Raw genomic sequence first — 491,663 nt, forward strand, 5'->3', positions numbered from 1 at the left:
TGATCCTTGAGATGCACGTCCAATAGTCTTTTGAAAGCCACCATACTTCCCGCAGAAACCACCTCTTGTGGTAGAGAATTCCACAATCTTGTAGCCCTAACAGTAAAGAACCCCCCACGTTGCCTGAGGTTAAAACGCTTCTCCTCTAATCGCATTGTATGCCCCCGAGTCCTCATGCAATCCCTTCGACTAAACAGCTTTTTTTCTAAGCTGAGATCCCCATTGAGATATTTAAAAATTGCTATCATGTCCCCCCTCAGGCGTCTCTTCTCCAGGGAGAATAAATCAAGCGATTGCAGACGCTCTTCATAATCAAGGTCCTCCAATCCCCTAATTAGTTTAGTTGCCCTTCTCTGGACTCTCTCCAGCTCCACACAGGTGGCTAAAATCAGATGGAAGATCCCAACTGCTGGACAAAGTAATCACAGAGATGATGGTCACTGATAACTAGCCATTTACAATGGTGTCTGACTCTGCTCAAGTATGGACGTCAACCACTTAAATCCAAAAGGTACACACTGAAGAGTGGCAACTTTTATCAAACTGAAATGCTGGGAAAGATTCACCAAAAGGTTGTGGAGAAAGTAAAGGCTATGCTGAAACCAAGGAATGCTGGCAACTCACTCTCATTCACGACTGACTGCTGGTCAGGACAAACAGAATCGCTAATGAGTCTTACATGCCACTTCATTGACAGCGGATGGACAAGAAGGAATTTGGTGTTGAATACAAAAGTGATGCAAGGATCCCACACTGGGGAGTACATTGGAGAAAGGTTTCTAGGCATGATAGAAGAATGGGGAATCACCAAAGACCGAGTGATGCTTGTGCTTCGAGACAGCGGAGCGAACATGGTGAAAGGAATGAGACTTGCCGAAGTGTCAGGCCTCAGTTGCATGGCACACACCCTCCAACTTGTGGTAAATTATGGTCTGTCAAACCAGAGAGCTTTGCTTGACATAATTAGCATGCTGAAGAAGTGTGCAGGCTATTTCCACCATACAATCCTTGCCAAGCAGCGACTGAGGTGCATTCAGGAAGACCTTGGAAACAGCGTTAATCAAGTTGTTTTTGGGTAGGCCAACACGATAGAACTCAACACTTCACATGCTGCAAAGAATGCTAGAGCAGAAGTGAGCTCTTACCATATACCCAGGTGAATATGGAGGATATTCTTGTCCTGCTGCTGATCAGTGGGACATTGTAGCCAATGTCATTGAGACCCTCCTCCCCATAGAGGAAGTGACACTAGAGGTGAGTCATTACAACTCATTTGTGTCATCTGTCATCCCATGTGTGAGAGTGCTGAAGATGCTTCTTAAACAGAATGAAGGACCCAACACACGTAGCATTAAAACATGTAGGTAGGCCATGAGGGACAGCCTCACAAAACATTTTGAGAAGCATGAAGAGAATAAAAATGTTGTGCTTGCATGTCTTTTGGATCCTCAATACAAGGACCATCCTTTCTCTTCTGATGATGTATTGGCCAAAGCAAAACAATGGCTGACAGAAGCTATTCAACAGGAGGTTCCTGTTGAAAAGAAAAGTCAAGAAGAGCAGGTTTCTAATGTGGAAGAGCAGGATGCAGGAGAAAAATTTCCAAAAAGACAATGGACAGAAGAGAAACTTCATCGTGGTCCAATAGATGCCATGTTCAGTGTTTTATTGGGGCCTCATGTGGAGGATTCTTCTGAATCTGCAATAATGAGCCTGCATGATGAACTTCATTTCTATTTGAAGGAACCAGTAATTGACAGAAGACGTGGTGATCTGCTTCAGTGGTGGAAAGAAAATGAGGCATGCTACAAACCACTTGCTTCTCATGCTAGAAAATACCTTTCTGCTCCTCCTTCCTCAGTACCAAGTGAGCGTGTTTTTAGTGAAGTGGCAGCAATTTATGAGGGAAAAAAAAAGAAGCCGTTTTAATTGGTGAACATGCTGAAATGTTATGCTTTCTGCACTATAATATTGTTCTACTTAACTGGGACTATTGAAAGTGTAGTAGTAAAGTACTAGTGTCCACTCCATTCCAATGTCTAGCGTTTTTTCTAGCAGCGCAGTCAGTGCAAAACTACTACACAAAAGCTAGACAGTGGATTGAAGTCAGTGTACTACTGCTGCAGTAGTGCGCCACTCCCTGCTGCAATACTTTTAAATCACTACTGCAGTAGCGATTTAAATTATTGCAGTGAGTGAGTGTACTACTGCAGCAGTAGTAGTCCACTGACTTTCCCACTGTCTAACTTTTTTTCTAGCAGTTTTGCATTGACTGCAGTTAGTGATTTAAAATCATTGCAGTGAGTGCACTACTGCAGCAATAGTCCACTGACTCATCCAATCAACTCACTATCTAGCTGTTTGTTGTATATTTTTTTTTTTCCTAGCAGTTTAATTTGCACGGACTGCAGCGTTAAACATGTTAATAAACAAACAGTAATATGGTCAGTTACAGATTTGTGTTGAAAGTTGTGTTTATTTTGCAAAACTTTAAATGTTCAGAATATCGGTCGATGCCAATATGCAATGGCCAAAATATTGGTATCGGCAACGCAAAACCGATATCAGTCGATCACTAATTCCTACCCTTTTGAAGGCCAGGAAATCGACATCTAGGAAGATCTATCATCGTATGTGGAAATTGTACATTTTATGGTGTGAATTGCTGCAGCTGCACCCTCGCTTGTTTTCTATAGCTAGGGTTTTGGCCTTTTTACAAAAAGGGGTTGAGCAGCACTTGGCGTTGGGCACTATCAAGGGTCAGGTGTGTGCCTCGGCCATTTACTTCCAACGTCCGTTGGCTACTAATAACTTGATTCGCACTTTTATTCAAGGGGTGCGTCGTCTGGCTCCTCCACGGAAATCCCCGTTATCTCCGTGGGCTCTCAATCTGGTGTTGTCTGTTCTTCAAAAGCCTCCCTTTGAGAACATTAGGGAGATTTCTCTGCTTTCCTTGGCACAGAAGGTTGCCTTCTTAGTGGCTGTTACTTCTGCTCGCAGAGTATCTGAGTTGGCGGCGCTGTCCTGTAGTTCGCCTTATTTGTTGAATAAAGTGGTCCTCTGACCTGCTCCATCTTGTCTCCCTAAGGTGGTGTCAGATTTTCACCTTAATGAAGACATCGTGTTACCTTCCTTATGTCCTAAGCATCCTAAGGAAATTGCCTTGCATTCCCTGGATGTGGTGTGCGTGAAAAGAGTTTATCTGACGGTTACTGAGTCCTTTAGGCATTCAAATTCTCTCTTTGTTCTTGTGGAAGGTCCTCGCAAAGGTTTGGCTGTGTCTACTATGACCATTTCGGGATTGATAAGGGCAGACAGTTGTTCAGGCTTATTCAATCAAGGGTCGGGTTCCTCCTTTCCCTGTGAAGGCGCATTCTACTACAGCACTGAGTGCCTCTTGGGCTTTTTGCCATCATGCCTCTGTTCTACAAGTTTGTAAGGCAGTGACTTGTTCGTCTGTGCACACCTTTACCAAATTTTACAAGGTGGATTTGTTGGCATCTTCCAATGCCTCCTTTGGCCGCAAGGTTTTGCAGGTTGCTGTTTCATAAGAGAATGTTTTGTTTCTCTTAGGGGTCTTTCCTGGGTGAGCTCCTGTTGTTTGGTTGAGTTTCATGTTACCCAGTGGGCTACGTTTTGGCCTTTTGGAATTTACGTTACTTTCCAGTTGCGTTCCTCATGTCTATACTGCTTTGGGACATCCCATTCAGTTAATAAAGATCAGGCTGCATCTGTCAATGGATGATAGAGAAAAAAACAGAATTTTTGTAAAATCTTACCGTAAAATTCCTTTCTGTGACAGTTGCCGCCCACTCATACACCAATGGGTATTGACCTCTTATCCATAGGAGCAAGCTAGGCATAAGACTTGTTAAAAACAAAGTAATTAACACCTATGGGGGCTGTCCCACTGGCCCAATACCCCCCTGCAATCAGCCATCCCAACTCAGTTTGGTAGCAAGCAGTTAAAGTCCAAAGAACCCCAATAGAGGGGCGGGGGGTGGCGACTGTCAGAGGACTCCGAGAAAGAAATTTTACGGTAAGATTTTATAAAAAAATTCCGTTTTCTCTTACGTCCTGACAGTCGCCGCCCACTCATACAGTCTTCACCAATGGGATGTCCCAAAGCAGTGTACACATGAGGGGTGGGAAACGCTACAGTCAGAAAAGGCAACGCAGCACCCACAGCAGAGAAAGGAACCTTTACGTGAACAGAAAGGTATCCTCCGGTAACATAAGAGCTCAACTGGAGCAATAACCCAGGAAAGCAAATAAACAAGGGAGAAACAACAACCCCAACAGTCAGGGCCTTGCAAAACTAGGTTCCCCTTAAGGTACTGCCGCACACAGAACTTTGCGGCCAAAAGAGGCATCTGCTGATGCCAGAACATCAAGTTTATAGAACTTTGAAAAGGTGTGCACAGACTACCAAGTCGCAGCCTTGCACAACAGGGCCACTGAAGCCTGATGCCGGGAGGCCCAGGACGCACTCACCGCTCTGGTAGAGTGCGCCTTGACAGGGAAGGGCGGAACCCGTTCCTTAAATTGAATAGGCCTGCACAATCGTCTGTCTGATACATTTTAAAATGGTCACCGCAAACATACCCTTCCGAGGTCCCTCAGGAAGGACAAAAAGAGAATCCGACTTCCGAAAGGATTCAGTGGACGACAGGTAAACCCTGATCGCCCTGACAACATCCAAGGAATGCAAAGCAAATTTCCTTAGGATGTTTGGGATGCACACAGAGCGAAGGCAAAACAATGTCCTCATTAAGGTGAAAGTCAGAAACCACCTTTGGAAGGAAAGACTGGTTAGGTCGCAAGACCTCCTTATGAACCACCAGGGAAGGGGCCACCAACTCCAACACTCTGCGGGCAGAAGTGATCGCCACTAGAAAGGCAACCTTCTTAGACAGCAGAGGTAAAGAAATTTTCCAGATGTTTCCAAAGGGAGAATGTTGTAGAACGGACAGAACCATGTTCAAGTCCCATGGAGGTAGAGGCGCCCTCCGAGGAGGGGCCAAGTGATGCACACCTTGAATAAAGGAGCGAATCAGAGAGTTAGACGCCAAGGGGCGCTGAAAAAGAACAGCCAGTGCAGACAACTGGCCCTTAATCGTGATCAACGCCAGGCCCTGGTCCACACAAGTTTGCAGGAAGGCCAACACCCTCGCCACCGAATAGGACCGAGGAGGGAAGCCCCTGGCTTCACACCAGGCAAAATAAGCCTTCCAGGTACGATAATAAACCTTACCAGAGGAGGCCTTCCTTGCTTTGAGCAAGGTAGGAATGACCTCCGAGGAGAGACCCCTGCCTCTCACGACCTGGCTTTCAACAGCCACGCCGTTAAAGCCAGCGACTGTTAAGCAGGATGGAAGATCGGTCCCTGAGACAGTAGATCGCCCTGTAACGGGAGCCGCCGTGGAGGCTTGATGGCTAGTTGAATGATGTCCACGTACCAAGACCGGCACGGCCAGTCTAGTGCCACCAGAATCACCAACATTGGTACCGAGACAAAGCTGCGAAGGAACCTGGACAACAACTGAATCGGAGGAAAGGCATACATCAGACGATATCGGTGCCAAGGCACCACCAGCGCATCCGAGGCGTCTGCCAGAGGATCGCACGTTCTTGCTACGAACCTTCCCACCTTGTTGTTTAGCTGGGACGCGAACAGATCCACGTCCAGGGATCCCCATTTTGCACGCAGCATTTGAAACACCTCCAGGTGTAGGGACCATTCCCCCTGGTCCAGGGTCTTGCAGCTCAGATAATCGGCCTGCCAGTTCTCCACACCTGGAATGTGAACTGCCGGGACGCGAGTCTCGGCCCAAGACAGAATGCTGGGCCACCTCCTTGGTGGTTGATGTAAGCCACCGCAGTGGCATTGTCCGTCTGCACCCGTACAGGGCGGCCCTGAAGACGATCCGACCGACCAATGGAGCAGGCACAGCCCAAGAAGGCTCTCGGCTCCAAGATGTTGATCGGAAGAGAGGACTCCTCCGCTGACCAAGTGCCCTGGGCAGACAGGTTGCCCAGGACGCCACCCCTGCCCGACAGGCTGGCATCCATGGTAATCACCATCCACAGCAAAGGCTGGAAGGATTTCCCCTCCGCTACAGCCGGAGACTGGAGCCACCACAGAAGATCCAATCTGGTTTGGCAACTCAGAGACACCCTCAGGTCCAAGGACAGAGGACGCCTGTCCCATTTGGCCAGGATCTGCGCTTGGAGAGCCCGTGTGTGAAACTGAGCAAACGGTATCGCCTCGAAGGCTGACACCATCAAACCCACGGACCGCATACAGGTCCTGAGCAACGAGGACTCGTTGTCCCTGCGGGACCCGACCTCGTTCTGCAGGGTCCGGAGCTTGTCCTCCGGCAGAAACACCTTCGCTTGGGCAGAGTCCAGGACCATTCTCAAGTATAGGAGACGAACCGAAGGAGACAAAGTCAACTTCTGAACGTTGATGGTCCATCCGAACTCCTGAAACGTCTGAACCGTGGTGGACAGATTGCGAATCAGGCTCTGACTGGCACTCGATCTTAACAGGAGATCGTCCAGATATCTCCCAAGACCGCAATGCCCTGTGCCCTCAATAGGCCCAGAACAGGAGCCAGCACTTTGGTAAAGACCCTTGGATCCGAAGCGAGACCGAAAGGTAACGCCACGGACTGATAGTGGTCCTCCGCGATAGCGAATCGGAGGTACCTCTGATGACCCTCGAATATGGGGATGTGTAAATACACATCCTTCAGGTCGATGGAGGCCAGGAAATCTCCCGGACTCAAAGAGGCCACCACCGAGCGGAGCGCTTCCATGCGGAACTTTTGAACGCGCACAAAGCGGTTCAGAGCTTTCAAGTCCAGAATCGGACGCACCTTGCCCTCCTTTCTGGGCACAGTGAACAGATTCGAATAAAACCCCCAAAATCTGTCCCGATGTGGCACCGGGACGATTACCCCCTGGGCGAGCAGATCCTGCACCGCCCGATGAAGATCTTGCAACCGATCTGGGGGCAAATGAAGATTTGAGGGAAAGAATCTGTCCGCCGGTCGCGAAAGGAATTCGATCTTGTAACCTGATCGAATGATTTCCTGAACCCACCTGTCCAAAATCCGGAGCAGCCAAGGTTGGAGGAAACCACGCAGACGTCTCCCCACCCCTGAAACGGGTGAGGGCGCCCCTTCAGGCAGTGGCGGACTGGGCCGCCGCACCAGCCTGGGCGGGTTTTGGCTTGCCCACCCAGGGCTTTCTCTGGCCCTTGAAGGGTTTCCCCTTGCCCTGCGCCTTGAAGGCACGAATGGGCCCCTGGTTTGGTTTAAAGGAGGGGCCCCGCTTACCGCGGAAAGACTTAGCCCTAGGATTCTGGGGCAACAGAGTGCTTTTGCCGCTAGTGACACCCTTAACCAACTCATCCAGGGATTCCCCCAAAAAGGCGAGACCCCGCATAGGGAATGTCAGACACCGTTTTCCGGGAAGTCTGGTCAGTAGACCAACTTTTCAGCCAAATCAGGCGACGGTTAAGCACCGCGACACTGGATAGGCGCGTAGCTAATGGGGCCTCATTTAAGACCGCATCGCACAAGTACATGACCCCTTGATAAATCTGGTCCACCATCTCCAGTGTAGTAGGGGGAGCAGAATCAGCCACGAGGGTGCATGTAAGCACCTTGGTCCAATCCGCCACGGCTTGAGCCACCATTACAGAGGCGAAGATTGGTTTCAGCATGGAACCCGCCACCATGTAAGCATGGCGGGCAAGAGATTCCAACCTCCTATCCGTAGGATCCCTAAACACTGGAGAATCCTCGGTGGGTACTAGAGTGGCCTTGTTTAACCTGGCCACAGTGTGATCCACAGTAGGAGCCACACACCAGCGCGAACCTGTAGGAGACGCAAAGGGGTAAAGAAGTTGAAACTTTTTGGGCACCACAAAAGTGCACTTTAAGTTACGCCCATTGTTCATTCACAGTTGCGTGAAACTTAGCGGGGCAAGGAAAAACCTGCGCCGCCTTTACGGGATCTGTGTGTACCAAAAGAGTACACTATCCCCGGAGGATTGGGCTCATCCTCTAAATGTAGTGTTTCCTTAATGGAAAGGATCAGCGCATCCATAGCTGCGCGGTCCTCGGCCGTCCCAGGGGGGGGAATCATTTACCCCCACAACCTCCACCTCCCCCTCAGACTGAGAAGAGCGAGACCCTTCAAGGGGCACGCTACCTACGGCAACCATGTCAGACTCAGAATCAGATGAACAAGAAAGCCTAGGCCTTTTTCCAGTACACTGTGTGGACATCAGAAAATCCACTTTTGACGTTAAAGTCGCAAGTGCAGCAGACAGAGTAGTCAGAGCAGAGGATTCAGAGGACCCCGAACCCTCCACCAAGGATGGGGGAAATTTGCAGTTCTGGGACTCCATAATAAAAAAACTTTTTTTTTTTTTTTTAAAGTACTGGCCCTTTAAGCGCACCACGATGCTCCGCAGTACACCTCTATGAGGGACTATGCAAAACGACCGCCCAAGCAGGAATAAGCTGACAGCCAGAGGTATTCCCTCAAAAAAGACAGCCAGACAGACCCCACAAGTGTTACCTACACGCCTGCCGATCTCCTCTATGCAGAAAGAGGAAGTGATGTCACCGCAATAGGCTGAACTAGGATTTTAGACCAAGCAAAAATGGTTGCCCATAGAAAGTAATGGGAGGCTTCGGTAAAATGGCCACCGACATGTGCTCAGCAAAAAACACATTGCCACACACAAGATGGTGCCGCAAGGCGCCAAAACACTCTACATACACTGCTGTATAAGCACCCACAGTGAAGCCAGCATGCTGCTCACACCTAAAATGGCGGACCGGCGGTTTTTAACCCCGCAGCGGTCGCCGCACGTGTCTGCACCTCCAAAAGCACCATTAAGTGACATAGGAGAGGGACCCCCACAAACTCACATAATGCACCAGCTGTGAGAGAGCCCGGGATCAGGGAGCCCAAAAACGCACAGACATGAGGGGATAACACAGACACACAGGACTGCCAGCCCCAGAGGCCCCACACAGACTACTTACCGTACCCGATGGCGTGGGATGCCTCTCATCGACGGGAAACCTCCCACCCTCAGATGGCGGGGGTGCCGTCAGCCAAAAACGCAGGACGCTAGCAGTGCACGGAGAACCGTGGGGAGATGTCCAGGCGAGGTAGCCACCTCGCAGGCTGCATCCCTGAGGACAGGGACGGGTCATTTGCGAAGCCAGGGCGAACACATAGCCCGCTAAACACTCAATGGTGGGCTGGGATTCCATAAGGCCCTCTGTCCTGGAACACCAGGACGACCAGTGCGACTCCCAGCTCCGCAATGCCGTCATCATCTTGAAGAAGTGACTAACTAAACGCTGATAAAATAAACAGCTAGTAGTGCAAAGAAAAAACAAATTTTTCAGAAATAAAATCATAAAAACAGAAGAAAAGGCTGAGACTGTAGCCCCAGCACAGGGAGAGCCTATCTCACTCCTAACTAGGCAGAAGACAAACTGAGTTGGGATGGCTGATTGCAGGGGGGTATTGGACCAGTGGGACAGCCCCCATAGGTGTGTCTATGTAAATTACTTTGTTTTTAACAAGTCTTATACCTAGCTTGCTCCTATGGATAAGAGGTCAATACCCATTGGTGAAGACTGTATTAGTGGGCGACAACTGTCAGAGGACGTAAGAGAAAAGGATTTTTTTGTAAGATCTTACCGTAAAATCTTTTTCTCTGAAGTCCATCGACAGACGCAGCACCCACCCCTCTTATTTGGGGACGGATTTTTTTCTTCACTGCTTGCAACTCAACTGGTTTGCTGAGCTGAGTGTGGGTGGGTTATACCTGCGGGAACAGCCCCGTGAGCGTGTACATGTAAAATTTTGTACTGCCTAGACTTCTCCTGCAGGGGGCAGCATAACCCATTCAGCTGATGATCAGGCTCCATCTGTCAATGGACTTCAGAGAAAAAGATTTTACAATAAGATCTTACAAAAAAAATCGTGTTTTTTTTTTTTTTCTTACCTAATGATTCTTTACAATAAGGTAAAATAAAAAAATTATAGAGTGCCCTGCAAAAGTACCCCTACTTTTCGAAATTTTCCACATTTTGTTGTTACAACCAAAAACTGGATTTTATGTGATAGACCAACACAAAACAAATTGGCACATAATTGTGAAGTGAAAGGAAAATGATAGGTTTCAAACTTTTTTACAAATAAATATCTGAAAACTGTGGCGTGCATTTGTATTCTGCCCCTGAGACAATACTTTGTAAAACCACCTTTCGCTGCAATTGCAGCTTCAAGTATTTTTGGGGATGTCTCTACCAGATTTGCACAGCTAGAGAATTACATTTTTGCCCATTCTTCTTTGCTAAATAGCTCAAGCTCTGTCAGATTGGATGGAGAGCGTCTGTGAACAGCAGTTTTCAAGTCACAGATTCTAGATTGGATTTAGGTCTGGACTTTAACTGGGCCATTCTAATACATGAATTTTCTTTAACCTAAAGATGCTTTGGTTGGTAGTGGACTGCGCTAATTTGGCTATACTGGAACCTGAGATGTTTTTTTTTTTTTTTGGTTCTCTTGTGGTCTCAATTTTGCTTTTTGGATCTCTGGCGTTGACGCTGTATATTTTGAGTTGCTCCTGGATATCCGCTTCACTGTTGTCTCACTTCACTGATCTTTGGTTGAACTTTTCTGTAATTTATATCTGATGGTGGTTATTCTTTGGTTCATTTTCGGTTGATTTTAACTTACATGTTTGTGAATACATACCTTCCCCATTTTGAGCATGGTTCTTAAAGGCACAGTGAATAGGTCACACTCTTGGTAATCTACATCCAAGTCAATCAAAATCAGAAACATGGATCCTGAAGAAGTCCTCGATTCAGGTTGGAACGTATTAATCTGCATTATTTATTTATTTTTTGCAAGGAATGGTCATGATACATGTCTACGAACAAAACAGCAGCGCTCAAAAAGGTAAAGTCCTCCAGTGAGATGTGACAAACACTGTGGAGAGAGTTCAGTAGGTCCGCCACCAGGGCGGAGTCAAACATACAGCCTCTTACCAAATGTATATAGTTAACAACCATTCAAACAAATATGCTGCTATTGTCTGGTCAATGGATCTGATGATGTAAATCCCACCAACTCCAATCACAAAGTATATTCCAAAAGAAATGGAGAGATAATCATTGCGCAAACATCTTACACACATTAAAAAAAAATGAAGAGCAGAGTATAGAAAAAAAAGTCCTCTAGTGAAATGCAGCAAAACACTGTGGAAAGGGATCAGTAGGTCCACCACCAAGGAGAGCCAAACATACAGCCTTTTACTAGATGTATATTGTTAAACAGCCGTCAAAATTAATAGATTGCTGTTGCCTGGGCAGTAGATCCAACGATATAACCCCACCAGTTCCAATCACACAGCACATTCCAAAAGAAATGGGAAGGTGATCATTGCGCAAACATCCTTCATAAATTTATTTTAAAAATATATAACAGCAAACAGAGTACTCACACTTTACCTTGAAAATAAGCAAAAAAAAATGGTCACAGTATGGCATGCACTTGTTTCCAACCGGAAAAATGGCCGACCTCCAATGGTGTAGGCACCAGCATCAAGTAGCTAGCTTCCTCCCAACATGTTTCGTTACAATTAACATCATCAGGGGCATGGCCACATGACGCATGCCCACTCTACATATAGGCAGAGCACTGGAAATGGAGGTCAAAGGTCAGAACTAAATGCAATCATAACAAAAAAGGATGTTCATCTTATGCCTGTGAATGTGTCCCATGTGTTTGATCACAAAAACGAGGTGGCACTGAGGTGAGAGAGTGATGTTAGAAGCAACAGCTTATTCCTGCAATTCCGGGCCAGAAATGACACGGCAATCGTGGAAATCTTTATCGCTCAAACCAGCGCACCAGAAGTAACCTCGCTCAAACCAGAGCATCGGAAGTGACCTCATTAAACACACTAACTAGTGTGTTCCAGGACATAAAGATGAGCTCCCCATACACTTCAACACGCCCAGAGGGCGGAGCAATCATCCTAAAGCCACCATTATAAAGGCAAGAAAACCCTGTATATACTGGCAATCCAAACCTCTATTAACCACTTCCATACCGCACCATAATAAAAAGAAAAAAAAAAAGGCGGCAGGAAGTGTTTGTCGATCCCAGGGGGCGCGCAGCACGGCGATCAGGGATGAGGTTTGTCCCTCGGACATAGCCCATCCCTGAGCTAGGTAAACAGCCAATGAATTTGGCTGTTTACCATGTGATCGGCTGTGTCAATCACAGCGGATCACGAGCGGCTCCAGCGTGAGCAACTTGATCCCTCTTAAATGCGTGCCCGGGCACGCAGCGCAGCGATCGTGGACGAGGCTCATCCCTCGGACAGAGCCCATCCTTGATCTAGGTAAAGAGCCAATGAAATTAGCTTTTTACCACGTGACCGGCTGTCAATCACAGCCGGTCACAGAATGTCAACAGAGAACACGGTAACAGCTAGTTACCGATTACAGTGCACCCCAAAACACACTGATTGCCCCCCCAATAAAGAAGACATGTCACTAGCCCATCAAAGTACCTGTCACTAGCCCATCAAAATACCCGAGTACCTATCACCAGCCCATCAGAGTACCCAAGTACCTGTTACCAGCCCATCAGGTACTCTAAAGGGGCTGGTGACAGGTACTTGGGTACTCCGATGACAGGTACTTGGGTACTCTGATGACAGGTACTCGGGTACTTTGAGTACCTGCCATCGGAGTACCCGAGTAACTGTCATCGGAGTACCCGAGTACCTGTCGCCAGCCCATTAGGTACTCTGATGACAGGTACCTGGGTACTCTGATGGGCTGGTAACAGGTACTCAGGTACCCTGATGACAGGTACTTGGGTACTCTGATGACAGGTAGTCGGGAACTCTGCTGACAGCTACTCTGGAACTTTGAGTACCTGTCCTCTGAGTACCTGTCATCGGAGTACCCGAGTACCTGTCATTAGCCCATCAGGTACTCTGCTGACAGGTACTCGGGTACTCTGATGGGCTGGTGACAGGTACTCGGGTACTCTGATGGGCTGGTACTTGGGTACTATGATGACAGGTACTCGGGTACTCTGATGGGCTGGTGACAGGTACTCGGGTACTCCGATGTCAGGTACTCCAATGACAGGTACTCGGGTACTTTGAGTACCTGTCATCAGAGTACCCGAGTACCTGTCTCCAGCCCAGAGTGCCCGAATACTAATCTGCACCCTATCAGATTACCCGAGTACCTGTCTCTAGCACATCAGAATATTCAAGTACCTCTCTGAAGCTCGTCAGAATACCCAAGTACCTTTCTGAAGCCGATCAGTGTACCTATCTGCAGCCCATGCCTCCTAGATTATGTGTTGGGGTGTTTGCTTTCAAAATGGGGTCATTTTGTGGGGGTTTTCATTGTCCTGGGGTTCCAGGGCCTTCAAAAGTGTGATAGGTTGTCAGGAAATTATATGTGTAATTTATGCTCCTAGAACACCTGATGGTGCTCCTTGCATGTTGGGCCTCTGTATGTGGCCAGGCTGTGTAAAAGTCTCACACATGTGGTATCGCCATACTCAGGAGGAGTAGCAGAATGTATTTTGGGGTGTAATTGCAAGTATGCATATACTGTGTGTAAGAAATAACTTATTATGACAATTTTGTGTAAAAAAAAAATTAAAATAAATATTTAATTTTTCCAAGAATTGTGGGAAAAAATTACAACTTAAAAAAACTCACCATGCCTCTTACTAAATACCCTGGAATGTCTACTTTCCAAAAAGGGGTCATTTGGGGGGTATTTGTACCGTCCTGACATTTCAGGGCCTCAAGAAATTAGATAGGCCGTCGGTACATCAGGTGTGATCAATTTTCAATGATTGGCACCATAGATTGTAGACTTTATAACTTTCACACAGACTTAGGCTGGCCATACACTATACAATTTTCTTGTTCAACTTTCCTTTAGATTTACCAAAACCATGTAATATAGGGTCAAACCTAAACACTTTCAATTTGTATGCAGTCAGGCAGGCCCTTGCACTACATAGTTTAAGGTAAATCTAAAGGAAATTGAATGAGAAAATTGTATAGTGTATGGCCAGCCTTTGGTGCAAATTTAAGTCCCTGATTAAGTACATACTTCTCCTCTGCAGAGAGGATAGTACCACTCAAATTAAATAGTCCTACATCCACTAAGTTCTTCTTTTTTTCCTCAGATTCTCCTCCCGCCTCTACACCCCCGTTTTGTGCGCCATTTCTTTTGAACTTTAACCCTCCCATGGGAACAAAAAGGTTATCAGAATGTGAGTTCTGTAGGGGATTTGTCCGTTGTTGAGCTGTATATCTATTGCCTCCATACCCATTATGATTCACATGTAGCAAATTCATCGGAGGTGGTCTATAAGGGGCATCATGTGGATGTTGAGTGATGTACCTATTGTCATCCCAATTATCATAATAGTCCTCATAATAGTCCTCTAGGTGTTCATACCTATTATGAACAGGGATGTCCGCATTTCTAGATTGATGGTTATTACCACCCCTTCTCCCTCTACAATTATTTGGAGCGCCTCTCCGAACTCCGCCCCCTCTGGGAGATTGACTTCCCATACCTATATTATTAGAAGAGGTAGACGTGGTCTAAAGAGGGACTGCGGAGGTCAAAATTGTTGGCGGAAGACCCTGTCTGCGTTGTCCCGATGCAAAACCAGAAATGGTTCCTTGCATTATAAGAGGGTGTTGAGGCCCAGGATTTTCTTCTTGCCCAAGGTAGTTCCAGTGCCTTGAAAGTTTTCATACCCCTTGCAATGGTCCACATTTTGTTATCTTACAAACAAAAGTGTAAATATATTTTATTGGGGTTTTAAATGATAGACCAACACAAAGTAGCACATAATTGTGAAAAGGAAGGAAAATGATAAATGGTTTTCAAAATTCTTTACAAATAAATATCTGAAAAGTGTGGCATGCATTTGTATTCAGCCCCCTTTACTCTGATACCCCTAACTAAAATCTAGTGGAACCAATTGCCTTCAGAAATCATCTAATTAGTAAATAGAGTCCACTATTGTGTGATTTAATCTCAGTATAACTGCAACTGTTCCGTAAAGCCCACAGAGGTTTGTTAGAGAACCTTAGTGAACAAACAGCATCATGAAGGCCAAGGAACACACCTTTAAGGAACAAACAGCATCATAAAGGCCAAGGAACACACCAGACAGGTCCAGGATAAAGTTGTGGAGAAGTTTAAAACAAGGTTAGGTTATAAAAAAAATTTTTTTTAATATCCCAAGCTTTGAACATCTCCCGGAGCACTGTTCAATCCATCACCATATGGCACAACTGCAAACCTACCAAGACATGGTCATCCATCTAAACCCAAATCCACCAGGCCAGACAATGAGAATAAAGCATTTATGGAAAAGTGGCAAGAAGAAAGCAATTGTTGAAAGAAAGCTATAAGAAGTTTCAGTTGTAGTTTGTGAGAAGCGATGTGGAAGAAGATGCTCTGGTCAGATGCGACCAAAATTCAACTTTTTGGCTTAAAATTAAAACGCTGTGTGGCGGAAAACTAACACTGCACATCACCCTGAACACACCATACCTGCGTGAAATGTGGTGGCAGCATCATGTTGTGTGGATGCTTTGCTGCGACAGGGAAGTAGGTCAGAGTTGATGGGAAGATGGATGGCACCAAATACAGGGCAATCTTAGAAGAAAACATGTTAGAGTCTGCAAAAGACTTGAGACCGGGGTGGAGGTTCACCTTCCAGCAGGACAATGACCCTAAACACACAGACAGCGCTACAATAGAATAGTTTTAGATCAAAGAATATTCATGTGAGAATGGTCCAGACCTACAGTATCTCACAAAAGTGAGTACACCCCTCACATTTAAAAAAAAAAAAAAAAAAAAATATATCATATCTTTTCATGTGACAACACTGAAGAAATTACACTTTTGTGCAATATAAAGTAGTGAGTGTACAGCTTGTATAAGTGTAAATTTAATGCCCCCTCAAAATAACAACACAGCCATTGTCCAGATCCCCTGAGCAGAATACTTGACAAGAACGCCTCCCCAGCCGGACAGGCTGGCATCTGTGGTGACCACTGTCCTATACAAGGGGAGGAAGGATTTTCCCAGCCGAAGTGCCAGAGAGCGAAGCCCCCATATCAGTGACTTCTTTGTTCCCAACTCAGCCGGATCGGATTGTCCAGTGACTGCGGAGTCTTGTCCTACTTGGTCAGAATCTCCCTTTGCAGAGACCTCGTATGGAACTGTGCATACAGAACTGCCTCAAAAAGGTAGATACCATCAGGCCCAGCACTCACATTCAAGTCCGTAGGGATGACCACTTGTTGGACAGCAGGAGGCGAATTGCAGTCTGCAATTTCTGGAGCTTGTCCAGAGGATGCTACAGCCGAGCCCAGAGTCAAGGCCAAATAATCCAGCTTTGTGGACCGAACCAGGGCAGACTTCTGAAAATTCAAAAAATCCAACCGAACTCCCACAGAGTTCGTATTGTAATCTCCAGGATCTCCACCAGAGCTGAGGGAGATTCCACTCACAGAAGGAGATCATCCAAGTAACCCAGTACCGCAATCCCCCAGTGACGTAAGGGTAGCACCAGAGCCAACACTTCTCTCCCACAGCAAAAGCGAATAAAACGCTGGTGACTGGCACATACTGGAATGTGAAGATAGGCATCCTTGATACCTGAAGAGGCTAGGAAATCCCAGATGCAGGGATGCCTCCAGCGTTTGAATGGACTTCATTCTGAACTTCTGTACCCACACAAAGCAGTTTAGCGCCTTGAGGTCCAGGATTGGACACGCTTCGCCTTTCTTCCTGAGGACTGTGAACAGGTTTGAATAAAAACCCTGAAAACATTCTGAAGTCGAAACCAGGACAATAACTCCTTGAAGGAACAAGTCTTGTACTGCCCCAAACAGACCCTGTAACCGGTCTGGGGACAGGCGAAGGTAGGAAGGAAAAAAAAAAACCACAGGCTGAGACTGAAGTCCCATCAATACTTCATTGCCCCCGCCAACTGTAGATCCAGCAAGATTTAGTCCGTGTCCCATACCTACCGGGTGATACATACACCACCCCCATCACATGATTGGACTCTCTGTCCCTATGATTATGGAAGTGCCGAACAGTCCCTGAGATCTCCACAGGGAATCAGCAACTGTTTACATGTTGGGTGGCCACCCTTTTTATGTGTATATTTAGATTTGTGATATACCATATTCTTCCTCAATCTTAGATTGGTTGCAATTATGTGCATTCTATATCACCCGAACATGGACAGTCCTTGCTTACCTTAAGCAGGTCCGTTTGCCCTCTGCCGGTCATTACCATACTCACCATTGAGCTTTTCCAAGGTACACACCATTTTTACTTAATTTGAATACAGAGCAGTAGACACCTCTACACACAGGGTTGAGCGAATTGGTGACTCAAATGATTTTATCATACGTCACCCGCTCCCCATAGTAAGCTCCTAACAACAGAACCCCAGTAGGTGCCACAGGTGCCAGGCAAGGTTGATGCATTTGCATTTCATGCACAACCGACACCGACCGGAGGGGTCGGCCATCAGCTACCGAGTCTCAATCTGTAACTAGGTAGTTTTTTATTTTTTGTATCTATCCTATTGATTTCCATATTTTTTGTATGTACTGCACCCAAATTTAATAAAGGTTATATTTTGTTTTTGCACAAACCAATCCCTGTGAGCTCTTCTTTAGCAACCTTCCAGAGAGGGTACCTTCCCTCTCTCTATCTCTGTGTTTTTGGTTACATGCCTGGTTGCGTAGGGTTCCCGGATCAAACTATCCGTATGGGTATGCTTCAATAAGGTCAGAATTTACTGACCTTAAGGCGACTGGATCCCATCCACAGCACAGCTTTTTATCCGTAGGTCCAGGAAGGAAAAAAAACCTTGCTGGGGGACAAGAGCAAAACTCGATCTTGTATCCGGACTGAATGACATCGTGGACCGACTTGTCTTGTACCAGGTAAGTCCACGGGTCCTCAAAACCAGTGAGGACATCCCCCCCCACCCCCGATACGGGTGAGGGCACACCATTATGCAGAAAAAGCCTTGTCCGCGGATTCTGGAGAAGCCTGCTCTCAGCTTGCCAGGCCATGTTCATTTGGATCTGCCAGAGACCTTATATGATGTCATCCAGGGTGTCTTCAAACAGGTGATCTCGTTGAAAGGGAAGATCAGTCAAGGCCTTTTCAGAAGTCTGGTCCGCAGACCAGCATTTGAGCCAAAAGACGCGCCACCGAAGGACCACTGCCAAAACAGAGGCGCGAGCCATCAGGGGAGCTCAGCAAAGGCAGGGAGGAGCTGTTCTCCCTCCAGGTCACAGCGGTCAAGGTTTGCGACACCAGGGCAATGGTAGCCCACTCGGTCAGAGTTTGCGACACCAGGGCAATGGTAAATACCCGCCTCATTGTGGAACCAGCTAAAGTGTACATAGTGCGGACCACCGCCTCTGCCTTCTGGTCAGTCGGGTCCTTAAAGGCTAGGAACTCTTCAACCAGAATCATGGTTGCCTTGCTTAACCTGGAAACCGGAGGGTCCACCACCGGTGGCACAGTCCACTTCTTAAGAAGGGACTGCTCATAGGGGTAACGCCTAGTAAGACGCTTAGTAACACCACGGGGACGCTTTGGTCGTCTCCACTCTTTAGCGACAATTCTATCAAAATAGGCGGGGAAAGCAAACTCCTTTGCCGCTCTGGATGGTTTATGAGTGCCAAAGGGTACCTGCGCCTCCATTGCAGTTTAAGCTGCATCTTCCGAGTCTCACGCACAGATACGATCAGTGCATCCACCTTTTTGTGCGCGGTCACAGACGTGGAGGAATCATCCTCACTATCAGAGGATTCCAGGCGCGTGGTCGCAGACCCAGAAGGGTGACCCACGTCGACGGCGGCCAAATCAGATTCAGGATCTGCTGAGGCAAGGAAAGGCGGGGGATGCTTTTTGCTAGCCCGTCACCCGCAAGCCGCCTCCACATGGGACACAAAGGACTCCAGGACCATCGTCAGTGCATGGATGAATAGTAGGGACTCAGAGGGGATCAGGTGGGGAGACATGCTCCAAAAACTACTTGAGCCACCAGGGGGACCCCACAAAAAGTGTAACACACTGCTAAGGGACAACCCCCACAGCGCTGGCAGCACCACCCAGTCGCCAAGCACAAAGCACAGAGCGACCCCACCAGACTCACCACCTGCCGACACAGGCACCTGCAACCACCAGGAGAATCTGCACTACACATGCGGCAATCAGGAAGCTAAATGTTCCAGGAGTCAGCACTAGGGGTTAAGGAGGGGCTCCCACCGTCAAAATCGCTGCCCAAAAGGCTCTACTGTGATGGCCCAAGCTATTTGCAAAGGCAAACCACAAGAAAATGGCCGGACTACACAAACATGGCCGCCATGTATAGGAATACATAGGTTAAAAATAAGGCCCCATGAGGCATACAGGGACCCAGAATTGGGAGACCAGGCCTCAGGACACATCCAGGCAGGACGGGGGGCCCTGGCAGGAGCCCCCACCAGATACAACCCCTTCCCTGCACAATTGATCGTCCGGTCGCCGGTGGCGCACCCCCGGCCCTCAAAGCCAGTTAGCGCCCTGCCCTCACCCCAGGAAAGTGGCAAGACCACCCAAAGAAGACTACATCCCCAGCGTACGTGTGGGGGGGCAGGATAAGGAACTTGACAAGGGGGGGAGGCGGGTGCCTGCAAAAGGAGGGGAACCCAGGGTCTGACTGTGCCAAGGAAGAGTCCACGTCCATCCCAAAACCCTCCAGGGGAAGAGTGGGACAGCTATTCACTATACCCGGAACCAGGTAGGCACCGCTCCAGACACATCCTCCTCTCCATCAAAATGGGGGGCTGTCGGCCATAAGGAACGCTGCGACTCAGGCTTAGGCCAGGTTGTATGCGACCTCACGAGACGTTTAACTTGCAGGACCAGCCCCAGTGGGGTTTGTCACGGCTGACCGAGCTTGGAGTTGAGGCCTGCACGCGCACTTTGCAGGCCAGACTGGGGTGACCACTGGATCTAGATTACCCAGCCCGTCGCTCAATAGCTCAATAGCAGTTAATATTAGATGTCACAGGAAAAATCCAGGAGGATAACAATTTGTGAGGACCAAAGATCCCAGCAAGGAACTAGGTCCTTACTCCTGACTAAGCAGATATAACTGAGTGACTATAGCAGAAGAGGAAGTATACCCCCTGGGACTGCCCATGGGTGTAGCCAGAAGTTTTTTTTCTGCCTAGTGTCCTACTCCTGTAGGGGGCAGCATAAACCAATGGTCAAGAATGAAAGGAGCTGTGTCCGTCAATGAATTAAAGAGAAAATACCATTTAAAAAGGAAAAAAATTGCCAGGACCAGAGATCCCAGCAGGGATCTAGGTCCTTACTCCTGACTAGGCAGAAAAAAAAAACTGAAGATCTATAGCAGAGGAGTATACCACCTAGGACTGCCCATAGGCACAGCCAAGTCCTTTTTTTCTGTTTAGTGTCCTACTCCTGTAGGGGGCAATATAACCCAATAGCTCAGAATCCTGGAGAGCTTTGTCCGTCAATGAACGAAAAATATTTTCACGGTTTAAACCTAAACTGAAGTCTTTTTAGAAACACCAGCTTTTTAAGCAAAGCAACAAGCAGCCATAAAGTGTGAATATGATACTGAGTGTCTAGTGAAAACATCAGTTAAACAGAATACACAAATTGTAGGTGTTACTGGCTAAAGTCAGCCATAGACGTATCAAAATTTGGTCTGTTCAGCAGAAACCAGCCAAATTTCGATCCATCTGTGGGCAGGCAGGTTGTACTAAAGTTGATCTATCGAACAACTTAAGTACAACCAGCCTCATCTCACAAGCTGTATAGTTAAAAAAAAAAAAAAATGGACAAAAGATGCATTACAAAATAAAACAAACATACCATTTATATGGAAAACTGAAAATGCACCACAAGCAGAGTTTACAATGAATACATAATAAGTATATACAAATATATATAAAACAGTTTGCACATAGCTATATATAGATCATTACTTTGAAAAATATAACAAGGAAAAAAGGCAGAACACATGGGACCTATATATATCTTTATCTAAGTATATACACATATACAGACACAGAACATTGCTTGGAAAAACACACACAGCCTATCCTCTGTTGCTGGAGGTCAGTATCATTATAACAATATGTGTATGACTTGATGCACTGGACTACAGACAGAGCTGGCACAAAATTCAGTTCTGCCCTAGGATTTGCAGATGAATTTGCTTAGGTGGAACCTCAAACACAAATGTGATAACATGAAGCATGTATAATGCCTCAGATTGTGTGGCTTTGTAGAACTAGTATAATAGAAGCTGTATGATTTTTTTGTCCCTCCTACTTAATACACAACTAAACCCAACACAGCTCAAATTATATTGTTCTATTTAGTTGCCAGGCAGAAGTTTCATTTCAGTTGTGCTTTGCATCTTAGATCACTGCCTTTATACTGTTAGGCTCGGTTCACATTGGTGCGATAGAAGGAAGACATTGCTTGTGATTCGCACTGCCCTGCTGTGCAAATCACATGTGATGTCTGTGCGATGCTAATTCACCCATATAGATTGTATGGCTGAATTCCCATCGCATTCGGACCAAACTCATGAAGGACCCTTTTTTGGTCTGTACCAGAATCTAATAGTATAGGTGTTTACACCTATGTGATCCGATTCCTGTCCGAATTGACAGTTCGCACTGTGATATCTGAACCGATCTAGGGCTGTCATTAACTTTGTATTGACACTTCCAGCGGTTTGCATATGGCAGTGTGAAATGCCTGCGAGTCAAGTGCAATTCAGGAACCCCCAGTGGATTTGCGGGGTTTCCCGCATCGCACCAATGTGAACCGAGCCTAAAGCCCCGTACACACGAACGATCGGCCGTCTTTTGTCCGAGGGCTGTCTTGTCTGTTGAAAAGTGCAAAAGACTGCACACGAATTTTGTCGGCCAACAACAGCCGACTGCAGAAGTGATGTCATGTGATGGTTAACTTTCCTTGTCTTTTTTCTTTTCTGAGAATGCCCAGTCTTGCAAATCTGCTGTCTGTCGGCCGAAATCTGTACTGACTGGCGAACAATCGGCCGTTCTGGTGTTGGCCAACAAAAATTTTAATGCTTCCACGACAGATTCTGTTCGACCGAAAATGCGCTGTCGGCTGTCAGAAGCATCATACTAACGAGCCTACAATCGGCCGATCGGTCGTCGGCCGAATCTTTACGGCCGACAATCAGTACGTGTGTACGGGCCTTTAGAACATATTATTTTGCAGCACTTGCTTAGTCCTCATTTCTAAACAAGTCCATATTCTTAGAATTCTAGTGACTGAAGAACATTATCTGTACCTCAGGGTTGTAGGAACACTTTTGTGGCAAGTTGGCAGTCAGATAATCAGTATGCAGTAACAGAAGTATGATTTTGTATGAAAATCATGTTCTAGTTCATGAAAAGTAATGCTGTTACTTTTATATTCATTACAATGTTGTATATGAAACTCCTCTGATTATTAGCTTTATACATATATACACCAGAAAATTAACTTACACAGCTAATGACACCCTTTAAAATAAATCCATCAGTTACAGTATGAAATTGTATTCATCAAGTAAGCACAGAAAGTAAAAAAACAAACCCACCTGAGCAGTACAAGAATGGACCAATTCCAGAACACACAGAAATCATGTTACTGCCATCACTGGGTTTGATTCAAGTTTATTTCCATTTCTACAACCAGCATTTGTGGAAGACTTTTTCAAAATGATTCTATTCTGGATATATGTTCTGTAAATGACTGCCTAGGTCTATGAACAGTGTGTGCCTTTAACCAGCAGACAAGTGTTTTGTCTTTCTGACATGGCCTCCACTAAAGAGGGACATTGGTTTATTGCATCCTTGAAATATGTATGAACGTGTGTTAACGTGACTATATGTGTGAATTCTGTAGAACTTATTCCATTTAACTGTCATTTAATACGGGCAGGTTAGCAAAGATCACATTTCCAGTTTTCAAACATCTGCAATATTATTCATAACTTTTTCCACAGAAAGCAGAACATTTAGTCCTTGTTCACATTGGAGCGATTAGTAATGCGATACAGGTTGCAGCCTATAGCCAGCAATGGCACCGTTCCAATTGGTGCGATGCCGACTTTGCATAAATTTGCAAAATAAGTTCCTGCATTACTTTTGCCAATTTCAGGTGCATTTTCAATAGACATCTGTGCATTAAGCAGTACAGATGTCTTTCAAGTAGCACCTGAAATCACGCTGACATGCTACTATGAAATCGCGCTGCTTTAGGTGAAGTAGCACGATTTCAAAGTAGCATCAATGTGAACTAGGGCATAGACACATGGAACTGTGGGGTAGATTTACTAACGCCGGTGCACTCAGGATCTGGTGCAGCTGTGCATGGTAGCCAAACAGCTTTCAACCTCAGCTTGTTCAACTAAGGTTTGACAATAAATCCTGGAAGCGAATTGCTTTTTATGCAGAAGTGAGCCTGATTTTGTATTCTCCAATTTTAAATAAATCCCTGTGTGTTTATCCCAGAGTGGGCAGCCTTGACCTAACTATTACCAATGGTAACAGAGGACAGACATATAGGGGTAATTCAAATGGGCTAATCAGTTTGCATGGGAATCTTCACTTAGCTTTGTAAACGTGATCACACTTCACTGAGCAAAGAATACCCAATTACGTGCAAAGTAAATAAACACAGAATGGAGTTTACCAAGCCGACAGAATCGGGAGCAGCTGTGCAGGGCAACCAATCTAGCTTTCATTTTCAAAGATTAACTGAACAAGCTTGACTACTTAAGGACCGCCCACAATGTACTGTGGATGGGTGGCCCAAGTTTGAGGCACAGGCCCCCTGCTGTGATTGTACACAGCGGGAGTCTGTCAGCAGATCCTGGCCAATGATTCATGGCTGGGACCTGCTGATCGGCTGTGGTCAATCCCAGCCCAGAGCCCTGTGTTGACAATCAACCCAGAGCTCTACAAAGAGGGAATGATCAGTTTCTTATGCCTTGTACACACGCATCGATTATTGGCCGGGAATTTTCGGCCAACGTCCGATCGGCCGATTTTCGGCTTGTTAGTATAATGCTTTCAACAACCGACTCCGACTTTTCGGCCGAATAAAATCTGGTGTGCAGGCTATAACATTTTTGTTGGCCGTCAACACAACGGCCGATTTTCCATCAGTCAGTACAGATTTCGGCAGACAAAAATCTGATGAACAAGACTGGGCATGCTCAGAGAAGAAAAAACACACGGAAAGTAAACCAACATATGACATCACTTCTGAAGTAGATTTTTGTTGGCCGAGAAAATTCGTGTGCAGTCTAGGCACATTCCAACCAACAAAACACAACTCTGGACAAAAGTCGGACGATCGGTCGGCCGATAATCGTTGCGTGTGTACGAGGCATTAGCCCCATTATGATTCACTGATCATCGCCATTACTAGTATTAAAAAAGACATGTAGCAGAATACATTTGGCCAAAATTTATGAAGAAATTATTATTTTTTTAAATTTTATTGGATAGTTTTTTTCTTACAGAAATAAAAATATATTTTTTTTCAACATTTTCGGTCAAAAAAAAAAAAAAATGTTTTTTGTTTATGGAAGAAAAAATAAAAAACCCAGTGATGATCAAATACCACAAAAAGAAAGCTTGTTTGGGTACAGCGTTGCATGACCACACAATGGCAGTTAAAGTGACACGGTGCTAAACAAAAAATGCCTCATAAATCATAAAGAAGGTAAAACCTTCTGGAGCGGAGGTGGTTAAAGCAGAACTTAACTATCTGAGCACCACAAATTAAAAACAATATTTCTCTCATTTTTAATATTCAAAGCAATCATGCCAATGTTTTTAGTTGAGAAATCACAACATGCACCTAGCATTTCTAGCTGAAGCCATCTTGAGTAAGGGCAGATGACGCATGTAGCATTTACTTCCTGGCATCCGTATGCTTTTAGCTCAGACATGCATGCAGGAGAGTGTTTGGCTGAGAAAGCCTCTCCTCCAGACAGAAAAAAAAAATAAAAATGTCCAGGAAGATTCAAGGGATGCATGACAATTTTGGCCTAGGGTAGAAACCAGGAATGAACTGAAGAAATGTAAAGGAAAAAAAAAGTTTAAATCAAGTCAATATAATATATGTTTGCTTGCACATGATTAGATGATTAAAGTCGGCAGAGTTTCACCTCATTCACTAAGCTAAGTGAAATTCCAGTGCAAAGTGAACTGCCTATTTGTCTTTAGTAAATCAACCCCATAGTGCCTTGGCAACCACATGAAGTAAGGAGCCATTAAAGTCATAAAACATCAGTCCAGCTGCATGAGGTCAAAAGCTGTAACCCTTTTTAGGACCACCAAACATACATATGGATTTATGTTTATAAATGAATATGTGCAACTATAAGAACTAAATCAGAACAAAATACATATAAAGTGCCTTGCAAAAGTATTCACACCCCTTGTCATGTTTCGTGTTTTGTTGCCTCACAACTTGGAATTAACATGGATTGATTGAGGATTTGCATCATTTAATTTACAGAACATGCCCACAACGTTGAAGATGTTTTTTTTTTTATTGTGAATCAAACAACAAATAGGACAAAAATACCAGAAAAAGTCAATGTGCATAACTATTCACCCCCCTAAAGTCAATACTTTGTAGAGCCACCTTTTGTGGCAATCACAGCTCCAAGTCGCTTTGGATAAGTCTCTATGAGCTTGCCACATCTTACCACTGAGGTTTTTGCCCATTCCTCCTTGCAAAACTGCTCCAGTTCCTTCAAGTTGCATGGTTTGTGCTTGGGAACAGCAGTCTTAGTGTCAGTTCACACTATGGCGATACGACTTAGGGGGCGACCTGTGAAGTCGCATGCACCGCGACTTCGGCGCGACTTGCACGGACTTCATAAAATGAATGTCTATGCAGGTCGCCCCGAAATAGTACAGGACCCTTTTTCTAAGTCGGAGCGACTTGTGTCGCTCCTATTAGAACCATTCCTGTACCACACAATGGACCGCGACGTTGCATGACTTGTCAGGCTGACCAAGTCGCCTGACAAGTCGTACTAGTGTGAACCGGCACTTAAGGTCTGACCACAGATTTTCCATTGAATTGAAGTCTGGGCTTTGACTAGGCCATTCCAACACATTTACATTTTTTCCCTTAAACCACTCAAGTTTTGCTTTAGCAGTGTGTTTGGGGTCATTGCCCTGCTGGAAGGTGAACCTCGGTCCTAGCCTCAAAGCACGCACAGAGTGGTACAGGTTTTGCTCAAGAATATCCCTGTATTTAGCACCATCCATCTTTCCCTCAACTCTGAACAGTTTCCCAGTCCTGGCTGCTGAAAACATGCCCGCAGCATGATGCTGCCACCACCATGTTTCACTGTGGGGATGGTGTTCTTTGGGTGATGTGATGTGTTGGGTTTGCGCAAGACAATGCGTTTTTTTGATGGCCAAAAAGTTCAATTTTTATTCGCATCAGACCAGAGAACCTTCCTCCATACATTTTTGGAGTCTCCCACATGCCTTTTCACAAACTCATACATAGTTACAAAGTAGCTGAGGTTGAATAAAGACAATAGTCCATCCAGTTCAACCTGTGTAGGTGTGTGTGACCCTAATCATCTCTCATACCCCTCAATGTTCTGATCCTTGAGATGTATGTCCAAGAGTCTTTTGAAAGTAGCCATACTTCCCGCAGAAACTACCTCTTGTGGTAGAGAATTCCACAATCTTGTAGCCCTAACAGTAAAGAACCCCCCGCGTTGCCTGAGGTTAAAACGCTTCTCCTCTAATCGCATTATAAGTCCTTGCGTCCTCATGCAATCCTTGCGACTGAATAGCTTTTTTTCTATGCCGAGATCACCATTGAGGTATTTGTAAATTGCTATCATGTCCCCTCTCAGGCGTCTCTTCTCCAGAGAGAATAAATTAAGCGATTGTAGACGCTCTTCATAATTAAGGTCCTCCAATCCCCTAATTAGTTTAGTTGCCCTTCTCTGGACTCTCTCCAGCTCCAACACATCCCTCCTGAGGACTGGCGACCAGAACTGGACAGAATACTCCAGATGCAGTCGGACCAGAGTTTTATAAAGTGGTAGAATTATAGTTTTATCTCTGGAAAATATCCCCCTTCTTTATGCATGCTAATATTCTGCCGGCTTTGGCAGCTGCCACTTGACATTGCATGCTATTGCCTAGTCTATCCTCTACTAAGACTCCCAGATCTTTCTTCATTTTTGATTCCCCCAAAAGTGTATTGTGCTTATATGTTTTTAGTCCCCAAGTGCAAAACCTTACACTTCTCCACATTAAACCTCATTTGCCATGTTGCTGCCCACTCTGTTATTTTGTTCAGATCATTCTGTAAGATATCTGCCTCATGCTGTGTAGTTATTGCCCTGCTCAATTTTGTGTCATCTGCAAAAACTGATATAGAACTAATGATCCCGTCCTCAATGCTGTTTATGAATAAATTGAACAAGGTTGGTCCCAGGACTGAGCCTTGGGGGACCCCACTTACCACCCCAGACCAGTCTGAGTATGCGCTATTACCAGCCTTTGGACACGCCCTTTTAACCAGTTCCGCATCCAAGAGCAAACCTTGTGGTCGATGCCAAAACGTGCCATTTTGTTTTTTGCTGAAAGTAATGCTTTTCTTCTGGCCACTCTGCCATAAAGCCCAACTCTATGGAGCGTACGGCTTATTGTCCTCCTATGTACAGATACTCCAGTCTCTGCTGTGGAACTCTGCATCTCCTCCAGGGTTACCTTAGGTCTCTATGCTGCCTCTCTGATTAATGCCCTCCTTGCCCGGTCCGTGAGTTTTGGTGGGTGGCTGTCTCTTGGCAAGTTTGCTGTAGTGCCATGTTCTTTCCATTTGGTTATGATAGATTTGATGGTGCTCCTGGGGATCATCAAAGATTTAGATATTTTTTTATAACCTAACCCTGACTTGTACTTCTCAACAACATTGTCCCTTACTTGTTTGGAAAGTTCCTTGGTCTTCATGGCAGTGTTTGGATACTGGTGCCGCCTCTGGGGCCTTTAAAAAAAATGGTGTGTATATGTAATGACAGATCATGTGACACTTCGATTGCACACAGGTGGACATCATTTCACTAATTATGGGACTTCTGAAGGTAATTGGTTGCACCAAAACTTTTTATGGGCTTCATAAGAAAGTGGGTGAATACATACGCACATGCCAATTTTCTGTTTTCCATTTCTAAAAAAATAGTTTTTTGTATATATTTTTCTCATTTTACTTCACCAACTTAGACTATTGTTTTCTGATCCATCACATACAATTCAGATTAACAAAACATTGAACTTAAGGCTGTAATGTAACAAAATAGGTAAAAAGTCAAGGGGGGTAAATACTTTTGAAAGGCACTGTAACTAAGGTAATCTCTTGGGAAGGAATAGTTTGCAGAGTAAAAATGGCAACCACTCCATCAATTAACACCTAGCAAAAGTAAAGGGGCACAAGGGTAGGGCGGTTTATAGAACAATACAGGGAAAATTGCCACATACCTGCTAGTCAGCCAAAATAAGGAAAAAAAAAAATGTAAAAGGCTTTAAAAAAAATTGTTTTTAGTTGCATATGCTTCTGATATTTGCAACACAAAGCCAACTTCCTGCCACCTTTGAGCCCATATGCGAAGATAGAATAGGCTACCTGTAAAGTGACTCAAGTCCCAGATATCCCATTTGCCGTACACATTATCAACAGTTATACACGTTTTTCTTAATATGTTAAAGACTCTACTTTTAAACTAAAAAAATCTACTAGTTGAACTACTGTTGGCACTGGACGAGTAAAACACTCTTAAGAGGGGGAAAAAAAAAATTATATATATATATACACACACACACACACACACACACATATATACATATATTCTTTCAAAGATAAATATTTTCGGTAGCAATGCACTGAAATTTCAGCTGCCCAAAATAGCTTTTTTTTAGCATTTTGCTGAATGAATAATAAATGCTGATAAGGGCCGCCGAAAACACTTGTGATTTTACCTTGCTTATGGTGTGTTTTTCATAGGTCATGTGACTCAAAATGCATCAAATTTCAGCAAGGGTGCATTTTTGATGCGTTCTTGCTGCATTTTCAATGCATTTCAAAGTGGAGGTGCATTTTTGGTGCAGTCTGCAAAATATGCACCAAAAATGCAGCAAGCAGGATTTTAAAACACCGCTTCCATAAGGTGCCAATATTGGCCAACAAATTCAAATTCATATTCATTTACAGCAGAGTTCCACTCAAAAGTGGAACTTCCACTCATCTGCTTCCTCCCTCCCCCCCACCTCCAATGCCACATTTGGCAACTTTGAGGAGGGAGGGGGGTTTTGACAGGTACCCTTCCCTACTTCCAGGAGACAGCGCCGCGGTGCCGTCCCTCAGACGTTCCATCCCCTTTCTCCTTCCCCCACCACAGAGCCAATGAGAACACGTAGTGCGCTTCGTGCATGCGCAGTAGGGAACCAGCTGTGAATTCGGAAGGCTTCATTGCCGGTTTCCCTTAGAGTGAATGACGGCGGCAGCGGAGCCGAAAATCGGTTGGGGTGCTGACATCGCGGGCTCCCTGGACAGGTAAGTGTCTATATATTAAAAGTCAGCAGCTAGAGTATTTGTAGCTGCTGACTTTTATTTTTTTTCCACAGCTGGAACGCCGCTTTAAATTCATGATATTAATTAAAAAGTCAAATATAACACAACTATTTATAAAAATATATATATTTTTTAAAAACCGTCAATTTCGGTTTCGGCCATGTGCATCATAAATTTTCAGTTTGGGCAACAAAACTTTAATTTCTGTGCACCACTAATATTTGGAGAATTCAAATTGAAGCAAAAACCAGTAAGGAATCTGCAGATTTTGTGCCTTGTTAAGCACCTAAAGCAATTTTTACATTTTCATAGTGTGCTTTGGCTACCAAGAAAATGTATGGTAGGCAATTAAACTGATCAAAGACACCACTTTGAAAACTGCATATCAAACCAATAATACATCCTAATATTTAAGCAATGAAGTTTACATGCTAATGTCAAGTTTCTCTCAAGTCAACATTTTGCATCCATCTTCTCCCTAATGCGCCCACAGGGAGCCTTGAAAGGGCACAAAGTGCAGGGATGAGCTCAACTGCATAGAAGATCTGCATGAAACTTTAGCTGCCTGTATCTTTCAGTCATTCTGAAATGTTCTCATGCATTTCCATCACATGCGCATTTTGGATTGCTTAGGGTTTGCGGTTAGTGATTAGTACAGTAGAAATCAATGTAAGCTACACTGAAAGATGAGCAAATCAAAATTTGATTTGCTACTTGATCAGACAAATTTATGATGTAAAAAAGAAAAGCAAAGTCCAAACCTTTAGTTTAATCATCTGACAGACAGGCTGTAAAAAGAAGCTGTTGAACTGTCACTTGACTGCCCCTCTTAAACTTATACAGTGGGCAGAGGGGCAAAAGAAAGAAAGAAAGGAGGCGCAAACACCTAGTGCATTACTCTTGGACACCTTTTAGAACTTTTATTAAAAAGCCAAAAACATACAGACATAAAGAGCATATATCGCATTAGATGAGTCCACAACACGTGGAGGTATTCATTCCTGACGTTGGACCGCTGACACGTTTCGGGAGTCATGCTCCCTTCCTCCTGAAACGTATCAGCGGTCCAACGACAGGGATGAATACCTCCACATGTGCTGGACTCATTTCATACGATATATGCTCTTTATGTCTATGTTTTTGGCTTTTTAATAAAAGTTCTAAAAGGTGTCCAAGGGTAATGCACTAGGTGTTTGCGCCTTCTTTTTTCTCTCTTATGCACTTTTGCTTGGAGTTCCCTCCCTGAGGAGAGCGGCACGCCTATTATTCCCATCGGAGTGAGCGCTTGGGTGATAAAGTTGAGTAGTCAGAGGAGCTTGTACACATGCCACAGCAAAAATTATAACCCGTCACATTCGACAGGCAATACTGCCAACAAACACTACCTATTCAAGTTAATAGGGCCGCATCAAAAACACGTGCAATTGTTGCAGCCCTATTCACTTCTGAAAAGTGATCCACTGCAGCTTACTTCTCAGAGGGGCAGAAGGGGCTGCTGCAAGTTTAAATGAGTCCTAAGTCTCTCTTCTTCTGTTACATGTGACAAAACAAAAAAACCTATCTTAAAGCGGAGTTCCACCCAAAAGTGGAACTTCGGCTCATCTGCTTCCTCCCCCCCCTCCAGTGCCACATTTGGCATCTTTCAGGGGGAACGGGTACCTGTTTTTGACAGGTACCCTTGCTCACTTCTGGGAGACAGCGCCGCGGCACCGTCCTTGAAAGTTCTGTCCCCTTTCTCCTTCCCCCCCGAGCCAACGAGAATGCGTAGAGCGCTTTGCGCGTGTGCAGTAGGTAACTGGCTGTGAAGGCGAAAGGCTTCATTGCCGGTTTCCCTTAGAGTGAATGGCGGCGCCAGCACCCGGCAGCCAATTCGAAAATCGGCTGGGGTGCTGACATCATGGGCTCCCTGGACAGGTAAGCGTCCATATATTAAAAGTCAGCAGCTACAGTATTTGAAGCTGCTGACTTAATTTATTTTTCCACAGCTGGAACACCACTTTAGGTATTTAAATAGTGTTTAAAGCTGAATTCCAGGCACACAGCTATTCACAGCTGAATTACATATCAGAGTGGTCTAAGCTGCCAAAGAATTTATATGTTCAGCCTTTCTTTTGATTCTCGACAGACAGCACAGCCAGGGCAATGACCTTACTTTTCTCTAATGCATCTAACAGAGTCAGGTGTGGTTTTTTTTTTTTTGCACCACTTACAGGAGGGTAGGTCATGCCACTGGGGAGGAAAAAATGCATTCTCTTCTTTGCAGGTACATCTCTTCTATCATTTTAAATTTGTGACAGAGTTGCTTTGAAGCAGCATTGAGGCAGAGAACAGGTTCTTTAGCATTTTGGATTTAGCAACTTTCCTGAAGTGATTGAAAATACATTTTATCGATTTAATTACAAATATATATATATATATATTAGTCCGTGTATTTTTTTTTTTTTTTTTTTAATCCCTGGAGTTCAGCTTTAAATATGGAGAAGTCATATACACAAGCACTTTTTGAAAGAGGTACAGTATAGAAATCTTGCATTGCAATGATAACTTGTAAGTCTAAAATTCTGACAATCTAAAACACACCAATAGGTACCCCATCAATCATTCATGTTCCAAAAATTTGCCACATGACAGAGCTGGCACAGAACTGCTGAATGGATATTCTGTAAAAAAAATAATAGGTATTGCATTCTTTTCTAGGCTTGAAGTTTTACAAACAAAAACTAATAAACAAAAAAACTGATTTGGCAGATAAACCCAGTGCTCTAAACCAGCCTTTTTCAACCAGGGTGCCCAGGCACACTGGTGTGCCTTGAGGTTTCTTCAGGGGTGCCTTGGCAAAATTCCTTAAAATTTGCCTAAAAAATTGTATACAAGCCAGCCTGAGGATGAAGCCTGCCTTTTAATTACACAAAGACACAGGTTTTCATTGTGCACCTATACAACCTTCTAGCTGCCAGCGACGTAACGACCTGGCATCATCCATTAATAAGGAGGATGTCAGTCACCTGCATAGCATTCTTGCTTTACCCTCCCCTGCCTCTCTCCATCAGCGTTGGGGGTCACATCAGCTGAGTGGATAAAAACTGACGGAGAAGAGAAACATTGGAATACTAGTCAGTACCAGTTTTCAAAAGTGTATTTGTTTTGGAAGAATACATCACCTCTAATGTTTGGTGTCCTACTTGTGTGGTTGTTGCTGCGTTATGTAAAATGACTAGAATAATTTTAGAATGGGGTGCCTCGAGACTGTCAGAATTTTTAAAGGGTGCCTTGAGACTGTCCATAATGTTTAAAGGGTGCCTTGACTGGAAAAAGGTTGAGAAACACTGCTCTAAACAACACATCCAATTGTTAGAATGATTACAAATTGGGCCATCCTGTGTTTTGTAAGTTGAAGCTGAAAACATACGTCCATTGCTCATAGCAAACAATGCCATTAATCTCAGTCCACTTAATGAAATAAGTTGATCATTTTCTTTAGGGCTGGCCATACTATATAAAATGTTCTTGTACAATTTTCCTTTAGATTTACCAAAATCATAAAATATGAGGTCAAACCTAAACACTTAATTTGTATGCAATAAGGCAGGCCCTTGCACTACACAGATGAAGGTTAAACCAAAAGGAAATTGAATAAGAAAACTTCATAATATATGGCTAGCGTAAGTAAGATCCATCGTATAGGGGGGTGCTAACAATGTACTTCTGTAGCAGGAACATTAGCCAGCAGTAAATTAAGTGACAGTTTAGCCACAGAACACTGCCACACATATACCTATGTGCTTCTATTCTAAAATTATTATTAGTTGTAGACTGTAGTGCTGTGCTTTTCTCTGTACTGACTGAAATAACTTCTAAACCATACTGTTCTTTTCAGAGTTTTTATGAATGTCAGGTCCTAAACTTGGCTATGCTTTTTTTTTCTCACCCCATACATTGCATATCATTCAAATCTTTAGGGGTGTTATGGATTTTAGGCCTTTTACGCACTAAGAGGGATAATTCTGTCTGAAAAGAAACAAGCAAAAAAGATAACTACATGACAGATACAAAAATAAAATAAAGCAACCCAACACTGGCCATGTGAGTCAGTAGCACTGGGATTTGGCAGGGCACAAGCTCATCCTTGAAATGCCAATCTTGAGCTAGGTAGCATAGCGGTCAATAAATAAGTGGACCAAATTTGAAAAATGTGCCAAATTTTAACAAAAGGCTACAAGCTAAAAAAAAAAAAAAAAAAAAAAACGTAAAGCCTTAAGATACAATTTAAAAACCCACATTTTTTACATAATGTTTTTTTATTAATCATTTTAAAAGGCTGAAAAAAATGTAAGGAAACTGGAATCTACTGCAGAGATGATGAAAAAGATAAATGGGTACTTACTGCAGATCAGGGCTGTAGAATTTCAGCATGCATGTATTGATGGAGACCAAGTGTACTATGTAAAGGTAATTTACCATGTGCCATCAATGTGTAGTCACAAGCAGAGTACTGCTGGGCCTGCAGTCTCTGGTCTTCAATGCAGTTCAGATACAATAAGGTGGATGGATGTATGAATGAGCTGATCTTCCCATCTATATTGTTACTACACTTTACATTCACATTTAATTGTACACTACTGCAACAATGTTGCAAAAGATTTCATACATTTACTGGTTACTGGTGATATAAAGCTCAGCCTCTTTCTGCTAAACCCACCCACGTTACTGTATTGATGAAGGAGATCCAAAGAGTCCAATGCCTTGTTAAATCTAACTTTACATACAAGCCCCACTGAATCTATATATAAAAAAACAAAAAACTTTAAAATCCAGCCTAAAAGGGAAGCACTGACAGAGGACCTGCAAATACCTAATGTGGGATTAAGGGCTTGTATAGACAGGCCTTTGGTCACATCAGACCAGTCTTGCATTCCCAAAGAACTCTAGCAGAATTTAAAACATGAGTAAAAGGAGTTAAAAGAAAGCCAACTGCAGGTCAAACTGCCAGTGAATTCTGAATGATCTTAGAAGCATCTCAAACTGATGCCATCAAAGCCTGTCAATACAGGTTCTAAACAAGCCAGAATGAGGCAAAAGGGTTTCATCACTTCATAATTAGAAGAATGCTACTGTGAGTATACAGTAAATGAAAATGCTACTCACCTCAAGTACATTTGATTTCATGAGAAATGTATCACCTGAATCATACCTTTAAGAGGTTACTTAGATGAGTGGCAGCCCTTGCCACCCCTCTGAAAAGCCATCCTTGGTGATCCCCTTTTCAGAGGGTGGTACATAAGGGGCTCCTCAGCATTTGGGACGCGATAATGCCACCTCCTGAATGCCTGTTTTTTTTTTGGCCAGCCAAATGGGGATTTTGCAAGAGAATGCCACACTTGCCCCCAGGCCGTCTGTGTAAACAAGCCCTAACACATACACATAAGTTATAGTGTTTACAGAGAGCATATTTCATACAAAACCACCGTAAGTATTTTGTACATGTTATTCTCCCATCACAAATCCAAGATACTCATTGTAGGATCTAACCAAAAGTTTGAAAAGGGGAGCAATGCATACATCACTAAGCAGTCTGGAACAAGTATATGCACATATGCATAGGGGTAGATTTACTAAACCTGGTGCAGCTGTACATAGTAACCAATCAGCTTCTAACTTCAGCTTGTTCAATTACGCTTTCATAATAAAACCTAGAACCAGATTCTGTGTGCACCAGTGTTAGGCTCGGTTCACACTGCCACGACTTGGGATCCGACTTGTGAGACTCCAAGTCGCGTGACATGTGAAATCCCATTTTAGCCAATGAGAGCGGTATTAATTAGCACTACTGAAGTTGCTCCGACCTTAGAAAATTATAAAAAGTATCTGTACTACTTTAAGGCAACTTCTATCCTACTTGTGCCAATAGACTTTAATGGAAGTTGCCTCCAAGTCGGATCCTTATGTTTAGGCCTGGTTCACACTGCTGCAACATGGGATCTGACTTGAGAGAGCATGCCATGTCAAAATAAATGTTTCCTTATAACTTATAAACTTATTACTGATCTGACGCAAATTGCTCAAACTTTAGAAAAGGTTCCTGCACTACTTTGGTCCGACTTCAATACAACTTCAATGCCATAGAGTGTAAAAAAAAAAAGTCACAACAAGTCTGGTCAAAGTCAGATTGAAGTTGTAGGGCAAAGTCAGGAACGGAAGTCGTATGACTCATGTCAGAGCAGTGTGAACCTGGGCTAATTAATGTGATTTGGATCTGACATTACAGGAAGATTACCCAGGCATTCCCTGAAGTTGCCTGGCAAAGTCGTACCGGCTTTCAGGTTGCAGCAGTGTGAACTGTCTCTCTGCAAATCTCCCCCATAGTTTCACTGCTATTCTGTTATTTCCCATTAACATCAATAATCCACTTTTTTACTTTGCCCCTTGGGTTTTTCTCTCATCTCATACACATGACAAAGAGAACGTTAGGACACTACAACTGTAAATACGGTATGTTTTCTGCACTGGGAAGTGAAAAGGTTTTCATTGCTGCTGCAATAATTACTGATGAAGCAATACCTACAAAATGACATTCTTTTATAAACTCTCTGGGTATGGACTGTAAACTCTCTGGGTATGGACTGTACTATTCCCTGATAAAACAAAGTAGACCCAAAAAAAAAAAAATCACTTTTCAAACAAGATTAACAGTTACATATTAAACTAAAAATGTCTATTTCATTATTAAAAGGTGCATGAGAAGAATTGCATGATAAAGTGCATGGAAACAGAAATAAGACTGATGACCGTCTGTACCAGCATCCTGTGTTCCTGGCAAGCTCAGGACCAGCTCGTGATTTGAACTGTTTCATACAGCTGGATAAGTTCACGTCTGCGAGCATGGAAAGTGTTTGTGATAAAACGAGGGGGGGATTATTGCTAAAAACAATAAGGAAGTAGCCTTATGGTGTTTGCAGACAGGGTTGCACCAATAACTTGTCCATGCTCATTTTCCAGCAGTCCCGTTACTCTTCTACAGCAGAGAGATAGCTAGGACAACAAAATATATGGAAGAAGCTGCATAAGCATGAGGCAGTTTTCATGTCAAAGCATCCATAGGGGTAATGTTTCACATACATTCCTACAGACAGATTTCCAAGCTGTCAAAGTCAGACCATTTAATTTTCCAACATCTACCAGATTTCCATTTCTGCAGTTCTGGCATACAGTTCTCCAAACAAATCAGATGTCTCTTCATTTGCATAAAGTTCCCTGGGAATAAGAGGTCCTGCCTCACACCAGATATAATTTGGAGCAGCAACAGCTATGTCATGCAGGCCCGTTCAATGTGGTCTCAGAACTCAGGGCAACATCTTCACGGCTGTAATGGGATAGAAAGAAGGAAAAATGTTTAACAAATAATGAAAAGCAACATACATTTGTATGTTTCTAGACACTTTTTTTTAGATTTCTCCATAAAGCCACAAAGTAGCTGTAAACCTCAGACATGAAATATGAACAAAGCACATCCTTCTATACTGTGTACTTGTCTTTATTCAAACTATGGATTGACCGATAACCGGTGGGGCCCGATTATCGGAGGGAGATATTCACTTTTTTTGGAGTATCGGCCACAAACTTGCAGATATGGCTAATATTGTTTTTAAGTGGTTGTTCCGGAGTGATGCCTGCAGCAACAGACATCACCCCAGTACTATTTTTTTTTACAGCGGACTGTCAGCTTTCTTGTAATAACAACCGATGCGGCTAAGCAGCCGCTCTATTGTTATTACAAGCAGCGGGAGGGGACAACCCTCCCCCCTCCCGCCCGGGTCTCCTGTCCCACTGGGAGGCCGGAGCAACCAGCCAGCACATATACCGGCTGCCCGAAGACCCGAACAAAGCCGGAATCTGCTTTGATTGGGTCTCCAATGTAGTAACCCAGAAGCAATGTCATTAAATCACTTACGGTTACTGGAGCCATAAGGGCGCCAGATTAAAAAAAAAAGACAGTATTCAAAACAGCCAAACTTGGCGTTTTAAATGATTTTAGGTGCAGGGGGTTTGGAGTTTTACAGACCCCAGATCTCTCCATAAAGCGTACCTGTCACTGGTACAAAAAAAAAAGTTTTTCCTGTTTAATATAACACTAAAATTATGAATTGGGCTCAAAGCAATGCAAAGATATTAATGAAAAAAAACTTTAATTTTTTTTTCTTTAATTCATTACTTATAACATTGTACGAGCATACAAAGCCAAAAAAAGAGCTCAACTGTCTAATCCTCATCACAGACCAACCAACCTATGTATAAAGTGGAACTCTACCCATAACAACGTGATTAAAAAAATAAATGTTCTTTAGCAAGGAAAATACATTCCACATTATTGATTATGCTACTAAAATTAGTGTGTGCTGTAAATTGCTTCCACCATTGTTCCTGTTTCTTCCTGCTGGAGGCTGCCATTTTTCAGAAGCACAGAGCCCCCGAGCAGAAGACGATCTTTAGGCTGTCAGCAGATCGGCCTCTACAAATTCGACACAGTGCCTAAAAAATTGTGTTTTTTTAAGAACTTAACGTGAAATCCTTTTTTTCCTCTGAGTCCTCTGACAGACGCAGCTCTCAATGCTTCTTCACTAATGGGTTATGCGCCATCTTCAGGAGTAGACTAGGCAGTGAAAAGTTTTCACTCAACATGCCTATAGTGGCTGTCCTTCACACATAACCCCAAACACACTGTGCTCTAAAATCAGTTTCGTAGCAAGCAGTGAAAGAAGACACAACCAATCCCAAAAATAGAGGGATGGGAGCTGAGTCTGTCAGAGGACTCAGAGAAAAGGATTTTACGGTAAGTTCTTACAAAAATCCAATTTTCTTTTACGTCCTCTGACAGACGCAGCTCTCAATGCTTCTTCACTAATGGGACTTCCCAAAGCAGTGTAGACATGCGGGGTTGGAAGAACGCAACCAAAAACTGTTAATGCATTTCCAAGGTAAAAACGTAGCCAACAAGGCAACAAAAAGCTCACCAACAGGAGCTTACCCCAAAGAAAAAATTCACCCCCAAAAGAGAAAACCATGTCTCTTTGTCAAACAGCAGCCTGCAAAACTTTGTGGCCAAAGGAAGCATCCGAGGATACCATCAAATCAATCTTGTAGAATCCTGTAAAGGTGTGTACAGACGACCAGGTCGCTGCTTTACACACCTGAGCCCCAGAAGCCTGATGGCGAAAAGCCCAAGAGCCATGCAGCGCTCTAGTAGAATGCGCCCTCACAGGGAAAGGAGGAACCTGACCCTTTAACGAATAGGCCTGAACAATAGTCTGTCTGATCCACTTTGATATGGTTGCAGCAGATGCAGCCGAACCCTTACTAGATCCCTCAGGAAGGACAAACAGATAATCAGATGTCCGAAAGGACTTCGTGGCTGACAGGTAGACCCTGACCGCCCAAACCACATCCAGCAAATACAAGGCAAATTCCTTGGGATGCTTGGGCTTAGCACAGAGTGAAGGCACAACAATTTCCTAATTGAGGTGGAAGACTGACACTACCTTAGGGAAAAAAGATTGGTTAGGACGCAGAACAACCTTATCCCTATGAACGCGGAGAGAGAGCTGAAATGTGCGCCTCAGTCCAAGTCAGAATCTCGGCCACTTCCTTGGCCGCCCAGGCACTCTTGGTGCCCCCTTGGTGATTGATGTAAGCCATAGCCGTGGCATTGTCGGATTGCACCCGAACCGGAAGACCGTGCAGCAGAGGCGCCCAATAGAGCAGGCAGTTTGATCGCCTTGCGCTCCAGGAGATTTATCGGCAAAGATGTTTCCTCCATCGACCACGTTCCTTGGGCACAAAGAGTGTCCAGCACCCTACCCCAGCCCATTAGGCTGGCATCTGTGGTGAGCACCATCCACAAAAGTGGCAGAAACGTCTTGCCCTGACTCCAAGCGGGCGACAGGAGCCACCACAAGAGCTCCGACCTCGTGAGATGGCTTAGACATATCATGCTGTCCAAGGACCACAGGTCCTTGTTCCACTTGGAAAGAATCTCTGCTTGCAAAGGCCTTGTATGAAATTGGGGGAACGGGACCGATTTGAAGGCAGATACCATCAGCCCCAGGGACCTCATACACGAGGAGTGATCGTTGTCCATCCGGATCCTGATTTCGCCCTGCAAGGTACAGAGTTTTTCCCATGGAAGAAAGATCCTCGCTAGAGAGAAGTCTAAGACCATGCCCAGATAACTCAGACGTACTGACGTGGTCAGTGCAGACTTCTGGAAGTTGATGGTCCACCCGAACTCCTGAACTGTCTGAACTGTGAATGTCAGGTCGCTCGACAGGGTGGCATAAGAGCCCGCCCTCAACAGGAGATTGTCCAGATAACCGAGGACCGCAATCCCCCTTTTGCGTAGCAAAGCCAGCACCGGGGCCAAAACTTTGGTGAAGACCCTGGGAGCGGAAGCTAGATCAAAGAGTAATGCCACAATTTGAAAATGCTCCTCCGCCACCGCAAAACGGAGATACCGCTGATGACCTTCGTAAATAGGGATGTACAGATACGCATCTTTTAAAACGATGGAGGACAGAAAATCCCCTTGATTTAAAGACGCCACCACCGACCGAATGGATTCCATCCAAAACTTTTGCACCCGCGCAAAGTGAACAGGTTTGAGTAACAACCTCGAAACCTGTCCTGCTGAGGAACCGGGACGATTACACCCTGTGCAAGGAGATCCTGCACCGCCTCCCTGAGATCTGTCAAACGATCCGGAGACAGACAGAGATTTGATGGAAAGAACCTGTCTGCTTGGCGAGACCGAAATTCGATCTTGTACCCAGTACGTATCAGTTCGTGAACCCATTTATCTTGAATCAGAGACATCCAGGGTTCCCGAAAGTAACACAGACGTCCCCACACCCCTGAACTGGGTGAGGGAGTCCCTTCATGTAGAGGAGGACTTGTCCGTCTCACCCGACCAAGCCTTCTTGTGTCCTCCGGAGGATCTGAACGCTTTGCCTTTTTCCTGCACCCCTGAGGCACGAAAAAGCCCCCTGTGAGCCTTGAAGGAAGGCTCCCACTTGCTGCGAGGTGCCTTACCTTTTGCGGATTGGGGGAGAAGAGTATTCCTACCCCCCGTTAGACCCTTGATCAATTTATCCAAGGAGTCACCGAACAGACGTTCACCTAAAAAGGGAAGATCAATTACGGCCTTCTTAGAAGCCTGGTCCGCCGACCAGCTCTTCAGCCACACCATGTGGCGTATGGCGATCCCCACCGCAGACACTCTGGCAGCCAGATGAGCCGTGTCCAGGGCGGCATCACACAGGTACACCATGGCCTGGGCCATCTGATCTGTGAGCTAAAGTAGAGTTGGTGGAACCAACTCAAAGTTCAAGATGCTCCTAAGCACCTTGACCCATTCAGTGACCGTCTGAGAAACCAGGTTTCAGAATCGAACCCGCCAACAAGTGCAGATGGCGGCAAAGGGATTCCATTCGCCTGTCCATCGGGTCCCTAAAACACCGGGGAGTCTTCCACGGGTACCACAGTAGATTTATTCAACCAGGAAAAAGTAGGTGACACTGTCCAATGATTGGAAACTGAGTCCGCAAAGGGGTAACGGCACTAAAACCACTTGGGTACCACCAGCATGTGCTTAATGCGCCGCCATTGCTCATTCACAATATCTTGAAAATCCTCGGGGAAAGGAAAAACCTGACCCCACCTTCTGGGCTTTGCGGGAGCCGAAGGAAACCCGCTTTCCTGACTGTGTGGGCTCATCATCCAATTGCAATGTCTCCCTTACTGAACTAATCAGTGCTTAAACCAGAGTGCGTTCCCGCTCTGCAGCTGAGGACTCATTCTCCTCACCGTCTGACTGCGAAGGACAGGGATCCCTCAGAATTGTCCGTGGCAACCACATCAGACTCTGAATCAGAGGACTGAGAGGGCATCGGCCGTTTGTGGGTAGAAACTTGTTTCATCACCAGATCCACCTTTGATGCCAGAGTTTCTAAGGCTGCACAAAGACCCCAGAGATGGTGATCCAGATGGTCCGGATGCACAAAAAAAAAAAATTAGAGGGGAAATTTTCACCTTGGGACTCCATTTTGCAGCAAAGAAAAAAATGAGTACACTGCCCCTTTAAATTGCGATAGCATTCCGCACCGTTATACCGCGCTAAAGCCAGAGTCCCCCTTTAAGGTTATGTGCCCTGACAGGAGCGAAGTGTGTCTGAGGAACGCCCAAAGGACTAAAAACCCCCTTACTGTACCAGCAACCATAAGAAGTCTCCAGCATGTGAAACTGAGAGGAAGTGACCAAACATCACAAGAGGCCGAGCCCGCCTGTGTAGCCACAAGCTACCAAAAAATGGTGCCAATAGAAAAGGATAGGAAGCAAAGGGAAAATGGCCACCGCCTACACAGCGCGGCCTATGCCCACACTTAAAATGGCAGCTGAAACCGGCGCCAAGCACTCAGGAAGCTAAGGGAAAATGGTCAGTGTCCTGACACAGATGTGGCCTATGCCTACACCTAAAATGGCAGCCAAAAACGGCGCCAAGTGCTCAGGAACCCAGGGATGAGGACACCGCAGGAATCCCCTGAGAGGGACCCCCCAGGACAGGGTAACATCCTCAACAACCCCCCCCCCCAGGCATTAGGCGACGCTATAGCGCCCCCATCGGGAGCGGGGAGGGCAGGGCCTGTCTTGACAGGCCTGGGGCATCTTTCACATAGACACAGCCCTGTTATCCCAAGGAGTGGGCCCACATCTCCCCCACAGACATCTGTCCCAGGGACATGGGGGACGTTGCACCACTCACCATACCATGGACAGTGGGGCTCCGCTCCAAAGACAGCTTGCCTCCCACCCTGAGTGGGGGTGCTGTCAGCCAAGAGGGGTACGCTGCAACTCAGGGTGTTCCAGGTTGATGCGTCCCGGCGAAGAATACGTTCACAGGCTCGTCTCCATCCACCGGGGCTCTGTCATGGCGAGGCCTGGGCGGACCACAACCTGCTCACGCTCGGTGGCTAGGCTGGGAGACCGTAAGTATCTAGATTATCCAGTGCGAATCCTCAGCCCGGCTGTTTGCTTGTAGTTCACCAGGAGGATCCCCCTGACACTAGCTAGCGATAGTGAGTAAAGATAAAAAAACAAACATTTCTCAAAAGAAAATAAAAACGGAGACCGAAGTTCCCAGTAGGGAACCTAGGTCCTACTCCTAAACTAGACAGCAAGAAACTGATTTTAGAGCCCAGTGTGTCTGGCGGTATGTGTGAAGGACAGCCCCTATAGGCGTATCGAGTGAAAACTTTTCACTGCCTAGTCTACTCCTGTAGATGGCACATAACCCATTAGTGAAGAAGCATTGAGAGCTGCGTCTGTCAGAGGACGTAAGAGAAATAGAGAGCAACTGAGCATGTGCAGAGCAGGGTGAGATAGCGTATTACTAGATTTTAAACAGTATAGGCACTTCTTAAATGATTTATATAGCTATACCTGCAAAATGGGGCCAGTCTGAAGCAGGACTTAATTTACAGAATATAGAAGGCCTTAATTTACTAAAGTTCCACTTTAAGTAGTCACACGTGCTGACAGAAAACAGAAAGCAGGTGTAAGTCCACAATAAAGGATATCAGGACCCATGGTGAACAGAAACATTGAACAAGTTGTCAAACATTGTGTAATAGAATGTAAATAGGTTTCTCATCTATTGAAGAACACAAAGTCACATTGTTGGGATATACTGCCACCTACAGGAGGACTAGACATTGGAAAAAAAGAGACTGTAGGCCCACCAAAGATTACCCTTATTTGCACGTGCCCTAAGGAATGAACATCTTTTTTTCAGCTCACCAACTTTTTGCTATCATTTTTTCCTCTTCAATCAGGAGAACCAAGCTGGTCACTAAACGGTAGCTATCTGGATTGGCCTTGCCCCTCCACATCCATACCTGTACTTATACTGGTGGAGTGTAACTTCATTCTTAGTTGGGTCTTCCCTATTGCCCAGGAACCAAGGAGTTAATCTCTTTCTATATCCAATAAAATATGTCAGGCTGCCTGTTGCCAGTCCATAAGGTTCATGAACACTGGGTTTTTACAGATATTTTCTGTGTCTAGAGCAGGGAATTTCCAAACTACGGCCCTGCAGTTGTTCAGGAACTACAATTCCCATTATGCCTAGTCATGTATGTGAATGTCAGAGTTTTACAATGCCTCATGGGAAGTGTAGTTCTGTAACAGCTGCAAGGCCGTAGTTTGGGAATCCCTGGTCTAGAGTGCTTTCATAGGGCCCAGGAGGCACACCTGCTGTGTACAACTTGCCAAACAAGTGAATGGTTGTACACTGCTGTGCCTTTATAAACACAAAAGCAAAAAAGCATCAGTGTTTACAAGAGCATGGTCACCTACTGCCATTTCACTTATATGGTAGGCTGAATGTTGCAGATGTGGCTTCTGATATCAGGAAAGCGCTGAAAAATTGCATTAGGCATAGTAAATGCCTGTAAAAGATATGTGTGCATGAATCCTTAAAAAAGTGTATTCTACCCCAAAACCCAATATTTAGTATATGGGTACTGTGTTTACCTATTTGAAAATGTAGGTTGTTGTATTTTTATTCTGATTACTTTCTTAGCTGGGAAATACCTGGTGATCCTGCCGGTTCCAATTCTTTTCTATTTCAATCTAACCACACTATGGACAGAAGCAGACCCATCCTAGCATGATCATTTTGCATCTGTCTTCTAGTCTAAAACTACAGGACAGCGTTCCTGTACTCCAGTGGTCAAACTGCTGTGAATATCCCCCAAGCCCTGCAGAGTTTGAGTGGCAGCACGGAAGCTGCCAATCAGATAAAGGGATGTGGTCAGTCATGTTGAAATGCCCCCTGCCCAGTCCTGTCCACTCTGAATGAAAGCAGCTGGGGTATGTGACAGTGGGTAAAAAAACTGCCCCGATCTTCACAAGGAGTCTCTGCCCTTACCCCGGAATGAAGTGTAGAATTGTTTTCCCTTAAATCAATATTGCATATTGTTTGACCTTTTTTTTTTTTTTTTTCCAAGAAACTTTACATACACTTTAATGTTCCCATAAGTTCTTAAGGGTGTATACATCACAAAGAATAAGGACAGCTGGAAAAAAAAAAAAACTGAATTTTTGTCTTACCGTAAAATCCTATTCTCTGATGTTCATTGACGGACATAGCTCCATATCTTCTTTGACCTTTGGGTTATTGCTGCTCTCCATAGGAGTAGGAATAAGTGGAAAAAAACTTGACTACGCCCCTAGGGCAGTCCTAGGGGGTATACCTTCCACTTCCTGCTATACAAGCAGTGTCCAAAGAATACCTAACCAAACTCAACAGAGGGGTGGGTGTTGTATCCGTCAATGAACATCAGAGAAAAGGACTTTACGGTAAGGCAAAAATCCAGTTTTCGCTTTCATTCATTGAAGGACAAAGCTCCCTCTCTTCTTTGACCCTTGGAACGACCCAAAGCAGTGTCAATATGAGGGGTGGGAAAAAACACAGCAATGCACCTAATTCCCAAAAAGGGATAAACATAGCCAACCAGGTAAACCAGGAGCTCAACCAGGAACAACTGGAGCTCACCAACCAGAAAGAATACACCCTCAAGAGGCAGGAGCCTCAGCAACAGCAGCCCGCAAAACTTTGCGGCCGAACACAGCATCCGCAGATGCGAGTACACCCTCCTTGTAAAACTTGGTGAATGTATGCACAGACGAACATGTGGCCGCCTTGCACACCTGAGCCACTGACTCCTGATAATGGAAGGCCCAGGAGGCACTAAGCGCCCTTGTAGAATGCGCCTTAACAGGGAAAGGAGGAGCCTTAAAGGAATAGGCCTGCAGCACAGTCTGCCTGATCCATCTAAAAATGGTCGCAGCAGGCGCAGTCTGCCCCTTATGAGATCTATCTGTAGGAACAAAAAAAGAATCCGAATTTTGAATCGACTCAGTCGCTGTAGGAACACCCTGATTGCCCGAACCACATTCTGGGAATGCAAAGCAATTTCTTTAGGATGTGTCAGCTTAGGGCACAAGAAAGGCAACACAATGTCTTCATTCAAGTGGAAACCCGAGACAACCTTACGACTTACGAATGACTGACAGGGACGTAGCACCACTTTGTCCCTGTGAACCACCGGGTAAGGTGACCGCAGTAAGTTCAGCATGCAGAGGTAATAGCCACCAAAAAGGCTACATTCTGTGAAAGAGTAAGCAGTGGAAGTTCATGAATATTTTCAAAATATTTTTTTTGAAGAACCAACTGTACCAAACTGAGGTCCCACGGAGGTACCAGAGACCTTACCGGAGGAGCCAAGTGGCGAACTCCCTGAGCGAAAGTGTGAACCAAAGAATTTGCAGCCAATGGCCGTTGGAAAAAAAATGCCAAGGCAGAAATCTGGCCCTTGATGGTGCCCAGAGCCAAACGTTTATCTACACACCTTGTTGTAGAAACTCCAGCAGACGGGATACTGAAAAGAAATGGGGAGAACCCCCCCAAAAGGAAGGGTCCACCAGAGCATCGGTGGCGTCGGCCAAAGGATCTTGAGATCTTGCCACAAAACTCTGAACCTTCTGATTGAGATGAGAGGCCAACAGGTCCACAACCGGAGTCCGCCACCAGACACACAGTTGTTGGAACACTTCCGGGTGAAGAGACCATTCGCCCGGACTCAGGTAGTCCGCCTGCCAATTTTACACCCCTACAATGTGCACAGCAGAGACGGCTGGAATATACCGTTCTGCCCACCTTAGAATGCCAGCTACTTCTCTGGCCGCTAGGGCACTTTTGGTACCCCCTTGAGGATTGATATATGCCACAGCCGTGGCACTGTCTGACTGAATTCTTACTGGAAACCCCTGCAGATGATCCGTCCACAGGGACAGGCAAAGCCTGATCGCCCGAATCTCCAGTATATTGATCGGCAGACCGGACTTTTCTGAGTCCAAACCCCTTAAACTGAATCCATACTCAAGACCCCTCCCCAACCGGACAGGCTGGCGTCTGTAGTAACCACTGTCCAGTACAGGGGGAGAGAGAGGACTTCCCTTGTCGAAGCGCCAGGGAACGGAGCCACCAAAGCAGGGATCCCCCCCCCAGCTCAACAGGATCAGATTATCCAGGGATTGAGGATTCTTGTCCCATTTGCCAAGAATTTCCTTTTGCAGAGGCCTGGTATGGAACTGCGCAAACAGAACCCCCTCAAAGGTGAAGACCATCAAACCCAGCATTTGCATGCAAGTCCTGAGAGATGACCGACGGTTGGACAACAGGAGCCGAATCGCATGCTTCAGCAGTTTCGCCTCTGGAAGAAACACCCTGGCTGAGGGTGAATCCAAAGTCAAGCCCAGGTAGTCCAGGTTGGTGGACAGAATCAGAGCTGATTTCTGAAAATCCAGCATCCAGCCAACTCTTGCAGAGTTTGCACAGTGATGTCCAGATTGTTTTTAAAGGCAGGCGGAGACTCTGCTCGCAGAAGGAGATTGTCCAGGTACCCCAGTACTATGACCCCCCTCTGTCTGAGCAAGGCCAACACTTTTGTGAACACCCAAGGAGAGACCAAAGGGTAACGCCACAACTTAATAATGTTCCTCTCCCACGGCAAAACGAAGAAAACGCTGATGCCCTACATGTACTGGGATATGAAGGTAAGTGTCCTTGATATCAAGAGAGGCCAGAAAATCCCCTTGATGAAGAGATGCCACCACCCGAAATTTCAGAATCTGCACAAAGCAATTAAGGGCCTTTAAGATCCAAGATCGGACGGACCTTGCCTTCCTTCCTGGGAACAGTAAATTCATTTGAATAAAATCCCTGAAAATGTTCCAACTCTAAAGCCCCGTACACACGCACAGATTGTTGGCCAACTGATCGGCCAACTTTTGTCCAGTGTTGTTTGTTGGTTGAAATGTGCTCTAGACTTGCACTGGACTTTTGTTGGCCAACAAAAAACAACTTCAGAAGTAATGTCATGTTCTGGTTGACTTTCAGTGTGTTTTTTCTTCTCTGAGCATGCCCAGTCTTGCTCATCTGATTTTTGTCTGCCGAAATCTGTACTGACTGAGGAACAATCGGCCGTTCTTTGTTGGCCAACAAAAATCTTATAGCATGCACACCAGATTTTTTTCGGTCGAAAATTTGCAGTTGGTTGTCGGAAGCATCATACTAACAAGCCTACAATCGGCAGATCGGACGTTGGCCAACAATTTACGGCCAACAATCTGTGCGTGTGTACGGGGCTTTACTCCCTGTGCTAGCAGATCCTGCACCGCCCCGTAAGGGTCCTGCAGCCAAACCGGGGACAGGCACAAGTTGGAAGGAAAGAACCTTGCCAGAGGCAAGGATCGAAACTTGATCTTGTAACCGGACCGAATCAACTCGTGGATCCATTTGTTTTGAATGAGAGAGGTCTACGGGTTTGGAAAAAAACGAAGACGTTCCCCCACCCCAGATGCGGGTGAGGGCGCCCCTTCAGGCAGAGGAGGGCTTGTCTGCGGAACCCACTTTTGACTTACCAACCCAGAGCCTCTTCAAACTCCCCGTGAATTGACGGATGGACTTTTGTTCCTAGTCCAGCGACCCCGCAGCACGAAAGGGCCGTTTGCGAGTCAAGAAGAAAGGACCACGTGTACAACGAGGCTCTTTGCTCTTGGCAACCTGTGGAAGCAGAGTACTCTTATCTCCCGTAAGACCCATTTAATGATTTCTTCCATAGAAGCTCCAAACAAATGGTCTCCTGCAAACCGTAGATCAGTCAGCACCTTTTTGGAAGCCTGGTCAGCCGACCAGTACTTCAACCAAATCATGCGGCGGAGGATCACAACAGTCACAGACACTCTGCCAGCCAAAGGGGCCAAATCCAAGGATGCATCACAGATATACTGTAGCCCTTGTATCAACTGATCTAACAGCTCAGGAGGATGTTGACCCCATTCCAGATCCTGGTGTAAGAGTTTTGCCCATTCTGTCAAAATATGGGAGACCAAAGTGATAGCAAACACCGGCCTCAAAATTGAACCCGCCACTGTGAAAAGGTATTGATCAGAGCCTCAGGTCTCTCATGTCCACAGGGTCCTTAAAAGACTGAGAATCCTCCAACGGAAGAAGCGTGGCCTTTTTTAATCTGGAAACCTGAGAGTCTACTGCCGGTGGAACCGTCAGCTTCTTCAAAAGAGACCCCTCAAAGGGATACTTGCTAGCAAAACACTTTGGTATTCCAACCATGCGTTTTGGGGACCCCCACTGACTAGCAACAATCTCGTTAAAATAGGCAGGAAAAGGGGTAAACCTTAGGCCCCTTTCACACATGCTGTCCGTTTGTCCGTTTTTCATCCATCCGTTGACGGATGAAAAACGGACATCAATGCATCTCTATGTAAAAACGGATGACAACTGATGATCATCAGTTAACATCCGTTTTCATCCACTTCCATCAATGTCCGTTTTTTTGAACGGATGAATGCCCTATTTTTCATCCGTCAAAAAAACGGATCGGACGAAAAACGGATGACAACGGATGAAAAACGGATGTCAACTGATGACAACGGATGTCAACTGATGACAACGGATGAAAAACGGATGAAAAACGGATAACAACTGATGAAAAACGGATGAAAAACGGATAACAACTGACGAAAAACGGATGAAAAACTGATGACAACTGACGAAAAATGGATGAAAAACTGATGAAAAACGGATGAAAAACTGATACATTTGACGTGACTGAACTGATGAACTGAACGGACCGTATGTGTGAAAGGGGCCTAAGTCAGCTAGGATGATGGTCTACAGGTGCCTAAATTTCACCAGCGAAACAGACGCAGCATCAGCTGTGTCCTCCAATTTTAAAGTTTCCTGCACTGATACAATTAGTGCTTCCACAAGCGCCTTTTCATGCACGGCAGTAGTGAAAGAGGAACCATCCCCACTGTCAGCACTCAGGGTACATAGACACAGACCCAGTGGGTTGACTCGCATCCGCAGCGGCCAAATTCACCTGAGATTTTGAGGTGGCAGAGGATACAGGTGAAGGTGGGGGGCGCTTCTTGCTAGGCCACTTTTGAAAGGCCTAGCAAGCTAATCAACCTTTGACACAAGTGACTGTACGACCGATGTCATGGCTGCCAGGGCAGACTGAGACCCAGAGGGTCCCGCAGCTTCTGAGAGTGGGTCAGATGGTCATACCTGCTCCAGGGACTCCATGGTTAACACAAGAAACCTCCCCCTCACACCGCTACCGCTGTGGAACTGCAAGACCAAACGCACCAGCGGCGCTATAGTAGCAGAAGGAGGAGTTGTTTACCTGCAGGGACTCACCACCACCTATTCAGAGCTGGATACAGAGCGCCAAGTTGCTTGTCATACTTTGATCAGAAAAGAAGAGGAAGGGCACTGTCACATCACAGGCTACAAGGAAATGGCAGCCACATTGACTTCAATGGGAAACTCCAAAAACATGGCCGCTGGACTACAAAAACATGGACACCGAGGCTGCATACAGCCACCCACAATAAAATGGCAGCGCCACGCAGCACCAGACTGACCCTACAGGTACTTGTATTCCCTCAGGGACCCCTTGCGCAGCCATTCACCGCAGGAACATCAGAAAACGAGTCGCCGGCGGCGCACTCCCACCTCCCTCCAGCCCATCGCCAATGACACCCCATAAACCACAACAGCCCGTTCCCCCCCAAGGAGAGACTAAGGGGGGTAGGTACAGGGGAACCCTGCTAGTGAGGGAGGGGGGGATCCATACGGGAAGGAAAGGCACAGGAGGGGCCTACCAACCCAAGGAAGGACCTGTGTCCACCCCAGTATTTCCCCAGAGGAAAGGGGGGACACTACTCACCTCACCTGGGAACCGAGCGGGCACAACTCCTGATAGTCCACTGCGCCATCTTGTAATGGTGGTGCTGCGGGCCAGAGGTACGCTGCGACTCTGGCCACGACCATTATTGTGAGCAGGGCTATGCATCCTCGCAAAGTGTTTCACTCGCCGGCCAGCCTCCGTCTAGTAGGGCTATGTCGCAGCCAACCTAGCGCGGAACTAATAGTTGGGTTGCCCGCGTTGGCCAGACTGGGAAGACTGTAAGAATCTAGGATATCCAGTGTGTCGTCGCCCAGTCTAGCAGTTGATTGTAGTTCTCACAGAAACAGAAAATAATAAAAAAAAGAAAACATTTTGTTTAAAAAGGAAAAAAACGCCAGGACTGCAGAGCTCAGCAGGGGACCAGGTCCTTACTCCTGACTAGGCAGAAAAAAACTGACGTCCTATAGCAGGAAATGGGAGATATACCCCCTAGGAGCGTAGTCAAGTTTTGTTTCCACCTAGTCGTACTCCTATAGAGAGCAGCATAACCCAAGGGTCAAAGAAGATATGGAGCTGTGATCATCAATAAACGAAAGAGAAAACTTAAGTTAAAAACTAACCCTACCAAACAAAAATATCAGCTATAAAATTTCTTACCTTTTTTCTCTGCAAGAGCCTTGTGTGTTTTTGATGCATGCAGCAACTGAACACTGCTCTTGGGATGAATCCTCCTGGCTATTACTACAAGGATGGTTTTCCTTTGTACATTTGATGTCTGCAATTGTCAACTGATCAAAGACTAAACCATCAGGACTACTGTGGGAAGAGAAGTCACTGCTATAAAAATGGGTGTAACAATTTGCAGCTAATATTTCACTATTTTCACTTGAAAGAATAGATGTTGAAAAGGCAAACAAACATTTAACGACCCTGAGCAAAATAAATGCATCCATACACATGCACACAAACTGTGTTTTAAATAAAATGTAGAGTCATTATTACAATAATGACTCAAACCTATTTTTAGCAAGCTATATTTGAAATCTACAAATATTTCATCTTTACCTTTGCAACCAGCAGATTGTATACTAAAACCTGATTCCACATAGTAAAATGAAAAGTATAACACGCAAAAAAAAAGTTAGAGATCAATTTTAAAAATATGTACACGTTTAAATAAAAAAGGAAACAATGGGCCCCAAATCATAGTTTTTTTTTTTTTGTAATATGAGAGCCACTGCGGACATCCCCTTCTGTGAAAACTTGGATTTGTGTACTCACCAAAAATCCTTTTCTCTGCATTCATTGTAGGACATCGCTCTGCTTTAGAGTCATCACCCTCCTGGGTATAATGCTACCTGCAGAAGGAGGAGGCTAGGTACCACTAAGTAAAAAAAAATAGCCCAGAGATGGCCCCTTTTAAATTGTAGAACAAACTAAATGACACAGCAGAGCAAAAAGCAAAATATTTAAACACACGAACAGCAGCATTGCCAGAGGGAAAGGTGCTGTCCTCCAATGAATGCAGAGAAAACGATTTTACAGTAAGTACAAAAAAATCCTATTTTCACTAATTTTCATTGGAGAACACCGTTTTGCTTTAGATCATCACCTACTGGGACATCCCAAAGCAGTGCCACAACAGGGCAAGCAAAAATTAAATGGAAACCAGGCTAATCATCCCAAAATAAAACGACACAGGCCAGTCAAAACTGGCATCAGCTTATGTTGCCTCATCCATCTTTTAAAACTTAGAAAACATAAGAAGTGAGGAATAAGTGGTTGCCTTGCAAGCCAGAGAAATCAATGCTTGGTGGCAGAAAGCCCAGGATGCACTTACCGGTCTTGAAGAATGTGCTATCAGAAACAGTGGTGCTCTGTGCTCAATAGCATATGCTTGGACAAAAATTTGTCATATCCAGTGTGAGATAGCAGGATTGCAGTACAACTTTATGCCAAAGTAATGGTAACTAAGAATGATACTTTCTGAGAAAACTAACAATGGGATCTACCTACTATCCTTAAAGGCAGTTTTTCCAACACTGACAGTACCAGATGAACAGCCACAGCAACAATGATGGCTTGACAGGAGGGGTGACAAAGCACAGCTCATCCGATCGCTTGAGGTTCCAAGCACACCAATGACAAGCTGGGACTACTCGTCTCCAAGAACCCTGAGGAGTCTGGCGATCCAGTAACCCCCTCACTAGTGGTGGAGGATGAAAGCCATCATTACTATTTTCCAGTGCAGAGGGAGAAGCAACTTTCTAATTAGCAGCAAGGGAAAGCAGAGCCACCAAACTAAAGATGACTGTCAGGTAATTTAGATTTTCCGCTCTGTCCTGAGATTTTTCTTCCAAAAAGGGTCATGGACTGCAAAGTTCTACAGTGGTGATGATGTACATAGGGATTTATTTAAAGGCTAACACCACGAGGCCAAAAAAAAATGCAATAGCGAATGGGCTACCACCTGCTGCCAGCAGGCAAACCTGAAGTTGTAATTTCCATCGTTTTTCAAACAATCGGAACCGCTTGGTCTGGTTGGTATCCAAAACCAGCCCCCAGGATTCCAGATGAAGTGATGGAATTAGTGAGGACTTCTCCAAATTCAAAATCCACCTAATCGCCTTCAGAGTCCAAATTGTGATGGTTTTTCAGGAGGAAATTTCGGTCTTAATTGCTAGACACTATGCTAATATCTAAGCTTATTTCTAATCCAGCTGATTCTTAATATCACAAAACCTGAACATAAAGCGTTTGAACCAGAGCCCTTTTATCAATAACAAAGGATGCTACATTTCAACCCCATACACAAGCCATTTCATCAGGCAGACAGCGATGACTAGTCACTATCTGCCTGATGAAGTGGTTTAAGCACAGCTCAAAAAAAAAACAAGAAAAAAAAACAAACTCCTGTTTGGGCATTCAATTTGTCTGTTTTGTTCTACTATGGAAGATTTGTACAAGTAAAGCGGTCTTCTTTTACTGCAGCACTCTGTAACCATTTGGAGGCACCTTGCCCCGAATCCAGGCAAAGTTCTACAGTTTTAATGACTGGCTCCACAGCCTGCTGCACATTCCTACTGACCCATCACTATAATAGGCTGCTTTACTGGCCAAAGAGAAAACGCTGGTTAAAGCAGCCTGGGATTCAAAGTACATTGACTGCAGGAGAACACATTTAAAAACTATGCATAGACACCATTTGGCTCTCCTTGCTAAAACTTTATTCTATGGATATGTTGTCTCCAGCTGACTCTTGACCCCCCCCCCCTCCCCACCACCCCAACCTGTGTTGCGGTCTGTGGATTTGTGGCTCCTCCACCTCCCTTACTGACTGATGATGCTTCCTCCTTGTTGTGTCGCTGCAAATTTGTTGATCTAGGTCTCTCTGAACTCTCCTGCTATCTGTTGATCTAGGTCTCCACGAACTCCCCCGCTGCCTCTTAAAGATCTCCTCCCTCATGTGCTTCTGCTGCCTCTATGGCTCCTCACATCTCCACCATCTACTCCCTTCTGTGCTGCCCATGGACCTGTGGCTCCTCCACCTCACCTGCTGCGTCTTGAGTACCCCTGCCAAGCTAAAGCTGTCTGTGGATCAGTGATTCCTTCACTATCAAGGGACTGTAAAGCCCTGCACCTCTATAACTTCACACCCCCCTAACAGGTCGGTTAGCTTACCTTTATGTTAACATTTAAAAAAAAAAAATGGCTTTCTAAAAACACATTATACTCACCTAGGTGGATGCAGCATTATTTCAATGCTGCATCTGTCCCCCGCCAGCTCTGTAGTGAGAACCAAGCAATCAAACACTGCTTGATCACTCAGTCCCCCCCCCCACCAGGAGCAGAGAGCCAGGACTGTCATTCTCTGGTGCTCAACTCAGTCCCTCCAGCTATTACTAAAGCCCTGGGCTATGAAGGGGGCGGGAGGAGCTGGCTCAGGCTCTCAGTGGATCATTGTGGCCCGCTGTTGGCTCAAAACGGATCACAGGAGTGCAGAATGAACTGCACTTCTGTGATCCATAGAAGAAATATAGCCAAAAAAGCTTTGGCTATACTTCTTCTATAAGTACAGATCCACCTTAAAGCGGAGTTCCAGCCTCAAAGCCCCTGTCCTCAGATGACAGGGAATGCAGTCAGCCAAAAAGCAGGACACTGCAGCACTGAACCGCAGATGCGTCCAGTGAGGTAGCCACCTCACAGGCTGCATCCCTGCTGCGAACAGGGATGGGTCCTTCTTAGTGCCAGGGCGAACACATAGCTGAACGCTCGATGGCGGGCTGGGGATCCATCTGACCCTCTGCCCTGGAGAGCCAGGGCGGCCAGTCCGATTCCAAGCTCCGCAAAATCCATCTTCGTCCGAAGACCTGACCAAACTAAAGCTGACAAAATAAACAGCTAGTAAAGCAAAGAAAAAATGACATTCTTGCAAATAAAAATGATAAGAAAAGATTAGAAGGCTGAGACTGTAGCCCCAGCACAGGGAAGCCTATCTACTCCTAACGCTAGGCAGAAGACAAACTGAGTTGGGATGGCAACTGCAGGGGGGTATTGACCAGTGGGACAGCCCCCATGGGTGTGTCTATGTTAAATGCTTTTGTTTTTAACAAGTCTTATGCTTAGTTACTCCTGTGGAGAGGAAGTCAATACCCATTGGTGAAGACTGTATGAGTGGGCGGCGACTGTTGGAGGACGCAAGAGAAAAATCGATTTTGGGCCATCTGCTGAGGGCCACCTGAAAGAAATGGATGCTCCCAATTTTTTTTTTTTGGTCACTTACCTTGATTTTGAAGAAAATATACTCACCTTCCTTCCACTTCCTCCTTCTGTGGCCGCGACCCGCGCCGTCACTTCCGGTTTGCGATGACTCCTGGGAGCTGAACTTCATCTCTCCCAGGAGTCAATGCGCCTGCACCGGCCCCGCTTGTCACTTCCAGTACAGGCCCGTCATTCCCTGCTAAACAGCTTCTGGGCAGAAGCTGTGCAGGGATGACACGCCTGCACTGGAAGTAACGAGCGGGGCCGGTGCAGTGCATTGTGGGACTCCGACGTCACCGAAGAGGCTGCAGAAGTAGACGAGCTGACTTCAGCTGCCCACACCAGAGATGGTAGCGCTGGAGAAGAACTTTTCAAAAGGTATTTCAACTTACAGGTAAGTGCGACCTGGGACAGTTCAGAGGCTATCCATTGTAGAATGAACTAGCCCTGACTGTCCCGGGGGTATTTTTACCTAAATTTGACCTCGAGCCCGGAACTCCACTTTAAGGAGACTTAGTCAGGATTCATCTTAAACGGATTGTAAACAAATTAAAAAACAAAACAAAAAAAAAAAAACATGTTCTACTTACCTGCTCTATGCAATGGTTTTGCACACAGCAGCCCCGGCCGTGCACTTTTCAGGTCCTCCACCAGCAATCCTGGCTCCTCTTCTTCTTGGTGTGCCACCATAGGAACCAATTCCTATTTTGACACACCTGGGGGCATGGCCCTGGCCCCTGCTTCAACACAGGTTGAATTGACAGCAGCAAGAGCCAACAGCTTCTGCTGTTGCCTCTGTGTCCTGTGAGGAGGGCAGAGGGCTGGATTGAGATCGGGCTCAGGTAAGTATACAAGTACAAAAGGGGGGGGACTTAAGGGGAAGCTGCACAGAATGTAAGGTTTTACAACCACTTGTACACACCCCAGGACATTGTGTTATGACAGCGGGATTCTCTGCTGATAAAATACACTGACCAGCGACTAATGTTTACCAGTTTGCCCATTCAGCGGAAGTCAATCCAGCCACACAGGGATCGCAATTTGTCCAGCACTTGCTGAACTGGCCGAATTTTAATCCATATATGGCCATCTTTATTTAGTTATCTAGATATTTAATCTTGAATTATCATAGAAGTGCAGTCTTATATACGAAAAATTCTAAGTTGCCCTTTATCAGGCTCAACTTACTCTGAGGATTATGCTAGCTCCTGGAACATGGTAAAAAAAAAAAAAAAAGGTCTATTTAACTCCATGCTGAAAATACGCAGTCTACCTAACAGTTCTTGGTAGCTAAAAAAGAATGTAAACTGTAACAGGAGTACTGTATTTAATAATGTTACTGCTGTTAGGAGCTGGAAGGCAGTATGTGTTATACACATGAATTGAGGCAGCTGTAGCTGTCAGACCTCAGAAGGCCTCTCAGCTGACTTATCTCTGAGGCTCCGTTCACATGTCAGCGTATGATCGCGGGCAGAACCGCCGCGGTTCCGCCCGCGATCCGGAGATTTATTGCAAATCGCGGGACGCCTAGCGTTGCCCGTTGATTTGCAATAGCCCCCCAAACGCCGATCGATGTTGCCGCGATTTACGCCCGCCGAATCGCGGCAACATCGCGCAAACAAAATCGCGGTACGCAATACGCTCCAAAAAAGTACAAGAGCTTCTTTGGAGCATATTGCTTCCCGCGATTTTGTTTGCGCGATGTTGCCGCGATTCGGCGTGCGTAAATCGTGGCAACATCGCTCGGCGTTTGGGGGGCTATTGCAAATCAACGGGCAACGCTAGGCGTCCGGCGATTTGCAATAAATCTCCGGATCGCGGGCGGAACCGCGGCGGTTCTGCCCGCGATCATACACTGACATGTGAACGGAGCCTGAGATTCATTTTCAAGCAACCTAGGTACACTTGCTAAAGTAAATAAAAAATAAAATAAAAAAATATAAACGTAGGCTTTAAAGTAAATCTGTATTATATCTGGTTAATTTCTGTAAAAACAGCATAACAAAACATCTGTGTATCCAGGAAGTATCAAGAGCCAAGTCTGCATTGTAAATCTAACCTGACCCGGGCGCTCTCAATATCCAAGCCTACCAATAGATTAATGCGGTCAGTAGTGCCAGATCTACAAATAGTTTTGACATGCGGTTTTCATTGAAAGCAACCTCTCTTTATACATTATCTGACTGTATGCTCTGTTTAAATTGCCTGGGTTTGTAACAGATTACTTTAAACTTTACATGATAACTACTTTAAACTTTACATGATAACTGCCAGGTCAAGTAAAGTTATATGTATAAAAAAAAACAACTACATTAAGCCTCGTCGTGCACACGATGAGAATATCGAACTAATGATCGTCCGTTTTTTTTGCATGGTAGTCTCATATCAAAAATGAAGAGGTTACTAATTACTATTCTAATAAGACAGCAAACAAGTGCAGAAGTGATGTAATGTGTTATATTGAATTGTAATGTAGTCTTTGATTGAATTGTAATGTAGTCTTTGTGGCTCTTTTTATTGTTTTCGGACGAAAACAGTACTAAGTAAACAAAAATCAAAATTTGTCGTTTGTCCCTTAGGATAATTTCGGATGAACTGTCATGATCGGCTCTTGAAAGCTGTGTACAAACGATCAGATTATCGTATGACTGCATTGAAAGCGGTATTTTTCATTCAATTTTTTGATCATGTGTACTGGGCATAAGTATGTGAACGCCTTGGAATTAACTCGTTTTCTGCAGTAATTTGCCATAAAAGGTGATCTGATCCTCAGCCAAATCACAACATAAGGTAAACACAAAGTGTTTAAGCTGGAAAAAACCCCAAACAATTGTTATTCCTAATTCTTTATTGAACACACCACCCATTAAACATCCACAGTGCTGGAGGAAAAAGTAGGCGAACCCATAGACTAATAACGTTAACAAAAGCTAATTGAAGTCAGTAGTTTGAACACCTGGAGTCCAATTCACAAAATACGTTTGGAGGTGTGGTTTAGAGCATTTTAGGATTGCTGGTCATAAGAAGAATCAGCATATGAACCATGCCTCGCAAAAAGGAACTCTCTGAAGACATGATCAAAAGGAGCTGATCTACATAAAGCTGGAAAGGGATACAAAGCAATCCTTAGGGCTCTTTCACACGGTCCGCCTCCGTAGGCGGATCCGTGCTGTTTAGCGGGGATCGATCCACGATCCCCGCTGAGCCGGCGGATGACAGCTCCGTCTCCGCTTGCAGTGCGGAGAGGGAGGTGTCACAGCCCCCACTGTTCTCTATGGGGAATGGGATGAGAGCGGACCGCCTGTCCGCTCTCATCCGATCCCATCCCCAGGACGGATGGAAAATAGGGTTTCCATCCTTCCGGATTTCACGGACAGGATCGGATGCGGATGGCAGCTGGTGTCAGTGGACATGTCACCGCTGACATCCGCTGCTCCATAGGGCTGAATAGGGCATCCGATCAGATCCTCCTAAAAAAACCTGACAGGCGGATCTGATCGGACAGCTCGTGTGAAAGAGCCCTTAGTGTTTAGGCACCCATCAGTCTAGTTAGACAAGTTGTCTATAAATGGAGACAGTTTAGTACTGTGGCTACTCTTCCTAGAGCCAAGCCAAGATGACTCCAAAAGGCTAAAAGCAGAACCCTCAATGAGGTCAAGAATAACCCACAAGTAACAGCTAAATGCTTGAAGACATCAATGGAACTGGCAAAACAGCCCTGTTCAGGAGTCTACCATACGCAAGTCTTTGAATAGGCAGGGTGCCCATGGCAGAACACCATAGAAAAAGCCACTGCTCTCAAAAAAAAATGCCCAAGTTGACCAAAATATCCTGCTGGATAATGTTAGGGTGGTTGTCCGATAGCTGAAGCTTAGTAGAAGATGGGTGATGCCACAGGACAGTGGTCCTAAGTATTGAAATAAATCCAACACAGACTGGCTTCAGAAAAAGAAAATGCACTTTTTGGAGTGGCCCAAATCAGTGCTCAGACCTTACCACCCATAGAGATTCTGTGGAATGACCTTGAGAGACGTTCACCCCAGACATCCTACAAATATATCTGAGCTAAAGCAGTTTTGTAAACAGTAATGGCCAAAAATTCCTCCTGAACAATGTGAAGGTCTGATCCAGAGCTACTGAAAGCAAAGTCATTGCTGCCAAAGGAGGTTCTATTAATGCCAAGGGTTCACTTACTTTTTACACTAGCACTGTAAAAGTTTAATGGGTGTGTTCAATAAAGACATGAGGTATTACTATTGTTTGTATGTTATCAGTTTAAGCACACTGTGTTTGTCTTTTGTTGTGACTTGGAAGAGGATCAGATCACATTTTATGGCAAATGATTGCAGAAAACCATTTAATTCCTAGGGGCTCAAATAATCAGATGAAAAATACTACTGTCAAAACAATCGTAAGATAATCTGACTGTTAGTACACAGCTTTCGAGAGCCAATCATTATAGTTTATCCGAAACTATCCAAAGGGAGAAAACGCAAACATTTTTCTTGCCACTGTATTTGTCTATGAATCTATGTTTTACCCAGAGATTCAAAACTTCATACATGTTTCAACATATTTATGAATTATTTCCTTTATATTATGGAAAAAACCCACATCCTTCTAAATCTATTATAAATTTTTTTTTATGTATTTATTGGTATTTTTGGTGCGGACATGCTTGATTTGGAGTTGAAGAGATTATGTGACAATAAAACACATAGCAATTGTTAAACCATCCAAAGCAGATTATGTATAAATTTCATATACAGGTCAATATTGGTGGGAAAAAAAACAGCTTGGGTATATTTGTTACACAAAGGACACTGAACAGTCCAGCTGCTTCCATTGTTAAATACATGCCCACCATGCAAAGCAGTGCAAAGGTAGTGAAATGTGTGGGACATGCAATGCAAGCTATCTGCCACCCTGAGGACATCCAGCACACTTCAAACACTTGCCAGGAGGAGGGAGAATCTCTGGGATTGGAATCTTTCAAAAAGTAGCAGATTACTACTGCTAGGGCACACCTTGAACAACCACCATCTCTAGCCTCTATACACCAGATAGAGTAGTTCCTGCATGTATGTGACTGACAAAAATAGACCGTTAAGTAAAATCATGTGTGTCCATAAAATACAATACTGGTACTTCCATACACCACAGCTCCCCACCCCATCCCACCTTGGATAATACTATATCCAGAAATGAAAACTATGAAGCATGTGGAGCCTAAATAGAGGGAGGCTACCCTATAGTTTTGGTTTCTATCCTCATTAGTAGCTAGTTACTTTTGCTCCCTGCAACTGTGTCACCACTTCTTGTACCAGTCCCATCTCTTATCTTTCCGTTCATCCCCCGATTATTGTTCCTTCTCTCGTTATAGTTCTACCCATCTCTTCTCGATCACCACACTGGAGAGGGGCTTCTCTGACATACAGCTGACACTTTTAAAGTGGAACTTCGGCCAGAAAATTACATCCTGCTAGATCACTTTGGGCTGGCCCTTTCTGCAGGTATAGCTATGTAAAACACTAGAAATAATTGCCTATATGGTTTAAAATCAAGTAATACATTTTTTTTTCACCCTGCTCTGCACATGCTCAGTTGCTGAAAATCAGAGCCATTAGAGGCAGATCTGCTGACAGCCTAGGTATTTACTGCTGCTCAGAGGCTCTGGTCCTCAGTAAAGTGGCAGCCTCTGGCAAAAAAATAAAATAAAAAGGAACAAGGCACACAGGATTTTTTCTTTTTTTTTAACTCTCCTAGAAGCGTTCGCAGCGTTTTTGCAGGAAAAAATGCCTGACGCTTGAAAAAGCGTCTAAAGCTTTTTGGAGCTTTTACAGGGGTCAAGCTCTTGGGCGTTAATTTCATTGGTCAGAATAAATAATTTGTTCTGGTCATTAAAATTAATTCATGCTCCAGCACTAGCTTTTAGCAGCTTCTAACAACTTTTAGTAGCGTCAAGCTATTTTTCTGCCCAAACTCTGCTGCTCCTGGACGCACTAGCAGTGTTTTTTTTTGCTGCTTCTAAAAGCCCCAGCCACTAAACGCTGCTAAAAGCCTATGTGTTCATGGACACATAGGCTAACATAAAGGCACATTTAGAGGCTAGAATAAAAAAACCTCAGATGCCCTTAGACAGCTGAAAAAACGTCCAGTGTGCATGAGGCCTTAAAGTGGAATGTGTGTTTCTTATTAACGAACATTTTTTTTTCTTTTTAAACAAAGTTATGGGTAAACTTCCATTTTAAGGCTATTTTTGTATGTTAATCTTTGTCATGCCTGAACATAAAACAATCCATATAATTCTGATTTGGACACATGAAGCAGATTAGCCATGGGATTCCTATGGATCTGGCCTAATGTATTAATTACAAATGACCATCTACTTATCGCGCAACTGAGAGCTTGTTCAGTTTGCCTGTTGTATCTCATATTAGAGACTAAGTTCACTTTAGGTGCATGTTACACCCGTATTTAGGATGTAACATGCTCCAGAACCTCCCCCTGCACCCCTCAATCCCCCCTTCCCTGTAACAGAAGTGGGGTTCCTCTCCTCCGCACCCTCCTCTCCTGTGAAGCCGCATTCTAAATTTACAGCAGTTTGTAAATGAAGAAACTACAAGTCCTGTCTGCCATTGTGTGGTCGTGTCTGCACGAGTCTGACATTGCACCCACAATCCACTGATCCACTTCCATTGGGAATCAAAGGGGAAAAAAAGTGTCCTGCTGCTGCTTATAAGGGAAGGAGGAGGAAGTAATAGAGCAGAGAGTTTCTTATGCCTCGTACACACCACTAGTGTTTTTTCGTTCAAACCAGTGGGCTGAACGAAGAAAAAACAAAAAAAAACCTGCCAGCTCAAGTCAGAGCTGCTGTACTAACAATTCAATGTTAGTATAGCGATCTCCCCTGCTGTGCTATTGTGTTCTGACAGGGGGCGCCCGGGCCCCCCGGATCTGAATACAGCTGCATTGTTTTCAGTGGAGTCATTCACCCAGGTGCATAAACATGCACTGCATTCAGATCCATAACACAGAATCCCAAAACTTGCATACAAGAACATGAGTTTTACACGCTTAAATTAAGTCTAAACACAGGGGAAAATTACATTTATCATAAAAACAAGTTATGTACGCATAGGCGTCTTTATGTGTTTAAATGCATCTGTATTTTATTGTTCGTTTGGATGAGGCACTACTACCACTTGTGTATATTTTTAAATGTGCCTAATAATAAAAAGACTATAGAAAATGCCCTTTTTAAAAAGTGCAAACGTGTTTAAAGGTGCAGAAAAAATATATATAGGGATGTATAAAACATATTCAAAATACATAAAACTGTGCAATACAAAATATCAAATGAATAAAAGTGGTGTGATTTAGTATTCAAATATTGTGTTTAAAAATCTTCACAATGCAGTGAACATTTATTAAAACCTTTAGTCATGACTTCCTGAAGACGCCATTTCCGGCGAAATGCATTGAGGTCTTACAAAGTGGCATCACTTCAGGTTCACGTCACTTCCTGGCAAGGTGGAACGCACCGCAGAGCGGCATTTCCAAACCAAACTTATACAAGCTCTTCAAGTTAGTGCAACTCAAAGCACCTATATATATGAGAGTGTATTTGATATTTGTTTTTGTGTAAAGGTTTTAATAAATGGCATTGCGCAATCAAATTTCAAATCTATTTTATGGGATAGAAGTTCATCCATCGGAATAGGAGTGACATATCTCTCTACCAGTGGGGGTCAATCATAGCTGTATAGGTCATGGTGGCCTAATTGGTTCTGGTGAGTAGCCATTACTTACGAAGGTGGTGGAGCACGGAGCACATATTTATAAGCACCTTATTGTTTGGAGCACTTATCACCTTTTGGAAATACTGAGAAGAAATCTCTCTTTTTATCATAAGAGACAAATAAACTGTTCACTGCACTGAAGAGATTTTTAGGGTCCTTTCACAAGGGCGTTCCGTATGTCCGTTTTTCATCCATCCATTTGCAGATAAAAAACAGACAGACATTAATGTATGTCTTTGGGTTAGCGGACGTTAGCATATGACCATCCGTTGACATTCGTTTTTCGTCCGTTCCGTTAAGTTCCGTTTTTTGAGACGGAAGAGAACCCTATTTTTCTTCCGTTTTAAAAACGGAACGGAAGCAAAAACGGATGTCAGCGGATGTCATCTGCTAACGTCCGCTAGCCCATAGACATACATTATGTCAGTTTTTCATCCGCAAACGGATGTATGAAAAACGGACATACGGAAGGGACCCTAAAAAGTGACATCCGTGTCAGTTTAAAAATAAAAAAGAAAAAGTCACTCAACTGAAAAAAAAAAACGGACCGTGTCGTGTGAAAGGACCCTTGAACACAATATTTGAATACTAAATCACACCACTTTTATTCATTTGATATTTTGTATTGCACAGTTTCATATATTTTGTATATGTTTTATACATCCCTATATTTTTTTTTTTCTTCTGCACCTTTAAGCACGTTTGCACTTTTAAAAGGGCACATAGGCATTTTCTAAAGAGTATTTTGATTATTAGGCACATTTAAAAATATACACAAGTGGTGGTAGCGCCTCATTCAAACAAGTTAGATTTAAGCATACTACTTAAATTGATGACGACACTACAAAAGAATATTCCATAACGAGGATAGGCGCCGAATTTAAAAATTTCCATCTGTATTTTATTGATTAGAGGATTTTTTCTCCTAGAAAATACGTGTAATGACATCAGTACATTTTTATGGCCGTGGAAACAAGCATTAGGATGTAAACTTTCCCTACTAAACATTCACTTTAGCTCAGCTTAAAGGCATAGTTCACCTTTATGAAAACTGAAAACAAAAGGTGAGGGGCTCCTGTAATTTAAAAAAAAAAAAAAAAAAAAACTGCGCAACTTGTAACTCCTAGAGCCTGACTGAGAAACTCCTTTGGAGTTTACCTCAACATCTTGTCTGTGTACGATGCTTGGGGTAAAGGGGCTGGCATTAGCTCTCGGACTGCTGGAATGGTTAGAAAAGGGGGGGGTAACTAAGCATGGTGCGCCAGCATTCCTTTACAATAAGCAATAGCAATTAGGACTTAAAAGAAACCTCTATAATACACACTGTCAGTCAGGCATGTCTAGAGATTCACACTAAAGTAGTGCTCTTTAAGAGGCAGAGAATCTATGTTCTATGTTAATGCATTAGAGACAATATCAATGGTTCCATCAATATCAACGGATCGTTTAAAAAAAAAAAAAAAAACTGTGTGTTTAAGATCATGCCACAGATACAGTTTTCTATAGGTATTAATATCTTTAAAATACCTACAAGTTACAGTACGCTAACCTGTAGGTTATTGTTCAGCGTGAAAACTGGATTTTTGACTTACTGTAAAATCCTTTTCTCTTAGGTTCATTGACAGACGCAGTCCTCTGATGCATATCAGTAGGGTTATACTGCCCCCTACAGGAGTAGGACACTAGGCAGAAAAAAGTTCTGGCTACGCCTATGGACAGTCCCAGGGGATATACGTCTCTCTTCCTGCATAGGATGTCAGTTTTGTATCAAAGCAGTGTCAGAGAAAACAATACAAACCCAACTCAAAATAGAGGGGCGGGTACTGCATCCGTCAATGAACCTAAGAGAAAAGGATTTCACGGTAAGTAAAAAAACAGTTTTCTCTATCGTTCATTGACGGACGCAGTCCTCTAATGCATATCAGTAGGGATGTCCCAAATCAGTACCACAAAAAATGAGGGGTGGGAACAGCAGAAAAAACTAAGTCCCCAAGGCTAGACACAGCCAACCAGGCAACACGGGACTCATCACAACAGTAAGATGAGGCCAACTGAAACAAACAGTAAACACCCTCAAGGAAGACCAAAAAGCCCCCTAAACAGCAGCCTGATAAAACTTTGCGGCCAAAAGAAGCATCAGCCGATGCCAACACATCCACCTCATAAAATTTGGTAAAGGTGTGAACAGACGACCAGGTAGCCGCCTTGCAAACCTGAAGCACAGATGCCTGATGGCGAAAAGCACAGGAAGCACTAAGCGCCCGAGTAGAATACGCCTTATCAGGGAAAGGTGGAACCTGGCCCTTAATTGAATAAGCCTGCACCACCGTCTGCCTGACCCATCTGGAAATAGTCACAGCAGACGCAGGCAGCCCTTTTTTTGGGCCATCCGTGAGAACAAAGAGCGAATCTGACTTACGAAAAGACTCAGTAGTCGCCAGGTACACCTTAATTGCCCAAACTACATCCAGAGTATGCAGAGCATATTCCTTAGGATGTTTGGGCTTAGTACACAAAGACAGCAATACAATGTCCTCGCTTAAGTGAAAACTAGAAACCATCTTCAGAAGGAAGGATGGATCTGGACGAAGTACCACTTTGTCTCTATGAACCACCATATAGGGAGAACGATAGGACAAAGCCGCCAGTTCCGACACCCTGCGCGCAGAAGTGATAGCCGCCAAGAAGGCCATCTTCTGGGATAGGGTAAGCAAGGGAATCTCCTGAATACTTTCGAAAGGAGGCTTCTGGAAAACCCGACAGCACCAAATTAAGGTCACAAGGAGGTAACGGAGGTCGCACTGGAGGCACCAAGTGTTGCACCCCTTGGATGAAGTAAGGAATGGGTGGCCAACGGCCTTTGGAAGAAAATTGCCAAGGCCGAGACCTGACCCTTGATAGTACTCAAGGCCAACCTTTGATCAACTCCCATACGACTTCCACGTATGATGATAAATCTTCCTAGAAGTCGCTTTCCTTGCTTTAAGCAAAGTGGGAATCACGGAAGCAGACAATCCCCTGTCCTTCAGCACCTGGCTTACAACAGCCAAGCCGTCAAAGCCTGCAACCATAAAGCAGGATGGAAGATTGGCCCCTGAGACAGTAGATCCTCCTTGAAAGGAAGTCTCCAAGGAGCTTCTGTGACTAGCCTGACCAGGTCAGTGTACCAAGCCCGGCGAGGCCAGTCTGGAGCCACAAGAATGACCGGAATCCCTCCCGCCTCAATCCTGTGAAGAAGTCTTGGCAGTAACTTGAGAGGAGGAAAGGCATACATCAGCTGATACTGACCACATGGGGCTACCAGCGCATTTGCAGCGTCTGCCAGAGGGTCCCCGGGAGCGGGCCACAAACCTCTGCACTTTTCTGTTTATTCGAAACGCCAACAGATCCACGTCTGGAGTGCACAACTGCTGGAACACCTCCGGATGTAAGGACCATTCCCCTGCATCCAAGGCCTGTCGACTGAGGTAATCCGCCTGCCAATTCTCCACTCCTGGAATGTGAACAACGGAGAGAGCTGGAACAAGGCGCTCTGCCCAATGAAGGATGCAAGCCACTTCCAAGGCTGCAAGGACACTCTTGGTGCCCCCTTGGTGACTGATATAGGCCACGGCCATGGCATTGTTCGATTGAATGCGCACTGGACAACCCCTCGGGTGCTCGGTCCAGTGGACTAGGCAAAGCCAGATGGCTCTCAGCTCCAAGACATTGATCAGTACCCTGGTTTCCTCCAAGAACAAGACCAGACCCCCTGAGCAGAGAACCTGCTGAAGACTCCTACCCACCCGAACAGGCTTACATCCGTGGTGACAATTGTCCAGTATATAGGGAGGAATGATTTTCTATGCTTGAGCATTGGGGACCGAAGCCACCAGATCAAGGACTCCCTGGTCACCCGGCTCAGTTGGATCCGAATGTCCAGAGAGTAGAGTGTAGAGGGATTCTTGTTCCGTTTGAGAAAAATTTCCCTCTGGAGGATCCTCGTGTGGAATTGAGAGAAAGGAACCGCCTCGAAAGACGCCACCATCAGTCCCAGAACTCGCATGCAAGTTCGAAGAGATGACCATTTGCTGGACAGCAAAAGCTAAACTGCAGTCTGAAGTTTCAAGAGTTTTTACCGGAGGAAGAAACACCCTGGCTGAGGACGAGTCCCAAGTCGGGCCCGGATAGTCCAGTCTCATGGATGGGACCAGAGACGTCTTCCGAAGGTTCAGAATCCACAAACTCCTCCAGATTTCTCATGGTGATTTCCAAGTTCGTTGCCAGCACCATAGGGGACTCGGCATGGAGAAGCAGATCGTCCAGGTAACCCAGGACTGATATCCCCTGTTGCCGTAGCAGCGCCAGAATCTAAGCCAACACCTTCGTGAAAACTGGGGGAGCGGAGGAGAGACCAAAGGGTAACGCCACAAACTGATTGTGATCCTCTCCCACAGCAAAATCGAGAAACTGGTGGTGACCTGCAGATTGGGATGTGAACATAGGCATCTGATTTCTATGGAGGCCAGGAAATCCCCCTGATGTAGGGAAGCCACCAAAGTGCAAACCGATTAAATCTTGAATTTCTCAACTTGCACGGAACCATTCAGTTTAGGTCTTTTAGGTCCAGGATTGGACGCACATTGCCTTCCTTCCTGGGGAACCGTGAACAGGTTGGAATAAAAACCCTGAAATCGGTAACCCTTTGTTGTAAAAGGTCCTGTACTGCCCCATAGAGCACCAGCAAGCAATCCGGGGACAGCCGTACATTGGAGGGGAAAAACCTTACCAGAGGGACAGATCTAAACTCAATCTTGTAACCGGACCGTATAACCTCCTGTCTGGGATCCAGTCCAGGCACAGGTGTGAAAACCGATGAAGACACCCCCCCCCCCCCCCACTCCAGATATGGGTGATATGGGTGAGGGCACACCTTCAGGCCAAGGAGGCCTTGTCCGCAGGTCTGGAGAAGCCAGACTTTTGTTTGCCAGACCAGGGTCATTTGGAACCACACGAGGGAGTCTTGAAGGACTTTGCCTTATCGATTGACCCTGACAGACGACAAAACTTTTTGTGAGCCGAAAAGAAGGGACCCCGTCTGCGACAAGGTTCCTTACCCTTGATCGCCTGTGGAAGAAAGGTACTCTTCCCCCCTGTGAGACCCTTAATGATGTCATCCAGGGTAGCGTTAAACAGGCGATCCCCTTGAAATGGGAGATCCGTCAAAGCCGTCTTAGAAGTTTGATCCGCAGATAAACACTTCAGCCAAAGTATACGCCGGGTAACCACCGCCGAAACCGACAGTTGGCCCAATAAGGGAGCAGTGTCCAGCGCGGCATCGCAAACAAATTACAGCCCCTGCACTAGCTTGTCCAACAGCTCTCCAAAGACAGGGGGACTTGTTGTCCCTCAGGGTCACGGTGTAGTAACTTTGCCCATTCAGCCAACGTCTGCGTGACAAGGGCAATCGTAAACACTGGTCTCAATGCAGTCCCCGCCAGGGAGTACATATTGTGGGCCACAGCCTCCGCCTTCCTATCTTCTGGGTCCTTAAAGGACAGGGACTCCTCCACTGGAATAACGGTAGCCTTACTCAGTCTGGAGACCGGTGGGTCCACCTTGGGTGGCACAGTCCACTTCATTACCAGAAATTTCCAAGGGGTAGCGTCTAGCAATCTGCTTAGGCACCCCAGGGGACCGTCTTGGATGGTCCCATTCTTTCGTGAGCATGCTGGCAAAATAAGCGGGAAAGGGTAAAGTCTTTTCCGTAACCTGCACCCCAGGTGCACCTGCAACTGCGTCCTCCATTTTTAGGGTCTCACGCACAGAAACAACCAGTGCGTCCACCAGCGCCTTATCTTGCACGGCCGTGGAGGTAGAGATGTCATCCTCACTATAAGAGGAGACAGGGTATCGAGGTAGTAGACCCGGCAGGGAGACCCGCGTCTGCAGTGGCTGAGTCAGATTCAGAATCTGAGACATCAGAAGAGGCAGGGGTAGGTGGAGGGCGTTTCTTAGAACCTCGCCCTTTATAGGCCACCTCCATGCGGGACACAAATGCTTCCAGAACCGCCAAAATTACATCGGTAGACAGCTGAGAACCGGAGGGCCCTGCGGCCTCCGAGAGGGGGTGAGGTGGGGACACATGTTCTGCAGGGTCCATGTTGCACCATGGGAACCTGTCAGCAAAAGTTAAAAATTAACAGAAAATGTATTTATTTAAAAAAAAAAAAAAAAAGTCCCAATGCGCTACAGCGCCCCTGATGGTTAGGCAACGCGCTGAAGACCCCTTAGCAGAGAGAGAGAGAGAGAGAGAGACCCCCAGAACTCACTGATCCAGGAACTCCCATACAGATGATCCAGGAACTCCCATACAGATTCCGAGCAGAAAATCCACCGCAAAATGGCCGAACCAGGTGTACCAAGATGACCGCCGATCTCTGCAGCACATGTGGCTACAAGAAAATGGAGGCCCAGGACCCTCAGGGGGACCCCCCCAGACTGAACAACGTAATCAAGCAGCAGGTGGGCCCTGTGGGTACAGACCGCGACGTCCCCCACACAATCGTTCGGCCGCCCGCACCCCCCATCCAGCCTGAGAACATGGTCCAAGCCCCCGGGAGTAGGCCCAAAACAGCCCCAACGTGGTGGGGGGGTGCATGACATGACAGAGGGGAACCCGGGATTGTGAGGGTCTGACCGTCCCAGGGAGAGACCTGCGCCACCCCAAAATCGGCCCGGGGAAAAAGGGGGGGGGGGGACACATTTACTCACCATACCAGGAACACAAGCGGGCGCCACCTCCTGACAGAACCCCTCACTCGATGGCCGGCTGGGGTGACCACTGGATCTAAACATCCAGCCCCTCGCCCAGATTTGGCATAGTTGCTTGTAGAATTTAAAGGAAAAAATCCAGGGAAAGCTAGCTAAAAAATGGTCTACATTAAAAAAAAAAAACTTTTTTGCCAGGACCAGAGATCCCAAGCAAGGAACTAGGTCCTTACTCCTGACTAGGCAGATTAAAACTGACATCCTATGCAGGAAGAGAGAGGGTATACCCCCTGGGACTGCCTATAGGTGTAGCCAGAACTTTTTTTCTGCCTAGCGTCCTACTCCTGTAGGGGGCAGTATAACCCTACTGATATGCATTAGAGGACTGCGTCAGTCAATGAACGATAGAGAAATATTCTTTTGAATGAATATAATTATAAAGAGTATCAGATGTCCATTTCATCTAGGGAGAGATAATGGGTCCCGTTGGCTGCCCATACCCTTAAATATAGTGGTATTTGGGGTTATAATGCTGCTGATTATTTGATATGGGTAAATATGTCCTGATCCTGTTGGTACTGTTATTGTTTCTGGAGTTATGAAATGCACTAAGGTTTGGATTGTTCAGAACGAGATAGACAGAGATGTGTATTTGAAAATGACTCCCACTATAGCATTGACAATGGGAATTAGTGGAAAGGAAATCTGCTTGCTTTGCTAATTAGGGATGATCGAACTTTTGAAAAGTTCGGTTCGACCAGAACACCCGAACTTCCCGAAAGTTCGGCCCGGATTTCAGAACCCATGGGACCCGAACTTCGGTAATCAAAAAACACAATTTTGAAGCCTTAAAACCCAATAAATGCCCCTAAAAAGTGCCTAGGGTTCTGGGCCATGCCCCAGGGACTATTAATCACACACAAAAAGTTCTTAAAAATTGTCATTTTTGATAGAGAGCCAATTATTGAAAAAATTATTGAAAAAAAAATGAGATTTCTCTGGATTTAGTGTCTGGGGGGTCTAAAATGTGTACATGTGAAGTTTCAGCTCTGTAGCATGTCCAGAACCAGAAAAATAAAAGTTTGTTTGTATTAGAATTGCAGTAGAACAGGATAGTGGCTTCGCTATTTTCACACCTGGCTTTTTGTTGCAGGCGTTTATAGGGCTTTTTTGTGGACGTGTTTGGAGGCAGGCATGACATCTGAACTTCTGTGTAGGGGTATATATATATATATATATACACACACACACACACACACACACACACACACACACACACACACGTATATATACACATATATAGGTGTGAAAGTAGCAGAACCCTATGCCTGCGCTAATGAAATAATTAGCAGGCATAGGGCTACGCTCCTATCACACCTATATGTGTGTATAAATACATATAAGCGTGTGTGTATATATACCCCTATACAGAAGTTCAGATGTTATGCCTGCCTCCAAAGACACCCAAAAAATGCCCAAAAAAAACGCCTGCAACAACACACCTGGGCGTTTTTTTGGGCATTTTTTTGGCGTCTTTGGAGGCAGGCATGACATCTGAACTTCTGTATAGGGGTATATATACACACACACTTATATGTATTTATACACATACACACATATGGGTGTGATAGGAGCGAAGTCCTATGCCTGCTAATTATTTCATTAGCGCAGGCATAGGGTTCTGCTACTTTCACACCTATATATGTGTATAAATACATATATGTGTATGTGCCTCCAAAGACGTCCACAAAAAAGCCCAATAAACGCCTGCAACAAAAAGCCGGGTGTGAAAGGAGCGAAGCCACTATCCTGCTCTATTGCAATTCTAATAGAAACAATCTTTTTTCTATGGCGGTCACCCTGACATGGAAGGGTTTGGTCACCCTAACATAGCAGTCAGAGTCAGTTCACCCTACACTACACTACAGTCACCCTGACATTTAACACTTTCCCTACAGAAACTAGATTATTAAATCTAACTATAGTGGAAAATAGTACCCTAACTACACTAGATATCCCTTTCCTCACACTAATAATTGCTAAATGACACTTTGAAGCAGGAGTAACAGAACTGCTTCCACTCTCTTCCACAGCCCTGTATTACAATGCTAGAGAATTGGCGGGGCTGTTATATACTGGGGGGCGTATTCACTACTGATTAGCCTCTGGACCCCCTAGTCAATCCAATCACATTACTAGCATCCTCCTGCCCCCTCAATTGGCTTTTACTGATGGTTCTGGTCCAATCACGGGCTTTTAAAGCCCAGTTCCTGTCCCATTGCATTTTGGTCGGTTCTGGTTGCCGAATTCCCAACTTTTTCAGCAATGTTCGGGTCGAAACGATGGTCGACCCGAACCGTTCGATCATCCCTATTCCTAATCACTCAAGCTTGCAAGTATGAAGAATTTATGAGGGCACTGAGGCATGTATTGGGGTTAGATGCTGCTAGTCCTATCAAAAGTACTGATAAGGGTTTTTGGAATGCAGCTGAAATGTTTTTTTATTGTATAAACTGAAAGGGGGGGGGGGGGGGGCTGTCACTGCTGCTTTGGCTCTTATTCTGACAAAATGGCATTGGTGACCTGAACAACATGGCTCTCGCTCTGAGCTTTTCATGTGTCCTGAATGCATTACCATAACAGGGATAATGTGATCTTTGGGATGATATCAAGCAAGTCTTCAGGAGGTACATAAAAGGCCTACACCTATAGCAAGGATATTATTCAACATTGGTCAAAGCTGCACAGTTTGTTTTATATACAGGAACCGCTTACCTGCATAAGCATTTTTTTGGTAAAGATGAACTATGCCTTGACACGCAAATGTTCAACACAATCCTAAATTTCAAGTCCAGTATCTCTCACAGAAAGTGACAGAGGGCAACTAATATTTTTTTGCTGTACAGGACAAAACATACGTATACAAGCTTCCAGTGCCTGTCCAGAAATTACTTGGCTAAAACATCTCTTTCATGCCTGCTACCTTGTTTCTCTGAATTCCAGACTAGGAACAAGCAAACCACAATAAAGTCAGAACTCTATCTACATGCGTGTTCCAGGTCAGTGCATTAGAAAGTATTGAAGCCATTGGATTCCCATGACAGGCAGGCAGCTAACATTTTTAAGAGCAGTATAGCAAACGTAGCCCACAGGTCTGTCAAAGCAGGCTTCATGTAAATGTTCTTCAACCACCAATTACAGCATTAAACTTACTTGCAATGAGCAGATCCCAGCCTAAAGCCCAGCTAGCTGGCCATAGATAGACAAACTCAGCTGTTTAGCAGGTACCAGCCAAATTTCAATCCATGTGTAGCCGTTTCTGAAACGACAGAAGTCGATCATTAGATCGACTTCTGACTAACAGGAATGTTGAAAACTTTTGGCAATCAGTGGCTGCAGTGGCTGATCATAATATTCTGACAGAGGAGTCCAGCTGTCAGAATACAATGTCCCAGGAGGTGAGCTTTCTCCATCCACCTTGCTTGTGTGGATGGAAAAAACTGTTAATTTTTTTTTTTCAGCCCCCTGGGTGAAATTAAAAATATGAATCATGTATGGCCAGCTTCAGAGTTTGTGTACATCAGCTAGCAATTCAAAAGCAGTATGACTTAAATAAAAATACTGTATATATAGTGTGTGTAATATACATACATACACACACATTCAAATACACACACCATATACCATCAGGGAGGCGTGATTGGCCCCAAATGTATTTTGCAGTAGTACAACAACCCTAAACATACAGTCCTCGATTTAATGGTTTTGCCCACACAGAGCCCTGATCTTAAAGTAGAACTATAAGCATTTTGTTTTCTTTCATTTTGGATAGAGTAATATACAAGTTATAACTGTCAAATTTGTTTTCGCCATCTGTGTCCCATTTCAGAGATTTTTCTTCACTTCCTGTCCTATAGCCAAACAGGAAGTGAGAGGAAATCCCTGCAAATTAAGGAAATCATTTGGGGACCCCCAGGTCACCAGAACTAGTGTCCCCATTGGAAGATTTCCCCTCTATTACCTTTCTCAGGGCAACCCAAAATTTGGGATTTTTTTTTCCTTTCACTTTTATTGATAATAGAAAACAGGATAACTAGAGAGGGTTATTCTCCTAAATGGGGGCACAGACAGCAATAAAAAACAGAGGTGTTCTAATCCATCTCCACAACATTCAGCATTTAAAAAACTTGAACCTCAATAAAATGCAATAAATACTATCAATAAAAAGATTTAGCACCAATCGCATTCAATATGCGCTCAATATGTGCATGCATATTGTTAATCATAAAACGTACTCAAACAATGAACGAGTCTATGTAAATTCAGTCTTTTGCTGGCAAAACAGGTTTCCACAATAAACGTCAGTACTCCCAGGGCTCCACACACAAATCTGGTGTCCGCCTTCACCACACCATAAGTGCTCCCCCTAGGAATGGGCACTCACCAGCAAGCCAATGATCATTCGCCTGTAAGCATAGGTTGCTTGCACCCTTTGGTATTTTCGAACAGGAACTCTCCTATTGGATGACCACTGCACCATATCTTCTTGACCGATGGGACGTCCCAAAGCAGTGTCAATATAAGGAGTGGGAATAACACAGTCAAAAAAAAAAACACACACTTCCCAAAGGTAAAACAGCCAACCAGACAAAACAAGAGCTCAAATCAGGAACAACTGGAGCTTACCTGACAAAATACACCCTCAAAGAGGACTAAGCCTCTCCAACAGCGGCCTGCAAAACCTTGCGGCCAAAAGAAGCATCCTCAAATGACAACACATCCACCTTATAAATATTTGTGAAAGTGTGCACAGACGACCATGTGGCCACCTTGCATACCTGCATCACTGATGCCTGATGACAGAAGGCCCAGGAGGCACTAAGCACTCTTGTAGAAGGCGCCTCAACAGGGAAAGGAGGATCCTGACCCTTAATGGAATAGGCCTGCACCACAGTCTGTCTAATCCATCTGGAAATGGTCACAGCAGACGCAGCCAGCCCTTTACAAGGTCCATCTGTAAGGACAAATAGTGAGTCTGATTTCCTACACGACTCAGTCACCGCCAAATACACCATGATTGCCCGAACCACATCCAAAGAATGTAAGGCAATCTCTTTAGGGTGCTTAGGCTTAGGGCACAAGGAAGGCAACACAATGTCTTCATTTAAATGGAAACCAGAGACGATCTTAGGAAGGAACAACTGGCAGGGACGAAACACCACTTTGTCTCTGTGAACCACCAGGTAAAGTGAACGACAAGACAACGCAACCAACTCCGACACCCTGCGTGCAGAAGTAATAGCCACTATGGAGGCTGCCTTCTGTGACCAAGTAAGTAGAGGAAGCTCACAAATATTTTAAGAAGGCGGATTCTGAAAAACCGACAGCACCAAATTGAGGTCCCACGGAGGCAACGGAGACCTCACGGGGGGAGCCAGGTGGCAGACCCCCTGAACAAAGGATGAACAAAGGAATTTATGGCCAACGGGCATTAAAAGAAAATCACCAGGGCCAATATCTGGCCTTTGATGGTACCCCCAAAGCCAAACGCTGATCTACACCTTTGGAGAAACTCCAAGTCACGAGACACCGAGAAGGAACAGGGGGAAACAGGGGACAGGAACAGACACAAACAGAAACAGGAACAGGGGAAACCCCTCCCCCCACACTAACACCAAGTAATGTATGCCCTCCAGACTCAATAATAAATCTTCCTAGAAGTGGATTTTCAAACTTTTAACAATGTAGGAATCACCGATTCAGACACCCCTCTATCCTTCAACACCTGGCTTTCAAAAGCCAAGCCGTCAAAACCAGCGACTGTAAAGTAGGATGGAAGATCAGTCCTCGAGTTACCAGATCTTCTCTGAGAGGGAGTCTCCAAGGGACATAGTCGACCAGCCGTACTAGGTTTGCATACCTGGACCTGCGAGGCCAATCTGGTGCCACTAGAATGACCGGAATCCCTTCTGCCTCAATCCTTCACAGAAGTCTCGGCAGAGGAGTCAGCGGAGGAAATGCGTACATTAGACGATATTGGCTCCAAGGAGCTACAAGAGTGTCCATGGCATTAGCCAGAGGACCCCGAGACCTTGCTATGAACCTCTGCACTATCCTGTTGAGACGAGAGGTCAACAGGTCTACATCGGGACTCCCCCACCTGAGGCACAGTTGATGAAACACCTCTGGGTGGAGAGACCATTCTCCCTGATCCAACTTCTGCCGACTGAGGTAATCTGCCTGACAATTTTCTACCCCTGGAATATGCACGGCAGAGATGGCTGGAACAAAGCGTTCTGCCTATCTTAGAATGCTGGCTACTTCCGGGGCCGCTAAGACACTTTTGGTGACTCCTTGATGATTGACATATGCAACGGCCGTGGCATTGTCTGATTGAATGCTCACCGGGCGCCCCTGCAGAGATCCGTCCAGTGAATTAGGCAAAGCCTGACCGTCCGAATTTCCAGGATATTGATCGGCAGACTGGACGACTACCAAGTTCAAACCCCCTGAGCCGGATCCAAACACAATACACTTCCCCATCCCGGCATCCATTGCGACCACCATCCAGGATTTTCCCTGTCGAAGCGCAGGAGAGCAAAGCTACCAGATCAGGGATCCCCTCATACTCCGGCTTAACAAGACCAAATTGTCTAGTGCCTTTGGATTCTTGTTTCATTTTGACAAGGATCTCCTTCTGTAGAGACCTGCTATGAAACTGAACAAATGGAACAGACAGGAGACCATCAGGCCCAGCATTTGCATGCAAGTCCTGAGGGATGATCGCCAGTTGGACAACAGGAGCTGTGTCGCATTGTGCCACTGCTTGAGTTTCACCTCCGGAAGAAACATCCGGGCTAAGGTCATGTCCAGGGTCAGGCCCAGTTTTGAGGGCGGAACCAGAACAGATTTTTGGAAATGTAGTTTCCATCCGAACGCTTGCAAAGCTCACACCAAAATGTCCAGATTGTCTTTCAGGGCATTCTGAGACTCTGCTCGCAGAAGGAGATCGTCCAGGTACCCCAGCACCGCAATCCCCTTCTGCCTCAGTACAGCCAACACTGAGACCAACACTTCTGTAAACACCAGAGGAGCTGAGGTGAGACCAAAGGGTAATGCCACAAATTGATAGTGCTCCCCGCCGAGTGAAGGAAACACTGATGCCCGACATATATTGGGATATGAAGGTAAGCGGCCAAGAAATCCCCTTGATGAAGTGATGCCACCACTGTGCAAATGAATTCCATTTGAACTCCCACAAAGCGGTTCAAAGCCTTGAGATCCAGAATGAGACAGACCTTGCCTTCCTTTCTGGGAACAGTAAACAGGTTTAAATAAAACCCCTGAAAGCGTTCTGATTCCGGAACTGGTACAATGACCCCCTGTGAGAGCAGATTCTGTACCGCCCAAAGAAGACCTTGTAGACAATCTGGGGACAAACGCAGAATGGTAGGAAAGAACCTTGCAGAGGGCAAGGACCGTAACTCGATATTGTACCCAGACCAAATCAACTTGTGGACCCATTTGTCTTGAATCCAGGAGGTCCACAGATCAGGAAAGAAATGAATATTTCCCCCCTACCCCCAGTACGGATGAGGGCAGCCCTTCAGGCAGAAGTGAGCTTGTCTGCAGTCCCGCTCTTAACTTACCTGGCCAGGGCCTCTTTAAACCCACTGCGGGGCTAGGGGTGGATTTTGATCCCTGGTCCTTAGATCCCTAAGGATGAAAGGACTGTTTATGGGCTGAGAAAAAAGGACCAAGCTTGCGACGACTCTTTACTCCTGGCAGACTGTGGAAGCAGTGTACTCTTACCTCCTGTAAGACCCCTAATGATCTTCTTCATGGAAGCCCTGAACAAGCAGTCTCCTACAAAGATGAGATCAATCAATACCTTCTTGGAAGCCATGTCCGCAGACCAGTATTTCAGTCATATCATGTGGCGCAGAGTCACCGCCGTCACGTACACCCTGCAGGCTAAGGGGGCCGCATCCAGAGGGGCATCACAGATATACTGCAACCACTGGTCCACCAGCTCCGCTACAACAGGAGGAGGTTGTCCACCTTCCAAATCCTGGTGCAGGAGCTTAGCCCATTCCGTTAATGTCTGTGAAACCAAGGTTATGTCAAACACTGGCCACAAAATGGACCCGGCGGCCATGGTGAAAAGGTATCGTACCAGATATTCAGCTCTCCTGTCAAAAGGGGTCCCTAAAGGACAGAGCCCTCCACCGGAAGGAGGGTGGCTTTATTCAACCTGGAAACCTGAGAGTCCACCACGGGTGGTACTGTCAGTTTCTTTAGTAGGGACTCTTCAAACGGATACCTTCTACCAAAGAGCTTAGGGACCCCGGCAGTGTGTTTGGGGGAACCCCACTGACTTGCATCAATGTTGTCGAAATAGGCGGGAAAGGGAAATACCTTTGCCGCCTTGGAGGTCCGGTGGGTACCAAACTGCACCGTCGCAGCCGATGCAGTAGTAGCTGCGTCCTCCAATTTTAAAGTTTACCGCACTAATACAATCAATGCATCCACCAGCTCCTCTCATGCGCGACTGTAGTGGAAGAGGAATCATCCTCACTACCTGAACAGGGTGCATTGACGCAGACCCAGCAGGAAGACTCGCATCCGCGAGTCAAATCAAATTCATAATCTCAGGAGACAGAGGATGCAGGTGAAGGCGGAGGACGCTTTTTACTCATCCTATTTCGGAGGGCCAAATCTACTTTAGACACCAGTGACTGCAGGACCACCGTCATAGCAGACAAGGCCGACTGGAACCCCACAGGTCTCACAGCCTCAGTGAGGGGCTCAGGTGGTGACAGGTGCTCCAGGGACTCCATGGGTTAACCTGAACTGCCAGCAAAATGTGTAAAATTGCTGTGAAAAAAATACCAACCCACCGCTGCACCAGCGGTACTAGAAGTACCAGTGGACCAAAATCGCTATAGCAGCAAGAGAAAACCAAAAAACCCCCGCAGGGACTCACCACCCCCTTCACAGATGCAGTGTCAGGCTGCACGCCGTGCTGTGATCAGAGAGAAAGAGGAAGTTTATAGAACTGCCACTAGAGGCCTACTGCCGAATCACCTCCCCATAGTCTCCATAAATATGGTCGCTGATTGATAGTAATGGAAAACTATAAGAAAATGGTAGCCGATCGATACAGCACCCATCCACAACAAAATGAGGGCTGCACACAGCTCCCGGGACCCATCAAGGACCACCAAGTACAGTTGGACAGCAAGAGGGGCCCCCGCTAGGGAACCCCCACCAGGACCACCCAGCCAAAAAAACGCGTTTTTGCTGCTGACGGCACGCCCCCCTGCCCCTGCTCAACACCCCCACCATAAAAATCAGGCATGGTCGCCTCAGGTCACTCGTGGGTCCAACAAACCCAGGGAGGGGCCCACGTCCACCTTGAGGGGCCACAAGAGGTGCGGGGGGGACACTACTTACTGCACCATGGGACCAGGCGGGCACCACTTAATCCAGACAACACACCATTTTGGCATGGGGTGCTGCGGGCCAGAGGTATGCTGCGACTCAGGTCATGACTAGGATCGTGACCAGGGCTATGCGTCTTCGCGAGACGTTCAATTCGCCTGCCAGCCCCCGTCCAGTGGGGCTATGTCATGGCCAACCCAGCACCCAGCTAAGGTCGGGTCACGCTCACTGGCCAGACTGGGAAGACCGTAAGGATCTAGGATATCCAGCCCGTTGCCCAGTCCGGCACTTGCAGGAAGTCTAAGTATACCCCCTGGGACTGCCTTATAGGCGTGGTCAAATTTTTTCCAGCCTAGTGTCCTCCTTCTATGGAGAGCAGCATAAACTCATCGGTCAAGAAGAGATGGAGCCAATGAACGAAAGAAAAACTGAATTTTTGAAAAATCTTACTGTAAAATTCCTTTCTCTGAGTCCTCTGACAGTCGCCGCCCACTCATACAGTCTTCACCAATGGGTATTGACCTTTTATCCATAGGAGCAAGCTAGGCATAATACTTATTAAAAACAAAGTAATTAACATAGACACACCTATGGGGGCTGTCCCACTGGTCCAATACCCTCCTGCAATCAGCCATCCCAACTCAGTTTGGTAGCAAGCAGTTAAAGTCCAAAGAACCCCAAATAGAGGGGCGGGGGCGGCGACTGTCAGAGGACTCCGAGAAAGGAATTTTACAGTAAGATTTTACAAAAATTCAGTTTTCTCTTACGTCATCTGACAGTCGCCGCCCACTCATACAGTCTTCACCAATGGGATGTCCCAAAGCAGTGTAGACATGAGGGGTGGGAAATGCAACCATCAGAAAGGCAACGCAGCACCCACCGCAGAGAAAGGAACCTTACGTGAGCAGAAAGGTATCCTCTGGGCAACAGAAAAGCTCAACTGGAGCAACAACCCAGGAAAGCAAATAAACAAGGGGGAAAACAACCCCAACAGCCAGAGCCCTGCAAAACTAGGGTCCCCTTAAGGCACTGGCGCGCACAGAACTTTGCGGCCAAAAGAGGCATCTGCCGATGCCAGAACATCAAGTTTGTAGAACTTTGAAAAGGTGTGCACAGACGACCAAGTCACAGCCTTGCACACCTGGACCACCGAAGTCTGATGCCGGAAGGCCCAGGACGCACTCACCGCTCTGGTAGAGCGCGCCTTGACAGGGAAGGGCGGTACCCGTTCCTTAATCGAATAGGCCTGCACAATCGTCTGTCTGATCCATTTTGAAATGGTCGCCGCAGACGCAGCCATACCCTTCCGAGGTCCCTCAGGAAGGACAAAAAGATAATTTCGACTTCCGAAAGGATTCAGTGGACGACAGGTAAACCCTGATAGCCCGGAACAACATCCAAGGAATGTAAGGCAAACTCCTTAGGATGTTTAGGATTCGCACAAAGCGAAGGTAAAACAATGTCCTCATTAAGGTGAAAATCAGAAACCACCTTTGGAAGGAAGGACTGGTTGGGTCGCAAGACCACCTTATCCCTATGAACCACCAGGTAAGGGGAGCAGCAAGACAAGGCCGCCAACTCCGACACTCTGCGTGCAGAAGTGATCACTACCAGAAAAGCAACCTTTTTGACAGAAGAGGCAAAAAAATCTCCCAGATGTTCTCAAAGGGAGAATGTTGCAAAACGGACAGAACCAAGTTCAAGTCCCAAGGAGGTAGGGGCGCCCTCCGAGAAGGGGCCAAGTGATGCACACCTTGAATAAAGGTGAGAATCAAAGAGACGCCAATGGGCGCTGGAAAAGGACGGCCAGTGCAGACAACTGGCCCTTAATCGTGGACAACGCCAGGCGCTGATCCACACCAGTTTGTAGGAAGGCTAACACCCTTGCCACCGAGTAGGAACGAGGAGGGAAGCCTCTGGATTCACACCAGGCAAAATAAGCCTTCCAGGTACGGTAATAGATCTTACTGGACGAGGCTTTCCTAGCCTTGAGCAAGGTAGGAATGACCTCAGAAGAGAGACCCCGATCTCTCAGGACCCGGCTTTCAACAGCCATGCCGTTAAAGCCAGTGACTGTAAAGCAGGATGGAAGATCGGTCCCTGAGACAGTAGATTGTCTCGTAACGGTAGCAGCCACGGAGGCTCGATGGCCAGTTGAATGATGTCCGCGTGGCCAGTCCGGGGCCACCAGAATCACCAACTTCGGTTCCGAGACCAACCTGCGCAGAACCCTGGACAACAACTGAATCAGGGAAAGGCATACATCAGACGATACCGGTGCCAAGGCACCACCAGCACATCCGAGGCATCTGCCAGAGGATCGCGCGTTCTTGCCACGAACCTTCCCACCTTGTTGTTTAGCCGGGACGTGCACAGGTCCACATCCGGGGATCCCCATTTCGCACACAGCATTTGAAAAACCTCCGGGTGCAGGGACCATTCCCCCTGGTCCAGGGTCTGGCGGCTCAGATAATCAGCCTGCGAGTTCTCCGCACCCGGAATGTGAACTGCCGAAATCGCCGGGACGTGAGTCTCGGCCCAAGACAGAATGCTGGTCACTTCCTGAGCCGCTCGGGCACTCCTGGTGCCCCCTTGGTGATTGATGTAAGCCACCGCAGTGGCATTGTCCGTCTGCACCCGTACAGGGTGGCCCTGAGGACGATCCAACCAATGGAGCAGGCACAGCCTGATCGCTCTCAATTCCAAGATGTTTATCGGTAGGGATGATTCCTCCACCGACCAAGTGCCCTGGGCAGACAGGTTGCCCAGGACGCCACCCCAGCCCGACAGGCTGGCATCCGTGGTGATCCCCGTCCACAGCAACGGCCGGAAGGATTTCCCCTCCGCTACGGCCGGGGACCAAAGCCACCACAGAAGAGCCACTCTGGTTTGGTGACTCAGAGACACCCTCAGGTCCAAGGACTGAGGGAGCCTGTCCCACCTGGCCAGTATCTCCGCTTGGAGAGCGTGTGAAACTGTGCAAACGGTATCGCCTCGAAGGCTGACACTATCAATCCCAGGGACCGCATACAGGTCCTGAGCGATGACGACTCGTTGTCCCTGAGGGACCTGACCTCGCTCTGCAGGGTCCGGAGCTTGTCATCCGGCAGAAACACCTACGCTTGGGCGGAGTCCAAGACCATTCCCAAATATGGGAGACGAACCGAAGGAGACAGTCGACTTCTGAACGTTAATGGTCCACCCGAACTCCTGGAGCGTCTGAACCGTAGTGGACAGATCGCGTAGCAGGCTCTGACTGGCACTCGATCTTAACAGGAGATCATCCAGATAACCCAAGACCACAATGCCCTGTGCCCGCAATAGGGCCAGAACAGGAGCCAGCACTTTGGTAAACACCCTTGGAGCCAAAGCGAGACCGAAAGGTAACGCCACAAACTGATAGTGTTCCTCCACGATAGCGAATCGGAGGTACCTCCGATGACCCTCGAATATGGGGATGTGTAAATACGCATCCTTTAGGTCGATAGAAGCCAGGAAATCTCCCGGACTCAGGGAGGCCACCACCGAGCAGAGCAATTCCATGCAGAATTTTTGAACCCGCGCAAAGCGGTTCAGAGCTTTCAAGTACAGAATTGGACGTACCTTGCCCTCCTTTCTGGGCACAGTGAACAGATTTGAGTAAAACCCCCGAAATCTGTCCCGATATGGCACCGGGACGATTACCCCCTGGGCGAGTAGATCCTGAACCGCCCGATGAAGATCTTGCAGCCGATCTGGGGTCAAATGAAGATTTCAGGGAAAGAATCTGTCCCCTGTTCGCGAAAGGAATTCGATCTTGTAACCTGATCGAATGATTTCCTGAACCCACTTGTCCGGAATCCGGAGCAGCCAGGGTTGGAGGAAACCGTGCAGACGTCACCCCACCCCTGAAACGGGTGAGGGCGCCCCTTCAGGCCGTGGCGGACTCTGCCGCCGCACCAGCCTGGGCGGCTTTTGGCTTGCCCGCCTTGGCCCTTGAAAGGTTTCCCCTTGTCCTGCGCCTTGAAGGCACGAAAGGACCCCTGATTTGGTTTAAAGGAGGGGCCCCGCTTACCGTGGAAAGACTTACCCCTAGGAATCTGGGGCAACAGAGTGCTCTGGCCCCCAGTGACACCTTTAACCAATTCATCCAGGGATTCTCCAAAAAGACGAGACCCAGCATAAGGAATGTCAGACACGGTCAGCCGACCAGCTTTTTAACCAAATCAAGCGGCGATTAAGTACTGTGACAATAGATAAACACGCAGCTCATTCAAGGCCGCATCGCACAAATACATGACCCCTTGATAAATCTGGTCCACCATCACCAAGCTAGTAGGGGGGGCAGAATCAGCCACGAGGGTGCGTCTGAGCACCTTGGTCCAATCCGCCACGGCTTGAGCCACCATGCAAAAGGCGAAAATATGTTTCAGCATGGAAACCGCCACCATGTAGGAATGTCAGGCAAGGGATTCCAGACTCCTATCCATAGGATCCTTAAACACCGGAGAATCCTCAGTGGGTACCAGAGTGGCCCTGTTCAATCTGGCCACAGTGTGATCCATTTTGGGAGCCACAGACAAATCCGTAGGAGACGCAAAGGGGTAGAGGAGTTGAAACTTCTTTGGCACCACAAAAGTGTGCTTCAAGTTGTGCCATTGTTCATTTACAGTTTCGTGGAACTCAGCGGGGCAAGGAAATACCTGCGCCACCTTACGGATCTGTGGGTACCAAAAGAGGACCGTTTTCCCGGAGGATTGGGCTCATCCTCTAAATGTAGTGTTTCCTTAACGGCAATGATCAGCGCATCTATAGCTGTGCGGTCCTCGGCCGTCCCAGGGGGGGGAATCATCCACCCCCGCATCCTCCGCCTCCCCCTCAGACTGAGACTCTTCAAGGGGCACACTATCTACGGCAACCATGTCAGATTCAGAATCAGAAGAAAGAGAGCCTAGGCCTTTTTCTAGCATCCCGTTCAGTCATCAAAAGATCCACTTTGGACGCTAAAGTCGCAAGTGCGGCAGTCAAAGCAGGCAGAGCAGAAGATTCAGAGGAACCTGAATCATCCACCAAAGCTGGGGGAAATTTGCTGTCCTGGGACTCCATAATAAACTTTTTTTTTTTTCAAGGTACTGGCCCTTTAAGCGCACCGCGATCCCCCGCAGTACACCGCTATGAAGGATTCTGCAAGCAGACCCCCCAAACAGGAATAAGCTGATAGCCAGAGGTATTCCCACAAAAAAACAGCAAAGACAGACCCCACAAGTGTTACCACACGCCTGCCGATCTCCTCTGTACAGAAAGAGTGATGTCACCGCAGGAGGCTGAACTAGGACTTCAGACTAAGGAAACATGGTTGCCCATAGAAAGCAATGGGAGGCTCCGGGAAAATGGCCGCCGACATGTGCTCAGGAGAACACATTGCCACACACAAGATGGCGCCGCAAGGCGCCAAAATACACTACATACATCGCTGCAGAAGCGCCCACAGTGAAGCCAGCATCCTGCCCACACCTAAAATGGCGGACCGGCGGTTTTTAACCCTTTAGTGGTCGCTGCACGTGTCTGCACCTCCACACACACCATAAAGTGTCACCTAGGAGAGGGACCCCAAAAACCCACATAGCGAACTAGCTGAGTTAGAGTCCCCGCAGGGACCGGCAGAAAGGGAGCCCCAAAAACGCACAGACATTAGGGGATACCACAGACACACAGGACTGCCAGCCCCAGACAGAGGCCCCACACAGAATGTACTTACCGTACCCGATGGCGTGGGTGCCTCACATCGATGGGAAACCTCCCACCCCAGATGCCGTCAGCCAAAAACGCAGGACGCTAGCAACGCACGGAACCGTGGGAGAGACGTCCAGGCGAGGTGGCCACCTCGCGGGCTTTCATCCCTGAAGGACAGGGATGGGTCGTTTGCGAGGCCAGGGTGTACGCATAGCCTGCTAAATGCTCGATGGCGGGTTGGGACTCCCAGCTCCGCGACGCCGTCATCATCATCTTGAAGACTAACTAAATGCTGATAAACCGCTAGTAATGCAAAGAAAAAAAATGCATTTGCAGAAATAAAATCATAAGAAATAGAAGAAGGCTGAGACGGTAGCCCCAGCACAGGGAGACCATATCTTACTCCTAACTAGGCAAAAGACAAACTGAGTTGGGATGGCTGATAGCAGGGGGTTATTGGACCAGTGGGACAGCCCCCATAGGTGTGTATGTTAATTACTTTGTTTTTAACAAGTCTTATGCCTAGCTTGCTCCTATGGATAAGAGGTCAATACCCATTGGTGAAGACTGTATGAGTGGGCGGCGACTGTCAAGAGGACGTAAGAGAAAAAACGTTTTGCCTTTAGTTATACTTTTAACATTGAGTCTGTCTAGGATTACATGAAGAGACAGAAGGATTTAAGGCAGCCTACATCCACAGTAAATCTGTGGTTAATTCTCCAAGATGTTTGAAACAACCTTTCAAAAACCATGTGCAAGTGTACTTAGAACAAGTGATGCTGTTTTGAAGGTAAATGGTGGTCACACCCAATATTGATTGGATTTGCATTTCTCTTCTGTTCATTTACTTTCCATTTTGGTTATTGATAACAATATTAGAACTTCTATTTCTGAAAGCATTCTGAATTTACAGCATTTAACACCTGCTTAAAACTTTTGCAGAATACAGCACAGTACTTTATACACATACACACTTGCAATAGCGTTATCATAAATTAGCTTGCATTCAGACTGCTTTTTCATTGACTTGTTTGGCTGCAAAAAAAAGGAAGCAAGGCAATTTCTATACAATCCATTTTGAAATGAAAATCTAGTGTTCAAGATCTTAAAAGAAATGTCAGTACAACTAGCCTGCCCATCAACTGATTGAAATTCGGACAGTTTCTGCTGAATTGGTCAATGGCAGACTTAAAGTGGATGTAAACCTGATTCGTAAAATCTGACCTGGGCACATATAACTGTAGTGTTTACTTATCTTTCTCTGAAGCCCTAAGTCCCGTCTTTTTTGGGAGATGGGAGATAAAGGCAGATGGAAAATTGTGTCAGGATGGGTGCTATAAAAATAGATTAGCAGAGAGCTGGTCTATTCACAGCACAGCATCTTCGTTCCTCTGCCTATGTGGAGGGGGGGGGGGGTGCCTTTCCTCCAATCAGCTGTCACACAGTGTATGCCAAGACTCCACTCCTACAGCTTAAGCGGGAATTAAAAAATCTAACACAATTTGCACTTTCTAAACAGTATATAAAGCTGAAGACAGCATATATACAAATAAAACTTATGTAGGGAGATTGGTTTAATCTCTGTGTATCATCTAAAGCTATTCACGTCACTGGGTATAGGAGAGGGTTTTCATCCACTTTAACTCACAATAGAGAAATACAAAGTGCTTGGGCTGAAAACACACAAAAAAATATAATTTCTAGTATCTTTACTGAACACACCCGTTAAACATTCACAGTGCTGGAGGAAAAAAATAAGTAAACACTTGGTGTTAATAGTCACAATGCTGGAGTGTTAATATCGGTAAAACCTCCTTTGGCAGCAAGCACTTCCAATACCTCTGAATCAGACCTGCACAATTTTCCATGAGTAATTATTGACCATTCATCTTTATAAACTGCTTCAGCTCAGACACATTTGTAGAATATCTGGTGTGAATAGCTCTCCTGTGGTCATTCTACAGAATCTCTTTAGGGTAAGGTCTGGGCTCTGACTGGGCTACCCCAAAAGGCACATTTTTTCTAAAGCCAGTGGTGGATTTATTATAATGCTTAGGGTCATTTTCCTGTTGCATCACCCAATTTCTACTAAGCTTCGACAGCCACCTTGACACTATCCAGTACGATATTTTGGTAAACTTGGGAATTAATTTTCCCCTTGATGATGGCAAGTGGTCCAGGCCCCAGGGCAATGAAGCAAGCCCAAATCTTAATGTTCCTCCCACCCTACTGTTGGGATAATGTTTTGATGTTGTTAAGCTGTGCCGTTTTTGAGTCACACATAGTGCTGAGTATTCTTGCAGAACAATTCACCTTTTGCGTATGGTAGACAGGGATGTTTGCCAGTTCCAGTAAAGTCTTCAAGCCTTTACGTTTAGGTTTTTCTTTATCTCATGGAGGATTCTGCATTGTACCTTGGGAGCTATTTTGGCTAAGCACCCACTTCTAAGAGTAGCCACAGTACTAAACGGTCTCTATTTATAGACAATGTGTCTACCTGTCTACTGATGGGTGCCTAAGCATTTTGAGATTGCTTTGTACCCTTTCCAGCCTTGTGCAGATCAGCTACTCTTGATCGTATGTCTTCAGAGAGCTCCTTTTTGTGAGGCATGGTTCACATCAGCTGATGCTTCTTATGAACAGGAATCTTAAAATATTTGAGAGTCTTAACCATCAGAATAGCTCTAAACCACATTCTAAAACCAATTTCATTAATTGGACTCCAGGACTGCAAACTACTAATTCCAATTCGCTTTCATTAAAGTAATTAGTTTATAGGTTCACTTACTTATTCCTTCAACACCGTGAATGTTTATTGGGTGTGTTCAATAAAGACATGAGAAAAATTAAAATTGTTTATGTTATGAGCTTAAGCGCATGGTGTTTGTCTACTGTGGCTTAGATAAGGATCAGATCACATTTAAAGTGTGTGTTAAGGCTAAAGGTTTTTTTAACTTCATGCATCTATGCATGAAGGTAAAAAAAACTTCTCTGTGTAGCAGCCCATCCCTAATACTTACCTGTGCCTGATCTTCCTCCAGTGATGTGCACAAGAGCCTAGGCTCTCTGGGGACTCTCCCTCCTCATTGTCAATCGCAGTCAGTGAGCCAAATGAGGAGAGAGAGAGGGCTGGACCGAGCCACAGCTCGGTGTGTGAATAGACATGGAGAGCCACAGCTCGGGAGTGAGCCTACTCTGGTGCCCCCCTTGCAAACTGCTTGCTCTGGGGGCACTTGACAGGAGGGAGGGGCCAGGAGAGCCGGCAGGGAACCTGAGAAGAGGAGGATCGGGTCTGCTCTGTGCAAAACCACTGCAAAAAGCAGGAAAGTATAATGTTTGTTACCGTGTTTCCCCGAAAATAAGACAGGGTCTTATATTAATTTTGGCTACAAAAATCATACTAGGGCTTATTTTCAGGGGATGTCTTATTTATTTACAGTATGTACAATGACGATCTTAAAGTGATTGTAACCCTAAAATAAATAAATATTCTGATCCTTTAAAGCACGATAAACAGCACAGTGCTTGTGCTGTGTCATTTAGCCCTCTCTAGGTTCTAAAAAACCTGTAATAAAAAAATAAATGTTAAAAAAAAAAAAGTTCTCTCCCCCTCTCAGCTCAGAAGTCAGCAATTATGACATTCTCTAATCCCAAAAATAAACCTTGGATAAAGTCATTGTAAAATTATGTAATTGATTTTGTAAAAAGATCATTATAGACAGTGGGGTGTGTCTCCTTTTGTAATTTTATTGTGGAAAATACCTTATTTACAGCACTGCTGGGCACTCATGTGACCCTCCGGAGCTCTACTTTCCCTCTCCGAATACTGCAGACGGAGGGGCTGAGATCAAGGATTTTAATAGGGCTTATTTTCAGGGTAGGGCTTATATTGCAGCCATCTCAGAAAATCATGCTAGGTCTTATTTTCGGGGTAGGGCTTATTTTGAGGGAAACAGGGTATTTTTAAAAAAATTTACTTTAATATTACTTTAAGGCCTGGTTCACACCTACGGACTTCTTGGGGCTTTTTGCAGAAATGCACTACAGTCCATTTAACATGGTTTCCTATGGGACACATTCACATCTATGCTTTTTTCAGCCGTTGTGTTTTTGTAAAGGGTCAGGGACTTTCTAAAATGCAGGCTTCAAATGAGATGCTGCAGAAAATAATTTAGTGCATTTTTGATGGGTTTTGCGTTTTTTAATCTGTCCAACAACAAATTGGCCAAAAAAAAAAAAAAAAAAAAGAAAAAAATTCAAAATGCAGAAAAAAAAACAATAAGCATGAAAAGACATGGAAAAAGCAAAAAGCACTGCACAAACTCCATAGGTGTGAACCAGAGTTTATGGCAGATTACTGCAGAAAATAAGTTAATTCCAAGGAGTTCACATACTTTTTCTTGCTACTGCATGTACACAAACTCAACTTTTTTTTTTTACCCATTTCAGTCTACTTTACAAAACAGACATACCAACAAGTACATAAAGCTCTGGCTCTATGTACAACGTCCTCACAAGATCATTAATGTTTGCACTGTGATATGGTTTAACTATAATTTCTCAGTTGAACTACAGTACAACTGTGTTTCAAAAACATGTAAATGGAACATTAAAATTAGCAAAAGTTCTCTACAGACCAAGAATGAGGAGCTGATGTATGAGATGGGTAGTGAGTCAGTCACACAATATTTGTTGGATTAGCCAAACATTCAGATGAGAGTGGATACAGAAATGAGACTCTCCCTGCTCCTTTAGGTGTTTGGAGCATTTCAATTATTTTCCTGGCATGCTGTACATACCCTGCAGGAGTAAAGATTCTGAGCAGTACCCACAACGGGAGTGAGAAGAGACAGAAAAATATCACAGAAAAGAAAAGATAATTAAGAAAAACAGGGAAATAGTGAGGGTTATGGTGTAGATCCCAGTATTTTTAAAGAACAGAATGATTGTAAAGGCAGAATTTTTATTATTTAAAAATAACAAAACATATCAAACTTACCTGCTCTGTGTAAATGTTTTGCACAGAGCAGCCTTGATCCTCATTTTCTCTGGTCCCTCGCCAATGCTCCTGGCTCCTCGCACCCAGCTGAGTGCCCTTATAGCAAGCAGCATGCTATGGGGGCACTCATGCATGCTTGCTCCCGAGTCGGCTCTGTGTGTTTATAAGACACATGGAGCACGGCTCGACCCCACCCCCACTCCCTCCTCACTGGCAATGACTGAAAGCAGCAGGAGCCAATGGCCCCCGCTGCTGTGTATGAGCCAATGAGGAAAGAGGGAGCCGGGAGGGCCTGAATCAAGATCGGGTTCAGATGAGTATTTAGGATGGTGCTGGGGGGGGGGGGGGGGGGTTGGGGAAGAGCTGCAGGCAGGTTTTTTTTACCTTGCACAAAAACATGAGATTGACTGCAGAACAAACAAATAAAGAAGACCAAGTAATACATCGAGTCTGCCCCATTCTTTTCCCCTGTCCAAAACATTTAGTGACATGCTAGAATGCATCCCATATACACTTCTTGTTGCATCAAGAGTGCATATGATATTCATATACACAATTCTCCCAGTTCAAAAGTGCACCCCTACAAGTGCATTACATTGTTTTTGTACAGTGCAAATGCTTTTCCTAATCACCCTTTAAATAAATTCAAGTTAATGAGCAAAACAGACCTCCTGACCACAACTCCTAAAACTGAATTTCCATTCCCTCCTGATAATGCACACCTGTGCAGATTAAATAAATACTAACTTACCTACTAAATGTGGCCTTCTCATTTTTGGTGTCCATTGTGAGTCTGATAGTTTCATGTCCAGCTCCAGTGCTGATAGTTTCAGTCACAATATTCGTTTTTTCTTCCTCCTCACTGTCTGAGCCACCAGAGGAACTACTATCTGAACCAACAACTGGGGCCTTCCTGGCTACACACACATTCCACACGCAGGGGGATGCAGCACTAACTGAAAGAAGACAAAACAACCATATTATTAATTCAATTTAAATCTTCCCTTTAATTTGGTTAAAGTGGGACAAAACCCATCAGACTTTAAGCCTCATGCACACTGGTCCTTTTTGCAGCTGCTCCTAGGGGAGTCTGGCGTTTTTTTCCTTGCCTCTAAACTGCCCTGCATGTTAGCCTGAGTTTCAAATCACACATAGGCTTTTAGCAACGTTTAGTAGAAGGGGCTTTTAGAGGCAGGGAAAAAAACACACTGCCAGTGCATCAAGAAAACTGAATTTTTGTAAAATCTTACCGTAAAATTCCTTTCTCTGAGTCCTCTGACAGTCGCCGCCCACTCATTCAGTCTTCACCAATGGTTATTGACCTCTTAGCCATAGGAGCAAGCTAGGCATAAGACTTGTTCGAAACAAAGCAATTTACATAGACACACCTGTAGGGGGCTGTCCCACTGGTCCAATACCCCCCTGCTATCAGCATTCCCAACTCAGTTTGGTAGCAAGCAGTTAAAGTCCAAAAGAACCCCACTAGAGGGGCGGGGGCGGCGACTGTCAGAGGCCTCAGACAGAGGTCCGAGATTTTACAAAAATTCAGTTTTCTCTTACGTCCTCTGACAGTCACCGCCCATTCAGTCTTCGGCAATGGGATGTCCCAAAGCAGTGTAGACATGAGGGGTGAGAAGCGCAACCGTCAAAGGCAACGCAGCACCCAGGTCAGAGAAAGGAACCTTATCTGAGAAAAAAAAGGTAAAAACTCTGGGTAACAGAAAAGCTCAATTGGAGCAAACCACCCAGGAAAAAAATAAACAAAGGGGAAAACAACCCCAACAGACCGGGATGGACAACCTCATGTCCCCATCAAGGTACTGCCGCACACAGAGCTTTGCGGCCAAAGGAGGCATCTGCTGTTGCCAAAACATAAAGTTTGTAGAATTTGGAAAAGGTGTGCATGGACGACCAAGTCGCTGCCTTGCACACCTGGGCCACCGAAGCCTGATGTTGGAAAGCCCAGGGCGCATTCACCGCCCTGGTAGAGTGCGTCTTGACAGGGAAGGGCGGAACCCGTTCCCTAATTGAATAGGCCTGTACAATCGTCTGTCTGATCCATTTTGAAATGGTTGCCGCAGACGCAGCCATACCCTTCCGAGGGCCCTGGGGAAGGACGAAGAGAGAATCCGACTTCCTGAAGGATTTAGTAGACAACAGGTACACCCTGATTGCCTGGACTACATCCAAGGAATGCAAAGAAAACTCCTTAGGATGCTTAGGATTTGCACACAGCGAAGGTAAGACAATATCCTCGTTAAGGTGAAAATCTGAAACCACCTCAGGAAGGAAAGATTGGTTAGGTCGCAAGACCACCTTATCCCTATGAACCACCAGGTAAGGCAGCTTACACACGATACTCCTGTTAGAGCATCTACGTTTTCTGGCGTAATTGTAATGCGCGCATTTTCGCGCTCGTGCAAATGCGCGTTAATTTATTCTAGCGTTCTTGATATTCAATTAGCATTTTGGGTCATTTGAGCGCATTCGCGCATATTTGCGCAGATCAGGCGTAAATTACTGACCAAAAATGCAGATTTTTCTATTTTGTTCTTACTGAAGAAAACGTGGCGCTCATTTACGCAGCTGTGTGCAGCACATTAAGGCACATTAAGAATGAATGGGCTCTATTATAGCTCAGAAAAAAAAAGCTGTACTGAGCATTTTTAAGCTGCAGTGTGCAAGAGGCCTAAGGGGAGCGGCAGGACAGAGCTGCCAATTCCGACACTCTGCGGGCAGATGTGATCGCCACCAGAAAGGCAACCTTTCGTGACAGCACAGGCAGAGGAATCTCCCTGATGTTCTCAAAGGGTGGACGTTGCAAAACGGACAGGACCAAATTCAGGTCCCAAGGAGGTAAAGGCACTCTCCTAGGAGGAGCCAAATGACGCATCCCCTGAATAAAGGTGCGTATCAAAGAGTTTGACGCCAAGGGGCGCTGGAAAAGGATTGCCAGTGCCCACAACTGACTCTTAATAGTGGTCAGCCCAAGACGCTGGTCCACACCAGTTTGCAGGAAGGCCAGTACCCTCGCCACCGAAAAAGGAGCGAGGATGGATGCCCCTGGACTCACGTCTTGGCCCAAGACAGAATCTTGGTCACTTCCTGGTGCCCCCTTGGTGATTTATGTAAGCCACCGCAGTGGCGTTGTCCGTCTGCACCCGCACAGGGCGGCCCCGAGGATGATCCGACCAACGAAGCAAGCACAGTCTGATTGCTCCTAGTTCCAAGATGTTAATCGGCAGGGAGGATTCCTCCTCCGACCAAGTGCCCTGGGCAGACAGAGTGCCCAGAACGCCACCCCAGCCCGATAGGCTGGTGTCCGTGGTGATCACCGTCCACAACAACGGCCGGAAGGACTTCCCCTCCGTCATGGCCGGAGACTGGAGCCACCACAGAAGATCCTCTCTGGCTTGGCGACTCAAAGATATCCTCTTTTCCAAGGATTGAGGACTGTCCCACCTGGCCAGGATCTCCGCTTGGAGAGATCGTGTGTGGATCTGTGCAAACGGTATCGGCTCGAAGGCTGACACCATCAATCCCAGGGACCGCATGCAGGTCCTGAGTGACGAGGATTTGCTGTCCCTGAGGGACCTGACCTCGTTCTGCAGAGTCCGGAGCTTGTCCTCCGGCAGAAACACTTTTGCTTGGGCAGAGTCCAGGATCATCCCCAAGTAAGGGAGGCGAACAGAAGGGGACAAAGTCGACTTCTGAACGTTGATGGTCCACCCGAACTCCTGGAGCGTCTGAACCGTAGTGGACAGATCGCGTAGCAGGCTCTGACTGGCACTCGACCTTAACAGGAGATCGTCCAGATATCCCAAGATCGCAACTCCCTGCGCCCGTAAAAGGGCTAGAACAGGAGCCAGCACTTTGGTAAACACCCTTGGAGCCGAAGCGAGACCGAAAGGTAACGCCACAAAAACTGATAGTGTTCCTCCGCAATTGCGAATCGGAAGTACCTCTGATGACCCTTGAAGATGGGGATGTGTAAATACGCATCCTTGCGGTTGATGGAAGCCAGGAAATCTCCCGGGCTCAGGGAGGCTACAACCGAACGGAGGGATTCCATGCAGAATTTTTGAACCCGCGCAAAGCGGTTCAGAGCTTTCAAGTACAGAATTGGACGTACCTTGCCCTCCTTTCTGGGCACAGTGAACAGATTTGAGTAAAACCCCCGAAATCTGTCCCGATGCAGCACCAGAACTATCACCCCCTGGGCGAGAAGATCCTGAACCGCCCGATAAAGATCTTGCAAACGATCTGGGGTCAAATGAAGATTTGAGGGAAAGAACCTGTCCGCTGGCCGCGAAAGGAATTTGATCTTGTAACCTGATCGATTGATTTCCTGAACCCACCTGTCCGGAATCCGGAGCAGCCAAGGTTCGAGAAAACAGCGCAGACTTCCCCCACCCCTGGAACGGGTCGAGGCGGACTGGGCCGCCGCGCCAGCTTGGGCGGCTTTTGACTTGCCCGCCCAAGGCTTCCTCTGGCCACCATGGCCTTTGAAGGGTTTCCCCTTGTCCTGTGCTTTAAGGGCACGAAAGGACCCCTGATTTCATTTAAAGGAAGGGCCCCGCTTACTGCGGAAAAAATTACCCTTGGGATTCTGAGGCAGCAGAGTGCTCTTGCTCCCAGAAAGGAGGCAGCAGAGTGCTCTTGCCTCCAGTGACCCCTTTAACCAATTTGTCCAGGGAGTCCCCAAAAAGACAAGTCCCCGCATAAGAGATGTCAGACACCGTCTTCCTGGAAGTCTGGTCAGCCGACCAGCTCTTCAGCCATACCAAGCGACGGGTAAGCACCACGACACCAGATAGTCGTGCGGCTAAAGGGGCCTCATCCAAGGCCGCGTCACACAGGTACAGAACAGCCTGAATAATCTGGTCCACCATCTCCAAAGTAGTAGGAGGGGCGGAATCAGCCACGAGGGTGCGTCTGAGCACCTTGGCCCAATCTACCACAGCCTGAGACACCATGACGGAGGCGAAAATAGGTTTCAGCAAAGAACCCGCCACCATATAGGAGTGGCGAGCGAGAGATTCCATCCGCCTATACGTGGGGTCCCTGAACACCGGAGAATCCTCCGTGGGTACAAGAGTGGCCCTGTTCAACCTGGACACTGTGTGATCCACCTTAGGGGCCACGGACCAGCGCAAATCCGTAGGAGACGCAAAAGGATAACGGAGTTGAAACCGTTTTGGTACCACAAAGTTGCGCTTCAAATTGCGCCATTGTTCGTTCACCACTTTGTGAAACTCAGCGGGACAAGGAAACACCTGTGCGGCTTTCTGGGTTCTACGGGTCCCAAAAGGAGGACCGCTTACCCGGAGGGTTGGGCTCATCCTCCAAATGTAGTGCATCTTTAACAGCGGTAATAAGTGCAGACATAGCAGCGCGTTCTCTGGCCGTCCCAGGGGGGGGGGGGAATCATCCCCCTCTTCGTCCTCTGCCTCCCCTTCAGACTGGGAGGAGTGAGACCCTTCAACGGGCACACTGTCTATGGCAACCATGTCAGACTCTGAATCAGAGGAGTGAGAAAACCTAGTCCTTTTCCTAGAATCCCGTTCAGCCATAACAGATCCACTTTGGACGCTAAAGTCGCAAGTGCAGCAGTAATCGCAGATGATTCAGATGTACCTGAATCATCCACCAAAGCTGGGGGGAATTTGCTGTCCTGGGACTCAATAAAAAATGTTATGGCGCTGGCCCTTTAAATCGCAATAGCGGCGATCCCACCGCAATGCACCGCTAATAGGGACTAGACTGAGAAACCCCTCCGGCAGGAATAGAACTGATAGCCAAGAGATATTCCACAAAAAACAGCAAGAACAGACCGCCAGGAGTGTTACCACGCTGGCTGACGATCTCTCTGTATGAGGAAAGGAAGTGATGTCACACCGCTAGAGGCTAAACAAGACTCAGGCTAAGGGAAAATGGTTGCCCATAGAAATCAATGGGAGGCTCCGGGAAAATGGCCGCCGAACACATGTATAAAGGCCAGCTGTCACACAAAAGATGGCGCCCGAAGGGCGCGATACACTAGCAAGGAAAATGGCTGCTGAAGTGCCCACAGTGAAGCCAAAGCAGCCGCCCACACCCAAAACGGCGGTTCCGCATTTTTTTCACCGCTGTGGGTCGCCTACACATGTCTGTACCAAGCATTGCCACAATAGTGTCACCGACGTTAGGGACCCCAATAACCCCCCATAAAGCGTCCTGAACGTGGTAGAGCCCCCGCAGGGACCGGGAGTAATGCGAGCCCCAGACACACAGACCTAACAGACTGCCATCCCCAGACAGAGGCCCCACACAGAATGTACTCACTGTTCACGGTGGTGTGGGCACCTCTCTGCGACAGGAAGCCTCCCACCCCAGGTGGTGGGGGTGCCGTCAGCCAAACAGGACTCTAGCAACGCACGGAACCGCGGTTGAGACGGCCAAGCAAGGTGGCCACCGGCCTCACAGGCTTTCGTCCCTGAGGACAGGGACAGGTCGCTTGCGAGGCCAGGGCATACGCATATAGCCTGCTAAACGCTCAATGGCGGGCTGGGATTCCATAAGGTCCTCTGTCCTGAGACACCAGGACGACCAGTCCGACTCCCAGCTCCGCAAACACCGTCTTCTGAAAATCCGACTAACTAGCGCAGGAACAAATAAAAAGCTAGTAGTGCAAGAAAACACTTTGCATAAAATAAAGTAATAAAAAACAGAAGAAAGGCTGAGACTGTATCCTCAGCACAGGGATAGCCCATCTTACTCCTAACTAGGCAGAAGACAAACTGAGTTGGGAATGCTGATAGCAGGGGGGTATTGGACCAGTGGGACAGCCCCCTACAGGTGTGTCTATGTAAATTGCTTTGTTTCTAACAAGTCTTATGCCTAGCTTGCTCCTATGGATAAGAGGACAATACCCATTGGTGAAGACTGAATGAGTGGGCGGCGACTGTCAGAGGACGTAAGAGAAACAGCAGCTTTTTGGCGTGTTTAGCACTTGAGCGGAATTCATTTCAATGACCAGACTAAATGATTATTCTGGCCAACTATATGAATTGATGCCTAAGCACTTAAAGGGAGTGTAAACAATCACCTAGTAAAACAACCCATTCAGTTTAAAATAGAAATGAAAGGCAAAACATTTTTGAATAGATATAAAAAGTCATCACATGCCCTCTGTCCTCAGCTGCATAAGAGCTGGGGGGAGGAGAAGCAGCAGCACACTGAGTTTCCCAGTGAATGGCTGTGCAGCAGGGGCGTGTTAGGAAAAGTCTGATCATTGAAGAAGAGCACACCGAGTTCCCAGCATAGCTAGAGAACTGACCACGATGTGTTCTCCTGCTTAGTGTGGTCAGTTTTTAATAAGAAAGCAGAGGAACTGGCAGGAACACCAGGGATTTGACATAAAGGAAGCATACAAAGAAAACAGGATACTTTCTCATACAAGTACATGGTAAAGCAGGCACATATCATGAAGTTTTGAGGTAACAAACGCTTTAATGCCTGTAAATATGCCTTAACGTATTACACACTTTTACAAGTGTCAAGATGTTTTTTTCTGCCATAATGATGAGAGTTACCTGAATGTCCTGTGTGCAAAGGGTCTAAGGGTCCTTTCACATGGGCTTTCCGATCAGGTCCGCCTGTCAGTTGAGGCGGACCTGATCGGATGCTCCATGATGACTCCTATGGAGCAGCGGATGTCAGCGGTGACATGTCCGCTGACACCTGCTGCTATCCGATCCTGTCCATGGAATACAGACGGATGGAAACCCTATTTTCCATTGATTTGGAGGATGGGATGAAAACAGACAGGCGGTTTATTTTCACTCGATCTCCCATAGAGGGGAGCAGGGCTCTGACAGGTCCATCTCAGCACAGTGCGCAGAGACAAACCTGTCATCCGCCTGCTCAGCGGGGATCGGCGGATCAATCCCCGCTGAGCAAAACAGGGAACGCCGAGCGGAAAGCCTGTGTGAAAGGACCCTAATGGTTTCCAAAAACAGTAACATTGAAAACCCCTTTCAAATAGACTATGTCACATTTTTTCAAAGAAAAAACATATCCAGTGTAAATCAGTATGCACATCCGTCTTCAGTTTAGTTCACGTCAGTTTATATCAGTTCAGTTTACATCAGTTTACCGGCATGGTCAGTTATAAACAGGAACCACAGGGAACCAGCAGGATCCCAAGATTTTTCAATAAGCTAGCAAGTAAAAACTTATAGCTACATGTACCAACAAGTGTGACTAAATACATTTTTTTTTTTTTTTACGGCAACATACTCTTTAAAACTTTAGCCCATGGAGTGGACCGTGTGCCATACTATCTAGAACAAGCAATAGGCTCAACTCACAATGCTGAAAAGTGTAAACCTCTAACAAGAAAAAAGAACAAAGCATATCCTTTATAGTGTATATTAGCCTCAATCCAAAGCACCGAGTTTCCTCTCTCTCTCTCTGCATGAGTCACTAATATTAGATCAAGCAGCATCCCAGGTGATGGCCCGCCTCCCACTGCAGCATAAAGCAGCTGCCTGACAGCCTCAGCTGTGTTTATTTCCTTATGATTCTGTGCAGAGTGGCGTGTGTCCAGTCCCTCTATGCACCTTTCATTGAGCTCTGTGCTCTAGCTGTGCATTGTGTGCAATGTAAGATCCCAGTTTGTGTTTTGGGAGGACGTAGAGAAGAGATGGCTGCAGATAAACAGTTATGTGGAGGATTTGTTTCATCTCAGTGAATTACCTGAGGCTATTCACTTCACTGGGTATATGTAAGGGTTTACAAACACTTTACCACAATATTAAAGTAGTAATAAGCGTAATACATCAAGTGCAATAAAAATAAGCATTCCCCAGTAAACTGTTTACTAAAGATCTTATCCTGCACTTGCAATTTACAACCTTCTATGGTGCTGGCTCCTGTGGACGGTATAGTCCCAAGCTACTATGTTAGATTGGAAAAGGGGGGGAGGAAGAAAGGGATTGCCTTTCCAATCTAGGCAATGGGGCTGTGTATTTCTATTGAAACATTGAGTGCCCTAAAACAGGAAACCCGAGGCAGTGGTCACTGCACCAGCTTAACATAGGCAAGAATTAAAATATTTGTCTGTTCTTCATTCATCCATTGACAGATGAAAAATGGACATCAACGTGCCTCTAATGGATGTAAATGGATGATCATCAATTTACATCCCTTTACATCTGCTTCCATCAACATCCGTTTTTTGGAACAGATCAAAGCCCAATTTTTCGTCAGAAAAAAAAAATCAGACTAAATACCAATGTTAAAATCGACAAATTGTCCTTTTTGCATACAAAAATGGCTCCGGGACTCAAGTGGTTAAGGACGGATGAATAACTGATGAAAGACTGATGACAAACTTCATCTTGTTTTTTTTTCTTAGAAAAAACGTGACTAAACTGATGAAAAGGGGCCTTCGTCTGATGAGTTAGCTGTGTGTATTAAAACAGTAATAAATACAAACAAAAATGTATTATATTCTAGTTTGACCAATTTATATGTATGGTAGCTGCATCAGTTTTCATTTTTTAGACACTTTCCCTTTATTTTCACCTGGCGATATTGCCAGGAAGTCTATTATTTTTCCACTTAATCAGATTAGGCTGCCCAGCAAAAGTTTTAGAAGGCTGAGACAGACCATTTAACATTAACAGGGGTGCTTAAAAAGGTCATCTTTTTTTCATTTTTGCAGAACCTTTATCCCAAAAGGAAAAAAATGTTGCTGCAACTGCTTAAAAAGTGTTACCTGGAGTTTAACTTTAATTTGTTAGTTCAGTCCAACAAAATCTGCTAGTGCATCTAACACCACCCTCACCCCAGATTGAAAGTGTTGCTGTCCAAAGGTGTCTCTGTTGCCCCTCCATCAAGAATGGGGACACCCTAAGACAAGAAGCGTGTAACTGGCAGGACTACCAGGTGAAATAAATGGGGAAAAAAAAGCCTAAAGAAAGAAAACTCAGGCAGCCACCTCATTAACCTGCTTCCCACCCATAGGCTGTCTATATACAGCCTCAGGTTGAAGTGGGTAAACCCAGATTATGGTTGCAGCTGCAGCCATGATCCTTGTATCAATCTTTGCAGCTGGTGATCACCTAAAATGTAAAATTGACCAGAGTGGCTATACAGCTGCTGGATCACTTTTACAGGAATGGAAGAGGGTCCCCCAACGCTGCCACCTTTACCGGGCTTTCACGTCCTATCAGGGAGCACGATAACTATGTGACCAGCCACATCCAATGCTATACAAAGTGAAAGAAAGGGACGTTGCTCCTTCCCCTTTGTTGATGTCAGAAACCAGAAGCGTCTAGGATTTTGTCAATTCCGGTTTCAATTTGTTGTGTACAAACTGTTACCAGATCAAGCTAATCTAAGTTTGATTAGATGTTTTGGACGTCAAAGGAGAGATATGGGGGTCTAAAAGACCCCAGATTTCTCTATAAAGAGGACTTGCCAAGGCCCAAGCTATCAGAAATTTGTTAGAGTGTATTTAAAAAAAACGCTGCACAAATATTGTGTGACATCAAAAACTGCAACGCCCACCATTTTATTCTCTAGGACCTATGCCTAAAAAATATATAAGGTAATTTTCTGGAAAAAAAAATAAATCAGATTTTTACATGTATGACAGAAATGTTAGAATTGGCCTGGGGTCAAGTAGTTAGAGCGTAATTTCCACTTTTGTTGAGAAAAATTGGATTTTTGTTATATTGCCTCCAGGAGTAGGACTAGGCAGAACAAAAAACACCTGGCTACGCCCATGGGCCGTCCTCAGCTTGGTATATAACCCCCCTCCCTGCTTTAGGTAATCAGCGGAAGTTCCGGCTTCGAGTTGGAAACACAGGTGGAACGAGGAAGCGTTTTCTCCATGGTCTGAAACCGCAATCTCCTTGTTAATGGACTTTTGGAATTTGATTGTAGTAAGTGCAATTTTATGATCTATTAAATTATTTATTGCCGATACTACGCCATAAGAGCCCCCCTTTTTTGTCTCTACATATATGCTGTGGTCCTAATGATTTAAAAACGGGCGAAAAACTAATGCATCCTAAGGGAGAGTGATTCATATATATACTAGCTGCACACATTCATTGTGGTGGGACCTTTATGGAACATCGTCCTTGTCTGAGCAGTTGAGTGAGAACATCGCCTTATCTGACCCCCCTATAATCAAGGAGTCTGATCATTTTGGGTAAGAAGTTATTTTGCACACACTGGGTGAAGGAGTGAAGGTGAACTTTTTCTCTGCTATCAAGTTGCAGTGTTTCTGATAACAGCTGTCCTGAGATTGAGATATCTTCTGTGGCTTTTTTGCATTAGAGACTTCCTTAATCCATCACTATATCCACGATTTCACTAATATTTGCACTGATTTATTGAGAGTCACGCAATATGGTTTAGATTTAATTTATATAATATTTAAATTTATCAAATTAATAATGTGCATTTACATATATATAATTATTTTGAAGGTATGATACTTGTTTGAGCGCTGTCGTTTTTTTCCCTATAGCACAAATCAGTTTAGTAGCAGTCAGTATTAGAAGTATCAGCACTCCATAGAGGGGTGCGTGCTGTGTCCATCAAACTCAGAGAAATGGATTTTACGGTAAGTACAAAAATCCCATTTTCTCTTTCATTCATCGACGGACACAGTGCTCCATAAAATCATAACTACTGCGACATCCAAAAACAGTGCCAAAAGGCAAATAAGGGGTGGGAAAAATAACCCAAGGCTAAACATAAGAGCCCTTAACTAGGACACAGGAGCCTTAACCGGGTAACAGGAGCCTGGTCTGAAAAAAATTGGATCTTTGTCTTACCGTAAAATCTATTTCTCTGATGTTCACTGACGGTCACAGCTCTAGAATCTTCTTGACCATTGGGTTATGCTGCCCCCTACAGTAGTAGGACACTAGGCAGGAAAAAGCCTTACCACGCCTATGGGGCAGTCCCAGGGGGGTAAACTCCCGCTTCCTGCTATAGACATTCAGTTTTGTTGCCAGCAGTGTTAGAAGATAAAATAACCCAACTTAATAGAGGGGTGAGGGCTTTGTCAGTCAATGAACATCAGAGAAAATGCTTTTACAGGAAGACAAAAATCTAATTTTCTCTTTCAACGGACACAGCTTCAGAATCTTCTTGACCATTGGGACGTCCCAAAGCAGTGTCAAACATGAGGGGTGCGAAAAGCACAGCATAAAAAATTCCCAAAGGCTAAACCTAGCCAACCAGGTAACATGGAACTCAACCAGGAACAACTGGAGCTCACCTGAAAACAATACACCCTCAAAGGAGGACCAAGTCCTCTCAAACAGCAGCCTGCAAATCTTTGCAGCCAAAAGCAGCATCCGCAGATGCCAACGCATCTAATTTGTAAAATTTTGTGAAAGTGTGCACAGACAACCAGGTGGCTACCTTGCAAACCTTAAGAAGGAATGGCTGACAAGGGCGGAGCATCACTTTATCTCTGTGAACCACCAAATAAGGTGAACGACAAGACAAAGCTGCCAGCTCGGACACCCTGCGTGCGGAAGTACCAAATAGAGGTCCCACAAAGGCAACGGAGACTGCACAGGTGGAGCCAAGTGGCAAACCGCCTGAACAAAGGTGCAAACCAAGGAATGCATAGCCAAAGGACGTTGAAACAAAATCACCAAGTTCAAAACCTGGCCCTTGATGGTACCCAAGGCCAAGTGCTGTTCCACACCTCTTTGGAGGAACGCCAAAATTGGAGCCACCGAAAAGGAACGGGGAGAAACCCCCAGAGAATTACACCACGCAATGTACGACTTCTAGACGCGATGGTAAATGTTCCTAGAGGTAGATTTCCTAGCTTTTCACAGCGTGGGAATCAGAGTTAGACAACCCCCTATCCTTCAGCACCTGGCTTTCAACAGCCAACCTGTTAAAAGACAGCGACTGTAAAGCAGGATGGAAGATCGGCCCTTGGGCCAACAGGTCTTCCCTGAGAGGGAGTCACCAAGGGACATCAGATCGGCATACTAAGACCGGCGAGGCCGATCTGGGACCACAAGGATGACCGGAATTCCTTCCGCCTTGATCCTTCGCAGAAGTCTCGGCAGTCGTTTGAGAGGGGGAAAGGCGTATATCAGACGGTATTGCCCCCAAGGAGCCACCAGTGCGCCTGTGGCATCGGCTAGAGGATCCTGACACCTTGCCACGAATCTCTGCACCTTCCTGTTGAGACGAAAGGTTAGCAGATACACCTCTGGAGTTCCCCACCGGAGACACAGCTGATGAAACACCTCCGGATGAAGAGGCCATTCTCCTTTGCCCAGAGCCTGTTGACTGAGGTAATCACCCTGAAGAAGTCCATGCCACCCAGTGGACGAAACGAGTCTGTGTGTGCCCCAGCATCCCCCCCGACCTATCCCTGCATCTTCATCATTCCCCCTTCAGTGTTTGGACCACTCTGTGAAATCCATTTATCAGGCTTTCATTGGAATCTCACTGCAGGCCCTGGAGACCATCTGCATCTTTAAAGACTGTTTAACCTGTGCCTTGTGGACCCCTGTATGAAAATCTCCACGTACCCCCAGAGCCAGATAGCCTCCCTGCATGGTGGGTTCCATATGCTAATGGCATTCACAGAGGCTACCATCGGACATTCATGAGGCTACCTGCATTGTCAGCATTACCGACATTCCTTGAGTGAAGAGACTTTGGCTGCAGTACGCACAGCGGGACTCTAGGTGTTTCCACTCCCTTTATGGATACTTGAAACTCAGTGATGCCTGGTAATTTCCTGGTATCCACATGCTGGTTTGTGTTGATCTCTCTCCCTGCGGACTATTTGCCCTACAAGCCTCGAGCTGCATCGCCCCAAGGAACGGATTCTCACCCCCCAGGACACGCGAGTACCCCGCAGCCAGATTTATCTTTATCCTGCAATACACTGCAGTCATCTGCTGCCGTGGTGACTCTGGTATCCATCCCACCATATTGGGATCTCTCCTGTCTCTCATGATTCAGTTGATTACACGTGCCTCCCTGGATCTGAGTCTGGACATCAGTGCATCTCTATGACTTGCTTCTGCTATATGACTAGCTTCTGCTGTACCACATACTGCAATGTTTTGTGCTAAGAGGAGTGTCTGCTCATTGCACTAGTTCTCTATCTGTACCTGACAGGAGTGAGGATTGCCTTTTTTCCCTTGCTTTCAACAGTGCACTTTCAATGATCATCACCTGATTAGGATGCCCTATGGACCTACACTTTAGGGCATGATTGTCCACTGTTCGGATATTGCCACTTACATGCGTTAGATCAATGGTAAATACAAGCGCAGATGTCTTTGGTGTGATTGTACAGTTGGTATACAGCTGACTCCGCCGAAGTTACCTGCAACTTGGTATAGCCGGATCAATCTATATTTATTCCATGTGTTCGTGTGAATCACATTACTTTGTAACTTTGACTGCAGGTATATGTTGGGGGTGGGTGCTTTTTAGAGACAACGTTGTCTTTTACCGTGTGTTTAGTCTGCTCTTTTAGTGTATTTTTGATGCGTGTTTAATTTTTAAGTTTTGCATTAATAAAGGAATTTTTAATTATATACCGCGGTTGCCATCCCCCCTGCCTCCCCTATAGAGCTCCTTTCTCTTTTGGGTTATTCCCTTTCCTTGTTACATGACTTGTGTTCTGGAGTCTGAAGGGGGACGCACCACCAATACGGTGAGTCGGTATCTCATACTTTACTGACCGTTGTGATATTACCCAGTAATTAAAGCGAGCAGGTACCTTTTTCTTCTTTTGTTGTGACTGATGTAATCCACCTGTCAATTTTCAACCCCTGGAATGGAATATGCACAGCCGAGAGATCTGGAACTAAACATTTCGCCCACCTTAGAATACCGGCTACTTCCCAAGCTGCTAGGACACTTTTTGTGCCCCCTTGATGCATGACATATGCCATTGCATTGTCCGATTGAATTCCTTCCTGGACACCTTTGAAGATGAACTGTCCAATGGGCCAGACAAAGTCTGATTGCCCAAATTTCCAGTACGTTGATCGGTAGCCTGGACTCCTCCAGAGTCCAAACATTCTGAGCACAGTTCGTGCCCAAAACATCTCCCCACCCATGCAGGCTGGCATCTGTGGTAATTACCGTCTAGCACAGGAGAAGGAAGGGTGTTCCCTGTCAAAGATCCGGAGAGTGAAGCCACCAAATCACCAAATCAGGGACACTATCGTACCCAAGCTCCACAGGATCAGATTTTCCAGTGACTGTGGATTCTTGTCCCATCCGAACTCCTGCAGAGTCCGCACAGTGATGTCCAGGTTGTCCCGTAGAGCAGTTGAAGACTCTGCTCGTAGAAGATAATAGTCCAAGTACCCCAGCACCGCAATCTCCCGCTGTCCCAACAATGCTAACACCGGGGCAAACAGTTTTGTGAACACTGAGCAGCTGAGGCGAGACCAAAGGGTAACGCCACAAATTCATAATGCTCCTTGTCCACGGCAAAGCTGATGCATGACATATATTGGGATATGATATTGATAGAGGCCAGAAGATCCCCTTGATGAAGGAATACCACTACTGTGCAAATGGATTCCATCTGGAATGTTTGTACCCACGCAAAGCGGTTCAAGGCCTTGAGGTCCAGGATTGGAAAAACATTGCCTTCCTTCCTGGGAACAGTAAATAGGTTTGAATAAAACCCCTGAAAGCGTTCCGATTTTAGAACCGATACAATGACTCCTTTGTAAGAGGAGATCTTGCAGGCGATCTGGGGACAAACGCAGGTTGGAAGGAAAGAACCTTGCCGGAGGTGAAGACCGAAACTCGATCTTGTAAACTGACAGAATTATCTTGTGGACCCACCTGTCTTGAATCAAGGAGGTCCAGGGGTCCGGAAAGAAGCGAAGACGCCCCCTCCCCACCCCAGATACGGGTGAGGGCGCCCTTTAAGGCAGAAGAGGGCTTGTCTGCCTTGAGTCTGTGGGTCTGGAGGGACCCGCCCTCGGCTTACCAGACCACAGCCTCTTTGAACCTCCTGAGGGGGGTTCAAACTGGCTTTGATGATCCCTTGTCCTGAGATCCTGAAGAACAAAAGGTCTACTTGTGACCCGAGAAGAAAGAGCCACGCTTGGGACGAGACTCCTTGCTCCTGGTTGCCTGCGGGAGAAGAGTACTCTTCTCCCCTGCAAGACCCCTAATGATCTCATCCACTGAAGCTCCACACAGACGATCTATTGGCCACTAAATAGGGACTGAGACAGGATAATGCCACCAATTACGATACCCTGTGGGCCGAGTTAATAGCCACCAAGAATGTCACCTTCTGGGATAAATGTAGGCAAGGGAATCTGCCGAATATTCTCAAATTGAGGTTTATGGAGAACCGAAAGTACTAAATTTAGATCCCATTGCGGCAATAGAGAGCGTACAGGTGGAGCCACATGTCAAACCCCCTGAATGAAGGTACGAACTAAAGAGCGCGTGGCTAGGGGTCGCGGAAAGAAGATTGCCAGGGCAGACACCTGGCCCTTGATAGTACTCAAGGCCAACTTATGATCAACGCCCTGTTGAAGAAAGTTTAAGATCCGAGCCACAGAAAAGGATGAGCGCCAATCTACTCGCACCAAGAAATTTACGGTTTCCACGTACGATGCTATATCTTCCTCGAAGACAACTTCCTCGCCTTCACCATAGTAGGGTTCACTGATCCAGACAGACCTCTATCCCTCAGTACCTGGCTTTCAATAGCTAAGCCATTAAAACCAGCAACTGTAAAGCAGGATGGTAGATCAGCCCTTGGGACAACTGGTCTTCTCTAAGAGGAAGCCCCCAAGGGATGTTTAACCACTTGCCGACCGCCGCACGACTATCTACGGCGGCGGTCAGCCCCTCACAGGCAAAGTGACGTAGGTCTACGTCGCTCGCCTGTGAGGGTTTAGGGAGCGAGCGCGCGCCGCCGGAGGCGCGCTCCCGCGTGGTCACGGACCCCCCCCGCGCGTGTGACCGGCGGACCCGATCGCCGCCGGCCACTCTGCGATCGGCGGGTGAGAGGGAGAAAGTCAGGCAGCTTGTGTAAACAAGCTGCCTGTCATTCTCCTCTCTGTATGAGAGATGATCACATGGATCTACTATGTAGATCCATTGATCACTCTGCATACAGTTGAAGCCACAGCCAATCACAGTTAGAATCACGCCCCTAGGGACACACACAGCCCCTCCCTCTCAAATAAAGTTAACCCCTTCACTACCAGTGTATTTTTACAGTAACAGTGCATATATATAGCACTGATTACTGTAGAAATGTCACTGGTAACCCCAAAAGTGTCAAAAATGTCAGTCAAGGGTCCGATCTTTCCGCCGCAATGTCGCAGTACCGCAAAAAAAAAATCGCAGATCGCCGCCATTACGCGTTAAAAAAAAAAAAACAACAAAAATGACAAAAATCTTTCCCTTTGTTAGTAAACGCAATAACTTTTGCGCAAACCAATCAAAATACGCTTTTTGCAATTTTTTTTACCAAACATAGGTAGCATAAAACAAATTGGCCGAAAATATTAAAAAATTTTGATTTTTACATTTTTTTTGGGGGGAATTTCATATAAAAAAAAGGGAAAAATATTGCTATTTTTGCAAAATTTACGCTCTTTTTTTGTTTATAGCGCGTGATCAAAAAATCGCACAGGTGATCAAATACCGCCAAAAGAAAGCTCTGTTTGTGGGAAAAAAAGGACGCCAAATTCGTTTAGGTACAGCGTCGCACGACCGCGCAATTGTCCGTTAAAGTCACGCAGTGCCGAATCGCAAAATACCCTCTGGTCGTTTAGCAGCCAAATCCTCCGGGGCTTAAGTGGTTAAAGCCACCTGGATGATTGGAAGATCCTTGCTCTTAAATCCTTGCAGGAACTGCGGAAGAAACCTTAGCCGAGGATGATAATGGCCTTACCGTGGCCCTTGGACGCCTGCGGTGTCCATCAGAGGACCCCGTGACTTTGTCACAAACGTCGGTATTCTTCTGTGGAGCCCCCTGGGGGCCTGGAAACAAGCGAAGATGTCCCCCCCACCCCCATAATGGGTGAGGGCAGACCTTCATGCTGAAGGAGTCTTGTCTGCTGGCCCGGGGAAAGTAGCTCTAGGCTTACCCGACCCAAGGTTGCTTGGAACCTCCCGGGGAAGATTTAAAAGATCCATTTCCCTTATTCTCCATCCCAGAAGCAGAAAATAATTTTCTATGGGCTGAGGAGGAGGGCCCCCGTCTGTGGCGAGGCTCATTTCCTTTCCTTGACCGTGGCAGGAAGATACTCTTCCCCCCGTGATACCCTTAATGTCATTATCCAGGGTAGCCCCAAACAAGCGATCGCCTTGAAAGGGAGAGCTTTCTTAGAGGACCAATTCTTAAGCCACAAAGAGCATACAGCAAAACCCAGGGAGATAATCTAAACACATTGGCACTGAGTAACAGAAAGTGCTGCTATTTATGGACTGGTTAAATTGTACATTGTCTACAGCTGGCAGCAGGTGGGGCTAGTGAATCCAAAGCAATGCATCAGGCTGGAAAATTACTGCATAGACTCTAGAGCTTCCCTGTGGCACAACAGGCAAGGCTTCAGGCTGCGAAACCATGTATGTACATGACAGGGCCCCCTCACCAGTGGACCCCTCCGGACGCTTAGCGGGAAAGGAGGCATTAAAGTCTCGAATGAGGGCATGGAACCCAGGAACGGTTTGTGATGGGATATCCTTTCAAATGAACCAGATATTGTAGACCATAACCCGCCTTCTAGAATCCAGAATCTTAGAGACTTCAAAATCATGGTGTCCATCAACAAGAACAGGAGGAGGTAGTTGTCGAGTTCTGGAGTAACGATTGAAGATTGCCCCTTTTAAGGAGAAAAACATGGAACACAGGGTGTATCCGGAGAGGAGGACAATTTCAACCGATAGGAGACTGGTTCAACTCAAGCAATTATTCTAGAAGGACCAATGAAGCAAGGGCCCAATTTGGTAGAGGGTTGCTTCAGTCTCACGTATTTGGTAGACAACCAAACGTTCTCCCCCACCGCATATGGGGGCATACGGCATCTTCGTCTGTTGGAAAAAAGTTCATATCTGCCTGCTGACTTCCGTAGCAATAGGCAAATCTTTTTCCAGTGTAGCAAAATATTTTTCACCTGTTGATCTGCTGCTGGTACACCGGATGAAGGCTGAAGGAGTGGAAAGGTCTGAGGGTGATAGCCTAGGGCTGCCTAGAATGACGTGGTATGAAGGGCCTTGTGCCAGCGGGAGTTAATGGCGAATTCAGCAAAATGCAAATACTTAGACCAATTGGAGTGCAATGAGTTGATGTAATACCGAAGATAGGTTTCAAGGGTCTGGTTCATGCGTTCGGTTTGACCATCTGTTTCCGGGTGATGTGAGGTCCAGACAGAGCGTTACTCCCAGTTTCTTACAAAACACTCTCCAGAATCGGGAAATGAACTGAGATCCGCGGCCTGAGACCATATTGGTAGGTATACCATGAGGTTTCACAATACGAGAAAGGGAGAGGGTAGACAGAGCTTCTGCTGAAGGTTATCCAGAGAGTGGTACAAAATGAGACCTCTTTGAAAAGCGATCCACTATGACCCATATAGCAGTCATGCCATCGGATTTGGATAACTCTGTAATGAGGTTAATAGTTAAATGTGTCCAAGGCTGGCGAGGTGCAGGAAGCGGCTGTAACAGCCCAGCAGGCAATGTACGAGGTACTTTATTAGCAGCACAGGTTTGACAGGCAGCCACATAGTCTGTAACATCTCTTTATGTGAGGCTACCAAACATGACGCTGCAAGTTCTTAAGAGTGATTGTGACACCAGGATGACCAGATAACACTCCATATGCCCAGAAGAGTACAGATTTTCTGAAGCTGGGGGCTACAAACAAGCAACCTTCAGCCCTCGAGGAACAGAATTCTGGGTTTAATGTAACTGCTGGAAAAGAGCTGTAGAGATCTGCGTGACAATCTTGTGAAGTGGAATAATATACTGCTCGGTAGGTTGATCTTCTTCAGATGTAACAAACCAGAAAGAGCATCAGCCTTCCTGTTCTTATGCCCAGGGACATAAAGGACAAAATTACAATGGGAGAAGAACAGAGCCCATCGAGCTTAACGTGAAGTCAAACGTTTAGCAATCTGAAGATACAGCAGGTTTTTATGGTCAGTCAGGATAGAAAAAGGCTGTAGAGCCCCTTCCCGAAGATGTCGCCATTCGGTTAATGCTAGTTTTATAGCCAGTAAAATAGTGTTAAGTGTGCAAGTAAGTGTTGGCGCTGCCTTGGTATAGGTAACTGTGGGTAGTGTGTAAAGCAAAAATTCAATGATGTGAATAAATGTTTAGGCTTGCTGCCCGCACCATGAATCCCCACTTCTAAATGAGGTTCTGATTGTGTTTAGGTAATGCTGGTTAGGCGGGTGAGTGGTGGCTATGCCAATTAATTAGCACAACATACACTAGGTACCACTAAATGTACCATAAAACAATTCATACCATAAGTGCTAAAGTATTCCTTACAAATAATCATAAAAGTGCAGTTAATGCAATTTTAAGCAATAAAAAAAGTGCAAAGGTCAAGTGCAAATAAACAATTAAAGTGACTGCTCTGCATGGGTAACCATGCATGTGCTATAATAGTGCACTGTGCTGTGTGCAATAATCAAAAGTAAATGCACTGGACTGTGTACAATTCCCAAAAATTAAATACGAAAAAAATGTATATAAGAAATAAAGTGAAAAACCCCTGCTGTGGGGGGGGGTGATTTTTATAGCTCACACTGTGGTGTAAGTTCATCAATGGTAAGGTGCTAGGTGATTGCTGAATAATCAAGGTGCCGTGCAGATCATTAACCACTTTCCCCCCGCCCACCGTGCAGATCATTAACCACTTTACCCCCGCCCACCGTGCATATACTGCAGCACTCTGCCGCTGCTGGACAAAGCGTTGTATCCGTACGTCGCTCGCTCAGCCGCCTGTAGGGGGCGAGCGCGCGCCGCCGGAGGCCCACTCCCGCCCCCGCTCGTTCCCTGGGGAGCTAAACCGGGTGACCGGCGGCTCCGATGGCCGCCGGTCACTCACGATCTCCCGCAGCAGACGGAGAAAGACAGATGGCTGATGTAAACACAGACATCTGTCATTCTCCCTTAGATCATCACAGAGGCTATGCAATCCTGCTATGTAGGATGGTATGTGTCTGTGATGATCTAACAAGACACGCCCCCTGACAGTTAGAATCATGCCCCTAGGGTCACACTTTACCCTTTGATCACCAATAAAGTTAACCCCTTCCTTGTCAGTGTCATTTTGACAGTAACAGTGAGTGCATATTTATAGCACTGATTACTGTAGTAATGTCACTGGTACCCCAAAATTGTCAAAAATGTCAGTTAGGGGTCCGATCTGTCCACTGCAATGTCGCAGTCCCGCAAAAAAAAAAAAAGTAGCAGATCGCCGTCATTACTAGTTAAAGAAAAAAACAATAAAAATGACAAAATTTTTCCCTTAGTTAGTAAACGATATAACTTTTGCGCAAACCAACCAAAATACGCTTATTGCAATTTTTTTTACCAAAAATATGTAGCAGAAAACAAATTGGCCTAAAATGTTAACAAATTTAGATTTTTACATTTTTTTTTGAGAATTTCATATAAAAAAAATGTGAAAAATATTGTTATTTTTTCAAAATTGTCGCTCTTTTTTTGTTTATAGCGCAAAAAATAAAAAAGTCGCACAGGTGATCAAGTACCACAAAAATAAAGCTGTTTGTGGGAAAAAAAAAAGGACGTCAATTTTGTTTGGGTACAGCGTCGCACGACCACGCAATTATCAGTTAAATTCACGCAGTGCCGAATCGCAAAGTAGGGCCTGGTCTTTGAGCAGCCAAATCTTCCGGGGCTAAAGTGGTTAAGGTGCTGCCATGCAGTTGTAGAATTCACTTTAGTTGTGACTGGATCCCTGTGATTGATTCTTTGGCCCCTTCTGGTAACGCACTTACAAGATCTTGGAACCCCTACAGGGGGAATCAGCCTCCAGTATGAGAATGCCTCTGCTCCTGCAGTATGCCCTCGGGGATCCTTCCACATCCCCGCTAAATGGCTCCACTCTATCCTACTTCTCCTTAGTTGGTATTTGCCCCTCAATGGTAAAGAAGATCCTCCATAGTGTAGTAAATTTGTAAATGATTTTATTGAAAATGTAGACACTTACATTAATATACTTAAAATTCTTCCTCTCACTGTGTATCGCTGTATCAGTAAGTCCGGGTGCCGATGCGTTCCACGGACAAACCAGAAGTGATGGTATGACGACTGACTCTGCCCTACGTGTTTCGTCACACTGACGTCATCTGGAGCGGCCAGTAGTTCGATTCCCAATATCGTAATTCATCTCCACTGGAGGAAACTTTTTAGAAAAAAAACACCACTGGATGAATTTTACCAGCCAGTCTTAGGTTGTCTCTGGGACAGCACAGCACCTGCTCCTACCTCAGAGGCATCGATCTCATCTATGTACTGGAGATCAGGGTTTGGATGCTGAAGAATTGGAGCCTTGCTGAACATACCCTTTAAAAGCTGGAAAGCTGATTCTGCTTCTGAGGGCCACAGTATGCAATTGGTGCTTTCCTAGTCATAGCAGTAAGGGGGGCAGCTATGGAGGCAAAACCCTTGATGAAGCGCCTGTAGTCATTTGTGACCCCTAGAAAGCTTTGGAGTGCCTTCAAAGTGGTCGGTTGGGGCCATTGCAAGACAGCAGAGAGTTTCTGTGGGTCCATTTGGAAACCGACATTTATGATGTATCCAAGAAAAGATACAGTGGGTACGGAAAGTATTCAGACCCCCTTAAATTTTTCACTCTTTGTTATATTGCAGCCATTTGCTAAAATCATTTAAGTTCATTCTTCTTCCTCATGAATGTACACATAGCACCCCATACTGACAGAAAAACACAGAATTGTTGACATTGTTGCAGATTTATTAAAAAAGAAAAAAATGGATTTTTGTAAGATCTTACCGTAAAATCCTTTTCTCTTAAGCTCATTGACAGACGTAGTCTTCTTGATTCTCAAGAGCTGGGTTATGTTGTCTCCGCAGGAGTAGGACTAGGCAGAAAGACAAAACGTTCTGGCTCCACCTTAGGGGCAGTCCCTGAGGGTATATCCTCCCTCTCTCTGCTACAGGGAATCAGTTCTGTTTAAAGCAGTACAGAGAATTTAACCCAACCCAACTCAATGATAGAGGGGCGGGTACTACGTCTGTCAATGAGCTTAAGAGAAAAGGATTTTACGGTAAGATCTTACAAAAATCCATTTTTCTCTATCGCTCATTGACAGACGTAGTCTTCTTGATTCTCAAGAGCTGGGACATCCAGAAGCAGTGCCACAAATGAGGGGTGGGATTGACAAAATCAAATCCAATCTAGAAGGCCCAACCGGTGCCAAACTAGAAGTTTTAAAGGCTCATTATAAACAAAGAATGAGACTAAAGAAAAAAATTTTCCAACGGAAAAAAACCCTCGAGGTAGACCACTGGTCTCCTCAAATTGCGGCCTGCAAAACCTTGCGGCCAAACGAGGCATCAGACGATGCCATTACATCAACTTTATAATGTTTAGAAAAGGTATGCACCGACGACCAGGTAGCCGCCTTGCACACCTGGACCACTGACGCCTGATGGCGAAAGGCCCATGACGCACTAAGTGCCCGAGTGGAGTGCGCCTTAACAGGGAACGGGGGCTCCCGACCCTTAATAGAATAAGCCTGCACTACCGTCTGTCTGATCCATCTGGAAATGGTCGCGGCAGATGCAGGCAACCCCTTTTTGGGTCCATCTGGGATCACAAAAAGTGAATCCGTCTTGCGAAACGAGTCTGTCGTTTTCAAGTATACCCTGATCGCCCGGACCACATCCAAGGAGTGTAACGCAAACTCCCGAGGATGACTGGGCTTAGGACACAGGGAAGGTAATACAATTTCTTCATTCAGATGAAATTCTGAAACCACTTTTGGTAGGAAGGATGGATTCGGACGAAGAACCACCTTATCTCTATGAACCACCAGATATGGTGAACGACAAGATAATGCGGCCAGTTCTGACACCCTGCGTGCAGAAGTAATAGCCACCAAGAAGGCCACCTTCTGGGACAACGTGGGTAGAGGAATCTCCCTAATATCTTCAAAGGGAGGTTTCTGAAGAACCGACAACACTAAATTAAGATCCCAGGGGGGTAACGGCGCGTGCACTGGCGGAGCCAGATGTCGCACCCCCTGGATGAAGTTCCGCACCAAGGAATGAGTAGCCAAAGGCTTCTGAAAGAAGATGGCTAATGCTGAGACCTGACCCTTGATAGTACTCAAGGCCAGTTTCTGCTCAACCCCTTGTTGCAGAAAAGCCAATATTCGACTAATCGAATAAGACCGAGGACGGAACCCCAAAGGTTCACACCATGCAATGTAGGACTTCCATGTGCGATGATAAATCTTTCTGGAAGTCGCTTTCCTTGCTTCAACTAGAGTAGGAATAACTGAAGCTGACAAACCTTTGTCCTTCAGCACCTGGGTCTCAATAGCCAGGCCGTTAAAGCCAGCGATCGTAAAGCAGGATGGAAGATCGGTCCCTGAGACAGTAGATCCTCCCTGAGAGGAAGTCTCCACGGGACGTCCGCCACCAGTCTGACCATGTCGGCGTACCAAGCTCGACGAGGCCAGTCCGGAGCTACCAGGATTACTGGGATTCCTTCCTCCTCTATTCTGCGAAGAATTCTTGGCAGTAACGCGAGAGGAGGGAAGGCATATATTAGCTGGTATTGCCCCCACGGGGCGATCAGTACGTCTGCGGTTTCTGCTAGAGGATCGCGGGAGCGAGCCACGAATCTCTGAACTTTCCTGTTGAATCGTGATGCCAACAGATCCACATCCGGGGTGCCCCACCGTAGACACAACTGGTGGAAAACGTCTGGATGGAGGGACCATTCCCCCTGATCCAGGGTCTGACGGCTGAGATAATCTGCCTGCCAATTCTCCACCCCCGGAATGAATACCGCAGAGATTGCTGGAACAAATCGTTCCGCCCAGCGAAGAATGCAAGCCACTTCTTTGGCCGCTCGGACACTCTTGGTGCCCCCCTGGTGATTGACATAAGCCACGGCCGTGGCATTGTCCGACTGGATCCGAACCGGGCTGCCCTGGAGCTGCTCGGTCCAGTGAATCAGACAAAGTCTGATCGCTCTCAGTTCCAATACATTTATCGGTAACCTGGATTCTTCCGGGGACCAAAGTCCCTGGACAGATAACTGACCGAGAATTCCTCCCCATCCGGATAGACTGGCATCCGTGGTCACTATCGTCCAATATATTGGCAGAAATGACTTTCCCTGGCTGAGCATTGGAGACCGAAGCCACCAAACCAGAGACTCTCTGGTCTGTTTGCTCAATCGTATCTGATTGTCCAGGGATTCCGGATTCCGATTCCATCTGAGAAGAATCTCTTGCTGAAGAATTCGGGTATGGGATTGGGCAAATGGGACTGCTTCGAAGGAAGCCACCATCAACCCCAGAACCCTCATGCAAGTCCGAAGGGAAGACCAGCTGTTGGACAGTAACAACTGGACTGCTGATTGAATCTTTCGGAGTTTCCCTACCGGAAGAAAAACTCTTGTCCTGACTGTGTCTAGAATTAGACCCAGATATTCGAGCCTCTGGGTGGGAACCAGAAATGACTTTTGCTGGTTCACCAGCCACCCGAATTCCTGTAAAGAAATCATAGTAATTTCTATGTTTTGTAGCAAGGTCTGAGGAGACTCTGCATGAAGCAGAAGATCGTCTAGGTAACCTAGAATCGATATACCTCTTTGGCGCAGAAGTGCCAACATTGGGGCCAACACCTTCGTGAAGACCCGCGGAGCCGTGGCGAGACCGAAAGGTAACGCCACAAACTGATAGTGGTTCTCCTCTACGGAAAAGCGTAGAAACCGCTGATGTCCTGCGAAAATGGGAATGTGAAGATAGGCGTCCTTGATGTCTATGGACGCTAGGACATCCCCTGGATGCAGGAAGGCTGCTACCGTGCGAATGGACTCCATTCTGAATCTTCTTATGTTGACGAAAGAATTGAGTGCTCTTAAGTCCAGAATTGGACGCACTTTGCCCTCTTTCCTGGGTATTGTAAACAGGTTTGAATAAAACCCTTGAAACCGTTCTGTCCAAGGAACGTGGACTACCACTCCTTGTTGTAGTAGATCTGTGACCGCTCTCCGCAGATCTTCTAAACGATCTGAGGATAGTCGGATATTGGAAGGGAAGAATCGCGCCGGTGGGAGAGATCGAAACTCGATCTTGTACCCTGACCTTATGACTTCGCAAACCCATTTGTCCGGGATTCTGGAAAGCCATGGATCCGGGAACCGGCGAAGACGTCCCCCCACCCCAGTTATGGGTGGGGGCGCACCTTCAGGCTTTGGATGGTTTATCTTCAGGTCTGGAGGGGGCGGGCTTTTGCTTGCCCGACCAACGACCCCTGACGCCTCCTGCAGGAGCTTTGGAGGACTTCGTTTTTTCACCCGCTGGACGAAAAAACCTCTTGTGAGCAGAAAAAGAAGGCCCTCGTCTTTGACGAGTTCCTCTACCTTTAAAATTTTGCGGTAAAAAGGTGCTCTTTCCACCGGTGAGATCCTTAATGATCTCATCTAAGTTGGCTCCAAATAGACGCTCTCCTGAAAAGGGGATATTAGCCAATGCTTTTTTGGAACCTTGGTCGGCTAACCAACCTTTTAGCCACAGTGTACGCCTGAGAACCACTGCTGAGACTGATGCTCGCGCCATTAATGGAGTGGCGTCTAACGCCGCATCACACACAAACTGTAACCCCTGTATCATTTGTTCCAACAAATCTGATACCGCCTGAGGGACCTCTTCTAAGTCCCGGCGTAACCACTTGGTCCATTCAGTTACAGCCTGCGAAACCAGACCAATAGCTATTATAGGTCTGAAAGCTGATCCAATCAAGGAAAACATGGTGCGAGACATAGCTTCTATCTTGCGATCCACTGGATCTTTAAAAGACGGAGCGTCTTCTAAAGGAATAACCGTGGCTTTATTCAATCTAGCAATTGGTGAATCCACCACAGGTGGTTCTGTCCATTTCTTAATAAGGGTTTCCTCAAACGGATAACGCCTGTCAATGCGTTTAGAAATAGTAACAGTGCGTTTTGGCAGACGCCATTCTTCTTCGATTGGATTGCCAAAACATTTGGGCAATGGAAAAACCTTCGCCACTTTGATGCGTTTTTTAGTCCCAAAAGGGATTTCAGTTTCAGCTATTTCCGATGGAATACCCTGTAACCTTAAGGTCTCTTGAACAGATACAATGAGTGCGTTTACCAACGCTTCCTCTCGGGCTATGGCGGATGCCGAAACATCCTCCTCACTGTCTGAAGAGACAGGACCCGAGACACCAATACCAGATGAAGTACCTGCAACTGCAGAAATAGGCTCAGAGTCTGAATCCGAGGTTTCAGATAATAAGGGGTTAGGCGGGGGTCGCTTTCTTGCGCCCTGTCCCTGACAAGCCACTTCCACCCGGGACAAAAAAGTTTCCATAATAGCTGACAATGATTCAATTGTCAATGGGGTGCTGGAGGATCCCGCAGACCCCTCGAGGGGATCCGGAGGAGATACATGAGTGGCAGGGTCCATGTTAATACAGGACACCTTTGCCAGCAAACAAAAAAACTTTTTCTTTTTTTTTTTTTTTTTGTGTGTCTCCCCCTAGCGCAATAGCGCCCCTCAGAGTACCTGCTTCTCGATCCCAGAGAGAGAGAGAGGGACCCCCAAGGCTCACCAACCGATGCAGTGCAGTTTCCAACCAACTGCAGTCAGCGTCTGTCTTACACAGACTGGAAGGAGCTGTTTGCTTTTTCCCGGGCAGAAGGCGTGGCTCCGCCCCCTGTGTACGCCTTCCGGCGTTCCCAGCCCTCCACGAGGTAGCTGGGCTCACAAAACATGGCCGCCCCCATAGAAGAGACATAAGACTCCAAAAACATGGCGGCCGGCGTGACCTGAGGACATACATGCATTCGGTCTACGGCAAAATGGCGGCGGACCGCCGATATCGTCTTCCCAGCACATCCACCTGCACTCTGCTAAGAGGTGATATATGGATCTACAGAGATACACTACACATAAGGTAGGATTATACCTCCTATGTCTGCTGTAATGTTACAGTCTGCTGGGTAGAGTGTTAGCTCTTGAACCAAGTCCACTTCCCACAAACACATGCTGTATTACAAGGGGGACTTGTAAGTATCAGATATATACTGACCATATATGGAGGGGCCCATAATATATACTGCCTCATAATGAGGAAAAAAGGGAACGTTTACTCACCATACCGAACCGACAGGCACCCTCTCTTCACAATACCCTCTCCACCGAGGTGGGGGTTTGTGGACGCCTCGACTCTCTGGTACCTGGCGTCCAAGCGAGACTTTTAACTCGCAAAGTCAGTCCCTTCATTGGGACTCCGTCGCGGCCGACCCAGCGCGGAGCTCTGGTCTGCACGCGCTCGTAGGCAGAAACCGGGGTGACCACTGGATCTCAACATCCAGCCCGTCGCCCGGCCCCGCATACTTACTTGAATATGTCGCGGCCGACCAAGCGCAATGCCATGGTCTGCGCGCGCTCGTAGGCCTGCTGGGGTGACCACAAGTGTCGCCCAGTCCGGCATTTTGCTTGAAGATCTCACAGGAAAAAACACTGGAGAAAACTACCTAAAAAATGTCTTTTTCTTGAAGAAAAAAAGTCTTGCCAGGACCAAAAGATCCCAGCAAGGAACTTAGGTCCTTACTCCTGACTAGACAGAAAAAAACTGATTCCCTGTAGCAGAGAGAGGGAGGATATACCCTCAGGGACTGCCCCTAAGGTGGAGCCAGAACGTTTTGTCTTTCTGCCTAGTCCTACTCCTGCGGAGACAACATAACCCAGCTCTTGAGAATCAAGAAGACTACGTCTGTCAATGAGCGATAGAGAAACTGAAATATCACATGGTCCTAAGTATTCAGACCCTTTGCTCAGTATTTAGTAGAAGCCCCCTTTTGATCTAATACAGCCAGGAGTCTTTTGGGGAAAGATGCAACAAGTCTTTCACACCTGGATTTGGGGATCCTCTGCCATTCCTCCTTGCATATCCTCTCCAGTTCTGTCAGGTTGGATGGTAAACGTTGGTGGACAGCCATTTTTAGGTCTCTCCAGAGATGCTCAATTGGGTTTAAGTCAGGGCTCTGGCTGGGCCATTCAAGAACAGTCACGGAGTTGTTGTGAAGCCACTCCTTCGTTATTTTAGCTGTGTGTTTAGGGTCATTGTCTTGTTGGAAGGTAAACCTTTGGCCCAGTCTGAGGTCCAGAGCACTCTGGAGAAGGTTTTTGTCCAGGATATCCCTGTACTTGGCCGCATTCATCTTTCCCTCGATTGCAACCAGTCGTCCTGTCCCTGCAGCTGAAAAACACCCCCACAGCATGATGCTGCCACCACCATGCTTCACTGTTGGGACTGTATTGGACAGGTGATGAGCAGTGCCTGGTTTTCTCCACACATACCGCTTAGAATTAAGGCCAAAAAGTTCTATTTTGGTCTCATCAGATCAGAGAATCTTATTTCTCAGCATCTTGGAATCCTTCAGGTGTTTTTTAGCAAACTCCATGCGGGCTTTCATGTGTCTTACACTGAGGAGAGGCTTCCGTCGGGCCACTCTGCCATAAAGCCCCGACTGGTGGAGGGCTGCAGTGATGGTTGACTTTCTACAATTTTCTCCCATCTCCTGGCTGCATCTCTGGAGCTCAGCCACAGTGATCTTTGGGTTCTTCTTTACCTCTCTCACCAAGGCTCTTCTCCCCCGATAGCTCAGTTTGGCCGGACGGCCAGCTCTAGGAAGGGTTCTGGTCGTCTCAAACGTCTTCCATTTGAGGATTATGGAGGCCACTGTGCTCTTAGGAACCTTAAGTGCAGCAGAAATCTTTTTGTAACCTTGGCCAGATCTGTGCCTTGCCACAATTCTGTCTCTGAGCTCTTCAGGCAGTTCCTTTGACCTCATGATTCTCATTTGCTCTGACATGCATTGTGATCTGGTCTTATATAGACAGGTGTGTGGCTTTCCTAATCAAGTCCAATCAGTATAATCAAACACAGCTGGACTCAAATGAAGGCGTAGAACCATCTCAAGGATGATCAGAAGAAATGGAAAGCACCTGAGTTAAATATATGAGTGTCACAGCAAAGGGTCTGAATACTTAGGACCATGTGATATTTCAGTTTTTCTTTTTTAATAAATCTGCAACAATGTCAACAATTCTGTGTTTTTCTGTCAGTATGGGGTGCTATGTGTACATTCATGAGGAAGAAGAATGAACTTAAATGATTTTAGCAAATGGCTGCAATATAACAAAGAGTGAAAAATTTAAGGGGGTCTGAATACTTTCCGTACCAACTGTATGTGGTTTTGATGAAAACTGCACTTCTCAATCTTTGCATAAAGGTGGTTTTCTCTCAGTCGCTGTAATACTTGCCTTACATGTGAGCAGTGCTCTAGGTGAGTCTTGGAAGAAATTAAAATATCATCCAGGTAGACTATCACAAAAAACTGTTGCGGAAGTCAGGAAAAATGTCATTCATGAAACGTAAAACGGCAGGGTGTTACAGAGTCCAAACGGCATAACCAGGTTTTGTCCATTGCAGGTTTTGAAAGCTGTCTTCCACTCATCTCCCTCTCCAATTTGAACCAGATTATAAGCCCCTCGGAGGTCCAGCTTAGTGAAGATAATGGCTCCCTTAAGCACATCAAATAATTCTAGAATAGGAGGCAATGGGTAGGAGTCTTTTACAGTGATCTGATATAACTCTTGATAGTCTATGCATGGTCCAAGACCCCCATCCTTTTCGACAAAGAAGAAACCTTCCCCTACCGGAGAAGAAGAGGGTCGGATAAAACCCCTTTTCAAGTTGTCCTTGACACATTCCTCCATGGACTTTTGTTCAGGCAGTGAAAGGGGATAGGTCCTTCCTTTGGGAAGAGATGCTCCAGGGATCAGATTAATCGCACAGTCAAAAGAACGATGTGGAGGTAAAACTTCTTCCTTTTTCTTGCAAAACACATCTGCAAATTCATGGTGTTCATGAGGCAAGGTAGGAGGGATGGCTGTGGAAGCCAACAGACAACCAGAAAGTCTTGTGGGTCAAGATAAACCGTTCAAATAACAGGAAGACCTCCCAAGAGGTTAATTCTCCCTTTACCCAATCAAAGGACGGGTTGTGTTGTTGTAACCAAGGGTGGCCAAGGATAACAAGCAGAAGCGGAGAATCAATAAGAGACAAGATGATTTCCTCTTTATGGAGTGTGCCTACCTGAAGGGTGATTGTGGTGGTCTCAAACTTTACAAGGCCATCTCCCAACGGCTCTCCATTCAGGGTGGTAATGCTCAGGGGTACAGACTTTGGAACAAATGGGATGTTGTTTTCTTTAGCAAAAGTGTAATCCAGGAATATACCAGAAGCTCCTGAATCTACAAAAGCCTCACAGGAGACAAGTTTAGAGGCCAAGTGGAAGACTGCGGGTACAGTAATCTTGGTTTTGAAGTACTTGTAAGGTCTAACCCAGCTCCTCCGACACTGGTTAGACCCTGCCTTTTACTGGATGGGCTGGGCAACCAGATAGCAAATGTAATTTAAGTCCACAGTACAAGCAAATGTAATTTAAGTGCCACGGCAAACTTCCATGGGTTCCACAGGAGATTTGGATTCAACTGAAATTTCAGGTTCAGGCTGAGGTGGTGCTTGGAAGTTAGGGGCCATGCGATATAGCGACCTTGGAAGCTTATGAGTTCTGAGTCTCTCCTAGCACCTTTCATGATACCGGAGATCCAGGCAAACACACAACTCTTTGAATCTTTCAAGATCTTCTAGGGAGTCCTTATAGACCAATTCGTCCTTAATGCAATCTGCAAGACCTTTACAGAAAGCTGCATTTAATGCCTCTGAGTCCCATTTGCTCTCAGCCGCCAGGGTACGAAACTTAATAGCATACTGTGCCACAGTCCTGGTACCTTGTTGTATGTCCAAAAGTGAGCAATCAGCTGCAGAAGCTCTATCTAACTTGTCGAATACAGTCTGAAGAGAAGCCAGAAATCTATCAGCATCCAGCACGGGATCATTACGTTCCAGGTAAGGAGAGACCCATGCCAGGGCTTCCCCCTTTAATAATGAAATTACAAAAGTCACTTTGGCAGAAGTACTGAAAGCCCCAGGGTTGTTGCGGAAATGCAAACGACAAACGTTTTGAAAAACCTCTGCAATACTGGGTATCACCAAACTTTTCAGGTAAGGGAAATTTGAGTGGCACAGAAGAAGTGGGTTGGATTGAAGCAGGAGTCTGGAAGGATACTGAGGAGCCAGGCAAACAAGACTTCAGCATAGCATAAAGTTCTTCTAGCTTAGCGTCCAGAGAAGAAAGATGCTGTTCATGAGATCCAATCAGTTGTCCCTGACGCATAAGCGCCTCAACAATCTCAGCAGGGTCTACTGTCATTATGGCCCGTTTGTTATATCAGGTACCTGTGAGTGTAAGTCCAAAGTGGAGCTTGAGTGCTGAGGATTCAGGCGAAAACGTAATCAGGGAGGTCAGGCCAGCAACAGATTGGGCAAAGAGATATACAAACGAAATCCAAAGAATGGTCAGGCAGGCAGAGCTCATACACAAGCTGTCGGTGAAGTACGGAATCGGCAGGCTGCAGAGGAGTCAAGAATTCAGCACACAGTACACCCAGGGAGAAAATCCAAACAAATGGGCACTGAGTAACAGGAAGTGCTGCTATTTATGGGCTGGTTAAATTGTACATTGTTCACAGATGGCAGCAGGTGGGTCCAAAGCAATGCATTAGGCTGGAAAATTACTGCAAAGACTCCAGAACTTCCCCGTGCCAGAACAGGCAAGGCTACGAAACCGGGAACCTCCTGGTTCAAGGACACCCAGGTACATGACACAGGGATTCCTCTACTGGGATCATAGCTGCTTTATTTAACCTGGAAAAAGGAAGGTCCACTTCTGGTGGACTAGCTCACTTTTTTTTAAAAAGTGACTCCTCAAAAGGGTAACGTACAGCAAAACGTTTGGGGACCACAAAGGGTAATTTTGGTTGTTTCCATTCCTTACAGGAAAACCTGTCTAAATAAGGTACATAAGGAAACACCTTTGGAGCACGAAGTAACTTATACGTACCAAACGACACGGCCACATTAGTTGCTACATCAGCCGAATCCTTCATTTTTAAAGTCTCACGCACTGCGGTAATGAGTGAGCCATTCCCCCTGGTCCAGGGTCTGGCGACTCAGATAGTCCGCCTGCCAGTTCTCCACCCCCGGTATGTGAACTGCCGTTATCGCCGGGACGTGCGCCTCGGCCCAAGACAGAATGTCGGCCACTTCTCGAGCCGCCCGGGCACTCCTGGTGCCCCCTTGATGGTTGACATAGGCCACCGGGGTAGCATTGTCCGTCTGAACCCTCACTGGACGGCCCTGAAGCCGGTCCGTCCATCGCAGAAGGCAAAGCTTTATCGCCCTCAATTTCAGAACGTTGATCGGAAGGGAGGACTCCTCCTCCGACCAAGTTCCCTGGGCGGACAAAACGCCCAGAACACCACCCCAGCCCGACAGTCTGGCATCCGTGGTGATCACCGTCCACAACAATGGACGAAAACACTTGACCCCCGACACCGCCGGGGACTGGAGCCACCACAGAAGATCCCTTCTGGTGCTGTGGCTCAACGAGATCCGCAGATCCAGGGATTGCGGCTGCCCGTCCCACTCGGCAAGAATCTCAGCTTGGAGACCCCGCGTGTGAAACTGGGCAAAGGGGATCGCCTCGAAAGCAGAGACCATTAAACCTAGACATCTCATGCATGTCCGGAGAGACGAGTGCCGGTTGTCCCTGAGGGACCTGACCTCGTCCTGAAGTGTCCGAAGCTTGTCTTCCGGTAGGAAGACCTTCGCTTGGACAGAGTCCAGAATCATTCCCAGGTAGGGAAGACGAACCGAAGGACACAGAGTCGACTTCGGAATGTTTATAGTCCAACCGAACTCCTGCAGTGTCCGCATCGTGGTGGACAGGTTGGTCACCAGGCTCTGACTGGCGTTTGACCTTATCAGGATATCGTCCAGATACCCCAAGACAGCAATGTCCTGTGCTCGCAACAGGGCCAGAACCGGCGCCAGCACCTTGGTAAAAACCCGCGGAGCCGAAGCGAGACCGAAAGGTAACGCCACGAATTGGTAGTGATCCTCCGCAATGGCGAATCGAAGGTACCTCTGGTGACCCTCGAAAATGGGGATGTGTAGGTACGCATCCTTCAGATCGATGGAGGCCATGAATTCCCCCGGACTCAGGGCAGCCACCACTGAGCGCAGGGATTCCATGCGGAACTTGCGAACCCGCACAAAGCGGTTCAGAGCTTTCAGGTCCAGAATCAGACGCAGCTTGCCCTCCTTTCTGGGCACAGTGAACAGATTGGAGTAAAACCCCCGAAATCTGTCCCGATGAGGCACCGGAACAACCACCCCTTGGGCCCGCACCGCCAGGTGCAGATCCTGCAAGCGCTCCAGAGACAGCTGAAGATTTGAGGGAAAAAATCTGCCCGCCGGCCGAGAGAGAAATTCGATCTTGTAACCAGATCGAACGATTTCCTGAACCCATCTGTCCCGAATGTGGGTCAGCCAAGGTTGTAGGAAACCACGCAGACGTCCCCCCACCCCAGAAACGGGTGAGGGCGCCCCTTCAGGCGGAAGTGGTATGGGAAGTTGAACCGGACTGGCCGGACTTCTGCTTCCCTGCCCACGGCTTCTTCTGGAAACCTTGGCCTTTGAAGGGCTTGCCCTTAGATTGCGACCTAAAGGCACGAAAGGACCCCTGAGAGGGTCTAAACGAGGAATTCCGTTTACCACGAAAAGATTTGTGCTTGGGAGACTGGGGTAGGAGAGTGCTCTTGCCCCCCGTAACCCCTTTTATCAGAGTATCCAAAGCCTCGCCAAAAAGACGAGATCCCGCGTAGGGAAAATCCGCCAGCGTCTTGCGAGAAGATTGGTCGACCGACCAATTTTTCAGCCATATCAGACGACGGTTCAGTATCGCCACGCTGGACAGGCGCGCAGCCAAGGGAGCTAAATTCAAGTCCGCATCACACAAGTACATGACACCCTGATGGATCTGATCCACCATAGCCAACGTGGTAGGCGGAGCCGAATCAGCCACCAGGGTGCGCCTGAGCATCTTCGTCCAATCTGCAACAGCCTGTGCCGCCATAATGGAAGCAAAAATAGGCTTCAGCATAGAACCAGCAACCATATAGGCATGACGGGCAAGAGACTCCATTCTCCTGTCCGTAGGGTCCCGGAAAACCGGGTTATCCTCAGAAGGAACCGCAGTAGCCTTGTTCAAAATGGCCACCGCGTGATCCACCTGAGGCGCAACACACCAACGCTCGACGGTGGAGGGCGCAAACGGATAAAGCAGTTTAAACTTACTTGGCACAGTAAAGGGCTTCTTTAAATTGCGCCACTGCTCATTAACAGTATGATGAAATTCAGCAGGGCAGGGAAAAACCTGCGCAGATTTACGAGTTCTCTGCGTTCCAAAAGAGGACACCCTAGCAGGAGGAGTAGGCTCATCCTCTAGGTGCAAGGTATCTTTTATGGAGGCAATCAGCTCATTCATGAGTGCAAGCTCTTCAGGCGAGCCAGGGGGAGAAACATCAACCCCCTCCACCTCTGCCTCCCCCTCGAACCCCATAAGGTCCAAAGATGAGCGGGACCCCGAGAAGGGTACACCAGCCACAGCAGCCACATTGCCCTCTGAATCAGAGGAAATGGATAACCTGGCCCTTTTTGCGGATCGATCAGCCATCAGCATCTGCACCTGAGAAACCAAGGACGCCACCACCATGGCCAGATCAGCCCCCTGGTCCCCCACCAGGGCGGGGGGAAACTTGCTATCCTGAGAATCCATGCCCCAGCAATGAAAAGGAAAAAAGGTACTGGCCCTTTAACACCACGGCGAGCGCAGCCCACCGAACACTACTGTATGCACCGATCCCGCAGGGATAGATAACACTGAGCAAGAAATGACAGGACAAAGAAGGTAAAAACCTGGAGAGAGAACAGGCTGCTGCCACCGATCGCTGTTCCCAGAGAAAAAGGAAGTGATGCAATAGCTGGCTGACTGATATAGCCTATGAGGCTTCGCAAACATGGCCGCTCGGCTAAGGGATGAGGCTACAGGAAAATGGCGCCGACATGTGCTCGAACGAGCGCGGCCCGCCAAAATGGCGGCAAATGGCGCCAAAACACGGCGCTGTACAGGGACAGGGCCGGCCACAGCATATAAGCAAAAAAATGGCGGATCGCCGCAGCGGCCGCCGCACAACACATGCCTGTACCTAAATCTGCACCCAGAGCATAACTCACAGCAGAGCAGGATGGCCCCCCCTCGCAGCCCACAGGCAATGCAGCCATACAGGGATCTGACAGGGAGCCCGCATTCACACAGACATGGGGGGTACTACACAGCCACAGACTGACACCCACACAGAAGGTCCCCACACAGAAGGTGCTTACCGTACCAGATGGCGTGGGGAACCGTCTCCAGCGACAAACCGCTATCAAGGCAGACAGGGAGTGCCGCAGCCAGGACGCTTGTGGACCGCAGCCACAGACCGCAGCATGGCGTCCAGTGAGGTAGCCAGCTCACAGGCAGCATCCCTGCAGCGAACAGGGATGGGTCGTTCAATGTGCCAGGGCAAACCTAAGCTGAACGCTCGATGGCAGGCTGGGGATCCATCTGGCACTCAGCCCTGAGATCCAGGGCGGCCAGTCCGAGACCCAGCTCCGCATGAACATCTCCATCCGAAGAACCCTAAACTAAAGCTGACAAAATAACAGCTAGTAAAGAAAAGAAAAATACTTGAAATGAAATCAAAAAAGGGTAGAAGGCTGAGACTAAAGCCCCAGCATAGGAAAGCCTGCTACTCCTAAGCTACGCAAGATCAAACTGAGTTGGGAATGCTGGTGCAGGGAGGTATTGACTGAGGGGACAGCCCCTAGGGGTGTGTCTATGCTAAAAGCTTTTGTATTAACAATTCTTGTTGCCTAGCTACTCCTGCGGAGCAAAGGTCAATACCCATTGGTGAAGACTTAAGAAGGGGCGGCGACTGTCGGAGGACGTAAGAGAAATTACATTTTTGTTGTTTGGTTTTATACCACTTTAAGCCTATTACTGTATATCATATACTGTTACAATATACAACCTTCAATCTTAAATAAAGGAAGCCTGCTTTGAGGGAGAATGTAAGCCCTTACTGGCCTTTCGAAAAAACAAGTTGCCAGCCTTGTGGATTGAGTAGCTACATTACACTGAGGCAAATACCTTAAATGTTATGCAGATCAGAAGTACTGACTTCACTAATCTGCACACTGCTTCTGGGTCTGTACTCCAAAGTCCTGAAGCCAGACAACTAGTATTTTTACAAGAAAGCCAGTAACGGCAGCTTTCGGATTTCTTTCAGGAACATGTTTTATGGATGTCCTTTGTCTGCTAAAATGAATAAACCTTGTGGTTCAAAATAGAATAAAAGAGCAAACCGTTCTTTACCAAGAAGCACACTATGATGTCTGCGTATGGCTATAGCAGCATCATTTGTTAAACCTACCTTACTGCCAGGGCTTTCCTTCAATTCAAAGAATGTAAACGAAAACTGCATTGAAAAGTCTTCCTAAAATCTTCTACAGCCTGTGATGAGTCCCAAATCCTACAGCCTGTGATTCGTGTCAAGTTATTTAGCGACAGAGCAGCCTGTGGGAACACTGCCCCTTAGTGCCACCGGAGGGAACAGCATCGGAGGCACATGCACAGTGTGTAAGCTCTCCTGCCATGGTCCCTGAACTCAACAGAGACAAGAAGAGAGAATACACACTGTACATGTGCAGCCCAAAGAAAGAGGACAGTGCTCCCTCCTGTGGTACTAGGGCGGTTTTGCCCTACATTTTTTTTAACTGAAAGGGGCCCTGGATCGAAGTTAGGTTTAACATACTATGCTATACTATCCATGGAAGTCCCAGTTCATTGTGTATATCTGTTGAAGACACAGTCCATACCCCTCTAACACGTTTTGCTCCTCCTAGGGCTTAATGCTAAGTGGGGTAAAACATGTCAGAGAAGCATGGCCTAAGGATGGGTGTCTACAACTAGCTATACACAAACTTACCAGTGGGATTTCTATGGAGTGCGGTCTCATTCCTTCTATTTTGCTACATTTACAACCTCCATTTAAAAAAAGTTGGGACGCTGTGTAAATCTACAAAAAAAAAAAAAAACACAGTATGCAATAATTTGCAAATCTCATAAAATCATATTTTATTCACATTGGAAAATAGAAAACATAATTGTTTAAACCGATAAAATGCATAATTTTAAGAAAAAATAAGGTAATTTTGAAATGGATGGCAGCAACACGTACCCAAAAAGTTGGGACAGGGCCATGTTTACCACGGTGTTGCATCCCCTCTTCTTTTAACAACAACCTGTAAATGTCTGGAAACAGCAGAGACCAGTTGCTGGAGTTCTGGGGGAGGAATGTTGTCCCATTCTTGCCTGTGCATATGCTACTCTAACACCTGGATATATCTTTCAGCATTGATGATGCATTTCCAAATGTGCAGCCTGCCCATTCCATCCACACTAATGCACCCCGTACCATCACAGATGCAGGCTTTTGAACTGAGCGCTGATAAGCTGGAAGGTCCATCTGATCTTTAGTCGAGAGTGCACAGCACCAATTGGTTGCCAAAAAGAATGTCAAATTTCGATTCATCTCACCACAGAACCACTTTGCAACAGACCATTTTAAGTGAGCTTTGGCCCAGAGAAGATGGCTGCATTTCTGGATAATGTTCAGATACGGCTTCTTCTTTGTATGACAGACCAATACCTTGAATTTTTGGATGGCATGGCGATCTGTGTTCACAGACAGTGATTTTTGGAAATATTCCTGAGCCCATGCAGTGCTGCCCATCACAGAATCATGCCTGTTTTTAATGCAGTGCAGTCTGAGGGCTCAAAGATCACAGGCATCCAATAACTGGGTTTCGGCCTTGTCCCTTGTGCACAGAGATTTTTCCAGATTCTCTGAATCTTTTGAGGATATTATGTACTGTGGCTTATGATATACACTGCTCAAAAAAATAAAAAAACACTTTGAAAATACATTAGATCTCAATAGGGAAAAATATCATGCTGGATATCTATACTGATATGGACTGGGTAACGTGTTAGGAACAAAAGGATGCCACATTGTTTGACGGAAATGAAAATGATCAACCAACGGTGGGCAGAATTCAAAGACACCCCGAAAATCAAAGTGAAAAAATGATGCAGCAGGCTAGTCCATTTTGCTGAAATTTCACTGCAGCAACTCAAAATGGTACTCAGTAGTTTGTATGGTCCCTCCCCGTGCTTGTATGCATGCTTGACAACGTCGGCGCATGCTCCTAATGAGACGACAAATAGTGTCCTGGGGTATTTCCTCCCAGATCTAGACCAGGGCATCACTGAGCTCCTGAACAGACTGAGGTGCAACCTGGCGGCGTCGGATGGACCAAAACACAATGTCCCAGAGGTATTATATTGGATTTAGGTAAGGCGAGCGTGGGGGCTATTCAATAGTATCAATCCCTTCATCCTCCAGGAACTGGCTGCATACTCTCACCACATGAGGCCAGGCATTGTCGTACACCAGGAGGAACCCAGGACCCACTGCACCGGCATAGGGTCTGACAATGGGTCCATAGATTTCACCCCGATATCTAACGGTAGTCAGGGTGACATTGTCTAGCCTGTAGAGGTCTGTGCGTCCCTTCATGGATTTGCCTCCCAAGACTATCACTGACCCACTATCATACCGGTCATGCTGAATGATGTTACAGGCAGCATAACGTTTTCCACAGCTTCTTCAGACTCTTTCACGTCTGTCCCATGTGCTCAGGGTGAACCTGCTCTTATTAGTGAAAAGCACAGGGCACCAGTGGCGGACCAGCCAAATGCCAATCGAGCTCCACGGTGCTGGGCAGTGAGCACAGGGTGCATTAGAGGACTTTGGGCCCTCAGGTCACCCTCATGAAGTCTGTTTCAGATTATTTGGTCAGAGACATTCACACCAGTGGCCTGCTGGAGGTCATTTTGTAGGGCTCTGGCAGTGCTCATCCTGTTCCTCCTTGCAGATACCGGTCCTGGTGATGGGTTAAGGACCTTCTACAGCCCTGTCCAGCTCTCCTAAAGTAACTGCCTGTCTCCTGGAATCTCCTCCATGCTCTTGAGACTTTGCTGGGAGACACAGCAAACCTTTTTATCTGACCAGATTAATATCCCAGGAGTTTACTTGACTTGATGCTATAATATGATCAAAAAGTGTTCCTTGATTTTTTTGAGCAGTGTATTTTAAAAAAATTGCAATTTTACATTGAGGAACATTATTCTGAAATTGTTTGACAATTTTTTAGACAGATTTTCACAGATTGGTGAACTTCGGCCCATCTTTACTCCTGTGACACACTGAATCTTTAAGATGCTCTTTTTATAACTAATCATGTTATGGACTTGTTGCCAATTAACCTAATTCTTTGCAAAATGTCCTTCCAGCTTCTCCTTGCTAGTACCACTTACTTTGCCAGCTTATTGTTGCCCTGTCTCACCTTTTTTGGGATGTGTTGCTGCCATCAATTTCTCAATTACCATATTTTTTTTCTTAAAATTGTAAATTAAACATTTGGTTTGTTTTCTATTGTGAATAAAATATGGGTTTATGATATTTGCGAAGCATTGAATTCTGTTTTTATGTATTTTTTTTTTACAGTGTCCCAACTTTTTTGGAATTGGGGTGGTATTGCGCTAGATGAGCTCTTGTGACCTTACACCCGGAGCAGTGGATTTCTCGACAGGCTGTTTAGGAGCTGTTCTTTGGCATTTCAAAGTGTAAGCAATACTTACAGAATTTTTCCTGGCTCTGTTTGGTATGTCCCTCAGAACCACTGCTCTCTGTATCCACTGGAGAACTACACCGGGGACCAGACTCTGAGCTATGGAGAAAGAATCAAAAGGTATTGTTGAGTAATAGCAGCATATGCACAGAACACATATCCCAGAGACATCAGGACTATTCAGAAAGCAAAGCGTGACTTGAGCATGCGCAGTAGGCAACCAGCTGTGAAGCCAGAAGGCTTCACTGCTGGTTTCCCTTATTTACAATGCTAGCGCCTGCACCCAAAGCACATTGCGTGATCCCTGGACAGGTAGGTCTCTTTATATTTAAAAGTCAGCCGCTACAGTATTTGTAGCAACTGACTTTTAATTTTATTTTTTCCAGACTGGAGCTCCTCTTTAACCACTTCCATACCGGGAGATTTCTGGCACCCATGGCTACATGTAAAAATGATAATTTTTTTGCTAGAAAATTACTCGGAACCCCCAAACATATATATATTTTATATATATACATTTATATATATATATATATTTTTTAGGGAATAAAATTGCGGTAATTGCAACTTTTATGTCACACGATATTTGCGCAGAAATTTTTCATATGCCTTTTTTTGGGGGGAAAAAAATATAAATTTTTGTAAGAACTTACCGTAAAATTATTTTCTCTGAGTCCTCTGACAGTCGCCGCCCCATGGTATTAGCCTTTACTAATGGGTAATGGCGCACTCTGCAGGAGCAGGCTAGGCAGATGATTATCAGATTAATACAAAAAACTGTTATACCTCAGCACGCCACTAGGGGGCCATTTCTCAGCCATTACCAGAACCCAATCTGATATTACCTCAGTTTGTAGCAAAGCAGTACCGGAAGGCAACAACCCCCAGATCCAGAGGGGTGGGGGCGGCGACTGTCAGAGGATTTAGAGAAAATAATTTTACGGTAAGTTCTTACAAAAATTCTATTTTCTCTTACGTCCTCTGACAGTCGCCGCCCGATGGTATTAGCCTTCACTAATGGGACGTCCCAAAGCAGTGCAGGTATGAGGGGTGGGAAAGCAACGCAACCAATTTAGAAGGTAACGCAAATAGCCGGGCCAGTAACAACCTGAGCCCACAGGAAAAAACTGGAACAAACCCAGAATAGAACACCCCATAAGGAGGGACAGAAAAAATAATGTCCCCTTGAACAACTGCCCCACTCAAACCTGTGCGGCCAAAGGAAGCATCCGAAGATGCCAAAAGCAAGCTTGGAAAACTTGCGAAAATGTGTACGAACGACCAGGTCGCCACCTTGCACACCTGAGCCACAGACGCCTGATGGTGAAAAGCCCAAGAGGCACTAATGGCTCGAGTAGAATGGGCCTTAACCGGGAAAGGAGGAACCTGACCCGCGATGGAAAAGGCCTGAACAATCGTCTGTCTGATTCACACAGAAATGGTCGCTGCGGAGACGGCCGATCCCTTCCGAGATCCCTCAGGAAGAAGAAATAGAAAATCAGACTGCCGAATCGACTCCGTGGCGGACAGGTAGCCCTTGACCGCCCCGGACCACATCCAGAGAATGCAAGGCAAACTCCGTAGGATGCTAGGGTTGTGCACACAACATTTTCTTCATTGAGGTGGAAAGAAAAAAACCACAGTGGAAAGAAAATACTGAGTCGGTCGCAGAGCTACCTTATCTCTATGAAATACCAGATAAGGAGAACGGCAGGACAAGGCCGCCAATGCAGACCCTCTGCGAGCCGACGTGATAGCCGTGAAGGCAACTTTCTGTGACAACAAAGACAGAAAAATCTCTCTGATTTTCTCGAAGGGAGGTTTGTTGTAACCCTGACAAAAACCCATTTTCGGTCCCAGGGAAGCAAGAGAGCTCTCCTTGGGGAAGCCAAATGCCGCCCTTCTTGAATGAAGGTGCGGACCCAAGAAGGCGACGCCAAAGGTCGTTGGAAAAAAAAAAAAAAAAAAAAAGGACGGCCAAGGCCGACAACTGACCCTTGACCGTAGTCAGCACCAGATGCTGATCCACGCCCTTCTGCAGGAAGGCCAAGACCTTTGTCACCGAGAAGGAACGATGGTGAAACCCATGCACTTCGCACCAAGCGATATATGCTCTCCAGGTGCGTTGAGAAAACTTCCTAGAAGTGGCTGTGCGAACCTTTAAGACATCTGTCCCTCAGGACCTGGCCTTCAACAGCCATGCCGATGAAGCCAGAGACTGTAAAAACAGAATGGAAGATTGGTCCTTGAGACAGAAGATCGTCTGGCAGCGGAAGCCGCCAGCGAGGTTCGAAGACCATCAGAACGACGTCCGCGTACCAGGACTGGCGAGGCCCGTCCGGGGCCACCAGAATGACTGACATCCGTTCCGACGCCAACCTGCGGAGGAACCTGGACAAGAGTTGAATCGGAGGAAAAAGCATACAGTAGCCGACAGTAGTGCCAAGGCACCAGCAACGCGTCCGCGGCGTCTGCCAGAGGAACCTGAGTTCTTGGCCACGAACCTTACCACCCCTTTGCGGAGACGGGACGCAAACAATTCCATGCCCGTGGTCCCCCACCGGGCGCACAGGAGGTGAACCACCTACTGACAAAGGGACCACTCCCCTCGGTCCAAAGTCTGGCGACCCAGATAGTCCGCCTGCCAGTGTTCCACACCCAGAATGAGAATGGCTGAGAACGCAGGTACATGCGATTCAGCCCAGGACAGAATCTCGGCCACTCCCTTGGCCGCCCAGGCACTCATCATGCCCCCTTGGTGATTGACATAAGCCACAGCCGTGGCATTGTCCGTTTGTACCCGCACCGGACACCCCTGAAGCTAAGATGACCACCGGAAACAGACAAAGCTTGATTGCTCGGAGCTCCAAGACAATGATCGGTAGCGAAGTCTCCCCCGCCGACCACGTCCCCCGGGCGCAAAGCGTCCCCAGAACTCCTCCCCAGCCAGACAGGCTGGCAGCCATGGCGACAATCGTCGGACGGACTGACCCTGTGTCAAGGACTGCGACCTGAGCCACCACAGGAGATCCGACCGCACTGGATGACTCAAGGAAATACTCCTTTCCAAGGACCGAGGTGTCCTGACCCACCTGTCCAGGATCTCCACTGCAGAGACCTGGTGTGAAATTGAGCAAACGGAACTGCATCGAAGGCCGAGACCATCAGGCCCAGAACCCGCATGCAGGTCCGCAAAGAGGAGAGAACATCGTTCCTGAGAGCTCCGATCTCCTCCCGCCGAGTCCCGAGTTTGCCTCAGAAGGCAGACCCGAGATTGAGCAGGTCCAGGACCATCCCTAGGTAATGGAGACGAGTAGAGAGAGTCAGTGTTGACAACTGAAAAATGACGGTCCACCCAAACACCTGAAGTGTCCAAACCATCGCGGCCAGATCTTTCGCCAAGATCACACATGAGTTCGACCTTAACAAGAGGTCATCCAGGTAACAGAGGACCGCAAGGCCCCGGAAACGCAGTAAAGCTGGAACTGGAGCCAACACCTTGGTGAAAACCCTGGGAGCCGAAGCGAGACCGGAAGGCAACGCCACGAACTGGTAATGCTCCCCAGCCACCACGAAGCGGAGACCTCTCACCTCTCTGATGACCCTCGAAAATAGGGATGTGGAGATACGCATCCCACAAGTCGATGGAAGCCAGGAAGTCCCCAGGCCTCAACGAGGACATCACCGGAAAGCAAATTGTGCACAGCCCCCATGAGATCTCTGAGAACATCAGGGGACAGCTGGAGATTGGACAGGAAGAACCTGTCTGCGGGGCGAGATCAAAACTCGATCTTGTACCCTGAACAAATCAGTTTGTGAACCCACCTGTCCTGAATGCCGGACAACCAGGGTTCCTGAAAAGAAAGCAGATGTTCCCCCACCCCGACAACGGGGAGGGCGTCCCTACAGGTAGAGGTGGACTGGGCCGCCGAACCAGACTGGTCAGCTTTTGGCTAGCCCGACCCCGGCTGCTCGCAGACACCGGGAAGTCGGAAGGGATTACCCTTCTCCTGCGTCCCAAAGGCACAAAAAGCAATCATGTTGAGTCTTGAAGGAGGACCCCCTCTGCGTGAGGGGGGCTTACCCTTGGTGACCTGGGGCAGTCGAGTACTCTTAACTCCCGTAAGCCCCTTAATCAACTCATCTAGAGTTACCCCAAAAAGACGACCCCCCTCATAGGGGACATCAGACACCGTCCTTTGAACGCGCGGTCAACCGACCCGCGCCAACCAGGTAATGCGGTGGATAGCAATCCCCACCGCCGACAACCGGGCGACTAACGGAGCCACCTCCAAGGCCGCATCACAGAGTGGATGAGCTGAACCTGCTGCGAAGCCCCTTGCACCATGTTGTGAGCACCTGATAGGCCATCACTGAGGCAAAACACAGGTTTCAACAGGGAAACCTGACACCAGATAAATGTGGCGGCCAAGCGTTTCCATGCATCTATCACCCGGATCCCTGAATACCGGGGAATCCTCTACTGGCAGCAAGGTGGACTTATTCAGCCTAGACACAGTGTGATCCCCTGCTTGGTGACACCGTCCAACGTTTGTTTACCGCCTCCAAAAAACGGAGAGCGGAGGGAAAAAACGCTTAGGCACCACCAACATGTGCTAAATGCGCCGCCACTGGCCATTCACAAGCTCGCGAAAATCCTCCGGGCAGGAAAAAAGCCTGACCCGACTTCTGGGGTCTGCGGAACAAAATGGACCGCTTACTTGACTGACCTGGCTCATCGTTAAGATTGAGATTTTCAGTTATGACAGCAAGGAGAGCATCCATCGTAGCGCATCCCCGCGCTACCGAGGAGGAAGATCCCCCCACCCCTCTCTCAAAGAGGAGGACCGGGACCCCTCAGGGCGACCATCGTCAGTGGCAACCAATTCGGGCTCAGAGTCAGAGGACTGGGAGGGCAAAGGCCTTTTTTATGAAGGAGCGTGCCGACATCAGCAGATTCACCTGGGACGCCAAAGTCACGAGAGCAGCAGATATGGGGCCATGGGAGAGGATTCAGGTATACCCGAAGACCCCACCAAGTCTGCGGGGGATTTATTATCCTGGGAGTCCATTTTTGCCTTAAAATGAAAAAGGGACGCTGGCCCTTTAAATCGGGGGTTTCTTCGGACCCCTCCCCCCCACAATCTGCACTAACAGAAAGAGCACCCTGTGAAAACACACTAGCCACAAGTAAAAAACGTTTTGGTTGAAAAATGACAGAAGGATTAGCAAAAATCCCCAGCCTGTCAGCACATTATTACACAGGAAAAAAGCATGAAGAAGGAGGAAGTGACCTCACATCGCTAGAGGCCCAGTCCTCGAGCCCAGACAAAAGGTGCCTATTGAAAGTCTATGACAAAAGTCACAGGGAAAATGGCCACTTGCCCTTACTAGGCATGTTGCCCACATCCAAGATGGCGCCCGACCGGGAGCCCTAGCGGAATCCCCACATGGCTGCTGTCTCACACAGAGCTTAGACTCCGCACACCACACAATATGGCGGCCGCCCCAACAGGCGGCAAATTAGTGCACAAAACACATTCTGGCTACCCGCAGGGACCCCAGGGAGACCCCTACAGTACCCCATACAGCGCCCCCCGTGGGAGAAGGGGGAATCCTACAGAGATCACCAGCCCTGCTATCCCCTAAGAGTGGGCCCACAACCCCCCAAACGTTCCCAGGGACAAGGGGGTTCAGTACTCAACAGTCCAGAAGTGGGCACCGCTCAGATACGGGAGAACTCCCACCTTAAGTGGGGGTGCCGTCAGTCATGGAGGGACGCTGGCAACACGCGGGCGATAAGGGTTGAGACATCCTCAGCGAAGCGCAGCTCCGCAGGCTCGTCCCCATATGGAGGGGCACGTCGTTGCGAGGCCTGGGAATACCAGTAACCTGCGACGTTTGCTGGCAGGCTGGGACTCCATAAGGATCTAGGATACCCAGTCCGAGGCCCAGCTCTGCAGTCACTTGTAGTCCTCCAGGAAAGGAATACCTGACTAACTAGTGATAGTGAGAGAAAATAAAAATCTATTGTGTGAAGTAAAAACACATAAATTCAGAAAAAAATATAAAGAAAACCAAGACTCCAGGTCTCAGCAGGGAAGACCTAGCTCTACTCCTGATGCTAGGCAGCTTCAAACTGAGGTAATATCAGATTGGGTTCTGGTAATGGCTGAGGAATGGCCCCCTAGTGGCGTGCTGAGGTATAACAGTTTTTTTGTATTAACCTGATAATCAATTATCTGCCTAGCCTGCTCCTCCAGAGTGCGCCATTACCCATTAGTGAAGGCTAATACCATCGGGCGGCGACTGTCGAAGGACGCAAGAGAAAAACTGTTTTGTGAATTAAAAAAAAAAAAAAAAACACTAAAGTTACCCAATTTTTTTGTATAATGTGAAAGATGATGTTACGCAGAGTAAATAGATACCTAACATGTCATGCTTTAAAATTGCGCACACTCGTGGAATGACGCCAAACTTCGGTACTTAAAAATCCCTATAGGCGACGATTTAACAAATTTTACAGGTGCCCAGTTTAGAGTTACAGTGGAGGTCTTGGGCTAGAATTGTTGCTCTCACTCTAACGTTCACGGCGATACCTCACATGTATGGATTGAACCTCGTTTACATATGTGGCCTCGACATACGCATGCGTTCGCTTCTGCGTGTGAGCACGCGGGGATGGGGGCTCTTTACATTTTTTTTTTTTTATGGTCTATTTTTTTATTTTTACACTTTCCCTTTAATTTTTTTTTATCACTTTTATTCCTGTTACAAGGAATGTAAACATCCCTTGTAATAGGAATAGTGAATGACAGGTCCTCTTTATGGGGAGATCTGGGGTCAATAAGACCTCAGATCTCTCCTACAGGCTAGAAAGTCTGAAATAAAAAAAAAAAAAAAAAGCCACAATCTCAGCTGAATGTCGAGATCAGTGCAGTATTGGAAACCGCCAGGCGTAACATCATCACGTCGCGCCCGGTCCTCTGAGAGTCAGAGACTGCCGGGGACCATCTGCTCCTCGCAATCTCGATGGTAAACTTCCGCAGGTGGCCGACTCCTTCCCTGGCAAGCCGATAGAAGCACTGGAGGGTGGCGAGAGGGGGGATGTCCCCTCCCGCCGCCTGCAAGAACGATCAAGCGGCTGAACAGAAGAGAATCGCAGGTGAAAAAAAATGCAGCTGCAGGCATCATTCAGATATCCCCAGTTAAAGCCCAGGACGTCATATGACGTCCAGCGGTAAGGAAGCAGTTAAAGTAATGGGTATACATGATGATTTCCTGTCTTTTATCTTTAACCATTTCCATCTACTTCCTTGCTAGCTTTCATTTTGAGTGAAATCAAATGATAAAATAAACTGACTAAAATGCCTACAGTATAAACTGTACATGTTCCATATCTAGGTGCCTCTATTCAGGAGAGTATTTCTGAAGGTCATAGAGCAAGGGTCGGCAACCCGTGGCACGCAGCTGCATTTAAGACATGCGAGGGAAGCCTGGGACACCTCCACCCTACATACTGACCCTCCCATTCTCTGCCCTGCTGGCCTCTGTACACTGCCCTACAAACTGCGGACCCTATCCCCTGCCCTCAGATATTTTTTACTGCACCCTAATATCAGACAGGCTAGATGTGGTCCAAGACGCACCAAGCTGCCTGTTCTCCTTTTGCACTGGTTATTAACTAGCTACTGGTAACTGATCATTTAGAGGTGCAGGAATTGGAATTGATGCTAGGTGTAAAGGTGCAGGAATTGGGGCTGGTGTGGAGGTGCAGGAACTGGGGCTGGTGTGGAGGTGCAGGAACTGGGGCTGTTCAGAGGCCTGAAGGTGTAGGAATTGGGGCTGATCTGAGGTGTAAAGGTGCAGGAATTGGGGCTGATCTGAGATGTGAAAGTGCAGGAATCAAGGCTCTTCTGTTCCCCTGGGTTCCGGTTTCAAACTGATCACGCCAGCCACAGAAACAGATTTATGCAGGCATTGTAAATTGTGTCCCTGAGATTCCTACTCGGAGGTTCCTACTTGCTGATGTACTGGTATCTCCCGTAGTCAGTTTTGCACCACACTACCCAACCCAACCTTCCTGTTAGAAGATACTGGATTGCCATACATTTCCCTGCATCTCCTGCTTTCAATATTCATCACGCCCCCATCAATCCCCACTGTGTTGATTGCAGTTTTCATAGAGGCCCCTGGTAGGATTCTTTGTCAAAGTACAAAGACGGGGAACAGAATTCCTCACTGTGTGAAATCCAAATGATCACCTATCATCCCCTTTCTCTGAATCTGCAATTGGGAAGAAACGTGAAGCTGGAGCTGGTTTATGCGAGGTGGAGGAGAGCGGCTGCTAGGACCTGATAAAAGGAGTCAGCTATCAAGAGAGACGGAAGATGGGAGAGGGCAATGAGCTGCCCAGCTTAGCTGGTACCCATCCAGCTGTGGCAGGGGTGGAGATTAAGGACAACAGTGCGTACAGAAGGGAAACTTAACTCCCTTGCCATGTGTGACATCAGCCACTGCCTGCCTATGTCTTAAGACGACACACCCCCATTTTTTGTAAGAGGGATGCAAAGGAAGGCCGTGACAGCAGAATAAATCTGTCCCTAATCACATGTAATTCCGAAGATGGGCAGTCACATGCTCACAACTGTGATGCCTGTCATGATTTGTACAGGCTGCTGGCTGTGGCTAATCAAAAACACTTGTGCAAACCAACCACAGAGAAAAATGGATTTTTGTAAAATCTTACCGTAAAATCCTTTTCTCTTAGCTCATTGACAGACGTAGTCCTCGGTGACTCAACACCCTCGGGTTATGCTGCCCTCTACAGGAGTAGGACTAGACAGGAAAGAAAACGTTCTGGCCACACCCTAGGGGCAGTCCCAGAGGGTATATCCTCTCACTTCCTGCTCTAGCAAATCAGTTATGTCACAAAGCAGTGTTTAGAGAATTTAACCCAAACCAACTCAAAAAACAGAGGGGCGGGTACTACGTCTGTCAATGAGCTAAGAGAAAAGGATTTTACGGTAAGATTTTACAAAAACCATTTTTCTCTATCGCTCATTGACAGACATAGTCCTCGGTGATTCAACACCCTTGGGACGTCCCAAAGCAGTACCACAAATGAGGGGTGGGAAAATGGAAATCAAATCCAATCTAGAAGGCCCAACCGGTGCCAACTAGAAGTTTACAATGCTCATCCTCAATGATGAGACTCAACAGAAATTTTTCAACAGAAAAAAACCCCCGAGGTAGACCACCGGTCTCCTCAAATTGCGGCCTGCAAAACCTTGCGGCCAAATGAGGCATCCGCCGATGCCATCACATCAATCTTTCATCAATCAAATTTTGTAAAGGTATGTACTGACGACCAGGTGGCCGCCTTACATACCTGGACCACTGACGCCTGATGGCGATAGGCCCAGGAAGTACTGAGCGCTCGAGTGAAGTGCGCCCTAACAGGGAACGGAGGATTCCGACCCTTAATAGAATAAGCCTGTACCACCGTCTGACTGATCCATGTAGATATGGTCGCGGCAGACACAGGCAACCCCCTTCAAGGGCTATCCATGATCACAAAAAGTGAGTCCGTCTTACGAAAACAAGTTCATAGTAGTCAAGTGTATCCTTCTGAACCCCATCCAAGGAGTGTAATGCAAACTCCCAAGGATGGCTAGTCTTAGGACACGGGGAAGGTAACACAATACTTTTATTCAGATGAAAAACTCTGAAAACCACTTTAGGAAGGAAGGATGGATTCGGAAGAAGAACCACCTTATCCCTATGAACCACCAGATATGGGGAACGACAAGATAATGCGGCCAGTTCTGACACCCTGCGTGCAGAAGTAATGGCCACCAAGAAGGCCACCTTCTGGGATAATGTAAGCAAGGGAATCTCCCTAATATCTTCAAAGAGAAGTTTCTGAAGAACCGACCACACTAAATTAAGATCCCAGGCGGTAAGGGTGCGCGCACTGGCGGAGCCAGATGTCGCACCCCCTGGATGAAATTCCGCACCAAGGAATGATTAGCCAAAGGTTTCTTGAAAGAAGATTGCTAAAGCCGAAAACCTGACCCTTGATCGTGCTCAAGGATAGTTTCTGCTCAACCCCTTGTTGCAGACAGACCAAAATTCGGGTCACCGAATAGGTATGTGGGGGAAATCCAATAGATTCACACCATGCAATATAAGACTTCCATGTGCTGGAAGTCGCTTTCCTTGCTTTAACTAGAGGTAGGAATAACTGAAGCTGACACTCTCTTGTCCTACAGTACCTGGGTCTCAATGGCCAGGCCATTAAGCCAGCGACTGTAAAGCAAGATGGAGGATCGGTCCCTGAGACCGCAAATCCTCCCTGAGAGGAAGTCTCCAAGGAGCGTCCGCGACTAGCCTCACCAAGTCGGCGTACCAGGCTCGACGAGGTCAGTCCGGAATTTCCAAAATAACTGGAATTCCCTCCACCTCTATCCTGCGAAGAAGTTCCTGCAGAAACTTTAGAGGATGGAAGGCATGCCGTAGCCGATACTGCCCCCACGGGGCGATCAGCGTTTCTGCTGCGTCCGCTAGAGGATCGCGGCGCGAGCTACAAACCTCCGCACCTTCCTGTTAAGCCAAGGTGCCAACAGATCCACATCCGGGATGTCCCAATGAAGGGACAGCTAGTGAAAAACCTCTGGATGAAGAGGCCATATGCGATTGGATCCGAATCGGGCTGCTCTAGAGCTGCTCGATACAGTAAATCAGACAAAATCTGATCGCTCTCAGTTCTGATACCCTTATTGGTAATCTGGATACTATCGGAAGAAATTACTTCCCCTGGTTGAGCATCGGAGACTTCCTGGTCCGCTCGCTCAACCGGATCCGATTGTCCAGGGAATCGGAATTCTGATTCCATTAAAAAAGAATCTCCTTCAGGAGAATTCGGGTATGAGACTGGGTATACGGTACTACCTCTAAGAAGGCCACCATCAGTCCCAGCCAATTGACGGACAGCAACATCCGAATCGTTGACTGAACCTTCTGGAGTTTCTCCGCAAGGAGAAACGCTCTTGCCCAGGATGTATCCAACCTTAGGCCCAGATAGTTCAGTCTCCTGGTGGGAACCAGGGATGATCTTTGAGAAAGCGAAAAAACGCTGATGTCCTGCGATGATGGGGATATAAAGATAGGCCTCCTAAATGTCTATGGACGCCAGGAAATCCCCCTGATGCAGGGAGGCCACCACTGTACGGATGGACTCTATTTCTTCCCAAGTCCAGATTTGGACGCACCTTGCCCTCTTTCCTGGGCATAGTGAATAGGTTCGAATAGAACCCCTGAAACCGTTCAATGTTAGAAGGGAAGAATCGCACCAGTGGAAGTGATCGAAACTCGATCCTGTGTCCTCCAGAAACCGGTGAAGACATCCCCCCCCACCCCAGAGATGGGTAGGGGCGCATCAGGCTGTATCTTCAGGCTTGGCTGAGCCGGACTTTTTGTTTAGCCGACCAGCGCCCTTTGAAACCCCTCTAAAGGGGCTTTGGAGGGTTTCGCCTTATCGCCCGCCCTCGCGGAACGAACAACTCTTTATGAGCAGAAAAGGAAGGTCCTCGTTGTTACGAGGTCCTTTTATCCTAACAGTCTGTGGCAAGACAGCAGGTGGTACCGTCTATCCTATAAAGAGGAATTCCTCAAACGGATAGCACCTAGCCATGCGTTTGGAAATAACAGGGGTTCGTTTCAAAACGACCCCATTTGGGTAAAGGAAAATCCTTCGCCCTTTTGGTAGGCTAACAAGTACCAAAAAGGAATCTCAGTCTCAGCTACCTCTGCCGGTGTAACCTCAAGACTAAAGGTTTCCCGGACGGACACAACTAGTGCATCCACCACTCTTGTGCTATGGCGGAGGCAGAAACGTGCTCCTCACTGCTGAGGAGATATTACCTGAGACAACAGCCCCTGAAGTATCTGATAAACAATAGGGGTAGGCGGGGGTCGCTTCTTGACCCCCGTCCCTGACAGGCCACCTCCACCCGGGATACCAAAGACTCCAAAACTGCCGATAATGCATTAAAAACAAGTGGGGTACTGGAGGGTCCTGCGGCCACCTTGAGGGGATCAGGTGGGGATACCTATGCGGCAGGGTCAATGATTATACAAGACACTTGCCAGCAACAAAAAATGACAAAGTAAAAAACTTTTTTTTTTTTTTTTTTGTGTCCCCCAGTCGCAACAGCGCCCCTCAGTGTTACCTGCCTTTTTGGACCCGAGAGAGAGACCCCAAGGCTCATCCCTGATGCACAGAAGTTTTCATCAGCTTCCTCAGTGCTTGTCTTGTTACAGACAGGAAGTCTTTGGCCCTATTTCCTGGGTAAAGGAGGCGGCTCCGACCCTTAACACGCCTGCCGGCGCCTCCCCCTGGCTCCATGAGGTGTTTGAGTCACCTCAAACATGGCCGCCCCCATGCTGGAGACACGAGGCTACACCAAAATGGCGGCCTTGTGCGATCTACCAGACAATGGCGGCGGCCTGCACAGAATAGCGGCATGTCTGCAGAAGGATCTCGGCCTCACAACCCTTCACCCTCATGGTGGTCAGCATGGTCGGCGGTACCGGACCCTGGCGGGCCGTATGCGGTCCGTGGCCGTCGGGAGGCATCTGCTTAGCTGGAGGAATGATCTGGAATGCAGTATACATGTATAGACATCGCCCTGTGGCTTCTGACAGGTAGGATACCTTATACTATCACAGTAAAGTTCCAGTACTGCCACTGACTACAATCATTTTCACATTTTTACAATTAGATTGTCAGCTCCCAAACCAAGCCTCCTGGCTTCTTGTACACAAAAATCACACTCAATTAGGGGGATCTGTGACATGTTATAGGATAGAGGGGAACCCATCCTTACCATTACAGAGAGGGGCCCGCGTTCACAAGACCCGTCAGGGGGAAAGGGGGAACATACTACTCACCATACCGGAACCAGGCGGGCGCCAACTCCTGACAGTACCCCTCTCCACCGAGGTAGGAGGGCTGTCGACCAATACGGACGCCGTGACTCATGGTCTTTGGCGTTTCAGCGAGACGTTTAACTCGCAGGGTCAGTCCCCATCCAGTGGGACTATGTCGCGGCCGACCCAGCGTGGAGCTATGGCCTGCACGCGCTCGTAGGCTGAACTGGGGTGACCACTGGATCTCAACATCCAGCCCGTCGCCCAGTTCAGCTTTCTTGCTTGAAGATCTCACAGGAACACTGGAGAAAAAAGCTGTCTAAAAAATCTTTTCTAAGAAAAAAATCCTGCCAGGACCGAAGATCCCAGCAAGGTATCTAGGGTCCTTACTCCTAACTAGACAGAAAAAAAACTGATTTGCTAGAGCAGGAAGTGAGAGGATATACCCTCTGGGACTGCCCCTAGGGTGTGGCCAGAACGTTTTCTTTCCTGTCTAGTCCTACTCCTGTAGAGGGCAGCATAACCCGAGGGTGTTGAATCACCGAGGAATACGTCTGTCAATGAGCGATAGAGAAACACTAATTCTTGCCGATGTAGAGCCTAAATAGGCCACATGAATGCGCACCTAAAAGAGGAAATCCAGTTTCCTGTGTAAAAATAAGTCAGCAGCTACAAAAACTGTAGCTGACTTAACAGCCACTCGCCTATCTCACGATCCAGCGATGGGCTCACCCAGCCGTTCTCCACTCCTGTTGTCTGTCTCTGGCATGTTAACTGTGGGTATCTGGCTGTGACAGCTTGCGGGAGTCGGGTACCTGTCAAAATCATTTTTTTTTTTTATTAAGCAATGTGCTGTTTTTTACTTCCTAATATGAGAAGAGAGCCCTGTGTTGGTTTACCAACACAGGGCTCTCTTCAGTAATGTCGGCGATAGGTGGGTGCTGGCGATCAATCAGTGGCCAGCACCCGATGATTGGTTGGTGCTGCAGCCAATCAAAGCACAGCTGGGGCGTGCTCCCTACCCTGACGCATGGATCAAGTTGTTAATAAAACAAAAATTATGGAACAACAGAGGAAAACTTCCCACATACATGGCTACATTCCAGCGTAGAATCGGAAGTGATGCAATGTGCTTGTGATCTTCTAGTCACGCCCTATGCCGACATATGTTTGGAGTGCCGAGGAGGTTTTGTGCATTGTTCATAAGTCGGTTTGTTTGAGTAGATCTCCATAAAAAATGGATTTTTGTAAGATCTTACTGTAAAATCCTTTTCTCTTAAGCTCATTGACAGACGTAGTCTTCTTGATTCTCAAGAGCTGGTTATGTTGTCTCCGCAGGAGTAGGACTAGGCAGAAAGACAAAACGTTCTGGCTCCACCTTAGGGGCAGTCCCTGAGGATATATCCTCCCTCTCTCTGCTACAGGGAATCAGTTCTGTTTTAAAGTAGTACAGAGAATTTAACCTAACCCAACTCAATGATAGAGGGGCGGGTACTACGTCTGTCAATGAGCTTAAGAGAAAAGGATTTTACGGTAAGATCTTACAAAAATCCATTTTTCTCTATCGCTCATTGACAGACGTAGTCTTCTTGATTCTCAAGAGCTGGGACATCCAGAAGCAGTGCCACAAATGAGGGGTGGGATTGACAAAATCAAATCCAATCTAGAAGGCCCAACCGGTGCCAAACTAGAAGTTTTAAAGGCTCATTATAAACAAAGAATGAGACTAAAGAAAAATTTTCCAACGGAAAAAACCCTCGAGGTAGACCGCTGGTCTCCTCAAATTGCGGCCTGCAAAACCTTGCGGCCAAACGAGGCATCAGACGATGCCATTACATCAACTTTATAATGTTTAGTAAAGGTATGCACCGACGACCAGGTAGCCGCCTTGCACACCTGGACCACTGACGCCTGATGGCGAAAGGCCCATGACGCACTAAGTGCCCGAGTGGAGTGCGCCTTAACAGGGAACGGGGGCTCCCGACCCTTAATAGAATAAGCCTGTACTACCGTCTGTCTGATCCATCTGGAAATGGTCGCGGCAGATGCAGGCAACCCCTTTTTGGGTCCATCTGGGATCACAAAAAGTGAATCCGTCTTGCGAAACTAGTCTGTCGTTTTCAAGTATACCCTGATCGCCCGGACCACATCCAAGGAGTGTAAAGCAAACTCCCGAGGATGACTGGGCTTAGGACACAGAGAAGGTAATACAATTTCTTCATTCAGATGAAATTCTGAAACCACTTTTGGTAGGAAGGATGGATTCGGACGAAGAACCACCTTATCTCTATGAACCACCAGATATGGTGAACGACAAGATAATGCGGCCAGTTCTGACACCCTGCGTGCAGAAGTAATAGCCACCAAGAAGGCCACCTTCTGGGACAACGTAGGTAGAGGAATCTCCCTAATATCTTCAAAGGGAGGTTTCTGAAGAACCGACAACACTAAATTAAGATCCCAGGGGGGTAACGGCGCGTGCACTGGCGGAGCCAGATGTCGCACCCCCTGGATGAAATTCCGCACCAAGGAATGAGTAGCCAAAGGCTTCTGAAAGAAGATGGCTAATGCTGAGACCTGACCCTTGATAGTACTCAAGGCCAGTTTCTGCTCAACCCCTTGTTGCAGAAAAGCTAATATTCGACTAATCGAATAAGACCGAGGACGGAACCCCAAAGGTTCACACCATGCAATGTAGGACTTCCATGTGCGATGATAAATCTTTCTGGAAGTCGCTTTCCTTGCTTCAACTAGAGTAGGAATAACTGAAGCTGACAATCCCTTGTCCTTCAGCACCTGGGTCTCAATAGCCAGGCCGTTAAAGCCAGCGATCGTAAAGCAGGATGGAAGATCGGTCCCTGAGACAGTAGGTCCTCCCTGAGAGGAAGTCTCCACGGGACGTCCGCCACCAGTCTGACCACGTCGGCGTACCAAGCTCGACGAGGCCAGTCCGGAGCTACCAGAATTACTGGAATTCCTTCCTCCTCTATCCTGCGAAGAAGTCTTGGCAGTAACGCGAGAGGAGGGAAGGCATACATTAGCTGGTATTGCCCCCACGGGGCGATCAGTGCGTCTGCGGTTTCTGCTAGAGGATCGCGGGAGCGAGCCACGAATCTCTGAACTTTCCTGTTGAATCGTGATGCCAACAGATCCACATCCGGGGTGCCCCACCGTAGGCACAACTGGTGGAAAACGTCTGGATGGAGGGACCATTCCCCCTGATCCAGAGTCTGACGGCTGAGATAATCTGCCTGCCAATTCTCCACCCCCGGAATGAACACCGCAGAGATAGCTGGAACAAATCGTTCCGCCCAGCGAAGAATGCAAGCCACTTCTTTGGCCGCTCGGACACTCTTGGTGCCCCCCTGGTTATTGACATAAGCCACGGCCGTGGCATTGTCCGACTGGATCCGAACCGGGCTGCCCTGGAGCTGCTCGGTCCAGTGAATCAGACAAAGTCTGATCGCTCTCAGTTCCAATACATTTATCGGTAACCTGGATTCTTCCGGGGACCAAAGTCCCTGGACAGATAACTGACCGAGAATTCCTCCCCATCCGGATAGACTGGCATCCGTGGTCACTATCGTCCAAAATATTGGCAGAAATGACTTTCCCTGGCTGAGCATCGGAGACCGAAGCCACCAGACCAGAGACTCTCTGGTCTGTTTGCTTAATCGGATCTGATTGTCAAGGGATTCCGGATTCCATCTGAGAAGAATCTCTTGCTGAAGAATTCGGGTATGGGACTGGCAAATGGGACTGCTTCGAACGAAGCCACCATCAACCCCAGAACCCTCATGCAAGTCCGAAGGGAAGACCAGCTGTTGGACAGTAACAACTGGACTGCTGATTGAATCTTTCGGAGTTTCCCTACCGGAAGAAAAACTCTTGTCCTGACTGTGTCTAGAATTAGACCCAGATATTCGAGCCTCTGGGTGGGAACCAGAAATGACTTTTGCTGGTTCACCAGCCACCCGAATTCCTGTAAAGAAATCATAGTAATTTCTATGTTTTGTAGCAAGGTCTGAGGAGACTCTGCATGAAGCAGAAGATCGTCTAGGTAACCAAGGATCGATATGCCTCTTTGGCGCAGAAGTGCCAACATTGGGGCCAACACCTTTGTGAAGACCCGCGGAGCCGTGGCGAGACCGAAAGGTAACGCCACAAACTGATAGTGGTTCTCTTCTACGGAAAAGCGTAGAAACCGCTGATGTCCTGCGAAAATGGGAATGTGAAGATAGGCGTCCTTGATGTCTATGGACACTAGGACATCCCCTGGATGCAGGAAGGCTGCTACTGTGCGAATGGACTCCATTCTGAATCTTCTTATGTTGACAAAAGAATTGAGTGCTCTTAAGTCCAGAATTGGACGCACTTTGCCCTCTTTCCTGGGTATTGTAAATAGGTTTGAATAAAACCCTTGAAACCGTTCTGTCCAAGGAACGTGGACTATCACTCCTTGTTGTAGTAAATCTGTGACTGCTCTCCGCAGATCTTCTAAACGATCTGAGGATAGTCGGATATTGGAAGGGAAGAATCGCGCCGGTGGGAGAGATCGAAACTCGATCTTGTACCCTGACCTTATGACTTCGCAAACCCATTTGTCCGGGATTCTGGAAAGCCATGGATCCGGGAACCGGCGAAGACGTCCCCCCACCCCAGTTATGGGTGGGGGCGCACCTTCAGGCTTTGGACGGCTTATCTTCAGGTCTGGAGGGGGCGGGCTTTTGGTTGCCCGACCAACGACCCCTGACGCCTCCTGCAGGAGCTTTGGAGGACTTAGTTTTTTCACCCGCGGGACGAAAAAACCTCTTGTGAGCAGAAAAAGAAGGCCCTCGTCTTTGACGAGTTCCTCTACCTTTAAAATTTTGCGGTAAAAAGGTGCTCTTTCCACCCGTGAGATCCTTAATGATCTCATCTAAGTTGGCTCCAAATAGACGCTCTCCTGAAAAGGGGATATTAGCCAAAGCTTTTTTGGAACCTTGGTCGGCTAACCAACCTTTTAGCCACAGTGTACGCCTGAGAACCACTGCTGAGACTGATGCTCGCGCCAATAATGGAGTGGCGTCTAACGCCGCATCACACACAAACTTTAACCCCTGTATCATTTGTTCCAACAAATCTGATACCGCCTGAGGGACCTCTTCTAAGTCCCGGCGTAACCACTTGGTCCATTCAGTTACAGCCTGCGAAACCAGACCAATAGCTATTATAGGTCTGAAAGCTGATCCAATCAAGGAAAACATGGTGCGAGACATAGCTTCTATCTTGCGATCCACTGGATCTTTAAAAGACGGAGCGTCTTCTAAAGGAATAACCGTGGCTTTATTCAATCTAGCAATTGGTGAATCCACCACAGGTGGTTCTGTCCATTTCTTAATGAGGGTTTCCTCAAACGGATAACGCCTGTCAATGCGTTTAGAAATAGTAAAAGTGCGTTTTGGCAGACGCCATTCTTCTTCGATTGGATTGCCAAAACATTTGGGCAATGGAAAAACCTTCGCCACTTTGATGCGTTTTTTAGTCCCAAAAGGGATTTCAGTTTCAGCTATTTCCGATGGAATACCCTGTAACCTTAAGGTCTCTTGAACAGATACAATGAGTGCGTTTACCAAGGCTTCCTCTCGGGCTATGGCGGATGCCGAAACATCCTCCTCACTGTCTGAAGAGACAGGACCCGAGACCCCAATCCCAGATGAAGTACCTGCAACTACAGAAATGGGCTCAGAGTCTGAATCCGAGGTTTCAGATAATATGGGTTTAGGCGGGGGTCGCTTTCTCGCGCCCTGTCCCTGACAAGCCACTTCCACCCGGGACACAAAAGTTTCCATAATAGCTGACAATGATTCAATTGTCAATGGGGTGCTGGAGGATCCCGCAGACCCCTCGAGGGGATCCGGAGGAGATACATGAGTGGCAGGGTCCATGTTAATTCAGGACACTTTTGCCAGCAAAACAAAAAAACTTTTTTTTTTTTTTTTTTGTGTGTCTCCCCCTAGCGCAATAGCGCCCCTCAGAGTACCTGCTTCTCGATCCCACAGAGAGAGAGAGGGACCCCCAAGGCTCACCAACCGATGTAGTGCAGCTTCCAACCAACTGCAGTCAGCGTCTGTCTTACACAGACTGGAAGGAGCTGTTTGCTTTTTCCCGGGTAGAAGGACGTGGCTCCGCCCCCTGTGTACGCCTTCCGGCGTTCCCAGCTCTCCACGAGGTAGCTGGGCTCACAAAACATGGCCGCCCCCATAGAGGAGACATAAGACTCCAAAAACATGGCGGCCGGCGTGACCTGAGGACATACATGCACTAGGTCTACAGCAAAATGGCGGCGGACCGCCGAAATCGTTTTCCCAGCACATCCACCTGCATTTCTGCTAAGAGGCGATATATGGATCTACAGGAGATACACTACAAATAAGGTAGGATTATACCTCCTATGTCTGCTGTAATGTTACAGTCTGCTGGGTAGAGTGTTAGCTCTTAAACCAAGTCCACTTCCCACAAACACATGCTGTATTACAAGGGGGACTTGTAAGTATCAGATATATACTGACCATATATGGAGGGGCCCATAATACATACTGCCTCATAACAAGGAAAAAAGGGAACGTTTACTCACCATACCGAACCGACAGGCACCCTCTCTTCACAATACCCTCTCCACCGGGGTGGGGGTTTGTGGACCACTCCGGACGCCTCGACTCTCTGGTTCCTGGCGTCCAAGAGAGACTTTTAACTCGCAAGGTCAGTCCCTCCACTGGGACTCCGTCGCGGCCGACCCAGCGTGGAGCTCTGGTCTGCACGCGCTCGTAGGCAGAAACCGGGGTGACCACTGGATCTCAACATCCAGCCCGTCGCCCGGCCCCGCATACTTACTTGAATGTGTCGCGGCCGACCAAGCGCAATGCCATGGTCTGCGCGCGCTCGTAGGTCGGCTGGGGTGACCACAAGTGTCGCCCAGTCCGGCATTTTGCTTGAAGATCCCACAGGAAAAAACACTGGAGAAAAACTACCTAAAAAAATGTCTTTTTCTTAAAGAAAAAAAGTCTTGCCAGGACCAAAAAGATCCCAGCAAGGAACTTAGGTCCTTACTCCTGACTAGACAGAAAAAAACTGATTCCCTGTAGCAGAGAGAGGGAGGATATACCCTCAGGGACTGCCCCTAAGGTGGAGCCAGAACGTTTTGTCTTTCTGCCTAGTCCTACTCCTGCGGAGACAACATAACCAGCTCTTGAGAATCAAGAAGACTACGTCTGTCAATGAGCGATAGAGAAAAAAACTCTTATCCTGCATTAAATCATTCTTTCGGGATTATAAAAATTATTTTTGTTGCCATCTTCTTCTGGGTCGTACTTTGTTTTCAATCATGTGCTTGCTCATTTGATTTTTTTAAGGACAAATTCTGTACTGATTAACCACTTAAGCCCCGGAAGATTTTACCCCCTTCCTGACCAGGGCCTATTTTGTGATTTGGCACTGCGTGACTTTAATGGACAATTGCGCGGTCGTGCGACGCTGTACCTAAACGAATTTGACGTCCTTTTTTTCTCACAAACAGAGCTTTCTTTTGGTGGTATTTGATCACCTGTGCGATTTTTTTGATCATGCGCTATAAACAAAAAAAGAGCGTCAATTTTGCAAAAATAACAATATTTTTCACATTTTTTTTATATGAAATTCCCCAAAAAAATGTAAAAATCGAAATTAACATTTTAGGCCAATTTGTTTTATGCTACATATGTTTGGTAAAAAAAAAAAAAAAAAAAAAAAAAAATCGCAAAAGCGTATTTTGATTGGTTTGAGCAAAAGTTATTGTGTTTACTAAGGGAAAGATTTTTGTCATTTTTTTTGTTTTTGGCAGGGATCTGCGATTTTTTTGCGGGACTGCAACATTGCGGCGGACAGATCGGACCCTTGACTGACATTGACACTTTTGGGGTTATCAGTGACATTACTACAGTAATCAGTGCTATACATATGCACTGTTACTGTAAAAATGACACTGGCAGGCAAGGAGTTAACTTTATTTGAGAAGGAGGGGTAAAGTGTGTCCCTAGGGGCGTGTTTCTAACTGTGATTGGATGTGGCTTGAGGTGTAAGAACAGAGATCAACGATCCTACATAGCAGAACCGTATGATCTTCATTCTTACACAGGGAAGAATGACAGGCGGCTTTGTTTACATTAGCCGCCTGCCTTTTTCCCGCTGTATCGGACAATCGCAAGTGCCCGGCGGACATCGGGCCCGCCGGCAACACGCGCGGGGGGGGGGGGGGGGGGTCCGTGAGCGAGCGGGAGCACGCCGCCGGTGACGTGCGCTCGATCCCTAGAGCCTCACAGGCTAGTGAGGGGATGACCGCCGCAGTAAATAGTTGTACATCGGTCGGCAAGTGGTTAAACGAGAATCGTTTGTTTTGCCAACAGAAACATTTTAGGAAATTTTCATCTGAACAGTGTACAGAATCAGCCGTTTTGGGGTAGATACAGGCATGAGTGTGCCATTGGCTGGGTATCATCCACTGCCCAATGAGAACCCTGTCATTGAGCACAGTGGGGAGACTCCCCAATCTCAACAGCCAAACCTGAGAGACATGACAGCCCAGCTGAAAATCATGGCCCTGCTGATAAGCAGACAAAGCCCACTATACTTTACCTAGCACCTACCTTGTAGGGTGCTACACGTCTAACAAAATATTCAACATACTGAGGGATGAGCAGGTTATCAGAGAGCAAAATGTATAGTCTGGAACTCGACTCTTGAACAGCTTACCAACAGAATGGCTGAAAGTCAGTGAATTTGGCCCATCCCTTCTCCTCGGGGGTCGAAGTCTCAGGAGCAGATGCATCCCACACACTCGAGCCAACATCAATAGCCACACATGGGGTTGGAGGCTTAGAGTTCACTGGTTCATCAAACACTGCACTCCAGCCGGTCTCTAGAATACAAAAAAAAGCTGTCACATAAAAGCAGCACCAAACGTGACTAACAATGAAGGTGATCCTAGCAAGATCTCTGACAGAGGAGTCAAAGTAATTATTAGAATAGTTGTCCAAGAGCCAAGGACCACTAGTGGAGAGCTTCAGAAAGACCTGGAATTAGCAGGTCTGATTATTTCAAAGAAGACAAACAATGCACTCAATGCATGCTCACCACGCAAGACTCCATTGCTGAAAAAAAGCATGTTGAAGCTTGTTTAAAGTTTGCTGCACCTCTGGCTCCTAACTCTGTGGAGCGCTTCTTGATCTCCAAAAATGCAGATTGTATTCTCTCCTCGGTGTACCTAGGTATAGTTTGCAGGTCAGGGGAGGGTTGCCCCCAGCTCTTTGCCCCCTGGAGAGCAGACATTCTTTCTCTTGAAGAAGATGACTGGGAGGAGGGGCTGGGCAAATATGTGTCTAGGATGATCTCGGCTAGGGACCGTTTTATCCAGCTCAAGTTCCTCCACAGGGCGTATTACACCCCTCAGAGGGTGACCAGAATCTACCCCGGCAGCTCGGATGTGTGCCCTAGGGGCTGTGGTCAGGTTGGCACCTTCGTTCATATGGTGTGGTCTTGCCCGGTGGTCCAGGCCTTCTGGCAAGTAGTGGTGGCTGAGATGTGGGGCTAAGGGATTTCCTCTGTGACCCTCGACCCCAAGGTGTTACTGCTGGGCATCTGTGAGTCAGTCTCCCCCCGGATACATGTGCAACTGTTTACCTTTTATTTTATGCTAGGAAAAAGATACTGATGGGGTGGAAATTGGTGGACCCTCCCCGGATCTCCTGTTGGAAAACATTGGTCGACTCTGTTCTGCCACTATATAAACTCACCTAGATGGGCAGGGGTTGTCCACAGAAGTTTAACAAGGTTTGGAGTCCTTGGCTGGGATCTCAGGCGGTACTGTGATGTCCTGCTCTTCTGGGCCCTGCTTTTACGCTGTCTCATTCTATTGCCACCTGGCGTTCCTGCTGCTTTCCTCTCTTTGGCCCCTCCATCTCCTGTTTTGTTTTCACGGCTTCTCTATTCCTTCTGCCTAGTCCCCTCTTGCTTACCCACTGGAGGTCCCTTTCCCTTGGACAATGTGCCTTACAATTTCCATGGGTTGGAGACTGTACGGGTTATTTATGATGTGTTCCTTTGCCTGTAATTTTCCTATTTTTGACTGTACTTTGCTACTGTGCACTATTGGTTTATGATTTGCACCCCACCTGTTTTGATATAGAATTCATATGTATACTGTGCTGTTCATGTTGTTTGAAACATCAACAAAAAACGTTTGTTAAAAAAAAAAAGTTTGCTGCACAACATTTAGACAAGTCTGAAATACTAGGTGAAAGTCTGGTCAGATAAGACCAAAATTGTACTCTTTGGATGCCATAATACACACGTTTGGAGGTCAAATGGCAGTGCACATAACCCCAAAAACACCATACCAACAGTGAAGTTTAGAGGTGGGAACATCATGGTGTGGGGCTGTTTTTTCTGCATACGGTACTGGCAAACTTCATTTAATTGAAGGAAAGACGAATGGAAAAATGTACCAAGACATTCTTGATAAAAATCTGCTGCCATCTACCAGGATGTTGAAGATGAAATGACGGTGGACATTTCAGCAAGACAATGATCCCACACACAAAGCCAGGGAAACGCTCAATTGATTTCAAAGAAAGAAAATAAAGCTGCTAGATTGGCCCAGCCAATCACCTAGAAGAGTCTCATGGAACCTTCAAGATTTTAAGACGGTTTGTGTGAGAAAATGGGCCAAAATCACACCTAAGCAATGCATGCGACTAGTTTCTCCATGCAGGAGGCATCTTGAAGCGGTCATTAACAAAACATTTTGTTACTCCATTTTTTTTTTTTTTTTTTTTTAGCACATTTTTTTTATATCAAGAAGAACTCTATTAAACTTTGTGCAAAGAAAATAAAACCAAGACAGAGTCCAGGGCAGGCACGCCCGCAGCATACATACAGCAAACAAATGAAGTAAACATCCTGCATACAGTCAGTAACCAAATAAAAAGAGACTATAGCACTCCGAGCACCCGAACAGGCAACCCTCATCGTCCTCTGTACAAACAAGGGACAGTCCCGCCCCCCACAGAACCGCAAGTGCCAGACCATACAGAAGTGCCAAAGATTACACTCACAGCCCACCAGCTACCAGTCTGTCCAGCACCAGATCCACAGGGCCAGCCCAGGCACTGCCAGCCAGGGAGCCCATAGCTTTTCAAATTTACCCGGGCTGCCCCTGTGTTGATAAATGTATTTCTCCAATCTAAGCGTCTCCCCCATATGGGCAATCCACTCCTTAATAGAAGGGGGACTTTTAGAGATCCAGTGCCTCAAAATCAGTGTTCTGGTCTGAGACAAGGCCCTGAGAACGACTTGCTTGGTAACCTCAGGGAACTGGATCTCACCCATAATTTCTAACAGGCATAGCTTGGGATCCTCTGGCAGAGTGATCCCGAACGCCCCGACAGAGTGTCGAGCACCCCCTTCCAGTATACGTGAAGTTTCGGACACCGCCATAGAAGATGCACCAAATCCCCATGTTCTCTCATGCACCTAGTACATAGAGGGGTGTCTCTCCTACCCATCCTATACAATCTTGCTGGGGTGTAGTGAGTCCTGAAAAGAATATAAAGCTGCGACAACCGCTGTGCCACATTCAGAAAGCTTAGCTGTACCGCCTGAAGGGCCTCCTCCCACTGCTCATCCTCAAATGAGCCAACATCATGTTCCCAAGGAGCTGACATACGCAGGGGGTGTTGTGCCAGAAATGAACCCAAGAGTAAGGAATAGCAGTGTGATATGAACCCCTTAAGGGAGCCCACCTCGGACATAAAATGAAACACAGGAGCGGGGGACTGTACCCACTGATCCTCCCCTACCTGGGCCCTGACCGCATGACGGAGCTGCATGTAATAGAATTTCATAGAAATCTGCAGAAGAAACGCTCCCCTCAGTTTATCAAATGAATGGTGTCCCGTTCCGAAAAGTGTCTCAGGTGGGAAACACCATGCAACCTCCACCTGGCGCCATAGGGCACCTTGGCCAACTCAGGGTATCTAGGGTTATCCCAAATTTGACTGAAGCTAGTGAAACCCACCACCTGCTGAAGCTGTTGGGCCTTATTCCACGTTTTCTGCATGAGGACATACGTAGGGAAGAGTTTGTTGGATTTACTGAATCGCTGGGATTCCAAAAGAGCCGCCACCTCACCCGGACCCACAGTGTGGGTCATGAGGAGTGTAGCAGACTCCCCCCCCCACCACACCCCATAGCCCGGGCCACATGCTCCAACTGGGAAGCTAAGTAGCACAACCATGGATTAGGGAGTGCCAGACCCCCAAAGTCCTTAGGTCGCTGAAGGTGCTCCAACTTGATCCTGGGGTTCTTAGACAACCACAGAAGTGACCTAAAAATGGAGTTAACAATGCGGAACACCCTCAGAGGAATGACCATCGGAGAGTTATGAAGGACATAGAGCAGTTGCGGCATGAGAATCATTTTTATCAGGTTGGCTCAACCCGCCAAAGACATGCGGAGCCGGGACCAAATTTTCACCTTTTCCTGAAATCTAACCAACAGAGGAGTTATGTTAAGGCGAGTAAAATCTAACGGGTTAGGGGTGACCTGTATGCCCAAATAGCGGAATTCACTGGAAATGGGAATACCAGCATGCGGCAGGGGCTGGTCGCCAGGTACCACATCCAAATACATCAAAGAGGACTTAGTCCAGTTAATAAGGAGGCCAGAGTAGGAACCAAAGTCCGTAATAACAGACATCACCTCTGAAAGGGACTGGGACATATCGCCTAGTATGAGCATGGTGTCATCCGCATACAGCATGATTTTTTTCCTCTAAGGTACCGTATTTAAAGCCCGCAATCTGCTGGTTAGATCTAATAAGGGCAGCAAGTGCGAATAACAAAGGTGGCATCCCTGTCTAGTGCCCCGGTGAAGCGAAAAGGAGGGGGACATAGGCAAATTTTCCCTGATAGCAGCCACGGGGGAATAAAGGAGCTGAACCCAGGAAATTAATTCCTCCCCAAACCCAAATTTACTCATAACAGCCAAAGGTATTCCCACTCCACGCTATCAAATGCCTTCTGTGCATCTAAGGATAACAAAGCTCCACCATTATCTACCGGGGATTGCAGGTTCAAGAAAAGCCTGCAAAGGTTAATAGCCGTCGACTTCTGAGGCATAAACCTGGACTGGTCCGAATGAATGATAGAGGCAATCACCTGATTAAGTCTCAAGGCCAGGACCTTCGCTAGGATTTTAAGGTCACTCTGCAAGAGTGATATGGGTCTATAAGAACCAGGATCCAATTGATCCTTGCCAGGCTTCAGCAGGAGAATAATATTAGCTATACACATTGAAGGGGGCAACTGCATGTTCTGTTTCGCCTCGGTAAAGACCTCCAGAAGATGCGGCAGCATTTCCTCCGCATATGTTTTATACACTTCAATTGGAATCCCATCCTCACCCGGGGCTTTAGTATTAGGAAAGAGGGAAGTGGAATGGTGCAACTCCTCCAGAGTCAGGGGGGCATCCAGAAGGCCCCGTTCGGACTCGGACAGGGACAACAACGGGACAGCCTCTACATATTCCAAGAGCTCCGCCATAGAGTGGGTCTGCCGTGACTGATCTAAAGACGGGTAGTATGATACCAGAATATCCATGACTATCAGGGTTATTAACCACACGACCCTCACTCCCCCTCAGGGTCCCAATCGATGGGGAAACACATAATTTCTAAACTTATTTGTTCTAGTTACTTTTATGTATGGCATGCATGGATTGTTACCAACATGTCGTGAAAATTTCAAAATTTCATGTCAATAGCACCTTTAGAAATATAGTTACCTAGAAAAATGGTGACGTGTTCAATATTTATTTTACCTGCTGAATTATATATATATATATATATATATATATATATATATATATATATATATATATATATATATATTTATTAATTATACACAGTATCTGACTAAAGTGAGTACGCCCCTCACATTTTTGTAAATATTTTATTATATCTTTTCATGTGGCAACACTGAAGAAATTACACTTTGCTACAATGTAGTGAGTGTACAGCTCGTACAACAGTGTAAATTTGCTATCCCCTCAAAATAACTCAACACACAGCCATTAATGTTTAAACCGCTGGCAACAAAAGTGAGTACACCCTTAAGTGAAAATGTCCAAATTGGGCCCAAAGTCAATATTTTGTGTGGCCACCATTATTTTCAGCACTGCCTTAACCCTCTTGGGCATGGAGTTTACCAGAGCGCCACAGGTTGCCACTGGAGTCCTCGTCTACTCCTCCATGACGACATCACGGAGCTGATGGATGTTAGAGACCTTGCACTCCTCTACCTTACGTTTGAGGATGCCCCACAGATGCTCAATAGGGTTTAGGTCTGGTGCCAACAAAAAAAATGTTCACTTGTAAAACTATTGCTGTTTTGGAGGTCGTCTTATGGTTGAACATCTAGTGCACCTGTTAATTTAAATAACACCAAAGCAGCTGAAACTGATTAACAACCCCCTCTGCTACTTAACTGATCAGATCAATATCCCACGTATTTAATTGACTTGATGCTATAGTCTGATTAAAAAGTGTTCCTTTAATTTGTTTGAGCTATATATATATATATATATATATATATATATATATATATATATAAACACACACAAAAAGTGGTCACTTCCCCCACCTATAACTGGTCTTAACAGTAAGGAGCACTGGAAGGGAAAACGCATGTCTAAAAAATGCCAAGGGATTTCCAGTCACTACTTACCAACCAGCTAGTGACCAACCGAATAAACCTGTAACAGTATAGGTTAAAAACAGGGGTTTAGTTGCACACATTTGCAAATACATGCGTAAGCTGCAGGCCCTGGCAAGGCACCCTGATATCTGCAGACCCCAACTCTACCTTTAAAGAGTCTCCACAGTTGCAAGGAACCTCCACCATGCTTCACTTTTGCCAGCAGACACTCATTGTACCGCTCACCAGCCCTTCGCTAACAAACTGCCTCCTGCTACAGACAAATTATTCACATTTTGACTCATCAGTCTAGAGCACCTGCTGCCATTTTATGCACCCCAGTTCCTATGTTTTCATGCATAGTTGTGCCGCTTAGCCTTGTTTCCATGTCCTATAGTACTGCAGGAAGTAGTATATTGCTCTCAAAATAGAGAGAAAAAGGCAGTTATCAAAAGATGACAAATAGACCATTATAACCCTCAAAAGTGCAGTTTCCTACACATGGAAATTGGAGGGAACTCTGACAGGAGTAGGTCTGGCAGGCCTAAAGCCCCAAAAGAATCAGTGGACAAAGTTTCTGAGAGTCAACAGCTTGCGTGACAGGCTGCTCACAGAACCGCTTCTTCAAGCACAGTATGCCCAGAAGCTGTGGAGGGATGACGCGCCCGCACCAGGAAGTGACGAGCGGGGCCGGTGCAGGCGCATTCTGGGAGAAGAGGACGCAGAAGAGGACGTGCTGGCTTCAGCTGCCCACATCCGAGATGGCAGCGCTGGAGAAGAAATTTTCAAGGTAAGTATTTCTTCTAAAAGGTAAGTGTGACCAAGGACAGTACAGAGGCTATCCATTGTGGAATGTACTAGCCCTGACTGTCCTGGGGGTATTTTGAGCTAAATTTCACCCCCGAGGCTGGAACTCCGCTTTAACACTAATCCAAGAAAGCAAGTCTCAGTTTTAACTGTGAAGAGAAGACTTTGAGTTGCAGGTTTGGCAGATCAAGTGGCTGTAAGAAACCCATAGTTAAGATGGCAAAATAAGAAAATGAGGCTTGCCTGGGCCATAAAGCACCACCAGTGAGCCACTGAAGAATATTTTATGGATCGATGAATCAAAATTTGAGACCTTCAGTTTTATCATGCAGGATTTTTGTACACTTGAGTAGGTAAAAGGATGGTTCCTTGGTGTGCGACACCAACTGTCAATAACTGATCAAAATCGCCAAAGGCTAAGGCCCAAGGCATACAGGCAAGGGGCGAAAGATGGGAAACCTTGACATGTCCCTCTCTGACGTTAGAAGGGCTCTGACAGGCTGTCATTGGTACAAACCCTGGCCCAAGGAGCCTCTGCTACAGCAAGTTAGGCCCAAAACTATACGTCTGCAAGACCTCCAGGAAATGGACCAACTCAAAGTCAAATGCCTTTTTGGCATCTAAAGAGGCAAGGACTCTAGTATGTTGTATCGAAAGATTAAAACCTGATGATAAAGTGTTACCAAACCCACAACAGTAAAAGCTGTATAAGAAGTAAAGCATGCTTGTAAAACTTACTGTGGAATCAAAGAGGTCAATCATCTGCATTGTGTAAAAAGGCCATTTGATCCTGGCTTCTCTGGATTCTCCCCTCCTATCAATGTCCCCTGATAATTTCTTGATAACACAGAGCCTATTGAGTCAGGCTGCACATGCTCAGTTTGGTGTGTATTGCTAGAAAGGTTTTTTTTTTCTTGTGAGAGTGCATGTAATCAGCACAGGGCCAATTAGCACTATCCAGGCAGAAGGTCTGGGGTCCTGCATCCTGATACGACAGTTCAGTGCAGTATAAAAACTCCTCCTACAAGCTTTAACCATTACTTGGCTGGACACTGCTAAAAGTCACAAGACTGCTCTGTTGATGAGAAAAGGTATTTAGCAGTTATTATTTACTAAAATAATTGCATTTCCATGTTCTGTGTATTGTGAGGGACCAGATATAGTGAAAATAGGCTCATGGGTTTAGTAACACTCTAGTCAGTACCTGGCTGAGGCCGCCAGTGAAGGAAAGAATACTATCTAAATGTATTTGAAAGAACCCAAAGAGGTATATAGCACCTAATAGTATTCCATGAAGCAAGTATCAATCTGATCGTAAAAAGGTGATAATTTATCCATGAACGGCCCAAACTTTCCCAATACAGTGCCTTGAAAAAGTATCCATACCCTTGAAATACAGAGATAAGAGAAATATATACTCCTTTAACCCAGAACTTAAAGGCATTCCATACAGTTAAAAAGAGTTAGTGGAGCCCTAATTAATCAACCTGTAATGACAAATAGATTCAGTAAAAGGATTCTGAAGCTTTTGGTCCATAACCCACTATCTGGACAGCATCCACAACTGCCCTGGGGTAGGAGAAACAGATGATTGCAATAGCAGGGGAGCATCTGAACAGAGAGAACTCTGCACAATAGGGCAGGAGACATGTAGACTAAATCAATGTGGGACAGGGACCTGTGCAACGCTGAGTGACAAGTAGATTCCCTACTAGAGGGATGAAAGTGTCCCCACGCTTTCAAAAGGGCAAAAAGCAGAGACCCATTGAGAAAGGTCTAAGGAGGAACTTGCAGAGGAGTGGAGTCTGTTTATATCTGGGCACAGAACCAGGTTAAAGTCTCCTATAAATATATCAACCTCAGTATTATAGGAGCACACTGTCTAAATCAAGGTATACAACACCCAGGGATCAGCCGGGAATGGTAAGTGGAGGCCAACAATTACCACATAAATATTCTAGATCAAGGCATGTAACCCAACATACATGCCCTCTGGGTCCACTTTAATATCAAAAGGATGGCTTGGCAAACGTTCTTGCACTAAAATGCTAACCCCATGAGCATAGCTAGAGTAGGTAGCATGGTAATGCGAGCCCACCCATGCTTTTGTAAGACTTGAAAAATCAGATCTGTACAGGTGGGTCTCTTGCAGGATGCAAGCATGGGGAGGTACCTTTGGAGAAAGTTGAATACTGCTCAGCTTTCAAGTTACCTTTTAGTAACCTCCCCTATTCAGTAACCGTCTGTGACACCATAACATTCACAAATATTGGTTTCAATATGGAACCCGCTAGCATGTTTAGATGGCAGGACAGAGACTCCACTTGTTTATCCACAGGGTCCGCAAAGGCCAGGGATTCTTCCACCTGAACCATAGTAGACTTATTCAGCCTGGAAACCGGGTGATCCACCATTGGTGGCACAGTCCAGCTCGTGGAAACTGCATCTGCAAAAGGATAATCGCTTTTAAAGCACTTATTCACCACTAGCATGTGCTTGATGCGCTGCCATTGTTCATTAAAAATATCGACAAAAAGCTACGGACATAGAAACACCTTGCCCAATTATTGGGATCTTCGGGAGCCAAAAGACACCTGCGAACCAGACGTTGTAGATTCATCTGCCAATTTTAAAGTTTTCCGCACTGAAACTATAAGTGCTTCCACCAAGGCGCATTCCCGTGCATCGGCTGACAAGGACAAGTCCTCTTTACCATCAGACTGCAAAGACACCGACCCCTCAGGGACGGGTTCATCTGCGGCGGCCATATCTGCCCCAGAATCTGAGGAAACTACCGAGGGAGGGGAAGGCAGAGGACGTTTGCGGCTAGCAACACTTTTACATACAAAATCTACCTTTGACACCAGGCTTTCCAAGACTGCTGTAAGCGCAGACAGGGGCTGCGACCCAGAAGGTTCTGCAGTAGCACCTAGGGGGTCTGTAGGTGAAACAGTACCTTGGGATTCCATATTCCACTGAAATAATGGTGTGTCACTTTAAAAGTTGCTAAAACGCGATCCCACCGCTAACTTAGCGGTATACCTAGTCCCAATCCAATACAATCTGATAGCAGAGTGGGTGAAGAAAACCTACAGGGGACCCCAGAAAACATTACCAAACCGCTCAGGAGACTTTCTGTGAAACAGAAAGTAAAATGTTCTGACATGGGAAATAGAATCACAGCCTGGATCATTGCTAGAATTGTGTGCGTCATGCCGCTTGCCTGTCCAGCGATCGTTGACTACAAGAAAATGGCCGCCTCATGCATTTCAATGGGGAACTAACAATAAAATGGCTGCCCACACATTCCAATAGGAGAATAGAAAGCATGAATCTACAGCAAAATGGCAGCCCCCACGGCGCGCCATGCGGTCTCCTGGACCCCCAGAGGGGGTCCCAGAAAAAAGGCATCAGAGGGTCCCTAGGAAGAGACCCCACCAGGATAAAGCCACCCCCACAGAGAAACGCAGCTGTAACATTTCCGCCCCCCAGAGGTAGGACCTGCTATGGGTAGGGGAAAAGACTTGGAGGGGGTAGGCCTAATATCTCAGAGGCCAGGAGAACCGAGGGAGCCCCAAGGGTCCAACTATTCCAGGGAGAGGGCCAACACCCACCCCGAGACCGTCAGAGGATTAGGGGACAGTATTGCTCACCATACCACAGTAACAGGTGGGTGTCACTCCAAACAGTCCATCTCCCACCCGGGGTGGGGGCGCTGCCAGCCAGGGGCTACGCTGCGACTCAATGCGTTCCAGGTCAATCGCGTCCCAGCGAGACTTGTCCACTCGCAGGTTCGTCCCCATCCTTTGGGGCTCTGTCGTGGCGAGGCCTAATTCTGGATTATAACCTGCTCACGCTCGTTGGGCAGGCTGGGAGACCGTAAGGTTCTAGAATATTCAGTCCGAAACCGGCTGTTGCTTGTAATTCTCCAGGAACTCTAACTAGTGAAAATAAAAAAAAAAATCACAAAAAAAACCCAAAATTTCCTATTAGCGAAGACCGAAGTCCCAGCAGGGAACTATGCTGTAGCAGAGTGTGTTGGGTTATGCCTGCAGGGACAGCCCCCATAGGCGTAGTAAAGCTTTTTCCTGCCTAGTGTCCTATTCCTGATTGGAGGAGCATAACCCAATGGTCTAAAGAAGATATGGAGCTGCGTCTGTCCATGAACGATAGAGAAAATCCTATTTTCTCTTTCATTCATCAATGGACACAGCGCTCCACATCATAACTCATAATTACTGAGAAGTCCAAAAGCAGTGCCAAAAGGAAAATGAAGGGTAGGGAAAATAGCCCAAGGCTAAACATAAGAGCCCTAACAAGGACACAAGAGCCTTATAACTGGGTCACAGGAGCCCCATCTGAAAAAAAAAAAATTTAAAGAAGAAGAACACCCCTCAAGAGGGAACAGCCACCCAAACAGCAGCCTATAAAACTTTGCAGCCAAAGGAAGCATCCGCAGATGTCAAAGTATCTACTTTGTAGAATTTTGCGAGGGTATGCAACGATGACCAAATGGCTGCCTTGCAAACTTGAGATATAGATGCTTGATGACGGAAGGCCCAAAAAGTACTCAGCGCCCGAGTAGTATGCGCCGTGACAGGGAAAGGTGGAACCTGACCTTTAACAGAATAGACCTGAGTCACCGTCTGTCTGATCCATCTGGAGATGGTAGCCAAAGAAGCGGCCTGCTCTTTCCTTGGTACGTTCGTAACCACAAAAAGTGAGTCTGACCTTCGAAAGGACTCAGTAGCTGCCAGATACATCTGAATCGCACAAACCACATTCAAGGTATACAAGGCAAATTCCTTGGGATGAGCCGGCTTGGGACACAAGGAAGGCAATACAATGTCCTCACTCAAAGTCAGTCACAAGTCAGAAGTCAGAGACAATTTTGGGCAGGAATGATGGACAGGGACGAAAAACCCCTTTATCCCTATGGAACACCAAATAGGGACTGCGACAGGATAATGCCGCCAATTCCGATACCCTATGGGTCAAGGTACTAGCCACTATGGAACGACCGATTATCAGAGGGCCGATATTCACTTTTGCCAATATATCGGTATCGGCCCCGGAATGGCTGATATTCCCGATATTCCAAATATTGCTCATGTAAGGGTAAAATGATGTCACATGGCATAATTCCATTTACAAACGTTATTGAATATGCCACTCACATATGTACAAAAGATATAAGCAATTCCACATTAGCAGATCTGCTGGCAGATCGGTATCTCTCTCACTTGCCGTAAGTAATACCTGGGTGATACCGCTCCGTTCGGCATCCATTACCACTCCGCCCCTCACCCACCCGAAACCGCTCCGTCTCTCACCCACTTGCCGTGACGGGTGATACCGCTCCGTCCGGCATACGATCTTGGAGGTCACGGCGTGACCTGGGTGTCACTTATGGCAAGTGGGTGAGAGACGGAGCAGTATCATCCGGGTGTCACTTACGGCAAGTGGGTGAGAGACGGAGCAGTATTGGGTGGGTGAGAGACAGAGCAGAGCAGGTGAGAGACGGAGTGGTATCGAGTGGGTGCCGGACGGAGCGGTATCACCCGGGTATTAAGTACAGCTAGTGAGAGAGATACCGATCTGCCAGCAGATCTGCTAATGTGGAATTGCTTATATCTTTTGTGAGTGGCATATTCAACAACATTTGTAAACGGAATTATACTATGTGACATCATTTTACCCTTACATGAGCATCCCCACATAATGGTTGGAGGAGGAGAAGGCTAGTCTCGGATCTTGACATAGGATGTACAAAATATCGGCCGATACGTTGTGACCAATATATCGGTATCGGCCCTGAAAAAACCATATCGGTCTATCCCTAATAGCCACCAAGAATACCACCTTCTGGGATAACGTAGGTAGGGGAATCTCCCGAATATTCTCAAACTTGAGATTTCTGGAGAACTGAAAGTGCTAAATTTAAATCCCATGGCGGCAAAAGAGACCGTACAGGTGGAGCCACATGTCGAACCCCGTAAATTAAGGTGCGAACTAGGGGTCGCTGAAAGAAGATTGCCAAGTCAGACACCTGGCCCTTGATGGGACTCAAGGCCAACTTCTGATTAACGCCTCGTTGAAGAAAGGCTAAGACCCGAGCCATAGAAAAGGAATGAGGATAAGCGTCAATCGACTCACACCAAGAAATGTACGCTTTCCACGTACAATGGTATATCTTGCTGTAAGCCTAGAACTAGCCTCTCCGGATCCGCAGACAAGACCCCTTTAGCATGAAGGTCTGCCCTCACGCATTAATCTTCACTGGTTTCTGGCCTCGTGGACCTCCTTCATGATTGTCAAGGGGATACACAAAATTATTCTTTTGAGGGTACCCAGAAAGGGGGGACAAAGTTTGTCCTTTTTCAGGTTTTTTTAGGTCCTGGGTCTCCCTTGTGCGGATTTAATTCCTGCAAAGGTTCAGGTGATGTCTGAACTGCCTAAGGTCCCCCATATCCCTGTCCAGGGAACTGAATTACCGATGTCTGATTTTAATTACTACCAGGGTAGTCCTTCCTCTGGACAAACTTCAGGATCCAAAGGCCGTGATTTACTGGCTGCTGTCACACTGAAAGTTCTCTCTCCCAATTTGCATACAAGTTCTGAGCCTGGTGGTATCCACCTTCAGGTGCACTAGTACACGTTTTCAAACGTGATTCCTCAAAAGGGTAACGTACAGCAAAACGTTTGGGGACCACAAAGGGTAACTTTGGTTGTTCCCATTCCTTAAAAGGTAAATCTGCCAAAATAAGGCACATAAGGAAACACCTTTGGAGTGCGAGATGATTTATGCGTACCAAACGACACTGCCACATCCATGGCCGCATCAGCCACATCCTCCATTTTTAAAGTCTCACACACTGCAGTAATAAGTGAGTCTACCAGCGCTTTTTCATTTGCTGCTGCGGCCATTGAGGAATCATCCTCACTACCAGATGGATCAGGGGGTGTGATATTAAGCCCCCCCCTAGACGGGCCACATCCTAGGCGGCATCAGGCTCCGAATCAGTGAGAGACTGAGCAGGGGAAGGTGGGGGGCGCTTCCTCCAGGGCCTTTGTCCACACGCCACTTCCACCCGGGACACTAAGGACTGCAGGACCGCCATCAGTGCAACCTTGGGAAGCTGGGGTTTCCAAGAGACCTGCCACCTCCATGAGGGGGTTAGAGGGGGAGATGTGACCCTGAGGCTCCATAAGGAAAGGAAGACCTTGCAGTACAAAAACGATCTTTTGGCATCACTAAAGGATCCTCCCAAAGCTCAGGATACCGTTTAGCAGAGAGAGAGATAACAGGGGTCCCTAAGGACCCCTACCGACTGGAGGAATGACGAGAATTCGGACCCAGCAACACCATGGTTGCCATCCCTTTTTATATGTCCCGGGCACAGGAACTAAGGAGGAAGAGGATGAGCATCGGCATCCCCACGAGGCTTCAGCCTCTCCCGGACTAAGTAACAATGGCCACCACCCGAAGACCAGCCAGACCAAGGGAAAATGGCAGCTACAGACAATCAAGCATGCTGCCAGAATCTTCTCTGCATCCTCTGCAATGTTGTACTATACTCCACAGAAAGGGGGAGACTTTGCTGCGCACTCCGCACCCATCTCTGCACTGGGACCCCCCTGCACTACACCCACACTTCAACCATTTAGAGAATGCACCTAGGGGTATCCTACACTGGGACCCCTGCAGACTACAAGGGCAGGTCACACACTATCCCAGGACCCTTACAGAATGGGGATAGTGGGAGATCCTCTGCCCTGGGACCCCTACCAGACTCCAGGTCCAGACAGGGGGGAAGGGAGTGGGGGAAGCCCAGCTCACTGAGGAATTTTAGGATGGGAGGAGGGAACCTGCAGGCAGGCCTGACTGTCCCAGGAGGTTACCCATGTCCACCCCAAAAAAAAGCCAAAAAGGGGAGAGGGGGGGATTGTACTTATCCCTCCATGGTGCGGATAACGCTCCAGACATAACTTTTCACCGAAGTTGGAGAGCTGGCGGGCAAGGGACTGCTCAGCCTGACGCCTGGTTGTATGCGACCCTGCAAGACGTTTAACTCGCGGGCCAGCCACTGTACATGAGGCTATGTCGCGGCCGACCTAGCGTTTAGCTGCGGACTGCACGCGCTCGCTAGCTGGGCTGGAGGGACCACTGGATCTAGATTATCCAGCCCATCGCCCAGCCCGGCAGTTGATGATAGATCTCGCAAGAGAAAAAAAAAAAAAAAAGATGTAAGGAAGGGGAAAAAAACTGCTAGGACCAGAGATCCCAGCCGGGAGCCTATGTCCTTACTGCTGACTAGACAGATTAAAACTGATTACCTAGAGCAGAGAGGGGGTTATATACCAGCTATGGATGGCCCATGGGCGTAGCCAGGTGTTTTTTGTTCTGCCTGGAGGAGTATTTATGATCTATGGAGCGCTGTGTCTCTTGATAAATAAAAGAGAAACTACATTTCTGTTCAGTTCCCCATCTTGGCCACACTACCAAAAGACATAATTTTACAACAGAATTGGACATTGGCAAGAAGAGTCAGTCAGGCAAGGTAACCCCTCCCGCTCCCAGCATGCCTCTGTTTTGTGGCAAAGCAAAGGGGAGAGTGGATATAAGAGGGGTGGGATGTTCCTTAACCTCCTGATAACTTCTACACTGCGCAAGTGTATCCTATATCCTATAATCTGTTATGTTCACTCAGAGACAAGAAGCTAGAAGTGAACACTATGCTTTCATAACTTTAAAAGAGAAGTATGGCCAAAGCTACTTCTCTTTTTTGGTCACAGGAGTGCACTTATTTCTGATCCAAAGCCTGCTGTTGCCTGACATCAAAGTCAGTCCAGGCTCTGCAGGGATACCGGCAGCTGGCTCAACCTCTCAGCGAGCTGCTGACAGCTTGAGCCAGCTGCTCCTGCCCCCTCCATATCCCAACGTTGCAGTGAGCGCAGGAGGGGCAGAGCAGACAGCTGCGACTGACAGTCACAGCTTGCTCTGCTCAGTGAAGACCAAGAACTGAACGATCAATGATCATGTGATTGCTAAGCTCTGGGTCTTAGATCTGGCGGTGGACATGTAAGTGAGTATAGATGTTTATTTTTCAATCCCAAAATTCTCGTTTAATAGATCTTGAACTTTTATGAATGCACATTCATTTAAAATATAAAAATGTTTTAGCTTACTAGACAAAACTTGCTAAAACTTGTTTTTATCTTGTTACCTTCTGTAGCTGAACAATCTTTTTGTGTAGGTGAGTTGCTACGAATTGGGCTAAGAGGTGGCGATGTCTCTATGGTACGGCTTTCTGTCTCCTCTTCTTCCTCATCAGATGCAGGGCTGGCTCCGGGCTCTCCATTTTCTAAGTCACTGCGGGAAGAATCTTCTGAAGACGACACCCCAAACCTGCAGCTTTGAAATAAAAATAGGGTTTTAATTTTCTCATAAGTACAATTTTTAACTTTTACTACAATTTGCTAAATGTAATTCTGGCAACAACAAATTATGTTATTTTATGTTATCATTCAAGAGAAACCAGGGTAATAAAAGGGAAAAAAGGGAGCAGTTACTGCAGACGACATTTGATGTGCCCTTACTGGACTTAATGTACATGCTATGGAAAGATCATTTTTCGTGGGCTTAAAAAAAAAAAAAAAAAAAGATTTTTGACATACTGTAAAATTAATTTCTCTGATGTTCATTGACAGACACAGCTCCTGATTCTTCTTAACCATTAGATTATACTGCCCCCTACAGGAGTACTAGGCAGGAAAAAGATGGACTACGCTTATGGGCAGACCCAGGGGGTATACACCCACACTCCGCTATAGGCACTCAGTTTTGTTACAAACAGTGTCAGAAGAAAGCCAACTCCACAGAGAAATTATTTTACAGTAAGTCAAAAATGCAATTTTTTCCTTCGTTCATTACAGGACACAGCTCCTGATTCTTCTTAACCACTTCCATACCGAGTCATGTAAAATGACGTCGGCAAAGTGGTTGTCTAGATCCGGGCCGCCGTCATATGACGTCGGCCCGTTCTAGCTGCTACTGCGCGCCCCCCGGCGGCGCGCAGCGGCGCGATCAGGGATGAGGCTCGTCCCTCGGACATAGCCCATCCCTGATCAAGGTAAACAGCCAATATAAATTGGCTGTTTACCACGTGATCGGCTGTGTCAATCACAGCCGATCACATGAGCGGCTCCAGCACGAGCCGCTCGTTCTCTCTGCAATGCGCGCCCCCGGGGGCGCGCAGAGCAGCGATCGGGGACGAGGCTCGTCCCTCGGACAGAGTCGATCCCCGATCTAGGTAAAGAGCCAATGAAATTGGCTCTTTACCACGTGACCGGCTGTGTCCAATCACAGCCGGTCACAAATGTCAACAGAGAACACGGTAACTAGCTGTCACCGTGTTCTCCTCCTCACACACTGATCCTGTGTGAGGAGGAGATTGTGGTAACAGCTAGTTACCAACTACAGTGCACCCTAAACACACTGATTGCCCCCCCCCCCCCATCAAAGTACCCGAGTACCTGTCACCAGCCCATCAGGTACTCAGATGACAGGTACTTGGGTACTCTGATGGGCTGGTGACAGGTATTCGGGTACTCTGATGACAGGTACTCTGATGACGGATACTCTGATGACAGGTACTCTGATGACGGATACTCTGATGACAGGTACTCGGGTACTCTGATGACAGGTACTCGGGTACTCTGATGACAGGTACTCGGGTACTCTGATGACAGGTACTCGGGTACTCTGATGACAGGTACTCGGGTACTCTGATGACGGGTACTCGGGTACTCTGATGACGGGTACTCGGGTACTCTGATGACGGGTACTCGGGTACTCTGATGACGGGTACTCGGGTACTCTGATGACGGGTACTCGGGTACTCTGATGACGGGTACTCGGGTACTCTGATGACGGGTACTCGGGTACTCTGATGACGGGTACTCGGGTACTCTGATGACGGGTACTCGGGTACTCTGATGACGGGTACTCGGGTACTCTGATGACAGGTACTCGGGTACTCTGATGACAGGTACTCGGGTACTCTGATGACAGGTACTCGGGTACTCTGATGACAGGTACTCGGGTACTCTGATGACAGGTACTCGGGTACTCTGATGACAGGTACTCGGGTACTCTGATGACAGGTACTCGGGTACTCTGATGACAGGTACTCGGGTACTCTGATGACAGGTACTCGGGTACTCTGATGACAGGTACTCGGGTACTCTGATGACGGGTACTCGGGTACTCTGATGACGGGTACTCGGGTACTCTGATGACGGGTACTCGGGTACTCTGATGACGGGTACTCGGGTACTCTGACGGGTACTCGGGTACTCTGATGACGGGTACTCGGGTACTTTGAGTACCTGTCAACGGAGTACCCGTCAGAGTACCTGAGTACCTGTCACCTACCCATCAGAGTACCCGAGTACCTTCCACCTGCTCATCAGAGTACCTGACGCCTGAAGTACCCAAGTACTTGCCGCCTGCTCATCAGTACCCATCACTACTCATCAGTACTCATCAGTACCTATCACGTATCAGTACTGATCATCAGTACCCATCAGTACAGTATCACCTATCACCTATCAGTCAGTGAGTACTACTCATCAGTACCTATCACCTGCCTGTCACCTGCCCATCAGAGTACCCGAGTACCTGTCACCTGCCTATCGGAGTACTCGAGTACCTGCCACCTGCTCATCAGTACCAGAGTACCTGTCACCTGCCCAACAAAGTACCCGAGTACCTGTCACCCTTCATACAGCCACCATGTCCAAGTCCAAAAAGGTTTATATACGTCCTCCGTTTAAACCTAAATACCGGTGTTATGGCAGCAGATAGCTGCCATAACCCTGGTATTTTTTTAAACGGTGGACGGTTGGCTTTCCGATAAGGGTGGTCCCAGCTGCGGATTCGCCGTGGGATCACCCTTCCGGGATGGCGGAAGAGGCGCCCCCCCCCCTCCCGACGCGTTCCGGTCCTTTTCCCCGCTTACCGGACCCGCCGGCAGCGGGGAAAACGATCCGGTCCCGAATCCTCACAGACAGGATGTCGAGTGAGGGCAAGCTTGCCCTCACTTGACTCTATGGTCTTGGAGGACCGGAGCTACGGAAAATGTTGTTGCCTAGCAACCGGTTTAAAGGTCCTTTTTTTTTTTTTTTTTTCATTTTATATTATAATTATTTTTTTTTTTTTCCTATCTTTTAGTGTACTTGTGAGATCTGAGGACTTTTTGACCCCAGATCTCACAAAAAAGAGGTCCTGTCGTGCCTATTTCTATTACGAGGAATATTTACATTTCTTTTAATAGAAATAAAAATTATCAATTTTTTTTTTTTAAACGGTGTAAAAATAAAAAATAATAAATAAAATAAATAGTAAAAAAAAAAAAAAAATTAAAGCGCCCTGTCCCCGTTAGCTCGCGCGCAGAAGCGAATGCATACAGAAACCCCGCCCACATATGTAAACGGTGTTCAAACCACACGTGAGGTATCGCCGCGATCGTTAGAGCAAGGGGAATAATTTGAGCCCTAGACCTCCTCTGTAACTCAAAGATGGCAACCTGTAGAAATTTTTAAATTGTCGCCTATGGGGATTTTTAAGTACCAAAGTTTGTCACCATTCCGTGAGCGTGCGCAATTTTGAAACATGGCATGTTGGGTATCTATTTACTCGGCGTAACATTATCTTTCACATTATGGAAAAAAATTGGGCTAACTTTACTGGTTTCTTATTTTTTAATTAAAAAAAGTGAATTTTTTCCAAAAAAATTGCGTTTGGAAGACCGCTACGGTGTGATAAAAAATATTGCAATAATCTCCATTTTATTCTCTAGGGTCTCTGCTAAAAAAAAATATATAATGTTTGGGGGTTCTAAGCAGTTTTCTAGCAAAACAACTGATTTTAGCTTGTAAACACCAAATGTCAAAAATAGGCCTAGGCAAGTGGCTAGGATGCATGATGATGCTCCTTGGATGTTAGGCCCCTCTATATGGCTAGGCTGTGAAAAAGTCTCACACATGTGGTATTGCCATACTCAGGAGGAGTGGCAGAATGTATTTTGGGGTGTCATTTTTGCTGTGTACATGCTATGTGTTAGGAATATCCTATAAATTGACAACTTTGTGTAAAAAAAAAAAGTTTTCATTTTTTTCCCACATTTTCCAAAAACCTGTGGAAAAAAATGATATGTTCAAACGACCCATAATGCCTCATAGAATATACGTTGGAGTGTTTGCTTTCCAAAATGGGGTCATTTTGTGGACTTTTCCATTGTATTGGTGCTCTAGGGCCTTGAAAAGTGTGATAGGTAGTAAGAAAGTTTTATGTGTATTTATGCTCCTAGAACGCCTGAATGTGCTTCTTGGACGTGGAGTCTCTTTTTGTGGCCAGGCTGAGTAAAAGTCTCACACATGTGGTATCGCCATACTCGGAAGGAGTAGCAGAATGTATTTTTGGGTGTAATTTTTGCTGTGTACATGCTATGTGTTAGAAATAGCTTATAAATTGACAACTTTGTGGGAAAAAAAAGAAAAAAAAATTTTTTTCTTCATTTTCCCAAGAATTGTGGGAAAAAGATTACAACTTCAAAAAACTCACAATGCCTCTTACTAAATACCTTGGACTGTCTACTTTACAAAAAGGGGTCATTTGGTCGGTATTTGTACTGTCCTGACATTTCAAGGCCTCAAGAAAGGAGATAGGCCGTCAGTACATCTGGTGTGATCAATTTTCAGTAATTGGTACCATAGCTTCTAGACTCAATAACTTTCACACAGACTAAATAATATACACTAATTTGGGTTAATTTTACCAGAGACATGTAGCAGTATACATTTTGGCCCAAATGTATGAAGAAAAATTTATTTTTTGCAAAATTTCATAATTGAAACTAAAAAAAAGTTTTTTTTTCAAAATTTTTGCTCTTTTTTTGCATATATCACGAAAAAAAAAAAAAACCCCAGCTGTGATCAAATAACACCAAAAGAAAGCTCTATTTGTGTGAAAAAAATGATAAAAATTTTGTTTGGTTACAGTGTAGCATGACTGAGCAATTGTCATTCAAAGTGTGAGAGTGCTGAAAGCTGAAAATTGGTCTGGGCAGGAAGGGTGTCTAACTGCTCTGTATGGAAGCGGTTAACCATTGGGACATCCAAAAGCAGTGTCAAAACATGAGGGGAGGGAAAACCACAGAAAAATATTCCCAAGGCTAAGCATAGCCAACCAGGTTAACATGGAGCGCAAGCATAACAACTGGTGCTGTCGGAAGCATCATACTAACAAGCCTACAATCGGCCGATCGGTCCTCAGCCGAATATTTACGGCCGACAATCGATACGTGTGTACGGGGCTTAAGCCTTGACAGGGAAAGGAGGAACCTGACCCCTAACTGAATAGGCCTGAATCACAGTCTGTCTGATCCTTCTGGAAATGGTTGCAGCAGAAGCGGCCAACCCTTTTCTAGGTCTAACCGCGAGTACAAATAACCTCATTAAGTGCCTCACTAAAAGACTCCGTAGCAGCCAGGTACACCCTGATTGCCCGAACCACATCCAGGGAATGCAGAGAAATTTCTTTAGGATGTTTAGGCCTGGGACATAGGGAAGGCAACACAATGCCTTCATTCAAATGGAAAAAAAGAGACGACCTTTGGAAGGCACAACGGACAAGGGATGAAGAACCACCTTAGCTCTGTAAACCAACAGGTAAGGTGGACAAGACAATGCCCCCAGCTCCGACACCTTACAAGCAGAAGTAATAGCCACCAAAAAGGCCAACTTCTGGGACAACGTAAGCAGGGGAACTTCCCAATATTTTGAAGGGAGATTCCTGGATAAATGGTCAACACGAATTTGCGAGGGTGCACCTTCAGCGATTCACACTATGAAACGTACGATTTCCACGTACAATGGGAGATCTTACTGGAAGTTGACTTTCTAGCCTTCAAGAGTGTAGGAATCACAGAGTCAGAAAGACCCCTATCTCTCAACAGTTGACTTTCAACAGCCATGCCGTTAAAGCCAGCAACTGTAAAGCAGGATGGAAGATCAGACCTTGAGACAGCAGATCTTCCCTGAGAGGAAGTCTCCAAGGGGTATCGGCAACCAGCCTTATCAGGTCTGTGTACCACGACTGGTGAGGGCAGTCTGGAGCCACCAAAATGACTGTTATGTTTTCCACCTCTATCCTGCACAGAAGCAGGAGTTTCAAGAAGTTTCAATGGGGGAAATGCATAAATCAGCCGATACCGACCCCAAGGAGCCACCAGTGCTTCTGTGGCGTCGGCCAGAGGATCTTGAGACCTGGCTACGAATCTCTGCACCTTCTTCTTGAGGCAAATAAATCAATCTCGGGAGTTCCTCACACACAGGAGGAGGAACACCTCCGGGTGTAGTGACCAATCCTCTTGATCCAACACCTGACGACTCAGGTAATCCGCCTGCCAGTTTTCCACACCTGGAATGTGTACAGCAGAGAGGGCTGGAACAAAGCTTTTCGCCCAGGGCAGAATCTGGGCCACCTCCTTTGCCGCCAAGACACTCTTGGTGCCCCCCTGGTGATTTATTTAAGCCACAGTCGTGACGTTGTCTGATTGAATCCGAACCGGACAACCTTGCAGATGAGTCGTCCAATGACTCAGACAAAGCTTTATCACTCTGAGCGCAAAAACATTAAATCGGAAGGTCCAGGTACCCTGGGCACAGAACTTCCCCAGCACCCCGTCCCAGCCCGACAGGCTGTCGTCCGTGGTTACCACCGTCTAAAACAACGGAAGGACTTGCTCTGGCACAGTGCTGGACACTGAATCCACAACAAAGCAGATTTTGTATTGGCTCAACCGAATCACAGAATCCAAAGATTTTGGATCCTTGTTCCATTTTACAAGAATCTCCCTTTGCAAAGGCCTTGTATGGGACTGAGCAAATGGAACCACCTCAAAGGTTGATACCATCAGACCCAAGGCTTGCATGCAAACTCGTAGAGAGGACAGATTGTTGTCCAACAAATGAATCGCCCCTTGCAACTTTTGCAGCTTTTCCGGGGACAGGAAAACCCTCGCCAAGGCTGAATCCACAGTCAAGCTCAGATAATCCAGTCTCAGAACCGGAGTCAGCACAGATTTCTTGAAATTGATGTTCCAACTGAACTCCTGCAGAGTTCTGACCATGATCGTCAGATCCCCCAACAAGGCTGAATGAGAGTCCGCTCTCAACAGGATTTTGTCCAGGTACCCCAGTACCGCAATCCCCCGCCGGCGCAGCAGTGCTAACACCGGTGCTAGCACCTTGGTAAACGGCCTGGGAGCGGAGGCGAGACCAAAGGTTAACGCCACAAATTGATAATGTTCCTCTGCTACCGCAAAGCGAAGAGACCGCTGGTGTCCAGCGTAGATAGGGATGTGTTGATATGCGTCCTTGATATCTATAGAGGCTAAGAAATCTCCCTGCTGCAGAGACACTACTATCGTGCGGATGGACTCCATCCGAAACCTCCGTACCCGCACAAAGCGGTTCAAAGGCTTGAGATCCAGGATGGGACGCACCTTGCCTTCTTTTTTTGGGCACTGTAAATCTGTTTGAACAAAAACCCCAGAAAACATATTATATATATATATATTATGGTTACTTAGGTCCCTTGGCTTCCTAAAAATCACTTTAGGCTTACAGGTTAGGAGTTGTCCTAGAACAGGGTCCTGTTTGAGAATAATCCAGTTCCGCTTAAATACATTTTCTATCTCTAAGGCCTTTGTACTATACCTAGTGCAGAACCTGCCCTGATTTTCCTGTTCCATGCTCCGCATTCTAGGTCTATGTTGTTTGGTGTAATCCCAGAGGACAGCCCTCTCCATACTGTACCTAATACTTTAGAAAAGCTTCTTCTATAAGGGTTATCATAGCCCTTCTCTAGAAACTTTGCTTCAAGAATAGCTCCCTATTCTTCGTAGTCTGATCTACCCTTCTACCAACCTTTATGCGGTGCTTGTATGATAAGCAAACTAGAACAATTAGAGCCAGCCGGGTGGAAGTACTGTGTATATGTGTAGCTTTAAGATTGGCCACAGGGGGCAGTGGTATTGTGGATTTAGCCTGTATAGTGAGTCCTCGATTGGAGAGCATTGTGTGACTGTGTTCAGAGCTAGATCATGGTCAATGCGAGGGCTGGAATGCAGGGCATGGCCACACTTCCTGGTTGGTGACTCCGGTGTGCGTTCCAGCCACACTAAACAGGAAGTTGAAGAGCACACACATTCCATCTACTATGGGGTGCAGTGGACATGGCGATCAGCGTCCCAAGAGCAGGCTGACAGCCAAGAGAGGAGAAGTTTATCTACTGCAACATCATGAGCACCTCACTCTAGCTAAGTACAACATAAGGAAAAGATGAATCAAGCAAACAATGTAAGAAATTGCCTTGTGTGTACATATATAATCTAAATGAGCATAGTATATGTGTGTTTTTTTATGTACTAATGTGCAAGGTTGGGAGTGTGTACGCACGCACACTAATATATGTCTATGCCATGATTGGATATAGGTGTATATATTAAATGTTTTTATTTTTTTTTGGGGTTGTTGGTGGTTACTGCTGTTAACGACAGACACCCCGCCCAAGTGGGGTGGGATGGTAACGCCCATATTTGAAACTACTTCTTATCGGTTATATAAGAAGGGTATGGGTGGTCTTCTCGTGTGGCTCTGAAGAGAAATTCCTTGAAACGCGTCAGCTCACGGGGGTCTTCAGTGACTGTTACACCCATACGTATTGATAAATTGGATGGAATGTACAGTGTATTAGTGTGATTTGGTTTAGTGCTTGCGACCGTTACTTTTAGGCTTAGGATACCCCGCCACCCCCCCAATAAAGACCCCCTGACCCCCCCCCCCTCCAGTTAACCCCTTCATTGCCCTGTCACAGTGTTGCTTTTATAGTGTACAGTCTTTTTTCTGATCACTATTATTATTGTCACAGGTGACATAAGTTAGCGTTAGCGTCAGTCTAGGACAGCGCAGATCCCCGGCGCATAGTTAGAAAAATTAGTTAACCCCTTGATTACCACATACACACACATACACCTCCATTACTAGTATAGTGTTTGAACTGATCAATATCTGATCTGATCAGAACTACAGTGGGTACGGAAAGTATTCGGACCCCCTTAAATTTTTCACTCTTTGTTATATTGCTAAAATCATTTAAGTTCATTCTTCTTCCTCATGAATGTACACATAGCACCCCATACTGACAGAAAAACACAGAATTGTTAACATTGTTGCAGATTTATTAAAAAAGAAAAACTGAAATATCACATGGTCACAAGTATTCAGACCCTTTGCTCAGTATTTAGTAGAAGCCCCCTTTTGATCTAATACAGCCAGGAGTCTTTTTGGGAAAGATGCAACAAGTCTTTCACACCTGGATTTGGGGATCCTCTGCCATTCCTCCTTGCAGATCCTCTCCAGTTCTGTCAGGTTGGATGGTAAACGTTGGTGGACAGCCATTTTTAGGTCTCTCCAGAGATGCTCAATTGGGTTTAAGTCAGGGCTCTGGCTGGGCCATTCAAGAACAGTCACGGAGTTGTTGTGAAGCCACTCCTTCGTTATTTTAGCTGTGTGCTTAGGGTCATTGTCTTGTTGGAAGGTAAACCTTCGGCCCAGTCTGAGGTCCAGAGCACTCTGGAGAAGGTTTTTGTCCAGGATATCCCTGTACTTGGCCGCATTCATCTTTCCCTCGATTGCAACCAGTTGTCCTGTCCCTGCAGCTGAAAAACACCCCCACAGCATGATGCTGCCACCACCATGCTTCACTGTTGGGACTGTATTGGACAGGTGATGAGCAGTGCCTGGTTTTCTCCACACATACCGCTTAGAATTAAGGCCAAAACGTTCTATTTTGGTCTCCTCAGACCAGAGAATCTTATTTCTCACCATCTTGGAGTCCTTCAGGTGTTTTTTTAGCAAACTCCATGCGGGCTTTCATGTGTCTTACACTGAGGAGAGGCTTCCGTCGGGCCACTCTGCCATAAAGCCTCGACTGGTGGAGGGCTGCAGTGATGGTTGACTTTCTACAACTTTCTCCCATCTCCTGACTGCATCTCTGGAGCTCAGCCACAGTGATCTTTGGTACCTCTCTCACCAAGGCTCTTCTCCCCCGATAGCTCAGTTTGGCCGGACGGCCAGCTCTAGGAAGGGTTCTGGTCGTCCCAAACGTCTTCCATTTGAGGATTATGGAGGCCACTGTGCTCTTAGGAACCTTAAGTGCAGCAGAAATCTTTTTGTAACCTTGGCCAGATCTGTGCCTTGCCACAATTCTGTCTCTGAGCTCTTCAGGCAGTTCCTTTGACCTCATGATTCTCATTTGCTCTGACATGCATTATGATCTGGAAGGTCTTATATAGACAGGTGTGTGGCTTTCCTAATCAAGTCCAATCAGTATAATCAAACACAGCTGGACTCAAATGAAGGTGTAGAACCATCTCAAGGATGATCAGAAGAAATGGAAAGCACCCAAGTTAAATATATGAGTGTCACAGCAAAGGGTCTGAATACTTAGGACCATGTGATATTTCAGTTTTTCTTTTTTAAAATCTGCAACAATGTCAACAATTCTGTGTTTTTCTGTCAGTATGGGGTGCTATGTGTACATTCATGAGGAAGAAGAATGAACTTAAATGATTTTAGCAAATGGCTGCAATATAACAAAGAGTGAAAAATTTAAGGGGGTCTGAATACTTTCCGTACCCACTGTATATTAGCGTCCCCATAGTTTAGTGTTCCCAAAACACGGTGTTTGCACCATCAGCACTGGTTCCTGTCAGCACCTGCGTTAAGCCCCTCCGCCCAGCCCACCCCACCCAGGCAAGTGCAGTAATCAATAGATTACTGTCACAAAAAACACAAAAACACACAAAAACACACAAAACCGCTGTGTTAGAGTCAGGTCTGATCCCTGCTAGCACTAGCAGTTTTTTTTGGTAGCGGTTCAAATAATCCTTGACAACCAGGTGCTTTTTTACCTCACACTACCGTACCTGTAAATTTTCACACTACTGTACCTGTAAATTTAGTTGCTAAAATGACCAAACAGTGGTACAGTAGTGCAAAGGCCTACAGAATACTGACCATGTCAGATGAGAGCGATGGGGAAGCCTCACTGGCAGAATCAGGGTCAGTATACGAACCTGAAGAGAACAGTGGCTCCCTGACAGATAGCTCAGATGACGGATGGGTCCCTGGTAAGATCAGGCGTACCCGACCCCATCCTGGATTTGCTGAGGTGCAGGAATTGCAGGGTGCTCGTATGGAGCAGAGTGTTGGTACTAGTATCGCTCAACCTTCTGGTGAACTGGCAAGCACCAGCAGCCTAGTACTCCCTGGACATAGAACAACCAGCACTGCAGTATCACTTGGTGACGTGGCGAGTTCCATAAGTGCAGTTCAAGGTGGTGCAGTGGCTAGCACAAGTAGTGGCCCGCAGCCACCGCAAATTCGAAGACAGGCCCGTAGAGCCCACAGTGCCCTCCCTGATGCGCTGGCATATCCTAATTGGCAACCCACTGATACTACAACGCCCGTACTTCCCCCCCCATTCACTGCCTAACCTGGAATCCACGTGGAAACAGACAATTTTAAAAGCGATCCTAGCAGATAATTAGCCGCTAGGCTGCTTTTACAAGCAGTGGGGGGTGTCCCCCTGTCCCCCCCCTTTCGCTGCCTTTTGCGGTTTTTCTCAGGCTCTCCTGTCCCACCGGTTACCCCGAGAGTGCAGTCGGTGGTTCAATTATCTAACCATAGAGCTGATTGGAGACGAGAATGGCTCCAATCATCTCTATGGCCTAAGATACCGGAAGCTACGAGCATTTCATGACATCTGTTTTCGCCAGAAATAAACCGCGCCATTGGGAAATTGGGAGAGCATCTTATCACACCAATCTTAATGTGGTTAGATGCGTTAAGGTCAGAGGAGAGATCGAGAGTCTAAAATACCCCAATTATTTAAAAAAAAAAAAGAGTACCTGTCACTACTGCTATCATAGGGGATATTTAAATTCACTGTGTATTGAGGATTGCACTCTTCATTGCACTTCAAGATTTAGCAATATTGGCACTTTATTTGTAGTTGTAGCAGCACTGGCATTCTCTTGGTATTTATTAGGTTTGAGTAGAAACCCTGAAAAAGTTCTGAAGTTGGAACTGGGACAATCACCCCTTGAAGGACCAGGTCTTGTACTGCCCCACACAGACCCTGTTACAGGTCTGGGGACGAGAGAGAAAAAGAGAGAAAAAGAGAGAAAAAGAGAGAAAAAGAGAGAAAAAGAGAGAAAAAGAGAGAAAAAGAGAGAAAAAGAGAGAAAAAGAGAGAAAAAGAGAGAAAAAGAGAGAGAGAGAAAAAGAGAGAAAAAGAGAGAGAGAGAAAAAAGAGAGAGAGAGAAAAAGAGAGAAAAAGAGAGAGAGAGAGAAAGAGAGAAAGAGAGAGAGAAAGAGAGAAAGAGAGAAAGAGAGAAAGAGAGAAAGAGAGAAAGAGAGAAAGAGAGAAAGAGAGAAAGAGAGAGAGAGAGAGAGAGAGAGAGAGAGAGAGAGAGAGAGAGAGAGAGAGAGAGAGAGAGAGAGAGAGAGAGAGAGAGGGAGAGAATACTCATGGGACTGTAGCCAGAAGTTTTTTTCTGCCTAGTGCCCTAATCCTCTAGAGGGCAGCATAACCCATAGTCAAGAATGACAGGAGCTGTGTCCGTCAACGAACAAAAGAGAAATACTGTTTATTAAGGATTCTGCTTACCGAGTTCTAGATTTAACTTGCGTTCCATAACCAATCTCCTTTTCTTCCCAGATATCTTCCTCTTCATCATCAAACTGTTGGATACGCTCATTGCAGCAGGCTTCAAACAGTGCAGCATTGGGCTAAAAATAATGTACACATAAAAAGATTATTATTGTATTTGAAATATTCCCTATGATAACTCACCTAACACAAGCTTCTCTCTAATACAGAAAAAGAGACACATGCTTTAGCATCAGTCATTTAGTTTTAGGTTAAAGTACAACTAAAGGTAATTTTTTTTTTTTAAGTTCTGGATAGAGTGTAGCGGGATAACAACACTTTCAGTTTTTTATTGCTGTCTGGGCCCCTTTTAGGGACATTCACCCTCTCTATTTAAACTGTTTACCATTATCATTGAAAGTAATGGTAAGAGAAAATTCCAAACTTTGGGTTGTCCCCAGAATTGTAAAAGAAGGGAAATCTTCCAATGGGGACACTAGTTCTGGTGATTTGGGGGGGTCCCCTCTCACTTCCTGTTTTGGAAATGGGACAGTAAGGGAAACCTCCCCAAAGGGACAAAGATGGCAAAAAATACCCTGACCCTCCCTTACTCCAATATTTAGATATATACTATAGTTTGTGGACTCTAACTTTCTTTCACACAGACTAAATAACTTACACACATTTTGGGCTATTTTCACCAAAGAAATGTATCAGAATACCTATTTGGGCTAAATTTATGAAGAACAATTACTTGTAAAATGTTATAACCGAAACGACAGACGCCTACATTTTCGGCATTTTTTCATTTATTTAGCAAATCAACAAATACCTCAGTAGTGATTAAATACCACCAAAAGAAAGCGCTGTGTGAACAAAATTATAAAAATTTTGTTTAATAGCCTTGTGATTGAAGGCTATTAAAAATTGTGTTTCCTTTTTAATCTGCACCGCTGTCAATTTTTGTAAAATGCTATGTAATATGGTTACTTAGAGGTGTTCTGTACACAGATGGTATACAGAATGCCCCAGAAATGCAATTTCCTGCAGGAGAGATTGCAGATGATTTCTGGGAAAATCAGGAAGCCAAAGACTATAAATCAGATTTTGAGCATCCCCTGCAAAAAAAAAAAAAAAAAAAAAAAAGAAGGGATTTTTTTACTCCTCTTTAAATCCATTTCTCTAAGTTTGACACAGCACTCCATAAATCATAACTACTAGGTTATATTGCCTCCTCCAGGAGTAGGACTAGGCAGAACAAAAAAAAAATACCTGGCTACGCCCATGGGCCCTCCTCAGCTGGTATATAACCCCCATCTCTGCTATAGGTATTCAGTTTAGTAGCAATCAGTATTAGAAATATAAGAACTCCATAGAGGGGTGGGTGCTGTGTCCATGGAACTCCGAATAATGTATTTTACGGTAAGTACAAAAATCCCATTTTCTCTTTCGTTCATAGACGGACACAGCGCTCCATAAATTATAACTACTGGTAATAAGCAGTGCCAAAAGAAAAATGAGGGGAGAGGAAATAACTCAAAGCTAAAAATAACAGCCCTAAGCAGGACGTATAGCAACAAAATCGGGTATACTGGCGCTCCCGGACAAAGTAACAGAAGGACAGAATGGATGCTGCTCAGGATCTTGAAACATTAAAACATATTTATTAAAATGGGTTTAAAAAATGCTCCTTGACAGACAAAAGCCGGCAGTGTGCCCATGGTACGACAGTCAAATGGAACAGCAGTCGGATGATGTAGCAGTCAAAAAATACCTCAGAACAAGGGGGACCCAGTGAGGTCCAAGATGTTGGGAGGAGGGGGGGGGGGGGGGGGAGTGGAATCCTCGATCCCACAGACCTCACCGGTTCCGGATGGTGCACAACATCTTGGACCTCCCAACATCTTGGACCTCACTTGGTTTGGAGGCACATCAGCAGCAAGGCTCCCCTGGGTGATCGAGGCTGACATCGCACTCCCAAGCGCCACACCATCCAGGCTCCACAGTTGGATAGTCGTTGTCCTCCCGCTCCTGGGTCCCCCTTGTTCTGAGGTATTTTTTGACTGCTACATCATCCGACTGCTGTTCCATTTGACTGTCGTACCATGGGCACACTGCCGGCTTTTGTCTGTCAAGGAGCATTTTTTAAACCCATTTTAATAAATATGTTTTAATGTTTCAAGATCCTGAGCAGCATCCATTCTGTCCTTCTGTTACTTTGTCCGGGAGCGCCAGTACACCCGATTTTGTTGCTATATTTCTTCTCAGTTAGGATCTGGGTTTGGGTGGGCTGCAGCCCGGACATGGACATGTAACTGATGGTGGATCTCTCTGGGCATTGTCCGTCCTTACTGTTCCATCCCTGTATTCTGGTCACCGGCACCACAGCGCCAGGATTTTTGTACATATTCTAAGCAGGACATAGGAGCCTTAACCGGGTCACAGGAGCCCCATTTGAAAAATAAAAATTTAAAGAAAAAAAAAAAAAAAACACCCCTCAAGAGGGAAAAGCCCCTCTTAAACAGCAAAAATATTACTGTGGGGGTGATAACCCAATTGAAATAAAGCTGCTTGCAATATCACAACAGAACCAATTGTGTAAAAACATACATGATAAAAGCTGCAGCGTTAAATAAAGTTCAAAGCAAATCATTAAAAAATAATCCATATAGTGCTTGAACACTAAAGTACATAGTGGCAGATGAAAAAAAAAAAAAAAAGGTCCATTGAAGTAATAGCCAAAGAAATGTGATTGTTTAGATGAATATCCACCTGGTGCACCTCCACCATGATAATAAACAGGATGTGAGCCTACCGGATCTCTAGACTCCACAATACAGGAGTCTAGACAAGCGTTTAAATAATGATCCAGCACTCAAAAGCGAATCCCTCAGTGGTTAGACTGGAAAGGAAGGTAACATGGCTGGCCAAACAAACCCCAGGTGTTCCTCAGACGTAACCAATAAGGAAGAAAAAGATGATCCACATAGTGTAAAACCGTAAAACACTTTTATTTTGAAAAAAGGTTACTAAACACTTACAACAATCCAGTAAATAGTTAGCGGTTAAAATGGTGGATCCCAGGATAAAAAGGACTTAGCTCAGTTGGCGTGGTTAGTTCAGACATGGACAACGTTCTACATGTTTCGTCAAACGTGGTTAGTTTAGACAGACTATGTCCTACGTGTTTCGTCATATGGGACACCATCAGGGACATGGAGTCTATGTCAACCTCCACGCCATTATATAGTGGTCCATGACAGGGAGAGCACAGCTGTCTCTGTTAAAAATCCATGTGTTATCAATATGGCTGCCATTCTACCAAGCCCCGTTCCGTGGATGGGAACCCTTGGATAGTCAAGCCTCTTATTGAATAAAGGCTGCCTCAAGGAACAATCCAAGCCTTGTTTTGTCAAAATGGCCGCTATGAGACCTGTATAGATGGTAAAGCTTCACTTTGAAAGCAAGAGGGCCACATCAAAATCCGAGAGGAAAAACCAAGCCTTGGTTTGGTGACCAGAGGATGGCCAATCCTCGCTTTGAAAACAAGAAAAAAAACACCAAAAATCTAAGTAGTGTCAGAACTATTGGAGCTAAAAGCAATTATATGAGCCCATACATATTATTTTACATATTGTTATATGGGCATCCTGGCAGTTATATTTGTCATGAGGTGAACGTAAGTTCATTATCCTTGAGTGTATATTCTAACATAGAATTTTAGAGGCTTAGCAAAGACATTCTCAGGCCAATAAATTAAAGGGGCCCAGACAACAAGGACTATCCATGGTGTCAGGCTAGGTTATAATGAGAGTGAGGTCATTCTTGTCTTGATTTCAACAATGCACAAGGGATCAGTAAGTTTCATATTTTTTTTTTTTTTTTTTTTTTTAAGGGCTCATTTAAAAATATGCTTGAGGAAACAATTATTTGTAGTAGTTGTATTAGCAACATTATTATTATATCGCTGTATTACAGGAAGCATATACATAAGCCTACTTAATTGAATAAGTTCAAGGAACGTTTTATATATATTTACTTTTATAATATTCAAACGATATTCATTATATATTGGGTGGAGGTACTCCTCGAATTATATGTGTATTATTATTGATAGTAGGTATAAGCTTCAAATATATAATGTTGGGTAAATATGTATACCATTTTTTTTTTTATGTGTAAAGAACTAAGTGGGATATGGATTCCACTTTAAGTTACTCCACTTACAAGGACCCTATTCAGGCAATATATATTTAAAGGTAGACGGTACTCTTGACAGTAAGTTGACATGATAGATAACATACTAAGATTTAAAGCGGTAGTATCCCCATCCAAAAAAAAACTCTGCAAGACAATGGCATAATGTGCTAGTATGAATTGTATTTTGAAATACTTACCTTAGAACGAAGCCCCCACACGGTCGCCCGGACACCGCTAAGGGAGCTGTCATGTTCCCTAGGCGTCTCTTCCGGGTTCGGCGGCTCCAGCGCTGTGAGTGGATGGAGCTGCGATGATGGCATGTGCACGGGAGTTCACTTTCCGGTAAGGAGTTCTGAAGGCCCGCCGACCCTTCAGAGTGCATGCGCAGCTGGTGTCAGCGGCTGTATGCAGGGTGAATATCTCCTAAACCGTGCAGATTTAGGAGATATTAATTTTACCTACAGGTAAGCCTTATTATAGGCTCACCTGCAGGTAAAAGTTAAAAAAGTGGAGTATACTACCGCTTTAAGTTTTTCTCCAAGGCTTAGGTCAGAAGGTTAACTTTGAGAAAATAATTGGACTTTAGGAACTTACCGTAAAATCCTTTTCTCTGAGTCCTCTGACAGACGCAGCTATCAATGCTTCTTCCCTAATGGGTTCTGCGCCATCTACAGAGTAGACTAGGCAGTGAAAAACATTCACTCGACATGCCTATAGGGGCTGTCCCTCATGACATAACCCCAGACACACTGTGCTCTAAAATCAGTTTCGTAGCAAGCAGTGAAAGAAGACACAACCAACCCCAAAATAGAGGGGCGGGAGCTGCATCTGTCAGAGGACTCAGAGAAAAGGATTTTATGTTAAGTTCTTACAAAAATCGAATTTTCTCTTAAGTTCTCTGACAGACGCAGCTCTCAATGCTTCTTCATTAATGGGATGTCCCAAAGCAGTGTAGGCATGAGGGGAGGGAAAACGCAACCAAAAACTGTTAACGTACTTCCAAGGCCAAAAAAATAGCCAACTGGGCAACAAAAAAGCTCAACCAATAATAACAGGAGGTTACCCACAAAAAGAAAAAATACAACTCCTTAAAGAGAAAAGACCAAGTCTCTTTAAACAGCAACCTGCAAAACTTTGCGGCCAAAGGAAGCATCCGAGGATGCCATCAAATCAATCTTGTAGAACTTTGTAAGAGTGTACAGAAGACCAGGTCGCCGCTTTACACACCTGAGCCACAGAAGCCTGATGGCAAAAAGCACAAGAGGCACTCAACGCTCTAGTAGAATGTGCCAGTCTGTCTGATCCACTTTGATATGGTTGCAGCAGATGCAGCCAAACCCTTACGAGATCCCTCAGTAGTAAGGACAAACAGAGAATCAGATGTCCGAAAGGACTCCTTGGCTGACAGGTAGACCCTGACCACCCGAACCACATCCAGCGAATGCAAGGCAAATTCTTTGGGATGCTTGGGCTTAGCACAGAGCGAAGGCAAAACAATATCTTCATTGAGGTGGAAAGCTGAAACCACCTTAGGGACAAAAGATTGGTTAGGACGCAGAACAACCTTATCCCTATGAACAACCAGATAAGGCGAACGGTAGGACAGAGCCGCCAACTCAGACACCCAGCGAGGCGATAGCCACCAAAAAGGCAACCTTTTGAGACAACAACGTCAGGGAAATTTCTCTGATATTTTCAAAGGGAGGTCGTTAAAGAACGGACAAAACCAAATTCAGATCCCACAGAGGTAAAGGGGATCTCCTCGGCGGAGCCAAATGACGCACCCCTTGAATAAAGGTGCGAATCAAGGAATTAGTCGCCAAGGGATGTTGGAAGTAAATGGCTAAGGCCGACACCTGACCTTTAATCATGCCTACAGCCAAACATTGCTACACCCCCTTCTGCAAGAAGGCTAATACCCTCGCCACCGAGAAGGAGCGAGGATGCAGATGCAATTTTTGCGACTCACAACAGGTAATATACATCTTCCAAGTATGATGATAAATCTTCCTGGAAGTCGCCTTCCTAGCTCTCAAAAAGGTAGGAATCACAGAATCAGAGAGACCTCCGACTCTCAACACCTGGCCTTCAACAGCCACGCGGTTAAAGCCAGCGACCTTAAAGCAGGATGGAAGATCGGCCCTTGAGACAGCAGATCCTCTCTCCGAGGAAGCCACCAGGAAGGCTCAACGACCATCTTTACTAGCTCTGCCTACCACAACCGGTGAGGCCAGTCTGGGGCCACCAGAATCACCTCCACCTTCTCCACCACCAACCTGCGGAGGAACCTCGACAACAGTTCTATCGGAGGGAAGGCATAAATCAGCCGATATTGGCCCCAAGGCACCACCAATGTGTCTGTGGCATCGGACAGAGGATCTCGGGCCCTGGCTGCAAACCGCTCTTTTTGTTTAGCCGAGACGCAAACAGATCCACATTTGGAGTTCCCCACCGGGCACACAGGAGTTGAAAAACCTCCGGATGCAGAGACCGTTCCCCCTGATCCAGAACCTGACGACTCAGGTAATCCGCCTGCCAGTTATCCACTCCTGGAATGTGAACTGCGGAGAAAGCTTGGCCCAAGTCAGAATCTCGGCCACTTATGTAGCCGCTCAGGCACTCTTGGTGCCCCCTTGGTGATTGATGTAAGCCACATTGTCTGATTGCACCCGAACTGGAAGACCATGTACCTGAGGCATCCAATGGAGCAAGCAGAGTTTGATCGCCCTGAGCTCCAGTACATTTATCGGTAAAGACGATTCTTCTGGGGACCACGTTCCTTGGGCACAAAGGGTGTCCAACACTCCACCCCAGCCCATCAGGCTGGCATCCGTGGTGATCGACTGAAGCCACCACAAGAGCTCCGACCTCATGAGACGGTTTAGACATATTCTGTCCAAGGACTGCAGATCCTTGTTCCACTTGGCAAGAATCTCTGCTTGTAGAGGCCTTGTGTGAAATTGGAAAAACGGGACAGCCTCGAAGGCAGACACCATCAGTCCCAGGGATCTCATACACATCCGCAGGGAGAAGAGATCATTGTCCATCAGGACCCTGATCTAGCCCTGCAAGGTCTGGAGATTTTCCCCTAGAAGAAAGACCCTCGCTCGAGAGGAGTCTAAAACCATGCCCAGATACCTCAGACGCACTGACGGGTCAGCGCAGACTTCTGGAAGTTGATGGTCCACCCAAACTCCTGAAGCGTCTGAACCGTGAATGTCAGGTCGCCCGACAGGGTGGCACAAGAGCTCGCCCTTAACCGGAGATGGTCCAGATAACCGAGGACTGCAATCCCCCTTTTACGCAGCAAAGCTGGCACCAGGGCCAAAACCTTGGTGAAGACTCTGGGAGCGGAAGCTAGACCAAAGGGTAATGCCACAAACTGAAAGTGCTCCTGCGCCGCCACGAAACGGAGATATTGCTGATGACCTTCGTAAATAGGGATGTGCAGATATGTATCCTTTAACCACTTTACCTCTGGCCACTGTGCCTCTACTGCGGCACAGTGGCTCGTTATCGTCCAGCAACGTAGACCTACGTTGCTGGACTCCTCCCCCTGTAGGCGGCGCGTGAGGCGCGCTCCCGCTGTTTTCATTGACAGCGGGAGTCGGGCCAGGGGAGGAGCGGCCCCGATCGTTGGGGAATCTAGTTTGGAGATCCGCCCGCCTGTGTAAACAGAGCGGGCGGATCTCCTAAGTGACAGGGAGTGACAGATCGGAGTGTTCAGCATAGCTGAACATCCGATCTGTCCCTGACTCACTCAGTCACCTCCCCCCCCCCCCCCCCTACACACACACACACGTTAGTAAGCACCAGGCATACATTAACCCCTCCCTCTCCAAAAAAATTAACCCTTTCCTGCCAGTGTCATTTTTACAGTAACAGTGCATATATATAGCACTGATTACTGCAGTAATGTCACTGGTACCCCCAAAAGTGTCAAAAATGTCCGTCAAGGGTCCGATCTGTCCGCCGCAATGTCGCAGTCCCGCAAAAAAAAAAAAATCGCAGATCGCCGCCATTACTCGTTAAAAAAAAAAACACCAAAAATGACAGAAATCTTTCCCTTAGTTAGTAAACGCAATAACTTTTGCGCAAACCAATCAAAATATGCTTATTGTGATTTTTTTTTTTACCAAACATAGGTAGCAGAAAACAAATTGGCCAAAAATTTGAAAATATTTGATTTTTACATATTTTTTGGGAGGAATTTCATATAAAAAAAAAAATGTTAAAAATATTGTTATTTTTTCAAAATAAACGCTCTTTTTTTGTTTATAGCGCAAAAAGTAAAAATCACACAGGTGATCAAATACCACCAAAAGAAAGCTCCATTTGTGGTAAAAAACCAAAAGGACAAATTTCGTTTGGGTACGGCGTCGCACGACCGCGCAATTGTCAGTTAAAGTCGCACAGCGCCGAATCGCAAAAAGTGGCCTGGACGTAAGACAGCAAAATCCTCTGGTGGTAAAGTGGTTAAATCGATGGAGGCAAGAAAATCCCATTGATTTAAAGACGCCACTACCGACCGAATTGGATTCCATCGGAAACTTCTGCACCCGCACAAAGCAATTCAGCGATTTGAGGTCCAGAATTGGACGCACATTGCCCTCCTTCCTGGGCACAGTGAACAGGTTTGAGTAAAAACCTTGAAACCTGTCCTGCTGAGGAACCGGGACGATTACGCTCTGTGCAATGAGATCCTGCACCGCCTCCCTGAGATCCGCAGACAGACAGAAATTTGATGGAGAGAACCTGTCTGCTGGGCGAGAACGAAATTCGATCTTGTATCCTGTAAGAATCAGTTGGTGAACCCATTTGTCTTGAATCAGAGATGTCCAGGGTTCCTGAAAGTAACACAGACGTCCCCCCACCCCTGAACAGGGTGAGGGCATCCCACCATTCAGAGGAGGATTTATCCGCCGCACTGGACTGGCCGGCATAGGGCTTACCTGACCAAGCCTTGTTGTGTCCTCCAGAGGCTCTGAACGGTTTGCCTTTTTCCTGCACACTATGAGCCTTGAAGGAAGGCCCCCGCTTACTGCGAGGTGCCTTACCTTTCACGGATTGGGGGAGAAGAGAATTTTTGCCTCCCGTTAGACCCTTGATTAACTCATCCAAGGAGTCACCAAACAGACGTTCACCGAAAAAGGGAAGATCCGTTACAGCCTTCTTAGAAGCCTGGTCAGCGGCATATGGCGATCCCCACTGCAGATACTCTGGCAACCAGAGGAGCCGCATCACACAGGTACACCATGGCCTGGGCCATCTGATCCGTGAGCTCAATTAGAGTAGGAGGAACCGACTCAGCATTCAAATTCCTCCTATGCACCTTGACCCATTCTGTAACCGTCTGAGAAACCAGGACGGAGGCGAAAACAGGTTTTAGAAGCGAACCCGCCAATAAGTGCAGGTGGCGGGAAAGGGATTCTCAAAAGAAAAAAAAAAAAACTGAGACCAAAGTCCCAGCAGGGAACCTAGGTCCTACTCCTAAACTAGGCAGCAAGAAACTGATTTTAGAGCACAGTGTGTCTGGGGTTATGTCATGAGGGACAGCCCCTATAGGTGTGTCGAGTGAAACTTTTTCACTGCCTAGTCTAATCCTGTAGATGGCCCATAACCCATTAGTGAAGAAGCATTGAGAGCTGCTTCTGTCATTGGACGTATGAGAAAGTTGAATTAAACAATTTTCCCCAAATTTTTATACAGACCCCCTGTCCCCTGTTGATAATGGCGAGGTAGAGCCACATAGTGAATGAGGCCCTATCTGACCTGTTTTCATGTGGAAAACAAAAACCACGCCCACATTCCCAAAGGATAAAAGTTTAATGTAAGTTAGAGACCAGGAAGAATTGAAAAGATCAGGAAGAAAGTGACATCCCAGGCAACAGACATAGAAGTCTTTGGTAAAGTATACCTTTCTATATTTTATATAGGCAATTTGTTTGCCATATACTGTACATCTGACTGAACCATTATTATCTTTATAGCATCAAGATTTGAATTTTGATCATTCTAACTCCAGTATGACCGGTCTATTTTCTAATCTTGGGAATTTATAAACATACCGTATATATAAATCCCCTTGAGGCTGATTTCAGGCCCGTTCACACTTGTGCGATGCGGGAACGTTGCAAATATGCAGCGCGTTCTTGCATCGCATTCGCACATCTGGCAGTTCACACTGCCATATGCGATACGCAGGGGGTGTCAATTAAAAGTTAACGACACCCCCAGTTTGTGTTATATTCTCCGTGTTGTGAGAGACACAGGACTCTGGTCTGGAACAACGGTTGTTTATTCAGGACTCACTGTACAGCATTACAGGACAGCTCTGCATATCAATACATCTCTGCATGTGTCTAAAGATGGCCACTCTGCCCCTTGACCCTTGTCATCACTCCTGGGTGGAGCCAGCCTTAAAGTGACAGTACATGTGAAACCCTTCAGGTATAACACCTTCCATCCATACCTAAAAAAAAAAAAACAAAAAACAAAAAAAAAAAACAACAAAACAAGAACAGGCATAAAACAGTACTCATAATTGTCCAATACAGTCCTCCAACTCAGGAGATTTACATGGTTTCTTCCATGTCCGGATGTGAGAACAACTTCCAGGGAAGCTCCGGGGAGAAAATGGCAGCGGATCACTTTCGGCGGGCCCGTCGAAAGTCTCGTAACCGGTCTTGCATTTGAAACCGGTCAGGAGGGCGACAGTGTCGTTGAGGACGGGCACCCAGCGACTCGGGGCTGGAGGAAGCAGGGCTGGCCGGAATGGACACCGGCGGGGCCAAGAGGGGATTCCCTAGCTCAGAGGGTGAGCAGACCTCTGGTCCAGGGCTGGAGGGCTCTGTTGGAGCTGAGTTCAAAAGTTCAGAGTCTCCCCAAGCATCAGTCTCAATGCCTCCTGATCCGGTAGGAGCAGATCCTTGAGACACTGGAGGTGCAGCCGATGTCAGGGATTCGGGCAGCTGAGAACGAGGACGCAATTGGTCCGCATGCCTTCTGCAAATGGAACCATCTTCCAGGCAGACCCTATACATTTTGGGTCCCAAAGTCTCTGCGACGATAGCAGGAAGCCAACGAGTGTTGGAAGCGCCATAAGATCGGGCCCATACCTTTTGCTGGGCTGTAAACCGGGGAATCTCGTCGTGTTCGACCCTCTTGTCTTGGGACTGCCGTACATGTTCCTGGACCGTTTGAGGGCGGAGCATATCCAAAACAGTCCATGGCTGCCGACCCAAAAGAAGTTCAGCTGGAGTTTTCCCAGTGGTTGCATGTGGTGTGGTTCTGTAAGCAGAAAGGAAGGAGTCCAGCTGCTGGGGTGACAGGGACTGTTGTTTACTTGTAGCCACAGTAGCTTTGAAATAGCGTTTGAAGGTCTGTACAAACCTTTCTGCTTGACCATTTGTAGCCGGGTGGTAAGGTGCGGTCAACTTGTGTTTGATGTTGTGGGCAGTCAGGAAACCCTGAAACTCCTGGCTTGTGAATTGTGCACCGTTGTCTGTGACAATTTCTCTGGGGTATCCAAACGTAGCAGCGAGATGTAACAGTATGGAAATCGTCGCCTTAGTCGTTGGCTGAGTAACAGGAACGACCTCAGGCCACTTTGAATGGGCATCAATAATGATCAAAAAGGTGTGTCCTCTGATCGGGCCTGCAAAGTCCAAGTGTAGGCGAAACCAGGGAACCGTGGGCCAAGTCCAGGGCTGGACGCACCCTCGAGGAGGGTCTCTCGCAGTTTGTGCACATCCAGCACACGCATTCACATATGTCGTGATATCGGAGTCGAGGTTCGGCCACCACACATAGCCTCGGGCCTTTTGTTTCATACGTGTGCCCCCGGGATGACCAGTATGTAGCAATTCCAGAATGTGTCTCCGGAGGGTCTGTGGAACGATCACTCGGTCTCCCCATAAAACACAGTTGCCAGACACAGTTAATTCCAGACGCCTACGGAAGTAAGGCTCATAATCCTGTGTGACAGTTGCAGGCCAACCGTAACGTACCCAGGAGAGTATTGTCTTAAGGAAGGTATCCTTGGCTGTATGGGCTGCTACTTCCCCGGAAGACAGAAAGGACAGGCTGGTGTAACGACAACTCTTGACAGGTGGAGAAGAGTCTGTTAATGTCCTTGTCAGACGGGACATGGCGTCTGCATTAGCGTTGGCATCATGGCTGCGATACTGGATTTTGTAGTTATATGCTCCCAAGAATAGGGCATAGCGTTGAAGACGGGCTGCAGTCGTCTGGGAGATGCCTTTGTCAGGGCTAAAGATCTGAAGGAGTGGTTTATGATCAGTCAGTATGGTGAATTCCCTACCATACAGGTAAAGATGAAACTTCTTAATTGCCCATATGAGCGCCAGAGCCTCTTTGTCAATGTGAGAGTAATTGCTTTCTGCTTTTGTCAAGGACCTGGAGGCGAATGCCACAGGTTTCTCTGACCCATCTGGTAAAACGTGAGATAGTACAGCCCCTAGACCATAGGGTGAGGCATCACAAGCCAAGGTGAGAGGCCTTTGGAGGTCATAGTGCACGAGCATGCGTGACGCCAACAGCTTTCGCTTAGAAACTTCAAAAGCACGTTGGCATGCAGCCGACCAGTTCCATCTGGAGTGTGTCTCCAAAAGCTTGTTTAATGGAAACAAAGTGTGTGCTAGATCCGGCAGGAATTTGTGGTAATAGTTCAGCAAGCCCAGGTATGATCGCAGCTGCTGGACGTTGGTCGGGGCTGGAGCTTTTACTAAAGCATCAACTTTGGCTTCCGTGGTGTGTATACCCTCTGCATCCACAAGGTGGCCACAAAACTCCAATTTAGGTACCATGAATTGGCATTTCGCCAAGTTCACTTTTAGACCCTGTTCTTGCAGTCTCGCCAACACAAGCTCCACGTTATGCTTGTGTTCCTGGTCCGTCAGGCCCGTGATGAGCATGTCATCTAACAGGCACTGTGTGAAAGGAATGTCCGCCAAAATCTCATCCATTTTGCGTTGCCAAATGGCTGGGGCGGAGGCTACCCCAAACACCATCCGATTGTATTCATACAGTCCCTTGTGAGTGTTGATTGTTAGAAACTTGCGGGACGAAGGGTGGACCTCAAACTGTAAATAAGCTTGCCTGAGATCAAGCTTGGTGAACTTTTGACCTCCTGCAAGAGAGGCAAAAATGTCATCTACTCTGGGTAGGGGATACTGGTCTATCTCCAGTTGAGAATTTAGTGCCATGCGGAAATCGCCACAAATGCGTAAGTCCCCATTCGCTTTCTTTACTGGTACAACTGGTGATGCCCACTCGCTGTGCTCTACCTTTGAGATGACACCTTGTTCCTCCAGCCGGCTTAGTTCAGCTTCCACACCTGCTCGGAGTGCGAAAGGTACCGTCCGAGCTTTGAAGAACCTAGGCTGGGCATTGGGTTTCAGCCTGAGTCTCACACAGTCATGCTTTATTTTTCCCAAATGGTTATCAAAGACTTGCGGGAATCGCTGTTTCAGGGACTTCACCCATCCCTCTTCATCCCCTGATGGGATGGTCACGGTGTTGCAGGGGTTAATGGCGATGTCTGGCATGCCAAAGTGAGCAATCCAGTCTCTCCCAAAGAGAGGGGGTCCCCCATGTTCTAGGATATACAATGGCATTCTCTTTGTCTGACCCTTGTAGGATACCTGTACTTTCACGTACCCCAGTGGGTGGAGTATCTGCTTTGAGTATGTCTGCAGTTTGATTGGTGTTGGACGGACAGTTGTTCGGATCAGAAGTTTTCTCCATTGTTTCTGGGTGATAACTGAAACTGCTGCTCCTGTGTCTACATCCATCTTGAGTTTCTTTCCTTCCACGGTTACCTCTACAGTCATTGCTGAGGGTGCTGAATGCATATGATGTATGTCCAATCTGTGGAGCACTTCCTCATCCCCTGATTCCGATGACGATGGATATCTTCCCACCATATATGCCTTTGTCCTGGGGTTCAGAGGTTGTTTATTTCGCACCTTCTTACTATGGCAGACTCGTTTCAGATGGCCTGCCTTTCCACAATTATGACAGAGCTGATCCTTAAACCGGCAGACTTTGTGATCATGGTCTGTATTCCCACAACGGTAGCAAGCTGACGTCCTGGTTGGTGAGGGTCTATATTTACAGTTAGCTGCAGTTTGCTTGACTGCTGTTCTGAAAACTTCCTCTTTAACCTCTCCCCTTCTGCTCTGGGGGTTCAAAGCTTCTGTATCTTTCACAGCCATTTCCATCACTGAAGCTATCTCAATTGACTTTGTAAGGGTAAGGTCTTTCTCTGTTAACAGTCTCTTTTGGCTAGACTCACTATTCAGTCCCATGACAAACTTATCCCTCAGTGCAGTTGGTAAATACTCCCCAAAAGAACAGGTTGAGGCTAGTCTGCGAAGGGCGAGCACATAAGCCTTAATATCTTCACCCGGCTGCTGCTGCCGCTGATAGAACCTGAATCTTTCTGCAATCTCTAGTGGTTTAGGCTGGAAGTGATTTCCTAACAGTGTCAGGAGCTCTGCCAAAGTCTTAGTTGCTGGTTTTTCAGGGAAAAGGAGATCCCTAAGAGTGTCATATGTCCTAGCACCAACCACTGTCAGAAAAACTGCTACTTGCCTGTCGCCTGGGATGGCATTTGCACAGAAATATTGTTCTAATCTTTCAATCCAAGAAATCCACGTTGTCTGTTCGCCATCAAATTCACTTAATGTCCCGATCAATGACATTTTCCTGCTGGGCTCTGTGGGTTTTGTATTCCTGACAATCCAGAGTTTTTTTTCTTCCTTTCCTTTCTCACACGGATAGTAACCTTGTAAATCCCATCCTCGTCGCCACTGTTATATTCTCCGTGTTGTGAGAGACACAGGACTCTGGTCTGGAACAACGGTTGTTTATTCAGGACTCACTGTACAGCATTACAGGACAGCTCTGCATATCAATACATCTCTGCATGTGTCTAAAGATGGCCACTCTGCCCCTTGACCCTTGTCATCACTCCTGGGTGGAGCCAGCCTTAAAGTGACAGTACATGTGAAACCCTTCAGGTATAACAGTTTGATTGCATATCGCAGTGCGATCTGCAAGTACGCACAGAGTCGGATCGCACAAGTGTGAACCACTGTGCGATACGATTTTGATGCGGCTCAAAAAATGCATCTTGTGCGTCTTTGGTGCGGATGCAGTGCGAATTCAGCCATACAAAGTGTATGGCTGAAATTCGCACCGCACATGAGATCGCATGTAATGAAGGAGCAGTGCGCTCCGAATTACATGCGATCTCCGCAGCCGCACAAGTGTGAACCGGTGTAACGTTAGAAAAACCTACCCCGTGAGAAATGCATACCCACGTCACTTCCTGTCAGGAACAGCTGAGCAGCGTAGCAGTGCGCATGCTCACAGCCCCGGTGACGTAATTGAACAGCTGAGGAGCTGACAAGTGCGCATGCTCGGAGGGTATGAAATTTTGACGGTAGTGTGTGTAACGTTACACCGCATGAGCTGTTGCGGCGGTTAAATTAAAACAACTCGGCCGCAACATGAGTCATCTCCGCTCCTATCCCTGTCACTTCCCTGATCTCGGCAAGTAAATGTAAAAGCGGCGGCGGGTGTATGAAATCTAAATCACGGAGATCTCGGCTCCGTGATCCGCTTTTACATTTAGTAGCCGACATCAGGGAAGTGACAGGGGTAGGAGCGGAGATGACTCATGTTGCAGCGGAGATGTTTTATGATGCGGTGTAACGTTATAACGCACAACCGTGAACATTTCATACCCTCCGAGCATGCGCACTAGTAAGCTCCTCAGCTGTTCACTGACGTAGGTGCTGAAGTAGGTGCACCGGAAGTGACGAGGGTATGAAATTTTCACGGGTAGGTTTTTTTCACGGAACACCGGCACTTAGTCCATAGTAAATGGTGCAGTTGTGATGTATTTTAAAATAAATTAACTTAGTTTTTGGTAAAATAAACTTCTGCTATCTTGACTTCTAGCAAGTCTTGGTGCATGGTGTAAAAATTTTTGTTCATGCATTTTTAAACATTGAGTTGTGAACATATGTTGGCTACGTGTCAAATCTGTCAAAATTTTATTTCTATATTTTGTGAGCTCAGGAGAAGCTAATAATCACATTCCAGAAGTTATGGGTTTCGGTTACTTTGATATTCTGTAATAATATCCTTTGATTGCATTTACCACATTACCTGTGTGATACATGTTATTGAATTTTGTTCCGCATTTTGTATTTAATACCAGTTGCATTTTTGACATTATTCTGCACTGATTTTATTTAATAAATATATTTTTGCACAAAATTGTATTCCTCTCATCTTCAAGTTAGCGCCAATAAACGATTTTGAGTTTTTGTTGATTTATGGAAATAAGATGAGAATCTCCTTAATTATAGATCCTTGCTTATTTGCATAAATAGACACTGTTTATCAGAGCAGTATAAACATTCTGACAGTAGGAAACCAAGCCCTTGGTTTGGCAACCAGTAGCTGGCCAAACCTCAATCAAGACAGCTAATGTCTGCTTTATAACTGGGTCCTACATAGAAAAGCAGTCATTGCATAAAATAAATAAAATGGCAAAAAAAAACATTAAATAAAAGGCAAAAGTGCCAAGTATTGTATAATAAACAACCTCTATATATTATAATTATGAAAAAGATGTGGCTGTCCTCTTCCGGTTGAAGACAGTATTGCAATACATAATAGTCAATACAGTAATCATGCAATATGACTGGAATAATTCGGGGTAAGCAGGAAACAAAAAAAAAAAAAAAAATTAACACTAACCACCTGCTCGAATTAAATGAACAAACATGAACATTAAAATGTCTAATAAATAGGAACTCTAAAATTATTATGAATTATTAATAAAAGAATTTATGTCCCAATCTACATTCATACCATGGGGGGACAAATTACTTCAATTCATAAATCCATTTGACCTCAAATTGGGACACGCTCCTTCTGCTGGATCCTCCCCTCCGAGGTGATATTTATCTATTGCCACAAAAGAGGTTCCACAAGGGTTCCTGTTGTGGCAACGAGAGAAGTATTTTGGCACTGTATGTTCTATCTTATCCTTTCAAATTTTTTTTATATTATTAATATGCTCATTTGTTCATATTGAGAACATTCTTGCTGTCCTACCCACATTGACAAATGATGAGATAAACCACATTCTTTGTAGTACATGTGATGACGTGTTTGATAGGATAAGTCCTGCCAGTAACAGTTGAAGTGAAAGTGCAATTCTTTTGTTTGCCATCTTTATTAATCTTGCAGAATGCACACCTATTACCAGAGTAATAACCCACCAATTTGTGAAAAAAAAAAAAAGATTCATTGGGGTGGATCTAATATATTAGATCCACCCCAATGAATTTGAGCCAGGACCTATGATGACCGCTATGCATGGGTATGTATGAATTCCAATCAGTTGTTTTGAAAAACGTGCTCGTAATAAGCCTATTGTTCTCTACCCTGATTTAAAGATCCAAGAAATTTATCTTTTCTTGATCTGCCTCAGAGAGGACAATACTCCCGATCATGGGAATTCAAGAATTCATATATTGATCTAGGGACTCACGACTCCCCCTCCAAAAGGAGGAGGATGTCGTCTATTTACCTCGCCCATAGGGCCAACTCGGGGGGTGTACCTGCATAGACAACACCCACCTCCCATTTGGCCATGAAAAGATTGGCCAAACTGGGGGCAAATTTGGCCCCCATGGCCACACCCTTCTGTTGAATGTAAAAAAGTTGATTGTACCAAAGATAATTATGGGTGGTAGCAAAAGTGAGCAGCTCCATGAAGGCCATTTTTCTGAATAGGAGGTATGTCCGATTCCCTAGATAAAAAGTGGTTCACTGCTTCAAAACCTAGATCATGGGCTATACACATACACAGTAATGCAACATCTGAAATTGCGAAAATACCTTCACCATCCCATGCAAGATAAGGGCATTGAACAGCTGGTTGTAGGTAAAAAAAAATAGATATATTTACCGATCCTTACTGTAATAATCAATTCCGCTGGTAATTGGATGCCCTGGAGGGTGGTTACTATCTTTATGTATCTTGGGTAAGTAGTACATCGTTGCTATGCAAGAGGTCGGGGGTACCAAGAAAGAGCTTTCTTTTTTATCTAAAATGTTGGCTCTAAAACCTTTATCGATAAGAGTGACCAGTTCTTTTTTATACTGATCAGTGGGATTATTTTTCAACAGCCCATACGTTTCTTGGTCTCCAAGAATCTTAGACATCTCTTATAGGTAGTCACATTGGTCTAAAATGACAATACCTCCCCCTTTGTCAGATGGGTAAATGACAAGATCTTTGTTTTCACATAGTATTCTCAAACCTGCATTAAATGCTGGATTGGGGGGGGGGGGGGTTCTTTATGGTTATTTTTTTCTGGATCATTAAGAACAAGGTCTGAAGACATTAATAGATAGATCCAGCATACCAGACAGGTTAAAAGTGGATGCATTTGATAACCCTGAATGTTTCCATACATCTGGTCTCCTTAGTCATAGTAGTTGAAATGAGGCTGGATAAAATGTATCTTTTCATGTTAATTTTGCGGATATATTTTTGAATATCTATGAATGTACTGAATTTGTTCATCTGTTTAGGAGGAACAAATTTAAGACCCTTATCCAACAAAAGGGTTTCCTCCTGAGTAAGGGTGGCTTTGCTAAGATTAAAGATGCCCTTTCCTTTTATGTCCTTCTCCTTTTGCCTTCCCCCTCTAGTGCCTCTCTTTGCTCGGCCCCCTTTTTTCCCCTGATATCTTTGGGAAAACCTCAGCCCTGATTTGAGGGATAATTTTGATTGTAATTATAGGGAGGTTCGTTATAGGCATCTCTTTCTTGTCATATATTGATAGGATAAATGCCCTGGGTCGTCATCTCTTAAGGGAGAATTACTGTTATTGGTTGATGCCTGTCCAGACCTAGATGGCTCAGGCCTCTCTATGGTTAGATCTGAATTGTCTACCATTAGGAGCCGATAAAGGAGGTGGGGGGGGAGGGGGCAGGGGAGGCGGTCCCTGGCCACCACCCCTTCCACCATGACCTCCTCTTGTTCCCCTGTGGGCGTAAGCTGAATGCCCCCTATTTTTTTAACCATGGCCTCTCCGTGATTGATCATTATGTTCATAATGGTAAGGTGTACAGGTCCCTCTCAAAAAATTAGCATATTGTGATAAAGTTCATTATTTTCTGTAATGTACTGATAAACATTAGACTTTCATATATTTTAGATTCATTACACACAACTGAAGTAGTGCAAGCCTTTTATTGCTTTAATATTGATGATTTTGGCATACAGCTCATGAAAACCCCAAATTCCTATCTAAAAAAATTAGCATATTTCATTTGACCAATAAAAGAAAAGTGTTTTTAATACAAAAAAAGTCAACCTTCAAATAATTATGTTCAGTTATGCACTCAATACTTGGTCGGGAATCCTTTTGCAGAAATGACTGCTTCAATGCGGTGTGGCATGGAGGCAATCAGCCTGTGGCACTGCTGAGGTGTTATGGAGGCCCAGGATGCTTCGATAGCGGCCTTGAGCTCATCCAGAGTGTTGGGTCTTGCGTCTCTCAACCTTCTCTTCACAACATCCCACAGATTCTCTGTGGGGTCAGATCAGGAGAGTTGGCAGGCCAATTGAGCACAGTAATACCATGGTAAGTAAACCATTTACCAGTGGTTTTGGCACTGTGAGCAGGTGCCAGGTCGTGCTGAAAAATTAAATCTTCATCTCCATAAAGCTTTTCAGCAGATGGAAGCATGAAGTGCTCCAAAATCTCCTGATAGCTAGCTGCATTGACCCTGCCCTTGATAAAACACAGTGGACCAACACCAGCAGCTGACATGGCACCCCAGACCATCACTGACCGTGGGTACTTGCCACTGGACTTCAGGCATTTTGGCATTTCCCTCTCCCCAGTCTTCCTTCAGACTCAGTCCACTGCTTCCGCAGGTCCCCCAAGGTCTGGAATCGGTCCTTCTCCACAATCTTCCTCAGGGTCCGGTCACCTCTTCTCGTTGTGCAGCGTTTTCTGCCACACTTTTTCCTTCCCACAGACTTCCCACTGAGGTGCCTTGATACAGCACTCTGGGAACAGCCTATTCGTTCAGAAATTTCGTTCTGTGTCTTACCCTCTTGCTTGAGGGTGTCAATGATGGCCTTCTGGACAGCAGTCAGGTCGGCAGTCTTACCCATGATAGCGGTTTTGAGTAATGAACCAGGCTGGGAGTTTTTAAAAGCCTCAGGAATCTTTTGCAGGTGTTTAGAGTTAATTAGTTGGTTCAGATGATTAGGTTAATAGCTCGTTTAGAGAACCTTTTCATGATATGCTAATTTTTTGAGATAGGAATTTTGGGTTTTCATGAGCTGTATGCCAAAATCATCAATATTAAAACAATAAAAGGCTTGCACTACTTCAGTTGTGTGTAATGAATCGAAAATATATGAAAGTCTAATGTTTATCAGTACATTACAGAAAATAATGAACTTTATCACAATATGCTAATTTTTTGAGAGGGACCTGTATAATAATTAGACTCCCTGGAGTTAAAACCAGAAGGACCAGTTTGATGGTTCTTGTGTGTTCTATAACTGTTTGATCTAGGAGCCTGTGGAGGTGGATATGTCCTCCCAGGAGATCTTCTCCTCCTACTGGTGGTCCCATATGATGCACCATTAGAATTGGTCTGAGTGTTGGATACCTGATCAGCTGACCCAATTCTTTTTTTTTGCCATTTAAAAACAATGCCCGATTGGTAATCTCCCACATCACGAAAGTACTTGCTTTCCTTTTTATTTCTTTGTTCAGGTTCCTCTTTTTCAAGAGTAACGCATAAATTGGAAGAAAGGGAGATACAGTGGGTACGGAAAGTATTCAGACCCCCTTAAATTTTTCACTCTGTTATATTGCAGCCATTTGCTAAAATCATTTAAGTTCATTCTTCTTCCTCATGAATGTACACATAGCACCCCATACTGACAGAAAAACACAGAATTGTTGACATTGTTGCAGATTTATTAAAAAAGAAAAACTGAAATATCACATGGTCCTAAGTATTCAGACCCTTTGCTGTGACACTCATATATTTAACTCAGGTGCTTTCCATTTCTTCTGATCATCCTTGAGATGGTTCTACACCTTCATTTGAGTCCAGCTGTGTTTGATTATACTGATTGGACTTGATTAGGAAAGCCACACACCTGTCTATATAAGACCTTCCAGATCACAATGCATGTCAGAGCAAATGAGAATCATGAGGTCAAAGGAACTGCCTGAAGAGCTCAGAGACAGAATTGTGGCAAGGCACAGATCTGGCCAAGGTTACAAAAAGATTTCTGCTGCACTTAAGGTTCCTAAGAGCACAGTGGCCTCCATAATCCTCAAATGGAAGACGTTTGGGACGACCAGAACCCTTCCTAGAGCTGGCCGTCCGGCCAAACTGAGCTATCGGGGGAGAAGAGCCTTGGTGAGAGAGGTAAAGAAGAACCCAAAGATCACTGTGGCTGAGCTCCAGAGATGCAGTCAGGAGATGGGAGAAAGTTGTAGAAAGTCAACCATCACTGCAGCCCTCCACCAGTCGGGCCTTTATGGCAGAGTGGCCCGACGGAAGCCTCTCCTCAGTGTAAGACACATGAAAGCCCGCATGGAGTTTGCTAAAAAACACCTGAAGGACTCCAAGGTGGTGAGAAATAAGATTCTCTGGTCTGATGAGACCAAAATAGAACTTTTTGGCCTTAATTCTAAGCGGTATGTGTGGAGAAAACCAGGCACTGCTCATCACCTGTCCAATACAGTCCCAACAGTGAAGCATGGTGGTGGCAGCATCATGCTGTGGGGGTGTTTTTCAGCTGCAGGACAGGACGACTGGTTGCAATCGAGGGAAAGATGAATGCGGCCAAGTACAGGGATATCCTGGACAAAAACCTTCTCCAGAGTGCTCTGGACCTCAGACTGGGCCGAAGGTTTACCTTCCAACAAGACAATGACCCTAAGCACACAGCTAAAATAACGAAGGAGTGGCTTCACAACAACTCCGTGACTGTTCTTGAATGGCCCAGCCAGAGCCCTGACTTAAACCCAATTGAGCATCTCTGGAGAGACCTAAAAATGGCTGTCCACCAACGTTTACCATCCAACCTGACAGAACTGGAGAGGATCTGCAAGGGGGAATGGCAGAGGATCCCCAAATCCAGGTGTGAAAGACTTGTTGCATCTTTCCCAAAAAGACTCCTGGCTGTATTAGATCAAAAGGGGGCTTCACTAAATACTGAGCAAAGGGTCTGAATACTTCGGACCATGTGATATTTCAGTTTTTCTTTTTTAATAAATCTGCAACAATGTCAACAATTCTGTGTTTTTCTGTCAGTATGGGGTGCTATGTGTACATTCACGAGGAAGAAGAATGAACTTAAATGATTTTAGCAAATGGCTGCAATATAACAAAGAGTGAAAAATTTAAGGGGGTCTGAATACTTTCCGTACCCACTGTATATCTGGTGTCATCCCTAAACAGCCCAACTTTCTCCTTTATCTCTTTAATTTCTTGTGGTTCAATTTCAATGAGGTTAATTTGACCTCCTTCCTATCCATTAAAATTGTAAGGAACTCGAGACCAGCCTCATTTAAATATTTCAACCATGACTCAAGTTTCTACATGTTTCGTCATAAGTGACATTATCGGGGACATGGAGTCTATGTCCACCTCCATGCCCTTATATAGTGTCCATGACAGGGAGAGCGCAGCTGTCTCTGTTAAAAAAAATTCCATGTGTGATCAATATGGCTGCCGTTCTACCAAGGCTTGTTTCGTGGATAGCAACCCTTGGATAGCCAAAGGTTATCTGAGGCTTGGCCATCCACTGGTCACCAAATCGAAGCTTGGTTTTCCACACGGATTTTGATGTGGCCATCTTACTTTGAAGGCAAGGCTTGACCACCTATACAGGTCTCATAGTGGCCATTTTGATTCCAAAACAAGGTTTGATTCAGTCCTTAAAGCAGCCTTTATTCAAAAAGAGGCTTGGCTATCCAAGGGTTCCCTTCCACGGAACAGGCTTGGTAGAACGGCAGCCATAGTGAGAGCACATGGAATTTGTGTAACAGAGACAGCTGCGTTCTCCCTGTCATGGGCACTATATAATGGCGTGGAGGTGGACAGACTCCATGTCCTCGATGATGTCACATTTGACGAAAAAAAAGAAGAACGTAGTCCATGTCTGAACTAACCACGCCAAGTGAGCTTATATACAAGTCGTTTTTATCCTGGGAACAACCATTTTAAATGCTGACTATTCACTGGATTGTTGTAAAAGTGTTTAGTAACCTTTTTTCAAAATAAAAGTGCTTTACACTATGTGGACACCCTTTTTCTTCCTTATTGGTTATGTCTGAGGAACACCTGGGGTTTGTTTGGCCAGCCATGTTGCCTTCCTTTCCAGTCTAACCACTGAGGAATTCGCTTTTGAGTGCTGGATCATTACGCTTGTCTAGACTCCTAGAACATGGAGTCCAGAGATACGGTAAGCTCACATCCGGTTTTTAAAAGAACGGTGGAGGCACACCAGGTGGATATTTATCTAAACAATCATATTTCTTTGGATATTACTTCAATGGATTGTTTTTTCATCTGCCACTATATACTTTAGTGTTCAAGCACTATGGATTCTTTTTAACCACTTCCGGACTGCTCACGTTGCTGTTATGACAGCAAAGTGGCAGCCCTGGGTCCAGCGATGTAGACCCACGTCGATGGATACCTCCCTGTCTCGGCCGCAGCGTGGCACAGCGGGAGTCGGGCCGGAGGAGGAGAGACGGCGATCACCGTCTCTCTTCCCCGATCGCCGGGGAAAGAGTGAGAAAATCCGCCAGCTTGTGTAAACAAAGCGGGCGGATCTTCTCTGTGACAGACAGTTATTAATATTGCAAAAAATAAAAAGTGCAGAGGTGATCAAATACCACCAAAAGAAAGCTCTGTTTGTGGGGAAAAAAAGGACCTACATTTCGTTTGGGTATATATTGCATGACCGCGCAATTGTCAGTTAAAGTCACGCAGTGCCAAGTTGAAAAAAGTTGCCAGGTCATTAAAGCGGAGTTCCAGTCCCCTAAACAATTTTTAGTTGAAGATGCTTTGACAAATCAAGTACATGAAGATTATCCAACAGTCATAATGCATTTCGTTTTATTTTATTAAAAATATAAGCTTTTACTTACCGGATGTCAGAAGCAGGCAGGTTCCATTCTAGCTGTGGTCATCTGAAGCCCTACCGTATTCATTTCTGGGATTTCTGTGCAGCTGGCTACCCAGCATGCACCCGGATTTCGCGCCTACGCAGTAATATCACAGTGCGGCTCTCCCTCCCATGCAATTACGTAATGCATCAGCTGTTGCTACGTCCCCACTGCTTCCCAGTGCGCATGCTCCGCCCCAGTGCGCATGCGCAGTCAGTCATTGATCTCGGCTGTAGGTAAATTGTTGCTTAAGTCCGCCTATTCGCATAATTTCCGGCCTGCAAATAACGCGATATTTCGTCCCTAGGCGATTCGCAAGGAGTCATGGGATACATCATGGTGCTATCCCAGGGGCCCTTGCAAATCGCCGAATGACGTCATCGCCGAAGCATCCGCCATTACAGCGGAAGACGAAAATACAAAAAAAAAAAAAAAAAAATGGATTTTTGTAAGAACTTACCGTAAAATCCTTTTCTCTATCGCTCATTGACAGACGTAGTCTTCTTGATTCTCAAGAGCTGGGTTATGTTGTCTCCGCAGGAGTAGGACTAGGCAGAATGACAAAACGTTCTGGCTCCACCCTAGGGGCAGTCCCTGAGGGTATATCCTCCCTCTCTCTGCTACAGGGAATCAGTTCTGTTTAAAGCAGTACAGAGAATTTAACCCAACCCAACTCAATGATAGAGGGGCGGGTACTACGTCTGTCAATGAGCTTAAGAGAAAAGGATTTTACGGTAAGTTCTTACAAAAATCCATTTTTCTCTATCGCTCATTGACAGACGTAGTCTTCTTGATTCTCAAGAGCTGGGACATCCAGAAGCAGTGCCACAAATGAGGGGTGGGATTGACAAAATCAAATCCAATCTAGAAGGCCCAACCAGTGCCAAACTAGAAGTTTTAAAGGCTCATTATAAACAAAGAATGAGGCTAAAGAAAAAATTTTCCAACGGAAAAAAACCCTCGAGGTAGACCACTGGTCTCCTCAAATTGCGGCCTGCAAAACCTTGCGGCCAAATGAGGCATCAGACGATGCCATTACATCAACTTTATAATGTTTAGAGAAGGTATGCACCGACGACCAGGTAGCCGCCTTGCACACCTGGACCACTGACGCCTGATGGCGAAAGGCCCATGACGCACTAAGTGCCCGAGTGGAGTGCGCCTTAACAGGGAACGGGGGCTCCCGACCCTTAATAGAATAAGCCTGCACTACCGTCTGTCTGATCCATCTGGAAATGGTCGCGGCAGATGCAGGCGACCCCTTTTTGGGTCCATCTGGGATCACAAAATGTGAATCCGTCTTGCGAAACGAGTCTGTCGTTTTCAAGTATACCCTGATCGCCCGGACCACATCCAAGGAGTGCAAAGCAAATTCCCGAGGATGACTGGGCTTAGGACACAGGGAAGGTAATACAATTTCTTCATTCAGATGAAATTCTGAAACCACTTTTGGTAGGAAGGATGGATTCGGACGAAGAACCACCTTATCTCTATGAACCACCAGATATGGTGAACGACAAGATAATGCGGCCAGCTCTGACACCCTGCGTGCAGAAGTAATAGCCACCAAGAAGGCCACCTTCTGGGACAACGTGGGTAGAGGAATCTCCCTAATATCTTCAAAGGGAGGTTTCTGAAGAACCGACAACACTAAATTAAGATCCCAGGGGGGTAACGGCGCGTGCACTGGCGGAGCCAGATGTCGCACCCCCTGGATGAAATTCCGCACCAAGGAATGAGTAGCCAAAGGCTTCTGAAAGAAGATGGCTAATGCTGAGACCTGACCCTTGATAGTACTCAAGGCCAGTTTCTGCTCAACCCCTTGTTGCAGAAAAGCCAATATTCGACTAATCGAATAAGACCGAGGACGGAACCCCAAAGGTTCACACCATGCAATGTAGGACTTCCATGTGCGATGATAAATCTTTCTGGAAGTCGCTTTCCTTGCTTCAACTAGAGTAGGAATAACTGAAGCTGACAAACCTTTGTCCTTCAGCACCTGGGTCTCAATAGCCAGGCCGTTAAAGCCAGCGATCGTAAAGCAGGATGGAAGATCGGTCCCTGAGACAGTAGATCCTCTCTGAGAGGAAGTCTCCATGGGACGTCCGCCACCAGTCTGACCATGTCGGCGTACCAAGCTCGACGAGGCCAGTCCGGAGCTACCAGGATTACTGGGATTCCTTCCTCCTCTACCCTGCGAAGAAGTCTTGGCAGTAACGCGAGAGGAGGGAAGGCATATATTAGCTGGTATTGCCCCCACGGGGCGATCAGTGCATCTGCGGCTTCTGCTAGAGGATCGCGGGAGCGAGCCACGAATCTCTGAACTTTCCTGTTGAATCGTGATGCCAACAGATCCACATCCGGGGTGCCCCACCGTAGGCACAACTGGTGGAAAACGTCTGGATGGAGGGACCATCCAGACGTTTTCGACGCTTTACGATCGCTGGGTCTGACGGCTGAGATAATCTGCCTGCCAATTCTCCACCCCCGGAATGAACACCGCAGAGATTGCTGGAACAAATCGTTCCGCCCAGCGAAGAATGCAAGCCACTTCTTTGGCCGCTCGGACACTCTTGGTGCCCCCCTGATGATTGACATAAGCCACGGCCGTGGCATTGTCCGACTGGATCCGAACCGGGCTGCCCTGGAGCTGCTCGGTCCAGTGAATCAGACAAAGTCTGATCGCTCTCAGTTCCAATACATTTATCGGTAATCTGGATTCTTCCGGGGACCAAAGTCCCTGGACAGATAACTGACCAAGAATTCCTCCCCATCCGGATAGACTGGCATCCGTGGTCACTATCGTCCAATATATTGGCAGAAATGACTTTCCCTGGCTGAGCATTGGAGACCGAAGCCACCAAACCAGAGACTCTCTGGTCTGTTTGCTCAATCGTATCTGATTGTCCAGGGATTCCGGATTCCGATTCCATCTGAGAAGAATCTCTTGCTGAAGAATTCGGGTATGGGACTGGGCAAATGGGACTGCTTCGAATGAAGCCACCATCAACCCCAGAACCCTCATGCAAGTCCGAAGGGAAGACCAGCTGTTGGACAGTAACAACTGGACTGCTGATTGAATCTTTCGGAGTTTCCCTACCGGAAGAAACACTCTTGTCCTGACTGTGTCTAGAATTAGACCCAGATATTCGAGCCTCTGGGTGGGAACCAGAAATGACTTTTGCTGGTTCACCAGCCACCCGAATTCCTGTAAAGAAATCATAGTAATTTCTATGTTTTGTAGCAAGGTCTGAGGAGACTCTGCATGAAGCAGAAGATCGTCTAGGTAACCTAGAATCGATATACCTCTTTGGCGCAGAAGTGCCAACATTGGGGCCAACACCTTTGTGAAGACCCGCGGAGCCGTGGCGAGACCGAAAGGTAACGCCACAAACTGATAGTGGTTCTCCTCTACGGAAAAGCGTAGAAAACGCTGATGTCCTGCGAAAAAGGGAATGTGAAGATAGGCGTCCTTGATGTCTATGGACGCTAGGACATCCCCTGGATGCAGGAAGGCTGCTACCGTGCGAATGGACTCCATTCTGAATCTTCTTATGTTGACGAAAGAATTGAGTGCTCTTAAGTCCAGAATTGGACGCACTTTGCCCTCTTTCCTGGGTATTGTAAACAGGTTTGAATAAAACCCTTGAAACCGTTCTGTCCAAGGAACGTGGACTACCACTCCTTGTTGTAGTAGATCTGTGACTGCTCTCCGCAGATCTTCTAGACGATCCGGAGATAGTCGGATATTGGAAGGGAAGAATCGCGCCGGTGGGAGAGATCGAAACTCGATCTTGTACCCTGACTTTATGACTTCGCAAACCCATTTGTCCGGGATTCTGGAAAGCCATGGATCCGGGAACCGGCGAAGACGTCCCCCCACCCCAGTTATGGGTGGGGGCGCACCTTCAGGCTTTGGATGGTTTATCTTCAGGTCTGGAGGGGGCGGGCTTTTGCTTGCCCGACCAACGACCCCTGACGCCTCCTGCAGGAGCTTTGGAGGACTTAGTTTTTTCACCCACTGGACGAAAAAACCTCTTGTGAGCAGAAAAAGAAGGCCCTCGTCTTTGACGAGTTCCTCTACCTTTAAAATTTTGCGGTAAAAAGGTGCTTTTTCCACCGGTGAGATCCTTAATGATCTCATCTAAGTTGGCTCCAAATAGACGCTCTCCTGAAAAGGGGATATTAGCCAATGCTTTTTTGGAACCTTGGTCGGCTAACCAACCTTTTAGCCACAGTGTACGCCTGAGAACCACTGCTGAGACTGATGCTCGCGCCATTAATGGAGTGGCGTCTAACGCCGCATCACATACAAACTGTAACCCCTGTATCATTTGTTCCAACAAATCTGATACCGCCTGAGGGACTTCTTCTAAGTCCCGGCGTAACCACTTGGTCCATTCAGTTACAGCCTGCGAAACCAGACCAATAGCAATTATTGGCCTGAAAGCTGATCCAATCAAGGAAAACATGGTGCGAGACATAGCTTCTATCTTGCGATCCACTGGATCTTTAAAAGACGGAGCGTCTTCTAAAGGAATAACCGTGGCTTTATTCAATCTAGCAATAGGTGAATCCACCACAGGTGGTTCTGTCCATTTCTTAATAAGGGTTTCCTCAAACGGATAACGCCTGTCAATGCGTTTAGAAATATTAAAAGTGCGTTTTGGCAGACGCCATTCTTCATCGATTGGATTGCCAAAACATTTGGGCAATGGAAAAACCTTTGCCACTTTGATGCGCTTTTTAGTCCCAAAAGGGATCTCAGTTTCAGCTATTTCTGATGGAATACCCTGTAACCTTAAAGTCTCTTGAACAGATACAATGAGTGCGTTTACCAACGCTTCCTCTCGGGCTATGGCGGATGCCGAAACATCCTCCTCACTGTCTGAAGAGACAGGACCCGAGACACCAATACCAGATGAAGTACCTGCAACTGCAGAAATAGGCTCAGAGTCTGAATCCGAGGTTTCAGATAATAAGGGGTTAGGCGGGGGTCGCTTTCTTGCGCCCTGTCCCTGACAAGCCACTTCCACCCAGGACACAAAAGTTTCCATAATAGCTGACAAAGATTCAATTGTCAATGGGGTGCTGGAGGATCCCGCAGACCCCTCGAGGGGATCCGGAGGAGATACATGAGTGGCAGGGTCCATGTTAATACAGGACACCTTTGCCAGCAAAAACAAAAAAACTTTTTCTTTTTTTTGTGTGTCTCCCCCTTGCGCAATAGCGCCCCTCAGAGTACCTGCTTCTCGATCCCAGAGAGAGAGAGAGAGGGACCCCCAAGGCTCACCAACCGATGCAGTGCAGTTTCCAACAAACTGCAGTCAGCGTCTGTCTTACACAGACTGGAAGGAGCTGTTTGCTTTTTCCCGGGCAGAAGGCGTGGCTCCGCCCCCTGTGTACGCCTTCCGGCGTTCCCAGCCCTCCACGAGGAAGCTGGGCTCACAAAACATGGCCGCCCCCATAGAAGAGACATAAGACTCCAAAAACATGGCGGCCGGCGTGACCTGAGGACATACATGCATTCGGTCTACGGCAAAATGGCGGCGGACCGCCGATATCGTCTTCCCAGCACATCCACCTGTACTCTGCTAGAGGTGACATATGGATCTACAGAGATACACTGCACATAAGGTAGGATTATACCTCCTATGTCTGCTGTAATGTTACAGTCTGCTGGGTAGAGTGTTAGCTCTTGAACCAAGTCCAATTCCCACAAACACATGCTGTATTACAAGGGGGACTTGTAAGTATCAGATATATACTGACCATATATGGAGGGGCCCATAATATATACTGCCTCATAATGAGGAAAAAAGGGAACGTTTACTCACCATACCGAACCGACAGGCACCCTCTCTTCACAATACCCTCTCCACCGGGGTGGGGGTTTGTGGACGCCTCGACTCTCTGGTACCTGGCGTCCAAGCGAGCTTTTAACTCGCAAAGTCAGTCCCTTTACTGGGACTCCGTCGCGGCCGACTCAGCGCACTGGTCTGCACGCGCTTTTAGGCAGAAACCGGGGTGACCACTGGATCTCAACATCCAGCCCGTCGCCCGGCCCCGCATACTTACTTGAATATGTCGCGGCCGACCAAGCGCAATGCCATGGTCTGCGCGCGCTCGTAGGCCGGCTGGGGTGACCACAAGTGTCGCCCAGTCCGGCATTTTTGCTTGAAGATCTCACAGGAAAAAACACTGGAGAAAAACTACCTAAAAAATGTCTTTTTCTTAAGAAAAAAAGTCTTGCCAGGACCAAAAGATCCCAGCAAGGAACTTAGGTCCTTACTCCTGACTAGACAGAAAAAAACTGATTCCCTGTAGCAGAGAGAGGGAGGATATACCCTCAGGGACTGCCCCTAGGGTGGAGCCAGAACGTTTTGTCATTCTGCCTAGTCCTACTCCTGCGGAGACAACATAACCCAGCTCTTGAGAATCAAGAAGACTACGTCTGTCAATGAGCGATAGAGAAAAAAGGTATTTGCATTTAAAAAAAAAAAAAATTAAATTACTACGATTGTTAAATGTATTACTAAAGTCTGAATGATCTAAAGGGAAAATCCTCCGGTCTTAAAGTGGTTAATGATTTACTTTAAACTTCATTTTTTTTTGTGCTGCAATTTTTATCATGTACCTCTTAAACAGCAGCCTGAAAAGTTTTGCGGCCAAAAGAAGAACTCGCAGATGCCAAAGTATCTACTTTGTAGAATCTTTTGAAGGTATGCACCGAAAATCAGGTGGACGCTTTGCAAACTTGAGATATTGATGCTTGATGAGGGAAGGCCCAAGAAGTAATCAGCGCCCAAGTAGAATGTGCCGTGACAGGGAAAAGAGGAGCTTGACCTTTAACAGAATAGGCCTGAGTTACTGTCTGTCTGATCCATCTGGAGATGGTAGCCGAAGAAGCAGCCAGCCCTTTCCTTGGTCCGTCTAACCACAAAAAGCCTTACCTGCAAAAAGGACTACGTAGCTGCAAGATACACCCAAATCGCACAAACCACATCCAAGGTTTGCAAAGCAAAAAGGGACAAAGAACTACTTTATCCCTATGGACCACTAAATAGGGACTGCAACAGGATAACGCCGCCAACTCCAAAAACCCTGTGGGCCGAGTAGCCACCAAGAATGCCACCTTCTGGAATAACGTAGGCAAGGGAAATCTCGTGAATATTCTCAAATGGAGCTTTCTGGAGAACCAAAAGCACTAAATTTAAATCCCATGGTGGCAAAAGAGACCGTACAGGTGGAGCCTCATGTTGAATAAAGGTACAAACTTAACAGTGCGTGGCTAGGGGTTGCTGAAAGAAAACTACCAAGGCCCTTAATGGTTCTCAAGGCCAACTTCTGATCAATGCTCCATTGAAAAATGGCTAAGATCAGAGCCACAGAATGAGAATGAGCGCAAATCGACTCACACCAAGAAATGAGCGCTTTCCACGTATGATGGTATATATTGCTGGAAGGCGACTTCCTCGCCCTCAACATAGTAGAGATCACTGATCGAGGCAAACCTCTATCCCTTAGTACCTGGCCTTCAATAGCTAAGCCATTAAAACCAGCAACTGTAAAGCAGGATGGTAGATCAGCCCTTGTGACAACTGGTCTTCTCTGAGAGGAAGCCCCCAAGGGAAGATTACAGGCAGCAGACCTTTGTCCTTGACTCCCTGCAGGAACCCCAGAAGAAACATGAGCCGAGGAGGATACTGGCCTTATTGTGCCTCCAGGACACTTTTAACGTCTGCCAGAGGAACCCGTGACCTCGCAACGAACTTCGGGATCCTCCTGTGGAACCAAACCTGTTAAAAGGAGCTGCATGCAGGTCTGTGCAAACAGAACTGTCTTGAAGGTGGATACCACCAGACCCAGAACATGCATGCAAGTCAGGAGAGAGAAATGTCTGTGTGACAGCAGTCGGTGAATCAAGGCCTATGGTTCCGGAGGTTTCTTCAGAGGAAGGACCCCCCTGGTCAGAATTAAAATCAGACCTAGGTAATTAAATTTCCTGGACAGAGATAGGGGAACCTTAGGCAGTTCGGACGTTACCCGAACCTTTGCAGGAATTCTACATGCACAAGGAGACTCAGGGCCTAAAAACCTTGAAATGGACAAAGTTCTGTTTTTGGTATCCACAAAAGAATAATTTCATGGAGCCCCTTAAAGCTCCATGCTTTAGGAGGTCCAAGGGGTCGGAAACCAGCGTAGATGTCCCCACCACCCCAGACTATGGCGGGAACCTGCTCACCCTCCAGGCCCTGGCGCAAAAGCGTGGCCCATTCAGTTAGGGACGGAGACACCAGGACTGAGGCCAAGACTAGCCGCAATGCCGAACCAGTCATAGTAAACATGCTGCGTGCCACAGCCTCAACTTTCCTGTCAGCCGTGTATTTAAAGACCAGGCGCTGTAGGATGGCCGTCAGCGCAACCATTGGAAGCTGGGATTCAGAGGGACCTGCCACCTCCATTGGGGGGGGGGGGTTCAGTTGGCGAGAGGTGACCCTGAGGCTCCATAAGGAAAAGGAAGACCTTCCAGTATAAAAGATCTTTTGGCACCACTAAAGCATCCCCCCAATGCTCAGGGAGAGAGATAACTGGGACCCCCCAAGGACTCTCCCTACCGACTGGAGGAGCGCTGCAATTCAGACCCAGCAAGCTCATGGACACCTCCTGTTTCATATATCCTAGGTCAGGAAGAGGAGGAGCTCCAGCTTCTCCACGAGGTTCCGGCTGTGTCGGCGGATTAAGCAAAAATGGCCACCGTGCCGTTATCGGGCTACACAAACATGGCCACCGGTCAGAGACCAGCCAAACCAAGGGAAAAAACGGCCACCATGAAGTCATAGGACTTCCCAAACATGGTCGCCGAAAGCATGCTGCAAGGACCACTGTGCCTTCCAAACCGCTGCACCCTCCCCACTAAAGGTACTGTACACCACCAGGCAGGGACAACATTTAGGGGAACTCCACTGCGTGCTCTGCACTGGGGACCCCAAAACTGCACCATACCCATACACAGTAGGGCATGCACCTAGGGGTCTCCGCTGCGCCCTCTGCATTAGAACCCCCTCCCATACCGCCAGGGCAGGACTCACACCGACAAACGCTTACTGTACAAACTAAGGTACGTAGGTATGGACCATAGGTGAGTACCTGGATAGAGAACTGGCTCCAGGGGCGAGTCCAGAGGGTGGCGATAAATGGGGAGTTCTCAGATTGGGTGGTTGTGGAAAGTGGGGTCCCCCAAGGATCTGTCCTGGGACCAATCCTGTTTAATTTATTTATAAACGACCTAGTGTGTGGGATATCCAGCACAATATCGGTATTTGCGGATGATAGAAAGCTAAGCAGGCCAATATCTTAAATACATTACGTGGTAACCTTACAAGCATACCGGAAACAAAATACGGGGGGGGGGGGAACAACATGGCAGATGAGGTTTAATTTTGAAAAATGTAAGGTTTCTGACACTTGGGTGTCAGAAATAAGAACACACGTTACTCGGTAGGGGGGAACCTCTGGGTGAATCTAAGATGGAAAAGGACCTGGGGGGCCCTAGTGGACAACAGGCTTGGAAATGGCATGCAATGATAAGCCGCTGCAAGCAAAGCCAACAGAATACTGGCATGTTTAAAAAGGGGGATTACCTCCAGAAATAAAAAGATTATTCTCCCCCTTTACAAAACTCTGGTCAGGCCACATCTTGAATATGCCGTCCAGTTCTGGGCACCGGTCCTCATAAAAAATGTGCTAGAACTGGAGAGAGTACAGAGAAGGGCAACAAAGTGAATTAGGGGAATGGCGACTCCGCGCGGGACCCGGGACCCCACTGAATTTATAGTCCACCAGGGGGGAGCCCCCGGGGGACCGCCCCTGCTCCGCAATAAATGCAGGCACCCCTTAAAAAGGAGCCGCTAGCCGCGTACTACCACCGCCCTCCAGCCCAGCACCTAAAAACCCCCACGAAAAAAAAACCCATGCACCCCAAAGAGGGACGAAGAGAGAGGGATGGGAGTAGGCGAGGGCGACCATTACAGGGAAAAACGCCGCTAAGGAAGGGGGGGGCCATGAGGGGAGGAAGGACACAAGGGGGGGCTACCATCCACAGGAAGCGTCTACGTCCATCCCAGCATTTCCCAGAGAAAAGAGGGGGGACACTACTCACCACACCATGGACTTAAGCGAGCAACACTCCCGGCAGTCCACTGCACCATCCTGAAATGGGGGTGTTGTGGCCAGAGGCACGCTGTGAATCTGGTTGTGACTGTTGTCGTGACCAGGGCTATGCGACCTCGTGAGGTGTTTCACTCGCTGGCCAGCCCCCCATCCAGTGAGGTTATGTCGCAGCCAACCTAGCGCAGAGCTAATAGTTGGGTCATGCTTGAAGGCCAGACTGGGAAGACCGTAAGGATCTATGATATTCAGTGCGTCGCCCAGTCCGGCTGTTGATTGTAGTTCACACAGAAATGACTGTATTTCACACACGAACAGAAAATAACAAAGGAAAATAAAAAAAATTACATTTAAAAAGGAAGAAAAGGGAAGGAACGCAGATCCCAGCAGGGAGCCAGGTCCTTACTCCTGACTAGGCAGAAAAAACTGTTCTATAGCAAGAAGTGATGGTATACCCCCTGGGACTGCCTCAAGGGTGTAGCCAAAATTGTTTCAGCCTAGTCCTTCTCTTGGAGAGAGCAGCATAAGACCAAGGGTCTAAGAAGACATGGAGCTGTGTCCGTCAGTGAATGAAAGAGAAATTACATTTTTGGGGAAATACTCTCAAAGGGAAATCACGTTTAAAGGAATGCAGATCCTGCCACTTTTAACAATAGAGCCCGGCAAGTGCAGCAGCTGACAATTTTAAAATCACTCCCGTACAGATTCACTCTCCACATGGCCAAAGGCAAACAAACAGCTGTTTCTTCTGAATAACCAACGTTATGAATCTGCAACAAAGTTTGATAAAATCACTGCAATGTACATGGATCACCCAGAGAGGAATATTTTTTCTCAACAAAAGTGAGTAAAGAGTTACTCTTTAATTCAGGAAGTCAGTCCTATAGAAGTCTGTGGGGGATTTCAAGACTTCCTAGCACAATGGAGTAGTTGGGAAGGCAAGGACTTTAATGGCACAAAAGTATTAAAAAAATCAGACGTTTGGTAATAAGCCCTTCCCACTAGGAGTGACCAGGCAGAGCAAAATGTTTTGACACACACAGGAGACCGTACACCCAGGCTATTACCCTCGGCCTCACGACTGTATTTCCAGTTTAGTTGCAAGCAGTGGAGAATAACCAAAAAACCCTAAAAAAAACAGAGGGGTGGGAGCTACGTCCGTCGGTGGACTAAAAAAAAAAAAATCTATTTTCTCTTTCGTCCACCGACAGACGTAGCTGCTGCTTATTTATAGACGGTTGGGACGTCCAAAAGCAGTAACAACTGAGGGGTGGGAAAAGAAAAAACAAACCAAAAGGAATGCAATTCCCACGGCTAACCTAGCCAACAATAAAACATGGAGCCCAACAAGTAACAACTGCGGCTCAAAAGTAACAAAACCATAAAGGAGGAGCGAAAAATAAATCGCTCCTTACACAGCGGCCTGCAACACCTTGCGGCCAAAGTACGCATATGCAGACGCCAGCACATCCACTCTGTAAAACTTGGTGAATGTGTGTACGGATGGCGGAAGGCCCAGGAGGCACTCAACGCCCGCGTAGAGTAAGCAGTGACAGGGATAGGCACAGGGGACCTTCGGGCGGGAGCCAAATGCCGAACCCCTGAAGAAAGGTACGAATCAAAGAGTAGCCAACGGACGTTGGAAATACACAGCCAAGGCAGAGACCTGACACTTAAGAGTGCCCAAAGCCAAGCATTGGTCAACCCCTTTCAGCAAAAAAGCCAGGATCCTGCTGACAGCAAAAGACCTGGGATGAAAATGGGACGCCTCACACCAGGCAATGTACACTTTCCACGTACAGTGATAGATCTTCATTGAAGTGGACTTCCTGGCATTGAGTAAGGTTGGGATCACAGGGTCAGACAGACCTCTGTCCTTCAACACCTTGCTCTCAACAGCCAAGCCGTTAAAGCCAGCGACCGTAAAGCAGGATGGAAGATGGGACCCTGCGACAGAAGATCTTCCCGCAGAGGAAGTGCCCACGGACCTGCCACCCGTAACCGAATCAAGTTGGCGTACCAGGATCTCCGGGGCCAATCTGGCCATACCAGAATCAACTAAATCCACTCCAGCTTGACCCAGCGGAGGAGACGAGGCAAGAGATTCAGCGGAGGAAATGCATAAAGGAGCCTGCACTGACTCCAGGGAGCCACGAGGGTGTCCACAGCCTCGGCCAGAGGATCTCTTGACCGAGCCACAAACTTTGGAACTTTTCTGTTTTGCCTGGAGGCAAACAAATCTAAATCTGGAGTTCCCCACCAGAGACACAACTGGTGAAACACTTTCGGATGCAGGGACCACTCTCCCTGATCCAGAGTCTGATGACTCAGGTAATCCACCTGCCAGTTGTCTACGCCGGGAATGTACACGGCGGACAGGGCCAGAACGTAAGACTCCGCCCAGCGCAGAATTTCGGCAACCTCCAGAGCCGCCAGGGCACTCCTGGTGCCCCCTTGATGATTGACATAAAACGGATGAGGGCGCCCCTTCAGGCAGAAGGGGCCTGTTTGGGGGCGCCGGGACCGGAAGATTTCGGCTTCCCAGCCCATCGTTTCCCGGTACCTCTACCACCGGAAGACTGCTTGGTTTGCTCCGACCCGGGCGTACGAAAAAGACGCTTCTTGGCAGTAAAGGAAGGGCCTCGCTTACGCGAAGGTGCCCTTTTTTTAGATGAATGGGGAAGGAGCGTGCTCTTAACCCCAGTAACCGTCTTGATCAATTCATCCAAAGAAGAGCCAAAAAGGCGATCACCCTGAAATGGGAGATCAGCCAAAAGCTTTTTAGAAGCCTGGTCGGCCGACCAAGACTTTAACCTGATCACACGTCTGATAAGCACACTAACCACCAATGCCCTGCCTGCAAGCAGGAGAACATCCAGGTTAGCATAGCATACGAATTGCAGAGTCTGCGATAATTGTTCAGTAAGTTCCAGTGTAGCTGACAGCAACAGAGGGACCGTCAGCGCCTCTCTCAGGGCCTTCACCCATTCAAACATAGTCTGAGAAACCAGAATGGTAACCAGGGCAGGCCTGAGAATAGATCCCACTACCGTATACAGGTGGCGAGATAAGACCTCAATACGTCTATCCGCCGGATCCGACAAAGACGAGGATTCCGCCACTGGTAAAACCGTGGACTTGTGAATACCACATATCTGGGTGTCCACCTAAGGAGGAACCGTCCATTTGCGTAAGATCCCTTCCTCAAACGGATAGAGTCTGGCCAAGCGTTTGGGAATCGCAGGCGTGCGATTAGGACGCTGCCACTGCTCTTCCACCAAGGTGGATAAAACCTCTGGGCAGGGGAAAACCCGCGGCAATTTTTTGGCCCTAAGAGATCCACAGGAAACAGAGTCCCCTTGCGACTTAGAAATGACATCCGTGAGTTTAAGGGTTCCCATCACCGAGGATATTAGAGCATCCACCATAGCCTTTTCCTGTGCTAAGGCGGATGTAGAAACATCGTCCTTCGCGTCAGAAACATCTGAATGCGGAGACGCATCCTCCAGAATAAGGTCTGCGTCGCCAGCGACCATGTCAGCCTCAGAATCCGAGGCGACAGGCGAGGAGCGAGGGCGTTTCTTGGAAAATGCTGCTGCAATAACCTAGTCCATTTTCTTGGACATTTCTTGCATAACAGACAAAGACAAATCATGAGTGTCAGATGCTGGCCCCAGAGATACAGCAGGAGTCGCAGATAATCCCGAGGAGTCCATGTTATAAGGATGGCCTATGTGAGCACTACACGGAGCAGATAGGGATACGTGGAAACGCTGGAACCTGCAACGCAAAGGGTTAAACAATGTACACTTACAGGCAGGAGAGATCCCGTAGCAGAAACAAATGAATGCACCACAGGTTTCAGCAAGTCCGGCGCCACTACCCCCCCCCCCCCCGCATGTACCGCGCCTTTAAGAGGCAACCGCTGCACACAGAAAACACCAGGTAACAATGAACCCCCAACGAGGCCTGAAACCCCCCTGAAAATGCAGCAGTAGTCCATCAATTGCACCGTTACCACTCCAGAAGCAGCGTGTCTTCACAGCGTGGCAGAGTGAAAAGAAACGCCCATTGCTTCCCCGCCCACCAGTGGCAGTAGCTTCCCGCGCTCTGCACGTCTCTGGCAAAATGACCGCCGGCACCCAGGCAGAGAGACAACCCACAGGTTACTGAGACCTGTGATAAGGGCGCCAGACCACCAAAAAATGGCAGCGCACGCCGTCGCACATGCGGTGTCGTGCCCAATAAGGGACCCCTAACCACAGGCCCGGGGGTCCTGGCGGAGGTCTTCCACGGTGAAGACCCCCCCGCAGCGGAAAAAGTGCAACCATAACACCCCCCCTCACTGAGGACCCCCCCCACTCTCCACTACCCAGCCCAGCACCCTCAGGCGCCACACATACAGGGGACCCCCGCCAAAATGTCCCGGGGCCCCAAGCCAGGGTAGGGGGGAGGTCACGGCAGGAGGGGAAGGTCACGGCAGGAGGGGAAGGTCACGGCAGGAGGGGAAGGTCACGGCAGGAGGGGAAGGTCCCGGCAGGAGGGGAAGGTCCCGGCAGGAGGGGAAGGTCCCGGCAGGAGGGGAAGGTCCCGGCAGGAGGGGAAGGTCCCGGCAGGAGGGGAAGGTCCCGGCAGGAGGGGAAGGTCCCGGCAGGAGGGGAAGGTCCCAGCAGGAGGGGAAGGTCCCAGCAGGAGGGGAAGGTAACAGCCGACCAATCATAGCGAGGGGGGTGACATGTGGAGTGGGTACCTAAAAGATCTACTCCCCTTGGAAGGCGCCCGCGTCCACCCCAGGCCTGCTAACCAGACGGGGGGACTGAACTTACCTGACCACGCTGCTGAGGATGGGCGCCCCACCTGACAGACCGCCTAGGTACCGCAGTGAGGGCGCTGTCGTGTGCGTCCCGGTGGAAAGTCACCGCAGGCCAGTCCCCGTCCATGGGACTATAGTCGCTATGGAGACCCAGCACGGAGCTACAGTCTGCAAGCGCTCGCTGGCACAAACTGGGAGACCGTAAGGCTCTCATATAGCCAGTCCGAAACCCAGCCGGCAGATCCATCAGGAACCAGAGTCAGCAGCTTCAAAATTAAAATAAAAAAATCCAAAGGAAAAAAAGGTTCCCTTTAAGAAGTTTAAAAAAAAGGAAGACAGGACAAACGTCCCAGCAGGAAATGCAGTCGTGAGGCTGAGGGTAATAGCCTGGGGGTACCGCCCCCTGGATATGTGTCAAAACATTTTGCTCTGCCTGGTCACTCCTAGTGGGAGGGGCTTATTACCAACCGTCTATGAATAAGCAGCAGCTACGTCCGTTGGTGGACGAAAGAGAAAAAGGTTTTTTTATTGTATAAGAAAGGTACTCGCAAACAAGTGCTTGACACAGGCATATCACACTGGAGTGGCTGTATTGCCCACAGTATCACATCATGGATAAAAAAAAAAAAAAGTCCACAGAAACTGGTCTTGCCTCTTCAGAGCCAAGAGCTTTTCAAAGGTCTACAGAAACTGTCTGCCGCGTTTCGAGGTCCTGCCTCTTCTTCAGAGCCAGGGGCTCTGAAGAGGCAGGACCTCGAAACGTGTCAACCAGTTCCTTTTTTTTTTTTTTCTTTCCCTTTTGGTTTTGTTTGTTTTTGTTATTCTTTATCCCTGCTTTAAATCTAGTGGATATCGCAGGGATTCTGATCAACTATTTGTTGGTTGTTAAAGATTATGGATTATTTGTATTGATAAACAATGTCTATGGTATTGCTAACCCCCTTTAAGGGGTAAATGATATTTGTGCATATGCATGCTATTGTTGTCTCTACATATGTAATTGTTTTTCCTTGCTATTTTGTATTATCGAAAACTTTAATAAAGACATTTTGAACAATCAGTTCCTGTGGATTTTTTTTATCCATGATGTGATACTGTGGGCACTACAGCCACTCCACTGTGATATGCCTGTATCAAGCACTTGTTTGGAGTACCTTTCTTATAAATAAAAAAAACTTTTTTTTTTTTTTTTTTTTACTAAGGAGAATGCACCCTCTGCTTATTTCTCTATTTCAGTTACCCAGACATCCCTAGTCTTGTAAGGGCAGCAAGGCGGCATTCATCCGATTTAGCCTGGATGGAAATCCTAGAGTAGAACCTCTTTGGGGTCGACCTTCAAGCGCAGGAGAATTGTGTGGTGCCTTTTGAAGAGATTGAGATCAGACTAGGCAGTGGGAGCAAACTGGTAGAGCATACGTTTTGTAATTTTTAGGTATAATCTGCAGCAGTTTACAGCAGGGGATCTGTTCAGTATAAAGTCTGATTATCAAGTCATACTAGTCTGTGCACAATCCTTAATAGGTGGTTGGAGAGTACCCTGGCAAGTATTTTAAGGTCATAGGGATCATAGGGATTTTGGCATGTAAGATTCTGGGAGTGTCAGATCTTTCCCAGACTGTTTACAGCAAGAACATATTGTAGAAGTTGACTTAGGAGATAACCTGAAAATGTGAAAAGTTTCACCTAAAAAGGGTTTAATTTGCAAAAGGTTCAAGGTGAGTGAACATTAGGGTGATGAGTGGTCTGTAGTGCTCTAGGGGCAAAATAGACTTAGGGAGTGTACTGCAATGCATGATCATAATCCAGAGCCAGGTAGATTCTTGAAAGGGTCAGATTTGTAAGAGATTACTGATTTTCGGTTGGATGATATGGTCTCCAGTGGTCATAGAGGTCAGTTTACAGAGGACCTTGCTACTGCCTCTAGGATAATTTGAAGGAGTAATATTCAATATGGAAATTTCTACAGTTCAACTATAAAACTGTCTAGTGTCAGTTTCCTTGAGGTTACAATATCCACTGGATAAGAGGAGTCAGGAGCCACTCTGATATACAAGATAGAGCTGATTCAGCAGCCAATACTCTGTTCCTGCATGGAGATTATCGAGGCCAGGTCATGCAGATTAGTTTATGACAAGGTGGGCTTCACATTAAATGTGTACTATTTGTAAACCAAAACATTTACCCAGTTTGGTAACCGATTTCGTTAGGACTCAAAGGCTAAGAGATCATCACAAGTAAATCCAGGTAAGTTACTTTCAGCCCTTGTCGGACAGGTTTAGGTCTGTTTTTTTTTTTTTCGGTCTAGCCAAGCAAACGCTGAACCTGGTGTCTCAAAGAAGTGTGTCTCGTAAAAAAGTGGAGCCCCAGGATCCTTCACAAAAAAAATTAAAAGTCAGCAGCTACAAATACTGGAACATTTACCTGTCCACAAATCCAGCGGTGTCTTCACCCTAGTAGATTTTTCAATCGGCTCTCAGGTGCTGCCATCGCTGTTATAGGAAACCAGCAGTGCGGCTTCACAGCCAGTTTCCTACCGTGTATGCACGTTGTACTATGTAAATGGACCAGGGGTGGGGGAAGGGAGGCCAAACTTCCAGCTAAGTTCGCCGATGTGAAGTCAGCCAGAAGTGGGAGCGAGAACATGTCTGCGAGTATGGGGGGGTTGCAGCAAACCAAGTGGAGCTTTGCCTTTTGGGTGGAGCACCGATTTAACAATTCCAAATTTAGCTAGATACAGTTTGGTGTATGAGGTTTCAAAGACATGCAGACAGCGCTGGATATCCAGATATGCATTTTTTTTTTTTTTTTAGCTAGAAAAAAATCTATGTATGTACTTGTGCTTTAGAACACAGGCACATACTACTCACTACAAGAGGCAGGAGGGTACATCAACTTGCAGAGGCTGCAATTCCTCCAAGCTCTCTGATTTTTCTGCTGCAGGTAGGGGAGTTCAAGGTTGGGAACAGTCTCTTGCTGGCAATATGGGCCAGGCTTGGCCACAACCTCCTCCTGCTGATCCTTCAGTGGCCTGCTCTATCTTTTGCCTCATTGGGAACACTGATGTCCTCCATCATTCTGGTCATGTCTGCAGTGATCCAGAGTCAGAGCTGCCGACTCAAGGTGTGCAAGAGCTACAGGATCGCAAGAAAGTTTCAAGCCTTCATGTCAGGATGATTTTACTGAATAATTGGCAGAGAGCACAGGAACACACATCTGCTACATCGATGGCTAGGCCACATTCCCCCATAGCTGAGAATTTAAAGCAGCCTATGGACAGAATGAGGTAACAGAGATATGTAAATTACACCTTACACTCACCTCCTAATGTCTACATATGTAAAAGTTCCCGTAGTTGTTCTATGTAGTATTAAATAGTTAGGACTACATTTCTTGTCTTGTGTTTAAAATGTGTGATTCTTTTGTGTGTCTGAAATGTATGAAAATTTGTCAGTTAGTATTCAGTTTTGTGCTTTGTTGAGAAAACGAATTCAGAGGATGCTTTACTTACATTTTCATCTTCAGCTTCCAAGTTAAAATTAATCTCTGTTATTCGGTCAAAAGGTGCACTATAATACAGAGAAAAAATAGAATGAAATATCTAATGTATATTAAAAAAAAAAAACATTAAATAATCTTACAGAATGACCTCAACAAAAAACAGAGTGGGCAAATACATAGCAAATGAGGTTTAATGTGGAGAAGTGTAAGGTTTTGCACTTGGGGACTAAAAACATACAAGCACAATACACTCTAGGGGGGGACCTTTTGGTAAATCAAAAAGATCTGGGAGTCTTAGTAGAAGATAGACTAAGCAATAGCATGCAATGTCAAGCTGCAGCTGTCAAAGCCGGCAGGATATTAGCATGCATAAGGAAGGGGATGTTTTCCAGAGATAAAACTATAATCCTACCACTTTATAAAAATCTGGCCCGACCACATCAGGAGTACTCTGCCCAGTTCTGGTCGCCAGTCCTCAGAAGGGATGTGTTGGAGTTGGAGAGAGTCCAAAGAAGGGCAACTAAACTAATTAGGGGATTGGAGGACCTTAATTATGAAGAGCGTTTACAATCACTTGATTTATTCTCCCTGGAGAAGAGACGCCTTAGAGGGGACATGACAGCAATTTACAAATACCCGAACGGTGATCTCAGCATAGAAAAAAATGATTCAGTCGCAAGGATTGCATGAGGACAAGAAGCCATACAATGCGATTGGAGGAGAAGTGTTTTAAACTCAGGCAACGCAGGGGGTTCTTTACTGTTAGGGTTATAAGACTGTGGAATTCTCTGCCACAAAATGTAGTTACTGCGGGAAGTATGGCTACTTTCAAAAGACTATTGGACGTACATCTCAAGGATCAGAATATTCAGGGGTATGTGGAATGATTGCGGCCACACGCACCTACACAGGTTGAACTGGATGGACTATAGTCTTTATTCAACCTCAACTACTATGTAACTATGTAAGCAACAAAGTACAAAGCTGTCTTTATATCTCCTCAAAACAAACCCGCACTAAGTACCTACCAGCAGCACCTCTTTATGACTTGAAGGATCGGTTCACCTTAGGTAATATGTTGCGTCGTTACACCCATATTTAGGGTTTAGCATGCAACAAGTTACCTAAGAGCCCCTGCCTGCAATATCATCCCCGTTGGTTTCATATTTTGTCAGTGGGCAGGAGATCCTCACCCCATACGTGCTGTCACAATTCAAAAAACACTATTTAACCAGCAACACCTCTTTATCACCTAAAGGTCGGGCTGTGTCATTCATTCATGGTTTCCTCTGAATTAATGAACTACAAGCACCTTTTTCCATTGTGGCATATGGCTAGTAGCTCTCAATCCAAGATACACCTTGAATAAAGGCTTTGAAAAGGGATAGTGAAATCTTCAATGTCTACGGATGCTGAGTATTCCCCTTGTGTCAGAAATGCAATAACTGATCTTGTGGATTCTATGCAAAATTTTGGAACATGAAGGTATTTGCTTAGCAATTTTAGGTTCAGGATAAGAGGAATACCCCCAAATACACTGGGTTTTGTTACAGTGAACAGTAGTGTTGCAACGATACCGGTGCCGATACTAAGATTTGCACGAGAAATCAAAACCATGCAAATGCTCCAATACCTGAAACCAATACCTTTGCGGTGCGATTTGAGTACTTGACCAAATGTTTTGGTACTCGTACTCACCGGTAAAAACAAAAAAAATGGTATCAATGCAACCTTATACTGGTAAACCGGTTTGAATAGAAGTCTTTGAAACCTGTCTTCTAGAGATATTGGCAGAACTACTTCCTGGGACAAGAGATGGTTCAGGGTATTCTGAAAATCCAACTGTCCTTGGGGAGATTTTGGCTGATTTGAGATAAGAAACCAGTAAGTAGTCTTGAACTCTATTTTTTACCCCTTTAAAACCAACAAATATATCCACAGGTCTTGGACCTTCACGACCTTCACGCCCCACAAACAGGCAAACTTCTCTTAGGAGTGAGGGTGCCCCTTCATAGGAATGAGGGCTTTGGAGAACTGGTGGGCCGAATCTTGCTTAGAAAGGAATGGCAGCATAGCTTAGGCTTAGAACTTGAAGCCTGGGTCGAACATTAAGGTGCTCTGCTTTTTGAGGCAGTGAAAGCTCCTGAGAAAGGGTATTTTGGAACTTTCAGCTGGGAAGTGCCTTTCCTCTTGTGACATCTTTAATTAATTTGTCAATAACTCACTAAAGAGGAGGTATTCCGCACTACACACCATAGAGAACTTCGGCCGCCACTCCGGTTTGCTGATCAACTAAATCACAGATCCTGCCTCTGGATTCCTTTCCTCCCACAATCAACTCAACCTCCCTGCCCCTGACTAGAGTATCTAGGATTACTAGGAGTACCCCTAGGAGTACCTGGGAGTTCTTGTTACTAACACACCTAAAGATTACGTTCTTGAACAATGTCGAACCCCTTATCCCCTTTGTGCAACACCTTACACAGGCATGGGCTCGTTTACCCCTGGGTGTAATGGGTAGGATGAACCTAGTGAAAATTATATTGCTCCCCAAACTCCTCTACATGTTATGGCATGCTCCGAATCTGATACCCCTCAAATTCTATAATGTCCTGGATGCCATTCTTAATACGTTTGTCTGGGGCTCGAGGAGGCACAAGCTGTCTTGGCTGATTCTTAAAAATCCAACCACGCAGGGAGGGGTGGCCCTACCCGATGTTCACTCCCATTACCTGGCTGCCCAGCTCCCACACTTTTACCACTTATGTGCCTCAGGGGCCACTCGTTACCGATCCCTGGTTTGCCGGGGAGCGAACGCTGCAACCCACACCCTGCCACAGGTAATCTTTCAGGTTCGTGACACTTTGACCTCTCCTCCCCCTCGTGACTCCATGTTGTTTCACCACCGCCGTATCTGGGCCCTGACCCTTCGCAAGTTGGAACTTATGCCTATTAACACCCACACCCCTTTATGGCGGAACTCGCACCTCGGTGAACTGTCCACCCTGCCGGGAGCTGGACTTTGGGCGAGCCGCAGTGTTTTGTACCTCTCCCACGTCATGTGCACCACTGGGGTTCGTTCGTTTCAATCACTGATGGATGACTTTGAGCTCCCACCCTCCCTGTTCTTTAGATATATTAGGCTGCTGCATGCACTACAGACTCAGTTCCCAGCTCCACCCCCGCCTTGGGGATAACCCAACCAAGTTGATATCTGCCTTCTATATGGAACTACGCCTAAAAGCCCCAATGCTTTGACTGACGGGGCTAGGACTTGCTGGGAGGGGGATCTGGGCCCACTGGATGAGACTGACTGGAACTCTATCCTTGAATGCCCACGCCTCTATTCCCCAAAGCTACCCAATAGATTGACCCAACTCTACATAATTCATAGAGACTACTTAACACTGGCAGGCATCGCACGTTACCGCCCCAGACGCCTTGCACACACTGGCACCTTCTTTCACCCGATTTGGTCATGCCCACTAATCCAATCCTTTTGGCTGCAGATTGTCAAGTTCTTGCACGACCATATGGGTTCCCCACTACAGCTGGACCCAAAGATATGTCTTCTGGGTTTATTCCCCGACTCTGCCATGGACAAATTCCTTTCTACGTTCCTACATAAAACACTATTCAGTGCCCGTAAGCGGATAGCCAGGATGTGGAAGCGGCCCTAGCCCCCTTAAGGCCTGGAGAGCAGACATAAATTCCACCCTGTTATAAAAAAAACTGAACTACCACCAAGCAAATACGAGAAGTTGTGGGGGATCTGGTTGGAGAGTGCTGTTACCTGCTCCGATTAGACCCCTCCTTTACTGTGTTGCTGCATATGCCTCCTTTTGCTGATGGTTTTGAAGTTGAGTTCTTTCTTTTCTTTTATTTCCACTGCCTTTGGCCTATCAAACCCTTACTGCTCCTGTTATGATACTGGGTGAACTTATGTGCTATCGCGTTGCCTGTAAACGCCCGTTGTATCTTTGCATGATTCTTTACTCCGTACCGAGTATGTCATTGCCCATTGTTTTCTTTATGTAAAGCACTGTTGCAATTGTTTCAATAAACTTTGCTTTAAAAGGAAAGAGGTATTCCTTCAAAGGTCATTAGTATTACACATCTTTTATAGCCAACTTCAGCTAACCAGGCTTTGCATTACAAGACTCATACACACATTAGAGCCATTCTGGAGATTTCTGTCAGAACTTGTTCTACGGCAGAAAGTAATTAAAAGAATGGTCCTGGAATACAGGATTGTGATGGTTGTTCATTACCTAACTCCAGTTAGCTGCAGTTTGTCAGGCAGAAAAAGCAACAATAGCTGGTTGCAGGGTGGGGAAAAACTATCCAAAGAATCTTTGAATGAAGGAACATTTTCAGTTGGAACAGCAAGATGTTTAAGACAGCAGGGCCCACTACCAGAACAGACTACATTTTTTGAATGCTTTTTCCACTGAAATTTTCTGGATTAGCACAATCATCAAAAATTGCCCAATGTATTCGTTCATTACCAGAGAATGTCTTTTCAGATTTACCAGGTCTCTTTGTACCCACCCAATGGGGCATGGTGAGATGGGAGAGATTCAAGTGCAACAATGCTGAGACTTTTGCGCATAGTACTGGCAAGCATACTATGCGAGTTGTAACAACTGGTACAGAGGAGCCTGGGTGTGAGAAATCTTCTGCGGGCTCCTCTAACCCAGCTTCCGGGTTCTCTTCATACCCTCATATGTCTGCCACTTTTGTGACAGACATATCAGGATCAGAATAAGGTAGAAACTATGGATTCAGAGAAGGAGACCAGAGCTGAGTCCTTGACAATGATGGCTGTATTAAAGTTGTTACTTGTTCGATGATATGTGACATAGCTGCAGAAATGTCTGCCTCAGACAGGTAGGCCGCTTGTTGCAAAACTTAGATAGAGCTCTGTCGAGTGCCCCCACAGCAAGCAGCTTGCTATAGGGGCACCTGAGCCGTGCCACAACTCTGTGTTCATTCAGACAAGGAGCCATGGGTTTGGCCCTGCACCCTCTCTCTCTTTATTAGTCAACTGATTTTGATTGAAAGCAGCAGGAGCCAATGACACACCTGCTGTGTCTCAGCCAATCAGGAGGGAGAGTTCCCGGATGGCCAAGGCATTAGTGCACATCGTTGGATCAAGATGGGGCTCAGGTAAGTATTAGGTGGGCCTAATAGAACAGAAGAAAAAACATCTTCTGCCTCTAGACTTGCAATTAGTCTATAATTAGCATCTTTTAGCACCGCAACAGTGTAAAACAGCCCTCCACTCGCCTGCTTGCATTTGGCGAGTGGAAATAAGCTGAGGGTTGAGTGTGGAGCTGACTGTGCCACTGACTGCACTCCACCTTTCTCCATGATCTGTGCTACTATCGCTGCCTGGGCCTCCCCGGGCTCAGCAATAGGCATCCTCTATGACTGGCAAAACTGGGTCACGTGCTGTGGCGGACATGGGCACCCACCTCCCTGCGATTGGCCAAACTGGGTCACATGCGGGTGCGACGGCAGACAGAGCTGGCTTTTGCATGTGGGTGACATGGATTTATCAATCTAGTAAAACAACAAGCAGTCTGCAGAACTGTATCAGCAGATTTCCATGTCCATGATGTCAGTGCTGTTGACAAAGGACAGCCAGAGAAATGCACTCACGTGTCAGCTATTATATGATGTATGCAAAATGACCAGCAAAAAGCAGTTGTATAATGGGTAGATGACCTGTCCACCAGAGACCCTCCAGCTGTTACAGATATTCTTGATCCTGAGGACACTGGTCCCTTTAAGGTCTCCGATACTCAAAGGTTCGTGCATGTTAGGGCGTGGCGGAGGCAGTCGTGGATAAGAAGTGAAGTAGGCGGGTGTACAGCCCGATTCTCTTAAGCTTTTTTTGAAGCATTCTCTCTATTTGCATCTTTTAAGTGCAAATCTGTGGTTAATAAAACTGGTGTTTATATCCTACTACACAATGGGAGGCTGTCCAGTGCTATGCTCTGCTGCAAGTCTCTCTGCCTCCTAAATCAGTGAAAGTGTCATTCATTGGTTTTCATTTTTTAATGCTAATTTTTAACAATAGTATTAAAATATTTACTTAAGGCAGGAATGATGTGCACAGTGCCTATAGTAGCCAATCATATTTTATCCTTATTTAATAATAGTCAGATCAATGAAAAAAAGATTGCTGGTATTGGTATTGTTTTCCTTATTCAGTGTAATTATTACACTAAAGGATAAAAAAAAAAAAAAATACCAGCAATTGGCAATCCTATTTCATTGATCTGACTGTGATAAAGAAAACAAGGATAAAATATGATAATTTACGAGGGCGTGCTTTGGGGCGGAATTAGAGGCGGGGGAATGGTAGGTATGGGAGGGCAAATGGTGGCGAGGAACTCTTAAGGCCTGGCTAGTAGCTCAGGACTTAACATTTTGAGCACTGGTCTTTAACATAAAAGCTTCATATAGCAAAGTAGTAGTCCGCATAGTCTCTCATTCCATGCCCAGTATTAATCTCATCTAACCCAACAGTAAATGTAATTTCCTCACATATAGATAAAGTGATGACCTTCCAGCTACTTTAACATTTTTCAATTGCAGCACTACTTGAAATTAGGGATGCACCGAAATGAAAATTTTGGGCCGAAACCGAAAATGCAGGATGCCCTTGGCCGAAAACGGAAAGCGAAAATGACTTTTCCCCCCAAATAATTTTAAAATAGATAGAAGAGGGCATACACCAAAAACAGGCAGCGACGTACACCTGTCGCTGACACCCTGTCCCTGTATATGTACTGTGATGGGTTGGCAAGAGGTTAATTTAATTACCAATGGTATTTCTATTATGCAGCATGAGGGGGTTAATGTATTGCCCCTGCTGGTCACTCATCTATTAGTGACCGACCAGTGGCAGTTAATTAACCCCTTTGTGCTGCATTAGTGCAACCAGTATCAGTGTTAATTAACACTGGTTGCACTGATACTGGTTTCACTAATGCAGCACAAAGGGGTTAATTAACTTCCACTGGTCAGTCCCCAATTCATCAGTGACCAGCAGTGACAATACATTAACCCCCTCATGCTGCATAATACAAATACCATTCGTAAGCTTGCCTCGGCTAACCCCCCCCCCCCCCGCCTCAGCGTCCCCCTCGGCAGTACACCCTCCCCCCCTCTGCCTCAGCGTCCCTCACCATCCCAACGATTCAATCTCCTTACTTTCACTCTGCTGAGTGCTCCTCCGGTGTCCATAATTCAAAAGTCCCGCCTCTGGCCGGCCGCCCGCCTCCCGGTGATGTCACTACTACTACAATCTGTGCATGAATGAAGTGACACAGCGGGCGGGAGGGCGGGGGGAGCGGACGCTAATAGCTATAACTATGTAAACTTCACTTCCCTGTCAGAGGAGATACCCGCATGACAGGGAAGTGAAGCGCTCACATAGTTATAGCTATTAGCGGTCGCTCCCCCCGCCCGGTGTGTCTGTTCATTCATGCTCATCGTGCCGCTGACAGGGAAGTGAAGTGAAGCTCACATAGTTACAGCTATTAGCGGCCGCTGGCTCGCCCTCCCGCCCGGTATGTCACTTCATTCATACACAAATCATAGTAGTAGGGACATCATTGAGAGGCGGGCTGCCGGCCAGAGGCGGGACTTTTTAAACCTGCGCTGCGCCCCCCTCCTTTCTCACGGCGGCCATTACTTTCGGCATTTTTAACCCATTATCGGCCGAAATGGGATAGGCCCATTTTTGGCCGATAATTTCGGTGGCCGAAATTTCGGTGCATCCCTACTTGAAATCATGGTTATTTTCAATATGGTTGTCAATATTGCGCAACATTTGGCCAGCAAAACAGATTCTCAAGACAAATATCGCCAGAAGATATTCTAAACAAACAAAGGTGCAAATTTTTATTACTTGATGTTATCTTCCTGTTCAGCAAATTCTTCATCATTAAAACCAAATTGATCCACAAAATTAGAGGTCATCTGTTGAACTTGGTAGTCAGAGAAGGCCTAAATTCAAAAAAACACAAAAAAAAATCAAAATACTCAAAAGCTTCTAATATGTAGGCTGGGTTAAAATTCAGTGCTGTGAATGTGCTTTGAATAAAACATGTTAATGTGTAACACAGATAAAAAACAGGTACCCGATTAGCCACTAGTACAATTGACACAAATGAAATGCCCAAATGCGCCCAGGTTTGATTCAGGAGAATGACAATTGTATATTAAAAACCAAATTGACTCACTTGCTGCACAGACAATTCATTGGGAAAAGCACCATCAATATCTTCATCTTCGCTTGAGGAACGCAGGTGGTGAGTATTCACCTAAAAGCATACAAAGTATGGAAATATGAGATAAAACTGCATTAACTGAGAACAGTTTTGATACAAATGACACACTGAAAAGAAGATATTTGAAAAAAATGTATAAGAAATGGTATGAAAGCAAAGAACTAACTAGGAAAGCCAACCAAGTGAAAAGTCTATCCGTAGACCTAGATTTAGGAAAATAATTGGTAAAGAAGAAATTTATATCTCACATGCTTCCATTTAGGTAGAGCTATACAAGTACATATACATTATATAAAAAATCTTCCGTAACTAAATACAAATACACAAAATCAAAAGTACTTTTTAAAATCCAAAGACTCGTACATTACACTACGACTTCGTAATAGTAATTTACTATGAGGTGACAGGCTAATGTATGCTTATGCTATATGGTGTTCAGATTTAAAGAGTAACTCCACTTTTGTTGAGAAGAAAAATTTACCCTCTGGGTTATCTATTTACATTGCTGGGATTTTACCAAATATTGTTGTTGCAGATTCCTACATTTTGGTTTTCTTGAAAAAAATAGAATTTTTGTACTTACTGTAAAATCCATTTCTCCATCCATTTCTCCAAGTTCATTGATTGACACAGCTCTCCATAAATCATAACTAGTGGGTTATATTGCCTCCTCCAGGGGTAGGACTAGGCAGAACAAAAAACACCTGGCTACGCTCATGGGCCATCCTCAGCTGGTATATAACCCCTCTCCCTCTGCTCTAGGTAATCAGTTTAGAAGCAAGCAGTATTAGAAGTATCAGAACTCCATAGAGGGGTGGGTTCTGTGTCTGTCTAACCCAGAGAAATGGATTATGGCAAGTAGAAAAAAAAAATAAGATTTTTGTAAGAGCTTACCGTAAAATCTGTTTCTCTGATGTCCGTTGAAAGACACAGCCTCATCTTCATGAGCTGTGTGGGTTATGCTGCCACCTCTGCAGGAATTGTCTAGGCAGTATGTTAGTACAAACTTTTACATATACACGCCCATGGGGATATCCCTCCAGACATGACCCCCACAGACACAGCCCAGTACATCAGTTTGTTTCTGCCTAGAGAAGGAGCTGGACCTATCAGTTTAATTGCAAGCAGTGAAGACACAAAAACCATTCCCAACAGAGGGGCAGGTGCTGCATCTGTCAATGGACATCAGAGAAACAGATTTTACGGTGAGATATCGTCCATTGACATACGCAGCCTCATCTTCATGAGCTGTGTGGGACGTCCCAAAGCAGTATAGCCAAGAGGGGTGGGAAAAACGCAACCAAAAAGTAACGTAAACTCCAAAGGCTAAACCTAGCCCACCAGGTAACATGAAGCTCAACCAAAACAATATGAGCTCACCCAGGTAAAAGACCCCCAAGAGAATAAGAAAAAAACATTCTCTTATGAAACAGCAGCCTGCAAAACCTTGCGGCCAAAAGAGGCATCCGAAGAAGCCAACAAATCCACCTTGTAAATTTGGTAAAGGTGTGCACAGACGACTAAGTCGCTGCCTTACAAACCTTTACAACTGAGGCCTGATGGCGAAAAGCCCAAGAAGCACTCAGCGCGCTCTAGTAGAATGAGCCTTCACAGGGAAAGGAGGAAAGTGACCCTTGAGTGAATAAGCCTCAACAACCGTCTTGCCTGAGCCATCACAAAATGGTTGCAGTGGACGCAGCCAAACCTATGCGAGGACCGTCCGTAAGAACAAAGAGTCCAATTTTCTAAAGGACTCAGTAACTGTCAGATAAACCCTTATCGCCCACACCACATCCACAGAGTGCAAGGCAATCTCCTTGGGATGTTGAGGCTTAGGACACAAGGCAATACAATGTCTTAATTAAGATGAAAATCTGACACCACCTTAGGAAGAAAGGATGGGTTTGGCCGGAGGACCACCTTATCCTTGTGGACCACCAAATAAGGTGGACAGGATAGCGTCGCCAGCTCAGAAAGGCAACCTTCTATGACAAGGAAAGCAGAGAAATCTCCCTAATAGGAGGCTTTTGAAGAACAGACAAACCAGATTGAGATCCCACAGCGGTAACGGGGATCTCCTCGGAGGAGCCAGATGATGCACCCCCTGGATGAAAGTGCAAATCAAGCTTTTAGTAACCAACGGACGTTGGAAGTGAATATATATTGGCGTTATTCGCCAACAGTACCTGCGCAAATGGCAAAATAAAAAAATATGTAACCGTGTAAAATCCTATACAAAGAAATTTATAAATAAACCATAAAGTGCAACATATGGTGTGAACCATATAAAAGAGCAGCAGCTGAATCATAAAACGTGTGAATGGTATAAATACACCTACTTTGGTGTACCGCGCTCATCTAAAGTGCACAGTGTGTAATAAGATTGTCAACCGTTATGAGCCATTGACAAATAAAATTGTATGTAAATATATAAATATAAATAAAGTGCTTTCAAACAATCGATTCAAAGTGCATAAGCAAATATAAAGTGCATCAACAATAAGTGAATAAATATAAAGTGCATCAGTAATAAGTGAATGAATCACAAAGTCCCATTCACCAACAGATTTAGTGCAGTCTCTAAAGGATTCTTCCACATATAATCAGATCTTCAATCCCTTCACCACACGGACACCCAATGTGTGAAAAGGCTTACCAGAAAGCCCCAACCCCTTGATTATAGGGGGTCAGTATAAGCAGAATGAAAATCAAAATCCAGAGTAGATGTCAGCCCTCCTGGAGGATCCACCTTACAATCGCCTGTAGACAGATGTACTCCAAACTCCTTAGCCAGCCCCACGCTCGGTTAGTAGAGAGAGAAGTCAGTAAACCAAGATCAGCGAAAATCCAAAGGAGTAGTCCACAAGGCAAGGTCAGGAACAGGCAGAGTCTTCAACCGCAATCAACGAAATCCAAAGGAGTAGTCCAAGAGGCAAGGACAGGAACAGGCAGAGTCGGCAATGGCAATCAACTAAATCCAAAAGAGTAGTCCAAGAGGCAAGGTCGGGAACAGCCATCAACAAAATCCAAGTTTACCACCAACACCCAGGGAACAAGATCTATAATAGGGATTATATGTGGAAGAATCCTTTAGAGACTGCACTAAATCTGTTGGTGTATGGGACTTTGTGATTCATTCACTTATTACTGATGCACTTTATATTTATTCACTTATTGTTGATGCACTTTATATTTGCTTATGCACTTTGAATCAATTGTTGAAAGCACTTTATTTATATTTATATATTTACAAACAATTTTATTTGTCAATGGCTCATAACTGTTGACAATCTTATTACACACAGTGGACGTTGGAAGTAAACAGCCAAGGCCGACACCTGGCCCTTAATAGTATCCAACGGCAAGCGCTGCTCAACCCCTTTTTGTAAAAAAGCCTTGGGGAAAAAAAAAAAAAAAGCCAAAACCCTAGCTACAGAAAACAAGTGAGGGTGCAGTTGCAGCAATTCACACCATGAAATGTCCGATTTCCACATACGATGATAGATCTTCCTGGCAGTCGACTACCTGGCCTTCAAAAGAGTCGTAATCACCAAGTCAGAGAGACCTCCATCCTTTAACACCTTGCTTCCAACAGCCAAGCCGTTAAAGCCAGCGACTGTAAAGCAGGATAGAAGATCGTTCCTTTAAATAGATCTTCACGCAGAGGAAGACGCCATGGAGGATCCACGACCAGTTTCACCAGCTCTGCATACCAGGACCGCCGGAGCCAGTCTGGTGCCACCAGAACGGCCGGCATGCCTTCCATCGCCACCTGGCGAAAAAAACGCAGCAGGAGTACAAGTGTAGGAAAGGAATAAATCAGCGGATACAGGCTCCAAGGAGCCACCAGAGCATCTATGGTGTCAGCCAAAGGATCCCCAGACCTGGCCACAAACCGTTGAACTTTCCTGTTGAGGCGGGACGCAAACAAATCCGCGTCCGGGGTCCCCCACTGGACACACAGGAGATGAAACACCTCTGGATTAAGGGACCATTCCCCCTGATCCAACACCAGACAACTCAGGTAATCCGCCTGCCAATTCTCCTTACCCGGAATGTGAACTGCGGAAAGAGCCGGAACTTCCGCCCAAATCAGAATCTCGGCCACCTCTTTGGCCGACAGAGCACTCTTGGTGCCCCCTTTTTGATTGATGCAAGCCACGGCCATGGAATTGTCCGACTCAATCCCAACCGGAGAGTGGCGTAGCCGATTCACCAAGTAAAGCAGGCAGAGCTTGATCGCTCTCAGCTCCAGAATATTGATCGGCAAGGAAGACTTCTCTGCCGCCCAAATCCCCTGGGCACAGAGCTTCCCCAGCACTCCACCCCAACCTGACAGGCTGGCGTCCGTGGTGACCACCGTACAAAACACCGGCAGGAAGGACTTGCCCTGGCACAGGACAGGAGACTGGAGCCACCAAGAAAGAGCCGCCTTTGTAAGATGGCTCAAGTGAATCTTCTAGTTCAATGACCGAGGATCTCTGTTCAATTTCGCCAGAATCTCCTTTTGCAAAGGTCTCGAGTGAGACTGAGCAAAGAGGACTGCTTTGAAGGTCGAAACCATCCAGGGCCCGCATGCAAGCCCACAAGGAGGACTGATCAGTCTCCATCAGCAACCTTACTGCTTTTTGCAGCTTCTGAAGTTTGTCCAGGGGGATAAAGACCCTCGCCAAAGCAGAGTCTAGAGTCAGCCCCAGATAAGTGACCCGTACTGATGACATCAGAGCAGATTTTTTTTAAATTGATCGTCCGCCCGAATTCCTGAAGGGTTTGAATCATGATAGAGACATTGCCCAGCAGATCCGAGTTGAAAACTGCTCGCAACAGGAGATCGTCCAGATATTCCACAATCGAGATACCTCGCTGACGTAATAACAAAGCCAGCACTGGAGCCAGAACCTTGGTAAATACTCTGGGAGCCGAGGCAAGACCAAAGGGTAACGCCACAAAATGAAGGTGCTCCTCTGCCACCGCGAAAATGGGGATGTGGAGATACGCATCTTTGAGATTGATGGAGGCCAGAAAATTGCCCTGATTCAATGATGCCCACACTGACGGAATTGACTCCATTCCAAACTTCTGCACCCGCACAAAGCGGTTCAGAGCCTTGAGGTCCAGAATTGGGCGTACTTTGCCCTCTTTTCTGGGCACCGTGAACAGGTTTGAATAGAAACCTTGAGAGCGTTCCTGTGGAGGCACCAGCACAATAACCCCTTGAGCCAGGAGATCTTGCACATCCTCCCGCAGATCCTTCAAACGCTCTGGAAACAGGTGAACATTTGACTGAAAAAAACCTGTCCCCCGGGCGGGAAGAGAATCCCATCTTGTACCCGGAACAAATACGTTGGCGGACCCAAACACCCTTAATGAAGGAAGTTCAGGGTTCCCAAAAGAAGCGCAGGCGTCCCCCCACCCCTGGACCGGGGGAGGGCGCTCCTTCTAGCGGAAAAGGGCTTGTCAGCAGCACCTGAATGACCGGCCTTGGGCTTGCCCAGATGCTTTTTAGCCCCTCCAGAAGCTCTGAATGGATAACCTTTTTCTTGCGCCCCGGAGGCACGAAAAAAATGCTTGTGAGCAGAAAATGAAGGACCCCGCTTAGTACGGGGAATCTTACCCATGGAGGGTTGAGGAAGAAGAGTACTCTTCCTGCCAGTCAAGCCCTTGATTAACTCATCCAATGAGTCGCCAAACGCACACTCTCCCAGAAAGGGGAGGTCAGCTAGGGCCTTCTTAGAAGCTTGGTCAGCCAACCAGCTCTTCAGCCAAACCATACGCCTCAAGGCAATGCCCACGGCCGAGACCCTGGCCACCAGGGGAGCCGCTTCCATAGACGCATCCCACAGAAACACCAGTGCCTGGATCATCTGGTCCAACAGTTCCAGCTGTTACAGAGGATCAGTCTCAGGGTGCAAAGACTCCCGCAAACCCCTAATCCACTCCGTCAACGTCTGAGACTAAAACAGGCACAACCACCGGTTTCAAAACGGAACCCGCCAACACAGGAAGATGGTGGGAAAGGGATTTCACCCACCTCTCCACCGGGTCTGTAAAGACCGGGGAATCTTCCACAGGCACAAGGGTAGATTTTGTTTAATCTAGCGACAGGATGGTCCACTTTAGGTGGCACCGTTCAACGGTTGGAAACCTTTTCAGAAAACAGGATATCAGTGTTTAAAGCGTTTTGGCACAACCAACATGTGCTTAACGTGCCGCCATTAGTCATTCACAATATCGTGAAAAGTGTCGGGACAAGGGAAAACCTTGCCAGCTTTCTGAGACTTCTGGGAGCCAAAATCCACCTGCGCCCCTGCCGGCATAGGCTCATCAGCCAACTTCAAAGTATCCAGTACTAAAATAATCAGGGCTTCCACTAAAGCACGTTCCCGCGCTGAAGCTGAAGACAACAGGTCCTCTTCACCATCTGACTGTGAAGACAGCGAACCCTCTGGTAGGGGAGCCTCCGGGGCAACCTATTCAGCCTCTCAATAAGAGGACACCTCCATAGATGGAGAAGGCAGCAGCCGTTTTCGGCTATCAACCTTTTTCATTACTAAATCAACTTTAGTCACCATGCTTTCCAGAGCTGCTGAAATCGCAGCCAACGACTGCGATTCGAACTGTCCGGGAGTAGCACAGAGTGGGTCTGAGGGTGATATCACAGTTTAGGACTCCATAATGCAATTTGCAATGACCGGAGTCACGGCACCCACCACCAAACACAGCGGTCTGCAGGGAACCCCTTAAACGAAACTGACAGTAGAATGTGCAAGGATACGTCCGCAGGAACCCCAAGGTACTGTACCACCTCAGACAAACCGGCCTCCTGATCGTTCCAGCAGCATGGAGAAAAAAACAGGAAGTGACTTCAGCCAGCAGCAGGAAACAAAAGCACAGGGAGTGATGTCACTTGAGGAAAGGTCACGCTTCTCAGAATAGCACAAGAGCTACACAAAAATGGTTGCCCAAACAGATCAATAGGAAACTCAGGGAAAATGGCTGCCCCATACAAGTCTATGGGGGGAAAAATTGGATTTTTTACTTACCGTAAAATCCATTTCTCTGAGTCCACCGACGGACGTAGCTGCTGATTTAGATTAGACGGATGGGTAATAAGCCCCTCCCACTAGGAGTGACCAGGTAGAGCCAAAGGCTTTGACACGCCCAGGGGGTGGGGTCCCTGAGTTATTACCCCTGGCCTCACCGTTGCATCTTCAGTTTAGTTGCAAGCAGTGAATAATAACCAAAACCCAATTCTTCAGAGAAAAGAGGGGTGGGAGCTACGTCCGCCGGTGGACTCAGAGAAATGGATTTTACGGTAAGTAAAAAAATCCCATTTTCTCTTTCGTCCACCGACGGATGTAGCTGCTGCTTTAAATCATAGACGGATGGGACGTCCAAAAGCAGTAACCACTGAGGGGTGGGGTAAGAACAAACTTAAAAGAATGCAATTTCCACGACTAACAGCCAACTATATAACATGGAGCCCAGCAAGCAACAACTGGGGCTCAATTGTAGCAAAACCATAAAGGAGAAGAAAAAGTAGACTGTTCCTTAAATGGCGGCCTGCAAAACACTTGCGGCCAAAGGACGCATCCGAGGATGCTAACACATACACTTTGTAAAACTTGATGAATGTATGTACAGACGACCAAGTGGCCGCCTTGCAAACCTGCATCACTGACGCCTGATGGCGGAAAGCCCAAGAAGCACTCAACGCCCGCGTAGAGTGAGCCGTGACAGGGAAAGGAGGAACCTTGCCCTTGAGAATATGCCTTCACCACCCTCTGTCTGATCCATCGAGAGATGGCAGACGCAGCCTGACCCTTATGGGGTCCATCCGTATTCACAAACAGAGAGTCTGACTTAGGAAAGGACTCAGTAGTCTCCAGATACACCCGTATCGCCCAAACCACATCCAAGCAATGCAAGGCAATTTCCTTAGGATGTGAAGGTTTCCGGACAGAGTGACGGATTAGGCTGTAAAAATACCTTATCCCTGTGTATTACCAGATAAGGAGAGTGGCAAGATAACGCCGCTAGTTCAGAAACCCACTAAAAGAGAGCCACCAAAAAGGCAACTTTCTGCGACAAGGCGAGCAAGGAAATGTGTCATGTTCTCGAAAGGAGATTTCTGAAGAACCTTTGCTTCCTTTGTGTGAAATCCCTGGTGTTCCTGCCAGTCCCTCTGCTTTCCTTTTTTTAGAAACTGACCACACTAAGCAGGAGAAAACACAGCGGTCAGTTCTCTAGGTATGCTGGGAACTCAGCCTGCTCTCCTCCAATGATCAGACTTGTCCTGACACACCACCCCTGCACAGCCATTCACTGAAAATATCAGTGTACTGTTGCTTCTCCTCCCCCCAGCTCTTATGGGGCTGAGAATAGAGGAAAGTGAAAGAATGTGATCACTACCAAAAAAAGGTTATAATGTTTTTTTTTATATATCTATAGACAAATATTTTGCATTTTATTTCAATTTTAAGATAAATGGGTTGTTTTACAAGGTAATCGTTTAAAATCACTAAGTTTTGACCAAAAAACCTGGAAGCCTATTGGTTTCTTTGCAGAGCTGCACCAGGTTTTGCACTCTCCAGATTTAGTAAACCAACCCCAATGTGTATTAGAAACTCCAATAGTACATATAAGCGATCCACTCTAAATGAAAAGTTTGATAATGCTCCAAAGAGGAGAAACAAGTGAGAAGGATCCTCAGCACGCCCTTCGGAAGCCTCCTTCACCTTTTAACAAAAAAATAAATGGGCAAGCAGATACAATCTGACAGGAAGATTTAATGAACTACCACAGCGCCATGGTAGATAATTGAAAACTACAAGCCAACAGTCGCAAAGGCTGTTGGAACTTGTAGTTTTACGTTCACAGGGGACTGTAAATAGGTGACACGGCCAGGAGGGGCTCTGCTAGGCCATGTTTTTTTCAAAAGTTCTGGCAGGTAGCAGTGGGAGAAGATCCCCCATTAGCTGCCACAACGGGGGGGGGGGGGGGAACTGGCCTGTTTGCAACATGCTACACTCTGAATATGGGTGTAACATGTTACAAAAGGTGACTTTTTCCACTAACTTACTAGAACCACAATAATATTGTGCTCTTAATCACACATATGGTTTTCCTCCACTCCACTGAACCCACTAGGCTCCACAAATAAAATCAGCCACAGGTTATAAGAGTAAATTTCCTCCACTTCTCTAGAACCACAAAGCTACAGTCATACGATGAAGGGCAAAATACAGAAAGGAACTCATTGCGTAAAATTAGTAAAAATCTTTATTAAATGAAAACTATAAAAATGCACCCACGTTGTAAAGTGCCCTGAATTGTCGGAATCATCATTAGCAGCTTATTTGAAAGGAATCGCAGGCACTCCACCTGTCATTCGAGCAAGTTTGCATACCGTGAAACACACAGATTACAGGGCACTGAAAATGCAGTGCCGTAGTTTTAATTGGGTCTAGAGCAGTGAAGGAATATTACTCATATAACCTGTGGCTTATTACATCCGTGGAACCTAGTGGGTTCAGATGTGTGAAGAAACACCATCTGTTTGATTAATCTGTATGTTTAAGAATGCAATACTTCTGTGGTTCTGGTGAGTTAAAGTCCAAAGGGTGTGCTGAGGATTCTTCTCTTGTTTCTCTTTTTTTGGAGCACCCTTCAACTTTTCTTTTAGGAGTGGGGTACTTGTATGGTCTATTGAAATTTCTAATACCAACACAAATTGAACTTTTTTTGGGAATGGTGAAATGCACACTATTGTTGGGTGCTTTCAAATTATACATTTTCTTTGAATTAGCTTATGTAATTTTTTATCTTTACTTCTATTTTCATTGTCAATTTATTGATAGTGTCCTTTTTAGTTCTTTCTTGTTCACATCATATATTTGTGTACATAGTTATGCATTTAGGTTGCTGCTGATAAAAATGAGTGTCCCTTCAATTTTATTTTTTGTTTTGGGTGCAGAGTGGTCTGTTTTCACTTTCCCTTTGGGAGCATCTCAGCAAAAATTATATGTTTGTTGCAGAGGATGCCCAAAATCTGACTTGTATGTTAATGCAGACATCTAGGAAAATCAGTAGGCCAATCACACAAGCAGGAAATAACATTACTGGCGATGTTTTGCACAACAGGAAGGGATATGCAATCCTTCCAAAGTGAACAAAATCCTTGGTAATCAGTCGCCAAACTAGTGTCCCCTCTATTGCTTTTTTGGGGACCACTCAAAATTTGGGATTTTTATTAGGGAATAGTGGTCACCAGGAAAAATAAAGAGGGTGAATCTCCTTCACAGGCTCACAGAGAGCAAAAATCACTCATCTAAACTAAAAAATGTTTTTGTCTTCAGGTGTACTTAAAGCAATTGTGGAAGTTGGAAACTTTCACCTACTTCTCCAATTCACTTTTGACACCAGAGATGTCTGCACCTTTCCTGCCCACTATTATTCAGAGAAAAACCTGGAAGCTAATGCTAGCCATACACCAGTCGAAAAATCATTCCAACCCGTTTTAGAAAAAACACACGGTCATGGGAGCAAACAATATTGCCATCATGGAATGACCGAATTTCGAACGATAACACGTTAAATGGACATAAATGAATAATTTTCTCATTTGTTTTTAGCTTCTGGGCCACATATAAACAGTATCAAAAGTTCAATTTTTAAAGGAGCGAGAAACACATTAACCTTTCAATTTATTGTACGTTCGGCAGAACTTCCCAAACTTTTCCTTCGGTTTTTTTGCCTCAAAAATGTCACAACCGCATTTCGAATTGTGCTCATTGACAGGCCAATAAAAACGACCTCCAAATGAAAGATTTTTTATCTAGTGTATGGGCACCATAAGACACATTCCTGCATTTCCCCCAGTCCTTCGATGTTTATCAAATGTTGTAACTTACCAAATCTACAGTATTCCTGCGGTTAGTTTCAGTCAGGGTTTCCTCAACAAACGTCTCCCATCTTCCTTTGCAATCTTCAGGCAACTCTACAAAATTTAAAAATAACATCTTTGAAGGACAATTTGCTTTGTTCCACAGTGGGAGGCTATTCAAAATCTTTAATTCCTTATTTTTTTTAAAAAAAAAGCTAAGTGTCAAGACTTCTTACCTTAGTTTTATTTTAATCAAATAACTGAGATTAAAAGGACATTCTTTACACTCTGGTATTACCTGTAATAATGTCACTGATCTGTGCTTGCATAGGACCCTTCTCCATATTCTGTACAACTGCATTGGCAATGCGTGTTAGGTGACCCATATTCCCTCTTCTCATGCCTCCTGCAGCCCTGCAAGCAAATACATATAGAATATCTATAAGTTTTTCAGAACCTAGAGATCTATATTACCATTTCAGTTTCTTAGAATCTAGAAATCTACACAGATTACTGTGTAGATCACTACACAGTCACACTGTATATGCACACACCAGTGGGATTGTTATGATGACTGGAAAAAGTAACACGCTACATTGAGTGACCCACTTTCTTTGCACCAATTAAGTGATTGTAAAATTTAAATTTTTTTTTTAAATTAAAATAATAAACATGTTATACTTACCTGCTCTGTGCAGTGGTTTTGCATAGAGTGGCCCAGATCCACCTCTTCCCATGCCGGCACTCCTGACTGCTCCCTCCTGTTGGGTACCTCCACAGCAAGCAGCTTGCTATGGGGGCACCCGAGCCAAGCCGCTGCTCTGTGTCCCCATTTACACATGAAGCCACAATTCGGCCCCTACCCTTCCATCTCCTGATTTGCCAAAGGCTCCCACTGCTGCCAATAGTCAATCAGGAGTGTGAGTCCCCGGAGATGCAAGGCTCTAGTGGACATCTTTGGATTAAGGGGCTCAGGTAAGTATTAGGTAGGGCGGGGGGCTGCTGCACACAGAAAGTTTTTTTTTTACCTTCAAGCACTGAATGCATGAAGGCAAAAAACCTTGTGCCTTTACAACCACTTAACTCTTCTGTAACCCCGAGCACTTACCAGCAGCATGTAAAATGCAGCATGTTGCCTGTCTGAGGATAAGCAGGTCTGAGTAGGGGGGCATTTAATAATTACCACCAAAGCAATTGCATTGCAATAGGACAAACAGAAATAAACATGGTAACATATGCTACAGTACTGCGCAAAAGAAAAAAAAACACAGGCAAAGTATTCACACATCAAAGGTAATGGGTGTGTACCCTTCGGTGATTGGACTCTGGCAAAGTTTAGAACACATGTCCCCGGGGTGCCTACCCATATATGTTTACCAGTCCTGTTTTGTAGCAAGAGTAAAGTAAACCAAGAAATGGAAGAGGGTGCTCTACTTTATGTAAGATATAGAACATACAGGCAAGTTAAAATTCCTCTAATCTTAATTGCACAGTACATGACAAAGGCATGTATTCATACACCAGGGGACATCCCTAAGCAATAAATAATAGCAACAATGAGGCAAACATAATTATGCCAATAGATCCAAACAACAAGGGTCAGAAGACCCAACCTCAGAGTGCCGTGGCGAGAGTCTTGCGACCAAGAGAGTGGAAATTAACCTGGTAAAAAAGTATGAACAGATGACCAGTTGGCGGCCTTACACAATTAAGCTACAGAGGCTTGGTCCCAAAATACTCAGCAATTTCCTTCCTTTCCCTGCTTAACTGATAGAATGGTAACATAAAAGCACAGGAGGAGATGTATCTTTCAGAATAAAACACTCTTGCTATCAGATTCCTTATCAATCATGCAATGAAGGACTTCAGTGTGTCCCTTGCGAGGTCCTGGGGACAGGATAATGTCCATCGGATTAGAGCAATAGCTTTGAGGTATACTATACTCTAATGGTTCTGACTTTGAAGAATTCAAAGCTAAACTAAAGAAAAAAACTAGTTAAAAGCACCAAAATGCTTCTCTCGCCCACATGAGCAGTCCTTTTTCCAGATAAATGCTTTTACTACCATTACCCTGCAAGGCAGCTTTGCAGGAGCATATTCTCTCACAAACATCGAAATTGAAGGGTCACGAATTTACATGGGGGTGACATTTTCACAGAAAAAAAAAAAAAATAGCCCAGCTCATGGGCGTCTGCAGAAGTTTTTTTCCCAGACAGAGGGCATGATTTCTAAGGTCACCCATGCTCCGCCCCTTTTTATCATGAAGGGGAGGGGCTTAATCATTATACTTTTTGCCAGATTTGCTGTTTGGAGGCTGAAGAGTGGGAAATTTGAGTGGAGAGTGATAAAACAGTTTTGCTTTTGAATGCTGGTGACTGTTTGCATTTTCAGGGGCTCTTTCCTTGCTTTTTTTTTTTGGGGGGGGGGGGAGGTTTCGCTTTTTTTTCTGTCACTTTTTAAATAGCCTTTTTTTTTTCTTCCTTCAGACTAATAGTTAAGGGGAGTGGTTAATTGGTTATAGGTATTATTTAAATTTCTGCAGGACTCCTTTCTGAGCTTGATCTTTCTTGAGCTTGCCACCTTTTTGCTTGCTGGATCTCTGAGCAAGAGGACCTTGACTAAGTGGTGAGTTAAAAACCAGAGTTGTAAACAGGAGATTATAAAAGGAGTCTTCTGACCAGTAAGTAACATCTTAAATGTTCTATTAGTTGTATTATTGTTGTAACCGGGAAAATATCTGCTAGCAAGATTGAAGGTTTTGTGCAGTGCACAATGTGCCACATGTATAAAATAACGGTGCAACAGCTCCAGGATGGATACTGCTGCGACAGATCTGAGCGGGTTGCCCTTCTGGAACCTCACATTAGAAATCTGGAGGAGCAAATTGCAACACTGGGCAGAAGTGACAACCTTGAAAGGGGTGGGGTTAATGTGGAGGGGTTAGTCAGGTTTATCAGGTAGGACGATGGGTTAATACAGTCAGAGGGAGTGGTAGGGGCTCACAGAAAAGGAAGGTCAGTCCTGGGTTTGAGCACCCTAACAGATTTGCCATGTTGGGTGAAGATGTGGGGGTAGCAAGCTCAGAGGTGGCAACCCTAGATGTTACTGCTATATCTAACAGTCGGGAGAGCAGTCCGTCTAGTAGAGGTGGTGAGGGTACTGTAGGTAGGCTTAGACAGTTGGTGGTAATCGGGGATTCTATAATCAGAAGCACTCCTAGAATAATTTGTCGCCAGGATCACCTCAACCGAATGGTTTCCTGTCTCCCTGGTGCCAGGGTTTGGCATGTGGTGGGAAGGGTTAATAAATTAAATTACTGGGAGGGGCTGGGCATGACCCAGCTGTCTTGTTACACATTGGAACCAATTACAGAATATACAGTTGTGTTCAAAATTATTCAACCCCCAATGCTGTAAAGGGTTTTAGGGAATTTAGTGCACATTTGTAATTGTATTCAGAATTAAATCCTACAAGGACTTCTTAAAGAACCATATGCAACTAAAATGACATCAATTGGTTTTGTAATACAGTAGTAAATGTTTCTTTTGTGAATTCTTCATTGACACAATTATTCAACCCCTTAAAGACTACCACTCTGAAGAACAGAGGTTCATTGAAGTGTTTTAAATCATCTGTGGATGTCAGGGAGCAGCAATAAAGCCTAATAAGCACAAACTAGGCAGCTTTAAAATGACTGATACTCAGCTCCTTCTAGACATTTACTGGTGTGGTTACAAACATGGTGAAGTCAAGAGAATGGTCCAGGAAGACAAGAGAAGAGGTGATTACTCTTCACAGGAAGGGCAATGGCTATAAGAAGATTGCAAAGATGTTAAACATACCAAGAGACACCATAGGAAGCATCATTCGCAAATTCAAGGCAAAGGGCACTGTTGAAACGCTACCTGGTCGTGGCAGAAAGAAGATGCTGACTTCGACTGCTGTGCGCTACCTGAAGCGTAGAGTGGAGAAAAGTCCCTGTGTGACTGCTGAGGAACTGAGAAAAGATTTGTCAGATGTGGGTACTGAAGTTTCTGCTCAGACAGCTGAGCGTAATGAAGGCCTCTATGCCAGAACTCCCAGGCGCACCCCCTTGCTGTCTACAAAGAATAAGAAGAGTCGACTGCAGTATGCCAAAAGTCAGTGTGGACTTAGTGTTCTGTGGACTGATGAAACAAAATTAGAACTGTTTGGGCCCATGGATCAACGTTATGTTTGGAGGAGGAAGAACAAGGCCTATGAAGAAAAGAACACCTTGCCTACTGTGAAGCATGGCGGGGGGTCAATCATGCTTTGGGGCTGTTTTGCTTCTGCAGGTACAGGGAGGCTTCAACGTGTGCAAGGTACCATGAATTCTCTTCAGTACCAGGAGATATTGGATGACAATGTGATGCAGTCCGTCACAAACCTGAGGCTTGGGAGACGTTGGACCTTTCAACAGGACAATGATCCCAAGCATACCTCCAAGTCCACTAGAGCATGGTTGCAGATTAAAGGCTGGAACATTTTGGAGTGGCCATCAGTCACCAGACTTAAATCCGATTGAGAACCTCTGGTGGGACTTAAAGAAAGCAGTTGCAGTGCACAAGCCTAAGAATGTGACTGAACTGGAGGCTTTTGCCCATGACGAATGGGCAAAGATACCCGTAGATCGCTGCAAGACACTTGTGTCAAGCTATGCTTCACGTTTAAAAGCTGTTATAACTGTAAAAGGATGTTGTACTAAGTACTAAGATTGAATGTCACTTGGGGGTTGAATAAAACTGATGATGTGAGCACAGAAAAGCCATTTGTGGTTATTTCATTATAAATGTTATGTTATATTTGTCTGACCTACACGTGCCTCTTTGGTTTAATTGTAAGCAGGATGAATGAATGATCAAAATCAATATCAAACTGGTCAAAAAAATCAATTTCAGTGGGGGTTGAATAATTTTGAACACAACTGTATGGAAGGTGGAGGCTCCACCCATTTTAATAAAGTTGAGGTGTATGCAATCCCCTGTAAAAATGCTTTTACCAATGTAAACATATATATATATATATATATATATATATATATATATATATATATATATATATATATATATATATATATATATATATTTTTTTTTTTGTACGGAAATACCTTTTTCTTCTTTATTCATCCGCACTTCCAGGTCCGGCCACCTATAGGCGATTACGTCACTAGGCGATTTGCAAGGGCTCCTGGGATAGCAACGTCATGTATCCCAGCAGCCCTTGCGAATCGCCTGGTGACGAAATCTCGCATTATATCCAGACCGGCACCAGCTGTACTCAGGGATGTATTCCTTTCATTCCGCCCTCCGCCCCGCCTCCTCTCAGTGAGTGCGAACTGAAAGCATTACATCCCTTAGAGCTCACAGAGGAGGCGGGGCGGAGGGCGGAATGAAGGATCACCCGGAAGGATCTGGGAGATCATAAACTTAATAGCATGCAATGCCAAGCTGCGGTTTCCAAAAAAAGCAAAGTCTTTTCTTGTATTAACAGAGGCATGGACTCCAAAGAGATAGATATCATTTTGCCCCTGTACAAATCATTAGTAAGACCTCATCTGGAAAATGCAGTTCAGTTTTGGGCACCAGTTCTTAAAAAGGATATCGGGGAACTGGAGAAAGTGCAGAGAAGGTCAACCAATCTGATAAGAGGCATGGAGGAGCATGGATGTAAAAAGAGTAGAGGAACTGAGTTTATTCTCTCAGGGAATATCCGATTGCCTCTCGGGGGATCAGGAAGGAATTTGTTTTCCCCTGCTGTAGCAAATTGGATCATGCTTTGCTGGGGTTTTTTCGCCTACCTCTGGATCAACTGCGGGTATAGGATTGTGGATATGGGATTGTATGGTTGGGTTTTCCTTTACTGTTTTTTTTTTTTATTGGTTGAGCCAGATGGACTAGTGTCTTTTTTCAACCTAACTATGCAAATAGTAGTATTTATTTTTAAAGGACAAATGGCAGCATTTATTTTTAAAGCATTTGTTAACCAAAAAAAAATGATCCTGTTGCCATAAAGCATGTTATACAGCACAGTGCTTGTGCTGTGTAATTTTGCACCCCCCCATCACCTAAAATACCTGGCTGATCCTGCCTGGCATGTAAACTGTCCTCCCCTCTGTAAACTGACCACAGTATACCATGGCTGCTGAGCCCTGACACAGTGATCAGTTTACGTGCCTCTGTTAACTGCAGCTCACCTGTCGTCCTCTGTCCTCTCTCCCTACTCGCTCCCTGCCTGTCTGCTCCTCTGTCAGTGCCCCTCCTGCTGTTGTAGTTTAAATTAAAGTTTCCTATCCTGTGTACAGTCTGTTTAATAATCATGTGTGCCTCTGTGTTTTACAAAAATAAGCCATTCTTTACAAGTTTTCAGAGCGCCAATCGCCGCTCACGTGACAAGCCGCCTCTCCCCTCCTCTCGGCCTCTCGGAATCCTCAGGCCCATCCGCTGCAGGCAGCTGTCAGACGGGGAGAGTAGAGAGCCGACAGGTCACGTGAGTACTGCTCTGCGCTCTGAAAACTAGTTTTTTTTTAAAAAAAAACATACACAGACACAGGGGCACACAGGATTATTAAAACAGACCAGACAGGATGCTCTAAAGTGGCTTAACAACCACTTTAAAGGGGAAGTCGAGATTCCGGGGGGGGGGTCATTCAGAGAACAAAAAAAACAAACACAAAATATCAGCTTTGTTACCTACCCTATTGTAAGCAAGACATAAAACATAATAAAAAGTACACTCTCAAGACAAGCAATTAATCTACAGTTTCAACAGGGAATAATCAATAAAATCCAGAGATCAGTGACAGACCTGTAAGTCTAGCATGAACACAAACATACATGCTTCCTTTTTTCAAAAAGAGATGCAGCATGGTGATTAACAAACCTTTGCAACACTGCATAGCCAATCAGGGCCCCAATATTCACTACTTCAGTCTTTAGCTTGCTTTCAACCTGTTTGGAATGATGCTCATGTACTGTGCAGTGAGCACCTGCTTTTCAGTGACAACATTAAAAAAGCAAAGTTAAAGTCACATGAACCACTGTTAACTCGGTCAGGCTTATTCAGAACACTTGTATGTATATTGTCAGCCCTATAAAAAAAAAAAAAAAAAAAAACAGTATTGAAAACCCAACCATACAATCCCATATACACAATCCTATACCCGCTGTTGATCCAGAGGAAGGAGAAAATAAACCCCAGCAAAGCATGATCCAATTTGCTACAGCAGTGGAAAACAATTCCTTCCTGATCCCCCGAGAAGCAATGGGATATTCCCTGGATCAACTTTACCTGAAAAAAAAAAATTTTTAGTACCCATTTATATTATGTACACCTAGGAAAGAATCCAGGCCTTTATTAAAGCAATCTAGTGAGCTAGCCAGAACCACCTCTGGAGGGAGTCTATTCCACATATCTTTTTTAAGAACTGGTGCCCAAAACTGAACTGCATATTCCAGATGAGGTCTTACTAGTGATTTGTACAGGGGGAAAATAATTATATCTCTCTCTCTCTGGAGTCCATGCCTCTGTTAATACAAGAAAGGACTTTGCTTGCTTTGGAAACAGCAGCTTGGCATCGCATGCTATTATTAAGCTTATGATCTACCAGAACACCCAGATCCTTCTCCGCTATGGATTCCCCCAGTTCCACTCCATCTAGTATGTATGATGCATGCATAGTCTTAGCCCCCAAGTGCATAATTTTACATTTATCAACATTTGCCACATAGTTGCCCAATGAAACAGTGCATTGAGGTCAGCTTGCAAGTTGGAGACATCCTGTAAAGAAGTTATTCCACTGTAAAGCTTGGTGTCATCTGCAAAGACTGAAATGGTACTTTTAATCCCAGACCCTATATCATTTATAAAGATATCAAAAAGTAAGGGTCCCAACACTGAACCTTGGGGTACACCACTGATAACCTTAGACCATTTAGAGTAAGAATCATTAACCACTACTCTCTGAATTCTATCTTTTAGCCATTTTTCTATCCAATTACAAACTGATCTTTCCAAGCCAGTAGACTTTACCTTACACATTAGCCGTGTATGGGGAACTGTGTCAAACGCTTTTGCAAAATCCAAGCATACTACGTACACAGCCACCCCTCGGTCCAAGGTTTTACTTACCTCCTCATAAAAATAAAAATATCAATCAGGTTTGTTTGACAACTTCTGTCTTTCATGAATCCATGCTGTCTGTTGCTTAAAATTTTTTTTTCCAGCAAGAACTCATCTATGTAGTCTTTTATTAAACTCTTCAGTATCTTCCCAACTATAGAAGTTAAACTAACAGGTCTATAGTTACTTGGCAAAGACTTTGATCCCTTTTTAAATATAGGCACCACATTGGCCCTATGCCAATCAAGTGGTACTATTCCAGTCCTTAACAAGTCCCTAAAAATTAGAAACAAAGGCTTAGAAATTACAGCACTCGATTCTTTTAGGATGCGTGGGTGGATGCCATCTGGTCCAGGCGCTTTATCCACCCTTATTCTGTGTAAATATTTCTGGACCATATCACTTTTGAGCAATTGTGGATCATTTGGGGCTGTGTCAATACCGTCCTCATTATGGTCATAAGCTCCCCCCATGCTCCTTTGTATATACAGAGCTGAAGAAAGCATTTAATAAATTTGCCTTCTCTTTGTCCCCAGTCACCCACTTCTGATTATTTTGTAAAGGGCCTACATGCTCAGACCTAACCTTTTTACTGTTAATCTATTTAAATATTTTTTTGGGGTTTGTCCTACTATCTTTTGCAATCTGTCGTTCATTTTGAATTTTTGTGTCCCTGATTTCCTTTTTACATATTCTGTTGTATTCTTTGTAACAATTAAACAATGATAGTGTTCCCTCATTTTTATATTTTTCAAAAGCTCTTTTCTTTTTATCTACAGGCTTCCTATCAGATATTCTAACATGTAGTGTAGGGAAAAAAATGGATTTTTGTCTTACTGTAAAATACTTTTTTCTGATGTTCACTGACGGACATACAGCTCCATATCTTCTGGACTCTTGGGTTTATGCTGCCCCCTACAGGAGTGGGACACTAGGCGGAAAAAAGTTTGGCTACGCCTATAAGGCAGTCCCAGGTACCTTGAAAATGTAATTTCTGACGAAACGTACGTCGGTCGCGGCGTGCTGACGTCACCAGAGTGAGACGGAGGATGGGCGGAAGAGCGGACCGGCCGGCGGCTTGCCATTTTTTTGATCAAAGAGTTCCCTATCTAATGTTTTGTAAGTTGCTTTCCATTGTTTTTTACATTAAAGTTTACAGTTTTACACTATAGGGCATTACATTTTTTTCATGTGACCCTGTGATTGATGCCTCCATTGGGAGTTACGAATTCCACTTCATCTGGAGAATAAGTTGGAATCTTGGAGCTTATGGAATTTGGTGGATTGCTACCTGTATTTGGCTTTACCTTAATATCCATCTGGTAAGCAGTTTGTGGACTGGGGTGGCGGTCATCACTTGTGTGGAATTTGGTATCCATGTACATCACCCATCATTTCTCTGCATTGGCTACTATTTATTTTCTGTCTGGTAAGCAGATAACCAGCTTTCACCGATAGTGCTATCTTTACACACTTTAATTGGCGATTTTGTTATGTTTTTCTGGTAAGCAGATTGCACAACTGGTGGTGGTCGCTGCACTTTCGGTGTCGTTTTTATATCTGGAATTTTTTTTTACACTTAATTTTCGTTATTTAGAGGAATTTATTCCTCGTTTATTGTATCAGTTTTTCACATATCAGTTTTACGCTATGGGATCCTATACCATTTTCTTTTCTATGTGCGTGGTCTAAATGCCTGCTGAGTCATCTTATGCTACAAGACCTGAAACGCAGTGGAATCTGATCTGGCAGTAGGATATCCGTCTGGAGATCTTGGGTGTCAAACCCTTATATTGGGCAAATATTTTGAGGCATTCTGGTAAGCAGTTTGTACAACTAATGTTCACCCATACCCAGTGGACTTTATGAACACTTAATCCTATTCCTTTGGAATTTATTCAGAGACTTAAGGACTTTGTTTGGATTTTCATTATATCTGGCACGGTGCGGTCATAGCACTTTTTTTATTGAGTAGCGCGGCTTGCTTTTTTATTATTATTTTTAGGTGTATGTCACACTTTAAGCTGCTCCTTCATATTCTATTTGCTTAGCGCGGTTGATTCCCCCCTTTTTCTTTACTTAATGGAGTAGGCCTGCACCATCGTCTGCCTGATCCATCTGGAAATGGTCACAGCAGAAGCAACCAGCCCCTTACGGTGTCCATCTGTAAGGACAAATAGGGAATCAGATTTTTGGAATGACTCACTCGCCGCCAGGTACTCCCTGAATGCCCGAACCACATCCAAAGAATGCAAGTCAATCACTTTAGGGGGCTTAGGACACAAGGAAGGCAACACAATGTGTTCATTTAAATGGAAACCAGACACAACCTTAGGAAGAAACGACTGGAAGGAATGAAGCACCACTGTCTCTGAACCACCAGGTAAGGTGAATGACTAGACAACGCAGCCAGGGGCATGGCTGAGCAGCGGATGTAGCGGAACGTGTCCTGTCTCCTCTCCACCGAGAATCCATGCATCTATCCTGCCGACAAGCTCCTACTCACCTCTCCACTTCCCTGACCCTCGCAGACTACAGGCTTAACACCCTCTCTGTCTCCTGCTCCCCCTTACCAGTTCGCAGTTATGTCCAAACGCTCTAAAGACTCCTATGCTGTCCCTGAGGAACATGGCCAAGATTGCGCCCAGTCTCAACGCTCCAGAGAAAAATATAGAGAAGCTGCACAAAAATGATTTTCCCTGGCACCCTCTTAAGAACCCCCACTACATAAATCCACCCAGGAGGACTCTTGGGGGGGGGGGGGCAATTTGAGGCCGATGACACTGTACCATTAGAGGATGGCAACGGATCCTCCCCACGCTGGGCCTCAGCAAGCACCCCTGCAGATTTATTTCATGTGCCATCCTCACATCCGGGCTGGTGCTAATGGGGATACAGAGCCTACCCTGGGAGACATATTTTCTGCAGCTACCTCCTGCAATTCCTCTATTAATGCCCTGACGGATTAACTTAAGGGGGTCAACGCTGAAATTACATTTCTCAGACATGATCTGCAGAAGCTGTGGAAGCGCACATCAGCTCTTGAGGAGAGAATCAGTGCTATTGAGGATGATCTGACACCCATGAAAAGAGATGTTCAATATCACAGCCACAAAATGCTGCACGATTAGATGACCTGGAAAACAGGCTGCGCCACAATAATGTGCCCACCATTGGCATTTCTGAATGAGCGGAGGGGAAAAACCCTGTACAATTTATTAAAAAATGGTTGCTAACTGTTTTTGGAAATGATGCATTCTCGCCTATGTTCGCAGTTGAGCGGGCCCATAGAGTTCCAGCACGGCCTTTACCCCCTGGCAATCAACCCCGCCCGTTTCTGTTTAAGTTGCTGAATTACAAGGATAGAGATGTCATCTTTCTAAAGCCCGCACGTTGGCCAATACCCTCTCCATTGACAATACTAAGATATCCTTATTTCCCGATTTCTCGGCAGAATTGCAAAAGCAGCGTGCAAAATTTACTGATGCCAAAAAACGCTTGAGAGATTTGAATTTGCAGTATGCCATGTTGTATCCTGCAAGACTTGTGTGGTGGCCCGGGATGAGGTCCACTTTTTTGACCGACCCACGTTGGCTGTGCAGTGGCTGGACAGGGAGTAAAGGTCACTTTGAGCTCCAATGCAACACCGCCCAGCTGACCTGTGATCCTTTATTGGTGCAGTGCAATCATTTGTGCCTTAATTATCTATGATCTCCTGCTTTCGTATACCTGATTGTTAGGCGGAGTTCTTGGGATGATGTCCTTTGCATTTACAAACAAACAATTTAACTGCTTTCACTGCTGCGGAGAAGCTCTGTAAACTATCTTGGAGTTTCCACTGTGTGCCCTCAGATGGAAGTTCCGCTTGGTCTACAGTTACACTGCTTTTTGTGGAATTTGGCCCTGTTGGCCTCTACATTCTATCCCTTTTTCTTGCTGCTATGTTGTTCTTTCCTGGATGCTCTGCCTACTGCATCAAGATCCGTCTTGCATCTCCACACCTGGACTGCTTTGTTACTTTTTGATTGTCCACATGTCCTCAGCAATGGATATGGAGCTGGAACTCTGGTTTTTGGTCAGACTGCTTGTCTCACTCCTGACGTCTCTGCTGATTCCCCCCTCATCTCTTAGGATGGTCCTGCTTGTTGTGCTACGTCATGCCCTCCATGGCAGCCAATATTCGTATATTGTTCAGGAATAGCCGAGGAATCCATAATCCGGTGAAGAGAACAGCTGTCTTCAGAACTATTAAGCGTCTTAATGCTGACATAGTGTGCCTTCAAGAGACCCGTTTACCTCCTGCCTCCACTCCTCGTAATTTCTCTAATGTATTTTGTGACCAGTATCACTCTACCTACTTGTCCTATTCTCGGGGAGTAAGTATTCTGATACGTCTAGGAGTGAGGTTCAAGTGCTCTCAGAGTATTGTTGATAAAGATGGCCATTATGTATTTCTTATATGCACTATATATGGTTTGACTTACTTGCTTGCGGGTGTCTATATCCCTCCTCCGTTCTCCTCTAAAGTCATTCTCCTGGCTGGTCTTATGGCCCAGTACCCAGATAATCCTGTGCTGGCAGTGGGAGACTAAAAATTATCTAGATCGCCACTGGGATAAATTTACTCCTGCGCCACATGCTCCTGTGGCCAGAGGTGGCCCTATCCCGTTTGCCCGCCTTATAGATGAGCTTGACTTAACTGATGTGTGGAGGCTTAGACACCCGGGGGGCTAGAATGTTCTACTGTTTCTCAGCTACTTACACTTGTTTCTCTAGGATAGATATGGGTCTAGGAAATGCCCTGCTATTATCGTTGGTGAGCTCCTCTAATTATGAAAATCGACATATTTCCGACCACTCTCCATTATGGGTGGAACTCCTGTTACCTGGGGCTCAGGGGAGGCCGTTGTGGAAGCTGAACCCTTTCTGGCTTTCTTTGCTTCCTGCCCCGGACCCTCTATCTGCCTTGTTAACTGATTTTTTCCTCTCAAAATTTGGACACAGCCTACCTGGATGTGGTATGGGATGCTGCTAAGGCATTTATGAGCGGACAATTTATCAAGCTTATTTCTAATATAAAGTCCGACACTAAACGATGGGAGTCCATGGTTAATGCTGAGGCTAAACGTTTAGAAGATCTATATATTATGAATCCTTCAGAGGCCACGAAAGGTGCTTGGCTGGAAGCCCAGGGCATGACTAGACAGGTAACTGTTCAATTAGCGGAAAATAATTTTTTCTTCAGCAAAAACATTTTGAGGGGGGGGGGGGGGGATACGGGTCCATATGTTGGCTCTGCTTGCCAAAACTCAGCAATCCTCTCCGTTTATTTCTCAGATAGTTGATAATCAGGGTATGATGCACAGGCAGACTCAGAATATCATTAGAGTTTTCTCTGCCTTTTATACTGATCTCTACTCCTCTAAAGTACAGTCCTCAGATGAGGATATAGATGCTTTCTTAGACAATTGTGCACTGCCTCCCCTCACCTTGGCCTTGACCAAAACACTGAATGCTCCACTGTACCTGGAAGAGCTTGAAATGGCCCTTTCCCACTCACGAAATAATAGATCGCTGGGCTCTGACGGTATACCCACTGAAGAAGTGTATAGAAGTTACTCTGCTGTTTTACTGCCTATGTTATTGATAGTATCTAACAAGGCCTTTGAATCCGGAAAATGACCTGCTTCTATGTGTGAGGCCATAATTCTAGTACTTTGAAACCCAGCAAAGATGCTGTATATTCGGACTCATATAGACCTATATACCTTCTTACCACTGATGTAAAGCTTTTGGCCAGAGTTTTGGCTAATCGTTTGGCGAAGGTGGTACAGCAACTGGTACATAAAGAGCAATCTGGTTTTATTCTGACCAGATCTACCGCTCACAATCTTAGAAAATTATTCCTTAATTTACAGATCCCTGTAGACAACCCTGGCAATAGGGCCATCCTATCCTTGGATGCTGCCAAGTCCTTCGATAGCCTCGAATGGCCGTATTTATGTGCGGTGTTAGAGCAAATGGGCCTAGGTGCCAACTTTATCAGATGGATAAAATTACTCTACTGTACTTCTACAGCTAGAATAAGGGTCAGTGGAGACCTTTCTGAGTCATTCTCTCTGTTTAGGGGCACACGGCAGGGGTGCCCGCTGTCCTTCCTGCTGTTTGCCCTTGCGATGGAACCCCTGGCTGCGAGGTTGCGTTCCTCGGCGGACATGGTGGGTTTTCAGAGATGTACGGGTACGGATGTTGTCTCATATGCCGACGATACCCTCCTGTACTTAGGGGACACACAGAATACCTTAGCGGCAATTATGTCCTAAATTGGCCATTTTGGTACTCTATCTGGGTTCTCCATTAATTGGAATAAATCCGCCCCTTCTCCCGCTGGATGCTTTACTCCGCCCCCCTCCAATCATGTGCTCAATCTATAAAAAGTAGTTACATCCTTTAAATATCTAGGTATACAAGTTACCTCCGACCCCTCCCAATATCTAGAACTGAATTTAATGCCACTTCTCCGCAAGTTTTGTGATAAATGTACTGCTTGGTCCAAACTCCCGTTATTAGTGGTGGGTAGAATCAATCTTATAAAAATGGTTTGGGCACCCCAACTCCTATATATCTTTCACAACTCACAGGTGTGGATTCCAAGGAAGTGGTTCCCTCGTATTGATTCTCATTTCCGTAAATAAATATGGCGTAAGAAAACTGCACGTATCAGCCTGTCTACGCTCCAATATGGTAATGACCAGGGGGGAATGTCTGTTCCACACTCTAGGTCGTATTATCTAGCATCCCAAGTTCAACACATGGGGGACTGGGGCGTGTCGGATCCTTCTGATCCCGTCTCATCCCTCCTTCATCCTCTCCTGGTCGTGTTGATCCCCTGCTAATGAATCTAGAAGGACGGTTTAGTCATTTAGATCCTAGACTCCTGACGATATCCCTATTTAACACATTATGGAAATATGTAAAAAATGTATTGAAAATTAATGGCTTCCTTCGTAAGACCCCGTTGTGGTGTAACACCAATTATGCTGAGGTACTCAAGCTACAGGGTTTTCAAACATGGAAACACCTGGGCATACGTTTTTTCTCTCAGTTGTACCGAGGGACGACTCTTAAATCACTTCAAGAATTGCAGACTGAGTTTAACTTACCACATCAATTCTACCGATATTTACAGCTGAGACATGGCCTCCAAACACAAGCACGGACTACTGGTATGCACTTGACTGATCATGTTTTGGTCAGGGATGCCTTTATGGGGAGGGACAAAAAGGGGATGATATCTAGACTCTATACCCTTTTCATTCAGGCCATCCAGGACCCCGAAACCTTACCTTGTAAATGGGGATGGGAACAAGATTTTGGCCCCATTGACACTGATACTTGGGAACTGTGTCTTTCCTCGGTCCCTCTGATATCAGTCTCAGCTTTCCACAAATTGTCCCATATGTACTTATTCAGAGCATATAAGACTCCTGCTCAGTTATATAGATGGGGAAGGCGGGACACACATTTATGTCCAAAATGTGAACGGGATCATGGAGACCTTATTCACATGCTTTGGAGATGTCCAAAACTAACACGCTATTGGGACGATGTCCTCTGCACCATATCCAGGGTGTCTGGTTTTGGATTACTGAAAGATCCTTGTGTATGTCTACTAGGTGCATTAGAAGAGGACTCCTTATCTCCACACTTGCATGTCTCCATATTGAGGAGTAAGTTAATAGCACAATTGTGGATATCCTCTCGGACGCCCACGTTACAGATGTAGATAAATCGAGTAAACAGGTTTCTCATTCGTGAGAAATTAACATACATTCATAGAGGCTCTCCAAAAAATGTTTACTCTTTATGGCAACCGTGGTTAGATACTCCGGGTCTAGTCCCTCACCAGCTGATTAAGGATAGGCTTCTTCAGGGATAATTGGCAATACTCACCTGTTGCTTGGGCTATGAAGGACTATCTTGGTGACCGCTAATCCTATCATCTAATGGCAGCAGAACGTGCTTTCTCCCTTTCTTTCTCTTTTTCTTTTCTTCCTCTCCCTCTCTCTCCTTTCTTTATTGATACCCTGCTCACTTCTCCTTTTTCTATGGTTATTTATCTATCCTCAGAGTTCTGAGGCCCTAATTAAATATTTGACAGTCATTTTATGGCATGACTACATGCTTTGGGTACTGTATATCAGGTTTAACAGTTATATTGAACCATTTCACATACTTCACTCTGTGTACATTGATTGCCTCCTTTGTTGACCTAATGTATTCACACTTATATAGACATGACATCATCTCAAATAAAATAGAAGCTGACAAATAGCATGTGTGTAACTGTTATACTGCTATGTCTTGCCCATTTTGATCAATAAAGTTTATTTTCTGATTAAAAAACAACGCAGCCAACTCCGACACCCGGTGCGCAGTGGTAATAGCCACCAAGAAGGCTACCTTCTATGACACAGTAAGAAGAGGAAGCTCACACATATTTTCAAAAGGCAGATTCTGAAGAACCTACAGCACCAAATGGAGGTTCCATTGAGGTAATAGAGACCTCACCGGGGGAGCCAGGAGGCGGACCCCCCGAACAAAAGTGTGAACCAAAATATTCATGGCCAATGGGGGCTGAAAGAAAATCGCCAGGGCCGAAATCTGGCCTTTGATGGTACCCAAGGCCAAACACTGATCAACACCTCTTTGGAGAAACTCCACGACATGAGACACCGAAAAGGACTGAGATGCACACCAAACAATGTACTCCCTCCAGACTCAATGATAAATCTCCCTAGAAGTAGATTTTCCAGCTTTTAACATCGTAGGACTCACCGATTCAGACACCCCTCTATCCTTCAGCAGTTGGCTTTCAATAGCCAAGCCGTTAAAACCAGCGACTGTAAAGCAGGATGTAGGATCGGCCCTTGAGCTAAAAGATCTTCTCTGAGAGGGAGTCTCCAATGGACATCGTGACCAGCCATACCAGGTCTGCATACCAAGACCTGCAAGGCCAGTCCGGGGCCACAAGGATGACGGGAATCTCTTCTGTCTTGATTCTTTGCAGGAGTTTCGGAATTAGAGTTATCGGAGGAAATGCGTATATCAGACGATACTGGCCCCAAGGGGCCACCAGAGCGTCTGTGGCATCGGCCAGAGTATCTTAAGACCTTGCTACAAACCTCTGCGCCTTCCTGTTGAGACGAGAGGCCAACAGGTCCACATCTGGAGTCCACCACCGGAGACATAGTTGTGTAAACACTTCCGGGTGAAGGGACCATTCGCCTGGCTCCAACGCCTGTTGACTGAGGTAGTTACCCTGCCAATTTTCTACTCCTGGAATGTGCACAGCAGAGATGGCTGGAATAAAATGTTGTGCCAACCTTAGAATGCTGGCTACTTCCCGGGCGGCTAGGGCACTTCTGGTGCCCCCTACATGATTGACATATGCCAAGGCTGTAGCATTGTCTGATTGAATCCTTCCTGGGCGCCCCAGCAGACGATCCGTCCATTGGGTCAGGCAAAGCCTAATTGCTCGAATTTCCAGGATATTAAAATCGGCAGGGTGGACTCCTTCATAGTCCAAACCCCCTGAGCACAATCTGTGCCACAAGACACCTTCCCACCCGGACAGGCAGGCATCCGTGGTGACCACCGTCCAGTACAGGGGGAGAAAGGATTTTCCCTGTCGAAGCACCAGAGAGCGGAGCCACCACCAGAGCCCCGGCTCAAAAGGATCAGATTGTGTATTCTAGTTCCACTTGGCAAGAAAATCCTTTTGCAGAGATCTGGTATGGTACTGAGCAAACGAAACAGCCTCGAAGGTGGAGAACATCAGACCCAGCACTTGCATGCAAGTCTTGAGAGATGACCGCCGGTCGGAAAACAGGAGTCGAATCACATCTTGCAACTTCTGGAGTTCCTCCTTCGGAAGAAACACCGGTGCTGAGGATGAGTCCAGGGTTAGGCCAAGGTAGTTCAGTTTGGTGGACGGGACCCAAGTAGATTTTTGGAAATTCAGTTTCCACCCAAACTCTTGCAAAGTTTGCACCGAAATGTCCAGATTTTCTTCTAAGGCATTTGGAGACTCTGCTCGCAGAAGGAGGTCATTCAGGTACCCCAGTACCGCAATCTCCTTCTGCCGTAGCAGAGCTAACACCGGGGTCAAAACGTTTGTTTTGTGCCATCATTTTATAAAACTATCATTAAAACTTTTGTGCTATTATTTTGTGCAATAAAATAAACGTTTGTGCTATCAAGATGCATACCTACACCTAAACATGCTCAAGTTTTAAAGCACACATTTTAACAGGTAAATACTAAAATTAAAATGCACATAGGGTCAACTGTATAGGTTTTCTACTTTCCAAGCATTCTGTACACCCACTCTTCTGTTTTACACACCTCTGCCACATTACATAGAGAGGTGATGCGCATTTTTATTGGCACTCCATATTTAGCCTGCTTAAAGGACAATGAAGACGTATCACCACTTCTGTCCAATTAGAAAGAAAACACCAGAATCAGCGATCTTTCTGCTTTGAAGATTCTAAGGTACCAGCATGTTGTTCAGAAAGAGGCATTACCTATATTAGGCACTCAGTTTTGTTACAAGCAGCGCCAGAAGAAAGCCAATCCCAAAGAGGGGTGGGTGCTATGTCCATCAATCAAATTCAGAGAAATGGATTTTAGGGTAAGTCAAAAATCCCATTTTCTATTTTGTTCATTGATGGACACAGCTCCTTATTTATTTTATTTTTTATTTTATCTTCTTGACCATTGGGACGTCCCAAAGAAGTGTCAAACATGAGGGATGGGAACAGCAAGAAAAAATTCACAAGGCTAAACCGTAGCCAACCAGGTAACATGGAGTTTAACCATAAACAACTGGAGCTCACCTAAAAAAAAAAAAAAAAACAATACACCCTCAAAAAGGACCAGGTCCTCTCAACAGCAGCCTGCAAAACCTTGCGGCCAAAAAAAGCATCTGCAGATGCTAACACATGCACCTTAAAAAACCTGAGGAAAGGAGGCGAGACAAAAGGGTAACGTCACGGCTTGAAGTGTTATTCGCCCACTGCAAAGCTAAGGAAATGATGATGCCCGACATATTGGGATACGACGGTAAGCGCCCTTGATGTCGATAGAGGCCAGAAAATCCCCTTGATGAAGCAATGCCACTAACATGCAAATGGACTTCATCTGAAATTTCTGAACCTGCACAAAGCAGTTCAAGGCCTTGAGGTCCAGGATTGAACCAACCTTGCCTTCCTTCCTGGGAACAGTAAATCGGTTTGAATTAAACCCCTGAAAGCGTTCCGATTCTGGAACCGGTACAATGACCCCTTGTGACAGCAGATCCTCCAAGAAGACCTCGTAGGCGATCCGGGGACAAACACAGGCTGGAAGGGAAGAACCTTGCCAGAGGCAAGGACCGAAACTCAACCTTGTACCTGGACCGAATCAACTCGTGGACCCATTTGTCTTGAATCAATGAGGTCCACAGATCCGGAAAGAAGCAACCCCTGGACCAACTGGTTCATCCGCTCCGCCAGGTCAGGAGGAGGCTGTCCCCCTTCCAAATCATGGAGCAGGAGCTTAGCCCATTCTGTTAAACCAAGGGTATGGCAAAAACCAGCCGCAGAATGGAACCGGCCTTGGTAAACAGGCATAGGACCAGAGATTCAGCTCTTGTCAAAAGGGTCCTTAAAGAACGAAGAGTCCTCCGCCGGGAGAAGGGTGGCTTTATTTAAACTGGAAACCTAAGAATCCCCCACAGGCGGTACGGTTAGTTTTTTCTAACAGGGACTCCTCAAAAGGATACCTATTAGCGAAAAGCTTAGGTACCCCGACAGTGCGTTTAGGGGAACCCCACTGACTCGTGACAAGGCTGTTGAAATAGGTATTCCCCTTGCCTACCTTCGCTGCCTTTCGAGGCTCTGCGGGTACCAAATTGCACCTGCGCAAACGACGCAGCCGTAGCTGTGTCCTCCAATTTTAAAGTTTCCTGCACTGATACAATCAGTGCATCCACTAGCGCCTTTTCATGCGCGGCTGTAGTGGAAGAGGATTCATCCTCACTATCAGTACTACGGGTGTGTGGACGCTGACCCAGCAGGGTGGCTCGTGTCCGCGGCGGCCAAATCAACCTCAGAATCTGAGGAAACGGAGGATGCATTTTGGTTGTCCTATTTTGGAGGGCCATATCTACCTTGGACATTTGTGACTGCAGGACCACCGCCATCGCAGACAAAGCGGGACTAGGACCCAGAGGGCCCCGCAGCCCATGAGAGAGGTTTGGTTGGTGACAAGTGCTCCAGGAACTCCATGGGTTAACCTGGGGACTGCCAACAAAAAATTTGGAAAATGACTGTTAAAGTACCCCCCCACCGCTGCACCAGTGGCACCACAAGTCCCAGGGCACCAGTTACCGCTATAGAAGAAAGAGGTTGGCCATTTAGCACCCACAGGGACCCATCACCCCCTACTCAGGTACAGAGACAGAGTGCCAAGCTGCACGCCATGCGGTGATCAAAGAGAAAAAAAAAGTTCAGGAACTTAAACTAGAGGCCCACCACCGATTCACTGCTCCAAAGGCTTCCAAAACATGGCTGCCATGTGATCGCATGGGAAACCAAGAAAATGGCCACTGGACTAAACAAACATGGTCACTGATAGAGACCCCATCCATGACAAAATGGCGGCTCCACGCGATGCCCACATGGCTCCCAGGACCCACAGGTACATTTGGACAGCAAGGGGGGGGGGCACCAGACCATTCCTCCCCCAAAAAACCAGCGCCTCGCCCGACCCCATCCCCCAACACCTGCTTGATACCCCCAAACAGGCATTGTCACCCGGGGGGGGGGGGGTAGCTAGGCATGAGTGAATAGGTGGTGGTTTGCAGAGGGACCCCGATAGTGAGGGAGAGCATTACGTGGGAAGGAAGGGCGCTCGGGGGTTCGACCAACCCAGGGAGGGGCCCACGTCCACCCTGAAAAACAACCAGAAGGGATGAGGGACAATACTTACCACACCTTGATACTGGGCGGACACTGCTCCAGGCAGACCACCGCACCATCTAGGAATGGGGGTGCTGCAGGCCAGAGGCATGCTGCGATTCAGGTCGTAACCAGGGCTATGCGTCCTCGTGAGGCGTTTACTTGCTGGCGAGCCCCCGTCCAGTGGGGCTATGTCGCTGCTGACCTAGGGAAGAGCCAAGGTCGGATCGCATTCGCTGACTGGACTGGGGAGACCGCAAGGATCTAGACTATGCAGTCCGTTGCCCAGTCCAGCAGTTGATTGTAGTTCTCAACGGACACAGAAAATATTAATAGAAGCAAAAAATTATATTTAAAAAGGAAAAAATGCTAGGACCAGAGATCACAGCAAGGCCCCAACTTCTGACTAGGCAGAAAAAAACTGTAGACCTATAGCAGGAAGTGGGAGTATACCCCCTAGGACTTCCCTATAGGCGTAGTCAAACTTTTTTCCACCTAGTGTCCTACTCCTGTAGGGGGCAGCATAAACCCGAGGGTCAAGAAGATATGGAGCTGTGTCCATCAATGAACGAAAGAGAAAACTAGATTTTTGTCTTACCGTAAAATACTTTTCTCTGATGTTCACTGATGGACACCGCTCCTGATTCTTCTTAACCATTGGGTTACAATGCCCCCTACAGGAGTAGGACACTAGGCAGGAAAAAGCTTGACTACACCTATGGGTAGTCCCAGGGGGTGTACACCCACTCTCAGTTATAGGCACAGTTTTGTTACAAGCAGTGTCAGAAGAAAGCCAACTCCACAGAGGAGTGGGTGCTGTGTCCAACAATGAACATCAGAGAAATGGATTTTAGGGTCAAAAATCCCATTTTCGCTTTCGTTCATCGACTGACACAGTTCCTGATTCCTCTTAGCCATTGGGACGTCCCAAAGCAGTGTTAAACATGAGGGGGGGGGGAACATCAGAAAGAAATTCCTAAGGCTAACCATAGCAAACCAAGTAACATAGAACTCAACCATAAACAACTGGAGCTCACCTGAAAAACAATACATCCTCAAAGGACCAGGTCCTCTAAACAGTAGCCAGCAAAACCTTGCAGCCAAAAGAAGCATCCGCAGATACCAGCACATCCACATTACAAAAAACATTGTAAAAGTGTGCATCGACGACCAGGTGGCCACCTGGCAAAACCTGCGTCACGGACTCTTGAAGACGGGAAGCCCAGGAGACACTAAGCACCCTAGTAGAGTGCGCCTAAACAGGGAAAGGAGGAACCTGACCCCTGATGCAATAGGCCTGAACCACCATCTGATCCATCTGGAAATGGTCGCATTTGTAAGGTCCGTCACTGAGCGCAACTAGAGAGTCTGACTTCCTAACAGACTCCGTAGCTGCCAGGTACACCCTAACTGCCCGGACCACAGCCAAGACATGCAAGGCAATTTCTTTCAGATGTTTAGGCCTGGGACACAGGGAAGGTAACACAATGTCTTCATTCAAATGAGAGTCAGAGACCACCTTAGGAAGGAATGATGGACAGAGGCAAAGCACCACCTTATCCTTGTAAAGCACCATAAGGTAAAAGACAGGATAACCCTGTCAGTGCCGACATCCTGCAGGCAGAGATGATAGCCACCAAAGAAGGCCACTTTCTGGGGCAAAGTAAGCAGGGAACCCTCCCCACATATTTTCAAAGAGAAGCTTCAGTAGAGCGGAAAGCACCACATTAAGATTCCAGGGCGGCAACGGAGCCAGCACTGAGGGGACCAAATGTCAGATACCCTGAAGAAAAGGTACGCACCAGGGAGTGTGTGGCCAAAACCCCATACCTGGCCCTTGATGGTACTCAAGGCTAATTTTTGTTCAACCCCCCCGTTTAAGTAAGGTTAAGATCGATCCACCAAGTAGGAGCGAGGATGAACCCCAAGAGACACACACCACGCAATGTACACCTTCCAGGTACGATGGTAGATCTTCTTAGAGGCAGATCTCCAAGCTTTTAGCAGCGTCTGGATTACTGATTCAAACAAACCTCCACCCTTCAGCACCTGGCGTTCAACAGCCAAGCAGGGATCTTGTTTGGAACTGTGCAAACAGACCACCTCGCGGGTGGACACCATCAGGCCCAGAACGCGCATGCAAGAGGGATGATCATCTGCTGATCCAGAAACCAAAGAAGAAGACTTCCCCCCCCCCCTCCAACCCCTGGTATGGGTGAGGGTGCCCCTTCATGCAGAGGCAGCCTTGTCCGCAGTTCTAGAAGAGCCTGCTCGTGGCTTGACTCTGGAAGAGCAGCACTCTTCCCCCCCGTGAAACCCTTAACGATGTCATCCAAGGAAGCTCCAAACAGGCGACCCACTACAAGGAGGAGATCAGATAAAGCCTTCTTAGAAGTCTAGTCCGCTGACCAGCATTTCAGCCAGGCAATACGCTGAAGGACCACCGCTGATACAGACAGCCTGGAATCAAAGGAACCTCTTCCAAAGAGGAATCACAGACAAACTGTAGCCCCTGGACCGACGGGTCTGCCAGCTCCGCAAAGACAGGGGGAAACTATTCTCCCTCCAGATCCCGGCATAAAAGCTTATCCCACTTGGTCAGAGTTTGTGACACCGGGGCAATAATAATTACCGGCCTAATTGCCGAACCAGCCAAAGCGCACATTTGGCGGGCCAGAGCATCCGCCCTTTTATTAGCTGGACCTGTAAAGGTCAGGGACTCCTCAACCGGGATGAAGGTAACCCAATTTGAGCTGGAAATTGGCGAGACCACTACAGGTGGGACCGTCCACCTTTTACACAGTAAATCGTCATAAGGATACCGCAAGCAAAATATAAATAAATCCTAGCAACCACTGCTTTTTGGACAATCTCACTGTTTGTGACAATGTTGTCAGGGTAAGTGGAAAGAGCAACACCCTCGCCACTTTGGCGGGCCTGTGGGTGGCAAAAAGGACCAGCCGCAACCTCCATTTTTAAAGTTTCACACACTGACACCAACAGTGCATCCACTAGCACCTATTTAAGTGTGGCTAGAGAAGGAGAGGAATCATCCTCACAATCTGAGCACTCAGGGTGCGTGGACGCAGACCCAGTAGTGTAGCTATATACTGAGCTCACCCCGAAACATAACAATCAGGGGAGGTCGCCGACTGTGATCCCGCAAAGGAGACGTCAGCCAAGGGTCCAAAAATGGACCACCTATTGGACCCAGCAAAAAAGAAGGGGACGGGTCGCCCTCTGAGCCCTCCATAGAGGACATAGAAGGACATACGGGGTCGCCCGTAGTGATGCGGATGCGCAGGCAGGGTACCCTCACTAAAACAAGGCAGGTGCCCCACACAATAATGGCTGCAAGACTGTCATTAAAAATGAAGCGCCCCCATAGCGCCACCCAATCCAAAGGAGGTGCCAAGCTGATTATATGGCCCAGCAGGCCGTGGCATAAATTATTGTGGGGGCCCAGTCACAATTGTACGGATCCTCAGCCCGGCAGATGCCCAAAGGAAGAGTGTGGCTTCAGCTACACGCACTGGGGCTGTCCCCTAGTAACCCTGCTAAACTACCCCCCCCCGCACTAGGAAAACCAGGTCAGCAGCAACTCCTACCAGCCCCCCTTAAGAGCATATGGCACAGCCAGTTTATCACCTCATCCGGGGGGTGGGCCAAAGACCCACAGTAACCAAAATTTTAGAGGGGCTGGGGGGGAAGGGAGGGGAACCCAGGGGTCCCGCCATCCCAGGGAGGGGCCCACATCCACCCCTAAAACCCTCCAGGAATAGTGGGGGGAAAGCTTCTTACCACACCAGGAGCAGGGTGGGTACCGCTCCGGACAGGACACCGCTCCATCTTTATGTGGGTGCTGTCGGCCAGAGGGAACGCTGCAACTCAGCCCGAAGCCAGTTCATCTTAGCGGAACGTTTAACTCACAGGCCAGCCCCTGTCCAGTGGGGCTATGTCGCGGCCAACCTAGTGCGGAGCTGCGGTCTGCACACGCTCGCTGGACTGGTGGGACCCTAAGGATCTATATTATTCAGTTTGTCGCCAAGTCCGGCACTAATTCTCAAAGGAACAAAATAATAAAAAGAGGAAAAAAAAAGTTCCATTTAAAATGAAAAAATTGCAAGGACCAGAGATCCCAGCAAGGAACTAGGTCCTTACTCCTGACTAGGCAGAAAAAAAAAAGTGCACATAGCTGAGAGTGGGTGTATACCCCCTGGGACTGCCCATAGGCGTAGTCAAGCTTTTTCCTGCCTAGTGTCCTACTCCTGTAGGGGGCAGTACAAACCAATAGTTAAGAAGAATCCGGAGTTGTGTCCGTCAATGAACGAAAGAGAAACACAATATTGTTACCCTAACACTCAATGAAAAAAAAATAAAAAGTATAAATGCAAGTAAGTCTGCTCTTAAAGGTAGCATTAAACCCAAAACCAAAAAAGTCATATATTGCAGCTTACCGATCCTTTGATCTGGTGGCTGCATTCATATTCATTTTCTTTTTATCGGCTTCTTTCCCTCTGTTTTCACTTGATGATCAGGCCAGTAACGCACATAACACGCAGGACCAGAGAACAGCATGAAGCAGCACTGTTGAAGACCAAGCTTTTTCTGGCACTTTTTGTTTACATGTAACAATCTTTTTTTTGGCTAGAAAATTACTTCGAACACCCAACGATTATCCCCCCTACATCACCACCGCTGCCACTGATCCCCACCCCTCCCTCCCCCTTCACCACTGCTGCCGCTCATCCCACCCCCCCCCCTCACCACCACCAACGCTGCCACTGATCCCACTCCCTTTACCACCACCGCAGCTACTAATCCCACCCCCCTAACACCACCGCTGCCACTGATCCCACCCCCCCTCACCACCACCATCGCTGCCACTGATCCCAACCCCCCCCCTTTACCACCACCACCGCAGCCACTGATCCTAACCCCCCCACCAACGCTGCTACTAATCCCACCCCCCCTCACTGCCCCTGATCCCACCCTCCCTCACTGCCACCGATTCCACTCCCTTAACCACCACCGCTGATACTGATCCCACCCCCCCTCACCACCACCGCTACCACTGATCCCACTCCCCTCACCACCACCACAGCTACCACTGATCCCACCCACCTCACCACCACCACAGCTACCACTGATCCCACCCCCCCCACCACAGCTACCACTGATCCCACCCCCCCCCCTCGATGCCACTGATCCCACTCCCCTTCACCACCACTGCTGATACTGATCCCACCCACATCACCACCACTGCCACTGATCCCAGACCCCCTCACCACCACTGCCACTGATCCCACTCCCTTCACCACCACCGCTGCTACTAATCCCATCCCATTCACCCCCACCACCGCTGCCACTAATTACCCCCCTCACCACTGCCACTGATCCCACCACCCTCACCACCACCGCCGCCACTAATCACCTCCTCACCACCACCGCCACTGATCCTACCCCCCCCCCTCACCACCGCTGCCACTGATCCCACCCCACTCACCCCGACTGCCGTTGATCTCACCCCCTTTCACCACCACCGCTGTCACTGATCTCACCCCCTTTCACCACCACCGCTGCCACTGATCCCACCCCCTTCACCACCGCACCATGCTACTCATCCCATCCCACCACCACTGCTGCCACCCATTCCACCACCACTGCTGCCACTCATCCCATTCCACCACCGCTGCCACTCATCCCATCCCATCACTGCTGGCACTCTTCCCATTCCCTTCCACCACTACTGCCACTCATTCCATCCCACCACTGCTGACACTAATCCCATCCCACCACCGCTGACACTCATCCCATCCCATCACTGCTGGCACTCTTCCCATTCCCTCCCACCACCGCTGACACTTATTCCATCCCACAGCATCCCACCACGGCTGCCGCTCATCCCATCACCGCTGCCACTCATCCCATCCCACCACCCATCCTATCACCGCTGCCACTCATCCTATCCCATCACCGCTGCCATTCATCCCATTCCCGCTGCCACTGATCTCACCCCCCCACCACCGCCGCCACTGATCTACTTCCATCCCCCCATCACTATCACCACTGCTGCAACTCATTCCAACCCCATGCTCCAGGCGGCACGTGCCTCACCCCTGTACACCTGGATAGGAGGGACGACGGGGCAGCATATAGAGGATCCAATGCCCTCTCCGCTGCAGGAAGAAAATGGAGGGGATCATTTCCTCTATATGTCGCCCCTCCTATCCAGGTGTACAATGGTAATGCATGGGGCTGGGTCGCACTTCGTGGTTTCTTGCACTGGGGCCCTGAAGATTCTAGTTACGCCTCTGAAGCACACCTGCGGTAAATGGTTTTTCTCAACACTCTTAACTGATACAATTGCAGGAGAGCTTACTCTTGAGAAGCAACAAACTTTCTGGCCAGATCACCAGGTGAAAATAAAAGAAAGACTAAAAATGAAAATTAATGCAGCCATCATATTTAGAATTGGTAAGCTGCAATAGAAGAATTGCTTTTGAGTTTATTACCACTTTAAACATTATTAATATTCATAAGGATTCTAATTACTCAGAACACAATACTCACTGAATCTTGTCATTCGTATCCCAAGCATCCAATATTCTTTGTACCAAGCAGCATTTCTGGAAAAGCTAAAACAAAATAACACTTTTCATTAAATCTGAAAAGGTCTTAAACAGATAACATAATTGACTACAATAAAGTTAAAGGAAAAGCAGGTCTCTAAAAAGGATATTAGGTCATATAGCGGTTTCCATGTGGCAATAAATATAAAGAACCAGCACTGTAAAATTGTATTAAAACAAGTCCTCACAGGTTATGTGCTCAGCATTTCTTTTTTTTCTTATATGTGTGCAGAGACATTGCAGTCTTTAGTGCGGCTTGCCCAAATATCTGGATATGGGTGCGTGTGCCCTGTGCCTCTCACATGCAGAGAAGCAGGGGCAACGCAGGCTCCAATCACTCACCTGATGGAGAGAGAGAGAGAGAGAGAGAGAGAGAGAGAGAGAGAGGGGAGGAGGATGGAGAGAGAGAGGGCAGGATGATGGAGAGAGAGAGAGAGGGGAGGAGGGTAGAGTAGGGGTTTGTTCAGGGGAAGGCTTGCAGCCGAGATTACCAGTTGGTATAGATGCAGGAAGAATACTCTGCACTGCCAGCAGGAATTGCACAAGCAAAAGTGGCTCTATGAAACCCTGTAAGAGCCACCGAAAGATGGCAATGGCAAGCAGGGAGGCGGCATTTGGAGGGAAAGGATCTGAAAAAAATGAATGCATACAAAGAAAATCAGACATTCAAAAACTGTACCTGTGGAGGTCTTGCAGCAATTAGCTTTATTTAGTTCACTGAAGAGAAAAGGGGGCCAATTTCTTACTTCTATAAACCAATCAGGAAGGGAAAATCAGACTTTACTGGTACAAATGATGTATGATGTATGAAAAAAATTGTATTTTTGTACTTACCGTAAAATCCATTTCTTGGAGTTAGACGGACACAGCACTCCATAAATAATTACTACTGGGTTACTCCAAAAGTAGGCAGAACAAAAAACACCTGGCTACGCCCATAGGTCATCAGCTGGTAAAACCCCCCTTACTGCTCTAGGTAATCAGTTTAGTACCAGGCAGTATTAGAAGTATCATAACTCCATGGAGGGGTGGGTGCTGTGTCCGAACTCAGAGAAATGGATTTTACGGTAAGTACAAAAATCACATTTTCTTTTTCGTTCATCGACGGACACAGCGCTCCATAAATCCTAACTAGTGGGACGTCCAAAAGCAGTGCAAAAAGGAAAATGAGGGTTGTGGAAAATAACCCAAAGCTAAACATAAAAGCCCTTAACCAGGACACAGGAGCCTAAACCGGTCACAGGAGCCACATCTGAAAATTAAAGGTTTACAGAAAAAACACCCCTAAAGAGGGAACAGCCCCTCTTAAACAGCAGCCTGCAAAACTTTGAGGCCAAAAGAAGCATCCGCAGATGCCAAAGTATCTACCTTTTAGAATTTTGTAAAGGTATGCACGGATGACAAGGCTTGGGACAAAAGGAAGGCAACACAATGTCCTCATTCAAATGGAAGTCAGAGACAACCTTGGGCAAAAATGATGGACAGGGACAAAGAACCACTTTACCCTATGGACCACTAAATAGGGACTGCAACAGAATAATGCTGCCAATTCTGATACCTTGCAGGCCGAGGTAATAGCCACCAAGAATATAACCTTCTGTGATAACGTGGGCAAGGGAATCTCCCGAATATTCTCAAATTAAGGTTTCTGGAGAACCAAAAACACTAAAATTAAATCCCACAGCGGCAAAAGGAGAACCGCATGAATGAAGGTACGAACTAAAGAGTGCGTGGCTGGGGGTCGCTGAAAGAAGATAGTCAAGGCCATCACCTGGCTCCTGTTGGTTTCAAGGCCAACTTCTGATCAACGTTCTGTTATAGAAAGATTAAGATCCGAGCCACAGAAAAGGACAGAGGATGAGCGCCAAACAACTCACATCAAGCAATGTGCGCTTTTACACGTATAATGGTATATCTTGCTGGAAGATGACTTCCTCACCTTCACCATAGTAGAGATCACTGCTCGAGACAGCCCTCTATCCCTCAGTACCTGGCTTTCAATAGCTAAGCCTTTAAAGCCAGCGACTATAAAGCAGGAAGGTAGATCCGCCTTTGGGACAACTGGAAGCCCTCAAAGGACGTTTAGAGCCACCAGGATGATTGAAAGATCCTCGCTCTTGATTCCTCGCAGGAACTGCGGAAGAAGCCTTAGCCAAGGATGATACTGGCCTTACGGTGGTCCTTGGATGCCTGCGGTGTCTATCAGAGGACCCTGGGTCCACCAACTTTGGTATCCTTCTGTGGAGCCAAACCTGCTAAAGGAGCTGCATGCAGGAATGTGCAAACAGAACCGTTTTGAAGGTGGATACCACCAGACTCACAACCTGTATGCAAAATGGGAGAGAGAACTATCTGTGTGACAGCAGCCAGTGAATCATGACCTGTGGTTCCTGAAGTTTGTCCAGAAGGACCACCCTGGTCAGAGAAAGAAACAGACACAAGTAAATCAATTCCCTGGTAAGGGATGGGGGGGGGGGGGGGGCTTAGGTAGTTCCGACATCACCTGAACCTTTGCAGGAATAAAATCCGCACAAGGAGACTTGGGAACTAAAAAACCTAAAGGGACAAACTTTGTCCCACTTTCTGGGTACCCCCAAAAGAAACATTTTGTGGATCTCTTTGACCCTCACCAAAGAAGTCTACGGGGCTGAAAACCAGCGAAGGTGTCCCCCCACCCCAATAATGGGTGAGGGCAGACCTTAATGCAGAAGGAGTCTTGGCTGCTGGTCTGGAGAAGCTAGCTCTAGGCTTACCAGACCAAGGTTGCTTGGATCCTCCCGGGGAAGATTTAAAAGATCCATTTCCCTTATTATCCATCCCAGAAGCACAAAATCGCTTTTCTTGACTGTGGCAGGAAGGTACTCTTCCCTCCTGTGATACCCTAATGATGTCATCCAGGGTAGCCCAAAATAAGCAATCGCTTTGAAAGGGCAGATCAATAAGAGAGCTTTCTTAAGAGGTTTGGTCTGCGGGCCAATTCTTAAACCACAGCATGCGCCTAATCACCACCGCTGAAAGTTTGGACAGCACAGGAGCTGTATCCAAAGCTGCATCACAAATAAACTGCAGCCCATGGACCACCTGGTCCGCAAAATCAATATAAGCAGTGGGGACCTGCTCACCTCTCAGGCCCTGGCACAAAAGCCTGGCCCATTCAGTTATGTTCTGAGACACCAGGGTGGAGGCAAAGACTGGCCACATTGCCAAACCAGTCATAGTAAACATGCTGTGTGCCACAGCCTCCGCTTTCTTGTCAGCCGGGTCCTTAAAGGACGTGGATTCTTCTACTGGGATCATGGTTGCTTTACTCAACCTGGAAACAGGAGGGTCCACCACAGTTGGATTAGGCCACTTTTTTAAAAGTGACTCCTCAAAAGGGTAATGTACAGCAAAATGTTTGGGGACCACAAAGGGTAACTTTGGTTGTTCCCATTCCTTACAGGAACATCTGTCAAAATAAAGCACATTAGGAAAATACCTAGGGATGGGAGGAAGGAACCTGCAGGCAGGTCCGACCATCCCTGGAGATTGCACACGTCCACCCCAAAGAAAACCACCAAAAGGGGAGAGGGGTGACTATACTTACCCTTCTATGGTGCGGATAACGTTACAGACAGAACTCCTCGCCACCAAAGTAGGAGAGCTGTCGGCCAAGGGACCGCTGCGACTCAGACCCAAATCCTGACGTATGCGACCCTGTGAGACGTTTAACTTGTGGGCCAGCCTCTGTCCGTGAGGCTATGTCACAGCCGACCTAGCGCATAGCTGCGGTCTGGCGCTGTGTCCATCCATGAACGAAAGAGAAAAATGTATTACATAAATCAACATTCTTTTAAAATTTGAAGTGGATCAACATGACCCTAAAATAGCAACTAAGCTACTCCTCATTACTGCTAGTTATAAGCTACAATCTAGGCCTGTTAAATTGGTATATTGTTTGGTTAATAATGTGTGTCCTTGCGGTCAGACCTCAAAAATTCCACTTGCCTGCTCGCATTTTGCGAGTGGAATGATGAGGAGGGCGAGTAAGAACTGGGCTGTGCTGTATGGGGAATGTGCAGCTCCTCCGTTCAGCCTGCCCCTCCCCCCGTCACAAGGCTGTGTGTGTATTTCATTCTTACACAGCCCAGTGAGCAGCTCCCCGCCCCCTCCAGGAATGGGAGAGGCGGCATCTGCTCTGCCTTCTCCCGCCCCCCCCCTCCTCTGTCCCTGTCACCCCCTCTTATTTTCCCTGTCACCCCCTCTCACTCTCCCTGTCACACCCCCTGTCACACCCCCTCACTCTCTCCCTGTCACCCCCTCTCTTTCTCTGTGTCACGCCTTCCTTCTCTCTCTCCGGTTCACCCCCCCTTTTCTCTCTGTCACCCCCCCCCTCTCTCCCCGTGTTACCCCCCCTCTCAGTGTCAGCCCCCTTTGCCTCTCTCTGGGTCAGCCCCCTCTCTCTCCCTGTCACCCCCTTTGCCTCTCTCCGTGCCAGCCCCCCTCTCACTCTGTTAAACCCTCTCTCTCTTGGTTTTTGTTATTAATATTTATTTTTGTAACTTAATTCTGATTAAAACATTTAACAGTGTAATTTTATGATATATTTTACGAGGGCGTGTTTAGGGGCAGAGCAGGGTAGGGTTTGGGTGGGGCAACAAGTGGCGAGTAACTCTCAAGGCCTGGCTAGTAGCTCAGGACTTGAAATTTTGAGCCCTACTTGTGGTGATGGATCCTCATTAAGGTCAATATGTTTCTCAGACTCTCCAGGGCCAGTTGAGGATTAAGTGGGGAAGTTGCAACTTTCATTAAACATATAGCAGAATTTCTGCTATCTAAAGCAGAAAGTGAGGCGCTAGAGCTGGGTTTTTAGTTTTTGCCCTACCAATAATATTGATCATTTTGAAATCATAAAAGACCTGAAACTATTTGCCCACAAACTTATGTAAAAAACTGGATTATTGTTTTACCATAAAATCCTTTTCTCTGATGTTCATTGACAGACACAGCTCCATATCTTCTTTGAACCATGGGTTATGCTGCTCTTCCTAGGAGTAGGACACTAGGCGGAATCAGGGGTTAACAAAAGTTATCAAAGCATAACTACGCCTATGGGGCAGTCTCAGGAGGTATACTCCCACTTCCTGCTCTAGGATCTCAGTTTTGTAACAAGCAGTGTCAGAAGAATACATAACCCAACTCCACAGAGGGGTGGGTGCTGTGTCTGTCAATGAACATCAGAGAAACTGATTTTACGGTAAGAATTAAAATACAGTTTTCTCTTTCGTTCATTGACAGACACAGCTCCATATCTTCTTTGACCCGTGGGACGACCCAAAGCAGTGTCAACATGAGGGGTGGGAAGAACACAGCAATAAATATACTTCCCAAAGGCTAAACATAGCTCACCTGACAAAAGAGTACACCCTCAAAGAGGACTAATCCTCTTCAACAGCAGCCTGCAAACCCTTGCAGTCAAAAGGAGGCATCAGGTGGCCGCCTTGCAAACCTGCACCACTGACGCCTGATGATGGAAGTCCCAAGAGGCACTAAGCGTCCATGTAAAATGCGCCATAACAGGGAAAGGAGGATAGTGACCACTAATTGAATAGGCCTGCACCAATTCCTGCCTATCCATCTGGAAATGGTCGCAGCAGACACGGCCAGCCCCTTGCAACTCAGTCGTTGCCAGGTACACCCTGATTGCCCGAGCCACATCCAAAGAATGTAAGGCAAGCTCTTTTAGGGTGCTTAGACTTTTATAGAAATGGAAAACCGAAACAACTTTAGAGAAGAAATAAATTCAGTTTAAAAGGAAAAAATACCAGGACCAGAGATCCCAGCAAGGAGCAAGGACCTTACTCCTGACTAGGCAGGAAAAAAACTAAGATCCTAGAGCAAGAAGTGGGAGTATACCTCCTGGGACTGCCGCATAGGCGTAGCTAAGCTTTGTTAGCTTTTGTTAACCCTTTTTCCGCCTAGTGTCCTACTCCTAGGAAGAGCAGAATAACCCACGGGTCAAAGATGATATGGAGCTGTGTCTGTCATTGAACGAAAGAGAAATACTTATTTGAAAGACAGCAGTGGAGTGGAAAAAAAAAAATCAGAGCGGGAAATTCCGGAACAGAAGGCTTTTACTATAAAAGCTTTTGGTGTATTAAAAGAGAAGTATAAGATGTAAAAAAAAAAAAAAAAATTATATTATATATATATATATATATATATATACACACACACACACACATACACACATATATCTATCACATTATATATATATATATATATATATATATATATATATATATATATATATATACACACACACACACACACACACACTCACCCAGGTGAATGCCACATCTGTCCCCTGCCGGCTCTGCACTGAGAACTGAACGATCAAAAACCGGATCAGAGAGAGCCGGGGATGGTCGGACATCAGCTCCCTGCTGTGCCCCTGCAGTGCTCACTGGAGTGCTGAGTTGTGAAGGGGTGGAAGGGGCTGGTTCAGGCTCTCAGGGAATAGCTGAGAGATTGAGCCAGCTGTAGGTTCAGGTTTCTGGGCCAGTCCAGTTCAGAGCTTGGTCTGGCTGTATAGTTAGCTAAAAAACAGATTATGGGAGTGCAGAATGAACCGCACTCATTTGATCCATTGGGGATGTATAGCCAAAATAGAGGAGGGTTGAGGGTTCTGAAAGTGAGGAGATAGACCATCTCCCTATACAGAAGGTTCCAGTGGAAAAACCTGACAAAATGTCTAAAGTGAAAAAGAAACCTGAAAAAGTCCTCTCTTCAAGCCAAACCCAATATCTGGGCATTTTTGAGACGGGCCACTAAAGAGATGTAGCAATTGGAGACTAATAGACTATCCACAAGCAGCTTAACACCATCTCAATTGCAATCCCTATCTGATTTGCGCAACAACAAAGACCTAAATTATTAAGTCATCTGATAAAAAGGGGGAATTTGGGATTCTATTGGATAGCCAAAAATACTGAATATGTATTGATATTTTAAAAAATGGGGACTGGTATAGGTCTCTCTCTGAGGAAGTCATCCACGGACTTAATAAGGTGTTCTGTGAATTGGTTACAGATGCCTATATGGGTGGTAAAGATAAGAGAATATATGATTTAACCACTTCCGGACCACCCAATGTGTGTGTATATATATATATATATATATATATATACATACATACATACATACATATACACACACACACACACACACACACACACACACACACACACACACACAGTACAGACCAAAAGTTTGGACACACCTTCTCATTCAAAGAGTTTTCTTTATTTTCATGACTATGAAAATTGTAGATTCACACTGAAGGCATCAAAACTATGAATTAACAGATGTGGAATTATAAACATAACAAAAAAGTGTGAAACAACTGAAAATATGTCATATTATAGGTTCTTCAAAGTAGCCACCTTTTGCTTTGATTATTGCTTTGCACACTCTTGGCATTCACTTGATGAGCTTCAAAAAGGTAGTCACCTGAAATGGTCTTCCAACAGTCTTGAAGGAGTTCCCAGAGATGCTTAGCACTTGTTGGCCCTTTTGCCTTTACTCTGCGGTCCAGCTCACCCCAAACCATCTCGATTGGGTTCAGGTCCGGTGACTGCGGAGGCCAGGTCATCTGGCGCAGCACCCCATCACTCTCCTTCTTGGTCAAATAGCCCTTACACAGCCTGGAGGTGTGTTTGGGGTCATTGTCCTGTTGAAAAATAAATGATGGTCCAACTAAACGCAAACCGGATGGAATAGCATGCCGCTGCAAGATGCTGTGGTAGCCATGCTGGTTCAGTATGCCTTCAATTTTGAATAAATCCCCAACAGTGTCACCAGCAAAGCACCCCCACACCATCACACCTCCTCCTCCATGCTTCACGGTGGGAACCAGGGATGTAGAGTGCATCCGCTCACCTTTTCTGCGTCGCACAAAGACACGGTGGTTGGAACCAAAGATCTCAGATTTGGACTCATCAGACCAAAGCACAGATTTCCACTGGTCTAATGTCCATTCCTTGTGTTCTTTAGCCTAAACAAGTCTCTTCTGCCACTTGTTTTCCTATACTTAGCTGCTTTTTTCTTGCTATAATACAAATTCTAACCAGGGGCGTCTTTATTCTTGATTGGACCCTGGGCAAAAATGTTCTTGGGCCCTCTTGAATCCACTTAACTATTTGGGGGCTCAAGGGGCAGCTGCTGTGGGCCCCACAACAATGACTAGACCCGGGGCAGCTGCCCCTTTTGCCCTGTGTTAAAGACAGCCCTGATTCTAACAGTCTACTGTATTCAGTAGGACTATCAGCTGTGTATCCGCCTGACTTCTGCACAACACAACTGATGGTCCCAACCCCATTTATAAGGCAAGAAATCACACTTCTTAAACCTGACAGGGCACACATGTGAAGTGAAAACCATTTTAGGTGACTACCTCTTGAAGTGTGACTCTACAATTTTGATAGTCATGAAAATAAAGAAAACTCCTTGAATGAGAAGGTGGGTCCAAACTTTTGGTCTGTACTATATATATATATATATATATATACACACACACACACACACATACACACACGTTGGTACTTTGATGTTAAACACCGGGACAGCTGCCATGACCCCGGTATTTTTTTTAAACAAAGGGCAGTCCGCTTTAACATAAAGGTGGTCCCAGCGGCAGATTCGCCGCAAGATCACCTTTATGGGTGGCAGGAGAGGTGGTGTCCCCCCCCCCCCCACATCCTGATCATTTTCCCCACTTACCGGAGCCGTTGGTAGTGGGAAAAATGATCCGGCCCTCTCTCCTCCTCGAGTGAGTGCAAGATGGCCCCCACTCGACTCTATGGCCTTGGAGGACCAGAGCGAGGTCATACGTCGCTTCCTCCCAACGGCCTTAAATTGCCAATTTTTTTTCATCATGAAAAAAGTTTTCTTTTTTGCTTTTAGTGTAGATGTGAGATCTGAGGTCTTTTTGTCCCCATATCTTACATTAAAGAGGTCCTGTCCTGCTTATTTATATTACAAGAGATGTTTACATTACTTTTAATAGGAATAAAAGTGATAAAAATTAAAAAAAAAAAAAAAAAAAAAAAAGGGACAGTGTAAAAAGAAGAAAAAAAAAAAATTAAAGCTCCCCATCCCTGTTCGCTGGCAGAAGCAAAAGCATACGCAAGTCACGCCCACATATGTAAACGGTGTTCAAATCACACATGTAAAGTATCACCGCAATGTTTAGAGTGAGAGCAATAATTCTAGCCCTAGACCTTCTCTGTAACTCTAAACTGGTAACCTGTAGAAAGTTTTTAAATTGTCGCCTATGGAGATTTTTTTGTACCAATGTTTGCTGCCATTCCGCAAGCGTGTACAATTTTGAAGCATTACATGTTGGGTATCTTTTTACTCAGTGTAACTTTAGCTTTCATATTATAGAAAAAAAAACTGTGCTAACGTTACTGGTTTTTTATTTTTTTTTAATTCGAAAGAGTGTATTTAGAAAAAAATAAAAAATAATGGATTTTTGACTTACCATAAAAACCTTTTCTCTTAAGTTCATTGATGGATGCAGTCCTCTGATGCATATCAGTAAGGTTATACTGCCCCCTACAGGAGTAGGACACTAGGCAGAAAAAAAAGTTCTGGCTATGCCTTTGGGCAGTCCTGGAGGGTACACCCTCTCTCTTCCTGCATAGGATGTCAGTTTTGTATCAAAGCAGTGTCAGAGAAGTAGCACCAACCCAACTCAAAATAGAGGGGCGGGTACTGCATCAGTCAATGAACTTAAGAGAAAAGGATTTTACGGTAAGTCAAAAAAACAGTTCTCTCTAGCGTTCATTGACGGGCGCAGTCCTCTGATGCATATCAGTAGGGATGTCCCAAAGCAGTACTCAAATAAGGGGGGGGGGAACAGCATAACAAAAACAGTCCCTAAGGCCAAACATAGCCAACCAGGCAACTCAGGACTCATATGAATAACAAGATGAGGTCCAACTGAAAACCAAACAGGAACACCCTCAAGGAAGGCCAAGGGGCCCCCTAAACAGCAGCCTGCAAGACTCTGCGGCCAGAGGAAGCATGCACAGATGCCAGCACATCCACCTTATAAAATTTGGTAAAGATGTGAACAGACGACCAGGTCGCTACCTGTAAACCTGCAGCACAGAAGCCTGATGGCGAAAAGCCCAGGAATCACTAAGCGCCCCTAGTAGAACGCGCCAAAACAGTGAAAGGTAGAACCTGACCCTTACCTGAATAAGCCTGCACCACGCACCGTCTGTCAGATCCATCTGGAAAATAGTCGCAGCAGACGCAGGCAGCCCTTTTCTCGGGCCATCCGCGAGGATAGAGAGGGAATCTGACCTACAAAAAGACTCAGTAGTTGCCAAGTACACCTTGATTGCCTGACTTATATCCAGAGTATGCAGTGCATATTCTTTAGGATGTTTGGGCATAGGATATAAAGATGGTAACACATGTCTTCGTTCAAGTAAACACCAGAAAACCACCTTCAGAAGGAAGGAGAGATCCAGACGAAGTACAACTTGTCTCCATGAACCAACATATAGGGAGAACGACAGGACAATGACGCCAGTGCCGACACCCTGCGTGCAGAAGTGATAGCCACCAAGAAAGCCACTTTCCGTGATAAGGTAGGCAGGGGAAACCCCCGAATACCTGCAAAAACAGGGTGTTGAAGAACCAACTGCACCAAATCAAGGTCCCCAGTTGGCGACGGGGGTCGCACTAGAAGCACCAAGTGTCGCACCCCCTGGAAGAAGAAGTTATGTACCAGGGTACGGGCGGCCAACAGCCTTTGGAAGAAAAAGGCCAAAGCCAAACCTAACCCTTGGCAGTACTCAAGGCCAGCTTTTGATCAACTCCCTGTTGAAGGAAAGCCAAGATCCGGGCCATTGAGTAAGAGCGAGGGGGAGCCCAAAGAGACTCACACCACGCAACATACGACTTTCTCGTATGATGATAAATCAAACTAGAAGTCTCTTCCTTCGCTTTAAGCAGAGTGGGAATCACTGAAGCAGACAACCCCCTGTCCTTCAGCACCTGGCTTTCAACAGCCAAGCCGACAAAGCCAGTGACTGTAAACAGTGTTGGGGGTAACGAGTTACAACGTAACGGATACAGTAACTACATTACTTTTTTGGGTAACGAAGTAAAGTAATGCATTACACTAATATTGGTAACTACACTACTTTACTAGGCTATAGGAACGCGCTTTCCTGCGTTACCCAAGCCGTGTGGTGCGTGCGTGGCGTGCATGGGTGTGTGTGCCGCTGCTGCCATACAGATCGATGACGTAGCGAAGGGGAGTGGCCGAGTGGAGAATGGAGATCAGATGGAGATGGAGACGGAGACAGGTAGGTTCGGCCACTGGCGATATTCACACTACTTTCAGTTTATTGCTCGAAAGGACAAAAATACTCGTGTGAAATGCACACTATGTCCAGGCGACAAGTTTCTTTCAACTGCTGCCAACTCAATGAGCAACCTTTCTAAGCATTTGTCAGCCCAGCATGGCAATACAAAACTTTTGGCAAAAGATTCTGCTCACCGGTCACTTGAAGGAGTCACTCAGCTGACCCCGCCTAAACAAGCTAAGCTTTTCTCAAGCCTTGGAGCACAGCAGGTAACACAAAACGAAATGAACAGGCTAGTTGCAGGGTTCATTGTAGAAGACATGCTTCCCCTGTCAACCATTGAATCGCCCAGGTTTAGAAAAATACTAGATAAAATACCCACTGCTCGCAGTCGCAAGCCAACGTCTGACAGTAAAACATTTTAACATTACATGGATAAATGTTATTCCGACATGGAATCGAAGCTTAAAAAAATGTTTGAGTTCCTGGATCATGTGTGTACCACTGCGGACATTTGGTCCACCAACAACAAGTTATTTAGGAATGACGGTGCACTGAATAGACAGCATTCGTTTTAAATGCAAGAAGGCTGCTCTTGCTTGCAAGAGAGTGAGAGGAAGACACATTTACGATGTCATAGCTAGCGAAATAGAACAAGTTCATTCATCCTTTGGACTATCACAAAGTAACAGCATGTGTCACAGACAATGGCAGAAATTTTGTAAAAGCCTTTAGAATGTTTGAATCCCATCCTGATGATGGGTCTGACTCTGACGAGCCATCTGATGAGGAGGGGGGAGGAGGAGGTCACTTACTGATGTTGCCGAAGCACTCTCCACAGAATCAGATGAGACATTTTCACTGCCGCCTCATCTGCGCGGTGCATCACATACACTAAACCTCATCGCAAAAAATTACCTGGAGAAATGGCTGACCAGTAACAATGACTAAAGCAGTTTACAGAAGTGCTCTTGCCAAGTGTGCAGCTCTCTGGGCAAAAACTAGTCACTCTACTGTGGCTTCAGACCAGGTTGAGAATGTGCTAAAAAGAAAGCTCATCATACCCACTGCTACACGGTGGAACTCGACTCATGACGCCTTGTGTCTCATCACAGAAATCCCAATCAGAAATTTAAACACCATTTTTTCTAGACAGTGTAAAGAGCATCACTGAGCGAGAGTATCAGTTCCTGAAGCAATATTGTGCAGTGTTAGGTCCTCTAGCTCAGTGGTCTTCAACTCCGGTCCTCAGGGCCCACTAACAGGCCAGATTTTAAGTATTACCTTGGGGAGATGCAGACTAGAGTACTGCAATCACTGAGCAGCAAATGATATCACCTGGGATATATTTCAGTTATCTTGCAAACCTGGCCTGTTAGTGGGCCCTGTAGGCCAGGGTTGAGGACCACTGCTCTAGCTGCTGCATTATATATACTACAAGGAGAAGATGATTGCTACTACGGCACCCTCCTGCCAACCTTAGAGCTGCTCATGTCAAAGTTGCTTGCGTTGAAGGATGGCCTTTCCCAGATGACAGCTGGCATGCCTGGTGCTATTGTACAGGTAAACACATATTGAATAATTTATGAAGCTGTAAAAGCTGTTAATTGAACTGTATAAGTTTGTCTAATTTAGCCTACTATTTCATATCACAGGCAATCAAAGACAGATTTGCATCTGTCTTGGACAGCAAGGATGCTCTGATAGCTGCTGCCACAATGCCCAAATTAAAGGTCCGCTGGCTCAAAGATGAGAAGAGAAGAGATGCTGTTAAAACCATGCTAATTTCTGAGTGTCGTGCCCGGATTCCTGAAGAGCCACTGATAAAACCAGCAGTTTAGAGCGCTGCCACCTCCAGTCACAATGCCTTTTTTGAATTTGAAGAGGAGTTTTCCTACACCGCAGAGACTGAAGTCACGGAGAACTTAAAAATGCCTGGATCTGACAGGGAGGTTCTCTCCAGGTTCCCCAGGATTAAGGAAATTGCAAAGCAGTACAACACTCCAATACCATCAAGTGCAACGGTCGAAAGGCTTTTCAGCCTGGGCAGTATTGTTCTGACCCCAAGGAGGAACAGGCTGTCGATTAAAAGATTTGAAAGGCTTTTACTTATGCAATACAATTGTTATTTTGAAGAATAGAGAGGGATAAAGTTTATGACTTTGTTGCACTTTGTTTTATTCTGTTTTTTTTTTTTCAGGTTTTGTTCTCAGGAGAACAGTGTTGTTCTTATGTTTCCCAAAGCCTGGGTTTTGAAATGTGTGTGTTGACATTTTAAAATTACCCCACCATAGCCTTCTTTATCCTGTTTCTGGATTTTACGGTGAGGCATATTTCTTTGTGCAGAAGGGGATATTGTTCTTTCATATGGTTCCATATTTATACAATAAACTCTATTCTGAAAGAGTAAATGTTTGTCCATTTAACCTATTATGTTAGACAGGTTTATTTGGTTTGTCAGCAGACTGGTGAGTAAGTATAGCAAACTAAGGGCCGGCTGGTTTACACACACACACACACACACACATTCTTTAATCCCCTTTTTCTCTTCAGTTTTGTTATATACAGTAATGGAGACGCTGAGCAGTGCTCGCCGGTGTATCATGTAAAGTCCCAAAACTGCCCAAATTTTCCATGCTGCCAAGGATGGAGACGCTCACTTTACAGGCTGGTGTTTCATCTAAAGTCCCAATTTGCCTTTACCATGTATATTATTGGGATGGGGGTGTGTGTCTCCCAGCTGGTCATTTTTTAGTTTGCACCCTATGGCTTTCACATAGCCATTCGTTTTTCAATACCAGTCATGGCTGGGAGCAGGTTGGGGGAGGATTGGGCCACCTCCAAGCTCACCTGTTTCCCATCCATCCATTAGCAATCATTTAGTCCCATGTTGGAGACACTCAGTAGACACTCAGTTTGAATAGTGTTAGGTAGTGTTAGGACTGCAGAATACACAGGGTGCCTTGGAGTGGCCTGCAGCTTATACATGCGTTTGCAAATGTGTTAACTAAACCCCTGTTTTTAACCTATTATGTTAGACCGGTTTATTTGATTTGTCAGCAGACTGGTGGGTAAGTATAGCAAACTAAGGGCCGGCTGGTTTCTACACACACACACCTTCTTTAATCCCCTTTTTCTCTTCAGTAATATTTGTCCATGTATCTTCTTCTACACAGTAAATTAAGAAAAAGGAAAAGTAAAGTAAGTAGTGAAGTTACTTTTTCAAATGCAGTAACTAGTAAAATAATCTCATTACAATTTACAGATGTAACTAGTAACTAATAACTAATTGCATTTTTTGAGTAACTACCCCAACACTGACTGTAAAGCAGGATGGAAGATTGGCCGTGGAGACAATAGATACTCCCTGAGAGGAAGTCTCCAAGGAGCGTCTGCGACTAGCCTGACCAGGTCGGCGTACCAAGCTCGGCGAGGCCATTCCGGAGCCACGAGAATGACCAGAATCCCTTCCGCCTCAAACCTGTGAAGAAGTCTTGGCAGCAACTTGAGAGGAGGAAAGGCAGACAGCAGCCAAAACTAACCTTGGGCCATCCATGATCGCTCTCACACGATTATGCGAGCGTCATCCTTGTGCAGGTGACCATGCTAAACTTCCCAGTGTCGTGCATGTTGAACTTATGTTCTTGCCTACGACAGAACCCATGGTGCCACCAGTGCATCTGCCAGAGAGTCCCAGGCCACAGACCTCTGCACTATCCTGTATAGAGATCGACCAATTGATCGGCAACACCGATATATCGGGGGCCAATATGCACTTTTCCCGACATATCGGAATCAGCCTTTGGATTTACCGATATAGCCAATATTTTCGTGACAAAATTGCGAATGTTGCGCGCACACGTTCTGCCTTCTGACACCGCCTCCCAAGCCTGCGTGGCCCATACGTGACGTCATTTCACCACGCGCTGCACACGTTCTCTGCCTCAAGACTGCCTCCCATGCCTCGGACAGCCTCGTGTGCAGCCAACTGCAGTCCAGTCCCGTTACGGTGCCAGCCATCCACCCACAGGCCCTGGCCTCAGCCACCCACCACAGGTTGCCAGCTGCCAGCCATCCGACCCACAACAGAACAGGGTGCCAGCCGGCAAGCATCCAGCCACCCACCCCACAACAGGGATCCAGCGAGCAAGCAAATCAGCCACCCAGATGACACCAAGCCAGCCAGCCAACCACAACAGGCCAGGGTGAATGAGTGACACCAAGCCAGCCAACCACAACAGGCCAGGGTGAATGAGTGACACCAAGACAGCCACCCACCAGTGTTCCAGCAAGACAGCCACCCACCACAGTGTTCCAGCAAGACAGCCACCCACCACAGTGTTCCAGCAAGACAGCCACCCACAACAGGGTGACACCAAGCCAGCCACACACCACAGTGTTCCTGCAAGGCAGCCACCCACAACAGGGTGACACCAAGCCAGCCACCCACCCACCACAGTGTTCCAGCAAGCAAGCAAGCCACCCACAACAGGGTGATACCAAGCCAGCCACCCACCACACTGTTCCAGCAAGCCAGCCACCCACAACAGGGTGACACCAAGCCAGCCACCCACCCACCACAGAGTTCCTGCAAGCCATCCACCCACAACAGGGTGACACAAAGTCAGCCACCCACTACAGTGTTCCAGCAAGCCAGCCAGCCACCCACAACAGGGTGACACCAAGCCAGCTACACTGCCAGGCATCAGCCACCAACCCACAACATGGTGCCAGCCAGCCCCCCAAACTGCCAGGCATTAGTCATCGACCCACAAGGGTGCCAGCAACTCAGCAAGCCACCCACACTGCCAAGTGTCAGCCACCAACCTACAACAGGGTGCCAGAAGCCAGCCACCCCACAACAGGATGCAAGCAAGCAAGCCACCCAGACTGCCAGGCGTCAGCCACTGACCCACAACAGGGTGCCAGCAATTTCAGCAAGCCAATTTTTAAAATCTTTTTTGTGTCTTTCAAATTGAAATGGAGATGGATGAGGAAAGAAAAAGTAAAAGTGTGGTCTGGGACTATTTCTCGTCTCAACCTTCTTCAGGAAAAGCAGCAGTGTGCAACACATGTACAAACATAAGCATGGGATCAGTAACTGCAAAAAACAAAAATACGTCAAATCTTTGGGCCCATCTAAGAGTTCCTCATATTGAATTATATCTTCTATCAGCTGTGTTGACCACTGGATCTAGATTATCCAGCGCATCGCCCAGATCCGGAAAAGTTGCTTGTAGATCTCACAGGAAAAAAATCTGGAGAAAAAAGCTAGCTAATAAAAACTAATCTACATAAAAAAAACACTTTTATGCCAGGATCAAAGATCCCAGCAAGGAACTAGGTCCTTACTTCTGACTAGGCAGATTAAAACTGACATCCTATGCAGGAAGAGAGCGGGTGTACCCTCCAGGACTGCCCATAGGCGTAGCCAGAACTGTTTTCTGCCTAGTGTCGTACTCCTGTAGGGGGCAGTATAACCTACTGATATGCATCAGAGGACTGCGTCCGTCAAACAATAGAGAAATTGCGTTTGCAAGACAGCGGCGCAAATACGGTGTGATAAAAAATATTGCAACGATCACCCTTTAATTCTCTAGGGTCTCTGCTAGGAAAAAAATATATATAATGTTTGGGGGTTATTTTCTCGCAAAAAAAAAAAAAAAAACTGATTTTAAAAATTGTAAACAACAAGTGTCAAAAGTATGCCCAGTCCTTAAAAGCGAAGTTACACTCAAAAGTGGAACTTCCCCTTTAAGTGGACCAGACCCCCTGAAATGCCACATTTTTGGGGGGGGGGGGGCACCCGCTCCCACTTCTGCTCGGGCCGCCTAGGCAGCTCGGGTGGAAGTTCTCCACTCCCCCTCCCTCCCTGCAATCTTCTGGAACACGTCACAGGTCCCAGAAGATTGCCTGGCCAGTCACGACATGCAGAGCTATGAAGCCGCAAGCTGTCGGAGTCGGGTGCCCACACTAGAGATGCCAGCGCCGCGGGGGGGCGCTGGCATCTCGACCACATCGCTGGACCGTGGGACAGGTGAGTATGAGTTTATTAAAAGTCAGCAGCTACACTTTTTGTAGCTTCTTACAAATAATAAACACAAAAGCCAGTGGAACTCTGCTTTAAGTGGTTAACATGGGTTAAATTTCCCGAACTCCATTGTTTAATGCATTACCTGAGACACTCAAAAAACTGGATTTTTGTCTTACCATGAAACCCTTTTCTCTGAGGTTCACTGACAGACACAGTTCAATGTCTTCTAGACCCTTGGGCTTATGCTGCTCTCTCTTCAGGAGTAGGACTAGGTGGAAACAATTTTGGTTATGCCCCTGAGGCAATCCCAAGGGGTATACCATCCCTTCCTGCTATAGGACTTCAGTTTGTAACCAGCAGTGTCAGAATACATAACTCAACCCAACAGAGGGGCGGGTGCGGTGTCCATCAGTGAACATAAGAGAAAAGGATTTTACGGTAAGACAAAAACTGGATTTTTGTAAGAACTTATCGTAAAATCCTTTTCTCTGAAGTTCATCGACAGACGCAACTCCTTATCTTCATGACTCATAGGGTTATGCTCCTTCTAGGAATCAGCACTAGGCAGGAAAACAAAAAACATAACCACGCCTATGGGGGCTGTCCCTGCAGGCATAACCCCTCAGACTCTGCTATCATCAGTTTATTTGCAAGCAGTGTTTAGAAGACAAAAAACCCCATACCTCAAAAGTAGAGAGGCGGGTGCTGCGTCTGTCGAACTTGAGAGAGAAGGATTTTAGGGTAAGTTCTTGCAAAAATTCCGTTTTCTCTATCGTTCGACAGACTCAGCTCCTTATCTTCATAACTCAGGGATATCCCAAAGCAGTATAATCATGAGGGGTGGGAAACAATGCAGAAACAAAATGTAAGCCCACAATGGCTAAAAACTTAGCCAACCAGGTAACATGAAGCTCAACCAGGAACAACTGGAGTTTACCAGGAAAAAAATTGAACCTTCAAAAGAGAAACTAAACAGAGTTCTCTTTTAAACTGCAGTCTGCAAAACCTTGCGGCCAAAAGAAGCATCCGCGGATGCCAACACATCTACCTTGTAGAATTTTGTGAATGTATGCACAGGCAACTGAGTTGCCGCCTTGTACACTTGTAGAACCAACGCCTGATGGCGAAAAGCCCAGGAGGCACTCAGCGCTCTAGTAGAATGAGAGTTTACTAGGAAAGGAGGAAAATGACACCTCAGTGTATAGGCCTGTACCACCGTTTGCCTAATCCATCTGGAAATGGTTGCAGCAGACGCAGCCAATCCCTTACGACAGGGCTTGACAAATTTGCCTGAAAACTAGGAGCCAGCTAAAAAAGTTAGGAGCCAGTTTTTTTTTTTTTAAAACTAACAACCAAGCTTTATTTAAAAAAACGGATACTAAATTTACACATAAATACGACTAGAACCCCACTCTCCTCTATAGCGCAATTGGATGGAAACAGACTGTCTCTTTCCATCCGATGCCATCTGATCCGATCCTCCGATTACCACTCCATAGAGGAGAATGAAGGGTCCGATCAGGTCTGTCTGAAAAACTGACAGGCGGACCCGATCAGACAGCCCGTGTGAAAGGGGCCTTCGGCTGTGGCACGGCGATGAGGAAAAAAAAAAAAAAGATATATATATATATATATATATATATATATATATATATATATATATATATATATATATATATATATATATATATATATATATATATATATATAAAAAAATTTTAATAAGAATTAAAAAAAAAAGAAAAAATTTATTATTATTTATTTTTTTTTTAATTTAAAAAATAAATTAATAATAATAACCACACTCCCTCTCCACTTACCTTTAAGCAAAGGTAACTGGACAGAGAGATGAAGCCTGCAAAAACTTCCCATCTCCTTCCAAAGAGCAGATGAGAAGGAAGGCATTGAGAACATGCATTACTCCCGGCCACCACAAGAGGGCGCCAGTTCCCTTAGCCTCTCATCTAACAGAAGAAGGCCGAAAAGCCGGGGCCTCAATTTATGGACGGCGTGGAAGTCCGTGCACTCGGGAAAGAAGGTGGGGGCGCAAAAGGGACAGGACACCTCCTGCAGGGCCCCCCAGGCGCCAGGTCGCTAATTCTAGTCGCAAATGCGACCTGGCGCCCGGGGTTTGTCGAGGCCTGCCTTACGAGATCCATCAGTAAGGACAAAAAGGGCATTTGAATTTCTAAAGGACTCAAAATCAGAAACCAGGAAGGAACAACTGATTAGTTTGAAGTACCACCTTATCCCTGTGTACCACCAGATAAGGTGAGCGGCAAGACAACACCGTCAATTCAGATACCTTGCGGGCAGAAGTGATTGCCACCAAGAAGGCAACCTTCTAAGACAAAGAAAGCAGCGAAATTTCCCAATTCCCAGAATGTTTTCCACCTCTCTCCTGCGCAGTAGCCCCGGTAGGAGTTCCAATGGAGGAAATGCATAAATCAGCCGATACTGGCCCCAAGGAGCCACCAGAGGATCTCGAGACCTTCTTGTTGAGGCAAGAGGCAAACAGATCGACCTTGGGAGTCCCCCAATGGACACACATGAGGCTGCACACCTACAAGTGTAGGGACCACTCCCCTTGATCCAACACCTGACGAGTCAGGTAATCCGCCAGCCAGTTTTCCACACCAGGGCAGAATCTCGGCCACCTCCTTGGCCGCCAAGACACTCTTGGTGCCCCCCTGGTGATTTTTGTAAGCCACAGCTGTGGCGTTGTCTGATTGTCCGGTTCAGATTCAATCTTGCATACGAGTCGTCCAATGACTCAAACAAAGCTTTATCGCTTCGAGCTCCAAAACATTAATCAGAAGTTTTGACTCTTCCATCCTCCAGGTACCCTGGGCACAGACCTTCCCCAGCACCCCGCTCCAACCAGACAGGCCGACGTCAATGGTTACCACCATCCAAAACAACGGAAGGAAGGACTTGCCCTGGCACAGTGCTGGAGACTGAATTCACAACAAAGCAGATTTTCTGTTGTGGCTCAACTGAATCACAGAATCCAAGGACTTTGGATCCTAGTTCCATTTTACCAGAATCTGCCTTTGCAAAGGCATTGTATGGACCTGAGTAAACGGAACCGCCTCGAAGGTCGAAATCCATCAGACCCAAGGCTCGCATGAAAACTCGTAGAGGGGACAGATTATTGTCCAACAACTGAATCGCCCTGTGCAACTTTTACAGCTTGTCCGGGGGGAGAAAAACCCTCGCCAAGGCTGAATCCAGAGTCAAGGCCAGATAATCCAGGCTCCCGAACCGGAGTCAGCGCAGATTTCTTGAAATTGATGTTCCAACTGAACTCCTGCAGAGTTCTGACCGTGATCGTCAGATCCCCCAACAAGGCTGAATGAGAGTCCGCTCTCAACAGGAGATCGTCCAGGTAGCCCAGTACCGCAATCCCCCGCCGGCGCAGCAGTGCCAATACCGATGCTAGTACCTTGGTAAACACTCTGGGAGCAGAGGCAAGACCAAAGTGTAATGCCACAAATTGATAATGCTGCTCTGCTACTGCAAAGCGGAGAAACCGCTGGTGTCAAGCGTAGCTAGGGATGTGTAGATATGCGTCCTTGATATCTATGGAGGCTAAGAAATCTCCCTGATGCAGAGACGCTACTACCGTACGGATGGACTCCATCTGAAACCTCTGTACCCGCACAAAGCGATTCAGTGCCCTGCGATCCAGGATGGGATGCACCTTGCCTTCTTTCCTGGGCACGGTGAATAGGTTTGAATAAAACCCCTGAAAACGTTCCTGAGCGGGAGCCGGCACAATCACTCCTTGCGACAGCAAGTCGTGTACCACCCCTAGCAAGTCCCTTAGCCGGACTGGGGATAATTGAAGATTGGACGGGAAGAACCTGTCCGACGGACGAGACAGGAATTCAATCTTGTATTCTAATCTGATCAGTTCATGAACCCATTTGTCCTGAATCAAGGAGGTCCAGGTTTCCTGAAAGAATCAAAGACGCCCCCCCACCCCAGACTCGGGTGAGGGTTCCCCTTCATGCAGCCGAGGACTTTTCTGCAGGTCCAGATTGGCCGGACTTAGATTTTCCCAAACATGGCTTCTTGGAATCCCCAGAAGGCCTAAACAGTTTACCTTTTTCTTGCGACCTGGAGGCACGAGAAAGATGTTTGTGAGCAGTAAAGGAAGGCCCCTGCCTAGTACGTGGCGCCTTGCCCATAGAGGATTGGGGCAGATTAGTGGTCAACCCCCCCCCCCCCCCCCCCCGATACCTTTGATCAACTCGTCCAGGGAGGATCCAAACAGCCTCTACCCTGTAAAAGAAAGATCAGTCACAGCCTTCTTGGAAGCCTGGTCAACCGACCAGCATTTTAGCCATACTATGCGCCTAATGGCAATCCCCACTGCTGACATCCTGGCCAACAAAGCTGAATCAAGGGACATATCGCACATGAACACCAGGGCTTGGGTCAACTGGTCTATTAGTTTAAGTACCGCAGGGGGAAGCTGTTCCGTTTCCAAGTTATTTTTCAGTAACTTCACCCATTCAGTAGCAGTCTGCGCTACTAAAACATTCAAAGGTAGCCTTTAACATGTGACCTGTTACCACATGTAAATAGCGGTACAAGCATTCCACCCATCTAGCCATGGGATCCAGAAAGGTTGGAGACTCTTCCACCAGTACCAGAGTCACTTTTTTCAACCTGGCACTGGGGAATCCACTTTCGTTGGTACATTCCACCTATTGGACACCGCCTCCACAAAAGGATAATGGCGTGCACAACGCTTAGACAGCACCAACATGTGCTTAATGCATCGCCATTGTTCATCCACAATAGTATGAAAAAATTCTGGACAAGGGAACACCATGCCCGTTTTATGGCATTTGCAGGCGCCAGGACATCTGTGTATATGACGCTGTAGGTTCATCAGACAATTTTAGGGTTTCCCCGCACAGAAACTATCAGGGCTTCCACCAATGCAAATTCCCACGTGGCGGCTGATGGGGACAGGTCCTCTTCACCATCAGAATGTTAAGACACCGACCCCTGAAGGTGGTCTGCATCCACGGCAACCATATCTGTCTCAGAGTTCCGAAGACCCTGCCGATGGAGGTGAGGGCAGAGGGCGTTTGCAGCTGGCAGCACCAGAAATGACAAAATACACTTTGCAAAAAACTGCAATTTCTGACTGTGACTGTGAACCGGAAGGTCCCACAGTCACTTCTAGGGGGTCTGCAGGTGAATTTTTATCCTGGGACTCCATTGCTCAAATAACAGAATTTTTGTAAAATCTTACCTGTAAAATTCCTTTCTCTAAATCCTCCGACAGTCGCCGCCACCTCTAAGTCATCACTATTGGGTATTGACTTCCTCTCCGCAGGAGTAGCTAGGCATAAGACTTAGTCAAAAGAACAAAGACATTTGCATATACACACCCATGGGGGCTGTCCCACTGGTCAATACCCCCCTGCAGTGACACTCCCAACTCAGTTTGGTAGCATAGCAGTAAGTGTACAAGAAAAACCCCAAAAGAGGGGCGGGGGCGGCGACTGTCGGAGGACTCAGAGAAAGGAATTTTACAGGTAAGATTTTACAAAATTTCAGTTTTCTCTTACGTCCTCCGACAGTCGCCGCCACCTCTAAGTCATCACTATTGGGATGTCCCAAAGCAGTGTAGACATGAGGGGTGGGAGACGCAACCGTAAAAAAAGTACCCACATCAGAGAAAGGAATCTTACACGCACAGTAAGAGAACCTTTTGGGCAACAGAAAAGGCTCAACAGGAGCAACAGCCCAGGAAAGCAAATAACCCAGGGGACAAACAACCCCAACAGTCAGGGACCCATAACAAAACAAGGGTCCCTCATGACACCGCCGCAGAACTTTGCGGCCAAAAGGAGGCATCAGCTGATGCCAGAACATCTACCTTATAGAATTTGGAAAAGGTGTGCACTGATGACCAAGTCGCAGCCTTGCACACCTGGGCCACCGAGGCACAATGCCAGTAGGCCCAGGACGCACTCAAAGATCTGGTAGAGTGCGCCTTAACAGGGAAGGGTGGAACCCGTTCCTTCAAAGCATAGGCCTGTTCAATGGTCTGTCTGATCCATTTGGCAATGGTCGCTGCAGACGCAGCCATGCCCTTCCGAGGTCCCTCAGGAAGGCCAAAGAGGGAATCCGTCTTCCGAAAGGATTCAGTGGAAGACAGGTAAACCCTGATCGCCCTGACAACATCCAAGGAATGCAATGCAACCTCCTTGGGATGCTTAGGCTTCGTACAAAGCGAAGGCAGGACAATGTCCTCATTAAGGTGGAACTCAGAGACCACCTTAGGAAGAAAAGATGGTGTGGTCGCAAGACCACCTTATCCTTGTGAATTACCAAGTAAGGAGAGCGGCACGACAACGCCGCCAGCTCCGATACTCTGCGAGCCGAAGTGATCGCCACTAAAAAGGCAACCTTCTTAGACAGCAGAGGCAACGATATCTCCCGGATGTTCTCAAAGGGAGCACGCTGTAACATGGACAGAACCAAGTTAAGTCCCATGGAGGTAAAGGCTCCCTCCTGGGAGGAGTCAAATGTCGCACACCTTGAATGAAGGTGCGAATTAAGGAATGAGACGCCACAGGGCGTTGGAAAAGAATAGCCAGTGCAGACACCTGGCCCTTTATCGTGGCCAGCGCCAGGCGCTGGTCCACCCCCGACTGGAGGAAAGCCAACACTCTGGACACCGAGTACGAGCGAGGGGAGAACCCCCTGGACTCACACCAGGCGAAAAAAGCTTTCCAGGTACGGTAATAAATTTAACCAGAGGAGGTATTCCTAGCCTTGATCAGGGTAGGAATGACTTCAGGGGAGAGACCCCTGTCTCTCAGGACCTGGGTCTCAACAGCCAGGCCGTTAAAGCCAGCGACTGTAAAGCAGGATGGAAGATCGGTCCTGAGACAGTAGATCTTCCCGCATTGGCAGCCGCCACTGAGGCGCCACTGCCAGGTGAACAATGTCGGCGTACCAGGACCGGCGTGGCCAGTCCGGCGCCACCAGAATCACCAGGTGCGGTTCCGAGGCGAACCTGCGAAGGAACCTGGACAACAACAACTGAATCGGAGGAAAGGCATACATCAGACGATACTGATGCCAAGGGACCACCAACGCATCCAAGGCGTCTGCCAGAGGATTGCGCGTTCTTGCCACGAACCTTTCCACCTTGTGGTTTAGCCGAGACGCGAACAGATCCATGTCCGGGGAGCCCCACTTTGCACAAAGCAGTCGGAAGACCTCCGGGTGTAGGGACCATCCCCCCTGGTCCAGGGTCTGGCGGCTCAGATAGTCGGCCTGTCAATTCTCCACGCCCGGAATGTGAACTGCTGAGATTGCCGGGACATAAGTCTCGGCCCAAGACAGAATGCCGGTCTCCTCCCGGGCCCTCCTGGTGCCCCCTAGGTGGTTGATGTAAGCCACCACGTCAGCATTGTCCGTCTGTACCCGAACCGGAAGACCCCGAAGTCGATCCGACCACTGGAAGAGACAGAGTTTGATCGCTCTCAATTCCAATATGTTGATCAGAAGGCAGGATTCCTCCCCCGACCAAGTGCCCTGGGTAGACAGGGTGCCCAGGACTCCACCCCAGCCCGACAGGTTGGCATCCGTGGTAATCACCATCCACAGCAATGGACGGAAGGATTTTTCTTCTGACACAGCCGGGGACTGAAGCCACCACAGAAGATCCATTCTAGTCCGGCGACTCAATGAGACACTCAGATTCAAGGACTGAGAGGTAGTCTGTCCCACCTGGTGTGAAACTGGGCAAAGGGTATCGCCTCGAAGGCCGATACCATCGACCCTAGGAACCGCATGCAGGTCCTGAGTGACGAGGATGGCTTGTCCCTGAGGGACCTGATCTCGTCCTGTAAGGTCCGGAGCTTGTCCTCCGGCAAGAACACCTTTGCTTGAGCAGAGTCCAGAACCCTTCCCAGATAGGGAAGACGAACCGAAGGAGACAAGGTCGACTTCTGTACGTTGATGGTCCATCCGAACTCCTGGAGCGTTTGTACTGTGGTGGACAGATCGCGCAGTAGGTCCTGGCTGACACTCGATCTTAAGAGGAGATCGTCCAGATATCCCAAGACCGCAATGCCCTGTGCCCTTAGCAGGCCCAGAATAGGCGCCAGCACTTTGGTAAAGACCCTTGGAGCCGAAGCGAGACCGAAAGGTAACGCCACAAACTGATAGTGGCTATCGCGAACCAAAGGTACCTCTGGTGACCCTCGAAAATGGGGATGTGTAGGTACGCATCCTTCAGGTCTATAGAAGCCAGGAATTCCCCTGGACTAAGGGAGGCCACCACCGAACGGAGAGATTCCATACGGAACTTTCGAACGCGCACAAAGCGGTTCAGTGCTTTCAGGTCCAGAATAGGACGCACCTTGCCCTCCTTTCTGGGCACAGTGAACAGATTGGAATAAAACCCCCGAAACCTGTCCCGATGAGGCACCGGGACAATCACCCCCTGGGCAAGGAGGTCCTGCACCGCTTGATGCAGGTCCTGCAGGCGCCCTGGGGACAAATTAAAATTTGAGGGAAAAAATCTGTCCGCCGGCCGGGAAAGGAATTCGATCTTGTACCCTGATCGAATGATTTCCTGAACCCACCTGTCTGGAATTCGGAGCAGCCAAGGTTGGAGGAAACCGCGCAAACGTCCCCCCACCCCTGAAACGGATGAGGGTGCCCCTTCAGGCAGAGGCGGATTGACCCGCCGCACCGGCACTGCTGGACTTCTGTTTGCCCGTCCAGGGCTTCTTCTGGCTACCTTGGCCCTTGAAGGGCTTGCCCTTGATTTGATTCCGAAAGGCATGAAAGGACCCTTGATTGGGTCGAGAGGCGGAACCCCGCTTACCACGAAAGGACTTGTTCTTCGGGTTCTGGGGCAGCATGGTGCTCTTGCCCCCTGTGACGCCTTTTACCAAGGTATCCAACGCCTCGCCAAAAAGGCGAGAACCAGCATAGGGAAAATCAGCAACTGTTTTCCGTGATGTCTGGTCAGCCGACCAGCTCTTCAGCCAGATCAGTCGACAGTTAAGCACCACAACACTAGATAGGCGTGCTACCAAAGGGGCCTCATTTAAGGCCGCATCACACAAATACATGACTCCTTGGTGAATCTGATCCACCATATCCAGCCTGGCAGGTGGGACAGAATCAGACACGAGGTTGCGCCGAAGCACCTTAGTCCAATCTGCCACCGCCTGAGCCACCAGAACGGACGCGAAAACAGGTTTGAGCAAGGAACCCGTCACCGTGTAGACTCCAACCTTCTGTCCGTGGGATCCCGAAAAACCAGGGTCTCCTCAGTACGAATTAAGGTAGCCTTGTTCAATACGGCCACAGTGTGATCCACCTGTGGAGGCACACACCATCGCGATTCCGTAGCCGGTGCAAAGGGATAAAGCAACTTAAACCGACTAGGTACCATGAATGGACGTTTTAAAGTGCGCCACAGTTCATTAACAGTGTAATGAAACTCAGCGGGGCAGGGAAAAACCTGCGCCAACTTGCGGGTCCTGTGAGTCCCAAATGAGGACACAATGCCCGGAGGACTGGGCTCATCCTCCAAATGTAGTGTTTCCTTTACAGAGGAAATCAACTCATCCATAGTTGCGCATTCTGAAGGCGTCCCCGGGGGAGAATTATCAACCCCCTCCACCTCCCCCTCAGACCCCAGCGAGTCTAAGGATGAGCGAGACCCTAAAAAGGGCACGCCCGCCGCAGCAGCCATATCACCATCTGAATCAGAGGAGAGAGATAATCTGGGCCTCTTCCTAGCAGCACGTTCAGCCATCAGCACCTCCATTTTGGACACTAAAGACGCCACTACAGCGACACACTGATAATGAAGCAGGCACTCCAGTCAGGCTGGCATCCGTGGTTATCACCGTCCACAACGCCGCTAAAGGCCTCAGAAGTGGATGTGAGAGGCATCTCCTGCGGGTCCCCCGGTGTCAGAGGGAATGAGATTGTGTCTGTCGGGGCAAAGGAAGCGGATGGCAGGTCTCCTTACCGGGCGGTGATTGCCAAGGCCCTCAGATGCACAGCACGCGAGCCGGCGGCGGTACCGGAAGTAGGCCACGGGGTCCGTAGTGCAGCAATCCGGTCACCCAGAGACGAACTGAGGGTAGCGGTGGGTAGCCCACAAGGTGTACCATCAATGGTTGCAGAAATCTTCTTGGCACTGGGCACAGCTACCCGGATGGCACTGGATTGAGTGGTAGACGCGGCGGAGCTCTGGGACTACACGTCCAGCGTGGCTCACGTCCGGACATGCCCCCCTTTATTAAAGATTTGTCTGCGAGCCAGATGCAACTATCAAAAGAGTCACGTCTGGCTCGCGAGCCATAGGTTCCCTACCCCTGCTTTCAACGATCCGGGGACAGATGGAGATTTGACGGAAAGATCCTGTCTGCTGGACGAGATCGAAATTCGATCTTGTACCCTGTACGAATCAGTTCGTTAACCCATTTGTCCTGAATCAGAGACGTCCAGGGTTCCTGAAAGTAAAGCAGATATCCCCTCATCCCTGAGGCCGGTGAGGGCATCTGACCAAGCCCTCTTAGTCCTGCTGGAGACTTTGAACCGTTAACCCTTTTCCTGTGCCCCTGAAGCAAGAAAAAGCCCCCGAAGAGCCTTGAAGGAGGGACCCCGCTTATCGCGGGGTGCCTTACCCTTCGCAGACTGGGGTAGAAGAGTACTCTTACCCCCCCATTAGACCCTTGATTAGCTCATCCACGGAGTCATCAAAAAGACGTTCCCCCAAAAAGGGGAGAACAGACACAGTTTTCATAAAAGCTTGGTCCGCGGACCAGCTCCTCAGCCATACCATGCGGCGAAAAGCAATCCCCACCGCAGATACTCTTGCGACCAGGGGAGCCTAGTCCAGATTCGCGTCACACAGATACACCATGGCCTGTGCCATTTACCTGTGAGCTCGATGAGTCGCTAGCAGGTTGCTCTTAAGCACCTTAACCCATTCCGTGACAGTCTGAGAAACCAGCCCGGAGGCAAACACGGGCTTGAGAAGTGAGCCCGCCATCAAGTGTAGGTGGCGGGAAAGAGATACCATGCGCCTGTCCACCGGGTCCCTTAAACACCAGGGAGTCCTCCACGGGAACCACCGTGAATTTATTCAACCGGGAAACAGTGTGGTCCACCTTAGGGGACACTGTCCAGCGATTGGAAACTGAGTCAGCAAAAGGTTAACGGCACTGAAAGCGCTTAAGCACCGCCAGCATGTGCTTAATGCGCCGCCATTGCTCGTTCATCTCATGAAACTCCTCGGGGCAAGGCAAAACCTGGCCCGACTTCTGGGCTTCGCGGGAGCTGACGACAACCCGCCTTCCTGACTGTGTGGGCTCATCAAAAATATGCAAAGTCTCCCTGACAGAGCGAACCAGTGCTTCCACCAAATTGCGGCCCCGCGCTGCAGCTGAGAAGGACTCCTCCTCCTTGCCGTCTGAGTGTGAGGACAGGGATCCCTCAGGGAGGGCAGTGTCCATGGAAACCACTTCAGGCTCTGAATCAGAAGATTGAGAAGGCATTGGCCGTTTTTGAATAGAAACTTATGACATGACAAGATCAACTTTGGACGCCACAGTTTCAAAGGCTGCAGACAGAGATGCTAGGGAAGGCGATCCGGATGTCCCGGAAGCACACACAAGATCAGTGGGGAAATTATCACTCTGGGACTCCATTTTGGCAATTAGACAAAAAAAAAGGTACACTGGCCCTTTTAATTCGCACCGCTAAACCGCGCTACCGCAGGAGCCCCCCCTTTAGCTAGTAGCCAAACTGATAAGAGCTAAATGTGTCTTAAAAATGCCCAAAAGGACTAAAGATCCCCTTACTGTGCCAGAACTGGATCAGCAACCACACTCCATGCCATCTGCAGCAAGGGAAAATTACTGGGAGGAAATTACCAAATATCACTAGAAGTGGAACCCCCCTGAGCCACAATAACATGGAGCCATAGGAAAGTATAGGAAAAGCACAGGGGAAAATGGCCGCCACCCATACAGTGCGGCCTGCCCACATCCAAGATGGTGCCCGAAAATGGCGCCAAACACACAGCAAAGCAGAAAATGACTGCTGCCCTTACACTGATGTAGCCTGGCTGCTCACACCCAAAATGGCGGCTGAACACGGCGCCAGCGATCAGGAGCCTATGGAACAAGGCCACCGCGGGAATCAATCACAGGGGACCCCCCAGGACGAGGTAGTAGCCATACACCCCCCCCCCAGGCTTAAGACGCTGATATAGTGCTCCCATTAGGAGCAGGGAGGGCCGGACCTGTCCTGATAGGCCAGGGGGATCTTACAGAGACCCCAGCTCTGACATCCCCAGGAGTGGGCCCAGATCTCCCCCACCGATGACAGTCCCAGGGACACGGGGGCAGTTTCACTCACCATTCCATGGACCGCGGTCTCCGATCCGAGGCAGCTAACCTCCCACCCGGAGAGGGGGTGCTGCCAGCCAAGAAGGGTACGCTGCAACTCAGGGCATTCCAGGGTGATGCGCCCTAGTGAAAACCACTGTTCACAGGCTCATCCTCCATAAGTCGCGGCACCGTCGTGGGGAGGCCTGGGCGGACCACAACCTGCTCACGCTCGTTGGCCAGGCTGGGAGACCATAAGAATCTAAATTATCCAGTGCGAAACCCCAGTCCGGCTGTCACTTGTAGTACACCAGGAAGATCCCCCTGACACTAGCTAGCGATAGTGAGTAAAGAAAATTAAACAGAAACATTTCTCAAAGAAAATAAAAAAACTGAGACCGGAGTCCCAGCAGGGAAACCTAGGTCCTACTCCTAACACTAGGCAGCAAGAAACTGATTAGTAAGCACAATGTGTCTGGGGTAATGCCTAAGGGTGTGTCTAGTGAAAAGTTTTTCTAATAGTTTCACTGCCTAGTCTTACTCCTGTAGAGGGCGCATGACCCATTTGTAAGGAAACTATGAAGTGTCTGCGTCTGTCAGAGGACGTAAGAGAAAATGTGTTTACTTTTGATGGTTTCCACTACCTCCAGGTATAGAGTTAGAGTGTATTTTCCCACATGAAACACTCTGGGTAACTGTCATTAGGTTGGTACAGGTACGATGATTAACTTATGCAATTTGTGTAAATTTTGAACGAAAACCTTTTCAATTTCAAATTTACTATAGTAAGACGTGCATTCCTTTTTTGGTTAGAGGCTGAGGGCTTGAGAAACAGGGTACTAAAATAACCCTCAAAAAGGCAAACAAAGCAAAAAGGCATAAAATTATTTTCGCCAAACCCTATAGAAAACAAAAGACAGTCATAAATACATTTTCCAATCAACATCTGCAGATCTGAACCACCATGCAGAATTTTTGGCATTTATTGATGTGACCCTATTCTGAGAAAATAAGTTAAAGATCATCCGGAGATAACATACAGAAGGTCACTAAGTAAAAAGAGTCATCATGTTAAAGGGTCATCCCAAGTTAAAGACCTTTAGATGTACAGTAGATCCTGCTCCTACTGTTCTTGGGTACAGAAAGGTAAATTGTTTAGTTTCCCAGATGGAATGATGCATGAAGCAAAACATTTAGTTGACTGCCAAACAATAGGGGCGGTATTCATCATGTTCTGCCAACGTGGTGCTTTTTTTGTAGGGAAAATGGAGAGCTTTCTGGCATAGTACCTATGATCATATTTATTACATAAGAAAATAACTACTAACACATTGATTGGCACATTGATTTTTTGTATGCTATGGTGCTGGATGTGGGCATTTGCCTATTGAGGGAACACATTTGGGTGCTACTGTCAGGCCAATCTCTTTACATTCTTGTATTGCCTAAATGTATGTTGTGGGGGCGCTGTTTGCTTTTGCATATTCTGCCCCTCTCTATGTGGACGCTGCTTGTGGCTCTTCTCCTGTATAGGATTGCGGTGGTCTGCTGTCACATAGCTGGCTGTATGCCCAGTAGTGGCGCCCACACCGTCCGAAGACATGATCGACTGGAGCACTTTTGCAGCGGCCAGGGTGCCCTCAGCCAGTGGGGACATATAAAATGAGGGGGTTGGGGGGGGCTGGTGTGAGCACCCTGGTGAAATACTATGGCGGCATGGTTAGCATTCTGTTGGACGTATTGCTTTAGATACCATCTAATCAGTCTGAATTCTTGTTAGGCTCAAAGGCACTAGAGGGATCAATAATTACATTTGTATGCATTTATTTTTGGGTGTTGGTCTTGAGCATATAGATTCATGATGGGTGTGATACAGTAATCATCAGCATTATATCTTACTAGGACTTCACCTTAACCGCTTGCCGACCGCCGCACGACTATATACTGCGGCGGTCAGCCCCTCACAGGCAGAGTGACGTAGCGGTACGTCACTAGCCTGGGAGGGTCTGGGGAGCGAGCGCGCGCCGCCGCCGGCGCGCTCCCGCGCGGTCACGTACACCCCGCGCGTGTGACCGGCGGACCCGATGTCCGCCGGCCACTCTGCGATCGGCGGGGGAGAGGGAGAAAGTCAGGCAGCTTGTGTAAACAAGCTGCCTGTCATTCTCCTCGGTGTAAAGGTAAAGACACTGATCACACGGATCTAGTATGTAGATCCTTTGATCAGTGTCCTTACAGCTCAAGCCACAGCCAATCACAGTAGAAAGCACGCCCCTAGGGACACACACAGCCCCTCCCTCCCAAATAAAGTTAACCCCTTCACTACCAGTGTATTTTTACAGTAACAGTGCATATGTATAGCACTGATTACTGTAGAAATGTCACTGGTAACCCCAAAAGTGTCAAAAATGTCAGTCAAGGGTCCGATCTGTCCGCCCCAATGTCGCAGTACCGCAAAAAAAAAAATCACAGATCGCCGCCATTACGCGTTAAAAAAAAAAAACAACAAAAATGACAGAAATCTTTCCCTTTGTTAGTAAACGCGATAACTTTTGCGCAAACCAATAAAAATACGCTTTTTGCGATTTTTTTTACCAAACATATGTAGCATAAAACAAATTGGCCGAAAATGTTAAAAAATTTTGATTTTTACATTTATTTTTTTTTTGGGGAATTTCATATAAAAAAATGTGAAAAATATTGTTATTTTTGCAAAATTGACGCTCTTTTTTTGTTTATAGCGTGTGATCAAAAAAATCGCACAGGTGATCAAATCCCACCAAAAGAAAGCTCTGTTTGTGGGAAAAAAGGACGCCAAATTCGTTTAGGTACAGCGTCGCACGACCGCGCAATTGTCCGTTAAAGTCACGCAGTGCCGAATCGCAAAATACCCCCTGGTCGTTTAGCAGCCAAATCCTCCGGGGCTTAAGTGGTTAATATAGAGATCCCAAAGCTTAATATACATTTTAAGATTTTGAAAAGTTTCAGACCTGGACTTTTGGCAATTACATCATATCCCTTATTAGTGTACATCTAGATGCACCTTAAAAACAGGGACCCGGTACGGAGTATGTTTTTATGACAGTATTCATAATTCATATCTAGGTAAATTGTAATCATGTTGAAGCCATTTTGGGTGCAGACAGCTCTTTGGTCTGTCCCTTTTGTTCCAGTGTTCACCCCCCATGGTAAACTCCAGTCTTGGTTGCAACAGCCACGGTGTAAAGGTGCGAACATTTGGCATGAATTAATGTGTCCATTATCCATTTCAGATGATTGTGTTATTTATATATCTTACCCCACATGTGAAATATTGTAAATGTACAAATATATTTTAAAGGAATTTTATATGGTAAAAGTTGCTACTTCCTCACTAAATCCTCAACTAGTCCTGAAAAATAGAATTTTTGTAAGATCTTACCGTAAAATTATTTTCTCTGAGTCCTCTGACAGTCGCCACCCACTCATACAGTCATCACTTATGGGTATTGACCTCTTATCCACAGGAGTAAGCTAGGCAGAAGATTTTGTTAGAAACATTCACAAAACTTTGCATAGACACACCTACAGGGGGCTGTCCCTCTGGTCCAATACCCCCGGCTAGCCTCATTCCCAATTCAGTTTGGTAGCAAGCAGTAGATAGTCCATGAACCCCAAAAGAGGGGCGGGGGCGGCGACTGACAGAGGACTCAGAGAAAATAATTTTACGGTAAGATCCTACAAACATTCTATTTTCTCTTACGTCCTCTGACAGTCGCCGCCCACTCATACAGTCATCACTTATGGGATGTCCCAAAGCAGTGTAGACATGAGGGGTGGGAAACGCAACCGTCTCAAAGGTAACGAAGCACCCAAGGTCAGATAAAAGAACTGTATCTTAACCAGACAGGTAACCGACTGGGTAACAGGAAAAGCTCAACAGGAGCGAACAAACCCAGAAAGGCAAATTAACCAAAGGGAAAAACCCCAACAGGAAGGGACTGGCTAAAAACGCCATGTCTCCCCTCAAGTACTGCCGCACTCAGAACTTTGCGGCCAAAGGAGGCATCTGCCGATGCCTAAACATCAAGTTTGTAAATTTTGTAAAGGTGTGCACGGACGACCAGGTCGCCGCTCTGCACCCCCGGGACACCGACGCCTGATGGCGAAAGGCCCAACACGCACCCACCGCGTGGAAGAGTGCACCGTGACATGGAAGGGCGGAACCCGTCCCCTAAGCGAATAAGCTTGTACAACCGTCCATCTGAACCATTCAAAAATGGTTGCCGCAGACACAGCCATATCCTTCCGAGGTCCCTCAGGAAGGACAAAAAGAGAATCCGACCCTGAAGGATTCTGTAGACGACAGGGAACCCTGATCGCCCTGACAACGTCCAAAGAATACAAGGCAAATTCCTTAGGATGCTTAGGATTCGCACACAGCGAAGGCAAAACAATGTCTTCATGGAGATGGATTTCAGACAACACCTCCCGAAGGAAGGAGTGATGAGGTCGCAAGACCACCTTAACCCTATGAACCACCAGGTAGGGGGAGCGGCAAGACAGGGCCGCCAACTCTGACACTCTGCGAGCAGATGTGATCGCCACCAGAAAGGCGACTTTCCGTGACAGCGCAGGCAGAGGGATCTCCCTGATGTTCTCAAAGGGAGGACTTTGCAAAACGGACAGAACTAAATACAAGTCCCTAAGGGGGTAAGAGCGCCCTCCGAGGGGGGGCCAGATGACGTACCCCTTGAATAAAAGGTGCGGATCAATGGATTTTGACGCCAAGGGGCGTTGGAAAAAGAATGGCCAGTGCAGATAGCTGACCCTTAATAGTGGTCAGCACAAGACGTCGGTCCACACAGGATTGCAGGAAGGCCAACACCCTCGCCACCGAAAAAGGAGCGAGGGTGGAAACCCTGCAAATCGCACCTGGCGAAGTAAGCCTTCCAGGTACGATGAGAAATTTTACCGGACGAGGCCTTCCTAGCTCTAAGCAAGGTAGGAATGACCACCAACGAGAGACCCCGATCTCTCAAGACCTGGCTTTTAACAGCCACGCCATCAAAGCCAGCCACTGTAAAGCAGGATGGAAGATCAGCCCCTGAGACAACAGATCGTCTCGTAAGGGGAGCCGCCAGGGAGATCGACGACCATTTGCATGATGTCCGCGTACCAAGACCGGTGCGGCCAGTTCGGGCCCCCAGGACCACCAACCTCGGTTCCGAGACCAACCTGCGAAGGAACCGTGACAACAACAACTGGATCGGGGGGAAGGCACCGATAGCGATTCCAAGGCACCACCAGCGCGTCCGAGTCGGCTGCCAGAGGATCGCGTGTTCTTGCCACGAACCTTATCACCTTGTTGTCTATAGGAGGCGCGCTATTATGCACACAGCATCTGAAAAACCTCCGGGTGTAGGGACCATTCCCCCTGGTCCGGGGTCTAGCGACTCAGATAGTCGGCCTGCCAGTTTCCCACACTCAGAATGTGAACTGCCGAAAGCGCCGTGACCCACGTCTCGGCCCAAGACAGAATCTCGGACACTTCCTTGGCCGCCCGGGCACTCCTGGTGCCCCCTTGGTGATTAATGTACGCCACCGCAGTGGTGTTGTCCGTCTGTACCCGCACAGGGTGGCCCTGAAGACGATCCCACCAACGGATCAAACAGTCTGATTGCACTCAGTTCCAAGACATTTATCGGTAGGGAGGATTCCTCCTCCAACCAAGTGCCCTGGGCAGACAATTTGCCCAGAACGCCACCACAGCCCGACAGGCTGGTGTCTGTGGTGAGCACCGTCCATAACAACAGCCGGAAGGATTTCCCTTCCGTCAGAGCCAGAGACTGGAGCCACCACAGAAGGTCTGCTCTGACCCGGTGACTCAAAGATATCGTCATTTCCAAAGTCTGAGGGTGCCTGTGCCACCTGGCTAGGATCTCCGCTTGCAGAGATCGCGCGTGGAACCGTGCAAACGGTATCGCCTCGAAGGCTGACACCATCAATCCTAGGGACCGTATGCAGGTCCTGAGTGATGAGGATTCGTTGTCCCGAGGGACCTGACCTCGTTCTGCAGAGTCCGGAGTTTGTTCTCGGGCAGGAAAACTCGCGTATGGGCGGAGTCCCGGACCATTCCCAGGTAAGAGAGACGAACAGAAGGGGACAATGTCGACTTCTGAAAGCCGATGGCCAATCCGAACTCCTGGAGCGTCTGAACCGTGGTTGACAGATCGCGCAACAGAGTTGGACTGGAACTCGACCTTAACAGGAGATCGTCCAGATATCCAAGGATTGCAATCCCCTGCGCCCGCAACAGGGCCAGAACAGGAGCCAAAACTTTGGTAAACACTCTTGGAGCAGAAGCGAGACCGAAAGGTAAACGCCACGAACAGATATGGCCCCTCTGCAAACGTGAATCGGAGGTACCTCTGATGACCCTCAAATAAAGGGATGTGTAGATACGCATCCGTGAGGTCAATTGAAGCCAAGAATCTCCCGGGCTCAGAATGGCCACCACCGATCGGAGGGATTCCATACGGAATTTCTGAACCCGCACAAAGCGGTTTAGAAACTTTAGGTCCAGAGTCGGACGCACCTTGCCCTCCTCTCTGGGCACCATGAACTGATTCAAGTAAAACCCCCCGAAATCTGTCCCGATGTGGCACGGGGAAAATCACCCCCTGGGCGAGGAGATCCTGAACCGCCCGTTGGAGATCTTGGAAACTATCTGGGGTCAAATGAAGATTTGAAGGTAAGAATCTGTCTGCTGGGCGCGATCGAAATTCGATCTGGTACCGAATGAGTTCCTGAACCCATCTGTCCTGAATGGCGGACGGGCTGTCGGGCCACAGTGGGCGGCTTTAGACCTGCCCGCCCAAGGCTTCTTCTGGCCACCAGAGGCCTAGAAGGATTTGCCCTTGTCTTGTGCATTAAAGGCACGAAAAGGACCCCTGGTAAGGTTTAAAGGAAGGGCCCCGCTTACAGCGGAAAAAACTTACCCTTGGACACATGGGGCAGCAGAGTGCTTTTACCCCCAGTGACCCCCTTAACCAACTCGTCCAGGGAGTCCCCAAAAAGGCGATTCCCTGCATAAGGGATGTCAGACACCGTCTTCCTGGAAGTCTGGTCGGCCGACCAGCTCTACAGCCACACAAGGCGATGGATTATCACTGCGACAGCAGATAAACGTGAGACTAAAGGGACCTCATCCAAGGTCGCATCACACAGGTATACAACAGCCTAAATAATTTGGTCCACCATCTCCAAAGTAGCAGGAGGGGCGGAATCAGCCACAAGCGTGCGTCTGAGCACCTTAGTCCACTCAACCACAGCCTGAGAGACCATTACTGAGGCGAACATAGGCGCCATCAAGGGACCTGCCACCATATAGGAGTGGCGGGTAAGAGATTCCACCCGCCTATCCGCCGGGTCTCCAAGCACCGGATAAGCCTCAGTGGGCATCAGAGTGGCCTTGTGTAATCTGGATACCGTGTGGTCCACCTTAGGGGCCACAGTCCAGCGTGAATCCGTTGGAGACGTAAAGGGATAACGGTACTGAAACCGCTTCGGTACCAGAAAAATTGCGCTTTAAATTGCACCATTGTTCGTTCACCATTTCGTGAAACTCAGCAGGACAGGGAAATACCCGAGCCGCTTTCTGGGTTCTGCGAGTCCCAAAGAAGACCGCTTACCCGGCGGGTGGGGCTCATCCTATAAGTGTAACGTGTCCTTAACAGAACTAATAAGCGCGGACATAGCAGCGCGTTCTTTGGCCGACCCAGAGGGGGGAGTCGTCCCCCTTATCCCCCTCCTCCTCCCCTTCCGACAGAGGACTGGGACCATTCAGAGGTCACACAGTCCATGGCAAGCATATCTATCTCTGAATCAGAAGATTGAGAAAGCCTGGGCCGTTTCCTAGAAGCCCGCTCAGACATCAGCCGATCCACTTTTGACGCTAAATCGCAAGTGCTGCAGTAAGGGAGCCCATCGCAGAGGATTCAGGGTACCTGAAGCCTCTACCAGAGCTGGGGGTTTTTTGCTGTCCTGGGACTCCATATTCAAACTTAAAAAATGTCATGGCGTTGGCCCTTTAAATAAGTGACAGCAGCGGGTTCCACCGCAATGCACTGCAATGAGGACTAGCTCGTTGTGCTAAAGAACTGAATAGTAATACTGCCAGCAAGGGAGTGGCTAAAAAAAACCCAGCATAAAAGCCCTCCAGAAGTGCAGCTGCACAATACCGCTCACAGCACGATCGGACCGTCAGGAGAGAGGAAAAGACGTCACGCCGCTAGAGGCCAACTGCAGTACTGAGCTAAGGAAACCTGGTGCCAATGGAAGTCAATGGGAAGGCTCCGGGAAAATGGCCGCCGATGAATAAATAACATTGCCACACTAAAGATGGCGCCCAAAAGGGCGCGAATACACTAGGGAAAATGGCTGCTGATGCCCACAACATGAAGCCAGAACAGCCTACCCACACCCAAAATGGCGGCCCCAAGATTTTTCCACCGCAGCAGGCCCCACAAACATGCCTGTACCCCCAACGTGACATAAAACGCACCCGAGGGACTCAGGGACCCCCGCAAACCCCCCACAGCGCGGCATGACCGCAAATAGCGCCCCAGAAGGGACCGTGAGGGAGACACGGGGACCACACAGACAGACATGAGGGGGATAACACAGACTTTAAACAGACTGCCATCCCCATGAGAGATGCCCCACACACACCCCGGACATACAATGTCATATACAGAGAGGGTAGCATGTTACTTAACGAACCATGCGACATCGTGGGTGCCACTCTGCAACGGGAAGCCTCCCACCCCGGCTGGTGGGGGTGCCGTCAGCCAAACAGGATTCTAGCATCCTAAGGAAGTTGACACTTTGCGGGTTTTGTCCCTGAGAACAGGGACAGGTCGTTTGCGAGGCCTGGGCGTACGCATAGCCTGCTAAAAGCTCGATGGCGGGCTGGGATTCCGTAAGGCTCTAGTACAACCAGTCCGATTCCCAGCTCCGCAAAAGCTGTAGTCTTCCGAAGTCTGACTAACTAAGCGCAGGAACAAATAAAAAGCTATCAGTGCAAAGAAAACACACTTAGCATAAAATGAAATGTAAGAAAACAGAAGAAAAGGCTGAGACTGTAGCCCCAGCACAGGGAAGCCTGCCTACTCCTAAGCTAGGCAAAAGACAAACTGAATTGGGAATGAGGCTAGTCGGGGGTATTGGACCAGAGGGACAGCCCCCTGTAGGTGTGTCTATGCAAAGTTTTGTGAATGTTTCTAACAATCTTCTGCCTAGCTTACTCCTGTGGATAAGAGGTCAATACCCATAAGTGATGACTGTATGAGTGGGCGGCGACTGTCAGAGGACGTAAGAGAAAAGTTGTCTGAGAAACACGTTACATAGTTACATAGTAGGTGAGGTTGGATAAAGACAATAGTCCATCCAGTTCAACCTGTGTAGGTGTGCGTGGCCGTAAACATCTCTCATACCCCTGAATGTTCTTGATCCTTGAGATGTACGTCTAAGTCTTTTGAAAGCCACCATACTTCCCGCAGAAACCACCTCTTGTGGTAGAGAATTCCACAATCTTGCAGCCCTAACAGTTAAGAACCCCCCACGTTGCCTGAGGTTAAAATGTTGACTTATGAGGATCCATCGACACTAGGTCAGATGTTATTAAATACACAATATACCAATTTAACAGACCTAGTTGAAGTTGATAACTAGCAGTTTTGTTTGCTAGCAATGAGTAGTGTTATAAGATAACTCAGTTGCCATTTGTAGGGTCATGTTGATCCATTTCAAATTTTTAAAGAATGTTGATTTATGTAAAAAAATGTATAAGGTTTTAATAGAAGGTGGTGGTTATTACCTGTACCAGTAAAGCCAAATTTCCCTTCCTGATCGCATTATTTAGTTATTTTTTTATAGGGTTTAACCATTTCCCACCTATGACATTCTGCACTTTGAGTGGGGATATCTGAATGACGCCTGCAGCTGCATGCATCATTCAGATATCATCTTTTGCAGTCGGCGATTCCCTTCACCATAAGAACAATCATAGAGGCAGTTCAGCCGTGTAATCCTTTTTACAGACAACGGAACGGGGCGCTTCTATCGACTCGCCAGTGCGATTGGCGAGCCGGAGAAGAAATCCAATGGCGGCAGAAGTTCACTATAGAAAATACCAAGGACCAAGTGGTTCCCGGCAGTCTCTATGACTCTGAGGCTCAGGCGCAATGTTATGGCGTTAAGTCCGGCCTGGCAGTTGTAAATACTGCCGTGACTGGAAAGGCTGAGATCGTTTTTTTTAATCTGTCTTTTCAGCTGAGAGGAGAGATGTGGGGACCTATAGACCCCACATCTCTCCCTAAAGAGGACCTGTCATACCCTATTCTTATTACATGTTATGTTTACATTCCTTGTAATAAGAATAAAAGTGATTAAAAAAAAAAAAACTATTTAAAAAGGAAAGTGTGAAAATATAAAATTAAAATAAACCATATATGTCCACATATGTAAACAATGTTCAAACACCACATGTGAGGTATCGTCACGAACGTTAGAGCGAGAGCAACAATTCTAGCACAAGATCTCCTCTGTTAAGCCCAGTACACACGTACTGATCGTCGGCCGAACGATCGGCCATCTTTTGTCCAGGGCTGTCGTGTCTGTTGAAAACTGCAAAAGACTGCACACGAATTTTGTCGGCCAACAACAGCCGACTGCAGAAGTGATGTCATGTGATGGTTAACTTTCCTTGTCGTTTTTCTTTTCTGAGCATGCCCAGTCTTGCTAATCTGCTGTCTGTCGGCTGAAATCTGTACTGACTGGCGAACAATCGGCCGTTCTGGTGTTGGCCAACAAAAATTTTAATGCCTGCACGACAGATTCTGTTCGGCCGAAAATGCGTTGTCGGAAGCATCATACTAACAAGCCTACAATCGACCAATCGGTCGTCGGCCGAATATGTACGGCCGACAATCGGTACAAGTGTACGGGGCTTAACTCTAAACTGGTAACCTGCAAAAAATTTTAAAGCGTCGCCTATGGAAATTTTTAAGTACTGAAATTTGGCGCCAGTCCACGAGTGTGCACAATTTTAAAGCGTGAACTGTTAGGCATTTATTTACTCGGCCTAACATCATGTTTCACATTATATAAAAAAATTGGGCTAACTTCAGTGGTTTTTTTTTTTATTCATGAAACTTCCCCCCCCCCCCAAATAAAAAACACGCGTTTGAAAAATTGCTGCGCAAATACCGTGTGACATAAAAAGTTGCAATGACCGCCATTTTATTCCCTAGGTTCTCTGCTGAAAAACATATATAAATCTTTGGGGGTTCTGGGTAATTTACTAGGAAAAAAAAAAGATCATTTTTACATGTAGGAGAGGAGTACCAAAATAGGCCCGGTATTGAAGTAGTTAAGCAATAAAGAGAAAAATATGGTGAGAAAGTTGCAGCTTCAGATCCTCCGTTTTAAACTTTATAGATGAATTTCTGCAGTGTCTGCAGCTACAAATTTCAGTGAGGGCTCATTTTAGCACAGTTGTACCTTAGTGACTAACAGAATAAACAAAAGCAACCAACACAAATTTTTAAAGCTCAAACCAGAGTGAAAAAAAGGGAATGCCAACTGGTTGGCCAATCATACTGGGTAACAGGTAGGTATGAAGGAGTAAAAACTGTAGCTGCTGACTTTTAATAAACAGCCACTCACCTGTCCCAGAATCCAGCGCTGTGCTCACCTCAGCTGTTTTCACCTCCCGTCTCCTGTCCCCAGCATTTTAACTGTGGGCAACTGACAGTGGCAGCGTGCGGCTTCAGGCTGGGTGCCAAAGGTGCGAGCCGCTCTGAGCATTGTGAATGGTCCTGCAGTCTTCTGGGACCTATGACATTTCCAGAAGACTGCAGGGAGGGGGTGAAGGGAAGTGGGTGTCTGTCAAAATCAGGTACCCCTCCCCCTCCCAAAAGTGCCATATCATAATACAGGAGCAGGGGATGAGGCCTTGAAGCAAAACTTCCTCTTCTGGGTGAATCTGAATTCCATGAATTGCAATTTTTATAAAGTTACATTAATCCAGCTTGGACCCATGCAAGTATGTGTTTGACATAGCTATGGGATCCATCTGGAAATCATTGTTGCAGGCACAGCTACTACAGCCAATGCCACTGGATTCCAGGTCCGTGACAAGTGGCTGCACTTCGGCTTACTGAACACAGGAAGTCGCTCACACAGCACTGGCATCATTCAGAGAACACACTGCATTTTCTCAAAGAATACAAAGTATTGTTTGAATGGACAAGGTAGAGATTGTGAGGTTACTGCCCTGCCTCTCCACCTCACCCAATTAATTGAGAAAATGCAAAATGTTCTCTGCATGACTACCATGCCAAGCAAGCAACCTCCTGTGTTCACAATGAAGCATGCGACAGATAGCGGAGATCCCTGAAGTAGGAGCACATAATTCAGTCATTTCCAGCTTCCACAAGGCTGGACCAATCTAACTATGGAAAAACTGCCATACCTGGAATTCAAACAAAATATTCTACCTTTAAAAAGAACTTTACACCAAAGTAGCAATGTCCACTTATTCAATTCAGTTTAAAGTGGAACTAAAAAAGGTAAATACTCACCTAACCAAGGCCCCTTTCACACAGTCCGCATTCCGTTGTGGACCGTGCTCTGCTCAGCGGGGATCGATCCGCTGATCCCCGCTGAGCCGGCAGATGACAGCTCCGTCTCCGCACTGTGTGCGGAGAGGGAGGTGTCAGAGCCTCACTGCTCTCTATGGGTAATCGGATGAGAGAGGACCGACTGTGCGCTCTCATCCGATCCGATCCCCAGGACGGATGGAAAATAGGGTTTCCATCCGTCCGGTTTCACGGACAGGATCGGAGGCGGATGGCAGCGGGTGTCAGCGGACATGTCACCGCTGACATCCGCTGCTCCATAGGGCTGAATGGGGCATCTGATCAGATCCGCCTAAAAAACTGACAGGCGGATCTGATCGGAACGCCCGTGTGAAAGAGCCCCAAATGGTCCACTGCCAGCACCCTCTTCTAAGAGTCAGCCTTCGGGCATCTTCATTGGCAGGCACAGAATGATGTCACTCTTGCGCATGTGCGGGAGCCAGTCACCCCGGCACACAGGATTGGCAAGGTGATGTAAGCATACACAGCTCAGTTTACAGCTACAGAACGAGCAGGCAAGAAAGGGCATTGTATTGCAGAAGAGAATTTGCATGCCTGCCTGTTCGTTGTTTTTTACAGCAGAACTTTGGTTCCGCTTTAAGTTTTAACTGTATTTATTAAGTTGTAAAGGGAGTATTTTACATACAGGATGAAATGCAATAGATTTTGACAGGGCTAAGGCAAAGAAAACACTGCAGTGACTTAGAAATAGATTTACATGCGTTATCATGATATCCTCTTGCTCAGGTATTGTTTTCTCACACTCTTCTGTATTGCCATTAAGCGACTCTTCCTTTTTTCTCTCCTCCACAATGAAAGCATTTCGTCCCTCTTGCAGACAATGGGAGAGGATTCCTGCTATACACAACTCAACCTGGACATGCAGAAAATTATTCCAAGTGTACCGAAAAAACAGGTCCTGTTTTTGAGAAGAAATTAGAGAATTTACATAAACATGTTGCATTCTATTCTTAAAGTACAGCTAAGATCCTATATGACTGTCTAAACCAGTGTTTCTCAAAACTTTTTTAATTCAAGGTACCCTTTAGAATTTTGCACATTCTTGGAGCAGAACAGTCTGAGGGCTCGTTCACACCACTGCACTTAAAATTGCGTTGTGTGGGAACACGATTTTTAAAATCATGTTGCACCAAAACATATGCTGGTACCATGTGTTTCAGCTTTGCAAGATGCATGAGGGTACCATAAAGGAAAAGCCCTAAAATTTAGTTTGTGAGGCAGAGTTCAGTGGTCTGTAGGATGCAAATCCTCCCACCCCAAACCTGCTAGAGCAAATTCTGTTGCTAGTCTCCTCTACTAACAAAAAACCTATCATCCCAAGCACAAATGCCCACTCCTATCCCTCCTATCTGTTCTGTATACAGGAGAGGACAAAGAACGCTCTTAGATCGGGACTGTGCAGGGTTTGATTACCGCCACCTAACCACAATTTCTGCTACCAGGACATAAGCAGCATGGGGAGGAGATGGGGGCAATAAACAAACACTACATAATCAAATCTGAGAGCACTCCTGTGTCATCTCCTGCGTCTGGGAATGCAGCTCTGGCAGGAAAGAGAGAGAGCACAGCCCACACCTCCTTCAGGCACTCTCCTCCCCCTGGTACTGTCACTACTTTTGCAGGCAACTCAGAAAGCTGTGCAGGTGCCTGACATGTCATCAGCAACTTTTGGCAACATCGATTGGTAGCATGTGGGCAGACAGCCCTGCACAGAGGTGCTGTGAGGATTTAAGGGGTTAAAAACAGACTGGACCAGCACTGGAAGTATTAATAAGACTTGATCCAGCATTAAAAAAGGTTGCATTTAACTACCTGATTTAATTGGGGACATTTTTAACCCTTGTGTGGCACTCCTGAGGACTTTATACAGCATCCCACTTAAGGCTGTGGACTAAACAACATCCCACTTAAGGCTGTGGTCTAAACAAGTATCAAATCCAGTTACTTGGTCAGTGATGGCGAACCTTGGCATCCCACTTGGCACTACATTTCCCATGATGCTCATGCACTCTGCAGTGTAGTTGAGCATCATGAGAAATGTAATTCCAAAACATCTGGGGTGCCAAGGTTCGCCATCACTGTACTAGGTGATGCACAAGCCCCGAAAGTAAACAAAAAATTTATCTTGGAGTAAAGTACAGAACTGGTAATCAAACAATGGGTTATATGATGCTAACTTCAGGTGATTATACACTGGCAAAAACTTTTGCCAAGGATGCCCCTACAGCGTACCCATGTAACACCGCCTACTCTGAGGTTCTAGTTTATAGCAAACAAGAAGGATAAAAAAAAACAGTGGGGAGGGACCTGGGTTGTGTACCTTACTCCAAGGTAAGCAATTTACAGGTACGTCGAAATTCCTATCATCTTAATCGTACATTACAGGATTGTTATTAATAGACCATGGGACAGCTCCAAAAAATAAAACTAAACAGTGGGCAACAACATAGAAACTTAGAACTGCTAATAAACACAGGGGTTTAAGGAATCCAAGCAAAATACTTAGATAACAGCTTAAAGCACCTTGCGGCCGAAGCTCACATCAGCTGAGGCCTGAACGTCCACCTGGTAGAACTTGAAAAATGTATGAACAGAGGACCAGATAGTGGTCTTACAAATCTTGGACACAGATACTGAAAAGTCAAGGACACAACAGCCTGGGTAGAATGGGCTCTGATGGGAAAGGGAAGAGGTTGTGGCTGCCAAGTAGACTGACAGCCCTAACAACAGCCTAACAATGTAAAGCAATTTCTAGATCATGTTCTGGTGCATAACAGAGGAGAAGGGATGACAATGCCCTCACTGAGGTGGGGACCAGGTTAAGTAAACTAGAAGGTTTTCGTCTTAAAACCACCTTGTCCTTTTTCAAAACAAAAAAAAGGTCTTTGCAAGGTAGAGCTTCTAGCTCAGAAATACGCCTATCAGATGTGATAGCAACCTTAAGGCCCTGTTCACACTGGAGCGTTTTCAGCTTGTAAAACGCTCATCTATGAAGTTCCAAAACGCCCAACAAGCAAAAACCCATTCATTTCAATGGCCCCTGTTAACATATGAGCGTGTTGTCGCCTAAAGCAAAATGCATGAAGCTCAAAAAAGTACAGGAGCTTCTTTTTTGGCAGATTACAAGCATTTTTTGTCAGATGTCAATGCCTGCCTCTAAACGCCTGCAAAAAAAAAAAAAACGCTGTAAAAACCCCTAAAAATGATACGCTCAGGTGTGCATGGAGCATTAAACTGATAGTAAAGTCTGCTTTGTGATTTTCACCTACAGGTAAAGCTTACAGCTAAAATAAGGCTTACCTGTAGGTAAAATGAGTATCTCCTATACGTGCACAGTTTAGGAGATATTCACCCTGGAGGCAGCCAGTGACATCACCAGCGCATGCGCTCTGAAGGTCCGAAATATCATGGTAGACCTTCAGAGCATTGTGCCCTGAGGACTCCCGCATGCATGCATTGGAGTGTAGTCATTGCGGCTCCGGCCACTCATACACCTTGAGTCTGCGAACCCAGAAGGAAGACCGAGGGGGAAGATGGAAGCCCTTTCAGGGGGTACAGCATGCCACTGGAGGGCTTCGTTTTAAGGTATTTCATAATGTGCTAGTATGCGATGTCTACTAGCACATTCATGTATTATTTTGCAGGGGAAAGTCTTGTTTGTTTTTTTATTGCAACGGTTTACTACCACTTTAAAGGTAAGGTGTTCTAAATAATATCCCTTTTCAAAGGGGAGTCTCAGAACAGTAGATTCTCCTTTTTTAGCTCTTGAGTTGAACTTGGATCAGGAGCATTCAGGTTCACCAAAGAACTTATCATAATTACTTTATAACCCAGCAAAAAAATCTTTATAGATGGCCCAATATGAAAAGGGAAGGATTGATGAATACTGTGTAAGCAGTTGTAACAGCCACTTTTTAGCTAAAAGAAAGACAGTTAACGCTTAGGTGTATGGAAAGGCAGCGTAAATGACGGGAAAGGGTTACTTTAACCACTTTGAGACCGGAAGGATTTGCCCCCTTAATGACCAGGCCACTTTTTTCAACTTGGCACTGCGTGACTTTAACTGACAATTGCGCGGTCATGCTGTACCCAAACTAAAATTTAGTTTTTTCCCCCCCCCACAAATAGAGCTTTCTTTTTGTGATTTTTGATCACCTGTGCGATTTTTTTTTTTTGCTCTATAAACCCAAAAATAATGACAATTCTGGAAAAAAAAACCCCCAATATTTTTCACATTCTGCTAAATGACATTCACAAAAAAAAAAAATTAAAAAAATCAAAAATTTTTAACATTTTAGGCCAGTTTGTTTTCCGCTGCATATTTTTGGTAAAAAGAAAAGAATCGCAATAAGCGTATTTTGATTGGTTTGCGCAAACGTTACTAACTACAGGAAGGATTTACGTCTTTTTTTTTTTTTTACTAGTAATTGGGGCAATCTGTGATTTTTTGTGGGACTGCAACATTGCGGCGGACAGATCGGACCCCTGACTGACATTTTTGACACTTTTGGGGGACCAGTGACATTACTAAAGTAATCAGTGCTAAAAAGATGAATTGTTACTGTATTAATGACACTGGCAGGGAAGGGATTAACATTGTGGGTGATCAAGGGGTTAAATGTGAGCCTAGGGGAGTGATTCTAACTGTCGAAGGGCATGGCTTGTGAAATTATTAGAGAGACCTGTGTGCCTAAATAGAAGGATCACAGGTGCTCTATGATCATTCCAAGGAGAAGAACGGTTAGCAGTGTTTACAACAGCTGACTGTTCTTCTCTCTCAGCGGGGAACGATCGCAGGTGTTAGGTGGCAATCGGAGCCACCTTCCCGCTGCATCGGCTTCCCCGTTTACGAGCAGGGGCGGGAGCGCGCCGCCACTGGTGCGCGCTCGCCCCCTAGCCTCCTGCATGGGACCGCCGTATAGTTACAGTGGTTCGCGCAGGAGCGGCTGCCTGCGGTCGTAAAGCAGTTAAAAGACCTCTGGATAATGCTACACGTTCCATCCGTATTTAGGGTGGCACATGTAACATACTCCAGCTTCCTCTCCCCCGATTTCGCCCCCCACTGTGACAGCAGGCAGGGGATCTTCTCCCCACACCTGCTGTCACAATTTAAAAACGAGTAATCCTGTCTGGGGCTCTGCCCACATGGCTGCATCATTAATTCACAGAGGTCTGTGATTGAACAAACTACAAGTACAGTCAGCCACCATGGCCGATGGCTTATAGTTCTCAATTAACTGTGAAGGCAGTGGTGGGTGTTCTCTTAGTTAATTGATTTTTCCTGCAGTTCAGTAACTCTTTGCCAATACTGGCGGTAAGGGCAGACAGTGTACTGAGAATTAGCAGGATCCTGGCATTGCACCTGTGATCTGCTGATCGCGGGTGCAATGCTTTATAGGCTCCAGTGTATAAAAATAATAAATCTACATAAATTTTATCTACAAAAAGATGTGCATTTTAAAAAAAATAAAAATAAAGGTGACCACCTCTTTTAAATAAAAAAAAAAAAAAAAAAAGCCATTAATAGGAGAAGCCCAGAAAATTGAACTTTACATTGTGAACTGAACAATTTTTGATTGTTATAACTCACAACTGATGATTGCTGTACACTATACAGCTCTGGAACATTTTGAAATAAACCCGCAGCATAAAACAGGTTATTCTTCTGATGTTGCAGTTACTCTTGTCCTCTTATCTGAAGTACTTACAAGTAAGAGATCCATGGTGCCAAGCCGACAGAGTTCTTGGTTAACACTGGGAGTATTTGCATGTAACAAGGCAGCTATGAGGCGGGAAGTATGGAGTCGGGCATTGCCTAATGGTTCTTCCAGAACACCAATAGTGGTCAAAATTGATTCTTTCTGCAACACAAATTATAGAACAGCTAATGCAATAATTATGATTGGTTTATCATTACAATGGGTGGTAAAGCTGGCTCTATTAATCACAAAAAGGATGCCGCTCCCAGTTCAAACTACAGAGAAAGCATCCTAATGGTTATCTGTACCAGATGGGGAAAACACAAAACAATGCAGTGGATATAACAAGGCACTGATGCTAAAATGGTTTCAGAACAGGAAATAATATTTAGGACAAATGATTAGGTACATTTTATTCTTAAACAGGCTAAAACCCCTTACATATAACCAGTGACGTGACTAGCATTAGATAATACACAGAAATGAAACAAATCCTCCTACATAGGTTCTACACGTTTATCTGCAGTCCCTTTTTTCTCTACATTAGTAGAAAGTACAGCATTTACACAGGATCTCTCAGCTCTGAAAATCAGGAGATGGAAATCTGAAATCTCAAAGTGCAGATCTCAGTGAGAACCGCTCTGAGCCCTGATTAAAAGGGAAGAGACACATCCCCCTTCACACAGTACAGAGAACATGCAGAGCTGTGGCTGTCAAACACAGGCTTTGTGCCATGCCCAGTCACCTTTTTTTATCATGGTGTCCAGGAAAACCTGTCAGAAGTGACTCATGCAGGTAACAGAAAAGAAGCAGCAGAGCAAAATCACACTTAATGCTTTGGATAGAGGCAAGTACACAGTATAGAGGGATAGGCTTTGTTCACGTTTCATGTCTGAGGTTTACAACCACTTTAAATATTATCACAGATTAAGTAATAACACGGTAAGTAATGAACACGGTTTGCAATGCTCAGCTCTAGGATAATATGTTAAAAAATAATATTTCACCTTAGGAGGATGTTGAAGTAGGTGATGAAAATCCTTCAGGCGTGACTCTATACCCTGAAGAATACTACTGCTCACAGCAGGACTTTGTCTCTCAAACCCCTGAGGAAGTGAATCTAGGAGAGGATCCGTACTGCAGATGGCAACAAAAGCAGTAAGTAATCACTACTAGTGAAGTAAAATCAAGAGAGAAGGCAAAAGTAAGAAATCATGAGCATAGCTAGAGATACGCTATTCTAAGCAAAATAGAATAAGGAGTCCTATGAAAAAGATGATGGAAAAGACTTATGGGAGAAGAGGTGTATGTAATGCCAAGCTAGAAATAAGATGCAGGCTTGTCAATAGATTAGCTTATGTTAGTAAACAGAGGCAATTCATCCTTCATATTTTTTTACAGGGGTGCCACAGACACAGCCATCTTTGGCAGGATTGCAACACTGATACCTTGATCTTCTACTTTCCAAAAGAGTCAGCAAGATCTGAGTGCCGCTCACAATGCAGCTATCAGTCAGCTCCCCATCAAACATATTGTGCAAAAGCTGCTCCACGCACTGCTGCCTGCAAAATGACAAAAGACAAGATTAAAAAATATAAAAACACATTTATGGAACTGCATTATATTGATGATCTATGGCTACACAGGAAAACAGCACATTACCTTCCAGAGAAACCCTTGCCAAATGCAAAAACATTGGCAAAATTACAATGCCTCCTGTGCCATTAAACTGGGTGATGCGTGTCACATTTTGATCTCTTGCACACTCACTGCAGCTTCAAAAAGCTCAGTACAGCTTTTTTTTTTTTTTACTGAGCTAAAACACAGCCCAAAAATTGTAATGTGACTATGCACACAGGCACATAAACAAGCACTATGCATTCTTCAGTAAAACCAAAATAGAAATATCTTCATTTTTGAGTCAGTAATTTACGCCTCATGCGCGCAAATATGTGCACAAATTGCCATTTACATATAGTGCAGAACAGGAACGCGAGAATAAGCTTACACGCATTTGAGCAAAAATATGTGCAAATACACAAAAAAAAAAGTCTGAAAAAGTAGATGCTCAAACAGGATTATTGCGTGCAAGAGGCCTAAAAGGAAATAAACCTGTTCCAAGTCTACCAGTACCACACGCTTCAGGTTCTATTTCAGAGAAAAACAGGCACTGCTGTAAAATCTGGGTCCTAATATCAAAGGGACAGGGGAGGTGTTCAGGCTGAGGCTGCCAGATCCAATTATCCTGCTATGTCTGGCACAGAGACCGCATTGGAAATGGAGCACATTTCTAACAAACTGGGCTTGTGCCCCCTTTATTCATTAGGAGCAAGATCTGCTCTGTTTTCTCAGTTTAGTTTTAATTTTTTTAATTATCCAGCACATACATTGGTCTTTCTCCAGTATTCTTCATTCCAGTGCAGTCAAGCCCCAAACACAGTATAGAGGTTCATAACTGACTGCAGCTCAGTTGTGTAGTGGTCTCTGCCCCTCTCTTCTAAGCAACAGCACATGCATTTTAATTCCCACTATACATCCCAGGGAAAAGACGGCTCCTCCTTCAGTACAGAGCCCTCTCTGGCCAGTTCAAACAACAGCAGCAGTATATGTGCATTCACCTCTCAGCTTATCAGTGGTAATTCCTTGTGACCTATCTGCAGGGTACATGCATTTGCCCCTCAGTGACTTACTTTAAGAGCATGTGTACAAACCCACAGTGATAAGTACACAGTTGTCTGCAGTAACCCTTCAGCTCATGTCCACCGGGATATGAGCATTACCCTTTGAATGGCCAGTGCTCAGCTTGTTGGTAAAAGGTAACTCCACTTTCGTGGGGAAAACAAACTGCATATAAAAAATAAAAAAAAAGTTATGAATAATTAATGGACTCAAGTCATATTGTAATTTAATGTTATTATAAAAATTGGATTTTTGACTAAAATCTATTTCTCGGATAATTGACAGGGACAGCTCCTGATCTTCTTGACCACTGGGTTATACTGCCCCCTACAGGAGTAGGACACTAGGCAGAAAAAGAACCTGACTATGTCTATGGTCAGTCCCAGGAGGCATATTCCCCCTTTCTGCTATAGGTACTCCTTTTTGTTACAAGCAGTGTTAGAAGTATTACAACTCCATAGAGGGGTGGGTGCTGTGTCCGTCAATGAACATCAGAGAAATGGATTTTACGGTAAGTCAAAAATCCTATTTTTTCTTTCATTCATTAACCACTTAAGCCCCAGCCCTATTTCGGACACTTTTTGTTTACAAGTTAAAACCAGTATTTTTTCCTAGAAAACTACTTAGAACCCCCAAACATTATATATATTTTTTTAGAAAAGACTCTGGAGAATAAAATGTCGGTCATTGCAAAATTTTTTGTCACGCTGTATTTGCGCAGCGGTCTTTAAAACGCCATTTTTTTGGAAAAAAATTTGAAAAATAACATTTCACTGCATTTTAAAAATACTAAACCATAAAGTTAGCCCATTTTTTTGTATATTGTGAAAGACGATGTCACGCCGAGTAAATAGATACCCAACATGTTACGGTTTAAAATTGCGCCCCCCCGTGGGATGGCGACAAACTACGGTCAATAGAGATCTCAATTGGCGACGCTTTAAATTTATTTAACGGTTACCAGTTTAGAGTTAGAGTGTAGCTCTTTTTTTTAAATTATTGCCCACACTCTGGCGATCGCGGCGATACCTCACATGTGTGGTTTGAACAGCGATTTCATTCGCGGCTCGACTTGCGTATACGTTTTTTTTGTGCACGAGCTAACGGTGACGGGGGCGGCTACATTTTTCTTTTTTTCCTATTTATTTTTTCTTTTTTTTTTTTAATTTTATTACAGGTTTTTAAAAAAAAAAATCTGATCACTTTTATTGCTGTCACAAGCAATGTAAACATCCCTTGTGACACCAATATATAGTGACAGGTACACTTTATGGAGGGATCGAGGGTCTAAAAGACCCTAGACCCCTCCACTACACTTCCATATATGCAAAACGCCGAAAACGCCGTTTTTGCATACAGCCGTTTTTAAAATTTGCCGCCTTTTGCAGCACAGTAACCCGGAAGTGACGTCATGGACGCCGCCTCCGGGTTACGTCATCGGAAAGCCGACCGTCGGCTTCAAACCACAGTACCGGGATGGTGCCTCTAGCTAGAGGCCTCATCCCGGTATAACCCCGCAAAGTTACCTGATGTACAGGTACGTTAGTATGCGGTAAGTGGTTAACAGACAGGTTTCCTGATCTTCTTGACTATTGGGACGTCCCAAAGCAGGGTCAAACATGAGGGGAGGGAACAGCAAGAAAAAATTCCCAAGGCTAAACCGTAGAAAACCAGGTAACAGGAGCTCAACCAAAAAACTGGAGCCCACCTGAAAACATTACACCCCCAAGAGGGAAAAGATCCTCTAAACAGTATCCTGCAACAGTATCTTTCTTTTGTGGCCAAAAGAAGCAACCGCAGATGCCAACAAATCCACTTTATAAAATTTTGTGAAAATGTGCACCGACGACCAGGCCTTGCAAACCTGCGTCACTCACGCCTGATGACGAAAGGCCCAGGAAGAACTGAATGCCCGAGTAGAGTGCGCCTTGACAGAGAAAGAAAGAACCAGACCCTTGATGGAATAGGTCTGAGTCACCGTCTATCTGATCCATCTGGAAATGGTCACAGAAGAAGCGGACAGTCGTTTTCGAGGCCCACAAATAGTGAGTCTCACTTCCTAAAAAAGACTCCTTAGCTGCCATGTACATCCTAATTGACCGAACCACATCCAGGGCATGCAACGCAATGGAAGCAGAGGAATCTCCCGAATATTTTCAAAGAGAGGCTTCTGGAGGGCCGAAACCACCAAGGTGAGATCCCCAGGCGGCAGCAGAGACCACACTGGAAGAGTCAAATGCCGAACCCCTTGAATAAAAAGGTACGCACCAGGGAGTGCCTGGCCAAGGGTCATTGGAAAAAGACCGCCAAGGCCCACACCTGGCCCTTGATGGTACACAAAGCCAAATCTTGCTCAACCCCCCCACCCCCCTCGTTGAAGGGGGGGGGGTTGCAAGTCACGAGCCACCAATAGCGAGGATGAACCCCAAGAAATAGCGAGGACTCACCACGAAATGTACGCTTTCCACGTATGATGGTAAATCTTTCTAGAAGTAGACTTCCTAGCTTTCAACAGTGTTGGAATCACTGATCCAGACAAACCTCTCTTCTTCAGTACCTGGCTTTCAACAGCCAGCCATCAAAGCTAGCAATTGTAAAGCAGGATGGAAGGTTGCCCCGAGTAAGCTCCAGAGGGGGGGGGGGGGAGAAGAGGAGAGGGGAAGAAGGGGAAGGGGAGAGGGGGGGAAGGGGGAGGGGTAGAGAGGAGGGGGGGGGGTAGAGAGGGGAGGGGGAGAGGAAGGGGAAGGGAGAGATGAGGGGGAGAGGAAGGGGAAGGGAGAGATGAGGGGGAGAGGAAGGGGAAGGGAGAGATGAGGGGGAGAGGAAGGGGAAGGGAGAGAAGAGGGGGAGAGGAAGGGGAAGGGAGAGAAGATGGGGGGGGAGGGAGAGAGGAGGGGGGGAAGGGAGAGAGGAGGGGGAAGGGAGAGAGGAGGGGGAAGGGGGAGAGGAGGGAGAGAGGAGGGGGGGAGAGAGGAGGGGGGAGGGAGAGAGGAGGGGGGAGGGAGAGAGGAGGGAGAGGAGGGGGAAGGGAGAGAGGAGGGGGAGGAGGGGGAAGGGAGAGAGGAGGGGGGAAGGGAGAGAGGAGGGGGGAGGGAGAGAGGAGGGGGGTTGGGAGAGAGGAGGGGGGGGAGGGAGAGAGGAGGGGGGGGAGGGAGAGAGGAGGGGGGGAGGGAGAGAGGAGGGGGGGAGGGAGAGAGGAGGGGGGGAAGGGAGAGAAGAGGGGGAAGGGAGAGAGGAGGGGAAAGGGGGAGAGGAGGGGGAAAGGGGGAAAGGGGGGGGGAAAGGGGGAAAGGGGGGGGGAAAGGGGGAAAGGGGGAAAGGGGGAGAGGGAGAGAGGAGGGGGAAAGGGGGGGAGGGAGAGAGGAGGGGGAAAGGCGGGGAGGGAGAGAGGAGGGGGAAAGGGGGGGAGGGAGAGAGGAGGGGGAAGGGAGAGAGGAGGGGGAAGGGAGAGAGGAGGGGGAAAGGGGGGGGAGGGAGAGAGGAGGGGGAAGGGGGAAAGGGGGGGAGGGAGAGAGGAGGGGGAAGGGAGAGAGGAGGGGGAAAGGGGGAGAGGAGGGGGAAAGGGGGAGAGGAGGGGGAAAGGGGGAGAGGAGGGGGAAAGGGGGAGAGGAGGGGGAAAGGGGGAGAGGAGGGGGAAAGGGGGAGAGGAGGGGGAAAGGGGGAGAGGAGGGGGAAAGGGGGAGAGGAGGGGAGGGAGAGAGGAGGGGGAAAGGGGGGGAGGGAGAGAGGAGGGGGAAAGGGGGGGAGGGAGAGAGGAGGGGGAAAGGCGGGGAGGGAGAGAGGAGGGGGAAAGGCGGGGAGGGAGAGAGGAGGGGGAAAGGGGGGGAGGGAGAGAGGAGTGGGAAGGGGGGGGAGGGAGAGAGGAGTGGGAAGGGGGGGAGGGAGATAGGAGGGGGAAGGGGGGGGAGAGAGGAGGGGAAAGGGGGGAGAGAGGAGGGGAAAGGGGGGAGAGAGGAGGGGAAAGGGGGGAGAGGAGGGGGAAGGGGGAGAGGGGGGAGAAGGAGGCTAAATGACCCACAGGGACCACCAGGCAGAGATGAAGGGTCCCTAACAGGAGGGGAACCCAGAGTCCGACTGCCTCAGGGAGGGGCCCACGTCCACCCCTAAACACTCCAGTTGTGGATGAGGGACAGCTACTCGCCATACCAGGAACAGGTGGGCACAGCTCCAGACAGAAGCTACTCGCCACCTAAATGGGAGGCTGCCGGCCGAGACCCAGTCGTATGCGACCTTGCAAGGTATTTAAATCCCAGGCCAGCCCCCTGTCAGGAGGGGCCATGTGGCGGTCGCCCTAGCGCGGAGCTGAAGTCTGCGTACACTCGCTGGCCAGACTGGGGTGACCACTGGATCTAGATTATCCAGCCCGTTGCCCAGTACGGCAGTTGATTGTAGATCTCGCAGGGAAAAAAAAAAAAAAACAGGAGAAAAAAAACGGAATTTTTGTAAAATCTTACCGTAAAATTCCTTTCTCTGAGTCCTCCGACAGTCGCCGCCCACTCACAAGTCTTCACCAATGGGTATTGACCTTTACTCCACAGGAGTAGCTAGGCACAAGATTTGTTAATAACAAAAGCTTTTAGCATAGACACACCCCTAGGGGCTGTCCCACTAGTCAATACCACCCTGCACCAGCATTCCCAACTCAGTTTGGTAGCATAGCAGTAAGAGTACACAAAAACCTCAAAAGAGGGGCGGGGGGCGGCGACTGTCGGACTCAGAGAATTTTACGGTAAGATTTTACAAAAATTCCGTTTTCTCTTACGTCCTCCGACAGTCGCCGCCCACTCACAAGTCTTCACCAATGGGATGTCCCAAAGCAGTGTAGACATGAGGGGTGGGAGACGCAGCCGCATATCAAGCAACGCAGTACCCACATCAGAGAAAGGAACCTTACCATAGTAAGGAGAACCAACCGGGCAACAGGAACACGTGCTCAATAGGAGCAACAACCCAGGAAAAAACAAGCGACCCAGGGGCAAAACGCCCCAACCGCCAAAGACCCAAAAACAAGGGTCCCTAAGGCACTGCCGCACTGAGAACTTTACGGCCAAAGGAGGCATCGGCCGATGCCTGAACATCCACCTTATAGAACTTGGAGTAGGTGTGAATGGACGACCAAGTCGCCGCCTTACACACCTGGGCCACTGAAGCCTGATGCCGGAAAGCCCAAGACGTACTCAAAGATCTGGTAGAGTGCGCCCTCACAGGGAAGGGAGGAACCCTCTCCTTCAAGGCATAGGCCTGCACAATGGTTTGTCTGATCCATTTGGCGATTGTCGCAGCCGACGCCGCCATGCCCTTCCGAGGTCCCTCAGGAAGGACAAAGAGGGAATCCGACTTGCGAAAGGATCTAGTGGACGACAGGTAAACCCTGATCGCCCTGACAACATCCAAGGAATGTAAGGCAACCTCCTTAGGATGTTTTGGCTTCGCGCAGAGCGAAGGTAAGACAATTTCTTCATTAAGGTGAAAATCCGAGATCACTTTCGGCAGAAAGGACGGGTTAGGTCGCAAGACCACCTTATCCTTGTGAAGTACCAAGTAGGGAGAGCTGCAGGACAAAACTGCCAGTTCCGACACCCTGCGAGCCGAAGTGATCGCCACCAAAAAAGCCACCTTTTTGGACAACAGAGGCAACGAGATCTCCCTGATCTTTTCAAAGGGAGCATGTTGCAACGCGGACAGAACCAGGTTCAAGTCCCACGGAGGCAAAGGCTCCCTCCGTGGAGGGGCCAAATGGCGCACCCCCTGGACAAAGGTGCGAATCAACGAGTTTGACGCCACAGGGCGTTGAAAAAGAACGGCCAGCGCAGAAATCTGGCCCTTAATCGTGGCCAGCGCCAAACGCTGGTCCACTCCAGTTTGGAGGAAAGCCAACACTCTCGACACCGAGTACGAGCGAGGGGAATACCCCCTGGACTCACACCAGGCAAAGTACGCTTTCCAAGTACGGTAGTAAATCTTCCCCAAAGAGGCTTTTCTAGCCATGATCAGGGTGGGAATGACCTCAGGGGAGAGACCCCTATCCTTCAGGACCTGGCTTTCAACAGCCAGGCCGTTAAAGCCAGCGAATGTAAAGCAGGATGGAATATCGGCCCTTGAGACAGAAGGTCTTCCCGAAGCGGCAGGCGCCACGGAGGGTCAACTGCCAGATTGACGAGGTCTGCGTACCAGGACCGGCGAGGCCAGTCCAGTGCCACCAGAATCACCGTATGCGGTTCCGAGGCTAACCTGCGAAGGAGCCTGGACAGCAGCTGAATCAGGGGAAAGGCATACATCAGACGATACTGATGCCAGGGCGCCACTAACGCGTCCGAGGCGTCCGCCCGAGGATCGCGCGTTCTTGCCACGAACCTTTCCACCTTGTTGTTTAGACGAGACGCGAACAGGTCCACATCTGGTGAACCCCACTTCTCGCACAACATCTGGAAGACATCCGGGTGTAGGGACCATTCCCCCTGGTCCAGGGTCTGGCGGCTCAGATAATCCGCCTGCCAGTTCTCCACCCCCGGTATGTGAACTGCCGTTATTGCCGGGACGTGCATCTCGGCCCAAGACAGAATGTCGGCCACTTCCCGAGCCGCTCGGGCACTCCTGGTGCCCCCTTGATGGTTGATGTAAGCCACCGCGGTGGCATTGTCCGTCTGAACCCGAACCGGAAGGCCCTGAAGCCGTTCTGACCATCGTAGAAGGCAAAGCTTTATCGCTCTCAATTCCAGAATGTTGATCGGAAGGGAGGATTCCTCCTCCGACCATATCCCCTGGGCGGACAGAGTGCCCAGGACACCACCCCAGCCCGACAGGCTGGCATCCGTGGTGACCACCGTCCACAGCCATGGACGAAAAGACTTGCCACCCGACACCGCCGGGGACTGGAGCCAGCACAGAAGACTCTGTCTGGTGCGGCGGCTCAATGAGACCCGCAGATCCAAGGACTGCGGTCGCCCATCCCACTTGGCAAGAATATCCGCCTGGAGATCTCGTGTGTGAAACTGGGCAAAGGGGATCGCCTCGAAGGCCGAGACCATCAACCCCAGACATCTCATGACTAGGCAGAAAAAAACCAGAGTACTTATAGCAGAAAGGGGGGGGTATATCTCCTGGGACTGCCCATAAGTGTAGTCAAGATCTTTTTCTGCCTACTGTCCTATTCCTGTAGGGGGCAGTATAACCCAATGGCCAAGAAGATCAGGAGCTGTATCCGTCAATGAACGAAAGAGAAACTACTTTTCCCTTTCAATCTACTGCACTGTAATTTTCTATATAATGCAGTGCAATATGACTACCTGGAAGCAGTCTTTACACAGATGGTGTGTGTGTACGCTCCCCATGAATAAAATTTCCTGCTTCTGTGATAGGCTTACTGATTTTCCTAGAAGTCTGCATTAAGATACAAATCAGATTTTTGGCATCCCCTGCAACTAAAAACTGGATTTTTGTCTTACCATACTATATGTCTTACTCCATTTTTTCTTGGTTGAGCTCCTGTTTTACCTGGTTGGTTATGTTTAACCCTTGTTGGGAATTATATGTATTGCTGTGTTTTTCCCACCCCTCATATTGACACTGCTTTGGGACATCACAAGGGTCTAAGAAGACATGGAGCTGTGTCCGTTCGTGAACGAGAGAGAAAACTCGATTTTTGTCCTACTGTAAAATCCTTTTCTCTGATGTTCATTGACAGACACAGCTCCATATCTTCTTTGACCCGTAGGTTATGCTGCTCTCCATAGGGGTAGGACTAGGGTGTATACTTCCTATAGGACTTCAGTTTGTAACAAGCAGTGTCAAAAGAATACAAAACTCAACCCAACTCAGAGGGGCGGGTGCTGTGTTCGTCAGTGAACATCAGAGAAAAGGATTTTACAGTAGGATAGTTTTCTTTTTCATTCACTGACGGACACAGCTCCATGTCTTCTTAGACCCTTGTGATGTCCCAAATCAAGAAAAACTGGAGCTCACCACCAGGAAAAAAAATACACCCTCAAGAGGCAGGAGCCTCTGCAACCGCAGCCTGAAAAACTTTGCGGCCTAATGCAGCATCCACAGATGCACGTACATCCACCTTGTAAAACTTTGTGAATGTATGCACAGACGACCATGTGGCCGCCTTGCACACCTGAACCACTGATGCCTTATGACGGAAGGCCCAGGAGGCACTAAACGCCCTTGTAGAATGCGCGAGAGAAAGGAGGATCCTGACCCTTAAAGGAATAAGCCTGCGCCACCATCTGCCTGATCCATCTGAAAAAATGGTTGCAGCAGTAGCGGCCTGCCCCTTACAAGATCCATCTGTAAGGACAAACAAAGAATCCGATTTCCGAATCGACTCAGTTGCTGCCAGGTACACCCTGATTTCCCTTTGCCCGAACCACATCCAGGGAATGTAAAGCAATTTCTTTAGGATGTTTCGGCTTAGGACACAAAGAAGGCAACACAAGGTCTTCATTCAAGTGGAAACTCAAGATGACCTTAAGGAGGAACGACTGACAGGGACACAGCACCACTTTGTTCCTGTGAACCAGCAGGTAAAGTCACCGTCAGGACAACGCAGCCAGCTCCCACACCCTGCGTGTAGAAGTAATAGCCACCAAGAAGGCTACCTTCTGTGACAAAGCAGTTCAGAATATTTTCAAAAGGCGGTCTTTGAAGAACCGACAGTACCAGATTGAGGTCCCACGGAGGTACCAGGGACCTTACTGGAGGAGCCAAGTGACAAACCCCCTGGACGAAGGAATGAACCAAGGAATTTGCAGCCAATAGCTGTTTGAAAAAAATTGGAAATCTGGCCCTTGATGGTGCCCAGAGGCAAACACTGATCTACACCCTGTTGTAGGAACTCCAGCAGACAGGACACCCAAAAGGAATAAGGAGAAACCCCCCCCCCCCCCCACCCAAGACTCACACCCAGAAATGTACACCCTGCAAACATGATGATAAATCTTCCTAGACGTAGATTTTCTACCTTTTAACAGGAGTAGAGAGTAGGAATCACCTAATCCGACAATCCTCTACCCTTCAGCACCTGGCTTTCAATGGCAAGGCCGTTAAAAAAACAGTGAATGTAAAGCAGTATGGAAGCTCGGCCCTTGGGACAATAGATCGTCTCCGAGAGGGAGTCTCCAGGGAACATTGATTACCAGCCTTACTAGACCTGTGTACCAAGGCTGGCGAGGCAAGTCCCAAGCCACCTGAATGATGGAATCCCCTTCTGCCTCGATTCTGCCCAGAAGTCTCGGCAGAAGCTGTAGTGGAGGAAAACGTAAATCAGACGATACTGACCCCAAGGGGCCAATAGAGCATCGGCCAAAAGGATCCCAAGATCTTACCACAAATCTCTGAACCTTGCGGTTGAGACAAGTGGACAACAGGCCCACATCGGGAGCCCCCCACCGGAGACACAGTTGTTGAAACACTTCCGGGTGAAGGGACCATTAGCCAGGCTCCAATGCCTGTCGACTGAGGTAGTCCACCTGCCAATTTTCCACTCCTGGAATGCGCACAGCAGAGGGCCAGAACATTGTTCTGCCCACCTTAGAATGCCGGCTACTTCTTTATCTGCCAGAGCACTTTTGGTGCCCCCTTGATGACTGACAGGCCACAGCCGTGGCATTGTCTGATTGAATCCTTGCCAGGCACCCCTGCAGATGATCTGTCCACAGGGACAGGCAAAGCCTGATCGTTCCAGTCTCCAGGATATTGATCGGCAGACTGGACTCCTCCCAAGTCCAAACCCCTTAAGCTGAATCTGTGCCCAAGACACCTCCCCACACGGACAGGCTGGCATCTGTGGAAACCACTGTCCAGTACAGGGGGAGAAAGTACTTCCCCTGTCAAAGCGCCGGGGAACGGAGACCCCAAATCAAAGATCCCCTGGAACTCAGGCTCAACAGGATCAAAGTGTCTAGAGATTGAGGATTCTTGTCCCATTTGGCAAGAATCTCCTTTTGCAGAAGCCTGGTATGGAACTGAGCAAACGGAACCGCATCAAAAAGGTGGAGACTATCAAGCCCAGCACATGCATGCAAGTCTTGAGAGACGACCGACGGTTGGACAACAGTGGTTTCCCCTCCAGAAGAAACACGCTGGCTGAGGCTGAATCCAAAGTCAGGCCCAGGTAGTCCAGCTTGTTGGACGGAGTCAGAGCTGATTTCTGAAAATTCAGCCCCAAGCCAAACTCTTGCAGAGCTCGCACAGTGGATGTCCAGATCGTCTTGTAAGACAGACAGAGACTGTGCTCACAGAAGGAGATCGTCCAGGTACCTCAGTACTGCGATCCCCCTCTGCCCGAGAAAGGCTAACACCGGGGCCAACACTTTTGTGAACATCAAAAGGAGCTGAGGCGAGACCAAAGGATAATGCCACAAATTGATAATGCTCCTCTCCCACGGCAAAGCAAAGAAAACGCTGGTGGCTGACATATATTGGAATATGAAGGTAAGCGTCCTTAATATCGATAGAGGCCAGAAAATCCCCTTGATGAAGAGATGCCACCAGCGTGCGAATGGACTCCCAACTGAAATTTCTGAATCTGCACAAAGCGATTCAGGGCCTTGAGGTCCAACATCAGACGGACCTTGCCTTCCTTCCTGGGAGTACTCTTACCGCCCATGAGACCTTTAATGATTTCTTCCATAGAAGCTCCAAACAGGCGATCTCCTACAAAAGGGAGATCAGTCAACCTTTTTAGGAGCCTGGTCCACAGACCATAATTTCAGCCAAATCATGCGGCGAAGGGTCACAGCTGTCACAGACACTCTTCAGGCTAAAGGGAGCGTATCCAGAGAGGCATCACAGATATACTGCAACCCCTGGACCAACTGATCTGCCAGCTCCGCTAACTCAGGGGGATGTTGACCGCCCTTTCAAATCCTGGCGAAGAAGCTTAGCCTATTCCATTTAGGTCTGGGAGACCAAGTTAAAAGGCAAACACCAGCCTCAAATTTTACCCTGCTAAGGTGTAAAGGTATTGGACCAGAGCCTCAGTTCTCTTGTGCCCATGTCTTTAAACGATGGGGAATCCTCCCCAGGAAGAAGCGTGGCTTTATTCAATCTGGAAACCTGAGAATCCACCTTCGTTTCTTCAGAAGGGATTCTTCAAAGGGATACCTCCTAGTGAAACGCTTAGGTATCCCAACCTTGCGTTTTGAGGATCCCCACTGACCTGAGAAAATCTCATTGATATAGGCAGAAAAGGGGAACAACTTTAATCCCCTTGGATGGTTTGTGGGTACCAAATTGCACAAGCGCAGCATTAGCTGTGCCCTCCAAATTTAAAGTTCCCCGCACTGATACGATCACCTGGAAGAGGATTCATCCTCATTGTCAGAGCACTTTGTGTGTGGACGCAGATCCGGTGGGTTGACTCGTGTTCGCGGCGGCCAAATCCATCTCAGAATCTGAGGAGGCAGAGGAGACAGGTGAAGGCGGGGGGCACTTCTTGCTAGGCCACTTTTGAAAGGCCATATTAACTTTAGTTACAAGTGACTGTAGGACCGCCGTCATGGCTGCCAGGGCAGACTGAGACCCTGAGGGTCCCGCAGCTTCTGAGAGTGGGTCAGGTGGTGACATGCTCCAGGACATCCATGGTTAACCCGGAGGTCACCTGCAATATATGTGAAAAATATTGCAATAAAAAACCCGCTAACCACTGCAGTGGTAGTACTACAAGAACCAGCACACCAGCAGCGCTGCTATAGCAGAAAGAGGGAGCTGAACACCCGCAGGGACTCACCATCGACTTAGGGAAGGATGCAGTGCGCCAAGCTGCTTGCCATGCGGCAATCAGAGAGGGGAGCAAGCGCCACCACTGTCACTAGAGGTCCACTGCCTCAGCACCGCTCCACAGACTAGAAGAAAATGGCTGCCGCATTGATTTCAATGGGAAACTCCAAAAACATAGCCGCCGGACTACACAAACATGGCCACAAACATGGTCACAAACCTGGTCGCAAAAGCCGTCAAACAGCTATCAACAAAAAAATGGGGGACCCTCCACGGCCCTCCAGGTATTTTCAGTCCGCTAAGGGGACCCAAACAAGAACCCCAACCCAGTCAGTGCCATATAAAATTTTACTGTGAGCCGCCAGCAGTGCGCTCCCCCCCCCCACCCCCAACAACGCATGATCCCATGCCTGAGGTAGCCAGGCCTCCCAAGAGGAGGGACTAAAAGGGGTAGGTGAAGGTGACATGGACAGGGGAATCCCGCAGCGTCTGTCAGAGAACCCCGTCACCTCGTCATGAACTCGAGTATCCTCCTGTGGAGCCGAACCTGCTAAAAGGAGCTGCATGTAAGACTGTGCAAACAGAACTGACTTAAAGGTGGATAGCACCTAGCTCAGAACCTGTATGCAAAGTGGGAGAGAAAACTATCTGTGTGACAGCAGCTGGTGAATCACGGTCTGTGGTTCCTGAAATTTGTGCAGAGGAAGGGCCACCCTGGTCAGAAATAGAATAGAGATAGGGGGAACCTTAGGTAGTTCAGACATCAACTGAACCTTTGCAGGAATTAAATCCGCACAAGGAGACTTGGGACCTAAAAAACCTGAAAAGGACAAGCTTTGTCCCCCCTTTCTGGGTACCACAAAAATAAATATTTTGCGGATCTCTGACGCTCAAAGTAGTCCATGGGAGCTGGAAACCAGTGAAGATTTCCCCCAAACCCAATAATGGGTGAGGAGAGACCTTTATTCATGCTGAAGGAGTCTTGTCCGCTGGTCCGAGGAAGCTAGCTCTAGGCTTACCAGACCAAGGTTGCTTGGAACCTCCCGGGGAAGATTTAGAAGATCCATTTCCCTTATTCTCCATCCCAGAAACACAAAATAATTTTCTATGGGCTGAGAAGGAGAGCACCCATCTGTAACGAGGCTCTTTCCCTTTCCTTGACTGTGGAAGGAAGGTACTTTTTCCTCCCGTAATACCCTTAATGAGGTTATCCAGGGTAGCCCCAAACAAGCGATCTCCTTATAAGGGCAGATCAATGAGAGCTTTCTTAGAGGCTTGGTCTGCAGGCCAATTAAGCCACAGCACGCGCCTAATCCCAGCTGCTGAAACAAAGTTTGGACAGCACAGGAGCTGTATCCAAAGCTGCATCACAAATAAACTGCACCCCATGGAACAACTGGTCCACTAAATCAACAAAAGCAGCGGGTTTCTGCTCACCCCCCAGGCCCTGGCACAAAAGCTTGGCCCATTCACTTAGGGTCTGAGACACCAGGGCCGAGGCAAAGACTGGCCGCAATGCCGAACAAGCCATAGTAAACATGCTGCGTGCCACAGCCTCCGCTTTCTTGTCAGCCGGGTCCTTAAAGGATGGGGATTCCTCTACTGGGATCATGGTTGCTTTATTCAACCTGGAAACAGGAGGGTCCACCATTGGTGGACTAGTCCACTTTTTTAAAAGGGACTCCTCAAAAGGGTAACATACAGCAAACCGTTTGGGGACCACAAAGAGTAATTTTGGTTGTTCCCATTCCTTACAGGAAAACCTGTCAAAATAAGACGCATAAGAAAACACCTTTGGAGTACGATGCAACTTATGCCGCATCCTCCATCTTTAAAGTCTCACGCACTGCAGTAATAAGTGCGTCTACCAGCTGCTTTTTATTTGCTGCTGCGACCATGGAGGACTCATCCTCACTATTGGATGTGTCAGGGGGTGTGATATTAAGTCCCCCTGGACCGACCACGTCCACGGCGGCATCCGGCACAGAATCAGATGAGACAGACTGAGCAGGGGAAGGCGGGGGACGCATTCTCCTGGGCCTTTGCCCACACCCCACTTCCACCTGGGACACTAAGGACTGCAGGACCGCCGTCAGTGCAACCATGGGAAGCCGGGGTTCTGAGGGACCTGCCACCTCCATGAGGGGGGCAATGGGGGAGATGTGAACCAGAGGCTCCATAAGGAAAGGAAGACCTTGCAGTACAAAAACGATCTTTTGGCACCACTAAAAGGATCCCCTCAAGGCTCAGGGTACCTAACAGCAGAGAGAGAGATAAAAGAGACCCCCAAAGACTCACTTTACCAACCGGAGGAGCGCAGAGAATTCGAACCCAGCATCATCACTAATGCTATTCCTGTTCATAAGTCCCGGAGACAGAAAGAGGAACTAGGGATTAAGAGGAGAAGCGTCGGCATCCCCACGAGGCTTAAGTTGTCTCCAGACTAAGGGAAAATGGCCCTCGTGACATCTGGCTGCACAAACATGGCCGCCAATCAGAGACCAGCCAGACTAAAGGAAAATGGCAACCATCAGCTACAAATACTGAAGCATGCTGCCAGGATCTTTCCTGCACCCTCTGCAAGGGGACCCCCCCCCCCCCACCCCGAAGGTAGGACACACTTCTAGGGGAGACTCTGCTGCGCACTTTGCACCGGTCTCTGCACTAGGACCCCCCTGCACTATACACACACTGCAAACAGCAGGGCATGCTTTTAGGGGTCTCCTACACTGGGACCCCTCCAGACCACCAGGGCAGGACACACACTATCCCAGGACCCTTACAAAGTGGGGATAGTGGGGGAGACCCCAGGGGTCTCTGCTGCATTCTCTGCCCTGGGACCCCCACTAAACTCTAGGTCCAGACAGGGGGGAATGGGAGTCCTGCTCAGTGAGGGATTTAAGGATGGGAGGAAGGAACCTGCAGGCATGTCAGACTACCCCCTGAGGTTACCCGCGTCCACCCCAAAGAAAACCACCAAAAAGGGGAGAGGGGGGGACTGTACTTACCCTTCTGGAGTGTGGGTAACGTTCCAGACAAAACTCCTCGCCACCCAAGTAGCGGAGCTGTTGGACAAGGGACCACTGTGACTCAGTCCCAAGCCCAGTCGTATGCGACCCTGCGAGACGTTTAACTCGTGGGCCAGCCTCTGTCCGTGGAGCTATGTACTGCCCGACCCAGCACGTAGCTGAAGTCTGCACGCGCTCGCTGGCTTTGCTGGGGGGGGGGGGGGGACCACTGGATCTAGATTATGCAGCCCAGCCCGGCAGTTGATTGTGGATCTCCCAAAAGAAAAAAACAAAGAAGATGCAAGGAAGGAGAAAATTGCTAGGACCAGAGATCCCACCTTGGAGCCTAGGTCCTTACTCCTGACTAGACAGATTAAAACTGATTACCTAGAACAGAGAGGGGGGGGGCGTTCTATACCTGCTAAGAACGGCCCATGGGCGTAGCAAGGTGTTTTTTGATCTGCCTAGTCCTTCTCCTGGAGGAGGCAACATAACCCACTAGTTATGCTTTATGGAGCGCTGTGTCCGTCGAACGAAAGAGAAACTGGATATATTTTTAATCCCCAATTGTCCATTCCGCACCATATACTGTATGTGATAACTCTAATATCCAGTCCTCAGCCCTTGTATATTATTTCCTCTGCCCCATGTAAGTTAACCCCTCAGTTTGGTTTCCTAACCACTTATGCAATAACTTTTCTATGCCCAAGCCTCAGCCCATGTGCTTCAGCCCCTCAGTGTACAGCCTTCAGCACAGGCACCCTATTAGTACCAAATATGCTTTACCCTCTCAGCTCCTTACGTTCTACTTGTGCACTAATCCCTCAATCCATAGTAAACAGCACATGTGATACTCTCCCTCAGCAGACACTCAATGTGTGTTAGCTCCTCAGCAGTCAGTCCCCAAGACATAGTTAATAATCCCTAAGTGGCCAATGCATGTTTATTAACCTCAGCACTCAGCTTAAAGAGCATGTGCAATAATCACTTACATTTATTCAATTTAACACAAGTGTCAGTCTCCTGTCCACTGCCCCTGATCCAATAGTATTCTCGGCTCCAATGCAACCCAATTGCCAAATTAGGCATTACCTGGAAACAAAGCCCTGACCAGCCCTGACCAGCCTTCTATGTCCCCAGCAACACCTCTACGGTCCTGGGACTGCTGATAACCTAATGCGACTTTAGGGTCTACGTTTTAGCTTCCATTGACCCCATTATTACTGTCATGTTCTTAATCTTTTTCCGTTTTCCTCCAACCACCTGCACATGCCACCACACTGCAGACACTGTATCCGCCACCTCCACAGTCTATGACGTGCTCAAATTTTAGTGGGGCCATTTTCTAAACATTGATTTGACCTCTATTCCTAACTGTTAAACCCCCAGTGAGAAGAGCTCAGCCCCCAATTCTAATACTTTATAATTACTCAGTATTTGGAATGGGTGCTGATGCATTATAAGCACATTTCTCTGCCCTTTCCCTTTACCTGCAAGACTAGGACCATACTGTACTTTTATTGAGGTTGTTGCTATAAGTGGATAGACCAAAAACAATATTTGTGAGTCAAAAAAAGAACTGCTCTGCCCGTTGTCAAACCCTCTCACTTCTTTCCTGCCTATTTTTGTCCCAATCATATTCTCCAAGCCCCTTTTCTGCACATGCAGGCTGCAGAATTACCCTTTTGAACTTCACTCCTGTACATACTGCCTGTTGTCATACCTTTCAAACTCCTCCCCTGCGCATAGTGACAGCCATGATAACTTTCCTCTCCTGCACATACTTCCTATTGCCATACAAATTCACATACTGAGTGTCATGTTTTTTGCATTTCTCTCCTGCACACACTGTCCACTGTTATACACTTGCCGACCGCGCACTATACACACATTTACTGCGGCAGTGTGGGCCGGCCGCTCAGAATCAAGTGTGTGTGATATTATAGTTATTCACAGCACATGCAGATCACCGGGTCCTGGCTAGTGATTGGCTCTGATCTTCCCTAAACACAGCTCTGTGAATGTAAACAGCAAAGAGCTGTGTTCAGTGACAGGGGATCTCGTTGCATTTTCATTACCTGCTAAGCAACTATATACCCAGTAAAAGCAGTACACACAAACACTTGTTAGGCACATATTTAACTCCTTGATCGACCTAGACATTAACCCCTTCCTGTCCAGTGTAATCACACTACAGTGACTGTGCTTATTATTAGCCCTGATCATTGTAATAATGTCACTGGTGAGGTCAGTGGCAGCTAGTTTCCACAAAGTGTCAGATTGCCTGCCGTTCACTATACAGTGAGAGAAAAAAAGTATTTGATCCCCTGCTGATTTTGTTAGTTTGCTCACTGACAAAAAAAAAAAAAATCAGTCTATAATTTTAAAGGTTGGTTTATTTTAACAGTTAGATACAGAACAACAAAAAAAAATATCCAGAAAAATGCATTACAAAAAAACGTATAAATTGATTTGCTTTTTAATGACTGAAATAAGTATATGACCCTTTCGCAAAACATGACTTAGTACTTGGTGGCAAACCCCTTTTTGGCAATCACAGAAGTCGGACATTTCTTGTAGTTGGCCACCAGGAATACCTATCCACGACCCATTTTCAATGTCCTGGCTGAGGGAAAGAGGTTCTCACCCAAGATTTGAAATCACATGGCCCCGTCCATCGTCCCTTGGATGCGGTGAAGTTGCCCTGTCCCCTTAGCAGAAAAACACCTCCAGAACATAATGTTTCCACCTCCATGTTTTGACGGTGGGAAAGGTGTTCTTGGGGTCATAGGCAGCATTCCTCCTCCTCCCAACACAGTGAGTTGATGCCAAAGAGCTCAATTTTGGTCTCCTCTGACCACAACACTTTTACTCAGTTCTCTTCTGAATCATTCAGATGTTCATTACCAAATAGAAGATGGGCCTGTACATGTGCTTTTTTAAGCAAGGGGACCCTGCGGGCACTGCAGGATTTCAGTACTTCACAGCACAGTTTGTTACCAATTGTTTTTTGGTGACTATGGTCCCAGCTGTCTTGAGATCATTGACAAGATTCTCTCGTATAGTTCTGGGCTGATTCCTCACCGTTCTCATGATCATTGAAACTCCACGAGGTGAGAACTTGAATGGAGACCCAGACAGGGAGATTGACAGTGACTTTGTGTTTCTTACATTTGCAAATAATCGCACCAACTGTTGTCACCCTCTCACCAAGCTGCTTGGCGATGGTCTTGTAGCCCATTCCAGCCTTGTGTAGGTCTACAATCTTGTTCCTGACCTCCTCGGAAGGCTCTTTGGTCTTGGACTTGGTGGAGAGATTATAATCTGATTAAATGATTGCTTCTGTGGTCAGGTGCAGGTAAAAAACTGAGATTGGGTGTACTCCCTTTAAGAGAGTGCTCCTAATCTCAGCTCGTTATCTGTATAGAAGACGTCTACCTGGGACCTAGAAATCTGGCTGATTAATAGGGGATCAAATACTTATTTCACTCATTAAAACGTAGATCAATTTATAACTTTTTTGAAATGCGTTTTAATGAGTGAAAAAAGGATTTGATCTCCTGCTGATTTTGTACATTTGCCCACTGACAAAGACATGATCAGTCTAAAATTTTTAATGGTAGATTTATTTTGACAGTGAGTAACAGAAGAACAACAAAAATAGCAGGAGATCAAATCCTTTTTTCCCCTCACTGTAAGGACCCTTTCACACGGGCGTTCCGTATGTCCGCAAATCATCCTATTTTTTTGTGGATAATTTACGGACATAATGAATGTCTATGGGATTGCGGATGTCAGCGGATGACCATCCGTTGACATCCGATTTTCTTCCTTTCAGTTCTGTTCCGTTTTTTGGAACGGAACAGAACCCTATTTTTGTTCCGTTTAAAATACGGAAAGGAAGCAAAATCGGATGTCAGCGGTGTCATCCGCTGACATCCGCAATGCCCATAGACATATATTATGTCCGTATATCATCCGCAAACAGATGGGATGATATGCGGACATATGGAGCGGATGACACAAATGTCATCCGCTCCGTGTAAAAAAAAAAAAAAAGCACCGGAGCGGAAAAAAAAAACTGAACGGCCGTGTGAAAGAGCCCTAAGTCGCTGATCGCTGCCATTACTAGAAACAAAAAAAAAAGTTACAGTATATATTACATAGTTTATAGACACTATAACTTTTACACAAACCAAACATTATACACTTATTGGAATGTAGCAGAATGCATTTTTGCCAAAATTCATTGATTTTTTTTCTTCTTTTTTTAATGGGTAACATTTTATAGCAGATAGCAAACACTATTGTGTTTTTTTTTTTTTTACATTGTCAGTTTTTTTTTTACTTCTAGAATAAAATGAAAAACCTAGGTGATCAAATACCACCTAAAGAAAGCTGTGTGTGAACAAAAGGATATAAATTTTGTTTGGGTACAGCGTTGCATGACTGTGCAATGGTCCGTTAAAGTAGCGCAGTGCCACATAGCAAAAAATGGAAAAAACCTTCTGGCGTTTAAGTGTTCACACTTCCCACACATACTGCCAACTCAACTACCCCTAGCCCCCCACCCTCAGGGGCCTAAACTGTTTGGTACGGTGTCCAGCTACTGCATATTTTAGCCTTTCATATATTGTCAGACGTTGGGTGCCTCTCAAGCACACCGAAAATTCCACATTTTGCCGTATACATGCCAAACGCCTTTGTGCATGAGGCCTAAATCAATGGGAATATAAACAATATATTTACATTAACAAAGAAGCATTTGGATGAAGTTATCATTTTGCACCCCAGAAATAAAGTCTAAAAATAGGTACAAAGTGTCCAATACTCACGATTCAAGAGTTACCAACAAAGGATCAGTCTCTAAGATCTCCTGCATTTGATTGCACTGATCTCTGCTCAGTCGGATGAGATCACATAAAGTTTGAGATGCATTAGACTGTCTCTGAAAAGAGAAGGGGACAGAAGTGTGAGTACACTACAAGGCATGAGGCTACTCCAAAAGCTGACTAATGCTGCCAAAAGATATTTAAGCCAAACAGCAGCAGTTTTTTTTTCTCTATGCTACCTATGCACAACCTTCAACCAGAGAAACAAATGGCCAGATACTTTCGAACTTCATATATATGTAAAACTACTATGTAAAATAACACGCTCATATACCCTGAACTAGTTAGCTAAATCTGAATTGCATTTCTGAAATTTTAAGAAAATGATAAAAGCAGCATTGAGGGGTGGGCATTAAAGAGGTTGTAAAGTCAGAAGATTTTTTATCTTAATGCATTCTATGCATTAAGATAAAAAACCTTCTGTGTTCAACAGCTTCCCTTCATCCAACCGATGCTTACCTGAGCCCCCTCTCGATCCAGTGATGTCCACGACTGTCTCAGTCATCCTGGAAGAGAGATTACCGGCTCCTCTCTGAAACAAAACCGCATACCCGGAAGTATTGGGATCCACCAGTAAAGCCGGAACCAGCGAAGACTCCCCAGATCCCCGCTGCTCGTCCTCCCACTGGAGTGGGTGAACCCTTTACATGCCTGTTTATTATACCCATCTTGTGAGTTTGCATTTGTCTGTTAATAAACGCATCTTTTATACTGCACTTAGATGGCGCTGCTCTTTTCTCTCTTGTTGTACATTTTCACAGAGTTCTTTCTAGCTCTCATCAGAGCCTGCAGCCATCTACAGCCAGCATTTCTCAATTGTCCAGCAATCAGCCCATGCTTAAACTTTATGAACATTTCAACTAGGGATAGACCGATCTGTTTTTTTCAGGGCCGATACTGATACTTTGGTCACAATGTATCGGTATTGCCCGATATTTTGTACATCTAAAGATTTGAAAAATAAAGACAATTTTTGACACAAATCTGGTACTGAACAGGTTAGTTTTTGTTTAATGCCTAATGGCTGGCTTGCTGGCACCCTGAGGTGGGTGGCTGGCTTTCTGGTACCCTGTGGTGGGTGGGTGGGTAAGTGAATGGCTGGCACCCTGTGGTGGGTGGCTGGCACCCTGTGGTGGGTGGCACAGGGGCTGTGGGTGGCTCTCTGGTACAGGGCCTGTGGGTGGCTGGCTGTCTGGTACCCTGTCTGTGGGTAGCTGGCTGGCACAGGGGCTGTGGGTGGGTGGCTGGCTGGTACAGGGCCTGTGGGTGGGTGGCTGGCTGGTACAGGGCCTGTGGGTGGCTGGCTGGTACAGGGCCTGTGGGTGGCTGGCTGGCTGGCAGGTACAGGGCCTGTGGGTGGCTGGCTGGCTGGCAGGTACAGGGCCTGTGGGTGGCTGGCTGGCAGGTACAGGGCCTGTGGGTGGCTGGCTGGCTGGCAGGTACAGGGCCTGTGGGTGGCTGGCTGGCAGGTACAGGGCTTGTGGATGTGGGTGGCTGGCACAGGGCCTGTGGATGTGGGTGGCTGGCACAGGGCCTGTGGATGTGGGTGGCTGGCACAGGGCCTGTGGATGTGGGTGGCTGGCACAGGGCCTGTGGATGTGGGTGGCTGGCACAGGGCCTGTGGATGTGGGTGGCTGGCACCGGGCTGCTGTGGGTGGGTGGGTGTATGGCTGTGATACACTCCCGCGAGACTAGTCCCGACTCCAGACGAGGCTGTCCAAGGTGAGGGAGGGGGCCTAAGAAGGCAGAATGACGTCACAAAAATATTGGCAATATCGACCAGTACTGGGGCCGATACCGATATATATCGGGGTAAGTGCATATTGGCCCCCGATAGATCAGCCTTGCCAATAATCGGTCTATCCCTAATTTCAACTAGAACTTATTCCTGCATATGCCCTCTGCTTTTTTTTGTTTCAGTCATCCGGGACTCCGCTCACCATTGGCTAGAAAAAAAAAAAAAAAAAAAAAAGGAGGAGGGGAACCAATGCGCTACCACTGAGATAAATGTGAAGAATAAAAGGTGAAATAATGGAGTATTGGTGGAACACCAAAATCAGTAGCTGATTAAGTAGTGTCACAACATACTCAAAAGATACAAGAAGGGAAATCAGCGTTTGATTTCTGGGAATGGTGGACCACAGAAAAAAACGTGGAGATAAAATAAATGTAGTATGTAGAATATGAAGAATAAATCACAGATAATAATCATAAAAATCAAAAAAAATAGTGGTATGGTAGAACGATCATAAATAGTGAGGATAATAATATTTTTTATATATATATATATATATATATATATATATATATATATAACAATCCTTCATAAAAAAAAAACAATAAAATAGCAGTGCAAAATGTGCAAAATACCACAATGAGTGCTGAAGTGCTAATGACACAATAAAATGATCAGTGGACAAAATGATCATAAATGATGAGGATAATAGAAATGTAGATATGAATTAATATAACAATTTGGATATACGTAAATCAATCCTTCTTATTATAATAAAAAGCAGTGCAAATATACACAAAGAGTGCTGAAGTGCTGATAAAGTGATCAGTGAATAAATACTGTACTGATCATTTTATTGCGTCATTAGCACTTCAGCACTCATTGTGGGATTTTGCACATTTTGCACTGCTATTTTATTGTTTTTTTATTAAGGATTGTTATATATGTATGTTATTATCCTCACTATTTATGATTGTTAGTTCTACCATACCACTATTTGATTTTTTATGATTATTATCTGCGATTTATTCTTCATATTCTACATACTACATTTATTTTATCTCCACGTTTTTTTCGGTGGTCCACCATTCCCAGAAATCAAGCGCTGATTTCCCTTCTTCTTGTATCCTCATTGGCTAAGACTCAGCAGCAGCACCATTGGCTCCTGCTGCTGTCAATCAATGTCAGTTAGCAAATGAGGAGAAAAAGGGGGCAAGGCTGAACCACAGCTCATTGTCTGAATGGATACACAGGGCAGTGCCTGGGCTCGGGTGCCACCATAGCAAGCTGCTTGCTGTGGGGGCACTCAAAGGGAGGGAGGGGCCAGGAGAGCCAAAGAGGGGGCTCAGGGCTGCTCTGTGCAAAACCAACTGCAAAGAACAGGCAAGTATAACTAGTTATTTTTATTTAAAAAATTGCTTTTTTGACTTACCGTAAAATCCTTTTCTCTGAAGTTCATTGACAGACGCAGCTTCATAATCTTCTTAACCATTGGGTTATGCTGCCCCCTACAGGAGGAGGACACTAGGCAGGAAAAAGCTTTACCACGCCTATGGGGCAGTCCCTGGGGGTATACACCCACTCACTCTGCTATAGGCATTCAGTTTTTTTCAAGCAGTGTCGGAAGAAAAAAACCCCAACCCAACTATATAGGAGGGGCGGGTGCTGCGTCTGTCAATTTCAGAGAAAAGGATTTTACGGTAAGTCAAAAATCCAGTTCTCTCTATTGTTCATTGACAGACGCAGCTCCATATGCTTCTTAACCATTGGGACGTCCCAAAGCAGTTTTAGCATGAGGGGTGGGAAAACAACGCAGAAAATAATGTAATTCCCAAAGGGTAAACTTAGCCAACCAGGTAACATGGAGCTCAACCAGGAGCAACTGGAGCTCACCTGGAAACAACACACTCTCAAAGAGAATACATTCTCTTTTAAAAAGCAGCCTGCAAACCTTGTGGCCAAAAGAAGCATCCGAGGATGCCAACACATCTACTTTGTAGAATTTTGTGAACTTGTGCACAGACGACCAACTTGCCGCCATGCAAAGTTGTATTACTGACGCCTGATGGCGAAAAGCCCAAGAAGAACTCAGCGCCCTAGTAGAATGAGCTTTCATAGGGAAAGGTGGAACCTGACCCTTAGCGAATAAGCCTATACCACCGTCTACCTGATCTATCTGGATATGGTCACGGCAGACGCAGCCAATCCCTTTTGAGGTGCTTCTGTGGTCCTTCTGTTAGGACAAAAGGAGAGTTATTTCCTGAAAGACTCAGTAGCCGCCGCCAGGTAAAACCTAATTGCCGGAACCATATCCAAGGAATGCAAAGCAATTTCTTTAGGATGCTTGGGCTTAGGACAAAGTGAAGGCAGCAAAATGTCTTCATTCAAAATGAAAATCAGAGACCACCTTAGGAAGAAACGACTGATTAGGTCTAAGTACAACTATCTCTGTGGACCACCAAATAAGGTGAACAGCAAGACAGCTCCACCAATTCAGACACTCAGTGCGAAGAGGTAACTGCCACTAAAAAGCTACCTTCTGTGACAGTGTAAGCAGAGGAATCTCCCTAATGTTTTTAAAGGGAGGTTTCTGAAGAACTGACCGTACCAAGTTAAGATCCAACGGAGTAAAGGGGACTGTATCTGAGGAGCCATATAGCGAACTCCCTGGATAAAAGGTGCTAATCAAACAATGCGTAGCTAAAGGATGTTGAAAAAAACACCGCCAAGGCCGACATCTGGCCTTTAATAGTATCCAAGGCCAAACGCTGCTCACCCCCTCTTTGGAGGAAAGCGAATATCCTAGCCACTGAAAATGAGCGTGGATGCACCTTAATCGAGTCACACCATGCGATGTACATTTTCCATGTACGATGATAAATCTTCTTAGAGGTAGATTTTCTAGCCTTCAACAGTGTAGGAATCACTGAGTCAGAAAGACCCCTATCCTTCAATGCCTGGCTTTCAACAGCCATGCCCTTAAAGCCAGCGACTGTAAAGCAAGAAGGAAGATCGGCCCTTGAGACAGCAGATCTTCCCTGAGAGGAAGTCTCCAAGTAACATCCGTGACCGACCTTACCAGATCGGCGTACCAAGACTGGCGAGGCCAGTCTGGAGCCACCAGAATGACTGGAATTCCCTTCCACCTCTATTCTGCCCAGAAGCCTTGGCAGAAGTTTTAGCTGAGGAAACGCATAGATCAGCCGATACTGACCCCAAGGAGCGACCAATGCGTCTGTGGCGTCGGCCAGAGGATCCCAAGACTTGGATACAAACCTCTGTACCTTCTTGTTGAGCATCGGGTGTACCCCACCGGACACACAGCAGGTGAAACACCTCTGGGTGAAGGGACCATTCCCCCTGATCCAACACCTTACGACTCAAGTAATCCACCTGCCAATTTTCCACTCTGGGGATAGGCAAGGCAGAGAAGGCTTGAACAAAGTTTTCTCCCAATTTTAGGATCTCTGCCACCTCCCGAGCTGCCAGGACACTCTCGGTGACCCCCTGATGATTGACGTAAGCCACGGCCATGGCATTGTCTGATTGAATCCGAACTGGACATCCTTGCAGACGATTTCTCCAGTGACTCAAGCAAAGCTTTATTGCTCCGAGTTCCAGAGAACTGATCGGTAGTTTGGACTCTTCCAGAGTTCAGGTCCCCTGGACACACATCTTACCAAGCACTCCACCCCCACGGGACAGGCTGGCATCCGTGGTTACCACAGTCCAATACAAGGGAAGGAAGGACTTGCCCTGACACAGAGCCGAAGAACAGAGCCACCACAGTAGAGCTCTTCTTGTGTTTTGACTCAGCCGAATCAGATTGTCCAAAGATTTTGGATCTTTGTTCCACTTGACAAGAATTTCTCTTTGCAGAGGTCTCATGTGAAATTAAGCAAATGGAACAGCCTAAGGCCTAGCGCTCCCATGCAAGTCTGCAGAGAGGAGAGAGGAAAGATTGCTGGATAAACAGAAAGCGAATCACCCTCTGCAACTTTTGCAGCTTTTCCAGAAGGAGAAACACCCTCGCTGAGGCTGAGTCCAGAGTCAGTCCCAGATAATCCAGTTTGGAAGATGGGACCAGAGCAGATTCTTTGGAAATTGATGTTGCAACTGAACTCTTGCAGAGTCCGTACAGTGATTGACAAGTCGCCCAACAGGACTCAATGTGAGTCTGCTCTTAAGAGGAGGTCATCCAGGAACATCAGTACCGCAATCCCCCGCTGACGCAGTAATGCAAATACCGGAGCCAACGCTTTGGTGAAGACCCTGGGAGCGGAGGCGAGACCAAAGTGTATGCCACAAATTGATAAGGTTTCTCTCCTAAGGCGAAGCAAAGAAACGCTGGTGTGCAGCGTAAATAGGGATGTGCAGATATGCGTCCTTGATATGGATAGAGGCCAAAAAGTCCCCTTGGTGTAGTGACGCCACTACAGTGGGAATGGACTTGATTCAAAACTTCTGTACCCACACAAAGTGGTTCAGAGCCTTGAGGTCAAAGATTGGACGCACTTTGCCTTCTTTCCTGGGAACAGTGAACAGGTTTGAATAGAACCCCAGATTAGTGATTGACCGATATTTTTTTTTTAGTGCCGATCCCGATATTTTGGTCATCGGATATCGGTATCGGCCGATATTTTCAGGCATTTAAAAAAAAAAAAAAAATTTATTTTTCACAGGTACTCTGGTGGAGGGATCTGGGGGTCTAAAAGACCCTAAACCCCTCCTCTGCACTTAGAAGCATTCAAAACGCCAAGGTCGGCTGTTTTGAATACTCGCATTTTCGGGTCTTCTCTTCGGGGGCCGTGCAGGTAGGATGCCCGGGTCTCCTGGTGGGACGGGAGACCCGGGCGAGCCACGGAAGGTGGAGGGAGGGGGGGAGATGTCCCCTCCTGCGCCTTGTAATGACAACCGAGCGGACAACGGGATAGGTCGATCCATACCCCGGATAGCATTCCCGAGAGGGAACCGGCACAATCACCCCTTGCGACAGCAGATCTTGTACTGCCTCTTATACATTCCCTAACCAATCTGGATTTAGGTGTAGATTTGACAGAAGAATCTGTCCGACAGTCGAGACCTGAATTTGATCTTGTAATCCGATTGGATCAGTTCGTGGACCCATTTGTCCTAATGAAGGAGGTCCATGATTCCGGAAAGAAACAAAGACATCCCCCCACCCCAGTTACGGGTGAGGGCGCCCCTTCGTGCGGAAGGGGACTTGTCTCCAGATCTGGGGGGACGTGCTCTTGGCTTACCCGACCATGTCCTCTTGGAACCCCCAGATTATCTAAATGGCTTAGATCCTTTCTCCTGGGTGCCGGAGGCACGAAAGGGCCGCTTGTGTGCTGAAAATTAAGGGCCCCGTCTGTTGCGGAGACTTGCTCTTAGCGGAATGAGGAAGAACAGTACTCTTCCCACCTGTAAGCCCTTTGAGAAGTTCATCCAACGAAGAACCAAATAGGGGAGATCTGACAGAGCCTTTTTAGAAGCCTGGTCTGCAAACCAGCTTTTTACCACACCATGCGTCTAATGGTTATGCGGAAACTCTAGCCGCAAGGGGGGCCGCATCTAAAGACGTATCACATATAAATAGTAAGGCTTGGACCATTTGGTTCGTTCGCTCTGCAAGGCCCGAGGGAAGCTGTTCTGCTTCCAAATCACTTTTTAGTAACTTTGCCCAATCTGTTATGGTCTGGGACATTAAAGTGATAGCGAAGACCGGTCTAAGTATTGAGCCCACTATCACATGCAAGTGGCGGGACAGAGTCTCAATCCTTCTATCAACAGGGTCTTTAAAGACCGGAGACTCCTCCCCGGGACCACAGTAGATTTGTTCAGTCTGGAGACCGGATGGTCCACCTTCGGTGTAACAGTCCATTTATTGACTACAGCGTCCGCAAAGGGGTAGCGCCTCTTAAAGCGCTTCGGCACCGCTAACGTGTTTAAGGCACTCCCACTGTTCAGTGACAATTTTGTCAAAAAGTTCCGGACAAGGGAAAGCCTTGCTCAACTTTGGGGAATTGCGTGTGCCAAAGGACATCTGCGTCCCCAACGCTGTAGAATCATCCAGCATTTTTAGATTTTCCCGCACTGACACTAAGTGCCTCCACCAGCGCATTTTCCCGCGCGACTGCAGATGAGGATATTTTGTCCTCAGCATCAGAGTGCAATGACGCAGAACCCTCAGGGTGACTCGCGTCCGTGGCGGCCATATCAATCTCAGTATCTGAGGGTACAGATGAGGCAGGTGGGGGCAGTGGGTGCTTTTTACTAGTCCTCTTTTTTAGTACCAAATCCACTTTTGACACCAGGGTTTGCAAAACCGCCGACAAGGCAGACAAGGGTTACGACCCGGAGGTCCCCGCAACAACAAGGAGGGGGATCAGCGGGTGATACTTGCTCCTGGGACTCCATGTTAACCTGGGGACAACGCAGTGTCACTTTAAGAATACTGCAAACCAGCGGTACTACAAGACCCAGCACACTAAACTGCAATATAGCAGAGTGAGAGAGCGACCTACAGGGACCCCAATAGACTCGCCACTGCCCGAAATTAGGGAGGGGAGAGCAGAACCGGCCTGAAGTGTGCAGAAAACTATCCTCACAGGAAGAAGAAGTACCTGGGTCAGCACCGGAGTTAAAGCCTTGCCACTCACTGCTGTACAGTGTTCTCAGGCTTCAAGAAAATGGCCGCCCAATTCATTTCAATGGGGAGATCACAACAAAATGGCCCCCCAATAAATTTCCATGGAAAACTACTAAAAATTGGCTGCCGAGCCTTTTACAGCAGATCTACAAGAAAATGGTGGCGTCCTCGGCACGCCATGCGGTCTACAGGATCGCCTGAGGGGTCCAGCGATCAATCAGGTATAGGGGGGGGCCCTAGCAGGGAACCCAAACCAGAATACCCACCCTAAGCGGATCGTGCTATTAGCAGCATCGGCACCCCCTCCCCCCGAGGACCCCCTATCGCCTGCTACAAATTTAAACAAAAAGGTTCCCTTTTTACATACTGTAAAATACATGCTGGACCGAAACCCCAGCCGGGAACTAGGTCCTTACTCCTGACTAGGCAGAAAAAAAAACTGAATGCCTATAACAGAGTGAGTGGGTGTTTACCCCCAGGGATTGCCCTATAGGCGTAATAAAGATTTTTCCTGCCTAGTGTCCTATTTCTGTAGGGGGCAGCATAACCCAATGGTTAAGAAGAATAGGGAGCTGCGTCTCTCAATGAACGATAGAGAAAACAAGACTTTACAATCACTTTAGCAAGATAGTTTACTCACATATACATCTGATAAAATGTATCTGTGCTAAAAACACATTGTATTTGGGTGAGCCACACACTACCATTGATTATCTCAGGGTAAAACAATCACGATAGCTCCATTCTACCACTAAATTTCAGTCCAAATAAGAATGTTGAACATGTTCTCCTACAATTTACTTTCCAATTTTCTGGCATATACAGGAGACATCCGTCTTGTTAGGGTACCCCAAGGACACCTACCCCACAGAGTCCTCATAAATACCAATTTAGGGTAAACTTTTTACAGGTGCCCCGACTGACAGCAAACTACTCACATTTGTGTTTAACACCCACCTGTATCCAATCAGCATTTTCTACTTGGCTACCTGTTCGAATGGCCCGTATACATGATCAGAAAATCATACAACAAATTGTCTGTTTTAATTTTGGTTGCTAGTGTCATATCAAAAAATTGTATTTTTGTACTTACCATAAAATCCATTTTCTGAGTAAATCGATGGACACAGGGCTCCATAAATTATAACTACTGGGTTATATTGCCTCCACCAGGAGTAGGACTAGACACAGAACTAAACACCTGGCTACACCCTTGGCCCGTCCTCAGCTCTAGGTAGATAATCCCGCTTCTCTGCTCTAGGTAATCAGTTTATTGGCAAGCAGTATTAGAAGTATCAGAACACCATAGAGGGTTGGGAGCTGTGTCCATCGATTAACTCCGAGAAATACATTTTACGGTAAGTACAAAAATTCAATTTTCTCTTTCATTCATCAACGGACACAGCGCTCTATAGATCCTAACTAGTGGGACGTTCAAAAGCAGTGCCAAAAGGAAAATGAGGGGTGGGGAAAATAACCCAAGACTAAACATAAGAACCCTTAACCAGGACACAGGAGCCCCATCTGGGGGAAAAAAAACAAAAACAAACCTCAAGAGGGAACATCCCTCTTAAAAAGCAGCCTGCAAAACTATGCGGCCAAAAGAAGCATACGTAGATGCCAAAGTATCTACCTTATAGATTTTTGTGAAGGTATGCACCGGCGACCAAGTGGTCGCCTTGCAAATTTGGTATATTGATGCCTGATGACAGAAGGCCAAAGAAGCACCCAGCGCCTGAGTAGAATGCGCCATGAAACGGAAAGGTGGAACTTGACCTTTAGTGGAATAGGCCTGAGTCACCGTCTGTCTGATCCACCTGGAGACAGTAGCCAAAGAAGCGGCCAGCCCTTTTCTTGGTCTGTCCGTAACCACAAAAATCGAGTCTGACCTCCGAAAGGACTCAGTAGCTGCCAGATACACCTGAATCACACGAACCACATCCAAGGTATGCAATGCAAATTCCTTGGGATGAGCCCACTTGGGACACAAGGAAGGCAACACAATGTCCTCATTCAAATGGAAGTCAAAGACAACTTTGGGCAGGAATGATAGACAGGGACAAAGAACCACTTTATGCCTATGGACCACTAAATAGGGACTGCGACAGGATAATGCCGCCAATTCTGATACCCTGCAGGCCGAGGTAATAGCTACCAAGAACGTCACCTTCTGGAATAACGTAGGCAAGGGAATCGCCCGAATATTCTCAAATGGAGGTTTCAGGAGAACTGAAAGCACTAAATTTAAATCCCATGGCGGCAAAAGAGACTGTAAAGGTGGAGCCACATGTCAAACCCCCTCAATGAAAGTACGAACTAAAGAGTGCGTGGCTAGGGGTCGCTGAAAGAAGATTGCCAGAGCAGACACCTGGCCCTCGATGGTCCTTAAGGCCAACTTCTGATCAATGCCCTGTTGAAGAAAGGTTAAGATCCGAGCCACAGAAAAGGATCGAGAATGAGCGCCAATCAACTTGCACCAAGAAATGTACGCTTTCCACGTACGATGGTATATCTTGCGAACTTCCTCAACTTAACCATAGTAGGGATCCCTGATCCAGACAGACCTCTATCCCTCAGTCCCTGGCTTTCAATAGCTAAACCATTAAAACCAGCAACTGTAAAGCAGGATGGTAGATCAGTCCTTGGGAAAACTGGTCTTCTGTGAAAGGAAGCCCCAAGGGACATTTACAGACATCAGGATGACTGGAAGATCCTCGCTCTTGATTCCTTGCAGGAACTGCCGAAGAAGCCTTAGACGAGGATGATACTGTCCTTTACCTTGGCCCTCATACTGAACTACTTCAGGCAATTAATATAATTATCTTGTGCATTCCCCCTGTGTGATTCTTTCACACTAGATGCTATATCTCCCCCTTTTTTTTTACCATTGGGCTCCTGTGTCCACAAGGCGGCGGCTGCCCTGACTCCGGGAGCTGCGATGTGTAAAGAGTGAGGCCCCGCCCCCCTTGCTGTCCCCGCTCCTCCCCTCAATGGGACGAGCGGGTCCACCCTCACATCGGCGTCATACCGCACCTCAGCGCTATCCGTCAGTGTCATCACTTACGTCACCGCGCTCACTACGTGCCCTACATCTGCGGGTGGGGAAGGTCCGCCTTCAGCGTTCTCTTCCTCCACGAGGCCATGGATGTGTATGGTCCTGACCCGCCATACCCGCTGCATGACGTTAGGGTCCTAGGATTGCGACCAGCGTCGGGCAAACATGGTAGGTCGGTCACTAGATTTTTTTTTTCTCCTACCACTCCATCCTTCCTTTGCATTTCTCTTTCTTTGGGACAGCACCCCCTTCTCACTTATTCCTCACAGCTTCAGGCAATCTGCCATGGCACACTGCCAATTCCTCTCTCAATTCTTCACACCCACTTCTCTTTCATGCACTCTGCATTCTCCCCTCCCCACACCTTCTTCTTTCACTTAGTTTACATTCTTCTTATCCTATTTTTTACATCAGGATTTCCCATCCAATTCACTAACTTTCACTAACATTGATAGCATTATGCTACATTTACACTTTTTTTTTATATATACGACAGATCTGGATGGCTCATCTCCCCATTATTCTCATTATTCTTTCGCCACCCACCTGCCATGGACCCCCCTTCTCTGGCTACTCCCCAAGGGACCCTTCAGCTCCCGGGTCAGACTATGGTCTGCTGTTTCCACACGGGAATCCATTTTTCCAATAAGGTTCATCAGCCTGTGAGTATTTCATACTCCTTCTCAATCATTATTACCCCTTTTGTGAAATTTTTTTACTTGAATATTTTTATATATTCTCCAACGTTTACTTAAATTTTTCTGTCTTTTTGTTCTTTTGTAGTCATACTAAAATACATTGTTTTCTGAAGAAGGGAGATGTAGCTCCCGAAACGCGTCAGTTCATTATGTATCAGACTCTAGTATCATGGAACTTCAATATCATATTCAGGTTACTTTTGAAACTTAGTGGCGACACCAGGATATTTGCCTATATACCTATTTGCCTATATACGTTTCAATATGGTTCATGTTGTATACATTGTCAATACGGCCATTGAGCTATGTTATGTTATGTACATGTTACTATTATTCGTATTACTTGTTTATACAATGCAATAAAAATATACATTGTATTACATATCTATTGTGCCATTTATTCTATCTCCAGCCACTAGCACCCACCTCATTTAAAGTTCCGCAGGCCAATCTCTTGTTGTTTTTACCTTGGCCCTTGGACGCCTGCGGCGTCTGTCAGCGGACCCGTCATATTGTCACGAACTTCAGTATCCTTATGTGGAGCCGAACCTGCTAAAAGGAGCTGCATGTAGGAATGTGCAAACAGAACTGTCTTCAAGGTGGATACCACCAGACTCAGAACCTGTATGCAAAATGGGAGAGAGAACTATCTGTGTGACAGCAGCCAGTGAATCATGGCCTGTTGTTCCTGAAGTTTGTCCAGAGGAAGGGCCACCTTGGTCAGAATTAGAATCAGACCTAGGAAAATCAATTCCCTGGACAGGGATAGGGGGGACCTTAGGTAGTTCAGACATCACCTGAACCTTTTCAGGAATTAAATCAGCACAAGGGGACTCGGAGCCTAAAGAAACTGAATAAAAAAAAACAAGCTTTGTCCCCCTTTCTGGGTACCCGCAAAAGAATCATTTCGTGGATCCCCTTGACGCTCATGAAGGAGGTCCACAAGGCTGGAAACCAGCGAAGATGTCCCCCCACCCCAATACTGGGTGAGGGCAGACCTTCTTGCTGAAGGGGACTGGTCTGCGGGTCCGGAGAAGCTAGCTCTAGGCTTACCAGACCAAGGATGCTTGGAACCTCCCAGGGAAGATGTGAAAGATATATTTCACCTATTCTCCATCCCAGAATCACTAAATCTGTATACCGAGGAGGCCCCCCCGTCTGCAACAAGGCTCCTTCCCTTTCCTAGACTAAGGCAGGCAGGTTCTCTTCCTCCCCATGATACCCTAATTAAGTCATGCAGGGTAGCCCCAAACAAGCGATCGTCTTGAAAGGGCAGATCGATGAGAGCTTTCTTAGAGGCTTGGTCAGCGGACCAATTCTTTAGCCACAGCACGCGCCTAATCACCAACGCTGAAACAAAGTTTGGACAGTACAGGAGCTGTATCCAAAGATGCATCACAAACAGCAGCCCATGGACCAAAATTGGTCCGCTAAATCAACATAAGCAGCAGGGACCTGCTCACCCATCAACCCCCCCCCCCCAGGCCCTGACGCAAAAAGTTTGGCCCATTCAGTTAGGGTGTGAGACACTAGGGCTAAGGCAAAGACTGGCTGCAATGTCAAACCAGCCATAGTAAACCTGCTGCGTATCACAGCCCCTGCTTTCCTGTCAGCCAGTCCTTAAAGGACAGGGATTCCTCTACTGGGATCATGGTTGCTTTGTTCAACCGGGAAACAGGAGGGTCCACCGAGGACCTAGCCGCAAGGAGAGCCCTCTCAGCATTTTGGCTTCAGGACCAGGTACGTGACACTACCACTGTGCGGATGTAATCCATCTAAAATTTCTGAACCTGCACAAAGTGGTTCAGAGTCTTGAGAGATCGGACGAACCTTGCTTAACTTTGTGGGTACTGTAAACAGATTTGAATAAAAAAAACTTGGAAACGTTCTGACTCTGGAACCGGCACAATAACGCTTTGTGATAACAGGTACTGCACTGCTCCGTAGAGGCCCTGTAGCCACTCCAGGGACAGGCGTAGGCTGGAAGGAAAGAACCTTGCTGGAGGCAAGGACTGAAACTCGATTTTGTAACTGAACTAAATCAGTTTGTGGACCCATTTGTCCTGAATGAGCAAGGTCCACGGATCTGGAAAGAAGCAAAGACGTCCTCCAACCCAGAGGTGGGTGAGGGCGCCCCTTTAGGCTGGGAACTGCTTGTCTGTGGAACAAGAAGTGCTTGCTTTGGACTTGCCATTCCAGAATCCCTTGGAGCCTCCCGCAAAGTTACGGGTGGATCTCAAGCTTTTTTCCTGCGACCCAGACAGACGAAAGGGCCCCATGTGAGCCAAAACAAATGGACCCCACTTACGGCAAGGTTCCTTTCCTTGGCTGTCTGCGGAAGCAATGTACTCTTGCCTCCCGTAAGGCCCTTAATAATCTCTTTTAGAGAAGCATCGAACGGTCACCGACAAAAGGAGGATCGATCAGTCAGCACCTTTTTAGAAGCCTGGTCAGCCAACCAGTACTTCATTAAGATCATGCGGCGAAGGATCACCGCCATCACCAAAACTCTGCCGGCCAAGGGGGCCGCATCCAGGGATGCATCACATTTATACTGTAACCCCTGGATCAACTGATCCACCAGGTCCGCCAGCTCAGAAGGGTGTTGACTCCCCTCCAGATCCTGGCGCAAAATCTTAGGCCATTCCGTTAAAGTGTGAGATACCAAGGTGGTAGCAAACACTGGTCTCAAATTTGTACCAGCCCCGGTGAAGAGGTATCGGACCAGAGGCTCAGCTCGTTTGTCCAGGGGGTCCTTAAAGGACGGAGCATCCTCCACCGGCAAAAAAGTGTGGCCTTATTTAGCCTGGAAACCTGAGAATCCACCGACAGTGGAACCATTCGTTTCTTCAGAAGAGACTCCCCAAAGGGATATCTCCTAGTAAAGAAATAAGCGAGGGTTCCTCGCTTATGGAAAACCTAAAGAAATTGGCTGCAGCCTACCTTCAAATATATAGCCCTAGTAGAGGCAATATAGACAACAGAAAAAAGGAAAGGGAAGGTATTTGGCGCTGCCTAAATATGTGTAAATGGTTGGTATGAGTGGCAAATATTTCATAAACCAAACAATAAATAAAAATAATACAATAAATATCACGTGACAATTAATGTAGTGACACTTTCAAGTGACATAGTGCCAAGGTGCAAAAGAGATGCAAAAAGTGGTAAATAAAGTAAACTACAAAGAAAAGAAGGGGTTGCAGTGTGACAAATGCAGAAAAAAATCCCAAAAAGATATATATAAATAAACCACAAAAGCTCTATAGCAGCTTTCCGCTCGTAGGCCAGGCTCGGGAGACCTTAAGGATCTAAATTATCCATTGCGAAACCTCAGCCTGCATTGCTTGCAGATCACCAGGAGGATCCCCCCGAACACTAGCTAGCAAAGTGAGTAAAGAGAAATAAAAACAAAATATTCTGAAAAGAAAAAAAGAATAAAAAAAACTGAGACCGAAGTCCCAGCAGGAAAACTAGGTCCTACTTCTTCTCTAGACAGAAACAAACTGGTTTGCTGGAGCAGAGGGTGGGTGGGTTATGCCTGTGTGGACAGCCCCGTGGGCGTGGAGATTTACATTTTTTCTGCCTAGAACTACTCCTGCAGGGGGCAGCATAACCCAATAGCTAATGAAGATGGAGGCTGCATCTGTCAATGGACGATAGAGAAAACATTATTTACTAAGGATAATGCACTAGGCCGGTGTGCCCTGTTTCTCGATCTCAGTCAGCCCAGGTTAAGTTGTTCTTCTGACACTGCTTGTTATCACCTCGAGTCCTACAGCAGGAAGTGATGGTATATCCTCTGGGACTGCCCCAGGGGCGTAACCAAAAAGGTTTCTACCTAGTCCTACTCCTAAAGAGAGGGAGCATAAAGCCAAATGGTCTGAAGACTTGAAGCTGTGTCCATCAGTGAACGAAAGAGAAATGGCCCCCCTTGGCATTGGGCTACACAAACACGGCCGCCAGCTGGAGACCAGCCAGACTAAGGGAAAATGGCCCCCCATCAGCTACAGCATATGCTGCCAGGATCTTCTCTGTGCCCTTCTGAAGGTAGGACAAATGTTTGGGGAGACTTTGCTGCGCACTCTGTACCAATCTCTGCACTGGGACCCCCTCTGTACTATACCCACACAAAAAACAGTGGGGCATGCACTTAGGGGTCTCCTACACTGGGACCCCTCCAGACTACCAGGGCAGGACACACTATCCCCAGACCCTTACAGAGTGGGGATAGCGGAGGGAGACCCCAGAGGTCTCTGCTGAATTCTCTGCCCTGGGACCCCCACCAGAATCCAGGTCCAGACAGGGGGGAAAGGGAGTGGGGAAGCCCTGCTCACTAAGGGATTTTAAAGGATGGGAGGAGGTTACCCACGTCCACCCCAAAAAAAAAAAAAAAAACGGCAAAAGGGGAGAGGGGGACTGTATTTACCCTTCCATGGTGCGGGTAACGCTCCACACAGAATCCTTGCCACCGAAGTAGGGAAGCTGTCGGCCAAGGGCCCGCTGCGACTCAGATCCAAGCCCGATCGTATGCGACTCTGCCAAACGTTTAACTTATGGGCCAGCCTCTGTCCATGAAACTATGTCGCGGCCGACCTAATGCGTAGCTGCCAGTTGCACGTGCTCACTGGCTGGGCGGAGCACTGGATCTAAATTATCTAGCCCTTCGCCCAGCCCAGCAGTTGATTGTAGATCTCCAGAGAGAAAAAAACAAAAAATATGCAAGGAAAGAATAAAAAATGGTTAGGATCAGAGATCCCAGCCGGGAGCCTAGGTCCTTACTCCTGACTAGACAGATTAAAATTGATTACCTAGAGCAGAGAGAAGGGTTATATATCAAGCTGAGGATGGGCCTTGGGTGTAACCAGGTATTTTTTGTTCTGCCTAGTCCTACTCCTGGAGGAGGCAATATAACCCAGTCCTTATGATTTATGGAGTGCTGTGTCCGTCGATGAACGAAAGAGAAATGAAGAGCTTACTAAAGTGACAGAATAAAAATACTTAAGTGATGTAATTTGTAGTGTATTTGTATTGTATTTTCCAACGATAACTGTACAAATTAAACAAAAATTGTAAAATCTGGTATCGCATCATACGAGAAAAATGTCATGCTTGCCCCATTGGATATTATTGGATGAACTGTGGTGATCGGCTCTTGAAAGCTGTGTACTAATGATCAGATTATCGTACGATTGCTTCAAAAGTGGCATTTTTCGTAAGATTTTCAGATAATGTGTACGGGCCATAACACCTCATGCAACCCCCATGCCGCTGAGCAGAGACAATTTTTTTCAGAATGGGGGATGTGTAGTGACTTACTATTACTACCTTATTTACTAGTGTGTGCAAATTTCAGCTTGAACTACTGAGCACTAAAAACAGGAAAGATGCTGAAAAACATGTAGGAAAGGATAAACAGCCTTAAGGCAGAAAATATGAATGCATAATATATTTCATACTCACTCGTCTAAATTTTTTTCTACACCTTTTTTAATACCTGGCAAAAAAAAATAAAATCCTTTTTCCTCGCATGCTTTTATTCACATTTCTGCCATGTTTACATGCAGAGCAAAGTGTCTAGTAAAAATGACAGAAGCTGGGATGAATTTATAATATTGTCAAGGCTTCTTGAGCAGCTGCAACAATACTGCATACCATGTAACTGTCCAAAAAACAAAAAATTATAGGGAAAATAACTTTACATATACTAATAGATTTTGGAATGAATGTTTATACAAACATTTTCATCTGCAAATTCGATGACATGATGAATGTAATTTAAAAGTACTTAAAGTTTGCGTTTAACCATAAAAATTTTAAAGTAAATGGACTTTCCCAACCAAAACCACATTAACGGTTAGAAATTAATTTGTTTGAGAAAATGTTTCCATTCTGCTCCTTCAAATTTTCTAATCACTGTGGTAAAAACTATTGTTAAATTTGATTATCCTAATGATTAGAAAATCAAACAAAAAGGTTCTTTAAACAGACGTTTTTGCCAAAGAAATTCTACTAGTGTATGGTCCAGCTTATGAGAAACAATTCTGATAGAGCTGCAATCTGTATCAATAAGTAAATATTGGCTCATGAAACATCACTCTGTATTAGAGGTTCTACTCACATCTTCATCCTGACTGCAATGAATAAGATCTATTAGTCGCTGAATGAGCCTCTCTTCATTCAACCACTGAAATGACAAATATTTTAACACAAGTTATCAGTCAAACAAACCTCAGAATTGTTACTAATATTTTTAAAGCAGCATTTAACTCTCAATGGCATGCTAATGTGAAAAATGAATGTATCAATTTGAAAATTGCATTGTATTAATTCTGCTACAGTGACATCTGTTGCTGTGAGAGAGAAATAAGTCAAAGCAGAACTAAAGTCAAATATGGTCTTAAGGTTCACAGTCCAGAGCGCTGCTTTGAAGCGGTGTGCTTGTTACGATTTCCTCTTTTTGCCCTTCCCAGATGACAAGTGACTTATGCAAACAGTCTTTAGAAATCTGGTATCTGCACAGGAAGAGGGAAAGCCCTAAGCAAGTAGGCGAATGTAACTTATGGCACCAGCTAAATAACATACTTTGTTTAGTTTGTTGTCAATATATGGTTGTTTAACTTTAAAGTAGATAGTAGAATGCTGTGAGATCAATCGATTAAGCTGGCTATACACGGTTCAGCAGGAACTTGCCGAGAGTCAAACTGTTAATGGGCAGGCTGAATGTACCAAGGTGGTTGATTAACTTTAGTACATCCAGCCTGCCATATTCTCTTGCGATGCAGGAATAAAAATTTGCACCGTGTATGGCCTGCCTTAGTTTGTTTTGTTTAGCCAGGGGGCTATGGAAAAAAAAAAAAAAAAACGGAATTTTTGTAAAATCTTACCTGTAAAATTCCTTTCTCTGAGTCCTCCGACAGTCGCCGCCCACTTCATATTCATCACCAATGGGGTTATGTCCTTTATTCCGTAGGAGTAGCTAGGCAATAGAATATGTTAGTACAAAGACTTTTAACATATCCCACCCCCAGGGGGTGGTCCCCTCAGTACATAACCCTCCACTTCCTGTATCCAACTCAGTTTCAGTGGAATAGCAGTAGAGAGTACATCAAAACCCCAAAAGAGGGGCGGGGGCGGCGACTGTCGGAGGACTCAGAGAAAGGAATTTTACAGGTAAGATTTTACAAAAATTCCGTTTTCTCTTACGTTCTCTGACAGTCGCCGCCCACTTCATATTCATCACCAATGGGGATGTCCCAAAGCAGTGTAAACATGAGGGGTGGGAAGAACGCAGCCGCGCCCAAGGCAACGCCGTCTCCCCATCAGAGAAAGGAACCTTACCAAAGGAAGGAAACCAGTTGGGCATAAGAACAAAACACTCGCTCAACAGGAGCAAGAAAACCCAGGGAAAAAACAAATATCCCAAAAAGCCAAAGAACCCGTAACAAGGGTTCTAGGGAACTGCCGCACTAAGAACCTTGCGGCCAAAGGAAGCATCAGCCGATGCCTGAACATCTACTCTGTAGAATATCGTGAAAGTGTGTACGGTCGACCAAGTCGCCGCCTTACACACCTGGGCCACAGAGGCCCCATGACGACAGGCCCAAGACGTACTCAGAGATCTGGTAGAGTGCGCCTTCACAGGTACAGGGGGAACTTTCCCCTTCAAAGCATAGGCCCGATCAATGGTCTGTCTGATCCATTTGGCGATTGTAGAAGCCGACGCCGCCATGCCCTTCCGAGGACCTTCCGGAAGGACAAACAAGGCATCCGACTTGCGAAAAGACTCAGTCGATTTGAGATAGACTCTAATCGCCCGGACAACATCCAAGGAGTGAGGCAACACCTCCGTTGGATGCTTCGGCTTCGCGCAAAGCGAAGGTAGGACAATGTCCACATTGAGATGAAAGTCCGAAACCCTTTTTGGAAGAAAAGAAGGGTTAGGTCGCAAGACCACCTTGTCCAAATGCACAACCAGATACAGAGACTTGCAGGACAAGGCTGCCAGCCCCGACACTCGACGAGCCGAGGTGATAGCCACCAAAAAGGCGACCTTCTTGGATAACAAAGACAGCGAGATCTCCCTGATCCTTTCAAAAGGAGCACGCTGCAATACTGATAGAACTAGATTCAAGTCCCAAGGGGGAAGAGGGTCCCTCCTAGGAGGGATCAGATGACGTACCCCCTGCACAAAAGTGCTAACCAAAGAATCAGATGCCACAGGCCGTTGAAAAAGAACGGCCAAAGCAGACACCTGACCCTTGATCGTGGCCAGCGCCAGACGCTGGTCAACACCCGTCTGAAGGAAGGGCAACACCCTAGACACCGAATAAGTGTCAGGAGAGAGACCCCTGGATTCGCACCAGGCAAAATACGCCTTCCAAGTACGGTAATAAACCTTCCCCGAGGAAGACTTCCTCGCATTTATTAAGGTGTGAATGACCTCAGGGGAAAGACCCCTGTTCTTCAGGACCTCGGTTTCAACAGCCAGGCCGTCAAAGCCAGCGACTGTAAAGCAGGATGGAAGATCGGTCCTTGCGACAGAAGATCTTCTCGAAGAGGCAGACGCCACGGGGCGTCGATTGCCAGATTTACGAGGTCTGCGTACCAGGACCGGCGAGGCCAGTCCGGTGCCACAAGAATCACCGTGGTCGGTTCCGCGAAGGAACCCGGACAGCAATTGAATCGGTGGGAACGCATACATCAGTTGGTACTGAAGCCACGGGGCAACCAACGCGTCCGACGCGTCTGCCCGAGGATCGCGCGTCCTTGCCATGAACCGTGGTACTGTGTTGTTCAGACGAGACGCGAGCAGGTCTACCTCCGGAAGACCCCACCTCGCGCACAACATCTGGAAGACAGCCGGGTGAAGGGACCATTCCCCCTGGTCCAGGGTCCGGCGGCTCAGATAAACCGCCTGCCAAATTTCCACCCCCGGAATGTGAACTGCCGATATTGCCGGGACATGCGTCTCGGCCCAAGACAGAATCGCGGCCACTTCACGTGCCCCCTTGGTGATTGATGTAAGCCACCGCCGTGGCATTGTCCGTCTGCACCCGAACCGGGTAGCCGTGAAGATTGTCCGTCCAACGACGAAGACAGAGGAGTATCGCTCGCAGTTCCAGAACGTTGATCGGAACGGAGGATTCCTCCGTCGACCAAACACCCTGGGCGGACAGAACGCCCAGAACACCACCCCAGCCAGACAGGCTGGCGTCCGTGGTGATCACCGACCATGAAAGGGGACGAAAAGACTTGCTCCCCGAGGGGGATTGAAGCCACCACAGAAGATCCCTTCTGGTCTGAGAACTCAATGACATCTGGAGATCCAGAGACTGCGGACGCCCGTCCCACTTGGACAATATCTCCGCTTGGAGATCCCGTGTGTGAAACTGGGCGAAGGGAATCGCCTCGAAAGCCGAGACCATCAATCCCAGACACCGCATGCACGTCCGAATGGACGGAGATGGAACGTCCCTGAGGGACCTGACTGCCTCCTGAAGAGCTGCGAGTTTTTCTTCCGGCAGGAAGACCTTCGCCTGGACAGAGTCCAGAATCATACCCAGGTAAGAAATCCGAACCTATGGGCACAATGTCGACTTTGGAAAGTTGATCGTCCAACCAAACTCCTGCAGAGTCTGCAACGTGATGGACAGATCCTTCTCCAGACTCTGGCTGGTCGCAGACCGAACCAGAATATCGTCCAGATACCCCAGAACCGAAATGCCCTGGGCCCTCAACAAAGCCAGAACCGGTGCCAGCACTTTGGTGAACACCCTCTGAGCCGAGGCGAGACCAAAAGGCAACGCCACAAATTGGTAATGATCTTCCGCTATGGCGAATCGAAGGCACCTCTGGTGACCCTCGAAAATCGGGATGTGAAGATACGCATCCTTCAAGTCGATGGAAGCCATGAACTCCCCCGGAACCAGGGCAGCCACCACCGACCGCAGGGATTCCATGCGGAACTTGCGCACCCGCACAAAGCGGTTCAGCGCCTTCAAGTCCAGAATCGGACGCACCTTGCCCTCCTTCCTGGGCACGGTGAGCAGATTGGAATAGAACCCTCGAAATCTGTCCCGATGAGGCACCGGGACCACCACTCCCTGAGCTTTCAGGTCCTGCACCGCTAGATGCAGGTCCCGCAAACGCTCCGGGGATAACAGAAGACTTGAGGGAAAAAATCTGCTCTCCGGCCGAGAGAGAAACTCGATCTAGTAGCCAGATCGAACGATTTCCTGTGAATTGGGTGAGGGCGCCCCTTCAGGCCGCACTGTTGTGGGCCGCAGAACCGGATTGGCCGGACTTTTGCTTACCTGCCCACGGCTTCTGGCGGGAGCCTTGACCCATGGACGGCTGCCCCAAAGTGTGACCGAAAGGCACGAAAGGACCCCTGAGGGGGCCGAAAGAAGGCATTCTTTTTTCCCAGGAGCCGTCTTAGTCTCGTGGGATTGAGGTAAGAGCGTGCTCTTACCCCCCGTGACCCCTTTAATTAGGGCATCCAGGGATTCGCCAAAAAGGCGAGAACCATCAAAAGGCAGACTGGCCAAGGTCTTACGTGAAGATTGATCCACAGACCAACACTTCAACCAAACCGGGCGGCGAGATAACACCGCCACACTGTGTACACGTGCAGCCAACGGAACCATATCCAGGTCCGCATCACACAAATACATGACACCCTGGTGGATTTGATCCACCATATCCAAAGTCGCCTGGGGGGCAGAATCAGCCACCAGGACACGCCTAAGCACCTGCGTCCAGCTCGCGACCGCCTGGGCCGCCATAAGTGAAGCAAATAAAGCTTTCAACATAGAACCCATAATAGAACAGGAACGACGGGCAAGGGACTCCATCCTCTTGTCCGTGGCATCCCGGAACACCGGGGTGTCTTCAGCAGGAATCGCAGTGGACTTGTTCAAAACTGCTAACGCATGGTCCACCGGATGGGGGACACACCAACGCCCATCAGTAGCGGGCGTAAAAAGATAGCGCAGCTTAAACCTACTTGGTACAGCAAAAGGTTTGCGTATATTACGCCATCGTTCTTTCACAGCGTGCTGAAAATCATCAGTGCATGGAAACATCTGCGATGATTTGCGCCTTTTCTGCATCCCATAAGCCGCCAAGGCAGCTGGAGGACATGCGTCCTCCTCCAAACGCAGAGTTTGCTTGATAGAAGCAACCAATTTGAATGCAAGCTCTTCAGACGAGCCAGGGGGAGAATTATCAACCCCCTCTACCTCAGCCTCCATTTCTGACCCTATAAGGTCCAGGGAGGAACGAGACCCCGATAAGGAGATCTCTGCCACAGCAGCCCCAGTACCATCACCCTCTGAATCAGAGGAAATTGAAACTCTGGGCCTTTTAGAGGATTGAGCAGCCACCAGCATTTGCACCTGAGTCGCAAGGCTAGCCACAATCGCAGCCAAATCCCCCCCGGGGGGGGGAAACCGCAGTCCCCCGGCTTCCCACCAAATTGGCAGGAAACAAGCATTCCTGAGAATCCATGCCCCTGTAGTAGCAAAAATAAATGGGTGACCGCCCCTTTAAGAGAGCGCTGCGATCGTAGCCCACTCACACTAAGCACCCCACACAAGGGACCCCCACAGGGACAAGTATACCAAGGTAGGATACAGGGAATAGAGAGAAATGAACCTGTAGAGATCGGTGCTGCTGCTGCTGCCTGCGGTGCTCCTGAAGGAAAGGAAGTGCTGGCATACAGGGCGCTCTATTAAAGCCTATGGAGGCTACAAGAAAATGGCCGCCATGCATGTAAAACATGCGGCCGGAGCGATCGCAGCCAAAATGGCGCCGTTTTGGCGCCGAAACCGCCGCTCCCACACCCCATGAGGGTGAAGTAAAACACACCATCTGCCCAAAAAAGGAACATGGTAAACCGCCGCAGCGGCGCTGTAATGTGCCCCAAGCATGAGAAACTCAAGCCCCACAGCACACAGCCGTTCACACAGACAGAAAACTGACACAGAGTGAAGCCAGCCCCCCCTCCTGCAGCCCACAGCATGCAATGTGAGAGATAGGGAAAACGTAATAGTGTGAACACAGGGCAAGGTACACAGTCCCAGACTGACACCCCCCAGACAGACAGGTCCCCACATAAATGCACTTACCTCTTACATGGCGTGGGGGACCCGCACAGGCGAACAAACCGCTGCACATGAGGCAGGGAGAGTCGCATCCAGGACGCATCAGAAGGTGGGTTGAGAAACCGCACAGCGTCCGGTGAGGTAGCCACCTCACCTAGCATCCCTGCACGGCACAGGGATGGGTCGTTCAGATAACTCAGGAGCGATACCTGACTGAACGCTCGATGGCGGGCTGAGAAGCCACTGACCCACAGCCTGCTACCAGGGGGGTCAGCCCGAGACGCAGCCCGCATGATCCTCTTCTTACGAAGAACTAACTAACGCTGGTAAAATAACAGCTAACAAGAAAGAGAGAAAAAACTCAAATAAAATCCAAAGAAAGGAAAGAGAGCTGAGACAAGGTGCCCCAGCACAGAAACTTCCAGCTACTCCTGACAGCTAGACAAATGAAACTGAGTTTGATACAGGAAGTGGAGGGTTATGTACTGAGGGGACCACCCCCTGGGGGTGGGATATGTTAAAAGTCTTTGTACTAACATATTCTATTGCCTAGCTACTCCTACGGAATAAAGGACATAACCCCATTGGTGATGAATATGAAGTGGGCGGCGACTGTTGGAGGACGTAAGAGAAAAACAGACTGCGCCATCTACATAAAGGAGATGGATGGAGACTTCAGCCATTGATCAAGTAAATTTTTCAATATTTTTCAAGATGTCCCTTTCAACAGAATTTAATCAAATCAACTTCTGTCGAGCAAATCGGACAGATTTTGATCAGTGATCCAGCTGATCACTGTATCAGCTGATGCAGCAGAATTTCCAGAGCATCAGTGTATGGCCAGCTTTAGTCATAATGCAATCTTAAAGAGACCTTGCTGGCCAACCATTAATTTCAACAACAATCTTACAAATATACACTAAAATAACGAACAACAAAGTGGGATAGAAAGTGCAACCCCTAGCCAGACAGAAAACAGACTTGCATAAGTACAGTACAAAAGTCTTAGTTTATAGGTAAGTGAAAACTTCACAGTAGATGATCCAAAACAAAGGATGCTGGCCTCCATGAATAGTAGCACAGATGGATGTAAACAGTTACAGGGTTCATACACATTTTTACCAATAAAATTCCATGATTTTTCCATGACTTTTCCATGACTTCACGTAAATATTCATGACCTAAAGTTTCATGAAATGTCTATGTATACACGTTAAATAAGAAGAAAATCCATGTCACACCCAGCATATTTTTACTAAAATAAATGACAATCTTTGTAGTGTACAGTACCTCTGCAGTTAGGGTTTCGTTTCTGGATACAGCGCGACTCAAAATGGTCCTTTGTTTTACAGTGGATGAGATGGAAGCACCACTGCAGCAGCTCGGAGCGGGTGTCACTTCAGGGTGAAAAAGCTGAGAACTCTGATGTAGGGGGGACTCTGGTGACCAGAGACCACTTTACACAGAGTGAATGCACTAAGGAAGGGAGGGGGGGGGGGGTCCTGATACAAGGAGGAACCTTTATAACAGTGCCCCCTTACATCAGTGCCCCCCCCCCCCCGTAGACTGGCTGGGCAGCAGTGTCACTCCCACTCCTCTTAGGTGCACAATGCTCTGGTTTTATCCTGTAGTCTCCTCTCCCTAGTCCACACATGTCTGACTTCTCCTGTGATCCCCATCCCGACCGCACTCCCACTTTTGACTCCTCTCCAGACCCCCTCAGAGACTGCAAACATGATAAAAGACAAGAGATGGTCACAGATTACGGACATGATAGAAGAGATGGTTAGAGGCTGTGGACATGGTACAGGAGATTTTCAAAGGCTGCGGACATGGTACAGGAGATTTTCAAAGGCTGCGGACATGGTACAGGAGGTGGTCAGAGGCTGCGGACATGGTACAGGAGGCGGTCAGAGGCTGTGGACATGGTACAGGAGGTGGTCAGAGGCTGTGGACATGGTATAGGAGGTGGTCAAAGGCTGTGGACATGGTAGAAGAGATGGTCAGAGACTGCGGACATGATACAGGGGATGGTCAGAGACTGCGGACATGGTAGAAGAGATGGTCAGAGACTGCGGACATGGTAGAAAAGATGGTCAGAGACTGCGGACATGGTAGAAGAGATGGTCAGAGACTGCGGACATGGTAGAAGAGATGGTCAGAGACTGCGGACATGGTAGAAGAGATGGTCGGAGACTGCGGACATGGTAGAAGAGATGGTCAGAGACTGCGGACATGGTAGAAGAAATGGTCAGAGACTGCAGACATGGTACAGGGGATGGTCAGAGACTGCGGACATGGTACAGGGGATGGTCAGAGACTGTGGACATGGTACAGGGGATAGTCAGAGACTGCGGACATGATAGAAGATAGAAGAGCACGAGGGGGGGCCGGAGAGCACAGGGAAAGCAGAGAGCACTGGAGGAGCTGAAGGGCATGGGGGGGGGGGGGAATAGACAGAATTAAGGGGGGGTTTGGAAAGCATTGCAGGGGAGTGGAGAGCAATGGGGGGGGGGCAGGCAGGGAAAACGGGGATGATTGAGAGCACAGGGGGAGGGAGGAACTGGAGAGCACTGTCTGGGGGGGGGAACAGAAAATCACTGAGGGGGAGCCAGACTAAGAGCACGGAGGGGGCTAAGAGCAGGGGGGAGGTAAAGAGCACTGGGGGGGGGGGCTAAAAAAGCACTGGGGGGGGCTAAAAAAAGCACTGAGGGGGGGCCAGCAAAGGAAGTTGTATAGGAGGGGGATGGGGCAGCTGCATATAGATGAATTGAACTTTCCATATTCCTAGTGCAGCTTCTGAGAGGAGGAGTAACAACACTCAGCGACATGAGGAATATGAAAGTTCAATTCCTCTCTATGCAGCTGTACCATCCCATCCCCCTCCTATCCAGCACACGAGACTCCTCACTGACCTTCCTTCTGCCGCTGCCTTCTTCACACAGAGATGCGGCAAGGACACCGGCCTGACACCCCGCAGTGATCGCGGCCCCCCCCCCCGCCCGCCCTATGGACACCAGCCTGACACCCCGCAGTGATCGCTGCCCCCCCCGCCCGCCCTGCCCGATGGACACCAGCCTGACACCCCGCAGTGATCGCGGCCCCCCCCCCCCGCCCGCCCTGCCCGATGGACACCAGCCTGACACCCCGCAGTGATCGCGGCCCCCCCCGCCCGCCCTGCCCGATGGACACCAGCCTGACACCCCGCAGTGATCGCGGCCCCCCCGCCCCGCAGCTACGTCCCTCAGAGCGGGACAGTAAATGCACAATTTCTCTGTTTCAGTTTCAGCAGATCAATCCGCCGCAGAGTTCCTAGCCTGTCACGGTCTATTCATATTGAAGAGACCAGTGATCAGGCTTCAGCTGTGCAGTGCACTGCGGCTGATTAATCCGCCAAACCCGAAACAGAGAAAATAGTCCACTTACTGTCCCCCGCTCCCACAGAATACAGGGGGCCCAGAGACAAAAATAAATAGTGTCACAACACTTTTCCATGACTTTTCCAAAACTTAGTAATTTTGCCCATTTTCCAGGACTTTTCCAGGCCTGGAAAGTATCATGTCAAAATCCCATGACTTTTCCAGGATTTTCATGACCGTACGAACCCTGACAGTACCTTGAGTGGAGCCAGTGCAGGTGATGGACAGCTACAAAATCCCAGGTATCAGCTGTCTCCTACTGCAGGGGAGCCCGTGTTGGCACCTGGAAATGACGTCACCGGACGTGCAAGGCACTGACCAGTGTAAACGAAGTAAGGGCAGGGGGCTTGCCAGCTGCTGTGGAAGAACAAAATGACACCAGATGGATAGAAAGACTACATGTTTCGGGGTAAACCCCTTCTTCAGGTCTAAAAGCTTACTTCGTTTACACTTGTCAGTGCCTTGCCTGTCCGATGACGTCATTTCCAGGTGCCGACAAGGGCTCCCCTACAGTAGGAGAGGGCTGATACCGTGCACCTTGTGGCCACTGCTGGTATATCCATTTGATGTGGCCGGTGCCTCTTCACTGAAGTGGGGGACTGCTCTCCTGGCGTTCCCCCCCCCCCCCCTCGTACCTCCTTCCACAGCGAGCCCTTTCATCTGGGTTTTTACCACCTTCCACCTGGCTACTTTGCCCGTCCATCATTACATCCCTATCCTGGGATTGTGGAGCTGCCCATCACCTGCACTGGCTCCACTCAAGGTACTGTTTCCATCCAGCTGTGCTACTATTCATGGGGGCCAGCATCCTTTCTGTTTTGGATCATCTACTGTGAAGTTTCCACTTACCTATAAACTAACACTTTTGTACTTTACTTATGCAAGTTAGTTCCCTGTCAGCAAGTCAGCTTTCTGTCTGGCTAGGGGTTGCGCTTTCTATCCCACTGTTATTTAACCACTTCCCGCCCGCCCTATAAGCAAATGACGACGGAAGGTGGTTGCATTATCCTGACCGGACGTTATATGACGGCGGCAGGATAATGCGCCTATCAGTGCTCAGCAGTGCCACCCCATCAGTGCCGGGGAAAAAAAAACGTATCTATTTATAAAATTGTATAACAAACAAAAAAAAATTTTTTTTTCCCAAACTTTTCGGTCTTTTTTTATTTGTTTAGCAAAAAAGAAAAAACCTTGCGGTGATCAAATACTACCAAAAGAAAGCTCTATTTGTGGGAAAAAATTACATAAATTTGGTTTAGGTACAGTGTTGCATGACCACGCAATTTTCTTTCAAAATGCAACAGCGCTAAAAGCTATAAATTGGCCTGGGCGGGAAGGGGGAAAAGTGGCCGGTATTAAAGTGGTTTAATGATTTATCTCATTGAGAGTGAGTGTGGGACAGCAGCACCATTTACTAATTGTCTTCACTGAAGGATAGTCCCTGAACGCCTGGTTCTCTTGTGTGTCTTTTCCCCCACTGCCTTCTGGGACCTGTGTGTGTACCATAAGACCATAATTTAAAATGCACACGATTTTATAGTTAAAAAATATACATTTATTCTTTTTTGTTCAACATTTTTTTTTTAATTTTAAACAGAGTAACAGGAAAAAGCACCTAATCTGCCCACACAGGTGAAAACTGACATGACATTTATTATTTTTTCACCATGTAGCCTGCAAAGCATTGCACCTACGAACGGTTAATGAGGAGGGAGGGGTCAGCTGCTGCAAAGTAGCATGTTACACCCTAAATATAGGTATAATGTTATAAAAGGTGAACTTAAAATTTTATACAGTTCTTTTCCTGTAAAAGCCTCCCTTGTGTAGACATCCAAAAGCCTCAAGACTGCTGCAGGGCACTGCCATCTCGTATGTGCTAATCAGCGGCCCCAGAGCTGTCACACAAATGATATTTTACAGTATTCTCCTTCCTTTCTTCCCCAGCAGCTATATAATTTTTTATGGCCTGATCAAGTCTTATAAAACCTGGCCAAAATTTTCATCCAAAACAAAAGTGTTGCATGCCTTTACGCTTGCTTGTCGCATGCCTTTACGCTTGCTTGTCGCTTTTAAGACGACTGTCTCTGGTGACCCAAAATGATGTCACCCGCCTCCCAGAAGCGATGCCTCTGCATCTTCTGGACCATGCTGGAGCGCAGACTGTGTCTGTCTGTGTAGTAGATGGCAGAAGGAGTGCAGCATAGCCTTGTATAGGTTATGGGCAGAAGAGGAGGATGGAAAGGTATCACCTAGGAGGTGTAACACAGTTTCTTCATACTCCTGAGAGCAAGCCTGGAGGGGAAAAGCCAACTGTTTGTCCCGAGAAAAGTTAGCCACAAATGACAGGGTTATCACAAGTGAAAAACACCTAAATCTCTGGCTATAGAACTTCATAATGTACTACACACTGCTGACTGTGCTAGTAAAAGACATGAACCAGTCCTATGTTCTGTATAACTAAATTATATAATTTTTTTGTACAATAAAAGTATAGCAAAACTAATTATATTGTATAGCCGATTTTTAATCTTCAGCATTCTTTTTATAGGGCAAATAAAAATGTGGCACAAATATTACACAAACTATAATCTTCTTAATGTAAACCTGTCACAAAATTGAAGAAAAAAAAACTTGGCGCATGATGAAACATGCATAAACAGAGATCATCTTCAGCAAAGTTATAATCTAAAACAAACATTTAACAAATCTCACGTTAAGCACTTCTTGTCTTAAGGGAGCCGGCTCCACACAACTGATGAGACGAAGTAACAAGTCCATCATAGCTGAAGTACCAATGTGATCCAGCACCAACGAAAGAAAATGTTCCTTTTTCCTCAGGAACCCAATGACCTAAGTGAAAGGAGCAGTTTATACCAATTACCAAAAGATCATACAGCTGTCCAAAGCAGAAGAAAATATAATGCAACATTAGCCAAAGGCAGCATTTGTAGAATTTTTTGTAGTTTTAAAATTATCCAACGCTAGTGTACTCCATGCTATTGAAATATTAAGTTCACCTTTGGGAACGTTACATTTTTCACCCGTTTTTAAAGGTAAAACGTGTAACGTTCCCACTTCTGTAGAATCTCCCCAATCAGCTGCCTGTAGGGACAGCGAGCTGAAGATCTTCTCTCAGATCTCGCAGTCACAATTTAAGAGAAAACACGGCCAGGCAGGGCTGCGCATTTATTTATTTTAAAGGTAAACGTATCATTTAAAGAAGAATTATGGGATAGGCTAAATAAAGAACAAATATTACCATGATCCTAAATCATCTGTCCTTTCTTTCCTCCCTCGTTTAGTTTTTACATCAAATGCACTTCATCTTGCATGCAGGTCCCAGTAACGGTCCATTTTATGTTTTAAGGTTCAGAGGGGGTGGATACAACTTCAGCAAACAACCCCTCCCCCTCTGTCCCTCCACCATGAGATGTGCATGAGCTTACTGCACTGACACACATCGGTGGGAGGGGGAAAGAAAGGGAGGGGGAAAGAAAGGGAGGGGGAAAAGAAAGGGAGGGGAAAAGAAAGGGAGGGGGAAAAGAAAGGGAGGGGAAAAGAAAGGGAGGGGGAAAAGAAAGGGAGGGGAAAAGAAAGGGAGGGGAAAAGAAAGGGAGGGGAAAAGAAAGGGAGGGGAAAAGAAAGGGAGGGGAAAAGAAAGGGAGGGGAAAAGAAAGGGAGGGGAAAAGAAAAGGGAGGGGAAAAGAAAGGGAGGGGAAAAGAAAGGGAGGGGAAAAGAAAGGGAGGGGAAAAGAAAGGGAGGGGAAAAGAAAGGGAGGGGAAAAGAAAGGGAGGGGAAAAGAAAGGGAGGGGAAAAGAAAGGGAGGGGAAAAGAAAGGGAGGGGAAAAAAGGCATAATGAGCTAGTATTCATCGCATACTAGCTCATTATGAAATACTTACCTTAAAACGAAGCCCCGACAAGGTCGCCCGGACACCGCTGAGGGAGCCGTCATGTTCCCTCGGCGTCTCTTCCGTGTTCAGCAGCTCCGTCTCTGTGAGTAGCCGGAGCCGCGATGACGTCAATCCCGCACATACGCACGGGAGTTACTTTCCGGCAAGGAGCCGGCAAACAGCTATAAAGGTCCGCCGGACCTTCAGAGCGCAGGCGCCACTGGTGTCAGCGGCTGGATGCAGGGCGAATATCTCCTAAACCGTGCAGGTTTAGGAGATATTAATTTTACCTACAGGTAAGCCTTATCATAGGCTTACCTGTAGGTAGAAGTTTAATGGCGGAGTATACTACCGCATTAAAAGGAATCTGTGGACATTAGTCTAGCTCATGGGTGTCCAACCTTTTGGCTTCTCTGGGCCACATTGAGTGTAGAGAAATTTTCTCGGGCCGCATATAAAATATATACTGTATTTTCTGGCGTATAAGACTACTTTTGAACTTTAAAAAAATCCCCCAAAAATGGGAGGTCGTCTTATACGCCGAGTATAATATCTCCAATAACCTAAGTATAAGTATTACCGGTAGATCATGTAATAGGGGGGTCGTCTTATACCCCCAGTCGTCTTATACGCCGGAAAATACGGTACTATAGTTAAGGTATATAAGTAATAAAATGCCGCCGTGCCCTTCCCGCGCGGCCAAACACCCTGCACTAATTTAACACAACTAGAGGATGATGAAATTAAATGAAATCAGTCTACGGAGGTTTACTTTTTCTGAGAGATATTAAAGGAACACTCTAACCACCAGTGATTTGAAGTGGTCATGGTGGTAGGAGTCAGAAACACTGCACATGCTCACACATCCCCCCCCCCCCCTCCTCCCCTCCGAGGCAGCCTCTGCCTACCGTTAGTTGGAAGCCGCTGTGGCCATGCCCCCGACCAGACTTCCTTCCTCCCCAGCAAAAAAAAAAAAAATTGTGTGGGGGGGGGGGGGGGCAGTGGGCCGCATTGCCTGGGGTTCCGGGCCGCATGTTGGACATGCCTGGTCTAGCTGAAGCTTCAGGGTTATCTGTTCCCAGGCCTAAGGGAAAGGATAGTAGCACTCTCATTAATGCAGGGGGTACCATGTCCAAGGCCAGGAAACCACCTTGCTGCTATAAGGGATACTGCTGCTAAGCTCCCAAGGCAAATGAAAGTACTCACCATTCTTGTTTTTCCCCATTACCACAGCTACAGTGCTTGCTTTTCTATCCTCAAGGTCACATGAGGAGGATAGTGGCTAAACTCACACCCTCCCAAATTGCTGTCCTGACTGGGGAGCTGCAAAGTTAGGCTGCAACAGCATACATACACACACCACCTGATATCCCAACCTTTTTTTTGAAAGGTAATTGTGGGGGGGGGGGGGGGGGTGGGTTAGTTCATTTTCTGAACTCACCTCAGAAAAGGCACTTTTCTGGCCCCGATTTGCTGTTGCCTGCAGCCAACTGCGGCGTCATTCCATCCTCCTTCTCCATGAGGTGGGTCCAGATGGAGTTCACACAATTAGCAGCCTTCTGGCTCTTGGTAGCTGAAGAGCCTGATACTTTCCTGCCGCTATGCAGGTCCGGCGTCTCCTCCACGCCTTACACCCACTTCCAGGTCACGCTAGGAGTGCTCAGCCTCTTCCCTGTTCAGACAGGAAGTTCCGGTTTCAGAACGCGGCTTGGAGCGCACTGGGTCCTCCCCTCATTGCTGCTGCTGTTATGCGGCCGCCCTTCACAGCACGGCGCCCACTGTGCAGGGGAGGACAGGAGGAGACCAGAGCTGCTGAGAGGGGCAACTAGCGGAGAGACCACCATGCTGTTTTTTCTTACTTGCCTGTGCCACAAGAGGCGACCTGTGAGAAGCCCAAAACGCGTGCAGGTAGAGTGCGGCCCTCACCGGCGTTCCTGAACCTGCCTCACAGGAGAATCATCCGACTCTCTAGGTCTTCTGGTTAGAGAAAAAAAAATGCTTCGCTGTGGGAGAAACACAAACAATACTGAGGGACAAGGGGAAGGGTGGGGGCTTTTATCAGCTGTGAACTGATTGAGTTTCCTCCTGTAGATTGGAGCCGTTCATCGCTCATGTGTAGCCATCTTGGAATGTGAGAGGGGAAAACCTCTTACGAGCTGAGAAGGAAGGCCCACGTCTATGACGAGGTTCCTTGCCCTTAGTAGCTCGCGGAAGAAAAGTACTCTTCCCCCCTGTGAGACCTTGAATGATGTCAGCCTGAGTAGCTCCAAACAGGCGATCTCCTTGAAAAGGAAGATCAGTCAAGGCCTTTTTTGAAGTCTGATCCGCAGACCAGCACTCAAGCCAAAAAACAGAGAGGCAAGCCATCAGGGGAGTCGCATTCTGCGAGGACAGGGGGGGAAGCTGTTCCCCCTCCAGGTCACGGTGTAAGAGCTTAGCCCACTCGGTCACAGTCTGCGACACTAGGGCGATGGTGAATACTGACCTCATTGCCAAACCAGCCTGAGTGTATATAGTGCGGGCCGCAGCCTCCGCCTTCCAGTCAGCCGGATCCTTAAAGGCCGGGGACTCTTCAACCGGAATCATGGTTGCCTTGTTTAATCTGGAAACCGGAGGGTCCACCACCAGTGGCACAGTCCACTTCTTAAGAAGGGACTCCTCATAGGGGTAACGCCGAGTAAAGAGCTTAGGGATTTGCTGTTTGGAGGCTCAAGAGTGGGAAATTTGAGTGGAGAGTGATAAACACTTTTGCTTTTGACTGCTGGTGACTGTTTGCATTTTAAGGGTCTCTTTACTTGCAGTTTTTTTTCCCTTTTTTTTCTGTCACTTTTTAAATAGCCTTTTTTTTTCTCTTCCTTTCCTTCCTTCAGACAACTAATTAAGAGGAGTAGGATTAATTGGTCACATGTGCTTCAGGTGCTAATTTTCTGCTCAACTCATCTGAGCTTGCTCTTTCTTGAGCCTGCCACCTTTTTCCTTGCTGGAACTCTGAGCAAGTGGAACTTTACTAAGTGGTAAGTTAAAAACCAGAGTTGTAAACAGTAGATTATAACAGGAGTCTTCAGACCTGTAAGTAACATCTGAAATTTTCAGATCGTTGCATTATTGTTGCAACCAGGAAAATGTGTGCTAGCAAGATTGAAGGTTTTAGGCAGTGCACAGTGTGCCGCATGTATACAATAACGGAGCAGGTTGCCCTTGTGGAAGCTCACATTAGAGATCTGGAGGAGCAAATTGCAACACTGGGCAGAACTGACAACCTTTTGAAAGGGGTCCTCTGCTCGCTAAGCAGGTGGATAGTGGGGTTAATGGGGAGGGTGGAGAGGTAAGTCAGGTTTATCAGGTAGGAAGATGGGTTAATACAGTCAGAGGGAGTGGTAGGGGCTCACAGAAAAGGAAGGCCAGCCCTGGGTTTGAGCATCCTAACAGATTTGCCATGTTGGGGGAAGATGTGGGGGTGGCAAGCTTAGAGGTGGCAGCCCTAGATGTCACTGCTATCCCTAACAGCCAGGAGAGCAGTCCGTCTAGTAGAGGTGGTTAGGGGATGGTAGGAAGGCCTAGACAGTTGGTGGTAATTGGGGAATTTGTCGCCAGGATCACCTCAACCAAATGCTGTCTCCCTGGTGCCAGGGTTCAGCATGTGATCGACTGGGTTGATAAATTACTGGGAGGGGCTGGGCATGACCAAGCTGTGTTGGTCCACATTGGAACCAATGACAGAATATGTGGAAGGTGGAGGCTCCTTAAGAACCAATTTAATTAACTAGGCTGCAAGTTGAAGGGAAGGACCTCCAAGGTGATATTCTCTGAAATATTGCCTGTGCCATGCGCAACACAGGAAAGGCAGGGGGAGATTAGGGAGCTGAATGCATGGCTAAAGGACCTGGTGTAAGAAGGGATTTGGGTTTTTAGAACACTGGGCTCACTTTTCATTGGGGTGCAACCTATATGCTAAATATGGTTGGTTTGCCCCTAAATGGAAGGGGGTCTTTTGTGCTAGGGGAGAGGTTTATGGGAAGGCTGGAGGAGGAGTTTTTAAACTAGGATTGAGGGGGGAGGGTGAATTAGATTATAATGGGGCAGACAGGTCAGACAGGGGCCAGCCCCTATTGGTGGGTAGAATGGGGAAAGATGGGGGGGAGAGTTATGGCAGAGGATAAGAAGGTTCCCAGGCTACAAAAAACCATTGGAAATGGTACTATCTGTACCAAAATTAAAAATATGCAAAATAAGTGTGCAAAATGTGACAATAAATTAAAGTGTTGTTCACCAATGCCAGAAATCTGCCAAGCAAAATAGGTGAGTTGGAAGCTCTGGTGCACGAGGAGAACTATGACTTAATTGGTATTGCTGAATCGTAGCTTCATTCTTCACATGACTGGGCTATTCCTATTCCTGGCTATGCTCTCTTTCTGAAAGACAGGGTAAAAACGGAGGGGTGGTGGTGTGTGTCTATGTGAGAAGTGATCTCAAAACGAGTGTGAAAGAGGACCTAGCTGATGGAGAGTGTGCTGAGTCTAAAGCAGTATGGGTTAAAATGTACATGGGTTTGCGTAATACAAAAATTACTATTGGAGTTTGTTATAGACCTCCCAGTATTAATGAGGAGGTGGAGACTCAGCTCCTGGCACAGATAGAAAGGGCTGCAAGGGCTGGGACAGTGTTAATAATGGGAGATTTTAACTACCCAGACATTGACTGGAGTAAATGGCACTGCTGGAACAGTTAAATGGCAAAAATGTATAAACCTAAATTACAAGACAATTTTATGGTGCATTTTTTTTAGGCCCCCCACTACAAATGATGCTCTGTTGGACCTGGTAATCTCAAACCATGCAGCACTTATTGATGTTCATATAAAAGAACATCTGGGTAGCAGGGACCATAATATGATTTCATTTAATGTTAACTGTAAGCAAAGATTGCATACAGGAAATACAAAAACACTTAACTTTAAGAGAGCAAATTTTCCAAGAATGAGGGCTGCTCTCCAGGATTTAGACTGGGAGGGAATATTGGCATCGATGAGCACAGAACAGAAATGGGAAATTTTCAAAAAGACTTTATGCAAACTCACTGCAAAGTATATTCCCATGGGCAATAGGTTTAAAAGGCTAAAAATAAAACCTACGTGGCTCACGGCCAAAGTTAAAAAAGCTATAAATAATAAGAAAAAAACCTTTAAAAAATATAAAAATGAAGGAACACTAGGATTGTTTAATTGTTACAAAGAATATAATATGTAAAAAAGGAAATCAAGGACGCAAAGATTCAAAATGAACGACAGATTGCAAAAGATAGTAGGACAAACCCCCAAAAATTCTTTAAATATATATATTAACAGTAAAAAGGTTAGGTCTGAGCATGTAGGCCCTTTACAAAATAATCAGGAGTGGGTGACTGGGGACAAAGAGAAGGCAAATTTATTAAAGACCTTCTTCAGCCCTGTATATACAAAGAAGCATGGGGGAGCTCATGACTATAATGATGATGGTATTGACACAGCCCCAAATGATCCACAATGGCTCAAAAGTGATATGGTCAAGAAATATTTAGACAGAAAAAAGGTGAATAAAGCACCTGGACCAGATGGCATCCACCCACGCACCATAAAAGATTTGAGTGCTGTAATTTCAAAGCCTTTGTTTCAAATTTTTAGGGACTCGTTAAGGACTGGAATAGTACCACTAGATTGGCGTAGGGCCAATGTGGTGCCTATATTTAAAAAGGGATCAAAGTCTTTGCCAAGTAACTTATAGACCTGTTAAACTTCTATAGTCTGGAAGATACTGGAGAGTTTAATGCTTGAGGTCATTGTAGCCGTATTAGTGCACTTGCGAGAGAGACAATTGAGTACTGTCCGTGATGCTTTTTTTTTTTTGCACTAACCTACAATTTTTCAGGACAAGCCTTCGGGGTATGTCCCCTTCTTCAAGGTCCAATCAGTACTCAAGAGTTTAATAAAAGACTACATAGATGAGTTCTTGCTGGAAAAAAATGGATTTTTGTAAAATCTTACCGTAAAATCCTACCGTAAAATCCTTTTCTCTTAGCTCATTGACAGACGTAGTCCTCGGTGATACAGCACCTTCGGGTTATGTTGCCTCCACAGGAGCAGGACTAGACAGGAAATAAAAATGCTCTGGCCACACCCCAGGGGCAGTTCCCGAGGGTATATCCTCTCTCTCTCTGCCACAGCAAATCAGTTATGTCACAAAAGCAGTGCTTAGAGAATTTAACCCAACCCAACTCAAAAACAGAGGGGCGGGGACTACGTCTGTCAATGAGCTAAGAGAAAAGGATTTTACGGTAAGATTTTACAAAAATCCATTTTTCTCTCTCGCTCATTGACAGACGTAGTCCTCGGTGATACAGCACCTTCGGGAAGTCCCAGAGCAGTATCACAAATGAGGGGTGGGAAAATGGAAATCAAATCCCAATCTAGAAGGCCCAACCGGTGCCAACTAGAAGTTTACAATGCTCATCCTTAATGATGAGACTCAACAAAAAGAAATTTTTCAAACAGAAAAAAACCCTTGAGGTAGACCACCGGTCTCCTCAAATTGCGGCCTGCAAAACCCTGCGGCCAAATGAGGCATCCGCCGATGCCATCACATCAATTTTATAGAATTTTGTAAAGGTATGTACCGACGACCAGGTGGCCGCCTTACATACCTGGACCACTGACGCCTGATGGCGAAAGGCCCAGGAAGTACTGAGCGCTCGAGTGGAGTGCGCCCTAACAGGGAACGGAGGACTCTGACCCTTAATAGAATAAGCCTGTACCACCGTCTGTCTAATCCATTTGGCAATAGTCGCGGCAGATGCAGGCAACCCCTTTCTGGGGCCATCCGTGATCACAAAAAGTGAATCCGTCTTACGGAATGATTCCGTAGCTTTCAGGTATACCCTGATTGCCCGAACCACATCCAAGGAATGCAACGCATGTTCCCGATGATGATTGGGCTGAGGACACAAGGAAGGTAGTACAATATCTTCATTCAGATGAAAATCTGAAACCACCTTAGGAAGAAAGGATGTCTTAGGATGAAGTACTACCTTATCCCTATGAATCACTAGGTATGGGGACTGGCATGATAATGCAGCCAGTTCTGACACCCTGCGAGCAGAAGTGATAGCCACCAAGAAGGCCACCTTCTGGGATAAAGTAAGCAAGGGAATCTCCCTGATGTTTTCAAAGGGAGGTTTCTGTAGAACCGACAAAACTAAATTAAGATCCCAGGGCGGTAAGGGCGCGCGGACTGGTGGAGCCAGGTGCCGCACCCCCTGGATGAAATTCCGCACCAAGGACTTGGTAGCTAAAGGTTTCTGAAAGAAGATTGCTAATGCTGAAACTTGACCCTTGATGGTGCTCAAGGCTAGTTTCTGCTCAACCCCTTTTTGCAAAAAGGCCAATATTCGAGTCACCGAATAGGTACGTGGAGGAAATCCTAAAGATTCGCACCACGCAATATAAGTCTTCCATGTGTGATAATAGACCTTGCTGAAAGTCGCTTTCCTTGCTTTAATAAGGGTAGGAATGACTGAAGCTGACAACCCTCTGTCCTTCAGTACTTGGGTCTCAATGGCCAGGCCATTAAAACCAGCGACTGTAAAGCACGATGGTAAATTGGTCCTTGAGACCACAGACATTCCCTGAGACGAAGTTCCCACGGAACGTCTGCGACTAGCATGTCCAAGTCGGCCAGGCCGGCTAGACGAGGCCAGCCTAGAATTTCTAGGACCACTGGCGCTGACTGGATCTGAACCAGGCGTCCCTAGAGCTATCTGGCCCCGACCATCCGAGAAAGTCTGGTCGTTTTCTGTTCCCACACATTTATCAGATACCTGATTCCTATCAGGAAGGGTGATCTTTTCTGGTTGAACCTCAGGGACCGAAGTCACCCGGCTAGAGGCTTCTTGGTCTGTCTGGTCAACCAGATCCGATTCCTGTGGGGAATAGAGACTAATCTTAGGAAAAGGTAAAGGAAAAGATCTATTCAGGGAACGGTGACTACCGCTCCCTGTAGTACTTAAATGTTGGAAGGGAAGAATCGCACCGGTAGTAGTAGTCGATGCTCGATCTAATGTCCTAAATACCGGTGAAAACGTCCCCCCACCCTCAACCCGGGTGGGGGCGCACCTTCAGGCTGTGTAATCCTTTGCTTCGGGTTTGGCTGAGTCGTCCTCTGTTTGTCCGACCAGCCTTTCTTGAACCCTCCTGGAGGAGTCTTGCCTTTCCCGCTTGTTCCAGCCGGGCGTACGAACCCTTTATGGGCGGTAAAGAAAGGTCCTCGCTTGTTGCGAGGTCCCTTAGCTTTAGCAGCCTGTGGCAAGAAAGTGCTCTTGCCCCCAGTGGCATCCTTAATAATTTCATCTAGGGTGGCCCCAAATAGACGATTCCCCTGAAAGGGGAGATTCGTCAAGGTCTTTTTGGAACCTAGGTCAGCTGACCAGCATTTTAACCACAGCACACGTCTGAGGATTACCGCTGACATAGATGCATGCCCTAATAGGGGGGTAGCATCCAAGGCTGCGTCACAGACAAACTGTAGCCCTTGTATAATCTGTTCCATCAAATCAGATGTTCCCTGGGGGATATCTTTTCCCCTTAGGTCTTGGCGTACCAATCTCGCCCATTCCGTTAGTGTCTGGGAAACTAGACCAATAACAATTACTGGTCTAAATGCTGACCCTATCAGGGAGAAGATAGGGCGGGACTCCGCTTCCATCTTTCGATCCACCGGATCCTTAAAGGACGAAGTGTCCTCCACTGGGATAACCGTGGCTTTATTCAGCCTGGAAATAGGTGGATCCACCACTGGTGGTACCGTCCATTTCTTAATGAAGGATTCCCATTCTTTAATTTTATTACCAAAACACTTGGGTACAGGAAAAACCTTCACCGTTTTGATGGGCTTGTTAGTACCAAAGGGAATCTCTGTTTCAGTTGCCTCTGCCGGTAAAACCTCAAGTCTTAAGGTTTCCCGCACTGCCACAACTAGTGCGTCCACCAATGCTTCTTCCTGAATTATAGCGGGAGAAGGAACGTCCTCCTCACTGTCTGAGGGAGCTTTACCTGAGGTAACAGCCCTTGCAGAGGGACCTGCAGCTGCAGTGACCATCTCTGAATCTGAGTCAGAGGTGTCAGATAATATAGGGGTAGGCGGGGGTCGCTTCCTTGACCCCCGTCCCTGACAGGCTGCCTCTACCCGAGCCACCAAAGACTCCAAAACTGCTGTAAATGCATCCATACTCTGTGCACCGACGGGTCCCGTGGCCCCCTCGAGGGAAACAGGTGGGGGAACTTGTGTGGCAGGGTCCATGATTATTCCAGTAACTTCCCGGATAATACAATTCAATTAAATAAAAAAAAAACTTTTTTTTTTCAGACCCCCAGCGCCACAAAAGCCCCTTAGTGTTACCTGCTAGGGATCCCTATCGATCGAGAGAGAGAGAGATAGACCCCCAGGCTCACTACTTGATGCTCAGAGTTTAACTGCAACAGGTTACAGCGCTGTCTTCACAAACAGGAAGTCTTTTGGCTGGCTGCCCAGGAAGAAAGGAGGCGGCTCCGCCCCTCTGCACGCCTTCCGGCGCCTCCCCTAGCTCCACGAGGTGTTTGGATCACCTCAAACATGGCCGCCCCCATGCTGGAGACACGAGGCTACGCCAAAATGGCGGCTCGTGCGATCCAGCAAAAAAAATGGCGGCGGCCTGTACCGAATAGCGGTGTGCTGCAGAGCACACAACACCTTCTCTGCATGGGGATTTGGCGTGGTTGGCGGTACCGGCCCTGGCGGACCGCATGGCCGTTCGAAAGGCCTGCTATTGCTGGAGATTTGACTAGGAAGGCAGTCTACATGTCCGTGGCTTCTGACTGGTAGGTACTTTATTATTATCATAGTAAGATTTCCATACTGCCACTGATTACAATCTTTTTAACATGTATACAATTAGATTGTTAGCTCCCAAACCAAGCCTCCTGGCTTTTTGCACATAAAATCACACTCAAAGTAGGGGGATCTGTGCCATGTTATAGGATAGAGGGGGACTCTATCTTACCATACAGAGAGGGGCCCGCGTTCACCACAAGACCCGTCAGGGGAAAAGGGGGAACATACTACTCACCATACCGGAACCAGGCGGGCACCAACTCCTGACAGTACCCCTCTCCACCGGGGCGGGAGGGCTGTCGACCAACACGGACGCCGTGACTCATGGTCCTTGGCGTTTCAGCGAGACGTTTAACTCGCGGGGTCAGTCCCCCAGTGGGACTATGTCGCGGCCGACCCAGCGCGGAGCTATGGCCTGCACGCGCTCGTAGGCTGAACTGGGGTGACCACCGGATCTCAACATCCAGCCCGTCGCCCAGTTCAGCTTTCTTGCTTGAAGAAGATCTCACAGGAACACTGGAGAAAAAAGCTGTCTAAAAAATCTTTTTAAGAAAAAAAATCTTGCCAGGACCGAAGATCCCAGCAAGGTATCTAGGTCCTTACTCCTGACTAGACAGAAAAAAACTGATTTGCTGTGGCGGAGAGAGAGAGGATATACCCTCGGGGACTGCCCCTGGGGTGTGGCCAGAGCATTTTTATTTCCTGTCTAGTCCTGCTCCTGTGGAGGCAACATAACCCGAAGGTGCTGTATCACCGAGGACTACGTCTGTCAATGAGCGATAGAGAAAAATATTTTAAGCAACAGACAGCATGAATTCATGAAAGACAGAAGTTGTCAAACAAACCTGATTTTTTTTTATGAGGCGGTAAGTAAAACCTTGGAGAGAGGGGTGGCTGTAAACGTGGTATACTTGGATTTTGCAAAAGCGTTTGACACAGTTCCCCACACACGGCTAATGTGTAAGGTAAAGTCAACAGGCTTGGAAAGATCAGTTAGTAATTGGATAGAAAAATGGCTAAAAGATAGAATTCAGAGATTAGTGGTAAATGATTCTTACTCTGAATGGTCTAAGGTTATCAGTGGTGTACCTTAAGGTTCAGTGTTGGGACCCTTACTTTTTAATATCTTTATAAATGATATAGGGTCTGGGATTAAAAAGTACCATTTCAGTCCTTGCAGATGACACCAAGCTTTGCAGTGGAATAACAGGATGTCTCCAACTTACAAGCTTTCCTCAATGCACTGTTTCATTGGGCAACTATGTGGCAAATGAGGTTTAAAGTTGATAAATGTAAAGTTATGCACTTGGGGGCTAAGAATATGCATGCATCATACATACTAGGTGGAGTACAACTGGGTGAACCCATAGCAGAGAAGGATCTGGGTGTTCTGTAGATCATAAGCTTAATAATAGCATGCAATGCCAAGCTGCGGTTTCCAAAGCAAGCAAAGTCCTTTCTTGTATTAAAAGAGGCAAGGACTCAGAGAGAGATATCATTTTGCCCCTGTACAAATTATTAGCAAGACCTCATCTGGAATATGCAGTTCAGTTTTGGGCACCAGTTCTTAAAAAGGATATCGGGGAACTGGAGAAAGTGCAGAGAAGGACAACCAAACTGATAAGAGGCATGGAAGAGCTCAGCTCAAACTTTTTTTGTTGGTTGAACCAGATGGACTTATGTCTTTTTATAAACCTAACTATGTAACCCCACGGGACGTTTTAGTCATCCCCACTCTTTAGCGACAGTTCTGTCAAAATAGGCAGGGAAAGGAAAACACCTTTGCCACTTTGGATGGCTTGTGAGTGCTTAAAAAGCACCTGCGCCTCCCCTGCAGCTTCAGCTGCATCCTCCATCTTCAGGGTGTAACACACAGATACAATCATTGCCTCCACCAGCACCTTTTCGTCTGTTCTTTCGTCAGGATCTGAGGAGATAGATGAGGCAGGGGGCATTTTTTGCTAGCCCGTCGCCAGCAAGCCACCTCCACCCAGGACACAAGGGGCTCCAGGACTGCCGTCAGTGCATGAATGGATGGATGGATGGTTGAGGCCCGGAGGAACCCGCAGCCTCAGAGAGGGGATCAGAGGGGAAATTTGCTCAAAAGACTCCATGAGTCACCAGGGGGACCTCACAAAAAGTCTAACACACTGCTAAAGGACAACCCCCACTGCGCTGGCAGCACCACCCGATCATCAAGCACAAAAGCACCAAGCAATCTTCAGCAGAGAGGGAGGACCCCACCAGACTCACCACCCACAGAAACAGACACCTTCAACCAACAGGAGAATCTGCAACGTGCGGCGATCAGGAAGTAAAATGATCCAGGAGTCAGCACCAGGAGATAAGGGGCTCCCACAGAGGAAATCGTCGCCCACAGGGCTCCACTGTCATAGTTGCCGCTATTGCCAATCGAAAACCACAAGAAAACTGCCACCAGACTACACAAACATGGCCGTCGTGTATAGAAACACGCAGGCTAACACAAACAAGGCATCCCCACGCGGCACCAAGAGGCTTACAGGGACCCCAGAGGGAGACCAGGCCTCAAGGGCAGATCCAGGCAGAAGCAGAGGCCCTGGCAGGAGCCCCCACCAGGTAAAACCCCCCCAGCACAATCAATCATCCAGTCGCCGGAGGCACACCCCCAGCCCCCATCCCAGCAAAGTGGCCAAACCACTCAAATAGCACCAATGTGGAGGGGGGGCAGGATGAGGGACATGGCAAGGGAGGGTGCCTGCGGAAAGGAGGGGAACCCGGGGGTCCGATCGCCCCAAGGAGGGGCACACGTGCATCCCAAAACCCTCCAGGGGATGAGGCGGGGCAGCTACTCACCATACCAGGAACCAGGTGGGCACCACTTCAGACATAACCCCTACCCCTCTCCATTGAAATGGGGGGCTGTCGGCCAAAAGGAACGCTGTGATTTGGGCTGAGACCCGGTCGTATGAAACCTTGCGAGGCGTTTAACTTGCAGACCTGTCTAGTGGGGCAGTGTCGCAGCTGGCGCACCTAGCGTTGAGCTGAGGTCTGCGTGCGCTCGCTACCCAGACTGGCATGACCACTGGATCTAGATTATCCAGCCTGTCGCCCAGTCCAGCAGTTGATTGTAGATCTCACATGAAAAAATCCAGGAGAAAAACATCCCAGCAAGGAAATAGGTCCTTACTCCTAACTAAGCAGAAAAAAAAGTGGTTATAGCAGAGAGAGGGAGTATACCCCCCCCCCTCCCCCGGGACTGCCCATGGTTGTAGCCAGAATTATTTTCTGCCTAGTGCCCTACTCCTATAGGGGGCAGTATAACTCAATAGTTATAACTATCAGGAGCTGTGTCCGTCAATGAATGAAAGAGAAGTAAAATCTTTGGCCATAGTTCTCTTTAAAGGAATAATAAATGCAAGTTTCTATTCAGTTTAGTAATGTTTAAACATATTTGCAGGCATAAAAGTTTGTAATAATACAGGTGTAGATGCTTTTTAACATGCATAGTAAAGGACCACAATCAAATGACTCAACATAATGAGAAAAACCTCTCACTTGCTCTGTTTTCCTGGCTATCAAGTTTCCAATAGCCTTGCTAAAGAAGCTGGCCAGCAGCGGATTAAGAGGAGGTTCTTGTTGTAGGAAGTCATAGAGGATGTCGAGTAGGTGCTCATCTTCACCCAATTTGTCATTAATTTGTGGCACATCACATGTAAGTAGCTCACAGGCTAGGTTAGGATACCTGCCAGAAAAATTAGATCATTTTACTTCAAGTTACTTTGGAAAAGTTTAGCACATAATTCTTAATTACTTTGCAGAAGAACTCTTGTCTCAACAAACATTCTCCTAGAGTTTATAATGTTATAACTGTTCAGACAGCTAAAGAGTAACCAATTAACAATAGTCTTTTGGTTTCTAAAGCCGAGAGAGCTGCTAATAAGCAGATTAGCTGATCTCCTAGACAACACTTCTTAAAAATGAAAGTTGAAACAAAAAAAAAAAAAAAAAAAAAGAAACATGAAAATCATCAATAGAATGTCAAAATGTATTTAGGTAGATGACACCATAACAACTAAAATACAACATTACGCTTAACAGAAAAAAGACCAGCCTTACCAGGTTGTACTTCCTCTAATTTCGGCTTTAAAGTGCATCTCATGACAGCGTTACTAAACCACTTAAAGCGGTAGTATCCCGCTTTTTTACACTTTTACCTACAGGTAAGCCTATAATATGGCTTACCTGTAGGTACAATTAATATCTCCTAAACCGGCACAGTTTAGGAGATATTTGCAGCGCATGCAGCCGCTCACGCGAGCGACGCATGTGCTCTGAAGGTCCGAGGGGACCTTCAGTTTTGCTTGCCGGGAGCTTGCCGGAAAATCACATCATTGCGGCTCTGGCCAATCACAGCGCCGGAGCCGCCGAACCCGGAAGGGACGGCGAGGGATCATGGCGGCGCCCGCAGCGATGTCCGGGGGTCCGTGTCGGGGCTTCGTTCTAAGGTAAGTAATACATAATGAGCTAGTATGCGATGCATACTAGCTCATTATGCCTTTGTCTTGCAGGGTTTTTTTTTTTCTATGGACCACAGTAATTTATTGACCACAACAATTTTTGCATTTCTGCTACGGGCCCATCCTTTCAACAAACATTTTGTTCATACCTAAAATGGTTAAAAAGCCTAAACATTGTTCACCTAAATGCATCAAGTTAACCACTTTACCACCAGAGGATTTTGCTGTCTTACGTCCAGGCCACTTTTTGCGATTCGGCACTGACAATTGCGCGGTCATGCAAAACCGTACCCAAACGAAATTTACGTCCTTTTTTCCCCACAAACAGAGCATTCTTTTGGTGGTATTTGATCACCTCGGTGGTTTTTTTTATTTTTTGCGATATTAATAAAAAAAAATGCGAACATTTTGAAAAAATAACAATATTTTTCTACTTTGACAGTTAAAAAATATCCAATATATTCAATTTTTGTCATATATTTAGGCCAAAATGTATTTAGCTACATGTCTTTGACAAAAAAATTCTCAATGAGCGTATTTTTAACCGCTTTATGACCGGAAGGTTTTACCCCATTCCTGACCAGGCCATATTTTGTGATTCGGCACTGGCAGGGAATGGGTTAACTTTTATTGGTGATCAAGGGGTTAATGTATGCCTGGTGCTTACTGACTGTGTGTGGGGGGAGGGGACTATGTGACACAGGCACAGATCGCAGGTTCAGCTATGCTGAATCCTGCAATCTGACCCTGCCTGTCAATTAGGAGATCCGCTCGCTTTGTTTACACAAGCGGGCGGATTTCCATACTCGATCCCCGACGATCGGGGAAGAGCGGCGGTGATCACCGCCGCTCCTCTCCTGGCCCGACTCCCGCTGTGACTGAAAACAGCGGGAGCGCGCCGCCAACGATATGGACGATATCGAGCCACTTTGCCGCAGTACGGTCAACGTGACCAGTCCGCAAGTGGTTAAAAAATGTTTAGGCATCAGTATTCCCCTTAACCTCCCTTTTACTTACCTGAGCCCTCATTCGATCAAGCACTGTGCCCAGTCTCAGAGGTTTTGCTGAGGCAGCGGGAGCCATCAACTCCGGCAGCTGTCAATCAAAGTTAGTGGCGAGGAAGCGGGTGATGGGGCCAAGTCCGACTCTCTGTGTCTGCAGAAGCAGACAGCAAGGCTTGGAAGCAAGCTTGCATGATTGCTCCTGTAGAAAGCATCTTACTATGGGGGCACTCACCGGAGAGGGGGAGTCAGGAATGCAGGCGAGAAGCCGGAAGAGAGGAAGTTCGGAGCACACAGCAGGTAAGTATAAACCTGCTTTAAAAAAAAAAAAAATGCATTTTTGTCTTTCCGTAAAATCGTTTTCTCTGATGTTCAGTGATGGACACAGCTCCATGCCTTCTAGACACTTGGGCTTATGCTGCCCTCTTCAGGAGTAGGACTAGGTGGAAACAATTTTGGGTATGCCCCTGGGGAGTCCCAGAGGGTATACCATCACTTTCTGCTATAGAACTTCAGTTTGTAACAAGCAGTCCGAAGAATACTTACTCAACCCACACAGAGGGGCAGGTGCTGTGTCCGTCAGTGAACCTCAGAGAAAAGGATTTTACGGTAAGACAAAAATCCAGTTTTCTCTTTTGTTCACTGACAGACACAGCTCCATGTCTTGTAGACCATTGGGATGTCCCAAAGCAGTGTCAATATCAGGGGTGGGAAATACACAGCAAGAGATATAAATTCCCAAATGGATAAACATAGCCAACCAGGTAAAACAGGAGCTTAACCAGGAAAACTGGAGCTCACCACCAGGAAAATATTACACCCTCAAGAGGGGGGTAGCCTCACCAACTGCAGCCTGCAAAATTTTGCGGCCCAACGCCGCATTTGAAGATGCAAGTACATCCACCCAACCCTTAATGGAATAGGCCTGCACCGCCGTCTGCCTGATCCATCTGGAAATGGTTGCAGCAGAAGCAGCCCGCCCCTTACGAGGTCCATCCATAAGAACACGCAAAGAATCAGATTTCGGAAACGACTCAATCACCGCTAGGTACACACGAATCACCCTGAGAACATCCAAGGAATACAAAGCCAAATCTTTTGGAGGTTTTGGCTTGGGACATAACGACGGTAACACAATATCCTCAGGCGGATGAAACCCCCCCCCCCCCCCAAGTCAACCTTTGGAAGGAATGCCTGACAGGGTCGCAACACCACTTTGTCCCTATGAATCACCAGGTAGGGTGACCAACAGGACAACACAACTAGCTCCGACACCCTACGTGAGAAGTAATAGCGACTAAAAGGAGGGAGTTCACGAATGAGAGACTTCTGAAGCACCGACAGTACCAAACTGAGATACCACGGGGGTACCAGGGATCATTCCGGAGGAGCCAGATGGCGAACTCTCTGCCCAAAAGTGTGAACCAAGGACTTCGCCCCCCACGACCTTTGGAAAATTCAGAAATCTGCCCCTTGATGGTGCCCAGAGCTAAACATTGATCTACACGTAGTTGTAGAAACAACAACAGGCGAGACAGAAAAGGAATGGGGAGGGACCTCCCCGGGACTCACACCAAGTAATGTATGCCTTCCAAACTATGATAAACATTCCTGGAAGTAGATTTCCTAGCTTTTAGCAGCATAGGAATCACCGACTTCGACAGCCCTCTGTCTTTCAGCACCTGGCTTTCAATAGCAAGGGAGATAAAGCCAGCGGCTGTAAAAGAGGATGGAAGATTGGTCCCCGAGACAGAAGATCTTCCCTGAGAGGAAGTTTCCATGGGATGTCTGCTACCAGCCTTACAAGGCCTGAGTACACTCTGAAGCCACCAGAATGACTGGAATCCCTTCCACCTTGATTCTGCATAGAAGTCTCCACAGAAGTTGTATTGGAGCAAAGGTGTAAATCAGACAATACTGACCCTAAGGGGCCACCAGGATGTCTGCGGTGTCGGCCAGAGGATCCCGAGACCTTGACACGAACCTCTGCACCTTCCTGTTGAGACGGGTGGCCAACAGGTCCACATCGGGGGTCCCCCACCAAAGACACAACTGATGAAACACCTTCGGGTTAAGAGACCATTCTCCCGGATCCAACGTCTGCTGACTAAGATAGTCTGCTTACTAAGATAGTCTGCTTGCCAATTCTCTACCCCGGAATGTGCACAGCAGAGAGGGCCGGAACATAAAGTTCTGCCCATCTCAGGATACCAGCTACTTCCCGGGCCGCTAGGGTACTCCTTGTGCCCCCTTGATGATTGACATATGCCACAGCCGTGCATTGTCCAATTGTATCCTCACAGGGCGTTCATGCAGATTTTTGTCCACTGAGACGGACAAAATCTGATAGCCCGAATCTCTAGGACGTTGACCGGCAGACTAGACTACTCTCGAGTCCAAACACCTTGGGCCGAGTACACTCCCAAGACACCTCCCCATCCAGACAGACTGGCATTCGTGGTGACCACAGTCTAATACAGGGGAAAAAAGGATTTTCCCAGGTGAGGCGCCAGGGAGCAGACCCATCAAAGTAGAGACCCCCTCGTACCCCAACTCATCAAGATCAGATCATCCTAAGACAGCAGATCCTTGTTCCATTTAGCCAGAATCTCTTTTTGCATAGGTCTGGTGTGGAACTGAACAAACAAAACCAGCTTGAAGGTGGAAACCATTAGGCAAAGCACTTGCATGCAAGTCCTGAACGACAACCGACGGTTGGACAACAGGAGCCGAATCACATCCTGTAGCTACAGAAGTTTCACCTGTGGAAGAAACACCCAGTCAAATGCTGAGTCCAGCGTCAGACCCAAGTAGTCTAGCTTGGTGAACAGAGTCAAAGAAGATTTCTGAAAATTCAGTTTCCATCCCAACTCCTGTAGGAGTTCGCACAGTGATGTCAGTCGGCTTCTAGAGCCGAAGACGACTCTGCACGCAGAAGCAGATCATCCAGGTAATGAGAATGAAGATTTAGTGCTAATCACTAAAATCAACTGCGCATAGGATGAGTACTAGTTTATAAAGTGCTGTGTGATATGTGTATATCCTACACGAGGATTTTGATATCAGCCCTAGGGTAGTAGATACTAATTATTAATTCTTACTTTCTTAGCTTATGTGCGTAAATCAATGTGTGAGCAGCAACGTAAAAAAGCGTGATAACCGCCCAAAGTTGAGTAATTTAAAGGAGGTATACCGCGCTCAAGCAAATAGCACACAAATATTGGAAAAACACAATAGTGACCATAAATCGTATGTGAATATAAATAGTGATAGATGTGAGTCTTAGATGCGATGGATTGTATAAATGAAATCTACCTCGCTTAAAAAAAAAAAAAAAAAAATTTAAAACACAGATTAGGAAAACACAATAATGCCATATATAGTGTGAAAAATTATAAATAAAATTGTGTCTTTGATGCGATAGAGGTCACTGAGGATAATACAATCTCAGTATAAAGGATAAGTTCTTAAATACGGAGCATTTGCTGTACATGCAGGCAGGTGCACCTCCACCTGGGACTACCACCAAGTATACACAAGATGTGCTTACCAGATGGGTCAGACCCCTTAATTACAGGGGGTCAGACCAGTTGATAATTCCCAGCCAGGTATTAGACCACTTCCAGAGTTCAGCAAACCACTATATGTTCCAGGATGGATATATCACTCTGAGATCCAGTTCTACAATTAGAAGTGTATCAGACAAAACGGTTCCAGCAGCGGACGCCGCTTCTGCGTTCCACGGTGACCGGAAATTATGTCATGATCGCACGTCCCGACACGTGTTTCATTAGCACGCAGCCAATGTCATCAGGGGTCAAAATCATTGTGAACACCTGAGCAGCTGAGGCAAGACGAAAAGGTTAACGCCACAAATTTATAGTGCTCCTTTGCAAAACGAAGAAAACGCTGATGCCCGACATATATTGGAATATGAAGATAAGCATCCTTGAGATCGATCGAAGCCAGAAGATCCCCTTGATGGAGGAAAGCTACTACAGTGCGGTCGACTCCATACAAAATTCCTGAACCCGCACAAAGCGGTTCAGAGTCTTGAGATCCAAGATCGAGCGAACCTTGCCTTCCTTCCTGGGAACTGTAAATGGATTTGAATAAAAACCTTGAAAATGATCCGACTCTGAAACAGGCACAATGACCCCTTGTGCCAACAGGTCCTGCACTGCCCTGTAGAGGCCCTATAGCAGAACGTGAGACAGGCGCAAGTTGGAAGGAAAGAACCTCACCGGAGGCAAGGACTGAAACTCGATCTTGTAACCAAACAAACTTGTGGACCTGTTTGTCCTGAATGAACAAGGTCCATGGCTCTGGAAAAAGGCGCAGATGTCCCCCCACCCCAGATGTGGGTGAGGGTGCCCCTTAAGGCTGGGGAAGACTTGTCGGCAGAACCAGTAGTATTCGCTTTCGACTTACCATTCCAGGGTCTCTTGGAGCCTCCCGCAAAATTACGGGTGGATCGCGAACGCTTTTCCTGCGATCCAGATGGATGAAAGGGCCGCTTGTGAGACGAGAAAAAAAGGAACAAATTTACCACGAGGTTCCTTACCCCTAGCAACCTGTGGAAGTAATGTACTCTTACCTCCCGTAAGTCCCTTAATTACCCTCTTCCATTGAGGCACCGAAAAAACAGTAGATCAGTCAGCACCTTTTTAGAAGCCTGGTCGGCCGACCAGTGCTTCAACCAGATCATGCGGCGAAGAATCACCACCGTCATGGATACCCTGACAGCCAAGGGGCTGCATCCAAAGATGCATCACAAATGTACTGTAGCCCCTGGATCAACTGATCCACCAGCTCAGGAGGGTGTTGACCCCCTTCCAGATCCTGGAGTAAAATTTCTGCCCATTTCGTTAAGGTCTAGGATACCAAGATGACAGCAAACACCGGCCTCAACATTTAGCCTGCCACGTTGAAAAGTTACTGGACCAGAGTCTCAGCGCTCATGTCCATAGGATCCTTAAAGGATGGAGAATCCTCCACTGGCAAAAGCGTGGCCCCATTTAACATGGAAACCTGAGAGTCCACCAATGGTGGAACGGTAAGTTTCTTCAGGAGTGACTCCACAAAGGGATATCTCCTAGCGAAATGCTTAGGTATTCCAACCATGCATTTTGGAAAATCACACTGATTAGTGACAATCTAGTCAAAATAGGCAGGAAAGTGGAACACTTGTCACCTTGAAAGCTCTGCGGGTGCCAAACTGCACAAGCGTCGCCGACTCAGCTGCAGCTGAGTGCTCCAACTTCAAGGTTTCCTGCACTGAAACAATCAGGGCCTCAACCAGTGCCTTTTCATGCGCGGCTGAAGAGGAGGAGGATTCCTCCCCACTATTAGAGCACTTGGCGTGCGTGGACGCAGACCCAATGGGCTTACTCTCGTCCGCAGCGGCCAAATCCATTTCAGACTTTGAGGAGGCAGAGGATACAGGTGAAGACGGGGGGGGGGGCGCTTTTTGCTAGGCTGCCTTTGCAGGGCCATATCTACTTTAGAGCCAAGTGGCTGCAGGGCTGCCGTCAAGGCAGACTGAGACCCAGGGGGTCCCCCAGCTTCAAGGAGTGAATCAGGTGGTGATACACACTCCAGGGGCTCCATGATTAGGTTAAATCGGAGCTGCGCCGTGCACAAAGGTAAAAAGAGGAACCCCCCTGTACACCGATGGAGCACCACAAGAATCAGCGCACCCACTGCGCTTTATAGCAGGATCATATACCCACAGAGACTCACCACCCTAGAGCTGGAGAGTGACAAACAGCCTGCCACACAGCGATGAAAGAGGAAGCGCCGGAAAGGACACTAGAGGTCCCCGCAACACATCACCGCACTCTGACTACAAGAAAATGGCCGCCTCTATTTGCAAAGGGAAACTACACAAACATGGCTGCCAAAACAGGGAAACAGCATCTACAGCAAAATGGCACTGCACGGGGCCCGGGAAACCACTGGATTCCAGGAAAGAAAGCAACACCCCAGGGACCCACCCCCCAGCACCAAGGTACATGCACCCCCAAAAGAGGGGCCAACAGCAACACCCACCCAACACCAGTGAAGCCCCCCCACCCAAAAAAACACCCGTGCCCCCCATTAGGGGGCTAAGAGGGAGCAGAGAGGGGGCAGATGAGGGCGACCGACGCAGGGGAACCCCGCTAGGGAGAGGGGGGAAAAACGTGAGGACACAAAGTGGGCTACCATCCAAAGGGAGGGCCCGCGACCACTCCAGAAATTCTTAAAGAAAGTAGGAATGAGTAGTGTCACCACACCATGCCATCAGGCGGGCACTACTCCCAGCAGTCCACAGCACCATGTTGGAATGGGGGTGCCCGGGGTACGCTGCGACTGATCGTGACTGCAGTCGTGACCAAGGCTATGTGACATCGCGAGGTGTTTCACTCGCCGGCCAGCCCCTGTCCAGTGCCTAGGTTGATTGTAGTCCACACAGGAACAAAGACAAAGAAAAAAGGAAATTAACAGCAGAGAGCCAGGTCCTGACTAGGCAGAAAAAACTGAAGTCCTATAGCAGGAAGTGATGGTATACCCCCTGGGACTGCCTCAGTGGCGTAGCCAAAATTTTTTCCGCCTTGTCCTACTCCTAAAGAAAGAGCAGCATAAGCCCAATGGTCTATAAGACATGGAGCAGTGTCAGTGAACAAGAGAGAAATGTATTTTATTTATTTCAATTTACGCAGCGCTTTACATATACATTTTACATTCACATCAGTCCCTACCCTCAAGGAGCTTACAATCTAAGGTCCCTAACTCACATTTATACATACACATGCTAGGTAGACAGGAGCCAATTAACCGACTAGCATGTCTTTGGAATGTGAGACGAAACCGGAGTACCTGGAGGAAACTCACGCAGGCACAGGGAGAACATGCAAACTCCAGGCAGGTAGTGTCAGGGTTGGGATAAATAGATACAGTCAGGTCCATAAATATTGGGACATCGACACAATTCTAATCTTTTTGGCTCTATACACCACCACAATGGATTTGAAATGAAACAAACAAGATGTCCTTTAACTGCAGACTTTCAGCTTTAATTTGAGGGTATTTACATCCAAATCAGGTGAAAGGTGTAGGAATTACAACAGTTTGTATATGTGCCTCCCACTTTTTAAGGGACCAAAAGTAATGGGACAATTGGCTGCTCAGCTGTCCCATGGCCAGGTGTGTGTTATTCCCTCATTATCCCATTTACAAGGAGCAGATAAAAGGTCCAGAGTTCATTTCAAGTGTGCTATTTGCATTTGGAATCTGTTGCTGTCAACTCTCAATATGAGATCCAAAGAGCTGTCACTATCAGGGAAGCAAGCCATTAGGCTGAAAAAACAATACAAACCCATCAGAGAGATAGAAAAAACATTAGATGTGGCCAAATCAACTGTTTGGAACATCCTTAAGAAGAAAGAACGCACCGGTGAGATCTGCAACACCAAAAAACCTGTAAGATCACAGAAAACAACTGTGGTGAATGACCAAAGAAATCTTTCCCTGGTGAAGAAAACACCCTTCACAACAGTTGGCCAGATCCAGAACACTCTCCAGGAGTTAGGTGTATGTGTGTCAAAGTCAACAATCAAGAGAAGACTTCACCAGCGTGAATACAGAGGGTTCACCACAAGATGTAAACCATTGGTGAGCCTCAAAAACAGGAAGGACAGATTAGAGTTTGCCAAAAAACATCTAAAAAAGCCTTCACAGTTCTGGAACAGCATCCTATGGACAGATGAGACCAAGATCAAATTGTACCAGAGTGATGGGAAGAGTATGGGGAAGGAAAGGAACTGCTTATGATCCAAAGCATACCACCTCATCAGTGAAGCATGGTGGTGGTAGTGTCATGGCGTGGGCATGTATGGCTGCCAATGGAACTGGTTCTCTTGTATTTATTGATGATGTGACTGCTGACAAAAAGCAGCAGGATGAATTCTGAAGTGTTTCGGGCAATATTATCTGCTCATATTCAGCCAAATGCTTCAGAACTCATTGGACGGCGCTTCACAGTGCAGATGGACAATGACCCGAAGCATACTGCGAAAGCAACCAAGAGTTTAAGGGAAAGAAGTGGAATGTTATGCAATGGCCAAGTCAATCACCTGACCTGAATCCGATTGAGCATGCATTTCACTTGCTGAAGACAAAACTGAAGGGAAAATGCCACAAGAACAAGCAGGAACTGAAGATAGTGGCAGTAGAGGCCTGGCAGAGCATCACCAGAGATGAAACCCAGCGTCTTGTGATGTCTACGCGTTCCAGACTTCAGGCTGTAATTGACTGAAAAGGATTTGCAACCAAGTATTAAAAAGTGAAAGTTTGACTTATGATTGTTAATCTGTCCCATTACTTTTGGTCCCTTAAAAAGTGGGAGGCACATATACAAACTGTTGTAATTTCTACACCATTCACCTGATTTGGATATACATACCCTCAAATTAAAGCTAAGAGTCTGCAGTTAAAGCACATCTTGTTTGTTTCATTTCAAATCCATTGTGGTGGTGTATAGAGCCAAAAAGATTAGAATTGTGTCGATGTCCCAATATTTATGGACCTGACTGTATATAGAGATATACATACATACACACACACATATATATATATACATACACACACATATACATATATATATATATATATATATATATATATATATATATATATATATATATATATATATATATATATATATATATATACATACATATACACACACACACACACACACACACAGTATCTCACAAAAGTGAGTCCGCCCCTCACATTTTTGTAAATATTTTATATCTTTTCATGTGACAACATGCTACAAAGTAGTAAATTGTATTGTCTAGCCAACATCGCCCAGTCAGAGAGGGACCTAAAAAACTAGAGAGGCAAGCAAGAAGCCGAGAGACTGTTTTGAATAAATATTTGCAGCTATCCTGTGCCCCAACTCTCCTACCCAACTCTTCATGTACCGTATCTCACAAAAGTGAGTACATCCCTCACATTTTTGTAAATATTTTATTCTATCTTTTCATGTGACAACACTGAAGAAATTACACTTTGCTAAAATGTAGAGTAGTGGGTGTACAGCTTGTATAACAGTGTAAATTTGCTGTCCCCTCAAAATAACTCAACACAGCCATTCATGTCTAAACTGCTGACAACAAAAGTGAGTACACCCCTAAGTGAAAATGTCCAAAATTGTGCCCAAAGTGTCAATATTTTGTGCGCCCACCATTATTTTCCAGCACTGCCTTAACCCTCCTGTCTCATAGTAGTTGAGGTTGAATAAAGACAATAGTCCATCCAGTTCAACCTGTGTAGGTGTGTGTGTGGACGTAATTATTTCCCATACCCCTGAATGTTTTGATCCTTGCGATGTACATCCAAGAGTCTTTTAAAAGTAGCCATACTCCCTGCAGTTACTACCACTTGTGGTAGAGAATTCCACAATCATGTAGCCCTTACTGTAAAAAACCCCCTGCGTAGCCTAAGGTTAAATCTTCTCCTCCTCTAATCCCATTGTATGGCCTCGTGTCCTCATGCATTCATTGCAACTGAACAGTTTTTTCGCTATGTTGAGATCATCGTTGAGGTATTTGTAAATTGCTACCATGTCCCCTCTCAGACGTCTCCTTTCCAGGGCGAATAAATCAAGCGCTTGTCAGCGCTCTTCATAATTAAGGTCCTCCATTCCCCTAATCAGTTTAGTTGCTCTTCTCTGGACTCTCTTCAGCTCCTTCACATCCCTTCTGAGGATTGGCGACCAAAACTGGACAGAATACTCCAGATGTGGTCAGACCAGAGTTTTATAAAGTGGTAGGATTATAGTTTTACCTCTGGAATACATCCCGTTCCTTATGTATGCTTATATTCTGCCGGCTTCGGCAGCTGCAGCTTGACATTGCATGCTATTGCCAAGTCCATCTTCCACTAAGACTCCCAGATCTTTCTCGATTTTTGATCCCCCCCCCCCCAAAGTGTATTGGGCGTTTATATTTTTAGTCCCCAAGTGCAATACCTTACACTTTTCCACATTAAACCTCATTTGCCATGTAGATGCCCACTCTGTTATTTTGTTCAGGTCATTCTGTAAGATTTCTGCCTCACGATGTGAAGTTATTGCCCTACTTAATTTTGTGTCATCTGCAAAAACTGAGATTGAGCTGATTGACCCCGTCCTTAATGCTATTTATGAATAAATTGAACAAAATTGGTCCCAGGACTGAGCCTTGGGGGACCCCACTTACCACCCCAGACCAGTCTGAGTAAGCGTTATTACCACCCTTTGGACACGCCCCTTTAACCAGTTTTGTATCAAAGAGCAAACCGTGTGGTCAATGCCTGCAGACCTTTATTTTATAAATTAAGCATTTGTGGGGAATTGTATCAAACGCCTTAGCAAAATCCAGGTACACCAAATCCACTGGTCTCCCCCCATCTAGCCCACTTCCTCGTAGAATGTTAACAGATTGGTTTGACAAGAACGCCCTTTTGTAAACCCATGCTGATTACTGCTGATGATGTTGTTCTCTTTAGCAAACTCTTGGATATAGTCCCTTATCATCCCCTCCAGAAGTTTACATACTATTGACGTCAGGCTGACCGGCATATAATTTCCAGAGACATGCTTCTGTCCTTTTTTGAATATTGGTATCACATTGGCTTTCCTCCAGTCACCTGGTACAGTTCCTGTCAAAATACTATCAGCAAAGATCAGGAACAGTGATCTAGCTATAACCTGAGTTCTTTGAGTACTCTCAGATGTATGCCACCCGGTCCTGGTGATTATTTGTGTTAATGTTTCCCTGATTTCACCCTCTGTTAGCCATAGCAGCAAGTCCTGTGAAGTACTCCTAACCTAACCTAAGTCATGGTCGGTGTACCCCTCCTTTTGTGTAAAGACTGAAGAGAAGAAAGCATTAGGCACGGTTGCCTTCTCAGTGTCCTCTGTAACCATCCTCCCATTATCGTCAATTATGTGTGCAACATGCTCTGACCTCATTTTTTTGCTGTTGATATATTTAAAGAATTGCTCAGGGTTCTTTTTACTATCCTCTGCTATTTGTCTCTCGAAGTTGATTTTAGCGATTTTGATTTTGTATGTACATTTCTTATTTGATTCCTTGTATTGCTGGAAAGCCGATAATGTGCCCTCCGATTTATATTTCTTGAAGGCCATTTTTTTCCCCCTAATAAATATTTTTAATTATGGTTTAGCCAGCCAAGTTTGGCTTTGGCTCTTCTAAATGTATTTCCCATAGGAATGCTCTGTGAGATACCTTTGTTTAATATGTTCCTAAACTATTCCCATTTTTCCTCCGTGGTCAGTGTCCCTAGGGTTTGGTCCCAGTTTATTTTCTCTATCATTGAGCAAAGTTTGGGCATTAAGTTCACCAGAGCTTCACAGGTTGCCACTGCAGTCCTCTTCCACTCCTCCATGAAGACATCACGGAGCTGGTGGATGTTAGAGACCATGCGCTGCTCCACCTTACGTTTGAGGATGCCCCACAATGCTCAATAGGGTTTAGGTCTGGAGACATGCTTGGCCAGTCCATCGCCTTTACCCTCAGCTTCTTCAGCAAGGCAGTGGTTGCCTTGGAGGTGTGTTTGGGGTCGTTATCTTGTTGGAATAGTGCCCTGCGGCCTAGTCTCTAAAGGGAGGGGATCATGCTCTGCTTTAGTATGTCACAGTACATGTTGGCATGCATGGTTCCCTCAATGAACTGTAGCTCCCCTTTGCGGGCAGCACTAATGCAGCCCCAGACCATGACACTCCCACCACCATGCTTGACTGTAGGCAACACACACTAGTCTTTGTAATCCTCACCTGGTTGCCACCACACACACTTGACACCATCTGAACCAAATTAGTTTATCTTGGTCTCATCAGACCACAGGACATAGTTCCAGTAATCCATGTCCTTAGTCTGCTTTTCTTCAGCAAACTGTTTGCGGGCTTTCTTGTGCATCATCTTTAGAAGAGGCTTCCTTCTGCGACGACAGCCATGCAGACCAATTTGATGCAGGGTGCGGCGTATGGTCTGAGCACTGACAGGCTGACCCCCCACCCCTTCAACCTCTGCAGCAATGCTGGCATGTCTATGTCTATTTCCCAAAGACAACCTCTGGATATGACACTAAGCACGTGCCCGACCCCGGCAAGGCCTGTTCTGAGTGGATCCTGTCCTGTTAAACCACTGTATGGTCTTAGCCACCGTGCTTCAGCTCAATTTTAGGGTCTTGCCAATCTTCTTATAGCCTAGGCCATCTTTATGTAGAGCAACAATTCTTTTTTTCAGACCCTCAGAGTGCTTTGCCATTTGGTGCCATGTTGATCTTCCAGGGACCAGTAAGAGAGAGAGAGAGCGATACCACATTGAACACACCTGCTCTCCCATTCACACCCGAGACCTTGTAACACTGAGTCACATGACACCAGGGTCGGAAAATGGCTAATTGGGCCCAATTTGGACATTTTCAAATAGGGGTGTACTCACTTTTGTTGCCATTGGTTTAGACAATAATGACTGTGTTGAGTTATTTTGAGGGGACAGCAAATTTACACTGTTATACAAGCTGTACACTCACTACTTTACATTGTAGCAAAGTGTCATTTCTTCAGTGTTGTCATATGAAAAGATATAATAAAAGATTTACAAAAATGTGAGGGGTGTACTCACTTTTGAGAGATACTGCGTACTATACAGTAAAACCTTGGTTTGAGAGTAACTTGGTTTAAGAGCGCTTTGCAAGACAAGCAAAATTTTCAAATAAATTTTGACTTGGTTTACAAGCGATGTCTTGATATACAAGTAGCCTCAAGTCACAGCTGAGTATAAAAGAGAAGAGAGGCGCCTCTAAGTGTAGCAATATGGTTAAATTTAATGAAGGTACAACATTTAGCAACTCACATGGTTGAGGATTGGAACAGGCACATCTAAGTATGCAGGCATCCAGGCTAAAGCTGTCCACATAGACCATCCTCCACACCGCCATCTACGTCATCCCTTCCATGCTGCCCCTCGCTTTCAGATCCCTTTACTGCAGGGTGGTCTTCCTGGTCAGGATTACAGACTGGCAGCCGGCGGTGCAGAAGATAATCCCTGTGGACAGCTTTACCCCAGATGCCTGCATACTTAGATGTGCCTGTTTTATTCATCAACCATGTGAGTTGCTAAATGTTGTACCTTCATTAAATGGAACCATATTGCTACACTTAGAGGCGCCTTTCTTCTCTTTGATACTCTGTAGCTCCTACTGGATTTTGCTTCTAATCCCCTTGTGGAAGCGGCTATTTGTGGATGGACATTTTATGGTTATGCTATAATCTTTTTATATGGACTATAAACTGAAGGATTTATGAATAAATGGTTGTGGAACGAATCATCTGAGTTTCCATTATTTCTTATGGGGAAATTCGCTTTGATATAAGAGTGCTTTGGATTACAAGCATGCTTCCGGAACGAATTATGCTCGCAATCCAAGGTTTTACTGTGTGTATATATATATATATATATATATATATATATATATATATATATATATATATATATATATATATATATACATACATATATATACATACATACAGTAAAACCTTGGATTGCGAGCATAATTCGTTCTGGAAACATGCTTGTAATCCAAAACACTCTTATATCAAAGCGAATTTCCCCATAAGAAATAATGGAAACTCAGATGATTCGTTCCACAAGTCCTTCAGTTTATAGTCTATATACAAAGATTATAGCAATGTGATAGGTTGTGTAACCATAAAATGTCCATCCACAATATGCAGCCTTCCCAAGGGGATTAGAAGCAAAATCTAGCAGAGCTACAGAATATAAGAGAGATGAGAGGCACATCTAAGTGTAGCAATATGGTTACATTTAATGAAGGTTCAACATTTAGCAACTCACATGGTTGATGATTAAAATAGGCACACCTAAGTATGCAGGCATCCGGGGTAAAGCTGTCCACATAGAGTAGACCATCTTCTGAACCACCAGCTCTCACCACTGTCAGTCTGCAATCATGACCGGGAAGAATAGCCTGCAGTAGAGTGATCTGAAAGTGAGGCTTTGAATCACTCGTGGAGTGCAAGCGGGGAAGGGTGTGATGAAGATGGCTGTGCAGAGGATGGTCTATGTGGACAGCTTTACCCCAGATGCCTGCATACTTAGATGTGCCTGTTTTACTCATCAACCATGTGAGTTGCTAAATATTAAACCTTCATTAAATGTAACCATATTGCTACACTTTAGAGGCTCCTCTCTTCTTTTTTATACATGACACTACTTGTATATCAAGACATCGCTTGTATATCAAGTCAAAATTTATTTTAAAAATTTGCTTGTCTTGCAAAGCGCTCTCAAACCAAGGTTTTACTGTATATATATATATATATATATATATATATATATATATATATATATATATATATATATATATATACATACACACACACACATATACACACACACACATACATATATACACACACACACACAGTATATAGATAGAGATACTAAGTCATAGCCAAAAATATTAGCACCCCTGCAGTTCAGTCAGATAATGCACCACTTCGCACAGAAAATTGTTGAAATTACAAATGTTTAGGCATTCTCAGGTTTATTTTGTTTGTATTGGTATGACACAATGTGTAGTGTGTCAGATGTGGCTTTTCGTTTCTCCACCTTTTTTTATTTTTTTTACAAACAAAAGAAAAAAACATGAGAATGCCTGAACAGTTGTAATTGAAACAATTTTCTGGGCAAAGTGGTTCATTATCTGACAGAAATGCAGGAGTGGCAATATTTTTGGTCATGATACAGCTCTATTTCTATCTCTATCCATACATACACACACACACACACACACTGTACACAATGAGGAGAAGGCTCTACAGAGAAGATTTGGTAGAGTAGAGTAGTGCATCTGACCCTAACAAAGATAACTTCACTAAAGTAATGTTTTAGTTTGTTTCTGAAAGTGTGGGCTATTTTAAAATTCACTATACATGGTCAAAGTCACCCTTAAATAAAATAGTTATTCTTTTGATATCTGCCAAAACGTTTCTTATAAGAATAGTGGATTCCAAAAGGAATGAACCTTTTCATATTGGGTTTTACTCACTTGAAGCGGACTTTCTCCTCCATATCTTCTGGAGGTTTTTGTGTGATGAGCTGTACAAGCTGCTCCATGCACTGAGCCTGGCAAAGGAAGTCCAGCAGCCGCTGGTTCTGAGCCTTGCACTCCTGGAGCAAGTCATCTTCATCCATCAACTCAAGCAAAGTCACATCCTCCTTTTCCAGGAGCTTGTCCACATGTGACGTTGTGTTCAGGTCGAACTTCCAGAACATTTTGGCGAAATGCTCCTGACTTTTAGTAGCCAATAAAAAAAAAAAAAAAAAAAAAAAAAACACAAATCAATTAGACTGACGACAAGACAGCTAGCACATCAACTATTGCTGGAAGATTCAGAATGTGTGGTTAATATCCTAGCAACACTCAGGATTCTTGGATCATTCTCATTTTAAAGGTTATTAAAAAGGAAAACAGACTAATCATAAAGGCACTAATGCAGGTTGCAGTCAGAGGGCACGAAGGAGGAAGAATCACTGCTGTTTTCCCAAACTCTATTAAAATAAAGTGGCATTAACTTCCTGACTATGTAGTGAGGTGGTGTGTGTGTGAAACAAAAGTGGCTTAATACAACCAAATATTTTAGCAGCGGAAACCATTGACAAATATGCATTTCAACTGTGTAACTGTTTGGTTTAGAGAGTATCTAAAATACAAAATAAAAAAAAAAAAAAAAAAAAAAATGGGACTTTTGACTTACCGTGAAAAATCCATTTCTCTGATGTTCATTGACGGACACAGCTTTTGATTTTTCTTAACCATTGGGTTATACTGACCCCTACAGGAGTGGGACACTAGGCAGGAAAGCTGGACTACGTCTATGGGCAGTCCTGGGGGGTATACCCCCACTCTCCGCTATAGGTAATCAGTTTTGTTACAAGCAGTGTCACAAGAAAGCCAACTCCACAGATGGCTGGGTGCGGTGTTCATCAATGAACATCAGAGAAATGGAATTTACGGTAAGTCAAAAATCCCATTTTGTCTTTCGTTCATTGACAGACAAAGCTCCCGATTCTTCTTAAACCATTGGGACATCCCACACTGGTGTTAAATATGAGGGGTGGGAAAACCATCAGAAAAAATTCCCAAGGCTAACCATAGCCAACCAGGTAACTGAATCATAAACAACTGGAGTTCACCTGAAAAATTAATACACCCTCAAAGAGGCCCAGGTCCTATAAAACAGCAGCCAGCAAAACCTTGCGACCAAAAGAAGCATCCGCAGATGCCAACACAGCCACTTTACAAAAATCTTTGTAAAAGTGTGCACCGACAACCAGGCAACCGCCTTGCAAACCTGCGTCACTGACACTTTAAGACAGAAAGCCCAGAAGACACTAAGCGCCCTAGTAGAGTGCGCCTAAACAAGGAAAGGAGGAACCTGACCCCTGACGCAATAGGCCTGAACCACCATCTGATCCATCTGGAAATGGTCGCAGAAAAAGCAGATAACCCTTTGTGAGGTCCGTCATCCATGAGCACAGATAGCCTGACTTCCTAGAAGACTCCCTAGCTGCCAGGTACACCCTAATTGCCCGGACCACATCCAAGACAAGCAAGGCAATTTCCTTCAGATGTTTAGGCCTGGGACACAGGGAAAGCAACACAATATCTGCATTCAAATGACAGTCAGAGACCACCATAGGAAAGAATGACGGACAGAGGCAAAGCACCACATTATCCTTGTGAATCACCATAAGGTGAACAACAGGATAGCAACACCCTGCATGCAGAGGTGATAGACAGCAAAGAAGGCCACCTTTTGGGGCAGCATAAGCAGGGAACCTCCCAAATATTTTCAAAGAGCAACTTCAGTAGAGCTGAAAGCATCGCATTAAGATTCCAGGGCGGCAACGGGGGCCTGCACTGAGGGAACCAAATGTTGGACACTGAAGAAAAAGGTAAGCACCAGAGAGTGTGTGATCAAAGGTCGTTGGAAACAAAAAAAAAAAAAAAAAAAAAAGGGGGAAAAAAGGTGCAGCGCTATAATAAATAAAAAAACTGGGACTTCAACAGATCTAGCAATCTGGCAACAATCTCAGTCTTGTGTATGTCAAATACCCCATACGTGAAAACAAAATGCAATTAAAATAGAGTTATAAATACTTACTACATCATGTGTCAACATATGGAAATATGTACATAATAAAAATATAAATATATCATGATAAAAAAAAAATAAAATGAACATTTTTTTAAGCCTGAAGGTGAGCTTATGTGTGCTAACCAATAAAAGTGGATGCACATGTTGGAAATGCCAAAAAAACTGGATACCTGGCCCTTTGTGGTACTCAAGGCCAATTTCTGTTCAACCCCCCGTTGAAGTAAGGTGAAGATCCAAACCACTAAGAAGGAGTGAGGATGAACCCCAAGAGACTCCCACCACGCAATGTACGTCTTCCACATACAATGGTAGATCTTCCTAGAGGCAGATTTCCTAGCTTTTAACAGCCTGGGAATCACTGATTCATCAAACCTCCATCCCGCAGCACCTGGCGTTCAACAGCCAAGCCGTTAAAGCCAGCGGCTGCAAAGCAGGATGGAAGATTGGTCCTTGGGACAGCAGATCCTCCCTGAGAGGAAGTCTCCAAGGAGCATCGGCGACCAGTCATACCAGATCGACATACCAAGACTGGTGAGGCCAGTCTGGAGCCACTAGAATGACCGGAATCCCCTTTGCCTGAATCCTGCACAGGAGTCGTGGCAGAAGTTGAAAGGGCTGGAATGAATCAGTCAGCTACTTTCCGAGCTTTCAGGACACTTCTTGTGCCCCCTTGGTGGTTGACAGCCGTGGCATTGTCCGAAAGAATTCGTACCGGACACCCCTGAAGACGATTATGCAATGAGCCAGACAGTCTGATCGCTCGGACTTCCAGTACACCAAAATCGGCAGTCTGGGCTCTGCCTGAGTCCACACCCCTGAGCACATCTGTGCTGAGGACGCCTCCCCATCCAGACAGGCTGGCATCTGTGGAGACAACTATCCAGTACAGGGGGGAGAAGGATTTTCCCTGTCGAAGTGCCAGAGAGCAAAGCCCCCGCTAGAGACCGTGGATGCTTGACCCATTTCACCAGAATCTCTTTAGCAGAGATCTTGTGTGTGAATTGCCTCCTGCAATGTCTGGAGTTTTTCCTGAGGAAGAAACACTCTGGCTGAGGCCGAGTCCAGATTCAGACCCATAGTCCAGTTTTTGTGGACAGAACCAAAGCAGACTCCTGAACGTTCAGTATTCAACCAAACTCCCTCAGAGTTCCCAAAGCAATCTCCAGAAGTCTATCAAAGCAGTCGGAGATTCTGCTCGCAGAAGGTGATCGTCCAGGTACCCCAGTACCCGGTACCGCGATCCCCCGCTGACTCAAACAATGCCAGCAATGAGGGCCAACACTCCTGTGAAGACCCGAGGTGCGGAGGTGAGACAAAAGTTCAGCGCAACAAACTGATAATGCTCCTCGTCCACGGCAAAAATGAAGGAAGCGCTGGTGACCAGCACATATTAGAATGTGCAGGTAGGCGTCCTTGATGAGGATAGAAGCGAGAAGAAATCCCCCTGAAGTAGGGACCCTACTACCATGTGACTGGACTCCATGCAAAACTTTTGTACTTGGTACAAAGCAGCTTAGCACCCTGAGGTCCAAAATTGGATGTACGTTACCTTCCTTTCTGGGGATTGTAAAGAGGTTTGAGAAAAAAACCCTGAAAATGTTTCGAAGTCGGAACCGGAACAATCACCCCTTGAAGTAAACAAGCCTTGCACTGCCCCAAAGAGACCCCGGAAGCGATCTGGGGACAAGTGCAGGTTGAAGGGAAAAAACCTTTCCGGAGTTGTAGACCTATATCTCGCAGCCTGACCAAATACCTTCGTGGACCCACTTGCCCTGTACCAGGGAGGTCCATGTATCCAGAAACCAGCGAAGACGTCCCCCCACCACAGATATGGATGAGGACGCCCCTTCATGCAGGAGGCAGCCTTGTCTGCAGGTCTAGAAAAGCCCGCTTGTGACTTGCCAGACCAGTTCCTCTTGGAACCTCTGGTGGAGGCCTTGACTTTTGATCTCGTCTTGAGACCCTGAGATGAAGAGGCTGCTTAGGAGCCGAGGAGAATGGCCCACGTCTACGACGGGGCTCCTTGCCCTTGGTAGCCTGCGGAAGAAGAGTACTCTTCCTCCCTGTGAGACACTTAATGTCATCCAAGGAAGCTCCAAACAGGCGATCCCCTACAAGAGGTAGATCAGATAACCTACTTCTTAGAAGTCTACTCCGCAGCCCGGCATTTCATCCAGACAATACCCCGAAGGAACACTGCTTATACAGACAGCTTAGAAATCAAAGGAGCCGCATCCAAAGAGGCATCACAGACAAACTGTGGCCCCTGGACCAAACGGTCTGCCAGCTCTGCAAAGACAGGGGGACGCGGTTTTCTCTCCGGGTCCCAGCGTAAGCTTAGCCCACTCGGTCAGAGCTTGCGACACCAGGGCAATAGTAATTACCAGCCTAATTGCAGTACTAGCCATAGTGCACATATGGCGGGCAAGAGCATCTGCCCTCTTATTAGCAGGACCTATAAAAGTCAGGACTCCTCAACCGTGATCAAGGTAACCCAATTTGACATGGAAACCGGCGAGTCCACTACTTTAATGCAGTCATCATAAGGATACCGCTAGTAAAAACGCCTAGCAACCACTGCGTTTTGGACAACCCCAATGTTTGTGGCAAGCTGTCATGGTAATCAGAAAGAGGAACACCCTCGCCACTTTGGAGTGCCTGTGGGTGCAAAAAGGAACCGGTGCCTCCCACAGGGCATCAGCCGCAACCTCCATTTTTAAAGTTTCACGAACTGACACAAACAATGCATCCACCAGCGCCTATTTAAGCGCCGCTAGAGGAGCAGAGAAATCATCCCTACTATCTGAGCACTCAGGGTGCGTGCACGCAGACTCAGTAGGGCCCCTATATACTGAGCTCACCCCAAAAACATACATTCTCACAAAAGTAAGTACACCCCTCACATTTTTGTAAATATTAATCCAGCGGATTAGACATTAATGGCTGGGTGTTGAGTTATTTTGAGGGGACAGCAAATTGACACTGCTACAATGTGAGTGTACAGCTTGTAGAACAAAGTGTCATTTCTTCAGTGTTGTCACATGAAAAGAGAAGATAAAGATGATAAAAGATAAAGAATAAAATATTTACACAAATGTGAGGGGTGTACTCACTTTTGTGAGATAGTGTAACAATCAGGGGAGGCCGCCGAGTGGGATCCCGCAAGGGAACGCTGGCCAAGGATCCACAAATGGACATCCTATTGGACACCGCCAATAAAAAAAAAAAAAAAAAAAAAAAAACACAACACCATGGTTGGGGGGGGGGGGGGTGGGGGCTGGGGTCGCCCTCCAAGCCCTTCATAGAGGACATAATATGACATAGCCTCCTTAAAAGGGGGCCGCTCGCCGTGACGCTGACGCGCAGGCAGGGTGCCCTCGCTAAAACAAGGCAGGTGCCCCACACAATGGCAGCAAGACTGTCATTAAAAATGAAGCGCCCCCCACAGTGCCACCTGGTCCAAGGGAAGTGCTAAGCTGACCATATGGGCCAGCAAGCCGCGGCCTACATTTTTTGAGGGCGCCCAGCCGCCAGGAGGCAAGCCCCAGCAGAGCCAACCACCCAGGGGCAGATGCCCAAACGGGAGGTAGTGGATTCAGCAATGCTCACAGGGGCCACCTCACGTAGTTTGAGTAGTAGGCCTCAAAGCCGCAGCTTAAATTTTTGGCCGGATCAGGCCGCATGAGGACCACGAGTGCCTATAGCTGAGAGTGGGTGTATACCCACTGCCCATAGGCATAGTCAAGCTTTTTCCAGCCTAGTGTCCTACTCGTGTAGGGGGCAGTCAATGAACGACAGAGAAAAATCTAATTGTTCATAACTACTTGTAAACATTTCAGAAAGTTCTGCTGTATAATGCACCAAGGTTTCCCCTTTTTTTCCTAATTTCGAAGCAACCTATATTATTTGTGGTGTACAATATGAAATGAGATGTAAAATCACTCACAACAATATTTTGGCAGCAGCACACTGCAACGTCTAATAAAAACCGTGCTTAATAATAAAAAAAAAAAAAAAAAAAAAAAACATACATGCATACAGTTCGTAAACATATTGCACGTCAGATTTTTGGCCCAATGCGGGGTGTCAGGCATCCAATGCAAATTAAATAGGCTGCCTTAATATATTAAATGTTAACACGCGTGGCAATGGATCGCCCTGGTGTAACTGACCAGTAATGGCCCATTTCAGACCACTGTACTGCAGTAGTGTGTCTGTTATGTGTTGGTGCACTCAGTGCATAATGCTATTCATAGTAAATGACAACAAACAGACTTCTATGCATTATGGCAGGGTTCAACAAATCCCAGGCACCAGGTCAACTAGAAATTGCGTCCTGGTTCCTGTCAGCCCATTCACTGTATCACACCTGCAGTCCTAACTCCCAAATGTGATCTGCGCTCACTCTGAGCATCAGCCTGTCATCCCTTGCCAGGGTTGCTGTTAGAAATCACGGGGCCCCCGTACAGACTACCTGGCAGCCCCCCCCCCCCCCCCAAGAAAATATTAAAGATATATTTAGCTAAAATTACAACAAAATCACTATTATCAGACACAAATATAACATAACTCTCATAATTCCTGCTAAATCTTAAAAAAAAAAAAACTATGTTAAATAAAAAAGATGAGATGAGAAAAATATACAGGCTGTGCAGTTGGAGCTCAGTGATCAGAGAGACAGAGAGAGAGAAACCGTTATAATTTACAAATAAACTCCTGAGCAGAAATAAGTGCTGGGAGGGGGGCCCACACAAGGGAGGGGGATTAGTGAGGGACGACTGTCTCTTTCTCAACAGATAAAAGCTGATAGCAGGGAGAGGGACAGATCAGATTCAGGTGCTGGAGGAAGATTTCTGTATTTGTTGTCCATCACTAATCCCCCTCTCTGTGTGGGCCCCCCTGTGTGCTCGGGCCCCCTACAAGAGGGCTGGTGATCCCCCCCTATCAGCGGCCCTGTCCCTTGCACTGACTGCTCCAAACACCATGGAGGGGGTAAGCCTACACACACACATAGGGGATGCGGACATCTTGAGGGGCCTACTACAGCTTCCTTTGTTTGGCCTGGCAGCAGCGTGTGGGCGGGGAGTCTGGGGTCACGTGACCGGTGGTGGAGTCCGATTCCGTCAAACTGAGGGTAAACCCACACCTTGCGTCACTGAGCCGGTATCAGAGCTTACTTGGCCAGTGTCGGTGAAGAGGAAGGGGGAGCTTTTGTGAAGCGGTCTTGCCCACTGAATGTGTAGGTGCTGCATTGCTGCTGCACAAATCCTATACCTGTGAGTTGAGCTGATGTTTTTGGGCTGTCTCTCTGCTGAATGGGAAAAGTCTCTGCTGAATAGGAGGCTGTCTAATTGTTGGATTGGGATGTTTTTTTATATCTAGGGATGTCCCTTTGCTGAATATCTAGGGATGTCCCTTTGCTGAATATCTAGGGATGTCCCTTTGCTGAATGTCTAGGGATGTCCCTTTGCTGAATGTCTAGGGATGTCCCTTTGCTGGATTGCCCCCAATTGTACGACAGTGTTATAGGCTGGCTGTTTTGCAGTGACGGATTAGTAAGGGCTCCTTTTCCACATTATTCAAAGCCGTAAGTCTGATTGGCTGCTCGAAGTCTGCAGCCTTTTATTGGTTAAATTGGATATAGCTCTTTGACTACTGTAGACCAAGAGCTATCACTCAGACTCAACAAATAATAAAAGGACGCAGGCATGTGGGCAGCCAAACAGAGGCTAAAGCTGTAAGTAATGAGGAGCCCCTAATAATCCATCACAGTAGAACTAGTGGAAGGGACTCGGCGGGCTAAAAGCCCAGGGGTTATGGGGCGAACATTACTTGCCTCGCCCCAGATGCTGACAACCCTTTCAATGCCACTGCACGCGTGAGCAACTTCTACTGCCCGATGCTCTTGACATAAAATTCTGACGCCTGGCTTCTAACTTTTTTTTTTAGCTGGCTCCTAGATTCAAAGCAAAATTTATCATACTCTGCATTATGGTATGCTAGCAAAAAAATGCTGTAGGTCTGATTTTTGGTCAGTAAGATGGATTATGCAACATTCCAACATATTCCATCGTATGCAATATGCCCATTCAAATGCATGCTTTGTAGTAACACGTTTTAATATGAACACATCTGTCCCAGTGTGGCATGATGCCAATTATTGTGAATGGCACTCATTACACTAGACAGCAGAGTACACAATGAATCACACATGCCATGCTTTTTTGGTGTGCTGTGGTGTGTCAGGAAAAAAAATGATCATGCCTTCGAACTGGATCACTGAGGTGCATTGGCAGCTCATCCTCAGCAAATAGGCTGTCCTAATGCAATGCATGTTAATGCACCACTATGTCCACCCTCTCCACATACGCAGATGCTCTGACACCAAACACCGGCTGCCTCTTATCAGGACTGTTATTAGAAAAAAAACACTTTCAGTGAGCTTTGGGTTCCTGTAGAGAACTTATCTTCTATATAACAAAGGGGTCAAATGATTCACGCTTATCACATGCCAAATTTGTATTTCATATTCACGGCGAGTGACTGACAGGAAGCCAATAGTGTCAGTTGTCAGGGGTGTTTTCTTTTCCTAGAAAAGTCACAAGGATCAGTGTCGCTGGATGATGTGATTTATGGTGAATGTACATCATGGGGCATGTCAATCAGTGTAATGAATCAAAGTGTGTGTACATTTTTTTTTTTTTTAATGAATAGGGGAACCCTTACTAATCCACATAGGAATGGGAGTGGTTGCTGGCATCTAGGGGCCCACTTATTTAAGGGCATCTGGATTCTGAAAAGCCCCCCCACAAACCCTGGACCAGGATTGTGGGGCAGAGGCCCTTGTGCTTATTAACATGGGGGCAAGGTGCTTTGAGTGGTATGTGGTCTGGTATGGTTTAAGAGGGAGAGTTGCACACTTGCCCATCCCTGGCCAGCCAAGCTGAATGCTCTGAAAAATGCTCAGATATGAGCAGGCAGTTACTGAATGGCAAGAAGAATCAATGAATTACAAGGACGTTCACCAGCTCCCTCGCAGTTCACTGAGAACTACAAGCCATCGACCGCAGAGGGCGATGTTACTTGCAGTTTCAATAATTCACAGGAAACTAAATGAATGACATGGGCATGTGGATGGAGCCCCCGCATGGCCATGATGTTTTCAAATTGTGATAGTGGGTGCAGGGAGAAGACCCTCATCAGCTGTCCCAAATATGAGGAGGGCTGCCAGCAGGAGGTGGGTCACTAGGAGCAAGTTACATGTTTCACCCTAAACATGGGTGTAACATGCTCCTATATGTGAACTTTAAGTGGACTTAATTTATTTGTGAGGATTGACTCAGTTCTTCTGGAATTTTAAGTGGTTAGGAAGCCTAAATATTTTTTACCTTAATGCATCAGTATCCCATCTCATCTCTTCATTAACTTACCTGAGCCCTCAGGCAGTGAGGCTCAGAAGCAAGCCCGCACGAGTGCACCCATAGAGAACGGTTTTCACAAATACAACCTTAACATGGGGAGCGGGGGGGGTGGGTCATTTTCCGGCAAGTTCCCGGGATGGAAAGCTGAAGGTCCCATGTGCCAGTTTAGGAGATATTAATTGTACCTACAGGTAAGCCTTATTATAGGCTTACCTGTAGTTAAAAGTGTCAAAAAGCGGTATACTACTGCTTTAATTGACCATAAGGCCAGATGCTGGTACAAAAAAAGGGTATATTTATTCTTAATGGCTCTGCAGAACGCTTATGTGCTATACAAAGCGTCAGGAAGAACTGGATCTTTCCAAAAATTCCAGGAAGAGATCATCACGGCCCTTCTGTATCCAGCAGGTGATGTGGCCCAAATTTACAATCCAGTTGCAGTGAGCCGGCTGCATGAGAGGCATTTTCCAGATGCCCTCCCCGGTACCCCTACCCAAAGAGCACCCCAAAGAACATGTGTCTGTAGAAAATGTGGATATAGGCATGACACCTGCTTTTCATGTCCCTTCTTTCCTGGCCAACCTGGTTGTCTGCATCGGGGACTGTTTCTGTCGCTACCACACACTGGTAGAGTATAAGTACAGGGTACAGCACGGCACAGTCTAGGGCACACTTTCACACAGGTTCTCGAAAGATGTTAGATGGCTATTGCATTTTGAGAGACCCTAGCCTGGAACGTTTAAAGTTTTTTTTACAGTTACAAAAAGTGTTAACGTTTTAAAAAATTCTAAAAATTAAAAAATAAAAAAGCCAAATAGTTGTTTTATGGAGTTAATTTACTGTTCTTTCTGTACTTTATAATATACTGCTATACTGCAATGTTTTAGTGTAACTGTTCAATGTTAACCATTGTTTTCTTTGCAGATACCACCATTCTACTGTTTTACTGCACTGTATACTATTATATTGTAATGTTTTATTGTTAACCACTGTTTGCTTTGCAGGTACGCCCATCAGCTGCAGCACTAGTTTGTTTATTCTGAAAGCAACAGCATTTGCTGTCAGCATTTATATAAATCAATGATTGCAGCACTGTAGGAGGCGATTTCATCACCACAGTTAAAAAAATGAGCACATATGGTGAAGCTTAGAGGAAGGGGTGGACACAGAGGGTTGATCTCCCCTACGCTTCGCCATATATTTTTTAACACTTTTCTTGGCAGAGATTTCTTCATCCGCATCAATCAATGCAAAAGGAAAAATCTGCTATGCTCATTTTTTGTTCAGCCCATGGGCTGAACGAAAAGAAAAAAAAAAAAAAAAGAACATTGCATGTATGCCCATCATTAGAATTGGGTGGATGCTGAGAAGTCTAATGGTGGGCATACCACACACTTTCTGGCAGAGGTTTCTTCATCCACATGGATCAAATGAATGGAGGAATATCTTAGGTTCTCGTTTTTCGTTCAGCCCACAGGCTGCATGAAAAAAAAAAAAAACACCTTACAATATATGCCGAACAAGGACCAGCAACGTACTGGTACATCGCTGGACTTTGAGTGGTCATTCCAGGATGATGCCTGCAGATTTGGGCATCATCTTGTATTATTTTTGACAACCAGCAGTCAACTTTCAGGTAAAAGCAATCCTAGCGGCTAATTAGCGGCTAGAGTGTTTGTACAAGCAGTGGGAGAGGACTCCGGGAACTCACCTCCCTCTCGCCGCCTTCCACGGTTTTCTCAGGCTCTCCTGTCCCACCGACTAACCCAAGACTGCAGCCGGTGGTTCCATCAGCTGACCATAGAACGGATTGGAGACCAGAATGGCTCCCATCTTGTCTATGGCCTAAGACACTGAAAGCTATGAGTATGTCATGACTTTGGTTTTGCCAGATATAAACAGCACCATTGGGAAATTGGGAAAGAATAATTTCTTGGTGTGGTCAGATACTGTAAAGGGCAGGGGAGAGATTTAGAGCCTAATAGACCCCGGTGTTTTCATAAAAAGAGTACCTGTCACTACTTTTTGCTATCATAGGGGATATTTAAATTCCCTGTGATAACAATAAAAATAAAAAAATAAAATTAAAAGGGAAGGTGTCAAAATAAAATAAGGCAAAATTAAAAAAAAAATAAAAAAGTATATATATATATATATATTTTTTTTTTTTATTCATTCAAGGGCCCCTGTCCCCCGTGTTTGCACACAAAGGCAACTGCAAGCATTGGTCTGGTGTCATATGTAGACAGCAATTGTACCATGCATGTGAGGTATCACCGCGAGCGTCGGATCGAGGGCAGTAAATTTTTTCAGTTGACCTCCTCTGTAAATCTAAAGTGGTAACCTGTTGTAAAGGCTTTAAAAGGCTTTTAAAAATGTACTTAGTTTGTCTCCGTTGCACGGGGGTGCGCAATTTTAAAGGCATGTCATGTTTGGTATCTATGTACTCGGCATAAGATCATCTTTTATATTTTACCAAACAATTGGGCAATATATAGTGTATTTGTGCATTAAAATAAAAAAGTGTTTTTTTCCCCCAAAAAATTGCATTTGGAAAATCTCTGTGCACATACTGTGTAACAAAAAAATTGCAACACATTTTCTGTAGGGGCTCGGTTTTAAAATATATTATGTTTGGGGGGTTCAAAGTAATTTTCTACTACAAATAATTTTTTTATAAAACAAAAAAGTGACAGAAAAGGCTTGGCCTTCAAGTGGTTAGAAGAGTGCGTGATGTGTAGCTTCTAATACTGGGCATAAAATTCTAGGACAGATCAAACACCCCCCAAATGACCCCTTTTTGGAAAGTAGACACCCAAAAGCTATTTGCTGAGAGGCATGTTGAGCCTATGGAATATTTTTTTTCTCAAAGTTGTCACTAAATTATATATTGCTCACACATGTCATGGGTATATGTAAAATTACATCCCAAAATACATTCTGCTACTTCTCCTGAGTACAGGGATACCACGTGTGAGACTTTTTGGGAGCCTAGCTGTGTACGGGACCCCGAAAACCAATCACCACCTTCAGGTTTTCTAAGGGCGTAAATTGCTCATTTTACTTCCTCACTACCTATCACAGTTTCGGAGGCCCTGAAATGTCAAGATAGCAAAACATGACCCCATTTTGGAAAGTAGACACTCCAAGCTATTTGCTGAGAGGCATGTTGAGTCCATGGAATATTTTAGATTTTGCCACAAGTTTTGGGAAAAAATGGATTTTTGTCTTACCGTAAAATCCTTTTCTCTGAAGTTCATTGAAGGACGCCTTCTCTGATCTTCATATCAGTAGGATTATGCTGCCCCCTACAGGAGTAGGACACTAGACAGAAAAAAGTTCTGGCTATGCCTATAGCCAGTCCCAGGGGGTATACCCTCTCTTCCGGCTATAAGAAGTCAGTTTTGTATCAAAGCAGTGTAGAGAAAATAATACCAACTCAAAATAGAGAGGCGGGTACTGCGTCTGTCAATGAACTTCAGATAGAAGGATTTTACGGTAAGACAAAAATCCAATTTTCTCTATCGTTCATTGATGGACGCAGTCTCTGATCTTCATATCAGTAGCGATAAAGCAGTGCCAAAAATGAGGGGTGGGAACAACAGAAAAATAAATAAGTCCCCAAGGCTCAACATAGCCAACATAGGAATCATCAGAACAACAAGATGGGACCTGAAAACATTAAACACCCTCAAGGGAGACTAAGACCACTTTAAACAGTAGCCTGCAAAACTTTGCGGCCAAAAAAAGTGGCATCTGCAGATGCCAGCACATCTACCTTATAAAATTTTGTGAAGGTGTGAACAGACGACCAGGTAGCCGCCTTGCAATCCTGAAGCACAGATGCCCCGATAGCAAAAAGCTCAGGAAGCACTAAGCGCCCAAGTAGAATCCGCCTCAACAGGGAAAGGAGGAACCTGACCCTTAATTAAATCAGCCTGCACCCACATCTGTTTGATCCAGCTGGAAATAGTCGCAGCAGATACAGGCAGCCCTTTCTTAGGGCCATTCGTGAGTACCAAAGGCGAATCTGACTTCCAAAAAGACTCAGTCACCAAGTACACCCAGCTTGCCAGAACCACATCCAGAGTATGAAGTGCAAATTCCTTAGGATGTTTCGGCTTAGGACACAGAGGGTAACACAATGTCCTCATTCAAATTAAAACAGGAAACCACCTTCGGAAGGAAGAACGGATCCGGACGAAGTACCACTTTATCCCTGTGAACCATCAGATTAGGGAGAACGACAGGACAATTCCGCTAATTCAGACACCCTGCGCGCAGAAATAATAGCCACCTTCTGGGATAAGTTGAGCAGAGGAATCTGAATACTTTCAAAAGGAGGTTTCTGAAGAACCGACAGCACCAAATTAAGGTCCCAAGGTGGCAACGGAGGTCGCACTGGAGGTACCAAGTGTCGCACCCCCTGGATGAAGTTACACACCAGGGAATAGGTGGCTAATGCCTTTGGAAAAAATTGCCAAGCCCGAGACCTGACCCTTGATAGTACTCCAGGCCAACTTTTGATCAACTTTCCATTGAAAGAAAGCAAAGATCCGAGCCACCGTGTAAGAGCGAGGGGGAGCCCCAAGAGACTCACACCATGCAATATAAGACTTCATCGTACGGTGATTGATCTTCCTAGAAATCGCTTTCCTTGCTTTAAGCAGAGTTGGAATTACTGAAGCAGACAAACCCCTGTCCTTCAGCACCTGGCTTACAATAGCCAAGCCGTCAAAGCAAGCGACCGTAAAACAGGATAGAAAATTGGCCCCTGAGACAGTAAATCCTCCTTGAGAGGAAGTCTCCAAGGAGCGTCTGCGACTAGCCTGACCAGGTCGGCGTACCAAGCTCGGCAAAGCCAGTCCAGGACCACAAGAATGACCGGAATCCCTTCCGCCTCGACCCTGTGAAGAAGTCTTGGCAGCAACTTGAGAGGAGGAAAGGCATACATCAGCTGATACAGACCCCACGGGGCCGCCAGCGCGTCTGCGGCGTCCGCCAAAGGGTCCCAGGAGCGAGCCACAAACCTCTGCACTTTCTTGTTGATCCGAGACGCCAACAGATCTACATCTGGAGTGCCCCAACGAAGGCACAACTGCTGGAACACCTCTGGATGGAGAGACCATTCCCCTGCATTCAAGGCCTGTCGAATGAGGTAATCCACCTGCCAATTTTCCACTCCTGGAACGAACAGCGGAGAGAGCTGGAACAAAGCTCTACGCCCATCAAAGGATGCCTGCCACCTCCATAGCAAGGACACTTTTGGTGCCCCCTTGGTGATTGACCTAAGCCACGGTCGTGGCATTGTCTGATTGAATGTGCACTGGACAACCCTGCCAGTGCTCGGTCCAGTGGACTAGGCAAAGCCTGATCGCTCTCAGCTCCAGAACATTGATCGGTAACCTGGACTCTTCCAGAGACCAGACTCCTTGAGCAGAAAACCTGCCGAGAACCCCTCCCCATCCGGACAGACTGGCATCCGTGGTGACAACTGTTTAATACAGTGGGGATCGAAAGTTTGGGCACCCCAGGTAAAAATTTGTATTAATGTGCATAAAGAAGCCAAGGAAAGATGGAAAAAGGCATCAAATTACAGATTAGATATTCTTATAATATGTCAACAAAAGTTCGATTTTATTTCCATCACTTCTTCTACATTCTGACCACAAAATCAGCGTTTGAACTTTGAAAATTAACATATAGACAAGCCTGATGCATTTTGGAAACAAGTTCTGTGGACCGATGAGGTTATAATTGAACTTTTTGGCCGGAATGAGCAGGGACGTTTGGAGAAGAAGGGGCACAGAATTGAATGAAAAGAACCTCTGTCCAACTGTTAAGCATGGGGGTGGATCAATCATGCTTTGGGGTTGTATTGCAGCCAGTGGCACAGGGAACTTCTCCCGAGTAGAAGGAAAAATGGATTCAATTAAATTTCAGCAAATTTTGGATGGTAACTTGATGCAATCTGTGAAAAAGCTGAAGTTAAAGAGAGGATGGCTTCTACAAATGGATAATTATCCTAAACACACCTCGAAATCCACGGGGGATTACATCAAGAGGCGTAAACTGAAGGTTTTGCCATGGCCTTCACAATCTCCTGACCTCAACATAATTGAAAATCTATGGATAGACCTTAAAAGAGCAGAGCGTGACAGACAGCCCATAAATCTCAAAGGACTGGAAGACTTTTGTAAGGAAGAATGGGAAATGATACCTCAAACAAGAATTGAAAGACTCTTGGTTGGCTACAAAAAGCGTTTACAAGCTGTGATACTTGCCAAAGGGGGCAGTACAAGATATTAACTCTGCAGGGTGCCCAAACTTTTGCAGACACCATTTATTTGTTTTCTGTTATTTTGAAAGTGTAAATGATGGAAATAAAATATAACTTTTGTTGACATATTACAAGAATGTCTAAGCTGTAACTTGATGCTTTTTGGAGATTGTTCCATCTTTCCTTGGCTTCTTTATGCACATTAATACAAATTTTTACATGGGGTGCCCAAACTTTCGATCTCCACTGTATATAGGAAAGGAAGGATTTTCCTTGCTTGAGCATCGGGGATCGAAGCCACCAAATCAGGGACCCCCTGGTCACTTGGCTCAGCTGGATTTGATTGTCCAGGGAAGTTGGAATCCTGTTCCATTTAAGAAGAATTTCCTGCTGGAGGATCCTCGTGTGGAATTGAGCGAAGGGGACCGTCTCGAAGGACGATACCATCAGTCCCAGAACTCTCATACAGGTCCGAAGGTCTGGAGTTTTTGGAGTTTTTCCAGAGGAAGAAATACCCTGGCAGAGGAAGAGTCCAAACATCAGGCCCAGATAGTCCAGTCTCATTGAAGGGATCAGGGATGACTTCTGAAGGTTCAGAATCCACCCGAACCCCTCCAGAGTTCTCATGGTGATCTCCAAAGCTGCTTCTCTCGTCACCACCAGCAGCCACCAGTGTACAGGTGCCAGACCAGGAATTGCCCCCCATTCAAGGATCACCTGTCCACCATTGGACACTTTAATGCATCTGGAATTTCTGATGCATCTGGACTTAAGCTAACACTATAATCTAGTGTTTACATGGATTCATTATAGACTGTCTGAGACTTTACTGTATATCTGAAATTGCGCCAATTCTGTTTTGCTGAGAAAAAAAAAAAAGTCTGGCTACACCTATGGGCAGTCCCAGGGGATATACTCCCTCTCTCTGCTATAGGTACTCAGTTTTGTTACAGTGTCCGAGGAATTACAACTCCTCAAAAGGGGTGGGCGCTGTGTCAGTTAAGGAACATCAGAGAGAAATAAAATTTTACGGTGAGTCAAAAATCCCATTTTCCCTTTCGTTCACGGATGGACACAGCTCCAGATATTCCGAACCATTGGGACGACCCAAAGCAGTGTTAAACATTAGGGGTGGAAACAGTGAAAAATAAATTCCCAAGGCTAACTATAGCCAACCAGGTAAAAAAGGAGCTCAACCAAAACAACTGGAGCTCATCTGAAAAAAAAAAAAAAAAAAAAAAAAAAAAAAAAAACACAATACACCCTCAAAGGAGGACCCAGGTCCCCAAAATGGCAGCCTACAAAACCTTGCGGCCAAAGGAAGCACCTGCAAATGCCAACACATCCACTTTGTAGAACTTTGTGAAAGTGTGCACTGACGACCAGGTGGCCGCCTTGAAAACCTGCGTCACCGACGCCTGATGACGGAAGGCCCAGGAGGCACTGAGCGCCCGAGTAGAGTGTGCCTTGACAGGGAAATGAGGCACCTGACCCTAGATGTAAAAGGCCTGAATCACTGTCTGATCCATATGGAAATGGTCGTAGAGGAAGCAGACAACCCTTTCCGAGGCCCATCCATAAGCACAAATAGTGAGTCTAACTTCTTAAAAGACTCAGTAGCAGCCAGGTACACCCTGATTGCCCGGACCACACCCAAGAAATGCAAAAGCAATTTCCTTTGATTTTTTGGCCTGGTGCACAGGGAAGACAACACAATGTCTTCATTCAAATGAAAATTAGAGACAACCTTTGGAAGGAACGACGGACAGGGACTAAAACCACCAAGTAAGGTTAATGACAGGAGAACGCTGCCAATTCTGGCACCCTGCACGCAGAAGTGATAGCCACCAAGAAGGCGACCTTCTGGGAGAGCGCAAGCAGGGGAATCTACCAAAGATTCTCAAAAGATTAAATTTTCTTCTGAAAGACTGAGCCCATCAAATTGAGGTCCCAAGGTGGCAACGGAGACCGGACTGGGGGGGGGGGGGGGGGCGAAGTGCCTAACTCCCTGAATAAAAGTACGCACCAGGGAGTATGTGGCTAAGTGTCACTGAAGGAAGACCGCCTGACCCTTGATAGTACTCAAAATCAGTTTCTGCTCAACCCCCCCCCCCCCTCGTTGAAGGAAGGTCAAGATCCAAACCACTGAGAGAGCGAGGATGAACCCCAAGAGATTCCCACCAGGCAATGTACGACTTCCATGTACAACGGTAGATCTTCCTAGAAGTAGATTTCCGAGCTTTTAATAGCATTTGAATCACCGATGCAGACAAACCTCTATCCATCAGCACCTAGCATTCAACAGTCAAGCCGTCAAAGACAGCAACTATGAAGCAGGATGGAGCATTGGTCCTTGGGACAGCAGAACCTCCCTGAGAGGAAGCTTCCAAGGAACGTCGGTGACCAGCAGCACTAGATCGGCATACCAAGCCCGGCGAGACCAGTCTGGAGCCAATAAGATGACCAGAATCCCTTCTGCCTCGATCCTGCGTAGAAGTCTTAGCAGAAGCTTGAGAGGAGTTACAAGACAGTGATCGGTAGTCTGGACTCTTCCAGTGTCCAGAGACCCAGAGCAGAATTTTTGCCAAGGATGGTTACCATGGTGACCACTGTCCAATACAAGGGGGGGAAGGAATTGCCCATCCTAAGTGCCGAAAACCGAAGCCACCATATCAGGGACTCCTTGGAACCCCCGGCTCAGTCACATCCAAATGTCCAGAGACTGTGGAGTCTTGTCCTATTTGGCCAGAATCTCCCTTTACAGGGAAAAAAAAAAAAAAAAAAAAGGAGAAAAAATGTCTATACAAAAAGAAAAAATTGCGGAGACCAAAGATCCCAGCAAGGAACTAGATCCTTATGCCCCGTACACACGTACCGATCGTCGGCCGAAAATATTCGGCCGACGACCGATCGGCCGATTGTATGCTTGTTAGTATGATGCTTCTGACAGCCGACAGCGCATTTTCGGCCCGAACAGAATCAGTCGTGCAGGTATTAAAATTTTTGTTGGCCAACACCAGAACGGCCGATTGTTGGCCAGTCAGTACAGAATTCGGCCGACAATCAGCAGATTTGCAAGCCTGGGCATGCTCAGAAAAGAAAAAAAAAAGACAAGGAAAGTTAACCATCACAGGGCATCACTTCTGCAGTCGGCTGTTGTTGGCCGACAAAATTCGTGTGCAGTCTTTTGCACTTTTCAACAGACAAGACAGCCCTGGACAAAAGACGGCCGATCGGTCGGCCGACGATCGGTACGTGCGTACGAGGCATTACTCCTGACTATGCAGAAAAAAAACTGAGTACCTATTCCAGGGAGAGGGAGTATTATCCCCTGGGACTGCCCATAGGCGTAACCAGGCTTTTTTTCTGCCTAGTGTCGTACACCTGTATGGGGCAGTATAACCAAATGGTTAATAATATCAGAAGCTGTGTGTCAATTTCCAGTCTTATTTTGTTTAGATAGCAAAAAAAAACAAAACAAAAAAAAAAACGCAGAGGTAATCAAATACCACCAATAGAAAGCTCTATTTGTCGGAAAACTAGGTTTTTTGTAGGAACTTGACGTAAAATCCTTTTCTCTGGAGTCCATTGACAGATGCAGCTCTTAGGCTTCTTATACCATAGGCTTATGCTGCCCCCTAAAGGAGTAGTACTAGGAAGGGAAAAATTCACTGACATCTAGGAGGGGCCGTCTTTCACGGCACAACCGCGCACACACTCTGCCACAAGCCAGTTTCACAGCAAGCAGTGAAAAAGACAACACAAACCATCCCCATAACAGAGGGGCGGGTGCCGAGTGTCAATGGACTCCAGAGAAAAGGATTTTACGGTAAGTTCTTACAAAAATCCAGGTTTTCTCCATCGTCCATTGACAGACGCAGCTCTTATGCTTCTTATACCATAGGGATGTCCCAAAGCAGTGTAGGTATGAGGGGTGGGAAGAACGCAAAAAAAAAAAAAAAAAACACAGGTAACGTTTTTCCAAAGGCTAAACATAGCCAACTGGGTAACAAAACGACCAGGAACCACAGGAGCTTACCCATAGAAAGCAAATATAAACCCCTGAAAGAGAAAAACAAGTCTCTTTAAACAGCAGCCTGCAAAACTTTGCGGCCAAAGGATGCATCCAAAAATGCCAACAAATCTACCTTGTAGAATTTTGTAAAAAGTATGCACGGATGACCAAGTCCCCGCTTTACACACTTGAGTAAAAGAGGCCTGGTGAGGAAAAGCCCAAAAAGGCACTCAGCGCTCTGGTAGGACGCGCTGTCACAGGGAAAGGAGGAACCTGACCCTTCAAATGAATAAGCCTGTACAACCGTCTGTCTAATCAATCTGGATATAGTCGCAGCCAAACCCTTACGAGATCCCTCAGTAAGGACAAAAAAAAAAAAAAGTCTGATTTCCTAAAAGACATCGTGGCCAACCCCGATTGCCCGAACCACATCCAGAGAGTGCAAGACAATTTCCTTGGAATGCTTAGGCTTAGGACAGAGTGAAGGCAAAACAATGTCCTCATTTAAATGGAAATCAGACACCACCGCAGGAAGAAAAAACGGATTAGGTCGGAGAATCACTTTATCTCTGTGGACGGCCAAATAAGGCGAACGACAGGAAAGCGCCGCCAACTCAGATACTCTGCGAGCAGAAGTAATAACCACCAATGGCAACCTTCTGATAAAGGCAGAGATATATCCCTATATTCTCAAAATAGGGTCCTATTATCTCCAGGAGTGGGCCCACATCCCCCCTAGAGGCCACTAGAGACATGGGGGGGGCTCAGATTACTCACCATACTATGGACCGGGTGGGCTCCGCTCCAGACAGACCAGCTCCCACCGAGTGGGGGTGCTGCCAGTCGAGGGGTACGCTGCGACTCAGGGAGTTCCAGGTCGATGCATCCTGGCAAGACATCCACTCGCAGGCAAAATGCAAAAAATGACCTGGTCATTAAGGGGGGAAAACCTTCCGGTCCTTAAGTGGTTAAAGCTAGCAGCAAAATAAAGCCATATCATTTAAAGCCCAATTCTAGGCACAGCTCTATTTGTTTTTTTTTGTTTTTTTAAATCTACTTCAATACTCACATTACCAGATTTACAAGCGACATTAGGGGATGCAAGTCAACTAATGCGGCTTGTAAATTCAATTCCATGCATGGGGGTGATCTCTCTGATTCAGGTATAGGTTATAGAACAAGTAAAGGTGAATGGTAGAGGAGGGGATGCTTTTCGTCTCCTCTGTAAGAGGGAATTTTTTGGGATATTTAAACTTCAGACATAGATACCTAAGGGGATACATTTTGACTGGGATGTCACACACTATCTGAATAGTGGTGTGGCTTATCCTTCTTATACCCCTGTTATTAGTTTCTAGGGTTTGGCTTGAATAAGTAGCCACCTCTCATTGGTAAGCTTTCTTCCTTTGCTATCCACCGTTACAATTTTGTAATTTTATTTTGTTTCTTTCACTAAGGGGTACAGTGTGTCATATTCATGTCCCTTTAGTTTTCCTAATACTCCTAAATGCTTTTGAATGGGTCTCCTGGAACAGTCCACACATTGATTGGGCGATATTTTAGGAGACGTGTTTATCTTGGTTATGGTTTAGAAAAGTTTGAGAAAATGTATTCAATCTAAATTTTTAAGACTTTGACTAGGATGTCACACATGGGTTGTTAAGAGTATGGGGATATGGGCATATATTTTTGTATGTTTTCTATTATTTTAGAGATAGCATAATATTATATCTATCTATATAAACACACACACACACACACACACACACACACACACACACATATATGCTATGCTATATTTTTGTTATATAGTTTTTGTGTCTTTAGTGAGATAAAAGAGGTCTATATTTGTATGAACGGTGTCCCCATCTTCTACCTTTAATCTCTACATTTATTATTGAGTTGATACTTTGAAATAGTTTTATTTATTTTTTTATATAACTGTGGTTGTGAGATGGTTGTGTTGTCCCATTTATTTGTTGCTTTTAACTATGTATATGTTTGTGGGATACAGCGATTCATCTCCTTTTATGGAACAACTCTTTGATTGGCATCAGGTGTTAATGGGTTATTCAGCTGCTTTTGATCCCATTTAAGCAATACATTCTGGAATGTGATTTTAGTTATGAGTAAGCAAAATTAGTTTGTGAAATGCATCAACTGCTTTTTCCCATGCCTGTTTTGTCCATGATGTTTGTACTGCTGTCAAGACATGTTTTAACATTAAAGTTTACTTTTAACCTTCTATGTCGGAGTGCGGTCAAACCTCTCTTTTGCCCGGATGTTGCTTGGACCAAGGACCGGACGTGCACCCGACTGCTTGGGGGTGGGACAGTTTTCACTTGAGCGGCACTATCTCTCTGTTGCAGCATGTCAGTGGGATTACCCCACTGACAGCTTAAATGTAAACACAGCAACTATTGCTTAAAGGAGGGGGCTGCTGTGTCCTTAACCAACAACTCATTCAGCGGTCAGTGGGTTCCCCTGTTGACAGCTGAAGTGTTAAAGTCTGGCAATTGGAGCTGTCCAAAAAAAATTTTTTTAAAAAAATGAAAAAAGCAGCAGGGCAATTTTTATCTAAAAACACTGCTCAGCCGCTGAAACAGTAAGATAAAAATAAACATTGTATCTTTCTTTTTCTTCCTCTAAATATCAAAAGGGATAAAGTTTGATCTGTAGATGAAGCAAAATTAACCACATGCGGACTTGCCCACAGTACATTTACTGTGGCAGGGTGGCCGCTCTGCCCCAGGCGACGTACCTAGTAGATGATTTGCGCTCCTGAGTAGGGGGCACGCGCTCCAACCCGGAAGTGCTGTGATTCGATCCAGCACAGATCAGTCTTCAGGTTCAGACAGATGATTTTTGGCCTGGACCTGCTGATCGGTTCTAACGAATCACAGATCAGCCTGTGTTTACAAAACACAGGCACAGAAAATTATGTGTTCGTCTCTCCTGGAGCCCTTTTCAGTTCCAGCGTGAAACTGATCACTGAATTAGTGTCACTGGTGACTTTAGATAGTGAATATGTGGCGGGCAAACTGATCCCAAGTCTAACCCCCTGATTGCGCGCCCCCCCCCCCCCCCCAGTTAAACCTTTCACTCCCTGTAACAGTGCTGTCAGTACACAGCATATAGATTTTTTTTTCTAATCATTTTATTAGTGTTACGGGTGATGCCAAATAGCATTAGCATCAATCCCAGATAGCGTCAGATTGCCCGCCACATAATATTACATTTAACCCTTTGATTGCCAGTAACACTAACACAAAGGGGCGAGTCCCATAAATGCAGTTCAAGCTGGTGCAGTGGATAGCACAAGTAGTGTCCCAGAGCCACAAAGAATTCTAACACAGGCCTGTAGAGCCCATAGTGCCCTTCCTGATGCGCTTGCAAACCTACAGATTCTGCAGTGCCTGTACTTAGCCCCCCCTATGGATATGGTCGTAGCAGAAGCAGCCAACTCTTTGGAGGTCCATCCGTGAGTACAAATGGTGAGTCTGACTTCCTAAAGGACTCGGTAGCTACTAGGTACACCCTGATTGCCTGAACCACATCCAGGGAATGCAAGGCAATTTCCTTCGGATGTTTCGGATGGGAAACAGGGAAGGCAACACAATGTCTTCATTCAAATGATAATTCGAGCCAACCTTTGGAAGGAACGATGTAGAGGGGCGAAGAACCACCAAGTAAGGTGAACGACAGGATAACACCGCCAATTCCGACATCCTGCGCGCAGAGGTGAAAGCCACCAAAAAGGCCACGTTCTGGGACAGTGTAAGCAGGGGAATCTCCCGAAGACTCTCAAAAAGAGGCTTCTGCAGGACTGAGAGCACCAAATCAATAAATAAGACCGCTAAGGTCGACACCTGACCCTTGATAGTATTCAAGGCCAGTTTCTGCTCAACCCCACGTTGACGGAAGGTTAAGATCCGAGCCACAGAACAAGAGCAAGGATGAACCCCAAGAAACTCACACCATGCACCAGCCGCACCAGATCAGCTACGAAGATGACCAGAATCCCTTCTTCCTCGATCCTGCGTAGAAAACTTGTCAGAAGCTTGAAAGGATGGAATGCGAAAATCAGACGATACTGACCTCACGGACTAACAGCACATCTGTGGCGTCTGCCAGAGGATCCTGTGACTGTACCACGATCCCCCATTGGCTTAATGCAAGCGACGGGGCCAACACTTTTGTGAAGACCCGAACAGCAGAGGCGAGATCAAAAGGTAACGCCACAAACTGATAATGTTCCTATCCCCTGGCAAAGCGGAGGAAGTGCTGGAGACTGACAGATTGGAATGTGAAGGTAAGTGTACATGATGTTGATGAGGGTAAGAAAATCCCTGATTCAGTAAGCCACCACTGTTCCACAGGACTCCATTCTGAATTTCTGCATCCGTAAAAAGCAGTTCAGCGCCTTGAGGTCCAGAATTGGACGCACCTGCCTTCCTTCCCGGGGACTGTAAACAGGTTTGAGTAAAACCCCTGAAAACGTTCCGAAGTCAGAACCGGGACAATCATATGTCAAGAAAAGGTCTTGCACCGCCCCAAAAAGAGCCTGCAAGCGGACCGGGGACAGTCGCACATTGGAAGGAAGAACCTTACCGGAGGGTAAGAACAAAACTTGAACTTGTAGCCGGACCGAATTACCTCATGGACCCGCTTGTTCTCGTACCAGGAGAGTTCACGGGTCCAGGTCCCAGAAAGCAGCGGGACCATCCAGATAGCGCAGAAAGCAGCCCACTGTGAAGCCACAAGCAGTCACAGCCAACTGCCCACAGTTAAGATGAAGGTGTTGTGGACCGATAAAGTAACTGATCAGGTGAGGACAACGCTGGATCCTGGGACGAGTGTCTGTTTATTAAAAGTCAGCAGCTACAGTTTTTTTAGCTGCTAAATTTGTTAATTTTTTCACAGGTGACTGAAGAATCTTGAACAACTAGTGAATAGCTAGTTGTTAGGAAAATCAGACAAATGCTAGCATCCCTAACATTCAGCAGACAGCTACACATACAATGCCCCCCTTCTTACCCAACTAGTAATTTATTTTCATTCAGCCCAAAATGCTGTTCTATTGTGTTCTGACAAGGAGATGGCCCCCCGCCAGAACCACCAGTCAGCACTCTCAGCCACTGGCTCAGAGTGCTGATTGGGAGGCAATCGGCAGACCTTTTTTGGTCATGCCCCTTAGACAGGCCTGTTGTACACACAGGCCGAATGTCAGAAGGTTTTTGGAACAGGCCAATGCCACACGACATTCGGCACATGTGTACTAGGCTAAGTCTCCTCTTCATGTGCAGGAGTTGGTAAGGCTGCCGCCTCTCCTCCTCTCATACATACAGAGCCGCTGGAGCTGTTCCTGGCTGTCCTACCCAGTTTTCCCAGCTCCCCGCTTCTCCCCTCCTCTGCACTGTACGATGCCAGGCTCTGCTCTGCGTTTGCTCTACCCGAAATCTCTCTGCACTGCATTAGGGTAAAAAAAACCTTTCATGATCAGCTCCCCGCAGCCCCTCTTAAATACCCTCTCAGGGGAACTCCGAAAAGGAGGTTCGGGCTGCTCTGTGCAATACCATTGTACAGAGCAGGTAAGTATAACATAACATGTTTATTATTTGAATAATAATTATATACATTCACGCACACATATACACACACCTTTACAAACACTTTAAATCATTACTGTTAAATGTAATTTAATATACATTTTAAACATGCACAATATGTAAAATACATTTTAAGTAAACAACTGTATGATAAAAGGAGGTAGAACAAATATATTTGCAACATCACAACAACCAAATTTCAAAGTACAAGTATGTATGATACAGAATGGCAAATTTATCTTTTGATTCAAGTAAATCTTTGCTGTGCTCAAGCTACATCATATGACACTATCATGTAACAAAGAGAGATGGGAAAATATTACACATCATGTGGCAGTGAATAAAAATACTGCAGGGTACGGAATAGGTGTCCCTGTTATGTTATTTTTAGCATTCTGAATGCCATAGTGCAGGCATGGTATTGGGAGTTACTTAATAGTGACACAGCCACTGACAATTTGCTTTATATATTTGAAGACAATTAGGTTGAAAAAAAAAAAAAAAGGATTCTCTGCATAAAAAGGAGAAAGATTAGTATAATCTTAAGCGGATATAAAACTTGGTCATGCTGACAGTATTTAACATTGTATCCGCCAAAACTCATCCTCAATGATAACATTTATATACAGATGTATTTTCTTAAATGAACAGGAGATGCCACATTTACCACCATCTCAATTATTTATTATAATCTTGAAAAGTTGCTTAACATTAAAAAAAATAAAATAAATAAAAATTAGACTAGCTATGTATAAAAACTTGCCATTGCATTTCCTACTTCACCACAATACAGGTGCTCTGAAAGCCTACAAGAAATCAGTAGTAAGACACTTCGATAACGCGCGCGGCCCACTCCTGCATTCCGGCTCTGTGGAAATCCCATTTCCCCTCTGACAGCTCAACATTACCTGAGCCGTGTTTGGTATATCAGGCTCCTGGAGGATCTGACTAGTTACCTCAAAGTCATGGACACCAAGTTCTGTAAAGTTTAGTTCGATGGAATATAATTTTCCTTTACAGACGTATTTACCACTTCCAGCCCAAGCCTATTCTGGCACTCCTCTCCTACATCATAATTTTTTGCTAGAAAACTACTCAGAACCCACAAACATTATATATAGTCTTTTAGAAAATGGCGGTCTTAGCAACTTTTTATGTTACATGGCATTTGCACAATTTTTCTAGCTCTTTTTTTTTTTTTATTAAACGGTTTCATTAATTAAAAAAACAAAAAACACTATTGTTAGCCCAATTTTTTTGTATAAATGTGAAAGATGATCTTACGCTGAGTAAAGCAATACCTAACATGTCACGCTTTAAAACTGCACACACTCATGAAAAGGCGCCAAACCTCGGTACTTAAAAATCTCCATAGTCAACGCTTTAAAAAGGTTTACAGGTTACCGGTTTATAGCGGTCTTGGGCTAAAATTGTTGCTCCCGCTCTAACTTTCTCAGCAATACCTTACATGTGTGGTTTGAACACGGTTTACTTATGTGGGTGCAACGTACGTATGATCGCTTTTGCAGGGGCGCCTAAAATATATATATATATATATATATATATATATATATATTTTTTTTTTTATTTTTTACACTTTCCCCTTTATTTTTTAATCACTTTCATTCCTACTACAAGGAATGTAAACATCCCTTGTAATAGGAATAGGGCATGACAGGTCCTCTTTATAGAGAGATCTGGGGTCTATAATACTCTCCTCTAGCCTGGAAGTTAAGAGATAAAAAGCGATCTCAGCGTTTTCTGGTGTAAAAAAGAAAAAAAAAAAAAAAAGCCAGTGTCTACATCTGACAATGTCCCGCCTGGCCTCCAAAAGGTCATTGGGATTGCCGGGGACCACCTAGACTGGGGTATTCTATGGCAAGCGGCTGCCACTGGCTGATTCATTTTCCAGCTCACTGATCGCACGAGTGAGCCGGTACAAGCACCCAAGTGGAAATGTTTAAAAAAAAACTCTTGGTTAGCAAACTCTAATCTGATTTGGACCATCTACCGATGCATCTCAAAAAATTTGAATATCTTCAAAAAATTAATTTTTTTCAGTAATTCAATTCAAAAAGTGAAACTCGTTTTATATTGATGCGTTACACACAGAGTGATATATGTCAGCATTTCTTTTAATTATGGCTTTCAGCTAGTAAAAACCCAAAAATTCAGTATCTGAGAAAATTATAATCTTACAGAAGACCAATAAAAAAAAAAAAAAAGAAGGATTTTCAATACAGAAATGTTAGCTTACTGAAAAGTATGTCCAGGTACAGTATAGTATGCGCGCAATACTTAGTCGGGGCTCCTTTTGCATAAATTACTGCATTGATGCAGCGTGGCATGGCAGTGCTTAGGTGGTATGGAACCCCAGGTTTCTTTGATAAGAGGCTAGAGCTGCACAATTCTGGATAAAATGAGAATCACAATTTTTTTGCTAGAATAAAGATCATGATTCTTGGCGTAACATCTTTTACATTATACAAAAAATTTGGCTAACTTTACGGTTTAGTTTTTTTAAAATTCATTAAAAAGTGTATTTTTTCCCAAAAAAACTGCGTTTGAAAGACTTCTGCACAAATACAGTGTGACATTAGATTGCAACGATGGCTATTTTATTCTCTAGGGTCTGTGCTTAAAAAAAAAGTTTATTTTATTAGTTTTTATATATATATATATATATATATATATATATATATATATATATATATATATATATATATATATATATATATATATATATAAAAAATGTTAACTTGTAAGAAACAAGTGCCAGAAAAAGGCTTATGCTGGCCATACACTAGCCGAAAAGTGTTCAAACTCATTTTCGAAAAACGAAAAATGGGCCGTGAGAACAGACGATCGTCGTGCCATCATGCAATGACGGAATATCGAACGATAAATCATTCAATGGACATAAATTAATCAATTTTTCATTCAGTTTGTCCCATATGCCTAGTGCAACAGTTCGGTCGAGAAATACATTAATCTTTCAATTTATCGTTCGGCAGAATTTTCCAAACTGTTCCTTTGATTTTTCGGCTCTGAAAAGTTAAAACCAATTTTCTATTTGTGCCCATTAACCGGCCAAAAAACGAATGAACGGACCAAATGACAGATTTTCAAATGATTTTTCAGCTAGTGTATGGCCAGCATTAGTCTTTAAGAGATTAAACTGCCCTCACTTACAGACGGAAGTTCATTCATTTGATCTAAAAGAAGGAAATGATACATTGTAAAACATTGTGTCTATAGTTATCTCGCAGCCTTAACATTTGATGGAAGGATGTTTTTTTTTTCATGAGTGAGCAGAGAACAGCTCTGTAAGAATCGAGGACATGCAGTTTTAAGATCGTGGGAGGGGGTGGATGGAGATCACGATTTTTTAACGAGTAATCATGCAGCTCTAATAAAGGCCTTCAGCTCGTCTGCATTGTTGGGTCCAGCGTCTCATCTTCCTCTTGACAATATGCCACAGATTAGGTCTGGTCATTAAACCAGGTATGGGTACTTTTGGCAGTGTGTGCAGATACCAAATCCTGCTGGAAAATGAAATCCGCATCTTTATAAAGCTGATCAGCAGAGGGAAGCATGAAGTGCTCTAGAATTTGCTGACTTTGCAGTTTATTAAAACACAGTGGACCAACACCAGCAGATGACTATGTTATACTAACTATGTTATGTTATGACACGGCTCCCAAAATCATCACGGACTGTGGAAAATCTTGCATTTAATTTGGAAATTAAAGGTCCCAGAGTCTGGAGGAAGAGTGGAGAGGCACAGAATCCAAGTTGCATGAGGTCCCGTGTGAATTTTTCACAGTCAATGATGATCACCTCCATGCCACGCCGCATTCTTGCAGTAATTCAAAAAGGAGCCCGACCAAGTACTGAGTGCATACTATACTGTACATAGACAAAATTTTCAGTAAGCCAACATTTCTGTATTAAAATCATTTTTTTTTTTATTGGTCTTCTGTAATATTCTGATTTTCTGAGATACTGAATTTTGGGGTTTCACTAGCTGTAAGCCATAATCAAACTAAAAGAAAGAAATGCTTAAAATATATCACTACATGTGTAACGCATCTATATAAAATATAGGAGTTTCACTTTTTAAATTGAATTGCGGAAATAAACTTTTGAGGATATTCTGATTTTATGAGATTCACCTGCATGTGCCAACCTCTCCTAATTGACGTAATCTATTACCTTTTTCAGACATTTTGAGCCCTTTACCAATGAGTCTGTTCCTGCCCATTTGCTCCTCTAATCTCCTTACCCAGTGTTCTTATATTATACTCCATCTTCGAAATTCAGCTGGATCCTGTGGAACCAACTCAGTTTCGATCAGCATATGGCAAGGTTTAGGTTTAAACCAAATGGTGGACATTCCCCACCCAGCACATCCTCATTATCTATCTTGACGATCAACTTACCCATCCTGCTTTCCCAGGGAGTGCAAAGACGTGCCTTCATTTTACACTGTGTAGTTACTGAAGGGACGGTATATGCTAGCACTTACCATTGTGTGTCCTGGGATCAGACTGATTAGTACACTGCATTTTTCAATGGATGGATCAATGCTCTATACTCAATCTTTGGTGTCAGGTCTGGTGCTTCATGTTCTATTTTTTCTATAATATCCTGTATCGGGTCCATTGATAACTTGGTTATCATTGGTCTCATTACTCCTTATATGCTGCTATGCTGAGCATCAGACAATACTTTGGCTTTACCAGTGCTTTCTACCCCATAATCTTCAATATCAGGCTCAATACTTTCTAGTGTGTCCTGAGAGCAGACGCATTTGTACACCACACTCTTCAGATGGCTTTGTACTCTAAAATCACCTGTGTCAGGCCCAATAATTTCCAGTGTGTCCTGGCAGGAGGCTGTTTTACTAACACATTTACACACATATACTTTACTGCGCGTCAAATTAGGGCTGAATAATACTGGTCACCAAGATGACCAACTGTGGTTTTGCTGGCATCTAACTTTTTAAGCTGGCTCCTGGTTCTCAATCAAACTGTCCAGGCTTGGCCTCAGCATGTCAAACTTCAATCGTCATCTACAACCCTAATTCCAAATAAGTTGGGAACGCTGTGTAAAATCTACATAAAAACACAACGCAATGATCTGCAGATCTCGTAAAGCTATGTTTTATTCACAATAGGAAATATAAAACATATCAAATGTTTAAATGGAGAAAATTTACCATTTTAAAAGGAAAAAATCTATTTTGAAAAAGTTCAACACATCTTAAAAAAGTTGGGAGAGGGCAAACCAAAAATCTGACAAGTAGGTGGTACTAAAAAGGAAGAGCTGGCAGATGATTTTGCAATGAATAAGGTCAATTGGCAACAGGTCAGTAACATGATTGGGTATAAAAAGAATATCTTGGAGAGTCAGAGTGTCCCAGGAGTAAAGATGGTCAGAGGTTCACGAATCTGTGAAAAGCTGCATCTAAGAATTGTAGAATGATTTCAGAATAATGATGTTTCTCAATGTAAAATTGCAAAGAATTTAAATAGATCATAATCTACATTACATAATATCAAAAGATTCTGAGAATCTTGAGAACTCTCTGAGAGACAGGGACAAGGCCGAAACGCAATATTGGATGCCTGTGATCATCGGGCCTTCAGACGGCACTGCATTAAAAACAGACATGATTCAATGACGTACATCACTGCATGGGTTTAGGAATACTTTCAAAAACCACTGTCAGTGAACACAGTTCTCTGAGCAATCCAAAAATGCAAGGTAAAGCTCTACCATGCAAAGCCAGATCCAAACATGACCCAGAAATGCAGTTGTCTTCTCTAGACCAAAGCTCATTGAAAATGGTCTGTTGCAAAGTGCACTACCTGCACAAATCTTGCATGTTCTCCCTGTGCCTACGTGGGTTTCCTCTGGATACTCTGGTTTCTTATCACACTCCAAAGACATGCTGGTAGGTTAATTGGCTCCTGTCTAAATTGCCCCGACTACAGTATGTGTATGTATGCATGTGAGTTAGGGAACTTAAATTGCAAGCTCCTTGAGGGCAGGCACTGATGTGCATTATCAATATATATGTAAAGCGCTGCATAAATGGACAGAAGGTTCCTCACCCTATTACAGGTATTTGTATAGCTCCAACTTATAAGCAATCAGTTCAAAAGCCTACATCTCTGATAGTAAAAGCCCTGTCAGCTGTGACAGTGTGCCGATGGAGGGCATTGTTTCAAGGTAAGTCTTTCAAAATGTGCTAGTATGCGATCCATACTAGCACATTATCATGTTACCTTGCAGGTGGACAAGACTTTTTTTTTTTTTTTTTTAATAAACTTTACTACCACTTTTAACCAGTTCTGAACTGGAAGGATTTACCCCCTTAATGACCAGCCCATTTTTTTGCGATTCGGCACTGCGTTATTTTAACGGGAAATTGCGTGGTCACTGGTCATGCAACACTACTGAAATAAAATTGAGGTCCATTTTTTCCCCACAAATAGAGCTTTCTTTTGGTGGTATTTGATCACCTCTGCAAATTTTATTTTTTTGGCGCTATAAAACAAAAAAAAAAGTGCGACCATTCTGGAAAAAAAAAAAAAAAAAAAAAAAACCACAACATTCTGCTATACAACATTCCCCCCAAAAAAAAATATTAAAAAAATTAAAAAAAAATGTCATCCTTTTAGGCCAATTTGTATTCTGCTACATATTTTTGGTAAAAAAAATTAAATAAATAAAATCGCATTTTGATTGGTTTGCGCAAAAGTTATCGCGTCTACAAACTAGGAGAAAGATGTCATTTTTATTTATTTTTTTACTTGGACTGCGACATTTAAGTGGACAGATCGGACTCCTGACATTTAACACTTTTGGGGGCACCAGTGACATTACTACAATAATCAGTGCTAAAAATATGCAGTTAAAGTAGTAATGACATTGGCAGGGAAGGGGTTAACAGTGGTGACCAAAGGGTTAAGTGTGAGCCTAGGGAAGTGTTTTCTAACTGTACGGGGGATGGGCTTGTGAAATGACCACAGAGACCTGTGATCTTATATAGAAGGTAAAACTGCGGCAGGCGGTCGGCAAGTGGTTAAAGAGGTTCCGTACTCTAGAAAAAAAAAAAAAAAAGTCAGCTACTACAAATCCTGAAGCAGCTGATTTTAAATAAAAAGGACACTTATCTGTCCAGGGATCCAGTGCCATCCTCAACAGGGCTAGTTCTTCACTAGCCTTCAGGTTCCCGATGACGATCTTAACTGTGAAAAGCTGGCTGTGCTGCTTGTGGTTTCACAATGGGCTGTCCACTGCGCTGCACTGTACTTTGTGAATGGTCTTGAAGTCTTCTGGGACCTGTGACATTTCCCAAAATATTGCGAGGACGGAGGGGGTGTGAACATCCACTCAGACCATCTAGGCAATCTTAGTGGAAGTGAGTACCTGTTAAGACTAGGTATCCGTTAAGCACAATCCGTGTCCAAAATGCCTCCCCCCGGACAGGCTGGCATCCCTAGTGACCACCGTCCAGTACAGGGAAAGAAAGGATTTTCCCTGTCGAAGAGCCGGAGAGCGAGGCCACCAAATCATGGACCGTCTTGTACTCCGGCTCAACAGGATCACATTGTCTAGAGACTGTGGATTCTTGTCCCATTTGGCAAGATTCTCCCTTTGCAGAGGTCTCGTGTGGAACTGTGCAAACGGAACCGCCTTGAAGGAGGAGGAGACTATCAGGCCCAGCACTCGCACACAAGTCCTGAGAGATGACCTCCTGTTGGACAGCAGGAGCCGAATCACATACTGCAACTTCTGGAGTTATTCCCCCGGAAGAAACACCCGGGCTGAGGCTGAGTCCAGGGTCAGGCCCACGTAGTCCAACTTGGGAGACAGCACCAGAGCAGATATTTGGAAATTGAGTTTCCATCTGAACTCTTGAAGGGTTCTCACAGTGATGTCCAGGTTGTTCTTCAAGGCAGAAGGAGACACACTGCTCGCAGAAGGAGATCGTCCAGATACCCCAGTACCACAAACCCCACTGACGCAACAATGCTAACACCGGGGCCAACACTTTTGTGAATACCCAAGGAGCCGAGGCTAGACCAAAGGGTAATGCCACGAATTGATAATGCCCCTCGTCCACGGCAAAGCGAAGAAAACGCAGGTGTCTGACTTGTATAGGGATATAAAAAAGGTAAGCGTCCTTGATATCCTTAGCGGACAAAAAATCCCCTTGATGAAGTAATGACACTACCATGCGAATGGGCTCCATTCTAAATTTTTGTACCCGCACAAGGCAGTTCAAGGCCTTGAGGTCCCGGATTGGACGAACTTCTCCCTCATTCCTGGGAACAGTAAACAGGTTTGAGTAAAACCCCTGAAAACGTTCCGAATCGGGAACCGGCACAATTACCTTCTTGAAGTAAATCTTTTACTGCCCCCGGGAGACCTCGCAGGTGATCTGGGGATAAACGCAGGTTTGAAGGGAAGAACCTTGCTGGAGGCGAAGACCGAAACTCGATCCTGAAACCGGACCGGATCAGCTTGTGGACCCACTTGTCTTGAATCAAGGAGGTCCACAGTGCCGGAAAAAGCAACGACGTCCCTCCACCCCAGAGAGGGTCTTCAGGTAGAAGAGGGCGCCCCTCTTCAGGTAGAAGAGGGCGCCCCTCTTCAGGTAGAAGAGGGCTTTTCTGCGGGGCTGCAGGAACCCGCTCTCGGCTTACCAGACCAGGGCTTCTTGGAACCTCCTGAGGGGGTTCGGGGGGGATTTTGATCATTTGTCCTAAAATCCTGAGGAACGAAAGGGCTGCTTGTAAACCGAGAAGAAGGGGCCACATATGCGACGAACCACCTTGCTATGGAAGAAGAGTGCTCCTCCCCCCTGTAAGACCCTTAATAATTTCATCAATGGAAGCTCAAAACAGGCGATCTCCTACAAAGGGGAGATCAGACAGGATCTTCTTGGAAGCCTGGTCTGCAGACCAATTTTTAAGCCAAATCATGCGCCTCAGTCAGTCATCGCTGTTATAGAGACCCTGTAGACTAAGGGAGCCGCATCCAGAGATGCATCACAGATGAACTGCAACCCCTGGACCAACAGATCTGCCAGCTACACGAGGATAGTAGAAATATCTTCTCCCTCCAAATCCTGACAGAAAAGCTTTTAAGGCCTGGAAGACCAAAGTTAAGGTAAACACCTGTTTAAGGATACAACCGGCCATGAAAAACAGATGTCAGACCAGAGATTCAGCTCTCTTTCGCCAAAAGGGTATTTAAAAAGGTGAAGAGTCCTCCACTGGGAGAAGGGTGGCTTTATTTAACCTGTAAAACAGAGTCCACCACAGGTGGGACTGTCAGCTTTTTAACAGGGACTCTTCAAAAGGATACTTTTAAGCGAAACGCTTTGGCGCATTGGTGAACCCCACTGACTCATGACAATTTTGTCAAAATAGGCGGGAAAGGAAAGCACCTTTGCCGCCTTAGAGGATTTGCGGGTACCGAAACGTAATGGCTCCTCGGATGCAGCCGCATCCTCCAGTTTTAAAATTTCTTGCAGTGCTACAATCAGTGCATCCACTTGCGCCTTTTCATGCAACGGCTGTAGTGGAAGAGGAATTCTCCTAACTATCAGAGCACTCAGGGTGCGCGGACGCAGACCCAGTAGGGTGACTCGCGTCTGCGACGGCCTAATTCTGAGGAGACAGAGGTGAAGGCGAGGGACAGTTTTTGTCCATCCCATTTTGCAGGACCATATCTAACTTGGACACTAGTGACGCCAGGACCGCCATCATAGCAGACAAAGTGGACTGGGTCCCAGAGGGCCCTGCTGCCTCACAGGGGGTCAGGTGGTGAAACATGCTCCAGGGGCGCCATGGTTAATCCAAGGACTAACTTAGCAGAATTGAAAAAAAACACTGCTAAAAAAAAAAAATCCCCACTGCTGCACAAGGTGCAGCACAGGTCCCAGCACATCGAGTTGCTGCTATAGTTCAGCTGCATGCCGTGTGGCGATCAGAGAGAAAGAGGAAATGCAGGAGTTAACAATAGAGGCCCACTGCCAAATTACCTTTCTGTAGACTTCAAAAACATGGCCGCCACTTTAGTCAATGGAAAGCTTCAAGAAAAAAACATCTGTTTAAAAAAAAAAAAAACAAATGCCAGATCACAGCAAGGAACTAGGTCTGCTCCATAGGGGTGGTAAAGCTTTTTCCTGCCTAGTATCCTGTAGGGGCAGCATAACACAATGGTCATGAAGATCTGGAGCCGTGTCCGTAAATGAACGAAAGAGAAAAAACACTGATTGGGCTATTTTGTCTGCTTTTATTCATATGGTTTAACCCTTTCCTGACCATAAGTAATTGATGCACACACCAAAGTGAGAGAAAATTCAATTTTCTCCTTCTTGCTCATTGAGGACACAGGATTCTGAGACTATTGGGACATCCAACAGCACTGAGGGGTGGGCAACAGCAACAAAACTCTAAAAAGACCACACAACAAAAGGACATTGGGGCTGCTTGCAGGTTAATGTGCCACCTGAAGAAGCTTACACTAAAACTTGGCTGGCATCAGGTGAGACCTGAACATCGACCTGGTAAAACTTAGAGAACGTATAAAACAGAAGACCAGGCAGCAGCCTTGAAAATCTGGGGAAACTGTAGGGAGATTCTTAAAAGCCCAAAGTCACTCTCAGATCTAGTAAAGAATGCCTTGACAAGAAAGTGGGAAACCCGCTTCTCAAGACCATAAACTTGAATGATAATCTGTCTGAGCCACAGAGAAATTGTGAAGTGAGAAGCGGTTTCCCCTTTACGGGGACCTTCAGGAATAGCAAAGGGAGAATCAATCTTTCTAATGAACGAATTGGCTGTCATGAAGACACACACAGAGCAAACTACATTCAGACAATGAAGGGAAAATGTCTCTTCCCATTGAGATGTGGCTACATCTCTTTACCAACAAGAGCATTCGCAGCATTTCCTTCCCCCCTACCCTACAAAACTTTAAATGGAAAGCATACTGGCAGAAACATTTTTAATCTATGTTCTTGGTGTTTCACTACCAAATTATGTCTTTGTCCTGATGCCTAAACTTCTAATTCAAGTAATACAAAAATCCTAAACTGTATAGTCTCTGCCCCCTCTAACCTAGGTTGATGCCTGCCACATTAACCATGGTTGAGGGTATGGTATTTTGCAGTTCCCATGACATCGTGACCAGCCACAAAGTGGCTTCTACGTATAACATTTAACCCTCAGGAGGTTAATTAACACTACCCATAGCAAGCAGCAAATGCTCAAAATTGTTTTGTAATTGCAAACTCACAAACTGTCTACTGCTGAAATACAAAGGTAACTCGCACTAGAAAATAACCAGTGGAGTGAAACAGCAAATATAAGTGCAATGACAAATATCAGCGACTTACAGCGGGACTGTGAAGTATGGCGGGCAATCTGACACTTTTGACACTTTGTGGGAACAAGTGACACTAATACATTGATCAGTGATCATACTATACACTGTCACTGTACTGACAATGGCTGGGAAGGGGTTAACATCTAGAGTGATCAAGAGGTTAAATGTGTGCCTAACAGTGCTTGTTGCATTCACTGTGTGCTGTTTTTAGTAAGGGATGGACAGAGCTCTCTGCATTATTTACGTTCACAGAGCTCTGTCCTGTCATCTGCGTTGACCAGCGGGTGCAGGCAGTCTATCATTGGCCGGGACCAGCTGATCAGCTTGTGCTGTGGCTATTCACAGTACAGCTGGAACGGCGTGCTCCCCGCACCTGGGAGTGCTGGATCACATCTCAGATATATAATCCAGCACAGGAGAGCCGCTCAGCCTCCATACTCCTACAATAAGGCGGTCAGAAAGCGGTTAAACAAATAAAGTAGCTTATCAAATGTTTAGACCCCACATCTCAAGAGGCCTAACAGTGCCTTAAGATGACAGATCCTGCCTGGATTGATGGCTGGCTCCAGCTCCCTCTCTCACCGTTAGATGTGCCTCAAGCCTGTCCCACTTTGAAAACGCCATGCCCCAAACAACCACTGAATCCCATCTCATAAACATGCCTCAGCGACATTAACACATAGCCAGAAAGAAGGCCTGGTTCACACCTATGCATTTTTTAGTGCGTTTTCAGTCTTGCAGAAACACACTACAGTCCATTTAACATGGTTTCCAATGGGTCTTGTTAACATCTGTGCATTTTAACCACTTAAGCCTCGGAAGATTTTACCACCTTCCTGACCAGGGGTTTTTTTGCGATTTTTTACTGCGTGACTTTAACGGACAATTGCGCGGTCGTGCGACGCTGTACCTAAACCAATTTCACGTCCTTTTTTTCCCACAAACAGAGCTTTCTTTTGGTGGTATTTGATCACCTGTGCAATTTTTTGATCATGCGCTATAAACAAAAAAAGAGCATAAATTTTGCAAAAATAACAGTATTATTCCTTTTTTTTATATGAAATTCCCCCCCCCAAAAAAATGTAAAAAAATCAAAATGGTTTAACATTTTCGGCCAATTTGTTTTATGCTACATATGTTTGGTAAAAAAAAAAAAAAAAAAAAAAAAAAAAAAAAAAAAAATCGCAAAAAGCGTATTTGATTGGTTTGCGCAAAAGTTATCGCGTTTACTAACAAAGGGAAAGATTTTTGTTATTTTTGGTGTTTTTTTTTTTAACGAGTAATGGCGGCGATCTGCGATTTTTTTTGTGGTACTGCGACATTGCGGCGGACAGATCGGACCCTTGACTGACATTTTTGACACTTTTGGGGGTACCAGTGACATTACTGCAGTAATCAGTGCTATACATATGCACTGTTACTGTAAAAATGACACTTGCAGGGAAGGGGTTAACTGTATTGGACAGGGAGGGGTTAAGTGTGTCCTAGGGGCGTGATTCTAACTGTGATGGGACATGTCTCCTATTGTAAAAACAGAGATCAACGGTTCTACATAGTAGAACCGTCTGATCTCCATTTTTACACAGGGGAGAATGACAGGCGGCTTGTTTACATAAGCCGCTCTGCCTTTCTCCCGCTCTACCGACGATCGCAGTGTGACCGGCGGACATCGGGTCCGCCGATCACACGCCCGCACTCCTCCGTGAACGAGCCTCAGTGGGCGCACGCTCGCCCGCTATTGGCTCAAAACCCAGAGACAGGCGAGCGACGTAGACCTACGTCACTCTGCCTGGCCGGGGCTGACTTCCGCAGTAAATATACTGTGCGCAGTCGGCAACCGGTTAAGGCCAGGGACCATCAGGTTGTGTTTTTGGTTCCATAGATTTAAACAGATCAAAAACGTGTATTGAAAATTGCAAAATGCACCTGAAATATGCATCAACTGCAACCTGCATAGGTGTGAGCTAAGGCGAAGCAAGGAAATCCCATAGTGAAGTACAGTTAGATTAATAAGCACTATAGGTACCCACAAGCAAAGCAATATCAAAGAGCATATCAGTCACCACCTCTCCGGACGGACGTGCTGACATCCTTAATGAGACAAGTTTATGGGAAGCGATCCAGTGGTTGTGTGGGACGTATGACAGGCTTGAGGCACATCCAACTGTGAGAGAGGGAGCTGGAGTCATCCATTCACACAGGATCTCTCATCCTAAGGGGCTGTTAGACCTCTTGAGATGTAGGGTCTAAGGCAGCTGGTGCAGATTTAGTGTGAAGAGTTTGCATTCACAGTGGACTGTGAGTTTGAATTTTGTTTTGGACTAGATAATATGATTTATGCACTCTTTATGAATTGAGGATTTATGTGATAGCACAAAACAATTTTTGAATTTTTTGGAATTGGCTACCATTAAAGCCTGAAGGAATGTTTTACATATAAATTTTAAGGTTAAACTAATGTGTATCTGTAATTTTACATGACTGGCTGCAATTTATAAATGAATGTAAAAGGGCTACACTAGTACGCATTTCTAAAATTGTTTTCAACAGAAGAAACGAAAAGAAAAAAAAACAAACAAACAAACAAAAAAAACTTATAGCATCTCTTAAAATTGGAAACTATGCGTTCAGTTGTTTCTGAAAAAATGACACTGAATTTAAACTTCAATGCTAAATGTTGGAGCAAAGAAAAGTGCGTTGACAATACAAAAACAAAAAATTATCTTACCCTGCCTCCACCTAACAACCATACATTTGCTTTCCCTATCAACTCTCCCCCCCCCCCCCCAAAGTTATTACCTTTTGTACCACTTGATCTTCCCTTTTAAAGTGTAAGCTCTAACCAGCAGAGCCCTCGGATTCCTCCTGTATTGAACTGTATTCTAACTGTACTGTCTGCCCTCATGTTGTAAAGCGCTGCGCAAACTGTTGGCACTAGATAAATCCTGCATTACAATATTAGGAGCAGTAACTAATTGGCTTCTGGAATTTGTATGAACGTGGTCTAGAACAGCCTTTTTCAACCAGGGTGCCGGTGCTCCCTGGGGTGCCTTCGCAAAATGCCTAAAAATTGGCCAAGAATTGTATAGAAGCCAGTGGGTGGATCAAAGTCACAAGTTTCATTGTGCAACATTACAACCTTGGGCACTGTGCGGGCCAGCCACCAGCATCCTAACAGCGTATGTTGATAAGGAGGATGTTGGACATCTGCAAAGCATCCTTTCTTGCACTGAGGTCTTTTTAGCTGCGTAGGGGGAGAGAACATGAGGGAGAAGAAATGCTGGAATGTTAGTCAGAACTAGTGTGCAAAATTGTATTTGCTTTGTAAAAATCAATCACCTCTAATGTTGGGTGTCCTACATGTGTGATGCTGGGGCGATATGTTAAACTATTAGTTTAGATTTTAGTTTTTAGAACAGAGGGTGCCTTGACTGGAAAAAGGTGGAGGAACACTGGTCTAGAAGATGATCAAAAATAGAGTTCACACAATTATATTATTCAATATTTACATAACACTGACAAACCCCAAATCATGGTCAAAGCACAATGGCAGATGCTATGTCATATGAGACACCATACATGGCAACCATGCAGATGTCTTGGAGGATAACAAATCACCATATCACTGCACAGTACTGCAATCTGTGAACATAAATCAGTTTACTGTGATTTCTAAGCACTATGGCACTCACTGAGATGTACATGGCCATTGGAATACAAAAGCAGCTCCAGACTACTGAAAGTATTTTTGAGTGTATGAACCAAGCAAATGTATTATTTATATAGAGAAATACACCTGCAGTTTATATATAGCCATACTAAAATGTTGAGTACGCAATGATGTGCACTTGAAGGCTGCATATGAAACATTTAAAGCATAACTTCAGACAGGAAAAAATAAAATAAAAAATCTGTATGTCCAACAATCAATGTAAAAAAATTAACTACTTACAGTTGTGCTCATAAATTTACATACCCTGGCAGAATTCATGCTTTCTTGGCCATTTTTCAGAGAAAATGAATGATAACACAAAAACCTTTAACTTTTCTTTCACTCATGGTTAGTGTTTGGCTTAAGCAATTTATCAATCAGCTGCGTTTACTCTTTTTAAATCATAATGACAAACAAACTACCCAAATGACCCTGATCAAAAGTTTACATACCCCAGTTGTTAATACTGTGTATTGCCCCCTTTAACACCAATGACAGCTTGAAGTCTTTTGTGGTATTTGTGGAGGAGGCTCTTTATCTTCTCAGATGGTAAAGCTGCCCATTATTCCTGGAAAAAAGCCTCCAATTCCTGTAAATTCCTGGGCTGTCTTGCATGAACTACACGATTGAGATCTCCCCAGAGTGGCTCAATGATATTGAGGTCAGAAGACTGAGATGGCCATCCCAGAACCTTCACTTTATTCTGCTGTAGCCAATGACAGGTTGACATGGCCTTGTGTTTAGGACCATTGTCTTTTTTGAATGTCCAAGTACGTCCCATGCACAGCTTCCGGACTGATGAATGAACATTTTCCTCCAGTGTTTTTTGATAACATACTGCATTCATCTTGCCATCAATTCTTACCAAACTTCCTGTGCCTTTGTAGCTCCCACATCCCCAAAACATCGGCGATCCACCACCCTGTTTCACATTAGGAATGGTGTACCTTTCGTCATAGGCCTTGTTGACTCCTCTCCAAACATAGCGTTTATGATTGTGGCCAAAAAGCGAAATTTTGGTCTCATCACTCCAAATGACTTTGTGCCAGAAGGTTTGAGGTTTGCCTCTGTGCTGTTTCGCGTATTGGAAGTGGGATACACTGTGGAATTTGCGTAGTATTGGCTTTCTTCTGGCAACTCGACCATGCAGCCCATCTTTCTTCAAGTGCCTCCTTATTGTGCATCTTCAAACAGCCACACCACATGTTTTCAGAGAGTCCTGTATTTCAGTGGTCCTCAACCCTGGCCTACAGGGCCCACTAACAGGTCAGATTTGCAAGATAACTGAAATACATCCCAGGTGATATCATTTGCTGCTCAGTGATTGCAGTACTCTAGTCTGCACCCCCCCCAAGGTAATACTTAAAATCTGGCCTGTTAGTGGGCCCTGAGGACCGGAGTTGAGGACCACTGCTGTATTTCACCTGAAGTTATTTGTAGGCTTTTTCTTTGCATCCCGAACAATTTTCCTGGCAGTTGTGGCTAAAATTCTAGTTGGTCTACCTGACCGTGGTTTGGTTTCAAACAGAACCCTTCATTTTTCCACTTCCACTTGAGTGGCATTCTCAATTCCTTGGGTATCTTTTTATATAACTTTACGGTTTTATACAGTTCAACTACCTTTTCCCGCAGGTCCTTTGACAATTATTTTGCTTCCCTCATGACTCAGAATCCAGAAACATCAGTGCAGCACTGGATGAAAGATGCAAAGGTCTGTCAGGAGTCTAGAAACTCATTGACCTTTTATACACACACACTAATTACAAGCAAACAGATCACAGGTGAGGATGGCTACCTTTAATAGCCATTCAAAACCCTTTGTGTCAACTTGTGTGCATATTATCAGGCCAAAATCACCAGGGTATGTAAACATTTGATCAGGGTCATTTGGGTAATTTCTGTTGTCATTACGATTTAAGAGTAAAACACAGTTGATTGATAATAAATTGCTTTAGCCTAACCATGAGTGAAAAAAGTTTTTGGGTTATTCATATTCTTTGAAAAATGGCCAAGAAATCTAATTCTGCCAGGGTATGTAAACTTAAGAGCACAACCGTATAGAATACATTTATTTTACAGCTTGTATTTTTAGATGTACAAGTATCTTGTGTCCCCAGGACTGTCATTGTTTAGCAAGTGAGATCAGAAAAAAAAAAAATGATTGAGATTTCCTCTCTTCCAGTATCACCAGCAGTGGGCTGGAAATTAGGTTCAATGATATCATTGTGCAAAATGGTTTGGCCACTACCTTAGCTCCTCAAAACGACCCTCAGAGGCTACACATCTTGGCACCCCTATGTACTTTTTCTGAGCAGTACAGTGTTACAATAATCCCTTCCATTCGATAAACATTAAAAAAAAAAAAAAAAAAAAAGGCAGCAGCAAGGCAAACACTCGCAAAAGCCTGCAAATCCCCCTACTCCTTTAGTAACCAATGTCAAGATGAGATTCAGATAAGAGCCGGTTCACATTAGAGCGATCCGACTTGCCGGGGCGACCTCACAAGTCGCGGTGCGCTGCTCGCACCGTGACCTCGGAGCGGCCGGCACGGACTTCATAACATTGAAGTCAATGCAGGTCGCTCCGGGTCGCCCCAAAGAAGCTCCGGACCCTTTTTCTAAGTCGGAGCGACTTGCGTCGCTCCTATTAGAACGGGTCCACAGCTTCTCTATGGCAGGCGACCTACGGCGACCTGTCAGGCGACCAGGTCGCCTGACAGGTCGCCCCAGTGTGAACCGGCTCTAAATGTTAAAGAAGAACTCCAGGAGAAATGTTTGTTTTCCCATGCAGTGGGGCTGTTACCATACTGCACAGGTTAACATGCTCGCTTTTGTCTAGGGATGAGGTGAGAAGAGATATACTTACCTAATCCGCCAATCTAACTGCAAGACTAGTCCCAATCTAACTGCAAGACTAGTCCCTGCACCCCCCCCCCCTAAGCTGGCAGTCTTGTGCATGGACTGTTCCTGAGGTCATTTAGCCCGTAGATTGACTCTGAACATGACGACGACAACAGACCTACCATGGACATGATGGAGCGCTGTTTACCGAAGGATCAGGCAAGTATAGACTTTCTGTGCAACCTTGTTTATACAAGTAGTTAACCCATGCAGTGCAGGCATAGCCCCACTGCATGGGGAAAAAAATCCCAGACATGCAAACTCAACCTAAAAAAAACACTTTAGTTAACAGCTGGGGAACATAATGTTTCAGCTTTCAGATGAAGTGAAGTGAAGAATCCAAAGTCCAATAACTATTTCTGGAATGGTACAGCTCTAGGTAAGGATGTGTGCATTAGGGAAACACCCATCTGCTGCTTCAAACAAGAGCTTCTAATGCCTCCGCCCCCAATCAAGTCAACAAAAATAATTATTACCTGCATTACCTTTTCATGATCAAAAATGTATTTTTCAACGCACCATATTGATCAGCTAAATTTACCACCCTCTTATATTATCAATTTCTGCAGAATCTGCACAGTAAAGCCAATTCACAGAAAACACTGCATAGGGAACTAATTTTAAAAATACAGTAGCCTTCAGGCTGGCGATGGAGTTTCAATACTTTCTATGGCACGGGAAAAGGAGGTGTTTGAGGCAGTTACAAGAATATGCTTTGCCAGATCAAATGAAATCATGGAGATAAGAATTTCAACGATTACTGTAAAAAGTAATTTCATAGCGATGCATTTTTTGAGTGCCGGCCCGGTTCACACTGATTAGGAGCGAACTGGCAGCAAATTCTGTGCGGTTTCCAAAGCACACCAGAAATGCACCCGTTCATGCAAACGACTGCGGGTGTGTATGTTAACGACACATTTGAACCATACAGAATGAACGGCTCAAATCGCCCTGCCAAAAACTCACATGATATTTGAACGGGAATGCAGTGCGATTCCTGTTCAAACTCATACAGTTATCACACCACATCAGTGTGATTTGGCCCTAAAACCGCCAAACAGAATACAAGAGATGTCCTATAAACCTAAAGGAATAATCTGCTCATGTTTTGCCTTCCCTGGTTCCTTCATTCCTTCCTCATAAACATGCTTATGACATTTTTAAAGCCGAAGTTTAGTCAAAACGTTTTTTTTGTTTTTTGTTTTTAAACCAGCAAGTGTCCCTTGTGTGTCTGGATGATTTAGTTGAAATCTTCAGAGCCCATTCACAGTAGCGCGACTTGTGAGGCAACTTGTGTTGCCCCAGGTAGCTTGACATAACAAAAGCAATGTTAATCAATCAGTGCCGTCTTAATTGGCACTACTGAAGTCGCTCCGACTTCAGAAAAGGGTCCTGTACTACTTTGAAGCGACCTGTGATCCGACTGTCCCATATACTTCAATGGGAGTTGCCTCCTTATCTTAATTGAAGCGACTTGTTATCAGACTTTCCAGGAAGAAGAAAGAGATTAGCCAGGCATTCCCCACAGACAAAGTCGCCTGTCTCTTCAAAGTAGTGCACAAGTCTCTAAACAAGTCTCTAAACAAGCCTCTAAACAAGCCTCTAAACAAGTCTCTAAACAAGTCTCTAAACAAGTCTCTAAACAAGTCTCTAAACAAGTCTCTAAACAAGTCTCTAAACAAGTCTCTAAACAAGTCTCTAAACAAGTCTCTAAACAAGTCTCTAAACAAGTCTCTAAACAAGTCTCTAAACAAGTCTCTAAACAAGTCTCTAAACAAGTCTCTAAACAAGTCTCTAAACAAGTCTCTAAACAAGTCTCTAAACAAGTCTCTAAACAAGTCTCTAAACAAGTCTCTAAACAAGTCTCTAAACAAGTCTCTTCAAGTCACGGGGCGACTTTCTGGTAGTGGTAGTGTGAACCAGCTCTTAGTCCTCGGACCCCCTCCACCTTCAACCCCTGTGGCAATCATCCAAGTGCTGCAGGAAATTAAGTATGGCCAGAGCTCGAGGCCATACTTCTCTTACAATTCAGATTATTTTTATTTTTCCTAACAAACAACAAAAACATCCCCAAAAAAACACAACATCCAACCTAAGGTCACATCACCATTCTAAATTATTTCAGCATTAGTACATCTGATACATCAACATATAGTTCAACCAAAATATTACCAGATACTTAGGCCCTTTCACGCGATCGGACCGGTTTAGGTCTGCCTGTCCGTTTTTTTAGGCGCACCTGATCGGTCCACTCTTGATTTCTCCCATAACGGACTATGGGATTTGTAGTGCCCATACAGAAGGCAAATGACCACATCAAGCATGCACTGATCATTGCAAACAAAGTAAGAGGGTAAAAGAGTGTTGGCGGTTACAAAGAACCTTAGAAGCAGGCAGAAAAAAAACTGTAAGAAACTATTTAATGACATCTAGATTGCAGGGCCATTAAGAAGTGGATCGGTATGAATCATTTTTGGAGAAAAAGATAAAAAAAAAAAAGTGTTTACAAAAGTTTACATTTTTTTTTAACCACCAATACTAGACACTTTCTCCTCAGGCCAATTTTCAGTGCTGTCATACTTTGAATGACAATTGCGCTGTCATGCAAAACTGAGCCAAATCAAATTTTAATCATTTTTTTGAGACAGATCGAGGGTACTTTTTATAGTATTTAATAGGGATGCACCGAAATGAAATTCTTGGCCGAAGCCGAAGCCGAATAATAATAAAATGTTTGGCCGAAGGCCGAATACCGAACGCGGTGTTTTGCATTTTTTCCATTTATTTTGCCAATTTTTTGTCCTCTCTCTTGTCCTCTCGTGTCTCTCTCTCTCTCTCTCTTGTCCTCTCACTCTCTCTCGTCCTCTCATGTCTCTCTCTCTCTCTCTCTCTTGTCCTCTCATGTCTCTCTCTCTCCCTAAATGTTACTGTAGGGAATGGGATTCAGTGCACACTGCAGCCTTGTACCATAGGGTTAATGTTAGTGACACTGTAGGGATTGGGAAGGATGCTGGGAATGGAAATCAGGAAGCATGCAGGCAGCCTTGTAAATTTTAATTGCAGATACAGGGCACTGGGCAGGTCAGGGTTAATGTGGTAACATCAATTACTCAGTGACAGTCAGTCAGTGTCAGTGTGGACTCGATCAGATTATACAGTGACAGACAGTCTCTCATAGTGGTGATAGTAGGAGGCTGGAGGTGGACTAGTAGTAGCCTGGAAAGGAGCACAGCCGCATACGTACATTACTCACTCGTGCACTGCAGCCCGCCCCACACATTCAGTGAGTCTTACTCTCCTCCCTAGTTTTTTCAATGGCACATTCAGGAAGCCAATCACGCCGTGAGTAGCGGCACAGCGGAACCAATCAGGTGTGCAGGCACGCGTGATTGGTTCGCTGTGCAGCTAATCACGGCGTGATTGGCTTCCTGAATGTGCCATTGAAAAAACTAGGGAGGAGAGTAAGACTCACTGAATGTGTGGGGCGGGCTGCAGTGCACGAGTGAGTAATGTATGTATGCTCACCGCTGAAGTGTCCCGGCTTCCCCTGCCTGACACGGAAGTCTGTGAGTCCTCCTGTCCTCCTCCGAGTCCCTTCCCCCTGTAAATATCGTGACCTCAGCGATATGAATATCGCCTACGGCCACAGAACGATAGTCAATATCATATCGACTATCGTTCAGCCCTATTATTCGGCACAAAATTATTCGGCCTTTTGACTTATTCGGCCGAACACCGAAAGTGCTATTTTTTCTATTTTCGGCCGAATAATGTTCGGCCGCCGATTATTCGGTGCATCCCTAGTATTTAATACACACATGTATGACACATAGCCAGACATCCCAAGTCTCGGGCATGCGGGCTGCAGCTCCCCGACACCCGGGTGATATCCCGGCTGTCTGTGTCCGAGCTCAGCTGTCAAAACGGAGCCGATGCTTCCTGTGAAGTTCTGGCTTCGTTCTGTCACAGGCGGAGTGATATCAAATGCACTCCACCTGTGAGAGGAGACCGAGGAGAGCTACAGGAAGCATCGGCTCTGCGCCGCTCCTCACACTCACTCTTCGCCAGCAGTACCCACCAGGCAGCAGTACAAGCCAGCAGTACCCACCAGCACGTACAAGCCAACAGTACCCACCAGCACGTACAAGCCAACAGTACCCACCAGCACGTACAAGCCAGCAGTACCCACCAGCACGTACAAGCCAGCAGTACCCACCAGCACGTACAAGCCAGCAGTACCCACCAGCACGTACAAGCCAGCAGTACCCACCAGCACGTACCAGCCAGCACGTACCCGCCAGCAGTAAGTCACATGTGCTAGGGGTGCAACTAGCCACCAACACATATGTAAATATCCCAGTCTGCTGTGCCAAGGGGCAATTGCAGCCGCCGACCAGCTCTTCAGCTGGCGAATGGGGGCGCACGCGCCTCCATTATCGCTCCCGCGAAGCAACGTAGAAGTACGAGGTTTTGCGGTAAACCTGCCGCCTTATATCTGCGGCGGCTGGTCGGCAAGTGGTTAAAGAAAATAATTACAGTCACCACATAAATTCTAAGCCTTTGTTTCTAATTTTTAGGGACTCGTTAAGGACTGGAATAGTACCACTGGATTGGCGTAGGGCCAATGTGGTGCCTACATTTAAAAAGGGATCAAAGTCTTTCCCAAGTAACTATAGACCTGTTAGTTTAACTTCTATAGTCGGGAAGATACTGGAGAGTTTAATAAAAGACAACATAGATGAGTTCTTGCTGGAAAAAAAATATTTTAAGCAACAGACGACATGTATTCATGAAAGACAGAAGTTGTCAAACAAACCTGATTTATTTTTATGAGGTGGTAAGTAAAACCTTGGACAGAGGGGTGGCTGTGGACGTAGTATACTTGGACTTTGCAAAAGCGTTTGACACAGTTCCCCACACATGGCTAATGTGTAAGGTAAAGTCTACAGGCTTGGAAAGATCGGTTTGTAATTGGATAGAAAAGTGGCTAAAAGATAGAATTCAGAGAGTAGTGGTAAATGATTCTTACTCTGAATGGTCTAAGGTTATCAGTGGTGTACCCCAAGGTTCAGCGTTGGGACCCTTACTTTTTAATACCTTTATAAATGATATAGGGTCTGGGATTAAAAGGGTCTGGGATTAAAAGTACCATTTCAGTCTTTGCAGAGGACACCAAGCTTTGCAGTGGAATAACTTCTTTACAGGATGTCTCCAATTTACAAGCTGACCTCAATGCACTGTTTCATTGGGCAATTATGTGGCAAATGAGGTTTAATGTTGATAAATGTAAAGTTATGCACTTGGGGCTAAGAATATGCATGCATCATACATACTAGGTGGAGTAGAACTGGGGGAATCCATAGCGGAGAAGGATCTGGGTGTTCTGGTAGATCATAAGCTTAATAATAGCATGCAATGCCAAGCTGCTGTTTCGAAAGCAAGCAAAGTCCTTTCTTGTATTAACAGAGACATCATTTTGCCCCTGTACAAATCTTTACTAAGACCTCATCTGGAATATGCAGTTCAGTTTTGGGCACCAGTTCTTAAAAAGGATATTGGGGAACTGGTGAAAGCACAGAGAAGGGCAACCAAACTGATACGAGGCATGGAGGAAAGATTAGAGGAACTGAATTTATTCTCTCTTGAGAAGAAGAGATTAAGGGGGGGATATCATCAACATGTATAAATACATAAGGGGTCCATATAATGAACTTGGTGTTGAGTTGTTCACTTTAAAAGGTCAACACAGAGGACAAGGGGGCACACTTTACGTCTAGAGGAAAAGAGGTTTTGTCTCCAAATACGGAAAGGTTTCTTCACCGTAAGAGCTGTGAAATTGTGGAGTAGACTCCCACCAGAGGTGGTTCTGGCTAGCTCACTAGATTGCTTTAAAAAAAGGCCTGGATTCTTTCCTAGTTGTACATAATATAAATGGGTACTAACATTTTTTTTTTTTTTAGGTAAAGTTGATCCAGGGAATATCCGATTGCCTCCTGGGGGATCAGGAAGGAATTTTTTTTCCCCTGCTGTAGCAATTTGGATCATGCTTTGCTGGGGTTTATTTTCACCTTCCTCTGGATCAACAGCGAGTAAAGGATTGTGTTTATGGGATTGTATGGTAGGGTTTTCAATACTGTTTTTTTTTGGTTGAAGCGGATGGACTTTTTTCAACCTGACTAACTATGTAACACTTTATAAGAATTGCCAAGTTGTAATAAAATACACTGGCAGTTTCTTGTTTACCAACACTTGGTTCAGAAAAAAAAGCACAAATTAGCAAAAGAATCCAAAAGCAGTCTTGGAATGACCAAATACCATAGACTGATTCCGTCAGATTTTTCCATACCACCCATTCACTTTATCATTGCTAAGATCCAAATATAATACAAAAATCCCTAGCACAGAACAACTGTAGGCAAATAAGGCAGCCTAATATATTTACATATATTATTTACAGATCTATTCCAAGGGTGTCCACCCTTTTGGCTTCTCTGGGCCACATTGAGTGTAGAGAAATTTTCTCAGGCCACATATAAAATATATACTATAGTTAAGGTATATAAGTAATAAAACGCCGCCACGCAACCCCCCCAGTCACTAATTTAACACAACTAGAGGATGATCAAAAGAAATGGAATCAGTATACAGAGGTTTACTTCTTCTGAGAAATATTAAAGGAACACTCTAACCACCAGGACCACTTCAGTGATTTGAAGTGGTCATGGTGGTAAGAGTCAGAAACACTGCACATGGTGGGATGTTTACAGTTATGTGCTGGGGGATAGTTGCACCCCTAGCACATATGACTTAGGCAGCCAGAAAATGTCATGTCCTTATTCATACATGTATGAACATGGACATCACATATGACAAAACACAACTAGTTATTAAAAAACATAATGCAACAATTTACACACGCTAATGCACATAGCTTTTCTACATATTTTGCAGACTGCTGGTGCGGTTACTGCTGGCGGGTAATGCTGGTCATGCGGGTACTGCTGGTCATGATGTCGGGTACTGCTGGAGGAAGCCGTGGCTGCAGTAGAGAGCAGAGCCACGGCTTCATGTATGGCTTCTGTCACCGGCAGCCTTCCACCAGATACAGTGGCACTTGCTACACCTGCAGCTTGCCACCACATACAGTGTCACCTTCCACCCGCAGCCTGCAACCACATAGTCACCTGCCACTCAGAATCTGCCACAAGATACTGGATTCCCACAGAGCTGATCCCCCCTAGGTAGTGGATATCTTGGGGTTTATATCCCTTCAAGGCTGACTTTGAGTCCCAGCAAGATCTCTTCAAGGCTGAATGCCTCAGGTTGGGGCCCTGGATCCAGCCAGTGTGTGTGTTCACTGAACAGCCAGTGTGTGTGTGTGTGTGTGTGTGTGTGTGTGTGAGACTCTGCGGCTCCCCTGCAGTCAAAAGGCAGTACAAATGGGCTCACTGGACAGGCGATGTGTAAACACTCCCTGTGCGATCCCAGCTGGTGTCAGCAGTGCAAGCATTCGCGGCGACAGCGTCACTTTTCTGAATCCGACACCTGGGGCTGGTGGCGCCCCTCTCAATTTGGCGCCATCCCTGGTGAGTGACGTCACTGGTTGCTAGATGCTAGGCGGTTCTAGCAACCAGTGGCTAAAAGCAGAGCTTAATGCAAAGATGAGTAGAGGGAGGGAGCATTGAATCCTCGGGCAGTGTGCCTCTGTTGCCACCCCTCTTAAAGTGCCGCCTGGGATCCATGGACCCACAGGGTCCCATGGTAGGGCCGGCCCAGAGTTCCGTGGCTGGTTCCGGGCTACATGCGGCCCGCGGGTTGGACATGCCTGATCTAGACCTAATAAAAAGCTTGACGTAGTATGTCCAGTATACAAGGGGGTTTGGGTGTTTTCCAGAATGTACTTCTATTCAGTTTATCAATTATCAAAATATAGCCCACAATATTGGCACCACATACTCCACAGTGCACAGTAGCCTAGGTGTTGAGCAATGGATGGAACATTGGGATGAGGAGGGATGTGAATGATGGGAGATGAGATTGTGTAACAGGGTTATTGAACAAGGGTGAAACATGTAAAAACATAAAATAAGAAAAACACGTACCAATCGGTACTCCAAAGGAGAAGGTCATGTACTCATATTGGTACCATTATAATGCTGCTACTGGCATGTGCTGTGGAGTACATGGTGCCAATACACTGTTTAAAGCGCACTTTATTGAAATGTCACAAAAACATTAAACTTATGTTTACTCACCACAGCACCAAAGCACAGTGATGTGAAATAAAAAAATGGGACATAGTGCAGTTTGCCTTGTCCATATGTTGGGTCTGAGCTGAGCAAGGCTGTCCATTGTAGTGCAACACACCTATGTGAGCACGCCAAAAAATAGACGTTGGCAGCCTAGGAAGTAAATGCATACGCAGTAGCTATGCAGCCACATGTCCTAACTTGACTGAAGTTGAGGAGCGGGCGCATGACCTAGAACCCACTCCTGCATGCCTGTCAAATTAGAATGTGCAAACTCAATTACAAACAAGAGCATTGAATTCGGATTTTCTAAGGGTCACTGAGCACACTGATTCTAGTTCAGCAGCACCCCACAAAATGGGGACACCCCATAGAAACAGGGAAAGAACCCATAGTTCAGAATGCACATACAGTCCATAAGAGTGCCAAACAAACCTCCATGAGTCAAAGATTTTTACCACCAGCCGAGCGCTCACAAAAAAACCCGTACGTTGGCCCTCTCTTCTGGGTCCAGCAGTGTGCATGTACGCCCCCCCACTCCCCCCAACAACCAATGCTGCGATAGGACACAGCACAAGTTTGGCAGCTAATTCCTGCCAATGATTTTAGCTAAAGTCAACCGATTGGCTGTGTCCAATCACACACAAAGTTTACAAAAAACACAGAACTCTGTACAGGGAACAGTCATCTGGCTCTATAAAGCAGGGAGAAAAAAAAAGCCAGATAGTAAAGTAAAAGCAGCACACAGGGTGTCTGCTTTCAGAAAATATAAGTTTTGTCAAAAATAAGTTTAAGCAATCTTCAGTCTTAAAATGATTTTTCAAACAAGTGTGCAAAAATTGAAAACCGCGATGGCAGCTCTGTGAAGGCTTTTATTTACCCAGGTTATAGTATACCTAACAATAATCACATTCAGCTGGATTTGTTCTGTGATGTGGAAGACATTTCACTACTTATCCAAGTGAATTCCTCAGCTACTTGTGTTGAAATACTTTTATTGCCACTGTTGATCTTTTATTCTGAAAATGCTAGTTGCCAGATCTAATGGCCTCAATACTATCTGAACCACTGGCCTTCAGCATCCTGTACAGTACATACAGATCAGGATTTCTAATTTCAGTGTCTACATGCTTTCTCTACTTTTAAACAGCAGTGGCTCAGAAAAGAATACAAAAGCTTGGCCTTTTATAACATGGTAACAATGTGTAGCGTACTCCTGTCACTAGGCAGCAGACAGCTTTTTTACCATGCAGCAATCTCCTGCAACATGGCAGTATTACGTAGCTGCAAAAACAGCTTTCATGTAGGGCTGCATACCACACCTTCAAACAATAGAGTGCTGCCAAAATACTAACTTTGACTTGTTGAAGAAAAGCAAGATACAAGTTTCATCAACAGAAAGAAAAAAAAAAAAAATGATTTGTTTGTACAGGGAAAGTTGTACATAGGAGTGTTCATAAACGAGTTCAGCACTGACTAAAATATGGATATTGACAGGGGATTTGGGTCCTACATCTTAAATGCAGAGATAGATCGGGATTTCAAAAACAAATATGTAACTTTAACCACTTCAGCTCCGGAAGGTTTTACCCCCCCCCCCCCCCCATTCGGCACTGTGTTATTTTAACTAACAATTGTGACACTGTACCTAAATACAACTGATGTCCTTTTTTCCCCACAAATAGAGCTTTCTTTTGGTGGCATTTGATCACCTCTGCCGTTTTTAGATTTTGCGCTAAAAAAAGATTTTTAAAAAATTAAAATGTTTTTTAGCAGTTTAGGCCAATTTGTATTCCACTACATATTTTTGGTAAAAAAAAAAAAAAATCCCTCCAACAAAATGTATATTGATTGGTTTGCGTTATAGCATTTACAAACTACGGGATAGATTTTTTTATTTATATATATTTTTTTATTAGTAATGGCGGCAATCAGCGATTTTTAGCGGGACTGTGACATTGCGGCAGACAGATCGGACCCCTAACTGACATTTTTGACCAGTGACATTAATACAGTAATCAGCGCTAAATAATATGCACTAATACTGTATATATGACACGGGGTGATCAAGGGGTTGAATGTATGCCTAAAGTGCTTGCTAACTGTGGGGGTGGGGGGGGTGGGGGGCTCTGTGAAAGGCACACAGAGATCGGTGTTTCAGCTTGGCTGAAACACACACACAATCTCAGTGTGCCTGTCTGACAGGAGAGCCACCTGCTTTGTTTACATAGGCAGGCGGTTCTTCTGTCAGTTTCCCCGATGATCACGGGAGGCCGACGGCGATCAAGCCTGCTCCTCCTCCTCCTGCTGGCTCCAGCTGTGTCTAATCACAGTGGGAACGAGGCTCCAGGGGCGCGCGCCACCGAGACCGCATGCACATAACTACATAGATCTACGTGATTATGCGCAGCCGAGCCGCCCTTCCACAGTAAATCTGCGTGGGGCAGTCGGCAAGTGGTTAAAAGAGACTCAGTCACTACAAACTAAAAAAAATAAATAAATAAATTAAAAGTCAGCATTGAAAAAGTAAAAAAAAATAAAAAAAAAAGGCTTTTAATACTCACCTATCCCATGATCTGTGCTACAAATGTTTTTTTTTTAAATCTGCCGCAAGAATCTTGTGTGTCACACTTCCTATTGTGCCAGATCCTCTGCTCCAGTGCTTACATCACTACACAACACAGTGGTAATGTAGGAGCAAGTGAATGGAACCAGAGCTTACAGCGGGGATACTTTTCAACATACCCAGAAATGTTTTTGAAGGAGATTGTTTTTTTTTAGCAGCAGTATCTCATGAAAACATCGAAGAGGGAGGATAGGCAAGTATTACGAGCCTTCTTTTCCAAGCACTGATTTCAGGAGGCTTGGAACAACCCCTTCCATCTGCCACAACAGAAATGGGAGGTGTTGATCCCTGGGTTATCTGAGGATGGATGGGAGGAGGCCTTGGAGGCTTCTTTCCAGGAACCCATTAGCTCCAACAATCGTTTTACACAATTTAAGTTTATACATCACCTGCACTATACTCCTAAGAAATTGGCTCGTATGTGCTTTGACTCTGCTGCCGCCTGCCCCCCGCTGTGGTTCCTTGGGAGCGGATTTTATGCATATGTTCTGGACTTGGTCTAACATAACAGAGTATCGGAAAGACATTTTTCTTTTTTTGATAATACACTTCTCTAGCCTGTGCCTCATACCCCGGAGGTTGGACTGCTTGGTATTCTCAATGACTTTGTCCATTAGACACATGCTCAAACTTAGCTTTGCGTGTTACTATTTTTTAAGGAGATTTTTAAGTACCATCGTTTTTCGCTATTTCACGAAGCGTGACTTCATCTTTCAAATATACAAAAAAAAAAATTGGGCTACCTTTAGCCCCGGTTCACACTTATGCGAGTGCGATCCGATCCTGATGCGGCTTCCAAAAAGGGTCCCTGTGCGTGTTTGGTGCGGCTACGGTGCGAATTTAGCCATACAAAGTGTATGGCTAAACTTGCACCGCACAGCCGATCGCATGTAATGTCGGAGCAGTGTGCTCCGACATTACATGCGAACCCCGCACACGCACAAGTGTGAACCGGGGCTTTTATTAATTCAGTGAAGTATTTATTCCAACAAAAAATGCATTTCAAAGACCGCTGTGCAAATACCACCTGTCAAAAATATTGCAAAGACCACCATTTTATTCTCCAGTCTTTGCTAAAATATAAATATATATATATATATATATATATATATATATATATATATATATATATATATATATATATATATATATATATATATATATATATATATTTGGGGATTTTATATTCTATATATTTGGGGATTCTAAGTAATTTTCAAGAAAAAGGCTTGGTCCTTAAGTGGTTTAAAAATATTTATATTTTTATATATAAATTTTATTATTTTCAACTTTTTAATTCAGATCATGAATTTAAAAATGATGGTCGGCCATTATTGCCAACCTTGGCGCAAGAAAAATGTACTCCTTTAAATGCTATGCATGTCTTTATACTAGTCCATTGCACTTCCATTGGGGTGTTAAGGCCCTTTCACGCTGATACGTTTTTTTCTGAATTTTTTTCCCCATGCAAAAAAAAAAAAAATGTAAGAAAAATGTTCCCTTTAAATACTAGGGGACTTTTCACACCGCTGTGTTACAGGTGCAAGTGCGTTTTGAAAAGTCCTGCATGCTTCATCTTTGGTGTGGTTTTGAAAATCGCACCAAAACGCAGCTTCCTGTTAAAATGAATTAAAAAACAGCAAAATTGCGGTAAAAACGCACCACAATTTTGCGTTTTTGAAGCACTGAGTCATAGGTCCATTTTTCATAGGTGCATGCAACCCAAAAATGCACAGCAAACGCATCTCAAACACAACAAAATTGCAGTAAAAATGAATAAGCATTTTTACCACGATTTTGCTACTGAGCAGTGTGAATGTACCCCTAAAAATCTTGCTTGCTGCATTTTTAGCCAAAAATACACCTCCCTGTTGAAATGCATTGAAAGCGCAGCAAGAACGCATCAATAACGTACCCGTGTTATATTTTTGAAGTGGTTTTCGAGTCACATGAACGAAGAAGTATAAGCATAGTAAAATCACTGTAAAATCGCAGGCAATATCGTGTGCGTTTTTGACACCTTTTTCTCTTATCGGCAAAATGCTGAGAACGCCATTTTTGGCCGATATGTTTCAGCGGCCGAAATTTCGGTGCATCTCTAGTCATGTTGCATCTGCTCTAGCGTGAACCTAGACATAAAAAAATAAAATGAATGCAGCCACCACATCTGATTAAGCTGCAATAGAATACATTTGTGTTTAAAGTGGTATTAAACCCCAAACCAAAAATTGAATAATTTTGCAGCTTACCAATCATTAGATGTGATGACTGTATTGGTTTTTTTTTAATGCTTTTTCCCTCTTTTTTCACCTGGTGAGCTGGCCAGTAACACAGCTACTGGATTATAATGCCACCACTCTGCATAAAGGAGCACAGGGGAACCTTTAAACAGCAGCATTGGAAATCTGGGGGGAGGGGAGGGGTAATGTTAGATGGACTAGCAGATTAAGTAAAGGGAAAATAAATAGGGCTCAAAGATTGAGGGGGACTTTGCAATAAGGGTGCTGGTAGAACAAATATAATGGTACAATTAGAATATCAAAAAATATTAATTTTATTAAAGAAAACAAATCATTAAAAATTAGCGTACTGTATTCAAACAGATACACAGCATCAATAAAAAACATATACCATTTCAGACCATGTTCTCATATGCAGTTTAAATACCATAAAGTGTACAACAATTTCTACAAAAGGGTAAACCGTGTAGGGATTTATCCTGTACCGCAGAATATTGATGTTTTGTGCGGAGATGTGGAGATATCCACACGTTCAACCCGAGTTTCCTTGCTCTTTCATACTTTCATACTTTCTTGGATACCTTCACGGTCACATTTTTTCCCCTCTTTTTCATACTATGTGCTTGATGGATCCCTACTTTCGAATACTTCATCACAATTTATTATATACGTTACTAGATGATTCCACATTGATACTTCATGTGATTACATATCATATTAAGGGTTCCACCAAGCACTTAGGCTGGACTACTTTTTCACTATGTTTACAACCACTGCATGATGGGTGGAGCACATGGTGTGTGTTCTATTTTATAGAACTATTATACTATGTGACATTACCCGTCCTATTTTATTTCCAGGTGGCAAAATATAAGAACCTGCCTGTTTTACCCTCTATACGTATGGTTGTTACCATATCTTTGCCTGCCCCTGCCCATATTCAATTTCTTGGGAGCAGTTTGGGTAAGATTATGATTAAAGTTCTATATTTAGACATTTGTACAAATTAATATATGGAACCTTATATACCATATAGGATCCATACCAATATCTGTTTCTTTACACAATTTTCTTCAATTCTAGACATACAAGTCCTCACCCCAGCAGTGTTGCCCTCCTCTTTGGCTACGCTCCCGTATCCGCCCGGGGGGGGGGTCCTCCCCTCTACCTTGCGGCCCTGACATGATACCACTCTGGTGACTGACCATATACTAGACAGGTGTGATATACACTATTTTTTTTCCCATATTTGATCAATTTATCTCAGCAGGACATACTTGTAAAATATTTAATGTTATGTTGCAGTGTAATGTATTAATATCTACACCATTGACATTATGAGAAATTCTTTGAATATTTATACTTACCCAATGTTGTTTTTTTCTCTTTTTTCCACTTCAGTGTTCTTTCCATAAAATTTGTGTGCAACAAATATTTCCCTCTCTATGTGAGTAAAATAATACCCCTGAGGAAGCGGCTACCGGCCGTGAAACATGTCGGGTTGAACGTGTGGATATCTCCACATCTCCGCACAAAACATCAATATTCTGCGGTACAGGATAAATCCCTACACGGTTTACCCTCTTGTAGAAATTGTTGTACACTTTATGGTATTTAAACTGCATATAAGAACATGGTCTGAAATGGTATATGTTTTTTATTGATGCTGTGTATCTGTTTGAATACAGTACGCTAATTTTTAATGATTTGTTTTCTTTAATAAAATTAATATTTTTTGATATTCTAATTGTACCATTATATTTGTTCTACCAGCACCCTTATTGCAAAGTCCCCCTCAATCTTTGAGCCCTATTTCTTTTCCCTTTACATATTCAACTGGGACGTGGTGCTTTGATTATTTATACAATCTATGAGTCTGTCTCCCTTTGCTGGACTAGCAGATTAAGATACACTAACAAATTGAAATGAAACTCCAGCTCACCCTTTATGAGCAGTTACAGCAAACTGTTTTTTTGTTTGTTCCTTGTGAGATAAAGGTTTTACATAAATAAAAGCTGATCATTGTACGCACCCTGTGACGATGTCAGCCTATGACGAAACGCGCCGGTTGGAGCTTACGGCGACGCACGCCACACGCGGAAGAGACACGGCGGCCATCTTGTCGGTGGGATGCAACAGCATCAGACCATTGGAGGAGATTAAAACACAACGCCTCACTATATCGGTGATCTTGTAAGTGATTTTAAATTGCTTTTGGGCCAAATAAACTTTAAAGACAGGTTACACTATGAAGAGGTGTTCTGTTTCTTTTGTTTCTTGAGCCCTATGGTGATGAAGTGATGATCGGCTGCTAAGGCAGGAGACAGGAGTGGAGGACCCTATTTGCCTATGCTACATGCTGTATATGACCTTTGTTATGAGGGTCATATAATTCCGGTAAGAGAGTCAGTGTGTACAGGTGTTTGGTGGTGCCTCCTTTCCACTAAGGATCTTCACTTCTCTATGCCTAAGGATCTTTACACGCATCTGCTTTGAGTACAGTGTTGCATGATCACACAATTGTGATTTAAAGTGTAACAGCGCTGAAAGCTGAAAATTGGCCTGGGCAGGAAAGGGGTGAAAGTGCCTGGTATTGAAGAGTCCAAAGCAACGCTGGTGGAGATTTTTTGGTATTGTAGTTTGGCACTGTTCCAGGGGCGTACACAATTGTAAAGTGTGAGATGTTTGGTATATATTTACTTGGTGTGACGTCTTTGAAATCTTGCCAAAAAATTGTGTATTATTGTGTTTTTGTGCATGAAAGTGATACTAAACACACACAGTTTAATTTACATTGTAGCTTCTCTTTATGTATGTGGATGCGGGCACTGTAAATATTTTAATAAAAATAAACATCTAAGTACCTAATCAATCTACAGCTGTCACATGACTCAACTCTTTCCCTTAAAGGGAAACCTTTGCAGGAGGAGCTTCTAGCCCTCTGCTGCTGGTCAAATGTTCAGAGAAAACAGCTTTTGGAATACAGAGAAAAGCAAAATATCAATAAACTGTTTAGATTGTCATACAAATATTTATTTGAAATCTTTATCATTTTTTGCCAATAACAGGTTGTTGGCGGATTTCTGCCAGTTACCGGCTGTCACACCCCTCCAGACTGTGTTTTAAATTAGGACGAAGGCGAAGCCCCCATTAATCTACATGTAATGTCCCTCCCCCATTGTGTTTAGCTGGTTAGTGGTCATGGAAGTGGGGGAAGAAGCCTGTCATTTACCACTGTATATAATATACACCCACTGTGTGATTCACATGGGCTGCTCAGATGTGATAGGGAGGAAATGCTCAGCATAGAAACTCACTGAAAACTAAGCATGCGCAGAGCTGCCAATATTGCTCTGCAAAAGACTTTTACAGAAAGCGGAGCTAAAGAACAGCAGGATCAACCAGGTTTTTACAGAATACAGTATCAGTGATTATCAACAGCATGTAATACACCATTTATTGATATTTTCATATGATGTGGGTTTAGCGACAATTAAAACCACTTGCCAACCGCCCTATAGCAGATTTACGGCTACAGAGCGGCCGTTCTGTGCAGAATCATGCATATACACGTGATTCTGCACTTTCGGGTAGGAGGCACTGGTGTGCCGCTTCTATTGTGATTAGTCACTGCAGAAGGCGATCAGCAGGTATTGGCCAATGGATGTCCACCAGCACCTATGTATACAATGCAGAGCTCCATCCTGCCATTGGGGATGTGCTGAATTTTGTGTTTCTGCAAAGCAGGGAATAAAATCCAGCACATCCCTTAGTAAAAGCAGCACACACAAACACTGGTTAGGCACACATTTAACTCTTTGCTTGCCCTAGGATGTTTAACCCCTTCCCAGCCACTGTCACTAGTACAGTGACCATGTATATTTTTAGCATTGATCACTGTATTAGCGTCACTGGTTCCCATAGTGTCAGATTGTGCGCCGCAATATTGCAGTCCCACTACGAGTTGCTGATCACCGCCATTACTAGTATAAAAAAAATAAAACTTTCAGTATAAATGCCATAATTTGTAGGCACTATAACTTTTGCACAAATCAATATACACATATTGGGATTTTTTTTTTTTTTTTTATCAAAAACATGCAGCAGAATACATATTGGCCTAAATATAATAAATATTAAATTTTTTTTAATTGGCTAGGTTTTATAGCCGAAAGTAAAAAAATTTTTATTTTCGTTTTTTTTTTTTTTTATATATAAATTGGCCATATTTTCTTTTGTTTATAGCGCAAGAATAAAAAACCCACATAGCAGCAAAAGAAAAATATTTGCAGGAAAAAAAAAAAAAAAAAAAAGAACATAAAAGATAAGTATGGGATTGTTTTTTTATTTTTTAATCATACTTGCCTAGCTGAATGCAGCTTCGGTACCCTAGCGGTTTGATCTCTGAGAACTGAGCAATCAAACAGCACCGATCCCTCAGTTCTCACAGCTTTCTGAGCAGAGAGCTGGTGAATGTCAGATACTGGCTCTCTGCTCTCCTTCCCCACTCACTGGAGTGCTGGGTTGTGGAGGGGGTGGGAGCAGCCGGCCCAGGCTCTCAGAGGCTCGCTGAGAGGCTGATCCAGATGATGGTATTCTGTCAAAAAAAGCCAACTCATCAAAATCTCCAACCACGTCACTTCCGGTGACTTTCCAGCAGTAATAATTGCAGATTTTGACAAGTTACCTGTTTTCACAAAACACCGGCAGCGTATACACTACGGTACACACTATAATAAGTAAACATTCTTAGTCTGCCTGCTAATAACCAACAACATGGCCGCCTCCAAGGCGGCGACAACTTTTTTCCTCCTTACCTGTGGTTCTGTTTAAACAGCCAACCCGTTGTCTCCCGTATTCTATATGCTGCCAGTGTTATACGAACTGCCAACTCGTTGTGTACCGTACTGTATACGCTGCTGATGTTCTGTGAAAACAAATTGCCAACTACAGCTGCTGGAGAGTATCTGGAAGTGGCGTGGTTGGAGATTTTGATGAGTTAGTTCTTATGGCAGAACACCGGTCCAGGCATCTGGGCAGATCCCAAATTCACTGTTGCGGTCTTGCCCGGGCCTGGGCTGGCTCTGTGACTAAAGCCTGCTGAAAACGGGTCCCAGGAGTGCAGAACAATTTGTACTTCTGTGATCCATAGGAGAAGCACAGCCAAACGGGCTTTGTCTGTACTTCTCCTATATATTTGATTTGTGTACAGCGTCGCACGGCCAAGCAATTGTAAGGGAAAGGAACGCAGTGCTGTATCACATAAAAATGCCTGGTCACGAAGGGGGGTAAATCTTCTGGAGATCAAGTGTTAAAATTAAAGCATACTTTTTTTTCCCAAAAAAATTGCATTTAAAATGCCACTGCACAAGTATTGTGTGACATAAAAATAGGCAACACCATTTTATTCTCCAGGGCCTCTGCCTACTAATATATATATATATATATATATATATGCGTTTCTGGATTCAAAGTGATTTATAGTGGAGAAAAAAAAAAAAAACAAAAAGCTGCTTTTTCCACATATGAGAGAAAAGGCAGAACTGGCACCTTTGCGATGAATACGGCTTTCTTATTGGTTACAGAATACATTGTAGGAATATTCCCTTCTATTGTCCAATCCTGTGAGGAATAATTCCCTGTTTACATGTATGAGGTGCACATGATTGGAGGACAGAGGGGACTATGGATACAATGTACGGGGCTGACCTCTGACCCCTCATGGTGAAGGGATGTCCGGGCCTCCCTTATCACAGTGAATTGGGGGCACACAGCCCCCCGATAACCCTCAGCCATGAAGAGAAGAAGACACGTACGGCTAATGGAGGAAGTTTGTCCTCGGGCTCCGAGCCCCTCACCCGGATCCGCCTTCAGCTCTCAGCGTCCGGTGAGGCCGGTTGTGCAGAGTACAGCGCCCGCTTCCTCTCCGCCTCTCTCTACACTTCTCCGTTCTACTGTCAGCGGGCTGAGATCACCTCAGTCACCGGCCGCAAGATGGCGGACACAGGGGGCGTGGCCACATCACAGGGGAGGGGAGGACGAGCTGACAAGACGACCCACCGAGGAGCGCGCTCTCCGGCTCCCACTCGCTCGTTTAACCTTAGAAGAGCCACTGAGGAAAATTCTTCGCCGAGTGAGCCGCAGAGCCGTGCCCGCTCAAGGGCGCGTCCTCGCTGTTCTATTTAGCACTGCGCACGCGCGGCTCTAAAACACTTACAAGTTCGCCAAACATCGTCTGCCAATCAGGAGACAGTTTTTCCCTTATACCCTGAAACCCAGTTTACCGGAAGTTATGGGGCCGCCATGTTTGTACACCCGGTAGATGCTGAGCGGAAATGTTCTGTTCCGGACCTAGACCCGGATAGACACTGGTGACCTACCGCCTAGTAGACACGTCAGTGGCACCTCCCGGGTGCTCACCGGTCTATGGAGGGCCTGGGAGGTAAGTAGTAGGGATGCTGCTGTTCTTACTTATCTGCCACAGGTGATAGCGTACTGTATGTAGACTGGACCACCACAGCCCCCCACACCCCCCCCCTCTACACCACAGGGCCCCCTACACCCCCCCTGTACACCACAGGTGCCCCCCACACACACATCTGTACACTACAGGCCCCACACACACACACGCCCACCTCTGTACACTACAGCCCCCCCCCCCCACACACACACACACACACGCCCACCTCTGTACACCACTACAGGCCCCCCCCACGCCCACCTCTGTACACTACAGCCCCCCCCCACACACCTCTGTACACCACAGGGGCCCACACACACACACCTCTGTACACTACAGCCCCCCCACACACCTCTGTACACCACAGGGGCCCACACACACACACCTCTGTACACTACAGCCCCCCCACACACCTCTGTACACCACAGGGGCCCACACACACACACACCTCTGTACACTACAGCCCCCCCACACACCTCTGTACACCACAGGGGCCCACACACACCTCTGTACACCACAGGGGCCCACACACACACACACACACCTCTGTACACCACAGGGGCCCCACCCGCACACACACACACACACACACACACCTCTGTACACCACAGGGGCCCCACCCGCACACACACACACACACCTCTGTACACTACAGCCCCCCCACACACCTCTGTACACTACAGCCCCCCCACACACCTCTGTACACCACAGGGGCCCCACACACACACACCTCTGTACACCACAGGGGCCTCACACACACACACCTCTGTACACCACAGGGGCCCCACACACACCTCTGTACACCACAGGGGCCCCACCCACACACACATCTGTACACCACAGGCCCCACACACACACCTCTGTACACCACAGGGGTCCCACCCACACACACATCTGTACACCACAGGCTCCACACACACACACCTCTGTACACCACAGGGGCCAAGAAATCATGGCCACCTCATACTGACTACCATAATATGAGGCCTTTGTTGGAGACTATTTAATGTGTTACCAAACCCACAACAGTAAAATAAGTGTGTGTGTATATGCAGTAAAGCATGCTTGTTATACTTACCATGGAACCCAAGGGGTTAATCCCATGCATTGTGTAAAAAGGCTTTGTGATCTGGTCTTCTCTGATCCTCCCCTTCTTTTCCTGTCCCTAATCTGTCTGCTGATAGAACAGACCCCTGGGGGCACTCTGCACATGCTCAGTTTGATGTGTAGGGATCGACCGATATCGGTTTTTCGTTACCAATACAGATATTTTGGCCATTGCATATCGTTATCAACCGATATGGGCCGGTATTTTGAACATTTAAAGTTTTGCAAAATAAACACAATTTTCGTCACAAATCTGTTACTGGCTGACACCCTGTGAATGGTGGCTGGCTGGCTGACACCCTGTGAATGGTGGCTGGCTGGCTGACACCCTGTGAATGGTGGCTGGCTGGCTGACACCCTGTGGTGGCTGGTACAGGCAGGGCCTGTGGCTGGCTGGTACAGGCCTGTGGGTGTCTGGCTGGCACCGGGCAGCTGTGGGTGGGTGGGTGTATGTATGGCGGCTGTGTTAAACACACTGTGTGCACTGTACACTCACTGTCCAGAAGGCAGAAGCGGTCCCAGTGTGCAGAGGCGCATGGCGTAACATATGCAATGACGTCACGGCAATATCAGTAACCTCCGGGGCACGATTCTGATTCCGATGTATCGGGGAAAGTGCAGTGGATCGGATCTTAACCTTCCTTCAATGGGGGGATTGAACAAAAATTGTCCTTGAGTACCATCGTGGGACAGGATTTCGGGTTTTGGTGTTTTTTTTTTTTCCAACAACCTTTGGCCACACACTCCCTGGTGTGTACCTTTTTTTTTTTTTTTTTTTTTTTCTTTAGGGTGTCCGAAATTTGGTTTCTTCAGTGCAGTCTGCGCTGCCGCCCTGGAATCTTAATGTGGTACTTTCAGCTCTACTGAAGCTTTTCTTTGAAAATGTTCGGGAGGTTTCCCTGCTTACGTTGCCCCAGAAGGTGGCCTTCTTTGGTGGCTATTATCTCTGCATGCAGGGTGTTGGAACTGACGGCGTTATCGTTGTTCACCTTATGGTGCTTCACAAGGATAAGGTGGTGCTTTGCCTCTGTCCGTCATTCCTTCCTAGAGAAGAAAGGCGAAGCGCCTCTAAGTGCAGTACGTTTATTTTAAACAGGCACACAAGTGTAGGCAACTCACATGATAATTACAAAAGGCTCAGTCTGAAGTCAGTCGGTGAGCGTGCGAACCAAAGAAAGCCCAAATCCGGGAGAGAGGAGGAGAAGATGACCTTGCCGGTGGATGGAATGCAGAGGACAGAATGAGCCGGCTGTTGTCTTCCGGGACCGGCTGATCCCCTCGTTGCGGACTCGTAGTAGGCTGGAACGCAGCGTCTGCCGTGTGACGTCATTCCTTCCTATGGTGGTCTCTGACTGTCATTTGAATGAAGATATTGTGTTGCCTTCCCTGTGTCCCACACCTAAACATCTGAAGGAACTTGCCTTGGATGTGGTCTGGGTAATTAGGGTGTAGCTGGCAGCTAAAGAGTCTGTTATGAAGTCAGACTCTCTACTTGCGTTCATGGATGGACCTCACAAAGGGTTGTCCGCTTCTTCTGCGACCATTTCCAGATGGATCAGACAGACGGTGATTCAGGCCTTTTGCATCAGGGGTCAGGTTCCTCCTTCCCCCTGTTTAGGCGCACTCTACTAGGGTACTTAGTGTCTCCTGGGCTTCCCGTCTTTAAGCGTCAGTGACGCAAGTTTTGCAAGGCGGCCACCTGTCGTCGGTGCACACTTTTACAATGTTTTTTTATAAATTGGTTGTGTTAGTGTCTGCGGATTCTTCTTTTGGCCGCAAGGTTTTGCTGGCTGCTGTTTAGAGGACCTGGTCCTCTTTGAGGGTGTTTTGTTTTTTAGGTGAGCTCCAGTTGTTTATGGTTGAGCTCTATGTTACCTGGTTGGCTATGGTTAGCCTTGGGAATTTTTTTCTAATGTTATCCCACCCCTCATTTCTAACACTGCTTTGGGATGTACCAAAGGTTAAGTAGAATCAGGGGCTGTGTCCATCAATGAACGAAAGAGAAAATGGGATTTGTGACTTACCGTAAAATCCATTTCTCTGATGTACGTTGACGGACACAGCACCCACCCCTCTGTGGAGTTGGCTTTCTTCTGACACTGCTTGTTAGCTTAAAAGTGGATGTATACCCCCTGGGACTGCCCATAGGCATAGTCAAGCTTTTTCCTGCCTAGTGTCCTCCTCCTGTAGGGGGCAGTATAACCCAATGGTTAATAAGAATTAGGAGCTGTGTCCGTCAATGAACATCAGAGAAATGGATTTTACGGTAAGTCAAAAATGCAATTTTTTTTTTTTTTTGGTGAGATACTCCTAATAGGATATCATGTCTAAAGGGACACAGACCCTGCAATTTTCCTCAGAGCCCTGCAGGTGCAGTAGCTGGTTGATAATTTTGAAACCACTCCCATTAGACACAGACAAACACACAGAAATGTCTTCAAAATAACAAAAGGTAGGAGGAATCTGCAACAAAGTTTGTCAAAATCCTTGCATAGATCACCCTGAGGAATGTTGTGTTTTTTTTTTTTTTTTTTTTTTTCTCAACAAAAGTGGAGTTATGCTTAAAGTTGAACTTTAGCCTAAAATTAAAAATGGGTGAACAGGCAGGAATTTTAATGCAGAAAAGACATGGTTTGTCTTTTCTACAATAAAGTTACTTCCCTGCCTGTCCCCCCTTGTACAATGAGCCACGCATGCGCAGCTCACTGTACAAATCCAGCAATGGCTTGAAGTGATGTTATCCTCGCCCAGCCAATGAAAGCGGCCGGAGAACTCGAGGGCGCTGTATCGCTGGTGCAGAGGTGAGTATAGTTCCCCTCTAAAGAGATATTAAAGTATAACTATAGGCAAAACTATTTTTTGTTTTGGACAGGATGGAGAGGGATTTAAACACCTGTCAAGTTTTTATTAGTGTCTGTGCCCCCGTTACGGAGAAGCAGCCTCTCTATTGTTTTCTGTTATCTTATAAAGTGAAAGTACAAGAAAATCCCAAATTTTGGGTTGTCCCCAGAACAAGAATAAAGGGGAAATCTTTCAGTGTGGAAACTAGGTCTGGAGGCCCTGGTGACAACTGGGATTCCCTCACTTTGGAGGTATTTCCTCTCATTTCCTGTTTTGGCTTTGGGAAAGGAAGTGAAGGGAAATCTCCCGTATGGGACACGTAAAAAAAAAAAAAAAGATGGGTTATATTCCTCCCTTACTGTAACCAAAATAAAAAAGAGTGTTGTCTTTAGTTCTGCTTTAAAACCCAAAATCAAGCATTTCTTAAATTTCAGCTTACCATTTCTTAGATGTGGTGGCTGCATTCGTTTTCTTTTTAGACTTCCTTTTATTTATGTTCATCTGGTGATTCAGCCAGTAACTCTGTTGATTTTCAAAAGAACAAGCTCTCCTGCAGTTGTAGTAATTGGAGGGATGAGACAAACCATTTACCAATTGTCAGGGGTGCTTCCAATGTTCAGATTTAATTTGTTAAACCTGTATCCCAAAATGGAAAAAACACTGTTCCTGTAACTGCATAAAACATGTTAGGTGGAGAACAGATTTAACTTTCTTCCTTCCTTTTTCTTTTCTTTCTGTGAGCGGTCACCTGTTTCTGACAGGTGCCCTCTCCCACCTCTACTTTGCTCACCTAGGTTAGAAGAGCAAACGTTCGCCCCTCCCTGCCTGCAGCCTACTGGGACACGACGCATGTTCCAGGAGACTGCAGGAACATTCAGAAAATGCAGCCCCTCTTACACCTGTACAATGGATAGCCGGCTGTGAAACAGCAGGAAGTCCCTGCCACCTTCCTACAGTGAAGATGGCAGCACCGAGGACCCATAGCCTGGGCAATGAACCAGCACAGGTAAAGATGGCACTGGATCCTTGGGCTGGTGTGTGTCTGCTTTATTAAAAGTCAGCAACAATAGTATCTGTAGTTTCCGACTTTTAATTTTTATTAAATAGACTGAAGTCTCTCTTTTTAAATGTGCTAGTACATCTGACAATGCTGCCGTCTAAAGGTGTCTCTGTTGCTCCTTCTTGAGTGGCAGACACTCTAATACATAGTGTGTTATTGGCCAGATCATCAGGAGAAAACCAAGGGGGGAAAGCCTAAAAAGAAAACTGTTAATATTTTTTTTCCTTTCACCCCCCCCCCTACTGTTTTCACCTAGACATGGCCCTGCTCCTGAAGCCTCCTGGGATATCTCCATCACATATCCCAAGGGATTGCAAGAGCATGGACATAGAGCAGCTGGAAGGCAGACCTGGTGAGGCCTCATTGCGGGGTGGTAGCAAAAACTTGGAGAAGGGACAGCCGTCTCCGATCACTAGAGGGAGGGAAGATGGTACAGGACTTGGCATGTGTGGCAGATCACAGCAGTACAATACTGGAATCAATGGGCCGGTGAGTGTGTTTTCAGAAGACAACCCTACAAAAAAGGTAAGGAGGGTATTAAAAAAAAAAAAAAAAATACTTTTTTTTTTTTTTTTTTAAGAAAGCAGTTTTAAAAAATCATTGATGAATAAGGTAATTTAAGGGCTGCAATGATTTGTGTCTTTTATATCTGCTTGGAGTTCAGGTTTAACCACCTCAGTATCGGCATGTTTCACCCCCTTAACTACCAGGTAAGTTTTCAGTGCCTGATACTTTGACAGACAATTATTCGGTAATGCAGGACTGTAACCAAATTAAGTTCATATCATTTTTGGGGGTACAGTGAGAAAATGAGAACACCCCAAAATTACCCCATTTAGGAAAGTAGACACCCCAAGGGGATCCATTTTGAATCTAAGACTTTTCAGAGTTGATGTGTTTTAATTGCTGATAGCAACCAGTCAGCTTGCAACAATTATTTGAATGACTTTGGTATGAATATCAATCAACAAGTCTTTCTCCTATGAATAATGAGAGAAGTTTTCAATTAGAACACTGGTGAAATGAGGTGTATGCTTCTTTTTGCTTGAGGGCTTATAACTAATTTCCCTATTTCTGCAGACCATCAGAGGTTTACAGCACGAGAGTGGAGACCAATTAAACCCAAAAGGGGAAGTTCTGCTTTCAGTCCCCATTCTCTGCCACTTTTGGCAGGCCATTTTTTTGGGTGGGGAGAGGGTACCTAGTTTTGATAGGTACCCCATTTCCACTTTGTTTGGATCGCCCTAGTTCTTCATTAACCACTTCCCGGCCACCTTTTTACTGCGGCAGGGTGGCTCTCCTGCTCAAACCGACGTAGGTCTTCGTCAGCTCCTCGCTGAGAGAGGACGATCAGCTGTTGTAAACACAGCCGACCGTCCTTCTCCCTGAAATGATTACAGAGCTCATGTGATCCTTCTATGTATATCCTTCTATGGTCATCTCAGAAGCCACGCCCCCCCCCCCCCCCCCGTTAGAATCACTCCCCTAGGGTCACATTTAACCCCTTGATCACCTATACTGTTAACCCCTTCCCTGCCAGTGTCATTATTACAGTAACAGTGCATATTTTCATCACTGATTACTGTAGTAATGTCACTGGTACCCCCAAAAGTGTAAAAAATGTCAGGGGTCCGATCTGTCCACCACAATGTCGCAGTCCTGCAAAAAATCGCAGATCGCTGCCATTGCTAGTAAAAAAAAAAAAAAAAAACAATAAAAATGACATAAATCTTTCCCGTAGTTAATAGACGCGATAACTTCTGCGCAAACCAAGTTACGCTTATTGTGATATTTTTGGTAACAAATTGGCCTAAAATGTTTAAATTTTGATTTTTAATTTTTTGAGAATGTCATATAGCAGAATGTGAAAAATATACAGTATATGTTTTTTTTTTTTTTTTGTTTGTTTATAGTGCAAAAAATAAAAAAACACACAGGTGATCAAATACCAAAAGAAAGCTCTATTTGTGGGGAAAAAAGGACGTCAATTATTTGGGTACAGCGTCGCATGACCACGCAATTGTCTGTTAAAATAACGCAGTGCAGTAAATGCAGTGCCGAATCGCAAAATGGGGACTGGTCATTAAGGGGGGCAAATCCTTCTGGTCTTAACCACTTGCCGACCGCTCACTGAGCTGGTACTGCGGCAAAGTGGCTCGTTATCGCCTGGCGACGTAGACCTACGTCACCAGACTCTCCCCTCTCTCGGCTCGCTCCCGCTTGTCTCAGACACAGCGGGAGCGAGCCAGGGGAGGAGCGGCGGTGATCACCGCCGCTCTTCCCCGATCGTCGGGGACAGAGTGTGGAAATCCACCCACTTGTGTAAACAAAGCGGGCGTATCTCCTCTGTGACAGACAGGGACAGATTACAGGATTCAGCATAGCTGAACCTGCGATTTGTGTCTGTGTCACACAACCCCCTCCCCCCACACATGTCAGTAAGCATGAGGCATACATTTAACCCCTTGATCACCAATAAAGTTAACCCCTTCCCTGCCAGTGTCATTATTACAGTAACAGTGCATATTTATAGCACTGATTACTGTAGTAATGTCACTGGTACCCCCAAAAATGTCAGTTAGGGGTCCGATCTGTCCACCGCAATGTCGCAGTCCCGCAAAAAAAATCGCAGATCGCCGCCCTTACTAGTAAAAAATAAACAAAAATTACAAATCTTTCCCGTAGTTAGTAAACGCGATAACTTTTGCGCAAACCAATCAAAATACGCTTATTGTGTTTTTTTTGGTTTTTTTTACCAAAAATATGTAGCAGAAAACAAATTGGCCTAAAATGTTAAAAAAATTAGATTTTTAAAAAAAAAATTTGGGAATGTTATATATCAGAATGTAAAAATTTTTTTTTTTTCAAAATTGTCGCTTTTTTTCAAAAATTTAAAATCGCACAGGTGATCAAATACCACCAAAAGAAAGCTCTATTTGTGGGGAAAAAAACGACATAAATTAATTTGGGTACAGCATCGCACGACTGCGCAATTGTCCGTTTTAAAGTAGTGCCGAATCGCAAAATATAGCCTGGTTAGGAATGGGGTAAAATCTTCCGGTCTTAAAGCGGTTAAAAATACGCTCATTGAGAATTTTTTTGTCAAAGACATGTAGCTAAATACATTTTGGCCTAAATATATGACAAAAATTGAATACTGTATATTGGATATTTTTTACCTGTCAAAGTAGAAAATGTCAATTTTTTTGCAAAATTTTCGCTCTTTTTTTATTAATATCGCAAAAAATGAAAAGCGCAGAGGTGATCAAATACCACTAAAAGAAAGCTCTGTTTGTGAGAAAAAAAGGACGTAAATTTCGTTTGGGTACGGCGTTGCATGACCACGCAATTGTTAGTTAAATCACGCAGTGCCAAGTTGCAAAAAGTGGCCTGGACGTAAAGCAGGAAAATCCTCCGGTGGTTAAGGCTAGTCATGAAATGAAACGGCCCAAGTGGGATTGTGCTGGATCCCTGGACAGGTAAGTGTCCTGTTAAGTCAGGAGATACAAGATTTTTTTTCCAGAGTGGAGAACCACTTTAGGTTTTTGCAGATGACACAAAATTAAGCGGGGCAATAACTTCACACCATTATGTAGAAATCTTACAGAATGATATGAACAAAATAACAGAGTGGGCAACTACGTGGCAAATGAGGTTTAATGTGGAGAAGTGTAAGGTATTGCACTTGGGGACTAAAAACATAAACACAAAATACGCTTTAGGGGGGAACCTCTGGGGGAATCAAGAATGGAGAAAGATCTGGGAGTCTTAGTAGAAGATAGACTAAGCAATACCATGCAATGTCAAGCTGCAGCTACCAAAGCTGGCAGAATATTAGCATGCATAAGGAAGGGGATATATTCCAGAAATTAAGACTATAATCCTACCACTTTATAAAACTCTGGTCTGACCACATCTGGAGTACTCTGCCCAGTTCTGGTCGCCAATCCTCAGAAAGGATGTGTTGGAACTGGAGAGAGCCCAGAGAAGGGCAACTAAACTAATTAGGGGATTGGAAGACCTTAATTATGAAGAGCGTTTACAAGCGCTTAAATTTTTTTTCTCCCTGGAGATGAGGCGACTTGATGGCGATTTACAAATCTTTAATGGTGATCTCAGCATAGAAAAAAAAACTTAATTCGCAAGGAATGGAAGAGGACACGAGGCCATACAATGCGATTAGAGGAGAAGCGATTTTTATCTCAGGCTACGCTGGGGTTTTTTTTTTTTTTTTTTTTACAGTAAGGGCTACAAGATTGTGAAACTGTCTACCGCAAATGGTGGTAACTGCGGGGAGCATGGCTATTATTAAAAGACTCTTGGACGTACATCTCAAAGATCAAAACATTCAAGGGTATGAGAAATGAATACGTCCACACACACCTACACAAGTTGAACTGGATGGACTATTGTCTTTATTCAACCTCAACTACTATGTATGTAAGTTTGTTTTACAGGTATATGGTAGTATTTAGCTTGTGTGAGTATTTTATAGGTATAGTACTCATATGATTGATGTCTCATACTAGCAGTTATATTTTTATGTGCATTTACGTTTTTTTTCTCCTTACATCACATTTGTTCCCTTGTGCTTTACCACTCCTACAATTTCATTTTCATGCACATTTGGGTGTAACTTTGCACATCATTTTTTCATTCACCCTCTTTGCTGCCTTTTTATTCAGGGTGACGGACTAATTGTGCCATGGAGAAACTGGGTATGAATTTTGGAGGTGGCCCAAGCAAGAAAGAATTGCAGGATTTAGTCGAAACTCAGCGGAAGCAGTTGCAGCAGTACCAAACTCGACTAAAGGATGTGGTGCGGGCATACAAGAGTCTCTTGAAGGAGAAGGAAGCTTTAGAAGCCAGTCTTCAGGTCTTGTCTACTTCTCAGGAACCCAAAGTACTGTCCTCAGAGGTTGAAGAGCCCAATGATGACCAGCAGTCTATACACAGTGAAGACAGTGTGGATACAGCAGGCAGCTTACCTAGTGCCAGGGGAGGAGAAACCAGTGAGGATGAAAGACTGGAGTGTGCACAGCCTGTTGGTGGTACAGGTGCAGAAGAGGCAAGTGGTTCAGAGAGCGGGGTCAGCACAGCTAGTGGAGAAGGTGGGCATTCCACGCCCGCAGACACTGACAGAAGAATGGTGCAACTTAAGAACCAGCTCTCCACTCTTACCAGGTTAGCCTGTAGGATTTATTTATGTTATTGCTTTCAGATTTTATGTATTATTGTGAAAAAAAAAAAAAATAGCATCTTTGCTTTATACAATGTAAGAACCTTTCCACAAGTACCGCGTTGCTATGGGTCTCGAATCCATAACTAAAAGCTTTTGTGCTCTTGAGTATGTACATAGTCGCTATCATTGCCTACCAGGAAGAGTGTGGTGAAGCATTTCTTTATCTATTTGTCATCACAAATAAAGGGGGTGAGGGAAGGGTGGCCCTTTGTCACTAGAAATATGGGTACCTAATCAATGAATGGTTACAATCAGACACTATTGGCACCCTAGTTCTTTAAAAAAAAACACATTTAGCTTTCATCTTTAAATATGTTTTACCTTTTATTTACTGTGCTGCAAAACAAGCTGTAAAAAGCAGAAGTTTAAGAATCCTATAATGTAAACCCAGGCTAAAAGTGCTTTTAGTAAAAATGCTGATTACCCCCAATTCAAAAATTCCACTGATAGAAACTGCCTAAAAAATAAATCAAAACATTTACCGTATTTTCCAGCATATAAGATGACCCCCCTAATTTTCAAGTTAAAACATAGGTTTTGGGCTATACTCGCCCGTATAAGACTACCCCCCTTCCGAAGCAAGGCAACACCATTGAAAAACATCAGATTTCTCATGGATCTCCAAGGTACCCCAAGTACTGTAATACATGCAATCTCTCATAATATCTCAAAGGTACCCTAAGTATTACCAGTAGATATAATCTCAAGACGCTGGCTGTGTGGGAATCCTGTACCGGTATACCGAATGTACCGTAGCTTCGGCTACATACAGTATACCGCGCTGAGCCAATCCCAGTGAGCGATGTATTCTATTATTGAATGCAAAGCCTGCTCGGATTGGTAGAGTCAGAGAGGCGGGCTGATGTTACTCCGCCAATCCGAGCAGGCTTTGCATTCAATAATAGAATACATCGCTCTCCCTGATTGACTCAGCGCGGTACACTGTATGTAGCCGAAGCTACGGTACATACGGTATACCGGTACAGGATTCCTATACAGCCAGCGTCTTGAGAGATTACATCTACCGGTAATACTTATACTTAGGTTACCTTGGAGATATTGTACTCGGCCAGAAAATACAGTAAATACAACAATTAAAATTATTTTTGCAAACATCCTATTGTTGGCTGATAATTTTTGCATAGATGGTCAGTTTGTTTATAGTGAAACCTTGTATCTTTTATATCTAGTGCTTTGGCTACCGTTACACAAGAGAAATCTCGCATGGAGGCTTCCTACCAAGCAGACAAAAGAAAGGCAAGGCAGGAAATGGAAGAAACAGTTCAGAGAATGCAAGAAGAAGGTGACCGCTTATGGCAGGAGATTCAGGGGTTACAAGCTCAGCTGGCTGAGACCAAGGCCAGGCTCATAAGTCAGCAGCATGACCGTGCTCAAGAGCAAGCAGACCACGCAGTAATGCTGAAAGAGCTGCAGCGTCTAGTCCAGGGAGAGCGAGACCAAAGGCAGGAAGTAGAACTCCGTTTAGAAGAGGCACGGCAGGAGCTGGCAGGGAGATCAGAGCTTGCAGTCAGGGCAGAGGCAGCGGAAGACCAAAGCAAAAGGCTACGTAAGGAAATTGAAGATTTAAGAAAGCATCTGCAGGAGGCAAAAAGACAGAAAGCTGAACCTGACCCTGCGGTACAAGAGCTGCAGGAAGAGTTGTGTGCTGTGAAGAAAGAAATGGAAGCTCTGCTGCAAGAGGAGAGGCATAAGGTAACTTTTTCTGAGATCAAATCTAATACACAGCTGTTCACTTGCACTGCCACATTCAAATATCTTCTGTCAGCATTCACCCTGTTTTGAACCCTTGTTAATATTTTGGCATTGTAGAAACATATTTTATATATTTATTTGCTCAGTAGTGTAGCTTACAGTTTGTACACTACACCTGAAACAATAAAATAGATCTCACTATAGCCTGTACCAGGGATAAAGGTGTGTCTGGTTAAAAAGGGAAGGGGTAGGTAAGGGAACCATGAAAAGAAGGTACCTAAACAGATCCTAATAATATTGCCAAAAAGTATTTGATTTCAAAAATCTAGCAATTAGATATAAATTGTTAGGAAAACAACCTCCACCCTACAACTATGTTTTAAAAATAAGAAATGCATGAGAAGTCCAGACTCAAATGTGTGATACAGAGCTAGCAGGTTGCTAAGTGGCCAAGTCCAGTATCCACTACCGCTGTAAAGATCACAGCGGATGAATAGTGGTATACCTTGGTAGGGCCAAATTAGCACTGAGAACTAACTATGAGTGATATTCACACAGCAGAACAATACAGAGAGACCTAAGGGAATACATATGTAAGGAAAAATCTGTAAACCACGCTGATGTTGCAGCTTGAGGTGAAGAGGAGACCAGAAATGGCTAATGAGAGCTAAGTGGCTACATGTAGCAATTAAATCAATGTAATCACTAAGCAAGAAAGCTGGCATGGCTGTGAAAATGTATCATCCTAGGACCTGTAAGGGCTCTTTCACACGGGCGTTCCGATCAGATCCGCCTGTCAGTTTTTTAGGCGGATCTGATCGGATGCCCCATTCAGCCCTATGGAGCAGCGGATGTCAGCGGTGACATGTTCTGCTGACACCCGATCCTGTCCGTGAAATCCGGACGGATGGAAACTCTATTTTCCATCCGTCCTGGGGATCGGATCGGATGAGAGCGGACAGGCGGTCCGCTCTCATCCGATTCCCCATAGAGAGCAGCGGGGCTCTGACACCTCCCTCTCCGCACACAGTGCGGAGACGGAGCTGTCATCCGCCGGCTCAGCGGGGATCGGTGGATCGATCCCCGCTAAGCAGGGCACGGTCCGCATCGGAATGCGGACTGTGTGAAAGGGGCCTAAGATAGAAATTGTGGCCAGAAAAAATGACTGCACAGTCTGTTGCAGTAAGAGATAAATCTGACACTGTGTTGTAAACGGCTGTGGAGTAATTGACAAGCTCTGGAAGAAGTAACAAGTTGAGATAAACCAGACAAGTAAACAGCACAGTCCACGTCAAGATAGCTGGAATATAATGATGGAGGACAAGGTGGACATCCACATGAAGAGACTAGCGCATTGCTGTAAATAGGAAAGATGTCCACTCCTCTATTGATGTAAAGACCGAGTGCAGTGGCAAATGAAGATATTGTGTAGACAATAAGTCCTATTGAGTCTCTCTATAAATGTGCACTCACTGCTGTAGTCCACAAGTTCAGGTAGGTCTGAAATAAGACTTCCAGTAGAACAGGAAACCGCTAGCCGTCTCTATCCACTTCAGTGACAGCCATAGTGCAGAGCTGTAGAGGAGACCGGTGATGAACTCGGAAGTTGAATGGGAAACCCAGGTGTAGAGTAAGCAGGTGGTAAAAATGAGCACTGCAACCCCGACTGTGATAAAGCCTGGTTACGTATGGTAAACATCAAACCAGTCCATCCTCAGGGCATAGCTCAAAGAATAGCCATATAGTCTCCTAAAAGATAGATGATCCCAGGGTCAAGCAAGAGTCCAGGACCCCCAACTAAGTGAACGGTTTTCTACGTGTTTCGCTTGCTTGTGTGGATGCAAGCTTCCTCAGTTGGAATTCTTATTGGTCATACCACAGCCTTCTCATAGATTAAAGTATGGTGTGGCTGTAATCCATACTGCAATGCAGGAATAAATATTTGTTCCTGATGTACTTAAAAGACTAAAAATAATTTTTCAGTATCTGCATTAGTGGTTAATACAATACCTTTTTTATTTGTAAGTATATGTACATTTACACAGTTGAAATACCTATATATTGAGCTGTCTTATCGCCCAAAGGGGGGTTGTAATTTTATCCATTCAGACCTGAGATTTCCACATCTCTACTGCACAGCCAGCTTGGTGTCCTGACTTTCTCTACTGTGGGCAAGCAACACCACTAGGTCACCTCCCTGCCGACTGTGATTGAACAGTGAAGAAGCAGCAACAGAATAATGAATTCATCTGTTTACTATGGTCTGCAAATGTAAATGAGGGACACCTGACTGATTCCAAGTAATGTGTCTTCCTCTTCCAGCCTGAGTGCCGTTGAGTGTTAAAGTCAACACAAATTTAGGCATTTATACTGTTATACATAAACTATTTCCTATAAATACAGTCCTGCATTCATTTGTGTTTTTCAATTTCTGCCTAAAGTCCAGTTTAAAAAAGCTAATTCTAGAAAAGACATTAAAAATTGCAAAATAGTTGATCTTCCTTCGTATATAAATATATATTTTTAAAGTATATCACTGGACATGGGATTCGCTAATGCTTGGGTCAAGGGGCAAGAAAAGGATTTCATTCAAAAATCCTATTCCTTGGATGTAAACCTGATTCATGAAATTTGACATGGGCACATCTATCTTTAGTGTTTTACTTCTCTCTTCAAAGTCCTAAGTTCTGTGGCTGTTAGCATGATAACTTCTCACAAGTTCTCTGTCAACGGAGATAGAACCAGGCTGAATTTTGTGTCGGGTGGGTGCTATAAATAGATTAGCAGACAGCTGGTCTACTTACAGCACAGCTCTACACGTTTCAGCCTATGTGGAGGGGGGGTGTGCTTTTCTCTAACCAGCTGTCTCAGTGTATGGCCAAACTTCCCTCCCACAGGTGAATGGGGAAGAGAAAATTCTAACAGGACCTGCACTTTTCTAAACAGTGTAGAAAGCTGAAGACAGCACATATACAAGTAAAACTTATGTAGGGAGATTTGTTTCATCTGAGACTGTTCACTTCACTGGGTATATGTGAGGGTTTACATCCACTTTAATTGTACATTGCAGGATACAGAAGAATTCAGGCTCTCAGGGTTGGCTGCACTTTCCTAGAAGGAAAGTGGTTTTCCACTTGGACACGGTTCCTTCTTTCCCAGTCAAGGCCTATTTCATTAGGAGCATCAGTACATCCTGGACAATGCTGCATCAAGCTTCTGTTCATGTTTGTAAGGTTGCTATCGGGTTTTCGCGTCACAAATTTACGAAGTTCTACCAGGTAGAGGTTTGCACTTTGGGGATGCTAGTTTTGGGTTTAAGGTCTTGCAGGCAGCTTTGTCGTGGGGTCCCTCCTTGTTCTGTTTTGGACATTTGGCCTTGTTGCTGTGTTACCTACCCCTTATGCTCAGTGCTTTGGGACATCTCACGTAGTAATGAATATGAAGTCCTGTGATGTACAATTAAGAAATTGAGATTTTTGGTTTGATCATAAAATCCTTTTCTTAGAGTGCATTATAGGACACAGAAATCCCTCCTCCCATCACATAAGGACGCTAGCAACAAATTAAGGACTGGGTATTCAGGTTTGCTAGTGCCCAATCATGTGGGTGTGAAAGCATAACCTATTGGTCCAAAAATTAGCCATTCCAATGATGTAAGTTAAAGAAAAGCACTATCCCTGCATTAGCAATCTGTTCTTTATTTTAGTAATTACGCTTTTATATTGCTTACTTCTTTTTTACTCCTGGTTGCAGCGGCTGGCAGAGGAGCAACATAATGTACAGAGATTCCTGCAAGAAGAAGAAAGATTACGTTCCCTGGAATCCCAGGTGTCTGAGCTATCTGAGCTTTTGGGAGCAGCAGAAACATCCAAACAGAGAGATCAAATCGCGATCCGGAAACTACGAGACCGTGTCATTCAGTTGGAAACCGAAAACAAAACTATCGCTATGGCTGCTTCACTACCAGTCCCTGCTGAATCTCTACTAAATAAACCCCCCATAGCAGAGGACAATAATGATGGATCTGTTCTGTTTTACCAACAAGAACTCCAGCAGTTAAGAGAGGAGTTTGAGCGTTACAAAGCTCGAGCGCAGGGAGTGCTGAGGACCAAAGGGGCACGGGAAGGAGAACTGGAGGCTGGAAAGCAAAAAATGGCAGAGTTAAAAGAGAAATATGTCTCCTTAAGATTTTCAGCCGAGGAGGCAGAGAACAAGCATAAAATGGAGATGGAGGCTGTCCGGAAGGAGCTAGTACTGTTGGCTCAGGCTCATCGTCAGGAGCTTGAGCATGTAAGAAAAGAGAGCAGAGAAAATATGGCACGAATGGAAGAAGAACTGAGACAGCACAGAGAGAGGGTGTTAGCTGTGCTAGCAGAGAAAGAGCAGGAACTGGAGAAACTGAGAGAGACTAAGATTCCAAATGGCATACCCCCACCATCACTGGACCCTTTAGATAATGGTTTAGAGCTCCCATCCAGCAATTCCGCAGGTCTTCTTGTTCATGTGGAACAGTTGTCCCGTAAAGAAGCTGAGATTGGAATCCTGAGGCGGAGAAAGCATGAACTGGAAGCAGAAATACAAAGTATGCATGAACGGTTAGCAGAGAAAAGTGAGGAGATGCAAAATTTGCATGAACAGGTTGAAAAGGCTCTACGGAACAGAAGCAGAGAAGGGGCAAACATGGAGTATCTGAAAAATGTCTTGTTGGGATTTTTAACAATGTCAGATCCCGGTGGTAGACAACACACTTTAAGTGCACTTCTGACAGTCCTACACTTCTCCCCGGAGGAGCGAAATGCAGCTATGCGGGCTCAAGATAGCAGTAGGTGGTGGGTAGGAGGAAAGAGGTGACTTGAGATTTTGGGCTTTAATTCAAAAGGCAAAATTCAGTGGAATGATGACTTCTTGCTATACTAGTGCACAATTGTAAACTTCATTATAGCGTTAAAACAGGGACCAGTTACAGATGCTGACAAGAGTAGATGCTGGCTACATCATGGTTAGGGCATATAAGGCTTTATGTACACTTATTTTTTTTTTTTTTTTTATTCTATGCATGAAGGTAAAAAAAAATCTTCTGCGTGCAACTTACCTGGCCCCCCTCTTCTTTACCTGAGCCCCATTGTGATCTAGCCTTGGCTCCCAAGGGAGTCTTCCTTCTTATTGGCTGAGACAGAAGTGGGAGCCATTGGGGAGCGAGCCTGCTTGGGTGCCCCCATAGCAAGCTGCTTGGTCTGGGAGTACCGTATATACTCGAATATAAGCCGAGGCTCCTAATTTTACCACAAAAAAAGTGGGAAAACGTATTGACTCGAGTATAAGCCTAGGGTGGGAAATGCAGCAGCTACTGGACTACCACGAGACACAAAACGGGCTGCGGGCATGGTACAAGAGATGCAGGGCTGTGGGCATTGTACAGGCATGACACAGGTGATGGTACAGGCATGGTATAGGAGATGCAGTGCTGCGGGCATGGTACAGGAGAATGTCCTGTACCATGCCTGCAGCACTGCATGAGGAAATGCAGAGGCTGCGGAGGGGTCTCACTTACCTGTCGGTGAGGTGCCTTACATTTAAAAATGGCGCCAACGCATCACCGCGCATGCGCTGCTGATGTTTGGAAAAGCCCATACACGTTCCGCTATTCTCGGGCAGTCGGTGCATGCGCAGTGACGTGTTGGCGTCATTTTTAAAAGGTAAGTGAGACCATGACTCGAGTATCAGCAGAGGGGGGCTTTTTCAGCATAAAAAAACATGCTGAAAAAAGTCAGCTTATACTTGAGTATATACAGTACTCAGCAGGAAGAGGGGGCCAGGAGTGCTGGCCGGGAACACAAAAAGAGGAGGATTGGGGCTTCTCTGTGCAAAACCACTGCACAGAGCAGGTAAGTATGACATGTTTTGTTTGTTTTTTTGCAAAAGTTGCATTTATTAACACTTTAAAAAGTACTGATTGGGCCTAGCATCTCTAACAAGCTACATGTTTACCGGTTTCCATCTGCCAGGATGTTTGCTGTGCAACCTGTTCAGCATAATACAGCCTTTTCTTTAAAAAAATCTTCAGTTAGGTGCTGCCCCTTCTGGGCATGTGTGCTACAATCTCCATTGCTTTACAGTGGAAAGTCTGTGCTGCAGCAAAAAGATATCCAGAGAGAGCGGGGACCAGTGTGTGGCTTGTTAGGAATGCTGGGGGAAAAGAGTAGTAGGCTGCACATAATCTCAGAAACATTGAGTTACAGTAGTGAAGCAGTTCACCATTAGGAAGCAGTCAGATGCCTTGCTTTATTTGTGAGATAAAATGTAATTGTTTACCTTTGAGCAACAGAAACCCTTGCTTGAATTTTCGGAAATGTAAATATAGCATAAATGCTGTTGTGTGCCAAATTTACTACTACCAATCATGTTCTCCAGATCAATAAGCACAAGAGTAAGATCTTCAATGAACACCACTAACTATGTTCTGGAAAATTGGAATGATTGGTGGGGGGAGGAGTTTGGAAAGCCCTGCTATATATTGTTGCATAAAAAAATAAATGCAACACACAGGTTAGGAAATTACATTGAAAATACATCAGTATTACAATAAAGTAGCACACGTGGGGAAAGTATGATTTTCATAATGCTTCTGAAGGGGGGAAGCAACAGCAGGAGAGGGCGTTCTGTTTTGTGCATAGTGTGACATTTTCTTGGTTTAGCTTCTCATTGACATTTCATCCAATAGCTGCCATTTGGACAGTTAGCATAGAAGATTAAGTTAGTACCTTAACCAGTGTGGAAAAAAAACTAATCCCACAGATTATATCGCCTCTGTTCCCCATTATTATTTTTGTTGCAGATGAAAGCATGGTTTCCAGCACAAATGAGTTTACGTTTGTACATTAGTTGTGGGGGGGGGGGGGGGGAGAGAGAGAATGTATAATACAACAGTAGACACATCTGCTGTCTTTCAGAAATGGGTGATTTTAGTGACTTGTTTAAATTCTGAAGTTCAATAGATAAAACACTACATTTTATTCCTGCAAATTATTACTAAAAAAAAAAAAAAAAAAATCTATCCTGTCAGCATTGCTTGTAAATACAATAAAGTATTTGATTTTTAAGGTTACATTTTTCTGTATTTTAATAAACAAAGAGTTAATATTAAAACACGTGGGACACAGATAGGTATAACAATCAAAGCAGCATTAAACACAAAAGCCAACCCTTATATTGCAGCTTACCAATTCTTAGATGTGGTGGCTAGATTAGTTTTCTTTTTTAGGCTTTCTTTCCTTTATTTTCATGTGGTGATCTGGCCAGTAGGTCTGTTGTTTTTCAACAGAACAAACTGTTCTGCAGCTGTAGCAGTTAAGAGTTGAGACAAACCATTTACCACTGCCAGGGGTGCTTACAATGATTAGCTTTTATTCATGTAAAACCTTTAGCCTTGGTTCACATGGAATGTGACTGAAATTGTGCTTCTTCACTTGAAATAGCACGATTTCAAAGCCACAGGTCAGTGCAAGTTCGTGTGCAACTTCATCTACAGATGTCTATGCAAGTCACACCTGAAATCGCAAAACAATAGTGCAGGAACCTTTTTTTTTTTTTTTTTTCAAATCGGTGCAGCACCGGAACGTTGGAGTTGCACTGATTTTAATGGTTCCAATGCCGACAATAGGGTGCGACTTGTTATGTGATTTGGAACTGTCAAGTCCAACCGGTGTGAACAAGGGCCTCTCTTAAAAGAGAAAAAGAACTGATTGTTGTAACTGTTTATAGGCTCCATAGATACTAGCTTAAAAAAACGTTCCTAGCAGCACTTTCTAGAAGCAAATCATGTAATCCTATGTGTACATACACACTATTTTAGTCTAGAAGGGTTTTTGAAGCTTTATTTTCTAGAAGCAGAAGAAAACTTTTTTTTTTTTTTTTTTGGTGGTAACGATTTGCCAGCAGAAAAAAAAATGCTGAACGCTCCTAACTGCTGCTGAAAGCTGGCACAAAAACTCTGTTATAAGCTTCATTATCCAGCGTTTTTGTGGCATTTTTTTGAGCTTATAGTGTGCATGGAGCCATAAAGTGTTAGCTGGAGTTTGCCTTTTTTTTGTATCTAAATCTGCTAATCCATCTAACACCATCCTCCCCCCAGGTTAACAATGCTGCTGGCAAAAGATGCCCCCTGTGCTCATACTTCCAGATTGGATGCACTCTAATTACTGGCCAGATCAACAGGTAAAAAAAGAGAGGAAAAAAGAAAACTAATGCAGCCACCACATCCAATGATTGGTAAGCTGCAATATACAGTTAAGTCCATACAAGTTTGGACACAGGCACAATTTTTTCTTTTTTTTGGCTCTGTATGCCACCAGAATAAAATTAAAATGAAACTAGTGCAGACTTTCAGCTTTAATTCAAAGGGTTGAACATAAATATCAAGTAGAAATTTTAGAAACTGCAACCATTTTTATACACAGTCCCCCCCCCCCCCCCCATTTTCAGGGGCTCAAATGTAATTGAACAAATGAATATAATCATAAATAAATGTTCATTTTTAATATTACGTTGAGAGTCCTTCACTGGCAATCACTGCCTAAAGTCTGGAACCCACGGACATAAACCAAGATTGAGTTTCCTCCTTTCTGATGCTTTTTCAGGCTCTAACTGCAGCTATCTTCAGTTTTTCTTCGTGGGTCTTTCTGCCTTTTAGTTTTGCCTTCATCAAGTGAAATGTACGCTCAGTTGGGTTGAGATCAGGTGATTGTCTCGGCCATTGCAAAATATTCCACTCTTTTTCCTTCAAAAGCTCCTGGGTTGCTTTTGCAGTGTGTTTTGGATCATTGTCCATTTGTACTGTAAAACGCTGCCCAATCAACTTTGCTGCATTTGGCTAAATCTGGTCTGACAGTATATCGCTAAACACTGCAGACTTCATCCACCTGCCACATCATCAGTAAACACCAATGACCTGGTGCCACTGGAATCCATGCATGCCCATGCCATCACACTGCCTCTACCATGTTTTATGGATGACGTTGTGTGCTTTGGATCATAAGCTATTCCAAGCCTTCTCCACACTTTTCTCTTCCTATCATTCTGGTAAAGATTAATCTTAGTTTTATCCATTCAAAGAATACTTTTCCAGAACTATAAAAGAGGGGGGAAGAAGCGCCACTTGAGTGCAATTAAGAAAGTTTTATTAGGACAAGCAAGGTATGGTGACTCACCTTGCTTGTCCTAATAAAATATTTTTAATTGCACTCAAGTGGCGCTTCTTCCCCCTTCTTTTATGTTTGACATTGAGCTGCTTCGCTCACCCGGATAGCAGCCCAGAGTGCCGTCCAGCCCAACTCCCCCCATCCACCTGAAGAACAGTGGATTCTTACACCCCCTACCTCTCCCCTCTCTGAACCAAGGCCAACCCATCACCCTTAGTTTATATTACAGGCACTTGAACCCTTCATCCCTTCTAAGGCTCTTCCAGCTTGCAGCCTTTTGATGTGTCAGTGCCCTGATTGACCTCCACCTGACCATTTGCTTATATTAGCAGCCAACACAAAGAGTAGCACCCCTTGTGAGCGCTTAAAAATATACTTTCTACTTTTCCAGAACTGGTCTGGCTTTTTTAGATGTTTTTTGACAAAGTCTAATCTGGCTTTTCTGTTCTTTTATCTTATGAATGGTTTGCACCTTGTGGTGAATGCTCTGTATTTCCTCTCATGAAGTCTTCTCTTGATTGTAGACTTTGACAATGATATATGCCCACCTCCTGGAGAGTGTCCTTCACTTGTCTGGATGTTGTAAATGGGTTTTTCTTTACCATAGAGAGGACCCTGCGATTATCCTCCACTGTTGTCTTCTTTGGACCTCCAGGCCTTTTTATGTTGCTGAGCTCACTAATGGGTTTTTCTTTGCTCAGAATGTACCAAACTGTTGATTTGGCCACTCCTGATGTTACTGCTATCTCTCTGATGGATTTGTTTAGTTTTTGAAGCCTTTCAATGGCCCGATTCACTTGCATGGACAGCTCCTTTGAACGCATGATGTAAGTTCACAGCAATACATTTCAAATGCAAATGCCACACTAATGCTGGCCATACAGTAGCCAAAAAATAATTTGAAAATCTTTCATTTGGTCTGTTAGTCCGTTTTTCATCCACTTAATGGGCACAAATAGAAAATCAGTTTTAACTTTTCAGAGCTGGAAAATTCTGCCAAACAAACGATAAATTGAAAGGTCAATGTGTTTCTTGCCCGAACTGTTTGCACTAGGCATATGTGACAAAATGAACGAAAAACGGATTCATTTATGTCCATTGAATTTTTCGATCAAAATGCGGTCATTACATTATGGCACAATTGTCTGCTATCATGGCCGAGCTTTTCGAAAAATAATTAGAACGATTTTTCCTATAGTGTATGGCAAGCATTCGAAATCAACTCCAGACCTTATACCTGCTTCACTGAAGGAGTAGACCACACCTGGCCATGAAACCGCTTTTAATTGAATTGTCCAATTACTTTTGGTCCCTTGGGGAAAAAAAAAAAAGGGGGGGGGGGTAATCTTAAGAGCTGTAATTCTTAAACACTTCCTCCAACTTGGATGTACATACACTCAAATTATTCCTAAGAGTGTGCACTTTCAGTTCATATCCATTATATAACAATAGGTTTTGGTAAATACCTGAAAAAAACTATTATTTTGCCTGTGTCCAAATATATATCGACCTAACTATTACAGTTTTGGGTTTTAATACCACTTGACCGTTAAAACAAAGTGGAAACATGCATTATCACATTTTATTCCCACTGACTGGAGAATTATATCTTGTTTATTTCATAGGAACTACACAAATTAGAAATTCTCATACATGCATAGCAATATACATAATTTACACAACAAAATACTATCACTGCTGTGGCAAAGTAAAAACACAATCCGATAATTATAAAAGTCTAAAGGATACATTTTTGTTCTATTAAAATTGTTGAGTTTGAAGATAACAGAATTTTTGTAAAATCTTACCGAAAAATTCCTCACACAATCACCGCCCACTCATACCGTCTTCACCAATGGGGTATGGACTTCCTCTCCTTAGGAGTAGCTAGGCAAAAGACTTATTAAAACAAAAGCATTTGCAAAGACACACCCATGGGGGCTGTCCCACTGGTCCGATTCCCCCCCCCCGCAATAACCATCCCAACTCAGTTTGGTAGCAAGCAGTTAAGTGTATAAGAACCCCAAAAGAGGGGCAGGGACTGTCGGAGGACTCAGAGAAAGGAATTTTACGGTAAGATTTTACAAAAATTCAGTTTTCTCTTACGTCCTCTGACAGTCGCCGCCCACTCATACAGTCTTCACCAATGGGGATGTCCCAAAGCAGTGTAGACATGAGGAGTGGGAAACGCAACCATCAGAAAAGGCAACGCAGTACCCATATCCAAGAAAGGGAACTTACATGAACAGCAAGGGAACCTTCTGGGCAACATAAAAAAAAAGCTCAACAGGAGCAACAACCCAGCAAAGCAAAAACCAAGGGGGTAAACAACCCCAACAGCCAGGGACCCACAAAACCTGGGTCCCCTACGGTACTGCCGCACAGAGAATTTTGCGGCCAAAGGAGGCATCAGCTGATGCCAGAACATCAATTTTGTAGAATTTTGAAAAAGTGTGCACTGACGACCAAGTCGCAGCCTTGCACACCTGGGCCACCGAAGCCTGATGCCAGAGGGCCCAGGACGTACTCACTGACCTGGTAGAGTGCGCCTTGACAGGGAAGGGTGGTACCCGTTCCCTCAACGAATAGGCCTGTACAATTGTCTGTCTGATCCATTTTGAAATGGTCGCCGCAGACGCAGCCATACCCTTCCAAGGTCCCTCAGGAAGGACAAAGAGAGAATCCGATTTTCGAAAGGACTCAGTCGACGACAGGTAAACCCTGATCGCCCTGACAACATCCAAAGAATGCAAGACAATCTCTTTAGGATGCTTAGGATTCGCACAGAGCGAAGGTAAGACAATGTCCTCATTGAGGTGAAAATCCAAAACCACCTTTGGAAGAAAGGACGGGTTAGGTCGCAAGACCACCTTAGCCCTATGAACCACTCTGCGAGCAGAAGTTATCGCTACCAGAAAAGCAACCTTTTTAGATAGAGGCAACGAAATTTCCCTGATGTTTTCAAACGGGGAATGTTGTAACACGGACAGAACCAAGTTCAAGTCCCATGGAGGCTGAGGCTCCCTTCTAGGAGGGGCCAAGTTACACACACCTTGAATAAAGGTGCGAATCAAAGAATTAGACGCCACAGGGCACTGAAAAAGAACAGCCAGTGCAGAAACCTGGCCCTTAATTGTGGCCAATGCAAAGCGCTGGTCCACACCAGACTGAAGGAAAGCCAACACTCTCGCCACCGAGTATGAAGGAGGAGAGAAACCCCTGGACTCACACCAGGCAAAATAAGCTTTCCATGTTCGGTAATAAATCTTACCAGACGAGGCTTTTCTAGCCTTGATTAAAGTAGAAATTACTTCTGAGGAGAGACCCCTGTCTCTCAGGACCTGGCTTTCAATAGCCTTGCCGTTCAAGCCAGTGACTGTAAAGCAGGATGGAAGATCGGTCCCGGAGACAGCAGATCTTCCTGCATTGGCAGCCGCCATGGAGGCTC

General features: G+C 46.1%; 2 protein-coding genes across 3 annotated transcripts; one reads left to right on the top strand and one right to left on the bottom strand.

Moving 5' to 3' along the window:
• Positions 1–36,675: 36,675 nt before the first annotated feature.
• On the bottom strand, positions 36,676–404,261 carry PPP6R2 (protein phosphatase 6 regulatory subunit 2). 2 transcript variants are annotated; one of them, XM_082254943.1, is made up of 23 exons: positions 404,016–404,261; positions 386,921–387,107; positions 372,307–372,444; positions 360,190–360,255; positions 341,875–341,987; positions 321,077–321,190; positions 320,636–320,765; positions 319,638–319,790; positions 314,627–314,827; positions 271,369–271,433; positions 243,951–244,066; positions 243,681–243,766; positions 232,720–232,800; positions 232,386–232,483; positions 224,472–224,529; positions 181,523–181,644; positions 168,948–169,135; positions 152,915–153,080; positions 131,226–131,314; positions 90,876–91,080; positions 89,925–89,942; positions 51,314–51,472; positions 36,676–37,191 (listed from the first exon to the last, which is right to left on the bottom strand). In XM_082254943.1, the coding sequence occupies exons 1-23, from the start codon at positions 404,240–404,242 to the stop codon at positions 37,140–37,142; spliced, it is 2,832 nt and encodes a 943-aa protein (XP_082111069.1). In that variant the 5' UTR covers positions 404,243–404,261; the 3' UTR covers positions 36,676–37,139. The 2 variants fall into 2 exon arrangements, with proteins under 2 accessions (XP_082111069.1, XP_082111070.1); XM_082254944.1 differs by lacking the exon at positions 89,925–89,942.
• A 62,104-nt stretch (positions 404,262–466,365) lies between these two features.
• Positions 466,366–483,908, top strand: GCC1 (GRIP and coiled-coil domain containing 1). The gene is made up of 4 exons (XM_082254945.1): positions 466,366–467,037; positions 476,749–477,247; positions 478,496–479,018; positions 482,772–483,908. Exons 2-4 carry the CDS (start codon positions 476,769–476,771, stop codon positions 483,867–483,869), a joined length of 2,100 nt encoding a protein of 699 aa, XP_082111071.1. The 5' UTR covers positions 466,366–467,037; positions 476,749–476,768; the 3' UTR covers positions 483,870–483,908.
• Positions 483,909–491,663: the final 7,755 nt, after the last annotated feature.

The sequence above is a fragment of the Pelophylax lessonae genome (assembly GCF_965119305.1).
Source record: "Pelophylax lessonae genome assembly, chromosome: 4".
NCBI lineage: Eukaryota > Metazoa > Chordata > Amphibia > Anura > Ranidae > Pelophylax > Pelophylax lessonae.

Excerpts from the sequence above, each read along its gene's own strand:
- PPP6R2 (XM_082254943.1), bottom strand. The coding sequence starts at position 404,242 with ATGTTCTGGAAGTTCGACCTGAACACAACGTCACATGTGGACAAGCTC. Across the intron at positions 319,791-320,635 it reads TACTTCAACATCCTCCTAAG|AAAGAATCAATTTTGACCAC; the intron begins GTGAAATATTAT and ends TTTGTGTTGCAG. Across the intron at positions 37,192-51,313 it reads GGCTCTTGCAGAGAAAAAAG|CCGTGAAGATGTTGCCCTGA; the intron begins GTAAGAAATTTT and ends ATCCCATTACAG.
- GCC1 (XM_082254945.1), top strand. The coding sequence starts at position 476,769 with ATGGAGAAACTGGGTATGAATTTTGGAGGTGGCCCAAGCAAGAAAGAA. Across the intron at positions 477,248-478,495 it reads CAGCTCTCCACTCTTACCAG|TGCTTTGGCTACCGTTACAC; the intron begins GTTAGCCTGTAG and ends TTTTATATCTAG. Across the intron at positions 479,019-482,771 it reads TGCAAGAGGAGAGGCATAAG|CGGCTGGCAGAGGAGCAACA; the intron begins GTAACTTTTTCT and ends TCCTGGTTGCAG.